Raw genomic sequence first — 461,957 nt, forward strand, 5'->3', positions numbered from 1 at the left:
GCCCGCGACTTCGTCCGCCCTTAGATTTTCTTAATCCAGTTCTCTTGCAAACTCCGTTCTTAGCGCATGTCTAACTGTAAATTTCATCTTTGTACGCCAAGTGGTTTTCGAGATTTCATGACCTTTCAGAAAGATTTGATTGTTTGTTTGTTTGCATTGAACAGGCTCTGAAACTACTGTACCGATTTGAAATTCTTTTTCACTACTCTTGCTCAAAAACATTGTCATATTACCACTCCACAGCGGGGCTAAACAAGCATTTCAGCCTCTAGGGGCTAAAGTAATTTTGTTTTTTTAATTTTGTCTGTTACGAGTACTAGCCAAGTACTAGCCTACTTTATAACGAAGGAGGTTTTATTCGTAAATAGAATCATCTTATGTAAGGCCCTTTTTCTTCTTATTTTGGTTATATGGCTCCGCGCGTCGAGCGATTGAGCCAGAGGTAAGGTCCTGATTGTTTGATAAAAATAAAACTTGATAACCTCCTCCTTTTTGGAAGTCGGTTAAAAATGGAATAAAATGCAGCGTTCTTGTCTGTGGAATGCGGTAATATTTTTTTTATTTGATTTTTATTGAGTTGCGAATTTAAAGAGCGAGATTTGAAGACAAAGTTGTACGGTATAATACCTTTGCCTTTTCTTCATGGGAAAAAATTATATTAGTAAAGAAAAATAAAATTAAAGAGCGAGAATTTAAAAACAATTTGTTGTGAATAATCCATACTTGATTTTTTAAAGAAATTCATTGTGAATGACCGTAATTTACATATTTCGCAACATTAATTGTTATGTCTTCATCTATTGAGAATGGTGACCCTAATTTAAAGATGGAACAAAACGAATCTACAAATTAAATACCTACGAAAAATTTTATAAATGGAAAAAAGAACGAGTTGATTCACTTACGGAAGAAGTTTTTTAAACGAATAACTCCTACGTTTACCTCACATACTCATTATTCATCTTCACAGCAGTCGGAAATTAAGTTACCGGGTTTAAAAGCATCTCTCTTAACATAAACTCTTCCAAGTTTGTACATTTAATTTTTAATTAAAATAAAACATTGAATTATCGTACGGAATTATTTTATTTTCTCGCTATCGTAGTGAAAAATATAGTGTAACACGCGGGGCTAAACCCATTATAAACTCGGTTGATATTTAGCGGCCCTCGCCGAAAAAGGCACACTATTCCTGAGTGCTATAGACACATACAATATACATACATTTTATGCCCGTATTCTTACGGGAGCGGTTGAAAGCGCGCGGCGTCTGCTAGTGTAGGATTTATAAGATTCAAGGAATATTATGATGATCAAGGCGAATCGGATAGAACTATGAAATTACCTTAAAATGTCAATAATTTTCCAATCTCGCAGCCGATTTTTGCTGAATATGCAGATAGATAAAGAAAGTAATTTTAAATCTAGAGGAATCACTTTGTCGATTTTTTAAGGGGCAATATTCATTTTCGGACGCACTAGTCGGAACTACGGCTTGAAATTCGACAATTTTAAGTCCGTTCTCTGTTTTAAACCACAACCATTCCGACCATTTTAAACCACAAATTGGTGACAAATAAGCAAACAAATTTTTTTTTATATCAATATATTATTTTAGAATTAGATATTATGTAATACTAATACTTACATGCTGTTTTGTTCGCGTCTAAATTTTTAGTTATCGCTTGTGGTAAACGACATAAGCAGTAATCAGGGTTCCCAACTTAGGGGATTTGCCCCCAGATTTAGGGGGCAAATAAGTGAAATGGGATTTTTAGGGGTCTGAAATTTTTAGGGGTAATTTCAGGGATTTTTTGCCTCTTTAATATTTTTAAATTGATGATAATTTCAATATTTCTTTCTTGACCATGTATGATTTCAAAAAATATGAATCTTCAGATAAAGACGTAATATTTTGTCTGTATTAAATATAGACTTTTGAAACATATTACATCATATTATTTCTAAATTATTATGAATTTATAATTTTAGGGGGACAACTCAATAATTAAGTCGATTTTAGGGGTTTTTGGGACAAACTTTAGGGATAAATATTTTGGAGAGTTGGTAACACTGGTAGTAATTTTTTTTTGATAAAAGATCTATAAACATTATTTAATTATGTCGTTTATTGTACTCTTGACAACTACACAAAAATATAATTGTGATGATTGAGTAGAACAGACAAACAAGGTCACATTCTCATCTATAATATTAGTATGAATGGAATTATTGCTTATTGAACAGTTACTTATATTTAATTGAAGCTAATCTATAGTCATTCGAGTTTGAGTCCTTTATCGGTTAAGGTGAACTGTGATTTGAATATTATCTATCTTGTTAAAACTACAATTTCATCTTAAAACTTATTTATTAAGGTTGGTATTAAAAATACTCTTCAATCATCTATACTATCTGTAAGTACTAATATTAAAAAAGGGGTAAAATTTGTAGTATTGTAGGGGGTATTGAAATTAACCGATTTTGATTTTTTTCTGCCACTAGAAAGTCACGTTATTTATGAGTGTTGTGAGCTATATTTTATCCCCGTATTCTTACAGAAACGGGAATTACGCGGGAGCGTCGGCTTGTCATATTATAGCTAGTTGACGCCGCGCGGTTTCACCCACGTTGTTCCCGTTCCCGTAGGAGTACGGACTGGACCAGATTCGAATCCACACCCTCCGGAATCGAAGGTCATATCCACTGGGCTATTACGACTCTTAACTTAAAAGCATATTCTTACCAGAAAACATTTAATTATATTATGTTTAAAGACAAATAGGTAGGCACATTTTGATTTAGCTATTTTTTTTTGTATAATTTTGCATAACATGGAGTCTATTAAAAACTAAATATGCAAGGCATACAAAATTCGTTTGAAAATAACCTTGTCATTAAAATATCTAGCTTTATCATCCAAATTGTATTGTCATAAATTTGAATTAAATAATATTTTGGTCGGGTCATTGCGCTTTTTATTGTTGTTTTGCATTGGAATGCATTATTCAAAGTAAAATGAACATTAAAATAATATAGATAGGTTCGTAGTTTCAATATTATTGTAAAATTAAATAAATAAAAAATCTATACTAATATTATAAAGCTGAAGAGTTTGTTTGTTTGATTGAACGCGCTAATCTTAGGAACTACTGGTCCGATTTGAAAAATTCTTTCAGTGTTAGATAGCCCATTTATCGAGGAAGACTATAGGCTATATATTATCTCCGTATTCCTACGGGAAGGGGAACCACGCGAGTGAAACCGCCCGGCGTCAGATAGTTATTAAATTATAAAAAAAACACTAAAATTAAACATTTCCTAAAATACTATTTACTAGCGGATGCCCCGAACTTCGCGAATTGTGGTTTTTAACAAAGCTCGGGATATAAATAAGCCTATATGTTGCTTAATAACCTCCTCTATCTTCTACTGAAAGTCCTATTTAAGTCGGTTCAGCCGATCCAGATTAGCCCGCGCAAACAGACGAGAGACAGAGAAAGACAGATTAAAAAAAACATATAAATTGTGTTTTGGTATCCTGTAAACAATTAAGAATGCACAGGTATATTGAAATCACAAATATTTCAATTTTACTTATAAACTAGCGGACGCCCGCGACTTCGTCCGACCTTAGATCTCTTTAATCCAGCCCTTACAGTAGTATCGCTGTAAAAATGGAGTAACGTCTCCCGTTTTCCCAACATTTCCCTTCACTGCTCTGCTCCTATTGATCGTAGCGTGATGAAAAGTATACTTTAACCTGCCCAGTAGTATGAAGAACAATTGTACCAAGTTTCGTTAAAATCCGTCGAGTAGTTTTTGTTCCTATAACGAACATACAGACAGACAGACAAAAATTTTACTGATAGCATTTTTGGCATCAGTATCGATCACTAATCACCCCCTGATATTTTGGAAATATATTTCATGTACAGAATTGACCTCTCATTGGTTCCCATTTAGTTCCCCGTTCTCGTGGGAATGAGGGGATAAAATAATATAGCCGATGTTATTTGTTGACAATGTAGCTGTCTATTCGTAAAAATCGGTTCAGAAGATTCCAAGATTACCCCATACATCTTTACAAACTTTACCTCTTTATAATATTAGTATAGATTTGGTTTAAGACTTTTAGACCATTACATTACTATATTCATCATCAATATTATCAACCCATATTCGGCTCACTGCTGAGCTTGAGTCTCCTCTCTGAATGAGAGTAGTAAGGCAAACTACCCTTTACCAGAGAATCAAGAAAATTCTCTGGTAAAAGGAAGGTTTTCTATAGTCTGGCAAGTTCTTTAATAGCACTCTTATGATATGCGGGTGACGGGGGGAAAGACTGCGCGGGTGTGAAATCGTGCGAGCGGGGAAGTAAGGTGCATCAGTCGTGGGTTTTTCATTCATCGCTACACGCCCCCAGGCCTGCGCGGACCATCGGGAGTGTTACGAACGAAGTTGCCAAGCTATACACTACATCCTACCGGAACACTAAATCGCTTTACGTCTTTGCTGGCAAGTTGGTAACTATAACAAAGGCCGAAGCCTCTAACCAGCTAGACCAGGACCAATTAAGAAAACTTCAATCGTGCCAGCCGGGTATCGAACCCAGGACCTTTGTCCAGTCTCTGCGCCACGAGGGCCGTCGAAATTTCCATTGCGAGTAGATGTACCTAGTACCTATTATCTAGTCGTTAAGTTAACCTGATAACGTGTCGTCGTGCATATAGTCGCCAAATGGCTTTTCCTAAAGGAAAGTAATAATGGGTACGTAGTTTTATTTATTGTTAGAGAACAAAATGAGATTCTCTTCAAAACAAAGGGCCCATCCGGCCCAGGCCTACCCTTACCGCCCCGGAATTTATTTATATCTAAAAATATCTCTATAGTTCTACTATAATAATGAAATCATTACTTAATGAAAAAAAGTTTGCTACAACGTTGTAAGACATTTTCAATTCATTTTTGTCCACAACGAGGACAAGCTAATATCGTTGATAACTGCCTTAGTTTTACGATATTTTTTGAGGACTTATGATTTTTTATAAATACTATAGTTTTCTTGTTTGTTAAGCTTGTTGGTAACCGAAAAGTATAAAACAAAAAAAAAATAGAGATTCAAATGTTACTTCGCCGCTTTGGTACACCGGCGAGCATTTTATCCTAATAGAGTGATAAAGAATGTATTTTTCTTCAAGAAACATACTTTTATTAAGCCTATCATCTCCATATACTTTTATACAGGGGAATACCAGGGTTCCCTGGGCCGACGTTGTATGGGTCGGTGGGCATTCCCCTTTTTTATAAATAAAGGTTACAATCAGCGCCGGCCCGAAGTAAATTTTAAAATGGAGCGAGATCCAATTATGGCGCCTCTTCTGTTTGCTCTTAATAATATGCAGATACCTATACCAAATTATGAGTGTAAAGTAAGAATGGAACGCGAAGATCTCGACCATGCTCTGGGGTGACCAATTGAAAATCAGGCGCAGTACCGTGTAGGGTTGACTAGAGTTATCATTTAGGCGCTCTCTAGAATTTGGAGCCTGGAGCGACAGCTCCGTTCGCCGTATGGACGGGGCGGCCCTGGTTACAATATTATTTCATTGACTTCATTCCCTATTACAAACACTTATCGAAAAGTTTTTACTTACTTCAGATTGGTACTGCGCACGAAATCACACATTAAGCTCTGCAAAATTTCATCCTCTTGTATTTTCAACCCTAAAGGGGACGTCGTAGAAAAGAGTTTCGTTAAAACACAAAAGGTACAAATTAATACTATAGCCGTGATAGCCCAGTGTTTAAGACCTCTACCTTCGATTCCAGAGGGTGAGGCACCTCCAACTTGTCAGTTGTGTGCAGTTTAAGAAATTCAATATCACGTGTCTCAAACGGTAAAGGAAAAAATCGTGAGGAAACCTGCATACCTGAATTAATTGCATTGGGCCAGCGTGGTGGACTATTGGCCTAACCCCTCTCATTCTGAGAGGAAACTCGAGCTCAGCAGTGATCCGAATAAGGGTTGATAATGATGAATACTATTACTTAAAAAAATCTTATCAAAATGTGCCACCCCAAAACCAGTTGCATTGATAGCTCTGAATTCCGGTTTGTAATGAGGTGTAGTTGTCTTTAATTAGACATTTCGTTTTACTTTTCTAAACAGGGTCTGCAGCCAAGTTACATATGCTCTTTCTAGAAACGCTAACGCTTCCAAAACTAAAAGTGTATGGGAATGACATATCCTATTGAAAGGTTGATCAATAACGAATGTCATCCCTGTTGATTGTTTTGACATCCAACCACTAATTTATCTGGCCCGGTGTCGCTGCCATCGTGTGTTATAGACGTCCAATAGTAGATTGTTATACAAGGGACTAAAAGGACCCATTATATACGAGGTATTTTTAGGGCACGCCGCACGAGCCATAAGGCGAGGGTCATTAAATAGAAACCGAGCCCATTATAAAATGAGTTTAACCCATATTATGATGACATTTTGATATGCTTGTCATTTTTGCACAGATAGCGAAATGCGTGCGTTTTTTTAGGCAAATGCACCAAAAACAGTCAGTGTTTCTGTTACAGATAAAATGGTTGTCATTTATTGTCAAAATTATTAAAATGAAAGTATTAAATGTTTTGTATATTATATTTTATCTCACAAAGTTCATTTTATTCATAAAATGTTGAGCACTTTTCTGGCATAAAAACTCTTTGCCAAGATTTTAAAAAGTACCGTTCGTTTTTAGACGGCTGATAAACGTTTTAAAATTACATTACAGGACATGTGCATTTTACATTAGGTACATTACGGCACATGTGCGTAAGGAGATACATTACAATATTGAGAATGGTGAAATAAGCGATACTTTACGAACAAATGTGTTATAAAATATTTAACGAGATTTAAAGTAAAACCTCAAAAATAGAGAATGAGGCCTGTTTTTATGTAAATTAATATTCGAACTTCAAGGTCGATGGCATAGGCACTTTTAAAATAAGAATGAATAAAAAACCTAAATAATTGATCACAACATTTACCAAGATGGCTCAATATAGCTAGTCATTTAGTTAATGACAACCACTATGACAATTATTCATCTGTGTTATTGATGAATGTAGGAGACGTGATAGCCCAGTGGATATGACCTCTGTCTTCGATTCGGAGGGCGTAAGTTCGAATCCGGTCACGTATCTCAAACGGTGAAGGAAAACCATCGTGAGGAAACCTGCTCTAAGAATTTTCTTAATTCTCTGCGTGTGTCTGCCAATCCGCATTGGGCCAGAGTGGTGGATTATTGGACTAACCCCTCTCATTTTAAAAGGAGACTCGTGCTCAACAGTAAGCTGAATATGGGATGTTAATAATGATGATTGATTAATTTGACGTTTGGTTAAGGTGACCATGAGTTCACAAATTATAACACACCTGTAAATAATTACACAAAGGCATGTCATCTCCACCCTGATAAATCCGGGTATTTCCACCCTTCTGATTTTATTTTCGCGATCAAAAGTATCTTCAGATCAAATCCAACCAAGTTTCATTTAAATTGATTCAGTAGTTTCAGCGTGATGCACTGTCAAAATTAAACACGGAAAGACAGACAGCCAAAAAAAAATTTTTTTGGCTTTATTACCTATCGATTAAACAATACCCTCCAACAAAAAATTTCAAAATATTTTTAAAATTATATTTTTATATTATGTTTTGCTACCAGTGGCGTAGCGTGCCTTGTATCAAAAATCCCTGTATCAAAATTTGTTAAAGGGCCCTATAGACGAGCGGCAAATCCCAAAAATATATATAAGTAGCCAGTTTTTCCTCCAGGAAGCACCAGATTAAGTGAGATTGTAGATTAAATTTTACTAATTTTTGCTTTTACACTTATGGGGCCCCTATGGTCCGGGGGCCCCGTATCATTAAGACGGCTGATACGGCTATAGCTACGCCCCTGCTTGCTACAGTTTTAATGTACCTTCTCGTAAGTATAGATAGATAGATAGCTAAAAATTACCCTTCTTTTTGGCTTCACCGTAGTCGGGTAAAAACAGTATCGACTTTGTTTGGCCAACAAATAGAATATTAACATAATACAATATTAATAATAACAATAGAATATTGTATAATATAAAACAATATTAATAACAATATAATTTGTTAACATAAATACTAGTATATTTGAGTAGTTGGTGAAAGAGAACGTTAATAAATACGTGATAAATAAAATAATACTTTGAAGTTTAAATATTTAACGAATTAGTAAGTATACCTATTTAGATACAAAAATAAAAATATATGTATACTTATATACGAATACATATATTTTTGTTATTATTTTGAGTTTTTTAATTAAGCTTTAATTAATTTAATTAACTATACTAAAGTCAAACTTGATGTGGAATGTTTATTAAGACAAATTCAAAATGAGGGTACATCGCTTTTCATTTTACACCTAATAATAATTTAATATAAATAATAATTAGTTATCTCATTCCTAAACTAATCATAATATTTTTTATTAATGAACTTAGAATATCTTTGAATAATATTTTATAAAAACCGGCCAAGTGCGTGTCGGGCTACGCACGGTGTAGGGTTCCGTAGATTAAGTTAGTACTTTAATTCCTTAAGTGATGCACAAAATACCGATACCGATACCCGATACCATGGGATAGACGATAAAAAATTCATCCTCACTTTGCATGTACGGAAGGGACCCCAAATATTTTATTTTTAATTTTCTTCTTACCCCTTTAAAGACGTAATTATTATATATAGGTATACCCCAACCAAATTTCAACTCTCTAATTTTGACAAACTGTGAGTTATCTTACTGAGTACTTTATCTTTTTAATTATCAATGGAATTGGAATGCAATTTTAGAGTTCCGATTACGTTTTCTAATTTGGTCGACTCTTTAAATAGCAATTACTATTTAGCTGTTATATTTTTCAATACAATTTCACGATTTTTTTCACGTATCCTTATACAACCGTTTAACCAGTAGAGAGTGGGGGACACTTGACTCTAATAAAAATTAGCTCTTAGCTTACTAACTTTACAAACGGATCCCTAAATCGAAAAATATTGGTAGAAGATACCTCATATATCTTTCAAAGATACCCACACTATGAAACAAACGAGTAAAAAAAATCATCCCACTTTACATGTATCCTTAGAAAAATATTTTTCAAGATTTTTTTTACAATTTTATTCTCTTTAATATACATACCTACATATACAACATAGTTTTCTAGTAGTAATTGTCTCTGCGCTAAGCCGGACATGGCGAAACTATAAGGGTTCCTTGTGGACTACGGAACCCTAAACAGAGGGTCTTGACCCTGCTTCCTACCAAAAACATTTTAAATCATTGGTGGTATGACGCTTAAAAAAGCCGTGATAGCCCAGTGGATATGACCTCTGCCTCCGATTCCGGAGGGTGTGGGTTCGAATCCGGTCCGGGGCATGCACCTCCAACTTTTCAGTTGTGTGCATTTTAAGAAATTAAATATCACGTGTCTCAATCGGTGTAGGAAAACATCGTGAGGAAACCTGCATACCAGAGAATTATCTTAATTCTCTGGGTGTGTAAAGTCTGCCAATCCGCATTGGGCCAGCGTAGTGGACTATTTGGCCTAACCCCTCTCATTCTGAGAGGAGACTCGAGCTCAGCAGTGAGCCGAATATGGGTTGACGACGAAGACGCTTCAAAGCATAATATTATTTAACATTATTTTATCTCCAGGTGTTTGTGAAGAAATCCCGCTGATATGAAACGTGCACAGATTTTACGGCAGGTAAATATTTAGTTATATTAACAACTAGCTGACACCGCGCGGTTTCACCCGCGAGGTGTCCGTTCCCGTATGAATACGGGGATAATATATAGCCTATAGCCTTCCTCGATAAATGGGATATCTAACACTGAAAGTATTTTTCAAATCGGACCAGTAGTTCCTGAGATTAGTGCCTTCAAACAAACAAACAATTCAGCTTTATAATATTAAAGTATAGATTAGGAAACGCCCTACTTTTCACTAGGGGATAGTATAGTCTATTTACGCTAACATAGATTGTAAGGTTATGACTTTTTCTTATATTAACAACTTAATGCCTGAAATAAAAAGAAAAAACATTAGGATAGACTAGCCGATGCCTCGCAGTTTCACCCGTTTCCCTTTCCCTTTAGAATATTGTATTTTATCCCTATATTCTCACGGGAAAGGGAACCTAACAGACCTATGACACTCACAAATAACGTGGCTGTCAGCTGTCTAGTGGTAAAAGAACTTTTAAATTCCTTTCATTAGATCCAGAGATTATCCTTTATAATACATCAAACAATACCTCTTTATAATATTAGTATAGATCGTATAGACTAGCGGACGCCCGCGACTTCGTCTGCCCTTAGATTTCTTTAATCCAGCCCTTACAGTAGTATCGCTGTAAAACAGGAGTAACTTCTCCCGTTTCCCCAACATTTCCCTTCACTGCTCTGCTCCTATTGATCGTAGCGTGAAAAGTATACCATAACCCCCCAGGAGTATGAATAATAATTGTAACAAGTTTCCTTAAAATCCGTCAAGTAGTTTTTGTTTCTATAACGAACATACAGACAGACAGACAAAAATTTTACTGATTGCATTTTTGACATCAGTATCGATCACTAATAATCAGTAATCACCCCCTGATAGTTATTTTGGAAATATATTCCATGTACAGAATTGACTTCTCTACAGATTTATTATAAGTTTAAAATATATAGACAGGGATACCGTCATATTCCAGGTGTTGGTGGTAACGGGGCTGGCGTTTTGCAGTATGTCCGATGGGTTCATATTCGGGCAGATGTCGGGCATGGTGGATGCACTCAACGGGAAGGATAGCTCCATACAGCTGAGCGATGACGAGGTCTCGTGGATTGGTACGTTTTCACTTAACAAAATACCTATCATCAACACTATCATTATCAATATAATTTATTTATTTTGATAGCCTCCGCGAAAAGCAGACGAACCCATGCGACAACGTCACCCAGGTCCGACTCGATACGTTGTAGAGTCAACATCTCCTGAGGATGCTCCGGTTTCGGTGTGAAACGTACGTAGAGAGTATATTGTCGGACCTGGGTGACGTTGTCGCATAGGTTCGTCGGCTTTTCGCGGATAATAGCAAAATAAATAAATCATTATATATTCATGATGCAAAGTAACAAGAATAAGAATAAGAATCATTTATTTGCAAGAAACATTACATTTAGTTAACGCTAACGTTAACGTTAACGCCTGCTTCTATCCAATACCATCATTATCATCATCATCATCACAACCATTATCTTCCTATTTTAACGGCTCACTATAGGGATAAGCCTCCCTCCTTGTAGGAGAGGGGATATGGAGCTAACATGCGCTGCTCCAATGCAGGTTGATGATTCACTAACGAACAACCCACCACCTCCCATGGTCCACCCGACTTCGCAGTCATACGGGCCGAATTAGTGGGAGGTACTTACCGGTTCTTGCTCTTCGCGTGTTCCTCTAAACTATCACTAACGAACAGTCATCATCATCATGATTAGCGTATTCAGCTCACTGTTGAGCACGAATCTCCTCTCAGAATGAGAGGGGTTAGGCTATTAGTCCACCACGCTGGCCCAATGCGGATTGGCACACTTCACACACGCAGAGAATTTAGAAAATTCTCAGGTATACAGGTTTTGCTCACGATGTTTTCCTTCACCGTTTGAGACACGTGATATTTAATTTCTTAAAATGCACACATTGAAAAGTTGGAGGTGCATGCCCCGGACCGGATTCGAACTTACACTTTCCAGAATCGGCGGCAAAGGTCATAGTCAATATTGATGATGATGATGATGATGATGATGATGATGATGATGGTGATGATGATTATGATAAAAGTCAGGTGCAAAAATATACTCCTCGTGGATTAATAGCGGCCATAGTACTCGTATATTAGTTCAAGTAGGTACTATAATAGTAACGACATGTTTATTTCGCAAAGTTTGACAAGGAAAACAAAATATATAATTATTAACATGAACAGCGCATATTAACGACATGCCATTTACATGCTATTTACATGCTGTTACAGTGCCATTTACATAGTACAAGCACTATGACTCATAGATGTAGCCCTAATCCCTATAGATAGTAGATACCTACATCATCATTATCATCATTATCAACCCATATTGAGCTCACTGCTGAGCTCGACTCTCCTCTCAGAATGAGAGGGGTCAGGCCAATAGTCCACCACGCTGGCCCAATGCGGATTAACAGACTTCACACACGCAGAGAACTGAGTAAATTCTCTGGTATGCACGGGTTCCTTACGATACCTTCATATTGTATCTCTTTTTTCATTGTTTTACAAGTTAGCCCTTCACTACAATCTCACCTGATGGTAAGTGATGATGCTAAGATGGAAACGGGCTAACTTGTTGGAGGAGGATGAAAATCCACACTCCTTTCGCTTTCTACACGACATCGTACCGGAACGCTAAATCGCTTGGCGGTACGTCTTTTAGGGTGGTAACTAGCCACGGCCGAAGCCTCCTAACTGACCTGGACCAATTAAGAAAATCTGCCCAGCCGGGGATCGAACCCAGGACCTCCGTTTTGTAAATCCACCGCGCATACCACTGCGCCACAGAGGCTGCCAAACCTTTTTTTTTTAAATTGCTTCCCTAGCGGGTGTGCCTTTTATTATTTACACCTCCAACTTTTCACATAGGTTAAGAAGTTAAATATCAAGTGCTTTAAATGACGAAGGAAAAATTTCGTGAAACCTACTTACCTGGGAATTTTCTTATTTCTCTTCTTAAGTGAAGTCTACCTATCCGCATTGGATTAGCTTGACAAGACAAAATGGGAGGGGTTAACAAAATAGAGGTTATAATATAGGTCACGCTAAATTAGCGTTTTATTAGCCTAACCCCTCTCGTTTTGTCTTGTCAAAAGGAGAGAAGTGGGTGTAAATACAAAAAAAAACTAATTCATTATTATGAATTAGTTTTTTTTTTGTATTTAAAACGTGTTTTTTTTTAGTTTTTTAAAGTATTATATTTAATACTTTATAAAACTAAAAAAAACACGTTTTAGCACGCACTAAAAATAACAAATGGAGTTTTTTCCTGACAGCAAACCCTTTCATTTGATATCCATATCATGGGGGTGGTTTTCTAACAGCCAGTCCGTCATCTTGGGGAGGCCGCCATATTGGATTTGTAATGATGTTTCTCAGCTATTCATGTATTGTCATAAGAACTCAGAGCGTGTGCGATATTTTATCTTAATCAAAGACCGGGAAGTGGGTCAAATTTAGATTCCAAGATTTTCTTACATACATAGTTATGCGTGTTAATAAAAAATCGCGGGATACAGTTTGTTGTTGCAGCTACAATATCATCGACTATCATCTCCATCCAAATAAACATAAAGGAGAGTTACCATATTTTCCTTCTCGTTTCTTCAGGTCGTGGTGTCTCAGTGTCAATTTTTTGTTCCGAATTATCGGCGGCTAATTGCCTCGTCTGGTGACAGAAGGACTGGCTCATTTGTTTGCGCAAAGGATCAGCCTGACTGTCCAACACGAATATGCAGCCAACATTCTTGCCGGCATTCCACGTGGACATGATATGTAGTTATAGTTATGAGGATACGTTAGTTTAAGTTTCATATTGATTCACGATAAAGTCCCAAGAAAACAATAGATGCCAATTTCAAATAGGCCAGAACAATAGTAGTCTATCTTTTTATATAGACTACTTTCGTGATTTAAAGCAATTCAATTTTGAATAGAAGCAGACGTTAGTTGAACAATGAACAATGGTTTTAAAACCAACAAATTTAAGCAAACCCGAGAGACACCCGGTTTCGGAGTTCGGAAAGTCGGAGCAATCACATCAAATGTTTAATTTAACTTTGTAGATCACACATTTCCTGAGCTTCAGCTGTTAGCAAAATAAATGAACCGAGGATTTTTACTAGCCGACAGGCGCTAACATGCGTATTGCATAAATATATGAGTAGCTTGTAAGAGAACATTTCAATTTTAATCAATTACACTTTACGCTCATAATGAATGCGTTTGTTTGTTTCAGCATCTACAATCAACATAACATGTTTCTGTGGTTTCGGCTTGATAACGATACTCACGGAGAAGTTTGGACGAAGGTTAACGATCACAATGGTCACTACACCCGTGATAATATGCTGGATCATGGTCTACTTCGCTCAAGATAAATACACTTTACTAGCGTCTAGAGTAATCGTTGGCGCGTCTTACGGTGGAGTTTTGATTTTGACTTACGTAAACATCGCAGAATATGTATCGCCGAGTATCCGATCACTCTGTCTGAATTTAATGTCTGCATGTGGATCATCAGCTGGTACTTTATTAGGGCACGTTTTTAGTCTGTTTCTACATTGGCGAGAGGTAGCGCTTATTGGTTTAATCCCATCAGCGATCTCCGCGATTCTGCCCTTGTTTTGGGTAGAGAGTCCTTCTTGGCTAGCGACTAAAGGGCGTTTTAAGGAATGCGAATTGTCCTTCAAAAAACTCCGGACTATTCCTAACAAGGATGCCGAGTTCGAATTAAAAATGTTAATAAACAGCCAAAGAGAAAACTATAACAACGAAACAAAGGATTCAAACATTTTCACATCTCTGATAATGAAATACATACGAGCATGCAAAGAGAAATATTACAGGAGGATTTTTATCCTGATGTTAGTGGTATGCATTTACAGAGTGGCAGCAGGACGGATTTTATTTAACACTTTGATTATTACAATAATCCAAGATATAACAGGGACGTCGGATATATTGTATTATACATTGGTAGTGGATGGATGTGCGTTGATAGGTGCTGGTATATCGTGTATTTTTGTGAGTAAATTACAAATGAGAACATTGTTATTCACATCCGGCCCGATAGCGAATTGTGTACAGATTATATTAGCTTTTTGCTTGTACTTTTGGACAGATAATACCTTTAGTTCGAGATGGACGAAAGTTTCCCTGTTGGCTTTGTACTTTATATTGATATCAGCTGGACCGTACGCTGTGTTGGAGACTTTGTTATCTGAGTTGCATCCTTTGGATATAAAAGCGTCATCGACGTTCGTAATGGGCGCATTGGCAGGCGTTCTTCAGTTTTTAAGTATTAAATTAGCAAATTACTTATTTTCGGTGATCGGCCATCATGGAGTCTTCTTCTGCAATGCTGCCATCGTGTTCATGTGTCTGGTGTATCTGTACTATTGTTTGCCGGAAACGAAAGGCAGAACGTTACAGGAAATACAATTTTATTTTATAGACAACAAATATGGTGATAAAGATCAGATGTTTCGTTCAGAACCACAATCGGATGTTTTGTTAAGTAAAATTATTTAGATAGATATTTAAGGAAATTAAATTAATTTTAAGTAGGTACATTTGAATCTGAATTATCTTTAGCATAACTTTTAAGTGACTATTTCCTGTAATATAATTAATGTCATTTTATTTGACCTCTGTTTGTTTAATTACTAAAGATTCGTTACTTGTTTTCCTTATTTTGGTCCGCCCGTCCCGTAGACGCGGCGGTTAGTAATGGCGGTAATTTTTGTGTAAGGCGGTGTCAATTTTAGTTCAGGTTTCAGCCGCAGGAGTTCTTTCGTGGCGCGAAGTCTATGTCATGTTTGGCACAACCTTGAAAAAGGTACCCAGTTCAGCACTGCATTGCATGTACCAAGCAATTATTCGGCATACATCGCTGATTTTTAGCTGATACGTTTAACCAGATAATCAAGTTAAATGTGGTTAAACTTATCTTGTAACTTCTTCTTTCTTCTTATTCCAATGTATAATAAAAACTCTTTAATAGATATAAAATAGTTAGGTTATACTAAAAGTTTGTTGTGTATAAAAATATTCTGAGTCAAATGCAAGGACTTCGGAGTTAAGTAAGTATTTAAATTATTAGCAGACACCTCGTGGTTTCACCCGCGTGGTTCCCGTTCCCGTAGGAATATGGGAATAAAAGCCTAATAAAGCCTACACTATCCCAGAGTTATATAAGCCTATATAACTCTGGGATAGTGTAGCTTCCCAACAGTGAATAGTAGATTGTTAACCGAGGGTGGAAAGAATCAATTCCCGAGGTATTTAGACGCCCGAGCGTAGCGAGGAATTATCGAATATAAGAAAGATAAAACTAGCTGTTTATCTAAACTGTTTATTGATAATATACTAGCGGATGCCCGCAAGTTCATCCGCCCTCTCGTAAAACCGTTTTTAGTGGACCTTTGCTATCTATAAACTACCTCCCTGCCAAATTTCATCTTTGTACGTGAAGAAGTTGTTGAGATTTTGTGATGAATGACCATTCGCATTTATATATTAAGATTACATAAAAACATTAAGAGTGTGCAATATGTAATTTGGTGGTTACAAATGGTTCTGGATCTCAGATTCTGGAATAGTTAGGAGCCTGATATTTGGGTAAATGATATTTCAAAGTGTTAGCTTCGTTATGACTATACAAAATACACAATTTGTAAAACTTTTCTTGATAGTTTATTTTTTTGAAAAATACATGTTTTGCTCACATTTTGCTTTCAATCTCAGGAAAAGCAAACCTTTTTTCTTAAATTTTTGTTTTGTATAGAAAATTAGGTATATATCTTAAACATGACCATTTTGTTTTTCGTTATGTTGTTTAATTTACTTGCAATTAGGTAAAAATGGTTTTGGCTCACGTCATAAAATTTGCGTCGTGCGTCAATCGCTCCGTGCTTTTTACTCACGTGAAAGTCATAATTAGGCGTCTCGTTTGCGCTTCGAATTTTATCCATATCGTACCGACGCACTGTGCGCTCTTAAATTATATCTAAAAGAAATTCATCCTAATCGAAGACCGGGAAGTGGGTCAAATTAAGATTCCAAGGTTTTCTTTCATACATAGTTACAAGCGTGTAATGTCTTGATGATTCTACTTTAATAAAGAAATCATTTACTTTGTCTGTCTTATCATATTTTTAATTCATCTTTAGTTTGTTCATAATGGGGACAAGCTAAGATCGTTGATCATACATACAGCCTGAGTTTTACAATATTTTTTGAAGACTCATGATTGGTTTGTTTGTTCGTTTTCTTGTTGGTAACAGAAAATAATAATACAAAAAAATTATAGTTTTAAATGTTACTTCACCTTCACTTTGGTACACCGGCGAACATTTTGCCCTAGTGATAAAAAAATGTATTTTTCTTTAAGAAACATGGTTTTATTAAGCCAATTATTTAACCTAATCCTTATTTATCTCAGACCAATTATAGAAGGACCTGTATCGCACTCATAGTCACGAACAAAATTGTCTGTCATTTTCTGAAGAAAATGAGCTTAGATTTGGTATATATTTTATACTAAAGTACGGTATTTGCCCGTTTTTTTACACAACTCAATTGCACAAAAAGGTATTTTTACGGAGCTCTTTAACCGACGAACACGATTACAACTATTTAACATCGATTCTATAGAGACAGTTTTTATAATCGCATTAGATCGTTGATCATATATTTTGACAGAAAAGTAATGTCTAGCGAGGCAGGTCCTATACAATAATTGGTCTGAGTTATTTATACATCATGTTGTCATTTCCATATACTTTTATACGGGGGTATACCTGGGTTACCTGGCCGACGTTGTATGGGCATTTCCCTTTTGAAGTGAGTTAACCTTATGATGTAATGTAGATTTATTAATTGTAACATAAGTGTGATCTAGATATAAGAAGAGACCGCACGCCAGGGAGCAAAGCTCTGCAGAGCCACTTTTTTTTTTTTTTATTCTTTACAAGTTGGCCCTTGACTACAATCTCACCTGATGGTAAGTGATGATGCAGTCTAAGTTGGACTCTAACTTGTTAGGAGGAGGATGAAAATCCACACCCCTTTCGGTTTCTACACGGCATCGTACCGGCACGCTAAATCGCTTGGCGGTACGGCTTTGCCGGTAGGGTGGTAACTAGCCACGGCCGAAGCCTCCCACCAGCCAGACCTGAACAAATTAAGAAAATCTCAATCTGCCCAGCCGGGGGTCGAACCTAGGACCTCCGTTTTGTAAATCAACCGCGCATACCACTGCGCCACGGAGGCCGTCATACCCAAGGTGTGCAGTCACTATTTTGTAAATTTTTGTCTTACTTTAATCATGTGTTACATTTTTTTCATTGATTTTTTTATTTCATATTGTATGTTTGTGTTGTACTCAGCTAAATAAAACATTTTATTATTTTTGTTTTTATTATTACGAAAGGGATTCAGTGGCAAAAAATAATTTTATGATGATATTTTCGATTTATGACGACGAATGTACGGAATCCTCGGTGGGCGAATTCGTCTCGCACTTATCCGGTTTTATTATATCAGATTAGTTGGTCGTCGAATTAAATACACCAATATATAATGTCGCAGATATTGTACTACGTAACTATCGGGCGTAAAGTTCGGTAAAACTTGCCAAGGTCTTTTTTTATTGCTTGACACGTACCTACACATCAATTCATATAAATAAATTTAAATGTCCGTCTGTGAATTCAGAATACGTTCGTTATCACGTTCGGCTCACTGCTGAGCTCAAGTCTCCTCTCAGAATAAGAGGGATTAGGCCAATAGTCCTCCACGCGTCCACAATGCGGATTGGCAGACTTCACACACGCAGAGAATTAAGAAAATTCTCTGGTATGCAGATTTCTTCACGATGTTTTTCCTTCACCGTCTGAGACACGTGATATTTAATTTCTTAAAATGCACACAACTGAAAAGTTGGAGGTGCATGCCCCGAACCGGATTCGAACCCACACCCTCTGGAATCGGAGGCAGATGTCATATCCACTGGGCTATCATGGCTTTATCCATCTGTAGTACAAGATCCGGTATATGGAATATATTCCCTCATCTGTTATTTATTTGGGATAAGAAATAAATGATAGAAATACACATTGACACATTGCAAATAGGTTGCCTAGTAAAAAACCCAGTGAGCATTTAATGATTGTTTTTTCACTATTAAAATAATTTATTATCTTTCCCTCATTAGTTAATTCGTATACTAGTTAATAGAAAAAATCCAAAACAATTTAAAAAGCGACATAAATGGGCTATCTAACACTGAAAGAATTTTTCAAATCGGACCGGTAGTTCTTGAGATTAGCGCGTTCAAACAAACAAACTCTTCAGCTTTATAATATTAGTAAAAGTATAATATATTTAACTGTATTAGGTTGCCTCTGATCTAGTTCATGGTTTCCTAGATTTTGTTTGAATAAAATGTATTTGGCCGCAATTTAACTAGGCAACCTATTTGCTATGTGTCACTGTAAACATACTTATATCATTTACTTCTTATCACTAATGAATAACAGATGAGGGTATATATTGGATAAAAGCAGGCGTTGCTTTGCGGAAGTTCATCATGATTATATAATGATTTATTTATTTTGCTATCATCCGCGAAAAGCCGACGAACCCGTGCGACAACGTCACCCAGGTCCGACAAAATACTCTCTACGTACGTTTCACCCCGAAACCGGAGCATCCTCAGGAGATGTTGACTCTACAACGTGCAATTGCAAAAAGTTTTTTTGTTTTCCGTTTTCTACATACGTTCCAACCCGGTTTCGGGGTGAAACGTACGTCGGACCTGGGTGACGTTGTCGCATGGGTTCGTCAACTTTTCGCGGATGATAGCAAAATAAATAAATCATTATATGAGGGTATATATCTCTTACCTTTTTGATGTTGTACGTTAAGTGATGCAATCTAAGATGGAAGCGGGCTAACTAGTTAGAAGGAGGATGAATATCCACACCATTTTAGGTTTCTACACGACATCACACCGGAACACTAAATCACTTGGCGGTCGAAATCGCGTGCATCCGCTAGTTGTTAATATAATTTTAATTATAATATGATATGAAATCATTAGGTGTTTAAATTTTGTTTGTAATCTACTGTCCAGTGTAACAGACGTCTTGGTTGGACAATTGGACATGTTGTTTTATATAGTTTTAATTGTATGCCTTTTGGCAATTTTGTGTGTGTGTGACTGGTTCAGTCGTGATTCGAGATTGATGAGACAGATCCCTGGGCCAACCGCGTGGCCTATTATTGGAAATGTGCTAACTTATTTGGCTCCTCCAGGTAAGTAGTTTTTGGTATATCATCATCAATATCAGCCGATGGACGTCCACTGCAGGACAAAGGCCTCTTGTAGGGACTTCCAAACATCACGATACTGAGCCATTTGCATCCAGCGAATACCTGCGATTTGCTTGACGTCGTCAGTCCATCTGGTGGGGGGTCGACCAACACTGCGCTTTCCATTCCATTCCAGTACTTTGGGACCCCAACGTCCATCGGCTCTTCGAACTATGTGCCCCGCCCATTGCCACTACAGCTTCGCGACACGTTGAGCTAAGTTGGTGATTTTAGTTCTTCTGCGGATCTCCTCATTCTGATTCGATCACGCAGATAAAATGATATGCTAAAATTAAAAAAAATATTTTAACAATAATAAATCATAGCGCACCACTTTTTTCAGATAATTCGAAATAATTAACGATACGTTATCGAGTATCGTTGTTTATTTGACATGTGTTAGACTCGAATTATAATATACCGTTGTAATTGGGATCATATATACATATAAAGGAGATCATTCACGCTCCATACATTTTTGGGCTCTTTTTGAAAGTGCCGGCCAACAAAAAAAAAATGGCATGACTCGTTATAATTAGCTATTTGGAGCAATAGTTAATATGGCATAAAAGTTGTCAGGTGGCTCTGAACCAAGTTATAAAGGTTCGACGATTCGTTATTTCCATACATTTTGTCAATTTTCAAAAGTGCCCGCTAAGAAAAAAAACTGATACGTATCGTTAGAACTGCCCATTTGAAACAATAGTTAGTATGAAACGAATGTTGTAAGATTGCTCTGAATCAAGTTATACAGGTTCAATGACTCGTCACTTCTATACATATTTTTTGAGTGTTGTAAGTGCCCACCTACAATATAAATAATACGTATCGTTGTAACTAGCCATTTGCAGCAATAGTTACTATGGCATAAACATTTTAGTATAGCTCTGTGTCCAGTTATGCAGTTTCGATGCTTCGTCAAATCCATATGTTTTGTTGATTTTCAAAGTGCTGTTTTACAAAAATATGCACTTATCACTGCACTTATCGTCAGAACTGCCCATTTGGAGTAATATTTAGTATGTCACGAAGGCTGTAGGTTTGGTCTGAACCAAGTTATAAGGGTTCGATGTCTCGTCACTTATATGGATTTTATTGATTTCTGTAAGTGCCCACCGACAATATTAATGATACGTATCGTTTTAACTGGTCATTTGTGGCAATAGTTAGTATAACACGAATGTTGTAGGATTGCTCTAAACCAAGTTGTACAGGTTAAATGGCATGTCATCTCCATACATTTTATTGTATGCCTGCCAATAAAATTCTTACAGACGGTATCATTTTAACTGATCATTTAGACATACTTTGTCAGTTAGTATGGCAGGCACGTTGTATAAATGCTCTGATCTAAGTTATACAGGTGTGACTATTTGTAATATCCATAGATTTTCTTGATTTTTAAGAGCCAACCATTGAAATGGTACGTATCATTAGAACTGGCTGTAATAGGAACGGGGAGTAATAGTTAGTATAGTACAACAAACGTTGTAGGCCTGCTCTGAACCATGTTATACAAGTTCAATGATTCTTAATTTCTATGCATTTTATCGATTTAAGCAATACAGTTAGCAGGTAGGTATGACAGAAACATTGTATGATTGCTCTGATCCAAGTTATTTGCGTTCGATGATTCGTCACTTATCTTTTTGTTGATATCTAAATGTAATGGGAAACAATAAATAGGTAATAATGATGAATACTTAACTAATAATATGAATTAAATGTCATCATGGTGTAAGAGCTGTGTCATCATTATTTGTTATGTTCTTCCTTCTGGACCGTTTCTGCACTTGGCCATGTGATTCGCCGTTGTGCGTGTATTTGTTATGTTATTCAAGCTTGTAAACCGAAATTACCATTACTTGAAGAACTTAATAAAAGGTTTTTATTTCTCTCAATGCACAATAACACAATTTTTAGTTACATTTGCACCATAATGTTGAATTTGTGCAAATGCTTAGAATCATTATTTCTATATTTTATTATTGCCTTTATGTTTTCCAACTTTTTCGGAAAGCAATGAATGAAAGTTATATAACTTGTTTCAGTACTAGAAACGTTACTACAACGTTTATGCCATAGTAACTATTACTGAAAATGGCTAGTTATAACGATAAATAGCATTTACTTTGTAACTTACAAAACTCCATCAAATACATTGAAGTGACGAGACATAGAACCTGTATAACTTGGTTCAGAACAATCTTGCAACATTTGTGGCATACTAACTATTACTCCAAATGGGCAGTTTTAACCATAAGTACCATATTTTTGATAAACGGTACTTTAAAAAATCAATAAAATAAATGGATTGGACGAATCATCGAAACTGTATAACTGGACACAGAGCTATACTACAATGTTAATGCCATAGTAACTATTACTGCAAATGGCTAGTTATAACGATACGTATGATTTATTTTGTTTGCGGGCACTTACAAAACTCAGTAAAATGTATAGAAGTGACGAGTCATCGAACCTGTATAACTTGGTTCAGTGCAGTCCTACAACATTTGAGCCATAATAACTATTGCTCCAAATGGACAGTTCTAACGATACGTACCAGTTTTTTTTCTTGGCGGGCACTTTTGAAAATTGACAAAATGTATGGAAATAACGAATCGTCGTCCTACAACTTTCATGCCATATTAACTATTACTCCAAATGACTAGTTCCAACGATTCGTGCTATTTTTTTTCGTTGGCCGGCACTTTCAAAAAGGGCCCAAAATGAATGATCTCCTTTACAACTGATTGCTATAAAGTTAATTTTTTTTTAATCTTTACAAGTTAACCTTTGACTCCAATCTCACCTAAGTGACGATGCAATCTAAGATGGAAGCGGGCTAACTTGTTAGGAGGAGGATGAAAATCCACACCCCTTTCGGTTTCTACACGACATCGTACCGGAACGCTAAATCGCTTGGCGGTACGTCTTTGTCGGTAGGGTGGTAACTAGCCACGGCCGATGCCTCCCACCAGCCAGACCTGGACCAATTAAGAAAACCTCAATCGGCCCAGCCGGGGATCGAACCAAGGACCTCCGTCTTGTAAATCCACCGCGCTTACCACTGCGCCACGGAGGCCGTCAAAAGAGGCTCTTCGAAATATGTGCCCCTATTTATTTATTAACTAGGTATTTTTTTTTTTAATTACAGATAAGATGTTTCTAGTGATGCGAAATCTTCACAAGGAGTATGGTCCTATTACTCAGGTACATGCGATGCAAATTCGGTACGTAAGCGTCTGCGAACCTAACGATTTGGAAGTAAGTTTTATATAATTCTTCGTCCGCGTGAAAATCGATATAAACTTTCAACCCCTATTTCATCCCCTCACAGGTCGAAATTTAAAAAACGCTAGAACAAATGTTTAATTATGTCTTACCAAGTGCTTAAATATAAAGTTTCATGGTTCATGGTTTTATCTTTTAAAATTAAGAAATCCCATACAAACTTTCAACCTCTATTTCAACCTCTTCATCCCTTTTTTTCGCAATAAAAGGTAGCCTATGTCCTTTCTCAGGGTCTAAAGATTGTCTGTGCCAAATTTCATCAAAATCGGTTGAGAGGTTTGAGCGGGAAAGCGTAACAGACAGACAGACAGAGTTACTTTCGTAATTACTTTTTATAATAACTTACTTTTATAATATTAGTAGGGATTTATTAAAATATTGTTTAAAGATAAAACTAATGTTTAGAGAGCCGTGACAGCCCAGTGGATATGATCTCTGCCTCGGATTCCGGAGGGTGTAGGTTCAAATCCAGTCCGGGGCATGCACCTCCAACTTTTCATAAATATCACGAGCTTCAAACGGCGAAGGAAAAACATTGTGAGGAAACCTGCATACCTGAGAATTTTCTTAATTCTCTGCGTGTGTGAAGTCTGCCAATGCGCATTTGGCCAAACCCTAATTCTGACCCCTCTTATGACAGGAGACTCGAGCTGAGCAGTGAGCCGAATATAATGATAAATGTTAAAAGGAAACTGTGACACTAAAAGATAATAAAGATCCCAACTAAACAAAAAACGTATGCTAGTAGTAGGTAAGACAATATCTACAGTGAACGAATCGAAAGCAGGACATCTCGCTTTGTGTCTAATAATAATATTATCAGTTGGGCGACTAACCATTTAGGGTCTCTGACGAAGGGTCGCCATGAAGCTAAATGTTAAAGCAAATAAACTTAGTGTTTCGTTCATCATCTCATTCGAAAGATATCAAAGTTTAAAAATGTAAGTATTAGAAAAAAGTTCGCAGCGCCGCTCAACTCAAGAACGGCTGAACCGATTTAGTTGAAAATTGGTGGAGAGGTAGCTTAGAACCAGGCGATGGAAATAGGATACTTAATTACTTAGGTATTAAGCAGGGGTTGAGTAGGGTAGGGTAGGCTTAGGGTAGAGTAGGTGTACCGACAAAGACGTACCGCCAAGCGATTTAGCGTTCCGGTACGATGTCGTGTAGAACCGAAAAGGGGTGTGGATTTTATCCTATTCCTAACAAGTTAGCCCGCTTCCATCTTAGACTGCATCATCACTTACTCAGGTGAGATTGTAGTCAAGGGCTAACTTGTAAAAAATAATAAAAAAACGGTCTAGGGTGGGAGTAGGACGGGTATGGAATGGGTTAAAGCGAAGCTTGAACCGGTCCGCTAGTCTGTTATAAAATAACACTTAGCGTGTTTAACATGCTATAGAGCGTAACTATGTATAAACAAAAGGCACACGGAAGTTATGCGTAACTTATGGAAAAATGTCACAAAAAATAAAAATATAACAAACCGGTTTCACCTAATTTCCGAGAATTACTAGTTAAACCTTCTCGGCTATTCTGTAACGATATTTTTATAACTCGCAAATTCGAGTTTCGAAATCACCTCTATCTCTTTTTGTTTAACACGATACTATAGAAAGAGAAAGATAGCGGTGACTTCGAAACTCGCACTTGCGAGTTATACAAAACAACGTTGGAGAATAGCCGCCCTGTTATCTATACTAATATTATAAAGCTGAAGAGTTTGTGTTTGTTTGTTTGATTGAACGCGCTAATCTCAGGAACTACTGGCCCGATTTGAAAAATTCTTTCAGTGTTAGATAGCCCATTTATAGGGGAAGGCTATAGGGTATTTTATTCCCGTATTCCTACGGGAACGGGAACCACGCGGGTGAAACCGCGCGGCGTCAGCTAGTGAACAATAGAATCAAAATAATCCGGCCAAGTGCGTGTCAGGCCACGCGCTTTTGAGTTTAAATGAGCACTTAAAATCCTTTTATTGCAAAAATACCGATATTTTTTGTAATAAACATACACTATCACATCACACATATTGGGATAGGTGAGAAAAAAATCGCCTCACTTAACATTTAGAGAAGTAACCTAAAAATATTTTTTTTTTAAATTTCCATTTTACCATTATATAGACGTGATATGCCGTATATATTCTGTGGCCGTATACGAGTAGGTACCCAATTAGCCATGCCGAATTACAGCTTCCTAATTTTAAAATACTCTGAGTTATGTTACTAACAACTTTATCCATTTAATTAGCAACGGAATTAGTATGCAATTTTCGAATTCCAGTTAAGTTTTTTACGTTGGTCGTCTGTAACTCTTTATATATATATTTTTTTAATTTTAATTGCTACCTAACTGTTGTAGTACCTATTTCTTGTAAATTAATTATACGGGGTGCTTATGCTTATGCTTATTAATTATACGGGAAAAGTTGGAAGTGCATGCCCCGGACCGAATTCGAACCCACGCCCTCCGATATCGCAGGCAGAGATCATATCCACTGAGCTATTACGGGTTTTTAGTCTCGCAGTACCAATCCTTAAACTTAGAGTAACTATAAAAATTGTATTTTATTTTCAGCTCGTGATGTCTTCATCGGAATATGTGACAAAAGCTGATGCTTACAAATTCGCTGCGCCGTGGCTGGGCGACAGTTTACTTCTCTGTACAGGTCAGTTGTTGTTATAGTTCTATTTGTGAGATTCTAATGAATGAAAAAGGGCGTAGGTTCGAATCCGACTCAGGGCAAGCATCTCTAACTTTTCAGTTATGTGCATTATTATTAATTAAATATCACATGTCTTAAACGGTGAAGGAAAAACATCGTGAGGTAACCTGTATGCCAGAGAATTTTTTGAGTTTATAGGAGTTTACTCCTTAAGAATCGATTTTTTATATATAAGGCGTCCGGTATGAGAAAAATCCGAGGGGTAAAACCAACTGAACTAACGAAAAAGTGTCACGTTTTTGATGCGCACCTTTAGTGCGCAACTTTCTAATTTAGCTGTGAGTGTATTGAGACGTACATAGGGTATGCTGTATAGGCGACTATACCTATATACTATATGTTATTGGGCTTGTTTGTTTAATGATTATATCATTGTAAGAGTAAAATATATAATGTGAAGTATATTATAAAGTCTATTAGTTATTTTACAATTCTATACATTTAGTCTTCTTTAACATAAGTATTACTAAAGCCCTACTCGATGTGCACTGTTTACCAACAAAAAAAAGTGTGTATGTTAAAAAAAACAAAAAGTTAGCTCGAAGCACGTCTCAATACTCGCGCCTTATAAGTGAAAGGTGCGCAACCGAGGTGCAGCAGGCCGCGGCGTGCGCACCCGCCTACAGCGTGCACATGGGTGCGATGTGCAAGTTGTTGGCGGCACAGCGCACGGTGAAAGGTGCGCAGAATAGGTTGCGCACAAAAAACGTAACGCATGTCATTTCATAACTTATTGGAGTTTACTCCTTAACAATCGATTTTTCATTTATACCCCTCGGTACATTTTTTGTGCGCAACCTATTCTGCGCACCTTTCACCGTACGTAGCCGCCATAGCGTGCACATGCCTAGCGCGTCCGCACGCACGTGCACGCTGTTGGCGGGCGCGCACGCAGCGCTGCACCTCGGTTGCGCACCTTTCACTTTTCAGGCGTTGCTATTGAAAAGAGTAAACTCCATTCGTGCGTTGGAGCTGACACACTTTTTCTTAATTCTCTGCGTGTGTGAAGTCTACCAATCCGCATTGGGTCAGCGTGGTGGACTATTGGCCTAACCCCACTCATTCTGAGAGGAGATTCGAGCTCAGCAGTGAGCCGAATATGGTTTGATAATGATGAATGAAAGAATGCTGTACCAGTGGGTATAACCTTTGCCTTCAATACGGAAAGCATATTACGGAATTATAATAGAGAGAAAGATAGAAAAGATATTACGGAAGACAAATTAACATCGTGAGAAAAACTGTATAGCTGAGAATTTTCTTAATTCTGCCAATCCGCATTGGGCTAGGATGGTGGTGGACTATTAGCCTAACCCCTCTCATTCTGAAAGGAGACTTGTGCTGAAAAGTGAGCCAAACATGGGTTGTCAATGATTATATTTATTTGTTTATTTATTAACACAACATATAGCTACAGAATTACTCAAAACTTAATTTATAATTAACATTGACGGCCTCCGTGGCGCAGTGGTATGCGCGGTGGATTTACAAGAAGTCCTAAGTTCGATCCCCAGCTGGGCCGATTGAGGTTAACTTAATTGGTCTGTCTTTTTGTTTTGTCATTGTTTAAATATGGATGTCACTTTTGGGGGGAAAAACAAATTAGAGTTAGTTTTTTTAACCTAAAAGGGCCCCGTGTTTAAATTTGCTACAGGCTAGCTTAATCTGGCACTGACTCAAGTACCTAAACTTTAAAGGAAAGAAATGGCACCAGCGCAGAAAACTGCTGACTAAGGCGTTTCACTTCAACATTTTGAAGAAATTCATGGTGACATTCAAGCAACACACTCAGCAGTTCGTGAAGCAGGTGGAGGAGGAAATTCTTAAAGAAAAGACAGACGTTAAGGCACTTGTTGGACCCGCGGCTTTGCGTGTCATAAGCGGTAGGTACATATTTTACAATACTATACCTCAGACCAATTATAGAAGGACCTGTATCGCACTCATAGTCACGAACAAAATTGTCTGTCATTTTCTGAAGAAAACGAGCTTAGATTTGGCATATATTTTTTAGTAAAGTACGATTTTTGCCCGTTTTTTACACAACTCAATTGCACAAAAAGGTATTTTTACGGAGCTCTTTAACCGACGAACACGATTACAACTATTAAAGATCGATTCTATAGAGACAGTTTTTATAATCGCATTAGATCGTTGATCATATACTTTGACAGAAAAGTAATGTCTAGCGAGGCAGGTCCTATATAATAATTGGTCTGAGTATTATACGCCTCATAACCAGTGGCGTAGAGTGCTTTGGAGGGACCCTCCCCCTGTAGTCAAGTGGCACGTCGATTCTCTTTCTACGATCGCAAACGCTTCGAAAACTAGAAAAATGTATGGGAATGACAGATCTTGATCACGTGACCTGTCAATGTCAATGGCAAATGTCATTTCATACATTTTTCTCAGTATCGAAATGAGTTGGGGTAAGCCATTAAGAAGAATTGAATTGAATTGAGTTGGGGTAAAGGACCAAATGAAGGGTAAAGATTTCTTACAAAAGAAACAAAAATGCTTACACAAATAAAAGATAATAAGACAGTTACTTGATCTATGTAGGATGTTTTCAAATTTTAGCGGCACGCTTGACGCAATAAAAAAGAGATTGTTTTTTGACTTGTGTCATTTCTGAAGTGAAACTCTGTAGGCAGTTTTTTTTCTGGAAGGCACCAGATTCAGTGAAATTGTGGGATTACATTTTACAAATTTTTGCTTTTACACTGTAATAAAAACGGTATACTATATCATTCACTAGCTGACGCCGCGCGGTTTCACCCGCGTGGTTCCCGTTCCCGTAAGATTACGGGGATAATACATAGCCTATAACCTTCCTCGATAAATCTATCTAACACTGAAAGAATTTTTCAAATCAGGCCAGTAGTTCTTCAGATTAGCGTGTTTAATTAAACAAACTAACTCGTCAGCTTTATAATATTAGTATAGATTAGTTTAGACATAGCTGGGCACCGTCAATCAAATAGTTAACTTCGTTAATCGTTAATCCGCTACAAAAAAAGTTAGCTTTGTCACAGTAGTTATACTGTGGCTTCGTTAAACGTTAAAGCGTTAAATTTCGGAAGAATTAACGCAAGTTAACGTTAGTCGTTAATCCGTTAATATCTGGATTAATGATTAACGGACCTCTGCATATTAACGGAAGTTAACGTATGCGTTAACATGTTCAAGAGTTAACTTAAAAGTTAATCCGTTAATAAAAATGTTAACTTCGTTAATTAACGATTAACGGATTAACGATTTAATGCCCAGCAATGAGTTTAGATTGATACGGCTGATACGGTAGCTAGTAGCACGCTTCACGCAATTAGGTTGCACTAATAAATATTTTGTGGTCGAGGTTCAAATATAAGTAGCGACCTCCCAATATTATTGTTTACGAAAATCATGTCGTACTTTAAGACTTATTACATCGATAATGAGTATACGGTCATGTTATCGCATAGGTCACTTTGGTTGTTGATTGTTGAGTGACCAAACATTAGATATGTACTTATGAAACAACGACAAATAAAATAAGGGTTCCGTTTTTGTACGTATGTATGATCGGAACCCTAAAAACAGGACAGTCATTTGGTAAAAATTCAAAATTTATTTCAATTAGGCTTAGTTTACAAGCACTTTTAAAAAGTCAGGATTATGACATAATTTAATTTAATCTAATGGTGGTGATAATAATCGAAAACTTAAAATTAAAGTTACGAGGGTTCCAAACGCACCTTGGTCCGACAAGAGCCCACAACAAACTTAGCCAAGTAATTAATCGCCAGCGTGGGATTTCTTTATTTAGGAAATCTTTTTTTAATTTTCGCTAAACTGGTACACACTTACAATAACGGAATTTTCTAGCAAGATACTTATAAGAGTAATGAAAAAAAATGTTTATTTTGTAACTAAAGCTTAACATAGTTTCTTATGAATTCCAGAGACAGCAATGGGAACATCACTTACTGACGATAGAGTCGCGTTTCAGAAATATTTCGACTCTATCCTTTTCTTAGGTGAAGCGATCATCACACGGTTGTCCAAAGTCTGGCTACACAATGATTTTATATTCAATCTCAGCAAATTTGGGAAAACACAAAAGTCTGTATTAACAGAACTCCATGGATTTACGAATAAAGTGATCAAAAATAGACGCAATTTCTTAGATGAAACAGATTTCAAGCAAGATGACAATGACTCCGACTCCTACGATAACAATGAAAAGATGGCCCTGTTAGATTTGCTTTTAAAAAACGAAAGACAAGGAGTTATAAACAATGAAGTGATTCGGGAAGAAGTTGACACTTTTATGTTTGAGGTACAGAGTTTTTAATTCTTACTGTAGTATATGTCAACAGCCTAGACTGTCAATAGATGAGTCTATAAATACAAGCCTCGGACAAGAGGGGGCAGTTGCACTTTGGTGCTGCAGCAGTACGTACCACGAGGTACTAAGTAGATACAGTGTTCAACCAACTGGATGTGATAAGCCGAGTGATAAACCGATCACCCAGAGAGTGTGTGCAAACACTACACTTACTAATTATTTTAATTTTTGGGTTACATATCAATTTAAAAAATAGCATGTTGGATTTGCAAGAAACATTTCATGGAAAGCTATATGAAGTTTTTGTAGGAGTAGTTAGTTATCTAGACTATTAATAGAGATTCCTATTTGAGTCTTCATCGATACATGCCTAAAACGACGATCCGGTCAATTGAAATCCAATAGTTTCATGCAGGCTGACTGGATATAACCGATCAATCAGTACAATACGATACAAGACGTAATCGTGAAGTGAAAAAATATGGAGATAATAAAAATTCCATTTAGAATTACTTTTAATGATAAAGTTATACATAATTAGAATTATAATATATTATAAGATGAAATATTAATGCTTCATTTGAATAATTTTAGGGTTATGATACAACAACAATAGCACTGTCCTTTTTCTTGATGGCGATCGCTAACGAGCCTGCTATACAAGTAAGTTAAGTCACCGAAATATTTTAAACCACCTTATTCAAAAACAATTAACATATAAAATATAACATGATAATGTACTAAATACAACTGTCTTTAATTAGTCAAAATACTAGTTGCCAGTATTGTAATCTTAATATATAAATACGAAATCTCGAAAACCACTTGATGTACAAAGCTGAAATTGGGCAGGGAGGTAGTTTATAGTTAGTAGGGCCGAACTAAGGAGGTCTAAGGGTGACAAAGTCGTGGGTGTCCGCTAGTTACTGATAAAAGCGTTTAATGTTCTGAAAAGGTCCAGCATAGTCTACATCAAAATGCACAAGAATAAAAGCTCTTGTCATCATTCACTTTACCTACATACTATCTCTCCAGAACAGTAACTTTTACTGCATTAAAAGTATCCCGGTGTTGATAACCTGTATGTTATATGTCATATCTATTTGAATCATAATTATCTGTTGATCATTCAGATCTTCTACAGATTATTCAGATCTTTTGAAAAGTGTCTATTTTCTCCATTAAAGTTTTTCAATTTTCAATGGAAAAATATTTGCATTTACGTGTAATCAATATATTTTTCTCCATATCTTATATATAAAATATATATTGAATCAATATAATATTAATAAAAATATACCTTTTCAGCATATCGGTGAACGAGGTTTCGGAAATAATGTATTTGCGCAAATTTAGAAACTTAGTCTATTGAGAATTCCTACATTGAAATTTTTTAACTCATTGTATGTTTTGTTTAACACTAGGATAAAATATACGCAGAACTACAGCAAGTCATGGGCCACAGTCAGGAGTTGCCAACTATGGAGGAGTTAAATGACATGAAGTACTTAGAATGTTGCATCAAAGAGTCTCTCCGTCTCTACCCTAGCGTGCCGTTTATTGGCAGAAAGGTGACGAAGGAAATAGTTTTAAGTACGTATTACCAAAATATAGTAAACAATGATTTTTTAAAGAGCAACCCTTGAGATAACTTTTGAATCTCTTCAGTAAAACCTGCCTTCTGAATTGGAGATTTTTCATAAATAGTCCTTTAGATTAGATAGATTTTTCATAATTAATCCCTTTTAAAATAAACTAATACTCAATTCTTCAAATAATATCCGTTCGCTCCTGTACTTACTCTTAAATTTGTGATTTACTCCTTATATAAACGCGATAGTTTCTATGGATGTATGGATGTTCACTGTGAAATTGAGATAGTTATATAACCTGGATCAACACATATGTTACAATTATATCAAAAAAAAACATAATTCTCGTAGTATTCGCGAAAAACTGAGTCAACGTGGCGTCCTCTAGTTATTTAAAAAAGTAATTTGTGGAACCAGATTCTTTTTGTTGCCACATTAAAAGATTGGCAGAGTATTACTTCTAGTCCTACAAGACACTATCGAAAATATTAGTCAGTCAACATCAGATGAACCGTTTGCGCTTTTGCTATTTGAACAAACAAACAAACAAGCATGAGACAACATACTAGTATCTAAGCATGCAAGGTTATTGTTCAGTAAAATCTAAAATGTTCTTCTGAAGGTGGCTATACAGTACCCGTGAACACATCCTGCTTCATCATGATCTACGACCTCCATCGTCGAGCTGATTTGTACCCGGACCCGGAAAAGTTCGATCCGGACAGATTCCTCCCGGATAACATCTTGAAACGCCACGTCTACGCTTACCTGCCCTTCAGCGCTGGCCTGAGAAACTGCATAGGTAATATTTTGAGTCATTATCATTAACAGCCCATGGACGTTATAAACACAACGGTCTCGAGCCGCCAGTATCCAGCGGCTCTCTGCAACTCACTCGATATTCTCAGTCCACCTAGTTGGGCTTGGGGTGTTTGATCAACACTGCGATTTCCGGTGCGGGGTTGCCATTCTATCATCATCCCTACGTCCATTGGCTCCTTAAAATATGTGGCCGTAATAGCTTCGCGACTCGCTGAGCTATGTCAGTGACTTTGGTTCCTATGATAATCTCCTCATTTCTGAATCGATCATCCAGATAAACTCCATTCATTTAGTATTTAATGGTTTAAGATCCGAATTAAAAACGATCTTCACCGACCTGATTATTGAATAAAGATAATTTTAACTCTTGTTTTTTGTTATACATTTGTTACACATGACTCATGCTTTTGACTACATAACTTTAACGATTACTATTAATTGATAACTGAGTGTTTAATGACCGGGACCGACGGCTTAAAGTGGGTAACACCAACTTCTTAACTCCGGCTTAAGGATTTTAGCCAGGATGCGAACCCATGATCCGATGCGTCATAGGCTAACCACTGGACCTACGAGACAATCCTATTTGCTGCGTTTGCCTTTGAGACTTTAAGCCCATGGTCATCAGAAACTAAATTTGTTTTCAATTCTATGATCTGACAAATTGATCCATCAGGTGACCTAACCTGGCGCTTATTAGGCACAAGCCTTGCCATCCAGACATCGTCAGCGTATTGGGTACCATACCAATGGGTGAACAGCTAGTTGGCGTGTGTTTCTCATAGATATTTAATTTATTTCAAAAGCTTGAATTTGCTTTTAACTTTCATTTTGTTTATCTTATTTTCAGGTCAAAAATTCGCGATGCTTGAGATGAAAATGATCCTGAGTGGTTTGCTTCGGAGGTTCCACGTGGAGCCTGTGACCAAACCGTCCGACATAGTTTACAGGGCAGACATCATTCTACGGACAGTGGAACCCATGTATGCCCGTTTCCGATTAAGAAGATAAATTAGAGAATATGTTAAAGTGGTTAAAGTTAGATTCCAATGGATGTGGCACTATAAAGATATGTTGATAGTTATGTTGCAACCTCAATAGCTCAGCGGAAAAGGAGTGGACTTACGACGGGAGGTCGTGGATTCGAAACCCACCCGCTATACTTTTGTCATACCCACTCCTAATACAGTTACCGACTAATTGAAGGGGAACGGGAATAGTCATATTGAAAATATATAGCAATTACTCTAAAAAAAAATTTATAATAATATAAAGCACACATTGATCGTAAAGGGCTCGTCACCGTATCAATGTTACATAAATACCTTTATGTTCTACGGTTACAGGGTTAAAAGAACTCACCGTACCTATTATTGTTGTACGTATACGTAATATGTCAATATCTAGACGTTCTGCTAAGAAAACGAATGAAGAGAAAGAAGACATAGTTTAAATACAGTTATCTAATATTTTTTTTTATTTGAAAATGTATACATAAAGGAATGTAGAAAAATAGTATAGTTTGAAGACAAGTTTGCAATAGTATAGTTTGAAGACAAGGGCCCAAGCAACCAGTATCAACCAGGGCCGGCTCCAGAGTGAGGCACCTAAGGGATTAAATTCGAAAATAATATTGAATGGTGGTCTTGGCACTTGTACATATGTTTTATGTGGTTAGGTTTTTACAGTAAATTGATTGCAGTTTTTTTATGCAGTTTTTCATTAATATGAAAATTGCACAAGTTTTGAAAATAAAACATTGATAAAATTACAAAGACATTTAATTTTGAGTACCTACTTACAATAATACACACATACAATAAATATTTTATCTAAAAATTCGACTACAGTAGCCCGGGTAATCGTTGCCAGTGGGGTGATAAACTAATTAATTAATTAATTTTTACAGTAAATCGATGGCAGTTTATTTTATGAAATTTCATTATACTAAAATAGCACAATTTTTGAAAATAAAACATTAATAAAATTACAAAGAAACTTACACACACACAATAATTTATTTTTATATTTAATCTATAAATTCGACTACAGTAGCCCGGGTTATCGTAGCCATTGGGGTGATTAATTAATTAATCTTTGGTGATTTATATCCCCTGGTCGGGCCAATACCACCCATGGAACCCGTTGGGTGCCGGTGAAGGGGTCCTGAAGTTAGCTCGAGCAATCTCTTTCAAATCCTTGGCGTTCAACACTAGCAGAGTCATCGCGTGGTCATCTTTACCCCACAGCAGAGCGCTCAGCAAAACGCCGTCATCTTCCTCCTAAATGTGATGAAACATAACAATTGCTGTTAATTCGACTTTGCTAGACCTCGCTGATGGTAGCACTCGCAATCATACCATTCAATAAAAGGAAGTAAGCAAAGAAAAATTTGCCAATTTATTTCAAGCAATTTTCCCCTTTTCAGTTTTCTTAAAATTTCTGCATAATCAAACAAAAACTAAAAAAAAATCAAATATTTTTTTTGTTTTTTACGACTATATATAGTAAATCTAAAGTTTTGACCGATTTCATTTATATTTATTTTATTTAATACGAGCTTTTCATATTTACTAAGATCTAAAAAAAGTGTAGAAGCTTTTACCTTAGCATCGGGTCGCGGTACAAATATAGGTTCACTTGGACACCCGTCATACTCATGCCAAGTCTTCACTTCTCCAGTGGTCGCATTTACTTTCATAATCTAAAAGGAAAGGTAAAATTACTACCAATTAAATACGATAGATTTCTATAAATTGTTAACGCGTAAAGACTTACTGAGCCGGCATATTTTGAATGCACTTCTGATCCAATCCCATAAAAGTATTTGTATGGACGACCTAAAACAAAAATGATCGCATAAGTATTTATTTATTGAAATAATTTAATTTTAATTATTTTTTGAAATTGATAAATAATTTTGTTTCATTGATCCAGTGGTGGTGCTGCAAATCACCCTCTTTTATAGAAGAGAAGTGAATTAAAATTAGACTGATGATGATGATGATGATGATGATGATGATGATGATGATGATGATGATGATGATGATGATGATGATGATGATGATGATGATGATGATGGTGATGATGATGATGATGATAATGATGATGATGATGATAATAATTAAATCAACATACCATTGTGAAGATCGTAGTGCATTTTAGGTGCCTCGAGGCCCACATCTGCGATCAGCTTAATCTCCACTTTAGTGTTAGACGGAGCATCGAGCGGTATCGTGATACGCTTTGGGCGACTTTGGCTCCATTGTCCATAGTCAGGGTTATTGTGTAAATCCTATCAAAAATAAAAATATTTTTAATTTCGTTATAAGTTAGTAATAGGGTCAGAATAGTTCTGTATTCTGATGTCAGTCCAATTTTATTGACGCAACGACATTAGTGATATTATTGAATTGACGGTCCAAGCAGTAGTCCGTGTGATGTTAAGAGAAAAATCATTGCAATGCATCAATAAATACAGCAACATTTTCCAGGGCTTATAATAGAGTCGCTTATGCGTCGTCGGGTGGTTGGGGCAAACGCAAAAGCTTTACCAGAGCCAAAGGCTAGAAAATCTTGGGTGCAGGAAAGTCTCTAAGTGTTTTCGATTTAAGATACAGACCGGTGTGTGGGCTAATGAAATCTATCCTTTCGGGACAGTAACTATGGTTAGACCTAACGTCCGGATGACGTAAAAATCGACTTGCAATCGGACTTTACCTATTAATGGAACTGATGACATTAGGCTTAACACCACAGAACAGAAAAAGCTAAAGCGCTTAAGCTGGCGTTTCCTAGTCCAACGTCTGAGTAGGCTTAAGATGCGCACCACGACATATCTTGAGATGAGAGAAACACATATCAACCAATAGCAGTGCAATGGAAAATATCGCTATCTCGATTTTTTGTTGGGACGAAAGAGGACGATATTTCAACTCCGCTGCTATTGGTCGACAGTGTGTTATAGTCTATGAACTGGGTAGCCTTTTTTACGACATTTTCCTTAGGGAGCCTAGCAGGGGTGTAGCTACCGCCTATCAGGCGTGTCAATAATACGGGGCCACCGGATACAGTGTGAAAGCAAAAAATAATCAAATGTAACACACAATCTCACTTATTCTGCTGCTAACCAGGAAAAAAAAAAACAAAAAACTGCCTATTGAGTTATCACTGTCAAGCAATTTATTTTTTCCCAGATTAAGCTGTAAGCGTGCGCTCAAAAGTAGGAAACATCCTATAAAGGTTAAGTCACTGCAATCTTTATTTTATATCAAGCACTTTTGCGAGAAATCTTAACCCTAAATTTGGGCCCGCAACTAATTATGATCTAAAGCACGTTACGCCACTGGAGGTTACAACGAATACTTAATTTAAAAAAAAAATTAGTTTCTCTGTTACCTTTATCGCTTCCACATACATCGCGTCGATGATCTTAGCGTCTTTGTATGCGCACACGTCGACGATCAGTTTGCCGTCTTGCTCGAAGCAGTTGATGGTGTGCATGAAGAAGAACGTATCGGTCACGTAGTTGCTCTCTTCACCAGTCTTACGGTTCACCAGTCGTATTTGAGTCTGAAATAGATGTGAACCTTATAGTTTACTAGCGCCCGCATCTTCGTCCGCCCTTAGATCTCCTTAATCCAGCCCTCTCGCAAAATCCGTTCTTAGCGGACTTCCACCACCTCTAAACTACCTCCCTGCCAAATTTCAACTTTGTACGTCCAGCGGTTTTTGTGATTTCGTGATGGATGACCTTTTGCAATTATATATTAAGATTTATTGAAAAAATGTATATTAATGGTAATTAAAGAAAAATTATAGGTTAAGTACATTTTTGTCTTTAATTAATTAGTTATTACAGTATTGTTTGTAAATATGACTGGTGACGACATCTGTACCGAAAGTAATTGAAATTTTGTGTTTACCACACGTTGCGAAGGGTTAAACATTTTTTTTAACATGAATGAGAAATAGTAAAATAATGTGTTTGGAGTATATCAAAATGTTACAACTCAATTTAAACGCACAATTCTCGAATATATTCAAACAAGCTAATAATATCCATCCGCGCCAAAAACTTAGACTACGACATTTAACTATTGACTATTGACGACATTTAAGTTTTAAGTAGATAGTTACATACTTTCGAAAAACATACCATAACCCTTTTTCGGCGATGGGGTAAAAAATACTAAACAAGTTTAAAACTTGCACATTTTTGTTGTTCTGTTTGATATTTTATTCTTACCTCATATTCAGGATACCAGGACAAAGTATTCGAGAATGGATTATTAATTAAATGGTTTTTTATTAAAGTTATAAGTGAAATTGATAACGGTTGTTCAATTATCACGAAATAGTTTTCCGTAACGCCTGCAACAAAATAAAAGTGTTATAATAATTACCTACTAGCAGACACACGGGACTTTGTTTGCTTTGTAAAGCCACTATTTACTTGAAATAACAGACTTTCATGTGAAATTTTATATCCTGTCTAGGTAATAATAATAAATATAGATAATATTATGTCAGTCAGCTATCATTGCGCTTTTGTGTTCAAGTTTGATATTTAAATACTAGATGGCGTACCAGGAAAAGTACGGTCTTTAGCGGTTTAGGTAAGTTTTAACAAGCAAAAAATATATAAAGATTTTTAATTAAAATATATAAAATAAATAAATAAAAATTAATATGATTTGCAAGTTCAAATTGCTCCATAATATTATTAAATCTTACCAAATGAATGCATATACGAAGGGTTAAGAATCCACCTTGGCTCTACAGTGTGGACAACTTCTGCCATTTTAAACATATTCCCTAAAATAAAAATAATATTAACAGTTAATAGATAAAGGACAATAAATATTTTTAGTAAATTCTCATACCTTTTTCATTGTAGGGGAATTTGACGATAACATGCTTCATCATTCCTTTGACAATGTTTATACCGACATTGTAGACGTCCCCTAAAAGAAATTTAAAGTCCCTTAAAAATAATATGGAAAATTCATACCAATATTACAAAAGTGAATGTAAGTTTGTTACGCTTACATGCCTAAACCGATTTTTAAAAAAAATTCAACATTAAAAAAAAATTAAAAAAAATCATGTTTTTGTGCATTATTAGGGTTCTGCTAATTTTATTTACATAGATTAAATTAGCAGAACCTTAATAATGCACAAAACCATGAATTGACAAATGGAACATTCACACCCACAATTGCCTATCTATCCGAATAAAAAAATTGATAGATGTGAAAAAAATCATCCTCATATTACATGAAGAGAATGAACCCAAAATAAAATTGTAGTTTACCATTATTCTATTACTTTACCACTAACTATTAAAACTCAAAATCAAATATTATTTATACAGTTTTTGACAGAGTAGAAATGTGAAACAAGGTTCCAAAGTTTCGGTCTGTGAGACCGTGCGCGGGTTTAGATGTCACAAAAATTGTCGCGAGTTAAGGAAGGTTAAGGTTATCTTTTTTTTATTCTTTACAAGTTAGCCCTTGACTACAATCTCACCTGATGGTAAGTGATGATGCAGTCTAAGATGGAAGCGGGCTAACTTGTTAGGAGGAGGATGAAAATCCACACCCCTTTTGGTTTCTACACGGCATCGTATCGGAACGCTAAATCGCTTGGCGGTACGTCTTTGCCGGTACGGTGGTAACTAGCCACGGCCGAAGCCTCCCACCAGCCAGACCTGGACTAATTAAGAAAATCTCAATCGGCCCAGCCGGGGATCGAACCCAGGACCTACGTTTTGTAAATCCACCGCGCATACCACTGCGCCACGGAGGCCGTCAATAAAATCCTTCCTCCTTTTGTATTAAGTAAATTTTGTGTTTTCTTTCTTGTTACGATCCCATTGTATTAAAATAATCTCCATTTTCCCCCTTTTCACCACAAAAATCTCACCGTTAGCCATTACGTGAGGATGAGCAGTGTGGCACACGATCAGTGCGTTGAACAAATTCTCTTTCTCTAGCGATTCCAAAGTCTCCGGATCAATTCTGAAATTTTTATATTTATTTATTTATTTATTTACTTAAACAGTACCCTACAGTAGTACAGTATATGAATGAAAGCTATGTAATTTCGCAAGAATACATACTTAAACAGGAATTTCATTATGAATATGGCATAATTGGTTTATTTTGCTATACTCCAAAATTGCTTGAATTGGATTCACAACCGGATAGTGAATTTTAACGAAGTAATGAAGAATGCCTATTATTGTTAATAAAAATTTCGTTTGAACTTGCAACGCTGTCAATAAGATAATTCTGTATGGATAATAATAAAAAAAAACATTTTGTTAGATTTCACACCAATTTCTATTGATGGAAGTAAAAAGCTTTCTAAAGGTCAAATTCTAAAATAGTCTAAGAGGGAAGTTTTGTGTGTTGTGTACGATGTAGCATGGTGCGAGTGTTAGTTGCCTGTACGACCTTCATAATACGTACTATTATCGTGATCGCAGCAAACTTTAAAAACTGGCACCTCCACCATGCTATAGCGAACTGTAAGTGGGGTACAGCAGATGATGAAAGTGAAGGAATATGTAGTTACTTGTAAACATTGGTGACTTCTGTCATGGCGTATACTTCATCACCGAAGGGAAACACTGACACACCGGCGTTATCAGTAATTGAGTCGTATGGGTTGAAAACTGAAGCCAATCTGAAAAATACAAACAACATAAATTAGAAATAATTAATTCCAATGCCAATTCGTACAACAGGATTGTTAGTGGACGTCCCGCGGCTTTAGTTCCCGTACCTATGAATATACTGGAATGAAATATTACATAAATAACTTGATAAAAATGTAGCTTTCCATTGGCGAAAGAATTTTTAAAATCGGTTTACGTGTGAAAGTGTAACAAGCAAATAAAACACAATCGGTAGTTATAATTTGTCTCTTAGCTAGATTACAAACCTGAAGAGTATGATTGTTCGAATACGCTAATATGACTGGTTCGAAAATATAAATCTTTTAGTGCTGAGTTGAGGAAGACAATAAGCTATATACGCGATAATTATACACCAGCGTTAACCGCTACTATAAAAACATAATTGGATAATTGTTGATTGTTTGAACTTAAACTGTTTTTTAGTCCACGAGGTAAAAAGAGGTTTGGCATAAAGAAGGTCCTATTCCACTTAGCTTAGTGGATATGAACTCTTCCTCCAATTCTGGAAGGCTTAAGTTTAAATACGTTCGGGGGCATGCACCTCCAAATAATCAATTAGTGCATTTTAAAAAATGTCTCAAACGGTGTAGAAAAAACATCGTGAGGAAACCTGCATATCTGAGATTTTTCTTAATTCTCTACGTGTGAAGTCTGCCAATCCGCATTGGGCCAGCATGGTGGACTATTGGCCTAACCCCTCTTATTCGGGGAGGAGACTCGTGCTCAGCAGTGAGCCGAATATGGTTTGATAATGATGATGACGTGTCTCAAACGGTGTAGAAAAAACATCGTGAACGTACCAGCATATCTGAGAATTTTCATAATTCTCTACGTGTGAAGTCTGCCAATTCGCATTGGGCCAGCATGGTGGACTATTGGCCTAACCCTTCTCATTCTGGGAGGAGACTCGTGCTCAGCAGTGAGTCGAATATGGGTTGATAATGATGAAAACAAACTCTTAATTACCTTACCTATCAAAAATAGTATGGCACGGGTCCGGCACAGATTTTGTACCAAATTCACTGACGACGATACGTTGAGCTTTTCTATTCTTCTTCAGCGTGTCAGACCTTAAGAAACGGCACTGGTACGTTGCTTGACCGTTTTTGATTGCGAACCTGTAAGTTAGTAAGTTTGGTAGATGTTAATAGTATGCATTAAAGTACTGCATACCCTAAGAGATGTATTTTTAGTCCTTATTAACTACAGATTTTTCCAGTTTGCTTAATTTATTACTAGTGCATACCCTGATCGACAACCTTATGCACGCCACTGTTTAAGGCCCACCTGTTGAGAAATTTTTTTGAGTTCTGTGTGGTACTAAGCTCATTCAGAGTGATTCCTAGGACAACTACCTACTATGATACCGGATGCCCGCGTGGAAATCATTGTAAATTTTCAACCCCTATTTTACCATTTTAAGGGTTGAATTATAAACATTCTTAAATCACATTATATTTCGTATTTTTTATGACTTATGAACAATTTTTTAAAACTTAACCCCCTACTATTTTTATTTTAGAGTGAATTTAGAAAATGTTTTTCTCCAAGGTCCCATTTACCATTATACCAAAATTCATCTTAAACGGTCCAGCCGTTTAACCGTGAAAAGGTAACAGACAGACAGACAGACAGACAGGCTTACTGTCGCATATGTAATATTAATATAGATATGTGTAGGTAGATATATATTAATATATCTACTAGCGGACCCGCTCAAGCTTCGCTTTGACTAATGGTGCACTTCTCCCCTATCCCTACCCTACCCTGCTTCTACCCTACTCAACCCTACCCCTACCCTAGTCATACCCTACTTTTACCCTACCCCTAGGATTTAGGGGTTTAAAAAAATATATGTTTGCCTATTCTCATAGATACCGAATAAACACAAAAAAAATCATCAAAATCGGTCAAGCCGTTTCGGAGGAGTATGGCAAAGAAAACTGTGACACGAGAATTTTATATATTAGAAGAAGATAGGTTGTTCTCATGGGCTAACTTGTATGGATATAAAAAAAAATATATATAACAAGTTGGTATACAATGCCCAAAATCTGTATTTTTATATGCATATTTCGCATATAGATGCAGACATATAGATAAAATGATAGTTCCTTACAATGTTAGAACATTGTGTGTTGTGATTAAAACAATCACTAATGAGGGTTATCTTTTGATAATAACTACAATCTTCACCGAGTGACTGTAATCAATCATCTTTAATGACTGTATTTATTTTTTTTAATTATTTACTAGTTAGCCTACAAAATCTCACCTGATGGCAAGTGATGATGCAATCTAAGGTGGATGCGGGCTAACTTGATAGGAGGAGGATGAAAATCCACACCCCTTTCGGTTTCAACACGACATCGTACCGGAACGCTAAATCGCTTGGCGTTACGTCCTTACCGGCCGAAACCTCCACCAGCTAGACTTGGACCAATTAAAACAACCTCAATCGGTCCAGCCGGGGATCGAACCCAGGATGCATCCGTCTTGTAAATCCACCGCGCATACCACTGCGCCACGGAGGCCGACAAAAGTAATAATAATGTTAAATAATAAAAAAGTGTTACATTAAACCATTATACTAAAATTAAATAGTTTTTACAATATTAAAAAAAAAAAATAGTAAAATAAACTTTGTAAAAGGATTTATTAAAGGTACTTACCTAGTAAAAATGATGTTATTTATAAAAATACATATTTTTTCACCGTTTTGCATAAAAAAAATTCATAATAGTTTTAATTAGCTATAAAATGAATGATAAAAGCTTTTAAGACTAAGAAATATCTATAGTCGATAAGACATTAAATATATCAATGTAACTAATACCTACACTGTACACTAGAATAGATCATTCACGATAATTTATTTTATGGTTTTATTAGACACTAGTAGACGCCGCGCGGTTTCACCCGCGTGGTTCCCGTTCCCGTAGGAATACAGGGATAAAATATGGCCTATAGCCCTTGAAAAAATGGGCTATCTAACACTGAAAGAAGTATTGGATAGAAGCAGGCGTTACTTTGCGGAAGTTCATCATGATTATATAATGATTTATTTATTTTGCTATCATCCGCGAAAAGCCGACGAACCCATGCGACAACGTCACCCAGGTCCGACAAAATACTCTCTACGTACGTTTCACCCCGAAACCGGAGCGTCCTCAGGAGACATTGACTCTACAACGTGCAATTGCAAAGTAAGTATACTTTGCAATAGCAAAATATTAAAAGTAATTATACTTTTCGTCGACTTTTCGCGGATGATAGCAAAATAAATAAATCATCATACAAACTGAAAGAAGTTTTCAAATCGGACCAGTAGTTCCTGAGACTAGCGCGTTCAATCAAACAAACAAACAAACTCTTGATCTTTATTATAATAGTTAGATTCGATAATAATCTAAATCACTAATCTATTTTTAATAAACCTGTCAAAAGACCATCTATTTATAGTTGAATAACATCCATTTATACGAGTTTAGTGCATATTTTTTACGATTTTGTTATTGCCACGACTTAAAAGTATACATTAGTTTGTATTATGATATAACTAATAATTATAACTCCAGAATGGAAACCGTAAGTCTGGCGGCCAGTACCTTCGGTACAAAGATGTTCTGAAAAGACACTTCATCATCATCATCATCATATCAGCCGATGGACGTCCACTGCAGGACATAGGTCTTTTGTAGGGACTTCCAAACATCACGATACTGAGCCATCTGCATCCAGCGAATACCTGCGCTTGATGTCGTCAGTCCACCTGGTGGGGGGTCGGCCAACACTGCGCTTTCTAGTGCGGTGTCGCTATTCCAGCACATTGGGACAACGGCCATCGGCTTTCGAAGTGCCCCACCCATTGCCACTTAAGCTTCGCGAAGACACTTAAAACGATGTAATATGTATAGATCCCTCGCGTTGGGAGGACACGACTACTAATCGTGCAGAGTGGAGAAAAAGGTAGGGTTGGAACAAGAACGTCGACTCTGCTTAGATCGGAAGCGAGATTATCTTAAGCTTCGTCCACCATTGAATTACTGTGATCGTGTGCTAACTTGTGCCCTATGTAGTCAAAGTCCTTCTTATTGACGAGTAGTAGTAGTTTTGATAGCCCAGTGGATATGACCTCTGCCTTTTTCGGATTCGGAGGGTGTAGGTTGAATCCGGTCCGGGGCATGCACCTCCAACTTTTCAGTTGTGTGCATTATAAGTAATTAAATATCACGTGTCTCAAACGGTGCAGGAAAAACATCCTCATGTGAGAAAACCTACATACCTTTCTTAATTCTTTACGTGTGTGAAGTCTCTGCATTGGGCCAGCGTGGTGGACTATTAGCCTAACCCCTCTCATTATGCTTGCTTAACAGTGAGCCAAATCTGACGAAGCTAACACGCACCTGTGTATGAGAGCCGATCCATCAAACACATGGGTGAATTCTTGCGAACCACACTTGATGGAGCCTGGTCCGTTCCTGATGAGTGTGCCTTGCAGCCATTGTGGAATTGTACCTGAAAAATTCAATCAGAAATTATATTTTTATAAAAATATCTGGGCCCCGGGGTTCAAACGTAGATTCTGTTCCCGTGGGAAAACAAGGTTAAAAATAAATATTGGTCATATTATAATTGCATTGGGTTGCAAGTGAAACATAGCGACGAACTGCCAGAGACAGAATACAATGGCTACAATTGGAGGAGACTTTCACTGCTTTATTCAGTCCTTACAAAAAAGAATAATAAAATGAAAAATTACTAACATAATATAAAGAATTAGATAATATCAACTAACCCACTAACAATCTATAAAACTTGTAAACCATAATAATAACATTAAAAAAAATGTCTGTAATTATAAGGAAATAAAGCTATTTTTATTTTTTATATTATAATTAATAGTAATATGTTTAAAAAGAAAAAAAACTAAAACTTTACCAATTTCTAAGATATCCAATCTTTGTTATGACTATTACTATAGTTATATTACTTTACATGGATTATCTGAACATTGACACTATCTATCAAATTAGGCTACTAACCTTTAAAGTACTAAAACGTGTAGATAAGTAAACTAATATACAAAAAAGATGGAGGGGATAAAGAGGGGCTTTGAGATTTGAGCGCGTCAGCGGTGCGATTCCACTACTTTACACTCGTCGACGAACTGTTCGCCTATAAAACATCAATTCAAATTTGAACTTTATGTTTAGTAGGGAACGCCAAAATTATAATGTCATTAACAACGAAATTGCCATGGAAACGAACGATGTCATAACGCTGGAACTTTACAGAATACAGGGGCAGAGCTTTCCATGCTGTTCATTACCTCCATCAAGTAAGAGCCCTCAATAAAACGCGGTGGATATTTGATTTGATGTTTATTGTAGTAGGTTTTTCATAAAGACCAAATTAGTGAATAGGCCAGCTGTTTCTTTAATTTTGTACACCAACACGAATGTCAATCGCTTGTACATCCAAAGCCAAAAAGATTTTTGAAAATATGTAGATTGATTATTTAAATAACGAGAGTTAGCACAGTCTAGGTATTTATCTATTTTAAAAATCCGGATCGATTTTCCAAAAGATAACTATGTTATAATCCGCGATAAAATGTTAATGACTTCAGTGTTAGAAACCTCTTATCGTGATTACGTCGATAACAAATGTATTATTTCACAGATTTGCTACTTTAATGAGATAGATACTGACAACAACGTCATGATTTCCTGGTTTAGCTTAAAATCTGCAATTTAATAGAATCTTTAGGAAATCAAGCAAAAGTTCTGCATTCTGTAAAGTTACAGCGATGTGACATCGCTCATTTCCATGGCAACTTCGTTGTTAGTGACATTTTATTTTTGGCATCCCTTAGATTCCGATCCCGGAGGGTGTGGGCTCGAATCCGGTCCGGGGCATGCACCTCCAACTTTCAGTTGTGTGCATTTTAAGAAATTAAATATCACGTGTCTCAAACGGTGAAGGAAACATCGTGAGGAAACCTGCATACCAGAGAATTTTCTTAATTCTCTGCGAGTGTGAAGTCTGCAGCCAATCCGCATTAGGCCAGCGTGATTGACTATTGGAATAGCCCCTGTCATTCTAAGAGGAGACTCGAGCTCGGCAGTGACCCGAATATGGGTTGATAATGATGATAATGAGAAATAAATAACAGAATCACACGAATCACTTTCAGAAGGGTCTGACAGTTTTGTCATATCTAAAGTCCAGCTATGAATGTTCGATTATGGTATAACTTTAGAACGGCGTAACCGATAAAAACAGACCTTAACAACTTAAAAAGCAAAGCAAACACAATCGCATGGCTAATTGTGCAATTTTGTAATTTATCGTTTCGTAAGGATCTCCTAAAGAACAAAACAATAGTCCACCACGCTGGCCCAATGCGGATTGGCAGACTTCACACACGCAGAGAATGAAGGTAATTCTCTGGTATGCAGGTTTCCTCACGATGTTTTCCTTCACCGATTGAGACACGTGATATTTAATTTCTTAAAATGCACACAACTGAAAAGTTGGAGGTGCATGCCCCGGACAGGATTCGAACCCACACCCTCCGGAATCGGAGGCAGAGGTCATATCCACTGGGCTATCACGGTCATCATCATCATTAGCTACAAATTTTCGACTCATTGTTGAGCACGAGCCTCCTCTCAGAATGAGAGAAGTTAGACCAATAGTCCACCACGGTGGCCCAATGCGGTTTGGCAGACTTATGCAGGTTTCCTCACGATATTTTTGCTTCACCTTTTGAGGCATGTGATATTTAATTTCTTAAAATGCACGTAACTGAAAAGTTTCGAACCTACGCCCTGTGAATCGAAGGCAGAGATCATATCCACTGGGCTATCACGACTCTATTTCACCAATAGATGGGGAGATTCATAATGGTTTTTTTGTAGAAAAAATGCTGCCTAATTTAGAGATAGGTATATTAAAAACATGTAATTAGAGGCATCTTTTAAGGATAACTTATTAAACAAATCATCTGAATCCTACTCGTATTGGTGTTATGACGTTCACCGGGTCAGCAAGTTATTATTAATTTATATAATAATTAATATAATTTATGTAATTATTTATTATCAATATATTTTTTATGTTTGGTTCGACTGATTCTCACAATATTTAGTTGAGTCATGACCATTTTATTGACGCAACAAAAAATAAATAATTTATTTTTTCCTTCTCTTTGGGACGGCTTACTTTCATCTAAATCCCATCCTTCGCCACCACAAGATAAGTATAGGATAGGACATTACCATAATAATATTATAATGTTACAATTAAAACAGTTTTGACTACCTCTAAACATTAACCCCCATATTCAGATCCACAGAACAGACAACGGTAAAAGCGTTAGCTTTTACCGTTAATTTAGCAATAGAAGTAGCAAGGGGGCGTGGCCCGCGTACACCCGGGTGTGCGGAACAACGCAAGCGTTTCCGCGCATGTACTAGCAGTTGTTTTGTTGTGTGACAAAAGGAATAAATAATATTCAACTCTAAAGTAAGGGTGACATATTTCATTTTTCACTAAATATTATTCAGTCATTTAAGCCACGCCTCTGGGTACGCTGGTTTCAATACAAAGAATTGACACTTTATAAATCTAGTTACCTCTTATATCTGTGTTCAGATCCATGGATGAAGATTTCCACATCAATTTTCTTCAAAGTATGCCTTAATAACTACTGTTTAAAGTTCACTTTTCTTTGTAGAAATTTGAGGTTTAAATCCTTAATGTTTTTAAATAAGGCTGAAAAACAGTTTACCTGTTATATTTCCGCTAATAGGTTTCTTAATTTCCACTTCACAACTTCTCAGCCACGGTTGCATGTTATATTCAGGGCGAAATTTCTCAGTATCGGACATTTTGATTCTCGTTTGGTATTTTATGTTCTGTAAATTGAATGATTAACTGAGGTTTAATATTTGAGTTTTGTTTTAATAATGGTCCGGTCTTTCCACCTCCAATTAGGCAAAAACTTGTGCAAGAAGTATGACAATATTCCAACTGGTGGGCATCGAATAGAGCTTTCAGAGTCAGGTTCAGACTTAGTCAGCTGACTATCCTAGTATAAGCGGGTAAAGTTTATGTTTGTCGCCGATAGCTCATTGATTGCTTGCGTGACTGTGTACTAACCAATATGGTGAAGTTGTCAAGTTATAAATAGGTCAAAAGCTTGACTGCGTCCGCTAATTTAGGTACAAATATTTTTTTTTTACTACGGGATAATCTCTAATCGCTGGACCTTTTGTTTCCTGACAACCCTTAGCTAGAGAGGGTCTCTAAGTGCTCCGCGAGCCGCGAAGCTAAGCTGATAATTTATAGGCTAAGGTACCCAAAGTAGGTACTAGTAAATAAGAAAAATATTGTTAATTAAGTAATAATAAATTTAATCATAATCGTAATATACTATAAAGTATAAAATCATAGACTAGACGTTAGGCATAATGGTGAATTATGATAGATAATAAAAAGTTAATAATGATAATAGGTATTTTAATTAAATATATCTATCAAGCAGTTTATAATATACAGAACAAGTATACTATCTATTTAACTGCCAAGGAATTAATCACTTAAAGTACAAAATCATAGTTAATTTTAGCATAATCTCTAATTATGATAGATAATAAAAATTTAATACTTAATGATTAATTGACCAGATAGTCTAGCCAAATCTTACAAAGTTCAGTCTACAGGAAATTCCACACATAATCAATATTATCATATCATGGCCTATGTCCACAGCTGGGTATCCATACCAATATTATAAAGAGGTAAAGTTTGTGTGGGTAGTAATGTTAGGGGGTATCTCTGGATCTACTTAACAGATTTCGAAATTTCTTTTACGACCAGAAAACCACGTTATATGTAAGTGTCATAGGCTAAACGAGTGGTGTAACTACGCGGGTGAAACCGCGGGGCATCAGTTAGTAATTAATATACTAATAAGTCTTTTGTACGAACTGCTGATCTCTTTTCTGATTCGATTACACAGAGACCAGTGGCGTAGCATGCCTTGGAGGAGCCCTGTATTAAAATTAGTTGGTGGGCCCAATGGCATGCACTGCATACCCTAACAAATGTTTTGTAAATGCTTATACAATGCACTTTTACCCAGTTTGGTTAAATTGTCTTGCTAGTGCATATCCTGATCAACAGCCTTATGCACGCCACTGGGTGAGCCCAATAGACGAGTGGCAAATCCCGAAAATCTCTTTAACAGTTTTTTAAGCACCAGATTAAGAGAGATTGTGGATTAAATTTTACTAATTTTTGCTTTGACACTTAAGGGGCCTCTGTAGTCCGGGGGCCCCGTATCATTGATACGGCGGAAGATATGCCCCTGACAGATATTCCAAGAATATCACGCTTCGTCGCCCGCTGAGTGACTCTAAACCGTTTTTTGTTGTCTCAAATACATCACTGGCAACACGGACTGTTCCAAGTCGAAGACATTTGTTTTCAGACAGATGAATTTTTTTAGGCGATTTATTTTACCTTTAAGGCCAGACATTCTAAGAATGTAACCACTAACCAAGATCTTGCCTGGTTAAATTTTCCGATAGTCGTGAATTTTTTTAGTCTGAGTATACTTTCTCTCTATTAAATGTGATATTGTTGTCCAAGGCCGAATGTCCTTGTATGACCCCCCTAGATCCTAGACTGTATAACATACATAACTTTTACTTTATAAACTACTGTAATTGACCGATTTCCATGTTTCATTAATAAAAATATTATTCATTTACTCAGATCGATTTTTTTGTACACCACTTAGTCAAATATGTAAACAAACTAAAAATTTAAATTAAATATTAAAAAAAAATTACCGCACAACAATATTTGATTTTAAATTGTCCAATTTTTAATTAAAATATTTTTTTCAAACACTTTCAATATTTAAAGTAATCTGGTGGAGATGTTATTTTTATTTAAGTGACAAAAAAAAACGAGCCTTAAATTTTTTTTAAAGGCTCATTTTTTGTTGTTACCAGCCAGACTTTTCCCCGATTTTATCGGAAAATATTTATTTACTTACAAATTGTCCACTACAGCTTGAGCACAAGTAACAAACTAAGACACTACTATACTATGCAAGACAATATATGATCCCAATTATAACAGGTATATTATAATTCGAGTCTAACACATGTCAAATAAACAACGATACTCGATAACGTATCGTTAATTATTTCGAATTATCAATAGGCTGAAAAAAAAGTGGTGCGCTATGATTTATTATTGTTAAAATATTTTTTGAATTTTAGCACATCATTTTATTAGGAGATCCGCAGAAGAACTAAAGTCAACATAGCTCAAAGTGTCGCGAGGCTGAAGTGGCAATGGGCGGGGCACATAGTTCGAAGAGTCGATGGCCGTTGGGGTCCCAAGGTGCTGGAATGGCGACCCCGCACTAGAAAGCGCTGTGTTGGTCGACCCCCCACCAGGTGGACTGACGACATCAAGCGAGTCAGCGCTGGATGCAGATGACTCAGTATCGTGATGTTTGGAACTCCCTAAAAAAGCCCTATGTCCTGCAGTGGACGTCCATCGGCTGACATGATGATGATGATGATGATGATATCATTATAAGATAAAGTCATCATCATCATTATCAATTTATTCGGCTAATTGCTAAGCTCGAGTCTACTCTCAGAATGAGAGGGGTTAGGCCAATAGTCCACCACGCTGACCCAATGCGGATTGGCAGACAGAGAATTAAGAAAATATCCTAGTACCTATGCAGGTTTCCTCGCGATGTTTTTCCTTCACCGTTTGAGACACGTGATATTTCATTTCTTAAAATGCACACAACTGAAAAGTTGGAGGTGCACACACCCTCCGGAATCGAAGGCATAGGTCATATCTGCTGGGCTATCACTTTTTTCTTTCTCTTAATTTTTTAGTTGTAGCCTGAAGTTGGGAAATTAGAGACATGTGCCTTCGACGCCGAGAGACCTCGCTCCCGATCATATGTAAATGAATAAGTGGATTATGTGTTGATGATGTTAATGTTATCAAAAAAACAATTTTGAAAATTCTTTTTCTACTAGAAAAAAACGTTATTGGTGAGTGTTATAGCTTATTTTGTATCCCGTATTCTCACGGGAACGGGAGCCACGCAGGTGAAACCGCGAATAGTAGGGAAAAAGTCTCACATGTCGTTTGCGAGACATAGTAATTGTACGTGTTAGCAATACCTACCGTTTTTCTTCCCTGTTGGAAAACGAAATTGTTGGCCACACAGTTCCAGGAGTCACAGCATTCTTTAGGTCAGTTCTTATTTATTTATTATGAAAATCTTAACCATTTTTTGTGAAACCAAACCCTTTAAATTTTTTTTTAATAAATTGCCCAAGATTATCGCGATTTTTGCCAGCGGAAGTCGATTTATTTATTGCACCTTGCTCGTATATTTCGGTAAGTTATAAAAAAAAGGCGAAAACTCTTTTGAATTATCGTTTGACAGGTTTTTAGCATTTAAGATCTTCAATTTGTAAGCCAATTAAAATAATTATATTTGCACTTATATTAAACTTTTTTGTTAATAGCGGGTTAAGAAAACCTTAATAGCTGGTTTTTAATGATTATTAAGAAAATCTGCCACTTTTTATTTACGTATATAGCTAAGTATATAATCATTTTTATATACAAGCTGGGTATAAGTAGGTATAATAAATAAAAACACTGATACCCGTGATACCAGACTTGTTTTTTTTTTGTAATAACCACAAATTGGTAGTAAAATAGTTGTAGGTCCATTCGCAACATACTTTGGATTATCATATCATCTTTTCCTAAAATCAGCATCGTGATCCACAAAAAACCCCACCACACTGCTCCTATGCGGGCTCTTGGGTATCTTATAAGTTTGACTGTTGCAAATAATAAATGACAAATATTAATGATTGAGGTGAAATAACTTGATCAACCCTGTTAATTGGAAGACAGAAAATCTCAGCATTTCATTACACGATGATTTGAATCTAGGACCTCGTGATACGAAGTCAAAGAGGTTTCCCACTGGACCAACTGGGCAGTTGTTACCGAGATATTGTTCCGTACTTCGAAAGCAAAAATCGGAAAGGAATAAGGCTGCGTATAGACTAGCCAAAGATACACGGTATTCACTTACGTCCGTCCGTCTGCTTACTTGTCTGTCTGTCAATTTGTCTGTCTGTTCAGGGAGTAGTGGAAGTATCAATGTCACTAAAATTGTATTCAAAATATTCAGGTCTGAAAAGCTATGACGGGTTCACAGGTTTCAGACCTGAATATTGAAATGCTGTGAAGAAATTAAACTACTAAATTAACCCATAAAAAAGATTTATGACATAAATTCTATACATATAACATGTATGTGACTTGAAAACCTATTAGTTGCACCCTCTAGACATTTCTTTTTACTCTGCTCTAGACCAAGAATAATGCAAGAAGACAACTTAATTCACTAGTAAAGGAAATAATTCGAAAGAAATTCAATTATAATCACTTTCCAAAATCTAGAAATGTTTTCAGTCGTACCCAAAAGATTATTTCCTACTAGCAGACGCCCGCCACTTCGTCTGCGTAAAACCCTACTACTACGCCTACCCCTACCCTACCATATCCCTACCTTACCCCTACCTTACCCTACCCTACCCCTATCCTACTACCCCTATGGTAGGGACCATGCGACGGCGACGGAAGCTTAAAAAATGGAGTAACTTCTCCCGTTTTCTCAACATTTCCCTTCACTGCTGTGCTCCTATTGATAGTAGCGTAATAAAAAGTATACTATAACCTGCCCAGAGGTATGAAGAATAATTGTATCAAGTTTTGTTAAAATCCGTTGTGTAGTTTTTGTTTCTATAACGAACATACCACGCGATGGAAGCTTAAAAAACTGAGTAACTTTTCCCGTTTTCCCAACATTTCCCTTCACTGTTCTGCTCCTATTGATCGTAGCGTGATGAAAAGTATACTATAACCTGCCCAGGAGTATGAAGAATAATACCAAGTTTCGTTAAAATTCGTCGAGTAGTTTTTGTTTCTATAAAGAACGTACAGACAGACAGACGGACAGACAAAAATTTTACTGATTGCATTTTTGGCATCAGTATCGACCACTAATCACCCCCTGATAGTAATTTTGGAAATATATTTCATGTACAGAATTGACCTCTCTACAGATTTATTATAAGTATAGATAATTAATATTATATTTACCATGCTAAGAATGATTGCTATTAATTTTGCTAGGCGTATGTACTATATTCCACTTTGGAACTCTCAAGTCCGACGACTCGCCCTTGCTAGGTTTTTATTATAATACCAATAAGTTGAGGCAATTGAACATTACAGCAACATAAAGCAGTGATTTATTTGTGGATAACGATTTTAATCAACGCTTGTAGTGTGTTGTTAAGTTTGCAAGATTAAAGTTAAAGTTTCTCCCTGGAGTCGTTCCTTCAATTATGAAAATCATTGTCCTGGTATAATCCCAACCTTCACCGAGTCCTCGATTTCCACCGATGGTCATATTTGCTAGTATGTATTTCTTCTTAACTTCTGTCCATCGTGTGTGTTAACGGCTCCTCTGTCTTTCCCCGTAGTTACTACCTACTTTTTTAATCTGCAGTGCTCCTGCCGCATTGTCTCCAAAGCAGGTTTAAAAGAAGAAAGCGTCAGTTTTAATCGACGTGCCACGTGGGTACAGACTCTGTGGTCCGAATTCGAGCCCGAGCTGCGAAATCGGCGTACCTAATGTTCTACTCGTATATCCGCTTTTCACCAATTGGGAAGCGTCCTTTTCAGTTTATGAATACTGTAATCTCCATATACGTTAAATAGCATCGAAGGATACAACCCTGCTTCACACCTTTCTTTGTTGTTAAACCACTATGCTAGGACAGACAATGATTATTACAACTCAAAAGCAAAAGTAAGTAGTTTTTAAGTAGATTGCTAGTTCAAATATTTTATTTGCAGGATCAAGGAAATCATCCAGTAAACATTTTAGTAAGAAAAATGTAAAACTGTTTTACTTAACACGTAATTTACAGTAAAACCTAAGGATGATCATCATTTCCAGTATTTACGTAAATTTGAAATATCATTACATAATCAAAAGGAAAATAAATTTTAAAGTCTGATTTAATTTGATATTTTAGAAAATTTCATTTATTCACTAAAATAATTACATAAAATGCCTTTACAAAAAGTCTTTAACTTCATTTTCGGATAGTTCCCAAAGTTTTTTCGCAAGGTCGAGGTCTCTTGCTTTATACAATAGATATCTCTCTTTACAATCAATATAAAATTTTCCAGAATAAGTTCCACATTCTTGAGATAAAGCTAAATGAACCACCGTCTCTGCTCCATCTTCAATAGACCTAGGACTCATCCAGCACATAAAGGTCAGAAATGCTTCAAACAACGGATTCAATTCTCCTAAAATGTTTGTCATAATGACTCCAGGATGCGCCGAGTTTATCGTAACATCCATTTCCTCAAGGCGCCTTGCAAATTCTTGTTGTATTAACAGATTGCATAACTTGCTATCTGCATACAAAATTTGTTTACACGATCTCTTTTCGTTTAACTTTTTGAAATCCACACAACCCATCATGTATATCAAGGAGCTCACGTTCACAATTCTGCTGGGTTGTGATCTTTTCAGCAAAGGTAATAAAATTAGGGTCAGTAGAAATGGTCCAAAATGATTGACTTGCATGCCTTCTATAATGCCATCTTTCGTATATTTATTTTCAAGGGCACAAGCCCCTGCGTTATTTACAAGAACATCAAGGCGGTCTTCTGTTTTTAAAACATCATCAGCAAAATCACGAACGGATTGCAACGATGTTAAGTCGAGGTGTTTATAGATGACTTGCATATTACCAGTTCCCTTTATTATTTTTTCCACCGCTGCTCGCGCTCGCCTTTCGTCTCTGCAAGCGAGAATTGTTCTAGCTCCTTTCGCTGCTAATTTGTATGCAGTGTGATATCCGATCCCGCTGTTTGCGCCTGTCACTATAACTGTCTTTCCAACCAATGTCGATTTGCACGTACACTTTTTCACACATGACTTCAGATATAATCTTAGAAGAATTAGAAATACAATAATTGCCACAGGAACGTACACAAGCATTGTGCTACTTGGTTATGTCAAGAATAAGGATAACAATACAGGTTATTATTACCAGAATAAGGAAAAATAGTTACGTTAACTACAATTCTTTAAATATTATGCAACGCAATAGTTAACCAATATGACAAAGGTTGCATAACTTTTTATAACACACAGAAATACTACAATTTTTAAATTGTTTCTGCAAGAGTTTTATTGTTTGTTGATAAATTAATTATCGCCACAATTGCGTCAGTGCACATAGCTAGTAGTTTTCAGTTTAATCTGTGAAATAAATCCTGGTCCTCTAAATTTTTGCATACTCTTTTATTACAGCATTGTAAGGAAGATGTGAAGAATCGATATTGATATTGTGCCAGCTAAAAAGTTATAAAGGTCAAAAGGTCACGAAAATCAGGTTTTCGTAAATTTCTCGCGAATTGGACGGGGATAGCTCAGGACACTACAAATAACGATGCTTTCTATTGATAAAATAATTTTCATAATCGGTTCAGTAGATCTAGATATTACCATCTACAACCTCACAACTTATGTTTAAAGTATATTAATAATATTGACGACAATCTGGTTAAAGCTGTGAAGGAAAAAGTATCAAAATACTTGGACCATGCTCACGAGATTACCGCCATGTGGAATGTTGAGTCAACTATTATTGTTCCGATAGTCCTTTAAGTCATTGGTCCTATAGCAAAAAGCTTCGACCAACACCTTAAGAAGCTTTCGCTTAACTGTTGGATCAAGAGTCGGATACAGAAGACAGTAATTCTTGAGACGGCGCGTACTGTGAGGAGGTTCCTCACTCTGGAGCCCTGTCCACCTGTTGCTTGGGCACTCAAATATCCCGCAGCGGGAGGGTAAATTTTTTTTTATAAGTTTTAATAGTGTTTTGTATATTTTGTATGTACCTATAACATCGTTATAGGTACATACAAAATATAAATAAAATAAAAAAAAGGAAAAATAAATAAACGAGAGACATACAAAGATCTTCGTTACAGATCCGAGACTTGGTCACTAACTATGAACCTCATTAGAATGCTCAAAGTCATTCAACGGGCGATGGAGCGAGTTATGCTTGGACTTTCACTGAGTGATCGAATCATAAATGAGGAGATCGGCAGAAGAACGAAAGTCACTGACATAGCTCAGCGAGTCGCGAAACTGAAGTGGCAATGGACAGGCCACATAGTTAGAAGAGCCGAGGAACGTTGGTGCTGGAATAGAAACCCCAGTGGTGTTTAGAAGCCTATGCAAGAAGTACAGCAGTAGACGTCCATCGGCTGACATTGATGATAGTGAAATAATATTAACCAGGACACTTAGAAGTAGTTTTAACTGAACAGTCAAATTAAAGCTTAAGTGCTTAGTGTCTAGACTTTCAGTTGCGATAGCTTTTCGCTTAAAGTAACATTAAAAAGGTTTGCCTATAAACTCGGAAACCGATCAGCACCGTATCAACTCAAGCCATTCAGTATTCTTTGTATAAAAACTTTACACTGAGGTAATGCAATCGCCTCGCCTCGGGAGAAGCTTACCGCGCGCTTCCATCGCTATCGCCGCGCACCGTAGTGTGCATGCTTACGTCTTTTGGTACAGGTTATATTGGTGTTTGCAAAATTGTTTTGATTCCTAATTCATTTTTCTAAATATCCGGTCTTAACTTTCCCAAAAACGTCTACCGTCTCGGACCATATGAAAAGACGTAAGCGCGTGGTCGGTGAACTGTAAGCGCGGCGTTTCGCCTAGCCATAGACGAGGCGATACGATACCGATTCTATTCCAAGACTATGTGTGGCTACGTGAGCCTTACCTTAAATTACAAAAAAAAACTGACTACTACACAGATTTTGCGCAACACACACTCAGTTTAAGCCGTAGAATAGAAGCCGTCCCGTGTAGCCCGCATACATTATTGCATCTTCCTTCTATATTAAAATTCAAATTGTCTTTTTTTAATTTAATTTATCCCTCATAACAGTACGAAGCCCATTTCCCAAGTTCCTCATCCCATTTAAACCAAGTTCCCAAGTTATAAATAATTCTTAACCATTTTCTCCGACAATGACCAAACCTTTGTAGCCATCACTGCATCTTTAGCTTTAGGTAATAGAAATGTTTCTTTACAATCTATGTAGAACTTTCCTGTAACGTTCTTGCATTCTTCAGATACAGCTAAATGAACTGCTGTCTCTGCACCCTCTTCCGCTGTTCTAGGACTCACCCAGCAAATAAATTTGAAAAACGCAGCAAATAACGGGTTTGGTATACCTAAAATACCCGTCACAATTACTCCAGGATGTAAAGAGTTTATTGTAATATCCGTTTCCTTGAGTCGCTCAGAAAATTCTTGTTGTATCAGCAAATTGTAAAGTTTGCTGTCAGCGTACAGATTTATTCTGTTCAGTCTCTTTTCATTAAATTTCTCTAAATTTACAAACCCAAATACATACATAAGTGTGCTGACATTCACAATTCTGCTGGGCCGTGAATTTTTGAGTAAAGGTATTAAAAGTAGAGTCAGTAGAAATGGTCCAAAGTGGTTGACTTGCATACCTTCTACAATACCATCTTTAGTATACTCGTTTCTAAGGGCACACGCTCCAGCGTTATTAACAAGAACATCGAGTCGGTCTTCCGTTTTCAAAACATCATTAGCAAAATCACGGACGGACTGCAACGAAGTTAAATCCAGATGTCTGTAGATAACTTGCATATTACCAGTTTCATTTTTTATTTTCTCTACAGCTGCAAGCGCTCGTTCTTCATCTCTGCAAGCAAGAATCGTTCTAGCTCCTCTTCCTGCTAATCTAAGTGCTGTGTGATATCCTATTCCACTGTTTGCGCCTGTTATTATAACTGTCTTTCCGAATAATTTCGATTTGCATGTACACTTTTTCACACATGATCTTAGATAAAATCGTAGAAGTATTAAAAATACAACTATTGCAGCGGAAACATACACAAGCATTATGTTACTTAGTTTTGTCATGAATAAGGGTAACGATGCAGGTAGGTACTCCCCAGAATAAGGAAAAATAGTTACGTTAAAATACAATACCTTAAATTGTCTGCAACACAATCGTTAAACAATATGGCAAAAAGTTGCACAATTAGAGTTCCAAACGTACGTACGTACAAAAATGAAACTCTTAAGACTCGCGTCTCCAAATGTCCGTCTGTCATAGTGAATTTTAATTAATTAATGATTATTTACACTAATTAAAACAATAATATTAACCTAACTAAATAAACTACCTAAAACTATTATAAAGATAAAATAAAATCAAATTTCGTCGTATTTTTTAAACAACTTAGAAAGTATTTACTTTAAAATTACAATATATATATATTTGCGATTCTCTTACCAAGCTCGTTTGTTTAATGTGTCAAACGATGCAGTTTAAAAAAGTTTCTTTCAAGTTTTCCAACTTGTCCCCCCAAAAATTACCTTCATATATAAAAAAACATGATACATTAACATCGGAACCCTCTTTACGCGAGTTCAACTCGCACTTGTCTGATTTTTTTATATCACACAGAAATACCAAAAATGTTAATTATTTCTGTAAGCGATATATTGTTCCGAATAATTTATGAACGCCATAATTGCATCAGAGTGGAGTTTTTTTATATATCAGTATAACTACTGCTATAAAAAAGCATAGTAGTGCAATTTGAACTCGCGAGAAGAATGTTCCGAGCGACGTTAATATATCATGATTTTTTTAAATATGACCTAAATTTTGTAATAATATGGCTCATTTTTAGGGTTCCGAACCTCAAAAGGAAAAAACGTGAACATAAATAAACATTAAATTATATTTAATTAAATAAACATTATTTTAGCAACGTATTCAAGATATGGTCATTGAGGATTTCTGTTATATCTGTAAATAAATAAATGTAAATTCTCCAGCCGTTTGTAGGAGGTACTTGACCCTTGAGGCGTAATAGCCCAGTCGATATGACCTCTGCCTTCGATTCCGGAGGGTGTGGGTTCGAATCCGGTCCGGCTTATGCACTTCCTTTTAGTTGTGCGCATTTTAAGAAATTAAATATCACTAGTCTCAAACGGTGATTGAAAACATCGTGAGGAAACCTGCATACCAAAGAATTTTCTTAATTCTCTGCGTGTGTCAAGTCAGCCAATCCGCATTTGGCTAGGTGGACTATTGATTGGCCTAACCCCTCTCGTTCTGAGAGGAGATTCGAGCTCAGCAGTGAGCCGAATATGGGTTGATAGTGATGATAATGATGACTTGACCCTTTGACGAGGAGGACCCATTTTTTAAAGTACAACCGTATCAAAACTAAATAAAGACACTATAATGATAGCAAGTGGTTAGATAAGACAGCAAGGAAGCATGGGCTAAGGGCGCGAAAATGCTACACAATATTATGGGACGACGCGTGAGAGACGAATGGGATCGCCAGAAAGCTAATAGCGAAGCGTGATATACTACCTCCTTCCTGAAGTAATGCACGTATGCTGCGGTACCAGGAAGGCTGGAAGGACAGAAAACAAAAAAAGTTGTTAGATATGGAAAGCGGAGAACCACGCAGCAGCAGTGAATATTACAAAAAAAAACTGCAGGGATGAGTTAAAAAGACCCACATAAGTACAAAAATTGAAAAATACAGCATCGATTATAAATATCCCTCCATAAAAATCTAATGTATACAGAATTGCATATTCAAGATAACTTATTATAACTACAATTATATTAAAATTAAAGTACAAAAGATAGGTGTAGATTGTGCCGGCCCAACATAAATAGGATAAGGACAAGGAGATTATGATGTAAATATAAATAAAACAAACATTCATTTTAAGAATATAATCAATTAGTGTATCATAAAATATTATTAGTGTAAAAATTACAGTACAATTATTATTAAAATATTATGCAACGTATATTCTTGGTCAGATACAAAATGTAAGTGTTCAATTTGTAATTGTAATTGAAAGTAATTAAAAGAAATTGCTTTGAATTTTATAAATAATACTCGTATTCGGAACATTAAGTCAAACTTTAATTCAATAACTCGACGGTTCTAGGAAAGCCCTTGCATACTGTTAAGTTACAGCGATGTAACATTGCTCATTTCCATGGCAACAGGGGCGTATCGTATCAATGATACGGGGCCCCCGGACTACAGAGGCCCCTTACGTGGGAAAGCAAAATTTAGTAAAGTGTAATCCACAATATCTCTTAATCTGATGCCTTCCGGAAAAAAAAACACGAGAAACTGTTAAGCGATTTTCGGGATTTGCCTCGCTCGTCTATTGGGCGCCCCAACAAAATTTTGATACGGGGCCCCAAAACAAGCTACGCCACTGTATGGCTACGTTGTTAATGACATTTTATTTTTGGCACCCCATACAAATAGAGTACAAATTCTAATAAAACGTATTAGGTATAGGCGAGTAGTAATTCATCGACGAGTATAAAAAAGCGAAATCAATCCCCTGATCTATAATTGACATCATCATCAGCCTATTTTAACAAGGCCAGGCTTTCCTTATGGAAGAACAGCATATGCCACAGACGTAGTTCCCGTTCCCGTGGTAATACGGGAATAAAATAAAGCCTTTTAGAATCCTACATTAATTTAACTCCACCGTACAAGGCGTAAAATCGCCAGCGCCATACTTCCAAGAACTTCGGGCTAAAATTTTCAGGAACATGATCAATAGTTTCTGATTTTTGTTTCAAGATCTTTAACTTTTATCGAGGTTTTTTTTGCATAACTTGTGGATGTACTTAGGTATACCTACCTAGGTATAAATAAAATAAAATATGGTATAGGTAGGTACATTAACTTTAGTGAAACGTGTGATTTAGAATTAATTCTTCTTAGATACGACTTATTTATTTAAATTAAATTACGGCCTTATACATAAATCACAATAATTTTGATCAATAAATAATTGAATTATTTTGTCGGTCTCCGAGAAAAGCCATATCTAGCCACCCAGAAAAATTCATTGCAAGTTCTCCAATTTCGAGATTAAAATTTACATAGAGGCTAAACATTGACTATTGTATTCTGTGGTAGAAATAAAAAAGAAAGAAAATATCTTTATTTATAAATATTGCCACACACCTACTCCGCAGAAGAAGAACGGGTTAAAGAAGACTCACCCGTGTCGTGTAGACCAGGGATGTTATGGATATGAAATTTCGGATACGGATTATATTTAGATATCTAAAGGAATGATTCTTATTATACCGGATATGTATTCAGATATGGATGTGAAGTTATTTAGGATTATTCGGTTTCGGATAATTTCGGTTACGGATATTAAATTTTTAAGGAACAAACAAACTATGCTTATGACGTGTTGGCTGCTCGCTGCCGATCAAAACAACTTGTCATAATAGTAGGGGAGCCCGGGATGCTAAATTTGCAGTTACTCGAGCGTCATTGAGACCGATTACATTTGGTAGATTAAATTATAGGAAGAATAAATGGTTATTTACTTTTTCCGCTTTTAGCGGTGGAAAAAAAAACTACAGACTTAAAAACAATTTTTATTACTTTGGCTTACTGAAATTGTAAGAAAATTTTAGCGATTAGTTAGGAGATTATTTCCTTAAAAATAAGTAAAAAATTAATCGCACTCGTACCTCGAGCACTAAAATATAAGGGTTTAATTTTGTAACTTTGAAACCCTCCCATTCCATTACGTTACGCTCAAATCGTCAGATTAGCGAAATTTTTTTTTTAGCAGTTTTTAGCTATCAACTCACCTACCTTATCTTAATCTGACGTGCTGGTTGAGTATTTATGAAGTTAGTTTTTTTTTGGTTGCCCTAAACGTACCCACCAATATTAAGGGCTCATACTCGGTGGAGGTACTCGACAAAGTGTAAGGTATAGTCCCTTATGTTTATCTGCCGCGCTCGAGTAACTGCAAAAATCCCCTCTTCGGCTCCTCTACTATAATGTGTTTTGAAACGCTCCGCCTCTATCCGATATTATCCGAAACTTTTAATTCGGTTACGGTTACGGATATCTTTTTATATTGGATATCCGATAGTTTCGGTTACGGTTACGGAGCTCCCTAATATTACTGGTAGATACCACTAAATGCAACGATGAGCGCGTGGGGATGTCAAAGTTTTCTCCCAAATATGACGCAGGTGGCTCCGCTGAGTTTTGCTTTTATGCTGGTAAGCTAATGATTATGGTGGTAATCTGGGTGAGTTTTCGGGGTGGGTAGCAAACTAAATCAATTATTCATCAACCATAATGAACTTTCAATAACAAATGCCTAATTCTATTCAACCCAATCACTTTACAGACGCCTGATCGGGCAAATACCAGCCGTGGAAGCAACGGGGAGTCTGCGAAGGGGTGACGAAGTCAACTCTCGCCAGTTCTTCAAATGTTTTTGCATCTAGTACTAGCAAAGTGACTGCGTGGTCGTCTTTCCCCCATATCAATGAGCTGAGAACTACACCATCGTCTTCTTCCTGTAAAATCATAAAATAAATGTTTTTTTTTTTAATAAAAAGGAATTACTGTGGATGTTTTTTATCTATTCACAGTATGCTATGTGTATTCTCTTATCTATCTACGAGTATTCACAGTGTATATTCTGGTTTTTAATTTACTCGTATGTAGTTTTTATTTTGACAAATTATTATTAATGTGTTGCTTTTTAAAATTAACTTTTAAAAATTCAACTTTCAAATGTGAAAAAAAAAATATTATTCCTACTTTTGTTTATAGTTACAGTATAAATAAATAGGTTAAAGAATGTTATCATTTAACCACTACTCTATTAAGCACCTTCTCTTACCCCTAATTTCAAGAAGTAACATATAATTTTGGAGTACAAACGGAGGTCCTGTGTTCGATCCCCGGCTGAGATTTTCTTAATTTGTCCAGGTCTGGCTGGTAGGAGGCTTCGGCCGTGGCTAGTTACCACCCTACCGGCAAAGACGTACCGCCAAGCGATTTAGCGTTCCGGTAAGATGCCGTGTAGAAACAGAAAGGGGTGTGGATTTTCATCCTCCTCCTAACAAGTTAGCCCGCTTCCATCTTAGACTGCATCATCACTTACCATCAGGTGAGATTGTAGTCAAGGGCTAACTTGTAAAGAATAAAAAAAAAAACAAACAAATCACTACCTATTTCGTAAATTATGAAATAATTATGTAGATTTTAAATATTACTTTTCTTTTGTTTAAATGATTATGCACGACTTATTATCATATAACCAATTACCTTTCCGTCGGGATGTGGTATGAATATGGGCTCGCTGGGGTAACATTGCTCTTCGTGCCATAGTTTGTATTCCCCTGATTCTACGTTTACTTTAACAAGCTGGAAGTGAAAATAAATTATTAAATCATCATGTTTCTATAAAAGTTACAATAAAAAAAATACGTATAAACGTAAAAAACTACGTATAATATAAATACCTAAAAACGTACCCACTAAACTAAAAAGCGAAAAATAACATCATAATATGTTCTAATTCATGAAATTGTAGTGTTTAAAAGTACTAAATGGAAAAGTTTACAAACACATTTTTGAGTAATCGGTGTACATACATTAAAAAAAAATACCAACCGAATTGAGAACCTCCTCCTTTTTGAAGTCAGTTAAAAAAACAAGAAAGTATACAGAAAAATTTTATTAGGCTCGTGGAACAATAAATTAAGAAAACATAATGTATCTCTGCTTTTAGTACAATTTTTGGTAAAGTTGATATAAAGCAGAATATAAACAACTCTAAGAAGGTAGCGTTTTTTTCTTAAATTTTCCACAACTTTTGTGAGTTGCAAAATTGGATATACTTATAAATATAGGCTGATAAACGTTATTAACAAGTCTAACACTCGAAGTTCCCAATACATTACATATTTATATACAATACAATATATAATACATCAATACAATTAACAATGATATATATTGTATAGGTACAATAAATACATCATTGTTATTTTTTTTTTCTTTTAGTTCTACTTACAGTTCCAGCATATCCGGTATCTACATCAGATCCAATTCCATAGAAATATTTGTATGGTCGCCCTAAAAAATAATAATTGTAGATTATATAGATCGAAATAAATAGAAAATCTGTTTGGTCATAAAATCTAAAAGTATAGAATTAGTCTATCTAAATATGCATTAGACAATTTAGGGCCGTTTTCACTATCTTCTGTTAAATGTCGAATAGTCTAACCCACAAAGCGTTTTCTGTGTTCAGTGATCTAAGACTAAATTTTGTCAACTAACTGTAATTTTTGTTAACTGAAATAGTAGAGGATCCATATTAGAAACGACCTTCACCCATCTGTTTAATGAATGAAAAGTGTTTTATGCCAAATTTAGTACGTTAAAAATATATTGCAAGTAGGTTGCTCGAAAAATTTCCTAGCCGAACTATTTTTTACCATTATTAACTATTATTAATGATAGTTTGGCCACGAGCTTTGAGGCAACCTACTCGCAATATATTCTTTAACGTATTACATTTGATATAAAAACTTTTCATCTTATAAACAAATGGGTGAAGGTCATTTCTAATACGGTTCATAGACTCTAACTTTACGTCAAATACAAAGCTTGTAAATAAATTGAAAATTTGGTGAAACCGACTCTTAATATTATTGTTATGTAGTAAATTACCGTTGTATGTGTCGTAATTAATCCTCGGCATCTCAACACCATAATCGATGATAAGTTTAGCTTCAACTTTGCTCATGTCCGGTGCGTCCAGAGGAATTGTTATGCGTTTGGGACGACTTCTAGACCATTGGCCGTAGTCCGGGTTAGTTTGCATTGACTGTGGAACAAATTAACTGCGCTTCAGTTGTTGCGCCTTGGAGGAGCCACTACCCTACCCCCAAATATCTTTCCCACTTTTACCCCCTAACATCTATCCCACGTTTACCCCCAAATATCTATCCCACCTTTAGCCTCAAACATCTATCCCACATTTACCCCCAAATATATTCTCCGCTTTTACGCCCAAACATCTATCCCACTTTTACTTTTTCAAAGCTAACTAAAGCAAAACACCCTTAACGGTCATCATTCCATTTTCTACTAATCTACTTAATATTAGAAAGAGGTAAACTTTGTGAGATTGTAGGGCTAATCTCTGGGTTTACTAAACCGATTTAGAAAGTTCTTTTATCTTTTGGTACCTATTGTTAGCTTAGCCACTATATTTGTGTCATATTTTACCCCTGTATTTCTACAGAAGGGGTCGTCTGCTAGTATATTATATTTTATTATTCAATCTAGCGGACGCCCGCGACTTCGTTCGCCCTTAGACATCTTTAATCCAGCCCTTACAGTAGCATCGCTGTAAAAATGGAGTAACTTCTCCCGTTTTCCCAACATTTCCATTCACTGCTCTGCTCCTATTGGTCTTAGCGTGGTGAAAAATATACTATAACCTGCCCAGGAGTATGAATAATAATTGTACCAACATTTTTCGAGTAGCTTTTGTTTCTATAACGAACATACAGACAGACAAAAATATTACTGATTGCATTTTTGATATCATTTCATGTACCTACAGAATTGACCTCTCTACGGATTTATTTTATGTATAGATAACTGCTTACCTTAACAGCTGCCAAATGCATAGCGTCTAAAAGTTTGCCATCTTTGTAGGTGCACAAATCGATGATCACTTTTCCATCCCGCTCGAAGCAATTTACTATATGCATGAAGAATACACTGTCTACACTGTACTGAGATGTTTCACCAGTCTCGCGATGTATGAGGTAGATGTTTGTCTGAACAAATCGAGAAAAGATAAAATTAAAAAAAAAAAACAAAAAGGAGAAAAGAAAAAATAGCAAAAAAGTATAGCCAATGACAGTCATCGACGATAAATATAGGGAATAGCTGCAATTTTAAATTGAGAGCCACACTTTCGTGATCTTTTAAAAGGTGATAGTACTTTGTCAGCCCATGGTAAGTACCTAAGTAGAGGTAAGTACTACCGTACTTACGGACATGTATACATAAAACAGATCACTAAAGAAGTCCAAAATATTATACGATGAGAAAGACTTACTAAGTCCTTTCTAACCTAATTGAATGCAAGTCAAATTAAAATGTACAGTTTAAAATAGAAACTAAACAAAAAACAATCTTGTTGCTCTACTTCATTGGTTCTCAAAGTAGTCCAGGTGAACCCCCACTGGTCCCCGAGATACTAAACAGGGGTCTACGTTGTCGTAACAAAAAAATGGGGATTCACGGTTTCGTAAAAGAGGGTACATGAAGTTTTATCTAGTTTCATACTGAATGGGGCGTTTGGTAAATAAAACAAGTGAGATTTCTTTCAGTCCTTGTGCTGTGAGTACCTAGATATTACTCACAGCACAATAAATTAATTAATTCAGCAATCACTTCTCACTTTTTTTCGAAACTGATAATTTTGTTGTTAATTTACTTAGCTAAAAGTGAGACACAACGCAAATTTCCATTGTTAGATATACATATTTTTTTGAAATTTGGGAGTTCTAGAGCTCGAAATCTAGCTGGTTTCGCTGGACCCGTTCCATTCCACTCCGAAAGTGATCTATGAGAGAATAAATAGTTTGGGAACCTCTGCTCTAGATGTTTGAGTTTATAGTGTGACACACGTTGTAGTGATTTAAAAGTTTATAACCGAATTCTATAACGTTGAAGGTTTTTTTTAGCGTTATGTGAATACTTCTTTATTTACGTATACCTTAATAAATTCTTCAGTAAAATACTTAATTAAGTACCTCGTATTCTGGGTAGGAGACCAATATGGTGGAGAAAGATTCAGTGAAGAGATATCGCTTGGCCAAGTTTAACAAAGAGATGCACAAAGGTTGCTCGATTATGATGAAGTAGTTTTCAGTTATACCTGAAATGAACAATTTATATTCAGAGCGAAACTATACGCAAAAATATTATATTCATTATATAATGGTGAAAATTTATTTGAGACTAGCGGACGCCCGTGACTTCGTTCGCTTATAGTTCTCTTTAAACCATCCCTTACAGTAGTACGCTGTAAAAATGGACTAACTTCTCCCACTTTCCTAACATTTCCCTTCACTGCTCTGCTCCTCTTAATCGTAGCGTGATGAAAAAAGTACACTATAACCTGCGCAGGAGTATGAAGATTAATTGTACCAAGTTTCGTTAAAATCCGTCGAGTAGTTTTTGTTTCTATGACGAACATACAGTCAGACAAAAATTACTTTATTATTAATTTACTGGTTGCATTTTTGGCATCAGTATCAATCATTAATCACCCGCTGATAGTTATTTTGGAAATATCTCATGCACAGAATTAACCTCTCTACAGATTTATTATAAGTAGGATGGAAATATGAAAATTCAATGTGAAAATTTAAAATATGCATGAATATATTATCTACCGTAAAATTAAAAATCCGTATGATGCGATGTGGTGGATTAGTGGACGCCTGCTGTTACACGCTTAGTAGTAGTCTGTCTACTACCAATAAATAAAATATGTTTGTAATACTACCAATAAATAATATATGTATTACCAAATGAATGCATGTACGCCGGATTGACTTTCCATCTTGGTTTAATGCTGCCCACTATCTCTGTTGTCTCAAACATGTCACCTGTAACATTCTAATTATTAACTTTTACATGTTGAAAGTTTAAAATTTTAAATTTTAAACACGGTTACATAAGAAGTGAGAAAAGTGGATTGTATAATATACGAATATGGCTCAAACAAAAGGTACTACAATCTAAATATAAAGTGCAATTTTTTTATATTATTTGATAAGATAAATAAACAGTTTACAAACCTTTTCCATTGTTTGTAAACTTGACAACGACGTAACCCTTGTCTGTACTTAATCCCACGTTGTATAAGTCACCTGCAACAAGTTACAAGTGTTATATGAAAATAATAGCTGACGCCGCGCGGTTTCACCCGCGTGGTTACGGTACCCGTAGTAATACGGGAATAATATATAGCCTATAGCCCTCCTCGATAAATAGGCTATCTAACACTGAAATAATTTTTAAAATCGGACCAGTAGTTCCTGAGATTAGCGCGTTCAAGCAAACAAAGAAACAAACTCTTTGTCTTTATAATATTAGTACTTAGGTATAGATAATAAATTGAATTCAACGGGAATTTACACTATCACACTAATACTTAAAAGGCGAAAGTTTGTGTGTAAGTGTGTTTGTTCCTCCTTTGCGTTGCTAATGCAGAGATTTGGTTGAAATTTGGAATGGAAATAGATGTTTATGTCATTGTATGTCAAGTTTTCACTATACTTCGTGAACTGTACTTACGCTGAGGGATTATTATTAGGTATATTATCGTTGGGTTTTGGATGAGAAGAATAAGCAAAATAGAATAAATAATATACCGTTTTCCATAACGTGGGGATGGGCCGTGTGGAACACTATCAGGGATCGTGGTAGTTGCTTTCGCCCCAAAGTCTCCAAACTCTTGGGGTCTACTCTGCAATATATCAATTTACACATTAAGTCCTCATTCGCACGGGAGCTCTTTTAACGGATGTAAACACACAACTCAATGTTAGTTGTGGTCAACAACAAACGTTATGTAAACAAATAATACCTAAATATCGTCTATAATTTTGAGTTGTGTGTTCAGGAAGTGTAAAAACTATATATACATAAATATATAATGGAATTAAAGACAAGCTTGTGCCTGGATGCCTTTTGTTTGGATCACTGTTTGCGGTGATTTTGTAAGGACGCAACCGATCTATAGTATACAATTATCATTGTATAAACCTAACCTTGAGACACGCGAACAGAGCGTATCTACTTTGTAAAGAAATTAAAAAAAAATCCACACCTCTCAATTAGCGCTCGAGAAGTGCTCGTAAAATATAATTATGTTGGGCAGTAATTGATGTCTATTGCGAAAATGCTAATTCACGTAATGACCTACGTAGTAGACTAGACAAGGTGTTATTATTATCCGTTAAGAGTAAAATGGATTGGCTCGACTAAACTATTTACTAACCTACTCGACTAAATGTTTGGTGTTCAGACACATTTAGCAGCTAAGTTTTACGCTACTCGACTAAACTGCTAAAGTAGTCTGAAACGCTTTAACGATATCGCTTCAATTTAATACAAGGTATATAACACTGTGTTATATGTATGTACCTTATACTAAACATATTATATTGGCATATCAACAGTGCCGTGATAGCCCAGTGGATACCTCTGCCTCCAATTCCGGAGGGTGTAGTTTTGAATCCGGTCCGGAGCATAGACCTCCAACTTATCAGTTGTGTGCATTTTAAGAAATTAAATATCACGTGTCTCAAAGGTGAAGGAAAACCTCGCGAGGAAACCTGCGTAGGTACCAGAGAATTTTCTTAATTCTCTGCGTGTTTGAAGTCTGCCAATCCGCATTGGGCCAGCGTGGTGGACTATTGGCCTAATCCCTCTCATTCTAAGAGGAGGCTGGAGCTCAGCAGCAACTTGAATTTCTATAAAAGTGAAATAAAACAAGTTCTGCTAGTCAAATATAAAATATAAAAAAGCTATGTAATTAAAATAAAACCCATCTTTTCTAATTATATAGCTTTTCTAATGGTTTACATAACTTTGGAGTTTTACTTACTGGTAGAGTATGGGCACTTCGGTCATGGCGTAGATTTGGTCGCCGAAAGGATACACGGAGACCACGGTGTTGTCCGTCTGCTGGACGTTGAAGTCGAAGATGGATGATATTCTAGAACAATAAGCCTGTTTATAGCCATGTACCTTTTGTCACACATTTAATGTGACCATCTTCCACTGTGTAAAGTGGAAAATGATTAGTAACTTCCTTGATGATATTTTAAAGGAAAAGGGAGAAAAGAGGACGAAAACAATAAGTTAAAACAGACAAAAATGTTACCGTGATATAGGCTGAAAGCGTAGAGGAATTAGAAAATGGAGATGCATCGCACTCAAATTTGCCAACAAAATTGTCTGTCACTTTTTGAGGGGGACGAGGTAAACTCACGCATCGAAAATAACACCATTAAATATATTCTGTGTCCATACACTACACAAAACTATAAATTTGACTCGCAATACACACACGCGTAATTTTTACACAGACTAACTAAATACCACTAACTAACACTAACAAAACACATCGCGTAGACTATCCACAAAATATATACATACAATATTCGATTACTTAATCGATTTTTTGCTGTTCCTTCAAAATAATCGACTCTTTTTAGATATTGTTTTTATTACAAATTTTATAAAACTAAGGTAGAAAGAAATACTTACAAATTAAACGTTACTCCATCTTTTACTATACTACAAGTTTATGGTCGTTTTTTATGCCGTTCAACTACACAAACCGGCATTTTTAGGGAGTTCTTTACACGACGAAAACGATTACAACAATGAAACATCGATTCTACAGCAACAGTTTTTATAGACGCGTTAGATCATTGATTTTTGATCTGTGCCAGAGGGGTAACGGTTAGCGAGGCAGGTCCTGTTTTTAATGGTCGAAGGCTGAAAGGCAGGCGGCACTGGTATATATGCTTTAAAAAAAATATAATTACCTGTCAAAAATAGTTCTGCAGGGATCTGGTACCGCCTTAGTGCCGAACTCTGTGACCACGATGCGCTTGGCGGCTGTGTTCTTCTTGTACACGTCCGTATGTAGGAACTTGCTCTGATATGTTGCCCGGCCATCTTTTACCGCGAACCTGAAAGGTATTTTTCATTTCTTTCTTTCTTTTTTTAGGGTTCCGTAGTCCACAAGGAACCTTTATAGTTTCGTCATGTCCGTATGTTCGTCCGTCCGTCCGCGGTTTAGCGCAGAGACTGTTTGTTACTAGGTACTAGAAAGCAGTAAATTGGCATGAATATGTAAATTAAAAATGTGAACAAAATCGTAGAATAAATATGAGAGGTCTTCCTTCAATATATTTCGATTTAGGGATCCGTTTGTAAAATATTAAGTTTTAAGAGCTAATTTATGTTAAAGTCAAGTGTACTCACCCTCTACTGGCTAAACGGTTATTTATGGATACGTAAAAAAAATCACAAAAGTAGGATATATAATGAAATTACAAGGAAAACTATAACAGCTAATTAACGATCGATATTTATAGAGTAATAGTCGACCAACTTCAAAAACCTAGTTGGTAATCGAAAATTGCATACTAATTCCGTTTGTTAAATAAAAAGATAAAGTTGCCCCTCTGTATGCTTAAATCTTTAAAACTACGCTACGGATTTTGATGCGGTTTTTTTTAATAGATAAAGTAATTGAAATAATTATAACTCAATGTCGAGTTGCATGTTTAGCATATATAGGTATATAATGGAATTAAACACAAAATTGTGCAAGATGTGTGCGCTCAGTGGAAAAACTAAATTCGGCTCACTTTTTGCGGCGATTTTGTAAGCACGTAATATGTCTATAGTATAAAATGTCGTGGCAAGCATCGATCGTAGATCGTTAGATGGGCCTCAAAGTGTGGCGGAATTGTCATTGTTTCGCACATTGAGTACGTCATCACTCGTAACACATTTCTCTTTATTCATGTTGTGGCTTGTGTTTTACACTTCCAAAATGAACACGAAGGCATAATTATTAAGGGATTAAAATAAGAAAAAACAGTAAATATTCTTTTAAGTCCACGTCCACTCACAGCATGCGCTTGTTACGTACTCAGATAAGATGTGCGTGCACCTCTTTGGGTAATGACATAAAATTGTGCGTTCTTTAATATGAAGGGGCCCATCTAACGATTTATATCAATGGTGGCAAGGATAACGATTAATTGTAAAACTTGGGTCTATTTGACTAACCTGTGGATTATCGCAAGTCCGTCGAACACGTGTTGGTATTCACAGTCGCCGATTTTCTTACAACCTGGACCGTTTCTCAACAGAGTGCCTTGTATCCATGAGGGAATAGTGCCTGCAATTTTTTTTAACTGTTTAAACTCACTCGTTTTCCTGTTAGGTACTTATGAGTAATTTATTATATTACAATAATTTTAGGGTTCCCGAAGCTAAATGAAAGCTATTGGGGACATGACGTTGCTTTAAGCATTGTGTTAAAAAATATTTACTTAGTCGAGGTTACTACACCATGAGTTCCTTAAAGATAAAGGCGCTTCACCTTCACACAGGAAGTAAAACTATAAGAAATTGTAATGTTGTCATCAATTGTAAATTATAATACTGTATGATTTTTTAAAAAAAAGAGCAACTGTTGAGTTTCTTGCCGGTTTCTTCTCAGCAGAACCTGCCTTCCGAACTGGTCGTACAATCTTTACAAATAGTCAACTGCCGTGTCAAAAGTGCTTGTAAACTAAGCCTACTTGGAATTAATGTTTTTTTACATTATAGCATCATCATCATCATCATCAACCCATATATGGCTCACTGTTTAGTACGAGTCTCCTCTGGCTCTGAGGATGAGAGGGGTCTAGTCTCTAATAGTCACACACGACGCTGGACAAATGCGGATTGGCAGACTTCACACACAAAGAGAATTGAGAAAATTCCCTGGTATGCAGGTTTCAGGTTTTTATCAAAAATATTTTATCATAAATAGATGAAAATTCATACAGTTTTAGCTTCCTTGCATTAAATGTGACATTTTTTAATAAATGAACTATAAAGATAAACGTACAAATAACAAAGATATTAGTAATTTTGTTTAAACGATCATTACATTGCCTACGACGTCATTAGTTCGTGCCATTTGGTATGGGGCGTTTTTCAGGGATCCGCGGCAGCGCCGCAAATCTGACTCTTTAAATCCATGTAGCTCCGAAAGTAATGATCGCAGATACCCTGTCCCTTTTACAAAATTGCTTTACTATTAGCATACTCTTAATTTAAATACAATTTAAAAAACAGTCATCATCCCTATTAGCCACGTCTCAATTTTAACGCGCCAGAGACATATCTAATAGTATAAAAACGTTAGCTATCTCTGACAAACTTTCAGCATTCATAAAATGAGGTAAGTCTAGCTATTGCAGGCTCTTGTTCTATTATGTAACTGAATACATAATTGTTTTTTTTTTTAAATGTCATTAGATGAGATAAGATAATGTAGAAAAGAGTATTACATAGATAAGTAGATAACGTAGTAATATGAATCGGTGCCTAATCCATGCATGGCTATAAATAAAATTAAAGTGTCTGTCTGTGATTTTAAAATAACTACGTTTTATCAAGTGATTATAGTTATTTACACGCAACACATAATCTAAATTATAATTTTTTTTGTCAGTTTGTCTGGAACGGCTGATTCGATTTTAACGAGACTTTCACTAGTAGGTAGAGCAATATATAGGCTACTTTATATCCCTATATAAGCTATTGTGAAAATTCCCGTGTGATTTGTGTAAAACTGAAATTCTTAGTTAGTTTGGTTTAAACACTTTGTAATATACGAGTAAAATACAGTCGAGTTTTTATAGCCCCTATATTAGTAGGATTTTAAAGGATTGTATACCGTTTCAAAATCCTACTAATATTATAAACGCGAAAGTTTGTATGGATGTTTGTTTGGATAATTCTTACTCTTTAACGCCGCAACTGAAACGATTTGGCTGAAATTTAAAACGAAGATAGATAATACCCTGGATTAACACACAATGCTACATTTTATCCTTTTTATTTTTATGGTTTTTACGAAATTTGCGAAAAATTTAACTCCACGCGAACGAAATCGCGGGCGTCTTGTATACTATATAAACAAACCAACCTGACAGTTTTCCTTGCAAGGGTTCCGTGACCTCTTCGTCACACGTACGGAACCATATGCCCATGTCATAGTTCGGATAAAGTTTTTTCTCTTCACTCATTGTTGATGCTCAACTTATCGCGGTGTGATTTTGTTTAATTCTTGATAAGGATGACCCCGGACTGGATGCCGTTGAAGGTGAATAACTAAAATAAAAATATTGTATGGTTCAGTAAAAATATCCATAATACTGTACTAATAATAACTTGCTAGTTGAAGAGAAAAAAAATATGGATAGTGGATATAGATCAAATAAAAACAGGCCAAGTGCATGTCAGGTCACGCGCAGTGTAGTTTCGTAGATTAAGTTAGTACTTTAATACCTTATGTATTTTACAAAAATATCATTAACGATACCCCACGCTAAATCACCCTTGATTATAGACGATAAAAAATTCATCCTCACTTTGCATGTAGGGAAGGAACTCCAAAAGATTTTTTTTTCAATTTTTCTTTATACCAATTTAAAGACGTAACTAACACTCTTTAAATACCAATTTCTAATTAGCCGTTTTAGGTTTCTTTGTAATTTCATTATATATCTTACTTTTATGAATTTTTCACATATCCATAAACAACCGTTTAGCCACTAGACAGGGGAGACACTTGACTCTAACAAAAATTAGCTCTTAAAAACTTAATATTTTACAAACGGATTGAACCGTTCATTCAGCAAAAAATGCATAATTCGACAAGGGAATCAAAACTCATGGAGTATTTCCTTTTTACCTAGAACTATGAAATTTGGCAAATAACATAGTTATAGACTACAAGTACAAGAAAAAATCTATACATTTGTAATTACATCTTAAAAAACAGTGGCAGTCTGAAAATCGGGAAAAGCTCGGCAAAAACTGCGCAAATTGATTCTTGAAGTATTTATAATGATGCTACGTACGGAACTCCTCGGTGGGCGAGTCGACTCGCACTTCGACTCGCACATTTACCGACAACAGCGTTAGCGTTGCCAGTAAGGTGGTAAATAGCTACCGATCGATAACTACCAATAGACCACACCTGTAGACATGTAGAGAATCTAAAATCCCAAATAATCGAACCCTAAACCTCTATGTTGAAATTCATAATATCATCAAATGTAGACGAGAATATTGAAGTTCTGTTTATGCTACAAAACACCAGTTTCAGTACACAAGCCTAAAAATAAACAAAAAGTTCTAAACAAAAATATCCCAAATACAAGACAACTACAACTCCATTATATGAATCTGAACTAATTTACCGCGGATAATTTAATTAATTACAGTTACACACACCTAATTTTATTGTTTTTTCATTATTTTTTATCACATTTACGTTAAATTCACGTTTCCGTAACACAAGTGTGTTGAACGAATTAACGATCCTCACTGAAAGATGAGTCAGGCTTTACCGCTTCGAAACTGAGTTTATGTATACTGTGGTTGGACCGTGCCCAAAACAATTTTGTTTGGGTTTCGTAGGTATAGAAACTAACTGCATATTATTATTTTAGTTATCTTCTTTTAAACCTGTGATAACCACACTTTCCTTATTTTATATAACAGTCGCCCAGCGGTTTTATCCGCATAGTTCCCATTCTGTGGGAATAAGGTTATAAAATATATAACGTGTCTTTGATTTGGTAAAAGAATTTTCAAAATCGGTTATTTAGATGCAACCCTTTGTAATATTAATATAAAAAACCTAAAAAGTGATTGGCAACTCTTTCTCCTACCATAAACAGTAGGCAACATTGCACTTTGGATCATGGTGACTTTAGGAGGTAGTACAGACCCACTTTTTTATATTTCCTTCAGCTTACTATGGGAAATCATGTCCTTGGTCAGCAGTCCCTTAGCTTTTTTAGCACTTTCCACCGTTTGGGAAACACTGTTTCAGATCAAATCTTAAGGATCTCTAGCGAAGAGTTTCAACTACTAGATGTAAAGTCTAGTATTTGTAACTCTTTCTGCTCGGAAACATGATTTCTATTGATATCATGTAGGAAATATACAAATCTCGAGTTTTCTACAGGTACAATAAGCTAGTTGAGAAAGGTCTTAGGGTCATTAGGGCCTTAAATTGTTTATTATTGTTTAGAACGATAATCTAGTAAGATTCTTTAATCTAGTAAGATTGGAAAAAAATCATCATATTTTTTAGACATAAATACATAAAAAAACATACATACAGCCGACGCTATCGGCCATGATGGTCCATATTTTATATTTTTTATGACGTCACACCCACGCTCACGTCATTAATCGATTCACAAGGGTAGGACTGACAGTAAGAAAAAATTTAACATGCCTAATTTTGACGTTTATTCCTTTAGTGACATCCAGTAACATCGTGATGTTTGGAAAAAATTAAGAAATACACAATTTTTAAATAAAGTTTTCTATGTATATGAATGACATCCTTAACTTGCATTAATTAATAATAATATACTTCGAACCCTTATTCCATGTACTATACAAAATTACTAATAGTGTTTATATTTAATTTGATATGAGTCAACTACCCTATTAAGAGTCTTGTCCCTTGAAACCTGCTAGAACCCAAAGCTATTACGCTCCAAACCCTACCTAGTTCTCTATCTAGAGTATGAGCTGACAAAATATTAGCTTTTACACAATGCGGTAGGTCTACCTGTTACAGACTCTTATTCATGGAAACAAAAAATGTAATAAATATAGCTTAAGTTTTTCGGTAAGCGTAGGTACTTTGCAATGCGGACCGTGACTGGGGCATTATTTACATACAAAAGAGATGCATTCGGTATAACAATTCATTTACCTGTTTGGCGAATTATTCAGAAATAAACTTTGATTTTTATTTACATTATTTTCATATATTAAAACGATTTTTACTTGGGTTAAAAACTTTTAAAACTTTTTATGATGTTGGTTTTGACGGTATCCGTGGCGCAGTGGTATGCGCAGTGGACTTACAAGGCGGAGGTCCTGGGTTCGATCCCCGGCTGGGCTTATTGAGGTTTTCTTAATTTGTCCAGGTCTGGCTGGTGGGAGGCTTCGGCCGTGGCTAGTTACCACCCTACCGACAAAGACGTACCGCCAAGCGATTTAGCGTTCCCGTGTAGAAACCGAAAGGGGTGTGGATTGTCATCCTACTCCTAACAAGTTAGCCCGCTTCCATCTTAGATTGCATCATCACTTACCATCAGGTGAGATTGTAGTCAAGGGCTAATTTGTACAGAATAAAAAAAAAATCAACTATGGCCCAATTATTTTTAAGCGAATGTACCTAATTTTTTTTAAATTAATCTACGCTTTAATTTATATAATAATTAATATGATATCGTTGGTTTTACCAATTACCGATATCATTATCACGCAAAATGTAATTTTTTTAATTAAGTACCTGCTTAATATTGATTTTTTTGTAAATTAAAATTATTTACTCACGGAATAAAGACCTTTTCTTTAGCCGTACTGAAAGTTATACTTTTTTAAGAGTTTCCATTCTTCAAGGATGATCTTTTAATTTTACAATATCATTGTAAGTTTTTGAGTTATCATCAAAAAGCTGAATTTTAGGGTTTGTTGTTAGTTATAAAAACTGCAATTTTGAATTGCAGTAAACTAAAAAAAATATACGTTTCTCAGAATTTTATTGTTCTTGCTAACATTGACCAAAGACGACATGTCTTGTCGTGAGAGGAAATAGACAGAATGTCAACCAATGGCGGCAGAGTAAACCCAGTCTCATGACTTTCGTCCCAACGCATATAGCAATATTTCCGATAGCTCCGTAATTGGTTTATGTTCGTCTACTTTTCTTCACGAGATATGTTGTTTGGTTACATTTTAGGGCCCCTGAACAGTGCCTTAACTAGTTTTTAATGACAATTCATTTGTAATTTTATTGTTATGATTGTATACCTAGACGTGTTTTGATCAATAATGTTAAATCATTGGTTTTGATGTTAGGTATCTGCTTGCAGGCTGCTATGTTAGTCAATGTGGCTTAGGGATCTCGAGGTTTTGTGTTTGAGTCCTAACTTGAGTCTCTGTGATACTGAGCTTTTCATTCTCCTTAAAAACTCAGCCCTGAGTTTGGCAAACATCATCATCAGCAGGTTCACTGCTGGTTAGAGGCACTCAATTTTCCGGTTTCAGTATTTAGCCATTTCCCGCTACCATCTCAAGGTTATTGGATCACATTGTACTTGCTGGTACGTGGTACTCCAGAACACGTCTACCCCACCAGTTGTATGTCCTGTGACAAATATGGCTCGCCCATTTCCACTTCAATTTTCGGTCTATGTCGATTATTGTTCTTATATTGACGTGCACACGTATCTTTGTTTTATCCATTTTCATCACTAAACCCTCTAGCCTAGAGGAATGGCTAATGTCGGTCAAAAATTCCTCAAGTTATTGCAAATGTGAAATATATTCGCCTTTTATGTTCCCACCCCAGCATTTCCAGTGCATAACTTTAAGGTTTTGCGTTGGAAATGCCATGCTACATCTTCTGAAGCACTAGTAGAGTTTCGGGGATAAAACATCTCCCTGTCTTCCGCCTCTTGAAACTGGATTTGGTTGTATTCGACGCTGTTGCATTTGTACAGTCATTGCTGCAGTTTTGCAAAAAACTGACCTGGCATCGACACCTGTCACTGTGATTCTCGAAGTGCCCAAGATTTGATAGAATCAAATGCTTTTTCACATTCCACAAACGTTAATCGGAGAGGAACATCTCCTCTCCTGAGTTTCCTGTAAAATCTGTTTTAACTGTATCCTTTTTGATATTCTGCTTGTTCTAGTGTTTCAAATCTTTGAGTGACTAATATTCCTTGAGAAGCATCATTGTAAATTTAGGTCAGAAGTAAGACAGGAATTTTAGCCTTTTATCTTAGCTTATTTACGCACGTGTCCCTATTTTAATTTTACCAAAAACGACATTAACACAGGTAAATTTAATTTGTTTATACATTTTAAGTTTTACATACAAACACACCTACCCTATACGCCTCATCATTACAATCAAAGCCACACAGTAGAATACCTTATACGAAATTCTATTCTTAATCATCTATCTACCTTAATATAGCAATCAACACAAATTGTAATATATATATTTTCCGAAGTATATCACATAACTCTTCAATAGACGGCTGAAAAATGCTTACCAATAGCTACTAATACGATTCTTTCAACATAAGGAATCAAGTTGCATTTATTTTTTTAAATAAAAAAGCTAATCGAAGTACGAACCTTCTTTCCAGGCGTAATAACAAGCTTCTGTTGCCCCTATGTTGCACCTAGTAAGCGATGATTGTACTTATTACAAAATAATCAACTATTATATCATTAATATCAATTATTATCACAAGAAACAACACTCAATCAATCCTTAGCATAGTTTCTGAGAAGCTAATTAACGTTTTAACATTTCAAATGATTTGTAACGATCTTTTTATATCGCTTCTTACAGTCAAAAATTTGTGTCTACATCTCTGTCTAACACAGAGAGGGAAAATAAGGAAACGGTGGGAATTCCTCCTTGAAACTCAAACAGAATAATATACCATCGCCATCGACTTGATCGATTTCGTAATTTCAAAAAACACATTGAAAATATTAGATAGATTGGGCACTAATATAAATAAATAATAAACGCCCAAACACTTTTAAATTATGTGATTAGCTAACCTGTTGTTAACTAATCACGTTGTTCGTACGTTGGTTCATCAACGTTCTACCTCTAACCATTCGTCTATTTCCGTTGTACGGTCTATTTGATGCTAATAATTTGATCAAGCGTTTTAGTAACTGGGCTTTTAGGTTTTTATAGTTAATAATGTAATTAGTAATTATAAAAGATAAAGATGAGTTATGAATGCAATTAGAAGTAGGTATTTACTTGTAAATAGCAAAATATTTGAGCGTATCCTACATAGTCTCTTTCTCTGTCTGTTTGTCATTTAGTATACAATATAATGACGGATAAAACTATTTTGATAATAGGTACTCTTATATTAAAGGCACAAGGTAAATAAAAATATTTCACTCTAATATTTGAGCCTCAATAGCTCAACGGCAAGAGCGGTCGGACTCACCACCGAGGGGTGGTGGTCCGAGCCCCGCCCCGTTGGTCTATTGTCGTACCCTCTCCTAGCACAGTCTTTCTCGACTAGTTGGAGGGGGATGGGAATATTGGTCATACTATAAAAGACTAGCTGACGCCGCGCGGTTTTATCAGCGTGGTTCCTGTTCCAGTAGGAAAATGGGGATAATATATAGCCTATAGCCTATAACCTTCCTCGATAAATGGGCTATCTAACACTGAAAGAATTTTTCAAATCGGAGCAGTAGTTCCTGAGATTAGCGCGTTCAAACAAACAAACTCTTCAGCTTTATGTATTAGTATAGATTAGTATAGATACGGCAAATATTCTTTTTTTTAAATAGAAACTACTCTTACGTGAGACCAATACGTAAAATATCAGTAAAAAGTTATTATTAATATTAAGCAACTCATATATTTTTTTTTTTAAACCTTATTTATTTCCACCTACTAAAATTGCACAGTCATTAATTTATAGGTTCGTTTTTCTTCGAAACAAATTAATGTTAACTAGTAGGTATTTTTAACAGTTATATGACTGTCAAAGCAAATTTTACATACGTGGTAGAGTGAAAAATTATATATGTTCCATGTAACTGTCACTTCTTTACAATGTCCTTAATAATATTGTATACCACGGATAGCGTAGCCACGCGTAGCTAAAGCGTATCTTCTTGTATACTTTAATCACTCGGCTCACTACTGAGCTCGAGTCTCCTCTCAGAATGAGAGGGGTTAGGCCAATAGTCCACCATGCTGGCACAATGCGAATTGGCAGACTTCACACACGCAGAGAATTAAGAAAATTCTCTGGTATGCAGGTTTCCTCACGATGTTTTTCCTTCACCGACTGAGACACGTGATATTTAATTTCTTAAAATGCACACAACTGAAAAGTTGGAGGTGCATGCATCGGAACGGATTCAAACCCACACCCTCTGGAATCGCAGGCAGAGGCATATCCACTGGGCTATCACGGCTATACTTTAATACGAGTTATTAATTGTAATAACCGAGCTGCATTAAAAAAATAAAAAAAAAAGTCATATTTTTCTGTTATGGCACACTCTGAGATAAATCTCTGGGCATTGAAGTAGCGATTGCCATTTATAGTTGACGAAATTAAAAAAACGCAGTTGAAGAACGAAAAATCGCTTACAAATTCTTTTGTGAATTAATTAGACAGTAAGATTACTCAGAGTCTGATGTAAATAGAAAGCTAAAATTTGATGTGGCTGTTGGGTATGTGTAATTACGTCTATAAAACAGTATTATAATAAAAATTAAAAAACGAAAAATTTGGGGTCCCTTTCCTACATGTTGAGGATGACTTTTTCTCGTCTATTATATAGTGCGGGATTTGCTATCGGTAATTTTGTGCGTTATAAGGGTAGATTAGTTATAGTTATAGTTCCGTAGATTAAGCTAGCACTATAAGTGCTAGCTTAATCTACGGAACCCTACTAGAGTAAAGATATACCTACACTGCGCGTGGCTCGACATGCACTTGGCAGGTTTTTTTACTTAACATTGTTCGTTTGCTTTTTTAACAGCACCGTGGTGTGACTAATCGTTAATCTCAGATGTCTGTCTGAATAGCATAAAATTCAACGTAATATTGAATGGATTTATTTTTAAATTCATGTACAAATATTTATTAAACCCGCAAAATGGTACATAATTTTCATAATAATTAGAAGCCACAAAGGAATCTACAATGAATCTATCATCTGTTATGAAAATTTCTACAAACTAGAAATCATCGAATGTTTATGTGATACAGCCTTTTATTACAACTTTCAATAATAACTAGATTGATGTTGTGATTCGATTGTCAATTGCACTCCACGACTCCCATCATTTATCGATGGTTTGCCACAATACAACCATTACTACGGATTAGACGTTCCCAAGATGGCTGCCAAGTCACAATGGCCGTTGAAATTCGAGGAGGTCACAAAAAGTTCTAGAATATTCAGTCGTTTTAACGGTTCTTGTCCAAACGTCGTAACGTTTAATAAACTTTGGTGGATTAAAAATATATTTTGGCCCTCTTACTCTATCTTCTGTTTTTACATATCGACATATACCGTCATTTACTTTAATTTCAAAAACAAAAGCTATGCTGACGCCATTAGAAACGGTACGATGTCCATCGTAGGTTTGACTGTGTCCTTGAAGCATTTGCTGTTACTTCGTCACCGTGGATCTATTAAAGAAATCATCGATATTATGGAAAGAGATTATGAAGCAGCCAAAGATTTCTCTGACAACGAAAAGAAAACAGTTATAAAATACGCTCAACTTGGTACTGGTATTTGTAAATTCTGGGTAGTCGTCGCTATTATCACCAGTATGTTGTTTCCAGTTAAGGCGATTGTATTGATGGCTTACTACCTTTTTAAAGGGGAATTTCAACTGGTGCCTTTGATGGATTTGAGTTACCCATTCATAGATGAATATAAAAATATTCCAATAATGTTTTGCATACTCTTTTTCTCTTGCTTCTGTTTTGCAATGTATGCAGCAACGATGTACATTGCCTTCGATCCTCTCGTGCCAGTCATTATAGCCCACATTTGCGGGCAGATGGAATTAATTAGCAATAGATTATTAAACATCTTTTCGGCAGCGAAAAATATGGAAGACATACATCAAAATCTAAAGGAAATCAATATGAAACTTATGGAAATTTACAGGTTTGTATATTGTAATCAGAAATTTTTATCGTTGCAAAAGGATTAAAAATTATGATTTAATATATCTTTCGCGATTTAATTTTCATATGGCCTTGCTGTTATTTATCGTTAAATAGATTTTTTTAAGTACCTATTTACAATAAATGACAATTAGATCTTTTAAGTACAGACATAATATTAAAATTTTATGATTTTCAGTATTATCGAAACTTTGCAGAAAAATTTTGTGGTTCTGTATGAGTTTGTCATGAAAACAACTACTTTCCTGATCTCCTTCAGTGCCTTTCAAATAGTAGAGGTAAATATTGTGTATACTTGATAGTACAAATACTAAATTACTTATCTACTAACCACATAAATAATTACTTAATTAAATTTCTATTTATACTAATATTGCTATGCGTGATAGTTCGTTTGTTTATTTGTATGCTTGTTTAACGAGATATTTACTTTTCCCATTGTAGCAAGTTATTTGGATGCTTACGTACCTACTGTAGGCGATAGCTGGTAATAAAAAAATAAATACTAAAATATTACTCGTTCTAGGCGCGGAACAGCCTATTATTCTAAGATTCGTATTATGTACGACATTCACCTATGCTTATTATTGGATGAAAAGTGTTTGGTATGAAATTTAGTACATTAAAAAATATATTGTGAGTTAGATTCCCAGCAAAATTTGAAAACACCGTTATAGATCAAACTTTAAGGGTTGCAACGAAATACAAATGTAATCTATACCTAAGTATAATAAATCTGTAGAAAGGTCAATTCTGTACATGAAATATATTTCCAAAATAACTATCAGGGGGTGATTAGTGATCGATACTGATGCCAAAAGTGCAATCAGTAAAATTTTCGTCTGTCTGTATGTTCATTTTAGAAACTAAAATTACTCGACGGATTTTAACAAAGCTTGGTACAAATATTCTTCATACTCCTGGGCAGGTTATAGTATACTTTTCATCACACTACGATCAATAGGAGCAGAGCAGTGAAGGGAAATTTTGGAATAACGGGAGAAGTTACTCCATTTTTACAGCGATACTACTATAAGGGCTGGATTAAAGAGGTCTAAGGGTCGCTAGTTTAAAAATATTTTTAGAATATACCTACTAGGCTACTAGCAGACACCGCGTGGTCTCACCCGCGTAGTTCCCTTTTTCGTTGGAATACGAGGATAAAATACCTATAGCCTATAGCATTCTAGGGTAGTGCTTCCCAACAGTGAAATAATTTTTCGAATCGGTTCAGTAGTTCCAGAGCCCATTCAAAACATACAAACAAACAGTCAAATCTTTCCTCTTTATAGTATTAAAATTTATTATATAACGGTTGATATGAAATTTGTAAATAAATACTACGTTGAGAATCTCCTCAACGAATTAGTTCTGGCGATTGGAGACAAAAAAGATATGTTTTTAATTAGTCTAATTGTGTATCTAATCGAATTACTAAGGTTACGTAAGGTTAAGGTAAAGGTCGTTTGGTCTTATCTACCTCATAATTAGACTTTTATCTGTACCAGATAAATATATAATAATCCGATCCACGTGTCACGAATTTGCTAATATTAAAAAAAAATATTTATTTAGGTAAGTAACGTTATCTATTAGCTAATAAACGTATTTAGCTTTAGTTGGCATCTCAAAAATATTAAAATCTAGGACACCATGAACAAGATCAAAAGCAACTTAATAAAGTTAAATTGAGCTTTCATTTGATATATACTCAGTGGCACATTTATCCGCTCACTTTAAGAAGACGCGAAGATATTAAAGTGGGCGGATAATTGTGCCTCTGAGTAGATTAGACGACTAAATAACTGATGAGGGTATATAAATAACATTTACTCCCCTGTTTATATTATATCTGACAACCCAACAATTGCATTGGTGAAAGCAGCACCTTTACGTTTTTAATTCTCTTGGGTATATAATACATATATATATATATATATATATATATATATATATATATATAATCTTGTAACTAGTGTAATAAATATTATGAGGGTATATTTTTGTGGCGGATCTTAGACCAGCATTATAGTCGTTAATCTTTCATCCAGAAGGAACTATTTACCATCCCTTATAGTAAAATAAAGATTTTAATAGTAGTTTTACTAGAGAAAGCAGCACCTTTACGTTTTTAATACTTCATGCAATAAAAAAAATTAAATTGAAAGTGGAACAATACGAGGAAAGGAAGACTAAAAAAGAGATGGATAGTGTGAAAGAGGATATGCGGGTAAAAGGAGTAGATGTTAAGGTGATGAATGACAGAAGCGAGAGAAATAGATTGAAGATGAGAAGATTTAGATTGACATAAATATTGCCGACTCACTTGTAAGATGAGGTAAAGGAGTTGATGATCACACGAGATGTAATAAGATGACTGATTTTGATAAACTTAAGGTCGTAGCTCATTAGAGCCACCCGGACCCGACCCGCACCGCCTCGCCTCGAGTGGTTAGTATTCTTCCTATAGATTTGTACGGGCATGCACTCACTACATCAACTTCGTACCATCACCGGATCGCCTCGCTCGCGAGGTGTCCACGGGCGGACTGCGAGTGGACCAATCGATGATAGCTCGCTGTTGGCATGCCTCGCGCAAACCAAACCACGTCAAACGCTAATCAGAAAATTCCGAAAATTGTTGACCACGCGAGGTGTGAGACAACGCGGCGTCTGTCCGTGGTCCACCTGTCGACTACAAGTGGACGCCTAGCATCGAGGCGGTGCGTGTCGGGTCCTGGGTGGCTCTAATGAGCTACGACTTTTACTCATTATATTTTATGATTGTCAAACTACAGGGTGCGAAGCATAATGGAGTGTCAGTGGAGTTTGTGTCGTTCTTCTTCGGCGCAATTTTACACTTTTACAGCCCTTGCTACTTCAGTAATCTTTTGATGGATAAGGTAACAGAAGTTATTTATTTATTGCTTACCTTTAGTTACAAATTACTACCAAATCTAAATCAAAATAGTCCTCGATTCCAATGCAGTGAAACCCAACATACCTACTGGTAGCCTTTACCTCTTTGAATGTTTAAACTAAATAGTTTTCCAAAGTATTTGCCATGTCTGTGGAATCTATCCTTCATCATTTTGAAAAGTTATCTCCATGCTGCGCCAGGATCTGCAGCAGCTGCTCTAGATAAGGTCGCTATTTTATTTGACTTACCATTTATAAATTAAAAGTGTATTTTAATTCTGCAGGTGAGATTTTCTTATATAATATCATCTACATTTGCAGTAACAATGGGGATGATGACTAGGTTTGAATGTATTGATTTTTATGATACATTCGGGTAAATATGGTCAATGTTAACTAATTTATACGTAAAAAGCAAAGATTTTCTGGATATTTGCAAAATAAATAAATTATAAAATTTTAAAATCTATTAAAAATCTTTTATCGTAATTAGAAAAAATTCGAACAGTTTTAGCTTCCTACATTAAATGTGCCATTTTTTAAGTATCCGCGGCAGCGCCGCAAATCTGACCCTTTACATCTCTGTAGCTCCGAAAGTAATGATCGCAGATACCCTGTTACTTTTACAAAATTGCTTTACTATTAGCGTACTCTTAATTTATATACAATTCACACAAAATTATAACTATCATCATCCTATTGTCGACTTGGAGTGCGTTGTGTTACACTCCTGGCGTGCCTCAGGGAGCATGCCATCGATCTCGGGCATTAGCATTAACATCTAGGATAGTGTTCATTACAGAATGAAACGTTAGTCTAATCCTGGCAACCCGCATTAGAGCAACGGTATACGCTTCATATCCCAAAAAAAGGGACATTTGGCATTAAAATAGGCTGATCAACATTTTTTTGACGGCCTTGTACAGGATCAGGCCTATGAGATAGAGAATGGACATGGCTAGGCCCACCACGCTGCTTCAATGCGATGTTTTATTTATTAACATTTCAGAGTGAAGGATTGCGGCAAGCGATATACTCTTGTGGCTGGGAGATGATTCCTAACACCAGAATCAGAAAGACCATCTTATTGATGCTTACCAGAACAACCAAGTCGTTGGTCATCAGGACTGTGTTCGTGCCTATTTGTTTGGACACATTCGCAGAGGTATCCAGATGATATTTATTACCTACTTCCACAGACCAATTGCTTTTGGACTTGTATATTTATTTATTTGTGATGCAAACAATGAAAGCAGAAAACATTATATATAAGTGAGTTACAAAATTCTTGAACTACTGCAGCCATCTTTTACAGGCATTCACAACACTGCAGAGTCCGGTTAAAAACTTAAAGTAAAAGATTAACCTACAATCTAAAATAATTTACCAAAAATTTTAAATTATTATAAAATAATTAAAATGTTAAAATAAAGAAATTTTACAATATTAATTAAAGTGTCAAAATCAAGTAGGTATGTCATTAATTGAGTTTAAGATAGGGATGTCATTAATTAATAAATATGATATAGTTATAATTTAAAATAAATGTCACTTCAAGTTAAAAAAAAAATAAACAATAACACTCAAATGCCAGTGCCAGTATCTCACTTGCCATTTTTAAGTTTCGTCTGAAACGATATTATTAGTCCTTGAATTAAAATAATATTTTTGAGGTATTTATTTATATTTATTTTATTGTTATACATATGTAAATAATATATGTATTTGTATAATGTATATATTTGTATATAATATATGTATATAATGTATTGCACCTTCCCGCTCTTTCCTCGCAAGTCCTCTCGATAGCGATTGCCTGGTAGAGATTACTTATAGTAATAAGGCCTTTGCATGCTCAGTTTAGATTATTAATTGTTTTTTAATGTTTTTATTTATTACTGTATCTTTGTGTGCAATATAGTATTTCTTCTTCTTCTTCTTCTTAAAATTCACCAACAAAATTGTCTGTTTGTAAAATCTTTACGAGGGTATTTATTTCTAATGTCAGATCTTAGTATTAAAGACCCATAGTATTTTCTCATAGTCGTACGACTTGATTATAAAATAATGTGCGTATAATTTGCATTTAGAAGCATTTGAAAGTGCAAGGAAAGAAGGATATAGGAAGGTCAATTTGAAATGAAAAATAAAACCTCGAATTAGTGCTATTTTTTCGTTACAGATGGCGCGTCAAGCTTATGGAATCTACAACCTAATGAATGCTGCTTGGGGATAGTGCACCGTATCTAGTCTGCATCTACCTTTATTTTATAAATAACAGCTAACTGTTTGGCGCTTTAGAAAAAAATTTAAATTTTTGTTCAATCAATTCTAAAAAATTCAATTTATTTTTTTTCTTAAGCATGAACTAACTTGCTTAAGAAAAAAATTAAATTGAATTTACGTAATTTATACGTGGTTAACTAGCCATTGTCCGGCAATGGTCCGTACTGGAAGAGGCCTTCACCCTCACCTAGCGTCTTGTGATACCATTATAAATTTTTTTTTATGTATTTTTTAGTAAATAAGTATTTTAAATTGTATATTTGTAGTTGCGCACGTGACTTGTAAAACAAGATTTTTTTACTTTATTATTTTTCTTTTTTTTCATTTATTATAAAGTTATATTATAAAATTAAATAAAGCAATTCTTCTTCAAGTGCGATTTCTTCTTTTCCTGTGGTTTGCGAATATCTCGGCAAATAGTCTACAAATGATTATTATTTATTAAAATTTTGTATACAATTATTTCATACTCTACTCTAACATAAATAATAGTCTAAATTCCGTATTAGAAACGAATTTCACCCATCTGTTTATTGGATTAAAAGTATTTTATATCAAAATATTATATTAACCATTATTAACCAGTTGACAATTTGACCAGAAGTTTGAAGCAATCTACTCGCATCATATTTTTCAACATCTTTCATTCACTGTACATACATTTTAAACAGATGAATGAAGGTCGTTTCTAATACGGATTGTGTCAGTTACGTCATATGACGGGAATTTACTCCTCCATAAAAACACATAAAGGTACATCTCAAAGTAAAGATCAGTAAGACAATTCACAATTTTGACGGGCTCCGTGGCGCAGTGGTATGCACGGTGGATTTACAAGACGGAGGTCCTGGGTTTGATCCCCGGCTGGGCCAATTGAGGTTTTCTTAATTGGTCCAGGTCTGCCTGTTGGAAGGCTTCGGCCGTGGCTAGTTACCACCCTACAGACAAAGACGTACCGCTAAGCGATTTAGCGTTCCGGTACGATATCGTGTAGAAACCGAAAGGATTTCATCCTACTCCTAACAAGTTAGCCCGCTTCCATCTTAGATTGCATCATCACTTACCATCAGGTGAGATTGTATTTGTAGTCAAAGACTAACTTGTAGAGAATAAAAAAAAATAAAAAAAAGTAATACTTGAAAGAATTTCACTCCTCATAAAATATTTGAAAATCGTTTCTTAAGGAGTGATCTCCAAAAATAATTAGGTTTGAAAAAAAAATTTTTTTTTTAAATTTATTTTCTTGGACGGAACTTAACATATATTGGATATTGAGTACGTAATACTATGTCGAATTTGAATATAACATCGGATATCTTAGTGACTGGGTCTAAATGGTATTTTCTAAGTAAACTTGACATTAGGATCTTCAATTCCAGCATTGCGAATTTTTGCCCTGAAAAGGAAATGTAGGTTATTAATAAGTACATTTATATAGATAGCTATTATTAGCTATTATTATAGATATATATTAACACATAGGTTACTTTTAATCCCGGAAAAATCCATGGTTCCCGAGGGATTTGTGAAAAACTAAATTTATAGCGGACGAAGTCGCGGGTGTCCGCTAAAAATTTAAATTTTCACAAATCCCTCGGGAACCATGGATTTTTCCGGGATTAAAAGTAACCTATGTGTTAATCCAGAGTAAAATCTATTTCCATTCCAAATGGGTCCAGTAGTTGCGTCATTAAAGAGTAACAAACATCCAAACATCCATACAAACTTTCGCGTTTATAGTAGGAAGTAGGATTTTCAAACGCTATAAGATTTTGCACCTCCTTCACCGTTTTACCACAGCTTTTTTTAATTTGTTTGTTTGTAAACACTGTTGATCGAGTGGCTTTAGTATAGTTATTTACACGATACCAATCTGCAAATGAGCTTTCTTTCTTGTCTTGTCTTGTCTTTTTTGTTTGTCCTGATTAATATTTAAAACAGCTGAACCGATTTTAACGGAAATTTCATTGGAAGATAAAGGAGGTCATAGAACAATATACCTAAACTTTCTAACCTGAACAAATCTAAGATTCCCGCGGGATTTGCGAGAAACTGAATTTCACACGTAGGTACGAAGTAGCGGGCGTCCACTAGTATATAATACTTTCTCATACATGACACATGGTCTATCTACTTCTGTGGACCATAACTTGCTGATATATATAAAATTGAAGTGTCCGTCTGTGTCAAAGTAACTGTGTTTTCTCAAGTTTATTTGTATTTTAGTATGGCACCGTTAAAAACGATTTTGCTGGCTGATATGGCCGAGCCTCAGACCAATTATTGTATTGTCTGCCTCGCTAGACGTTACTTTTCTGTCAAAGTATATGATCAACGATCTAATGCGATTATAAAAACTATCTCTATAGAATCGATGTTAAATAGTTGTAATCGTGTTCGTCTGTTAAAGAGCTCCGTAAAAATACCTTTTTGTGTAATTGAATTGTGTAAAAAAACGGGCAAAAACTTCTAGTTTAGTATAAGATATATACCAAAACTAAGCTCGTTTTCCTCAGAAAATGACAGACAATTTAGTTCGTGACTATGAGTGCGATACAGGTCCTTCTATAATTGGTCTGAGTGGCCGAGCAAAAAGTAAATGAGATGTCAATAATTGCTTACCGATACAATTTCTCTGGCCAGCACTAAACGGTACGTAGGTGTAAGGGTTGCGGTTGGTGTTGTTTTCCGGCAGGAACCGGTCCGGGTCGAACCGGGTCGGGTCCGGGTACAGATCCGCTCGACGGTGCATGTCGTAGATATGGATGAAGCAGTCCGTACCGCCTGGCACGGTGTAACCACCTGTAATAATGATAACAATACTTCACTGCAGTGGCGTAGCTAGCAAGGCCTCGTATTAAAATGGACCTTAATCGACCTTCAATGACCGTTAAGGATTGATTTTATCACAGTCACGAATGGTTAAAATATACATCTGTGTAAATAAAAAAAAATAAAAGTTGGGAAACAGTTTTTGTTGGTGTCTAGAAAACACTAACTAGATCTTTGAAAACAGTAACTAAAATTATTAATTATTACTAATAGGCCAGCCCCTATATCCAAGTGGCACGTCGATTCTCTTTCTACGATCGCTAACGCTTCCAAAACTAGAAAAATGTATGGGAATGACATTTGCCATCGACAGGTCACGTGATCAAGATCCATACGTTTTTCTAGTTTTCGAAGCGTTTGCGATCGTTGAAAAAGAATCGACGTACCACTTGGCTACAGAGGGTGCCTTTGTAATAGCCCATACAAAAGAATTATGATGTGCTAATAATAAGTCAGAATATTTTTTATCAGAATAGAAAAACCCTATATGCCAAACTATAAGAATATCATTCATTTCATTTATTCTAAGTCTTTAGCTACTAAGATCATATTTATTATTTCATATAAATCTTTAAAATAATTGCATTTAAAGGAAAACTATCACAGATTAGTACGTTGCAGTTGCGTTGCAGTCATCATCATATCAGCCGATGGACGTCCACTGCAGGACATAGGCCTTTTGTAGAGACTTCCAAACATCACGATACTGAGCCACCTGCATCCAGCGACTTGCTTGATGTCATCAGTCCACCTGGTGGGGGGTTGACCAACACTGTGCTTACTAGTACGGGGTCGCCATTCCAGCACTTTGGGACCCCAACGTCCATCGGCTCTTCGAGCTATGTGCCCCGCCCATTGCCACTTCAGCTTTACAACTCGTTGAGTTATGTCGGTGACTTTGGTTCTTCTACGGATCTCCTCGTTACTGATTCGATCACGCAGAGATACTCCTAACATAGCTCGTTCCATCGCTCGCTGTGTGACTCTGAGCCTTCTTATAAGGTCCATAGTTAGCGACCAAGTCTCGGATCCATAGGTCATCACTGGCAACATGCACTGTTCGAAGACTTTTGTCTTCAGGCACTGAGGAATTTCGGACGAAAAGATGTCGCGAAATTTCCCGAATGCAGCCCAGCCGAGTCGGATTCGGCGGTTCACCTCTTTCTCGAAATTGGACCTACCTAACTGGATCATATGTTTTTTTTTTGTTTTTATTCTTTACAAGTTAGCCCTTGACTACAATCACACCTGATGGTAAGTGATGATGCAGTCTAAGTTGGAAGCGGGCTAACTTGTTAGGAGGAGGATGAAAATCCACACCCCTTTCGGTTTCTACACGACATCGTACCGGAACGCTAAATCGCTTGGCGGTACGTCTTTGCCGGTAGGGTAACTAGCCACGGCCGAAGCCTCCCACCAGCCAGACCTGGACCAATTAAGTAAACCTCAATCGGCCCAGCCGGGGATCGAACCCAGGACCTCCGTCTTGTAAATCCACCGCGCATACCACTGCGCCACGGAGGCCGTCAAATGTCCTAGGTATATGTATTCGTCTACAATTTCGAGTGCAACGTTCTCAACACTCATAACCCTATAATGTGTCTATACTAACCCTTCGCAAGGCTCAACAGTTCAACACGCACATGGGCGGTATTATTCGGAATTCAATAAAAATATAGTACTTACTTAATTCTGTATCGTTTAAGAGATGTCTGACAATGAGGGGCGCGGCGGGGTACAGCCTCATGACCTCTTTGATACAATTATCAAAATATTTCATTTCATTTAATTCTTCTACAGTCGGCATGCGTTCTGAATCTCCGAAAATCCTTTGCATTTCTTCATGTATTTTGTCCTGAGTAAAAGAAATAAATATAATTTCAAGAATTTGTAATATTCGGGTAATAAGCTACTTTTCATCCTGGAAAAATCCATGTTTCCAGCGGGATTTGTGAAAAACTAAACACGCGGACGAAGTCGCGGGCGTCAGCTAGTTAATTCATAATTTTATTAAAGTTTTATGACATAAATGAATAGAAAGATAACTAAAGTATTTTTATACTGTGAAACGCCTGGCGAAAAAAGTTAGCAATAATTTTCATTCTAAAATTCATTATTATATGCCTACAATGCTTTTAAATTGTGCGGAAAATGCGGAAGGGAATCAACAATACCTACAACCATAAAAAGGAAACAAGGCAAGAAAACCTATGGATTTAGTTTCCCTTGTGTGTTAGATAATTTTAATCAATTACTAAAAAAATTACTATACCTATCTTTTCCGTTAGCGTAAAATTTTTATTGTCAATAATTTTCTCGAGGAAAAGCTGTTACTAATAGACATACTGATACAAATTTTGTATAGAAATAAACAATTCCAGAGATAAACTGGTTCCATTTTTCCTTTTTTTTTATGTAATTAATAAATGTATTTCTGTGGAATTTGGGGTATCAATGCAAGCAGATTCAAGGTTACTTACTTGCACCTCAGGTTCATTTGCCAGTGCCAAAATCATATAAGTCAGCGTCAAAGAAGTTGTATCAAAACCCTAAAAGAAAAATGCAAAAAAGTTAGTTTCTTTCACTGCGAATCAAAATTGTTCTGATATTAAATTACGAAAGCACATTTAAATAGGCTTTATAAAAAAATAGGTCTTGCTGTAAGTTATTTAATAGCCCTGAGAGTCAAATACAGACCTTATTCAGAGCTTCTCCAAAAATAACTAACTGACTCATCCAGGTATATTATGATCTCTGAAATTCCTTATTAAGGCGGGTCAAAAAATTGTCTTTACCTCAAACATAAAAGTGTCAACCTCTTCTCTAATACCTTCACTTGTTATTAGACCCATTTTTTCATTTTCAAGCAACAAGTCCAACATGGCCAATTTATGGCTTACGTCATACGTTTCATCGTTATTGTTTTCATATTTGGCATCCGTGTTGTCCAATGTCTTTCTTCTATCGTTTATCACGTTTGTGGTAAACTCATGTAAATCGACCAACAACTTTTTTTGATTCTTTCCAACGTCTGAATTATTGAAAAAGACTTCATTGTGTAACCAGAGTTTGGACACTCTCACTGCAAAACATTCTCCAATTTTAAAAATGGCGTCGAAGTATTTCTTCATGGCGGGAGAATCTTCGACCATTGTAAGACCCATCGCTGTCTCTGAAATTGATGAGAAACAATACTTTTATCAGACTCAGAAATGGATTAAAAAATAATAAGAAAACCAGTTTCGAACAAAGGTTACGATTCACAATATTTGTTCATTAACAAATTAAACCGTAACCAAAATAAGACCCTAGAATGGCAGAGAATGACCTTGAGTGGAGTCACGTACTTGTGAACGTTGTGTGTAGGGTTAAAGTTTCCTGTTAACAAACACTCCCCTTTTCCACTCAAGTCACTCTCCCCGCCTATACCAAGTAACCCACTAAGAATTACACAACAAGAAATGTGGACGGCCCGAACGCTGCGAGCATACTGAAGACGACCGTAAGACGAGCGCCTTAAATCGCAAGTCTTTGCTGCCAACCAATCGCTACCCCTCTCTAAATCCCATATCCGTCTCAGACTACTATTTCTAACAATATATTATTATTAATTTAAAAGCAGACGCCCGCCACTTCATTATCAGATTGCTGAACATAGTCATTTTCGAGAGCGAAAAGAGGCCTTTTCCAGCTACTTCCCACCTTCTTAACGTCGTCGGACCATCTGGCTAGAGGGGGTCCTACACTGCGCTTGCTGGTACGTGGTCTCCAGAACATTTCTGCCTCAGTGGGTATCTTTTTGCGACCAGGCATATGAATATGGCCAGCAAACTGCCACTTCAGTTTGCTAATCCTTTGGGCTTCGTCGATTATTTCGTTCTCCTACGGATCTCAGCGACTTCATCCTCGTGAAATACAGATTTTCACAAACTCCGCTTGACTGTTAAAAAGTAGTGCGTATGCTTAATAATCTCATCTATCTTCCGGTGACAATCCCATTAAAATCAGTACAGCCATTCCACGAAAGTGTGATTAGTGTTGTGTAAATACATAATTGCTTATAGGTAGGTAGTAGGTACCTAAGTGCTTGAGATAACTCAATAATTTTGAATTAACATAGACACACACTTCATTTTTAACCGACTTCCAAAAAGGAGGAGGTTCTACGTTCGGCTGTATGTATGTTTTTTTTTTTTTTTTTTTTTATGTATGTCCAGCGATAATTCCGTCAATTATGGACCGATTTTGAAAATTCTTTTTTTGTTTTGTAGGGTTTACTTCCAGGGTGGTCCCATTTTTTTCATGTCAGGATCTGATGATGGCATCCTGGAGAAATTGAGGGGAACTTTCGAAAGTTGTAGAGACGGCTAGTACGTTTGTTAGTGTTTTCATAAGGTATTTTAAACCACTACAACTTTATGAAGGTTTGGAGTTGATCTGATGATGGAGCCGAAACACAGACGATGGAACTCGTCAACGATTTACAGCAGGTACCTCTTGTTTGGGCTTGATTTATTAGTATTGATGAGAACTTTCCACCTAGTTGGGTTGTGACTGTATTAAGGGTCTGGTGATGAAGACGAGGGACAGTGAAGAGAACTCCTCGACGGTTCACAGTAGCTACCTTGTGTTTGGACTTGATAAATTTGTATTGATGAGAACTTACCACCTAGATGGATTGTGACTGTATTAAGGGTCTGATGATGAAGACGAGGGTCAGTGAAAAGAACTCCTCGACGGTTCACAGTAGCTACCTTGTGTTTGGACTTGATAAATTTGTATTGATGAGAACTTTCCACCTAGATGGATTGCGACTGTATTAAGGGTTTGGTGATGAAGACGAAGCACAGTGAAGAGAACTCCGCGACGGCTCACAGTAGCTACCTTGTGTTTGGACTTGATAATTTTGTATTGATAAGAACTTTCCACTTAGATAGGTTGTGACTGTACACACGCAGTGGGTATGCTAACACTAAAAATAAAAAAATAAAAATTTTAATAAAAAAAATTCAACCGACTTCCAACTCAAAAAATAACTTTAACTAAAAAGCAAAAAATAACATCCTACCTATGTGCTACCTTCTGATCAGTTTGAAGGCGGTGCCAAGCCAGTGTCGTGTTTTAATTAAAGCTGTTTCTGGAATAACCACAGAAATTTTGTAGTTTAAACGTATTTAAAAAATTAAAACATCACTGGCTTGGCACCGCCTTCAAACTGATCAGAAGGTAGCACATAGGTAGGATGTTATTTTTTGCTTTTTAGTTAAAGTTATTTTTTGAGTTGGAAGTCGGTTGAATTTTTTTTATTAAAATTTTTTATTTGTATGTTGTGACTGATATGATATTATTTATTTTGATACTAAATATAGTATGTAAATAACTACCGGTAATAAATGTTTGATATGGGTATTATTTACATTCATACGCTAACAGTATTTCACATAATAAATGATTGTAAAATATATTAATACTATCTACGTAAAAGATAAGAATAAAAATAATAAAACCGGCCAAGCACATGTCTGGTCACGCGTAATGTAGGGTTCCGTAGATTAAATTGGCACTTTAAACTTCATTAAATGCGCAAAAATACCGATAACGATACCCCACAACATAAGATAGACACAGCGTCTTTGCCGGCGAAGACGAGGTCCCCGATATCTGACGTCACCCAGACGTGGGCTTTTTAACTCACGATCTCGGGGGCGCCCGGACTTATACACTCAGGCCAAAACACCCTTCCCGAACGGCCCTCTAAGTCGAGGCCCGAGTCTCAGAGGAGACGCCCTTAGAGAGTCGTTCCGCCCACTACTTTCTTCTGCCTTCGGGCCCCATCAGGCGATGCTCCTGCGCTCGCCTAAACCCCCCGGTGACGCCGCTGAGGTCCCATAAGGAGCCTGCGGCACTTACACAATCAGAAAAAAAAAATCAAAAAATAAGATAGACGATAAAAAAACATCCTCATTTTGCATGTAGAGAATGAACTAATTTTTTTTTGTACCACATTACAGATTATAGTTACTCGTATGTTACTAACAATATATATTTAATTGACGCATGTTTATATATTTAATTGACAACGAAATTTGTCTGCAGTTTTCGTGCTCCGAGTAAGTTTTTTAAGTTGGTAGACTATAACTCTTTAATGGCAATTGTTACTTGGTTGTTATAGTTTTTCTTATATACATGTATTCTATTTTTTTGTTACGTCTGGTTTTTTCGCGTATCCATAAATAAAACTTTAGCTGGTAGAGGGTGGGAAGGGAAGGGGGTGGGACTCTAACAATCGAAGAATAGTGGTAAAAAAGTGTTCACAACTTTATTGTACGTACTCATGCTAAATTACAGCTTTTACTTTAATCTACCATTGTGAGCCATTTAACAAAAAATTTATATTCCTCTATCGCGCGGAGCATGATACTGTGCTCGCCTATTGCCTATTGCCCTTAGTTTACTTTATATTATTTTACATGTCACGTAACGGATATGGGCGACCGGTCGTCCATTTAGGAGTCAAGTGTCAAGTCAAGTTAATACTACTATCACTGAAGAAGGAATGTTGGGTAACACAAGCAAACATACCTACCGCACATAATACGTAACGCCGTAGGAGATATAAAAGCCAGAACGTCTGTTTTCTCTTTCAAGCTCTCTTGATCCACACGTTTCAGAAAGCTTGTCGCGCTACTTTTGAATGTCTCCGTGAATTTCTTCAAAATGTTGAAATGGAACGCTTTAGTAAGCAACTTTCTGCGGTGTTGCCACTTACTAGCTGAAAATATTGAACAATTTTTCATTTAAAATATAAAAGGAACAAAATAAAAAATGCTTATGTGAAAGAATTTTTTTTTGCTTAGATGCGGGTTATTTTATTTGAAGGCTGGCTTTCCAGCAATGGTAGTAATATCCTAATGAACGCGCGTGACTTCATCCGCCCTTAGACCTCCTTAATCCGGCTCTGTCGCAAAACCCGTTCTCAGTGGACGTCTACGAACTATAAATGATCTCTCTGCCAAATTTCATTTCTGTACGTAAAGCGGTTTTCAATATTTCGTGAGTGACCTCCGTGGCGCAGTGGTATACGCGGTGGATTTGCAAGACGGAGGTCCTGAGTTCGATCCCCGGCTGGGCCGATTGAGGATTTCTTAATTGGTCCAGGTCTGCTCTACCGACAAAGACGTACCGCCAAGCAATTTAGCGTTCCGGTAGGTTGTCGTGTAGAAACCGAAAGGGGTGTGGATTTTCATCCTCCTCCTAATAAGTAAGCTTGCTTCCATCATAAATTGCGTGAGATTGTAGTCAAGGGCTAACTTGTAAAGAAGAAAAAAAAGGATCGAGTATGACAATAGTCCAGCGGGTGGGGATCGAACCGCGACCTCTTGGTGATGAGTCCGGTCTTTTACCATTGAGCTATTAACGCTTGAATGAGATTTGAGCTATACTCTATAGTAATATTATGAAGAGGTAAAGTTTGTGGTATTATAAGGGGTAACATCTGGATCTACTAAGCCGCTTTTGATTTTTTTTACCACTAGAAAGCCACGTTATTTGTAAGTGTCATGGGCTATTTTTTATCCCCATATTCTCACGGGAACGGGAACTGCGGATAATGCTAAATAAAACTGCTTACTCACAATTGCTTACTAACAATCCATCTCCAAGCCACGGAACAATAAAAGAATAAGGCATCTTTTTGAAGTTGTATTGTGGCGACGACATTATTTTCTGAAAAAAATAAATGCAAATACAGACGATTTTCTTTTTAAAAATTCATGTTATATTTATATTAATATTTTAATTTTAAGACAACCTATATAATTTTTTAAACAAAAACTCAAAGACCAACGAAAAGAAAATCGTGAGCATCGAGTAGAAATAAGCTAGAATATACAATCATCTCACCTCGATGTCCTCAGGGCTAGAGATGTTCACGAAGCGAGAGTTCAGTCCGTGGATCTGGTACAAATGCCCGTATTTTTTCGTGAAAGCACGCATTACAGGAAATAATTTAACTGCAATTAGAATAAGTATTAGTACATTATACTATAAGTGCGGTAATTTGAAAATTACAGCCGCGGCGATATTGCAGCTCGAGCCAAAGGCGAGAGCTATAATATCGAAGCAGAGGCTATAATTATCAAAGCGCACGTTTGCGCGCACAATGTCATACAACGTTTTATAACACATTTTCGAAGAACACACACTTTGAACACACTTTCTGAAAACTAATTTGCATGGCCTGTGTTCCTTATGATGATATTTTGATACGCTTGTAATTTTTGCACAGATAACGAAGTGCGCACACCATTGTTTGTTTTTTTTAGACAAATGCACCAAAAACAGCCAGTATTACTAATAAATGAATTACTAATACAGATAAATGGTTGACATTTATTGTCTAAATTATTAAAATTAAAGAATTAAATGGCTTTTTATTATATTTTATCTCACAAAGTTAAGTTTATTCATAAAATGTTGAGCATCTCACATAAAATTTCTTTGCCAAGATTTAAAAAAGTACCGTTCGTATTTAGACTGATAACAAAGGTTTTATATTACATTACGGCACATGTGCATTTTACTTTACATTACAGCACATGTGCGTAATGAGATACATTACTATATTGAAATAGGTGAAATAAGCGATACTTTACGAGCAAATGTGTTATAAAAGTTATTATTATTAATTTATATATGTGAAGTATGTGACGGGTAGCAGTGACAGTGGTATGCCATTATTTTGTGGTAGAGGAAACACCTCGAGCAGGTCCCAGGACTTGTGACCTTGAGAGTAGGTTTAAGGGATCCCTTCCGACTAGCCAACACTCACCTTCTCTGCCCGACATGTTCTCCATGCCCACACTAAACAATTTATGATAAAACAATAATTACAACACAAAACATTATTGCACAAAATCACTAACGCGACTGGCAGCGTGACGGTGTCTATGCTGTCATAGAGAGATTCGAAATCGGGTCCTCCAGTGTAAATAAAGTTCTTCTGTATTCGTAATAAATAATGGGGATGATGACTAGGTTTGAATATATTGATTTTTATGATGCATTCGGGTAAATAAGGTTAATGTTAACTAATAAAGCGTACTCTTAATTTATATACAATTAAAAAAACTGTCATCATTCGTATTGTACCAAGCTATCTTCGAATCGGTAACCTTTCAAAGGTTGATATCAGTATGTCATTGTACAAGGTTAGTAAACAACTTTCTTACAACTCACCAGCGAACTATATACTATATTTATACTAATTAATTTTATATACTAATTTTTAATTTGTAAAGTGAAACTGGTAGTACCAAATATTGATGTAGTTATGGTGATAAGTATATTTGGAACAAGAGCTTGCGAGAATCAGACATACCTCATTTCAGGTGCCAGTCCACCGAAGCGGAGTGAGGCAGCGGAGCCGAGAAACGGAGAGATTTTAACCAATAGGATTGCACAAAATCACCGCACTTGTCAAGTGGACAGGGACTTGCGAGCTAGTTTAAAAAAACATATAAAACCGGTAAGCGCAGCGGGGACACGGAGCGGGGTTTAATTAAATTTAACATTTATTTTTTTAACATAGTCTGCAACTCCGCTCCGCACCCTTGCTCCGCTCCGGTGGACAAAATCAACACACACAGTACGCAACTCCGCTCTACAATAGTTCTCCGATACGCTCCCTCGCTCCGCTCTGGTGGAAAGGCAGCCTTATGAAGGCAAAAACCTTCATCATTTATCAGCTGATGGACGTCCACTGCAAGACATAGGCCTTTTGTAAGCCAGCGATTCCAGCGATTCCCTGTGTCGTTGGTCCACCTGGTTAGAGGTCGACCAACACGTAGCTACGCTTTCTAGTGCGGAGTCGCCATTCCTAATCCTTATCGATTGATATACCTAATGATGATGATGATGATGCTCTTGCCACAGGCATCATTATAAGCCTATTTTAACGACCCACTATAGGACCAGTCCCTGTAGCTAAGTGGCACGTCGATTCTCTTGCTACGATCGCTAACGCTTCGAAAACTAGAAAAATGTATGGGAATGATAAATTTAGATCACATGACCTGTCGATAGTAAATGTCATTCCCATACATCTTTCTATTTTTCAAAGCGTTAGCGATCGTAAAAAGAGAATCGACGTGCCACTTGGCTAGGGAGGGCAGCCCTCCCTCCTTAGAGTAACCTACTTAGAAATAACCTTCACTATGCCATTTTACATCAAATGACGTGATTTTTGTTTTTACGATCATCAGAAGATGTATTATTTCAACGAAACAACATAATTAATGGTTTTTCTTTAAAATAAATAACATTACTTACGAGTATATCTTTTTGGAAGCGTATGTAATAATTTTGGTCTAACTTTAATTAAATAAAATATAAAAAGAAAAAAGGAAGAGAAATCTTAAAATCAAATTCACTAACTACCTAAAATAATAAATAATCTATATATATAAAAATGAATTGCTGTTCGTTAGTCTCGCTAAAACTCGAGAACGACTAAACGAATTTATCTTATCTTGGTCTTGAAATGTTCGTGGAGGTATAGGGAAGGTTTAAAAGGTGACAAAAATTAAAATAATTGCCGGGAAAACCATAAAAATAACCCTTTTCTATTTGCCATACAAACGTTTAAGAGTCAATTATAGATCTTAGGGGTAGGGATAGGGTAGGGGAAGGGTAGGGGTAGGGTAGGGATATGGAAGAATTGCACATACGTCAAAGCGAAGCTTGACGGGTTCGCTAGTATTTAATATTTAATTAACGTGATAATTATCTGACAGGCCAAAATTCACAATTAATCATACTCCAATCAGCTTATCAGCTCAACTTTGAGCTATATTTATTTTTCACAATTTTACAAAATATTAAGTAATCTATCACGTGCATTAATTGTTTTTCAGACAGCATGGGTACGGTGACAGTCGCCTGTATGACGTTCATAATACGTACTATTAGCGCGGCAAATTTTCAAGAGTAAAACGAACTATCACCCGCACCATTCTACATGAAACAAACTATAGGCGTGCATTCTTTAAGATTGTTATCATGCAGTCAGTGCAAAACAGTAGGTACCCGTATGTACACAACATAATCTATTTTTGCATCTGTAAACATTGACGTGCGCGAAACCATGTGTTAAGTATGTGATTTTACTTTTAGTATGCTTAAAAACTCTTATATTTATTCTGATTCATAATAAAAACGAAGCTTTAATAGCTCACCACTAGAGGATTCGTTATCAATCCACATTCGGCGCACTACTGAGCTCGAGTCCCCTCTCAGATTTAGAGGGGTTAGGCCAATAGTCCACCATGCTGGCCCAATGCGGATTGGCAGACTTCACACAAGCAGAGCATTAAGATAATTCTCTGGTATGCAGGTTTCCTCGCATTATTTTCCCTCTGAGAAACGTGATATTTAATTTCATAAAATGCACACAACTGAAAAGTTGGAGGTGATCCGGACCGGATTAGAACCCACACCTTCCGGAATTGGAGGCAGAGGTCATTTCCACTGATTCCACAATTTTCCACCTAAATGTAACTTATTTATGAAATACCTAAATTGGCCAGAGCCTGTAGTAGAGGATAACACTATAAGACGACCTTCATGGAGCTGGCTATTGGATGAAAAGTTTTTTAGGTATATAAAATTAAATAGGTAACTATTTCAATAAATATATTGCAAATGGATTGACTAAAAAAAAACAAGGATATGATCATTGACCAATGATAATTTTAAACTATGGATTGGTTACGTATCTACAAAATCACCGCAAAAAGTGATCCGAATTGTGCTACAATACTGAGTGGATTTTGTCTTTAATTCCATTATATATTTTAGTATATAGTTTTAACACTTCCTGAACACGCAACTGGACATTGTAGATGATACTTAGGTATTATTTTAAATAACGTTCGATGTTGACCACAACTAACATAAGAACATTTAGTTTTAATGTCAGTAATTTATTTTTTTGAATTGTAATCTTATCGTTTACTGTTTGTTGACCCAAATAAATAAATTAAAAAAAAAATTATAATAATATTTAGTCTAAATATAGTCAACTATAATTATGTCATATATTTAATTTCATGGTTTACGTTTATTTCATTCAAATAAATTTAAGTCAATCTGATCTAAATTTATATTTATTATACTTATTTATTGTAATTCGTCTGGTAATTAACCAAATATCTAATTTTTAATAATCTGATAAAACTATCAATCAATCAAAATCATTTGATTATAAAGACAGATCTTTTGATAATGGCAGTATCAAGTTGCCACACATCAAGTTTATTTTTAACTAGCTGACGACGCGCGGTTTCACCCGCGTGATTCCCGTTCCCGTAGGAATACCGGGATAACATATAGCCTATAGTCTTCCTCGATAAATGGGCTATCTAACACTGAAAGAATTTTTCAAATGGGACCAGTAGTTCCTGAGATTAGCGCGTTCAATCAAACAAACAAACAAACAAACAAACTCTTCAGCTTTATAATATTAGTATAGATAACTTCTACTCTTATAAGTCGCACTTTAAATGGAAATTTTTTCACATTAAACGCTCATAAAACCAAAATGAATAAGTTTCCATTTGAACATTTATCTTTCTGAACTTACTTACCTACTTAACTATAGCTTGGCAACTCGTTTCGAACACTCCCGATGTTACGTGCGAGCCGGGGGGCGTGTAGCGATGAATGAAAACCCCACGACCCATGCACGTCACTTCCCCGCACGCACGATTTCACTCCCGCGCAGTTTCCCCCTGTCGCCCGCATATCAAGGGAGTGTTATCAACAAATTTGCCAGACTATATTATTTTTTTAATAAATAAGAAAATCTGAAACCTGCTTAAAAGTAGGGAATTTCAGGAAATTGAAATCCGTCCAACGGCTGTAGAGAGTACAAAAAACAAACAATATACCTCTCATCAAAATAATCGAAACAGTCTGCAAGTACTGTTCAGGCGCGCTGTTTCAATTTTTTTGACAAGAAGTATATAACTCTGCTTCGGTATCGAGTACTAATACAATGTCCTTCACGTTTTTAAGTTGTTCATCTTCCCGGGACGTTATAATTTATTATTTATTTGTTAACTTAACAGGATTTTTTTTCATTTTATTTATTTCCTAATTATGTTTTACGTTAAATATCCACTGCACTGTGTAACATTGTGTACTTGTATTTGCATATATTTTGTACAACTGACCTGGTGTCACTGCAAAGTGTAAACAATTTCCAATAATTGGCCATGATGGTGGTCCAGGAATCTTCCTCATAAGTCGACCAGCTCGGCTGAACCAATCGACCAGCACCAAAATCAAAAAACCAAAAATAAACGTTAACAACAACATTGCGCTTCGAAATCACGACCAGAACGCAGCGAATTTCATAATTTGCAAATATTATATAAGAAACAATAGCCATGCGCGATCGCTTTTCACGCTAATTGGGTTCCGTATACGAGTTTTTTTTACGTGACCACAGAATACATTTATGTACAAGCTACCGTGGAAGGGTTTGGTATATTTTATAATTTGCGAATTTTGTGTCTTATTCTTTAAAAAAGCTTTACAGTATATACCGCTTAACGATTTTTATAATTATTATAGGAATCCATTATACTCAGTCGAATTATTTGTTTTTTTTTTAATTTATTTAGTATTATGGTAAGTTACGTAATAGCGTCAAGAAAATTAGTACGCTAGGCTGGAGCGTCAGTTTTAGCGTTTTATAATAATTATGTATTCGGCAATACTTAGTTATATACGAAATTTCCTCGATCTCCACCAATATTGTTACCATGGGGAAAGTGGTATAAAAAATTGTGGCAAAATGAGTTGTGGTTGTTTATCATAATGAGGAAGGTGATGATGAAATGACGTAAGCTTACTGCATCACATAAATGCCTTAGCAACAGCTTAATGGCATATCATTAGAAACCTTATACCATCAAAACGAAACTGGCTAAATTATAGTAATTCGATTTTTTTTTATTTTAATTCATGCGGTTTCACCTTGAATAATTGTTCAAATGTTTTTATTACCATCTTAATTACAAGTAGGAACTATTACGAGTATGAAACCTAGATAAACAATCTAAAACTAACATCAGCTTCAACAAGTTTATATATGTTTGTTATTGTTATTATTTAGTTTGTATGTTGACGTTTTATATTATAGTTACTTACTTCATTGAGTTTAAGCTCAGTTTTACAGAACACTCCAACCCCTGTATTCTGTAAAGTTACAGCGGGCTGTGATATCGTACGTTTACATTCGTTGTTACTTCGTTGTTAGTGACAAAAAGTACTTTTCACCTCTGTAGCACAAAAATTGCGCGATTGCTGTATAAAACCAGAGAGCAAATTTCTTGTTTATTCACCACGTGAAAAAATATATTCGCATTTAGTTTTTAGCTTATTAAATTAAATTAAATGCCTCATTACTAGCAACGCCACCATGCACATCTGGTAAATGAAATATTATTAATTGATACAGGTAAAATGAAAAAAAAATATCCCTTGGTATGACATAAAACTAAAAGACCATTTTAATTATTTTATTGCATATTTATTATACTGTCGCAGAGTAATTATCTGAACGAAAAATAGCAGAAAAACACAAAAGAAAACTTTATATTGATATAGTTCTATCTTTTATTTTGTTTTAATTCTTTTGTTTTTATTTTATTCCATTGATTATTAATTTTTAATTTCAATGTAATTGTTATGCTTGGTTAAAGTAATTATTTTTTATGTAATAAATTGGAACTATTTATTTATGTGGCTGATATAAAGCTATAAAGATTACTATTTTTATTAAAGTAAAAAATAAAACCGAATAAAACTAAAAAATCCAAGACATGAATCTAATGGATGCCACAAAAAGTATAGAACATGCGACGAGGTGGCGGCAATACAAACGCACAGCCTTCATCATCATCATCATCATCATATCAGCCGATGGACGTCCACTGCAGGACATAGGCCTTTTGTAGGGACTTCCAAACATCACGATCCATCCAGCGAATCCCTGCGACTCGCTTGATGTCGTCAGTCCACCCGGTGGGGGGTCGGCCAACACTGCGCTTACTAGTGCGGGGTCGCCATTCCAGCACTTTGGGACCCCAACGTCCATCGGCTCTTCGAACTATGTGCCCCACACAGCCTTACAACTATGAATTGTCGACTTCATCGCCGTCGTCGTCGGACGAGTTTAAGACCCCGTCAATATCTGCGGGGGATGTCAGGATGTGACTACCCACTCCATTTCGAGTTCGGACGACTCATCGTGGTATCACCACCACGACAATGGCAACAACAGCACCAGCAAGAAGAAGACTAGTTACCACTGACGATAAGCTTGGGGCAAGAGGAGCTGCGGGCTCCAGTGAGTGCCGCGTGTGATGGTCTCGTTCACATAATGAGAGAGTCATGCGTGCGTACTATGGCGAGCTAAACGAGCTAAACTTACTACGTACAGGTCACAGATGTTGTCAGACTCTTGAGTCAGCAGTGACCGTGACTGCGCAGCGACTATTGGAGTGGAGTGTTATTGTTCCGATAGTTGTTTCAGTCAATGGTCTTATAGCGAAGGCTTCGACCCACATCTTAAGAAGCTTTCACTTAACTGTTGGATCAAGAGACGAGATTCTTGAGACGGCCGGTGTAGTAAGGAGGTTACACGGGCCGTCTCAAGAATCTCGTCCTCACTCTGGAGACCTGACCGCCGGTTGCTTGGGTTATTTTTTTATAAATTTTTAATAGTGTTCTGTATTATATTTTTATATTAACATTGTTAAAAATTAAAAAAGGACAAATAAATTAGTGAGAGTAAATTTTAATAATATGTTTTTCAAATATTTTTTTATTTTTTCACTAGTAAGGTGAAAAGTTGTACGTGTCACACGAGAGCAAAGTATTTTGCTGCTTGCGCCTTTGAATCCCTCAAGGCTCAGGATTCTAATACAATATATACAATCCTTCGCTTTTTCGGGATTCAAGCTTGACGCTCGCAGCAAAAACGACCTTTGCTCTCTTTTTAAATAAAAAACAATTTTTATTTTGGCATTCTATAAACCTAAAGTTTAAATACGAATAGAACTTGAGTTATAGGCGAGAAGTTCGTCGACGAGTGTAGAATAGCAGAATTGCACTCCTACTAGCGTATTCACTATAATAAACCTATTAAAATAAACAACGAATGAAATGGTTGATAATAAAAACCAAAATAGGAAATAGGCCAGCAAATGTGGTGATAATTAATGAAAAAAAAATACGATGAAATCTACTATAAAAGTTGGATTACTTATTAAAACTAGTGGCATGTTTCACAATTTGCTTACGGAACTCTAAATATTGGTATTTGCGCTCGATAAGATAAAAAATTACTTGAAGATATATACAAATCGATTAATTCCGCAAAAAAAAATCGCAACCTTAAATTATTGAACTTGTGATTTATAAGGAAATAAATTAAATACACTATTAGTTAACGTGTCACGTACAAAAATATTTTAGAAATATTATTTTTGTCATGTAATATTTTTAGACGAGCTATTTTTATACATTAATTATATGTATTTACTAGCCGGCGCCCGCGACTTCGTCCGCGTGAAACTCGATTCAACTACTCCTATCCTACCCCTAACCTACATGTATGAATATTTTACGAAATATGCTATTTAACGAATGTTTTTTTTTGTTTTGTTTGTAACTATACTTCCAGTATTGTACTTAACATAGATTTTTCACCAAAATAAGGGTTAGTAGTTTAGTTTTAAAATCAAAATAAACAAAATAGGTCAATCTAGAGGAGGAATAGTATGTATGGGGTAATCATTGTATTTATTGAACCGATTTTAAAAATTCTTTTATCACTCGAATGACATATTATTTGTGAGTGTCGTATGCTATATTTTATCCCCGTATTCTCACGGGAACATGAGCTACGCGGGTGAAACGGTTTTTATGATAGTATCAAGAATTAAACGTTTTTGAAGATGGTGATTAGCCTATAGCTAATGTTTTTATTAGAACTTCTAGATTAACATAACAGAATACTTATAAGACTATGTTCCTGTGAAAGTCGCAGTAAAATCGGTTCAGCCGTTCCATAGATTAGCCTGGACAAACAGACAGACAAAATGTTTAAAAAAGCTTGGTTGTATTTTGTGTCGTGAAAATAACTATAAGTGCCAATTATAACACAGTTCTTTTAAAATCACAGACAGACACTTTCATTTTATTTATATGTATTGATATCTTAACTCGTGTTTGCAATTAAAATCAACTTACCTATATTTACTTTATATCTATACTAATATTATAAAGCTGAAGAGTTTGTTTGTTTGATTGAACTCGCTAATCTCAGGAACTACTGGTCCGATTTGAAAAATTCTTTCAGTGTTATATAGCCCATTTATCGAGGAAGGCTATAGGCCATATATTATCCCCGTATTCCTACGGGAACGGGAACCACGCGAGTGAAACCGCGCGGCGTCAGTTAGTGTTAAATAAAGCAGTTTGCATCAACTGCATCACGCGGTTTCACTCGCAAACAATATTGCGAAAAAAACCGCGTGATTAAGTAAAAAAAAATGTTTTTTTTTTCAAAATACGTAGATATCAAGTGGGCGGAATTAATTAAAATTCATACTAAAACATAATTCATTTATTGCCATTACAAAATAAAAACATTTACTTACCTAATATACTAATACCTAACCTATGGATAGTAACATCTTGCCCTGTCTAACATATGGCTCACAAACCTGGACATTTACTAAACAAGCGAAAGAAAAAATTAGAATATGTCAAGCGTCAATGGAACGATCCATATTAGGGATACGAAAGAGAGATAGAGTACGCCACACGAAAATAAGACAAAGAACAAAACAAATAGATTTCTTACTTCACTCCATGAAACTGAAATGGAAATGGACAGGTCATGTCGTTAGAACGAAGGACGCTCGGTGGACGAAGCGTGTCGTCCTATGGAAGGGCCCTAAAAGGAAAAGAGGCAGGCCTTACAGAAGATGGGTTGACGACATCAAAGATATTGTAGGAGACCAGTGGCAATCAAAAGCAAACGAGCGAAAAATCTGGAGGAGGCCTTTACCCTATAGAGGGGTTCTCATTTAAAAAGTTAAGGAAATATATATATATGATATATAGAGAAAAAGAAAGAAAAATAAATAGATACAAATAACATAAAAAATATTGATAAAAAGATAAAATGCAAAAAATGTACTAAGTATAAAAGTGTTACCTACTTTGTTCTATTTAAAAAGTATTAGAATAATTACCTTATGTAAATGGGAAATAATAAAAGGCTTTTTTATTTTTATTTTATTTATTTTATTTACTTACCTAATACAATTATGCTAATCCACCAATTAGTATAGTAGCGGACGTCCTAGACTTCGTCCGCGTGGAATTCTGTTTTTCACAAATTCCACGGGAACCATGAATTTTTAAGGGATGAAATGTGTGTATGTATATGTGTAATCGGTTCAGTAGCCGCAGCGTAAAGGAGGAACAAAGATGCACACATGTAAACATTCGCCTTTATTATTGTTACCTAAGTGTGTTTAGAGGACACCTGCTACTTCGTACGCTTGAAATCAGGCTTCACAAATCCCGCAGGAACCATAGATTTTTCCAGGTTAAAAAAGTAGCATATGTTGCACTGTATCTTCCAGTGAAGAATCCATTAAAATCGGTTCAGCCGTTCCAGAGATTAGCAATGGACAAAGACAGACAGACAGACTGACAAAATTATTAAATAATGTTATGTTATCGTGTAAATAATAGCTTTAAGCATTTGAAACATTTATTTTGAAATCACAGAGACACATTTTCTTTAATATGTATTGATGATAATGATAAGTAGGTATATCGTTCGTTATCAAATCTATATTCGGCTCACTGCTGAGCTCGAGTCTCCTTTCAGAATGAGAGGGGTTAGGCCAATAGTCCACCACGCTGGCCCAATGCGGATTGGCAGATTTCACACACAAAGAGAATTTAGAAAATTCTCTGGTATGCAGGTTTCCTCACGATGTTTTCCTTCATCGTTTGAGACACGTGATATTTAATTTCCTATAATGCACACAACTGAAAATTTGGAGGTACGTGCCCTGGACCGGATTCAAACCCACACCCTCCGGAATCGGAGGCAGAGGTTATATCCAATAGCCTATCACGGCTCTCAAGTAGGTATATGTAAATAGTTATTACTATTATGTAAATTATAATTTCCTATAAGTATAACAAAAAAAATATATAATTGTATAAATTTATTATTTATACAATTATATATTTTATTGCATGTTAATGCTATTATATTGTAATGTATTATTATTCTCTCATTTATTTATTACTTTTTTTTTTCAATTTTTAACAATATAGTATTAAAAATCAAAACATTATTAAAAATTTATAAAAAAAAATTCACCCTCCCGCTGCAGGACATTTGAGTGCCCAAGCAACCGGTGGTCAGGGCTCCAGAGTGAGGAACCTCCTCACAATACGCGCCGTCTCAAGAATCGTTGCCTTTTGTATCCGACTCTTGATACAACAGTTAAGCGAAAGCTTCTTAAGGTGTTGGTCGAAGCTTTTCGCTATAAGACCATATTTGACTGAAACAACTATCGGAACAATAACAGTTGACTCAACTTTCCACATGGCGGTAATCTCGTGAGCAAGGTCCACTTTTTCCTTTTCGGCTTTAACCAGATTATCGTCATGTGGAACTGTAATATCATCAACTATTGCACGACGCACTGACCGATCGACTAGCACTATATCAGGTCTATTGGCTACAATATACCCGTCAGTGATAATCGTTCGGTCCCAGTAGAGCAATGCACTGCTATTTTCAAGAACTGACGCTGGGTCGTACCTATAGTAAGGCATCTCAAAATCGATAAGGCCATATTGAAGAGCAAGCTGTTGGTGGATTATCTTGGCTACTTGATTATGTCTGTGCAAGTATTCGCCGTTAGCAAGGTGAGAACACCCGGACACAATATGCCTGAGGGACTCCCCAGGGCGATGACACGCTCGACAGATGTCTAGAGTGCCATCTTTCATAATGTGTTTCCGGTAGTTTCTCGTCTTTATAACTTCGTCCATAATTGCACAGACAAAACCCTCGGTTTCCCCAAAGAGGTCACCGAATTGCAACCAAGATACGTACATATTATATTGTTATAGTATTAATAATACTAAGTATTGTATACAATAAACAACAATTATTCTAAAAATATTTCTTTGTACAAATAATCTGCTAAAATAAAGCATTATAACAATAGGACGTTTATTAAAAGATTATTTCGAATATCATCATCATCATCATCATCATCATCATCATCATCATCATCATCATCATCATCATCATCATCATCATCATCATCATCATCATCTTGAGCTGTTTGCAACCATATAATAGGTAGGTACACCTACTGATCGACCAACCCACTCGACGGACAAAAATAAGACCTAATATTACTTTCGATTTAAAAAAATAACTTGAGCTTAAGTACCTACATTTATGATTTGCTCAAATGAATAGATTGCAGGCGTTTTTTACTATAGGATAATATTCTGTCTACAATTTTTTTGAAGCGCATTACTTGAGTGTAAAGATCTATAAGCAAAAAGCGTATTTATAATTATTATTAATAGAATTACCTACGAGATATGGTTAAATGAGTCTCAACCTTGAACTACACGTGTAGATAATTATAAACTTTGGCCATAAACGAATAATAAGAGGCTGAATCTAGTCGTACGATAACAGTATGAGTTACATAGAACATATTATTTATTCGGATTTAAAAAAAAAAAATAACCGACTTCATCAACCAATTTTGAAATTCTTTTTTGTTTGAAATTATATTTCCAGATCGGTCCAAAATAACTGAAATAAGCGAACGAACGTTTACGGTCACTAAAATAGAAAAATGAATTAATCTTTTAAAGAAAAAAATATTATTCCAAAAACAAAAACCCGACAGCTTAAGCGTAATGAACTGAAAAGAGAAAAACAAGTATCACAATATCTATACATATAAAATATAACTAAATACTTTATGGTGCCATATGCGGTGACAAGCATTATGTTGTTTTAGTAGATCATTCTCTGCCCGTAGGTAAGCTATTAGTGTTTGTCCCCGCCTGCAGCACCATAAAGAATTTCCCTTCTTTTTAAATGGGCACTCTGAGCAAATACCTAGGACCTCTGCCATATCAGAAATCGATAAGCGATATCCATTATCGACAGAACAGATTTAATTTGTACCTATATCAGATCTAAATGTCAAGCAGACACAACAAAATAAGTAAACTATTTGTAATGAACTGCCGCAAAATAACGCTTGCTCCTATTCAATCCTCAGAATTATATTAAGAGAAGTTTGGCAGGAACCAGCCGTGCAAGCACTTGGGTGCTGGAGAAGGGGTGCTGAAGCAAGCTCGTGCCAGCTCCGTCAAAGTGGCAGCATCAAGCACCAGCAATGCGGTGGAGCACTCGTCTCTGCCAAAGACAAGCGCACAGATAACCACACCTTCGTCTTCATTCTGAAAAAAAACATACAGCTAAACATAGAACCTTTTGACGGTCTCCGTGGCGCAGTGGCATGCGCGAAGGATTTAATGACGGAGGTCCTGGGTCCTGGGATCCCAAGCTGGGCCGATTGAGGTTTTCTTAATTGGTCTAGGTCTAGCTGATGGGAGGCTTCGGCCGTGGCTAGTTACCACCCTACCGACAAAGACGTACCGCCAAGCGATTTAGCGTTCCGGAGTGTGGATTATCATCGTCGTCCTAACAAGTTAGCCCGCTTCCATCTTAGATTACATCATCACTTACCATCAGGTGAGATTGTAGTCAAGGGCTAACTTGTAATGAATAAAAAAAGAGAACCTCCTGTTTTTGGAAGGCAGTTTAAAATAAGGTTATAGGACATACAAAGCTTTTTTTTTAAGTGTTACGAGTTCCTCGATTACAGGTGGTTTAACATTTATTATTCATGTTATTGTTGAAGGGAGGTATTTTGACGAAGTTGTTGCAACAGTGATGGTATAAATAAGAAGGTATTTGATGACTTGAGCTCAGTTGTTTGTTAGGCAGCGTGAACACCGTCATGCTGCTAGTAGCGTTAGTGATTTTGTACAACACTCAATGTTTTGTTGTAACTATTAATAATGTTTTTTGTTGTAATTATTGATAATGTTATATGTTGTAGTTATTGATCATATATTGTTTAGGGTAGGCACGAAGAACATATGGCAGGGGTGGTAAGTGTCAATGCATTTAAGAGGGATCTCTTAATACTACACCCAAAGTCACAAGTCCTGGGACCTGCTTGAGGTGTTACCTCTACCACAAAATAATAGTGCAATCACTGTCGTTGCTATCCATCACGTAATAAAAGGCTCTTTCTTTGAAGAAGAGGAGATTTGGTGCTCAAACCCGTCCCGCTACTTCAAATCTGATCGACAGCTATGATAATAATATTTGTATCTGTAATCACTATTAATATGGGTTGTACACTTGTAAATTATTATAATGATGTCCCAATGTAGGTTGGTGAATTTAAGATGATATTGTTTGAATCTGTAACAATCACTATCAAATTTTTATGATAATTATCAAGACTGACAGCTTAACGTGTTATTAGAGGCACAGAGACGTGTAAAACTATCTAATTCCCAATTTCGGCTTGTTATTGACAATCTCTTTGAAGAAAGAAAACTTTAACAATTTGTGATTTGACACAGGAATCGAACCTGCAATTTTCTAATACAAAACCGCATAAACAGCTAATAGAACAGGAAGTCAATATACAAGGCAGTAGGCATTCTAAATCATTTGCTGTAGTGCAATTTATTAAAACATTGGACAATAAAAATTACCTACACTAATATAAAATATTTACTTCGGCTATCTTCAAACTTGAATAACACCAGAAATGATAGATAGATAAGATTAGTAATTAAATTATTAATCTAATCATTTCTGGAGGTTTTCAAGATTTTCTCAATGTTAGATTAATTATAATTTATTAATATTATATTATTCACATGCCATTCACAAGGACACTCAAAACTTTAAAAAATTAAAGTCATTTTTAACCGACGCGACGACAAAACGGAGGTAGGTTATAAATTTGTAACGTAACACGCGTAACGTTTAACTTTTAATTTTGATATATTTTTCAAACAGTATATTTCGAAATTGGTCTCATGTAAATTAAAAAAAAATAACAACCCTAAGGGTATGGAAACCGGGAATGTTTGATTGGTAACCAATTAGTTGTAATGTAAAACAACGTTTCTTTACAGAATGTTTAGTCCGATTTTGATAATTCTTTTTTTAATCCCAAGGCGTGTATTTAAGTCGTTTCTAAAAGAATCACATGAAAGAACACTGTCCGAGAAACCGAAACCTTTTAATATGCATTGAAACATGAAAAAAAAAGTCGGTTGTATTTGTTAAGAAAAATATTAATGAATTTTTTAGTTATTGGACCGACTTCGTTTAAAATCGACATTTGAGCATTGCATTCATCATAATTTTATAACTTATAAACTACCTAACTTTGGTTTTTGGTAGGTACGTAATTGTTTACTCCCTTACCTTGGCATCGGGATGAGGTACGAAGACCGGCTCACTAGGGTAGCAGTCCAATTCCCACCACGACTTTGTCTCTCCTGTCGCCGTATCTACTTTGATTATCTGGAAAATCATCATCACCTATAATTTTAGTGACCTAAGCCTCTTCTTCTTTAAGAAATTAAAAATCACGTGTTTCAAACGATGAAGGAAAACATCGTGTGGAAACCTGCATACCAGAGAATTTATCAATTCTCTGCGTGTGTGAAGTCTGCCAATCCGCATTGGGCCAGCGTGGTGGACTGTTGGCCTAACTCCTCTCATTCTGAGAGGAGACTCGAGCTCAGCAGTGAGCCGTATATGGGTTAATAACGACGATGTTTTATCGGTTCATATACAGAGATTTGCCCGATACTGACCACGCTGCGCATGCGGGTTCGTCAGCGCAAAACTAAATTTCTCGCGCCAGTGTCACTGCTGCCCGAGACGCTGTGCCATTTAATAATCTAGCCTTTGGGAATGTACATACCGCTAGGATACCACGAGTAGATGAGGTTGGCAGTTGGGGAGAGTGACAGGTACATCCCAAAAATCAACAAAAACTACAAACGTCCTGTTTCCTCCTGCATCCTGCATCCTGCAGTGGATGTTCATCGGCTGATATTATATGATCAGTTCTATAAAACAGGGTAGTGGCGTACCGGCTCACTATGGAAATATTGGTCGTATTTTAATAATAGAATAGAAGAATAGAATATGGCAAATATTCTATAAAAAAAAAACTGGGCGTGGCCTACTCGTACATCCGTGTCCGTGTATAAACAACCGTTTAGCTGGTAGACACCTTGACTTTAACAAAAATTAGCACTAAAAACCCAGTTTCCAGACACACCATATTTTTTAATCTAACGTGAGTTAAACGAGTAATTAAAAATTCATATCCACTTTACATACATATAAGGGAAGTACTCTAAAAAAACTGAAAAAATTTCATTTTACCGATTTTTCGACATTTTAATGTACATACTCATGCTGAATTACAGCCACATAGTAGGCTAACCACTCTCTAAGCTAACCCTCGGACAGACAGACATGGCGAAACCAAATTTAATAATACATTTTTTTTATATAAGTTTTCCTTGTTTATTACGGAACCCTACAAAGGAACACCATTCATAATGATCGTAGTAGGAAATTTCCACTAGCTATTAAACATTTCGTACGAAAATTTGTTTAGTTAGGTACACAATTAACACCTAGAGCTAACACTATTCTGTACCTAAAACTATATGATGATGTCATGTCGTCAAAACAAAATTCACGGTCAACAGTACTGGATAGAAATAAATATAATATGTATTTATGCATGTCATTGTACGTTTTAGTCGTAGTGTGCCTTCCTGGGGCCCTATATCAAAATTAGTTGGGTGGGCCAAATTAAGGGTAAAGATTTCTCACATAAGAAACAAAAATGCTCGCTTATATATACTTATAATAAATCTGTAGAGAGGTCAATTCTGTACATAAAATATATTTCCAAAACAACTCATCAGGGCGCGATTAGTGATCGATACTGATGCCAAAACTGTCTGTCTGTCTGTATGTTCGATAAAGAAACAAAAACAACTCGACGGATTTTAACGATACTTGGTAAAATTATTCTTCATACTCCTGGGCAGGTTGTAGTATACTTTCATCGCGCTACGATCAATAGGAGCAGAGCAGTGAAGGGAAATGTTGGGAAAACGGGAGAAGTTACTCTATTTTTACAGCGATACTACTGTAAGGATTGGATTAAAGAGTCTAAGGACGGACGGACGGACGGGCGTCCGCTAGTAATAAATATGACAGTAGGAAACATTCTAAATAATAGATTAAATCACATCTATTATTTAGAATGTTTCCTACTTTTACGGCGTTTATTAAAGTTTATTGGCAAACGCTTAACCCGGGGAAAAAGTTTATCTTTTTACTGAACCATTTCTGAAGTGAAAACTCTACAGTTTTTGTGATTTTTTCCCCAGGAAGCAGCAGATTTAGTGAGATTGTGGAGTACATTTTACTATCTACGTAAGGGGCCCCTGTAGTCCGGGGGCCCCGTAACATTGATACGGCTGATACGGCGGTAGCTACGCCCCTGGTTTTAGTTAGTTATAATGCTAAATCAAAAAAACATTGAACAACCTTTGCAGTATATGAAGTTTAATCAAATTGCTAACGTATTATTGGCACAGCTAAGCCTTTGAGAAGAATATTCGTAGTTTTGACCCAACAGACTGCTCCATTGCGGATTGGTGGTCTATAGGGTTGGTTTGACTATAACAAACACTATCAAATGCTTAACGTGTTGGGAACAACTACGGGTTGCTTGGGAACCCGATATTTCAATATTTCACAGAACTCAAACCTGGAACCTCTTGGTCTAAAACGGATACCGTGTTAGTTATACCAGACCAATGAATTATCGTTTTTTTTTTTACTTTAATCCATGATTTAAACTTATCGTTTAATTTTTAATATTGTCTACTTTAATTAACTTAACAATTAAATCCAGACAGATTATTAAAGTCAAACAAAAAGGCTTTTATGAATGATCCGACCGGTAATACCATAGACAAGATTAAAGAATGAAATCTACTCGTATCTATTAAATCTATACTAATTCTCTAAAGTGTCAAAGTAAGTCTGTCTGTCTGTTACCTTTACGGCTAAGCTATTGAACCGATTTAAATGTAATTTGGCATAAATATAAATTGGACCTTAGAGCAGAATTTATGCTACTTTTTATCCCGGAACATTCCATGATACAGAGTTACACGCGGACTAAATCGCGGGCGTCTGCTAGTCCATATTAATATTATAAATGTGAAAGTGTGTGTGTCTATTTTTTTGCAAACACACTGTCTGTTAGCGTCTTATACGACAAAACGGAGCGACGAATTGACGTATTTTTTGTTAGTGGAGATAGTTGAAAGGATCACATAGGCTACTTTTTGTCTCTTTCTGACCCCCCACTTCTCTAAAATGAGGGGGGGAGGAGTTTGTATGGAGCTTTTGTAGGGTAGGGGTAGGGTAGGTAGGAAAGAAGCGCACATTATTCAAAGCGAAGCGGGTCCACTAGTTTTTTATTAACAAAACATCAACATACCAATCCGGGATGCGCGGCGTCGACATCGGAACTTATGGCGTAAAAATATCTGTACGGAACACCTGAAAATAATTATTATTTCTATGACTTCCATCATCTTTTTCATCATAAGACTACTTCTTTTTCTTGTGCTGCATATTTTACAAGGTGAAAATCACCTTTATAGTATTAGTTATGTTATTTTTTTTTCTGCCTCTCATATATTTATTAGTATATTAGTATATAATTATTTTAAATTAATTTTAACAATGTTAATATCACAAATATAAAATACAAAACATTATTAATTTATTAAGAATAAGATCAATCCTCCCACTGCGGGACAAATGAGTGCCTAAGCAACCGGTGGTCAAGGCTCCAGAATGAGAAACCTCCTCACAATACGCGCCGTCTCAAGAATCACTGCCTTCTGTATCTGACCCTTGATCCAACAGTTAAGTGAAAGCTTCTTAAGGTGCTGGTCGAAGCTTTTCGCTATAAGACCATTGACTGAAACAACTATCGGAACAATAAAAGTTGACTCAACATTCCACATGGCGGTAATCTCGTGAGCAAGGTCCAAGTATTTTGATACTTTTTCCTTTTCGGCTATCACCAGATTATCGTCATGTGGAACAGTAATATCAACTAGCACTATACCAGGCCTATTAGCAACAATATATTAGTATAGGTTATTTATTTTTATCTCTTACCATTATACCGATCATAGTGAATCCGAGGCGTTTCGCATCCCAGATCTGCCAGGAGTCTAGGCTCCACGTAGGCCAAGCGAGGCGCATCGAGGTTAATCTCCAACCGTTTAGGTCTCGACCGAAACCACTCAGCGTAGTCAGCGTTATTTTGCATGGACTGAAAATACAGATCAATTTCATAAATCAAGTATTAGTACTGTTCGTTCGTAACACTCTGAATGCGGGAGCGGGCCGGGAGGCGTGTAGCGATGAATGAAAAACCCAAGACTGACGCACCTCACTCCCCCGCACGCACGATTCCACACCCGCGCAGTCTTTCCCCTCGTCGCCCACATATCATGGGAGTGTTATCAACGAACTTCCAGACTATACAAGCTTCGTAATTTTATTTCGCGCACGCATTATGCTGAACGTCTTCTTTATTTGGTACCTCATTTAGTAATATCACGAAAAAAAAAAGATGTTGATGTTACTGTTGTTATTTTTTTTATTTGATACCTAATAGCCCAGTGGATATGACCTCTGCCTTTAATTCCGGAAGGCATTGGGTCGAATCCGGTCCGGGGCATGCACCTCCAACTTTTCAGTTATGTACATTTTAAAAAATTAAATATCACGTAGGAAAAACATCGAGAGGAAACTTGTGAATTTTCATAATTCTATATGTGTGTGAAGTCTACCAATCCGCATTGGGCCAGCGTGGTGGACTATTGGTTAAACGTTGAAGAAAAAACATCGTGAGGTAACCTGTGTATTTTCTTAATTCTCTACGTGTATGAAGTCTACCAATCCGCATTGGGCCAGCGTGGTGTAGTATTGGCCTAACCCCTCTCATTCTGAGAGGAGACTCGTGCTCGGCAGTGAGCCGATTATGGGTTTGATAATGATGACTATCACGGAGGTGGGAATGAGTACAAAAGTTCATCTTATATCTTTGGGAGTTATGGCACAGAAAACATGTGGTTATGGAAATAATACAAAACGTCTATTGAGCAAATCATGCGTTACCGACATAGTATAGACGCAACTATGTTGACGGCCACGTGGCTCAGTGAGTAGTGACCCTGCTTCCTGCACGGCCGTGGGTTCGATTCCCACGACAGGAAAATATTTCTGTGATGAGCATTGGTGTTTTTCAGTGTCTGGGTGTATTTGTACATTATTATTTACTAGCGGACGCCCGCGACTTCGTCCGCGTGTAAGTCGTTGTAAACTTTCAACTACCCCTATCATACCCTACCCTAACCTACCTCTACCCTACCCCTACCCTACCCTATCCTAACCCTACCCCTACCCTACCATTACCCTACCCCTACTCTACCCTACCCCTGCCCTACTCCTACCCTACCCTACCCCTACCCTACCCTATCCTAACCCTACCCCTACCCTACCATTACCCTACCCCTACCCTACCCTACCCCTGCCCTACTCCTACCCTACACTACCCTACCCTACCCCTACCCTACTCATTAAGGCTGCACTTCTTTACTTATTCCTCCCACCGGGGGTCGCATCGAGCGCGGCTACCGTTACACAAAAATAATCCTTAAAGCATGAATTAGTATTCACGCGCGATGGCTTAGCGTATTTCATGTATAACTTTGGTGTTTCTTTACCGATTTTTATGATTCTTTTTTTATTGAATAGGTAATAATGTTAACTTTCTTATTTGGTATGAGTGATGAGTGTTATAAACATAAGAGTAGACAAATATAATTAGAAAGCTCCGAACTGCTAAGCTATCGGGAGTTACACGTGTTATTGTGAGTCAACCAATAAAAAAATATATATATATATATGCTGTTGTGTTTTTATAAATAATTTTAAGGAGAACATTTCTGTCATACATGATTTCTATGTAGCTTTAACCATTAACGCAGTACACGCGACGGAAGCTTAAAAAATTGAGTAACTTCTCCCGTTTTCTCAACATTTCTCTTCACTGCTCTGCTCCTATTGATCGTAGCGTAATGAAAAGTATACTATAACCTGCCCAGGAGTATGTTGAATAATTGTACCAAGTTTCGTTAAAATCCGTCCAGTAGTTTTTGTTTCTATAAAGAACATACAGACAGACAGACAGACAGACAGACAGACAGACAGACAAAAATTTTACTGATTGCATTTTTGCCATCAGTATCGACCACTAATCACTCCCTGATAGTTTTTTTGGAAATATATTTCATGTACAGAATTGACCTCTCTACAGATTTATTATAAGTATAGATGTATTTATATGTAGTAGGTATATAAATATACATTATTATATGATAACTTACTTCTATAGCCTGTATGTACATAGCGTCAAGAACCTTAGCGTCCTTGTATACACACATGTCCACCACCAGGCTCCGCTCCTGTTCGAAGCAGTTGATGATGTGCAGGAAGAACAGCGTGTCGGTCTCGTACCGCTTCACCTCCTTCCCGGTACGACGACTTATTAGTACCACGTGGGTCTGGAAATGAAGGCTTGTTTAGTTATTATAAAGGGGAATGCCCACCGGCCCATACAAAGGCCCAGAGAACCCAGTTATACCGCCGTATACATGGACAGTCAGTGCCTGAAGACAAAAGTCTTCGAACAGTGCGTGTTGCCAGTGATGACCTATGGTTCCGAGACTTGGTCGCTAACTATGGGCCTCATAAGAAGGCTCAGAGTCACACAGCGGGCGATGAAACGAGCTATGTTACGAGTATCTCTGCGTGATCGAATCAGAAATGAGGAGATCTGCAGAAGAACCAAAGTCACCGACATAGCTCAACGAGTTGCGAAGCTGAAGTGGCAATGGGCGGGGCACATATTTTGAAGAGCCGTTGGACGTTGGGGTCCCAAAGTGCTGGAATGGCGACCCCGCACTAGTAAGCGCAGTGTTGGCCGACCCCCCACCAGGTGGACTGACGACATCAAGCGAGTCGCAGGGATTCGCTGGCTCAGTATCGTGAAGTTTGGAAGTCCCTACAAAAGGCCTATGTCCTGCAGTGGACGTCCATCGGCTGATTTGATGATGATGATGATGATACATGGACATGATAGTATGATGTATAAATAAGGATTTGGTTAATTAATTGGCTTAATAAAAGTATGTTTCTTTAAGAAAAATACATTTTTTATCACGGCAAAATGTTCGCCGGTGTACTAAAGAGGTGAAGTAACATTTGAAGCTGTATTTTTTTTTGTATTGTTTTTTTTCTGTTACCAACAAGCTTAACAAACAAGAAAACGAACAAACAAACCAATCTTATGTCTTCAAAAATTATCGTAAAACTCAGGCTGTATGGTCAACGATCTTAGCTTGTCCCCGTTAAATGAAAATGAAATTTGAAAAAAAAAAAATGAAATTTATTCGTTTTAAACATTACATTAAATAATAGGGCTGAGACCTTCTTTTAAGTAAATACCTGTGTCAGAAGGTCTCGCTCTTCCTTTTTAACATCATTCTCGTAACTACGGTATTTACATTGTACAGTGTATATATTTTGATAAGTAATAGTAATTAATTAATTAATTTTAGTTAATTAAAAAAAAATAATTTTAGTTGTAGACAAATTAAAGATGAATTAAAAATGTCGTAACACGTTGTAGCAAACTTTTTCATAAAGTTATGATTTCATTGTTGAAGTCATTTTATCATTTTTTTTTAAACATAAGTAAACTGCCGGGCGGCTAGGGTAGGCCTGGGCCGGGGATGGGCATTCCCCTTTTTAGTTTTCGACTATTATTACCACCATTAGATTAAATTATATTATTATTAATCCTGCCATTTCAAAAGTGCTTGTAAACTAAGCCTAATTGAAATAAATTAAGTTTTTTTATTTTTTTTGAATTATGGTACGAGATTCGGCATAAGAAATATATACTCAGTTCTGCCCCGAGGTGTTACCCGCGAAATATAAGTATGTACCTATTACGTAAAAAGTCTTTTTTTTTTAAATAAATTCAATTCAATTTTTCGATACCTATTTTCATTTGCTGACCTTGAGAGATAATGTAGAATTTTAATTGTGAGAGATTTTTCAAATCAGTTCATTAGGGCAGGAGTAGGGTAGGGTAGGGGTAAGAGATATGTCAGGGTAGGGGTAGATAGGGGTAGAGTAGGGATAGGGAAGAAGTGCACATAAGTGACCGGCTCCGCTAGTATTTTTGAAAAATAATGCATTCATAATGCACAGATTAAAGAATAATAGGCATAGAGCGAACGGAACACGGCACTGATGCAGGCATTCCAGATACAACCAAATTTTAAAAAAATGGCCAAGTGTGTGTCGAGCTATGCGCAGTATAGTGTTCCGTATATTAATTAGCACTTTAATTCTGTAATGCACAAAAATAAAGATAACGATACCCCACAGTATGGGATCGACAATAAAAAAATCAACCTCACTTTGCATGTAAGGAAGGAACCTTTAGTTAATTGTTAAGGAATTTTTAGTTAATTGTTTATAACTTTAGCAATTTTTGCGAACGGGCCTCTAATTTTTTCAAAAACTATCTACATTCAATTCCAAATCGAATGACATCTTAAGCATTTTCATAGGAGACGGAGAACTTTTTTTGACCTAAATGGCACATGTGAATAAGACTTTAAGGTAGATAGCAACATTATGCGGATGTCGAGGAGACGCGTGACGTTTGTTTTTTTATGGGTTTCGCCGGCTTCACTGCGTGGCTTGTATAGACTCATTCTGTATTATTCTCTATTCTGTGACATAATGTAAAAAATATAGTCTAAGAACCGGCATTAGAAATATTATACCCTTATCTGTTAATTATTATTAGTGCTATGAAATAAATGATAGATAATGTTCACAGTACACATAGGTTGCCTAGTAAAATTGTGGCCAAACACCTTTTTCATACAAAAGCTAGGAAACCATGATCAAGGCCAACCAAATATAGTTAAATTAAGCATAAAATAAGCTTGCATTTGACAATTAGACGACTAAATAACTGATGGGTATCTGTATAACATTACTTAACTGTTTGTATCTGGCAACCCCACAGTTGCAGTGTGAAAGCATAAACTTTTACTTTTTCAATTCTTTGGGTATTATTCTATTAATTAGTGTATTATTTTTTTTTAAATTAATCAATATTAAGGAGGATTTAATACTGTTCGGCCGAAATTTAACTTGACAATGTGCAACGTGTCAATGTGAATATTTTCTATCACTTATTTCTTAACCCAATTAATAACAGATGAGGGCATATAATTACATATTCTGTATATCGGATCTCGTAGACGGCCAGTAGACCAACGATCATTTTATACTATAGTATAGCCTTTTGTTCGGATATATTTTATATCCGAATAAAAGGCTACAAAACTGAGCGCTCACATGCACAATTTTGTCTTTAGTTCAATCATTTATTTATGTATAATATATAGTTTTTACACTTCCTGAATACTCAACTCGATATTGTAGACTAGACGATATTTAGGTATAATTTGTTTAAATAACGTTCGTTGTTGACCACAACTAACATTGAGATCTCAGAATACAGAAAACCACCAGAAGGAGTGATAGCGCAAAGAAGTGAAGCCATTTATACTACACATTTTACGATTACTCACTCTGTGTTTGTCGTGTTGTTTGACGTGCTATACAGGTAACAAATTTAATTAAATTAAGCCGTCTTGTGCTATTCCTTCGTGTAAAAATGCCGTTGGTAGAAAAAAGAAACTGAATAGGATCACATTTCACGTGTAAGTAGCACAAATAAATATTCTTATGTTAAAATAATGAATAATTTTTACGTGAATTTAGTTGTCATAGAAACCGATGACTTCATTTTGTAAGTGTTGCCAATGTAATTGTTTTGATTTTCCCTACTTTTAATTTCAATTCAAGGATTTATTATTTATGTAAAATATTAATCAACTAAATAGGTAGGCATAGGTTCCGGCAATTAAGTTGAAATAAAATTGTGGTAATCAGCGCAGATAAAGAAAGTGTAAAATAATCTTAAAGCTTTAAAATTTTACAAATAACAATGGCGTGCTATATTATAATAAGTTCGTTCGTTCTTGTCTGTCTGTGTGTTTGTTTGCACATTTGTTTGTTTTCGTGTGCTTGTTTGGTCTTTTGTTTGTTTGTGTACCTACTTGTTTGCTTGTTTGTTTGAGCAAGAGGATTAAATAAAATATTTTTATCTTCAAAACACATTCTTAAAAGATATTAAACCAATTCAATGGCCTTATTTATACTTGAATTTTAAGAGACATAAAAATTAGAGAAATAAGACGAGATAATAATAACTGTGCACACGATTGAAATACATATTTATAATAATAATATAATATAATTATATGGAATATATAAAATTATTATTGTAAATATGTATTTCTTTAGTTTGTTAGTTGATAAGTTTTATAATAACCGTCTTATTATATCTATTATTTATTTGTACTTGTCTTAAATTTTTTAGAGTTCATTTTCTTGCTGACTCTTAGCAATCACTAGAAAACCGGTCCCACTGTTTTTATTATTTACCATACAAGTTAACATTTAATGTGATGAACTGTACACTTATTGTTTTCCTTTTAACATTATAATTTTTTACCACAAAATAGGGAAAAATTTAACAGCCTCATGTACTAGCAACATTACGCGGGTGAGAATTGCGACGAGTGCAGGCTGTTGTGTACAATTTTTGGACACACTGCGCACTATAGAATGACATCTAAACGTGGCTTCTGGTGGTTTTCTGTATTCTGAGATTGAGATGTGGAAATTTCCTCTTTTGAGCGCCTCAATTTTCATGACCTGGTAACACATCTAACAGTATTTAACATTATTGCAATTGCAGCAGACACTAATAAATTAAACACTTTATTACTGAGCCAATTCTATGCTAGGTATGAAATAATACCTAGCTTTCAAAAATTCAACTGTCAACATCTTTTTTATTGAAAGATATATTGTAAACATGTATTTGTTCATAATCTTCTATCTATCTTAGCTTCAATATAGCCTTTTTACAAGAGACAAACAGTAGCGCAGTGTAAAAGTGCACAGCGCCATCTAGATTTCATACCCAGAAATCTTTTCTCTAATATCAGGTAGATTCCGTTTAATATCTATACTAATATTATATAAACAGGAAAGATTTGATTATGTGGGTGTTTGTTTGTTTGTTTGCATTGAATATACTCCGAAACTACTGAACTGATTTGAAAAATTCTTTAATTGTTGGAAAGTTACAACCCCCGAGAGCTAAAAGGGAACCACGCGGCGCATGTTAGTAATAAATAAACCACAGATTAATCAATATTAGGCAGATGGATGGATGGATAGTGCGCTCCATCTGCCTACCAAAATACAAAATTCTAAACGAATACATTCTCGAATCAGTACGACACGAAGCGTCGCATCAGTAATATTCAATATTATTCACAAAAAATGGCGTCTTATGTTTTGAAATATTTTAAAAACTGTTTACAAGAACTAGAGAAATAAGATGGAGCTTTTTTTTTTGTTAATTATTCATTATTATATTAATTTACGTAACTGTTGTTCGTGTTATAATATTGAAATGCAAATTATGAAAAAAGTATGTATATGCGGATGTCAAGGAGACTTGGGAGACACGTGACTTTTGTTTTTTTTATCGGTTTCAGCTGCTTCAAGCGCTGCTTGTAAAGACTCACTCTAGGTACTCTGTGTAGTAAACATATACCTTGTGATCCGGGTACCACTTTAGGCTGGCGGCGAGCGGCTGGTTGCTCAATTGGTTGCGTACCACCCCGTAGAGCGACACTGATAACGGCTGTTCTATTATCACGAAATAGTTCTTAGTTACACCTAAAATAATAAATACCAAATCAGATTTGTTTTTCCAATTCTAACCAGTCTACAGGGGCATTTTTACAATTGATTACTATCAAATTTATTTTTCGTGAATAGCTTCATCTTGATGAGACGCTCAACTTTTTTATCTACGAAAGTTTTTGATTCTGGTAGCTAACAGGGTTACTAGGTAATAAAAACTTCTGAGCATACGAGGAACGATATATCGTACCACGCAATTTGTAGGACAATGTGGCTGTTAAGTTTTATAACTCTTTATTACGCTTAAGAAAAATAACAGCTGGTTAGTAAACATTTTTGACCAACTCCTCACAGCTTGTATCAATAACGAGGTCATATAAAATTGCTACAAAAACTGTTATTTTTACAACTTGTAAAGAATTAAAAAAAAAACCATATAAAATATTTACTCCACTGATATAGTAGCGTAGTTGGTGAAAAAAACAGCTAATACAAGTTGGGACAGAGGAGTTTACCAAAAACATGTTACTAAATAGATATTTTTTTATTTTTATTGTTGCTTAATTAATAGAACGAATACAACTTGACAACCACAATGTTCTACTAATTGCGTGGTACATTATCTCGTTTCCCACGCTCAGAATTTTTTATTATCTGGTAACCCAGTTAGCTACCAGAATCAAGAATTTTCGTAAATGGAAAAGTTGAGCATCTCATCAAGATGAAGCTACCTCACGGAAAATTATCTTAATAGTAATTAATTGTAAAAATGCTCCATGGATTCTGGGTTACTAGGTATTTGGATTGTAGATATTTTTAGCGGACTCGGTATTTGGATTGTAGATATTTTTAGTGATTACAAAAATAAGAAAGCTAATGTCGAACAAAGGTTATGATTCACAACATTTGTCAGGACAACTTAATTAACAAATCAAACTGTAACCAAAATAAGACAATAGAATGGCAGAAAATGACTTTGAGTGAAGTCACGCACTTGTGAACGTTGTGTGTAGGGTTAAAGGATCCTTTGACTGTTAACAAACACTCCCCTTTTCCACTCAACTCACTCTCTTCGCCTATCCCAAGTCACCCATAAAGAATTACACAACAAGAGATGTGGACAGCTCGAACGCCACGAGCACACTGAAGCCGTCCGTACCGCAAGTTGTTGCAACGCGGCGATAACAATATTCTTACCAAACGTATGCATATATGCTGGGTGCGTCATCCAGCGCGGCTTCATACTGCCGACTATGTGCGCTTCCTTGAACATGTCTCCTGAAATGGACAAAGGATAATGTCATCATACCAATCCATGGAAGTACAGCGTCCAATGCAGAATATATAGACCCTTCGACACTTCCAAATACCACGGTCGATGACACCAATCGACTGTCATCGTCTTTTGTTGGGGGTTTTTTAAACAAGCGTTTACTATCATTTTTCGGTAGAGGAAACACCTCGAGCAGGTCCCTGGACTTGTGATCTTGGGTAAAGATTTAAGAAATCCCTTTAAAATGCATTAAGACTCATATCCCCTACCCTGTTCTCCATGCCCACACTAAAATTTATGATCAATAATTATATCATAAAACATTATCAATAATTACAACACAAGACATTTTTGCACAAAAAATCATTAACGCGACTAGCAGCGTGACGGTGTTCACGCTGCCTAACAAAGAACTGAACTCAAGTCATCAAATACCCTCTCATATAGACCATCGCTGTTGCAACAACGTCATACAAATACGTCCTTTTTATAATAATATAAATAATTAATTTTAAAACCACCTGTACTTGAGGTACTCATAACATTCCTATACTATTTTTGTGCTTATCCACTCTTAATATCAGCCACTAACGTTCAAGTAATCTCACTTGCCTGCATCGCTAACGGCTTGACAATCGATAAAACTGATCGTGTGTTGGTCGCGATCAGCATGATATCATACCAATCGCGATCAGTCATATAACGTCAGGCCGTTAGCGCTGCAGGCATGTGAGATTACTTGATCGTCAGTGGCTAACACAGTGCTTTAAGATCAGTTATAGAGAGCAAAAGCGATATGTTTTTTTACCTTTTTCTGTGTGTGGAAATTTTACTACCACGTGCCTCAAGCTGCCTTTAACTATAGACATGCCGACATTATACACGTCACCTGTAAATAAATCATATTCTATAGTATCTTGACTATTTTTGACGGCCTCCGTGGCGCAGTGGTATGCGCGGTGGATTTACAAGACGGAGGTCCTGGGTTCGATCCCCAGCTGGGCCCGTTGAGGTTTTCTTAATTGGTCCAGGTCTGGCTGGTGGGAGGCCTCGGCCGTGGCTAGTTACCACCCTACCGACAAAGACGTACCGCCAAGCGATTTAGTGTTCCGGTACGATGTCGTGTAGAAACCGAAAGGAGTGTGGATTTCATCCTTCTCCTAACAAGTTAGCCCGTTTCCATCTTAGATTGCATCATCACTTACCATCAGGTGAGATTGTAGTCAAGGGCTAACTTGTAAAGGATAAAAAAAAATCTACATAATACTCGTTTATAGGCATATAATATCCACAAAAAGCTTTCCTAGTTAGTTTTACTGTTACTTGAGTTAAACTGGTTATGTCATAGCAAAAAATGGTTTTTTACAAACATCCGTTTCTATAGTCTGGCAAGTTCGTTGTTAAACATGATATGCGGGCGACGGGCGGAAAGACTACGCGGGTGTGAAATCGTGCGTTCGGGGAAGTGACGTGCATCAGTCGGTTTTTTCATTCATCGCAACATGCCTCTCGCCCCGCGCGCAAAATCGGGAGTGTTACGAACTAAGTTGCCAAGCTATACTTCACAAGTTAGCCCGCTTTTATCTTATTTCATCATCACTTACCTGGTGAGATTGTAGTCAACGGCTAACTTTTCAAGAATAAAACAATTAATAGAGACGCTAATAATGTCTTAAAAATATAACGATTACATGATTATATTACATTTTTTTTTTGTCACATGTTTAATCTTTTCCTATTATAATTGAATATTACATATTTAAAATGTACACACTAACTATTTTTAGTAATATAATTATAAAATGTTTACTTATAAAATTATTGTAATGATGTAAATTTTAAATGGTGAAATTGTCATTTGAATCATTAAATACTTAATAAATAATTTGCATGCCAAATAGGGATGATGACAGTTTTTTAAATTGTATATAAATTAAGAGTACGCTAATAGTAAAGCAATTTTGTAAAAGTAACAGGGTATCTGCGATCATTACTTTCGGAGCTACAGGGATTTAAAGGGTCTGATTTGCGGCGCTGCCGCGGATCCCTGAAAAACGCTCCATACAAAATGGCACGATTTAGTGACGTCGTTGGCTCGCTGATCGTTAGGTTTGTATGGGCGTTCAAACAAAATTACTAATATCTTTGTTATTTCTGCGTTTATGTTTATAGTTCACGTATTAAAAAATGTCACATTTAATGTAAGGAAGCTAAAACTGTATTAATTTTCATCTAATTGAATTGATTGATTGATTGAGTCTCGTTCAACTCACCATTTGGCATCACATGAGGATGCGAGGTATGGTTCACTAGTGCGATACACTCCGTCATGTCCTTCCGTTCAACTGTCTCCAACGTTACATCATCTATTCTGAAACACAGTAAAATTAAAAGTGAAAGTGTGTATTTTTAACCGACTTCAAAAAAGGAGGTTCTCAATACGACACGTATATTATTTAGAAAAAGTATAGGTACCTACTTCCATATTGGTCCCATTTAATTTTCACGAAAATCGCTTCAATACTTTTGTGGTGAATCAAAATAACTGAAATAAGTAAACGAAATTGCTCATACTGTGGCGTTTACTGTTACTATGCTAGGACACAGAAAAAAAAATATATTTTTAACAAAAAATTTAAACCGACTTCAAGGATACATTACTTTAAAAAGCGGAAATACCATCGTACCTATGTTCTTTCTATTGATCGGTTTGAAAGCGGTACCAAGAAGCAGTACAATCATTAAGAGCCCTCCACAGCTAAGTAGGTACAAAAGCCAATTATGAAATAAAAAAAAAAAGAAAAAAAAAAAATATGGATATGACTGTGATGTGATAAAAAGGTAGCAAGTTTCCACTTTTTAAGGGCATAGGTCACATCGATTTTTTTATTTTTTTTACAAGTTAGCCCTTGACTACAATCTCACCTGATGGTAAGTGATGCAGTCTAAGATGGAAACGGGCTAACTTGTTAGGAAGAGAATGAAAATACACACTCCTTTCGGTTTCTACACGGCATAGTACCGGAACGCTAAATCGCTTGGCGGTACGTCTTTGCCGGTAGGGTGGTAACTATCCACGGCCGAAGCTTCCCACCAGCCAGACCTGGACCAATTAAGAAAACCTCAATCCAGCTGGGTATCGAACCCAGGACCTCCGTCTTGTAAATCGCCTTGAAATCTAACAAAATGTTGGGAATGATAGATCCGATCGGTAACTTGATTACGTGACCAGTCGATAACAAAAATGCCATTCCCATTTTTTTAATTTTCGAAACTTTTGCGATTTTAGAAAGAAAATCGATGGCAACAGACCCAGATTCTCAACCATCGAAGTCGTTTTCAACCCATATTCGGCTCACTGCTGAGCTCGAGTCTCCTCTCATAATGAGAGTGGTTAGGCCAATAGTCCACCACGCTGGCTCAATGCGGATTGGCAGACTTCACACACGCAGAGATATAAGAAATTCTCTGGTGTGCAGGTTTCCTCACGATATTTTCCTTCACCGTTTGAGACACGTGATATTTAATTTCTTAAAATGCACCCAACTGAAAAGTTGGAGGTTCATGCCCCGGACCGGATTCGAACAAACACCCTCCGGAATCGTAGGCAGAGGTCATATCCATTGGGCTATCACGAACCATCCAAGTATAAATCGTATTTAAATCAACAAAAAAAAAAGTACTTTAAGGGTCTATAACGAAGAGTTGCTACGAAACTAAGGGTTTGGTGGCTGGAGACATGGTGTTTAAACCTGACCGAGTCATAATACTTCGATACTTAATATTGTACTCACCTATGGATCACGGGTCCCTCTGTAAAAGCGTACATCTGGTCTCCAAAAGGATAGAGCGAGATCATGGCGTTGTCTGACATAGAATCGCCTGGCTTGAATAGCGCAGCAACTCTGTAATGTGTTGAAACAAATCTTAAGTAAGTAAGAGCGCACTCAGCGCAAATCACATGTTTTTTTTTTAACTAACTTTCAGCAAGGAGGAGGTTCTATTTTCGGCTGTATGTATGTTTTTGTTTGGAAGGGTATTCTTCCAGGGTGGTCCCATTTTTTTCATGCCAGGATCTTTTTCAATCTATTTCTGACGATGTGTCACCATTTGAGACACGTTATATTTAATATCTTAAAATGCTGAAGTGCACGCCTTGGATTGTATTCGAACCTTCTTCGTCTTTCGAATCTAAGGTTGAGGTCATATCCACTGGGCAGTCACGGTTTACAACTCGCAAACGTTTTACTGTTTAGAATTTCTCTTGCATTTTAGACACTCTTTATTTCTTTAATTCAACAAAATTCATAATTTTCATCTGAGTGAATTGAAAAAATATTGTTATAATTTATATGGTACTTAAATATGAGTGTAGGTAGATATTCTGTATTTTCAGAAATAGAAACTACCGTCAATATGCTCCGCGCCACGAAACAAGTCCCGTAGACGCGGCGCTAATGTCATAATAGCGCTCATTATCATTTGGTAATAATAAATAATAAATAAATATACTTAAACATGAAAATAGGCCTAGATTCTCAACCATCCAAGTATAAAGCGTATTTAAATCGCGGCAAGCCGTTACAAAACAAAAAAAATCAAAAGAACTTTAAGGTATATAACGAAGAGTTGTTACGAATCTAAGGGTCTAAATGGCGGTCTTATCGTCATTTGTGTAAGGCGCTGTCAGGCGCTATTTAGTTCAGATTTTAGCCGCAGGACTTCGTTCGTGGCGCGGAGTCTAGTAATCAAGCGGACCTGTCAAATATGGTATGGCACGGGTCTGGTACAGCCTGCGTACCGAACTCCGTGACAACGATGCGGCGCGCCGCGCGGTTCTTCTTGAAGGTGTTGGACCGCAGGAAACGGCACTGGTACGTAACGCGGCCATCTTGAATGTTGAACCTGGAGCATAATAAATATATTACTTGTGACTGCCTCTTGTGATAGCCCAATGAGAGTCGTGATAGCACAGTGGATACGACCTTTGCCTCTGATTTCGGAGGGTGTGGGTTCGAATCCGGTCCAGGGGCAAACTTTTCAGTTGTGTGCATTTTAAGAAATTAAATATCACGTGTCTCAAACGGTGAAGGAAAAACATCGTGAGGAAAATCTGCATACTAGAGAATTTTCTTTATTCTCTGCGTGTGTGAAGTCTGCCAATCCGCATTGGGCCAGCGTGGTGGACTATTGGGCTAACCCCTCTCATTCTGAGAGGAGACTCGAGCTCAGCAGTTAGTGAATATGGGTTGATAACGACTGCCTCTTTGGTTCATTAACTAGTATTGCGGAGTCCCTGGGTTCGAATATGTGGAGCTTAGTGTTTCTACAGAACAGCCACATTGTTATAAGTTCCTCGAGTACGGGTGGTATTAAAATTTATTATTAACTAGCGGACGCCCGCGACTTCGTTCGCCCTTAAACCTCTTTAAGTCAGCCCTTACAGTAGTATCGCTGTAAAAATTGAGTAATTTCTCCCGTTTTCCCAACATTTCCCTTCACTGCTCTGCTCCTATTAACCGTAGCGTGATTAAAGTATACTACAACCTGCCCAGGAGTATGAAGAATAATTGTACCAAGTTTCGTTAAAATCCGTCGAGTAGTTTTTGTTTCTATAACGAACACACAGACAGACAGACAGACGAAAATTTTACTGTTTTCATTTTGGCATCAGTAGCGATCACTAATGACCCCCTGATAGTTATTTTGAAAATATATTTTATGTACAGAATTGATCTCTCTACAGATTTATTATAAGTATAGATATTGATAATAATCGATATAGAAACCTCCTTTTTGAAGACGGTTAAATAAAAATGTGTGAAGTTAAATTTGTTTGAAGTTGTTACAATAGTGATGGTATAAATAAGAGGGTAGATATTTGAAGACTAGAGTTAAGCTTTTGTTAGGCAGCGCAGATGCCTTCACGATGCATTCTCGTCTCTTTCGTCTCATGTAGATGAGACGATCAACTTTGTTATGTACAAAATTCTAAATATAAATATAAAAGATTCTAAATATAAATATAGAAAGAATTCTAAAGATAAATTCTTGATTCTGGTAGCTAATTTAGTTACCAGGAAATGAAAATTTCTGAGCGTCGGAATGAGATATCGTTTCGACGCTCAGTTCCGAGAGTAGTAGACAGTTCGTAGGCACTAACTAGTACGTAGGTAGTAACTATCTAACTTGTATACAAAAAAGTTAAAGAAATATTTTGAAAAATAACTATTATTTAACGTGTTTACCTGTGCAGCAATGCAGCACTATCGAATAGATGTTTGAACCTCATGGAGCCAACGTTGAGCGATCCAGGCCCGTTGCGGAGCAGAGTGCCTTTCAACCAAGTAGGTATTTCCCCTGAAAATTATGCTCATATAAGTAGAGACATACTGTTTCGTTGACACAATGGTTAGCCTGTGAGGGTTTGGATTACAAAGTCCTAGTTCAGTTCTGAGTTTTAGTTCTGGGTCGGACTATGAAATACTTTTCTGTCTCCCAAAAAAAATGTTTAGTAAAAATACTCTATTCGGTGTGAAGAACTTGCCGTTCGTTAACTTAAGAATAACGTTAAGCCGTCACTTCCGGTCATTAGATATCATTATCCTGTGACAATTATCATTATAACCTATGCCACTTTAGGCCCACCAACCTTAACTGGAGCAACTTGATGAGTCTAAGCTTCAAACTGAAAATTTTCGAAAAACTACTAACGCAAACTATCTGCTTAGATTTTTATTCTTACTAAGTAGCTCATGTTTAAGAAGAATACGTATTTATTTATTGTTATAATTTTTTCATTAAACAGTCTCTTTTCCTTTTTTCCACAATTTTGCAATTACCCATTGAGTTTTGATAAATTACCCATTCATATATTTATCATGTAATAAATATGTAAAACAGTTCATTTTAATTTTCTTTTACAATACGATTAAGTATGTTTTATACATAGCAAGTAAAAAGTTATAGAACATATAAAAAAGTAATATGAATGAAAATTTTAAAACGAGGTTGAAATGGGAGTTTGGAAAGTCCTTATCCTAACGAAGAAAATACAAATCTATAATATTTTAGTTCATTTATTATTATATCGGATACGCTTTTTATCCGATTCCGGCCTGAAAACGCTTCTATACGAGCTTGTTTTTTTATCAATTTAAGCCTTCTAAAATGCATAGACTACATCTACCTCTTCATTTTTGGTTTTTTTTTTCATATGTAGTTTTTTCAGCTTAGGAATTAGGAACTAGTTTCGAACCCATGCGGGGCCAATAGTCATGAGTTGGTTCTTGCAACGCGGCACGATCCAAACTGCGCAGCTGCTCGCATCGCGCGCTGGGAGAGGGGTTGAGTGATGCAAGAACCAGCTCATGATGACTCACTCATGACCTAATATAAGTTGAGTTTTAGCCGTTCTTTAGTGTTTCATAATCAATTAAAATGAATAACACACACGATAGTTTAAATTCTAAAAAAGTATTTATAACAATTCAAAATCACACTAATGAATATCTGCCATGCATTCAACTGATGTGTAAACTCGCACATTATACTGCTGAAGTGAAACTTTTCCTAATAAACCTGGCTGTTTCTTCTTCGTTGAAGCATCGCAGCAGAGTTCATATTTACACCGTTTTTAAGTCCATTTTAATCCACCGTAATTATTATACCCATCGAATCTCGGAAAACATGAGGCCAATAATTTTCTGGCGGATAAAACTACTTTACTTTTTTTGGAAAACCAGATCCTGGTCGTGTCCACCTTTTAGATTGTACTTTTGTTTCTAAAGTAGGTATAGTAATATCTAGGTTTTATTCAAGGTCACAGACTGTCTTGAGAATTAGTAGTCAGTCAATCAACTCAAAGCAACCAGGGTACCAATCGCTCAGCCATCACACTAAAGCAGTGTGGTGGTTTTTTCAGGTAACTGTTAGCCCTGAGTTTTTGTTTCAACTAGATAACTCCACGCGTTCCCAACATACGTCGTGCCAGACAGACAGACTGTTAACAAAGTGATGTTACAAGATCTCCTTTTGAGGCACGAAACCCTAAAAATTACCTGTAACTGCCCCCTTCAATGGTTCAGTAACTTCAAGTTCGCAGGATCTCAACCACACGCCGCCGTCACAGTTCGGGTAGTATTTCGTCTCAGGTTCAGCCATGTTCTACTAACAGATTTGTATTTAAATTATTGCTATCTCTTTATGTCCTTTTTTAGGGTTCCGAACGTACGTAGTACAAAAACGGAACCCTTATTTATCATGCTTATGCCTCTGACTAATAATTATTTCCCATTTTAACTTGCTTAATATTATTTAAGTAATAATAATATAGAGCTAGCGTGCGTGTTTTTGTCGCCTATATCGGGTATCAAATGAAAGCCCTCACATTTGATACCCATATTTTATGTGCGTATATAGATTTATGTCAAAGAAAACCAATAATAATTAATGTCATCCGAGCTAACAGAATCAAGTTGTTTTAAAAGCAGCAACATTTGATCCAAACAAAATAAAATTAGAAAAGTTTCTGTAAATTCCAGTTAAAGGACCACCAACCTTATGTGGTATTGAGGAAAAACCGATCCAGAGTTATATCTGTGGGCTGTTAGAGTAAAGAGTTACTTTATGTGAAATTGTCTAAAAAGGCAACATAAATTGAAATAAATTGCAGTAAATTGCATTGGGTGAGCTAATGTAATTTACAGCAATTTATTTTAATTTACTCGTATGTTCACTTTATTACTTGTAAATTAGCATGAGAGCTGGCGGCAATACGTAGCCTGGCGGTTAGAATACGTAGTTGAAATTAAAAGTGAAATTTTCTGTATTATTAAAAGTGAAGTTTGTCCAGGCTTATCTCTGGATTTTAATGTAGGTATGTTAAAATAATAGAGAAGGTTATTGAACAACATATTAATTTTGGATAGAAGCAGGCGTTACTTTGCAGAAGTTCATCATGATTATATAATGATTTATTTATTTTGCTATCATCCGCGAAAAGCCGACGAGCCCATGCGACATCGTCACCCAGGTGACGTACTCTCTACGTACGTCTAAAGTCTTTGAGGTTGACTCTACAACGTGCAATTTCACGTTGTAGAGTCAACATCTCCTGAGGATGCTCCGGTTTCGGGGTGAAACGTACGTAGAGAGTATTACTTCGGACCTGGGTGACGTTGTCGCATGGGTTCGTCGACTTTTCGCGGATGATAGCAAAATAAATAAATCATTATATAACATATACATTTTTTATCCCGGAAAACCCATGGGTGTGTGAAAAACTGAATTTCACGCAGACAATGACGCAGGCGTCCGCTAGACTTTGAATAACGACAAATGGCAAACAACAGTTGCTCATAATACGGACGTACAGTTTAATCCACGTGTAGCATGTAGCCGGGCACAGACTCCAATTTGACTCGCTACGGGTCTGTCTTAAATGGAAAAGTGCTTTTGCTCTTGACATTGACAATGGTGAAACATATACATTTCATTGTGGTTTCATTAATTTCAAGATTCTCTTGGCTGAAATATGACTCTAAGCTCAAGGTTATTGAAATCTATACTAATATTATAAAGCTAAAGAGTTTGTTTGTTTGTTTGATTGATTGAACGCGCTAATCTCAGGAACTACTGGTCCGATTTGAGAAATTCTTCAGTGTTAGATAGCCCATTTATCGAGGAAGGCTTAAGGCTATATATTATCCCTATGTTCCTACGGGAACGGAAACCACGCGAGTGAAACCGCGCGGCATCAGCTAGTATTACATATCTATAACAACGCGACTAATCCAATGATGTTATAAGAAAAAAGAAATAGATAGGTGGTAGTAGACCGCAAGTGGCATGTTAAAACTATGCTAATTAGCAAACCTGTGTGCCTAGTGGGAGTTTTAAATATTTTTATACTGTTACTATCGCGTTAACGTAAACGCGAAATTAAATGGAATTGAAAAATAGTTGTGCAGTAGTGCCACTAGATGGCGCTGTTTCAATGTTTAGAAATTAGCGTTTACGTTAACGCGATTGTCACAGTATCAAACTGTCACTACGCCCTCTGAGCTTAGTCGCCGCACTGTCATCGCACCATTGACAACGCCACTGAAATATTTTTTGTGTGCCAGTAAACATCGAATGTTGTTTATTTAACCTATCTACCTCTATTTTTCTTCCAACATCATTTCTGATTTTATCACAGATCTTTAGAAGAGTTTATTTCATTGCCGGTTTTGACTTAAACACTAGAGATGATGAGATTTGTTTTAATTTATCTTCTGTTGACGAAATTATAGACGACAATAATTGTTAATTGATTGTTGATTTATCCGTGAAATTGTAACAAATAAACAATCTCGTTTTTTAATATACCAGCTAACGTCTACGGTTTCACCTGCGTAGCTCCCGTTCTCGTGAGAATACGGGAAACAAATAACGTGGCTTTACATCTGTCAAGGAAATTTCAAAATAGGTTCAGTAGATCCAGAGATAAACCCCTACAATCTCACAAAAACACTAAATTTCCATCACCAGCCTGTAATCATCCAATGCTGGACATAGATAGGCCTTAGAGCACCCGCTGCTGGACGAATGCAGGCTGTTAAGGACCACACACGATCCTCCGTCTTCCTCATAGAATAATTTAAACTTCACGACTATTAGTACAGATTAACTATAGAAATGGATTACCTGTATGGCACAACAAAACACTTTAGATGGAAACCACTCTACATACGTAGTAACACAATAGTTCTAGTATACTATTATGTATACTGTGGGTTTACTCGCTACGTGAGCAACAAGTGGACACGTGCTCATCGCGCGGCGGTTCACTGAAATGAGACTTAGGGGCTGGCTCACCCCGCCCGTGACCTTCAGCAAGGCTACATTGGCGATCGAATCGAGAGCGGATTATACGCGCTTAGAAAACAGCGTAGTTAGTCAGTCCAGCGTTGCCAGACGTCCCGATTTTGACGAGACGTCCCGATTTTTAAATTAGAATTAAGTCCCGCTTTCTGGGATACATAAATCCCGAAAAGCGGGACTGAGCCTGATAATAACGCTTTATTCACCCAAAAAATTTCTAAATCTGGCATAGCTGTAAGGTTTTCCCCGCCGCCTTCAATATCGGTGTTTAAGTCAAGCATTTTTTAGGCAAGCTCTTTCATCCATATCCATCATCGCTTACCTGTAGACGTCAGCAGCCAAACGCTTGCAAAAAAGACTAACTTTGTTTGAAACTAAAAAAGGTTTTTATTGCTGTTTGTTGTTGTATAATAAACTAGAAATCTACTAAACGGATTTCCATACGGCTTTCACCAATTGAGGCTTTCATGAGGAAGGCTGGTGTATAATTTTTCAAAGATTTTTTTGAATTTGTATGTTGAATGTTTTTCCTTAATTATTAAGGAAAGGAGGTGCGTGCCCCGGAATTGGAGGCAGAGGTTATATCCACTGGGCTAAAATAATACATAACACCTAATCATTAGCGTTCCTCGTAGCGTTAATCAGTAGCCCGGGGACTATTAAACATATATCGCCCTACCTAGTGCATATTTCAATAATTATTACTTTTAGTATTTTATTCAACTAGGTATAACTGAAAAACATGATAAACTATATCACTGTTTTGTTATAGGACCACAAATCTATAAGAAAAAATGGACAACCGGGCAAACCCTCCATTACTGCATGCTTTTTAAAGAAAATCTACATTTTCCAAATTATTTTTCTCTTTAAATTGGCTAAATCGTGTTGTTTTCTGCCACCCCCTTTCGTTTACCGCTCGGGCACAGTAGATATAACAAGCAGTATAATAACTCGGCCGTATTTTTGAAATAAATACCTACAGCCGCGCGCTCCGTAAACATGTGATAGGGCTGCCCGCTTCCAGCATTTTAATTACATTTGCCAACTTTGTGTTTCCATTTAGTTATGTGATTGTAAATATACTTTTTTTTAAATAAACAAATAAAATACTTTGTAAATTGTAGTAAAATAGGAAGTGATCAATAAAATGCGTGTTGTTTTTTGATTGGTATGATGGACCTTTATATATTTATTTTGGTGATGCTTCTAGGTATTACCACCACACTAGGTGACCAAATAATAAAAAAAAATCAGTCAAGTGCGTGTCGGGCCACGCGCAGTGTAGGGTTCCGTAGATTATGTTAGCACTTTAATCCCTTATGTAATGCACAAAAATACCGATAACGATACCCCCACACTATAGAATAGACGATAAAAAATTGATCCTGACTTGGCATGTAGGGAAGAAACTACAAAAAACAAATTGAGATTGACCGGGTTCGCTAGTAGTTTAATAAAAAAATCTGGATAGGTATATTAATATCAGCTGGCTCTTTACTCTTTTTATTCAAATACATTAGAGTATGAGCAACACAATAATGTTGTTAAATTCAAACAACTTCTTTACTTAACTTCTTTATTACATTAAAATACAGGTATACAAAACATACATCTCATAAGATTTAAATCTATGTATTACATAATAATCAAAGAAAACAACCTAAATGAAGAAGTTAATAAATAATTATTTAATAATATTATATTACCGTTTATGTCATTTACCTATTTACACAATTTTATCATTGAAGCATTTATTTATATATATATTTTTTAAATTATGCCTTTAGAATACAAAATATTAATCAAACTTTATAAAAATTATAACTTTTTTCCTAGTCGTCATAATTAAAAAATCCAATACACTGCGTTCGTCACCGCGGCACAGTCGCAACGGTCTTCACCCCACGATCACCCCACGTACGAGGTGCGTAGGTATAGCTCGCGTTTCGACCTTTAGTATGAAGTCCACCTACTGGTTATACTGTGGCTCGGGTCAATTGGCCCCACATCGCTACGACGAAATAAAAAGGAAGGAATTTAGCAGTATGGGAAATATTCATTATTTACTTGTAAATTCATTATAGTGTAAAGTTATTAAGTGGGTACATGATACAGTTTTAATTAAGGTTTTACCTCGTAATGATAAATCAGGTCAGTCAAATAATCATTTATTCATGATATAGTTTTAAGGTTTTACGTAATGAAAGAATATGCTGTAAACTCAGGTCAGTCAATAATCCTTGAATTGGCCAAATTCTCATGAGACCTTGATTTTACCTGAGATATTCAAGGGAGAATATTTCTGTGTTTCTCTTGTCTTTGTTTTTAGCTACTTAAGTCAGTAGGTACATAAACCATTAATTTGTATATGTGTGTATATGCACATTAATTTGTATATGTGTATATATACACATTCATTTACAAATTAATGGTTTGAGAAAACGCTTATTCCATCGGGAAGTCAATCGTCATCGCATTGAACTTCATCAATTGTCCGCCATCTTGGGGAATTACTGCTTCATTAGTGCCGTTGTTATCTCATTAAGACAAGGTTAGTTGTTCACTAACAAAGTTGGTATTATGATGGACAACTTGATCACGTGGTCTGTCGATACCAAATGTCATTCCTATACATTGTTGAATTGTCGAAGCATTTGCGATCGTAGAAAGAGAATCGACGTACCACTTGGCTACATGCCCAGAGATTCCGTGGCAAGTTTCTTAAAAACAACTTTATTATTTTCATTTTATAAAATTTATGAAAATCTTTACAACAATTTTTAGTGTTTTTATGATCTAAGTAGGTATATCTCATATTTTGTATGAAATCTCAATTTTTTATCATCTATTAATTAGTATGTAAAGCAAGAATATTTTACTTGACTTTAATTACTGTAGGTAGTTAGGTAATTTATTATTTTCAGCTGAGTGTTACTTATACAGTTTCATATGTACCTAACAGTCCTGACATTGGAACTGTGAAGGGCAACGGATTAATAGGAAAGGTCCAAGATAAGAGCGAAAGCGTGCAAGAGTAATTTAATCGCAATTTCGGTGTAAAAATATATTTTTTATAATACTAGTCTAAATTCGACGACGATTCCAAGCGACAACGCACTCAAGACTTAACCAACTTTTTCAACATCAAACCCCGATACTAAAGCATCCTCAGGGGATGTTACTCTACAATGCTCAATTAGTAATTTTACTTTAAGTAATATACATTAAGTAGACCCGGTACTTAACTTACTTTTCAAATAAATTTTATTTTATTTTGAATTGTGTTAAATATAGCACAACCTATAACGCTCCGCTTATCATAATGAGGCGTGCAAATGCTTTTACCGCTAACCGCTAACGCTTATGACTTGAATCATACAACGTATGAGCGTAATCCCACAAAAGGGGACGCCTCCCCAGCGAATAGCGACCGTCGACAGCAAGGCCAAGCTACAAGTTCAACATCTAAATCCTATACTATACCTAACATTGTAGCTAGTACTGTTACTACACTAAGGACACAATTGGTGCTCTCATAGCTCATTCATAGAAAGAAAGAAAGAAAGAAAGAAAGAAAGAAAGAAAGAAAGAAAAGTTTATTCAGAATACACATCATACAAAGAAAAGAGAGAAAAAAAAACAATAAATTAAATACATTGCAACTTGCATGATGTGATCCTAAAAGGGTCACCACTCAGCATATTGCAGTGTCCGTAAGGATACCGCGCTTATCTTCCGTGGAGCCATTAAGCCATTCATATATCTATACTTATTATAAATCTGTAGAGAGGTCAATTCTGTACATCAAATATATTCCCAAAATAACTATCAGGGGGTGATTAGTAATCGATACTGATGCCAAAAATGCAATCAGTAAAATTTTTGTCTGTCTGTCTATATGTTCGTTATAGAAACAAAAACTACACGACGGATTTTAATGAATCTTGGTACAATTATTCTTCATACTCCTGGGCAGGTTATAGTATACTTTTCATCACGCTACGACCAATATGAGCAGAGCAGTGAAGTGAAATGTTGGGAAAACGGGAGAAGTTGCTCCATTTTTACAGCTATTCTACTGTAAGGACTGGATTAAAGAGGTCTAAGGGCGGACGAAGTCGCGGGCGTCCGCTAGTCAATAATAACAGCCTTTTTACAATGGCCCGCAATTTTAATTAATTATTACATTTACTGAATTAATTACTGTAAATGAAGTTAAGGAAAAAAATGTAGATACATCTTTCTCAAAGGCTTCTGTAAAGATTTTTCTGTGAAGCCAAAAAACGAAAGAAATCTATAGAATGTTTTTAACACGTGACAGGGTGGAAGTTGCGAAAATTTTCGCGTCACGTGTTTCCCTTTCGAGTTTCGCTTTCGTGTAATGTAAGGTTTCAGTAAGCGTTCTGTAAGTAGGTAATGGAGCGTTATTTTATTTATTATTTTTGTATTTTTGAACAAATAGGTAAGTCTTTCTTTTCGATTAAATAGTTAGGTATCTACTTATTAATAGAATTATGTAATTAAATTTTCAAATCTTACGTCACAGTATACAATCTTACGTTGTACATGTATTTTGGGCTGGATAGGTTACTTTTTTTGTTAATAGTTAGTTGTTAAGTTAGTGGTAACTTTCTAGTTAAAATCCCTGACGTACTTAGTCATGAAATAAAAAATGACGAGTATGGTGAAACTAAAATAAATGAAAACAAATAAATACGAAGTTGAAACTTTATTTTTACCAAACAATTTTAACGTTACAAAGTATAACGACTATGTAATTTTGTTACATCATCTTTGTGTACAGGTATCTGTAGTCTAGGGGCAGTTTGATACTGTTACTATCGCGTTAACGTAAACGCGAATTTCCAAGGAATTGAAACAGCGCCATCAAGTGGCACGGCTGCACAACTGTTTCAATTCCATATAAATTCGCGTTTACGTTAACGCGATAGTAACAGTATGAAAATATTGAAAACTCCCACTAGGCACACTGTTCTCCTATGCGCAAGGCTTGCATACTCTGCAGGGCGGATAGTTACAACAGGGGCAGATTTTGCAGGGGTGAAGACTGTATTCGTTGCCCAGCGCGTAGCAACTGCCCAGGTTTGTCAAATCTTCCAAGTCACATCTGGAAGATATTGAGCTTTGTCAAACTAAAATCTGGTATCTACTTTTATATTTAATAGGTTACTGCTAACTCATCTGTTTTTAATTGATGGCTATTTATGCACCACTTGCGAATCGTTGATTTTTCCGGGATAAAACGTAGCATATTATGTTCTGCTCCAAATTCCCATCTATCGTTGCATAAAAAATTATCTAAATTGCTTTAGTGGTTTTGCCGTAAAAAGGTAAACAGATCAACTGACCGAAAAAATAATTTTCACATTTATAACATTTTAAGAAAGACAAAGACAGTTTTTTTATTTTGAGAACATTGCTATATCTTTTAAATATTGCCAATAAAGGGTGTTTTTTTTTTCTTTTCATAAAATAGGATTCGGCGCGTGAGGTGTGAGGAGTGCGCACATCGGGCGTGTTTTGTTTGGGCAGTTAGTGCAGACCAATGGTTAAGTAAATCTGATTATCCTTCTCCAGTTAGCCGGAAAGACTGTGTTGTGACTGTTGAATACAACTCCAGCGAGCGGAGATCGGACACGTAACCTCTCCGTGTCAAGTCTTCTTTACCGTGGATCAATAGGCTTATATCGTGGAGCAATACAATGGGTATAAAAAAATGATGATCTAACTTGGCGTCTTCTAAAAGCATAGTCTCCGTCTCGTTGAGCTTGGGTACCGCGTACTGCACGATGCCGCCCCTGCCCACGGTGACTGGAGAGGCGCAAATCCGCATGTTGTAGCATTGCGCCGGGTCGTCTTGCTCCACCAGCGCACTGTCTATGAACGTTGGTGACTCGAAAAGACCTAATAAATGAGATAATATTTCATGATAGCCATGTCATGATTCTTTCGTGATATCCCAGTGGATCCTCTGCAAACCTGCAAATCTGAGAATTTTGCGTGTGTGAAGTCTGCCAATCCCCATTGGGCCAGCGTCGTGGCCTATGGCCTAAGCCCATTGAGCCCACAGCTCCCACTCTGGGAGGAGACTCAAACCGAACATGGGTTAATGATGAATATTTATTTCTTTAATAAATTAAAATATGCATCTACAAATGCACCTACCTAGGTATTACCGTGGCGCAATGAATACATTTCAATACAAAAAAAAAATATTGTTCGAGAGGAAAATAACCATTTCGCCTTACGTGCACGGAAAACTTACTTTTTCGTACGTAACGTATTTTCTTCGCTGATGAAACAGTTGCGTCCCTTGAATCCTTAACGACGTTCGGGACTCTTTTTGTATTCCTCACTCAGCTCGCTAATCTCAGAATCCTTCGCTTATTCTTAGAATACTTTACTTGCAAGGTATTCAATGCACACTCGAAGCAAAAATAAAAGCTGCCCAATCTTCGGACATAATGTTTTGTCTATACCTACTACTATCATAAAGAGGTAAAGTTTGCGAGGTTGTAGGGAGTAATATCTGGATCTACTAAACCAATTTTGAAAATTCTTTTACCTACCTATTTATTACGTTATATTTGTGACTTTCATAGGGTATATTTTATCCCCGTATTCCAACGGAAACGAGAACTACGCCACTAAAACCGCGTGACGTGTGATAGTAAATTATAAAGTAAAGTGCACTCGACCTTTCATAATGCTAGTCACAAATCTGGCAGTAGAGAAACCGATAGAGAGATGCCCCTGTTCGTTGTTACACTTCACTCTGCAGATTATGTCTTCTGCCTCGCGGACTAGGCGCGTGAGGCAGTCCATTTGCGACTGGAAAAAACGGTATAACGCCTACATTATACAAGTATTAAGGTCTTTAGTACTTTTAGGTAGGTACCTTATACAAAAGAAACCGACATCAGTCGAAAAAATTGAAAATGGGGCGCCATTAGAACACTTTGTTTTGAACATAAAATATACTAATTATTTGGAGTGACAAAACAAGAGACCTTTTGGAAATTGAAATCTATTTAAGTTTTTAACCGACTTCAAAAAAGAAGGAGGTTATCAATCGTCGTAACCTTTTTTTTATGTATGTTTACCGATTACTCGAAGAAGCCTGAACCGATATGAATAATTCTTTTTTTGATTGAAAGGGATACCAAGTTAGTGATGTATTAATTCAAGCCATTTAAATCATAAAGATTTAGGATTTTTAGACAGTTCTTTCAGAAACAGCTTTAATAAACACAGCTCTAACTTGGTACCGCCTTCAAACTAATCAGAAGGTAGCACATACGATGTTATTTTTCGTTTTTTAGTATAGTAGAAACATTTTTGTGATTTTACAGTCAGTTGTATTTTTTTTTATATTATTTTTTATGAAATCCTTTATATAGATACAAACGTATTAAGGGTACATACATAAAATTAAGTAAGGAATATGCTTACATACGTACGTGACTGACATTGAAGCGGCTCGTCTTTAGCCCTCGAGGGAAATGTATTCAAGGTTGATACGAAGAATTACCTCCTATCCTATTATAATAAGGTTATAAATTACAATTAATTAAATACCTATAAATTACTTATACCTTATATACCTATATATACCTACATATTATAACTGCATTATCTGAATATTTATATATTATTTACATTACATTACACTAATAATAATATATGATAAAATCCGCTATCTTAGTAGGTACTTACCTATACCCTTACTTTGGGCACAGTACAATAAGTATATTGTGCTTTGGGGTAAGAAGTAATGTAATTGTTCGTTTTGTTATTTGTTTTGTTTGCTTCTGTTAATGTTGTTTGAGTTTTTGTTAAGTATGCATTCGTTTGTTGCATTTTTTGTTTATTATTAACAATATCATTGTAGGTAACTTAAAATAACGGATATTTCAGTTATAACATAATTTCAGTTATACTTGATATAGTAACGATTCTCGCGATTAACTTCCCAACCCTACTGATTGTCTTTGGTAACTAGTCGGCCATTATTGTTGTGCCTAATGGACATCTAAGAAAATTTTACATATACATATATTTTTATACTTACCTGTGGGAAATTGCACAGACTCAAATTCGCAGATTCCTTGGCAGCAGAGAAGACGGGCACTCTGGTGCAGCGGCCCGTGCCGCCCACCACCGGCGTGATCGTGGTCGCGGGGTCGCTCTCGGTCAGCGCGCAGAACAGCTGGTTGGCGCGCATGGAGTTGATGGCGTTGACACCGAGCACTCTGCACTTGTTGTATGCACATGCTAGTTTCAGGGTCTGGAAGGGTATCGTCAAATAAGGTAACCGCTCCTGGGATGCGTCAAAGACATACGAGAATATTATCGACCAATAGCGACAAAATCGAAAATATTGTTCTCCCTTCCTTTTTTTTTGCAACGAAAGGGAGAACGATAATTTCGATTTTGCAGTTATTAGTCGACATAAGTATGTCGTGGCATACTGAAGTTGGTTCAAATGCGAGTGCAATAAATAAAAATACAAAATAGATTTCTGTCTCTCGGAAATTACTTAGGTAGGTATAGGTATATATTTGTGCATGCACGGCTTCGGAAACCTACGAACGGCAAAGTTATATTTTAACGTGTGTTGTAGGAATTTTCTTCGGACAGTCAATTTATTCCTGATGGATGGATGATTATATCCTGACTTTGGATGTAGGTAGTGGCAAGATGATAAATCAAAATCAAACTCTAAAGCCAAAGGGAAGACCTTGTGGCCTCCGTGCGCGCACGTATTGCATGTTGTGGAAGAACATCTCCTACAGTTTTACACAGCGACGCATCACTGTCTACTGTCAAACGCTTGTCTGCCATCTTACAACCAAAGCAAACATACTACCCGGTATAGTGCCTACTAACATCAACACAGAGCGCAAAGTTGCAGTCGACAGGCGGCGTCTGCACCGCTACGACGGCTTGCGGACAGAACTGCGCGCACGCAATGGCCGCCGTGCGCACGTGCTGCATGTTCTGGAAGAACAGCTCCCGGTCCGGGGTGCAGCACTCCGCCGGCGTCACGCGGTGGCCGCCGCATATCAGCACCACGTCGCTGTCCTGGACAATATGGATGATGATGGTTTTTTTTTTTAATTTGATATGAATTAAGAATATGCTAATAGTACCTTAAGCAATTTTGTAAAAGTAACAGGGTATCTGTGATCATTATTTTCGGAGCTATAAGGATTAAAAGGTCAATTTTGCGACTGTGCCATAGTTCTCTGATAAACGCACCTAAATGGCAGTTCAACTCAGTCGTGTGATTTACAGAACATTTTATTTTTATACGCTATCGCGCCAGCCACTCACGATCAACTTTTCCATCAAATCTACACGCTTGTAAGTGTGGATCTCAGATTATTATCATCGTACACAGCATATGCATGTATCAATAGTGAATAGGCAAGCTAGATAAGCGCGTTCCATTATAGGCTGCATCATTGCTTAGGCTTGCATGCAGCGAAACGCTGGCCTCGTACCTACATAGTACGTATCGTAAAAAAGAACAGGTAGAAATAGCATACATCAACAGAGAGGCACATAAACTCTGCCCTGAAACGCCTCGATCGCCGAGCACGTTGTTGTAGGGCTCGTAGAGTAGCTTGATGACCTTTTGCTGGTCCACGGCCACGACGCCCACGTCGCTGCCCGCGCCTCACACTGTCATCTGCATTCTGTTCCTACTTTTTCGCTTCATTTGGTACCAGTAGATGGCGTTCTTAGAGAACTTTGAAACAATCCCTTTCTGTACACTTCAAACGGGGCTGGGGCATTTCAAGAACCTTTTGCAATGCAGTTATGCCTTAAGGCTCGTAGATGGCGCTTTTATTTTTGAAAGAAGTTTTACTCTAACACCAGCCACTGACGATCAACTTTACTTACTACCATCAAGTCTGCAGGACGCTTAGAAATGTGGGCAGTGTCAAAAGTATCTAAACCATACGGTCAGGCCCAGCCCGTCCATACGGCGAACGGAGCTGTTGCTCCAGGCGCCAAATCCTAAAGAGCGCCTAAATGATAATCCTGGTCAACCATAGACGGTACTGCGACTGTTTTTTAATTGGCTATCCCAGAGTATGATCGAGATTGGTGACCCCAGAGTAGATCGAGATCTTCGCGTTCCATTTTTACTTTACACTCATAATTTGGTATATGTCGACATAATTAGGAGCAAACAGGAGAGGCGGCATAATTGGATCTCGCTCCATTTTAAAATTTGCTTCGGACCGGCGCTGCATACGGTATGACAACCTAGAACGCCTTTCAATAAATGACATTAATTTATCCTATTAAAACAGACAGAAGGGTAGAAAGCTTACATCAAGAGCGTGGCACATAAACGCTCTGCCCTGGAACGCCTCGACCGCGGTGCTGGTATCGATGTGCGCCAGGTCGGTGGCGACGCCGAGCACGTTGTTGTCGGGCTCCTCATCATACAGGGACAGCAGTTTGATGACCTTCTGCTGCTTGAGGAACAGAGAGGCGATGCGGCCCACGTCGCTGCCCGCGCCTATCACTGTCACCTGCAGTGTGTACTTGTAACTTGGTTTTTGAAGTGATAACTTCTTAGAAGAGTACACCGTTTGGTAACGTAATGCGTTACGGCGCCACTCTGTCTAGCTTCCCTTCGTCCCGAGACGCACATGTCGGAAACGGGTTGACATGCAGAAACGGATTCAAAGGGCAAAACACTATTATTGAATGAAAGTCTGTCAGGTCTAATAATTCCCAGCAAGAATGTTACCAATATACCCTTAAATGACAGAGAATAACCTTGACTCCCGGACGTGTGACATATATGGGTTAAATAGGTCTTTTAAAACTAGTTGACACTCCCCCTTCTCCACTCCCCGCATATCCCAAAATAATCCATGAAGGATTATTGGATTATCCTCCAAGAGGTATGGACGGATCGAACGTCACAACAAGAATGAGCTAGGCCGCCAGAGCGGTCTCCAACTACTCCCCACCTAACTCACGGAACATTTCGTACCTACTATATAGGCTCGTGATGACGCAAGCCAACCGATAAACTCACTCGCGCCGATACACACGATTTTTTTTACACTTACGCCAGCCACACACAATCACAACGCTCAAGGTGTGGGCTAATCCTTTATGTCGCTACATGAAATGCGACAGGAGGAGTAATGTAGCCACACGTTTGTTTACTTCTCATGTCACTCGTGCATTCGTGTGGCGGGCGGATTTAGCTCAATAGAGCTAAAATTCAGAGCCGTTTATAAAAATAATCATCTATCTTAATATCCTCTGACCTTAGACCAATTGCCATAGGACCTGCTTGCCTTATGATCTAACGCTGTATATACACTCAGCGTCTATAGAATCGACGTTTCATATTACAAGAGTGTGTATTACTATTGAAAAATTATAGTTGTGGTTAGTGAAAGGACACACAACAATATATTTATTGGTGTTAAATATTTTCGATGTGCGAGTTTACCTCGTCCCCCTCAAAAACGACGATCTTGTTGGTGAATTTGAGTGCGATACAACTTTAAAGGTAATTGGTCTGAGCCTCTAACTAATCAGATAACTAATTACTCTTTACTTCTATCAAATCAATGTTAATTGGCCTCACCTTTTGCGGTGGAATCCTGGGTACCTTGCAGATCTTATCGCAGTCCCTCTCTATCTGTGCCATCACCTCTGACATGACGTAGTTGTGGTGACTACACTTGGGAACTACCAGCCATCTGGCCACCCTCAAACGTAGAGCCCTCCCCAACATAGCTAAAATTAATATTGAGATTTTCAAAACATGAGTATAGTCTGCAAGGTTTTGAATTAGCAAGTAGGTATATTGTTTAAATTTGTTTTACAAAATTTTTAATTTGTATTATTTCGACATTTTTTTGATTGATATTGTAACTTTGACAATATCAAGGATAAATAATGAAAGCGTAGACCTTATAGACAGAGAAAAAAAATCATCAAAACAACAATTCCAGAAAACGTTCAAATATTAACAAATTAATGTTCTGCCATAGTGTAGCGGAAAGAGTAAATTAATTCAAAGGTGTAGTAGATACTCTGTACCGACTCTTAAATCTATGGGTGTAGCCATAGATAATACACCTGTAGCGATAGAGTTTAGCTAATGGAATCGCCTGCCAAATTTAAAAAATCATTTAAACAACTAAAAAAACGTGCGTTTTCATAATTTGTTTAAACTTTTTTTTGTTTGCGAGTACATTACTACGTATACTATAAGTATTCAAGTCAGTTATTTCAATATTTGCACTATACTTTTGAGAATTTACTCCGATTTTTTTTTTATTTGGCGGGCGATTTCATTCTCTACTTTCATTAGCCAAACTTTATGTATCTATGGGTTGAACTGAGGTCTTAGGTTTTAATTTTAAAACAAGAACAACAGGTTTGGAATCTACGAAGCCCTATAGATAGAGGTAACGCATTTTCTATCTGATATCTCTATAAATGGATGTGAAATAAAACAAAAAGATGGAACAGACATCAAATTTAATAGATAAGTTTCACCTATAATACAATATTATAATAACATTCATATTGATTATTATATTGTCTACCCAAATACAGGCATACCTTAACCGTGTAGGTACAGCACAGGGATTAAAATGACTAGAACTATTCAGAGTGGAAGCCGCCTAGACAACTTTTATAGATATTTTCAATTGATTTGGCAAAAACTACTGTCGAGCTGGTTTAGAAAGAGTAACTTTGGCCAAATTCTAACGTGACAAAAATTTAAATGCGTATGAAGGTTAGTGTATTTTTACTTGTTCAATTCAATTCTCCAAAATCTCAACATTGAAACCCAATTCATTGGCTGCTTGCCAACAGAAAAATTCTTATTCAGTTGGGTAAACCAAAATGACTGATCTCAACAATTTAAAAATATCATAAACAAAATTTATCTTAGTCATCTATAATACAGATATTAAAGATGAGTAAGATCATTGAAAAAATAATTCCGTGCATGCGCATGCAACTTTATTTTATTCGTTTTTAATTCATTCCGGATGTCTTTCAATTAATATTTTTCGTAAATAAGTACATAACTCGCATTTAGTTTATACAAAACAGTAAAACAGTTTTACAATAAAATAATTTTAAATTAAAAATCGATAATAATTATTTAGATAGATATTTTGACTTTAAATTTAATAAAAACACTTTTAACGCTCAAGGAGCGGTAGGTAGCGACATTACTCATGTGTATTGACTTACGGGCAAGGTCAGGCCGTCAAGAAATTAAGAACAATATTCATGACCCAGTAAATAAATATTACTATAATCATGACTACATAAATAAATATTACTTCATTCGTCAATGAATATCAGTATATTTGTGACGTTAGCTGATAAATATATCAGAATACATTAGTAATTTGTGCGACTAGGTACCTATAGGTAATTCTGAGAAATTTTAGGGAAAAAACAGGTTACTAATAGTAACAACGTTTATTTCTGAGTTTACGCTCTATAATCAAAAACTCTTTAAATTTAATAAAAACACTTTTAACGCTCAAGGAGCGGTAGGTAGCGACATTACTCATGTGTATTGACTTACGGGCAAGGTCAGGCCGTCAAGAAATTAAGAACAATATTCATAACCCAGTACATAAATATTACTATAATCATGACTACATCAATAAATATTACGTCATTCGTCAATAATATTTATTGACGAATGACGTAATAGTATATTTGTGATGTTAGCTGATAAATATATCAGAATACATTAGTAATTTGTGCGACTAGGTACCTATAGGTAATTCTGAGAAACTTTAGGAAAAAAACAGGTTACTACGTTTATTTCTGAGTTTACGCTCTATAATCAAAAACTCAAAATTCAAACCTATCAAATGAATACTTTTATTTGTGTTTTTTTCACACATCTTATAGGTATATGACGCTACCTGAACTTAAAAATTAAAAATACATATTGTGGCACATTTTGTGTAGACAAATAAATACGTCAGATCTTTGTATTACTGCACTTAAAATTAAACAAAGGAGTAACGAAAAATATATTCTCAATATTAATTATGTAATTGAATATTACAACAATATAACCGTGTATTAATTATAATCAAACGTGCAATCACTTTGTGTAAAACAAACAAAAACACAACACAAATTATGTGCAGTTTCATCAAAAGTTTAGGTTCTAAACAAACCAAAACTTTATCAATAATTGTAAGAAACTTAAAGTAGGTAGTTTTAGGTGAATATTATGAGGTCGTGTCACATGGACAACAACGTACCGTTTACTTCCAGAACTTTAGTACTTATCAGTACTGAGATGCAGCCAAATAATTATAAACACTTTTTTTATATAGACCACAGATGTGAAGAGATGCAAAAATGTCTATTCAGTCATTTAATCTTAACCTTTTGTGTACATTTTGATATCAATAGAACAGATATCCAGTCGCCCTACGCGTATGCCAGGCGCCAGCCAGTATGCGTCAGCGACATACGAATATATCTCATGTAGGCTTAACATGCGACTACGCTCAGACTAATCACATAAAGACCTGCCTCGCAAAAATTTACCCCTCCGTCAAAGTATGAGATCAACGATCTAACGTTGACTATTTTCGATGGGTGAGTTTACTTCGTCTCTTCACAATGTCAAAAAACAGACAATGTAAATGTCAAAAAAACGACAGACAATTTTATTTCTTGATTTTGGCTGCAACACTCGTCCTTATGTAATTAGTCTGAGGACCAAGGAGATATCTAGTGAGGCGAAATAAGACACATGCCAACCTAAAACTTCTCTCCACGATATAATATTTCCTTGGTCGCAAGCTAGGCCTCCTGGCGAGACTTCTCGACCAATAGCAAGGAAATCGAAAATATCGCTCTCTGTTTCGTCTCTAATTAGTCTGAGGACCAAGGAGATATCTAGTGAGGCGAAATAAGACACATGCTAACCTAAAACTTCTTTTCACGAGATAATATGTCCTTAGTCGCATGCTGACGACCCTTCTCGACCGAAAATATCGCTCTCTGTTTCGTTTCATGTATTGGGACGAAAGAGATAATAGCTACGTGTAAGAAAACATAGACAATAAGCTATCGTGGTGCACACTCTAGGCTTACAGGACGCAAGTATATCTAGACGGCTCGCGTGAAATGATACATTTGACCCTACATAGTACTGCAGCTTCGCACGCATACCTAATATTCACAACCCATCTCAAAGTACTTAGATATAGATCATAAGAAGTGTCTCAATCACCAGTTGTACTCCGCTATGTACATATAACTAGTAGCTACAAATAGTAAGTAGTAGCTAATTGTTGTAGCTAGTAGTAGTGGGGGCTTACTATTACACTTAAGCAGATTTATTACATTAATGTAAACTACATGATATTATTGTGCTGTAAAATGGCTGATTACATTACACATTGTAATCAGCCATTTTTACTGACAAATATCTCCCCTGCACTACAAAATTTGGAGCTCTGGAGGAGCTCTTATTTACTGATTAATCTTTTTGTGACAAAGATAAAATCAAAAATAAATCTATACCAATATATAAACAAGAAGAGTTTCTTTGTTTGATTGAACGCGCTAATCTCAGGAACTACTGGTCCTAGGTACTGATTTGAAAATATCTTCAGTATTAGATAATCCCTTTAACGAGGAAGGCTATAGGCTATATATTATCCCCGTTTTCCTACGGGGACGGGAACCATGCGGGTATAACCGCGCGGCGTCAGCTAGTTCCAATATATAATATTGAAGAACAAAAATATGTATTTTTACTGAGCTTGATAAATGTTCTTTTACGTGTTGCAATGTTTTATCAATACAAGCGGAGTGAACTTATCTTATAACTATGTAAATTTCATTAAATTTTTATTATACTTGTTTAAAAGTTATAAGTTAGTCCCAAACTGGATTTAGATTTTCTTTTGAATAAAAGAATATTTACCATGTGTTTTTTTTAGTATGACCAATATTCCCATTCCCCAACAACTAGTCGGAAAAAACTGTATAACGCGTAGGAGTGGGTACGACGACAATAGACAAACGGGGCGGGGATCGAACCACCACCCCTCCGTGATGGTTCGGTCTTACCGTTGAGTCCGACCGCTCTTACCGTTGAGCTATTGAGGCTATAAATATAAAGATTCTAAGCAAAACGCACAACTGGACCCTCATCTGCGCAGTAAATGTCATCACTGCCACACGGGAAGTTGACTCCCTTCAGTAATCTTCTTATAGCTAACTAGCAAATGCCCCGCGGTTCCACCCACGTAGTTCCTGTTCCCGTGGGTATACGGGCATAAAATATAGCCTATGACACTCGCAAGAAACGTGGCTTTCTATTGGTAACAGAATTTTCAAAATCGGTGCAGTAGATCTAGAGATACCAAACCCTCCTCTAACAACTTTACCTTTTTATAATATTATAAGCGTAGATAAGTTTTGCAAAAATATATCGTGTGCCTACACAAGACATCAGTCTGTTATCGACTAAAATTTCCGTTCAGTGCATAATTATTTAAGGTCTGTTTATATCTACAGACATGTAGCGTGCCAGACACTTGCCGTGACAGACAAAATAATATTCTTCTTTGAAGTATTTAAAACTTAGTATTTAAATAAAAATTTGGAGGCTTTACAAAACTCGTAGTTAAGTAGATTTCAAAATTAATTATTAAGATATTATTTGTTTATATTTTATTTATTTGATATTCTTCCCGAAATATCTAAGAATTCGAATCGAAACATAAATAAAGTAGAGATAACTATTTTCTCTTTATGACCGAACTCTATTTAAGTATAGACACTCAAAACGAAGCTGCAGTTTAAGTTATACGAATATAATGAAGTAGGTATTATAGCTTAGCAACTTCGTTCGTAGCACTCCCGATGGTCTGCGCGGGCCGGGGGGCGTGTAGCGACGAATGAAAAACCCACGACTGATGCACCTCACTTCCCCGCACTCACGATTTAACACTCGCACAGTCTTTCCCCCCGTCGCCCGCATATCATGGGAGTGTCATCAACGAAGCTGCAGTTTAAGTTATATGGATAGTTTTAATGAATTAGTTATTATAGCTTGGCAACTTTGTTCATAATACTCCCGAAGGTCCGCACGGGCCGGGGGGCGTGTAGCGATGAATGAAAAACCCACGAATGATGCACCTCACTTCCCCGCACTCACGATTTAACACCCGCACAGTCTTTCCCCCGTCGCCCGCATATCATGGGAGTGTTATCAACAAAGCTGCCAGACTATAAAAAACTTGAATTGTTTCTTATTTTGTGTATTTATCAACAAACGTAATCAATAATATATATTTAGGGCGAATTTAACACGACAGTTATTCCATATCGTATACATGTATAGCAATTTCATTTTAATAAGTACAAACCATTCGGTACAGAAAAATAGAAGTATAGAATTAGAAAATTTCAAAAAATATAGTATCCAAAATCCATTTGAAGACAGCTGCTAGTGACGTTCGTTAGTCAAAGTATCGATTGCAAAACAACAATTACATTTATATTTACAAAAAAAAAAAAGACGCGATGACGTCACTAATAGCTGTTTTGAAACAGACTAGAGACATGGTATATTACACTGTTGTTATATTATTTTGTAATTTAAGGTATGCTAGTTTAGTTTTTTTTTTCTAGAATGGTCTAAATATGTATTCATAGACGATTCTAGAACCAGTATGCATCGATCTCCTATTAAAAAGTGGATGCACAATCAGCGACCAAACAACGTCCCCATTCAAAGAGTGCCAAACAAAACTTGGCACTCAATACAAGTAGTCGCATTTGCAAATTCAACCTTAAACTCAGTTTTTAGAGTTGAATTTGCTCTACATTTGGGATTTTATTGAATATTGGACTATATTTAAATGCCTTTAGGTATAATTTTCTTTACCAATAATCCTAAAACTGTCAAAGCAAAATTGGCCAGTTTTTAAGTGAAATTCTCTACATGATTGTGCGTCCTTTTATTATAAGAGGTCAATGCCAGTATGGTATAATTCCGTCATTTAAAAAGACAAACCAATATAAGATTTAGGCCTTTCACAACTATAACAGAATGTCAGAAGGAAGACAGTGTAAGAATATATTATTATTTTAAATTTAAATTTTTGTAGAGGCAACTTTTTACTTAGTGACAAGAATAATTACAATACAAGGCAAGAACAACTCGCGTTGCGTACACACATTATAAAACTACTCGTAACATTGACTTTTTACAACTACCCACACTAATGCAAGTTCATTTGTGAAGTAATAACAGCCTACGTTAAATAACCCAAAGTGGTTCGCGACTACTTCAGCTAGATGGCGCTACACGCAACATTTTTTTATCTGTAAAACAATATGGCTGCCCAATCGGGACCTCTGCAGGCGTCCGCTAAACATTTCGATATTTTAATCATACTAATGCAAAACTCACATCTATCTACAAGAAATTAAATAATTTAGATGTTTTGTATCAGACTTATAGTTTGGGACGACATTTTTATCAAACAATGACAAAATTATAAAAAGTAAGAAATAGTATCAAAATTTACGACATTAACGAAATTGTTGATATTACAGCTAAATGCTAAACGCCTTTACCAATGTATCAATCTCAAAAAAAAATGCTAATTTTGTAAAGTACACAAAAAAGCATAGAATAAAGTTATCTGGTTTGATTTACCAATTTTTTAATTAGTCTGCCAATTATTGTAAAAGTATTTATATATTGTAAGTAATTTAAGAGTATTAAAATTCAAGCAAAAAAGTATGATTAAAATATCGATACAGATTTATTTCTTTGGGATTTCCTACCCGAATCAACAGTTAGGTACATTCTATCACAATTTATAATGCCTCAAATATTATACAATAGGCATCGATCTCCCATTAAAAAGTGGATGCACAATCAGCGACCAAAAAACGTCCCCAGTCAATAAGTGCCAAACACAACTTCTTGGCACTCAATTCTAATCGCATTTGCAAATCTAACCTTAAAATCAATCCTTAGGGTTGAATTTGCTCTGAATTCGCGATTTTATTGAATATTGGAGTATATTTAAAAGCCTTTAGGTATAATTTTTTTTACCAATAATTCTAAAACTGTCAAAGCAAAAATGGCCAGTTTTTAAGTGAAATTTTCTACATGATTGTGCGTCCTTTCATTATAAGAGGTCAATGACAATAGGCGATCAGCACTACTCCAATAAGATTGCTTACACATTTGGTGTTATACATTCGGATACACGAAATACACAATATTATAATCTATGTTAATAATTAATATCATCTTATACATACACGAATATATGAAAACACATAATTATTATTATTTATTGCATTTGTGTTTCAGTTCAATTCCAGATTTGTGGACTCTACAAATATGATGCTAAGACACTTATTTGATTACAAATGAATGGTATGATGGGTTGAAGAAACATAAACAATCAATAATTTAATAATTTTCTCAATCATAATATTGAAACTGAAATAAAACTACATATTTTAATATCATGACAAGTGCATTATATTAAGTAGTTGTATTATTTTATATTTCCCGTCAGTTACTTTAATGAAATTAACTTAGATATTTCGAAAATTTTACCCAAAATTTCGAAATATTTCTGACGTCACAAAAACACGAACGCAATGATACACCAATAAACCTGTAGAGGGCACTGATATACATCAATAATACACAAAATGTAAGGAAAAAAAAATCAAAACTTCTGACATTATAGATGAAAATAACAACTCGGTGCTACGAACCTTCGCAAACCAGCGAATTATTAAAAACAATTTCAAGTGTTTTGTCAAAAAAATGTGTCAAAAAAAATTTCAAGTGATTAAAAAACATGGGTGAATGATTTGATGCATACATTCCTATTTATGCATACATCGATATCTTGACTGTTATTGAGGCAGCCATTTTAAACTTTTCAATCTATTCATTGGACTTTACTTTGAAATTAATTGAATTTCTTAAATCTATTATTACATTGATACAGACTCCATTAATCATCGTAGTTTCTCTGATACTTTCATACATTTATATACCGATAGGTATACTCCAAATAGATAATATTGTATTATAATAACATACGAAATTACATTATTATGTATTAATATTTTTTGATAATAAAGTTAATATATATTCCAGAATAGGCGATAGATATAGTTAAGAGATTCCCTGTTTTACTTCGTGGTAATACTTAAGAGTACAGGACAGATAAAAAAGAAGTATATTATTATATGAATATTTAATACCCTTATAATGTTTACGATTATTTCTACTTGCATGCAGTAACAATATTACAGTGCCTGACCCTGATATCAGTGGTGTGAACAGGTTTATGATTAGGAAAGGATTTAAGCCGTAAAATAAACATAGTTAACGATCTGTGTTAAAAATGGGGGTAGGCAGTGCTGAGCTGCATGTATGGGTCACTTGCCATTTTTAGTAAACAACACTAATTAAGATCAATTTATCACGTTTTTTATATTATCTAAATATCTTTGTGCACATACTGTAAAATATTATAAATAAAATACATTCATTTTTTTTCTTAAATAAATTTTCACTGCAGTTAAATAAAAGCCTTATTATAAGCATTAAAAGCCTTTGAAAAAAAATTGAGCAATTATAATATGGCATAGCTTATTGTGTAAAATACTTAAAACACCAATGTGTATAAATGAAATAATATATATAATTGATTGTACAAATTACAGGTGTCTTAATATTCTTTGTGCCAAATATAATTAACTAAATATTAGAAATATGTGCAAAATAAAGTGGTTTTTCTTTCATATATTTCTTTTTCAACAAATCACTCTGTATGTTAGACAATCTAATGCCAAAACTTGTACAATTATTTACACATGCTACGATCCAAGAAAGTTTGGGGGAAAATAATTACCACACTAGCCATGTTACATATAGATTCTCTTTCTACAAACGCTAAGGCTTCGAAAATTAAAAAAAAAATGTATGGAAATGATAAGTTGATGACGTGCCGTAACATTAACGAATGATTCTTTTAGTTTTTGGAGCATTAGGGATTATAAAAAGAGTATATCTTTAAGTAACATGGTTAGAGGTCCTGAAGCGAGTGGCAAAAACCAATTTTGTATTATTGTCTTGCAAGAAACAAGTCTTGTCAATCGCAGGCAACAAAATATTGTGCTGTATTCACACACAGATTAAAGTTAAGCCAGAGTTCGAATATAAGATTATTTCCTATATATGTGGTGACTACAATTTTGACTTTATAATTTGCTTCTCAAGATATTTTCATATTTATAAATATTACCTACATATCAGAAAATTTGTGACCGTTCATGTGTCTATACAAGAAAAAATGTATATAAACAACATTCACTACTGGGAAATAACTAGGTATGTATATAATTTCATTATAAAACGCGCTTTCAAAGATGCCTACATTTTCGCCCTGAAGACACTCAAGCTAAGCTCCAAGTTAGTACCCTAAACCATGAAACGCTTATTATAAAAACAGATAGGATTACTATAAGATTTACACTCTCATATACCAAGCAAATCCAAGTACTGCAACATCAGCATAAAATTTAAAAGTTTCAAATTATATTCTCAGAAATTAAATATCACTTGTTTCAAACGGTAAAGGAAAAACATCGTGAGGAAACCTGCATACCTGAGAATTTTCTTAATTCTCTATGTATGTAAAGGTTGAACTAACTCTTTTCAATCTGAGAGGAGACTTTAGCTCAATAGTGAGCCAAATGGGTTGTTAATGATGAATAAAATCAAGTTTCATCAAACTGTCTTGACACTCGAAAATTTCTTAACGTCATTGAGCGTGTAAATCTTATACTAATCAATATTCGCAAGGATTTTGAAATAGCAACCTTCCCAATTACGATAAATGCATTCTAAAGTGTTTTCAGATAGCACGAGTACGGTGACAGTCGCCTGTATGACGTTCATAATACGTACTATTATCGTGAATCGCGGCAAACTTTCAAATGTGAAACGAACTGTCACCCGCACCATCCTACATGAAACGAATGCTTGTGTTCCTTTAATGCAGTCACAAAATACTCACCGCAATCTAATATAAATCGAATCTGAACGCACTAAAGCTGTTGTAAGTTTCGACTTGTCATTGTCATGCGTATTCGATAGCGCGCACGTTATGATTAGTTAAAATGACCTCTAAAAAAACCGCGTACCTAAGTCGTAGGATTTCGTAGAACGAGGAATGCCCCAGGCCTGTACGAACTTATTTGCCGATAACCAATATAATAACCGAATAAATGAATATAGCCGCTTATAACTTAATGGCATGTTTACATAATTTTGAGTCCTGTCAATCTATACTTATAATAAATCTGTAGAGAGGTCAATTCTGTACATGAAATATATTTCCAAAATAACTATCAGGGGGTGATTAGTGATCGATACTGATGACAAAAATGCAATCAGTAAAATTTTTGTCTGTCTGTCTGTCTGTCTGTCTGTCTGTCTGTCTGTCTGTCTGTCTGTCTGTCTGTCTGTCTGTCTGTCTGTCTGTATGTTCTTTATAGAAACAAAAACTACTGGACGGATTTTAACGAAACTTGGCACAATTATTCTACATACTCCTGGGCAGGTTATAGTATACTTTTCATTACGCTACAATCAATAGGAGCAGAGCAGTGAAGAGAAATGTTGAGAAAACGGGAGAACTTACTCAATTTTTTAAGCTTCCGTCGCGTGTACAGCTTTAATGGTTAAAGCTACATAGAAATCATGTATGACGGAAATGTTCTCCTTAAAATTATCTATAAAAACACAACAGCATATATATGTCTATGTTTTATGGTTGACTCACAATAACACGTGTAACTCTCGATAGCTTAGCAGTTCGGAGCTTTCTAATTATATTTGTATACTCTTATTTTTATAACACTCATCACTCATCCCTAACTAAAAAAGTTAACATTATTACCTATTCAATAAAAAAAGAATCATAAAAATCGGTAAAGAAACACCAAAGTTATACAAGAAATACGCTAAGCCATCGCGCGAAAATAATCCATATAGCCATTCATGCTATATGTATTATTTTTGTGTACCTAACGGTTGCCGCGCTCGATGCGACTCGCGGGGGGGGGGGAATAAATAAAGAAGGTAGGGTAGGGTAGGGGTAGGGTAGGGGTAGGGCAGGGGTAGGGTAGGGTAGGGGTAGGGTAGTGGTAGGGTAGGGGTAGGGTTGGGATAGGGTAGGGTAGAGGTAGGGTAGGAATAGGGGTAGTTGAAAGTTTACAACGACTTTCACGCGGACGAAGTCGCGGGCGTCCGCTAGTTGTAAATAAAGTCCAATTTCACTATTCAATTCTAATAATATTCAGATCTTATCGCCGGACTAGATGTAACTCGAATATCCATTTCCACCTTGTGCTAAACTAATTAAAACATGGAATGTTAATCTACAACCTATGTTACTGACATCAGTTAGTGCAAACCCAAACATTACGCACGCGTGCGAAAAAAGGCGTAGACATTTTTTTTCTCCCTTAAGCGTAAACCTGTCGAAAGAGCAACAAACACAAATTCTTGTTGCCATCAATTATGGTATAAATGCCAAGTGAATGCGCATCATTTTCAGTTATAAATCTCTAAACCAATTGTAAGCATGTAAAATGCTGCCTGTCCCAAAAATCAAACTAAAAATCAAAAGTACCGGAATGACAAATACCTTTATGGATCAAAGTTGTGATGCGATAACAGAATAGCGACTCTATACCGTTAGACTTAGCGTCGATAGATCTTACAATAGATAGTTAGCCAACATAAAACATTGGACGGCAACAAATGGTTACAACATAAAACGTCGTATGGCAACAAATGGTTAAAACATTGGATGGCAACAAATGGTTAGTCAACATAAAACGTTGGATGACAAGAAATGGTTACAACATAAAACGTCGGATGACAACAAATGGTTAGCCAACATAAAACGTTGGATGGCAACAAATGGTTAGCCAACATAAATCGTCAGATGGCAACAAATGATTAGGCCAACATAAAACATTGGATAGCAACAAATGGTTACAGCATAAAACGTCGGATGGCAACAAATGGTTACAACTTAAAATGTCGGATGGCAACAAATGGTTAGCCAACATACCTAAAACGTTGGATGGCAACAAATGGTTAGCCAACATAAAACTTTGGATGGCAACAAATGGTTAGTCAACATAAAACGTTGGATGGCAACAAATGTTTACTACATAAAATGTCGGATGGCAACAAATGGTTACAACATAAAATGTCGGATGGCAACAAATGGTTAGCCAACATAAAACGACGGATGGCAACAAATGGTTAGCCAACATAAAACTTCGGATGGCAACAAATGGTTAGCCAACCTAAAACGTTGGATGGCAACAAATGGTTAGCCAACATAAAACGTTGGATGGCAACAAATGGTTAGCCAACATAAAACGTTGGATGGCAACAAATGGTTAGCCAACATAAAACGTCGGATGGCAAAAAATGGTTAGCCAACATAAAACGTTGGATGGCAACAAATGGTTAGGCAACATAGTTGTGTGGGAATAAGATATACGATTGAAAGTTGATCACGTGAGCAATCGATAATAAAAGCCATTACCATACTTTTTTTTAGTTAGCTAAAATGCATGGCTAATGCAACGACACTCTTTTCGCACTCGTGACAATATTAATAAAATTATAAATGGTATAATACATTTCCCAATAATGGAAACCACTTAGGACGTAGTGACTTTTTAAAATGGGAATTGTTAGTATTTTTAATAATAATAAAAATTATATTGTTAATTTTTTTATAAATTAGTATTAAAAACGCTTTAATTTTGATCAGCAGCTTTTAAACAACTATAATAATAATTAATAAGCTGAATAATATATTAGTATAATTATATTGATTTCAAAGTTGATATTTATAATTAAAATGAATTATGTAATATTTAAAATCATGTAATATGATATATTTAATTTGTAAACTGGAAACGCTCATTCACTAACCAGAGAAATTGGAATATTTTTATCATAAGACTCGATATTATAAACTACAAATATTACAAAATAACGCTAAGTCTTATTCACACGTTCGAACATGCTCGAAAAACGCAAGAATAGCTAATATTTATTATTACTAGGACACAGGCTTTACACTCTCGTTATTTAACCAAGGAACAGAAAAGCAGAGTGCACATGTTAGATACATACTGTAAATACTCCAATAATACAAAAACTTGAGAGACTTCAGTACTTTCTCAAATATTTACCTAAACTGTGAACTGAAATCACAAAAAGGAGTTATATTATTTAGAGCAAGAAAATATGCTTCTTATTTAAGGCGAGTTATATAAGTTAGCTTGAGTTAATTGTTGTATTTTTTCAATAAAAATGAAACAAAAAAACCTTGTTGTTGAATGAATTAATGAATGAAAAAAAAATTGAAAATCTTAGCGCGATAGTATATAAAAATTCCGAAAATTGTTCTATTTTCCAGTGAATCTTCCGATCTGAATCAAGGAGCCGAAACTTCTGTACAAAGACTTTTGTACATAGGAGATTATGCATAAATAAATGCGGAAATAAATTTATTTTACATCATATCAGTCAGTAACACTAGATTAATTTCAACCAAGTTATACATAGTCATTTGGACTAATGGTGTATAACCGAGGTACGGTTTAATAATCCTGAATTCGATCCCAGGTAACGTAAGGAAAACATTTTTTGTCTTTTGTTTTGTTTATCTTAATTGGTTTCTTCAACTATTTTAAAATTAAGTAAGTATTTTATTAAACCTCGATGAAAAAAAATTAAATAAAAATCTCCATTTCAAATTGCCATTAACTTTAAATAAAAAAATTCGTATGCGGAAATAATGTCACTGCTAAGTCCACGGTTTTCGTGTATGTAGATTCACTTCTTCTCCTTGGAGTATATATATAGTCTTTGATCTGAATCATTTGCAGTGACAAAAGTTAGAATGTGCCCGATTTTAGTGCATTGCTCTTTAAAACTTATTAGTCGAGCATGTTTGTGCGTGTGAAGCCAGCTTTATATTAAAATTACGTAAACGATATCCGCGATAAACAGCGCTTGTGCCATAGATATGTTTTTAAATACTACGGATTTGTGCATCGCGATGGAGGGCACACCTTTAAATAATATATTATCAGGTTACATTAGATAACGTTATATTTAATATCGGCAACGACGTTATTACTATTCCCGTTACGTTACGTTACGACTCATAGTGACTAGCTCATCGATGCAACGGAAGCGTTAGTATGTCAAACAACTACACTAAAAACGTTAAATGCAATAACGAGTTAGTTCGACACACAAATATACGAGAATAAAGGCGGAAACGCACTTAAAACACGCAACGAGACCCTAAAAACACTGCTCGTTGACCTAGATAGATACAATCGCATATTTTTTTTATAGTCAAATACATTCGATCTAAAATAACGATTTAAATCCTCGTTAGTCCTTTGTAATTTTTTGTCTATATTACTGTGTAAAATTTAAACTATTGTGAGTGTTATTCATATGAATTTAATTTAAAACACGGCTAAAACTCACGTGACACAATGTCGGAGTACGTCAGACTAGTTTCGGACCCTTAGTCATGAGCTGGTTATTGCAACGCGACACAAGTTTGGATCGTGCCGCGTTGCATAAGAGTTGGGTTCGAAACTAGTCGGGCATACTCCGACGTTGTATCACGTGAGTTAGTGAGTGTTAGCCGTGTTTTATAATAAATTACTACTGTGAAAGCTTTACCGTCTTAATGTCAATAGATAGATAAGTTTAATATTATGTAAAATGTACAACTATTTTATTTGATTTCCGTAGTAAAAAAAAAATCACAAATCGCGTGGCGTGTGTAATGTGTTTCCGCCTTTATCGCGGATTCCGGACACGTGGGGGCCAGAAATCCGAACACGTAGTACAAGTCACACAACACTCAGGGTAAGTATTAAAAACTACGAAAACAAACTAAAACTATGAGATTGCGGAGACGAGAGACGGCGAAGGGTTCCACGTTCCGTTTCGCTCCTTAGGAGGTAATATCACAGATTCCTAAAGGAAATTAACACTTGCATAGCAACACGTGCGAGCACGCCGCGAGCGCGCGTGCTACTGCGGGCTAGCCCTCCGGCGCGCCGCCGCACTGCCGTTCCAACTCCAACAGCTCCTGCAAAATAAATATTATAGGCTGGTTGACACTTTTTTTAAAATGCTCTTAAATTGTACATTATCTTTATCTTATTAATTGATTATGAAACACGGCTAAAACTCACGTGATATTACGTCGGAGTATGCCCGACTAGTTAGTTGGTGAAGAGTATACTGCGATCGCCTAAGGATAGGGATCCGCTGAACGTGCCCGGGGTGTACAAGATTCCGTGTGACTGTGGTAGATCATACATCGGTGAGACTCGCCGTAACATCACCACAAGAGTAAAAGAACACATACGGAGCATGAAGAATGTGGACACGGACGGTTCAGCAATAACCGAGCATGTTCTAGCTTCGGGTACGACTCATTATATCCGTTTTGATAAGGCTTCTGTATTGTCAAGGGAAAAGTTTCTAGTACCTCGTAAGATACGTGAAGCGATAGAAATTAGTCGTCACCCGAATTTTAATCGGGATCATGGATGGTTGCTGCCCACAGCGTGGAAACCGCTATTTCTTTCATTGTCACATACAACAAACTTGGAACAAGATAGCATTAGTTCGGTTTGCTTACATGAAGACGAGTCTAATGAAGATGACATTAATGAACCGTCGGAGAGTGTAACGGAACCTTCACTCCCCACCACTCAACCCCTCTCCGCGCGCGCAATGCGTGCAGCAGCGCGTCGCGCAGCCGCTTCGCAGTTTGGATCGTGCCGCGATGCAAGAACCAGCTCATGACTAAGGGCCCCGTATGGGTTCGAAACTAGTCGGGCATACTCCGACGTAATATCACGTGAGTTTTAGCCGTGTTTCATAATCAATTAATATGAATAACACTCACGATAGTTTAAATTCTAAAATATCTTTATCTTATATATATAAAACTTAATTTTTTGGTCACGACATCACGCGTGAACGGCTGGACTGATTTCACAATTTTTTTATGTGTTTGTTATTGTCAGGAAAAGATTCATAAGACAGAAAAACTTTAAAAACGGGTAGGGGTAGTTGAAAGTTTACATCGAGTTTCACGCTTACGAAGTCGCGGTCATCCGCTAGTACTAGATAAAAAAATTATATATTTCTTACGAGAAGTGTCAAATCAAAAAAAAAAAACAAAAATCATTTATTTCACTTTACAAGCTTGTGTGTTGTGTTCACTTGACAATATGAACCAAAACACTAGCGGTCATTTTAACTGTTTCATGAAGTTACGTTCACAAATCCTTTACCAAACGGAGCAAGAGATCATCAAGAGAGAGAGAAACGGAGAGATAGTAGATCAAGTAACATTGTGACGTCAGAGTCAAGTAACAGTGCTCCTGCTCCAGGCGCGAGCACTCCGCCACGCCGCGCACTACCGACTGTATTGTGACGTAGACAATGTTGATACAGTACGCACCTGATCGCGATGCAGTTGTAGCGCGGCGCGCATACGCTCGTGCGCGCGCGCCAACTGCTCCCTCCGCTTGGCGTGCTCCTGCTCCAGGCGCGAGCACTCCGCCACGCCGCGCACTACCGACTGTATTGTGACGTAGATAATTTTAGTTAGCGGCGATATGAATTAATTAATATATTCTAGAAACAAATCGTTATTGGCGGGAAAATCGTAGGTAAAATTACATGTAGCTCCCGTTTTATTTTCTTTGATTTGCTGCATTTTAGAGTTTTATTACTCTCGTCTATTCAGTCGGCCGCGAGCATTCAGAGGGGTCACGTCGCTTTGCTGCGCACCGCACAAAAAAAAATATGATTTTAGAAATAGTATGCAAATAGGATGTTTAATTTTCCGAACCGGTTCACTGATTTCGTTCAAAATTGATATCTGGGCATTGCATGAACGGCGAAAACAGATTCTGAAATAAAATTTTAAAAAATGACCGCCATTTTGAAATTTCTTATTCCTGCACCGATTTTGTTCAAAATTGATATTTTGAATTAGAATTTTGTATTTGTATTTGTTGTTGTATTTGAATTTGTATTTGTATTTGTGTTTTGAAAAACTTGATTGGATCCGTTAGACATCTAATTCATTGCATTATCTTTGTCAAACTGAAAGTTATTATGGGGATTAGACAATAATTTGACACATTTTGTCAAAATATCTAGGAAACCTGTCAGTTTGATAATAATAATACGTACAATGAATTTACTGCCAAACATACCAAATTAATTTGACATTTATAAATTTCAAAAGACAATTTCGAAATTGGTCCCCACTCTTCGGAACGACACAGAAATGAAAAATGTACAAAAAATCCTTGTATTTTTTAATAGATTATTTGAATCGAAATAGGTAATATTAGCCAACAGGAAAAATAAGCTGATTTCATTATTTGAGACAGTTTGTCGTTAAGATAGCGCACATATTTAAAGACAGCGGACAGTCAAAGTCAATTAGTGAAGTCAATTGCAAAAGTGAACCAGTACGCAAATAGCGGCGCGCTCTTAAAATACTTAAATAATCGCTTTTAACTGCCTGGTACGGTAGGATGACTTTTGAATATTACCTGTGAATGTATTTCCCTCTTTCTTCTAAGTATTTCATCCTTATTAGTAGTTTTGGCTAATGCTTTCACGTCTTCTTTGCGTAAATTTGCCAGTTTATTCAGCGTTTCCTTTTTGCGCACTTCCAGCGAATCCTGAAAATATATAACAATAAATAATATAGAATTATCATTCGGCACAGAAAAAAATTCTTGTATAGTAGAAATACGAATTATCGCCAATATCTGACGCGTTCGTAACGAGTGCGTAAATATTATGCATAACAGTGTGAGACATACGTTTTTTTTAAAACACAATACTCCATATACATGTTTAAAATACGTTAAACAGTTATGGGAAATACTCCCGAGAAACCTGTATAACAGAGTGTATGAAGTAATGTAGATGTAACTTTTTAGTTTCGTTTTGGTTGTTTGTATGCTGACTGAACTTGGACTCGAACACAGAAGCGTACCTTGATTTAATTCGAATACCCGTTAGTTCTTAACTTGGTTGTATCGCGAAATGCAACCGCGAGCAAGAGGTTACATTTACTATACACACACTCAACACGCATTTGATTAACGCCGTCTTGCCTAAACGTTATAATCAGGAAAAGTTAGTTGTTACTGGCAAGGTGGAAGGAAAAAAAGGCCGCGAGGGCGCAGCCCGATGCATTGGTCTGACCAGGAAGGAAGGAAGGAAGACATGTTGTATATTAGAATGGCAGTCGATGACGTCACTCACGGAGAGCGCCTTCATCTGCTGCTGCTGCTCGTTGCGCAGACTCTTCTCGAGCGCGGCGTAGATCGCGTGGTGGTAGCGCAACCGCAGCTCGCGCTCGTCTGCCGCCGTGCTAGCGCCCGACTCCTCGCTGCCGGCCGACGGCTCGCTCCTTTAAACCATATTTAACACGCTTTTATAAGCTTCACTTGTAAATATGTAAGAAAATCTTGGAATCTTAATTTCATCCACTTCCCGGTCTTCGATTAGGATATTTTGCACACGCTCTAAGTTCTGATGACAATACATGACTAGCTAAGAAACGTCATTACAAATCCAATATGGCGGCCTCCCCATGATGGCGGACTGGCTGTTTGAAATCCACCCCCATGATATGGGTATCAAATGAAAAGGGTTTGCTGTAAGGTATACGAAAAAAATAGTCACGTGACTTAAAACCATTATCGCGGACGTCCAAGATGGCGGACAGGCTAAATGCACTCCCACAATATGGGTATTAAATGAATGGGTTTGCTAAGCGTGTTTCTATTTTATATTTATTTTAGTTTATAGTAGTTAACGTTTACGTTGACAAAATTAGGAAAAAGCACAACAAATAAACAAAACACTCGTTTTTATTAACTTTATCTTTCATCAACTGATCTACGAACAAATTCTATAGCTATGGAGATCACTATGTGGATTATTACATTAAACTCTGTATATCATATTCAAGACATCACATCTTACTCATCACAGTCGAAAAGTCAAGTAGCCCCATCGATCTCCTATTAAAAAGTGGATGCACAATTAGCGAACAAAAAACGTCCCCACTCAATGAGTGCCCAACACAACTTCTTGGCACTCAATTCAAGTAGTCGCATTTGCAAATCGAACCTTAAACTCAATTCTTAAGGTTGAATTTGCTCTGAATTTGGGATTTTATTGAATATTAGACTATATTTATAGGGCTTTAGGTATAATTTTTTTCACACTATCACATATTAAAATATTATAAAGGCAAAAGTTTGTGTGTAAGTGTGTGAGTGTGTGAGTGTGTAAGTATGTTTGTTCCTCTTTTACGCTGCGGCTACTGAAGCGATTTGGCTGAAATTTGGAATGAAAATAGATTTTACTCTGGATTAACATATAGGCTACTTTTCATCCCGGAAAAATCCATGGTTCCCGCGGGATTCGTGAAAAACTGAATTCCACGTGGACGAAGTCCCAGGCGTCCGCTAGTTATAAATAATTCTAAAACTGTCAAAGCAAAATTGGCCAGTTTTTAACTGAAATTTCCTACATGATTGTGCGTCCTTTTATTATAAGAGGTCCATGAGAAGCCCTTGAAAAATACAGTAGAAAAATGTACGATTACTCACATATTTCTAGTGGACAGTCTCTTCACAAAGAACTTGGCGGAGACGGGTCTGGTCCGCGCGTTCTTCCGCCGCAGCGCGTCCAACTTCCTCTCCAGCTCCGCTCTCTTCTCCTTCACCACCTTGCTGTTCAGCAGCGTCTCCAGCGACTCGTCCGGCTTCTCTTCGGTGCCACCGTTGTATTTGTTCTCAGCTTCCTCTGTAATGTGAAATATGTTCATTTTATTTATTTAGTAGCTGACGCCGCGCGGTTTCTCCCGGCTGGATCCCGTTCCCGTAGGAATACGGGGATAATATATAGCCTATAGCCTTCCTTGATAAATGGGCTATCTAACACAGAAACAATTTTTCAAATCGGACCAGTAGTTCCTGAGATAAACGCGTTCAAACAAACAAACGAACAAGCTCTTTGATTTATAATATTAGTATAGATATAGATTATATCATTTTAAATGTAAAAAGCACTTATTACTATTTTTAACTCATAAAAACAGAAGTCTGTGCTAGAACTAAGGCTGTAATAAAGCAATATATCTATATATAAAGTTTATAAAACTGAGCAAATGATCCCACTTCTGATGTTTGAATTTCTATGAAATTAGTACAATCTATTTCTCAAAATTCAATAACCCAGCTAAGTTAGAAAAGCTCGTAGCTTTAGCTTAGCTTTAGGAAATAAATAAAAATATAAAATTAGTGTTCAAGTCACTAGATTGAAACATATTGCATTTAACCGACTTCAAAAAAGGAGGAGGTTTCTCAATTCAACCGTATATATATATATATATATATATTGATATATATATATTTTTAATTAAATGATTGTAAAACTGTAGCAATTTTACAAAAGTAAAAGAAAGGAAAGTAACTGAAGTGCTGCATCGTTTCACAAGTAAATACAGAAAAAAAAACATAAATCTGTGATTTCCAAATGAATATTTATTTGTTCTGATAGACTAGACCTGTGTAGAGAAACCCACTTACTTGGTGGATCTTTTTCATTGACGTCTGTGTTCTGTGGCTCCGCGTCACTCTTTGGGTTTTCATTAGCTGCGTTAACTGTTTTTGGGCTGCCGTCCATACCGCTACTAGGCCGATCCTAATCGATAAATATATAATTTTGTATACATTATACATACAGTACTAATACAATTAAAAATGAAAAAATATATATGATGGTAGTGATGATGATGATGATGATGATGATGACGATGACGATGACGATGACGATGATGATGATGACGATTATGATGGTAATGATGATGAAGATGATGATGATGATGATGATGATGATGATGATGATGACGATGACGATGACGATGATGATGATGATGACGATTATGATGGTAATGATGATGATAATGATGATGGTGGTGATGATGATGATGATGATTATGATGATGATGATGACGAAGATAGTGATGATGATGATGATGACGATGAAGCAACTCACGCGTGGGCAAGGAGGCGCCGGAGTCGGGAAGGGCGCGCTGGGCTCCTCCGTATCGTCGGTGAGAACGGCCAGCTGCTGCGTGCGCTTGTCCATTTCGCTCTGGTACTTGATCGGGTTCGCCAACGCCTCTGCGAGCTCCGACAGCCTATCTGGCACGTAGTCCTGTTCGATTCAATTATTATTTATTAATTCTATTCTTAACTTTACATTACTGCAGCGGCCAGCAAGAGAGGCATTGATGGACGAACGTGCGAATGTGGGCCGAGGCGAAGCCGAGACGCATATACGTAAGTCAATCTATGCCTAGTTGCGGCCAAGGCTTGTATAGTACTTTTTCAAATAATGCGCGGAAATTAAACTAAGTACAATTCAGAACTTTTACTTGAAAAAATACAATTATCGAATGTACAATAATAAGAATTTTCCGGGAATTATGTTGGTGAGATAATTCTAAAGAGGTTGAAGTTTGTTGTATACAAGTGTCTTCGGCGTGTTTTGAATTACAAAGTTTTGATGGGAATTCGATGATCCCACGCTTTAAGCAGGCACTAAAACTACAAATATTGAATTTAAGTCACGTGACTATTATTTTCGTATTCCTGACAGCAAACCCCCTTAATTTGATATGCATATCATGAGGGTGGATATAAAGATTTAATTATCTTACATACATACAAGTGAAGCTAATAAGCGTGTTAAAAAGCGAGAAATAACATCATATTATATTCCTGCTGCTTTGCTGTTGATTACCATCAATATTACTGATCAATATGAAGACGGCGCTAACCTGATGATGTATTAATTCAAGTCGTGTAAAGATAATATCATAAGGATTTAGACAGTGTTCTTTCAGAAACGGTTTAATTCTACACGACACGGGCTTAGCACCGCCTTCAAATTATTCAGTAGGTAATCAACAATGTTGTGTAATCTTTCATGGGTTATTTGGAATAGGCGGGGGGGAGGCAAGTCGGAAGGAATCCATTAAACTTGCCTCCGAAGTCACAAGCTTCTGGGACTGCTCAAGGTATTCTCTGTCATTCCAGAGTCTTATTTTTGTTACAGTTCGATTTGTTAATTAATTTTTCGTGACAAATATTGTGAACCTTTGTTTAGAATCCACTTCTGAGATTTTTACAAAAAGTGCCTACAAAATTACAAAAAGTGACAATCAGGCGCTCTAGTTCACCTCAGTTTCGACGCGTTAGTGACACACAAGTATCTGTGGTATAAAATGTTTGTATATCTCACATAGGTGCACGGATTCACCTTGACTTGCACGTGCAGCAGCAGGCTGGCCGGCAGAGGGAGCCCCAGCTCGGTGCGCAGCCCCACGTGGCGGTACCCGGGGCACAGGCCGAGCACCGGCAGCACGCGGTGCCCCAGCAGCCGGCCGCTCTCCTCGTGCGCCGCTATCCGCAGCATCGCCAGCTCGGGTAACACCACCTGAGGGACGCCGTAATACTTTTTTCTTTTTTTTTTTTCTCGGCCTTTCCCGCATTTGGCCACTAGGGTTGGCCGTTGTACGTAACACCGTAATACTACAACCTTTCTTGATGAGGACCAACAAATAAATTAGAAATGAAGGTTGAAAACACATGTCATTTTATAACTTATTTATTTGAAATTATGTATGGTTTGTTTATGAAATGTTATATAAAATAAATTAACCAAATCCAATAGTTCTAAGCTTATTAATCAAATTTATTTTCATCAAATTGAGAACAAGTTAATTATAATTATTGTTAGGTCTGAAATTACTAGTGCTTAATACCCTAATTTTTAATTTGTTTGTTGGTAAACAGTACTCATCAAGAAAGGCTGTAGTATACGTACTTTTTAACACCACCTGAGGGACACCGTAATACTATAAGCTAGGTACATTTTAACACCACCTGAGGGACACCGTAATACTATAAGCTAGGTACATTTTAACACCACCTGAGGGACACCGTAATACTATAAGCTAGGTACATTTTAACACCACCTGAGGGACACCGTAATACTATAAGCTAGGTACATTTTAACACCACCTGAGGGACACCGTAATACTATAAGCTAGGTACATTTTAACACCACCTGAGGGACACCGTAATACTATAAGCTAGGTAAATTTTAACACCACCTGATGAACACCGTAATACTATAAGCTAGGTAAATTTTAACACCACTTGAGGGACACCGTAATACTATAAACTAGGTACATTTTAATTGCTATAAAATGCTACACGTATTCTTCTATCTTAATTGCATCACCACTCACCATCAGGTAAGATTGTAATCAAGGACTAGCTTGTAAAGAATATTAAAAAAAAACGTATCCTGGGCTGAAGGAACATCAAATAAGAAACAAACTACATAATTATTATCAAATCATTCCTCAGAACCTCACACCGTTAATCATTATGCCGAGAGACGAAGTAATATCCCAAAGTAAATATTAGTGAAACAACTTCATTAAACTGTAAACACCATCATAGCTTTAATGGGCCGAATGTAAACACTCTGAAACTGTCAGCGCAACAAAAAAGTAAACATTCCGTCATTGGCAACAAACTAAGCTAAAGTTCGGACAGAGAGACTTTACTCTCTCGACTTTATTACCAATTCGCCTACAAAGTATACAAATAGTTAGCACAAAAGTTTTGAAACCAAAACATCTAAGAACACTTCAGATTCAGATATGGAGTTAACAAAAGAGCTTGCAAAAACTACAATGTAGAGAGTTGACAAAAAAGCTTGCAATAAAGTTTATTTCAGTTTTATTTGTTTTTATTTATTTTTTAGTGCAACAAAATTTTAGCTAAGTTTACTGAAATTAAAATCCTTTTGATCGTTAACAAAAAGTTGAAATTGCAAATTTTGATAATCGACAGTCACTAGTTGAAGACGACGCCTTCGTCGTATACTTAAGGCTACGAACTATCTCAATCACGTTCGCTGTCAACCAAAAAACTGCGTTATATAATATTTTAACTCTTCATAGTTTCTGAAATCTGTCAGAAAAAAAAACAAATAAAATGTAACAGGAAGCTCTAAATTACAATCATCATTGACATCCGAACCGAAGCCGCTCTGCAACTCGATTGATATCATCGGTCAATATACGCATGACTATTCAACCAATCTTTCTTTTTTTCACAATTTTAGTTACAGAAAACGAGTATTATAAAGAGACTAGCTGACGCCGCGCGGTTTCACCCACGTGGTTCCCGTTTCCGTGGGAATACATGGAATATTATATAGCCTATATCCTTCCTCGATAAGTGGGCTCTCTGACACTGAAAGAATTTTTCAAATCGGACGGAAGTAGAGATAGTGCAAGCAACCATACAAACTCTCCAGCTTTATAATATTAGTATAGATAAGATAGTCGTTTGTTACGAACATAGGCGATATATTAACGGGACCTACGCGAGTGAAACCGCGGGGTGTTTGCTGTGCTGAAGAACATCGCTTCTGACGTTTACATCCGAAAACAACGTTCGGTATTTTCAACGACAAATATTTTCCGCGAATCACAACAACACCGGCGCAGTCGTTACGCATCGCAGACGCCCGCGGAACAACAAACAACAAGAGAAACCTTTCATGTTGTACGAAAAATAAAAGCAAATAAATAGATGAAAGAATTTACGGCACAATAAATGATTCGATGTAATGCCGACTGATTTGTATATTTATATCATAGGCAGTAGCGTAGTGTGCCTCGTAGGGGCCCTTTATCAAAATTAGTTGGGAGCCCCAAATAAAGGGTAATGAATTCTCCCAAATATAAAATGCTCGCTTAAAATTAATATAACAGTGACTTAAACTAATATGTATAGGTAATGTTTCCAACTTTTGGGTGCACATTTAACCCGGACAAAAACGGTTCTTTTTACTTTTGTGATTTTTGAAGCACTAGATCAAATCAGATTGTGGATTACACTTTCACACGTAAGGGGCCCCTGTAGTCCGGAGGCCCCGTATCATTGATACGGCTGATACGGCGGTAGCTACGCCCCTGATCATTGGAAGATTTCATTCTAACAATACCGAGGTTTTTCTTCGTTTGATGTAAACTATGCCCTCGATCACGTTTATCTAGATCGAATCACACTATTTTTATCGTTCACTAACCAACGCCGTGCGTTTTCATCAGCGTAGTTCACGTTAATGAGAATGTGGGGGGTTTCATTCGCATAGTTCACATTCCTGTGATAATACGGGGATAAAATATAGCCTATGACACTTATAAATAACGTGGCTTTCTAGTGGTAAAAAAATTTTCGAAATCGGTGTAGATTCAGAGATTACCCCCTACAATACCAAAAACTTTACCTCTTTATAATATTAGTATAGAGCGTTAGCTTTTAGTCCTGTGAGTATACTCGTAGACCGTAGACCGGACCTAGCCCCCAGTGCTTACTTTTTGTTCCCAAACCTTAAGAAAGATCTTCGTGGTAAGCATTTTTCCGACGATGAAGAGTTGAAGGTGGCATTTTTAGACTAAGAAGACATTTGTCTAAAAATGCCACCTTCAACTCTTCATTTGACATTTTTAGAGGGTGTAGAAAAGTTACCTTCCCGATCAAATAAATGTATTGAGGTTATTGGGAACTACATAGAAAAATAAATTTTATTTAGAAATTTCTTCTTATTATTTAATAATGCCTATACCGGGAATTAGTTGAACGCCCCTCTTAGAGCATCAGATCTTCCACGGTTTCACCCGTGTAGTTCCCATTTCCGTAGGAATGCGGGGATAAAATAAAACGTATTCATACGTTACTCTGTTGATGTCAGAAGTAACGTTACTCAAAGTAAAAACAACCATTTTTACATTTTCATGTACTTTATTATACAGTTTTAAATTTTAAGTAACAGGTCCAGAGATAATTCATTTCAAAGTATTTCTAAAGGAGTACAGTATGCTCGGAGAGAAAGATTGCAGTTGCATTAACTAACTTTGCACTCAAAACAAGTTGTGGGTATAGTTGGACCAACTTTCCGCATTATAGTGTAAAAAGCTTTCACAGGTAGAAGAGAATAATTTTCTATTGGAGTTCGTAACATTACTCAAACTGCATTATGAATATTAAAATTAACCCGCTGTGCATAGAATTTTTAATGGTGTTTTTATCATTATTCATGTAAAATTTACTCATCGTTTACAGAAATATAAATATACAAAAGCGTGTGACTCATTACGATTTCTCGAAAACCGCTTGACGTACTAAGTTGAAATTTGGCAGGGAGGTAGTTTGTTTGCATGGTTGTTGTTTACTGGCTTGCGAATTTGTCTGCTTTAACACTGTTGCTTTTTTCGGAATCTTGAACGAATTAAAATTTAGGGGGAGTCACCATCAGCCTATGCAGAAATAAATAAATATACGGTACACTATTTATAAACTACATATAAATATTTAATGTATATAAATATTTAAATATTTAATGTAAGGGAGAGGGGAAATCAGGGAGGTAGTTACCTCCCTGATTTCCCCTCTCCCTGAGAATTTGCGAGAGTTGAAGCTTCAGGTGGTCTAATTCGTCGGCCGCGTGGCGCAGTGGATAGTCACCCTGCTTTCTGAATCCACGACCGTGGTTTCGATTCCCACAACTGGAAAATATTTGTGTGACGAACATGGAAGTTTTCCAGTGTCAGGGTATATTTATACATTAAATATTTATATGGAGTTTATAAATAGTGTACCGTTTATTTATTTATTTCTGCATAGGCTGATGGTGACTCCCCCTAAATTTTAATTCGTTCAAGTTTCCGAAAAAAGCAACAGTGTTAAAGCCGACAGATTCGCAAGCCAGTAAACAACAACCATGCAAACAAATCCTACCTTCTTGAACACAAATGCACTGAACTTCCATTAGTTCACACACAAATGCGCTAGACGACGATTCTTAAACGTTGATCAACAACCAAATAGGTAGACATCAAGCGAGTTGCACGGAATTGCTACAAAAACCGTACAAGGCTCAAAACTGTGGTGTTTGAAAGTCCCTATGAATGCCTTGCAGTGCACATTCATCGTCTAATGATGATGATAAAGATGACACCCCCTAGGCTTTGCTTCATCCAGATCCGTTTCCGAAACGTCTGCTAGTAAATTGTAACCACGCGAACAAATCTTACCTTCTTGAACACAAACGGCTCGTCCTCATACACGGGGTTGATGCCGTTGTTCTGCACGACCTTCGTGCGGAACTTCTTGCGCACCGTGTCCGCCGGCAGCCCGAACATGTCCACCTCCACGAACGTGCCCGTGCGCTTGTCCGTCAGCAGCTGCCCGGACACCACGCTCACGGACAGCGAGCCGGCGATTATGCCGTCCACTGTGCTCTCCGCGAAAGGATCTAGGCGACGATCCTGCGGACGAAAGGCTTTAAATGAAACGTAACGGTGAAGGAAAACATCGTGAGGAAACCTACATGCCAGAGAATTTTCTTAATTCTCTGCGAGTGTGAAGTCTGCCAATCCGCATTGGGTCAGCGTGGTGGACTAAGGCCTAACCCCTCTCATTCTAAATATGGGTTGATAACGAACGATACAGCCGGACATAAAACCCCTTCCTTATAATCGGTTAAAATGTCAAGGTAATTAGACCTTAAACCTGCCACACAATTCAAAAGGTATGGCACGCTGAGAAATGTTTAATTTTGTGCCATTATTAGATCAACCTTTACCTACCACCTGTATATATGTAATGTATGCATGTATCTGCAAATTAATACAGTGATTGATAATGTATACAGACAGATTTCGACAGCATTACTTATTCTGTCTTCTAAATTTTGCGGGCTTAGGGCAAGTTTGACGATTAACGATCACTATTAAATGCTATTGATAATGAACAACCGTTGGAGGTGATTTTCGAGGCAAGGGTGTGTAAGACCATTATTTTTGAACACAGTCTGTTTCTGAATTTTTTTGTCAATTAAAATAATCAATAAAGCACAACTAATCACAAGAATAGTTGACCTGCAAGAGTGCGAGCGAGTGAAGTTTTTTCTAGCACATTAAAAATCAAGATTACTTGAAGGGTGTTCACTTTTAGATTAGACAATTAGACAGATTCAGAGCAATTGACTATGAAAGATGGAGTGTCAAATATAAACCAACCTTTCTCCTCATAAACTCAGGTTTGAGCAGGTACCCGCAGCGGCGGTTGTACTCGAAGGTGCCCAGGTTGAGCTGCATGGCCAGATCCAGGGTCTGGTAGTTCAGTGCCACGAGCTGGCAGCCCGCGTTCCAGAATACCTAAAAGTGCATTATTATCAGCATTGCAATTCAGAGCATAGCTCTAATAAGTTACATCTACTAGAACTATGTCAATGGTCTTGTAGTTACCGTGTTTGTTTGGAGATCCTGAATTGCGTTTTGGTATCAATACAAATCAAAGCTTTACTTGATGCTATGATTGAATAACCTGACAGTTGATTACGATCATGCCTGGCGGTAAATGTCGAAGCGCACACATGCCTGATAGGTACAATCAGTGGCGTAGCGTGCCTGGGAGGGGCCCCATATCAAAATTAGTTAGGGGCCCAACTAATGAAGGGTAAAGATTTCTCACAAATGAAACAAAAATACTCGCTTTAAATACATATGACAATGGCTTAACTTATGGATATTAACAACTTTTCGACGCACGCTTAAGCAAGAAATTAAGTGAGATTGTGAATTAAATTTCCCTAACTTTTACTTTTACACGTAAGTGGCCCCTGTAGTCCAAGGGCCCCGTATCATTGATATGGCTGATACGGCGGGTACAATTAATGCTTTATGCTGAGGGTCAAACCATTATTTGATCATTTTATGATTTGATTTCGTTGTTTTTGTCGTAATATAGTTCTAGTTTACCACACCAATTATTTGATCGAAAGGACCAAATAACCTTTCGACCTAATAGCACACACAGAAACACACAATACACAACCACAAGAAATATTTATCTTCTAAAACGTAAAAATAACTAATAAATTACTAAGGTCTCTGCTAAGAGTGGATACGACATAAGTACAACAGGGGATCGGTCGATTCTTTCTGAGATTTATAATTATTTAGAATTCTTGTGGAAATACGCAACAGGGACAAAATTATGGGCGACAAATCTTGCAAATCTTCAAAATCTTGGTAAACATAAAAGGCTGGAGCTCCCACTTTTTAATATTTGCTCCTTTATTGCATTCTTATTAAGTTTATGATAAGACATCAAACCTGTGGCATAAAGTTGGAGGAGTCGAAGCGCGTCCCCGCGGGGTAGACGCGCGACAACTGGTGCTTGTTGTAGTTCACGAACTCGATGGGCCGCTCCTTCAGCAGCGTCGTCGCCTGCTTCTCGTCGAACGACGACATCTCGTAGAAGCGGTTCTTCTCTGCAACAAACTTAATTTTAACCATCATCATCATTATTTCAACTATATAATATAATAATGATGATGGTATATTTAAGAACATTGGAGAAACTTTACGATATCTTTTCATCCGAAATTTCTCAGTGCCTAAAGACAAGTCTACAAACATTGCGGGTTACCAGTGAAGACCTATGGTTCCGAGACTTGGTCGCTAACTATGGGCCTCATAAGAAGACTCGGAGTGTGTGACTCCTGGTCCGAGCTGAACCGCTTCTTCTGCGAATCTCTTCATTTATGATTCGATCACACAGCGATACTTCGAAAATATTTAGACCATTCATCATTATCAACCTATATTCGGCACACTGCTGAGCTCGCGGGCCTAATGCTGATTGGCAGCCTTGACACACGCAGAGAATTAAGGAATTTCTCTGACACGCAGGTTTTCTCACGATGTTTTCCTTCACCGTTTGAGACACGTGATATTTAATTTCTTAAAATGCACACAACTGAAAAGTTGGAGGTGCATGCCCCAGACCGGATTCGAACCCACACCCTCCGGAATGTAGAAAAGCTATCACGGCTACATCATTAAAAGATCATTAAATCAATGCAAATAAAATCGCATCCGTATTCAGCCAACAAATCTTCTATTTGTCTCATAAACAGTACCTACAGACATCGCAATTAAAAATTGCTTCGAGTCTAATTTAATTATCGCATTTCACAGAGACTTGGAAACTGGGTCGAGAGTAGGATTTGATGTGAACAGCTGAAATGTTTTGAGCGATTGCATACTCCAGTAAATAAACTCATTGCTTCCTAACGGCTGTTTAGTAATTTAGTGTTAATTCAACGTGAAAATTGTTTTTGGATACAATCCGATAACCGTTTTACGTTATTGACTAAGTTTTAGTTATAAATCTGTATGAATGATATAAGGGTTAAAGCTTAGCTAAAAGAGTAGAAATAATTACATTAATTTTAGAATGGTGCTTACTTTTTGGAAAAAATACATAGCATAGCAAACATGAGACAAAAAATGTTCTGTCGCCTGACAACACAATACAATGAGGATGATGAGTAGGTTTGAATATATGGATTTTTAAAATACCACCACCAGGTGAGATTGTAGTCAAGGGCTAACTTGCAAGCCCTTGACTACAATCTCACCTGGTGGTGAGGGATGATGTAATCTAAAATGGAAGCGGGCTAACTTGTTAGGATGAAAATCCACACTCCTTTCGGTTTCTACACGACATCGTACCGGAACGCTAAATCGCTAGGCGGTACGTCTTTGTCGGTAGGGTGGTAACTAGCCGCGGCCGAAGCCTCCCACCAGCTAGACCTGGACTAATTAAGAAAACCTCAATCAGCCCAGCCGGTGATCGAACCCAGGACCTCTGTCATTAAATCCACCGCGCATACCACTGCGCCACGGAGACCGTCAAAATTTCGTCGCTAAAGTTTCCCGTAATGTTCCGCAGGAGTGACGCTTCACTTAAACTAACGGTGGTGCACTCACTCTCGGCATTCTCAAAGGAGGAGAAGTGCACAGGCTGCACGTAGTTGACGAGCGCGGAGATCTCGGCCGCAGCGTGCGTCTCGCGCGCCTCCTCCGCCGCGCCGCCCTCCGCCTCCCCGCCGCCCTCCTCCTCGCTCGAGCTGTCCGACTCCGACGACTCCGACGACTCCTTGGACCCCTGCCGTACCAGCTGACATCGAGAACATTCTATATTAATAATAATAAATTCTTTATTTTTTGTTTATATGGAATAGGCTCACGGTTGACGCAAAACGGTTGTAAGACCTGTCGTGCTGTATGGATCAGAATGTTGGGCGGTGAAAGGGATGGATAGTAAACGAATGCATGTAAACGAAATGCGTATGTTGAGATGGATGTGTGGTGTGACAAGAATAGATAAAATAAGGAATGACTATATAAGAGGAAGTCTGAAGGTGGCGCCAGTGACAGAAAAAATGAGGTTAGCTTGGTATGGACATGAAATGCGTAGGGAGGAAAATCATATTACTAGAAAAATGTTGAATGTGCAAGTGGAAGGACATAAAAGGAGAGGAAGGCCAAAGAAGAGATGGTTGGATTGTGTGAAAGAGGACATGTGTGTAAAAGGAGTGGATGATGAGTTGACGAGTAATAGAGACGAATGGAAAAGATTGACATATTTTTCCGACCCAACTTAAGTGGAATAAGGGTAAGGAGATGACGAGGCTCACGGTTGACCACGATCTCATCTATGTGCAGTTATGGCCCAAGGTGGAACGCGCTCTCCTAGAAGATGCCTATACTCTAAGTTCAAAGATTTATCTCGGGAGAAAGTTTCATACTAAGTGTATGAAACGAAAAAGCAAAACTCCTCCATCGGATTACAATTCATAAAATCACAGTTTCATCATAATCATCATAATTTTCAGGCGATGTATGTCCACTGCTGACCTCCTGTATAGGCCTCTTGTATGGACGTCACAGTCTCTAGCCGCCGGCATCCAGCTACTTCGCGTCACACGCTCGATATTGGGAGAAGGTCGACCAACACTGAGTTTTTTATGTTGTATATGCTTGCGCTTGACTACAATCATGGCTGTTAAAAGGCAATGATGACTAAGATGAAGCGAGCTTGCCTAGAAGACGCCTATTTACTCTTGCCTTAAGTTGATCAAGTTGTGGATATTAGCAAACATACGCCGGAAGGGAATTCTACATTTTAACAGTTCTTATACCTTGATGCGAAACGTTTCGGTGCTGGTGATGTCGACAGCAAAAAGATGCCATTTTCACTGTTCTGTGGTAGAATGGAGATGGAGGAACTTTTAGGTGAAACGAAGTGGAACTTTCGACTCTTTTTAATGAGATTTTCTTGGAAAAGAGTTAATCTGATATTTCAGAAGGACGATGATATAAATAGCCATAATAGGTACCGTCAGCAATGTCACTCACCAGGCCGTGTGCAATTTCGCCGTTGCCCTGCGGCACGGGTTCGCACTTCTCCTCCTCGCTGGCCGCCACTTCCTCCTTCTTGTGGTGGTGGTGGTGTTTCTTCTTGTTCTTTATTATTATCTTGTTTTTGAGCAGCGACGGCGGCGGCATCTCCCCTCCTGTTACATTTAAGAACCCTAAGTAAGACCCTTTCTAAAACTATTGTCGCATCTACTAGAACTGGTACAGGTTTTTAGCTTGGTTTATTATGAAAAAAAATCGTAGTTTATTATGAAAGAGACGTGATAGCCTAGTGGATATGACCTCTGCCTTCGATTCGGATGGCGCAGGTTCAAAAAAGGAATTTTATATCACGTGTCTCAAACGATGAAGGAAAAACATCGTGAGGAAACCTGATAATTTTCTTAATTCTCTACGTGTGTGTTTGCAGTCTGCTAATTGGCATTGGGCCAGCGTCGTGGACTAAGGCCTAACTCCTCTCATTCTGAGAGGAGACTCGTGTTGAACAGTGAGCCGTTAATGATAAAAATGATGAATATGAAAAAAATGTAACTCGGGAAAAAACAGTTCCAGCATATAGGTCAGGACATATCAATGAACGGATCGTAGAGTACATCATAAATAAATTATAAAAGAAAATGTGAGTTTCTTTGTTCCATAATAATTACTTAACTGTTTCGAATGAAAATTTTGACACATACGTACCTATAGGAAAGATTGGGATTAACGATTTAATTCAGAATTAAAATATTAAAACATATAATAATCGTACACGAAGCAATGATCAAAAGCTAAAAGCAAAAGTATAAAGTTACATAAAGTCATATACTCTTATATTGTAAATCTTAAAGTCTTAATTTAAAGGTAAGTATTTTTCAAAGGGAGCAATTTGTGAGAAAAATGCGCTATGTTTTACGGTCGAGTTTCAAAGAAATTGCAGCGTCGGAAACATATCGGAGATAAGAGCACTTTCCTATATAGCCTTAATATTATACGATACGATATCAAAATATGTCGGACGACTATCTACTACATATACCTACAAGTATTATTAAGAAATGTTTTTACGTTAATCTCTGAAACTACTAGTCGGATTGTAAAAAAAAAATTTAATATGATAGTCAGACTCATGAGGAGTAACCACAGAACATACAACATAAAACACTTGAGCTGCAGGAGGGATATAGGGCATGAAGGTTGCATTTCTAGCGTCTGATAGTGTAGTAAGTATGATTATCTATTTATTTATTTTATTAGTGGAACTCCAGGAAGGTTCACTTCAGTCTAATGTTAGCATGAATTTGTTTATTTTACTATAAAAAATAAACGCTGGCTGAGCTTGTTGTGGGCTCTTCTCCGACCAAGGCACATTTGAAACCCTCGAACTTCAATTTTAAGTTTTCGAGCAATTATTATCCCCAATAACTATATATAATCAATAATAATATTATTAGCTGTCGAAAGTGATTGTAAACTAAGCCTAATTGAAATAAGTGAACTTTGACTGTATACATTACTCAATTCTGATATGAAAAGTGCATTTGCTGATAGAATTAAAAACAACAAAATTAAGCCTCATGTGCCCCAGGTCAGCCGGGTAACAATGCTCGGTGTACGATCACGATTCACGATTCAGTTTGATGAGCACTGTCACTTGATAAAGTGGCTCATATTTTGAATAGTAAACCGAGACACAGTCACCCTGCAAGGCAGCTTATTGTACCTACTTTACGTCTTGCGAAATGACACCTATGTTAAAATACAGGGTCAAACCATCAGACGGAGTAGTATCCTCTAAGAAAGACTTGTTATTTCTTTCGTTCTTTGATTTATTATATGAACATCGCGCTACATATAAAGAATATCGGATAGTGTTAAAAAGCTTTTATACTACACCGTCATATTTAATCGCTTAGAATAGTTTTGTCAGTGGAAATGGTTTTATATTTAACTACATATTATTTTATAGGTTGTGGAAATAACAATAATATTAAACCATAGAATTCCAGCAAGTCATACCTTCTGAATATTTTATACTAATACTAATATTAAGATTATTTGTTACGCATCTAGATTTCTGTTCATATTAAATTTATTTAGTTTTATTTACATTCTAAAATATTTGTTCTGTCAATTATGTTTAAAAATAATGAATCAATATTTTAAAATTGCGAATAATCTGAATGAAACATAACCGACTACCGAAATGTGTGTGTGTGTGTGTGTGTGTACCATCTCAACAGTCCCTTTTTATGCGCCTTCTACTCGTGCCATATCCCTGAAAGTGACAAACTCCCAAAAGGCGGCTTTATCGCCCACCTACCTATAGTCTAGTGTTTCTATTATGCTAGCCAGCCACGGTCCGATGTACCTGTAGCACTGCCTGCATGATGTCCAGTAAAAATCATAATGTGTCGATCGCGATTATTGCTTTAAGTCGAGCCGTCATGCACATCGAGACCAACACACGATGAGTTTTATTCCTTGCCGGCAGTGCTATAAGGTATATCCACGGAATAATGAATTCTCTGAAATTCGTTTATGTCATTTTTAGTTTTGAACACTGCGTACCCGGGGGTGTATCCTAAACGAACACGGGGGCGTAACCTATAGCGTAAAAAGGTATCACGCTAACAAACTCCTTACATAATAATTGGAAATTATGATGTTGACTGAAAATAAAAAATATGTTATTCTTCAGTGTTCGAAAAAAAAACTCAATGAAGAGTTGTAAGTTGTTTATTCTTTACAACTACTTTTTATTTTTCATTGACACAGATATAAAGATATCTTTCGAAAATTTTTATTTATCACTAATGATATATTGGTGTTTTTCGATAAATTTTAATTTACATTAAAATAAAAGAGATTTTAATATAGCTCAGTAAATGCAACTGTGCTATAGTTCTAAGTAAAAGAACCTCTATGTAAGTCCATTTTCTTATAATAAGTACACCCCCTTGGTTCTTCTAAAGCATTGGTTTAAGCGTTCTATGTTCTGTGGGTATATCGGACCGTGTGTGGCTAGCTTTAGTACCACGTGTCTCGTGAGGATTACGCTCACAAACAAAGCATCTTTATTTACGTCGCCCATGAGTCAGCTATAGATCAGACGGCAATAACGTCAGGTGTTCAAAGAAAATGAGGCTTGAGGCTTTTAACGGCGCTATTAGGAGCGCTGATGCTATTCTTGGAAATGTCGCACCTTTTACGGAGTCCGTTCCGAGAATAGGTAGCTTTTCCGATACATTCACGCGATGTGCTATTTTGAACGAAAATCCATTGTTATTATATAATACTATGTTGTTGATATTTTTCTTGCTTGCTTACCTTACCATATATCGTAGTTTATGATAAAAATGTAATAATATTCACCTTTTCGATTAAAAGTTAATTTTGTTGTAGACGATACAACTATTTTTATAAATTCAATTTCGGAAAAACTGACTACGCAGTTTAAATACACTTTAGAGTTCAAACTTTAATGATATGGAAGTAAGAGTTAATAACGCTATATTATTATATGCAGGGAAGTGCTCGCATCGACACGAAAATTTTACTGATTGCATTTTTGGCATCAGTATCGATTACTAAACACCCCTGTTATTTTGGAAATATATTTCATGTACAGAATTGACCTCTCTACAGATTTATTATAAGTATAGATTACCTGGCTCAAGCTGGTGTGAATCCAATGGTTTGTCGAGAAGCATTTCACCGAATATATCCCTACAGTAGTTGGCTATCTTCGCCTGTTGGCGCGGGTTGCAGTGGTTCTCAAAGCTCAGTATGACGGGGAAGTCGGACGTTTTGAACGCGCTCTCCGCTATCGCTTCGAGGACCTCCTTGGCGCTAATCTCAGGCACGAAAGTGTAGCCGTGGACGATCACCGGCTCTTCGGTCCGACCGTTCCAGAAGTCCAGTTCTACGCACCTGCGAACAATATTTCAGGACTTAAGAAAAGAGACTCGGAGACTAACCGCTGTATTTATAGACAAGTAAAAGTCTTTCCTTAAGCAACGATTTTCATTTTATAGTCAAGTAAACGGCAGAAGTAAGCAATGCATTAATTAAGAATTCTTAGCTAAGTCACGATTTTCTTTACTTAAGAATAGTCTGTCGAGTGTTTTAAAACAATTTGAGGTTAAATATTCTATTATTTGGGCCTGTGGTGTGGACTGTGGAACACTTGTGAATTTGTAAAATATTTCAAGAGTTTGTAAGCAAAAAGTACGTAAATAATATGGATAATATAGAGAATTTGTTTTCACTTGTGGACAGTATTGATATTGATGATTTACGAGAAGTTGATGAAAGCATTAATACTAGAATTCCGAATTTCGAGATATGGACCCACTTAAAGATTATTACTTTATTAAAACTTGTTGATGATTTGTCTAGCACGGTTGGGATTGTCTTTATTTATCTTCTCAACATAGCATAAAATACAATCGCTTACCGCTGCATACGCTTAGTTTTATGAAATGATGCAACAAGTTTTAAAGAGGGAAGATTTGATTATTTGCATTGAATAGGCTCTGAAACTACTAAACCGATATGTAAAATTCTTTCAGTGTTGGGAAGCTACATTCTCCCAGAGTGCTATACCTAGGCTATATTTTATCCCCGTATTTATATCTACGGCAACCATGCGGTTGAAACCCCGCGGCGTCTGCTAATAATAGTTAAAGTGATGGGCAGGTTTAACTGTATAATTTGATAAAAAATGCCGTGGTTCATAGTTCCCATGCGGATGAAGTGGAGGATATCCGCTAGTATAATTTATATTTATAGAAAACTAATTGTGCTCCACGGTTTGATCCGCGTAGATCTCGTTGTTTTATTTCGGTATAAAAATAATTACAATCAAATTAAAAATTTCCTAAAAGTGTTAATCAACACTAAGATCTGTCTATCTGGATCACGTTGCGTATATGAATGTCGGTATATAAAATAGGCACAATTAAATTGAAGATCTCATACTATAAGTATATGCTAGCTAATGAACACTGCGATCTATCCATACAGATTTACGTATTCTTAAATATTCTAAAAATCTCCTCTTATATACCTACTTACATGATAACTAATCAACACTACAATCTCTCCATCCAGATCCATTCTAAAATATTCTAAATTATTTTCATTTGTGCCTATTTTAGTTACATAAAACTTCAAACGCCTCAGCTATAATACCACAGACTATATCTTGGCAACTTCGTACATAACACTCCAGATGTTAAGCGCGAGACGGGGGGCGTGTAGCGATGAATGAAAAATCCAGGAGTGATGCTCTTCACTTCCCCGCACGCACGATTTTACACCCGCGCAGTCTTTCCCCTGTCGCCCGCATATTATGAGAGTGTTATCAATGAACTTGCCAGACTGACGTATAGGGAGTACAAACTTATAAATCAAACCTTCCGGTTATAAAAACCCTTAACTATACAACTGAAAGAGGTCGTCCAACCCTTCAGGTGTGTGACCTTCATACAATATTGTTGTTTAAAGGTCTAAAAGCACTCGGAACTTGTTTTGTGAGTTTACTCGTGTACTTGTGTATTGTAGGAACATTTGGGGCGGCCCTTGTTTGAGTAGCAAAGTAAGAACAAACTAACTCAATAACAAGCATTACGCTACATGATTTTGTATACGCCGCCTACTACAAGTTTCAGAATTCCATTTTCAAATCTCCCTTAATCACTCATCAGCGTCAGTCTTATTTATAGCTCAATGCAAGACAGATCAAGCTGTACCAATAGGCTTCGGAATATACCTGAAGAATGTGGCCGGTAGAGAGCCTACAGAGTTTTGCCATGGCTACGCATCTGACACTGCGCAGCATTTTTTTTTTCGTGTTGAGTATGTGCCGATGGCTCCATGTGGGACCACTACGGCGTCACCGGGGGGTTTGGGCGAGCGCAGAAGCATCGCCTGATGAGACCCGAAGGCTGAAAAGATAGAGGACGGAACGACTCTCTAAGGGCGTCTCCTATGAGACTCAGACCTCGGCTTGGAGGGCCATTCGGGAGGGTGTAACCGTGACCTGAGTGAATCAGTCCGGACGTCCCCGAGATCGTGAGTTAGAAAACCCACGTCAGGGTGACGTTAGATATCGGGGACCTCGTCTTCGCCAGCGAAGACGCATTGTTGCGCGCAGCATACTCAGGCTGAATGTTTCAGTTGGGGGGAGTCACGCGAGGCACTCGTGACTGTAATCGGACGAGACCTATCTCTGCCAGGCATCATAAAAGCCATGACGGAAAATAAGAAGTCCTGGGAAGTATGTGGTCTCCTTCTGTGAGATTGTGATGTCACAGAAAGAGGCGGCGGAAAGTTTGAGAGAGGTCGACGTGGACTCTCATCCTATCCGCCGTAAGAGAGCTGGACGCAGGCGGCTCGTTCAGGACCGTCATTTGCCTCCTTGATGAAGACCTCCAGATGATAGATACGGGGAATGTGTCAAGTTAAGTATTTAAGTAATAACGAGACGAATAATTATTATTTTCATAGAAGATTTGTGGATTACAGTAAGACCCTAAAGCGAAAATATGTACAGCTAAAATCCGCCTTCGAACTTGCAATATTAAACATCTTGCAAGATCCGTAGTAAACAGACTAGCCGCTGGAACTAAGACAGGTAGGTAAAGCTGAAAACGACTAAATGGAAAACAAACAATGTCCTTAATGAATCCCAATTAACGAGTCCCAAACGTAAGAAGGACGTTAGAAATATAATTAAAAATTAAACACACCGTTAAAGTATTACTTATTCAGGTCACGTTCAAATTTACACTTTGGTCAGTAGGGGACTTTTTTTAAACTGTTGTGATTTATTTGTACGAATACTTATAATAACACTGAGTCTTTGTTGTTTTTTGTATTTATAATAATAACACTGTATTTATTGTAATTTGTACTTTTAATAACATTATGCCCTTGTTGATTTTTTACTACAATTTTTTATTAAAAAAGGCTTGAGTAAAATCTTGGAAATGTAATGTATTACATGACTGCTTACATATATACCTATTGTTAAATGGTGACAAACTAAAAAAGAAAAAAACCTGGCTGAGTTTGTTTGGAACCCTCATAAATTAAATTTTAAGTTTTCGACTACTTATTATCACCATAGTCTTATAATATTAATACCTGAAGGACAAGATGTTTTAATTATCACTATTAATTATGAATTTTTCTTCGTTTGTTATTATAAAAACCGATCCTTTACATACACTTATTTGTCATGAATACATAATTGAAATGTCAAATTAATAGAGTCGATAGTGTTTTTGTATAAACTTTTGAAACTTATTTGTTTTTTCTTGAAAAATTTCCAGATCATGAACCAATCGATATCGATCGACAGGAAGTGCTAAAAATAATTCAGTCCAAGCAGTTACCTCTCGCGTAAAAATCCAATAAAGCGGGTCCGATGTTTATGTTTACACCGGCACAGTCGTTAACAGCAAGCGACATTGAGCCGCGCCTCGTGATGGGGAGGAGCGATACGCAAAAATGCGCTTTGTCAACATACATGGCCAGCGGAGCTTATAGTGTAATTTAGCTTTTATTGCAAACCGTCCACCCAAACGTAAAAATTCATAAACAAGTATAGTGAGAGCATATTTGCCGCACTAAATATTCCATCTTACATGACCAGCAGAGCTTATAGTGTAATTTAGCTTTTATTGCAGTCTACCCAAACGTGAAAAAATCACAAATATAATGCGTTTCTCATTGCGTCTAATTTTAGTTCTTAAAATATAGGGGTAAGGATCAATGTTGTTTATTGTCGATCATCTGTAATGACCCACAACAAATCTCGTGAAGAAAAATGACGAATGAGCGGCAGAATCCGAAATTTCTTTTCTTTTCGCATCGAAAGACAGCGATATTTCCGATTCGGCGCTACTGGTTGACAATATATAATTTTGTCTTCAAGGGATACGTGTGGGTCACATGTTAGGCTTACTGATGTCATTACAGTTAGCAATGGTAGGTACATGTAAGTCGAACCTGTACTTTCATTAGTATTGGCCTATTGTTTTTGACTATAGCACTCGCAAGTCTACTAATTAAATGTGTCACTAAATGAATTTCGATACTTAACACGCATTTTATTAATAACTTACGTCATTAAAAGCACGTTACATTCATTTAAAATTTTGTTTAGTACAAATTGATTAAAAGATAACAGTGATAAATACGATTTGTTAACAAATACTTACATTTTTACTTACATTGAATAAAACAAAAAGACAAGCGCTTTGAATTATTTAGAAGATATTTTGTTCGAAAAATGAAAAAAATATTGCTTAGTTGTCGGTCGGATTATAAATATAATACTTAGACATAGAATTATGGAGTGTCTTTCTTCCACAGAAATTCTCAGGACCATCTCGGAAGTGAGAAATCTATATTAGATAGATATATTCAAAGCCTCAATAGCTCAATAGAGTCGGACTCATCACCGAGGGGTGGTGGTTCGATCCCCGCTCCGTGAGAAAACCTGCATACCAAAGAATTTTCTTAATTCTCTGCGTGTGTGACGTCTGCCAATCCGCATTGGGCCAACGTGGTGGACTATTGGCCTAACCCCTCACATTCTGAAAGGAGACTCGAGCTCAGCAGTGAGCCAAATATGGGTTGATGATGACGAGAAACAAATATAATAGTAATATATCTACAATACACGAGTCGGAAATCTTTAGCTGATACACTAGATCTATTTTTTTACTACGAACACTCTCGAGCGAAATGTTAAATGTTTATTCTAGCGAAGTACAAATAATAAATATATCGTGAAGCATGGGCTATAAAACATTTTAATACGCGCAATTTACGAGATGGAAATGTCTATTTACTGGCAGCACTTCCACTATTGAATATCAGACATATATCTTACTAGTTTTATGAGTTTTAATCACGGCTAAAAGCTTCTTCTGGATTCCTTCTTTACTTCGACGGTTCCAGCGTTAGAGATTGTATCTGCGTTATACAAAGAGCATTTATTATAGTCTTAACTGGTAAGATTTTTAATTTATTTTAAAAGCTTTAGATACTCGTAGTTTATTAAGTCCGCAATATTTATAAGGTGTAGTACAGTTAGTAATGAAAATATGAAATTGATATTAATATTAAATATCCATTTTTTAAACCTTTGTGTATAATGTATATGCTCTAACATGTGGTACCAGAATTATTGCCAAGACAAACGAGCCCAAACTCAATGGGTTTATCTCGATTAGTTTAGGAGTTCCTATGGCTACCTTCGAATTCCATCATCAGAACAACGTCGTGGTACCTTAAAATTGCAAGTGACTTGCGGGTGAGGTGAGTGTTTATGAAGCTGTGCGCTTATTACCTGCACCCTGCCAGCAGGCCCTGCCTATAGATCTCCACGCTGGATTTGCCGGTGATCTGGTGGCCGGTGAGGTAGGTGTTGTGCGAGCTGTTGATGAAGTAGTGCGCTAGCGGTTGGTCCATGTCGTCACAGAGGTCCAGTTTATTCGGCGCTACTATGGGATTGTCTTCCGACATTAGAAACCTGTTGACAACATCTTAGTGTTACAATTGCATATATTTAACAACATCTTTAACTTATCTTTTTTTAATAAACCATAAATTCATAAAGATTGGCCCAGGCGTTAAACGAGCAGTTCATCGGACTGAAATGCTCAAGTAAAGCACTAGGCTAATATCCTCCGACGTGTGACATAAGATCATAAAAGGTTCAAGCTCAGCATATTGCTATATGCTCTTTACACAAAGAGCAAGCAACGCTGAGCTCGGAGCACAATTAAAAAATCAAATAACGCATCGCCTAATAATGAAACTTCCACATATATTACACTTTAATCATTTTCCGAGCCCCTGCCCTAACGTGTATGGAAAAATTCACATCCATTTTGCTTGTTGACTTGAAGCGTAAAAGTATAACAAATAAACCCACTTTCAGTTATTATATTAGGATTATACCAACAGTAATATGGTAATAACCTCTAAATAGAACGAAACAAAGTTGCCATCCACGTCAGACTGTATCTGCGTTTAGTTCTTCTGGATAACGCGTATGTAAATCTCAAAGGATTGCCAATGTTTTGGATGTTCACAATTCACACGCCACCGTACATTGTCGCAAAAAATGTTTTAAGAAAAGGCTTTTTTAGCAAAGTATACACGCTATGCGATGCCTATACAATATTCATGATTACAATCTTGGATTGCTGTTAAATGTTAAATTTTGCACGCCTCGCCGCCGACCGTGACGAGATTGTACATTTAATTTTGTGTCTCGTGGAAACTCTACGTCACATAAAAAAACTTAGGTATTTTAATTTTAATATTATAATAGTACATACCCTACTTTTGAAAATCAAAGTATTTAATTTATTTTTATTTATTCTCTTAGTTCTTTTTTGAATACTTTATTTTCCATCTGTTTTGCATGAATATAGCTACCCGCGTGTTTCCCGTTACCGTAGGAATACGGGGATAAAATATGGCCTAGAACACTAGGGGACAACGTATATCTTTCTCTCTATAATATTAGTATAGATTATTATACATACATCCGAAGCCCACCAATCCGCATTGAAGCATGTTTAAGCTCAACATCCTATAACAATAACAATATAGGCCTGGCTCTATAGTGGACCGCTAAAATAGGCTAAGAGTGATGATAACAAAAGGATCAGGTCGGTTAGACCTGTGACGTACTCAAGGTTCCCACAAGATACTTTATATAAATAGCCAGCCAAAACGACGTCGGACTAAATATTATGGATTAATCTCCCGTGGAGTCTACCAACATGATTATAGTAATTCGCCCACTGCCTTCCCTGCCTTATAATTATGTTTTTTCCCGAATACAATAATAATATAATAAACCTAATAAAAAAGTAATTTTAAATAAAAAACGTGTAACCATAGTAAAGTCATAAATGCAAGTTTGTTTGATTTTACATGTTCACGCAATAATTACTCACCCAATCATTAAAGAGCGGGTTGTAAGGCGTATGCAAGACAGTTTGTTATTGAGAGTAAAACTGTTTATAGTTATGGAAACGTAAAGCATGTAAGCGGAAGCCGTAAGAGCCCAGTAGATATGAAATCAGCCTTTGATTCGAAGGGGCGAAGGTTCAAATCCGGACTGGGGCATGGCTCCAATTTTTCAGTTATGTGCATTTTAAGAAATTAAATATCACGTATCTCAAACGGTGAAGGAAAAACATCGTGAGGAAACCTGCATACATGCAATTTCCTTAATTCTCTACGTGTGTGAAGTCTGCGAATCCGCATAGGGTGTAGCGTGGCGGACTAAATAGTTTAACAGCTCTCATTCTAAGAGGAGTCTCGTGCTCAACAGTGAGCAGAAAAAATTGTTGTAATGATGATGATGATGATGATGATGATGATGATGAAAACGTGTAAGAATGAAATGTTTTTCGTTTTACGAAATGTGTACGTATTAACAATATTAGGCGCTTTTGAATTCCCACGCCACCTCTATTATAATACATTAGTTCAATATCAACAAAATTAAAAAAAAGTGTGCCTCTCGGGAGGCTGGACTGAAGTGATAACTTATACCTGCTGCCGTATGCATAAGAGAAAGGGAAGGCAGACAGAGTTTCCCCGTAACGCGTTCCGTTAAAAATCAATTTACTCTTCCATAAGAAGTTATCACTGTTTACGAGTATATTTGTGGCACCCTAAATAAAATAATATCGTTTTCTTTATTAAATTACGTTTCTATACATAGTCGAATTAAACGTGATCAAGTACCTACTTGCCGAAGTTGATACAAACGTAGCCGAAGACATCAACTAGACCAGTATTTACGTACGGCAACGTCAGTATTGTTCCATTCGAGCTATCAATGTGTTCGAGCAGTCGACCAATATTTACTCAATACACAGCACGTTTGTTTACTACCGGCGGATAGAGTACACTTTGTACCGACTAACGTATTACCAGAGTTTGTTCACACCCGTAGACGGAGTATAGACGGAGAGCTAGTAAATATTTTTGGGCAGGTGTTTGACGTGAAAAAAACTTGACCTGGTACTCCTATACTACCCTAAAACAGAACTAAGACCTGGCTGAATATGTTATATAATAAGTTTATCTTGCTAAAATAGTAGTTTGTTATACAAGGGGCTAAAAAGACCCATTATATACGAGGTATTTTTAGGGCCCGTGACGAAGGCGAGGGCCGCCTAAATAGAAACCGAGTTTATATTGAGTTTAGCCCCACGTGTTACACTCTGCTTTTCATTACGATTGCGAGAAAATAAAATAGTTTAGTACAATAGTCAATGTTTTATTTTAATTGAAAATTAAATGTACAAAGTCTACAATTTTGGATATTAAGGGAGATGCTTTTACCCGGTAACATAATTTCCGACTACTTTGAAGATGAATAATGAATATATGAGGTCAACGTGGGAGATAATAGTTTAAAAAACTCCTTTTGCAAGTGAATCCATTCGTTGTTGTTTTCTTCACTTATTAAATTTTTCGTTGATATCGTAGGTAAGTATTTAAGTAAATGCGTCTCGACTTTGATGGTAACAGATTGAAAATTTCATCCATCTCCAAATTAGGATCACCATTCTCACTAGACGAAGACAACAATAACAATTATTGTTGAAAAATATGTAAGTCACGGTCACAAATTTACAATGAATTTCTGAAAAAAATCAAGTGTGTATTATTCACGCCAATTATTTTTTAAATTCTCGCTTTTTAATTTTATTTTTTTCACATGAGAAAAAGGCAAAGGTATTACACCGTAAAGGATGTCCCAACTCCCATGTCTTCAAATCTCGCTCTATTCGCAACTCAATAAAAATTAAATAAAAAAATAAACGCATTCCACAGACAAGAACGCTGCATTTCATTCCAATTTAAAGCTTTTTATTTTTTTTTTTCAAAACAATCGGGGCCTTACCTATAATGATTCTATTTTCGAATAAAACCTCTTCCGTTTTATAGTAGGCTAGTACTTGGCTAGTACTCGTAACAGACAAGAATTAAAAAAAACAAAATTACTTTAGCCCCTAGAGGCTAATATGCTTGTTTAGCCCCGCTGTGGAGTGGTAATATGACAGTGTTTTTGAGCAAGAGTAGTGAAAAATATTTTGAGGCGGGTCTGAAATTTTCTTGCCTTTAAATTGCATATTTTAAAAGTAAAAAAAATAAACTACTCAGACGTGATATTTTTTAATACATTTTCAGTAATCAGTTTTGCAAGCCTCTAACAAACTCAAAAAAACTAAAAGACCCCACTAAATAATATGGTTTATTTATTTTTTTACGCTCTAAATGTTCAATTTTAAAGCTATAAAATTGCGTCAAGGATATCTGTTATAGCATCAATGACATTTTTTTTTTCAATAAACATCCTAAATGGTATAACCTGATTGCAAAAATAAAAATAAAGCTGCACCACTTCCCAGCCAGGTCTCCAGATGTTTAGGGTGTTAGAGTACTTAGTATAGTAATGGTAAAGGTACAGTCAACTATCTACCCAAAAATCTCCACCAGCTCCCAGTTCAATACGTCGCTATGCCGACATCGACGGTTTATTGAGTCGGTCTAGCTGACGTTTTTATTGGGAAACTTTCGTATAAACGAGCTCTTAACAAAATAAACGCAAGGTTTTTTTATGGTGTATCATTAAAAAACCTTGCACTGGGTTGTAATCACGTTTGATGGTAAACGTTCTTACAATCTATGTTAAGGTAGAAATAATAAAAAAGTTACAAAAGAACCGACTTTCTTAAATAACAAAATAAACAATAAAAGAGATGCAATTTTGGAAAATAGATAAATAAAGATATTTAAAACCAAGGGGTAACCTTGTGCAAAAAATTTCAGGGGGCATATTTGTTATCGGACGCACCGGACTTCTAAAAAGGTTCGCTATTTTCATAACTATGTCGGATTCGTCGTGAATAACACATACATACACATTACATTCATGAATAGATATGCTGTTTCTAGAACATAACTTTTTGAAAATTTAACTAAACTGTTTTCCCTTATTATATTTTCTTAGAGACAAAAATCCAATGTTATCGCCGCGTTGCAACGACTTGCGGTACGGACGGCTTCAGTGTGCTCGTAGCGTTCGAGCCGTTCACATCTCTTGTTGTGTATTTCTTTATGGGTTACTTGGGATAGGCGGGAAGAGTGACTTGAGTGGAAAAGGGGAGTGTTTGTTAACAGTCAAAGCCGCCTTTAACCCTACACACAACGTTCACAAGTGCGTGACTTCACTCAAGGTCATTCTCTGCCATTCTAGGGTCTTATTTTGGTTACAGTTTGATTTGTTTATTATGTTGTCCTAACAAATGTTGTGAATCATAACCTTTGTTCGACATTAGTTTTCTTATTTTTGTGATCACTTTTGAGTCTGCTAAAACCACTCACCTCAAAAATCCGTCGAAAGTTAATTGCGATCGCTGTTGGTGGTACTTATTGTGCTCGTAAGCCTTTATGAGATCCCTCGCTCGCTGGATGTCTGCGTACGGGTGCAGGATCTCGTTGAGTCGCGGATCCCGTTGTACCTCGTTGAGGAAGTCGACCAACTGGTTGGCCGACAGGTGGGGCTTTCCGTCCGTGCTGCGCAAAGGATTAAACTTAGGTTATTAAAGTATCAATTTCGCAGAAGATATGGGACAGGTGAAATTGGCAAAGGAAAGACATCACGTTCAGTTTACCGAGGACAAGGTAAGGCATTGTGATAGGCAGATTTTATTGGTTTTATAATATCTGAAAGGTTGAGGGCAAGGTAAGGCATTGTGATACACAGATTTTATTGGTTTTATAATATCTGAAAGGTTATCACCCCATGGCTCTTGCAGAAAAATAAAAAATAATGCTTTAATTGTTTAGAAAGTTGAGGGTCTAGACTGGACCTTTAGACCTGCTACCTCCCAAATGTATGTAACGTATGTAGTTACAATGTAAGCTTTATGACGTTTTGGAACAATACAATTTAAGCAATACAAGATTTTAAGTACCAGCGGAGATGTAGGGGTGTGACGGTAAGAGCATGAGTTTAAAAACATTCAAGCATTTATAACATGAAGAAGATCATTACAACTCATGCCATATGAACGTATAATTATATTCCCAGCGGTAACGTAGTACTCTGCTTAGTTAAATTTCTTCGCCGCTGCAGCCAACGCGTGAACTAATTGAAAATTCTTGATTACGACAGAGGGAAGTTCGGTGTTGCTTTGCGTTTTGTTGTACTTCTAATTGTTGCGCGAACGTGAGGCGGGATTTAAATTAAATCGTGTTGCGCGGTTTTATTTATACTCCGCCGCCTCCTCGTTCATTATTCGCAAATAACTTATTTAGACTGCGAGTAGCGGAGTTTTGTTGTACTTCTTATCGATGAACGCGTTTTACGCGGTAAGGAGGAAACGCGCGCACGTTTCGACGTGCGGGTGATTGCGCGTAAAACGCCTCATTTGGACATGCTTTAATTGTGTAAGAACGTGAGGCAGGATTTAAATTTAAATCTGCGAGTAGCGGAATTTTGTTGTACTACTTAATCGAGAGTCCCGCTCATTGAACGCGTTTTACGCGGTAAGGAGGAAACGCGCGCGCGTTTTCAACGTGCGGGTGGATTTGCGCGTAAAACGCCTCATCTGGATAGACTCTAATTGTTGCGCGAACGTGAGGCGGTGTTTAAATTAAAACGTGTTGTGCGGTTTTATTTAGACTTCGCCGCCTCCTTGTTCATCTATACTAATATTATAAAGAGGTAAAGTTTGTAAGTTTGTAAGTTTGTCACATTTTTTAAATGGGGTAATCTTCGGAACTACTGGTCCGATTTCAAAAATACTTTCACCAGTAGAATGCTACATTATCGGGGAGTGCTATAGGCTATATTTTATATTAGTATGATATATATTCGCAGAGTTAACACAGTTTTTGTCATACAGGTCGGACCGAAAATCCTCTTAAGCAGACTTATTCGCATGCGCTGCCTTAACCATTGTGTAAAATTGAAATTAATGTATGGAGGCTTTATGTATCTTTAAAAGTTCTACAAAAAAGTCCGCGACACCATATATCTATCTTCTATATATTAGAAGATATAGTACCTTTTGTGTTTTAAAAATTATAAATTTTTTATACTTAGGTTTGCGTCATTATGTATGCTATTTAACTTAAATCCTTATCAAAATAAATTATTTAATAATCACAAAGATATTATGGAGATAAGATTTGCCCTTTATAGTATGTTAATTACTTAAATAGTTTCGGAGATAATACAAAATTTCTAAAAGACGCAGAAATTCCGCTACATGACGCCCCGCGCTTTCAATAACGTAGGGGTTGGGTGGGGTAGGGCAGGGTAGGGGAGTGTATGCCTAGGTTAGGGGTAGATTAGGGCCTACCCCTATCCTAGGGGTAGGGAAAGGGAAGATTACGGGTAGGGTAGGGTACGGGTAGGATACAGTTAGGATACGGGTAGGGTAGGAGTAGGGTAGAGGTAGGAGATCGATACTGAAGCCTATTTTCTATTTTTTGTCTGTCTGTTTGCCTTTTTTTTGACCAGGCATCACGCTGAAACTACAGAATGAATTCAAATGATACTTAAGACGATTTGAGACCATAATACGTAGAAGGATAATAGGATACTTTTTGTCGCGAAAACAAAATCAGAAATGGGTGAAGTAGGGGTAGAAAGTTTGTACGGAAAATCCTTAATTTTTCTAGGTACATTTGTAAATGTAAAATGATTATATTTATAAATAAATGGTATTGGACTATTTATTCGGTATAAGGTTTAAAACTTGCAAAATAGAATGTGAAATAGGGGTTGAAAGTTGACATCGATTTTTACGCGGACGAAGTCGCGGGCGTCCGCTAGTTATTCGTATATAACTTATTTATACTACGAGTAGCTTTGTTTTGTTTTACTAGGTAAGTACTAATCGAGAGTCCCGCTCATTGCACGCGTTTTACGCGCGAGTGAGGAAGTGTGTAGGCATCTGTACGGCTATTCTGTAACCATGTTTTGTATAACTCACAAGTGCGACTTTCGAATTCACCTCTATCTCTCTCTGTCTAACAAGATACTATAGAATGAGAAAAATAGACGTGAATTTGAAACTCGCATTTGCGAGTTATACAATACATCGTTACAGAATAGTCCCTCTGAACGGGATATATGTAGCTCTATTGACTCAAGTACACGCGAATATCAAAGTGCGAGTGGACACGCGTGTAAAACGCCTCATCTAGACAGACTCTAATTGTTGCACGAACGTGAGGCGGGATTTAAATTAAATCGTGTTGCGCGGTTTTATTTATACTACGAGTAGCGGAATTTTGTTGTACTACTTGATCGAGAGTCCCGCTCATTGAACGCGTTTTACGCGGTAAGGAGGAAACGCGCGCGCGTTTTACGTGCGGGTGGGCTTGCGCGTAAAACGCCTCATCTAGACAGACTCTAATTGTTGCACGAACGTGAGGCGGTGTTTAAAATTAATCGTGTTGCGCAGATTTATTTAGATTCGCCTGCTTGTTCATAATTCGCAAATAACTTATTTAGACTACGAGTAGCGGAGTTTTGATATTAATATTTAATTTGTTCCATGATTAAATTTTATTAATGTCTCATCATTTTTTATAAGCCAGCACTTAATTGACAAAGTGACTCATTAATTATTATTATTCACTTATTACTTAGTGAGATTTTTTACTCTTATTTATTTATTTGTGCTTTTTCAGTTTTTAACAATGTTGCTAATACAAAATATAATACTAAACACTATTGCTTAGATTATTGTTATCAATTAGTTTCGTCAATCTATCGTTTATCTATGGTTTATTACTTAACCGTGAGTTTGGAAACATTAAAATTTAAGAAATAAATTTACTATTGTATTGATATAATCATTGAGTAACTTGTAAAATTTGTATTTTTTATTTCTTATTACTTTATTTAAAGACATTTTTCACTGAGCCAATATGCCTCTTATAATTTAAATTTAATTATACAATAATAATACTGCTATACTAATTTTATAAGTATTTATATTAATTATTTTATGGCAAATTAAATCATTGAGTTCAACTCATAAAACTTTTGTTTCACATTTTGATATTTAAAACAACAGCAGAAAACCTGTATCTATGTCACTAGAAAGCCTAAATTCCTACTGATAGTTAGGTAGGAACGAAAAGTTCAATATGGAAAAATAATAAATCGCGTACCACTTACTCACAATCGACAGTTGATTTAACGCTAGGTATGAACACGCCTTAATTATCTTTCAAACGATTTAGGCTCCCTCTGTCTCACACACCCAAATACCAAAACATACTACAAGTCTGGTGAAAAACAGACAAAGAAGCTAGAGCACAAAGTAATTTTCCTAGACAAGTCTCTCAAGTGTATGAAAGGAAAATATAATGTAAAAGAATGTAAGCAAAATGTTTTAAGCAAGAACCCCTACGGGTGTAAAGGCGTGTTCACATGAAGAGCATTTTTTTTTGCCGATGAAAGAGTTTATATCCTGGCTACAATCATGCCTGATGGTAAGCGATGAAGCAACCTATGGTGGAACGCGTTTGTTAAGAAGGTTTTATTTCAATTAACATTACAAGTACTTTCGAAACGTCAGGCAATGTCATTAAATAATGGTATTTTTTTTTATTCTTTACAAGTTAGCCCATGACTACAATCTCACCTGATGGTAAGTGATGATGCAATCTAAGATGGAAGCGGGCTAACTTGTTAGGGGGAGGATGAAAATCCACACTCCTTTCGGTTTCCAATCGCTTGGCGGTACGTCTTTGCCGGTAGGGTGGTAAAAAGCCATGGTCGACCTGGACCTCCGTCTTGTAAATCCACCGCGCATACCACTGCGCCACGGAGTTCGTCAAAATAATTAAAGTAGGAAGCTTAAAATTAGAGATATACGCGGTAGTCCTAGAAGAGCTCACAACAGTTAGTACTATTGAGCTCGAAACCACAGTTGTTCCGTACAGTTGGTCGCGAGTACCTCGTGTGTACACGTCTCAATATAGTCTGGCGCACAGAACACCTGTTACGATCCGTTCTGAATTCCATTTATACCGTACTACTCGTTCATTGTGCAGAAGATTTATGAGTCTGCGTAATATTCATAATAATGCACTATGTTGGTACGTCAACTCATTTATCTTTAAAATTATTATAACTTTTCTCGCCGCGTGCCCGGAGATTGCTTTATTATTAAAGAAAAATGTCAGATGCTTTTTTTAGTATGCAACGAAAGAATTTGCTAGCAATTTCTACACAGAATACGAATCAAGAGTATCCCTAGCTCATTTGTGCGTGACTTACATTAAGGATAAAGCCTGAAACTGGTGTCAGTGACTAAATAGTCGCAGAGTAAAACGTTAGCTTGGTCTGGACCTATAGTACTGCTATCAAGGGGTCTACTAAAGGCCGGACTAATACGAACGGCTTGAAGCAGTCAGGATTGCTTCAAGTTGCGACTGCATAGTGAACTACAGACTTCTGCGAACACATCATCATCATCATCAACCCATATTCGGCTCATTGCTGAGCTCGAGTCTCCTCTCAGAATTACAGGGATTAGACTAACAGCCCACCACGCTGGCCCAATGCGGATTGGCAGATTTCACACACGCAGAGAATTAAAAAAATTCACAGGTATGCCGGTTACCTTACGATGTTTTTCTTTCGCCATTTGAGACACTCGTAATTTATTTTCTTAAAATGCACACAACTGAAAAGTTCTACACCCTCCTGAAGCAGAGGTCATATCTACTGGGCTATCACGGCTCTGCTAGAACTCAAATAAAATTAGTATCCAGTTTACCCTCTCTACGCAATAATATCACAAAACTTGCACCACGAATTCTCGACACTTCGCCCCGGGAACGGAAACAAGGAAGGCAAGTTCAATAGGGATTTGCCAAACTTTGTTCAGTATTTGTCGTATCAAACGATGAACACGAACCGAGTTCAACTTACTAAATTGTTGTAACTTAACCCGACTCTAATAAGAGCTAGACAGAACTTCAATTTGTCAATACCAAAACTTATAGTCCCTCTATCTATAGTCTATGCTATCTATACTAATATTATAATGAGAAATGATTTGTATTTTTGTATGTAACGAATTCATTTACAAATTACTAGACCGATTAGAAAAACTATTTCACCGATAGAAAGCTACATTATCAAGGAGTAACTAGGCTATATTTTATCCCCGTATTCCCACGGGAACGGATCTACGCATGTAAAACCGCGAGGCTCTGCTAATATATCCATATATTTGTCGGAGAATTAGATAATAATGGCAACATAACATTGATTAGAGTAACTAATTTGATAGCGATATCTGTTAGAAACCTCTTTTCGTTACGAGTAACAATAAAAAGTAGTAAGTGTCGTTTATGTCAGTTTTTTGTTTGTGGACATCTGTCAGTTGACGATCTCTGAGTCACCACGCGTTTTCAATTTTATTCAATTCTCAAGATTATTCAGTTGCAACCCTTGAGCTGATCTAGTCAGTTTAGCAGTGAGTGAGGGAATTGAGTGGGTGAGTTATCCGTATAGTCCGGCCATTGCATTGTTAGTTACTTAGCTGGAAGTCAACACGAGCGGAGAAGGGGAGTATTGACTAGTTGTCAAGTTATCCCTAAACCCTACTGATATCGGTTGCAAGACCGAAATCCGCTCGTCTTGCCTACAATAGTTAATCCTAGTTTCCATCTTATCATCTTATTATTCTACAGCGGTATACCTGTAGAAGTAATAAAGTGATCATTCCGGTAATGGTTAATAGTGTTACTTCATGTATTTACCATCCCTGACGTAAAGTGTAGAACCTAGTCAAGACATGCCACGATAGTATTGCGGAATATACCATACGACACGATATCGCAATATTTAGCCCGTGATGTTTAGTATTCTCAGATATATTTAAACGAACAATTATTGTACATTTAAATTTATAGGTAAATTGTGATCTCAAACTCAAACGGGTCGAAAGTTAAGGTTCAAACATTTTAATTTGACATCCTTCCATATAAAAAACATATCTTACTTGAATCCGTTTCCACCAGTGCTAAGCTATGTGCACCAATGAATAAGATTGGTGGATATCAAACGCATCCATAGCAACGTAGCGTAGCACATCTTTGGTGGAAAAGCACCCTAAAGGTGTTATGTGCGGCACTGTATTAAAATTGAGAGTCCGATCGAACGACTGAAAGTGGTTCTAATTTAGCTTTCTAGATACCACCCACGCATACTAACAGAGCAAGTTAAATACAAGCTTGTAATAAAATGCAAACAGCGGTTACCCAGTCTTTGTTCAACCACTACCTGTGCCCCGCGGCGTTACTCGCTTAGTTCCCGTGGGAAATATCGGGATAAAAAATTAGCCCTAGTGCTATTCCAGAGCACGTTCAATCTTCAAAATTTACGAGTATGTATGAACGGATCTGTTTTATACGTTTTTGGAGTTGTAAATGGTGTAATAGGCTATTTGACACTTTTAAAAGGGTATTAAATTGTTCATTAGCGTTCTATTGGATTGAAAATTAATAAATACATGATTTTTAAACTAAGCTTTCTATGAAATCCTTGACTTTTATTAATTGATATCGATACATTCCATATACTACTCGAAAATATAATTTATTTTCTCTATTGTAAAATATAATATAGCGTTCCAGTATCTGTCTAGAAGATTAATAAGCTATCTCAGTAGGATGAAACCACTTACAGATTGTTGAAAATCTTCTGAACCTCCGTGCGCTGTGTGAGACTCTTGTAGAAGGCAAAGAAGTCCTCAAACTGGAACTTGGACTGGCTGATGGTGTCGTTCTTGCCCGTGGGCAAACCGGACTCGCTGAGCGCCTTCTCGACCCTCTTCTTGCCTTCTTTGTTCTGTGCGAACAGGCTGACGATACTACCAACAAAATAAGACCCATTTTACACACATTTCTGAATATCCAATGGAGTACGTTACTTTAGACAAGACAAAAAAAAAAGTAACAAATTAGATCAACTTTTCTTGAACCAAGTACCTTTCACAGTTAAACATTGTTACTCTAATTCCGCTTACCCTGGAGCAGTATGGGATGTCTAAGGTCCAAATCATATATCCTGCTAACCCACACCCCTGCGTTTTCACCCGCGTAGTTCCCATTCCAATGAGAATACGGACATAATATATAGCATATGACTCTCACAAATAACGTGGCTATCTAGCATTAAAAGAATTTTCCAAATTGGTTTAGTAGGTAGGTCCAGAGAATACCCCCTACAACACGGAGGGATAAATAATCTATAAGGAGGGAGGCCTAACCCTTTAGTGGGCCAATTCAGGCTTTAAATAGGCTGACAATGATGACATCAATGTACATAATGCATGTAATACCCCGTTAAATACGTATAGAACATTACAGTAGTAAGCCGCCTGTGGTCGAGGTAATCCTGTGGGCAGGCGGAGGCAAATTGTGCGCTTAGTGTATTTGCATATGAATTGAAAGCCTTCACCTAAGCCGATATCTCCGAACTGAATACACTTAAGAAAGCATTAACATAATCGAATACACCAATTTATGATGATTTATATTCAATACTACTGGACCCGGTTCAGCTTTGCTTTGACTTAGGGGCAAGTTACGACTTAGTTTAATACTTAAGGAATGCAAGAAAACAGTTATTAAATATTTATCGTCACTAAATTATGAAGAAGTAGAATCCTTATTAAAACTTATACCCTCTTTATTTTATTTATTTTAGAGGCACTTCTTCCCTTTCCCTACCCTACCCTTACCCTACCATTACTCTACCCTACCCCTACCCTACTTACCTACCTACCTTGGAAACTGCGAAAATCCCCATATAAAATTTCACCCCCTTTTTTAAGGGGTTGGATTTAAAAAAGAAAAATGATGCACGGTTTTTTTTTACTTACAAATAGTCTGCATACCAATTTTTAGCTTTCTACCTTAAAATTGCGGAATGCTTTATATAACCCCCCATTTTAGGAAAGTGTGGGGTTAGAAAAAGACAAAAAGTAGCCTATGTATCTGTCCATTCTTTCAACTATCTCCACTTAAAAAACACGTCAATTCGTCGCTCTGTTTTGCCGTGAAAGACGGACAAACAAACAGACAGACGGACATACACACATACTTTTACATTTATATTATTAATTTCTAATCTTAAATATGAATTAACTGAGTCCAGCAGTTACACAAGCGTAGTATCTAGTATAGGAATATCAGAATAAATAAAACCAGGTTATTTATATCTATGAGTACATATTAACCGGATTATTTAGCCGTCAATGAGTAAAAAAACTCAAAATTGTCCAAGATTTTTTTTAATTTATACACATCGCTCTTTTTAACTCAGTACCGGTAACGTATAACGCCAATAATAGCTAATTAAAACATTTAAACAATAAACAGAGAAGCAATTTAAACGTAGTCTGCGTTATTTCATTCACTTGTAAATTATGTTTATCACGATAGCGTGGTTTTCATCACAGCTCGGGCCATAGAAAATATAATAAAATATCAATAGAAATGCCAAGCACCTACCTACGCGTGATCTTGTCGCCACACAGATAACATATACATTATATAACCTCCTGGTAGGGGTGCCCATGAAACAGTGGATTTACTCGAGCGTTGCGTATTAGATTTGGTGTATTAGATAATAGGAAGAATAAATGTTATAAATATTTTTTTCTCTTTCAGTGGTGGAGACAAAATTTACAGATTTTAAGGGCATTTTTATTAATATTAAATATTTTTATATGTTTTTGTTATTCAAAAAATTAAATTATTGCGAAACCAGAATTACAACGGTTATATTTTGCAACTATGTATCCCCCACTGTGTTAGGTTAAGGTCAAACATCAAATTTTCAAAAATTAAATTTCAGTTTTAACACTACTCACTTTGCCTTAATTTCTCGAGCCGGCTTAATACACAATGTTCCCACAAATATAAAGGGATAATACTTGGTGGAGGTACTTAACAACGTGCAAGGGTATCCCCTCTTATAGTCATCTGCTCCGCTCGAGTAAATCCAAAAGTTTTTCTTTTTCGTGTCGTATTAATCGACATTCAAAAAAGGTATAATTTCTTTGACCGCCTGTATTCTGTTCGTCTTTAGATAGCAACTGCCCGAGAAACAATATGTAAGACAAACATACAACAATGTAACAGGACATACTGGATACATACATGGATGGATACATACATACTTTAATTAATATATACGACAGACTGGAGAGAAATAAATCTTTATTGCGCAAAGCATTCGCACTCTAAGCTAAATATACATGTATGAAGTGGCACACACGCCATTTCTATGGCCTTGATATTAAGAATCCTATGGCGCCGGCACTAAATAAGAAATATCGTAGGTCGTAGGCGCTCCTACGAACCGTAGCACAGTGCTACGAGTAGGCGCAATTATGTAAGTTAATTGTCTACGGAACCACTGTAGCGGTGTTGTGATTGCACCTAATTGCAGATTGCACGGTGCGCTCGGTGTTTGCTTGACAACTTCCGCAACCGGTTAATTTAAAACTTCTACTGTCTCTTATTATCTTCCCTTTTACAATTTCTTGGTACGTATTTTGTTAATTCAAAAGGTATCTTCTTAGGCGAAGTTTTCATTTTACATGTTTTTATTTCCTTTCCCTGCTAGTAATTACTACTCGTATGTAATTTTGAAACACTCCCTGTAAAAAGACGAAAATTGTGAATGCTTGTTCAGTTCTAGTGACTTTACATTAAAATGATAGAAATAATTTGATGCTAAAGCCAAGATTATTCAAGATTCAAATCACCTCGTGTAGTCAATTCGTCAACGACTTACAGGTATTATTATTTATTTTCTGCCCTGGAGAAAAAGAAATCCACCGGTTAATATTTAAAGTGTTGTTAAGTTTTAACATTTGGCAGTAGGTAATTATTTAATGAGGTTTAAAAGACGGCAAAATAGCTACTCCACGTTATTTTTTTTTCAACGATAAGTTTGCGCTTGAGGTTTAACTCGATAGTACAAAAGCACAATTTAACCCCTTTAAGTTACAGCGATGTGACATCGTTCGTTTCCATGGAAACTTCGTTGTTAGTTACATTTTAATTTTGTGTTCCCATACATACAAATAAAGTTCAAATTCGAATAAGACTTGTTATAGGCGATCATTTCATCGACGAATGTGAAATAGCGGAATCGCACCCCACTCCGGTTACCTAAACATTTTACTGGAACTCGTTTAACCCTACGTACGTTTCACTTCGAAATCGGAGCATCCTCAAGAGATGTCGACAGAGATGAGAGCAAAATAAATCAATTATTCATTAGACAGATTATTATTATTAGGTTGATAGTAAACAGAGCATCGTAGAGACAATAAACACAGCCGACAGAATTAATAGCAGACGATGTTGAATATAGCCACCACCGCAGGCCTATGCACTAACTTAGAATAACTTTAGTAGACATACACGAAATTCACCAACTTGCTTAGTTAGTAATTCTTCAGTAAATTGATTTCGTATTCACTATTTATTTATTGCTTAGGCATAGAGTAGCATTCCGCTATTTCACATTCGCCGATGTAATGATCGCCTATAACAAATCTTATTCGAATTTGAACTTTATTTGTATGTATCTTCATCATCATCATTATCAATCCATATTCGGCTCGCTGCTGAGATCGAGTCTCCTCTCAGAATGAGAGGGGTTAGACCTATAGGCCACCACGCTGGCCTATGCACTAATTTAGAATAACTTTACAACATACACGAAATTCACCAACTTGCTTAGTTAGTAATTCTTAAGTAAATTGATTTCATATTCACTATTTATTTAATGCTTAGGCATAGAGTAGTAGTGCCAAAAAAAAATTTTCGAATCATTTCACCGCGGCTAGTTGCCTCGACTGGTGACAGAAGGGCTGGCTCATTTTTTGCGCAAAAGACTCTTTTCTGGCTGTCCAGTGCGGAAATGCAGCCAGTATTCTTGCCACCAATTCACGTGGGCATGATTTGTAAGTATAGTTATTAGGATAAGTTACCTTAACTTCCTTATTGTATTTTTTCTAAAATGCTAAGTGATCATAGGTGGTTACATCAAGCGAGTCGCAGGGATTCCCTGGATGCCGGTGCAGGCGGTGATATGGTGGTGATGATGATGATGATGATGATGATGATGATATTAGGTGGATAATATTAGCAAGTTAATACGTCAAAGTTATTGAATAGGCCGGCGGTTTAGTCGCGGTGCTGCAAATCAAATTGTCTGCTAAGTTGTCTCGGCGCGGCGCATTTCTAATTGAGCTAAATTGAGGCAGTGAATGAACTTAGGTACTACTTATTACCGCTGGCTAAGACACTGTAACAAGATTGTTATTTTCTCTTTCAAAGTTAAGTTAATCTACGAAACTTTGTTACAAGTTACCGCTTGTTTATTATTATTTTTTTAAAGTTAACTTATGGAACTTTGCCTAAAGTTCCGTAAAGTTCACCATAGATGAGTACCATACGTGAGTACTATGCGTGAGTACCATACGTGAGTAACATACTTGAGTTTTGTTAATTCTTTTATTTCTTTTTACATGTTCGTAGAGAAAGTATTGTATGCCACTACACGTAATTAGCGGTTGTAGCACTCGTGCTGTCTCTTGTACACAAAAAAAGTGCACTCGTGCTACAATTTCCCCCATTATACAACTATTCCATTAATATCAATTCGAGATATCCTCCAATCCAACTCCAAATAAACTCTTCTTTTTTTATTATTTACAATTTGGTCTTTGACTACAATCTCACCTGATGATAAGTGATGATACAATCTAAGATGGAAGCGGGCTTGTGAGGAGTAGGATGAAATCCACATCGCATAATGCGCAATCACAACTAAATCGCTTGGCGGTACGTCTTTGTCGGTAGGGTGGTAACTAGCCACGGCCAAAGCCTCCCACCAGCCAGCTAAACTAATCTAGTACTGTGTGATGAGTGAGTTGGCTTGATCCTTCGAGGCGCGAGCAGTCAATGGAGCACACGATCACGGTCGAGACGGCTTTCCGCAGTCAATACCAGATTTGAGTTACATACGCTTCGGTGAACTAAAGATCGCCGCATATATAGGTACGACCATCCTGTTACTATTAAAGTAATATTGACATTACTGCCTTGAAATAAAGTCGGAAATTAATCAACACCTATGATCTTGATGATAACCTCTTCCTCGTTTTATGAATATTTATAAGTTTATACTCTCAAGCTAAGTGGCTGGCTGAAAAGGGTGATTTCTTCCATCATGCAGAGGAAGATATAAAAATACGCTTTACACTTTAACGGACGGATCTTTGAAAACTGCTGTCCCAAAACCAAACTCCATAACTGCTTGTACTTCATCATCATCAACAACATCATTAACTATCCTTATTCGGCTCATTGTTGAGCACGAGTCTCCTCTCAGAATGAGAGGCGTTAGGCTTATAGTCCTAATCGTAATCGAGTCTAGTCATCACAGTAGCCGAAAATATAAGCTTCGGTAAACTAAAAGCTGGCATTTCTGGCGAAGTATGTATATCCTGCTAGCTTTGAATTAAAGACAAAAACTAAGTAACATAGCAACAAATGCTTTTAATGGTCCCAAGGCAAGGAAAACTTTTTGATTATGATGATCTCCGCTTACTCGTACTATTTCAATTTCTCTACAAGTTGTGTGTGATGAGGTTGGAGGTGCATGCCCCGGACCGGATTCGAACATACACCCTCCGGAATCAGAGACACAGGTCATATCCACTGAGCTATCACGGCTATATTTTCAGTTGTGTGCATTTAAAGAAATTAAATATCGCGTGTCTCTAACGGTGAAGGAAAAAACAAACCTACATAACTGTCAATTTTCTTAATTCTCACACGTCACAGAGACTGACTTCTGCCAATCCGCATTGGTGAACTATTGACCTAACCCCTCTCATTACTGAGAGAAGACTCGTTCTCAGCAAGGAGACGAATATGGGTTGATAATGATGATGATGACCAGCGAGCTACAAAAAGAACATTGCAGAATACCCACTCTAGATTCTATACCCACTATACACAACTAGTAACTGCCAAACAAGTATAATAACCATCCGATTCACACTCACCGGTGACACAAATCGAGAAACTCAACCGAACACAGCGAAGCCCGTAAAAGTTTCAACTTTTACTACCCCAGCTGGAACTATCCCAGTTACAATACACTTCCAGTTGAATGCACCTCCTCCTCCTCCACTGACTGGAAGGAATCTGGGGCGTCAGCTCGGAGTTTTGTATGTTTAAAATCTTCATTAGGAAAGAAGATTTTATTAGTTTTTATTTACCCGACCACGCCTAAATGAAGGGTTGTGTCTTTGATCTTTGTATTCGTCTCTATGCTCATGAACTAAACTCGTAATCAACGACACAAATGATTTTGATAAATTAAACCTTTTTAATTTAAAGAAAAATATTTTAAATTCATTAGATTAGTCTCGTACCAGGTCTCGGATCCGAGACCTGGTCGCTCATTAAAAGATTCAAAGTCACTCAGCGGGCGATGGAGCGAGATATGGAATTACTCTGCGTGATCGAATCAGAAATGATTGTGCATGAGAGTGTGAGTGGTGCATCAAATTAAATGAAGCTTTAAAACACTAGTGTGGAATGTTCAAACATTTTTGAAAATGTTTGAACATTTCAAAGAAAAGGTTAGTCATTTTCTACACGTGGAATAACGACAGTAACAAATATAGCGCAAAGAAGTAGAATACAAAAGGCGATCTTATCGCTAAGATTGCGATCACTGTATTAGGATTAGACGAACACGAAAACAACAAATAGTACAATAGGATAGTTGACTCATATCAAATTTAATATATAAACAATATTAATTTCATGTATAAATGTCCTAAATATGTATCGATATTAATTAATAAAAGTTAAGGATTTCATTATATATCCTACTCTAGTGAATTTTTTCAAGTACGTATCCATAAACAACCTTTTAGCCAGTAGAGGGTGGGAACACTTGACTCTTAACAAAGGTTAGCTCTTAAACTTAAAAGCTTAATATTTTACAGATGCCTAAATCGAAAAATATTGGTAGAAGACCCCTTATATCTTTCAACGATACTATGAAATAAACGAGTAAAAAAAAATATCCCCACCCTACCCTAAAAAATATTTTACTTTTGAAAAACGAAAGTTTCCTTTTTCATATTCATATCTCCACACTCCACAGTACTGGGTAGGCACACTAAACTTTAGTGTATGCACAAGAAACTAGACCAGTTACAATAAATTTCCAGCTGAATGCAGCCCTGACGCCTCAATGGAGAAAATCCAGCGAATGTTCAGAATTTAATAGGCCAACGTTAGAATTCAATACAGTTTATACATCGACGTTCCTCCGCCTATGATACAATTTTCAGAATGTAGGCGATGAATTTCTAATGTATTACATGTCGTATGCCTGCGTAATGTTCTCGTTAGTCAGAAGTTAGCTTGCGAATTCGGTCTTTACAATTTTTACCCGACGTTTTTTTGATTCTTTACAAGTTAGCCCTTGGCTACAATCTCACGTGATGGTGAGTGATGATGCAATCTAAGATGGAAGCGGGATAACTTGTTAGGAGGAGGATGAAAATCCACACCCCTTTCGGTTTCTACACGACATCGTACCGGAACGCTAAATCGCTTGGCGGTACGTCTTTGCCGGTAGGGTGGTAACTAGCCACAGCTGAAGCCTCCCACCAGCCAGACCTGGACCAATTAAGAAAACCTCAATCGGCCCAGCCGGAGGACCTCCGTACATGTTATTTTAAATTCTTAATATAAGTTATACCCTAACGTCTCTATTGTATTTTTCAAAACATAAGTGAATTAATAAGAACACAGCTGGCCTTTCACTATTTTGGTCTTTATTATCAACCTATTAAAATACATCAAATCAATTGACAAATGTCATCTGTATATTTTGTCCACCACAGTAACCACCGGGTGACATCTGTTAAATAAAATTTTAATTTCGTATATTATGTCAACGAGCATACATCGAAAAGATAGTGAATTAGCCTGCAGTTCCTACAACTAGACCACACACGTAGTTTACGTCGTAGCCAGATCTCATTATTGATCAATCACAACACATCGCTCTGTTCCTTTTCGAACTTAAGAAAAAAAAATAGGGTACCAAAGCTGAATTGGAAATATAGTACCAACCCACTACGGGGACATGTTAACCCAAACATGCACCTGCCGCTCTAACCATGTGACAGATCGATTCTCTTTCTACAATCGCCGTTTCCAAAATATAAAACTAGCTACCTGTATGGGAATGACATATCTGATTGATAAATTTGATCACGTGACCTATCGATAACAAACGACATTCACATACATTTTTTTTTTATTATCGGTGAGTTAGCGTTTGTAGAAAGACATGGCTAGAGCGGAAGATCTTTCTCTTGATATCTTATCCAGACTTTCGAATGTGAGTACTGGGAATCTATATTAATATTATAAAGCTGAAGAGTTTGTTTGTTTGATTGATTGAACGCGCTAATCTCAGGAACTACTGGTCCGATTTGAAAATTTCTTTCAGTGTTAGATAGCCCATTTATAGAGAAAGGCTATAGGCTATATATTATCCCCATATTTCTACGGGAACGGGAACCACACGGGTGGAACCGCGCGGCGTCAGCTAGTGCATATATAACGTCTACTAAGGCAATCTCGGACGAGATTGGCAGCCGTCATTCGCTCAAGAGAACATCATTAATGTGTACGCTACCTGTGTTCCAATTAGTCAGGCAGACCATTTGATGCTGCCATTTATTACCAGCTGGAATCTGTTAGCAGATAATCTATACACCAGAGTGCGGTTACCTCATCGTAGGTAATACATAACTAGATGGACGACCTAAATAGTGAGACCGCAATTTTGATTTTTACTTCTCTGTATATTGTTATACGACCTTTTAATATACTGGACAATAATACCAAGATAAATAGCCTTTTCTAACGACGGCATTTCCTTATTTTTGTAAAATGAAAGATGACTTATCATGACTATATTAGTTAGGCATATGCTGTCGCGACACTTTTTGAAATAATCTTTTTAGACGTATTTCAGTTATTTTGATTTTAACACAAAATTACTAAACAGATTTAATGAAAATGGAATGGAAGTATATATAATATATATACTCTTTCAGACAAAAAAAGAATTTTCAAAATAGGTTAATAAATGACGAACGAAAATAATCGATGTAACCCTAAGGATTAGCAAACTGAAGTGGCAATGAGCGGGTCGTAGAACAGATGACCGATGGGGCAGACGTGTTCTGGAGTAGATACTGCGTACCAGCAAGCGCAGTGTAGGACGTCCTGCAGCCAGATGGTCCGACGACATCAAGAAGGTAGTGGAAAGCGGCTGGATGAGGAAGGTGGATCGTGTGTGGTGGCGCGCCCTCGGATAGGCTTATGTCCAGCAGTGAACGAACACAGGCTGTTGATTTGGTCCTCTCCTTACTACCCAAATTAATTATCAACCCATATTCGGCTCACTGCTGAGCTCGAGTCTCCTCTCAGAATGAAAGGGGTTAGGCCTTAGTCCACCACGCTGACACAATGCGGATTGGCGGACCTCACACACGCAGAGAATTAAGAAAAATTCTCTGGTATGCAGGTTTCCTCACGATGTTTTTCCTTCACCGTTTGAGACACGTAATATTTACTGAAAAGTTGGAGGTGCATGCCCCGGGCCGGATTCGAACCCACACCCTCCGGAATCGGAGGCAGAGGTTATATCCACTGGGCTATCACAGTTCAGCTCTATCACTACCCAAATTAAGGTCTCTAATACAGAACTGGTGACCTGGCTGGGGAGTAGTGGCCTTTTTTGCAAAAAAATAACCTTGACGACATTTTTTCGTATTATCAAGAATTAGTAACAAAACAAATACAGAATGTAACAAAAAAACACAAACTTTCTGGTGAACGGAGTCGCTGACAACTTATATTTACAGATAAATAAATAAAATAAAAAAAGCCTTATTTCTTCTTATTTACAATTAATTAGGTGATAAGTATTTTAATTTGTTAATTGATAAATTAAGTAAGTTATAATTTTAAAATGTTTATTTTCTTCCCTTTTATTTAAAAGAAGAACCCTTGACGGTGAATGCCTCCTCCAGGTGCTGCCATTTCGATCGGTCTTTTGCCTTCAGTAGCCAATTTTTGACGGTGAAATTCATGATTTACTGATAAAACTATATAAAAAATCACAAGCCATTGAATAAAATCGATAAGCATATCAGTAACGTATCGATATTATAAATACGAGTATAGCAAATGTGTACAAAAAAAGAATGTTTGTCGTCAAGATTATGTCATTTATGCAAATACCAGACGAATGCCTTCGCTGTTTGCTCACGGTTTTTACTATAATAGGCGAAGCGGAACCTGCCACCGCGCCGCGATAAGACCATCAAGCTGATATCAGATTAGAATTGTTTGATATTTAGTGCTTAGTAGAGCATACAAACCCTCGGTTTACGGAAAAAAAAATGATTTGATTAAGCTGCTTACTTGTCCAGAGTCGGAATATAAGTTTTTATTTGCCTTGTACTAAGACCAATCTTGGTCAGCATAGTCCAATTTATCGTATGCAATCTTTTGCAAACAGTGTCCGAGACCGTATATATATCTTCAGTGACTCAATTAGCAATATTAAGACTAGGTTTTCTTAAATGTTGATTGATGGATTACTTCTTCACATTTATATTTTGTTTGTTTGTCTTTTTGTTTAGAGTAAGTTAATAATTTGCGTTATGTACCCTATGTAAGCATGTTGTGTTTGCTTTACGTAGGCACAATTACGTGAGAATGAGAAGAAGCTATTTTAATATATGTTAGGTTAAGTAATTGTGCCAGTTTAATAAACCAATAAAAAAAAATAAAAAAAATGAGCGGAGTGTAATGGCTAGGTGTCCACAGATCCGCATCGTACGTATCGGACGCATCGCATCAAACGCAATCATCGCTTACCATCATACATTATTGCAGTTAGCCTATCACCATCATATCAGCCGATGGACGTCCACTGCAGGACATAGGCCTCTTGTAGGGACTTCCATACACCACGATCCTGAGCCGCCTGCATCTATAGCGAATCCCTGCGACTCGCTTAATGTCGTCGGTCCACCTGGTGGAGGGTCGACCAACACTGCGCTTTCAAGTGCGGGGTCGCCATTCCAGCACCTTGGGACCCCAACGCATCGATCGTAGATCGTTAGATAGGCCTCAGCGCGTCGCGGAATTGTCATTGGTTTCGCACATTGAGTACGTCATCACTCGTAACACATTTCTCTTCATTCATGTTGTGGCTTGTATTTTTAAACTTCCAAAATGAACACGAAGGCATAATTAAGGGATTAAAATAAGAAAAACCAGTAAATATTTTATTAAGTCCACGTCCACTCACAGCGTGCACTTGTTACGTACTAAGATAAGATGTGCGTGCACGTCTTTAGGTTATGACACGATTTATATCGATGCTTCAACGTCTATCGGCTCTTCGATCAATATTTCATTATTACCGAGATACAAATCAATCGATCAAAAATTCGAGCTTCGTTTAAACTATCGAAACAGGAAAAACGTTACCTGGATTTTTCCCAAAACCAATAAAGAATCCGTTACAAGAATATTTCGCACCACGCAAATAGAAACTGTCACCGTCATGATGGATACAAATAACTCTGCGTGAGACAGGTTTAGGAGCATTCTATCAATTTTTAACCGATGGCCGTTTTTCGGACAAAGCCGAAAGCGACTTCATGGGATTTTATTCATTTTGACTTTTGCGAAATTTATGACTTTAGATTTTTTTTATTTTAAGCGATATTTAAACCTGTATTTTAAAAAGAGGGTTGTTAAGTATGATAGTTGATCAGCATTGCTATTCTGTATTTTCTTCACCGACATTTCTCCCTGTCTAACACGATACTATAGACAGAGAGAATTAGCATGTGTGGAATCGTACGGAGCATACTTAATAGCGCTTTTTAGCATGCTATTTTATAGCATGTGTAACAGTACCTTAACTGATTTCTCAAATTTGCAGTGATATTTGTGAGGTTTTAAATAAAATAAGGTACAAGTGTATAAAAATAAAAGAAGCAGAATTTGCACTAGTGTCCCACATACGGAACGTAGACGCTTAGTCATTCAAAATGTGAAACGCATTCACGATCCCATTCTGCGCAAGCCTGATTAAAAACTATGGCTCCGGTATTGTTTTCACTGAAGGTACCTACAAGTAAACGTGCAGGAAAATATCTTTCCTTTTTTTTAAATGAAAGTATATTTTTAATCGACTTCAAAAAAGAAGGTTCTCAATTCGACTGTATGTTTTATTTTGTACTTCTGTTCTGCGATTACTTAAAGACGTCTGGGCCGATTTGAATGTTTAGTTTAAATGCAATGATACTACTGTGAAGGCTGGAATAAAGAAGTCTGAGGGCGGACGAAGTCGCAGGCGTCTGCTAGTAGTAAATAAAGCCGTATAGCAACACTTCCAATGTCATCATGTCGGGATCTGGTGATGACATTCTGGAGAAATCAAGAGAAACTTTCGAAAGTTATGAGGGCGGCTAAGTGCGTTTGTTAACTTTTTCACTAAGCACTTAAAAGCACTACAATTTTATGAAAGAACTCAAGACGTTTATGAAAGAACTCTGTCTGTTAAACATCGTCGCAGCACCTTCAAGCTGATCAGTAGGTAGAACGTAATAATATGATGTTATTTTTAATTAGTTATTGTTGCGCGGAAAATTTAACGTGAATTTTATTGGAAAGTTGCTTTTGTTAATGGTCAGAGCACACCATCGAGCATTTCAAGTTACTCGCATTCAGCATAATGTTAATTGACTCGACTTGACAACCTCTATAGCACAAGGTTCCCAGTTCGGGTCAGTTTGGGTTTTCATAATTTCTAATTTGACCCAGATGTGGTCTGGAGGTAGAATAGAATAGAATATATTTTTATTTGTCCACACACAAGTAATAAAAGAAACAAACAGAATATACAAAAATCAACTAAAGTATAGGTGTATATGTGTGAGAGAAAGGGCAGCCAGACAGAGTGGTGCCGTAACTCGTTACGTTACGAAGCGGTTTACCCTCCCAATAAGCTTGTCCCTAGTCTGTGCTAGTAGGGATGATGAAAAACGCTAAAGAATGGAAAGAGGGAGAAAAGTACACTACTTACTTTTTAACAAGGATCTTTCCAGACTTGTCAGCTCTGAGGACGATCTTCGTGTGCAGTTTTTCTAGGAACTTGATCGTTGGGTTGTTAAACTGGTTAAGGTTGTAGGCCAGCTTGAATAACTCCTCCGTCCACATCTGATAACAACAAAAAATAATAATGAAGACATTGTTATGACCATTGACATGAGGCCTGGTTATCGCAGGACTCTGGCTAAATCTGTTCACACCAGTATCGCTCTATGAAACTGGTCAGTATGACATATAATCACGAAGAAGTTTTCCACCCATTCCAAACTTTTCCATGTACGTTAGTCATCGCACGGCTAGATTATTTGTACCAGTATCGGTGCCTGACACTAGCTAGACTAGCGTCAAGTATATAATGAAATGGTTATACCGTCATTTATTGATCACCAGAGTCTCGTCGATCTATCTCCAGGGCACGAGCACGTGAGGTTTACAGTTGGGAAGTTAAATCACCGTTTTGATGATATAATATCGCCTACAAGCTGATGCCCGGCGGTTTCACTCGCGTAATTCCCGTTCCCTTGAGAATATAGGGTAATATACTGTTTATGACACTCAGAAACAACGCCGCTTTCAATTAGTAAAAGAATTTACAAAATCGATTCAGTAGATTCAGAGATTACCCCCTAAAACACGGCAAACCTCTTCCTATTAAATATATTGTTCGGCTTTGGGTCAGGTTGGTTATATTGAGAAATGAGTACAACAGGGTAGCGAAGTCAGTTTTCCTTCTTCATATCAATATATTGGTTACAATAATGTCACAACTTTGGCTAATATATAAAACATCTTTGTCCCGAATGTATGGCCAGCAATATTTCTTTTACACGGGTCAAGGGATCACAAAAGGTGATAGATATACGTTACGAATTTCCGAACTTTAATCAAGTGGACAATGCCACTATATCGAAGTTACGCGGGTCTTATATAATCCAGGAGCCGACAGAATAGAGCACTTAGCGTAATTTATGAATGAACAAACATATTAACCTGGATCCCTGCCAAGAAATTACTTGAATTATACGGAGTGGTAATAGTTTCGATGACCTCTTAGGGGGCGCAAAGGTCATAGCTCATTGAAGCCATGTAGCGCCCGCACCGTCTCGCCTCGAACGGTTAGTATTGTTTGTATAGAGTACCTAATAGGCACTACATCAGCTCTAGAGCCGCGGGCTAACCGAGTGGACCACTGAGTCCATGAGTGGGTATGGCTCCATGGCTCTTGTCTTTAATTTTTTTAACAAGCGTGATTGCCATAAGATCTTTAGCTTACGATACATACCACGAGATATCTAGCGAAAAGAAAAAAATGTATTGTCGACCAACACCGAAAATACAATTCGTAGTTTTCTTTACACGAGATATGTGGCAAATCCTGACAAACTATTCATCTATTCGCGAAGAACGCAATGTCCACACGTTGACTAAGGTTTACGCGACGTGGTGACAACACGGCGTTCCGTGACCACCTACCAACAGCGAGTGGTCACTACGAGGTGGTGCTGATTGGGTGTCGTTTGGGTCCACTGAGCTAATGACCTTTAAGCGTGAAAAAATCTCACAAACATATTCATCACCACATTGACTCATCATTCACGTTCAGTGATTTAAGTGAGAGATTACTGCGGTATTAGTGTAACCAGGCAACGATGTAAACTCGAACGTTGTGCATTATAATAATGCATTTTTTTGAAGGCTGAAAATAAAACTATCCCGAGCAACGGCCGAATAAACTCTTCGTAAATATCTATACTAATATAAAAAGCTGATGAGTTTGTTTGTTTGTTTGGTTGATCACGCTAATCTCAGGAACTACTGCTGAGACCAGTCTTTGCCTGTCAATAAAAATCAAAAATGTAATACTCCTAACAAGTTATCCCGATTCTATCTTATATTGCATCATCATTTACCATCAGGTGAGATTGTAGTCAAAAGCTAACTTGTAAAGACTATAAAAAAATATGATAAATCAGCTATTAACCCATAACACAGACTATAAAGTGTGTATTATTGAAGTATATTTATTTATCTATACTAATATTTTATAAAGCTGAAGAGTTTGTTTGTTTGTTTGTTTGATTGATTGAACGCGCTCATCTCAGGAACTACTGGTCTGATTTGAAAAATTCTTTCAGTGTTAGATAACCCATTTATCGAGGAAGGCTTTAGACTATATATTATCCCCGTCCCTAGTTTATTAATAAATTAGATTAATAAGGCCAACATTTATAGGAGAGATAGCACACTAAATAAACCAAAGCCTAAATAAATATGTTAATTCCGGCATCATACTTTGGACAGCGTAACATGCATAATTATAACGTAGGTACATTAATTAATTTGTACAAAGCCCACGCATCACATTTACAATAGATATAATACCCTTAAATGTATGTATAATCCCGAACTAAATTACCTAATAGGGCATATAGAAGTCACAGGATAAATATATTTCTGGCTGGAATTCAGCCAAATAATATAATTAGGACAAATATCACAAATAGATAAAAATACGTATAGCATGTATATAGAATATTAATGTCTCCACATTTGTTATGGATAACTACAATATGTCTAAAGATTTATCTCATGCATATAGCATACTAGCAGACGCCCGCGACTTCGTCCACGTGGAAGTTTTTACAAGTCCCGCGGGAACCATGAATTTTTCCGGGATAAAATGTAGTATGTGTTAATCCAGAGTAAAGTCTATTCCCATTCTAAGCCGTTTCAGCAAAATCGCTTCAGTAGTCGTAGCGTAAAAGAGGAACAAACATACTTACACACTTTCACGGCTAAACGGCTAAGTCAGCCAGTCGCGTAAAGGAATCAGAGAACCAATCAAACCAACTTATTTCTGATGGCTTGATTACCTTATCAGCCGATAGACGTCCACTGATCAACATAGGCCTCTTGCATGGACCTCCAAGCACAAAGATCTCGAGCCGCCAGCATCCAGCGGCTCTCAAACACTTTCACACTACACACACACACAAACTTTCGCCTTTATAACAGTGTGATAAAAATATTTCCTTTTAACGCATCACAACACATCCGCATCGTACGTATCGGACGCATCGCATCAAACGGATTTTAGTATTTAGTATTAGTCATACAAGTGCGTTCAGTGACCCGCGTCGTATGGATCACACCGAACGGATTTTATCCACCTTAAAATTTAAAATCCGTTTGATGTGATGCGTCCGATGCGTACGATACGGATAAGTGGACACCTACGTTAAAACGGATTTTTAATTTTACGTGCGATCCGTAAGTTGTAGATCAGTGGACACACTTGTAGGCCTTTCAATACAGATATATAGATTTATAATAATAGTAAGTATAGCAGTTGATACACATTTTGAGCATACGTATTACAACAATATACTACGGCCAAAGGTACAGTACAACACATTACAGAGTGATTTATAGTGAAACATACTGTGCATATGCGACCCCCATCCCATAATCTTGAAGGCGACATGGCAACAAAAGGGTCCAATGTCACATGAATCTAATATAATCCGGGAGCAAACATAATGGAACGTTTAGCTTAAGTCGGGCACGAATGTCTGGACATTAATCTGGAATCTAGCCAAATAAGTCAGCCGACTCGGATGATCGGCTCTCGATATTGTAATTTTTTTAATTTTTTTTTTATTACGTTGATTTGTACCAATATTATAAAGAGGAAATGTTTCTGATGTTATACGGGGTAATCTCTGGATCTACTGAACCGATTTTGAAAACTATTACTACTACTGGAAATACTATTTGCGAGTGTTTCCGAGAGAATACGGGGATAAAATATAGCCTATGAAACTCACAATTACCTTCACCCGACCTGCCTTCTAGTGGTGAAAGAAATTTCAAAATCGGTTCAGTAGATCCAGAGATTACGCCTTAAAACAAGTTACAACAACACAAACTTTCCTCTTTATAATATTTGTATACTACGAGCACAGAGTAAATAAAGATCATACAGAGTGAGTCTTTACAAGCAGCGTGGTGAAGCCGCTGAAACCCATAATAAAAAAACAAACGTCACGCGCCTCTTTGACAGTCGCATATACAAACTTATCTCATAATTTGTATTTAAAAATTTAACACTAACAACAATTACGTAAATTTAAATAATAATCAATAAATAATTACTAAAATACTGTATCTTATTTCTTCAATATTTGTGAACAGTTACTGATGCGACGCTTCGTGTCATACTGACACAAGAATGTATTTGTTTATGAATTTTGTATTTGGCGGAGCTACGACACCGTCGTGTACCGTGCGCTCCATCTGCCTAATATTGATTAATCTGTGACTACGCGTATCTATACTTAATAGTATCAATGTAAAACCCAAGTGATAGCCACTTGTTAAGAATATTCGGTAGCATCGATATTGATCGCCAGAAACAAGATATAGTTACGAGTCTGCAAACTTTCGTGTCGAACTTCTGGAAAATTCGCGAAAGGATTACCTACAGTTTCTTCTTCAATAGAGTGGAGAAACAAACAAAGTGTTTATTACTAAAGTTTGTAAAGACGTGTTTTATGATCCTTTTGTTACAGCGGCCATTCAAAATATTTTTAGACTAAGCTTTGTTTTTATATTAATATGGCGTGTTAAATAGTTGTTAAGTTGAGATATTAAGGTCATGAAAACTGCACGACTTTTTTTAACCGTTGAGGCTTTTAATGACCACTGCCTTCGAGCCGGTTCGAATTCGGTCCGGGGCATGCACCTTTTCAATTATGTGCATTTTAAGAAATTAAATATCACCTGTCTCAAACGATGATTGAAAAACATCGTGATGAAACCTGCAAACCTGACAGTTTTCTTAATTCTCTAAGTGTGTGAAGTCTGCTTATCCGCATTGGGCTAGCGCGGTGGACTATTAGCCTAACCCCTCTCAGATGTGCATTTCAAGAAATTAAATATCACGTGTTAAGGAAAAACATTGTTAGGAAACCTGCAAACCAAAGAGTTTTCTTAATTCTCTACGTGTGTGAAGTCTGCCATCAAAGGTATCCGCATTGGGCTAGCGTGGGGGACTATTATATATAGCGGGGTATTAGCCTAGCCCCCTCTTATTCTGAGAGGAGACTCGTGCTCAACAGTAAGCCGAATATAGGTTGTTAATGATTATGATGGATGATGATGAGGCTTTTAAGGCTATGTCGCAAAGAACTTTACTTCTGCGTAGTTATAGAGTGCTAAAAGTCATATAACCAGACAATGGGCGCCCTTCACCATCGCAGTGTACATAGAACGAGGCGTTCTGCACCGCTGTGAATAAAACGAAAGCTTGTGATAGTCAGACACACCTCATTGTCGTTATCAACTCATATTCGACTCACTGCTGAGCTAGAGTCTTCTCTCAGAATGAGAGGGGTTAGGCCAATAGTTCACACGCTGGCCCAATGCGGATTGGCAGACTTCACACACACTGAACTGGGAAAATAATTTCTCATATGCCGACGAAAATATATATTTTTTTTTTACTTCGCCCTTGAAACCATCTATTTTCCACAGTTCAAACTCTATAATTGGCTGTGAACTTTCAGTCTTTATAAAATGAGTGTTTTTCTAATTGTGTTAAGTGCCGCAGACTCCTCTATATGACCTCAGCGTCGCCAGGGGGTTTGGGTGAGCATCGCCTGATGGGATTCGGCAGCAGAAGCTGAAGAAGATCTTGTAGGTAGGTCTGGTCATCACATACTCTGTCACAGCTCCAGGCGCCGAGCACCGCTGTGAACGACACGTCTCCGGGCGCCGCGCTCGCGTCACATGGTAATGCGAACAAAGCCTCGGGGAAATTCGGAAAACGCCAAGGAAAAGACATGTACACACACAGCTCAAATAAAGAAAATGTGTATGCGATCACACTATGCGTACGTAATTCTTTTTTTTTTTTAACAATAAAGGAAAATTGTATTCGTTGTTCGAAAATAATTAAAGATCATAATGATGATTATGATAATGAATGTATATTAATATTATAAGGCTGAAGAGTTTGATTGTTTGATTGAACTCGCTAATCTCAGGAACTACTGGTCCGATTTGAAAAATTCTTTCAGTGTTAGATAGCCCATTTATCGAAGAAGGCTATAGGCTTTATCCTCGTATAACCACGCGGGTGATACCACGCGGCGTTAGCTAGTGAGCAAATAAACATTTTCAAAGCAAACATGCTCTATATCCGGCCACATATGCACTTACCATCAACTGACTAGTCAATCAGCTTATTTCAAATCCAAAAAAAATTCAACAAATTAAAAATAAAAACAATGAATTTTTTTTTTAAATTTTTCTTCCCCAACTTTCCCTGGCGTTTTCCCTACGTTTTTCTCTTTAAAGAAGAAATAAAAATATAAAGAAGAATAAAATATAAAGAAGAACAAGTTTATTTGTTTAAGTAACGTTCGTTGTTGGACACAACTACCGTTGAGTTGTGTATTTTCTTCTTTTGAGCGCCTCATATTTCATCCGTCATCTAACAGTACTTAACATCATTGGTCCCTACAGGTAACCACGCCACAGTCAAAGGTAAAGTTCTATTAGAACAGCTTTGAATACGCGTTATATTATAAAAGATGCCGCAGTTCTAGTCGGGTTAATGTCTTCCAGCAGGTACAAGTGATTTAGTATGTCTTTTCCACTCACTTCGTGCTTGTATAAACTAACCACATATCTTTTTACACGCTTTATATTAACTTCACTTGTAACTATGTATGTAAGAAAATCTTGGAATCGTAATATAACCCACTTCCCGGTCTTCGATTAAGATGAAATTTTGCACACGCTCTAGTTCTGATGATAATACATGACAAGCTAAGAAACGTCATTACAAATCCAATATGGCGGCCTCCCCAATCACTAACTATGTAGGAAAGACAAATCTTGGAATCTCAATTTGACCCACTTGCCGGTATTCGTGTAGGATGAAATTTTGCACACGCTCTGAGTTCTGATGACAATACATGACTAGCTAAAAAACGTCATTCAATATCCAAATCACAAACCCAATATGGCGGCCTCCTTAAGATGGCCTCCTGGCTGTTTGAAATCCACCCCCATGATATGGATATCAAATGAAAGGGTTTGCTATCAGGAATACGAAAATAGTCACGTGACCTAAATTCATTATTTGTAGTTTTTAGTGCGTGCTAAAAGCGTGTTTTTTGAACTATTTAAAGTTATTTCATATGTTAGGTCATATATTTTACTTTTATTGTATGGTCGTAATGGATGTTTGTTTCCCACGGCACAGTAAGCTTTACAAGTAACACACGAACAATTTGTCAAATTTATAAAATCACTTAAAATCACGCAAGTCGTGTCCTTGCTTTATAAATAAAGTTTTATTTATTCTTCACAAGCTCTTGACGTGTCTTGACTACAATCGCACCTGATGGTAAGTGATGGCGCAATCTGAGATGTAAGCGGGCTAACTGGTTAGGAGGAAGATGAAAATCTGCACCCGTTTCGGTTTCTATACAACATCGTATCGGAACGCTAAATCGCTTGGCGGTAAGTCTTTGCCGAAGCTTCCCACCAGTATATTAAAAAACAGTATTTAATTATAATATTATTATATTGGCGCTATACCTATCCAATAAATCTCTCTCGAAATGTGTGAACTTTAGAGAGTTGCAAATTTATGAGACGCGCGCACTGAAATATGTCATTCCGTAATGAATATGAGATAAACGTAATATATTAGGGTAAGCCACGCCGTGGGTTTTGGCTCGAAACGTTGAAATATGAAATCGCAGCACACAAAACAATATAACTTTATAAAACTAGTAGATGCCACGCGGTTACACCCGCGTGGTTTCCGTTTCCGTAGTAATAGAGGGATAAAATATAGCCTATGTCCTTCCTCGATAAATGAGCTATCTAACACTGAAAGAATTTTTTAAATCGGACCAGTAGTTCCTGAGATTAGCGCGTTCAATCAAACAAACAAACAAACACTTCAGCTTTATAATATTAGTATAGATGTGTAGAACGCTAATTCACAGACATCAAAGTGAACTTTTAAAGCTGCTTTTAGTATTTACGATTTCCTAAATTCCTCCCATATCCCATTTCTAAAACAGTTTTGACATATTTATGTCTTTGGCAAACAACTTAACAAGTCACGAGAACGCATGAAAATAAAAGTTATATATATAAGTCAGTTGTCAATGAAGAAAATTGCGCATTTTTATTTTTTATTTTATTTAATACTCTTTATTTGTACACCACAATAAATAAAAGAAAACAAGCAAAACAGAAACATAAGAGAAAGTAGAATACAAAAGGCGGCCTTATCGCTTAGTAGCGGTCTCTTCCAGGCAACCTTAGGCTTAGGAACTTATTAAGATAACTGATTTACTTATTAAGATGACTTATAAAGATCCATTTTCCAGCTTTTCTCAGCAGAACTTCCTTCCGAACCAGTGGTATAGTCTTGACGTTTATTGCAGACCATTTACAGACACAAATTCACCTACGCGAGCTACGCGTCGGCGTCGTGCAAAGACCTGTAGCGCTATTCTGTAACAATGTTTTTGTAACTCGCCGGTGCGAGTTTCGAATTCACCTCTATCTCTCTTTGTCTAACACGATTCTATAGACTGAGAAAGATAGATGTGATTTCGAAACTCGCACTTGCGAGTTATACAAAACATAGTTACGGAATAGTCTCTCTGACCTGACACTAGGCCGAAGAACATAAAGCCGTCGGGATCAAAGGCACTTCGTACGCAAAAGTGATGATGGAGTTAGGCCTGAATTACACACAACGATTCGAATTTAGCAGAATGTATACGCATTTCGAGTCAAAGATGACTATCGCACGCTTTCGGTGCTTTGTAACCGACTTCAAAAAATGAGGAGGTTCTCAATTCGACGCGTATGTTTTTTTTTATGTTCGTTATCTCAGAACTTCACCACCCACCCAATTCTTAACCAATTCTGAAAATTATTTTTTTGTTAGAAAGGGTTTACTCTTGAAGTGGTCCCATTGTCATCATGTCAGGATCTGATAGTGGGATACTTGAGAAATCGAGGAAAACTTTCAAAAATCGTAAGAATAGCTATAGCGTTTGTTAAAAGAGTACCTAATGAAAAAAGTAACTACGATTACTACGAACGAATACGATACGAACTACGATATGTTACATTATCATTATCATATTACCTACTGATCAGTTTGAAGACGGTGCTAAGCCGGTGCCGAATTAATTTAAACCGTTTCTAAAAGAACTACATGAAAGAATACTGAAAAACCTAAATGTTCATACTTGGTTTGAATTAATACACCAACGGGTTAGCACCGCCTTCAAACAGATCAGTAGGTAATATGATAATGATCATGTAACATAATATGATGTTATTTTTCGCTTTTTAGTTAAGTCGGTACGTTTTACGTTTTTGAACATGACGTAAAGTCGGTACGTTTTACGTTTTTGAAGATTTGCACATGACGTAAAGTCAAGGCCAAATTCAGTTTTTTTTGTTATGACAAAGAATTGTGTTCAATTTTTGAATAACATTAAAAAAGTTATCATTTATTGATCTATCATTAAAAAAGTTATCATTAAGTACAATCAGCATGACACAACACAACACTACTTCGACGTTTTAGTTGAGAAATTTAAATAAGTCACATCCTCTCCATTGTGCCGAAAAATATGAATATTTTTGTTACTAAAAATGAAAAAAAAAAATGGCAACCAATCTTTTATACTTCGATCTACAGAAATAACTCTCGATATATTTGGGGAGGAGTGTTCGAAGTGTTACCGTAGACATTATATTTTGACCTTGACCTTTCCTCGCTTCGGAGGGTACATTAAGCCTTCGGGTCTCGGCCTATAATCATTTTATCATTACCATCGTCATAGCTAATTAATGTGGCTTTGCTAGGCACATGCCTTCTCATTCTACTACGAAGAGTAATTAGAAGGTTAGAGCTACCAGCAGTAACTAGCTAACTATCAGATTTTAACTGCGCGGCTAGCCGCTTTGCCATTTGGATATTCAACCGCTCACACTGTGCGTTCATCAGGCATCAGCCTATTTTAACGGCATACGACACGGCTTTTTTATAGGAGACGGGATATGGAGCTTAAACCCACAATGCTGCTTCGCAACAACAAAGTAACACATTGCAAGATGCAAACAACCCATCGTAGCGCTACGATGCGCTGTTTGCATCCTGTTAAGCCTAGTGTGCCTGTAATTTCAACTATTCCCTTTTAGACCTGACAACATTTATAGGCCTAAATGCGACCAAACGACATACGACAAAAGCCAACCAATAGCGACGCAAACGGAATATCGCTATGTTTTTATTGCGTTGGTACTGTGAATCACTCAGTCGCCATTGGTTGACATTTTGTCTATTTCTCTTGACAAGATATGTCGTTGATCTCATCACATGCTAGGCCTCTTCTGGGTCACTTGGCGGTAGAAATAGGCAATTTTCCAAAAACGTTTTATCATAAAAAGCTAAAAATTACTATAAACTATGCTGGTGACTAATCATGGCCACGAAAAAGCAATTTATCAATCGACCCGAGCTAGAAATTGAACCCATAACTGGCATAAAGCTTGGAATCATCAACTGCGCCAAATATGTCAATTTCTCTGGAATACAACTCCCTAAGGCCAAAGCGTCCTTTAAACGGCTTTCTTTGTGTATTGAATCGTTTAATGTTTTCAAAAACATGACAACCTTTCATGTTTTATTTCACGTGTGGCCCTAAAACCGCCCACGGATTTCAAACCATATAATGTGAGAGAAAAGTTACTGACTAATTTTACAAGCTCTTTGTGTCACGCTAAAATATTACGCGTTTTATTAGCTTTTTATACGATACATCTATTTTATACCTCCCCTTCTGACCGTACTACAGCCAGTTGGCGACCTGTCTAGCACAACTAAAAAAATTTGTTTCATGACCTTTTTTTTTAACAATATTTGAACTGATATTACTGTTATGATAAGATGTTTCCGCCATTTGGAAACTCTCGACTTAAAGGGGTGTTATAAATATGACGTCGATGTCACACTCTCTGTGTGTGTTCTGTGGTTTATTTTTAATGTTTGTTACTTTGTCATCTCTTAACCAATTTTCAAAATTCTTTTGCGTTTGAATGACTATACTTCCAGATTTGTCCGATTTCATTTTCACAGTTCAGTAATTTTATGTAAAAACGAAAATAACGAAATTGCTTTTACTGTGGCGTTTTCTTTCTACTTTCACTATGCTCAGACAAAATGAAAGCCTGCATGTTCAGGCTCTACGAGTACAATGTCAGCAGGCTGTTATTCCACGCAGGAATTAATTACCAGTGCTACGTTTAGGTCGGACCTCGGTACGCTACTATGTGTAACAAAGCCGGTGAGATTACTCTAACTAGGACAGCTCTGCAATCTCCTAAATGTACAGAATATACAATCTGTAGTGCTCACTATGAAGTTGTACTATGGTCGAGGTCTTCTTAACCGATATCAGAAAAAGAGGTTCTATATTAGAACAGTAATGTATGCAGAATACGAACCAACTAATGCCTTAAAGCCAAGTAGGTACACACCTATAAATCAACAGGTTGAGGAGTCCTGAATTCGAGTCCTGTATCTAAAGTTATTCTGTAACTAATAAGTGTGAACTTCGAATTCGTATCTCTCGCTTTCTGTCTATGGTATCGTGATAGATAAAGAGCGATAGATACGAATTTGAAGTTCACACTGAGTTACAGAATAGCGATTCTCTATAAGGCTATGAAATACTGAGCTTTTTTCATCCCCATTGCAATATTACTACTTTATAGTTTTTAGTTCTAACGAGCCTAACGAGGCAGAACTAAAAACTACCCGAAGTCACTTACGCTAACCACTAGAGTAGACTATTAGTCTACTCCAGTGGTTAGCGTAAGTGACTTCGGGTCTCGAATTACTGTGTGTGGACTATGAAATATCGTGTTGCTGATTTTATGATAAAATGAACTGACCTGGGCAATGTCTTTCCTCGTGCAGCAAAAGTTGGCAAAGTTCACGTTCACAAAGTCCGAGCCGTGGCACACGGTGACTGTCTTCTCTTCCAGCAAACCCTGGGAGCCCATCAGCACCACGTTTCTGATCTTTTGGTCCTGCGGGAAAAGAAATATTTTTATTTATTTACATATTTTTTCAAGACGAAAGTATGAAAACAGTGTGTGTTGCCATGGCCTACAGATCCGAGACTCGGTCATTAATTATTATGGGCCTCATAAGAAGGCTCGAGAGTCACTCAGCGGCCAGAATGAAGTGAGCTATGTTTGGCGTTTCTCTACATTATCGAATAAGAAACGAGGAGATCCGCAGAAGAACCAAAGTCACCGACTTAGCTCAACGAGTCGCGAAACAGAAGTGGCAATGGGCAGGCTACTTAGTTCGAAGAGCGGATGAACGTTGGGATCACAAAGTGGAATGGTTACCCCGCACCGGAAAGCGAGTTGATGACATAGAACTCGTTGTGGGTAGACGCTGGAAGCTGACACCTCGAGATTGTGGTATTTGGAAGTTCACACAAGAGGCCTATGTCCAGCAGTGGACGTCCGTCGGCTAATAACGATGAAGATGATGATGAAAAATATAATTCATGCTCAAAACAGATGACCCAAGTGGATGGTGATGGTGAGTACAAAACTATCATCTATAAACAGAGTAGGTAAACACTCCGCAGGGTATATATAACACCGTCTGTTCTGTTCTGGGACTTATTTCATTTAATTAAATTATTTTTCTAGTATTGCAAGTCGTAACATAACAAGTTTTTTTTATTATTCTTTACAAGTTAGCCCTTTACTACAATCTCACCTGATGGTAAGTGATGATGCAGTCTAAGATGGAAGCGGGCTAACTTGTTAGGAGGATGAAAATCCACACCCCTTTTCGGTTTCTACACGACATCGTACCAGAACGCTAAATCGCTTGGCGGTACGTCTTTGTCGGTAGGGTGGTAACTAGCCACGGCCGATGCCTTCCACCAGCCAGACCTGGACCAATTAAGAAAATCTCAATCGGCCCAGCCGGGGATTGAACCCAGGACCTCCGTTTTGTAAATCCACCGCGCATACCACTGCGCCACGGAGGCCATCAAATCCTTCGATTGGTCAAACGCTGAACGCAAATACATACGCCTTGTAAACGCAACATAGAAGTTGTGATATAAATTACGATGAAATTTTAGATATAATGTACCTATGTGTGCCAGTGTATAAATTTTAATAAATGTAACTACAATATTAATAATAATTTATAGATACCGGGCTCACGTTAGTTAATTAAGCAGATGTTCACCGTACGAAGCATAATTAATTTACTCACCCAAAATATTATGATTTACAAACTTAAAACAATATATGTACCTGCTATTATATCAGCCCACTAGTTCCGATAACACTTGAATAACTTTAAGGTGCTGATAGACTTGAGCATTCATTTGTAACAGAACATCGAGCATTCGCCGTTTTTATATTTGTCGAAGTGAACATCGAGCCGAGCCAAGCATAGAGCGAAATAGTGTTACGAACATCTTGAGAATTCTAGCGAACGCTCTATTCGATGCTCGTCAGAACTCTCGATATGTTGTTGTAATTCGCACGGATGTTCCTTACAAGTGAATTGCTCAAGTCTATCAGCACCTTGAGACATTAAAAGAGCTGTGTTCAGTTGGTACGAGAATTTATATCCTATGTAAATATAGATAAAAAAAATATCCTAAATATAAATAATATTTTGATGAAATAAAAGATGCCTACAACTAATATTTTAAGTTATAAGCAATAACATCCTCTAGCCCCGGACTTGTAACTAACGGGTGTAGGGTTAAGGATATCCTTTATAATCGATTAACACTCCTCTTCTCTGCTGTCGTGTTGTTCTTACTACCTAGCCAAATTTGGTAAGATCCTACTAGAGCAGCTTTGGATACCCATTCGAATATAAACCGAAACCATTATCCTTACTTACGGCGTCACCGTAGTCGGGTAAAAATGAAGATTTAAGGTAATTCCATTAAAAAGACTGTCAAGCATACATTACGAAATTACAAGGGATCCTTGTTTGACTCGGGTACAATTTATTAAAAAGGTTTCATTAAAATGTCTGTCTGTCGCGATCAAACATCGCATCTCGTTTCAAATTATCTTACTCGAGATGGAGAATACAATTTTTTTTCCATTATTCGTTGTGCCCGCGAGCAAACTAGGCGGCCAGCACTTTACGGGCGGTACTGGATATTTGCGCTTTTAACTTTATTGAAGGGAGTTTTTGCTCGAATTCCCTTTTGAGTTGATGCATCGTCGTTACCAGTGAATAATCGACTCCAAATGACCAATGTAGACTCAATACCTCTTGAGGATGCTGCAATTTTTGATTACGTTGAGAAATGTTTAAAAAAAAGAAATATGCAGTCATTCGCACATGTACAGATCTGTTCATAATGTTCTTACGCAAAGTTACACCTGCTTCCATTCATTAGTATCAATCACCATTCTTAACATCTCGGAGGATTTTTTAAATAATCTACGACAATCTACTACTACTACTACTTTTAAACCATACGGCAATTTGTGATTTTGAAGTCGGTTGTATTTTTTATTAAAAATTTTCATTTTTACTCCTACTACTAATATACTAATATTATAAAGCGCAAGAGTTAGTTTGTTTGCTTGAACGCGCCAATCTTCTAAAAATTCTTCAGTGTTAGATAGCCCATTTATCGAGGAAGGCTATAGGCTATATATTATCCTGGTATTCCTACGGGAACCGGAACCACACGGGTGAAAGCGCGCGACATCAGCTAGTAAAGTATAAAAAGCACACAACTTGGTTTTTCTACTCGTGTATTACTGCACTGCACTCGGGTTTTGAAAATCCTTACTTTGCTATTATTTTATAATCTAAATCTAATGATAGTAGGTACATACTAAATGATACACATGTAAATATTGATACACATCCCAAACCACAGAGAACCCTCACCACCCTTGAAATGGCATCCTTTTTAACCTACCCCTATCAGAGCTCTAACAAGGGTATGTTTACCCTTGGTACGTACATCAATAGAATAAAGGCAAACAAGATTAGCTTACGTTGGCTACTTCATTACATATTTTAAAGCGAAAACCACCCATTGGCAACAATACTAAACGCCTCATAATTTTTCAATAGACGGTTAACTTAAAATATATTATAGAAGCCACAAATTGTAAAGGGTTGTTGGTTAGTTTTTTAATGAATATTTGCCATATATTTTTAAAAATTACTAGTCGGGAAAGGCTGTATTAGGAGTGGGTACGACATTAGTCCAGCGGGGCGAGGGTCGAACCACCACCTCTCGGTGATGAGTCCGACCGCTTTACCATTGAGCTATTGAGACTACGAGCAATTAATTTTAGTTAATAATAGTTTGTATCTCTGGATACACTGAAACTATTGGAAATATTATTTTAACACTAGAAAGCCAAGTTATTTGTTTATGTCATAGGCCATATTTTATTCCCGTAAGAACAATGCGGAGCGTGGGTTAGTATCATAATAAAACTGTAAAATAATAAAACTTATTCTTTCTGTCTAAAGAATAAGTTATCTATACTAATATTATAAAGAGGAAAACTTTGTTTGTATGTTTGTTTGTTTCTTTGATTGTAATGAATAGGCTCAAAAACTACTGGACCGATTTTAAAAATTCTTTCACCATTCGAAAGCTACATTGTAACATGGGCTATATTTTATTTTGGAAAAAACGGGTTCCGTAAGATATTTGGGTTTTTCGAACACAAGGTGTAAAAAATCAACCAGAAAAGTAGGGTAGGGGTAGGGGTAGGCTAGGGGTAGGGTAGGAGTAGGATAGGGGTAGTTCAAAGTTTACTCGAGTTTCACGCGGACGAAGTCGCGGGCGTCGGCTAGTAAATCATAAAAAGTAAAATTTACTTCAAGTAGATATTAAAATTTTTCACTTCACACAATAAACAAGTAAAAGTTAGAGCACAAACGGTGTTCGCTGCACTAATTAGTGTTCCAGGAATCGTTTCATTTGCTAAGTGCACTGCATGTGCAACTAAGGCGAGTAAATAATAGGTGCCCGTTGTGAGAATATTTACGAGATTGATGCAGAATAAATTTACTAGCCTTGCTATTTATCCAATTGTGTATGGTAATGTATCTTAAATATTTTAACCGTATTGAGTTATTGAGAGGATGTAATTTAAATATCTTTTTTCTGTAATTTGTTATAATTGTTATAGTCATTATTGCTATTTCTGTCTGTATCTTTAATTTTTTGTTTAATTTTTCTAATTTTGTTTATTTTTACTATGGTGTTTTGTTTTCTTTTTTTTCATGTACCTTTATATTAGTGTTAATGTATTTTTCCGTACTAATTAATAATAATAAATAAATGAAATTACTGAATAATTAAATATCATGTGTTTCAAACGGTGGAAGAAAATCGTCGCGAGGAAGCGTGCATAGCTGAGATTTTTCTTAATTCTCTACGTGTGTGAAGTCTGTCAATCCGCATTGGGCCAGCGTGATGGATTATTATTAGCCTAAGCCGGCTATTCTGATAGGAGACCCGTGCTCAACGGTGAGCCGAATATGGATTGTTAATGATGAATCTATTACTCAAGATTTGACGACTTTTCTTTTCTGTGCAGTTTGTAACGCCTTGGATTACAAGATTGAGGTCCTGGGTTCGATTTTGACCCAGGTAAGGTGATATAAGTTTCACCTGTATGTATTGTGTATCTGTGCGTCAATCTGTAGCATCATATAGCTCTTGCACTTTATTTAATTTCAGAAAATTTTCAAAATATTAAATTTTAACTAGCTGTGATAGCCCAGTGGATACGACCTCTGCCTCCGGTTCCGGAGAGTTTAGGTTCCAATCCGGTCGGGGGCATGCACTTCCAAAAATTAAATATCACGTGTCTCTAACGGTCAAGGAAAAACATCGTGAGGAAACCTGCATACCATGCAGGTTTCCTCACGATGAATTTTCGTAATTTTCTGCGTATCAGATGTCTGCCAATCCGCATTGGGCCAGTGGTGGACTATTGGCCTAACCCCTCTCTTTCTGAGAGGAGACTCGAACTCAGCAGTGAGCCGATTATGGATTGATCAAATCAATCAAATCAAAGTTTAACTTGTTCCCATGTGACTCAAATTAAAACAATACCCCCCTATCACTGAAATCGGGTAAACGTGGCAAGTACAATTATCTGTTGTGTATTAACCGTCGTAAATCTCCCGACATACCCATTACTTTCGCACACAGCTGGACGTTATTCAGCAAATGAAATGGGTTCTCAGAGTAATTACTAGTGTAGCGACTAGTGATGACACTATTTCGCGCTGCAAACCTCATATATTTGGATGTTTTTAAGCTATTGCATACCTTTTATCGCGGGCTTTGAGCGCGGCGACCGAATCAAGAAATTCCGTAACTAAAATAAACCTAACACCCAAACAGTGCATCAAGTTAACACATTTCACGTTATCATATCGACTTAACTGGACAAGTGGTGTGAAACTAAGGCGCAAAACTTATACCCCAGAGACTGGGGGAATGCACCTCCAACTTTTCAGTTAAATAGAAATTAAATATCACGTGTCTCAATCGCTGAAGGAAAACATCGTGAGGAAACCTGCATACCAGAGAATTACCTTAATTCTCTGCGTGTGTGAAGTCTGCCAATCCGCATTGGGCCAGCGTGGTGGACTATTGGCCTAACCCCTCTCATTCTGAGAGGAGACTCGAGCTTAGCAGTGAGCCGAATATGGGTTGATGACGAATTGCATAAGTTGATAAAAAATGCTATGCAATAGCTTTACCGCGGCAGTTCTCGAGTGCCACACGTATTTTTTTTATAAAATTGTGTTATGGATTAAATTCTCTATGATCAAATAAAAAGCTATAGCTTGGCGAATTCGTTCGTAGCACTCCTGATGGCTCGCGGGCACGACTTCATGCCCGAGCAGTCTTTCCCCGCCCGTCGCCCGCATATCATCGACGATCTAGCCAAGCTATAATTCTTGCTTTGGAGGTGTTTAAATTTTAAATGTCATGAAACAAACGCCGGAAGGGCATTCCAAAGGAAATGGTCCAAAATTGTATGGAGCCCAGGATCAGTCATTGTACCCTGGCGGAAATAATATATATTTTTTTAACTATTTTTGATTATACAAATCTACGAATTTACTTTAATTCTTTCGAAATTATATTCAATCTCTCCCAAGAAATGCAACACTAATACGAGTAATAATGGCGGGATGACGTTTTCAATGCAGAAGTCGATTTGACGTTTGCTGTCAATTGTCATGTCATAGTTGCTTTATGGGCGCCATCTTGTTATATCTCAAAAACTGGGGTTTTCATTTTATTTAGTTAGATTTATTAAATTTTTTAGATTTAAAAAATACCTTGTATTTTTTTTTAATTTAATGATACGGGGTACAAGGACCTGAAATGGACCATCTCCTTTTTGCTGTGCGAATGAGTTACGGGCCTTTTTTTTGGGAAATCGGTGAAAATATCATTAGTATCGGTTTGACGCGGCGCGTACCCTGTCCCATTACGCGGCGCGCCAAATGACTATTGTCGTGAAAAATAACGAGACACATTCGCTCTCCCTTATTCCCAAATTGGTTTAGGGAATGGATATTGCCTCCGTGCGTATCGCCATTCCTGAGATCCACGTAAACATTATAAGGTCATATCGGATATATGTGAAATTGCTTATTAGTAATTCTTATATTCACCGACATAGCTCAACGAGTTGCGAAGATGAAGTGGCAATGGGCGGGGCACATAGAGCCGATGGGCGTTGGGTTCCCAAAGTGCTGGAATGGCGACCCCGCACTAGTAAGCACAGTGTTGGCCGACCCCCCACCAGGTGGACTGACGACATCAAGCGAGTCGCAGGGATTCGCTGGATGCAGGTGGCTCAGTATCGTGATGTTTGGAAGTCCCTACAAAAGGCCTATGTCCTGCAGTGGACGTCCATCGGCTGATATGATGATGATTATGATGATGAATTCTTATATTGATCATCGGCCTTATTCTATCTACTGCTTACTGCAGCTAGCCTCATAGATCTTATTGAATTATACTAAACGTTTTCTAAGAATGGTACCATCGCTGCAATAAAGCTGCAATAAGATTTAAAAAAAAAATTGAATATTACAACTTTTTATATCCCCAGATAAAAAACAGCTTCCAAGTAGGTAACAGGGCGAAGAGTTCATGCAAGCGGATTCCCGTCGCGTTACCTTTATAATCCATGCATATTCATTGTTGTACTGTTTGTATTCGAGATACGAGTACATCTGTAGATATATTTCAAACCAGAGTTAGTACCACGCTGAATGAATTTCCTTTTCTATGGGACGGCTTACCTTCGTCTAAATTCCATCCTTCGCCACTGGTAGGTAGGTATTATGCGTCACATTTTTCAAGATTTTATAGTTGTAAAAGAGCTGCTTGTGATGGAAATTTATGAATGCAGGACGGCACTTAGTAGGACGTGTTTCATGTCACATGTTGCATTTATCGTCGATGTTTTCTACTTGTCATCATTCGCAATTCCGGCAAATGGCTAACTGGGTCACTGGTAATCCGTCAATTATTACAAAAAAAAGATTTGTCTATCGCACTGAAAAGCGACAGAAAATGACATCTTGCGTTTATAGACAACCCTCCACTCAAGTACAATGTGTAAATATTTTTTTTAATTCCCCAATTTCCTCTAGTTTCCCAAATGCGCAACTCAAATGAAACTGTAACGTGTTCATAGAATTATATTTTTCTCCAGTTAATCCCCCGCTAGACATCCGTAAAACCAAAACAAACGCCACCGTCAGCAAATAAATCAACAAGTAAATCACGAGCGGAACATTTTAATCTCCCGACGGCGAACGTTCCATCAATTTCAGGGAGAGCATAAAAATCCGCTCGAGATGCGGTCGGACAGATGTTCTCTGCACTATAAAATTGCTTTACAACTCCAATTACGAAATATAGAAAAAACTAATTACCCGGAGTGCTTTCTAGCTAGATGCTTTTAGGGTTCCGTGCAATAAAAGCAAGGGATAAAATTCTGTAAAACAACACCAACATAATATCTCTACTTCTTATCTATCTCTCTTCTATTTCTCTTCACAAAACATGTCGATGTTAGACCGCAAGGTTATGTTGAAAAGTAAACTTTTAACATATAAGGTAATTAGCGATGACATCTCCTGTCACAAAATACATTTCCGCCCCACACACAACCGTCAATTACAATGTTAAATAAACTCTTATAGATGGCGTCACACCTCAAACCTTAAAGAACCACCACTGAAAAACAAAATTTAAAACCTATAGATTCTCTCAACCAAGAACCAATTAGATAACAGACTTCCAACGCCAAGTTAAGATTGTCTCTAAATCCAGATCATCTTTTCATCAAAGAAACGATCGCTCCTTTTATGAACTTTAATATTTCCTTACAATTTAACGGAGCCTTGTTTAACGAATCCGACTCGCACTTGACCAGCTTTTATTTTATTGCTGTCTTGCGCGGAGTTCTGACGGGTTTAAATTTAAAACGAAATTCAGTAAAAGCCTGAGCTCCATAATGACTTGCGGTTCAGCAGAAGAGCTTATTTTTACCCGGCATAAACCCGTTTACGGCGAAACCAAAAGGAAATGTTATTATTTTTATGGCATTCATGATAGGCATACACGTTAACCTTACCTACCTTACCATATCAGCCGATAGACGTCATCACAGATCAGACACAGCTGGACATAGGCCTCTTGCATGGACCTCCAAGCACAACGATCTCGAGCCGCCAGCATCCAGCGGCTCACGTCATGATAATATGACAATAATAATAATTAAAATTTAATTAGTTACACAATATGCATTGGGAATGCCTACTGGACATATATCGTCGGTCTAGATGTGATACCTCGTGACTAACAATTTTTGGTAAAAATTGATTTTGATGCAGAAATCTTCTAACAGATTTTCCGGTGGTAGCCCGTAAATATCTTGTAGTACCTACGTACATTAAAAATGTTTTTGGTCGCATAAAACAACTATTAGTGATACCTAAAAGATATTTCTTGTCTCTCCTGTAAAGTTCGTCAGTTTGCACGTTAGAGCTATCACATCTAGATCGACGATATAACATTTTTTATGTGTTAAAATTTATCTTGTGAGTTATACGTTTAAAAAAAATAACATTTAAATTAACATTGTAATAGCTGGTAGAACAAATTACAAAGAATACTGGTGATAAATACTTCTCATTTTCATAAGAGCTCAAATCGGCACTTCCCTTTCGGTGTACCTATCTCAGTAGTACTATTCCGAATAACATTTACATTTCAAATCAGTATTTCTCTATCGCTTCGCTTTAGGTAAACGTTAACAAGAAAAAAAAAATAAGCTTGCAACTCGTTTAAAGCGATTGCCTCGGGCGGGCGTCGTAACGATATTACAAGAACTGGGCTCTCATTGCAACTCTACCTACTAGTATGACTATAACGAATGTACACCAATTCGAATAATACTATTAATTTAGAAATTATATTGGAAAAAATCGAAAAATAATATTAACTTACACACAAGTGCTATTCTCTTACGACGTTTTTATATCCCGCATCATTGACCTCTTATAATAAAAGGACGCACAATCATGTAGAAAATTTCACTTAAAAACTGGCCAATTTTGCTTTGACAGTTTTAGAATCATTGGTAAAGAAAATTATACCTAAATGTCTTTGAATATAGTCCAATAGTCAATAAAATCCCAAATTCGGAGCAAATTCAACCTTAAGAATTTAGTTTAAGGTTGAATTTGCAAAAGCGACTACTTGAATTGAGTGCCAAGAAGCTGTGTTCGGCACTCATTGAGTGGGGACGTTTTTTGGTTGCTGATTGTGCATCCACTTTTTACTAGGAGATCGATGCCCGCAAGTGAGAAATTTGAATTAGTCTTTATTTGTCTCTATCTCTCGTCCTATGGTGTTAGATAGAGAGGTCAATTCAGGGCTCACACTATTAAGCTATAAAACTTCGCGCTACAGAGACGAATCTCAAAAAAGCCAAACGGTTAAAGCTATTGAAGCCATAGAATGAGACATGCTCGCACATACGCCCGAGAAACATATATAGCCTCCTTTAGCACACAGTAGACGATGTGATATTGGGAGAAGTTTGTTGATGATTCCTTGGACAGCGTTCGGGAACAGCATTTCCATTCTCAAAGAACTAAACATAAAAGAAAGATTTTCGTCGACTGTGCTTTGACGGATATTTTAAATTCTTTGGCCACATCTCCAGAAATCAGGATTGGATGTCCAACCCGCTGGACGGATTCAAGTCTACACTATCATCTATGATGGAGAGTGGAGAAGCATTGCACAGAAAGAAACCACCACTTTGCCAAGAGTGAACGATTAAGAAGAGCAGACACAAGCGAAAATTGTTGATTCAACTTTTTTACATTGACCTGACGTCAGTCTTGCTATAGCTCAATACTACCTTTTCTATCGACACTGCAGAGGAGTATCCAATTTTTTAGTATTTTTAGTTCGTTTTCCTGACCCAGATACGACTTTATCATCTCAGGGCCGCGTGACATATCGATGTTCCGGTCAGATGGGCAAACCGCAAACGCGAATGTCGAGCGTAGGCACATATTCCTACGTTTATTTTATCATTTTCGATAGTATCTCCAGTGAGTAATGTATGCCTAAAAAGGCGCACTGACAGTCACGAATTACGCCCGATAAATCAGTGATATGAAAGAGAATTTATAAATAGTAGTAGCCACAAAGCGTTAGTTTTAGCGATTTCTACATTCTGTGGTCGTAGTAGCTTTGATAGCTCTACGTGATAAAGCTTTTAGGTAATACCATGGGTTTTTTTTACCGTCAGTTGCCAGCACTGCATAGCACAGTGTAGGTTGACTCTTCCCCCCCCCCCCCCTAGGTAGACCGAATGCTGGCAGCTCGAGACCGTTTTGTTTGGAAGTCCATGCCAAGGCCTATATCCAAAATTTGAAGGTTTATCAGCCGTTAATGATAATGATGATGAATGTCAGTTGTATCGCTGTATATTGGTCTAAAAGTCAGGGTTGCAGGGTCATAGGAGCTAGGGTACAGAACCGTGCAGCTAGTCAAAATAAAATGAAAAAGTAGCACAAATAGCGGTTTGAGATTACCTCGCAAATTAATATTACTCGTTATGTTATATATAGGCGATTGTTTTCCACTTCCTGATCCAAATTGAAAACTATTGACCTTGTTGACCCACATTCACCTGATCTTAAGTGATTACCGCCCATACTCAGAGGAAGCCCTACTGGTAATGCTAATACCTTGCCGTGCTTTGAGGATTTTATTTATCCGCCCCTTCATACCATCATAACTGTACAGGAACACCGGTGTAGGAAGTTGGTTCCAAAATTTACGTTTTTATTAAAAAAAAAATAACTAGGTAAACTATTTCCAGTCTATAATTAACTGGAACTAATGTACCTGGTTATTTTTTTTAGATGATGGATGATAGAATTTATATTTAGCTTATTCATCCAAGTTTAAGGTCCGATGGTATAAATTTATACTAATATTATCAGAGGATTTTGAGTTACTTTGGCCATACAGCCCGTCGCCTTCCCGATAACCTGGATAAAGTAATAGTGGTGGGAAAAGTGGAAGGGAAACGACTGAACAGGTTAAGTCACTCACTGGACTCCCTGTAACAACAACCATTAGAAAAGCTGAGGACCGGACTGTGTCGAGGCAAATTGTTAACAACGCATCGAAGAGACTGCAGTGCGGACACGACCTTCAGCAATGAAGAATGCGACCAAGAGTAGAGTATTATAAAGCAAAAGAGTTTGTTTGTTTGTTTTATTGAACGTGTTAATCTCAAGAACTATTGATCCGATTTGGAAAATTCTTTCAGTGTTAGATAGCCCATTTATCGAGGAATATATTATAGATAGGCTATATATTATCCCCGTATTCTTACGGGAACGGGAAACACGCGGGTGAAACCGCGCGGCGTCAGTTAGTATTTTAATAACAGTTTCTACTAAGACATCTCGCATGATAAACCTGGCTGAGTTTGTTTTGGGTTCTTCTCGGACCAAGGCGCGTTTGGAACCCTCGTAAATTTAATTTTAAGTTTTCGAATAATTATTATCACCATTATCTTAAGTTTAATATTATTACCTGACGTTTCGAAAGAGCTTGTAAACTTAGCCTAATAGCGAAATAAATTAATTTTGACTTTGACTTACGACAAGCTATTCCCATTCGAAAAACGTATTAAGCTACTTTTCTTTTGTCCTGGCATTTACATTTTGAATAAATTGTCTTCTTAGTTTCTTACCCAATACCGTCCGATAGGAGTCCCTATTTCCACGGCAACGCGGAGATAATCCCGATATGTCAGACTACTGGCGTCTATAGCCATGAAATACGTTCTCCAAATGTACATAAAATTACATCCTTTATTTCGACGTACTGTTGTATGTATTTACTTGCTTATGTAGCTACCAAATGCTACAGTTATGCGGTTGTCACCAATATAGTAATAGATATGACCTGGAGGGGCATGGTAGCCATATCAAAATTAAAAATCGTTTATATTTTAAATAAATAGATCTACTTGGCAAACGCTCTAAGCAATGTTATTGAATATAATATGTACTAATTGTAACATAAAAGTATATTGTGTATTCATGCGATGGCCAACTCAATAAATTTATTTATAATATAACATGTTGTTAGGTTAGCCAATTACGTAATTATGGACAGAATAAAGTAATCGACTTGGTATTACATGGATCTCACAACTTTTTACGGTAGAATAACTGATTGCGAATACTGCTTCATTTTACAAGTGATGTTTTATATGGCATTAGTTTTATGTGTGACGGTGATTAGACGGTTGGAAGTGTCCGAAGTCAACCCTGGGAGTTTTTATCGAAAACAGTGCCTTCTAAACTACGAGTATACCTAATACTTTTTCATTTACAATGAGTATGATATTCCTTCCATTTAATTAATTTACAGATTTCCCTTGTTCCTAACGTAATTTATTATTAACGTAATAAACGATTTATTACAGGTAATACGAGTGCAATAAATATGGACATAACTTATAGGATAATAGGTAGATACTCGTATAATGGTTCGTTTTTAAACATCACGCCTTATATTTATCACTAGCTGACGCCCGCGACTTCGTCCGCGTGGAAATCTATGTAAACTGTCCACCCCTATTGCATACCCTTCTATTTACCTATTAACTCGAAACATGAACAACAAAAAAAACTTGAAACCCTTTTTATCCCTTTAGGGGTACAAAATCTTGAATGAAAGTATTTTTAATGTTTTTCTGGTAATACACACATAATTTTTTACAAATATAACTTGAAATGACTTTCCACACAAACTTTCAATCCCTGTTCATCCCCTTCTGATTTAATTATTATTATACGTATTATGGTCTCAAATCGTGCCAAGTTTTATTTGAATTTATTCTGTAGTTTCAGCGTGATAACCGGTCAACAAAAATACGGACAGACAGACAGACTAAAAATACTTCTGGCTTCACTATCGATTATATAATGCCCTCTAACTAACATTTTCAAAATATCTGCAATATACAGAATTTTACCTGTTACAGTTTTTATATAAGTAAAGACATAGATATATAATTGCACGATCTTGAGACAATAGGTACAAATAATATACTCGTAGCATAAAACTTGAGATAGCTCAATGATAGATCTTCGATACAGAATCCATGACTTGACCGTTAGCTGCCTTGACTGTTGCCTGGTTGCAGTACCAGGAGTTTTTTTTTATATGTAGTATAGGCTTACGCTTGACCACAATCAAACCTGATGGAAAGCAATGATGAGGTCTAAGATGAAGCGCGCTTGCCTAGAAGATGCCTATTCACTCTTGCCTTGAAGGTGCACAAATTATACGTGTCAGGAAACACAGACGCCGGAAGGGCATTTTAATAATAATTTGTTGTCATCGTAACTAGCCACAGCCGAAGCCTCCCACCAGTCAAACCTGGACCAATTAAGAAAACCTGTATCGGCCCAGCCGGGGTTCGAACCCCAGGACCTCCGTCTTGTAAATCTTCCCCACATACCGATGCACCACGAAGGCCGTCAAAAATGCCACTCATTCACTCATTTAAGACCTCCCACTTTTGTATTTAATAATTTATTTGACTCAAATTATCTAAAACAACTTATAATAGTATCCAAAGAAAAAATATCACATCTAGACTAATATTATAAAGCTGAAGAGTTTGTTTGTTTGATTGAACGCGCTAATCTCAGGAACTACTGGTCCGATTTGAAAAATTATATCTGTGTTAGATAGCCCATATATCGAGGAAGGCTATAGGCTATATATTATCCCCGTATTTCTACGGGAACGGGAACCACGCGAGTGAAACCGCGCGACGTCAGCTAGTAAATAATATTTTATGCCATTACATCTCGAAAGTAAATCGATAACAAAGAAAATCCCATGCATTTTATATAAGCTAAAGCTACAGCGAAATAATTACTCGTATACCGAATCCTGCTCGACAAGGGAGTCTTGTAATCTGACAAGGGAGCTTTTTACTTTGAGCCAATCCGGAACTCTGCTAATACAGTCGAAGCTTCCAAAGATTATTGAATTGTTTATGAATTGAGATTTGTCTCGCTTTAACAAGTAAATGTTTAAGAAAGCCGGAATTATCGACGATTTGTACTTTCGTGTCACGTTTTCCGACCGAGGGATCTATGGTTCTCTTTTCATGCTTTGATAACACTAATTGAATCATACATAATTACGAAAATGAAAGGCCGTTATAGCCCAGTGGATATATGACCACTGCCATCGATTCGGAGGGAGTAAAGACTCCATTCCGGTCCAGGGCATGCACCTCCAACTTTTCAGTGCATTTATCACGTGTCTCGAAAGGTGAAGGAAAAACATCGTGAGGAAACTTCACATCTGAGAATTGTCTTAATTGTCTACGTGTGTGAAGTCTGCCAATCCGCATTGGGCCAGCATGGTGGACTATTGGCCTAACCCCTCTCATTCAGAGAGGAGACTCAAACTCTAGAGTGAGCAAAAAATGGGTTTCTAATGATGAAAAATGACCTTGAACCTTGTTGGACAATTTTAAGGCCTATTCGTAACTAGATTCAACACAACATCGCACCTTCCCGAGGAGTTCCCTACCTCAAACTTTCTCTCCAATAGCATGGTCACGTGGCTGACCATACGGTAAAGCAATTATGATATAACAATAAACTTCGGTCATAAACCGTCGTAGAATGTAGGTGTGCTGGCGAACCGCGATTACTGGCGTGGGTTCGACGGAAAGTCATAATCATAATCATATAATAAAATCTAGTTTATTCCGCTGGTCACCGGTAGAATTAGGCACGAGGAAGTGACCCATGCGATTTTGTATGCAAAACAGGTGTGTATATTATATAATCCCACCAAAATCATTTTTATGTTAATTATGGCCAAAACGAATGCCTATTGCTACTGTAAATATATCTAGCCAAGTGCGAGTCGGACTCGCGCTCGAAGTGTTCCGTAGCATTATAGATAAAAACGGTTGTTGCAAAGGCTCAATTAAATATTTATTTTATTCTATCTTTTACTATTTTTGGTCATAATGGCAACAAAAATACGAGTACATACCTAATCTGTGAAAATTGTAACTGTCTAACTATCACGGTTAACGAGATACAGTCCGGTGACAGACGGACGTAAGAACAGCGCAGTCTTATTCATAAAGTCCCATTTTACCCTTTGGGTATGGAACCCCAAAAAGTTACCAGATCTCATGGTTAGCCAAGTTTTTTACTCTGCACGCCCTTACTTGACACTTTTTAACTCTATCATATATAGAAGTGTCCTACATGAATTCTAGTCTTCAAGTTCTCTACAAACCCTACACTTTAGTCAACAATGCAAGTGTATGTTTATCGTAGCTCCTATTCTATATTTAGTGTAATTGTAGCCAAAGACTCAGTATGGGTAGCACTTTTCCATTGTTCCCGTGGTTAGCTGGTTCAGCTACCGACAATGAGGTCCAGGGTTCAAATCCCGGGTCAGGCCAACAAAAAAAATACGTTATTGAGATTTTTCTTACAAGAAAGTTCTTAATAGCCGCTTGGAGTTGGGAAGTTGGCGGTGTTGGTACACTCCCGTGCCTCGGAGAGCACGTAAAGCCGGTTCTGCGCCTGATCTTTCATCTGTCATCATCTCTGCTGTCCCATCGGACTGTGAGAGCGCAGGAAAAGTGCACCTGTGCTTGCGCACATATAAGTAATTATACACATACTTATACACTATAATATCTCATGCATTCATGGTTAAAAAGTGACGTGACAGCCCAGTGGTTATGACCTCTGTTTTCTATTCGGAGGGCGTAGTTTCCAATCCGGTCTGGGGCATGCACCTCCAACTTTTCAGTTATGTGCATTATAAAAAAATAAATCTTTTTATCACGTGTCTTAAACGGTGAAGGAAAAAAAAACACCGTGAGGATACCTGTATACCTCAGAATTTTTTTGCAATTTTCTACGTGTGTGAATTCTGCTGCATTTGGCCAGCGTGGTGGACTATGGCCCCCATTATGAGAGGAGACTATAGTTCTCAACAGTGACCAATATGGGTGATAATTATAACATGGTCAATCTCACTCAAAGAAAAAAACGATTCGGTCGGGAACATATTAATACTATGTATAGGTATGTGAGCTACAAAATGCATACATTCCCACCCTCCATATTGCAGAAGCGGAAAAACTTCTGAGCATCTTTTTCGTCGGAATCCATCACGAAATACCAATATTTACACACCCTCACGAGTCGGAAATTTTCATCAAAAAATATTCTCCCGTCGAAATGTGAATATTTATTATGTTTATCGACGAACGAAACGCGAAAATTTTAATTTTAAACCAAAATGGAATATCGGATCATTGCACTGGAGGCAACTCTTTCAAGCATACACGACCTACACGATTTTAAATTGCCCATTGTATCTTCTATATAGCCCGGGATCCGTGAAACAAATTTACAACTGATTACTATCAAGTTAATTTTTTTTATTCTTTACAAGTTGTCCCTTGACTACAATATCACCTGATGGTGAGTGATGATGCAATCTAAGATGGAAGCGGGCTAACTTGGTAGGAGGAGGATGAAAATCCACACCCCTTTCAGTTTCTACACGGCATCGTACCGGAACGCTAAATCGCTTGGCGGTACGTCTTTGCCGGTAGGGTGGTAACTAGCCACGGCCGAAGCCTCAAACCAGCAAAACCTGGACCAATTAGAAAATTTCAATCTGCCCAGCCGGGGATCGAACCCAGGGCCTCCGTTTTTTAAATCCAACGCGCATACCACTGTGCCACGGAGGCCATCCGATTTTCCGTGAATAGCTTCATTTTTATGAAACGCTCTACTTTTCTATTTACTTTTTTTATTCTTAAAAACTAACCAGCTGTTTTTTTTTTCCTGTTGCTTAATTAATAGTTATACAACATAACAACCACAATGTCCTACAAATTTCGTGGTACATTGTCTAGATCTGACGCTCAGAAACTTTTATTTCCTGGTAACCCTGTTAGCTACTAGTTAATTTATCCTGCTTATTTAACACTCGGAATAAAGGCCCAGCGTGCATAGAAGATTGGGACATGTCCTTTAAAATAAATAAAACGTAGTAGAAGTCATACATCATCAAATAAATAAAAAAGCAAATAATAACGTGTTAAAACCGCCTGAACGTTATGTACTCCAGCCTCGATAAATCCACGGAATATGTTAATTAAGTGTATCGATAGTGGTTGGAGCGTTTGTTTCAATTTATTGAGTGGCTTCCCGTAATGATTTTATAGTGTGGGACCCCGGGATGCTAAATGTGCAGTTACTAAAGCGTCATGAGCCGTTATAGGATGGATATGACCTCTGCCTCCGATTCCGGAGGGTGTAGGAAAACATCGTGAGGAAACATGTATACCAGAGAATTTTCTTAATTCTATTCGTATGTGAAGTCTGCCAATCCGCATTGGGCCAGCGTGGTGGACTATTGGTCTAACCCCTCTCATTCTGAGAGGAGACTCAGCAGTGAGCCGAATATGGGTTGACAAAGCGTCATGGGACTGATTAGATTTGGTAGATTAAATGATAGCAATAATAAATGGTTATTTATTTTTTTCGCTTTTAGCGGTGGAAAAAAAATACAGACTTAAAGCAATTTTTATTACTTTGGGTTATTGAAATTGTCAGAAAATTACACTCCCATTCCATTACATTACATTCAAATCGTTAGATTTTCGAAATGCACACCTTTTAGTAATTAACTAACCTACTATATCCTTATCTGACGTGCTGGTTAAGTATTTCTGAAGTTAGTTTCTTTTTTTTGGTTGCCCTAAACCCATAAAAGGATACCTATAACCCAATTGATTAACGGTTGTTCTATAAACTATAAGTAGTTTTTGCGTAAGGTTCTATTTTAATTTTCAATATTTAAATCGGCCTATATAATGTATACCGATATATAACCAAAAAAAGTCAGTAGGTATTGCAAAATTATAATTATAACTAAAGAATTTAATAAATCTTATAAAGAAATCATGTTCAAATTGTATTACCTAAAAAAGTAGGTATTATCTGCTGTGTTAGATGGGTTGGTTCTGCCAGCGACAGTTTGAAGCTGGATTTTCCAATCCAATTTTGGTATCGTCGTACGTAGGTAGGTACACCAAAAGAAAGCAACGTCAAAAGGTTTTAAAAAGAAAATGCGGCTAGAAATTCCAGCTTTCCCTCTGCGAGTCGTCCATCTACGTATAGATTACTCCTTACCGAAATAAATCAATAGATACAAATAAATAAAATTAAACTGTCTGTCTGTGATTTAAAAATAACTGTGTTTTATCAAGAAATTTATTAGTTGCCGCCGCGCGGTTTCACCCGCGTGGTTCCCGTTCCTGTAGGAATACGGGGATAATATATAGCCTATAGCCTTCCTCGATATATGGGCTATCTAACACTGAAAGAATTTTTCAAATCATATCAGTAGTTTCTGAGATTAGCGCGTTCAATTAAACAAACAAGCAAATTAACTCTTCAGCTTTGTAATATTAGTATAGATCTACACGACATTAATAGTGGAATTCATAGACGTTGTGGGTGCGCCCCCAGGGGATCGTTCATCCGTTGAGTGTCGAATTTAAACTATATGCGTTTGAGAATTCGACACTCAGCGGGTGAATGGTCCCCTGGGGTTGCCATGTAAAACACAAACAAGCTTTTTAAAGTTTTTGTCTGTCTGTTTGTCTGGGCTAATCTCTGGAACGGTTGAACCGATTTCACTGGTACCTTCACTGGAAGATAGAGGCTATCTATATTAATATTATAAAGAGGAAAAATGTGATTGTGTGTTCGTTTGTTTGCATTGAATATGCTCTGAAATTACTGAACCGATTTGAAAAACTCTTTCACTGTAGGGAAGCTACACTATCTCTGAGTGTTATAGGCTATATTTTATCCCTGTATTCTTACGGGAATCACACGCGGCGTAGGCTAGTTGAACAATATATTCTATCCCGGAAACATTCATGGTTTCCGTGGGTTTGTGAAAAACTGAATTTTACATGGAGGAAGTCGCGAGCGACCGCTAGTGCAACTTAAAGTACAAAATTGAGATCTGTTTTATAATAGTTTCATAGAGAAAAGGTCACCAAGATCTCGCCTTATATTTAGTTGTAGTATTTTTCAAGCATATCCAATAAAATGAAGGTATTGAGCAAAACATATTTCGGCATTTTCAGTAGATAATCGAATCAATTCCGGAAATCCAATTTTTCGATATTCCTGTGACACGCGACCTTTATATAATAAATAGATTTCGTTTTATATACAGTACTTTTTTTACTTTTTTTTTTAATAAAAATGGAACCGACTTTAAAGACGTATTTCAATTATTTTTATTTTAACACAAAATTACTAAACCTATTTTCATGAAAATGAAATGGGACCAATCTGGAAGTATACTCTTTCAAACAAAAAAGAAGGTTAATAGATGACCAAGTTATGAGGTAACGAACGTGACGTTAAAAACGCCCACCTTTTTTGTGAAGTCGGTTAAAAATAGTATCATATACGTAACAACCAAACAAGACGACACTTACATATTACATTAATCATACTTCTTTGTACTTGTCTGAAGCAATTTACGAAAAGTTTTTACATTAACCTTATCTTAATATTATATTTCTGCTAAGAGGTTGTTTTACGAATGCGCATATATTCTTAAGTGTCGTAGAGAAACTACACAAAGCGCTGCCACTTTACAACTGCATCTTTGCAATTTCTAATGAAAAACCGGACAAGTGCGAGTCGGACTCGCCCATTGAGGGTTCCGTACATAAGATAATTGTAAAAGTCCAGGAATCGAATTGCGATGTTTTTCCCAAGCTTTTCCCGAATTTTAGACCATTTATTTTTAATATTTAATTACAATTAATGTAATATTTTGACGAGAGCCGTGGTAACCCAGTGGATATGACCTGTGCCCCCGAATCCGGAGAGTGTAGGTTCGAATTCGGTCCGGGCATGCACCTCCAACTTGTCAGTTAAATTATAAGAAATTAAACGTCACGTATCTCAAACGGTGAACGAAATACATCGTGAGGAAACCTGCATACCTGAGAATTTTCTTATTTCTCTGCGTGTGTGAAGTCTGTCAATCCGCATTGGGCCAATGCCCTCCATTCTGAGAGGAAAGTCGAGCTCAGCAGTAAGCCGAATATGGGTCGATAATGATGATGATGAATATTTTGAGTTTTTATATCTGGGTCTAGTAATAAATATCTAGTAATAAATATGTTCAATCAAATTATGAATCAATTATGCACCGTGACAAATCTCCTCACTAATTTAATGACAGTCATATGTCAAAATTCGAGCAGCTCAAAATAGTTTTATGGAACCCAAATGGCCTGTCACACCACTCTTTAGAAGTTAAACTATTTTTAGAAACAAATGGCGTATGGTGCGCATCATTACCTATGCTCCTTGGTACATCAAAAATGATCGCCTGCATCGTGAGCTAAAAATTAAAACTACAAAGACAGAAGTTGCACATTCAATGAAAACATACCAAAAGCGTATTCGTAATCATCCAAATCAACTTGCAAGGAACCTTATGATGAAGAAACCTGATACAACTTTCAAAAGGCTCAAGAGACCGAGCACCACAAGATGTCATGAAATAGACACTACATTATTATATTTGGGCAAATCACTGGATTTCGCACCAAACACGCCTTAATTCAAATACTTAAAATCCCGCTGAATGCCTCACGACAGATTGCAGGAATAATGAGAGACTAAATAAAAAAAATAAAAAAAAATATCTGGGTCTATAACGTTATTTGTCAAATTTCACAACTACATGGGACCGTAGACTTGTGTACACACTTGTACTTACAGTTGTATTTGTGTACTTGACAGACAGATGGACTAATCAAGGGTTCCGTTTACTCCTTTTGAGGTAGGGAACCCTAATAACAACTTTTTGTATATACCTATTCACATTTGCGGTTTTGAAAGCCAAACGTCGATATGTGGTTTCATCAGCCTAATGTATTAACTGCACGCGAACATAACACTCGTATAATAGCTGTTAGTAGAGATGAATTCTGCCGCGCCTCTAAAAGGGTACACAATCGATTCAAATATATGTTGCTTTGCAATTTATATCGGAGCTGCATCGAGAGCGACCTTCCGATCGTTATCGGTTCTGGGTCACACATTAATTTTAGAAAAGTCTTTCTCTTTGCGTTCTTTTTAGAAAAGCTTTTCCGCATATTTCGAGCCGATATTTACGAAAGAATAAGTCCAAAATTACATTCAAAGTTGATTTATTCAGAGAAAACGAGGTGTATATTTTTAGTCTACATCGAAATGAGAAACTCGGTTTTTTTATCTGTTATGTCAGTCACTGATGACCAAGTAAGCTTAAATGCCTCCAGCGCTACCAGCTTGACAGCCGATAAAACTGATCGTGTATTGGGCGTAATCCGCAAGATGTCATGCACAAGATCAAATTTATCGGCTGTGAACTTACTTGATCGTCAGTGGCTTGACATTAGCTGACCTGACGGTGACCGTTTGTCATTTTATTAATATTACTTCGAAGAATATAAAAGATTATAATAAACCTAAATGCTTCAGATGGCAATTAAATTTACGTGCAACCTAAATAAAATTTGCGATGGCGTCAATGACGAAGTCACAATCTTTGGTGTTAGTATATTTCAAAAGGATAATAACTCACTGACATATTTTTTACACTAACTAAAACTAAGGGAGGCTTTTAAATGTTATCTACTACTGTTATAGGTATGTGTGTACCAGTGGCGAAGAATGAAATTTTGACGAAGATAAGCCGTCCCAAAGAAAAGAAAATTCATACCGCTTGATACGAACTCCGGCTTCTCATAAATTCATACATATACCTATATTCATAACAATAATGATTTTTAAAAGGTAACCCGGTGGGAATCGGCCTGTATGGACTCTTCGCCGCTGGTGTGTACACATACCTATAATAATAGTTCCTGAGATGATCAATCAAACATACTATAGTGATGATTATGTGGGAATTGATTGATTTGATTGATGGGCTGGAGAAGGTTATTGCGTGCCTCTGTCAGGAATCCAAATAATAAATCAAGTAGACGAACTAATTAACGTTTATTGATACACACGAATAATATAAATTTAAAGTATATAAAATGTCTTACTTAAGCGGACTGGTTAATGAATACTAGAACACGAGCGTTGGTGGGGACGAGTTAGGAACGACTGCCTTAACTTCACATCGAAGCGAACGTTCTTACAGAAAATGTTTACCTAGCAGTTTGCCTGCTTAGGGTTCACTGCAAACGGTATTTGTGATTGAATATAAGGCACGCTACTTACAGTGTATATAAAATGATTCGGCACGGCACTATACATATAATCACTTAAAGTCTTTACGGAGGCAAAATGTGAAAAAAATGTAACAGAAAAACTATGTTATGTAAAAGAAAGATAAACAAATTAAAACTAACTTAATGTAGTCCGCGAGTCGTCCGTAACTGCTCCACACCAAGGAATTCGCTGCGTGTTCGTTTGTTGCCCTAGTTACCGCGAGTTCATCGACTTGATTTACGTGGTAAAATTCCTTTACCAAATGGAGTTTTTTTTGACAGAACGAGATCACCAATTTGTGGAATGACCTGTGTTCTGAATTCTTGACAGAGCGGGGTCACAAATATGTGGAATGATCCGTGCTCGGAATTCCTTGACAGAGCGGGGTCACCAATTTATAGTGATGATTATGTGGGAATTGATTGATTTGATTGATGGGCTGGAGAAGGTTATTGCGTGCCTCTGTCAGGAATCCAAATAATAAATCAAGTAGACGAACTAATTAACGTTTATTGATACACACGAATAATATAAATTTAAAGTATATAAAATGTCTTACTTAAGCGGACTGGTTAATGAATACTAGAACACGAGCGTTGGTGGGGACGAGTTAGGAACGACTGCCTTAACTTCACATCGAAGCGAACGTTCTTACAGAAAATGTTTACCTAGCAGTTTGCCTGCTTAGGGTTCACTGCAAACGGTATTTGTGATTGAATATAAGGCACGCTACAATACGAACAATTTTCAGCGTAATAATAATAAACCAGTATAATCATAGACCTGCCTCATTGATGCCGTGGTTCAGCTCGGTTCGGAGAATGAGGTCCAAGGTTCGAATCCCGGGTCATCATAGAAGAATCGAAAGAAAAATCCCAAGAAAAACCCGAAGAAAAATCATTATAGCAGCATGGGGTTGGGAAGTTGGCGGTGTTGGAAACCCCCCGTACCGCGGAGAGCAGCACCGTTGGTCCTGCGCCTTATCTTTTACCGGTCGTGACCGTCTGTCGTCCAATCGAACTATGAGAGTTAGGGAAAAGAGAGTGCACCTGTGCTTGCACACACACTTGTGCACTATAGTATCTTTTGCGTACACGGTTAATCTCACCAACTACTACCAACTAGTTTGGAAAGACTGTATATGAAATTAATTTTCATATACAGTATAAAAAAACAAAAGATATGGCAAATATTCTTGCTATTACAAAAAAATCTGAGTCCGAAATCACAGGTCATCAAATGTATGTATGACTGCGTTGGTCCAGTTAACCAATGTATTCAATCATTTGATTGCGATTTGATAGTTCCTCTTGACAGCTCTTGATGTTGACTCTATGCAGTCGAAGTAACCTGGGGTTCGATTCTTGTTCTTTATACTCGTCGATGTAATATTGGCCTATAACAAGTTATAATACAATTTGAATTTTATTTTTATGGGATGTCAGAAATAAAAAGTCAATAACATGTTGCCATGGAAACGAGCGATGTCCCATCGCTGTAACTATACAGAATGCAGGGGCTGTCCAGTCACAAAGAAGGAAGTCAGTGGAGACAATGCTCCATATAGAAAACCTCAAAACAAAGAGCCGTATGATAAACGCGACTGTGTTAATAGCCGCAGCGGAAAACGCGAAAGTTATTTCCATCTCGGAGTACAATCACCCGAGCAATACCAAATTCATGCAGTAGGAAGTGGGTACAGTTTGCTGTGAGTCGACAGCACTTACGATACTGTTGTAATAGAGTTTCCACGGTATTTTTTTTTATTCTTTACATGTTAGACCTTGACTACAATCTCACTTGATATTAAGTGATGATGCAATCTTAGATGGAAGCGGGCTAACTTGTTAGGAGGAGGATGAAAATCCACACACATTTTCGGATTCTACAGGACATCGTACCGGAATGCTAAATCGCTTGGGGTACGTCTTTGCCGGTAGGGTGGTAACTAGCCACGGTCGAAGCCTCCCACCAGCCAGACCTGGACCAATTAAGAAAATCTCAATCGGGGATCGAACCCAGGATCTCCCTCTTGTAAATCCACCGCGCACTACCACTGCGCCACGGAGGCCGTCAAAAATACATACTTTCTGTATCGGATCAGAATCAGAATCATTACATATTAGTCATACATAGATGTTCTTATGTAACAATGTTTCACCATTAAGTTATACAAATAATTAATTAATAAAATTAAAATTAAATGACATTAATTTAAATAGAATTACAACTATTTTTTATGAAACATCAGCAAATTACTCTTCTATGGAGTAGTAATATTTATGTATTAAAATTGTTTAAAGATTTTATTTTAGTGTAAGCTTGCGAATGCTTTTGATTTTTGATGTATCGTATATACCAACAAGTTGGGAAAGACTGTATACGAAATAGTCTTTCCAATGTGGATCGAACCACCACCCCTCGGTCTCGGTTGAGCTTTTGAGGTATTTTTAATTACATAAGAACCTGCCTCGCTGTACGTTACTTTTCTGTCAAAGTATATGATCAATGATCTTATGCGATTATAAAAACTGTATCGATGTTCTATACCTAGTTGTAATTAACACGATTACAAGCGTCAGTTAAGAGTTCCGTAGTAGTACCTTTTTGTTTGGTTGAATGGTGTAAAAAACCGTGTCAGCGGCGTGCACTTCATAGATGCAAAAATGCACTTCCTACCCTGAGATCTCTGGAATTTTCTATCATTCGGGGGTTTTTCAAAATTTTCAATTTTTGTACAATTTGTAGGTACGCATAATGCACACCCTAGTTAAACCCCTTGTGCACGCCACTGTCCCCAAGTCCAGCAGTGGAGGTCTATCGGCTGATAAGGTATGCCGAAACATTTTTAAAATTATCGTTTTTAAAACAGAAATACATAATAACTGAGAATAAGTCAATTAAATAACACATATTTTAATTAATTATTATCGGTTAATTAAATTTATCGAAAGATTAAGTTTGTATAATTTCTAAAAAAAGACACTTCATTATCTCAATATTATTTCTTCTAGGATTATTTCCCAGTAGAATTCCCGGAAAGAAACATCGCACATGTGCCAAATAAATTATGAAATCGATAAAAACAACGAGTTTTCCGCAAACAATTTTACGAGTACGACCAATTTTCCCACTAATACGTATTAAACATTCCAAAATGTGTACGTATGTAACATATTTCAATTGAATTTTATCATCCAGAATCATCTTCTGTCAGATCAATTTCATTTCATATGAAATTGATCTGACAGGAAGAAGGATCTAACGAAATGAGTGTGATAATTATAATTCAAAATATTATTTTTTAACGTAAAACCCTATCCAAATTGGATCAAATAATCATAAAATCGCGATGCACAAACACACACACACAAATCGAATACAAACATATATACTTTTTGTTTTAAAGAAAATATACGTCATATCTTTTAAATGTCACCAACATTCCCATTTTCCTCCAACTAGTCGAAATGGACTGTTAGGAGTGGGTACGACAATAGTGCAGCAGCCGGGCATCGAACCACCACCTCTCCCATTACCATTGGTCTATTACGGCTTCAAAATTATCATACTCAAATACTGAAACTCCTCTTTCTTTTAAAAATTCACAATTCAAAATTCATTTGTTTCAAGTAGGCTCAGTTTACAAGCACTTTTGATACGTCAGTTGACTATATGTAAAGATTCAACCACCGGTTCGGAAGGCTGGTTCTGCTGAGAAGAAACCGTTTATTCTTTACAAGTTAGCCCTTGACTAATCTTACCTGATGGTAAGTGATGATGCAATCTAAGATGGAAGCGGACCGACTTTTTACGATTAGGAAGAAAATCCACGCACCCTTTCTACACGACATCTTACCGGAACGCTAAATCGTTTGATACGTCTTTGCCGGTAGTTTGGTAGCTCTAAGCCGCCCACCAGCCAGACCTGAACCATTCAAGAATACCTCAAGCGGCCCAGCCGGGGGTCGAACCCAGGGCCTCCGTCTTGTAAATTCACCGCGCATACTGACGGTTTAAAAAGCGAGTTCAACACGGACGAAGTCGCGGACGTCCACTAGATATAATAATATAAACATAAATACGCCAAAGAAAACATATAGGTCGAGTCGTCACACGGGGATAAATACGCTTTGCTCGCAAAAATAAATACAATATTGCTCACGTTTCGCGTAAGAAAACTGCGACCCTCTATTTTTAGCGCTGCAGTATAGTGGGTACATAAAAGCTGCTAAATTAGAATCCGCTTTAAAATGACAGCAAAATGTAAAGGTGAGTGTACATCTACGTTACGAGGAATATAATATAATTATTATGCTTTTTTTATGTGTAACATTTTCCTCTCGCTTTACCATAAACTATGGGTATTGTTCGGGAGAAAGTTCAAGTACAAGTTTAAGAAAGCCAGCTAGACTACCTACTCGCGGATTGATTTTAGAAGTGAATGTACCAACCTATTTAGAAAAGCTTGATACTCTCATCCATCACTTTCGATATATTTGCTGTAGGGTTAATAGGACTGCAGCAGCAACTTCACAGGCAAGTTAGTATATTTGTGTTAATTTGCAAAAAAATACTGCCTTCCTACTGATTTAATTATATTACCCTCAGTTGTGAGTGAGTTGGGATTGGATGGTGTTGATATAGAATATTTAATTTCTAGAATTTTCTATTACACTTTACTTACTCAGATTCTTGATTTTACAATTTATTTAATTTTTACTTCTTCCGTTTAAAGATGCGTAATGCGTATCCTAAAAAAACATTAAGTTTGTTTCTACAAACTGTGCATAAAGTTAGCCTTGTTACAGTCAACCAAATTAACGTCATGTGTGGGCGCACCCTTACTCATCTCGGGAAAGTATGTAAACAGAAAGTCGTCTCCAGCAACAAGCGACCGACCTTGTTATATTTCACCTTTAAAGTTTGTACAAGTACCATTTTTGTCTAGAAACATTTAAAAATTCTTAAAGAAAACTGTTCAAAAGTTCTTCTGCTCTCCAACTTGAGAGAAAACCCTGGTGTGTCAAATGTCAATAATAAAGGCTTTTGAACTATAGCTTGGCAAGTTCGTTGATGACACTCCCATGATATGCGGGCGACGGGGGGAAATGCTGCACGGGTATGAAATCGTGCATGCGGGGAAGTGAGGAGCATCCGTCGTGGGTTATTCATTCGTCCATGCCGTACAAGCCCCCCGACCCGTGCGGACCATTGAGAGTGTCACTAACGAAATTGCCAAGCTATAATAGTAATCTTATACTTAAAAGATTTTCTGTTCGTGAGTCTCGATAAAACTCAAAAACGTCTTGACCGATTTGATCTACATTTTTGTATTGGATAGAAGCAGGCGTTACTTTGCAGAAGTTCATAATGAATATCTTATAATAATGTGTTTATTTTACTATTATCCGCGAAAAGCCGACGCACCCATGCGACAACGTCACCCAGGTCAGACAAAATACTCTACGTAAGTTTCACCCCGAAACCGGAGCATCGTTAGGAGATGTTGACTCTACAACGTGCAATTGCAAAGTCTAAAAAATAGCAAAATAAATAAATTATTATATATTCTACTTTATCGTTCGATACAGTTGCAAAATGGACAATCAAAATATAGTGTAATTTTGCAAAAGAATTTCCAATTATGGTAATAATTGTATGGTAAATACTCAGCTATATATCATTTTTTTACCGTTTTTATAGATAATGGTACAGAAACCTTCGTGTGAGAGTACGACTCGCAATTGGCCGGTGTTTTTTTTAAATAATATTTGCCATATATTTTTGAATATGACCAATATTTCCATTCCCCTCCAACTAGCCGGGAAAGACTGATTTACGCGTGTGTACAACCAACGGGGCGGGGTACGAACCACCACCCCTCGGTGATGAGTCCGACCGCTCTCATCGTTAAGCTATTGAGGCTCAGTTACTATAAGCAAATGAAATGTGAGAACAACATACTCTAAAGCTGTGCTTTATAAATCTACTAGCGGACGACGCGTTCGTCCGCGTGGAATTTAGTTTTTCACAAATCCCTCGGGAACCATGGATTTTTCCGGGATAAAAAGTAGTATATGTGTTAATCCAGGCTATAATATATCTTAATACCAAATTTCAGCTAATTCGGTTCAGTAGTTGAGGCGTGAAAGAGTAACAAACATTAATATCATCAAAATCATCAGTTTTCGCAAATGTCGGGAAACCATTGATTTTTTCGGGATAAAAAGCCTATGGGTTAATCCAGAGTAAAATCTATTTCCATTCCAAATTTCAGCTAAATTGCTTCAGTAGTAGCGGCGTTATAGAGTAACAAACATCCAAACATCCACACATGCATCCAAACATCCATATAAACGTTCGCGTTTATAATATTAGTAGGATTCCCATTTAAGATGGCCAGTAGCTAGCTAACATTACAGACGTTTGAACTCCGCAACTGGGTAGAATCTTGCAGTGACATACACTCATCAAGGATTCACAAGCAATCCAAAGTTTAGTATGCAGATTGGCGTACGCAAAACCAGAGTGTGCCTGAGTTGACGCTACATTTTATACATCTCCTGTATCATGTATGTACTGTGCGAGTACACCAGCGCAGCGAACACGTGTTCGAATGAAATATAACTGAATCACCGGCGACACTCGCGGAATTTATCCGAGACATTGTGTTATTTTAGGTTGAGAGCTGGTCGACATTTTTGTGTAGGCATTTGAGGCAAGCTGAAAACTTGTCCTGTACCTCTCCTATATACTACCTTTAAGGTGCTGACAGACTTGAGCATTCACTTATAACAGAACATTTTTTGTATTAAATAACACTCAAATAGTAGTTGTAAAATATTTATTTTATTTGTTAGCTGTAAATTACATTTTTTCTGTGTAATCTGATTTTATGTAATATTTAACCGGATTTTAATATTACGGAAATAAGCATGCCGTGTCTACTTACTTTGATTGTACAGAGCCTTGTATTTGTATTCTTGAGATTGTAATTATGTAAATATTGTAACAATCACTAGTGGACCAAATAAATAACTAAATAAATAAACATAGAACATTCGCCGAATTAATATTTGTTGAACTGAACAACGAGCCGAGCCAAGCATAGAGCCAAATAGTGCTACGAACATCTTGAAGCGAACGCTCTATTCGAAGCTCGTCAAAAATATTCTTCATGAAAATGTCAGCAAAAAGCTCGCCAGAATGTTCGCCAGAGCGGTCGATAGGTAGTGTGCTCGCTAAAATGTTCTCGCATTTTTCTGTGATGTAACATTCGCACGAATGCTCATAACAAGTGAATGCTCGAGTGGAGATTTGGCTGAGAGTAGAGTTTTTTTTAGAGTTAGATTTAGAGTCAACCATAAATAAGTCAGGTTTGTTTTAGAGGAGTAGTGGGGCTCATTTTGTGCAAAAGATTGAAAAAAAAAACATTAAAACATTTAAAAAATGAATAAGCTAGTTATTTTTTTTTTTAAGTTTAAGCAAAATAGACAAAGACCCAACTAAAAATGTGGATTATTAACACAATTTTATTTAAATGTTGGGTTTTAACTTTAATACTTTAAACATACAAAAAGGCGACCAGCTCTCGGATCATTGTTTCGCTGGTTCGAGTCCAGAAATACCCACAATGCAATAATCTCAGCGTCTAACTAAAAACATTTCTTCGTTAATCTGAAAAAGAAAATTAAATTCAACAAACGATCACCTACACCAATGTTTTATAAGGAGCAATTCCTTCGTCCAGCACTGGTACCTTGTTGGACGACACAACATTCCGTATCGCCACCTGCCTTCGCTTAGGCGCTCCGTGTGTTTCTCCGCATCGCTGTATCTGTGGAGAGCTAGTCGATATACTCGGACACCACGGTCTTTCTTGCAGTAGGAGTACTGGCCGTATTCCGCGGCACGCTAGCCTGAACGACATCATACGTCGTGCTCTTGTCACCGCCGGCGTGCCAGCCGTTTTGGAACCTAACGGTTTGGCGCGTGACGATGGTAAGAGACCAGACGGCATGTCTCTGATGCCATGGAAGATGGGTAGGCCTTTGGTGTGGGACGCGACTTGCGTAGACACCCTTGCGCCTTCACATCTTCCTGGTACGATGGGATGTGCAGGCGCTGCTGCTGCATCAGCAGAGACCCTCAAGCGGCGCAAATATAGCAATCTCGTCGGAGATTACATATTTGAGCCGTTTGCGGTCGAAACACTAGGACCGTGGGGTCCGAGTACACGCTTTCTTTACAAAGAAATTGCAAAGCGTTTAATCGACACCTCCCGTGACCAGAAGGCTGGCCTATATTTAGGCCAAAGAATTAGTATTGCCATACAACGTGGCAATACTGCCAGCCTTCTGGGCACTTTACCTATGATCGTCGATTCGGACGAATTCTACGACGCCTGAGCATTTAGATATAGTTTAAATTTAGTATATTTTCTTTTTAATTTTTATAATATGTAGTTATAGATATTTAGGTACGTAGTTTTAATTTTAATGTAAAACTTTATAAGGTTAAATGTTTATTTAACAAATGTCAATTTGTTTGTACGAGTCAAACGCTAATGCTTTTATTAGCTATTACTGGACGCACGCGTTTAGTTTAGTTTTTCACAAATCCCACGGGAACCATGGATTTTTCCGGAATAAAAAGCCTAAGTGTTAATCCAGAGTAAAATCTATTTCCATTCCAAATTTCAGCCAAATCGCTACAGAAGCCGCAGCACAAAGGAAGAACAAACATACACACTTACACACATACTTACACAAACTTTCCTTTATAATATTAGTGTGATAGGCCGATACACGTGACCTTGTCCGTGTTGTAGATTTAGGATTCCTGAGGATCCCGTGGGAACTCTTTGATAGGCACGCATGGCTAGTATGCCCTTTCGGTGTTTGTTTCTCCTTGTTATTATAATTATTATTATCCTTATTATAATATTACATATAATTTCAATATTTACATGACCTACATTAAATTACTGTAAACTAAGTGCCACATCTACACTTACCATCATATAAAATAGTTATCAAGCACGAACTAATAGCTATAGGGTAGGGGTAGGGTGGAGGTAGCGTAGGGGTAGGGTAGGGGTAGGGTAGGATAAGGTAGGGTAGGGTAGGGTAGGGTAAGAGTAGGGTAAGAGTAGGGGTAAGAGTAGGGTAAGAGTAGGGGTAGGGTAGGAGTAGGGTAGAGGTAGCTGAAAGTTTACATCGAGTTTCACGCGGACGGAGTCGCGGGCGTCCGCTAGTGTTAGTATAGATTCCTTTATTTACGTTAGATGAAAAAACTTACACTAGTAATAAATTAACAGTTGGCAGTAAACTCAGAACTTCACAAACTAAATTTTCGGATGTCAGTTAAGTAATTACCAAGTTCGCAGACGGATGGCGCACAGTTAAGAGCTCAATGTATAGTGGTTATAAATTAAAATATGGCTTAATTGAGTTCGAGTGTCTAGACTGTTTTTAGTGTGTGTCGAAATAATTACATCTCTAAATCTGAAAGTTTGTGTGTCCATAAACGTTAGCACTTGGCAACGTTTGTCATCTAGACGGCACACTAAAGTCAGACACATATTACTACAGTCATTAAGTAGATATGTCGGAAAAATCGGCTTAGAAATGCAAATGAACCAATTGGACAGGACGTGGGGGAAGCCTAGAACTTAATTTCAATTCCACAAAAAATCGAATTGAACCCTTTTTTCAAGATGGCGGTAATTCACGTCAATCTTGGGCGAGAATTTGAAGTTCTAGATCCCCCCTATGTAACATCCAAAATTCAGGTTTCTCGGTTCATTTGCATTTCCGAATGTAATAATAATAGCCTTTTTATTTCCATAAATAATAATGCTACAAACAAGGTGCATACAATAAGAAAATGAATTTACAAAAGTTGTTTTTTTTTCTTTCTTATTCATTATGGACCCCTCTACGGGTGAAGGCTTCCTCCATTTCGCTCCATGTCTGTCAGTCCTTTAGCTTTAGTAATCCAAGTTTCACCGGCTTTTTTTTATTACTTCATCAACCCATTTGTCTTTTGGTCTACCTCTTTTCCTTTTGTATTATGGTCCGTGCCATGTAGTTACTCTCTTTGCCCATTTTTCATTGTCCATAAGTGCAATATGACCTGCCCATTTCCATTTTTGTTTTTGAGAATGTTCCAATATTAAATAAACAAATGTGTAATGCCGACGCTACATTTAAACATTGAATGAAGCTACTGAATGACAACAGAAGCCATCACGACATGTCACAACACAACATAAGCGTAAACGTTGCCTTACAAATGTATGATACTGATCCTGTTCTGATACGTCACGTCCGCCTTAACGTGGCTTTCTATTGGTAAAATAATTTTCAAAATCGGTTCAGTAGGTCCAGAGATTTACCTGTTTATAATATTAGTAGGTATGGATCATGCATTAATATACTGATATAGTATTCAGAAATCAATTGTTATTATGAATCGGAGACAATGATCCTATATAATCCCGACGTTTTAATAAAATGGAGCTATCGACATAATATTAACGCTGTTATGAGTTTTTCGTCCGATAACGATTGCGTATCAGATGTTTTGCGTTGCCTTCGCTACGACTATCGTTCGTGTGGGGCACAAAACGGGGTATCCAGAATGTACTCGTACAAGTACAGGATTCTTTCATCAGTTGGGAAGTTGGTGGTATTACACCCTGTGCCTCGGAGGACGTTGAGCATTCAGCACCAGCCATTATCTTATAACTATTCATCATTATCATTATCATTGATGGACATCAACTGCTGGACGTAGACCTCTTGTATAGACTTCCAACACCACAGTCTCGGCTCCCTAAACCTCCTCCTCGTCCTCGGTCGATCTTTCCGGTGCGGAGCTAACATCTATCGGTTCTTCGAACTATGTGCCCTGCCCGTTGCAACTTCAACTTCGCAACTCGCTGAGCTATGTCGGTGACTTTGGTACTTCTGCCGATATATCTGCATTTCGCAGAGAAACTCCAAGCATAGCTCGCTCCATCGTTCGTTGAGTGACTCTGAGCAACTATTAGTGATCATTAAAGAGTTTAACATTCGCGTAATATCAACACACTGTGTTTGTTACTTCATCATCATCATCAACCCATATTCGGCTCACTGCTGAGCTCGAGTCTCCTCTCAGAATGAGAGGGGTTAGACCAATAGTCCACCACGCTGGCCCAATGCGGATTGGCAGACTTCACACACTCAGAGAATTAAAAAATTCTCTGGCGTGCAGGTTTCCTCACGATGTTTTCCTTCCCCGTTTGAGACACGTGATATTTAATTTCTTAAAATGCACACAACTGAAAAGTTGGAGGTCATATCCACTGGGCTATCACCTCTCGTTTTTTACTTAACGATAAGTATTTGCGATAGATATGCATCATTTTATGATGGCTTAAGTTTGTTATCCCACGCTCCTACCATAGGTTAGTACTATAGCCATATTATGGAGTTAGGATGGTGGTGATGTTTTTTTTTATTATTTTTTATTTAAAAGAATGCGATGTCTTTTTAATATGACCAATATTCCCATTCCCCTCCAACTAGTCGGAAAAGACTGAATAAGGACTGGGTACGACAATAGTCCTGCGGGGATCGAACTCCCACCCTTCAGTGATGAATCCGACCGCTTTACCGTTGAGCTACTTAAGCTATACAGGCTTAATAAGGTAGCAAGTTTCAAGCATTCCAGTTCCTCAATTGTCCAAGTAAAAAACGTTTTTTTTTCATGTTTTTTACAGCATAACATGAATCCACTCGCCAGACCCTTAGCTTCGTGACAACCTTTCATTAGAGACCCTCAAATTTCTCTTAAAATAATCTTTAAAAGTGTTTTTCGAACGCTAGAGATTAAAGGTCTCTAGTATTCTGTATACGCACTTAGTATCTACTACTTATTCTATAATATAAACAAAGTCATATGAAAATAAATTTACAACGGAAACTTCATAAATATTTTATCCATTAGAATATATTTTATATCTGCCGACTACCCTATCATACTCATGCGAGTACCTCCTAATGCAATACGTAATCATATTAATAGTCTGATAACTGTTTCAATTAATTAACGAACGAAATATAAATTAATACATAGTTAGACCGTAGTACTCTTATATTAATTAAATAATAAGCTTTCTGTTAAACAACATTTCTATCGACATTATTATAAACGAGCAGCAGAAATGTACATTTTACATTTAATTAAAAATAAACATTGAAAATAAAAATGTCCTTCCAACAATATCGGCCACAACTGCCAATCAAGTCAGAGAGTAAAGATTATCGTAAAAAATAGTATAGAACATAAAAATAAGTACAAAATGATGATTTTCAAAGAAAATGATAACTTTATTGATTAAACAGAATATTGATTAGTCATAATGATTATGAATGTATAAATAGCTATTTATTTCTTACCCGACACTGCGAAGCTAAAAGGAAGGGTAATTACTTTGGCAGTCTATGTATGTATGTTTGTATGTTCCACCACAGCGCCTAAACTACTCAACCGATTTGAATGAAAGCTGTCAAAAGATTCGCAATAATGGCCCGGGTGACAGACATATTATAAATGTTATCAAAGTTTTATAGGATGGCATTTAAACCTCATATCCTAACTTCGATAAAAATTTAATCGTCCCGTGTTTGGTATCAAAAGAAAGGTCTTCCTTTTTTAGACCCTTTTCTACGTAGTCGGATTATAGTTTTTAAACTTTTTTATTTTTTTATATTATAAAGCTGAAGAGTTTGTTTGTTTGATTGAACGCGCTAATCTCAGGAACTACTGGTCCGATTTGAAAAATTATTTCTGTGTATGTGGCTATCTATACATTATCCCCGTATTACTACGGGAACGGCAACCACGCGGGTAAAACTGCGCGGCGTCAGCTAGTTCACTTATAGATACCAGATGTAGGAATCAACCATGGATGTAAAAGTCGGGGTCGAACTCTACCGTCAAAATCATTCATTGTTATTTAATTCTTATTCATCGAAGTAAAATATTATACCTTCGTCGTTCTATCGATCTATACCGTTTATAATTACGGCATTTTCTAATGGACTCAGCTGTAGGCCGTGCCGGGTCGTGTTAAGGAGTGGTCTTTATAGCCAGTTTTCACGGTACATACTTCATCGCACCGTTACGCCATTAGGCCGTGGAAATGTGCTTCACCCACAATAGCTTTGATGGGGTCCACGCTATTGGTATAGTCTTTACGACATTTTATGGTAAAACATTAAATAAATAAATATAAAGCCTCTCTAGACCCAAAACAAGCATAGCCTGTGTTATTTATGGATACAATAGACAATATATGGTCTACTTATTTATTTATACTTTACTGCACAAAAGAAAAACAATTACAAATAAAATAATAGAAAACATAGTATACAAGTATGTGCAAAGGCGGTCTTGTAGCAATATCTGCGAGACCAACCTTTGGATAAACGAAAAGATAGATTACTAAAGATTTACTTAAATAGGAACTGTGAATAATAATTTATTAATTGTACAAACATACAAAGCCTTTAAAGACCAAACTTATTTCTGAACTTTCACATTTAAAAAAAACGAAAGTTACACACATTACATATTTACACATGTATATTTGGCTATTAGTAATTTACTCTAAACACAATAACTCCTCCGGTTCTATTAGTAAGTTTAAAATCATTTTTTTGCCTAGAAGGCAGCAAAAACGACTTTTGGTTTCTGATTTCGGCGAGCAAAAGAAAATTTTCCGAGCAATAGAGGTGTGAGAGGTGTAAAAATGTTCTCGTTTCTTTAACCATGATCTATATTTCCCTTAACTTTCCCACTAGGCGCTTATTTTATTAATTCAGTTAATTGTTTTATTAACTGGATGTAGTGTTAGTTAGTTTATTAGTGCTAAGAGGCTACGACAGTATTCAACCTTACGAGAGTAAAAACTTTTAGCATAGGCTCCGTGGAACATTTTTACATTGATTACAATCAAGTTAATTATCCGTGAGTAGCTTCATCTTGATGTGACGTTCAACTTTTATATTTACGAAAATTCTTGATTCTAGTAGTTAACTGGGTTACCAGGTGATGAAAATTTCTGAGCGTCGAAACAAGATAATGTACCACGTAATTTGTAGGACATTGTGGCTGTTACATAACTATAAATTTAAACAACAGAAAAAAACATCTTTTGGTAAACTCACCTCTTCAATCCATCCATAACGAGATTACCAACCAGCTGTTTTTTTTACTGTTGCCTAATTACTAGTTATACAACTTAACAACCACAATGTCCTACAAATTGCGTGGTACATTATCGAGTTCCGACGCTTACAATTTTTTATTATCTAGTAATCCAGTTAGCTACCAGAATCAAGAATGGAAACTACTCATGGAAAATTAACATGATAGTAAAAATGCTCCACGGATTCTGGGCTATTATCTAAATCGGTATGGTACATGTAATTTCTGCTCGCATGTTTGAAGAATAAGTTTAATTCAAGTGCGGCGCCCTTGACACACTAGACGATGTGTATCACAATAGACGCCGTGTTTTGTATACACACGCGGTTGCATTACAACTTATACTGCCGACAGCCAGGACAAAGGTTATCTACGTGTATACATAGTAATAGTAGTAGTTAAACGGGCAAATCTTATATGTATTCATATTCATTTATTGAGTTACATTTTTATCTATACTAATATTATAATGTTTGTTTGCTTGATTGTAATGAATAGACTCAAAAACTACTGGACCGATTTTAAAAATTCTTTCACCATTCGAAAGCTACATTATCCACAAGTAACATAGGCTAAATTTTGTTTTGAAAAAAATAGGGTTCCGTAAGATATTTGGGGTTTTCGGACACAAGGTGTAAAAAATCAACCAGAAAAGTTACTTATTTTGCTTACGCTGGCTAAACTATAAAAGATAGAGCCATAAAATGTTTAAATGAATTGTAGATCTTATAAATATCTACAAAAAAATCCGTAATACACCATACCAATCTATGTCTAGTGAGGCACAACAACCATTTTCTTATTTATACATCTTGAATTTTTTGTACTACATTTAAACGCATTTATTTTACTCATGCTATTAATCCTTATCGCAGGGTAGGGGTAGGTAGGTAGTAGTAGGGTAGGGATAGGGTAGGGGTAGGATAGGGGTAGTTGAAAGTTTACATCGAGTTTAATGCGGACGAAGTCGCGGGGGTTGGCTAGTAATATTATAAAGGCGAAAATTTGTGTGTAAGTGTGAAAGTGTGTAAGTATGTTTGTTCCTCTTTCACGCTGAAATTTGGAATGGAAATAGATTTTACTCTGGATTAACACATAGGCTACTTTTCATCCCGGTAAAATCCACGGTTCCCGTGGGATTTGTCTACGCGGACGAAGTCGCAGGCGTCAGCTAGTTTTACATAATTATGTCATCTTGCGTAATTATGTTAAGACAGTATTAATTATTATTGTAAATAGGTAGTTTTTTTTTATTTCCAACCGATAGCAATACATAAACGTATTAATTGAAATAAATGAATATTGACTATTGACTGGTATACTGAGGAGGTTATTGAGCAACATAAATCGGAAAAATTAATTGTTTCCGCGGGATTTGTGAAAAACTGAATTTCACACGGTCTGCTAGTAATCACCCTAATATTATAAAGGCGATAGTTTGTGTGTAAGTGTGTATGTTTGTTCCTCCTTTGCGGTGTGGCCACGACTACTTAGGCAGTCTAAGCGATTTGGCTGTAGTTTGGAATGGAAACAGATTTAACTCTGGATTAACACATATGCTACTTTTCATACCGGAAAAAATCCATGGTTTTCCAGGGATTTGTGAAAAACTGAATTCCACGCGGACAAAGTCGCGGACGTCCGCTAGTAGGTATACTAATATTATAAAGCTGAAGAGTTTGTTGGTTTGATTGAACGCGCTAATCTCAGGAACTACTGGTCCGATTTGAAAAATTATTTCAGTGTTAGATAGCCCATTTATCGAGGAAGGCTGTAGGTTATATATTATCCCCGTATTCCTACGGGAACGGGAAACACGTGATGAAACCGCATGGCGTCTACTAGTCTATACTAATATTATAAAGCTGCAAAGTTTGTTTGTTTGTTTATTTGTTTGTTTGTTTGATTGAACGCGCTAATCTTAGGAACTACTGGTTCAATTTGAAAAATTCTTTCAATGTTAGATAGCCCATTTATCAAGGAAGGTTATAGGCTATATATTATCCCCGGGGACCACGCGGGTGGAACCGCGCGGCGTCAGCTAGTAATAGAATAAAATACAAACAGCCACTCTATTCACAAAGCATATTCATCGTACGACGCGTGTCAAAACACGATTATATTATTCTTTCTCCCCTTCGCTTTGTAAAACGCAAATTATAGAGGCTAGTTATGAACTGTTTTTATTCCATTTTATATTATAACAGACCTCGGGGAATATTATCTGATATTAAAAAAAACATCGTCTAAAAATTAATTAAACCGGTCAAGTCACAGTGTAGATAAGGTAGAAAGAAGATCCAAAAGAATATAAAAAAACCCCGAAAAAAGATAATGGATTCCTAAATTAAGCAGGTGGGTTATTCGAGCTTTTTTCGGAGGATAAGATCATTAGAGCCTGTATGATGTAAAAGAAGGATATTTTGTTTGTTTGGTTGTTTGAATACGCTAACCTCAGGGAGTATACTAGTTTCAATTGAAAAGCAATTTTTATGTTGTATAGTCGATAAAGGCTATATACTATAATAGCCTTACTTAATGCTACAACAAATAGAAGAAGTACCCGTATAGCTGAAAATTGTGGCCAACACGGGTAAAATATTCCTTTTGAGAGCTTCCGTAGCGCAAATATCGTGTATGACAGAATTGTTCGTCTTTAAAAGTTCTAAAATGGTTTCCACACGGACGAAGTCACAGGCTAGTTAGTCTATATCTATAGTACCATTATAAATAGGTAAACGAGATGGTCCATTTCAGATCCACTCTTGTACCCTATCTTGTATTGAAATTTATACAATGCGCAAGGATTTTATTAAAATCTAAATAAGTGAATAAATTTGTCTAAATTAAATGAAATGAATGAAATTAAAACCCAAGTTTTTGAGTTAGATCAAGATGGCGCCCATAAAGCAACTATGACATGACAATTGACAGCAAACGTCAAATCGACTACTGCGTTGAAAACGTCATCAATCCGCCATTATTACCCATAATAATGTTGCATTTCTTGGGAGAAAATTATTTCGAAAGAATTAAAGTAAATTCGTAGATTTGTATAATGAAAAGTAGTTAAAAAAAATATTTTCTTTTATTTCCGCCAGGGTACAATGACTGATCCTGGGCTCCATACAAATTTGGACTTTGAATATACTGAACTGATCTTGAAAATTCTTTTACCCATAGAAAGCTACGTTATTTGTGAGTGTCTTAGGCTATCTTCTATCCCTATATTCCCACGCGAACGGGCACTACGCAGGTGAAACCGCGGGGCATCTGCTAAACTATACTACAGCCTTTCTTGATGAATACTGTTTACCAACAATGAAATTAGAAATGAAGGTAGAAAACGCATGTCATTTCATAACTTATTTATTTTAAATTATGCATGGTTTGTTTATAAAAAGTTATAAAAAATATATTAACCATATTTAATTGTTCTAAGCTTAATAATCAAATTTATTGTCATTAATTTAAGAACAAGTTAATTATAATTATTATTAGGTGTGAAATGACTAGTGATTTATACTCTCATTTTTAATTTGTTTGTTGGTAAACAGTACTCATCAAGAAAGGCTGTAGTAAAGAATCTATGTTATTAAAATGTAAAGGTTTCAAAAGTCCAAAATGTCTGACAGTCTGAGAGAGATTAATTGAAGGTGCTACCGGTGACATCAGAGGTCAATAGGCGTTAATTACTGTAGGAAGCTCTTTGATGGTAAGCTGAAACGGTAATTTAATCAATGCAACCTGTTTAACAGAGGTCAAACGATTGTCTAATAGATGTCATTTTTTTGGTGATTGAACAAAATTAGATTCTAGAAACCTGATACGACGTTGTTCATAGTCACGCCACTGCGGAGTACCAACATTCTATCTTCTATAAAGAATTATCAACTTAGACTATTGTTCCATGGACACAAGAACAAAATATTTATTCATGTACTTCTCTTCTGTGTAGGTTTATGATATTCATGACGAGTCAGACAAAGTCATGTACGTTGTGAACCTTTGCCACTTAAGTGTACAAGTTTGACGGCCTCCGTGGCGCAGTGGTATGCACGGTGGATTTACAAAACGGAGGTCCTGGGTTCGATCCCCGGCTGGGCAGATTGAGATTTTCTTAATTGGTCCAGGTCTGGCTGGTGGGAGGCTTCGGCCGTGGCTAGTTACCACCCTACCGGCAAAGACGTACCGCCAAGCGATTTAGCGTGTCGTGTAGAAACCGACAGGAGTGTGGATTTTCATCCTCCTCCAAACAAGTTAGCCCATTTCCATCTTAGACTGCATCATCACTTACCATCAGGTGAGATTATAGTCAAGGGCTAACTTATAAATAAAAAAAAAAGGCGGCAGTCCGCGACACCATCGCCTTGCCGACTGCAATCAGCGACGTCTCGGCGGCAGCCAACGGGAGTCGACTGCAGTGGGCGACCGGCGTCGACCGGCGACTGCAGTCGACTGCGGTCGTCGGTAGAGTTTGTAAATGTACCCTAAGAGCCAGTTTTTACAGAATAAATAAAAAAAGATACATTTACAATGAAGTGGTAAACATGTCGGATAATTTTCATTGTTATGGGAAGCACCAAAGTCTGGAAGATGTCTTGGAAGGAAAACGACTTCATAGTTTTATTGGACTAGCTATGAATATCACAAAAGTTTGAACATGAATAAATATTTTGTTCCTGGACCCAAGGACTGATACATATAATATACGTTGGCGGTCTGTTTGACACTGCAATGAGACACGCAATCAAATTAATGAGAATGACTGAGACCGACGGCTTATGGTAGGCGTCTACATATACACATCTTACGTATCGGACGCATCGCATCAAATGGATCGTAGAATTCTTTGTATAGAAAGTCATACAAGTGCGTCCACTGATCCGCATCGTACGGATCACACGAATCTACGCCTAATATTAACATGCAGTACACTACACAACTGTAGCTACTCAAAGCAGATATTGAGGATTTCTGTCAAGAAATAACCCTAGACTCAAACACGGGGTCTTATGACCGGAAACAGAACAATAATAATAAAACATTGGACCAACGGCTACAAGACTCATGTTATATTATAAAATAATGGTATGTTAATTTTCAATAACATAAATATGCTATGTAACAAAAATTTTATAATACGTTACCATATCTAGATTATACATCGTCGTCATCAACCCATATTCGGCTCACTGCTGAGCTCGAGTCTCCTCTCAGAATGAGAGGGATAAGGCCAATAGTCCACCACGCTGGCCCAATGCGGATTGGCAGACTTCACACACGCAGAGAATTAAGATAATTCTCTGGTGTGCAGGTTTCCTCACGATGTTTTCCTTCACCGATTGAGACACGTGATATTTATGTATATAGATTATACATAAATAATGCTTTTATCGTCAAGAAATTTGCTTCACTGTAAGACCACCTACAGGTATTGTTAAAGTGTTTAGTTTTATTAACTTACATATTAATAAGTTATCAAAATTAAACCTTCCACTGAATACGCTGCTTACGAGTAATTTTGTCTGTGAATAAATAATATTTTCATCATGAACAAATTTCGTTCATGAAAAGTTAAATTATGTATTAACGCATTTCTTTTTTAGACTCGCACTAATATGCTCTTGAGATGAAACCCACTACGGAGAACAGAGTGAAACGACAGTAAACCAAAGCATTGAATAAAATGTTTTCTACATTTAATACGAAAAAAGTCCTTTGTCACATGAAAACCCTTTTCATAATGATACCGTACTTGTCTTTGTTGCCCCACTTTCAAATATAGACTACCCATTTCAAGCAAGAATAAAAATGTTTTCAGCGGGGTTAGGTATTCCACCTGTGACGCCTTGTTTTGTAAAAGGGACAGCTTTTAACGTCGACCGATTTTTGGGGTCATATTCGCTCTGCCTGGGCACAACATACTCGTTTTGATTCTGACGTTTATACAATACACAGGAGCCCAACTCAAGTCCGAGAGGTCCTTATTTTAATTCCCGGCTGTTGTTGTACCCATATTGTATAACTCCCAACATTTAAACTCGATTAAATAGAAAGGAACGAGGGCATATGTGATAGGCGCGTTTGGAACCTTCGCGACTTTAATTTTAAGTTTTCGACTAATTATTATTACCATAATCTTATAATATTCATTTTGGTGCTTGTAAATTAAACCTAATGGAAATAAATGAATATTGACTATTCACTCATTATCCATATATATAGAATTTATAAAAACTTTATAAAAACAATTTTTTACTTAAGACCTGCTCCCTCCCAAAGCCACCACGGTTCAAAGCCATTTCTACAATACTTACCTACGGTAGGATCATGACTTATATACAGCTTTCAGTCCTAATAAAATGAAATGTCTACTACGCACGCTCTTACATGGTGCGGGTGACAGTTGTATGACGTTCATAATACGTACCATTATCGTAAATCGCGGCAACTTTCAAGAGTGAAACGAACTGTACCCGCACCATGCTACAGCGCACGAACTCCATTACAAGTTTCAGACATAAAGAAATTTAAAAGTATTTTCTGCTTCCATAACATTTGTGTAGATCTTGTATGAGGATTATAGTATTACAGCTCATTATTTTTTTTTTCATTTCTATATTTACCTTTTAATTCCTACGCCATTGTGATTTGTGAATCACTTCAAAGATGGCCTTGGAAATTTTAAGTTACGGTACATTATTCGGCTATTCGTCTACAAACAAATGCAAATATATGATTGTTTTAGCTATAAAAAGCTTATCGTCCACATCAATTGGATTGTCGGTCAGGCTAATTTAAATAATGGTGTAGATAAGTGTAATACTGATAAGTACCCCGCCGCTCTAGCCATGTTACACTTTGATTCTCTTTCTACAATCGCTACGCTACGAATATTTAAAAAAAAATATGGGAGTAACATATCCGATTTATATATTGATCACGTGACTTATGGATATTGAATATCGATAATGGCTGTTCATCTAGAAATAAATGATTTTTTTTTCTTCTTTATTAAAGAGATTTTTCGCTGAGCGAATATGCCGATCTGTTTTGGCTTCTCATAATTTAAACTGATTGTTCTAATTATAAAAGGCTTATCTTCCATGGTCCACATCAATGTGGTTGTCGGTCAAGCTAATTTACATAAAGGCGTAAGTATTTGTAAGTACTCTGCCGCTTTAGCCATGTTACATATCGATTTTCTTGCCAAAATCACTAATGCTTCGATAATGGGAGTAACATATTCGACTGATAGATTCATCACAAGTCCTATAGATATAGAACGTCATTCCCATATGTTTTTTTTTTTCAAATTTTCGAAACATTACTGATTGTAGAAAAAGAATCGATATGTAACATGTGACAACATTGTTGCTGTGTAGTTCTAAAATCATATGTATTTAAATTGCAAAATATGACTCAATAGTAGATTGTTATTGTACTAAAATGATCCTTTTTACAGGAGGTAGTTTTAGACCTATGCTAAGCTAAATATAAACTGAGTTTTAATAGGTTTTAGCTACTACTATTTTTACACTCACAGTGAAACTATGAGCGTAAAAAATACCTTATCCAATACAGTATTAATTCATGGTCACTAATTAAATTTGAAATCAAAGTAAATTTCTAAAGGTGACTTTTTAAATTTTTTCTATGCAATACACACATTCCTACTAAAGAGACTGCCATAACCCATTTTCAAAAGTATGTGCTTCTTTTTTTAAAACCCAAAGCTTATTTGTCTTAGTTTTGCTTTTTTCCAATTGTATAAGTTGAGTTTTTATTTTAAGTTCCTGATTTTGAATAGACTTTTCCATTTTTGAAGGCAAGTAGTGCTTGAAATGTTATTTTCATCCCTGCTGTTGTAAGTTATACTAAAAACTTTATACCCTGACGCTAAAACGATAAGAAACATAATAAATAGTTACCTTTGGGAGCTTGGCATACACCCCAGTCCTGACGTCCCTGATGGCAGCCATGTCCAGCATGTCAACCTCCATGTTCTGGTCAGTCCAGTACAAGAAGAAGCCATTTGGGTCCACACGAAGAGTGACGGGCAGGCCAATCCCAGAGTCCTACAAAAAATTTAAAGAAAAGTGTTATTCAGTGACTAAAATTTTTTTTCATTGGTTTCATCTACATGCATAGCAAAGCAGAATGAGTCATGATAGCCCAGTGGATATGACCTCTGCCTCCGATTCCGGAGGGTGTCGGTTCAAATCCGGTATGGAGCATGCACCTCCAACTTTTCAGTTGTGTGCATTTTAAGATATTAAATATCACGTGTCTCAAACGGTGAAGTAAAACATCGTGAGGAAATTTGCATACCAGAGAATTTCTTAATTCTCTGCGTGTGTAAAGTCTGCCAATCTGGGCCAGCGTGGTAGACTATTGGCTTAATCCCTCTCATTCTAAGAGGAGACTCGTGCTCAGCAGTGAGCCGTATATGGGTTGTAACATGCACGGCAGTGCGGCAACCAAGTACGGCGTAGTATACAGTGTTAATATTTATGTACTAGCTGACGCCGCGCGGCTTTACTCGCGTGGTTCCTGTTCCCGTAAGAATATGGGGACAATATAGAGCCTTAAGCCTTCCTCGATAAATGGGCTATCTAACACCGAAAGAATTTTTCAAAATCGGACAAGTAGTTTCTGAGATTGGCGCGTTCAATCAAACAAACAACTATTTACAGATTTTTACGGAAAAGTCCATGGTTTCCGTGGGATTTGCGAAAATCTGAATTCCAGCGGACAAAGCTGTGGACGTCCGCTAGTATATTATAAATAATATTAAGTATTATATTATATTTGTATTATTCAACATACAAAAAAAGTATCTATTGTTAAATCTGGTATTTCACACTGCCAGTAAATTTTAAACTTTTGACCACAAGTATCAGGAAATTGTCACTAATTTATAAGACACACAAAACACTGAAACCACAATGAAACAGGCAATGTGAAGAGAATTTTATAATAAATCTATGACACATACATATAAAATGCAGTATTTAAATAAACTGCCAACATTTTATTAGTTGTTTATTATTAAAATTATTGTGTAATATTGGTAAAGTTAAATCAATAATAATGATTTGATATTGTAACTATTAAAACTGATGAAGTACAAAAGTATTTTACTTTAATTAACATACTATGTTTTTCACAAATCCAGGGGAACCACAGATTTTGCCAGGATTAATAGTAGCCTATGTGTTAATCCAGAATAAAATCTATTTCCATTCCAAATTTAAACCAAATCACTTCAGTAATAGCGGTGTTAAAGAGTAACAAACTTCCATACAAAATTTTGCCTTTAGAATATTAGTAGGAAGTAGGATTATTTTCAGATTATAAAATTATAATCAAAATAATTGAACTTTTAGTGTTGATATATTGTTTAACATTTTGAAAATTATTAACACCTGCCCCCATTTTTCTAAAATTAAATTTTTCCCAGGTAGCCATAGACTGTTTAAAAATAAAGTGTATTTTTCAAATTTCAGCTAAATTTGTTCAGTAGTTGCAGTGTTTAAGTATTTATTTGACAACTACAACAAGTTATAATAATTACAGTACACTAATGACTTCATCCATTTGTAATTAAGCAACTTACTAAACTCTATGCAGTGCAGCTGCATAGAAGATAATATATAGAATAAGATTAAAATCTTGAAACCTTAAATAATAGTAATAAGTAATTTAAAGCAATAGTATAGTGAAAAAGTAAGATTAAGAGGACTTACAGATATTATTGATTTTATAAAAAAATATGAAAAATGCCTATTGAAGGTGAAAGTGGAATAAACATATACACTAACTTTTACCTTTATAATATTAGTGTGATAATCAACTGACGTTTATTAACATTATTTATATGTTCTAGCATTTTTTAACAGACATCCAGTATAAAATAAATAAATTAATGAAATAATCAACAGACTTTTGTTAACATTATTCATACATTCCAGCCTTTTTTAGAGTATAAAGTAAATAAATGCTTTAGTATTCATTTACTATTATTTTATTTATATCAAAAATTCCAATAAGATTTTTAGAAATTTCGCAGCAGTGGTGAATTTCAAACAAGCATTGCACTGATATACTAACTGAAAATCATTCATAAATTTATATAGGATGAGGTGATGTTTTATTTTTTTTTTCAAGTAAGTAAATGTCTGTTTTCTGCCACATACTTTAGTTAGAAAACTTTTATTAGGGATGATTTTTTTATGACCGTACAGGTTCTTTTATGGATAAGGGAAAAACTTCAAGTATACAAACCTCATCCCACTTGACGAATTTATCTCCCTCCAACAGAGCCTTGGGCACTTCAATAGGTTTCAATGACACCTTCGCCAATCTGGCGGCCGTACTCATTGTGAATAAGAAACACAACTACGCGGTAACTGTAACACTATCGTTGATGAAAACCTTCATCTTCATCCCAGAACACAAGTCTCTTTCAGATATCCATCAATGGATCCCAGTTTCAAATTAAAGGCACAATGTACGGACTCCGATATAACACAGAATAACACTAATGCGATAACTACTAACTTAAAGTCTTGTCCATGATATTAAGTTATAACTAAATATACGATAACTGCTAATAAACAACGAGAAATTCACTCATACTCGCAACACGACGGGACGAAACCACCGAAATTCTGAAGTGAAATGTCAAAAATCTCCAGAATCCCATCCACTTGTTTCACAACTTGATCGGATACATTTACCTTAAAGTACTAAAGTATTCGAATACTTGTACTAAAATAGAACTTTTTAATCTGTCAGCAAATAAAAAATTCTTTTTCAAATTTGAAGGTATTTGGAGAAAAATGTGAAATAGTTTTCGACTTGTTTTTCTAGTCTAATTCTATATTTTATAGATATGTCATGTGTATGACCTGTGGTCGAGTTTCAAGAGAAAAGTCGTCAATTTGTAGTCAACTTTATTTGACGTCTGTCAAAATCAAGTCGATTTAAAGTCAAACTCAAATTAATTTAATTGTATTTTGTGATAAATTGTATAATGTTCATGTTCTGTAAGAAATATATAATAAATTAAGTAAATTAACTTTCGCAAAATTCAGTTTTCTGTTTTTTAGTTTTTCCTTGTAAGTCAGAAAACTGTACGTAAATGACAAATGTAGCAAGTTCATTTGATCAATAACTCATGATTAAAATGTAAATATACAAATATACACCGAAACCTCCGGTCCAGGCTTTATTTGTCATATTGTTAGGTGTTTCTTCAACGCTATGGCTAACTCGGTTAACATATCGGTCGAAGCTCCTATTGAAAATCAAATACAAGAAATTACTTATGATGGCCAAGAAATATATCAAGCGTAAGTATTAAATATGTTATTGCCAGATTTCTATAGTTTCATCATTATCAACCCATATTCGGCTTACTGCTGAGCTAGAGTCTCCTCTCAGAATGAGAGGGGTTAGGCCAATAGTCCACCACACTGGCCCATTGCGGATTGGTAGACTTCTCACACACAGAGAATTAAGAAATATCTCTGGTATGCAGGTTTCCTCACGATGTTTATCCTTCACTGTTTGAGAAACGTGATATTTAATTTCTTAAAATGCACATAACTAAAAAGTTGGAGGTGCATGCCCCAGACCGGATTCAAACCCACACCCTCCGGAGTTAAAAGCAGAGGTCATATGGTATGTTTTCCTTAACTATTAATTGCCAATGATTATGATTTTGCAATTATTACTGTAAAGTTAAAAAATTTAATTCAATGATCTCTGATTTATATCATATATCATACTGAATATCAAAATAAGCTACCACTGTTTTGAAAGAAGCACAAATCTATGAGAAGAAATGGCCAACTTATGAAATGGAGATCATTATTGCAAGCTTCCAAAAGGCAAATTTTTGTGCCATTTTGTCAAAATTATGTCCCCCTTACATTGCTATGTCAGTGTCGTAAGCCTTATAATACTTGTCTTAAATTATTTCAGACCTTTGTCTATGTCAGAGAACCTCGCAAGACTGGCACAAAAGATAGACTTCTCAAAGACTGAAGATGAATTCTGTAACATTAAAAAGGAAGGAGAGAGCAGCTTGGATGTAAAATCTGAAGAAGACAAAGAACCGGGGTATCAGTCTAGTTTGTGGCCTTGGGACTCTGTGAGAAATAAACTTAGAAATGCCCTTACTGAAGTTTGTGTTTTGGCCGATGTTTTGAGTATTGCTAAGGAAAAAAGGTATATGGTAAGTAGCATATACTTATAATAAAACTGTAACAGGTCCAATTCACCAAAGCCAAAAATATTTTTTTTTTAATTTTTGTCTGTCTCTCCCTGTTTTTTGTGGACAGGGTATCACTCTGAAAGTACTGTATGAATTGAAAATAAAACTGGGTGTGATTTGGGACCATAATTCGTAAGAGGTTATAAAATATAAGGTTTTGCGAAACTAAAATCAGAAGGGGGTGAAAGAGGGGTTAAAAGTTTTTATGGGAAGTCCTTCATTTTTCAAGTTTCATTTGTAAAAATTGGTAAAGAAAATTCAACATTCATGGACCAATAAAGAGATTGTTGGAGTGTGTGAAGGAAGATATGTATGTAAAAGGAGTTAAAAGTGTAATTAGTTAGTGTTAATGAATTGCAGTGACAGACTGAAATGGAAAGACTATTAAATTACAGGCTGAGGTGCTATTAATATTGAAAAAATTACTTTTTAGGTGCTAGACCCAATACAAGCAGAGCAAATCGAGAGCCGCCCAATGGTTCAAGTGTATGGCCGTAAAAAAGCCCTCTCTGCAGCCGGAGCAGTCTTACTAAATGGGGTGGAGAGACTCCGGGCCAGCGAGACCATGCGCATGACCCGCAACATGCCTGACTTCCACATTGACTTACTGAGGTTACGACAGAACTGGAGACTGAAGAAAGTATCAAACACAATTGTTGGAGATCTTAGCTACAGGACCGCTGGCTCTAAGTTTAGTCAGACTGGTGTTTTTGAGGTAAGAACCATTGTATTATCATCAGCTATTGTGCCCACTGTTGGCTGCTTTTAAGCAGTGTCAAGCCTCTATTTTTGACTTTGCATCTAATCAATGCCTCTGCTGCCTTCTATAGTTCATTGCTCCATCTATACTATAGTACAAGGATACAAATAGCTAGTTATTTTAATAATTATAAGTTTTTCTTAACTGAAATGAAAATAATTTAATTAATAAGCATAGAACAAAAAGATATACATACTTAATATATTTTGAATAACATTTTATAAGAAAACATACAACAATACAAGTTTATCTGTTTAGTAGAATTCTATCATACAACTTTTATTTCATTAGAATACTTATAATACTTACAGGTAACAAAAGCCCCAGAAGAACAAATAGCGCAAGCTATGAGTATGAACGCAACCGGTCCTGCCCCATCAGCTCTTCGTGTCACAGTCCCTCCAGAGCTCCAGGGTGTTGCTTTCATATCTGTTCTTTGCCAGAAAGGTAACTATTTTAACTGCTTTTAGTATGCTTATAGTATATAGAAAGACTTGATAGATAGCACAATACAACATTGAAAAACATTCTATAAAACTCTATGGATTAGAAAAAATATTCAATTAATAAAGCTGCTTAGCATTAATGTAAATAATTTTAGTATTTAATACAAGGTTACTCATTACCTCTAGTTAGGGCTCCCATTATTCTCAATGCAACCAAAAAAATAGCATATAAATATTGCTTGAAAGAGAGACAAAATTATCTCGTTATCTCTTGACGCGTATTGGCCTACTTAACTAAGGCGCTAATGAAGCTTATAAACTTAATGACTTAAACTCCCTATCTTTTTCAGAACAAGAAGACGTAGTAACAGCAACCCTCAGTTCATCAGCGCTGAACTGCCCGGGCACCCTGCCCGGCGAAGGCGCCGAACTGCACTGGCAGCAGAAGCTGGAGGCGGCGCAGAATGTGCTGTTCTGCAAAGAGCTGTTCGCGAGGCTGGCGGCAGAGGCAGTTCAGCTGGACGCTTCTATACCGCATATGGTTGTTGGGAACCAGATTATGGCTACGGTAATATAACATTTGCTGTATAAAAAAACTCAACTGTCCATCGCATTCACACACAGTCCTGTACATATCAAGACAATGAAGATGTCTGAAATTGGCTCAATATTCAGAATGATACAGAAATGAATAATCCTACTTCCTTATCTTATTAATATTATAAATGCGGAAGTTTGTATGGATGTTTGTTTGGATGTTATTTATTCTTTAACGGCGCAACTACAAACCGATTTCGCTGAAATTTGGAATGGAAATAGATTTAACTCTGGATTAACACATAGGCTACTTTTTATCCCAGAAAATCTATGGTTCCCGCGGGATTAGTAAAAAAACCAAATTCACGCGGACGATTGTTGTTGTTTCAGGTATTGCCAGGCATTCAGTTGTTAATTGGACTTTGTCACAACAACGGCCAGAATAATAACAATCCAGAAGGAGTCAAGGTATATTTGTATATAAAAAATTAATTTAAATTGGAACAGTCACATATTTTTACATGTTTTATTAATTAAAAATCAATTAATTAAAATCTCAAATTTCAGTCGGAAGGATCTGGCAACAAATCTGAGCACGACCACGTGTTGGAGCACTCTCTGCACCAGCTTCTGCGCGCCGTGCACCACTCCAACACGCACCACCCCTTCCCGCACCCCGCCTCCGGCCCGCTGGGACCCTCCAAGCGCCGCTCGCTGGCCGGTGAGTACATCTCTACCACGAGCTGCAGCACTCTCTGCATCAGCCGTGCACCACTCCAACACGCACCACCCCTTCCCGCACCCCGCCTCCGGCCCGCTGGGACCCTCCAAGCGCCGCTCGCTGGCCGGTGAGTACATCTCTACCACGAGCTGCAGCACTCTCTGCATCAGCCGTGCACCACTCCAACACGCACCACCCCTTCCCGCACCCCGCCTCCGGCCCGCTGGGACCCTCCAAGCGCCGCTCGCTGGCCGGTGAGTACATCTCTACCACGAGCTGCAGCACTCTCTGCATCAGCCGTGTACCACTCCAACACGCACCACCCCTTCCCGCACCCCGCCTCCGGCCCGCTGGGACCCTCCAAGCGCCGCTCGCTGGCCGGTGAGTACATCTCTACCACGAGCTGCAGCACTCTCTGCATCAGCCGTGTACCACTCCAACACGCACCACCCCTTCCCGCACCCCGCCTCCGGCCCGCTGGGACCCTCCAAGCGCCGCTCGCTGGCCGGTGAGTACATCTCTACCACGAGCTGCAGCACTCTCTGCATCAGCCGTGTACCACTCCAACACGCACCACCCCTTCCCGCACCCCGCCTCCGGCCCGCTGGGACCCTCCAAGCGCCGCTCGCTGGCCGGTGAGTACATCTCTACCACGAGCTGCAGCACTCTCTGCATCAGCCGTGTACCACTCCAACACGCACCACCCCTTCCCGCACCCCGCCTCCGGCCCGCTGGGACCCTCCAAGCGCCGCTCGCTGGCCGGTGAGTACATCTCTACCACGAGCTGCAGCACTCTCTGCATCAGCCGTGTACCACTCCAACACGCACCACCCCTTCCCGCACCCCGCCTCCGGCCCGCTGGGACCCTCCAAGCGCCGCTCGCTGGCCGGTGAGTACATCTCTACCACGAGCTGCAGCACTCTCTGCATCAGCCGTGTACCACTCCAACACGCACCACCCCTTCCCGCACCCCGCCTCCGGCCCGCTGGGACCCTCCAAGCGCCGCTCGCTGGCCGGTGAGTACATCTCTACCACGAGCTGCAGCACTCTCTGCATCAGCCGTGTACCACTCCAACACGCACCACCCCTTCCCGCACCCCGCCTCCGGCCCGCTGGGACCCTCCAAGCGCCGCTCGCTGGCCGGTGAGTACATCTCTACCACGAGCTGCAGCACTCTCTGCATCAGCCGTGTACCACTCCAACACGCACCACCCCTTCCCGCACCCCGCCTCCGGCCCGCTGGGACCCTCCAAGCGCCGCTCGCTGGCCGGTGAGTACATCTCTACCACGAGCTGCAGCACTCTCTGCATCAGCCGTGTACCACTCCAACACGCACCACCCCTTCCCGCACCCCGCCTCCGGCCCGCTGGGACCCTCCAAGCGCCGCTCGCTGGCCGGTGAGTACATCTCTACCACGAGCTGCAGCACTCTCTGCATCAGCCGTGTACCACTCCAACACACACCACCCCTTCCCGCACCCCGCCTCCGGCCCGCTGGGACCCTCCAAGCGCCGCTCGCTGGCCGGTGTAGCGCTATCCTGTAACGATGTTTTTCGTAATCTTCTCAATATAAAAACCTCAAATCATATCACATTAATTCCTACAGGTCGTTTGGTAGAGTTTTATACATTAGAGACACTATTACGTAGGTACTATATTTTATAAAACTAGCTGACGCCGCGTAGTTCCCGTTTCCGTAGAAATACGGGGATAATATACATATAGCCTTCCTCGATAAATGCGCTATCTAACACTGAAAGAATTGTTCAAATCGGTCCAGCAGTTCCTGAGGCTAACATGTTCAACCAAACAAACAAACATACTCTTCAGCTTTATAATATTAATATAGATACCTAATTATGTCCTCTAGCGAAGTGCATCGCCGAACCTTTAAAACCTCCTCTTACTTAAGCTAACGGTTGCAGGTCCGATGGCCGCCGACCGCTACGAGCTGCTGGAGATGAGCAAGGAACAGTCGCTGCTGGAGCAGATCATCCAGCAGGCGCAGCACTTTTTCATGCGCCGGCGCAGCGAGTACGTGCTCGACACCATCGCTAAAGAGGTAAGTGTGACTTGCACAGAACTAGGCCTGGCGCACTCCGTGTTTTAGCGCAAACGTACAGGTATATAGTCGCGTCACCCTGGGGTGTGACTTAAGAGCGCGCAGCGCGTCGTTACGATATGGATAAAATTCGAAGCGCAAGCGAGACGCCGAATTATGACTTTCGCGTGAGTGAAAAGCACGGAGCGATTGACACGCGACGCAAATTTTATGACGTGAGCGCCAAAACCATTTTCACCTAATTGCAAGTAGGTAAATTAAACAACATAACGAAAAACAAAATGGCCATGTTCAAGATATATACCTGATTTTGTATACAAAACAAAAATTTAAGAAAAAAAAGTTTGCTTTTCTTGAGATTGAAAGCAAAATGTGAGCAAAACATGTATTTTTCAAAAAATAAACTATCGAGAAAAGTTTTACAAAGTGTGTATTTTGTATAGTCATAACGAAGCTAACACTTTGAAATATCATTTACCCAAATATCAGGCTCCTAACTTTTCCAGAATCTGAGATCCAGAACCATTTGTAACCACCAAACTATATATTGCACACTCTTAAACAGGCGAGCGTCGCCGCTCGGATCGGACGCTTTTGCACACGCTGCGCGACGTGCTTCGCCCGTTCGTTATCGTTCGTCGTTTGTAATATTATTAGCCAAATAACATCCCGGAAAAATCCATAATCCATTATATCCATTGTGAAAAACTAAATTCCACACGGACGAAGTCGCGGGCGTCCGCTAGTTTTTCATTTTTTGACTAAGAAAATATAAAAAAGTACACTTTATATTTATACCTAAATGTTTGAGGGTCTGGATCCTTAAAACCTGCTATCTTCCATAGTAACAACAGTTTAAACTCCGGTAGAAGTATGCGCTGACATATTTTCTGCTTTTATAAAATGGGAAATAACATTATCTGCTATGAAAAATTTAGTTTATAGTCAAGCGACTGATCACTGATAGTACATCTATCAGTGATCAGTCGCTTGACTATAAACTGAGCACAAAAAAAAGAAAAATGTGAAATAAAAAAAAAAATATCTTTATTTTTAGGCAGTGCCACACATTACAAAAATAAATTCTAAACATATAGCTTATAGCTAACTAAATAACTAAATAACTGGCTATCGCTGGCAAATAGAGTACCTTGCCCCCTCCAGTCTGGAGCAAGGTACTCTATAGCCAACCGGCTTAGATGTAGAACTTTATGTTTCCATTAGTTTAATAAGTATCGCTTATTTTTTCAGGTGAAAGACCCCCTGATAGTGTCACACTGGAATGCGCTGAACAGTCCCACACAGTCCTGTGTCAAAATCAACATCATGGCGTATGGGTAAAGTGTCTTTCCTTTATATTTCACGGTTTCAGTTAGAGAATCTTAACTACTTAACCCTAGAATACTAAACATCGCCTGATAGGCTGCGCGCGGTCAGTTTTTTCCGGTTATTTCAAAAACGCGCCCGCGAATCAAATTGTGCTTTCACCTGAAAGTCTTATTGTTTTGCCCTCTGCGTCTGATCAAAAGAAACATCGGATAGGTTACGATCTACGTAGTTCATGTCACAAATGAATGAAAGGCTAACTTCAAATTAGTTTGTACACAAAACTGTGATGCTACCATAAGTTTAATTAAGCGTTTTAAAAAGTTTATATATCGAATAGTAATATTCATGCCAAATAAGTAAAAATAGAGAAGTATTTTATTTTTACCAGACTTTTATATAAAAAGTAGCCTCCCAAGCGATCATTAGTATTAAACTGTGGTAAATTTATATTAGTATTCTAGGGTTAAATAAATGAATCTTAATTTTTAAAAGAGAGCTTGTCCTATAACCATATAACCATGATACATAAGGAGCTTGTATAAAATATGGTGTAGACTACAAGAGAGACAAATATCTTGGCATCCCATGGATGCACCCTGCGGGTGCCAGGTCCATTGTGTGGCAGAGAAAACCTTTGAACAGAGGCCCGGACTTGTGACCAATGGGTGTAGGGTTAATAGTGTCTACTTTACTATAAGTATATTTTATTGTATGGTGCTCGAGAGTTTATTTGTCATTTTAGGTGCGGGCAATGCTCCACATATGCTGTGTTGTTTGTATTATTTTCTGTTTGTCATGAGCTTAGTTTTTGCTCATACCATGTTCATGACAAGGCCTACTTTAAGCTTACTTATGAGAGCTCCTGCGGGACCTCATATACTGCCAGGTACAGTCACGGTATTGTGTGCACCGACAGGTACGACGCGGTGTGCCGCACGTCGCTGGTGGTGCACGTGGGCGAGAAGACGCTGAAGTGCATCTGCCGCGACGGCAAGGTGCGCCATCTCTCCTACGAGCTGCAGGAGCTGCGGGACCTCATATACTGCCAGGTACAGTCACGGTATTGTGTGCACCGACAGGTACGACGCGGTGTGCCGCACGTCGCTGGTGGTGCACGTGGGCGAGAAGACGCTGAAGTGCATCTGCCGCGACGGCAAGGTGCGCCATCTCTCCTACGAGCTGCAGGAGCTGCGGGACCTCATATACTGCCAGGTACAGTCACGGTATTGTGTGCACCGACAGGTACGACGCGGTGTGCCGCACGTCGCTGGTGGTGCACGTGGGCGAGAAGACGCTGAAGTGCATCTGCCGCGACGGCAAGGTGCGCCATCTCTCCTACGAGCTGCAGGAGCTGCGGGACCTCATATACTGCCAGGTACAGTCACGGTATTGTGTGCACCGACAGGTACGACGCGGTGTGCCGCACGTCGCTGGTGGTGCAGGACATAAGCTACTTTTATCTCACTATTCGGTACTCGTCAAAGATATTCTTCATGAAGATGTCAGACTTGTCTCGTGTGCTGCATTTATACTCATTGGTTATAATGAAAAAAAAAACACGCGAAACGCGATACTATGACAGAAGCTTGGCTCGGATAAAAGCTCCAAGAATAAAAAGCTCCAAAAGCTCCGATGGCCTCCGTGGCGCAGTGGACTTACAAGACGGAGGTCCTAGGTTCGATCCCTGACTGGACCGATTGAGGATTTCTGGGTTTTTTATCAACAAGTGAGTTTTAGTCAAGGGCTAATTTGTAAAGAATAAAAAAAAACCTTTAGATGATTATTCTCTACAGTCAGATGTAGTTAACTTGAATGGCATATTACCCAGATATACCAGCACCAAATGACGGCCGTGCAAGCGGTGGGGCGCTGCATGGGCTGGCAGCTGCTGGCCAGCAGCTCGCACCTCGGCTCCGGGCCTGTGGAGCCGCTCGGCAACGCCTCCTCGTGCTTGCTGGCTTCACCCAATGGTAAGTGACAATAGCTCTACGATTTGTAAGCTGGAGCCAGCCACCTCTGTTGTCTGTTGTATGTACTATAGCTGACACTCCCGTGATATGCGGGCCACGGGGGGGGGGGGACTGCGCGGGGCATCGCTACCCCCTCCCGGCCCGCGCGGACCATCGGCAGTGTTACGAACGAGTTTGCCAAGCTATATATACTTTGTTGTTAGCTTTAAGGACAAGCTGCATACCAGAGAATTTTCTTAGTTGTTTGCGTATGTGAAGTCTGCCAATCCGCATTGGGCTAGCGTGAGCCATTTGGCCTAACCCCTCTCATTCTAAGAGCAGACTTGAGCTCAGCAGTGAGCTGAATATGAGTTGATAATAATGAGAATTTTGTTAAAATTTTGATAATTATTAATAAATTGTATTTTAATGAAACAAATAAACCACTCACAGTATATAATAAAACCTACATTTTATATCATTTTGTGCAGAAAAAAAACCCTGTAACTAGAGTAATTTGCAAAAAAATGTGAAACTACCGCCAATAATTATTTTAACATGACAAAGAGGAGTTAAAGTTAGAGCTGGCGTGAAAAGAAAATTAAATATATGGTTAACGTAGCGTTAGATACGCTATGTTAACCATTTTTTATTATTAGGTTTTTTTTTTACCCTTTTCACCAGTGCGCCTGAAAGCCATACACTTCAGACACAGTAATGCTGCTTTGCAGTAAAAAACATGGCTGCTTTTGAATTTATTTAAACTTTTATTTTTCCTAAAGCACTACTGAAGGTCCTAAATATTGTTATACCTTTTTAAAATGTATTTTTCTTTGCAGGTGACAGAATGATAGCAATAAGATGCGAACCGTCCGTCGGCATCCAAGTGTTCATAGCTCAGTCGCCACGCAAAGACTTCTTCGTGAGCGAGCTGGTGCAAGACAAGAAGTGGGAGAACTTGGGCGGCGCCTTCAAGGAGGTCAAATTGGAGAAAATGGAGGGAAAAAACTTTTTGAACAAAATGGAGTTACTAATGGCCTGCTTAAGTAGTCCTTTGTAAATATGAATCGGAATTTCGTGGTTAATCTTGATTTTGTACGAGTATAATAACGCATCGATCGTAGATCGTTAGATGGGCCTCAAAGCGTCGCGGAATTGTCATGGTTTCGCACATTGAGTACGTCATCAATCGTAACACGTTTAATCTCTTTATTCATGTTGTGGCTTATGTTTTTACACTTCCAAAAAAAAAACATACATACAGCCGAACGTAGAACCTTCCTTTTTGGAATTCGGTTAAAAATGAACACTAAGGCATAATTAAGGAAAAAACAGTTAATATTTTTTTAAGTCCACGTCACTCACATGTGCTAAGATAAGATGTGCGTGCACGTCTTTGGGTAATGACATAAAATTGTGCGTTCTTTAGTATGGAGGGGCCCATTTTACGATTTATATCGATGTAATACAGTACAAAATAGTGCACAAGTTGGTGTGTGTACACAGGTGCACTAACTTTTCTCTCTCAGTGGGAGACAATCGCAAAAATGATGTCATTGACACTCAGTGAAGGGTCTCATGTATTGAATAATATACATACATAAGTACACTGCAGACATTAGGCCTGTATTTCAAAAATGTTTATTATAAACAAGGCATACTTGAAATAAATGAATTTTAATTTCAATTTAAGTCTAAAACCCAACAGTGTCTATTTAATCTTTGTAAATAAATACTTACAAATATTGAATATTTCAAGAAAAACTGTCTGTCTTATACTTGACGTCAATAGTCATTTAGTAAAGATTTTAATAGATGTCAAGATCAAGATCAATTTTATTATAATATCGATCACTAAGAATTCTTTATTAGGTACTTTGAACAGCACTAAACAACTCTTGTGACGCAATATAATAAACATCCAAATTCGATTGTATCGCAGACAAAGAATTTTATAGACAGAATAGATCATTAAATTAATTGTCCATAAACTTCTTGCTCAGCAAGATTTGTGTGATTTTATTTACAATATTGTCCAAGTAAACTTAGTCCATAGCTGCATTATATTATTCAATCATGTCTTAGTATTTCTAGCTGGCTTTAGCAATAAAAAATGTTTAAGTACCCACTTCGTTAGAATGTGGCAATCGACTCTGCCGCCCCACCAAGTTGTATACTCTGCCAAAATTGTAGTCCCTTCTGAAGTTGTATTATGCTAAACTGCGGAAGTTGGGATGTTTTGTACAGAACAGTTTTTCTTTATTCAACATTCTCAGACCCCCCCCAGCAGTGCCGTTGCGAATTTCCAAGGAACTGACACAGTGCCATCTAGTGCCAGTACTACACAACTGCTTCAATTCCATAGGCCACTAGGCCCTCTGATAGTCATGGGCGTAGCGAGGTACGGGCGGGAGGGGAAACAGCCCCCCCCCCCCCTTAGCAGTGCCCTCGCGTCGGTTACTTGAGCTCGAGCTAGAGCGATGCGAGTTGAGAAGGGAAGCTATACGCAAAGCAAATACGATGCCCATTATTTCTTATTTTTCAATCTGTGCTTCGTCTGCTTTCGACTTTTGTCTGTATCGTGAATTGAGATTGTTAAAATACTGCCCCACCCCACGAACCCACATTATAGCAGTGTGGTGGGTCTGAGACCCCCCCCCCCCCCCTCCCCACATCCTTTATGGATACCCGGCCGTGTAATAGGCTGATTATGAGGATATTACTTTAAACTAAGCCTTATAATATCCAGAGAAAATAACATGAGTTTCCTTTTTTTGATAGCCGAGACCAGCATAAAATTTAATACTCCAGCTAATATTACCAGGTAGTCAATTTACAATTTTGGTGTTTATTATCAACATTTAAACATCAAATCAATTTGAGAAATGTCACCTACCTACTGTATGATATCCACTAGTACCGGATAACATTTGTTACATAGAACCTCACTCATTTTGTTACATTTTTAAGAAATTAAATTTCGTCAACTAACATATGTCAAAGTTAGTGAATTGGCTTTGGAGGGGGTGTTAGTCGATTGTCAAGGAATTCCTTAACCCTACCTCCTGTAGTCACAAGTCCAAGACTGCTCGGAGATTTTACCACGCCATGGACCTGCACGGTGAATCCATGGAATGCTAAAATATTCGTCTCTCTCTGGATATCAGAGTATATCTTAACCAAATGTCAAAATCTGTTCAGGCCGTTTTCAGTGATCAACAATTTTACAAACTTATAAGATTTTTTCTTTTAAGATAAGTTAGAAAATATTTATAAAACACTTTTTTGTATGAAACAATATAATTAAAAAAAAGATTATGAATTGGAATTTGTGTTTTTTATTTATTTATACAATAAGGAAACTTAGCCCATTAGGTGCTTAGGTTAAATGTTAAAGATATACTGAAGATTGTTCATTTTGTTTCTTATTTAAAGATGTATTGCTTGTGGTATTCAGTTTAGAATTATTCCATTGACCTGAAACAAGGTAATAATTACAATTAATAAAAACATGACTTAACATTAATAATGTCATCTGAGGGTTATAGTAGTTTTTATGCTAAAATATTTTTATTTATAGTAAATGTCAGACAACAACGGAACAAGTAGATAGCACACCTGCTGGCCCATTCACTATTTTGGTCTTTATTACCAACCTATTAAAACTTACATTTAATTTACGTAATTTTTTTGGCTATATATGCATAAATATCAACATAATATGTAAACCTGCAACCCGCTTGATGTCTAATTAAACCTAATTGAATAAACTTCAAATCAACTGAGAAATGTCATATATACTTAAGCCATAGTCTATGTGCACTGTTTACCAACAAAAAAATTAAAATTGAGGGTATAAATCACTAGTAATTTCACACAATAATCACAATTAACTTTTTCTTAAAATAATGAAAATAAATGTGATTAATAAGCTTAGAACAAATAGTTATATGTAATATTATTTTAAATAACATTTTGTGATATCTGATAGATAGGGTTGGAGAAGAACTAGAAACTCTTACTTAATGACACCAGACAATTTACTAATTAATTATTATACCTACTCTACAACAATTTTGGGTTCAACAATGTAGATGTTAGCTACAATTCTGATGCATTACTTCAATAATGAGTACATAAGTGAGTTTTAATGACAAGAGATAAATTAACTTTAACTGGCCATTGTCTTATCAAATAAACCGTTAAAACAAATTGACAGTTTTAGTTTCATGACTCATTGAGCTCACACATTGTGTTTGGTCATCAAAATGGGCTAATTAGATGAGAAGTAAAATGATATACATTTTACTACTCAGATTTTAGACAGAGAAAGTCAGGAAAAAAATACTATGTTCACTGGTCTCCTATCTCACAGGAAGATATTTATCATAAAAAATCATAGTATTTTACACAATGACTTGCAATGCATTCTTAATTAACTAGGGTCAATGAGTCTTCGTCATTCTATTCCACATGGAAGCCCTACGCAAACACATGAGAAATGAATGAAAAAACGCCCCGAGAATGTGGGTATTTTGACATATTGTCTGGACTTCTTACACGAGAATAAAATTATAGAGGTTACCTGTTGAAAACAAACATACCTAAAGAGCACCATAAAAGTGACTAAATGTGACCTAACAATTGCTGCAATATTAGAACGGGTCTAGCAGCAGGGGAGTAAAATACAAAATTACTGCAGTACGATCCTACCAAATATAGCTGGGTATGGAGATCAACATGATCAGTGAAGGCGATCATTGATGAGCAATATCAATGTCCCCTCAATTCCTACACCTATGTCACAAGTCTTGATGTGGGTTGGGCCAGCGTGGTGGACTATTAGCCTAACCCCTCTCATTCTGAGAGGAGACTCGAGCTCAGCAGTGAGCCCAATATGGGCTTGATATCTGCTCATTATTAATTCACTATCACACAATAAAAATTGCACCTGCACTGTGAGTCTGTACAAGGCTTAGATACTTTCTTTGTAGAAGTTAAAAACTTGATCAAGTAGCATATATTATTGCAGTACAGAATTGAATATAATAAGTTTGGGCAGTATTATTATGTACACAATAGTGTTAAGATTCATTAAAAAAACAAATATTGGAGAACACCACCTGAGCAAATATCTCAACTTGCTACTGCTAGGTGTGTATATCAGAAAAAGGTGTGTCTTTCAGTAAAAGTCAATGCAACCAAAATACATCTTGTGTAGAGCATTAGACAAATATCAACCTATAGCAGCGCATCTGGAAATATCACCATTTCTTTTATAGCATAGGGACAAAAGAGATGGGACTGGGATAACTCTGCTGATGTTGGTCGACGTTTGACTATTTTATTTCACAAGATAATATAACATTAGTTGCATGTTTTTTTTAGGTTTAGGGTTAGCGGATTTGATACTGTGACAGATTTAATGCTAGACCTGCTTGGTATATTTCATTTTTATTTATTTTTAAATAAATAAAAATAACTTTATTGAAAATACTTTTGATAAAATGGTATTATTGTAAGAGACTATTCTAAAAAAACAATTATCTACCATACTGCTGCCTAGACAGCAATTTTGTTGCAATTGTTTTTAGCAGCAGGACATTTAAAATTGTGATGATCTGTTTATTATAATAATAAAGTGGTCTAGCTTAGGTAGGTAATTTACTTGTTCCATCATATGATTACTGATTGATGATACAAGGAGTGTCAAACTTCTACTCAGCTCTGAAGTATCAACATGCTGAATTTTGTTAAAATATAAATGTGAAAATAATAACAAGTTGTAATGTTTTAATTCATAGTGCAAGGCATACACTTCATATTTTGAGCAGGGCCTGTATCAAATAGACAAATATCTTAGCATTAAATAGGTTCAGTGCAGGTGTCGGGTCCATTGTGTGGCAGTGAGAAAAACTCCCACTACAGCCATGGACATGTGACCAATGGTCACATATCAATTCTCTTTCCGCAAACAACATTCGCTGTTGATAGGTCTAATCATTTAGTTGATCAGATTTTAGTTTTTGAAGAGCTTGAAGAAAGAAAATTATATGACGGCTACAGGTCCTGATTAGAAGTTAAGCACATCATAGATATCAGTGGCGAAGGATGTAATTTAGATGAAGGTAATCATATAGCGTGATACAAACTCCCGTTTCTCATATATCAGTACAACAATGAATATGCATGCATTTTTAAAGGTAACCTGGCGAGAATCGGCTTGCATGAACACTTCGCCACTGATAGATATAGATATCTACCTAAATACAGCGCATCAAACTTCTATTCCACACTGAAGTTTCTACATGTAACTGTGCAGGTATTATCATTGCTGAGATGTTTTATTACTCTGCACAGCTGTAAATCACATTCAGAGCAGATTTGAAGTTTGGCACACACTGTACCTAAGTGAAAACTAATTTGATTGAAAGCATTGTTTGTTATTCAAATAACTTGATAAATAGATAAGTGTAACCTTTTATGTAATTAATTGAATAAATATCTTTTATTGTTTGCATAAAACAGTTACTGCTAAGCTAATTATACTTCTTTGTTCTGTTATATCAAGTCTGAACAACAAATTGTTTTAAAACTCACTCTACCAAATATAAAACAGAATCTCATAATCCTTCCAATGAATCAATGCAGAAGACTAACATCTCTGAATGCAAACTTCTCCTATTCTCTGTATGGCTTCATTTCATTTTATTACAGATATAAATAACACATGACTAATCTACTGATAACCTAAAATGTAACAAACAAAGGACGCACAAACAATATTTGGGAGAGTGAGCAGCACATGCATCATCAATTACGACGCAAACTAACCTATAAACATTAAGGATAACAAATTGTAACCTCACCTTAACCTCCAAGGACATCAACTTCACCAATCTCATAAGCATTGAACCCCCCAGTATTGAACAAAACATCGCATTTCATTAACACTTGGAAGGCTTCAGATTACGTTAACACTAAACCTAAATTTATTCTAGAATTAAATTAAAACCGAGACAGTGGCGACCTAGATCTGAAGTTGCCTCCTCCTCCTCCGTTACCGGAGCCGTAACCGTTTCCGTTTCGGTTGAAGCCTCTGCCGCCGCCACCGCCGTACGAGCGGCCGCCACCGCCGCCGCCGCCCCCGGAGGAGCCCCCGAACGAGCGCCCGCCTCTGAAACTGCCCCCGCGGCCGCCTCTGAAGTTGCCGCCGCCTCGGCGTGGCCCGTCTCGCTTTCTCGATAATTCTACTTTTAATGTCGCGCCTAGCATTTCGAAACCGTTCATCGCAGTGCACGCATCCTGAGCTTCCTCCATGTTTTCAAACTCAATAAACGCGAAACCCGGGGGGTTCAATGCGACCCACACTGAGTTCAGTTTGCCGTATTTGTCAAACTCCCGCTCCAAATCCTCCTTCTTGATTCCCTCCACCAGACCGCCTACGTAAACACGAGTTCCTCCCGAGCTCATTTTTGTGATTTTCTAAAATAAAATATCACATTTAACCACAAGTCACTTGTTAGCGCCGAAATTAATACATAAATTTACAACGAACTAAACAAAATGTCGACACATCAATAATGATGCCACGACATCCGTAAGGTTAAATCGAAAATACACCGGTAAATACAGCGATACTTACGTGTTTAATTAATGTGGATGAGAGTTAGTCTAAACTTAAACTATATTTTATATTTTATTTTAAGATATATAAATTATTTCAATTTATATTTTAGTCAAAAATCAAAAGCGGATTAATGAAGTTGATGATTGAATGGTAAAGAAAGAACGAACCAAACGCTAAAGCATAGACTAAAGAGTAAAGAAAACGACGCACACGGGAACGAATGAAATACGAAAAGTGTTGCAAGTCTCATAAAATGATAAAATACATTCATATTTACATATTAAAAAATTAAAAAACAATTAATTTGGAATTTACCAATTACTAAAAGTATGTTTTAGCAGTTTTAAAAAGAAATAAGATGCATGAAAATTTAATGATCGAAGTACGTGAATGTTCTTCGTTCTTTGGTCACTCAAAGTGAAAGGAGAGTGAATGGTAATATTTGTGACGTCACACAACGTATAGGTAACGTAGAGGGGAGGAGGCTTTGCCTTCAGCTACAACATGTGAGGTAGGCGAGAGGTAGGGAGGAGGGAACTACGAAACCGGCCCAACTACTCTGTTCAACGGTCGCGCGGTGGCGCGTGTTTTCGTTTATTTTCCGAGTAACTAAACGGCCCCACCTTTGTTCAATTGTTTTGGTACGATTTTATCAAACAAACTATTTCTTATATATTAAACTAAAGAAAAAGTTGATTTTACTTAAGTTAATATTTGCGTTTTTTTATGAAACCCATCATGACTGAATTAAGGAGACTGCATAGTTGCATACCTGTTCAGTGTTTGCCGAGGTGTGTTAAATGTTAAAGCTCGAAAATACAGCAGTTAGTATGAAATCAGATTAGCTATTATATTTTAGATTTAAGAATGTATTCCAACGAAATGGGTGTGCAAAAGAGACATAGCCAGTTTAGTGACACAAAATATAAGTGGCGGACTGTGTTTACAGTGTTTTTGTGCTTTGTGTGGTGTAACGGGCAGGAGATACGGTTGGGAGAGACGGATCCATATTTGTTGAACAAGTCTTTAGGGCTAACAGAGTTGCCGGGTGGTGTACTAGCAGGCGGAAGGACCATTTGGAAGGCTGAGGGCAGCCCATATCTTCTTCGTGATGATCTCCTGGTAGAAAGAGACGCTGAATTAGTGATAGAACCAGGAGTTGAAGTGAAATTTGCACCGATGATTGGCATAACCGTACGAGGACAATTGGTTGCTATAGTAAGTAATCTCATATTTAATTTTTTTACCACTGAGTCATTGGGGCTCTTGGTAACGGAGGTTCAATCGTTTGGTTAAAGACCGTTGACATTTACATGCGACTATCGAGTCTGTACAGGTTTATAAATAACATTACACCACAGGTAATTCTAGGAGAATTATATTATATACTTAGTAAATATTTTCGTACCTTTACATAAATCGTATAAATATTTGCAATTAAGTATAATATTTTTTATACTTAATTTGTAATTTAAATTAATTTGGAATTTAAATGACTTCAAGCAATTCTTATAAGAATCTACTATTGTTGTATATTGGGCCATAAGTATTTAAGTACCTACAGCTTCAAGTAAATAAGTTTTCTATAAAGATTTATGCCAATTACAAGTTTTGGTTAGAAGTAATAATTTGTTTCCCTATTTACGTATCTTTATATATTTTATTATATGTTTAACTCTACTTTCTCGAAAAAAGATTTATGATTTACGAACAATGTGTTACAGAAATAAAAGTAAATCAAAGTTACTTACATTTAAATTTTTTTAAACGACTCCGCGAGATATTTACGACATAGGTACCTAGAAAGTATGTATTACGAATTATGATTATAATTTTGTTTCAAACATATGTTTATAGGTACGTACCTAAGTTAAAACCTTACTTTTTTCTAAACTAAGGCAGTTGAAAATGTGAAATACAGGACTACAAATCTTCAATCAATTATTGAATTATTGTTATCTATTATAAATTAGGTATTATCGGCAATGATAAATGTGTGCATGTATGTGTCATTGCAAATTATTGTTAGATACCTACATAAATAGAAAATAATTACTTACACTAAATGCTTTGTCTATGTACCTACCTTGGTAATTATTTTTCAGTTCCATTCGTTTTATTATTATTATTCAATTTGATAAAGCAAATCATTAACCAATTATAATTACTTGGAACTATTGTTATAGTTTTCACTAGATAATTTATTAATTAAAACAAAATCCCTAGGCTTTAGCTTAAAAAAAGGAAGAGCCGATGTACCCAAAGCAAAGCGTGTTTAGGCAGATATGTTTCTATGGAAACCACGATGTTGATACTTGGTAGTATATAGATCCTGCAGAATTTGCTTACTTATTGTTGTACTTATATTTGTGGGTTTTGTCAGTATATTAGGTATGTTATTCCTGTATTGCTACTTTTATTATTCACACGCTTACTATTTTCGTACGTATTTTACGTTTTATCAATTTTCAATCTTTATTCATTGCAAATTGCAGGTAAGTAAGCAGGTAGGTACCATGAATAAAATATTTAATTATAAAACTCAATATTAATTTTTCATAATATGAATGACTCATTTTTTAAAACACTAATAATTATTAGCTAAATTCGCTTCGCTTTAAGCATTCAATCATGAAAATTATTCATTGGAATTTAATTTCTACCAATAATATAAAAATAAAAATAAATTAAAGATTATTAAAATTTTATTTGACCATAGACATTAAAATTAACTAGTAACATTTTTGTAATTTATATTTGAAATGAGTGAATGATTTCTGTACAAAGTCTTTGTCAAAGGATGACCAAAGGTCAAATTAGGTCATTCACTAACTTTCATTGATTAATTTTCAGTCGGTTTAGAATAAAATTTAGAGGGTACTATTACAATATAGTCGAGGGATTACATGACATAAATTTTGGCGTGATTTAAGAATATAAGAAGAACATAGAAAAAAGTACATTCATTAAGTAATGTGTAGTGCTGTAGTGTAGTTTCGTTTAGTAGTTTTTTATGTAGGTATTCAGTTGATCCAGTCTTATTTATCGGGAACAAAGCAATACGTCTCAGACTAATAATAATTATTTAAGACCAGTATCGTACCTAAATTCACAAACAATATTGTCTGTAATTTGACGATAACGAGTTTTTAATAAGTAAGTATATTTTATCCATATATATAAAAGAAAGTCGTGTTTGTTACAACACTTATAACTCGAGACCTGCTGGACTGATTTTCATGGTTTTTGATTCGTTGGATTTGTCTCCGCCTAGAATAGCAGAATACATCTTAAAAACAATAAACTTTGAAGAATAAATAAATATGAACGATGAATAATTTTCCATAAATGTTACTTTGTTTAGTACCTGTCAAATATTTGTTGTCCATCCTGTCAAATACTGTAATGATTGACATTTATACGTGCGTTCAGAAATACTGACAAATAATTAACATTATCGCGTGCGTTCATAAATTTATTTTGTGTAAATTAAAGTTTTTATTTCCGAAAACAATTTCTAAGATTTATTCTCTAAGTGAAGTTTGCACAAAATCGGTTGTCTTTTATCAAATTTTTTGAGAAGTAGGGTAGGGGTATGGTAGGTGTAAGGTATGGGTAGGGTGGGTGTAGAGTAGGGGTAGGGTAAGGTAGGGTAGGGCTAGGGTAGGGGTAGGGTAAGGTAGTGGTAGGAGTAGGATTAGGGTAGTGTAGGGAAGAAGTGCAAATAAATAAGTAAATAAGTCAAAGCGAAGCTTGACCGGGTCCACTAGTCTTATACTAAACTAGAAGCTATTGTTTGTTTTTTTACACTATTTAATTACTCACACAAAAAGGTATATTTGCGGAGCTCTATAACCGACGAACACGATTACAACAATGAAACATCGATTCTATATAAGACAGTTTTCATAATAGCATATATTTTGACGGAAAAGTAACGTCTAGCGAGGTAGGTCCTTATTTATTTAGTCTGTATATTTAGTCTGTGGCCGTAGGGGTACATTCATGATTTTATAGGTAGGTATGTAGAGAACATAGGTACCTACCGTCATACCGTTACCGTTACTGAATACATATGATACCGTAAAACCCAAGTAGGTAAAAATATGATTTATAAATCGTTACTTACTCATAGTATTTTTTTTAACTCCATCAAAGTAAACAGAAAGAAGTCGTCCCTATAACAATCGATAACACTTGATAAACGAGTATGTGATAAGGGCTCGCGCTTACCTTGATAATGGTATCAAACTATTGATTTGTTCACCTGTTGCATTGAAGTCAATATTTGCACTATAATAAAATATATTTATTGAGCAATGGCAAATAAAATAAAAAACTTTTTGGTTTCATCATCAAATAAAACTCGCCGATACATAAGCCGCTGGCTTACCTAATACCTATTAGTATTACGGTGTTTTTTTTCTTGTTTAGATAGATAGATAGGTACCATCACAGATATAAGAGGTAACTAGATTTAAAAAGTGTCAATTGTTTATATTGAAACCAGCGTACCCAGGGGCGTGGCCTAAATGGCTGTTTAATATTTAGTGAAAAATGAAATATTACTTACTTTAGAGTTGAATATTATTTATTCCTTTTGCCACAGAACAAAACAAGACTGCTAGTACATGCGCGGACACGCTTGCGATGTTCCGCATACCCGGGTGTACGCGGGCCACGCCCCCTTGCTACTTCTATTGCTAAAAGCGTCAGCTTTTAGCGTTGTCTGTTCTGTGGGTACCATCTACTAACCTTTTACCTGTTATCTTACACGGCGTTGTAATAAATATATCGTCAAACAGTATTGTCAAAGTACCCGAAGTTTTAGAATTCATAGATAATAATAGATAGGACGTCCGTGACTTCGTCTGCGACAAAATCAATCACACATAAATTCAAATGTAAAAACCGTTCCGTACGAACTTTCAACCCCTAATTCCACGACTTCAATGTATATTTTCGCGACAAAAATGTTCTGCTCCGGCGGCAGATGTATTCGCACCGATGGGCGATGACATTGTAATAATTTGAATGAAAAACTTGTATAAATAGACTTCGCGCCACGAAAGAAGTCCCACGGCCGCGACTAAAATTGAGAACGATTTGATTTATAGGCCGTATAGACTAATTTAGTATTTTAGTCGAGTACGAAAAATTTTTGAATTTATCGCCCAAAAATCGTTCGTTGACAATAAGACCGCCATTACCAAATGACAATGAGCGCCCTTAAGACATTAGCGCCGCGTCTACAGGACTTGTTTTGTGGCGCGGAGTCTCGGAAATTAGCCGCGAGTGTCGCTACCCGCAGGTCATACGTAGTCAAGCCCATTCTACTCTATGGTCAAGCCGCGTGGGCGATTGCGGATGGGACTGTGACGGCCTGCCGCCGCGCCTCTACGTAACCGGTGATACCTAAAATCTTGTAAAGCGCAGCTTAACGCACCATATTCCGAAACATCATGAAGATTGCATCCGACTATATGATTCATGCATGCACGTGACTAATATGCATTTAGAGATCAATCGTTGGTATGAATGTGTATGACGTCATCAGGTACTGCGCAGATGTTCAAAGAGTCCGAGCAGGCGCCTGACCCCAGCGACTCCGCTTCCTCTAATTCAATCAGGGATCTCGTTCAAATCTCGGCCCTATGACCTCGCTAAACAGCTGTGTGGCTAAAGCGTAGGGATCATTGATACGTGGATGCGAAAACTTGGGCCCTTGTTGTTAATATCATTCGTAAAAAAATATTCAAAGTCTTTCCAAATATGAAAAAAAGAAACAGGCAGATTTATTTTTCCTTCTCGCATGTTTTGGCTAAATCAATCCCCTTCCATTCCCAATACATTGGCGTTATTTGGAGCTCTTAGTCTGATCGTCTTTGTTAGACAGTTTCAACTACGAGTATTCTTTCAGGTCCTTTTGAACTTTTGTCAGACAAGTACAGACATCTCTTACCCGTTGCATAGTTAAATAGGTAACTATAAACATATATTTTACCGCATAATCGTCTGCTATATGCATATTGTGTCAAATTAGCCTGCTGCATACCAGCGGCGAAGAGTCCATTTAGGCCGATGCCCGCTTGGTTACCTTTTAAAAATCCATACATTTTCATTATTGTAATGACTATAAATGCATGCAGATACAGGAGTTTTTATCAAGCAGTATGAATTTCCTTTTCTTTGAAACGCTTTGAAAACTAGAAAAATGTATGGGAATGAGAGATCTTGATCACGTGACCTGTCGATAGCAAATGTCATTCCCATCGCTTGCGATCGTAGAAAGAGAATAAACTTGTCACTTGGCTACAGGGGTAGGCCTCCCACCTTACACGCTAAGAGATATTTTGGCTGGTGGGAGGCTTCGGCCGTGGCTAGTTACCACCCTACCGGCAAAGACGTACCGCCAAGCGATTTAGCGTTCCGCTAAGATGCCGTGTAGAAACCGAAAGGGGTGTGAATTTTCATCATCCTCCTAACAAGTTAGCCCGCTTCCATCTTAGACTGCATCATCACTTACCATCAGGTGAGATTGTAGTCAAGGGCTAACTTGTAAAGAATAAAAAAAAAGAGATAAAGTGCCAACCACACTATTCCAATGATTCAAAAAATCCTGAAAATAATCTAAACGGCGCTTTGGCTACTTCCCAATCTATACCCAATGAGAGTTATTGATCCAATATGTCGCTAGGTAGACAGGCTAACTCAATTGGTTGTATAATAAATGCTCGAAAGACAATGGAATAGTAGTAGTATAGTTTTCATTTCAATGGCGAAAACAATCCCACGTTCTAATAAACTGTGCCTCCCAAGGTACGAGTAAGTATATGTACTCAAAGACTTCTATATTCTTTAGTAATGCTATTCTATACACTGTATGTTCTGTGGTAACACCTTGTTATTCTAGTTCACAGAACAGGAAATGACCACAGGAGGTCATCTATGGTCTATAATTATTTTGTTCGGTAACGTATCACAAGCTACAGGGTACGACTCCCGGAAAAATCATATTTTTTTTTTCAAAACATTATCAGTAACTGCCTGAAGTCGGAAGTCTGTGGAGTTACACCCTCGTGCCTTGTAGAGCACGTATAATTGTCGATCCTTACATGACAGTACCTAAGAAGTAAAAACTGCACTTTTTTTAGTGTGGTACCGCTGTGGTCTAAAGAACCACATTATTTACTGCTTTATTATCTTTGAGCTATACAAAGACTAATTGTTTTTAGTGCTTTTTTATTCTGTTCTTTATAATGCTGTTAAATTTTAAGCACTTGAGGATTAGCACTGCTCAACACACATTATGCCTTGAAGGCTTAAAGGGGACACAGCAGCAAATCAGGACGTAGATATACTTAGGCCACTGAGGGTAGGTACACAAAAAATATTAGTAAACCCATTCTAATACCTAGCTATATAAATTATGTCTATTTGTACGTGGAGTTCTGGCTACAATTCCGTGTTGGACAGCCAGGCTAATCCTTTGTGCCAAATATGACCCTTCTGTCACCAGTCGAGGCAATTAAATTCATGAAGTGAAGTGCAATTAGGTAGCTTGTTAATAGATATATCTATAGGTACCTACAAGTATCATAAACAAAAGAAATAAGGTTAAGTAACAAGAAAGTAAAAGTATAAAATATAGTCACATATCCGTTTCACTGTCCCATTTTATAGCATTTTTATGCTGATGCATTGACGAAAAAAAAAACGAAAAAATTCTATAAAACATCCTTACGCAGGTTACGTTCACCCCTCAACACATTAGCTGCACTTTTTTGTCGCGTCCCACTGCCTTTTACCCTCGCGTTATCACAAAACAGGTTTCGTTGAAAAACGACAACCCCTAAAGAATAGTGAAAGCATTCCTTGTTATAAAGTCACATGCGTTTTTTGATAGGGACAAAGAATTGAATGTGTTTTTTATTAGAGTAATAGGTGAAGGAAGCAAGCAGACCCATCTGATGATATGCCATTTATGCTACAATAATTCACCTGATGTTAAATGGTATCTACCTAACGATTTATTATATTCTTTTATTTTTGATCTCACTAGATACAGTTTAAGAAAATATCGTTGGTCCAAATTTATTTATTTTAAACACTACAATTAATTTAACCTAAGACGGTAATATACCCTTAAATTATTTTCTACGAGGCAGTGGCGTAACTAGGTACGAGCATCTATACCATCTTTGACCATTGAATTGGGCCCCAGAAATATCGTCACATAGTAAATTTCTTTTACTATTTGTTAAATATAAAATGTAAGGTAATATTTAAAAAGTTAATTTAGATTTTTTATAAGTTTTAATATTATGTATTGTACATACCTACTTTAATGAATTATTAAAATTTGTAATTTTTCGCCTACCTACTTCGAACTCACGTCTTCCTTACATCGTGGGTCTGTGGCATTTTGCCAGCCTTGCCACCCCATAGTTACCATTGCTAACATATTTGCAAATATTGCTTCTTGCATTATTATAATATGTTCTGTGGTCATGATAGAGTCTAACCATAACTATAAGTAAGGTATACTTTGTGATATTATCAGTTGATAGCGAACGGTTCTAGCGTCTGTTCGTATTTAATTAGAGCGGCCGCTGTGACTTCACTGTCGCTATCATAATCGTGTCAAGATCTGTAAACATTGATAATAAAACTCCGAAACACTCTGCAACTTAGCTTTTGTTTGAGTCACGTTACTTATTTGATCTAACTCCATAATTGGAGCAAGTAAAAGAAATAGTAGTAGGTAGGTTTGAATTTGGGAGTAGTAGTTAGTAGGTTACCTAAATTCTAATTCACACTAATATTATAAAGGCGAAAGTTTGTGTGTAAGTGTGAAAGTGTGTAAGTATGTTTGTTCCTCTTTTACGCTGAAACTAACTGAAACGATTGGACTGAAATTTGGAATGGAAATAGATTTTACTCTGGATTAATACATAGGCTACTTTTCATCCCGGAAAAATCCATGGTTCCCGCGGGATTTGTGAAAAACTGAATTTCACGCGGACGAAGTCGCGGGCGTCCGCTAGTACTTTATATACCCTACATACCTACTAAATACGTTCATACGTTGTTACTTTAGATAGGTAATTTTATTTTATACACATGTGACATATGCACGAAAAAAGGTACCTAAACCTCTTACTGCAGTCGGGTAAAAACAGATTAAAAGGGTAAACAGATCTACGCTGTATGAGCATGCCTGTATACTTTTACCTTTACACAAAAGACTATGAACATAAAAACTAAAGCACGAAGCAAAGTGAATGACCTTTTATCTCTGAACCTCATGATCTAAGTATGCAACGTACAGTTAGGCCGCGGTCGGTTGCACAGTACCTAGCCGTAGCTGGTCACATCTCGTAGTATGGTTAACCTTGAGGTTTCTAAGCACCGGCTGACTCATCGGTTGCAGTTGTTAAAGGTATAATTGATTCGATGTTATTTACCCCGAGAACAGATTGTCTGAAACGCGCCCGTTCTCAACCCAATAGCTTCGTTCCCGCTAATTCTCTATAAAATATTGTTAAAAGACGTGCGACGTTCTTGCTCGAAGATGTTAGTTAAATATGAATGACACGCCATTTTTCACTTGATTAAAAGTGTGCCATATAATACAAATTGTGAGATCCTCTAATGATCTCCAAATCAGGAACAGTTTTTGCCGAGTAAGCCTCAAGATAATAGTTAACCACAGTTCAAGTCAACAAGCATAAATAGAGCCTTAGGTCACCGGGAATGGAGTTAAAAATTTCCAAAGTGAAAGTCCGAAACTAGACCACATGGTTATGAATTTTTATAATTTTCGCAGATTAAACTTAGGTATACAACGTCACTCTTCAGAGTCAAAAAGTCACTTTCCATTAAGATTATAAATAAATGTATTTAGTAGGCATGATTCGGATGAATTATTATAGCTACGTACAGTTCAAAGGTAGACACGTCCACATAAATAGCTGAGATGTAAATATCCTCATGCTATATGCAGCTTAGGAGTATTTACACTTCGTGTCACGCTCGTGACTCATTATGATTCACTGAGAGAGTGAAACGTCGATTAAACAGGTATATAATTGTAGTTTTTTATCGTGCGATCATGCACCTTGCTCAGTAACAACTCGTTGAGCTACCTGCCTAGCTAGCCTGCTTTAATGTCCTCGATTTTCTCACAGCTCGAAAATAATCCTTTAAACCCGTCAGATAAAGAAAGATTATGTTTTCGATCGTATAACTCTTAGCCTAAACTTTTGACGGATTTAACATAATTATTAGGTGTCATTCGATTTATTCAACTAAGTACTTCGTTGGTCCTGTGTATCCAGGGATTAGTCTGTGACTTTCAACCACGATGCTCTGGATTCGATTCCTGGGTCGGGCTATGAAATATTTATGGAAATTCTAAGTCGAAGTTTAGAAGATGGTAGTGTTACATCCCTAGCCTCAAGACTTAACATGTAATTCCAACCTCCATTGGAGCCCAGTAGTTCAATGCTATATACTTCCTATCCTATATTGGAAGGGAGGCATACCTTACTACAAAGCTAGGCCTCTCCTCTTAAAGGAGAGGGAATATTTTATTACGGTAAAATGAGCTAATGATAATGATTTGTGTAAGGTGTTAGACTCGTAGGATGAGTGTAGGAGTTATTTCAAAACCAAATAAACCAAAAGTTTGCGTTAGAATTAGAAATGACGCTAGTCCAAATTGTGGTGCTTGTAACTCTAACTAGGATCTTAAATTGCATGCAATAAATTCCCCTTAAACCATTACCAAAACCATAAACACTGTATCGACTGCACTGAAATAGTAAATGTCCTTCGTATAAGGACATTTCTTAATATGGAACGAACTACCTTGAACGTTTAGTAACATTTTAGCGGACTGTATACAGATAGACGTGCTGCCTTTGATGCTATTTAGGGCAGTGCTGAGCCCTTGAGAATTGAGACTATTAAGTAGTTACCAGTTTACTTTTGTTATCTTTGCTAATTAGAGTACTAATTAGCGTAATACCATGCTTATTTTGAAACCTTGTTAAATACAACTTGGATGATTTTTTCGTTTATTTCTTTGTTACGCTATTGAACCAATTAGTCTTATCAATTTACCTATATTTTTGGATTTTTACTATCCCACTAGAATTTCCCTTAGGTGAATTTTGGAATCCTTTCATGAAGGCTGCTATTGTTCATTAATAGAGTTTAAAATTTTAATCAATGTCTTTGCAATTTGTATAATACCATTTAACTATAATATGTGATTAGCTTATTTAAATAAAGTGCGAAGGACACAATAACAAAGAATTATTAAAAATGAAAAATATAAGTTTATAGGTAAATTACTTAACATAATAATCTCAAAGCTATCCATGAAAATATTTTAAATGTGAGTTAAGTTCTGCCTGTCTGTTCCAAAATATCGTTATAATATTATTTTAAAAATCGCAACACAGCGGTTCGTAGAGGGTTAGCCAGTCTGTGAGCAAATCAACAACCAGTTTTTATAACAAGACTTATTAGCTAAAGCTTGACCTCAGCATATTGGCAAGGACGAATAAATAAAAATGACACAGATAAAAAATCTATACTTAGATCTTCTAGCAATTAATGCCAATTGCCAGTATTGGGCTAGACAATTTAATTATTTTAGCCTGGTTATTTATTTATATATTACCCATCCCATTTTGGGGAAGGCCTAGGCTAGACAATAGACGAAGATAATCAATTTAGGTGCGCGGTATGGATTGAAGTGTCCTGTGTTCCACTACAAACTTTGTTTGATGAAGAAATATACGAGTAGGTAATATTATAAATGCGAAAGTAAGTTTATATGTCTGTCTGCCTGTTTGTTTACTTTTCACGACTACACCAGTTACCTGATTTGGTAAAAAAATAAATTAGACCTTAGAGCAGAACACGGACTACTTTTTATCCCAGAAAATCCATGGTTGCCTCGGTACTTGTAAAAAATAAAATTTCAAACGGAGTCTCTAGTAATTTTAATAGGGCGTCGACTAGTAATTTTAAATCAATTTGAAGGTTTTTAAATTAAAAGCTTTGCATCTAGCATTCCTTGCTAGATGCAGAGCCTAGGCCTTCGTCTTAGGCCTACTTCGTCCACGCCTAGCTACGCCACTGGCTAACTAACTTTACGTCAAACATTAAAAAAAATACCTATCAAAGAATATGCACAGGTACGAACCTACGTATTATTATGAAACACTTAATTTCTACTTAGCAATAACAGTTTTCATTCACAATGATTCACATGTTACCCTGTTATCAAAGCAATTGTTTAAAGTACAGTCATCTGATAGCAGTTTATTCATAGTGTAGTGTTACATCCGATGTGTTTGTGTTATCAGCTACCGTGCCAGTTCATTGTAATCGTTAGCGTAACGTGATTCTCGGAAGGAAATGAGACTGTAATGTCAGCGAACGGCTGGAGTAAACAAATTAACTTGTAGGCATGCAATTGCTATAACTAGACTTAGACAAAGACTTTAATGTAGTTACCCTGGGGTAAAACCTGCGTAGTTCCCGTTTTCGTGGAAATACGGGGATAAATTATAGATAAAGTTACGTTACGAATTACTTGGTGAAGATATAGCTGTCTACTGATAAAAGAATGTTCAAAATCGGTTCAGTAGATCCTGATTTCCCCTACAAATTCAAATACTCCCAAACTTTACGAGTACCTCTATGATATTTTTTTAATTATGATCTTAACAAGATAATTTTTTAATGTCTGTCTGTTTTCTCCGAATATACCAAATTAATCTAGTTGAAATTTGGTACACGTCTATCTTATATCAATTCTTATGACCCAAATACAGAGATGTATCGTGAATAGGTAAAATTTGAATATGGGGGTAAGACGGAAAGTTGAAAAATTAACTTTTATAAACTTCATAGTGTGATACATCAAATGAAAGGTCTTTGTAAGAAGATTATAAAAATATTTTTTTTTATAATATTAGTATAGAATGTAATAAGTAAGGCAAATAAGTATTATCAAGTTATAAGTTGTATTCCACTGTGGTTTTACACTCCAAGATATTTTGTTTATTTCTTGCAACTCGTAATAAGCATAAGTTTCTGTGGTTAAATGTTTTACACACTTCGACTCAGATCACTTGTTATCTAGGTTGCATTTCGATTGTGTGGTTATAAGTTACATATTGTGTATTTGTGTATAATATTACGAGTACTGACGTATACAGTAGTTTGCGCAATCCCTCAAGTTCCTATTGCAGCTATCCGTTCACCGATACCGGTATCTAGACTTCGATACAAACAAAATACCATAGGTTATTAGGTCAATAGTATTCTTAAATTATACATTCCATAAGAGGTAGTAGCTATTGAATTACCTCCAATAAAAATAAGCCTTCATTTACGGGAGTTATTATAAAAAAAATAGTTGACAGAATAAGCAGATAGTTCACTCGATGTCACGTGGAAAACGATCGCTTAATACTAAATGTGGCAATACTTCGCAGGACATGTTAGGAATCGTCGTGTATATTACACATATGAGGTGAGTATGTAGCAGTTGCCAAGTGCAAGATAGCATTGTATAACTTTGCGCCAAACTCTGACGGCCATATTTATAAACATTAAAGATTTAAAGCTCAATTTCCAAAGTTCACTGGACCTTAGTACTACCTGTTTTAAGTTCAGTTTACTTTGAAGAAAATTGAGATTTTAATATTAATCCATTATAAATATTGTCGCCAGTTTTTAGCCGCATATTTCAGCTGCATTTCCTCCCTTTAAAACATCCCAACATTGTTAACTCCATATTTTTCCTTCCAATATTAGTCTTAGAAGTAAAACTGTTCTTTGCATGTTCCCAAAGAAGCCTTTTCTTAGCATTATGGTGAACGTTAGTTTTCTGTCTTGACGTATACTACTAAAAGTTTATTATACAAGCAGACGCCACGTGGTTTCACCCGCGTAGTTCCCGTAGGAATACAGTGATAAAATAAAGCCTATAATAGCACTCAGGGATAGTGTAGCTTCGCAACATTGAAAGATTTTTTCGAATCGGTTCAGTAGTTCCGGAGCCTATTTAATACAAACAAACAATCAAATATTTCCTCTTTATATTATTAGTATAGATTACATTAGGCACGTCGAAGATAATACGAGTAAAACCATGTATACCAATATGTTTGTGTTATATAAAATATCGCAATCATTTAATCCCACCGCAGGTCGTTACGTAAACCAGTTCGCTCAATTGTGAAGATTGCAATCTGACTAGTTTCATTGCAAGGCTCGTCCTACAAGACCTAGAACTTCCATTACACCGAACGCTACTGGAAAGGTTTTTTTTTATTTATTTACTGTCTTGGAATCCAGTCCCTTGAGCCGTTCAAAACAATTAAACTTTTTTCATTCTAGACTTGAGTAAGTAATGTAAATAAGTGTGTGACTAGATTTTCTTGGAAGATCGTTATTACGTAGATTCATCATGGTCCAACAGCTTACTAGTTCGTCCTTGAGGCTATAGCTTTAAAGCTCTAAATACAGTGGCTTCTTCTTGGCCCTCTAGGCCTCTGCACCAGCTCCTTCACGGCACCTATCCTATACATACTTATAATAAACATTTTACCCTTTATCAAAATCGTGATTTTGTGTTGTTTTTCGAATTCCGAGATCAATAATTAGACATTTAAGTAAGTAAAACATTTTAAAATTGTTTTAAGTTTAAAAAACAAAGTGGAAGAATTTGTAATTACTACATAATTAGTAAAATTTAGTAATTTTACTTTCCCACTTTTTTGTCACGAATGGCCGCCCTTACATGGCCCGGGCCTACTTTGCCTTAGAGTAAATCCGCTACTGTAACTACGAATATATACAGAAATATTGTCAATATTAACTTTTATATTTCGATACTATTGTACGACCAACTGGGCCTTAGGCTAAATCCGCCACTGTCTAAATACAAAACTATTTACTGTTGTCAGTACTCTACAGTCTTATTATTCAACCATTTGGTACACGTAGACGAGTACAATTTTAATGAATGTCTGTTTTAGATGTTTTCATTATAAATTGTTTTCCACAGGGTTTAAAGCTAAACTTAACATTGTCGTTAGAAACATAAGACGAAAGTTGTATTGTAGAATAAGCACACATACGTATGTCGTGGTTTACCGCAACTGCAATAAAAATTTCGGTTGGTTTTTTAAAATAAACTACAGACTTACACACACTATATTTTTACATTATAATAAAATATTATTTGCCATTTTTATTCGTTTTCGTGTTATGACATTGCGCATAACAGTCTTGTTAGACTATGGATTATTATCTAACAATCTTATAAGAGTTCTATTATTTCTGTTTGAGGTACGGATCCCTAAAAATTGCTAATTGCACTTCGGTGTGATCGAGCAGTGTTGGCCTGCGAAATGAGTTCAATGTCTATGATATCTATGATCTAATCTTACATGGGTGCTATTAGACGCACCGCGTAGACTCAGCGTGGGAGGATACGGTATGTAAGATATTTGAGGGTTTTGTGAAACTTATTTATAAAAGTAATGAAATGATGTGGTTTTCAACATATTTCTGGCTTTTTATTTCGCCAAAAAGCCTCATACTCGTAGATGCCAAAATGCACTACTAACCGTTTACCCTGAAGATTCATTGCGGACCTGTGATCGAGAAGGATTTTTCCAATATAGGTAAACAACTTGTATATTAGTGCACACCTACCCTAAAAAGTTAAAAACTTTTACTCGCCACTGCTTTTCTAGTAATGGAAACTTTATATGGAAATGTGCAGTGGCAAGATGGACTACAAATGGGTCTTTCGTTTTCGGAATGACGTAAGAAGGATTTTTTTCGAAGACAATCTAATAATTGGTGTCGATTGTATTGTACCTACAAAAAATGGGTGTTAAGTAATCTATAATATAAAAATGAATCGCAAAATGCGTTGGTAAGCGCATAACTCAACAACGCCTGGACCAATCTGGCCAATTCTTTTTTTTTAAATGTTCGTTGAAGTTCTGGGATGGTTTTTACGGCGAAAAAAACAAACGATTCATAATTTGAATTTATGTCTAGGGGTAGTAGGGTAGGAGAAGGGTAGGGGTAAGGTGGGGATAGGGTAGGGGTAGGGTAGGTGTAGGGTTAGAGTAGTGTATGGAAGAAGTGCACAAAAGTCAACGCAAAGCTTGACCGGGTCCGCTAGTATGAAAATAAAATTATTTTAATCGTGTTTTGTTGTTTTGACTAAAAAAAGATTTTTGAGATAAAATTAAGAGGGGACGTAAGCTTAGTAAGGTTGCGAAACTATGAGTATGAAGGTAGATAACAACAAGGCTGCAACATAGATTTATAATTTAATATTATATAAAAGTAGCAGTATAAGGTTTTTTAGGCTGCATATTATATGTGTGCCTAGCGGCCGAAGAAAACATGCAAAAAAAGGTGACCTAATAAACTGCCTGAGTAAGAAAATCTACAAATAATGCCCTGAATATATTGGATCGATGGCCTGAATGAAAACCTAGCTAATATTATAAAGAGGCAAAGTTTGTGAGGTTGTCCCTAAAACCTAAACCTCCTGGTAATCTTTGGAATTACTGAACCCATTTTGTAAATTTTTTTGCCAATAGAAAGCCACGTTATTTATGAGTATTATAGGCTATGTTTAATCCCTGTATTCCCGAGAATAGGAACTACGTGGGTCAGTGGCGGATTTACAAATTTAGGCTATTGAATGTTTACAGCCCTTATTCTAGGTACTTTGAAATTCCATAGGTATGTTCGCAATCAATGTAACAATTTGCAAGTTTTAATATTTTAGTAGGACAGGACAGGACGTACAAAACTTTACGTATAAAATTTTATATTAAAACTAGCGGACCCGGTCAAGCTTCGTTTTGACATAAGTGCACTTATTCTCTATCCCTACTCTACCCTTCTATACCTCTACCCCTACCCTACCCCTACTCTACCCTACCCCTATTCTACCCTACCCCTACCCTACCCTACCCCTACCCTACCCCTACCGCTTGACTCTTAAACGTTTGTATGGGAAATAGAAAAGGGCAGTTTTTAGGGTTTTCCCGGAAATTATTTGTTTTTTTCTCACCTTTTAAACCTTCCCTATACCTCCACGAACATTTCAAGACCAAGATAAGATAAATCCGTTAAGCCCTTCTCGAGTTTTAGCGAGACTAACGAACAGCAATTCATTTTTATATACATATATAGATTATCGTTACATTTTCTTTATTTTTGTAGAAGAAAAAGATTTTTGGGTCAAATTTGCTGCCGGCAGATTTTAGGGGACAGATTAGCCTACTGGTAAATCCACTACTGACGTGGGTGAAACCACGGGGTTTTTGTTAGCAGTGAATAAATATCACACGAAATGTCCTTACGTTCTAGCAAGAGCTGCAAGAATGTAATGCATTTCGAAAGTCGACGTTGAGTGCGGGCCCGAGACACGAGTTATGTCGAGTCAGACATTTACAGTTGGGACGACAAAGGCTCACGACACGAACGCAGCGTGAGTCGTGCTGCGGTTTGCGCAACCGACAGGGAACCTTCCGTGTCAGTTTGTAATCAAGACTAGTGGTATAAGTAGGTACTTATAGTTAAAAATATCTACGTATATTAGGTATAAAGTATATATACTCATCATCATTATTAACAGTCGAAAGATGTCCAATGCTCGACATAGGCCTCTTGCATGAATTTTCAAATACAACGGTCTAGCGTGAATTAGGGGCTGTTGTGTTTTGGTTGTATTCATGAAAGGAAATGCCCGTCAATGACCACGCATGCGGGTTGGTCATTAGGGCCTGATTTTTCCGCGCTGGTGTCCTGTCCGGTGTATGTATACGACCTGAGGACTTCATGCGGCATCATAAGCGGTATTGATAGATCGCTTGGTAGTCAGTATTAAAATTATCATTGTTGTACAACATGTACATATTTTCTGTGGTGGTAGCTTCTTTGCCACTGACTTTCTTCCTGGAATGGCGACCCCGCACTAGTAAGCGCAGTGTCGACACCCCACCTGGTGGACTGACGACATCAAGCGAGTCGCAGGGATTCGCTGGATGCAGGTGGCTCAGTATCGTGATGTTTGGAAGTTCCTACAAAAGGCCTATGTCCTGCAGTGGACGTTCATCGGCTTATATGATGATGATGATGATGATGATGATGAGCTTCTTTGCCAGAAAGGTGGTCTTTGCCTTTTTTATAGTCAATGCTTATCACTAGACTAGACGACCAACTATCTATTAGGGACATTAGGCATTTGCCACCTTTTTTCCTTCTTTCTTCTACCTAGTTTTATGAGAGAAAGATCCAATCTTTCTCTCATAAAACTCGACCAAACTTGGTAATTTTTCATTCAGATTGAAATTTTAGAATTCATTATACCTAATAGTCACCAGCAGACGCCCCGCGGTTTCTTCTGCGTTCTCGTGTGAATGCGGGATTAAAAATTAATAGGTAGGTAAATAAATGTTACTCAGTGAAGATGTAGCTTGGTATATATTTTTTTCGGTCAAGTAGTTTTTGAGTTAAATCGTAACAATCTAACAAAAAATCAAATGTTAGGTACCTCTTTATAATATTAGTTTAGAATGACATCATAATTGACGAATATCAAAACTGACTCAGTCGTCGAGCCGTAACTATAAAACAGTGGAATACGGAACTAATTTTATGTGATATCGTCACAGAATATCGTTATCAATATAATATAGTTCCAAGGCGAAGTCAACAATATTTCTACTAGAGATATGGCACGTCGAAACTGAGGCGGACGTATGTGGCTAATTGTCCAAACTTCTCGTACCTAGTCGCTTATTAAACGAATAAAGTTATTTAAGTAAATAATACCTACATATTGTATATAAAGTCGAGTTGTGTGTTTTGGAAGTGTAAAACAATAAATAAATATATAATGCAAGTAGGCACAAAATTGTGCATGTGTGCGCTCAGTGGAATAGATCGGATGAGTTCGGATCATTTTTGCGGTAATTTTGTAGGCACGTAACATGTCTATAGTATAAAATATCGTTGGGCAAAATTGATTCACGTTCAGTAAACTCTACAGGTATTGAATTTTAAAAGCTAATTCCTATTCACGAACGCTAAATGTCGTGCTCGTGAAGTTTTCTTGCGAGAATCGTTATAAATGTGACATTTCAATATACTGAAGGAATTTCAATATTATTAGACTCTACGCTTGTACAAACTTGGCTCTTGGCCTGTGAAGCCAGCTCTTCGTTTGACAGAAACCGAAAGTTTGGCAAGTTTCTAAAAATTACACTTTGTAAAGCTTGGACTCAATTTGAATATGTAAGTTTTATTTAACTACCCTATAATGATTATTCTTGGTATTTATCCTCTTCTGTTTGTTAATCTGTTTATTTATCCTCTTCTGTTTGTTAATAATGTTCTGTTTGTTCCTAAATATTGTATTATGCAATAATAACCAGTGCACAGTAAAACCAACTGTGGTTTGTGTTGCACTATGGTAAGGCTTAATTTCAATGTGTTGTTTGTTGAATAATAAATAAATAAATAAATAAAATAAGTGGGCTTTTGAAACATGTTAACTTCCAAAGTTCTGCTTATATGACGCTCGTGAAGCTTCGTTCGGACAATCGTTATAAATGTGCCATGTTAACTTTGTTAATTAATAGCCCATGCCATACGTTTTCTGTGCCCATTCTCCCAAATCTATACTAATATTATAAAGAGGATAGATTTGTTTGTTTTTTTTTGTACAGAAAATGCTCTGAAATTACTGAACAGATTTGTAAAATTCTTTCAGTGTTAGGAAGCTATACCTACTATCTCCGAGTGCCTATGTGCCTATGTATGTATGTATTATATGCTGCTATATTTTATCCTCGCATTCCTACGGCTAATTTGAACCACGCGTGTAATAAATATAATAAATAATAGCGCTATTGAGTTTATACTACCTATACCTACCGAAAGCCAGCATGGTCTGAAATCCATAGCTTCACTTATATTACGCCTTACTCTAGTCAAAACACTTGTGCACTAGAGCAAGTACCCAATCACCTACTTGTTCGTACGCGTTAGTTCGTTACAGCGTGTTATCTTACACCTGATAACCTAGATTACGTTATAAAATCAATCGTAGTACGCACCACGTTGTAATTCGATTATGTCTTATAGTATTACTACTTAGAATTACTTTTTTACATACTGTATTCTTGTAAGCTTATAATAAGTAACTGCAGTGGTAGGCACAAAGCTTTTCTTGAGTAAGCACTATATGTACAGATTATATAAATAAGAAATAGACAAGCCCTTCTTCAATGGCTATAGGTTCGTAATAAGACGTCAGAGTAGGCAGTGCAATATTTTGGTGCACCATACAAATGAAAATTTGCACAGCCAATGTGGTGTACAGCTACATATTATCCCCTCTCCTATAATATGGGAGGCCTAGCCTTGTAATGGGTCGGTAAGCATTACTTAGATGTTGAGACAAATTATCTGCTTTTCATTTAAATAAATGCTTATAATTATTATTCTTTTACGCAATTTAAGGTTATGGGGCAAGTAAGTCGACAGATAAATGTGTCCAAATTGGTTATTTAAGTATATAAATGCGCTAGAACTGATTGTTTTGTTCTAATTTAAGTACACAGAAATCTTAATAGGTACTCTTAAAAATTATTTTACTTACATGCATTCATTGGTACCACAGAAATCTTAATAAGTACTTAATCTAATAATGTATTAAAATTTCTGTGGTTGGTACTAAAAGCCGGTGAAATTGCAGACAGTCAGGCCTCAGGTTGGTCGACCCCCCACTAGATGGACTGAGGACATCAAGCGAGTTGCAGGGAGCCGCTGGATGCTAGCAAATCGAGACTTGTTTGGAAGTCTATGCAAGAGGCCTATGTCCAGTAGTGGATATCCATCGGCTGATAATGATGATGAGGCCTCAGATTTAGTTCAGTCACACGCGCAAAACAGACATCCCGTGGAAAATTAATGTGAGCTAGTCTACTATGAATTACATCCCAAAACTTGGCCCTGTTTATCTGACCTGTTTTGAAATGTAACAAAGAGTACAATGGCGTCCAAGCATGGTGCCATGGTGAGGCAATTATTTAGCACGGGAGATACCATCGTCTCGCTCTGCTTGCGGGCATGAAAAGCGTGACAACTATCCTGTGCTGTGAATTATAATTGTAAAAGCTATTATTTATATATTATGTGCCACGCGGCATAAGATCGTGAGATCCTATAATAGTAGGGGAGCCGAAGAGGGTATTTTTGCAGTTACTCGAGCGTGGCAGATATACCTATGGGACTATACCTAGCACGTTGTTGTGTACCACCAAGTATGAGCCCTTAATATTGGTGAGTACTTTTAGGCCAACGCCGTTGGTTGATCCTGGATTGGACTAAGTATAATAAACAGAGTTTATCAGCAGGCTAATTTCTAGAGATGGGCCGAGTACTCGGTTGATACTCGGTACTCGGCGAACTCGGCGGATTTTTTGATAGTCGTACTCGGCCGAATAACTCGGTCGGTGAATGCCGAGTGTACTTTGTTTAAGAAAAGCATTATTTAGGTAGATATACAGTGTTAATCAAAAAGTATTTATTAGTAATTTAGGAAATCTTTGAAAATCTCAATTAAATTTAAATAAAATTAAAATGAATGATTTAAAAGTTGAGTTGAGCAACTGTTGAGTTTCTCGCCCGCTCTTCTTAACAGGAGACTGCGCCTTCCGAGCTGGGTGGTAGAGTCACTACAAATAGTGAAACTTGACGTTTTAAAACTAAGCCCACTTGAAATAAATAATTTTGAATTTAATTTCAGAAAAAGCTGAAACCGGTAAGTGGCTCAAGTATGCCTCTCTGACAGAGAGTTACATATTTGTACCTTTTGCCGTGGAGACCCTTGGGTCATGGAGTCGCAGTGCCAAAAAATTTTTCCGTACTATTTCACCGCGGCTTGTTGCCTCGACTGGTGACAGAAGGGCTGGCTCATTTTTTGCGCAAAGGATCAGCCTGGCTGTCCAGCACGGAAATGCAGCCAGTATTCTTGCCACCATTCCACGTGGGCATGATTTGTATAGTTATTAGGATAAGTTAGCATAGTTCCTTATTGTATTCTTTCTCAATAAAAAAAAAAATTTAATTTAATTAATAATTGTTTACGCGCGCGAAATGGGAATTTGATTAAACCAAGTTAGTCGACCGAGTACTCGGTTGAAAAAAAATTTAACCGAGTAAAACTCGGTACTCGTTACTCGGCAAAATTGTTACTCGGCGCATCTCTACTAATTTCTATCTTTGACGTATGCTATCCATCGACATATACGAGATTGAGATTCTATGTAAAAAATTCAAAATGTCATCCGCTGCTTATTGGGGGATATCACATCGCACGTAAATGACATTTTGTCAATTGATTTGATGTTTATTAACCGATTTCATTTTAATAGATTGATTATAATGACCAACATAGTGAATAGACCAGTAGATCGTGCAAACAAAGACACCGGGGTGACACTAGTTATGAACTAATAGTAATACCATTACAGTCGCTAGTCACGCCTTCACGCACCAAATGCGACAGGTTGTTCACCTCAGCTGTAATTAGTATTGCACTCAGACTAGGGTCGAGGCATTACGATAATGCGCACAATATTATATACCCTAAGAGCTTAGCATACCGACTGTTATGTCAATATCACCATGTTCATTAACAACCAATTTTCGGCTCAATGTTGCAAGTCTCCTCTGAGATTGAGAGGGATTAGGCTAATAGTCCACCAAACTGACCCATTGCAGATTGGCAAACTTCACAACTTTACAACTTCACTCAATACTTAGGTAGGTATGCAGGTTTCCTCGCAATGTTTTTGACACGTGATAATTTAATTTCTTAAAAATGCACATCAAGTACCTACTGAAAAGTTGAAAGTGCATGAGTGGATGAAATGTTCTCACCACGAGCAGCATATACTTACTTAGATAGGTAACTCTGAATATTAATTCTTAACCATATTGCCCATTGTATGTATTCTAACCAACGACCTTTTTTTCTAGAGAAGCTAACGCATCAAAACTGAGGCGAACAAATGTGAATAATTTTCTTAATTTAATTTAGCTAATTATTAAACGTTTATTATACAACGATAACGAAAGTTATTTAAACACATAGTACTTACCTAAATATTGTCTACAATGGTGTCGAGTTATGACATATGAAGTGTAAAATCTATATACCTACATATACAATATATACTTACATAAATATATAATGTAAGTAAACACAAAAATGTGCATATGTGCGCTCAGTGGAGTCGCTAAATTCAGATCACTTTTTGCTGTGATTTTATAAGCACGTAACATACATACCTATATCTATTATCTATACTTAGTATAAAATAATCATCGATTGTAACTAAAAAAATAACATTCTATCATACAAGCAGAATAAATGAGTAGGTACTAAGCATCGTATATAATTAATTATTCTATGGGGTAGGTAGATGTTGCAAACTTCGTAGATATCTAACAATCACGAATCGGAGTCGTGCTGGGTCGAAACAAAGTATTTGTCAGAAAGTTAGCGAGTGAAATCGGCGGAAGCGACCGCCTTCTCCAGCCGAACGTCAAGGAGATCTGTTTCAAACTCAATTACATTGCACAGGGCATTTTACTATTGCAAAAATATTTTACTATTGTAAAAATACGTCGACTTTCTCTGAACTTAATATTAAATACCTAACATAAAATCTTCAGTTTCTGAAGAAAAAACTGTAAAGACAATATAGCAGATAGAAAAATGTTTTGTGTCATGTTACGACTTTTTGCACGGTAACGGTTTAATATAATAAGTCACAATTTTTGCAGCGAAAATACCGTTTGATGGTAATCCAAACGCTTGCTGTTTGGTTTTGAATAAGTTAAATAAATTAACGTCATACTCGTATAAAGAATCCGCAAAATAATGAAACTCGCGATCAACGATGTCTGTCAAAATGTACCCATGGAAATTATTGTTTTAGGTCGTTGACTTTCGTAGCAGTCTTAAATACTTAACGTAATGTGCACTTCCACCTGTAAACCCTCCATTATCATCATATCGATGGACTTCCACTGCAGGACATAGGCCTTTTGTAGACTTCCGAACATCTCAATCCTGAGCCGCCTGCATCTAGCGAATCCCTGCGACTCGCTTGATGTCGTCAGTCTACCAGTGCGGGGACGCCATTCCAGCATCCTGAGACCCCAACGTCCATCGACTCTTCGAACTATGTGCTTCGCCTATTACCACTTAAGTTTCGCGACTCTTTGAGCTATGTCGGTAACGTTAGTGCTTCTGCAGATCTCCTTATTTGAGATTCAATCACGCAGAGATACTCCGAGCATTGCTCGTTCCATCGCCCGCTGTGTGACTCTGAACTTTCCTAAAACCCTTCGTTGACTAATTATGGAGTCTGTAGCCAATAACACTCAAAAACAATCAAAATTATTTATTTCAAATAGGCTTAGTTTACAAGCTCTTTCAAAACGTCAGGTAATAATATTAAACTTAAGGTAATGGTGATAATAATTATTCGAAAACTTAAAATTAAAGTTACGAGGGTTCCAACTTTGGTCCGAGAAAAGCCCACAACACACGCAGTCAGGTTTATCCTTTTTTAGTTTATCACCATTTAACAATAGTATATAAGTAGCCTGTCTTAAAATATATTTAATTTCCAAGCAATTATGTCGTTTACGACTTAACACAAGCAGAAAAATCTAACGCATTCTTAGTAAGATACCGTTGCAATGTTGCATACACCACCCCTGAAATAGATTTACGACAAACCTGTTTATAAAAGTAGGTAGGTACTAGTTACTACCACTGGAATTCTCTTGTCAGGAATTCTCCTGTCATTAATCACAAACTTCGAGGTATGAAGTAGCTTTTATATTCTTACAGCAATAAAATATTAATCCAACTCTGGCATGTTTCAACGTCATTGCTTATTTAAAATTCCACGCGGCGAAGCCGTTGAGGAATCACTTATTGTAGCTCACCGGATGTCTCTACCACAACAAAATACTGTAACTAATGCACGGTATGGAGGGATATACTAAAGACCAGTCATTACAAGTCTGGCATGCAGGTGCTAATAATAGTGTGTAATGCAGCTAAATATAGGTACTCGTATTATGAGAGTGTGGACAATTTTGATGGGGTGCTTGTAAAGTCTTCATTGTAGAATGTTTAATTACTCGAAAGTGTAAAAAATAATAAAAAAATACGTGAAGGTCTGATTTTTAAATCTTTTAGTTATCAAGGCAGGCTGTACTCGATACATCGACCCCACTGACTCACACACACTTTCCAATACGTCCTTCCAACGTCCTCTGGCCGTTGCAAGGTAAAGTCCGACTTTGACAAAAAATGTAATCAGTACAATCATCTTATACTTGTACTTAGTAAACAAGATTTTGTTTCCTAGGCTAGGGTTTCGTACTGCTAGTGAATACCTTCCTGAACTCTTCCTGATCTTGTACTTTGAATATTTTTAAAACATCTGCATCTTCTAGGCAAGCATGTCATTTCATCATAGACTACATTTATACATTACTGTGATCGAAGTCGAACGCGAAAAACAAGATGTGCTTTTCTGTAGAGTAGGATTACGAGATGACGCTAATTTGACCAATATTTTCGTTCTATTCCAATTAGTCGAAAAGACTGAAGTGATTAGGTACGATAATAGTCCAGTCCATACTCTTGGTATACCTTTTACCCTGAAACTATTCAGGAGCCATAAAACACCACTTCAGTTAATTTAGAATGCAGCCACATTTTGTGGATCGATCCTTACTTTTATTGAATGGAATTTGTGGTTTTTATCCTTGTTTTGTGCGTATCCAACCAACCGTGGCCAAATAACGGCTAACGCCAACTCCTTAAAGCCAATTACTGTAGTTTGTTGTACCGAATAGTAAATTATGACGACTGTTCCATTTTGATAATAGCATTACGGACTTATTATGATCCAATAAGCCCATAACCTATAGTGCTATGTATGCCCCAAAACTAAATGTTCTAGTACTTTTCCTGCTCAATATAATATTTATCTAATACAAAAGTAGTAGGGTTCTGTCTGTCAGTGTCAATCCTGAAAAGTTCTACCACTTGCTTATTTCTGACAGACAAGAGACTATACCTATATAATAATCTAAAAATATGTATAATTTATTCGCTTTGGCGGGAGCACCACCATACCTCTAGAAACTCGTTAATTGTAAATTTAAAGTTATCAATAGAAATCTTGATCGTTATAATACTAACAATTTTAGAGTTTGTAGGTAATGCAAGCAAATTAGTTTTATACTTTCACTTTTACAATGCTTTCGTTGAATAAGATCAAAGAATCGTTGATGATTCATTGATTGAGTCTGGGATTTTAGCGTTGATCAGGTTTTTGTAGATTCTTGTTATAAATCGGATGATACCTCTTATATTTAAAAAAAACAAGATGGAAAATAGATATAATAGAATCTAGATATAATAGATTTTGTTGCAATCTTTCTGACCCAGTTGTACCTACCGCGTTATGCGTTTCTTACAACAGAGTAGTTAACCGAGTTAGATGTTCAGCATTTCTTTAAAAAATTATAAACTCATATGACTTAATTCTCTTCTAATGTGGATTCGGCCGTGGCTAGTTACCATCCCAACGGCGGAGACGTATCGCCATTTTATTATAACGAAAATAACCTTGAATTTGTTGACTGTTGTGAGTTGTGAGTGAAGAATTTGTTAGTTTTTTATATTCATTCAACTACTTACTACATTTACGTAATATTTTTTTACGACACGTGAACTTCAATCACATTGAAACTAAAAAGCCGGGTGTGTTCAACCTCGCTCCGACTAATAACCTCTAATACTGCCGAATCGAAGGTCACGACACGATAGCTTAGAGGTACCTATGGACCGAGAGCTTGCGCAGCCAGACTTACCACACTTTTAGGAAGGCTTAGTTTCTTAGCCTTTCAGTGGTGTAGCCTGCCTTATAGGGGCCTTGTATGAAAATTAATTTAATTAGGGGCCAAATAGACGAGCGGCAATTCCCAAAAAATCTCTTTAGTTTTTACTTACTTTACCATAAAGTATTTTATTTACTTTTGTCATTTCTGCAGTTTTTCGTTCCCAGGAAGCACCCAAATTAAGTTCCTAATATTGTTGATTACTTTTTACAAATTTTGCCGGTCCGGGAACCCCGTATCTTTGATACGGTTATACGGTATATACGACGGTAACTACGCCCCTGTAGTCGATGCTCCTACAATTAGTATTTACTAGTAGATCGTAGTAGTAACCGATTATGGAGTTTGGACTATGGTAACTTAAGAAGGTAGCACTAGAAGGTAGACTATACTTACCTATGGTAGGAGTAGTCTGACAAACTTTCAAACTTCCTAAAATGAGGTATGTCTGGCTCCGTAGGCTCCACTACTTGTATGACGTCACATGCCTAAAACTTGCGCGCGCGCAGCCCACGCTAGCGCCCTTGCACTTCACGAATATGGCTTCCTGCCTTTTCACGTCTACCATTCATACCGTCACGTACTATTGGTCTTTTGACCATGTGTCCAAATAACCTTTATGACTATAGATATAAGGAGTATAATGCAAAGTATCAAGCGATACCGTCCAATCAATATGATGTAATTTTATTCAACTCTGTAAATTAAGGTTCCGATATGATGCCGGTTACCTATTAATTACCAATTCTAATAGATTATATCTATGGCGTTCTTTCCATTGTATGTCCTAATTCATTGAAGTATTTTTAAGTTATGTGCGCGATGCTGAAGCAGTACCAGTGGCGTAATTAGGTATATCTATTGGTGACAAATTTATTGGATGATACCTCAGAAATATCGTTATGTATTTTTTTTAATAATAAACCGCCTACTTCTTATCTTATTCAATGGCAAGTTAGCCCTTGTCTGCGATATCACCTCATGTTAAGTGACGATACAGTCTAAGATAGCGGGTTTACTTGGAAGAGGTAGGTTTATTCGAACTATACCCTTTTTAAAAGTTTATAGGCGTCATCGTACCGTAATGCTAAATAACTACCCCAGACCAGACCTGAACCAATTTAAAAAAACATAAAATTTTTAAATAACCCGAGCTGGAAATCTTACGACCACTCTATTGAGAACCACAGCACCAGAGAGGTATCCTTGGGCCCATGGGCCCGTGGCATTTTCCTAGTATGGTAAGTTCGTTGATAACACTCCCATGATATGCGGGTGACAGGGGGCATAAGTCGTGGGGTTGTCATTCATCGCTACGCGCCCCCCGGCCCGCGCGGAACTTCGGGAGTGTTACGAACGAAGTTGCCAAGCTATAGTTACGCCACTGTAGTAAACAATCATAATACTCAGTTAATTGACAATTTCACAACTATTCCTTCCTGACAATAAATTGCAAAATACTTTTTACGCATTTTAAATGCCATGTTTTTACCCGTGCAATTAACGAAGCTGGCGTTGTCAGATGATGTAAACGGCGGGGGCGATTCGTATCGTGAATAGACGGACGTGCAAAACGGACGTCGAACCTGCCGGCCTATTCACTAACTTTGAGTAACTTTAGTGGATATACACGAAATGAGACCGGCCATTTTGGGCCCAGCACAAATAAAATTGGGAGGTGTCAAGGGACACCCGGATTGAAAGAAGATCGCTATTGCAATCGATATCATAATCTTTATCGCAATCGCTATCGCTAGCGCTATAGCTATTACCGTTACCCTGGATCTCGCACCAGTTGTCTTCAGGTCACGGCTTACAACTATAGCAAAAACATTATCTTCCTTCTTAAGCAGTCGGGTAAAAAGTATCAGTTCAACTTTTGGTCTTAATTTTCCCGTCTAGCCCCTTTTCGCAACGCGCGATATGGAACTTCAATCCAAAAGTAATAATATGTAGACCAAAAATAATTAGAATTCACAATTACGTACTAAAATTTTTTGAAATGTATGTTTTTGTTGATATGTTTGTACTTACTTGTCCATTACTTGATTATGCAATTGTTAATAAAACTGAAATTAAACCAGTCTACAACGGATATTATTATTTAATAAATGATAATAGATTGAATATTGTAACGGTTCATTCGATAAATCTGGGCCCCAGCAATGTATGAAATATGTTCCGTCTCCTTTACTAACTAACTATTCATAAGTTACGTGATTTATTATGCACTATTAATAATTTCTGAAACTGATCAAAATTACTTACTTACTTTGATTGATTTTCGTTAACAATGCGGCTTTACGGAATACGAAAAAATACGATTATTTCTTTGGTATATTAGGTATCTAATATAAATTATTAGTTGGCTAATATACCAAAGATAGTGAATGGGCCAGCTGATTCGGACTGTCGGCCAGTTTCGACGATGTTTCGAAAGCAAGACAAAGTGAGTTCGAACTTCGAAACAAAGATAAAAGGTGCTTAAATTTTATGGTGCGAAATATATATCCGTGCAGTAGACAATGGACGACGGGAAGTTCCGTTCAGCTTGGATAATTTTATAAAATAACTTATTTTGTTAACTTTTGCATTGTTAAAAATGGTAACGGAGTGGGATTTTGAACTGCTTGTAAATATACTTAGTCCATTGGATAGATTTAACTGTACTTGCACTTATAAATTGCCTAAAAAACATACAAAACCACAGACGAACATAAAACCTCTTCCTTTTTGGAGTCATTTAAAAAGTCAAATCATTATTTCCACTCGCACTACAGACCTTCAGTTTTAACTGTATCTAATTAAAATTTCAATCAAAATCATTAGAAAAAATGTACAGTTAATACTGACTGACTCTATTAAGGACGATTTTTCTGTAAATGCCTACTATTTAGATAAAACTGTGCAGATGAAACTGCAGGTCTGTAGCAATTATGTTAGATCCGACGAATACAAGAAATTGGATATACCTAGACCTTTAAATTACTGAGTTTTTAGTAAATTTTGGAAATTCTGTAGCAAATATGTAAATTATTTTTTGTATTTTGCAGGGTGAGCCTGGCAGAAACATAACATTTACAAGCACAGAAGAGCCACAGAAGCAACCGAGACCATTCCCTGACATTCGACTCGTCGATGGACCATCTATACTGGCAGGAAGAGTTCAACTCTTGCACAGAGGACAATGGAGATCTGTCTGCACAAATTCAAGAAAGTTAGTATAACAATAACACTGTTATTTTTGCACAAAAACCCCCACAGATACTTATCAAGAATTGCTCCAATTCTAAATAATAACGTACAACGTATTCTCAGAAAAGGTTAAAGGCCAAATGCCGGATTTGAATCGCTATCCTCGATGCGAGTCACCTTATCGAATCAACTTCGCTTAGTTAAAGACTTCATGCGTCATAACTCATACTAAACATATAATACTTTTACCCTAAGTTTTTCAATAGAAACTATTAGAAAACAAAGTAATGACAGTTCGCGTTTTCTTTTCCAGTTGGACCATCAACGACATGGAAACGGCGTGCAGGCAATTAGGCTTCATGGGCGGAACGTTTTACAATTGGATGGACCGGCAGCCAGGTCGACGTGCTCGGCTCTTATTCGAGGAACCCAACTGTAAAGGCACAGAGTACGACCTCTTTCAATGCGACTGGAATTCAAGACAACTAGGATCTGGCGTTTGTGACTTTCACCCTGATCTCGGGATCCAGTGCTTGCCACATCACGACGACAACGAGTTGGGACATTCAGGAATACACTGGAGAGGCATACGCTTTGAAAATGCAGTATTTGAAAGAATTCTTACTGCCTCAAACACACTTTACGTGCCGACTTCTATGTCTAGATTAGTGCACGTGGCTATAAGGAATGCGGGAATGGGGAGAGATAATAACGCAACAAGTGCTCTAGACGTAATAGGCGTACCACCTCTGATGGAGGACATTGAGATATCAAACTCCGCATTCAATGCCATAAACGTTACCGCACCTAACGCTCCTATTATGATCAACAACTGCACAATACAAAACAATAGAGGCTACGGTGTATATGTTAATTCCACTTACGGCATGACCAAGATTGAAAATTGCCTTATACACGACAACGGTGGTGATGGGATCAAATACGTAGTACACGAGATGAATTTAGATGAGAAGTTTGATCGTAGCGAAATATTCGACTTATGTACGCTCGCATCTACACCCAGCCAAACTTTTCCAATACAAATGTCTATCGAGCAATCTAGATATTCAAATGCAGAGAGAGATTGCAACCAAAAATTTTACACCCGTTCTGATCATGTTCTTACTCTAAGTTTCTTAAAGATTGTAACCAATAAAAATGATACTGGGCAAATTTTTGTTTACGATGGATTAACAACGAATGACAAGCTACTGCTAACTTTTAGTATAAGGAATAATACACGACCCCAGAGTGTTACATCGACGAGAAGCCGTATGCACGTAAGATTCCATGCTAACACTAGAACTGATATTGTTGGCTTTCTAAGATTAACGTCCGGAATCAGTAAAACCTATGATTTAAACGTGACAGATACAATAATATCAGACAACAATGGCAGAGGTGTTGTTATTGAAAATCTTCGATCCCAAATACATATTCATCGTACATCAATATCAAACAATAACCATGTCGCCGGCCTCCAAGTAGTTAGTGGTGCGGGAGATGTTAACGTCACTGAAAGTAGAATATCATTTAATCAGGCCGACGGAGTAAATATTACTGTAACAGGTGGTAATAGAAATATCTCACGAAGTATAATCAGCTCAAATCAAGGATATGGTATTGCTGTTTGGATAAACAACACACAAGAAACGGAATACGTGCCATTAAATCAAACAACAGTAGTTGAATATTCTGAAATATTTAAGAACCTTGAAGTAGGTATTTTGCACGGAAACTATTGTAGAGAGAGTTGGGTAAATGTTACTGGGAATTGGTTCAATGCAAGTATAGAAAGCACCATAGATATCTCTACTTGCTGGAAATATAATGATCCTATAAAACTACTCAATTTACAGATAGGGCATAACAGATTCTATCAAAATCAACGAGTGCCGATAAGAATTCAACCTGCCCTTAACGTAATTGGTAGAATAGAGCACAATTATTTTGAACAAGGGGAATACGGTGCTATTGCTATTTTAAATAGATTAAATGGAATATATCTTGAAGAATTTGAAATACTACCAGCAAGATTTCATATACAGCATAATTATTTTTATGGTAACAAAGGACCTTTTGTAGTGAATCTTGGCTTGTCACCTTACAGTGATATTCAATACATATTGTTTTCTAGAAATTTTCTACGTGAAAACAAAATTAGGGAAGCTTTTGAACCTATAGAAGGCTTGTCATCTAGACTTATACCCAGAAGCAGGGTTGCAGCGACTATAGTATTAGCTTCAAGTAATATAGATGTTTATAGAAATATAATAAATAACCCAGAAGCACAATACGAAATAGGCTCTCATGTAGAAGATCAAAGCAAAATTCTCAACTGTACTTACAACTGGCTGGGTTATGCTGAAGAAGAAAAAGTTTATAATAGATTATTTCATAGAAAAGACAGATATAATTTAGCTAAAATAATTTTTATGCCGTATCTACTTCATAATAGTAATCCTGGTGCAACACAAATAAATTACAATTCACTTTATGTGCCTCAGTTTAACATGCCAGGTTCTGCCGTTGTGGGAGGAGAAGTGGAAGGAATAGAAATAATCAGACAAGGAGAATACGACGTAGACAAGGATATAAATATCCGTCCAGGTGGAAGGCTAATTTTACAACCTGGGGTCACATTAAAGTTTCCGCCTTCTATAGGAATTATGGTTGCTGGTAAAATAGAAGCAAGAGGGAAAAGACCTAATGATATTGCCTTCACGTTAAAGGAAGAATTCACAATGACAAACGACAGCATTTATGAAATTGATCCGGAAATAGAACCCACCACACCAGGCTATCAGGAACCGATTGTGCCAATACGACTTTTGGGTGGCAGAACACCGCATGAAGGAAGGCTGCAAGTTCGTATTGATGGTAAATGGGGAACAGTTTGTAATTATGGGTGGAATATAATAAATGCTGCCTTAATATGCAATCAAGTTGGATTAGCATTAAATCCAAATGATTGGTTTTTAGAACCTAATGAAATACCAAGTGCTGGTATGACAGAAGATATTATTTTGTCAAATGTGGATTGTACAGAATTTGATAACGACATATCCAAATGCAGAGCTGAAACAACTGATAGCTTTGAAAATTCTTGTACTCATGATAATGATGTTGGTGTAAGATGCTACGAGACTAGTTGGGCAGGAGTGAGATTTAGTGTGATTTCTGAAAGAGCAGATTTACAATACGTAAGTATTGAAAAGGCAGGTCTCTTGGATTATTCATCAAATTCCTTTAAACCTGCCCTTCAAATAGATTTTGCGCGCCACAGTCTAGAAAGTGTTAAAGTGGCCAATAATTACCATGATGGACTTGGAATTCTATATTCTGATTTATATGGTGTTGATGCTATTAATACAGTACGTAATTCTGAGTTCAGTAACAACAAAGGCAGCGGCATAAGTTTCAAACAACTGGGTTTAAAAGTATATAGCTCTATAATAGAAAATAACAACGTAGCAGGTATATCCCACAATCCACATATAACAGGGCCCCAGCAACGGGAACTAGCAGGTTGGTTCAATTTTGACCCTGGCTTTAACGTGGATGAAACAAATTATCGACCAATTATGATACCTGAATATGAGACAGACATTTCATTAGTAAATGGAGAAACAAGGCATCTAGTATTTACTAAGCACAGTGGGGAAAATATTGCAAAGACTTATAATATTAAATGCAATCCTGGGTTTGTTCTTGGACTTCAACTTTTAAATCCAATACACAATTTCTCTACTGAAAGTATATGCATATACGATTCTCAAAACATAAATGAAGCGAGCACTGTATGGTGCCTAAATCGTGATTTATCTACATTTCCGACTGCTAGTATCACTTTTGGAGTCGTGTTAAAGTATGAAAGTGGTCTAAGAGCTTTAGGAAATGTAGTGCTAGTAATAACTGCAATAGAAGCACCTGTGCAAAATATTCGGAACAGAATCGTTAGTGGTCCCATACCAACTCTTCAAGTCGTTAATACAAAAATAAAAGGTAATACCAAAGGAATTAAAGCTTTATATTATAACCGATTTTTAAATGAAATTGGTGATCATTTCTTACGAAAAGCCAATGAAACTATGAAAATAATCAGTTGCGAAATTGCACATAATATAGAAGAAGCAATTTATATCAATACACCATATTGGGATATTCATGAAAGCAATATAACAGAAATAACTTTAATGATTAATAGCAGTTTGATCACAGATAATGGAAAAGGTATACACCATTTTGCCAGGGACCTAAGAAGCTCTAATAACTTATACCATTATGTAATGCAAGATAACACTTTTGAAAGGAACAAGTATGGAGGCTTTGATATAAGTTTACCATATGTATGGCAATATAATGAGAATTTTACCCATTCAGTTTACATGCGTAATAACACATGGCGTAGTAATAATAAGTTTGGGTTTGTTATAGATGGACATTTTGCTTTAGTTAACATAACCAAAAATATTTTCACTGATAATAATTGCAAGACTGGACTTATTTCTATTCGAGGAATGGAAAAGAAAATGAAAATAGATGGAAATTTGATTGAAAGAAACAATGGTCAATACATGGTGCAGTTTTTTATGGATAGCCAAAGTGAAATAATGGGTTTCGTTTACGCGGTATGTGTGTACAATCAAGTACAAAATAATAAACATATCACATTAGCAAATCGTGGTGCTTTAATAAGGAGTGTTGAGCCTACGTATGTCATAGGGTTTAAAGGTATTCAGAAAGTTAAAGTAACCAGAAACCTCTTTGGAAGTAATGCTTTAGAATACACCTTAGTAGCTGGAATTAAAACAGCTAAAATTGATAATCTGCTTGATGTCGTGGAGAATTGGTGGGGCAGTGCTGACGAAAGGGAAATAAGGAATCAAATATTCGATTTTGACGATTGGAATAACCACGCTGTTGCAACATATTTACCATATTTACTAGAAGATAATTTTGATTCTAGCGTGTCCGCAACGTTTAGCCCTGAAAATGTAATAAATCTTGATGAACTCGGCGGACGGTTGACATCAGATTTAACATTAGACGCGCGTATTACACCTTACATCATTAAAGCTGATATTACTGTAATGCCTGATGTTACACTTACAATTAATCCTGGAGTAGTAATGGAATTCGCCCCAAATGTTGGTTTACTTGTGATGGGTACTCTTCGCGCTATTGGCCATAGTCAACTACCAATTTTTATGAAATCAAAGTCAGTAATGTCTAATGCAGAAGCCAGTAGAATCGATAAAAGGGACACGAGTCAGTATTCGTCAGAACACCATAAACATAGACGACAGCTAGAAACATTAATTGTCCAAGATTCAATTAGATTATGTACTGGAAGAAATTGTTCTGTTAGCAATGAAAATATGGAGAGAAAAAATGAAGGCTTCTTGGAATATTATAACAGGACAACATTACAGTGGGTACCAATGTGCGACAGTCGATTTACTGAAAGAAATGCACAGGTAGTCTGCCGAGAGTTAGGCTTTGATCCAATTAACGTATTTTTCGCATTCGATAGACGAGTAGAATATCATAGTAATTCTCTCTCTCGCATATGGTCTTGGCCCGAGCCCTTACAATGTATTGGCACAGAGGATCGTTATGAAGATTGTCCTATTCGACTTAATGGTCAACTATACGGCCATCGACATGAATGTAAATGGGATTCAGATTTTGTTTTCATCCACTGTGGTTCAAGAAATCTAGATGAAAATCTTGATTATTGGGGTGGAGTACGATTTACTAATCCAGAGTTCGAATATTCTCTCTTCGAGCATAGAATTCATGATCATCATACACATGACACTTTAAAAAAAGTTGAAAGTCAATTGAAGCACGTGCAAATAGTTGGAGCAGGTATTTTGCATAATGAAAAATCACCTGCTATTCAAAGTATAATAAAAAATCCAAGCATTGAAAATGTTAACATAAGCAAATGCGCACACCATGGTATAAATTTGATTTCACCTACCGATACAATAAGTGTATCGTTTAATTCTATAAGTGATATACTAGGAGAAGGAATCAGTGCTATATCTTTAAATGGTGAAGGTAGAGAATCTGAAGAGTCAAGTTTTATACCATTAAGGGACTTGAATCTTCCATATCACTTGTTTTCAATGATTGATATATGTGATAGCTCAAAAGTTATATTTGTAGAAGAGAGAGTTCTAATTTATTACAAATACGACAACAATCCAGTAAACTGTGTAAAAATCTTCAAAAGTATGTTCAGAGTAAAACCTTTTGGATTTAGGCTGTTACAGTTTAATTTATTCAATCATACTCTCAGCTATGGAAAACGAGATTCAATAACTCTGTACGATGGAGACATTTACAACATAACAGCGCCTCAAATTGGATATTTGGAAAATGGATCACCAGAAGAAAAGAAGTTATTCAGAACCCAAAGCGCCAGCTTAAGTGTCAAACTGTTTGCCAGTGGTGCTTCAGCTGTACACGGATTTATAGCTGAAATTGTAACGCTACCAATTTCAGCTATTGGATTTAGTAAGTGTCATCCCCATCTCCTCTTTTAATCAAGTTGTTATACGTTAAGAAAGCTCATTTATCAATCATAATTATTTCAGATCGCGATGTTCAACACAATATATCGAACACTGAATTCATTGATAACCGTGATGGGGCTATAACATATCAATCCGTTGGAGAAGTTAATCCATTAGTAGCTATCTCTAGAAATGAGATTACTAATAATTGTCTTAAACTTTATGGTAACTTTACGACATGCCAAGCAGCTGTGAAAGTTGATGTGCAGAATACACAAACTTTAGTTTTCAGAGTAAGAAATTCAGTTAAAATTAGTTTCAGTGACATTATCGTAATTAAAGAAAAAAGATTTACTCCCTAAATTCTTTGTTTCAGAACAATTTAGTACGTAACAACGTTGGTGGATTATTAGTTAGAGCTGATTCGCGAAGTTCAGCAACTTCTCTACGTGGATGGATTCATAACAACTTGTTTTTGTCTAACCACGATCTTCCATGTCTAAAAGTTGAAGGTAAACACTTATCCCCCTTATAATGGATTTACAAAAACATAAATGAAGTTTTCAGTAAATTTTCAGTTATTCAATAGAAAAGAGATTTTAAAAGTTATTTTGTCTACACAGAAAATAATCGTTTTGTTACTTCCAGGACGACAATCATCACCTTACCAAGAAGTGACAATCTACCGTAATTATTTTACTCGCAACAGAGCAAATTATACTGACATTATAGTTCTCCGCCAAGTCGTATCCAATTTCACGCACAACTATGTACATCAAAATACCGGACTCAGAATATTGGAAGTGTCTGGATTTCATAAAGTTCGCTTGCCGATTTACCAAACCACATCTCATAATGGTTTTTACAGGTGAGATAATTGCTAATAATATTTTAACTGTCATCATTTCTACTTTCTACCTGTCTATTTAGGCATCCATTAACTGGTATACCTTCTGCTTCATCGAATGTTAACTTAATCGTCAGGATCTAAGCGGCTAGTAAAATCTTTAGCGTTCTCTATATCTTTGTTTCCCAATTAAATAGTATTATTTTTTTCAGAAACTACGCCCTAGACCGCGATGGCCGTGCCACTGTGGTTGCCGGCACTGCTGGTCAACACTACGTTGACAACATCTTTTTCAACCCCGATAACGATTACGAGATGATTACGGTCAACAGATCCATGTAAGCTTCCTAGAGAAATTTATGCGCCACTAACAATATTTTTAAGTTGTGGATTATTTAAATTTACGTCAATATTCTTAATTTCTTTAACAAATAATAGTCAGGCATTGAAGACGCTTTGCATAATAACTGAATAATTAAATCATTGATTTGATATAAAGAAGAGACTGTTTTAATATTTCCCATTGGATTTCAAAGACATTTATTTAACAGCAATGTGTAGCTATATTCAATTAAAAATTTGTTTTCAAAAATTAAATTAATAACTTGCATGTTTTTTTTGCATGGCTGGCCGGATCATAGCTTTATCGATTTTAACCCAAATTATATGAGGTAAGTCTGTGTTATTGTATCTCCATTGATTATTAGATTAAGTTGGTCGCTTTAAATTATATCAAATAGTACTATGGTGCATGCATGAAATGGTTATCGGTGTCTATAAATTACCCTTTCGAATACTAAGTTTTTAATCATCATTCTAGACTAAGTGGTAAGTTGTCTCGACACGACTTGTATCTTTCTTCTACTTTTTTTTAGTCAACTCATTAACAACTATCCCTCTACAATCTACATGTTTTATCTAGTCATCCTTTCCCTTTTTCCTTCCATACCTAAATAGGGAAATTTTAAATGGTTTATATTGCTATTCCATAAACATCTGAATACGTATTAATGGAAATACAGTTACATAAAAATTTAATGATATCTCTGTTGATCATTTAAACAATCTGTTTGGAAATTTTACCTATAATTTACACAAAAATAATAATGTTTTAGCGCTCTCGACATCTGGCGTACGCGTATAGACGCGAAACACAACTACTGGAGTTACAACGAAAGTCTTGCTGTAGCAGGTCGTATCAGGGATCAGTCCGACAATCCTTTGCTGCTTGAAGTGGATTATAGGTAAATAAGTCTTTTATCATTAAAAAGTTGCGGTTTGACTGCAATCTTCAGTAATCTTATTGACGATGGTGTCTAAGATGTTAGTGCACTAACGAATTTGTCATAAACTTGATGGCTTGATTTCACTCTTTTTTTGTTCTTCTAATACAACTTTCTTTAATACAATCTTCTTCTTTAATACAGTCTTTTAATACAACTTCTGGACAAGACAAACTGATGGTCCACCTGATATAAAGCGGTATAACTATTGTGTTATTGTTATAACAGATCATTGTTTCGCAGGTCTCTTTACGAATATACCATGCTTATGTTACGCGTTCTTTCAGAACTCTCATCTAGGACCTCATGTGGAATTTATTTGTACATAATGTTCAAACGCTCTTACGTTTACAGACCGTACTACATGAATAATTTAACAGTGTTGGGAGGAGGCAAGTGTCCACCAGGATGGGATCCCATAGCTGGAACCTGCTATATGTACGTGGGTGCTCCCATGACATATGAGGAGGCAAGGCTCTTCTGTTTGGTGAGCATTACATTTCTATATTTAAAACTAGGGGCATGTCTTTCAATGGGTATGGTATGGGTAAATTTCGCTACACCATACGAATTGCAGATCTACGAGTGCAAAACTTGGGAGACTAATATCACTCCAGGTATTTGTTGTGACACTGCATTCTAATGATTTCACACATATTGCAAATTATAAAACCATAACCTTTTACTGTTTCAGTCTGACAACTCCTCCATGCCATACGTGACCGGTAACTACGATGTTCTCTACGAATTTATAAAACGCCAGAACCAGTGGTTCCAATATGGCGACAGGGTGTGGGTCAACCACATCGACTATGTTACTCAGTGCACGTCTTTCGCCTTCTCAAATGTTGAGATTACTGATTGTAATCAGAAAAACACTTTTATATGCGAAATCGGTGAGTATATGTTCGGATAATTATTATTGAATGCCTTGCCGCCTTGTCTAACTGTCCCTGGAAATATTTACACTTTTGAACTGTTGTAACTAATGGTGATGAAATAAACTTTACTTCAATAGCTTCAACTCAACTTCATTTTTAAGAGCATTAACGTATTAAAAACAAGCTATGCGTATTCTAACAAAGTTTACTCGTTTACTTCGTCATCAACCCATATTCGGCTCACTGCTGAGCTCGAGTCTCCTCTCAGAATGAGAGGGGTTAGGCCAATAGTCCACCACGCTGGCCCAATGCGGATTGGCAGACTTCACACACGCAGAGAATTAAGATAATTCTCTGGTATGCAGGTTTCCTCACGATGTATTCCTTCACCGATTGAGACACGTGATATTTAATTTCTTAAAATGCACACAACTGAAAAGTTGGAGGTGCATGCCCCGGACCGGATTCGAACCCACAGCCTCCGGAATCAGAGGCAGAGGTCATATCCACTGGGCTATCACGGCTCGTTTACTTATGTCATTATAATTCACGTTACTCCCTCCACTCATGTTACCTCCTTATAACTTGGTTAAAATTTATATTAAAGTGTACTTTTCTTCTAGATCCAAAAATAACCCTTGAACCAATGTCATGGCGTGGAGACACATTAGCTGTTGCATTCGTTGGAGTGCTCGTTGCTGCTGTTGTTTTAGTCGGAGCTGCACTTATCTGCTGGTACTCCAAATCTAAGCACAGGTAAACATCTCAGTTCATTTACAACACTGACAGTGATTTATTTCCATGCTTTTATTTTACTTCTTCGAGTGCCTCTCCGATTAGCGAGGGTTATCAGTCGGCTTCGTAAGCTTTTCTTTATTCTTCGCGAGGCAAAATAATTGTGCGATACTCGCGGTCCCCTCTCTGATGTTCCTCAAATCCTCAACCACGACCTCTGTCTGTGACCAACGCCTCTTCTGGCAGAAACTTTTTCCCAATTGCTTTAATTCAGTTGCATCTAATGTGGATCTTTTGTTAACAGACATATTCAAAGATTGGAACGAAGAAACTCCATTAGACAATCGCTTCACTCTGTCCGTTCGATTGGCAGCATCAATGGAGGGTTTCCTGATACTCCTTACAGGAGAAAAATTACACAAATGGTAAGGGCCCTTATGCACTTTCTGAGAAGAATTTCTGTTGTTTCAACATTTAATTGTACAAAAAAAAAATCAACCAGTACACCTTTGCAAAATGGTTATAATTAAATAGGTATCTACTATTACTTCGTAAATTAAAATGTCGAAAGGCAGCGAAAATGAATAAGGTAAGGAATGATAAACTTTTATTGAGTTTTAAAATACTTACTATTATTTTATACATTTGCAGAGTACTCGCTCAACCGACACTTTAACAAAAGGCTCAGACTACAGGAAGATGCTCGCATCCACTGCGTCTATGGAATCAATGGAAAAGAGCCAGTTCAATTCGTCCATAGAAGACAACCAGAGCTTTGACATTTACGAGGCTCACAACCCGAATAATGTGATCCAATTGAAGCACAGCACATTCAACAAAAAACCAGCATCGCCAGAATATAGTGTTCCCCAAAACATAAAGTACGATTTGGCCTTTAAAAATGAAGGTTACAGAGAAAATTCTGGCGCAAGCGCTGCACCATCTATGAATACTATAGCGACTGAGGAATTACCAATCATACATCATCCTGGTGGCTTATCATCACCTCAAGATGATGATACGTTGTCACCGACAAGCGACTCGCAATATTTCACTTCAGACACTCTGCCCTTGAGAGGTATCGACAAATCTGATGATCCGATGTTCTACAAGCAGGAATTGGAAAGGGAGGGGAAGATATTTGGGCCCTATGGAGCGCCGAATCATGGTGGACAGCCGAAGTTGTCATTTTTGATGGAGTTGAGGCAGAAGATGCCGGAGCAACCTCAACCTGGGGCTATCCCAACGACCACTTTCGGTCAGAGGAATATTACGGGTACGTAATTTTCTTGGTCTTGATCTTTCTTGGTCGCTAACTGGAATGGCGACCTCGCACCGGGAAACGCGGTGTTGGTCCACTCCCTACTAGGTGGACTGAGGACATTAAGTGGGTTGCAGGGAGCCGCTGGATGTTTGCAGATGTTTGGAAGTCCATGCAAGAGGCCTATGTCCAGCTGTGGACGTCCATCAGCTGTTAATAACGATGAATGATTTGTTATTTCCTTATTATTTTAGGATTAATAATATTCAAAGTTTAATCTTTTTTTCTATTTGGGTAGAAAAAAGAGCAATGTCATTCTTATAATGTCCTTAGATTGTCCTTGGAGAGCTGAAGGGACATTCGACGGAGTAAATGAGAGGAACGTTCAGTATTTCCTATGACGAAATCAGTATTTTTGGTCCTTGTTTTGTTAGGGGTACTGGTATTCTTGGAAAAATAATATTTTATATATTTTATTCTTTACAGACGAACCTCAGTATTACGACGATCGACTACCAACGCCACTTCAAACGCCTGACTATCCTTATGACCCCTCCCCGCACTCTTCCCCAGACCTCTCATACCCCTCTGACTTCCACTCTCGATCCCGATCAGAAGCATTGTTAGAAACGAATTTCGACTTTGAGGATTCACAAATCAATCCTCCAATTTCCGAAGACAGCCGATCTCACAGTCAACCTTTGGAAACTGCTATGTAGTGATTAATAAATTAACCAAAAATGTATTTTAATCGTTATGTTCTAGCTACAGGGTCGAATATTGTTTAACATGTAAGATATTACGCCATTTTGAAAAGTGAAGGTAACTTTTTTGTTCGCTGCTGTGTAAAAATATATTAGTAGGTACTGAACTCCGAAATAGGAATGACCGTCTACCAGTGGCCTTATAAAGTTGTATATAAATATTTTTTAAATTTACTGTACCATTTTTCTAAATACGGTAAATGTATATTTTAAGTTATAGACTTAAATGTAGGTATATATACATATATTACATTAAACTTGTAATCACTTTTGTCGTCGACTTTACCAGACTCACATTAAATACTTCTAGATCATAGAAGTGGCGCTTTTGCATGCCCTACAGATTGGTTGATTTTGAAAGCAGTGTTATACATTTCAGATCAATTTCTACTAAGAAAACAATTTTTTAAGATGTAGATAGTACTCTACTGTGTTAAACTAGGTTGTAAGTAATGAAATATTAAAACTAATAATAATATACGTGTAAAGGTGCATTCAAATTAGCCGCGATAAATCAAACAAAGCAGTTGGTCAATTAAAAAAGAACATATAGACTCAGAACCTCCTTTTTTCAAGTCGGTTAAAAAGCGGACGGGGCGAGACGATCGCTGTGCATATTCACAGGACGATTTAGATCTTCATATTGCTGCAAATTTAAATGCACCCTATGCTGTGAAAAGACTGAAAACGTCTTACAAATACTATACTCTTGCATTTATTATGTACCGAATATTAACTAAACATTATATTTTCTATAACATAAACTTACACGGCCGAACGTCCTAAATTATTAATCTATTACTGCAAACTTTGTCTTCTTTTTATACTTCCACAGTCGAACGTTCTAATTTATTATTCTTAAACTCTCAGCTTTAAACTCAGTCTTTAGTTTTCTTTGATTTTCGATATTATAAACTTACTTAGCCATGATTTTAAATAAACAGGAGCAGGACGTTAAAAAAACGTTATGAGTGTGGCAACACTAACGCGTCTGTGGCTGGGATCTAATTTTTTTCCGACAATCAAAATAAGTTAGCGTTGGATAGCGGCCATTATAGATAAAGCGTAACAGACGCGTCGATTTGGCCTGGTAGAGAATAGAGAGAATACGATCTCATTATTTGAAATAGGTTTTTTTTCGATAATTTTCTTGTTGAACGATCTAAAGACGATAATATTAGATTAAAATAAAATATGCAGCTTTAGAGAGGACTTTAGATACGTTGAAATTATTGTTACCATATAAAATTGCAGTTTTATTTTGTTTTTACTAGGTATGTATATTCGTAATGAACGTTTCTTAATTTGCAAATGATCGTACTAGTAACTAGGCTAATAAGTTTATTAAAATTGATTTAATATATTAATATTAATTGTGACAACTTATTTTTTAAGTATAAAAATTGTTTTAAAATATTATATGTCCGTCCTTATGTGTAATAAATTAGATTTAAGTAGGTTTCTAATAATTGTGCTTATGAAATTTTTACTTTCTTAAATATTTTATTTTATACTTAATTTATGTGGGATACTTCCCTACTTATTTACATTTCTATATTTTTCTTATTTGCAATCAAAATAAATATATTGTATTATGCAGCTTATACAACATCATTCTATAAAGCTCTATTTACCGTTGTATTGTTTTATACAGATCTAATTTTAACAATGCTTTAAATGTAAAACGTACAAATCTAGAAGAATTAAAATGAAATTAAAACTTAATAAAAATTTAATATTTTGGTATATTGTTATTTTATTCTGTCCATTGTATCACAGAGCCTGCACTCTCAGCATTATTTACTGAGTATTAAATTGATTTTTTTAAATATTTACTTACCAACGAGTTTAGCTTATTTAGTAATTTCTTACAGTTGCAAGATGAAGATCGCCATATTAGTAGAGTCAACTAGGTTTAGATTAACTCGCCAAAGCATATTTGAATACGAAAGTCATATTACGGCATTGTAGTTATTAGTTAAGTATATATGAAAATGGCTGATCTCTATAAGTAGAATAGCCGCTATATAGAGGTCCAAAACTTTAAGAAAATTATTAAATATTAAAAAAAATATTATTCTTCAATTTTATTTTACATACCGTTGATTGGATAGAAACAAGTTGCTTTGATTATACTCGCTTTTAGGACGGTATCAATAACAGTTAACAATCATAGATTCGAGTCTGTACAAGATCGTAAATCTATGGATTTAATAGTAAACCTTACACATTTTACAAAGTGGCAACTCAGTTAAAACTTCAAACGTCAAAGTCGTACCCGCGAGTGTCCACAAACAAAAGTCAAAATCAAAAAATTCAAAATTGTCATTTGAAAATATCAATGGCAAGTGGCAGCTGCGTTAGCAGCTGGTAGTGTTTGTAAATTATATCGTTTGTATCAATTAATAATTTACAATCTGATATTTACATACTTTTCTGTGAATTCGGAGTATGGCGATCACGCCTGCTCACTGTTAAAACCCTTTGTGTTTAACTGAAGCAATCATTCAGCGCTACACGGATTGTTTCGAAAAAATGGATGTAACAGGATCGATTAACAATGAAGATTTGACTGAGGCGGTTGAAAATGAGGAAGACGTGGACTATTCGGAGGAGAGAGAGCTGGTGGAGGACTCCTGCTCTACCAAAGTGCTGGACAATTGCGCGGAGCCTCGCGACAAATATCGGATTGTATACATTCTGTTCTATTTATTCGGAATATCTTCTCTCGTGCCTTGGAACTTCTTGATAACTGCTAATGACGTAAGTAAATATTATTAATTTTTACTATAATTTGAACTACTATATACACACAGAAATCATCTAAAAAGACTAATTATGTATTTAAGTAAATAAAGGAAAACTGATACAGTAATTATGCTATGCAATTAGCAACTGTGAACAATTATCCTGGAAATAATGGTACATTATGGCAGTAAAAGTAAGGTCTTGTACATATTTTATTCTTTTCCTTCTATAAAATAGTGACCTTTTTAAAGTGATAGAAAACAAGCATAAAATATAAAGAATTTTATGTAATTATTCTGCTAATTATCCTCTTACACTGATAGTATATTCTGCTGTTGTTTTTAAACTGGGCTTAAATACAGCTACACAGCTGTGTTTGCCTATCTATGTGTGCGAGTTGATAATAACATTCTTATCATTTGCAAGAAAGGTTCCTATTTCCTATTTAAAACAACTTATAGCTAATATTAAATCATTATTTTCTCCTGCACTGTGTCTCAAACAGTGAAGTAAAAGCATAAAACCTGCATACCTGAAGATTTTGAATTCCTCCTGTGTCCTTTCAAGCAGAAACTAAATAAAAATGCATTTTTGTATGAACAAAGATACAGAGAGTCAGTTAGTTAGGCTATATTTAACTTGAAAACTAATGAATCATAATTTTTATAATTTATATAATTCATAATCATATTTTTAAAAAATTATGAAATCTAAAACTAAGAGAGAGAGAGGGCATAAGATATCTTTTATCCCTTTGCAAAGGTCTAGCATAAAGTTAAATAAATTAAATATAAACATGATTGTGCATAAACTGAATCATTGATGATTCATAATAATCCTCTAAACATATATCTATAATCTACTTTAATGTACTATATTATAAAAAAGTAGGGCATTTGAAATTTGATTCATTTTTTTATATTGAAAAACGAATGTTGCTGTAGTTTATCATATCAAGAAATAACACATTAAATTGTGTTAGTAAAACTTACAAATAACTTAATGAAATAAAAGACACTGTGTTCTTTACATTCATACTAAATCCCACCCAAAATTCTGATGGCCTTTGAGTTATATTGTCTTTATCATCATCATCATCATCATCATCATCATCATCATCATCATCATCATCTTTAACAGCTGTTGGATGAATAAAATTAAATACTGTACTAAACTAATTAAAAACTGTTGTAAATAAAATTATTTACAACAGTCTACAAAGAGAGATTTGATAGCCTAGTGAATATGACCTCTGCCTTCGGATCTGAGTTATGTGCATTTTAAGAAATTAAATATCACATGTCTCAAACGGTGAAGGAAAAACATTGTGAGGAAATCTGCATACTAGAGAATTTTCTTAATTCTCTACAAAAGTCTAAAGTCTTCCAATCCATATTGGGTCAGCGTGGTGGACTAAGGCATAACCCCTCTCATTCTGAGAAGTGACTAGTGCTTAGTAGTGAGCAGAATATGGGTTGATACAGATTATAGAAAAGTACAATATTTTGTCTATTAGGCAAGTTGTATCTGTGGATGCAGCAATTCTAGCATATCATGGTTACGCCTCTTCCTTATTAAGATATGGATTGATACTTTGGGGTAATTCAACTGAAGCGCATCTAGCATTTAAGGCACAGAAACGTTGCATTAGGGCTATATGTAATGCTGATTGGACGGATAGCTGCAAGCCTTTGTTTAAGAAGCTAAAAATTCTACCACTTCCATGTTTGTACATATTTGAAATCTGCATTTTAATAAAAAAGAATCCCGAATATTTCAAGTTTAAATCAGAATTAAACCCAGAGTCAAGGCTCAAAAATAAATTATGTGTACCCTACCAACACTTGGCCTTGTATAGGGATAATGTGTATTGCTCAGCTATACGTATTTATAATAAGTTGCCACCGCACAGTTATGATATGTCATTTTTGTCTTTTAAAAAATATTTATTGAAATTATTATTATATAAAAATTATTACTGTGTAAAAGACTTTTTAAATGACAAATTCTGAATGCAACAATAAATGTAATCAGTTATGATTTTCTTATAAATTATTGACAATTTTAATTTTTATTCCTGACATTAATTTTTAATTTTTGACTTCATTTTTTTAATTATATGACATTGATTGATTTAATGTTGCATTACACCTGACATAGCATTTATATTGACATTGTTTAATGGATTCTGATAGTATATTAATTATTTTTATTTGATGTTAAGAATGCTTCGTTAAATTATGCTAATTGTACTTGTATTTTTTTTTTTTTTTATTTAAACCATGTTCACCGATTGAATATTTAATTATTGGAATTATGGAATTATTAGTTAGTATAATATTATTTTTAATATTCATACACCTGTCAAGGTAGAAAGTATGTATGTCTATAGCAAGTTCTGTAAACCTTCTGTACTTTCTTATGAATAAATAAATTATTATTATTATTATTATTATTATTGCCAGGATGTTAATTTAATTATTTGTGCTTTACACACTGCCATTGTTTCAGTATTGGATGTACAAATTCCGTGATGTTGAACCAAACAACCTGACCATGTATGTGCGGAAGACACAGTTCCAGGCAGAGTTCACCTCCTACCTAAATGTAGCCACTGCAATACCCAATTTAATATTCCTCATACTGAATTCACTATATGGACATTGGTAAGGATATATTATTAGTTATTCCTTAGAATGAGACTGATCTCGAAAATAGGGATGATGACTAGGTTTGAATATATTGATTTTTATGATACATTCGGGTAAATAAGGTTAATGTTAACTAATTTATACATAAAAAGCAAAGATTGTTTGGATATTTGCAAAATAAATAAGATTATAAAATTTCAAAATCTATTAAATTTTTTTTATCGTAATTTGATGAAAATTCATAAAGGAATGTAAAGCTTCCTTACATTAAATGTGACATTTTTCAATAAATGAACTATAAACATAAACGCACAAATAACAAAGATATTAGTATATTTGTTTGAACGCCCATACAAACCTAACAATCAGCGAGCCAACGACGTCACTAAATCGTGCCATTTTGTATGGAGCGTTTTTCAGGGATCCGTGGCAGCGCCGCAAATCTGACCCTTTAAATCCCTGTAGCTCCGAAAGTAATGATCTCAGATACCCTGTTACTTTTACAAAATTGCTTTGCTATTAGTATACTCTTAATTTACATACAATTTAAAAAACTGTCATCATCCCTATTGTTGCATGTGTTCTACTTAAAAGAAGCGCAAAATAAAAGTTTGGGGGGTGACAAGTAATAGGCATACTAAGGTTGTATCTGTGGCCTTCATCTAATTGGACTATCTAACACAATAGGGATGATGACAGTTTTTTAAATTGTATATAAATTAAGAGTATGCTAATAGTAAAGCAATTTTGTAAAAGGAACAGGGTATCTGCGATCATTACTTTCGGAGCTACAGGGATTTAAAGGGTCGGATTTGCGGCGCTTCCGCGGATCCCTGAAAAACGCCCCATACAAAATGGCGCGAACTAATGACGTCGTAGGTAATGTAATGATCGTTAGATTTGTATGTGCGTTCAAACAAAATTACTAATATCTGTGTTAAAAATGTCACACTTAATTTAAGGAAGCTAAAACTGTATGAACTTTCATCTAAGTAATTACGATAAAAGATTTTTAATTGATTTTTGAAATTTTATAATCTCATTTATTTTGCAAATATCCAGTCAATCTTTGCTTTTTATGTATAAATTAGTTAACATTGACCCTATTTACCCGAATGTATCATAAAAATCAATATATTCAAACCTAGTCATCATCCCCATTTCTTTTTTAAATCCAATTAGTAGTTCCTGAAACTAGCACATTCAACCAAACAATCTCTTAGCTTTTGAAAACACTTGTAGGGTTCTCCTAAAATAATGAACTTACTGACTTCGTCACTTATGAAGCAACTAGTGGACGCCCGGGACTTCGTGTGCGTGGATTTCAGTTTTTCGTAAATCCCGCGGGAAGGTTGAATATTTCCAGGATCAAAAATAGCCCATGTGTTAATCCAGAGTGAAATCATTGTAACGACATGATTTTTGTCAAACGTTAACCGTTTACCTCTCAATAGGAAAAAATCCCCCGATTTTGGAACATTTCTGAGATTAGCGCGTTCAAGTAAACAAACAAACTCTTCAGCTTTATAATATTAGTATAGATAATAATAATAGAGTAGAGTATTAACTAATTCAAAGTATGACAACTTAACTACATATATCTTTTTCAGGATATCAATAAAAACCAGATTGCAAGGCTCCCTAATAATAGTGACACTAGCACTCCTGGTGACGACGTCATTCGTGCAAGTGGACACTGACGACTGGCAGAACACTTTCTTCATCATCACCATCGTGTCTGTAGTCATTATGACAGGTATGATTATACCCACTAAAGTGTTTTTAGGTAGCATGGGTATGGTGACAATTGCCTTAAGATGTTCATAATACGTTTAACGTGAATCGCGACAAACTTTCAAGAGTGAAAAGAACTGTCACCGAACTCATGCTATCTGAAAAACACTATATTATAAGTTGAATGTATGTATTAACAAATAAGGCAATATAGATATATTTTACTGGGTAAAGAAAGCCTAAAATAACAAAATATTTTTTGGGAAAATACAGAATTTCCTTTTTTGAAAAGGGTTAGAAAGTAATTTAAAGATTCTCCGTATGTTACCTTTTAATAAAGAAAGAATAGTTGAAGGACCTAAATGTAATCCAATACGGTCATTTACCTCAAACCATCCAATTTAGTTTTAAAATGAATCTTAATTTACGGTTGACATTTTATAAGGGCTAAAGTAAATCGGCAAACCTTCAAGATGTGTTTAGATTAAATGGGTATTAATAATGCAAAAAGCCAAATAACCTTAAAGCCAAATTGTTTTTGTACCAAAATCCTATTCCTGTTTAGAGTTCCTTTATCTTAAATCTTATACCATTCACATAATTCGTTTAGATGTTTTTATGTTCCCTTGATATAAAATTTTCCGATTTTAGATATTCAAATGAGGTTGCTTCAATAACGTGCATTGTTTGTTATTCAAATAATAAAAATTTGGAAAATCTCAATCAGAATAAAAATCAGTCAATAAATTATTTAAAACTAGCGGACGCCCGCGACTTCGTCTGCGTGAACCCTACTACTACGCCTACCCCTTCCCTACCCCTATCTTACTACCCCTATGGTAGGGACCATGCGACGGCGACGGAAGCTTAAAAAATGGAGTAACTTCTCCCGTTTTCTCAACATTTCCCTTCACTGCTCTGCTCCTATTGACGGTAGCGTAATGAAAAGTATACTTTAACCTGCCCAGGAGTATGAAAAATAATTGTACCAAGTTTTGTTAAAATCCGTTGAGTAGTTTTTGTTTCTATAACGAACATACCACGCGACGGAAGCTTAAAAAATTGAGTAACTTCTCCCGTTTTCCCAACATTTCCCGTCACTGCTCTGCTCCTATTGATCGTAGCGTGATGAAATTATACTAAAACCTGCCCAGGAAAATGAAGAATAATTGTACCAAGTTTCGTTAAAATCGGTCGAGTAGTTTTTGTTTCTATAAAGAACATACAGACAGACAGACAGACAGACAGACAGACAGACAAAAACTTGACTGATTGCATTTTTGACATCAGTATCGACCACTAATCACCCCCTGATAGTTATTTTGGAAATATATTTCATGTACAGAATTGACCTCTCTACAGATTTATTATAAGTATAGATGACTAATTTTCGTCCAATATATATCTTTTATATTAATGAAAAAATGCCCATTTAATGTGTTGTCTTATTTGATATACGACATACATACCTACTAAACAACGTTTTCCGTTTTAATATTATTTAGAGTCCTTGTAGGCCTATGATGCTCTTTAGGACATATCTCAAGACGAAGAGACAAATAGGGACCAATAGCCGCAGAATCGAAAACATTTTTTCGATGGGACGAAAGGAATACAGATTTTTTGGCATTTTTCATCTCGAGACATGTCACATCATGTGCCTATTTTGGTAGCATCTAGGTTCCAGACCTTAGATGGTCAGTGAAATATTAGGATGTTCTTCCTTCTAAGAAATTTTCCATAATTTTCATTGCACCGTCTGAATCAATTTAAATGCATGGAAGCAGTAAGTAAGTTCTTAGAATTATGTTTTTAAAGTAATAACCAGATACTTCTCTAAGATATATTATAAATTTGTATGACACAACTAATGTATAGTAATTGTAATTAATCAATTATAATAATTACAATGAACTTTGCATCTGGCAATATATTATAATTAGGTTATCATCAGTGCGCGTTCGCAGTTAATGCAAGCGTTACAGATATATAGATTCAAACTGGCTATCTTTTATTTCAGACAAAAGATACAATACGTACTACAATTACCAATACTGATCAGGAATCGATTCATTCTTGTATATGTATGACCCTCCGCCCTCCAGCTGTATGGTCCAACGAAGTGGGAAGTGGCTGGATGAGGAAGGTAGAGGATCGTGTGTGGAAAGGCCTATGTCCAGCAGTGGACGAATACAGGCTGTTGATGATATGTTTGACTAGCAGACGCCTGTTTTACCTGCGTAGCTCCGGTTCCTGCGGCAATATAGAGATAAAATATAGCCTATTTTCATCATAGGTAATGTAGAGTTTCTTCGAAATCGATTTAGTAGTTTCTAGTAAGTCTGTGAAAAGGTAGCAGACAGACAGACTTCAGAACCGATTCATGCGTCAGGCCATGGGTGCTCAGTGGTTTGTACGCAGTAACGACCTACATAGAGACCTAGATCTCTCTACAATAGCCCAATATATGAAACAGCTCTCGAAACGCGATTTTGCGAGTGCCGCCACCCACCCCAACCAACTAGTGGTTGAGGCTTGCAACTACACCCCCAATCTCAACGCCGATTGTAGATCTAGTCTAGATGCCCGAAAAATGCCCTTAACGATTCTGACGATGACTTGATGACCGACAATGCTTCCCAGGCAACACAAACACAAGCTACACAGCGTCTTCGCCGGCGAAGACGAGATCCCCATTATTTGGCGTAGGTTTTTAACCTACGATCTCGGGGTCGCCCGGACTAATACACTTAGCCCGAAACACCCTTCCGCAACGGACCTCTAAGCCGAGGTCCGAGTCTCAGAGGAGACACCCTTAGCTAGTCGTTCTGCCCACACCTGCTTCTGCCTTCGGACCCCATCCGCCGATATTTTTGCGCTCGCCCAAAACCCTCGGTGACGCCGCTGAAGTCCAAAGGCACTTACGAGTACATATTCAGGAAAAAAACTTACTATCGCATTTATAATAATTTAGTCTAGAATAGAAATAATGTCATAATCTGATATGATGAATGAGAGATGTAGATTGGCTTCTTCTGTAGTAGGAAAAATATAACATCCCTTTAGTGTATCTAACCTTGGATTTACTAGGAATTTAAAATAATATAAATTAAAACCACTTAAAGGCATATTATGCTAATCCGGATAATGCATCGTGCAAGCAGTTCTGACCCGTTATGCAAATCTTACGGACTATCGCGCCGTAGGTCAAATGCGATAAGATCTAAGCTAACATTTCTATTTATTTCGCTACCTTTGACCTTATTTTGTTACGTATCCACTGCGGTCTACTTTGTAAGGTATGTAATTCATTAGGAATTTGTTGGAATTAGCAAATTCGAAATTAGCTATTTAGAAATGTTATAATTGAATTTTTCGTGACCAATAAGTTCACAAAAATTTTACCAGAGCGCGCTTGATATTAGTGTAGCCCTAATACAACATTTATAAAGTTACTTTAAATGATTTGTGGTAGAACGTGACGCTTTTATAAATATGTTTTGTGCGATTTCCCTTAACTTTCAGGACGAGACCACTTATAGGAACCGAACTGAATTATGCAAAGAAAGAAGAAATATTATTTACTCCAAATATAATCATTTTAGAACACATATTCCTTGGGCATTCCTAATTAGTTTTCGTTAAAGAATATAAACCAAGAGTTATGGTAAATGCTAATTCACATCCTGTATAAAACCTTCTACGTAGGTACGGTTTTCTCCAAAACTGGAGCATCTTCAATTCTTTAGGGCATGTCGTTGACGCTTGAATTCGTCTCTATTGAGGAGAATAGCAAAATAGATTGTTTATTTGCAAAACTACTGAGTTTTGCCATTGAACTACTTAGTTTTGTCAAAGTATGACTCATCAACCTGTTTATAAAATTAGTCGATAAAATCTTTTACCTACCTAATACCTTCCTATATTTATCGAACTGTGCTAAACGACCTTGCTGTGATACCTATCGAAAAAGGTATCTTATCTGAATGCCGAAAAAATCTAAATAAAATTGCAATTGACAATCTTGTTTTTACCTGACTGTCGGAAGGATTAAGGACATTTTATACGTATAGTGTTGATACAGAAAATCGTGGCTTAGCCGCACGACATCGCACGAAACTACGATGTATTTCGCAAAAGTTTGCGACTCAACGCATATCAGCGTTGTGACGTCACTCCAATATACAAAGGCCAACGATGACAGTAAATCGCATAGCTACGCGGGCCAGCGACGCAGCGATAAGCGAACTAAAGCGTTATTGTGTAAGAATGCCCATCCTGTTCGTCCCCATCGGTTCAATGTCCTTCCGAGCCGAGGTCAGAGTCTCACAGGAGACGCCCTTAGAGAGTCCTCTATACCAAAATGAAAAACCAGAACTTGTAATAGGGGAGCCGAAGAGGCGATTTTTGCAGTTACTCGAGCGCGGCAGGTGAACATATTCGTAAGAGACTATACCATGCTCGCTGTTGAGTATCTCCACCAAGTATGAGCTCTTAATATTGGTGGGTATGTTTAGGCAGCTAAAAAATAAAATAACTTCAAAAATACTCATCCAGCACGTCAAATATGGATAAAGTGGATTACTTGATAGCTATAAAAGGCGTGTATTTCGAAAATCTAACGATTTGACCGTATCGTTCTAAAGTTACAAAATAAAACCCTTATATTTCAGTATCCGAGCGCGGTAAATTTTTACTTATTTTGGAAAAAATAATCGCTATTATTATCTGATAATTCCAGTAAGCTGAAATAATCAAAATTGCCTTCAAAGCCTGCAGTTTATTTTTCCCACCGCTAAAAGCGAAAAAAGTATTATCTACCTAATCGGTCCCCATGACGATTAGTAGGACTGCAAATTTAGCATCCCGTGCTCCCCTACTATAAATGGTGCGAAGTCCACCGAATTCTTAGCGATATGGGTAAACGGCCATGAAAAATAATAATTATAACTAGGAACAATTAAATATTATTGCGGTATTTATCATCAAGGTCCAATATCAACCACGTGTATCTTCCAAGGACAAGGCATGGGTAAAAACCCCACATATATGTTTTAATACTTGCGCTCGAGAAAAAGAAAAACTTGCAATGCAAAGGCGGCATTTTATTATTTTAGTATTTTAGTTAAGTGCGAACAATTTTTGGATACACCGCCCAAAAATCGTTTTCACTCGATACCTACTAAAGTAGTCCGAACTAGGCCTAAGCCTTCTCTGGTTCTGGCCAATCCTTCAAAAATATTCTCTTTTGTTGCAGCTGCCAGCGCAGTGTTCATAGGCTGTCTAGTGGGCATTGCGAGCAAATTCTCCGAAGAATACATGGCGGCCGTGGTCAGCGGTCAGTCCTTGGGGGGCATTATAGCCGCCATCGCGCAAATCATATCCCTAGCCTTCAAAATATCCCCCTTACACAGCGCAATCATATACTTCAGTATAGCCGACATCATGGTTATACTGTCGCTTATATCGTACGCTATGTTGTATAAAATTGACTTTTTCACATATCACATTCTAAGAGGGTCTGGTATGGCGACAAATAGACACAGGGAGGCGTCTATGCTGGTTATACTGAAGAAGATCTGGGTGTACGCCTTCAGTATTTTCGCCGTGTTCGGGATATCCATGGCGGTGTACCCCGCTGTCACTGTTCTGGTGGAGTCTCACCCGGTCACCGCGGGCACCGATTGGAACAGTGAGTTGTTTTTAGCTTGAATTAATAAAAAACTGAACTGCTTTAGTGGTTAATTGGTGGCTTCGGTTCACGAGGTCCTGGTTTGGGTTGTGAAATACTGATCATTTTGTTATACTTTGAAATTTTGAGTAAAAATTTTCAACTTAGATATAGAAAAATACACCCCGTGCCTATCATTTATTATCATAAATATCTGTTATTGGTTGTTTAATAATAATATTAACTTAGCCTGCTAATCTGCATTGGATCAGCCAAGAAGGAAGGCCTGCCCATAAAGTGAGCTGTTTAAATAGGCCAATAATGATGACCTACCATTATCAGCCTCAACAAGCGTAGAATTTGATATGGGATTTAGAAACAGTAATACAATTGTTTAATACTATAGTACACGAGATGAGGTTAGGTTGCTTACGCATTTTATTTTGTCTAGTTAAACTAAATAAAATGTATGAGTATCTATTTATTTAAATTAAAATTAAAGAAACATCTTTCTTTTATAATCATTAATATACATCTTATTTTTATACTCATTAATGAATTTAAAAATAACTAGTAGTGTGGTGCCTCAACAAAATGCTTCAATGTCTGAAGCAATATTCAATTTGTCTATTAATTTCTTTCAGAGATATTCTTCGTGCCGGTGGTGAACTATCTGATATTCAACTGCGGCGATTACTCCGGTCGCTTGGTCGCTGGGTTTTTATTACGGGTATGTTGATTTTTTTTGTAATCCTTATTTTGCTAATCGCTGTTCGTCAAATTGTACAAACTGTGTAATTATATTATTTCTATCAACTGTGTATATGTCGTCACCAGGTAATAGACTTGATTGCATTATGATGATCGCTATTTCATGAAATAGTACCTAGTATTTAAAGAAATAGTTTACCAGCAGGCCGCTGAAACATACTATATTGTTTTTTCAAAGTGTTCCGGAGGACGACTTTAAAACTTTCTTACTTAAATTAAGTCTAAGATCAGGTGAGGATCTAACTCACCATGCATCAGAATTAATATTGGATCTTGCAATGTTAATTATGTCAATACAAACATGACCAGCACAAAATTCAGGATGACATATATCTCATCTCAGAAAATTGCAAAGAATGACATTTGCAGATCTGGTTTTTAGAAGTTAAATGTTATTTCCAGCCATACAACCAGTGGGTGATCGCCGGCGCCAGCCTGCTGCGGCTGGTGGGCGTGCCGATGCTGATGCTGTGCAACGCGCAGCCGCGCAAGCACCTGCCTGTGGTGTTCCTGTGGGACTACGAGTACATCCTCATCATGATCGTGTTCGCCTTCACCAACGGCTACCTCACCAACATCGTCATGATCAACTCCACCAGGTATGAGTGTACAGTGCGCGCAAGCACCTGCCCGTGGTGTTCCTGTGGGACTACGAGTACATCCTCATCATGATCGTGTTCGCCTTCACCAACGGCTACCTCACCAACATCGTCATGATCAACTCCACCAGGTATGAGTGTACAGTGCGCGCAAGCACCTGCCCGTGGTGTTCCTGTGGGACTACGAGTACATCCTCATCATGATCGCGTTCGCCTTCACCAACGGCTACCTCACCAACATCGTCATGATCAACTCCACCAGGTATGAGTGTACAGTGCGCGCAAGCACCTGCCCGTGGTGTTCCTGTGGGACTACGAGTACATCCTCATCATGATCGTGTTCGCCTTCACCAACGGCTACCTCACCAACATCGTCATGATCAACTCCACCAGGTATGAGTGTACAGTGCGCGCAAGCACCTGCCCGTGGTGTTTCTGTGGGACTTCGAGTACATCCTCATCATGATCGCGTTCGCCTTCACCAACGGCTACCTCACCAACATCGTCATGATCAACTCCACCAGGTATGAGTGTACAGTGCGCGCAAGCACCTGCCCGTGGTGTTTCTGTGAGACTTCGAGTACATCCTCATCATGATCGCGTTCGCCTTCACCAACGGCTACCTCACGAACATCGTCATGATCAACTCCACCAGGTAAAAAAAAGATCATCATCATTACTACTGCCTTCTGGACTAGGGCTGCCATTTTCTCCCGTCTTGCCATTGCAAACCCCCCAAATGTACATCAGCTCTTCGATCTAGAGCTGTCATTGACACTTTATATTTTGCGACTCATTGAGATATGACGATAACTATGGTCCTTTTAAGAATGTCTTCATTTTAAATTCGGTCTCAAGCATAGCTGTCTCAATCGTCCCTGAGTGACTTACATGTGATGCGTGGGTCTCCTCCTGGGGGTACTGGCATCGAGGCATTTCTTGAAAAAAACTGGTTGGTATTTCATTTTTTTTTAAATATTCCAGGATGGTGGAGATGCACGAACGGGAGAAGGCGTCCTCCGTGATCGCGACCATGCTCAGTGTTGGGCTGACGGTGGGCGCCGCCGTGGGCATGCTACTAGTGAGATTACTATAGACTAACATTAAGACGTTAAGAGTCGATTAGACTATGCGATAAATAGGCCAATCAAGGAACCCAGGGGCCAGTTTCACCAGCTACTGATAGATGTTGGATATAAATGTCACTTTTTCACTTTATGTCAAATGATAAAGACTAAACTTGTGAAGAAACTGTCACACAGTTAACAGGTGGTGAGACCGGTCCTAACTTAGGGCCGAATTCCCCATGTTTTAAGTGTCGAATGATCTAAACATGAAAATTTAAAATTTATATTTTAAATAAGCTTAGTTTACTTTTGAAAAGTCAAGTTATTTCATAATTTAATGGTGGTAAAGTCAAAAAAATTAAAATTACGAGGATTCCAAATGCGCCTTGGTCCGAGAAGAGCCCACAACAAACTCAGCCAAGGTTTATATTTTTTAGTTTACGTAATGTAAGTTTTGTCACTTTATTGATTTATGTCAAAACTTGTGAACTATTTGAGTTTGTGACACTTATCAGGTGGTGAAACTGGCTATGTATCCTATTTTTTTTGTAGTCTCGTGTTATCGGTCCTTTAATTATATTCTAAACACAGAGATGGTGAACCTTTTAGTGCCACGTGATTAAATAATAAGAGCATATCAATGTATGTACTTATTATTATTTTTAGTTTTTTTTCAATTTTATTAGACCTATTGCAACTATTGCTTCGTTAGACCAGTTGTCACCCTGTTATAATTAAGTCCTGGGTTGGGGTGGGTGGGTTGACTTCTGTGTCGCGCTAATTTTGGTTAGAAGTCATGAATTTAAAATTAATAGCAGGATTAAGCAAAAAAGGTTCGCCATCCCTGATATAACAAAGCTATGAATTAAATAGACGCGCTCTTATTTTGTATCTGGCATCCGACGTTTTGACTTAATTTGATGTTTCTACAAAAATAATATTGAAGACTACCAAGTTGTAGATTTATTATGTAAATCCAGTCTCTCGTTATATTATAATTATAACGAGTTAATTTTGTTGTATAAATATCTATAAATCTTTCGATCTTAGACCAGTTATAGAAGGATCGGTATCGCTCCAAAATTCACGAACAAAATTGTCTGTCATTTTCTGAGGAAAACGAGATTAGATTTGTAATAGATCTTATACTAAACTAAAAGTTATTGCCCGTTTTTTTACACCATTCAACTACAAAAAAAGGTGTTTTTACAGAGCTCGTTAACCGACGTACACGATTACAACTATGATATCGATATCTCTAAACAAATTTTACAATCTCATTAGATCATTGATCATATACTTTGACAGAAAAGTAACGTCAAAAGTGGTGGGTCCTATGCAATAAATTGGTCTGAACTACTAGCATGTATTCACAGAAACATTTTTTTTATTTGGCCTTAACCAGGACTCGAACCCTGGATTACCAATAGTGAAAAGAGCTGTCTTTAAACGCCTCTATGTGTTTTTATAGCAAATAAGCAGCAAATTGTGATATTAACGATTTTTTATTTTATCTTATTTTTAAGTGTACTTGCCTTTAAAAGTATCTTAATTTTTTTTATTTTATATAAAATACTACAGTAAATGAAATGTACTTTAATTTTTTATACATAACTCAAATGCACAATGATGACAAGTAAAATGTATTTTCATATAATATGATTTTATTTAAACTGAGTTGGGGTTTTCTATACCAGTACATATATGATATGATACATAATAAGTAATATCGTGTAGTTTTTTTACGCTTTTACAGGTGAGTATGAGCTAATTTACTAAAAAAAAATATAGGAAAGTACTATACTTTTATTCCTAGTTAAGAAAGATCTATAAGATGTGACTGGAAGATAATTACACATGTTTATATAGAAAGCTCGATTTCTATTTATATTTTTTTTACAAAATATTTTTTATTGTGGTCACACTGTTATGACACGTTTATTTTTTATTAAGTGCAATTTCACAAAACATTACAATAAATTATATTTTTTTGTTAATTTTATTTTTTTATTTATTAAGTAAAATAAATGCACATATAATTTTGTTTTTATTTATATTATATCATACAATATACATATTTACAAATGTATATATTTAGTTTATCATATCAATGCCCCGTAGAAATTGTTATAGTGTACAATATTAATGTTATACAATTCCATTCCGTCTTAGAGTAGTATTAGTATCGATATATATCTCAAAGATATGCTAAGCGTAATTGTGTAGATCTCATAGTATAATGATGTATGTAATTATAAAAATATAGAGCAATTTTGAAGTGGATATTTTTTAAATATTTTTTTTTTTCAAATAATTGTAAATACACAGGGTGGAAATAAGAACATTTATTGTATTTTGAGATTTTTTAACCATTTATTGATTTTATTAATTTATGTCATTGTAAAATATGGAAAATCATTGTAGACAAATTTAAATTAGCTTTTATAAAGAAAATATTGATGTATTTTTTTTTTGTATTTAAGAAACTATTGTCGTTATAGCAAGTTATCTTATTTCAATTATGAAAGAATTAAAACTGCTAAAATTGCATTTCGAAAATTGTTGTTATTCAAAATTATAATAAGGGAATCTAAATTATTATACTTTAGTAATTATGAATCTTCAATGCGATATCTAAAGTTCTCAGTATTATTGGATAAATACAAAAAAGGGAATAGTCATAATTGTAATACTGTTTTCTAGATATGGAAAAATAACTTTTAGAAGGTCATCCGGGCCGACACCAATTTGACAAAGTAAAGCCGCGAGCACAAAACTAGACACTTGCCACATTCTGGATTGTTTATTTAAACAAAAAATATTTTGTAGTAATTTTTTTAGCTTGTCGACTATTTACTGGTATAGTTTGGCTACTGAAAGAAGAGACTAAAATCGCCTAGCAAATAAAAAAATCTACTAATGTTTGTTAAAAACGCATATAGTAAGTGTGAAAAGATAATTTATGTGAAAAAAAAATGCAAGTATCAAACTGAGTTATGCCAATATTTGCACTATAATTTTATTTGATATTTTGTAGGACGATTCAGTAGGTATATCTTCATTAGCCAAACTCTTAAAACATTGATGAAGCAAATATAGTACATATTTGCATTTCCAAAGCTGCTATAGACAGCTTTCAAAAATTTGTGTTGTGGACGATTAAGTTACCATCAATAAATAGTCATTTATGTACTACTGTATAACTACATGTATAATATTGTCAATAAAGAATATGTTATGAAAATAATATATGGTTTAATTCATTCTGTTAATCTTATGATTTACCTATACTTCTAGATGTTCATTTTTGTAGTACTTATAGGTACGTAATTCCAGATTTATTATTATGGTTAGAAATCGTTATGAGCCTCACTGCTCCAATATGGGTTGTCGGGATTAGGGTGATACTATTATATTAAAGACTACAATCATAGCGTCATAGGTATCACGGGGAATAAATGCCCTGCTAAAACAAAAAATGTTTGTGTAACATAAGATGGCAATTTTACAGATGGCAGAAAAGATCCACGCATAAAATCACAGAGTTATAGCTACTGGTATGAAAATGAAACTAAAAATATGATCAGTCAATTCCTTTAATATATTATGTCATGTAAAAATAAAATCACAATTTTACAACTTAAACAAAGTGCCTGCTAGATAAAGATAGCAATAAGTGGCTTAGCTCAAATAATGGATTGTGGGCAATGAGATGCGATCCTGCACCATTATGCGCTGTGTTGGTCAGCCCTAAAACAAAATCATATAATTGGGTATTTGACTATTATTTATTAATGTGGGTATCTATTAAAAATATGCTAATTATTAAAGTCCAGTATATCTCCGATGACTTCTTTCGGAAGTACATAGACATCTTTGCGGTGTTGACGTGAATCACTCAAAAACTCCCCATACTAAATATTGCTTTGGTGTGACGTCACACCGACGACAAAATAATTAACTTGTATGGGCGTTCAAACAAAATTACAGATATCTGCGTATCATATGTGCGTTTATGTCTATATTACCTATTCATAATGAAAAGTCACTTTGAATAAGGGACCTAAAATTATACAATTTTGATTTAATTACGATATTTTTTTGTATATTTTTTTAAATTTTTGACCAATTTTCTTTTTTTTTGTATTAATTATTTAATAACTATTAATTTTTCCGAATTACTTATAAAATATATTCAATTAGTCATATTTAAATATAGTCAAATACCCAATTGAGACTTCTTCCAAGACAGAGGGTAGAAGTATAAGTGTAAAACAAAGTTTTTAACACGTTTATTAAGCCAACGTAATTAGAATTGTATAGCCAAAACATGAGCCACTACATAAAGGAAGTGATTCTTCGTTTTTGAGATCATCTAACATGGTTATTTCAACATAAAATTCTGAGATTTGAAAAGGCTGTTCATGTTTGATATGATTTTTACATCTATATTACACAAAACGATAAGTAATATAAATTACAGTATAAATATATAATTAGTAACAATAAAACTGAGATTAAATATTAAGATTAATTATTTTCTTCATTACACAAAATATAAAGAATAAAATAATTTATAAATCCAGGCACCATTGGTAGAATTTTTTTACACATAGATAGGTATTACCTACTGTTTACTGCAGTGATGTCGTAACAAACAGTTCGCCAGGAATGTTTAAGATGGATTTTAATTGTATTGAAGCTAGGTAGGTACATTATTTTTTCAATTTATTTAAAATATAGGATTGTTTTCAGCATTTAATGTTGGTTAAAAAACTACAATGCTTTGTTTTATAATTAAATGACATTCATACTCGAACTTAACTAAATTTATGTTATTGTAATTAAATGTGTATTTGCAAATATATTATTGGTGAAACATTATTACATAACATCTTTGTATGATAAAATGTAAGTATGTTTCTGGCAAATAAATGCCTTTAAAATTTTCAATTTATAATTTAAAACTCCCAGTTAATCTCTAAAATACGTTCCAAAGTAGTCATACAATAATTTGTACGGTAGCTTACGCACTGAATCCGACTGCCGTTAGTCGTTTTTTCTCCGCCATCCGTGAGAAATCCTCGGATTCAAATCCGACATATCCACTATCTTATAACTCATCCTTAAAATCCAAGAATGTTTCCTAAATTGCTTGGATTTGGAGCAGAGAATTCCGTCCAACTTTTTATATCCGTATTCTGACGGATTCATATGGGATCAACGAATTATTCGTACAATTATAAAATTCAAAAAGTAAAATAAAAATACAAAAATCAATAAAAATTTATATTATAGTCTGGCAAGTTCTTTGATGACACTCCCATGAAATGCGAGCGACGGGGGGAAAGACTGCGCGGGTGTGAAATCGCGAGTGCGGGGACGTGAGGTGCATCAGTCGTGGGTTTTTCATTCATTGCTACACGCACCCGAGAGATCAGGAGTGTTACGAACGAAGTTGCCAAGCTATAGTTCTATAGTGTTTCTATAGTTATTTACATTGTGTAATTTATAGATACACAATGTTGATGATACATCACAACTTTTTAAATTAATCATAAGTATTCTCGTAGTGCGAACGAAAGAGTAGAAAATAAATGAGGGTGCTGTAGTCAATTATTGTCATTCTTATGGTAATTTAATGTTTTACATTTATTAAATTTAATAATAGAAAGTAAACCTCATCTAAATAAATGATATTTATTGTAATTCGTCCGGTAATTATTCGAATTTCCACTATGATACCAGATTCTTATAATAATCTGATAAAACTATCAACATTAATTGGTCGCTCTATAATGACAGACCTTTGTTAAAATGAGAGTAAATGTGGTGTTGCCACACAGCGAGTTTATTAGTTCCATTTTTATTATCTTCTACTCTTTTATTCCGCACTGTATGAATTTAGTAAGGACATCACCTTGTTAATCGTTGTTAACAAAACATATACCACCAGCGAAGAGTTCATGCAAGCCGATTCCTGCCGGGTGACCTTTTAAAATCCATGCCTCAATATATTGTTGTACTGTGTCTAGATATATGAGAAACCGGAGTTATATCACGCTGTATGAATTTTCTTTTCTTTGGGACGGCTTATCTTTATCTAAATTCCATCCTTCGCCACTGATATATATCGTATTGAGAGCTACCAAGGATGTAGCATCCTTAAAAACCTTGAGAGCTACGAGCGTAGACAGAGAAGATAATAGACAACTTATTGGCGTGGCGTTGTTAGACAAAAAATATAGTAAGTACAATTTTAACATCCCAAAACACTATAACAAATTTTTAAATTTATTTTAAGCTAACTGGTTACTTAAAATTTGCAACAAGTGGATGCTTTAATTTCGCGCTATATTTCTCTGTCTACGGTTACGATGCTAATTTGTTAAAACCTTAAATAATATTATAATTATTTAAATAAAATATTTAAAGTTAAAAAAGACATATTATATTAATATATGATACACAGTTAAGTTTACAATTTTACGTAGCACACAAACTTGTCTTTTACAAGCGAAAACCAAAAAAAACCCTGTACATTATCAAAGACAAAAATATAAATAAATGAATTAAAGCCCTTTCACACTGGCGTAGGCATTTGTTCATAGTTTTTTTACATTATTATTTACAAAAAATATATATATTTTTAGTGGTAGGCGTTAACTAATACGATTTTTTTTGGTCGCATATGGGCTGTATTCTTCCTAATCTTATCTAACCAACGTCACTAAAAAGCGTGGGCGAGAAACTCTGCCAGAGCGGAGAGAGGGAACTTTCTTTCAAAGTTCTCCTTAGACTTGGATCTTAGCTGAAAAGGACGTTGATAAAGATGGGGTATGTGAACTGAGTGAGGTAATTTTGAAAATATTATCATGCATAATTTTGGCACCGTCGGAAATGGAACCGTGTCAAGTGGTAGTCTTTCAGCCACGATAGCCAGTGAGAAATAGGCCACATTGCATACTTCTAAAATATATAAGTTTTCCAATCTATACTAATATTATAAAGCTGAAGAGTTTGTTTGTTCGGTTGAACGCGTAATATCAGAAACCACTGGTCCGATTTGAAAAATTCTTTCAATGTTAGATAGACCATTTATTGAGGAAGGCTATAGGCTATATATTATCTCCGTATTTCCACGGGAACGGGAACTGACACCACGCGGTTTCATCCGCGTGGCGTCAGCTAGTTACCTATACTTTGCCACCACAAACTGTCCACACGTGCTATAGATAACGATTTTTTGGTACGTGCCAGTGGTATGACGTCATCGTAGTTGCAAAACATTGCACTCGGTTGTATTTAATACAAATGAATAACTAAAATGTCTAGCTGCATATAATAATCATTAGAATTTTTTCATCACAAACGCAAGTAGTTCAAAAAACTAAGCCAGTGTGAAAGGGCCTTAACAACTGCTACGTTCCAGCACACGGAGACAACTATGAGTATCATCTGGTCTTGTCGTCAGCCGCGCTGTGTCGCACGAAACGGAACATACCGTTCGATATCGCCACCACCGGAGAGAACAGCCTGAGCGGGTACTCGCTTGAAACAATAGAATAAGTACACTTAAAGGCTTAAAACTCACTATTACGCCACGGACACGTAACGGGAACGTCTATAGTATTTTTTATTTTATTTTTATTCTTTACAAGTTAGCCCTTGACTACAATCTCACCTGATGGTAAGTGATGATGCAGTCTAAGATGGAAGCGGGCTAACTTGTCAAGGAGGAGGATGAAAATCCACAACCCTTTCGGTTTCTACACGGCATCGTACCGGAACGCTAAATCGCTTGGCGGTACGTCTTTGCCGGTAGGGTGGTAACAAGCCACGGCCGAATATATAGAGTATAGCCTTTCTTGATGAGTACTGTTTACAAATTTTAAGAAATTAGAATGAAGGTAGTATATTCATCAAGAAAGGCAACGACGCGCCTGGGCGCGATTACCGCTTCCCGACAACGTTCCTACGTCACTTCTTATGTCCAAGAGCTGGTGGACATTTTTGGGTGTAGGTATTTGAGGCGAGTTGAATAAATTAAATTAAGACAATTAAGCACCTTGTTAGCTTCAGTTTCGACGCGCTAGTAACTTATCTAATGACTAATATTTTAAAATCTTTGGGGTGGACAGCGAGGCTTTACGTAGCGTGTCGGCGGCTATGCTATAGAGGACTTTGAAAAATATAGCTAATTATATCTTTATTATTATAGGTATGGTTTAAAAACAAAAAAAAAAATAGGAAAAACACCTATTTAAATATTCAGATAAAGAACGGAGGAAAAACAAAATCTGCTTCACTCATCATAATACTTCATTATATGGCAATAGCATTTTTCATATGGCACCACTAATTTACAACAAATTATCAGCAAAATTAGCTGATAGAAATTTAAGTGTTGCTTTATTTAAAATTAAAATCAAAGAACTATTGTTAAATAATAATAATAATAATAATAATTTATTTTATTTCAGAATTACAAATCCATATATTGTTAGTATATTAGTAGGTAACATTTTCATCTTACTTATTAAATTAAATTAGTACAGTTAGTAATATTGGAATTTTTTTTTTTTTGATAATATTTTAAAACAACAATCAAGTACGCCCTATAGCTACTTCCACACAGTGGCCTAGAATTGGGCAGTCGGGCCTAGCAGACAATACCCTTAGGATGCCATTGGTGCTAGCACGTAATCTCTGTAGGAGAGACACCGCTTTTTTACGCCTTATTGCAAAAAAGTCATTTGTATGCGCGTCTGCGAACATTTTAAAAAAACGGTATTACACTATCAAAGACTATTTAACTGACAAACAATAATAATTAACGTATAACGGACATAATAATAAATATAGTTTTAATCATGTATTACATAGTTATTAATTTTAACATCATAGTCATTAAGTAAATTTCAATAATTATAGTGTAATAAAGACAATGTAATTTAGTTATAAGATTATTTTTAAAATTTGCATGCTATTTTGTAGCAAATTGTATGCCAACATTTATTATATCAAGATCTGTATTTAACAATTTGCAAATAAAGAATTATGAATTATTATGAATTATGAAAAATCATAAAGTTTATAGAGCAGTTATCTTACCTCCCCGCGACAGGCGTGGCTTCGTTCCCGCTCAATATGAACACGGGGAAGAAGATTGAAAAGACACAACCACTGAAACAAATACAATAATCTATCTTTAGATATACCTATAGCCAAAGACATTTTATACTATAGACATGTTACAAAGTCACTGCCAAAAGTGATCCGAATTAAATTTAAAAATATGACAAATACTCTTTAACTAGCAGACAGCAGGTTAAAATATAGTTTATTACTAGCTGATAATTGAAATTTCCATTAGTAAAAGAATTTCAAATCGGTCCAGTAGTTTCCAAAAATAAATATCAGTCAAGTGCGAGTCGGATTCGCCCACCGAGGGTTCGGGATTCGCTAATTTATTATCAAAAGGTATGCAGCTATCAACTGATATACACTATCTCAATATCATATTCATAGTGGACACGAATAACTATCGTGATAGGTAAACTACATACTCGTAAGTGGAACAAAGTACATCGCTTATCTACACTCTACACTGTAGTGACCTTTTTGACGTGTGGGTCACAAATAAAAAACTGACGGTTAAAAATAAATAATAAAAAACAGAAAATATTTAATAGTCTGACCCAGAGCCAGGCTTTATTTCGATACACTCACAAGAAGGCTATTTATAGTAAGCGTCCACATATCCGCAGCATACGTGTCAGACGCATCGCATCGCCCATTTATCTGCATCGTACGGATAGCATCAAACGGATTTTATCCAGCGTAAAACAAAAAATCCCTTTGATGCGATGCGTCCGATACGTACGATGTGATATGTGGACGCCTACGTTTACACGGGTGAATGTGCGTTTATATAACGTGTCAAAATTAATTATCTAAATATTATTATTCTTTAGTAACAATAGCTAGTGGAATATTTGGTATTGCGATCAAGGTGAAACGGAATAAAACTTAAATGCTTAGTATTTCAATGCTTGATTATGACTCATTGCGTGAGTATCATAATTATAATAATTTTTTTATTATCCAACTGCCAAGAATGTTATGTTTTTTGACGATCTTACCCAAAGATATATGGCAACTGGCAATATTGTCGAAAGATAGTCTAACTTTCGTTAAAAAATAAAAAAATATTGTCTAAAGATAGTCTAACTTTCCAAGTTAAATATTAAAAAAATAAAAAACCCCAATAGCTCAGTGGTAAAGGGTCCGGACTAATTACTGAAAGGTGGTGGTTCGATCCCCGCCAAATAGACTATTGTTGTACCCACTCCTAACTCAGTTTTTTTCGAGTAATAGGAAGGGAACGAGAATCACATCACACTAATATTATAAAGGCGAATAATGATTTATTAACCCTAATATTATTTTAACTTACCTTATAATATAAGACTGAGGGATTTGAGTAAGCACGGCCAATGGCAGACCAAAGCCGAGGAAGTATGGCCAGTTGGTCTCAATGAAGGTCAGCCGCTTGTGTAGCTCCCATCCCATGTTGAACCACTTGTACTCGAACGAGTACAGAGAGTACAGGAGACACATGTGTACCAAGCAAAGTAACTCCCCTATATATGTTATGGGCAACATACTGACTAACATACTCTGTGGAAGAAATGGATCATTATTTAAATCTTGACTGCTTCATGAAAATTTTCATAGCACAAAAGAACAATGTATAAACTAAGGAATATGCATAGCTGTTATGTTGATTTTGATAATATTAGTAAAACAGTAGCATAAATACATGTTTAAACATCTGTTTAAATAAATGTGTACTGTGTTACATCCATACTGATATTATTAATGTGTATTAAATACTAATATTTAAAAAACCTTTTAAAAATTCGATGAACTAAAGTACTTTTCATGAAAGAAGTCCCCCAGACGCGGCGCTAATAAAGTTGGAAACATAGGTTAAGTCATTGTCATATTTATTTCAAGCTATCATTTTTGTGAGAAATCTTTTCTCTTCATTTGTACCTTTTGAGGACCCCTAACTAATTTTGATACAGGGCCCTTCCAAGGCACGCTACGCCACTGAAGGTGCTGTTACTTTTAGGTCAGGTTTTAGCCGCGGGACTGCTTTCAGGAAAAGGACTCTAGTTCAGATGAATTTTTGTACAGGCTTCTTTTTTTGAACTCAATGGTTCCTGTGGGATTTGTGAAAAGAGAAATTAAAACGAACAGAGTCATGAGCGTCTCTTAATTATAGAAAAAATATTAGTGATAGTGACACTGACATAGCACAACCTAAATTCAGGACAGGGCACATCCCAGCTCAGACCCTGACCCACCACACTACTCTAATGTGGGTTGGCGAGTTTTGGGTGTTAATGTTTGACTTTATAGCAAACACAATTAGATGTTGATGATTGACAGTATCAGCTAAACATTCTCTCCAAGTCACAGTGCAGGCATACACCAACTTCCCAATCTCTACTGACAATTAATTAGGAGAAATAATACTCCAATAATTCATAGCCCAAACTTAAACCCAGAACCTTGTGATCCTAAACCATTTATGCTACACGCTGGACGAGAGGTCATTATCATCATCATATCAGATGATGGACGTCCACTGCAGGAAATAGGCCTTTTGTAAGGACTTGCAAACATCACAATCCTGAGCTGCATCTAGCGAATCCCTGCGACTCGCTAGAAGTCCTCAGTCCACCTGGTGGATGAGAGGGAAGTACTTAAAAATATACCTAATAATTGTTATTATATTATTACCTGAACTAGAAATAATGCTTGCACCAATAAACTAAATAACGAGTCAGCAATAATTTTGCTGACACTTGACATGAATTGTGGTCGACCTCTTCTGTGTCTGTATGCTGAGTCAGCAATATCCTGTCAAATGATTGATTGTCAAAATAAATACATGTTATAATTGATCATAAGATAAGTAAACTGAATCTCTCTACTTATCTCAATATATAAATGCAAAAGATCATTCATCACAAAATCTCGAAAACCACTTGATGTACAAAGATTAAATTTTGTAGGGAGGTAGTTTACTGATAGAAGACGTCTACTAAGAACAGATTTTCCAAGAGGGTTGGATTTAATAGATCTAAGGGCAGACAAAGTTGTGGGCATCCACTAGTCAACTATAACAATAATTGGTCGATTGTTTATATTGTATTGGTTTTAATTCTGAGAAAATTCACTCTTTTTAAATAGATTTTCATTCAAAACCAGTTTGGATTGATAGTCAACATTAGTCATTGATCAACACTAACTGGTTAACAGTATATTGTATTCAGACCTCCAAAAATGTTGTTATTCAAGCAATTTTTTTTAGTAAAACAGTAAAAATAGACCAGTTTGCAACAGATCAGGCCTAGCATGCAACCAACAACAAATCAAGTGAATAGAAATAGACATCTGAAGACTGTCAATCGACTGAAGGCGGTGACGGCGACATAGTCCCAGTCTCATCTCTTTCATCCCAACTCCATGAAAGATATAGCAATATTTGTAATAGATAGATAGATAGCTACTACTACTCTACTACTCTTTGTTAAGTTGTTTGGCCCCATGTTAGGCCTACAGATTACATATTATTATGATAATTAAAGTACATCAGATTGCATGTTATAAAAGAAAAGAATAACTACTTACTTGAAACCACAAACTATTAACCAGTTTGCTGAGAAGGAACAGAGGTAAAACCCATATCATACGAAAAGTCATAGACAAGAAAGGTTGCATCCAACCCCAAACACTATGAGCGACCCCTGGGTTGTGTCCAAATATCAGTATCACTAAGTACTTCACAGCCGGTAGCAGTGCATACTCGAATACAAGTATACTCAGCAGAAATATGAATCCATTGAGTATGCATGATTGTAAAACCCTAGTAAGTACTTTAGATTCCCTGAAACAAGAATTGTAATTGTATATTGGACAGTAATACCAGTATATATTGGAATGGATATAATGGGTGGGGTGCATAGTTTGAAGAGCCTAAGGTGTTGATGTTAATGCTGCTGTTAGGGATGTCCGTAAACGTAACTGAAACAATCCGTTAGCCAATATAAAAAAAACTTTAACCATAACCAAATCTGAAATAAAAGTTTTAGAAAATACCAGATAGGGGCGAAGCATAATTGTAACACATTTCGCCAGCTTGTTTTGATCGACCGGGAGCAGTCGATTCACAAGTTGCGCAAGTTTGTTTTCTTGTGTTGTCGACATAACATACTTTTGATTTGATTTTATTTAACTTGCAATTTTACTTTCACAAATAGTTTGAAAAATTTAAATAAATGTGTTGTGTTAATGTCTATAACTGAAATTATCCAAAACTACCCAATAATCTGAAATATCCATATCCATATAATCATATATTATGTCTGTTTATTTTGAGATGTGAAAGTACTCTTACTTTAGTAACTCATACAAACAATGAAAGAAAGAATAGACAACAATATAAAATTGAAAGTTCTGGTTGGATTCTTCTGATGAGATTCACACTTTTATAAATTTACAAATGAAACTACATTGTCCAATGAATCACAGAAAATAATTATAAATTCATACGAAATTATCACCATACAAATAAATAACATAAAAACAAATAATTAATATGACTTAATGGGAATTGCGTAAAAATTGACGCTTTGCCATCACTACCTACTCGTCAGTGCAAAGTACAGTAGAATAATACAACACTTACTGTTGAACTTTCGGTTGTTTTTGCTTATGTTTATCAAAATCGATTGGCGATGTCCGGCTTAGAGCACGCTCATTAATCTCTTTATCTAAGTATAATAGCACTGTTACACCTCGCAAACTGTCTATAAAACCTTTTATAAGCGATACAGAAAAATTCTGAAACAAAGAAATTAATTAAAACAGCTGTTTATTTATAGTTAAAATCAAGGGTAATATAACACAATAAAGTTAATTACTGTAACGCTTTCCATATTTATTTAACACTTTTTACTGAAACATTATTTCTTTGTGATAATTTTTGTTGAGATTTACATTCAAATCGAAATGAACACTTTTGTTTGACGTAACATTTTAAATTGAAATTATTTTTCCGAGTCTTGGTGTTTTTGATAATACTTCAGATTTGACATGACAAATTGATTGACAAATAGATTTTAAACGTGAAACGTCAAATGTAAAAATGATTGACAGTGACACTTGATTTATTTTAATTTTAAATTATTTTACGGCCCTGAAGGCACTAGATTTGCTCCATGTGAATCAAAGAACATCAACAATCCAAGAGAAGCGAAGGTACCTAGACGAAAACGTTGATCACAGCAGCGCTACTATTTCCGCAAACGGAATATTTTAGGACTAAAACAGCGGCAATTTTCAATGAAGATGTTTGCTTTTATTTTATTTTTTTATAGAGGTACACTTACTTTTGACGGCCTCCGTAGCGCAGTGGTATGCGTAGTGAATTTTCAAAACGGAGGTCCTGGGTTCGAACCCCGGCTGGACCGATTGAGATTTTCTTAATTGGTCCAGGTCTGGCTGGTGGGAGGCTTCGGCCGTGGCTAGTTACCACCCTACCTACAAAGACGAACCGCCAAGCGATTTAGCGTTCCGATACGATGTCGTGTAGAAACCAAAAAGGGGTGTGGATTTGCATCCTCCTCCTAACAAGTTAGCCCGCTTCCATCTTAGACTGCATCATCACTTACCATCAGGTGAGATTGTAGTCAAGGGCTAACTTGTAAAGAATAAAAAAAAAACTTACTTTTTAAATAGTTACAGCATGGGTACTGAGTTTTCATTTCTTCTAAGAAATTTTGAGTAAAAATTCTCAGCCCGGAAATGGGAAGTTATTATTTCCCCGTGCCCCGAAGAGCACATTAAGACGTTGATTCCGGTGATTATCATTAAAATCTGATAATAATTATTGTTATAAAGCCAAACATTGTCACCCTAAGCCCTCGAACATATTTATAGACTGACATGACTGTTATGAAAGAACGAAACACAACGCATCCCCGGGAGCTTCCTTGTCAGGTCGGATTTGCCTCTCTTTAAAGTCCAAAGGAAAATAGATTTAATAGTTTAATTAATAAAGTTCAATTTATATTTGCATATTTTTCGAGTACGCTATCCAGTTTGTTTATAAAATCCTTGGAAGTTATAATATATACATACATATATTTTCTAGACTTATTTTAATATCCATCAATCAGATATATAGATGGCAATTTAATTCCGTAAAAACAGAACAGAACATTCTACAGAAACAGTTTGTATAAACACAATAGATCGTGATCTATTGTGTTTATACAAACAGAGGGGTATGCCGTAGCGAGACAGGTCCTAAGGTACTTGGTCTGAGTTATAGAACTAAACATCACTATTTGAATAGAGTTTGACTAATGAAAGTAGAGACTGAAATCGCCCTCTAAATTGAAAAAAAAAAAACATTTGAACTAATTAACACCACAGCACCAACAGCATTCTTGCAATGATTGCGAGCAGGTTGGACTGTAAATATGTGAATCACTGCTGTTCCATGTCAAATGGATTGGAGCGGCAGTGACACACATATTACTAGTACGATATATTTAATAGAATAAGTTTTGCTATAGTTTATAAGTTACTAACACATTCTATTTTTACTAACACAATTATGAGCCTATTGAAGCTTGAAATAAATAAATTATTATTATATTATTATTATTATAATTAAAAAAAAACATACGTTTTCTTAATTTGTTTAAATTATTTTTGTTGTTTGTGAATACATAACTACTAATACTATAAGTATTGAACTCAGTCTAATATTTGCACTAGAATTTTGAGATTTCAGTCTCTACTTTCAAGGCTAGACTCTAACTTAAATATAACACAAATTATGTATCACATAATAAAATTGTGATATCATTATTTTACAAAGTGACATTAGCATAAGTCTATTGATTCCCTATATTCGTGATCGACCAATATCTATTTTATTCTTTGATATTCTCGTTACTGAACTGAATTCGAAACGAAGATTATTTAACTTAAGATATTATTCTGTGACTAAGATTAAATGTCTTCTTTAGTCTGTGGTCATTCACGATCGCGACTTGAAATTCGCGAAACAATCTATTTGTTTTGTTTTGAATAAACTTAAAACTTAAAATTGTGAATTTTTGTACTGAAATGTGGTAGTGTCTAGTGTTATAATAACAACAATCGATATGGATAACAAATTCCTTATTAATAATTTGGGGTAAGTCAGCAAAACTTTCGATTTTCGAGACCTTTGTGTTGGAAACTTGATTTCGCGACATCGTCATAAATATCGCTGTGACCTCTTTATTATATTTTTACACCAATCATATATTCTAAACAAAAAAAGTTATGGTAATTTTAATTTTTGAACGGTTCGTTAATTATGAAATCCCAAATTTCAAAAATGGAATGTAAATTAACTTAAAGTTTTAACTAAAGCACTAATTATCTTGCGCAATAATAAGTAGGTTTATCTCTCAGGGGTAACTGGTAACTAGATGGCTCGTGATAATGTCCTTTGCGAGTATTAAACTAAGATGACCTCTAGCGTAGTGTTGAGGGCTATATCTTTATGTGGAATGTTCAAGGTTCGATATTGAGCAGGGGACTGTTTCAAATCAGCTTAAGTTTAAGGTTTCGAGCTGAGTTTTTTACCATGTGTCGAAATTGCAGGTGTAACTAGTATTAGATATCTCTGAGCCAAGGAAGTAATTCCGCCATAGCCTGTTGTCTGATTTGAATGGTATGAATGCCAGTGCTGGCATGATTATAAAGCTATGCATCAAGTTGATGGTGCATTGGCATAACTATACCATCTGGGGCCAATGGCAAATTTATTGGATAGTCCCAGAAAAATCATAGCAAATATTTTTACATGCTAAACTAGCAGAGACCTTAAGAGGTTTTAACCCATATAAATTACTAGTGGACACCTGCTTCGAACTTCAACACTTCGAACTCTTTAATCGGGTTTTGTCACAAAATCCGTTCATAGTGGAAGTCTATACCTTTTTTGCCAAATTTCATCTTTGTATGTCAAATGGTTTCGATGTTTTGTGAACTATGTAATTATATAAAAGTGAACTTTCACTTTTATATAATTACATAGCCTAAAGGAAAAATGTAGCTGAGGTTGTTGTGGGCTCTTCTCGGACCAAAGCAAGTTTAAAACTGTAATTTTAGATTTCAACTAATAATATTATCACCATTATTTTATATTATATTTTTATTAGCTGACGTGTCACAAAAGTGCTTATAGTTTACAAACCTACATTATCCCTTATGAACATGTAGTCAATACATGTTCATAAGGGATAATGTAGGATTCTAATAGAGAAATAAATTTTTCAAATCTGTCCAGTTCTTTCAGAGACAATTCAATGCAACAAACCAATAATAAAATTGTACCTTTTTAGGGTTTCATAGGCCACAAGAAACCGTTAAGTCTGTCTGTCTGTCCGTGGTTTGTTATAATATCAGTTTAGATTATTCTGAGCTCATACCGCTGGCCGGAGCAGGTTGTGGATGTTTGAGCTGTGTGGCAGTGTTGGTGTGTTATGGTTATAGGTGATGGTTCTCCACTAAACAGTGAACCCTTACATACATATATTGACATGTAAAAGCACTTTTCCGGGGAAGTTCTGGGTAATTTCCCCTCTTTCTGGCACAGAAATCACAATGCATATAATATGATGCTGACCAAATTGTTGTTTTCTTTTGGCCATGGCCACCAATCTTATGGTGAGATTAACCATGTATGCCCTCTTAAACCTTCACTTTACTGTGTCATTAAATAATTTACTATTCCATTAAATTTTATTATTGCAATCACAATTTTGGTATAAAAAATTCAATATTTAAAGTAACTTTTGGCAGTCAGAACTGCATATACAGAAACCTTTAGCTGCAAACAGAAATTGGGATGCAATTTTTTTATTAGTAATCAGTGAAAACACGAATAAAGGAAGCGCGAATAAGGAGCTTTTACTGAATAGAATTATAAATGTTAACACCACCCATACTTGAGGAACTCCAAACAGTAGACTATTCTTGCCCGACGCTAGTAAAAAAGTTACCTTGATAAAACTGGTATTAAATATTAAATTTAATTTGTTTATAAATGTGGCGTTAATTAAAACTGGTTTGTTTTAAAAAAAATTAAAGCATTCCTAAACTCTAAATAATTTTGATTTACACATTAGAATATTCATGTATTGCAATGCAACATTATCCTTATATACCAGTATTTAAGTGCCCAATAGCTCAACAATAACTTGGTAACTCAAAACCAAGAAGTTGTGTGTTCTTTCCACTCCATTGATAGTGTTGTACCCACTCTGACACCTTCAGTTAGTTGGAAACATTTCAACTAATTGGAGGAAAACAGATTATTGCCCATATTTACAAGATAAGGCAAATGTTCTTAAAAAAACATTATTATTGTTTACCAAAGCAAATTTAGAACATTAGCTAAGAGTATACTTTCTCTATCTAGCTAATAGCTTAATTGAGGCACAGAAAACATTATATTGAGGTACATACAGTACCTCGAGGAGTGCCTCATCACAATCATTACCATTACATACAGACTTATAGAGTAAAACAATATAATTATGCAAATCTGTGAATGTGTCATTATCATTATTAGCAACATGGTAGGTCTAATCCCCATGTCCACCTCTTTTATAGGAGATAGGTGGCCCATATTCTGCATTGCGCCATTAATACCTAGGTACATACTATGTATTACAACAAAAGATCAACTGTTGTGGTTTGAACCCAATTTACAATATTTTTGATTTTGCAGTCCTGTACACCTATTGCATTGAATTGCTTGATAATAAATAAAATAAAAAAAAAATAAAATAAGCCTTTATTACTGCCGGTATTTAAGATTTACATTTTAAAGTATATACATAATTCTTATTAATTAGCAGCTTGTCCTTCGACATAGGCCTCCCCTAACGATCTCCACTTTTCTCTGTCCTTCGCCATTCTCATCCATTCAGGACCGGCGACCTTTTTAAAATCATCCTCCCAACGTTTCACCTGTCTTCCTTTATTCCTCTTACCATCCCTTGGATACCATTCTGAAATTGTTTTTGTCCATTTCTCGCCCTTTTCCCGTATCATGTGTCCTGTCCACTGCCATTTTAGTGTTTTGTATACTTTTTCCACATTCTTAAATTTAGTAGTCTTTTTAATTTTTGTTAACTTTACTCTATCTTTTCTCCTAACTCCAGTTACACTTCTTTCTATTCCGTTTTGACATATATTTATTTTATTTATTAATTTTTCTGTTAATGCCCATGTTTGGCAGCCATACGTTAAACATGGCAAAATGCATGTGTTGTATATTTTCCTTTTCTCCTTAATTGGCATATCTATATTTTTCATTATTTCACTAAGGGACCAGTATCTTTTCCACGTGTTAGATACTCTTCTGTCAATTTCTTTTTTCATTGTATCGTTTATGGATATTAGTTGTCCAAGATAAACGTACTCTTCTACATATTCAATGTTTTCCATGTTTACTTCTATATTATATGTCTTTGGGCCATTAGTCATAATTTTTGTCTTAGTTGTGTTCATTGAGAGCCCTGCTATCGCACTCTGGATTGATAATTGTTGAAGCATTTGCTGTAACTTTATGGGACATTCAGAAAATATAATTAGATCGTCTGCGAAACGTAGATGGTTTAGATTTTCTCCGTTTATGTTGAGTCCATTTTTGTCCCAGTCCAGGTTCCTGAATATCATTTCCAGGGCTGCTGAAAACAACTTGGGTGAGATCGGGTCTCCCTGTCGAACGCCTCTCTGTATAGGAAACGCTTCCCCCGTTGTTTCCAGCCTGACTTGAGCTGTACTTTTCGAGTATATCTTCTTTAATAGTCGAATATATTTTTGTTCAATACCCTGGCTACGCATTGCCTCCCATATATATTCATGTTCCAAGGAATCAAAGGCTTTATTATAATCAACAAATCCTAGGTAATAAATTTTATTGTATTCATTATATTTTTGTAATGTTTGTCTCAGAACATGTATATGATCTATAGTTGAATATTTGGCACGGAAACCTGCCTGCTCTTTTGGCTGGTTTTCGTCAAGTGTAAGTGTAATTCGGGACAAAATTATTTTTGAAAAAACCTTATATACATTCGACATCAAACTAATTGGCCGGTAGTTTCCAATTTCTCCCTTATCGCCTTTCTTATGCAACAATGTAATTATCGACTTAGTCCAGTCTGTAGGAATATTTTCAGTTTCAATAATTTCATTGAATACATTGGTTAATAGAGGAGCAATTACCTGTATGGTAGATTTTAGAAGTTCATTTGTTATTTGATCAGTTCCAGTTGCCTTATCTCTCTTCTGAGTATTAATTGCTTTTATAGTTTCTTCCGTTAGAATTTTAGGTATTGGCTCAGGTTCCAAGGATCTTTCGTTTATCTCAACTGTTTGGTTTCTGCTTTGGTATAGCTTCCGGTAGAAGTCTGTAGCTAATTTAAGTATTTCTGGTCTTTTATTTGTATGGTTCCCATCTTTAGTCTTCATCTTTAGCATCCAATCTTTTTTATGATTTAGTTCTTTAATCGCCTTTTTGATACCACCAGTTCGTTCAATATGTTTCTTCAATGTGTTTTGCCTCTTTAGTTTCTTATCTTTCCTAATGCTTTCATTTATCTTTTTACTGATTTCAGTTATTTTAGACCGATTTGATTTTTTATCTTTTTTATTAAAAAGTTCTTTTCGTTCTTGTAACAGCTGTAGTGTTTTGTTAGAAATTTCCGTTTTACATTTTGCATTTACTTTCTTTGTTTCTGTTTTTAATAAATTTATAACATGTTCGTACTTAGCTTGAAGAGGCATCGTTGTAAAGTTACTTTCGTCAATTAGTTTCTGTAAGTTAGTACTAAGTTGATTGTTGTTTCCGGTGCAAACAATGGCAGATTTATCATTATGCAATCTTCTAGCTGTTTTTATAGGTGTGCCTGTTAATTTTGCACGTACCATTCTATGGTCAGAATAAAAATTTAAATTGTGAATGATTGATATATCCTGAAAAGTCTTAAATTTATTGGACATAATAAAATCAATTTCGTTTTTATGTAATCCATTTGGTGAAATCCAAGTCCACCTCCTTGATTTCTTTTTCTTGAAGAAACTATTGAGAATTCTAAGTTTGTTTTCCATTGCAAATGTTATCAATCTGTCTCCGTTTTTTGTTCTTTTACCTTGTCCGTATTTTCCAATTGTATATTCTTCTCCACTATTATTACATTTCCCAATCTGTCCATTAAAATCACCCATTACTATAAGATTCTTATGTGAATATTGTACAGCTATTCTTAAGTCTTCATAGAATTTTTCAATTTTCTCAACATTATCTATCTTTTCTGCTTCAGTTGGTGAGTACGCTTGAATGATGGTCCATTTTTCTGCTTTGTTCAAGGGTAACGTTATATTCAGAACAGCTATTCTTTCGGAGATCCCTTTAAATTCTTCAATATTATGTGCAAGTCTCTTTTTGACTAGAAATCCTACACCATACAAACCTGGTGTCTCGCCTTTATATTGCAATATGTAGTTACCGTGGTCTTCTATACCTTCTCCAAATTTTCTCATTTCACTGATACCTATTATGTCCCATTTAATTTCAGCAATGGCTAGATCCAGTTCTAGAAGTTTTTCAGCAGTTCGTAACGATCTTGCATTAAAGGTAGCTATAAATATATCTGTGGTACATTTTTTTATACTTAGGGGGTCTTGGTCATTTTCCCCCACGATGACCAATCGGCTTGGGGGAGGAGGCTTGATACTATATGCTTAATAATAAATTATTCAGTCTGTATAAATATAGACTACAAATATTTTACAAACAATAATAAAACTTTATGACACACTTTATTTAGTACTAGCTACTTCGTCCTCCTTATTTGCAGTTTTTGACAAATCCCGACCGAAAATTGTATTTGACCAGGATAATTCATCTCAGTTCCAGATTTCAATTAAATTGCATCAGTAGTTTAGGGTAACATACAAGTTACCCATACAGACTTTCATTTTAATCATACAAACCTTCGTGTTTTTAATATTAGTGGGATAGTGGGTTCAACATACTTTATGGCTTCAACATTCAACTAATACTTATATGCGATTATGAAATAAAATAATATATAATATGTATTTATTTTGTATTACTCAATGAAGTTGCAATATACCGCGATGTTATTACCAAATTAACAAAGAACGCTAGTGTGTGGGAGCTTTACAGCTTAATAGGTATAATTCTTATATTTATCATACAATCGTATTTTTAAAGTCCTTACCCTTTTTAACTATAGGTATGTAGTTAATTTAATTAATGCAGTGCTAATTCCCTTGTTTTGATATCATTACGGAACCCTGATAAAATAATATCCCACAGCGCAAAGTTCAAAACCTCTTGCGACGTCATTATGTAAAGCTAGGTCTACACAACAGAGGCTCGGTTACGATAAAAAGTCGTGCGACAAAGTTCGACTAGACATCGTTTTCGATAAGTCTTTTATAAAGTGTGCTTTCAACTGTTGATGCTTTTTAAATATTAAGTATGCTCAAATGAAATAAAATCCAGAGAATTGAAAGTTTTAATTGTTTTCGACAAATAAGATATTTTAACCAAAAAAGCAGTTCAATACGAGAAATGATTAAATTGGTTCTTATTCTTAAATAGCCTTATTCTCTCTCTCTTAAATAGTCTTATTCTTAAGCCAGATAGAGTGGCGCCGTAACGCGTTACGTTACGAAGTACAATTATTCCTATATAAGTATTATTTCCTTATATTATAATTTCGAGTTCGCTCTGAACACGAGGCGTATGGCTGCGCAGAAGGCATACTAAAATATTCCAGCGGCGTAATAACCTGCGTAGTAGGGCGTGTTGCAATATCAGAGCGGACTCGCATGCTTTGCCATCGGTTACAGTTACCATCCTATCTATATGCGTTTGAATCTCGAGATGATACTTTATAGATTTCGTTTTATCGATATTGTTATCATTCCATTTTTGAATTAAAGCAATTTTAAAGACTGATTCACCACAAAACGTCTTACAATATGCGACAAACCTAACACCCGTGTATACCCAGCTTTAGAACAAGCGGAGGTCGGACCTGAGTGTTGCCCCTCCACTCAGTGCGTGCGCGAGAGTCGAGTCGAGTGCGCGTGTTAGCGCCTTCACCCACAACACCACGTCCTTTGTTACGCGAAATGAGAGTTTGACTCCGTGTCTAAAGAGTTAGCTCATTTACAATAAACTCAAGTGTATTCACAAAATGAAAGTGGACAAAGAGTTATGCGCTCCCGAGGAGACTAAACCCATGATCTCCGACAGGAAGGGCAGCCTGAAGGTGACCATCACTCCGTCGCAGCCCAAGACCCTCACCCACCTGCCCAAGAGGCCGCCGGTGGATCTGGCGTTCACGGACCTCACGTACAAGGTCCAAGAAGGGAGAAAAAGCAGTAAGTGTTTATTTTTCATTATCTTTCATTACACCCTCTGTAGTCAGGTAAAATAAAACAAATATCTACACTACAGCCGGTCTTGATAAGTACTGTTTACCAAGAATCAAATTAAAAATGAGGGTATAAATCACTAGTCATTTCACACCTAAAAATACTCATCATTAAGTTCTTAAATACATGAAAATAAATTTGATTATTAAGCTTTATATATTTATATATTAAATATATAAGGTTTATATATTTTATATAAGATTTTATAAAGAAACCATACATTATTACATTATACGTTATTTACATTTTAACACAAAATGCTTCCAAACAGTTGTCTCGAATATCAAACGCTGTTTGCCTCTTAAAGTCATAATTTTATAATCTCCATTGTTGATATCATAAATGAGATTATAGCTTACTTGCGAGTATGTACCTACGTATATAATTAGCTTGATGAGTTTGGTTATTATTTATTAAAAAAAGAAAATAACACAGATAAGTTTACGATTAAGATAAGGATTTTACGATGATTACGATTTGAATTTAATTTTTAATAATAAATAACCAATCTATTTGTAGCTTTTTAATTAGCCGTTATCGTAACTTTAACATGTCTTTAAACATGCGCAAATTATTTATTTATTTTATTTATTATTTTACAAAATACATTTTGAAATTAGGCTTAACCATAATGCAACACAAACCACAGTTGATTTTACTGTACACTAGCTATTATGATTCATCATCATCCATCATCATCATTATCAGCCGATGGACACCCACTGCTGGACATAGGCCTCTTGCATGGACTTCCAAACAAAGCGGTATCGAGCCGCGAGCATCCAGTGGCTCCCTGCAACCCGCTTGATGTCTTCGGTACACCTAGTGGGAGGTCGACCAACACTGCGCTTTCCGGTGCGGGGTCGCCATTCCAGCACCATGGGACCCCAACGTCCATCGGCTCTTCGAACTACGTGGCCTGCCTATTGCCACTTTAGCATCGCGACTCCCTGAGCTATGTCAGTGATTATTAAAAGCTACAAAACAAACAAAAAGAGAAAATAAATCATTAGCGGGTAGTAAAACAAATAACATTATTATTGTGATGCGACGCTAAATAGGCTGTCCCGAAAAGTATTCCTTCAATTTCCGCCTATATACGTTCATAATTATACTCGCATCTATTAATACTTTCGTTTCTCTTTCCTATCTACATAAGCGAAAAAAAAGAAAAGCTATGAGCGACGGAGGGAATCGAATCTTAGATATCTCGGATTTGAGTTTTTATCTGTGGCGCTAATGATAGAATGTATTACAGATTGTCCACCTTAGAGAATAAAAAAATCAGATATAACATCATCACTCAACATAATCACTCAATCATCTAGCTAAATAAAATATATACGTGGATCATCACTGACAAAGTTGAGTGCCTTCAGAAAACTTGAGTGATAATAATACTTATTCTGTATGAAATTAAATGAACAACGTAAGCAACAAAGTAATTTTACATTTTCATACAAAGGAGTAGGTATTAAACGTCCACTGTCGGTCTTTCTGCTTTGTTTCCATTGTAAAGCACGATACGTTTGTTGAATAATAGGTACATAATTACGAGTATTTTATTTTTTCAAACGTATATTGCTCTTGAAAGCTACTATACTAGAAAGGTAATAGACCTACGAGTAGGTACAATGTTTTCAGACCTGACCAGACCTTTCCAAACTTTATTGCTTTGATCCATTCGTATAAATATAACACTTATACTATAGCCTTACTAGTTGTGTTTAGCTTTATTTCCTTTCTTAAGAGTTGTGTAAAAGTAGATAAACTAGGTATATAAAGGTAAAATTAACATATGTAAAATAAGCATTTTATTCATTTATTATTTATTGCACCAAACAAAGTACATATTTACAAAAAAAAGAAAATTGATAGTAGTAGTTAGTGTGTCTTGTCCCTAAATCAATATTTCCCAGACAACCATTGGTAAGAGGTAACAAACTTTATTACTTTGATCCATTCGTATAAATATAACACTTATACTATAGCCTTACTAGTTGTGCACAAATTAGAAATGAAGGTAGAAAACGCACGTCATTTCATAACTTATTTATTTTGAATTATGTATTGCTTGTTTATAAAATGTTATTCAAAATATATTAACTATATCTAATCGTTCTAAGCTTATTTATTTTCATTAATTTAAAAATACGTTCATTATAATTATTATTAGGCGTTAAATGACTAGTGATTTATACCCTCGTTTTTAATTTGTTTGTTGGTAAACAGTACTCATCAAGAAAGGCTGGAATAGTACAGGGATACATGAGCTCGTTTTATACACTACTTTGTTTTGAATGCAGCTAATTTGTCTGCATTGCCATTAAGTTATTATTGTTATTAAATATAATTATCCAGTTCTAATTATATAATTATATCTGTGCTTTTAATTACCTATGGCTATTATATTAACTAGCGGACGCCCATAATTGTCTATCTGAATCTATGTTTTTTGGATTATTCCCTACATCTGGTCTTGATGAAAAACCAATGATTGTTGCTCTAAGCTTTGCTACGAGTATATCTATAGAAACCACATAAAAGTCCTTGGACACAGAAAATAGTTTATCGCTCCTCTTACTCGTCAAAAATTCGTCATTATCCAAAGCGCGGACGAAATAATACAATTTAAGCTCTAGGGATAAAAGTATTTCTTTTATGTTTTGTCTACCAACATGCTTACAAAACTAAAAAGTGTCTTGAATAAAGACTTATTGTAGACATCATCTTGAGCATGTTTTTTGCTTTGATTTTAAGTATATACGTACGTATATATAATCAAAGGTTTTTTGATTACAAACTGAATTAGTAACTCTAACTCTTTTATCGCCATTCGCAGAATTTCCGTTTCTACTCTCTTGTTCAAGGTATACCTAGATATATAGGTCAATGAATGTTTTATTTAAATCCGTTATGCGCGTCGATCTCCTGTTAAAAAGTGGATGCACAATCAGCGACCAAAAAACGTCCCCACTCAATGAGTGCCAAACACAACTTCTTGGCACTCAATTCAAGTAGTCGCACTTGCATATTCAACCTTAAACTCAATACTTAAGGTTGAATTTGCTCTAAATTTGGGATTTTATTGAAAATTCGATATATTTATATATCCAATTTAAGTTTAAGCTAAGTTTAGGTATAATTTTCTTTACCAATAATTCTAACACTGTCAAAGTAAAATTGGCCAGTTTTCTACATGATTGTGCGTCATTTTATTATAAGAGGTCAATGTTTATGCGTCTCTAAACCATTCACCCGATTGTGATAAGACTTTAGTCATTTCTTTTACCTACACGCCTGTCTGCTTGCCTGATAAGGTTTCTTTTATTTACTCATTCACAATATGTTTGTCTTGCGTCTTGGGAGAAATTAACAGCAATGAACGATCTCGCTTAGTCCAAAAGGCACACTCGTCTCGTCTTTGTATATGCTTTAGTCTTTCAGTATTATTTACCGAGTTTAGCTTTATTTCCTTTCTTTGAGTTGTGTAAAAGTAGATAAACTAGGTATATAAAGGTAAAATTAACATATGTAAAATAAGCATTTTACTCATTTATTGCACCAAACAAAGTACATTTTTACAAAAAATAAAATTTAATTAAATTTATAGTAGTAATTAGTGTGCCTTGTCCATAAAGCAATATTTCCCAGACAACCTTTGGTAAGAGGTAACAAATAATGAGTTAAAACTAGTTTTGATACTTTATCAGTATCAAACATAACATAAATGTTTAAAATCCTCAAAAATAGTTTTTTAAGTAGTAGTACAAAATACACAATAGTTAAGGTATATGAGTATTCATTATATGAGTAAGATAAAATCAAATATTTGTGCGTGCGAATGTTTGCGGTCTGAGAATAGACTATTGTATTTTAATTTCAATATGAATATTTTAAAATTAAAATGTCTTAAATAAAATGAACATTGAGGACTTTGCTTATATAACAAACTATAGGAAACTTTACAGCATTTGAAGAAATATTGACAATATAATTGACAGTTTTGTTAATCCTACTAATATTATAAACGCGAAAGTTTGTATGGTTGTCTGTTTGGATGTTTGTATTTTTGTTACTCTCTAACGTCACTACTACTGAAACTGAATGGAAATAAATTTTACTCTGGATTAACATAAAGGCTACTTTATCATCCCGGAAAAATTAATGGTTCCCGCGGTATTTGTGAAAAACTGAATTCCATGCGGACGAAGTAACGGGCGTCCGCTAGTACTCAATATGATATACCTTAATTTTGAGAGCCTCCGTGGCGCAGTGATATGCGCGGTGGATTTATAAGACGGAGGTTCAGGTTTCGTTAAGGTCTGGCTGGTGGGAGGCTTCGGCCGTGGCTAGTTACCACCCTACCGACAAAGACGTGCCTTCAAGCGATTTAGCGTACCGGATTTAGCGATTTTCATCCCTCTTACATCTTGTATTGCTTCATCACGTAATCAGGTGAGATTGTAGTCAAGGGTAAACTTGTAAAGAATAAATTGAAAAAAAAACCTGTAAAATAATTAAATGACGCTAAACCGGCACTGGTACAAACAGTATAACGAAGTGGTGGACTGATGCCCAGGCCAGGAATACAGTAGAAGGCTAAAAAAACATTCGCCCAAATTCTCAATTAAATTAGATAATTAATACAAAATATAAAACAAAACAGACTTGAACTATTTCCTCGTTGATTTCGAATGAAACCAGTAATTTCTTGTGATAACATTTTCCTGGTTTGGTATGTTCGAGGCGAATATATTTGAGATATTAAACTTCACGTTCTCGTCAAATCTCGTATCAGCCATTATATATTTTAACTAGCAGATGCCGCGCGGATTCACCCGCGTGAACTATCTCTACTTCAAATTTCAGGCCATTCGGTTCAGTAGCCGAGGCGTGAAAGAGTAACAAACACTCAAAATCATTAGGTTTTCGTAAATCTCGTGAGTCCAAGGATTATTTCGAAATAAAAAATAGCCTATGTGTTAATCCAGAGTAAAATCATTCATTAGTTGCGGTTTTATAGAGTAACAAATATCCAAACATACAACCATACAGACTTTTGCGTTTTTAATATTAGTAGGATAGTAATCACACATCTATACTAATATTATAAAGCTGAAGAGTTTGTTTGTTTGTTTGATTGAACGCGCTAATTCTTTCAGTGTTAGATAGCCCATTTATCGAGAAAGGCTATAGGCTATATATATTATTCCCATATTCCTACGGGAACGGGAACCACGCGGGTGAAACTGCGCGGCGTCAGCTAGTGCTCCTATAAAGGGCAGATTTATTTGAAGCAATACTTTTGTATAATAAACACAATTTTCGCAGCATCGTCCGCTTTTAGAACGCTTTTTAGGATTTCCCAATGATCAAGATTTTTATTCGCTTTCCTGTTGGCAAACGTCCCTGCGAGCAAAGTATAGGACTGTGTTCATATTATAAAGATTACAATAATGATTTATGTACATTAGTTATGATTAATTAAAAGATTTTGACGAGTTTTAGAATAATAAATATAGATTGGAAAAACTCCAGTACCTCATCATCATCACCAAGCTCGAGTCACCTCTTAGGATGAGAGGGGTACCTATATAATATAATTTTTCTAAAATTTCTTTGAACTAGTAATGTTTTGTGTTTGTGTCCGATTCATTATATTATTTTTTTTATAACCTGAAAAAAAAATGAGTTAACTTATAATTTATATCCGTAATAAAAGGTTGGCAAACTCTGTTCTAGATGGAGATCTAACAAATATCATAAGCAATCGGCATCTTTACAATTTTTACTTACAAGCCTTACTACATTTAGTCATAGTACATTTAGTGAAAGTCATATAACTTAAGTTATGAAGTAGAGTAAGTACGAAATATTTCATGTCAAAAGGAAGCCATTTCAAAGTTACAACATTCAATGTCATCCACATTGCAAATATTACCTGTTCTTTTAATTATTCACACCGGTTCGGCTGCGCTTAATGTTGGTTTATGATTTCTGAATTTATCTACGTCACAACTAAACATAATCAATATCAATACATATAAATGAAGGAAAACCCATTCTTCATACAAAGTCAGGCAGTTATACGAATGACTAGCTGACGCCGCGCGGTTTTACCCGCGTGGCCCCCGTTTCCGTAGGAATACGGGAATATATAAGCCTATAGCCTTCCTTGATAAATGGGCTATCTAACACTGAAATAATTTTTCAAATCGGACTAGTAATTCCAGAGATTAGCGCTCTCAATCAAACTCTTCAGCTTTATAATATTAGTATAGATTAAGCTGACAATTATCCATAAATTAGGACAATTGAATATATATTTGACTAATCAGTTAAATTATGGGTGGGCAATAATTCGTGTCCCTTTGACACAAAATTAATTGCAGTATATAATAAGTGTCAAACCGACAGGCGACAGTTTTAATAAGGATTTAACTATAACACTAACTTGACACATTTAGTCAAGATAGAACAATAATGTAATGTCAAATCCTTAGTCAAACTGCCAGCTTGATAGCAGTTCATTTGACATTAATACTTGACAATGACAGATCTCATTCATCAATTGACTTTGACATTGACAGCATAAATATTTTTGCGAAGATTACTGGCAATCATTGAAATCAAAGAGTATTTACATATAAATCACTGCGTTAGGCGTTTGCAAAGCTGGAGCGGTGTGAAAATAATGAAAGCTTAACTCTCCTGTAGGCGAATATTATTTCGTCGAAGATTCTAAAATTGGATTTAAGATTAAGTATATTTTTCATTTCTGTATCGTACTGAAATGTTGGCCCAATATCGGACATCTCTATTGAAGAGTTTTGTCTGTGATTTCAAAAGTGTTTTCTCAAGTGCTTTTACACGGTTAACCATAAACTGTATAATAAGTGACTGTACGAACCTCAGACTAAATACATAAGGACTACTATCGCACCCAAATTGACGAACAAAATTTTCTGCCATTTTCTAAGGAAAACGAGCTTTGATTTCATACATATCATAACTAAAATAGCAGTTTTTGTTCGTTTTTTACACCATTCAACTACACAAAAAGGTATTTTTACGGAGGTTTTTAACCGACGGACACGATTGTAAACTATGAAACATCGATTCTATAGAGACAGTGTTTATAATCGCATAAGATCGTTGATCATATACTTTGACAGAAAAATAATGTCTTTATCTAATTAGTCTGAGATACGAACGCTTACAAGTAGTTATTTGGGTTGTTACTTGTTATACTTGCCATGTATTATTAGACATAATATAATCAACCTACAGTAAAACATCTGTCACTCATAATCGTAGAAATAATAATACAATGAAGTCAACTTGCAATTACATCAATTAAGAAGTACTCTACATTTAATATACAGTTAACACGTGTGTGATACATGTGTTATGTTTCTATTGTTATTGTGAGTTGTCAATTAAGATGATTTATGGTTTGTATATCTGAAGTGCCGAGCCATGATAGCCAAGTGGATATTACCTGTGCCTTCAGTTGTGTGCATTTTAAGAAATTGAATATTACGTGTCTCAAACGGTGAAGGAAAACATCGTGAGGAAACCTGTATACCAGATAATTTTTTTTAATTCTCCGCGTGTGTGAAATCTGCCGATCCGCATTGGGCCAGCGTGGTGGATTATTGGCCTAACCCCTCTCATTCTGAGGAATCTCGAGCTCAGCAGTAAGCCGAATATGGGTTGATATCGATCGATCGCTTGTCGGTTGTTATTTTACATCAAATGACCCATGCGATAAAAAAGAATACAACCGAGGTAACTTGTTGAAGCAACAAAATAATTTGCATACCTAGGTTCCAGAAATAGGTACCTACTCGTATATGAAAGTAGGCGGAAATGATTCATAAAGGTTATTGACAGATGTTATAAACATTTTTAATTTTGTCTACCGTGACATTTTATTAATTAAATAAGGTTTTTTTAAAGGTTTATTTAAGGTTAAAAACCTTGTGACCTAGAGCTGACTGAGCAAGGTTTAATAAAATTACCAGTGAACGCCCGTGACTCTTCCATAAGAAATTCTGTTTCCCTGATAACTCTCATTTTCTTTCCATCTTAATGCAAAGCCTTCATGTTGCTCTAAACTTCGCTTCACCTTTCTGTGGAAACCGCATTATAATCTGTTTATATGTTTGCACTATGATCGTGGACTGGATTAACAAGAACAGACAAACACAAAATAATTTCAAAAAAATACTTCTAGTGTTCTGCTGCTTTTCTATTCCCCTAAACTAATTTTTGATAATATTTTTTTAATGAATATATAGACATTTGGTTTGAACTATAGATAGATTACAACTTTTGTATTTTTTTCTCGCAACAAATTGTCAATTTTATCAAATGTTACGTAACTCTGTATCAAAATAGTCATACTCAAAACGATCCTCTTGAAAATAGGAACTAAATGACTGAAAAAAGGAAATCGAAGTATTTAGCTTCGTCACCATTAGTTGGTACAATTAAAACTCCGTCATAGGAATCTAAACGTACGTAGGTACTGTAAAACTGATTCACACAGTGTTTTACGGGATTCTACTGTTACTACATCACACATTGCATAAGCTATTTTAAATGGAAAAGATAATTTAGTAATTTAGTATGGGTATTAGTCCGTTAAATGTTTTGATAAGGTATATTTTATTTGTACTATATGAATCTTATAATAATAGTATTAAAATATCTATGAAATGAAATGAGAGGCAGCATTTTATTTATTTTTTTATAATCTCATCAATACTTAAAATTGAAGTGTATATCTGTGAATTCAAGATAATTGTGTTTATATTATGATTAGTAGTACTTATAAGATACCATATTATGCATGCCTGTCAATCTGTCTGTCTGTCTTTCTGTTTGTCCGAGCTAATCTTTGGACAGGCTAAACCGATTTTAACGGGAGTTTAACTGGAAGGTAGAGGAGGTTGTGCAGCACCATACAAGCTAATTTTTATCCCAAAAAAATCCATGATTCCCGCGGGATTTGTGAAAAACTGAATGTCACCTGGATGATGTCGCGGGCGTCTGCTAGTTATGTAATAAAACTTAGCGTAACACACACTAACATATATACAGTTTTAATATGCTTAAAATATGTATGTTGTTTCGTTGAATACGAGTAATAATAATATTAATAATATATATAAGAATAAGCCTGACATCATGGTGCTGGACCGGGCACAGTCGAGGGTGTTTTTGGTGGACTTCACAATTCCTTATGATTAGAACCTTGTGAGAGCTGAGACGGAGAAAAAACGCAAGTATCTTGATCTGGCTCACGAGGTTACCGCCATGTGGTATGCGGAGTCCACTGAAATCATCCCAATCGTCATATCTGCCAATGGTTTGATCCCAGTCAGCCTCGCTCACTTAAGGCGGCTGGGGTTCCGTGGCAGTTCGCTGATGCAAGATTGAAGCAAGATGATTCCAAGATGCAAAAAGCGGTCTTGCAGGACTCGGCTAGGATAGTCCGCCGGTTTCTTCACCTGTCGCCCTGACCCCCGGCCGTTTGGTCTCCCTGCCGGGGTGAATCCTCCGCCCGGTGCATATGTTTATTTATGTAGCGTATATTTATGTTTATTTATTTTGCGCCTTTCATTTATATTTATTTTATACCGGGCGTGAGAGTAGAATACATGCATAATAATAATAATAATCGTTCATGATATTACGATTATAATTCCAAAACCACGTTTGGTGAGATTGCCATTTCCGCATCCAATCAAGGAAAATATCTGAAGAACTGGTCTATAAGTCTTCCACTTAACATGTCAGATATTTGTTAAATATTTTAATATAAACAAGATTGGCCGGTCCGACGTGCCCAGGAAGTTAACTATGATATCCTGAGTAAGTTATTTCCTGTAGGCGTCCTAAATTTGTTCATAACGAATGGTCCAGACCAGTAAATCAAGACCGCCAACGCTACCCTTGACATATTATAGATAATATCTACTTATATCTCACGAGACATTTATTTTATTCCTCAAGTTAATAAATGGTTCAAGCTGTCTACGAGTTCAAGGGTAGGTAATCAAATTATTTCTGACGTTTGCGGAATTTTAAGATTGCGAATATTGGCGGTTATGAAATTTTTGTGATTGCAGAATATTGGCGGTTAGAGAATTTTGGCGATTGCGGAATTTTGGAGATTTCGGAATATTTTTTTTTTTCGGTTATAGAATTTTGGTGGTTTTAGAATTTTGGCGTATGCGGAATATTGGCGGCTATGGATATTTGGCGATTGGTTGGTGGAATTTACATTTGTCAAGAATTAAATTTCACATCAAGGATATTGCTGTTTCTGACAAATTGAAATTCGCCTAATCGATCGCTAAAGTATGTGAAAATTTTTCTTCAACTTCCTAAAAAAAGTAAGATATAAAGTAGGTACGTACGTTTTGTGTAGACGTTTTATTTTAATATTTTAAACGAAACATTTTAGAAAAAAAATAGAAGGTATTTACTAAAATAAAGAAGTACATTTCTGTATTTTAAAGAGGTTTACAAGAACTAGGAATTAAAAGAACAGCCTAAACCGACAAAATCTGTAAATGTATATCATTGTATGGCAATTGTCACTTAGGATTACATAGTTAAAAAGTCGATTAACATTGATACAAAAGCCTAAATAGGAGTTACAAGTACAATCAAATCAATTTAAATTGGTACAAAGTTCATCAGGTCAGCGTCAGTGTATAAAAATCAATTATTTATCATGTATTCACATACTTCTTACATAGATTGAGCCGTTGAAAGCAATTGGGCTTCTTATTCGCGTAATAAAACTCAGAATTGGATTCTCCGTAAAACAATAACTACGTCATTGACCTTTGTTACTTTTTTTACAAAACCGGTTGTTATGAGCCGTAATATTCCGATTTCAAGAAATAATGTTTCAACTAATTCAAGCACGAAACTTGGTTTAGTTGTTAATCAACTAAGTGACAACTAAGACGCTATCATATGCAGTAACTGAGGATATTATGTCTTTAGTGTATATCTTTCTTATACCAGCAAGTATCCTTTTGTTAATATTTTTGTGGTTCCTAGTTCTTGAGTATGAATTCTTGCCTCATTCCGGTTATTAGGTATGTATTTATATGATACTGCGAGTACTACTTAAGTTTGTGCTTAATCTTACAAGCTTTTGCTTACTTACCTTCTTTATATGTGTGAGTCCAAAGGTAATTTAGCTTCCAAAATTAATTTATCTGAGGAGGTTGATTACCGAACAACTAACGTTATAATGGATTCGAATTAGGTTAGTTTCTTGATATACTATTTGGAAGGCGCAGGTTGCACCTCCAACTTTTCAGTTATGTGCATTTTAAAAAATTAAATATCACCATATCTCAAACGACTAAGAATTTATCTTAATTCTCTTCGTGTGTGAAGTATGCCAATATGCATTGGGCCAGCGTGGTGGACTAAAAAGGCTCAACAGTGAGCCGCATATGGGTTCTTAATGATGATGTGTTTCTTTGGTGACAATGCCTTTATTCGTAGGTTACGATTTTATTACGAATAAGTTTAGAGTTCTAATTCAGAAGGTGGTTTAAGAAACTCTAAATTTAAAATAGGTCAATTGAGTTTGATTTCATATATGTCTTGGCTAAAACTCTGGTGCTATATTTTAGAAATTTATATTAAAAAAAATATTTATAAAACACTTTTAAGGTATTAACTTGTTACTTAGTTGCAAGTTGCAACTTTGCTTAACCACTTTACTGTGACTTAAGCTTAACTGTTTACGTAAGCATATAGAAATTCATTCAGATCATCTTTCATTGTCATCATATTACAATTTTTTGTTTGTGGCAACTACACCACATGTATCGACTATGCGAATCGTATCAAATCCATGACCAAGTAATGTTTTGGTTTGCAGTTCAAAGTCCTCTATTACACAATATTGCTATATTATTTACAGTGTCAAATTATATTCAGAACACATTCTGTTGGAAACATTATTTTTATATATTTAATACTATTTTACTCTACGATGAATCATTATAATAGATAAACTGTATTTAATATGATAAACGTTGTAATGCAATGTTGTGTTAAAAGCATGTGATATATGGTTTTTTTTATCACTGATGATAAATGTCGAAAATATTATAGTTAACCGCTAAGTGAATATTGCAAGAGTGAAGTTATTATTTCCTTTAAATATGAATAATACTTCAATGCGATATATCTAGCCTTCAACTTATCTTTGTCCTTTTCGAATGAAATGATAATTGCAAAAACAATTAGTCTACGACCTTGCGAAATAAAGGTAGGTTATGTTTTTTCATATTTTTCCGGGTTCTGTTCAAACAATAATGAAATAAACACTTTATAATTCGTTTTAACGTTTTCAAAATTTATCACAATAATACTCTGACTAGGTCGCGTTTAGAATCATCATATCAGCTGATATGCAGCTTTAGTTTTATAATAATAATTTCTTTATTTATGGCAACAAAGGCCCATTGGTTAGTTACATTAAGATAATTTGTAAACTATGTTAGAAGATGCACAATTATATTTAAGAGGATAGAATAACAATCTCCTCACCGCACCAAAACAAAAATAAATTTCTGCAGGATTGGCGAGTCAGTCTTGCTTGCTAACATGTTCAAGATACTATTGGGGCTCGCTCGCAGTCTTGCCAGGAGGGATGACTTCCGTTTTCTAATTATTGCATAAAAATCATCTGTCCGCTCCTGCGCAAACATACCTGACGCTGAGCAAAACCGGGGCAAGCCCAACAGCATCCTGAACCCATTGTTATATTGCACCCTTAGGGTGTCCATACACTTCTGTGTGTAGTTAACCCACAGGCTCGCGGTGTAGAAGGTTTGGTTTGGTTTTTATGTTCACAAATATTACTTCAGTTTTGAGCTATGTCGTTGACTTTGGTTCTTCTGCAGATATCCTAATTTCTGCTTTGATACAAAGAAAGATTGTTATTGTGTTGGAAGTTGTGACACAAAAAGTTTCTAATTTCAAATTCAATTAGAAAATTACATTTAATAATCACTCTTTCTTGTTTGGTACTTTTCGTTTATGGAAAATTCATTTCGTTAAAATTCGTTTCGTTTTCGTTACATATATATAAGATATAGTAGTAATAAAATAGATACTTTCATACGAGTTATGAAATCTCAACCTAATCGCTAAATTATAAATCGATAATCAATTTATCAAATTCGATAACAGCATGTAAAATATGAAATTCAAACTTTAATTCAGTTTCAGTTTATTCTAACTACCGATTAAAGAGTATTCTCCCAGATTGGTAGTCATTTTGTGTTAAAATCAAAACAACTGGATGTCTTTGAAGTCGGTTCCATTATAATGTTAAAATAATTATTATAGTATTTAATTTTCTTTTTTATTATTTTTATTTCCCGTATCAAACGTTGTAGCACAAATAAATATTATCTGAGATTTGTTACAATGGGCTGTATTACCATATTTGCTATTAGTTCGATTGATTTTTCCTTTGTGAAGAGCACGCAAGTCGGCACAGATGCAACGAGTGTAGTCATAGGGCAGATACCGCTCCTCGTATTGTACGTAATATATTGGAGCGAAAGCCTACGTTAGCCAGACAAACCTCTTTTATCAACTACGGAGGCTGTTTGGATGATAGCAGGTTTCAAAGGTATCTAGGCAAACGCGCATCATTGCTTTCGATCAGGCATGATTGTCGTCAAGTGCAAGGCTATACATTTAAAAGACCATCCAAGTATAAACAAAAATGTCACATTTAATGTAAGGAAGCTAAAAATGTATGATTTTTTATCTAATTACGATAAAAGAACTTTAATAGATTTTGAAATTTTATAATCTTATTTATTTTCAAATATCCAGACAATATTTGCTTTTTATGTATAAATTAGTTAACATTTTTCTTATTTACCCGAAAGTATCATAAAATCAGTATATTCAAACCTAAAACCTCTGGAGCCTTAAAACCTGCTACATTCCAAAGCTACCACAGTCTAATTGGCTATCGTACTTACTTATGGTAGAAGCATGGGCTGACATACTTTCAGCCTTCCTAAAATAGAAAGAAAGATAGAAAATTATTTTATTTACACACACACACACACACGAACACGAAAATTACGAAACTAATAATATAAAGATATTAAATAAGTCCAAAAAACGATGTGGGTGGGGTGGTACCAAAATGGTCACCACTCAGCATGTGCTACGCTAGTGATGGATGCACCAGCGCAGCGCTGGTCTTCCGTGGAGCCATGTGGTGACGCGGGCGGAAACAACAAGAAGTGTTTCTAAATAATAAGAACTTAATTAATAATTATATATATGTGTTAAATAAATAATTCATTAGTAAAGTTTTCAGTGGGAAATATAAAATTAGGTAAGTCTAGCTATCGCAGGCCCTCGGTCTATATGCACGAAAGTATCATAAAATCAGTATATTCAAACCTAAAACCTCTGGAGCCTTAAAACCTGCTACATTCCAAAGCTACCACAGTCTAATTGGCTATCGTACTTACTTATGGTAGAAGCATGGGCTGACATACTTTCAGCCTTCCTAAAATAGAAAGAAAGATAGAAAATTATTTTATTTACACACACACACACACACGAACACGAAAATTACGAAACTAATAATATAAAGATATTAAATAAGTCCAAAAAACGATGTGGGTGGGGTGGTACCAAAATGGTCACCACTCAGCATGTGCTACGCTAGTGATGGATGCACCAGCGCAGCGCTGGTCTTCCGTGGAGCCATGTGGTGACGCGGGCGGAAACAACAAGAAGTGTTTCTAAATAATAAGAACTTAATTAATAATTATATATATGTGTTAAATAAATAATTCATTAGTAAAGTTTTCAGTGGGAAATATAAAATTAGGTAAGTCTAGCTATCGCAGGCCCTCGGTCTATATGCACGAGTAGTTGGAGGTACGTCAAGAATGAGTAACACATTTACATGTCGCACTCGTGGATACATTAGATACAATCGCAGAAAGTTCTCATGTATACATATATAGTCATATTATGTGTGTGTGAATCATCTTTTTTTTATCAATAATCTACTATTGAAAAATAAATATTAACATGGGAGTAGAGTAGGTACGGTAACACTTTGCTGTTCAATACTATACTTATATTATATATACTCAGAGGCACAATTATCTGCCCACTTTAATATACTCCCGTCATATTAAAGTGGGCGGATAATAGTGCCTCTGAGTATAAAACAACCAAGTTTAGCAGCTTTGCTTGTAGTTTGGGTTATTTTAATCTCTTTATACTCGTATTAATATAATAGCATTGGATTATACTACATATCCGGTATAAATAGTTGCTTCGGGGCTTCATTTTAATGTAAACGTACAAACATTGATGACTAAGTTTGTTAATAGGTACACCACTGCATACAAATGACCAAATAAGTGATTAGGGAAATATTTGTGCGAGGAAACCTATTTTGAAGAATAGAAGCGGGGTTTTATGTTGTGAGAAAAATAACAAAAGCATTTTAGTTATTTTTTTTTTTCACTTTTCCGCGAAAATCTGAATTGCCGTTGCGGAAATAAGTGATGAGAAAGGCTTTGTGCGAGGCAACCTACTACACGTTTTTTGAAGAACAGAAGCGAAGTTCCTTGCTGTGGAATAATTAATAAAAATATTTTACTTATTTTAATCTTTTCCGCGAAAATCTTAAAAAAATCTTTGGGTAAGAAATGATTAGGAAAAATTTTGTGCAAGGCAAAGTATCTTTAAGAATAGAAACGGAATTTCATGTTACGGTATAAATAACAAAAAATACATTTTGTAGTTAGCTCCTTAAGAATCGATTTTTCATAATTAGCCCCCGGTATGAAAATAATATGGGCAGTAAAATTCGATGAATGAATGACAGCGTTACGTTTTTTGTGCGCAACCTATTCTAGGCAACATACACCTATTTAGACAGTCGATCTGCAAGAGTTAACTCCATTCGTGCGTCTGAGCTGACATACACTTTTTTAATTTTTTCCGCGAAAATCTGAAAAATCGTTGCTTAAACGCGAGTTGCTCAAGACTATTTTCATTTCAAACTAACAGAGGAGCATCTTAGGGAGAAGATCCGGAGTAAGGTTTTCGCGGAAAATAGCAAAACTAATTGGATGTTCGTTTTAGTCGTATCTAGTCAGCAATAGTTTATCTTTGTCCTGTTACGCTGCAATACAGACAAAGACCTTTGTTATGAAACCGCGGCTACAGGATGTTCGCTAAATGCCCGTATTCATTGTTGTCATGTGTTATACTATACAGCATTATGTGTGTATAATTATTTACTTCTGTTTTGTAATCTAACTGATAAGAACAGGTAACGCTTATCTGCACCGATGATATGTGACATTGGTTTTTAATCCGTTTTTGAATGAGTTTTTATTCTGTTTATGGAGTTGTTGTATTATTTACAACAAACTTTCCATTGTACATTTTTAGATATCTACTCTACAGTTTTTTAAGCACTACATATGGATTCAAGACTGATCTGACAAAAGATTTAGGGACAATAAAAAAAAACGCTTTGACTTTTTTGACTGACAGAAACACAGTACCAACCATTGTAGAAATAGCAGTCGGGATAGCTTCCTCGGGCCTCAAAAAGGTAACCATCCGATGAAAACTCGATTTGAAAAACGGAGTGAAATCACCATACCTTTCCATAATATAAATAAAACAAGTACTTAATCATTTAGAAGTTCAGCTGGCCTAATCACTATGTAGGTCTTTATTTAGAACTTGTTAAAATAAACATCAAATCAACAAACATGACAAAATGTCATTAACCTACTGTGTGATCACCAATAGGCACCGGATGACATGTTTACATACAATTTCAATTTCGTATATGTCAACTAGCACACGTGAAAGATAGTGAATAAGCCTGCAGGAAGTCCAAGTAACCCAAGTTTATCTACAATCTAATACCAAATAGGACTTCCCAGAATCATCAAACAGAACACTACTAGAAATAGGTTTGATAAGTTGATTAAAAACTCTTTTTGTTGTACAGATGTGAAGACGATCCTCAAATCGGTGTCAGGGAGACTGCGCTCCGGAGAGCTGACTGCCATCATGGGTCCATCTGGCGCCGGCAAGTCGACGCTCCTCAACATACTCACCGGATACAAGTAAGTCTTTCACTTTTTTTTTTTTTCAATCTCACCTGGTGGTAAGTAATGATGCAGTCTAAGATGGAAGCAGGCTAACTTGTTAGGAGGAGGATAAAACACGACATCGTACCGGAACGCTAAATCGCTTGGCGGTACGTCTTTGTCGGCAGGGTGGTACGGTCACAACTAGTCACGGCCAAAGCCTCCCATCAGCTAGACCTGGACGAATTAAGAAAATCTCAATCGGCCCAGCCGGGGATCGAACCCAGGATCTCTATTTTGTAAATCCACCACGCATACCATTGCGCCACATTAAGTAAGACTTTAATGGAATGGCGACCGTCACTAGATGGATCAAGGACATCAAGCGGGTTGCAGGGAGCTGCTGGATGCTGGCGGCCTGAGACCGTGGTGTTTGGAAGTCTACAAATGGTCTATGTCCAGCAGTGGACGACCATCGGCTGATAATTATAATAATACACATATTCTTAGTGTATAAATACATCAGTTTTAACGTGTGAAAATATGATCTCATAATACTTGTACATATCGTACAATTGTACAATAAGAAACGCAAGAAGATAAGAAGAAATAATGTTCTTGTAATAAAATTAAGATACGCTTTTATCTATTAAGCGAAATCTTGCTTTTATGACGTACACGGTGAATGGAGTGCTCTACAAGTACTTATACTAAGGCGCAGCGCAAACGCGTAGACATATGGATACCATACGACACCTATACTAAAGCCATATGGTATGAGATCCGGCATAAGAAATATATATCCTCATCTGTTATTTAATTGGGGTAAGAAAATGATAGACAACATTCACATTGACTATAGGTTTCGATTGCATATAGGTTGCCTAGTTAAATTTAATCTCCTTCCCTCATTGGATGATTATACAAAATCGTGCTCTAATTAATAGAATATAACCAAAAGGATTGAAAAAGTAAAGGTTGCCTGCTTTCACACTGCAACTGTGGGGTCGTCAGGTATAAACAGTTAAGTAATGTTATTTAAGCCGTGATAGCCCACTGCATATGACCTCTGCCTCCGATTCCGATTCGAGGGTGTGGGTTCGAATCCGGTGTGCATTTTATGAAATTAAATATCATGTGTCTCAAACGGTTAAGGAGAAGCGCATCGTGAGGAAACCTGCATACCAGAGAATTTTCTTAATTCTCTGCGTGTGTGAAGTCTGCCAATCCGCATTGGGCCAGCGTGGTGGACTAGTGGCCTAACTCTTCTCATTCTGAGAGAAGACTTGAGCTCAGCAGTGAGCTGAATTTGGGTTGACAACGACGAATGTTATTTATATACCCTCATCAGTTATTTAGGCATCATATGACATAAATTAAGAATAAAATGAGCTTTTACAACTGTATGTGTAACTAAATTTAACTTTGATCAAGTTCATGGTATCCTAGATTTTGTATGAAAAATGTGTTTGACGGAAATTGAACTAGGCAACCTACTTGTAAACATTATCTATCATTTATTTCATAGCACTAATGAAATGATGAGGGTATACATTTTTTATGCCGGATCTCGTACTAGTATTATCTACTACTAGTATATCTTTATTTAATGTTTCTTTTAAAAAAGTATCTAAGTTTGTGCGGCGCCTAAATCCATGTTTTCACCTCTCTTACCGTTGTGACACGATTCGCATCACTTTCTTTCTATGCCGCAAAAAGCCTACATACTGTTAAGTTCTTAATGCCATAAACCTTTCTCATCTGTGGTTCTGCACTAAATTTATTTTCTATATTGTCTAGAATATGTGCTTTTGCCTAGCATAGGTAGTATTTTCTTCATAATTGTTGTAATATTGTTAGAACTCATACTTGGAGATGTAAACGAGAGGTAGGTTATGCTGACAGGCGCATTTAAGCGCATTGCCTGTAGGTCTTAATCCATTACATTACACATTATGAGGGACACAATGACATATTGTACCTCCATAGACTCTATCATCACTTTTACTCGGCCTATGGAAACTTGTCTATTATAGCTGCTCTCCGCTCAGCATTTCGAACAACTTTTGTGCGCCTTTTTTACAAAACGTAAATGCAGTCTATACAGTATATGTCACTGATGGGCATTCTATTCAGTGGCGAAGCTAGGTCACCAAAGGCCCTGGTACAAATGAAAAAATGGAGGCCTATACTACCATTCAAACTGGTTAGGTTTTAACAAGTGAAAATATTCTTCGACCCTTTTTCGGAAATTTCCAAGTTCAGTTCGATCGCGATTATCTGGTAAGAGCCCCATGAGCTTGGGGGCACCAGAGCATTGCACCGCCTAGCCCCTGGGTAGCTACACCATTGCATCTATAACCATCGAAGAATCAACTATGTCTATAAAAGACCACTTTCATTCCTAGATTTCATTTCGGAAACTATTGCTTACTTTCAACTAGTGCTCTTGCTATACTATGTAATTATAAAATACCTAAAAATGGAGTAAAACGGAAAAGTGCACCGCTCCCAGCTCTCGAACGGTTAGTTTCCTTGAGATAGTTGCGTAAATTTCGTACCAACACAACTTGCATACTGCGCAATGTGTGAATAGTTACCACAAATCTGAGCCCATGTTACTTGTACTCGTATGCATGTGTAATAGTAGGGGAGCCGAAGAGGGGATTTTTGCAGCGCGGCAGTTGAACATAAGGGATATTGGATATATACCTTTTGAATATTGGATAGAAGCAGTCGTTACTTTGCGGAAGTTTATCATGATTATATAATGAGTTATTTATTTTGCTATCATCCGCGAAAAGCCTACGAATCCATGCGACAACGTCACCCAGGTCCGACAAAATACTCTCTACGTGCGTCTAAAGTCTTTGACTTTTGAAAATTGCACGTTGTAGAGTCAACATCTCCTGAGGATGCTCCGGTTTCGGGGTGAAACGTGAGTTGAGTACCTCCATCAAATTATTTCCTATCATCTAATCTACCAAATCTAATCGGTCCCCATGACGCTTTAGCAACTGCAAATCTAGCATGTTGGGCTCTGCTACTATAATAACGCTTCTGGAAAGATCAGTTCGGTGTTATGCACGTACAGAGAAGATTTAGCTAAACAATAAGCGCTACAAGCGCTAATAAGATAGCTAAATGTTGCGAATTTCTATTTTTTTTTTGCATTACACCTCAGCGTTATGTGATCGTGTGTTGACTGTCAGGTTTAAAAGCAACACCACTTCTTTCGTTTAATAAACCGCTTTATGTTCTGTTTTTACAGTGTGTTTTTATGTTGAGATTGGTTGAGATGATATCTAAATAGTTTGAGATACTTACACGTAGAATCAACCAAATTTTAATTTCCAGTTACATCCATAGTTTCATACTAATACTATAAATGCGAATGCAAGTCTGTCTGTTACCTTTTCAAGGCTAAACATCTGAACTTTTGATGAATTTTGGTATAGCTATAAATTCGGACCAGAACATTGCGTAAACAATTTAAGAGGTGGGTTGAAATAAGGGTTGAAAGTTTGGTGGAATTTCCTTAATTTAAGTTACATTTATGAAAACATGAAGAATCTTAAATCGAAGTTTAAGTATATCTGGAAAATACTCCATGTTATTTTCGCCTTTTGTAATTTTTCTACATAGTTAAAATGAACTTCATAAGTATGTATTAACAATTTACTTTATTGCAAAACCTTATAATTATATTCTTAATGATCAAACTCAGCTTCACGCGGATGGCCTTCATTTTCAAGACTGCACTGTAGAAAGGTAATAGGAATTTTATAGTCTACATCAGTTGAATCGTTGTTTTTAATTGAAATCGGATCACATTTTTCGACCGAGGAATTTGGAGCTTGTGCCTCTATGTCATCATTGCCAGACATACGGCCAGGTGATGAACGTATGTAGTACGAGTTGGATTCGTTGATTCGGACAGAATGTTTGTGTAAGGTTCCCAGTTCAGCTTCGAATAGAATGTCGTTGATAGCTTTCTTTGCGTACAACCTTTGGAGTGGGTCTAGCCTTGCCAAAGTTTCCGACCATTCCAGCGCTATTGGGTTTGATATCTTCTGACATTGATACTGTTGGTACGGCTGCGACGGCATATCTCCATTTCGAAGTTTCTCTCGTAACAGTTTCTTTTTCATTTTCAATGACGAAGGCGATGTTTGTGGTTTTGTATCTGAACACAGTGATTGTAGTATACTCTTTGGTTTTGAAACTACCGATGTGCTTTCTTGTTTGATATTTTGCGGGCTTTCTGCTTCCTCGACTCCTGGCGGAATTTCATGCTGCAAATAAAATTAATATATGTATATAACAAAAAAAGAATCATCAGAAAGTCTATATAACGACGAAGTTATGCGCGAACAAACAGATAAAAAAAGTATATACGGTCGAATTGAGAAACCTCCTCCTTTTTTGAAGTCGGTTAATTAAAATAAGAAAGTGACTTCATATACAAAGGATACAATACACTGTGTATTCCTAAAACACTGTTTTTAAAAGAGACGCTTTAACATATAAATAGACGAAACGAATAGAATTAACCGATTTTCTTGTTTAATCTTGAGGCTTAGCCCTCATTCACAAGAGATTTTTAACGGGCGTTCGTTAAAAAAACGTTCAAATATAGTATGAAGTTAAATGAAGGTCTATTTCCAGCGTCCAAAATTGAAAATCTAACACTGCTCGAAAAAAAAGCGTCGTGTTTTAAAAAACGCTGACGTGTGAACATATATACTTGAGAATGCATTTGTTGTATTTGAACGCTGTTTTAGCGCCCGTTAAAAAAGCTCTCGTGCGTTAAAGGCTCAAGTTTTATTATAATTCGACGTTAGAAAGAACGGGTTCTATGCGAACCTCGCGGTCTTCCATTACTTAGATATAGATTTTTTTAATTAGAATTTGAGGATATTTTATCTTATGCGTAAATAAAAAGTGATTAATAAAATAGTACCTACATTAGTCTGTCATTTATTTTTTGTACGCTGTATTTTAGTTATTGTGGATTGATTAAGATCAATCACCTAATTGAACTCGATTAATCTAATATTGTGCCGTGATAGCCCAGTGGATATGACCTCTGCCTCCGATTCCAGAGGGTGTGGGTTCGAATCCAGTCCGGGGCACGCACCCCTAACTTTTCATTTGTGTGCATTTTAAGAAATTAAATATCACGTGTCTGTAAACGGTGATAGAAAACATCGTGAGGAAACCTGCACACCAGAGAATTTTCTTAATTCTCTGCGTGTGTGAAGTCTGCCAATCTGCATTGGGCCAGCGTGGTGGACTATTGGCCTAACCCCTCTCATTCTGAAAAGAGACTCGAGCTCAGCAGTGACATGGGTTGATGGTGATGAATCTAATATTGTATTAAGTTTTAATAAACGATGTATTTAATTACCTGACCCTCAGTAAGTTCCAGTTTTCTTAGAAAGCTTAAATACGGGAAGTACCATACTTTAGGATAGTAAAGGCTATTGCCTCCAGATCGTGCGGATGCGATGTACTTCTTGAGCTCTCTCCGATAGTTGGATCGTAGTGAATTGATTTTCTTTTTAATATCTTCGACGGTGGCGTAGGGTTTCAGTTTTTGGTATATTGGTAGCAATTGTTCCAATGCCCAGTATCTGAAAACAATTATAATTGTTACTTAAGTTCATTACTCTCTTTATTATTGCGTATTTGTTTATTAAGAAGTCTAGCGGACGCCCGCGACTTCGTCCGTGTAGAAATCAGTTTTTCACAAATCCCGCGGGACACCGAAGTTTTTACGGGATGAAAAGTAGCCCATGTGTTAATCCAGAGTAAAATCTATTTTCATTCCAAATTTCAGCCAAATCGTTTTAGTAGCAGCGTAAAGGAGGAACAAACATACTTACACACACACACAAACATTCGCCTTTATAATATTAGTCTAAAAGTATGGGAAGTGTGATAAGTATTTTTTACTTAATATGTAATATTAATTAATTATTTTGCCTAATTAATTTTCTTAAAAGCGAATTACTCGTTCAAACAATTGTAGGAATAATACTTTAACATTCAAAATTGTCATATTATTAGTCAATTTTGAAGCTTCAAAATTCCCGATGAGTTTGTTAGTCCCTGATAATCCGGATCCGGAACCCACACAGTCTTTAGTAGTTTCGGGGTTAATTTTCAGACAAACAGACGCAACTAGAGACACTTTATAATATTCCAAAACTTCCTCATAAACTATTCTATCGGTGGAAAACGTATACAATCCGTTCAGTAGCTCTTAAGTTTGCGTTCATACAGTCAAACGCGTCGAGGGACTTTTTATACTCGTAACATAATGATACTATACCGAGAGTCGAGACTCGCGAGATGATAGCAATGATAAGTGGTGGGTAGAAGGGAGCCCCCTCCCCCCGCCACATTCGGAACGTTGAAGCTAGCGCGGACTGACGCGTTGCCTATACAATCATTGAATGAAACGTTTAACGTACCTTTCGAATCGATTGCTGTAGCGTATGTCCGATGTATCCCACAACTGTGGAAGTGATTCGTACTTCAATATGAACTGTTTCTCGGGCTCCAAGCCGTGGCGCGACGTAGTCTGCTCCTCTAGCTGCTCCGCTCCGGGAGACGATTCGTTTTCTGAACTGTCGTCCGCCTCCATTGCCGGTCGGGCGCTGACTGACGGAATGTAGGATGATTGAACGCGGTCCGCCATTACGCGGGACATTGATTGATTGATGGCATAGCTGGCCTTCTTTGTTCGCCAATTTTACGATAAACCATACTATAGGCGTGTCAATCATGAATTAAAATGATTGATAAGTTTAAAATTGTGTATCTGATTAAATATATCTATTGTTATTCGTAAATAGTAATTATGAACGAGTATGTATGTGTTATAGAACTTTATGCGTTGTACTTGGCAGAGGTGAAAGATCGAGGTTTTACTATGTTTATTTTTATAATACAAGTCTGGTTGAGCGGAAATGTACAAAAATCGTAGTAGAACCACAGAATATAGTTAATTAAAGTTAGCCCTTGACTACAATCTCGCCTGATGGTAAGTGATGATGCAATCTAAGATGGAAGCGGGCTAACCTTTTAGGAGGAGGGTGAAAATCCCCAGTCGGTTTCTACACGATATCGTACCGGAACGCTAAATCGCTTGGCAGTACGTCTTTGTCGGTAGTGTGGTAACTAGCCACTGCCGAAGTCTCCTACTAACCAGACCAGAACCAATTAAGAAAACGTTAATCGGCTCAGCCGGGGCTCGAATCCAGGACCTCCGTAAAAATCCTTTGTGCATACCACTGCGCCACGGAGGTCGTCAAAACATTATTTTCTACTGTACAATTAATGTTCTATGTACGTTTATCTATGTTATCTCTAATTTAAATGTTTTAAGTTTATATTCAAACTTCTTTTGTCGAGTTTAGTTTCCCATAAGATTATTATGGAATAGATAATAATAATGATAATAATTAATCGACGACATGGTCCGTGTAAGGAAATACCATTTGTTTGACCTACAGTCTGCTAAGAGTGTAATAATTTATTATAATTTAATAATTTATATATTACTTACAGTGAAACTAAAATGGACTATTAATAATTAAATTGAAATAACTAAAAGTAAGAATTTTCAATTTCATATTATGAGATAAATGAGTAAAAAATTCATCCCCACTTTACACATGTAGGTAAGTATTCTAAAAAAAAAATTTTTTTTTAATTTCATTTTGCGACTTTGTTCACATATTTAATGTACATATACTCGAGGTAAATGGGGATGATGACTAGGTTTGAATATATTGATTTTTATGATACATTCGGGTAAATAAGGTCAATGTTAACTAATTTATACATAAAAAGCAACGATTGTCTGGATATTTGCAAAATAAATGAGATAATAAAATTTCAAAATCTATTAAAAATCTTTTATCGTAATTAGATGAAAATTCATACAGTTAGCTTCCTTACATTAAATGTGACATTATTCAATAAATAAACATAAACGCACAAATAACAAAGACATTAGTAATTTTGTTTGAACGCCCATACAAACCTAACAATCAGCGAGCCAACGACGTCACTAAATCGGGCCATTTTGTATTTAGCGTTTTTCAGGGATCCGCGGCAGCGCCGCAAATCTGACCCTTTAAATCCCTGTAGCTCTGAAAGTAATGATCGCAGATACCTTGTTACTTTTACAAAATTGCTTTACTATTAGTATACAATTAATTTATATACAATTTAAAAAACTGTCATCATCCCTATTGCAGCTTTCTAGTACCTAGTAATAGTCACTGCACTAAACCGTGGATGGACAGAAAGACAGACATGGTGAAACTACAAGGTCCCTTGTGGACTACGGAACCCTAAAAATATAAGTAGATACCCAATCATACGCTCCCAAACCATTTGACAAATTTGACAAGACCTCTGGATAGCAAGTGTAGTTAATGGAAACCGGATCCTAGTTATCACAAAGTTAGCAACAAATGGGTCAAGCGGTCAATTGCTACTGTGTATCGCGCAATTTAATAGCGCTGATGGTATCGTGGCGTTTACGTCCTACAGAATAGGTATTATGCATCGTTGCACTCGCCGGTACACTGGCTCGCGTAAATGTATACGACTGTACTCGAGTGAAAGTCCAAGGGTCTGTGCTTCGGATACTTTTTCTAGCTTATAAAGGCCTTGAGGTACCTGAATTCCTAATTTACAGACTTGCAAGAGCGTGTTTTCGTAATGCTAGCCACAAACGGTCAATTATTCTCACGTTTCTATAGCACCCACGACTATAATTGATCGTGTGTTGGTCACTGCGTACATAAATTGTATAGTATGCCGCGTGGGTCAATGGCGACCTTTAAAGGTAATTCATTAAACGCATCAACCAGACTAGAGTGATAGCTCAGTGTATATGACCTTGCCTTAGATCCGGAGAGCGTAGGTTCGAATCCACTCGCAAATGCACCTCCAACTTTTCAGTTGTGTACATTTTAAGATATTAAATATCACGTGTCTCGAACGGTGAAGGAAAAACATCGTGAGGAAACCTGCATACCAGAGAATATTCTTAATTTTCTGCGTATGTGAAGTTTGCTAATCCGCATTGGGCCCGCGTAGTGGACTATTGGCCTAACCCCTCTCATTCTGAGAGGATACTCGTGCTCAACAGTGAGCCGAATATGGGTTGTTCATTTGAACGCATTTTTAACGTCCGTTAAAAAAGGCGCTCGTGCGAATGGGGGTTAACTGACAGTAATTATGGGATACCTTATAAAACAATCACTAATGATGGTTAATGGAATCTATACTAATATTATAAAACTGAAGAGTTTGTTAGATTGAACGCGATAATTTCAGGAACTACTGGTCTGATTGGAATTTTTTTTTCTGTCTAAGATACCTGTATAAGATACCATATATAGAGGAAGGCTATAGGCTGCATATTATCCCCGTATTCCTACGGGAACGGGAACCACGCGAGTGAAACCGCGCGGCGTCAGCTATTACATACGATACGATGCAGTGAGAGGTTGCAGCTCTATGAATGGACCGTGTTTCGAGTATTCAACAAGTTTCCGTAATGCGGACGAGGTCACGGACATTTTCTGCAACAATTTTTATAATCAAGTCTCTAATCTCTCTGTCCGTTGGCAGATGGTGTTGTGATTTGATTGCGAGAGCTTACACTTATTGCGTTAAGTGGATTACTTGATCAAACTTAAGTCAGCCATCCGATCCAATAAGCTCATGTGCTTGCAGCGCTAATGGCTTGACAGCCGATAAAACTGATTGTGGTCGCAACCGGCATGATGTCATGCACATTGCGGCCAACACACTATCAGTTTTAACAGCCGTCAAACCGTTAGTGGTGCAGGCATGTGTTGGCTGTTGGGAGGCTTCGGCCGTGGCTAGTTACCACCCTACCGACAAAGACGTACCAAGCGATTTAGAGGTCCGGTACGATGTCGTGTAGAAACCGAAAGGGGTGTGGATTTTCATCCTCCTCCTTACATGGTAGCTCGCTTCCATCTTCGATTGCATTATCACTTACCATCAGGTGAGATTGTAGTCAAGGGCTAACTTGTAAAGAATAAAAAACAAAAAAAAAACCAAAGGTTTACAGAAAAAATTGGCGAAGGAAGACCACAACCCGGTAGGACAAGCGGATAGCAATTGGTTATTATTATAATGGATCCTTCTATAGGCGCAATTGAATTCCGAAAAAAAGAATTTCAGCAAGATAGTGGACCTTGATACTGATACTGATGATACTGGCCGATTTCTGTATTTTGTTACCATGGAAATATTAAAAACAATTAAAATTTTTAGTTTTTCTTGTCGTGGGAAACCCAGCGTAATGTAACCGTTGTTAGATAACAAAATTTATTCTGAAATTGAATTCAGAGTATCATCAGTTTCAATGGTTGACCAACAACAATGCAAAGCGATGTAAGGCTATTTTAATGGGAGAATATTATGTGGAATAACTATATGAATTACTGAATTTAATTCGCTATTGAGTGTCCTCTAAAAAAATGCCCGCTATGTCAATAATTTGAATGTTTTCTATGGCCTTATTTGGCAATCTCACATTGGAATGCTTACATTATGTATACACGTTATGTTTTCTACTTAGTTGTGTATGCTGCGGAATAAAAAAGCTATATAGTGGTGTTTCCTTCATAGATGCAATTAAAAACTATAACCCGACTACGTAAAAGGGGGTCTAAAAGAACGAAACAAGAAAATATTTCAGATTGAAATAGAGAAATTCACAAAAATATTCATGGTAGGCTTCGCCGTAGTCGGGTAAAAAATGTATTGCATACCCTTTGAACTCATTCCAAACCCACATTAGAGAATTTTCCATTTTATACTTTTTTACGTAGAGTGCCTACCCTTTTTAAAAACCTTGTACAAGCCACTCTAAGTCTTGGTTACATTTGCAACAAAAAAGTATTTTCCCAATCAAGCTAACAGTAATGTGAAACAGATTGATTAAGAGGTTTTCAAAAATAATCGTAACTTTTAAATACCCCTACTCAGAGGCACAATTACCCGCCCACTTTAATATACTCGCGTCATATTAAAGAGGGCGGATAATTGTGCCTCTGAGTATATTTAAAGATTCCAATATTCTAGAATGATGTGGTGTTGTCAAATGTACGAGATGTAAGATCACAGGACATAGTTAAAGCGCTTAAGCGAAAGACGAAGTTTATATGGGAATGCGGGTTCCGTTCCTAATTCTTTATGATCAGACTACGTCGATTTTTATTTTTCTGCTACGATTCCTCATTTCAACACAACTTCTGCATTTCAAGGTTGAGAATACTGTGCAATAAAAACCAAGGTTAGTTAGTCCTGATGTCTATTCGGTTGACAAAGATTATTGTAATTTAAATTAGTATCAAATTTTGACATCGATGAATAGACCAGACTGACTACAAACCGGCAGCATTAATTGAACAGAAGAATTGTTCAGATAAATCGTCCGTGTGTCAGCAAAACTGAGAACTGTCCGGCTTTTCTAATGATTTTGATTGATATTTCCATTGAAAGTTAGATTAAACTGTACAGTTAAAACTGCTCAATTAAAACGGTAGCCAATTATACCTACAGTTTGGACTGTGGTGGCTATGGAAAGTCCACACCATCAACCGTCCTAAGTTTAAACAATATTTTTTTTAAGGATTTCTCGGCATAATATGAGAAATATCCAGTCGACAGTCAACGGCTTCGGCAAACCTTCCAAAAATACCGTTATAGATCAAAGGATCTCTAGCGATTAAAATGCCAGAAATCGCAATAGGTATTCACTATCACGCCTTGATAGCCCAGTGGATATGACCTCTGCCTCCGATTCCTGAGGGTGTGGGTTCTTGGGCATGCACCTCCAACTTTTCAGTTGTGTGTATTTCAAATGGTGAAGGAAAAACATCGTGAGGAAACCTGCATACCAGAGAATTTTCTTAATTCTCTGCCAATTCGCATTGGGCCAGCGTGGTGGACTATTGGCCTAACCCCTCTTCTTCTGAGAGGAACCTCGAGCTCAGCAGTGATCCGAATATGGGTTGATAATGAAAATGATGGCGGTGATTTATTATCAAATTAACAATAGACTAAGAAAGTGGTACAGACACCGCGAATATCTGCATAATAGGTATAACGTTCTAGCTTGGCTGATATATTAATTGCGTCTGTAATTGTTGTGGTAGTTAATAAAAGATAATGGCTAGTTGGACTCTACGTAATGACGGGCAATTTAAAGCTACATACGCCTCGCCCGGTGAGTTTCCTTGTTCGTCACTAATGACAACAAAAAAAACTAGTTACGGCCTCATCTCAATGATACTCAGTCAACGTGTTTTTTTTCGGGTTAGGTAATAGTTGCGTGTGTTAGGCTTATGCTTTGCATTCAAAATTTGTTATCTTTATGATTTGCTCGCGGATCCAACAGTTTCATTTCATCCTTGCAGTTTCCGGTGTCGTTAGAATGCGGGGATAAAATAGTTCGTATTACTTGCTGATAATGTAGATTTCCATTAGTGAAGGAATTTTTTAATCGGTTTAGTGGTGTGCATTTTTTTATGACTAGCGGACGCCCGCGACTTTGTTCGCGTGGAATTCAGTTTTCACGAATTCCGCGGAAAACATGAATGTTTCCGGGATGAAAATTAGCCTATGTCTTAATCCAGAGTAAAATCTATTTCCATTCCAAATTTCAGCCAAATCGCTTCAGTAGCCGCAGCGTAAAGGAGGAACAAACATATTTACACACTTACACACAAACTTTCGCCTTTATAATATTAGTGTGATAAGCGCGCGCTTGAGTATACAATTTTGCCTGATGGAAAGCAGTAATGCGGTCTAAATAAATGACCTCGGTTGCACCCGCGTAGTTCCCCTTCCCGTACGAGTATAGAGGTAAATTTTAGACTATGTTATTCGCTGATAATGTAGCTTTCCATTAGTGAAGGAATTTAAAATATTGGTTTACTAGTTTGGGATTTTTTCATTTATAATACGTAGAAAACAACAAATTTTATTTTAGTTAAGGCTTTTGATCCAAGTGTTATGGCTTTTTAGAAACATCATTTTGACGGCCTCCGTGGCGCAGTGGTATGCGCGGTGGATTTACAAGACCGAGGTCCTGGGTTCGATCCCCGGCTGGGCAGATTGAGATTTTCTTAATTTGTCCAGGTCTGGCTGGTGGGAGGCTTCGGCCGTGGCTACTTACCACCCTACCGGCAAAGACGTACCGCCCAGCGATTTAGCGTTCTGGTACGATGCCGTGTAGAAAGCGAAAGGGGTGTAGATTCTCATCCTCCTCCTAACAAGTTAGCCTGCTTCCATCTTAGACTGCATCATCACTTACCATCAGGTGAGATTGTAGTCAAGGGCTAACTTGTAAAGAATAAAAAAAAAATCCTTGAAAAGCTGTTATTTCTTACATGTAGTCGTTAGACGTTGCGGATCTTGAAAATGGTTAGAACCTGTTAGAATTATTGAGATAATTGGTGATATGACTAGTCTATAGCCCGTTTTATGGATTTTACATTTTATGTATAAAACAATAATATGCACATAACATGCATATGTTATACATAGATATATACATTTTTCTGATATAGTCACTTTCTTATTGTACCTATAAAAGTAATCTATAAAGCCTTGACCCCGCCTGCTTGACCCGAGTGTTCGCTCTTGACTTTAATACCAATGATCCATCATCTATAACTTTTTATATACGAGTGTCATAAAAAGTGTTATTTTTGTATAGGTCAACATTTTAATGTTTGTAATTTTTTGTGTCTTCTTCATAAGATCTAACTGTATTTGCTTGATAAGCATTTTAGATTGCTGTCAAAGCAGTAAATAATGCCAATTACGGCCTGATAGTGTTATAAATAAAGAATTCAACGAAGTTCCACAGTCCACTAACCAGTTGTTCCGAGAAATATACATCATATCTATGATCTTCATGATTATTGATCGAAATCGGGCGGGACAAAATTATTTAAACATTATTGTTTACGAGTTTAGAGTATCATCAGCCCATTCAAGGCCCTAGTAACAGATGTTATCGAGGGATTAACTCCTTAACGCGCTCTCTAAGACATAAGGGTGTATCACCACCAACTTCTCAACTAGAAGCTGAAAATTTCTTAGTACAAAAATTATTCATAGCCTAATCCAGGACCTCGGAATCCTAAGCCATATGGGCACCAATAGACCTGCAAGTCTGTTAAATGATTAGCTTCAGTAAAAAAAAAATACAAGACTATTTTGCGATCGTCAGATCGCGAATTGCGGCTTTTTGGGCCCGTATCCGGAATTCTCATAATGAAATTCTCAGTGTATGCTCCGAGTGCCCTGAAAACTCTATCCTAAAGTATTGGCTTACCGTGCATATCGATAGGAACAAGAAATAAAAATGAAAAAAAAATGTTTGCTCTCATAAAGAAATGTTTTAATGTAGGTAGATACCTAATTAATTAATATTTATATTATGAGGTATTAAATTTAGATTTATTATTTAATTATTATTTGTATATCTGTGTATTTTAAATGGGTGTATAACCTGAAATAAAGAATTTTTATTATTATTATTATTAGTAGTTAATAAATAACATTGTTACCAGGACATCAGGAATGGAGGGCAGTATCACAGTCAACGGCATGGAACGCAACCTGTCCAGCTTCCGCAAGCTGTCCTGCTACATCATGCAGGACAACCAGCTGCACGGCAACCTCACGGTCGAGGAGGCCATGGCGGTTGCCACCGCGCTCAAGTTACCCAGTGTCACCTCCAGGGCTGACAAAGAGGAAGTGGTAAGATATCATTTTTGTTAGAATTTGGAGTCGCGAGATGAAAGAAAACACAACAGCACTGCTTGACCATTTGTTTATTATTTATTTGTAAAATATACTGTTATTTGTAAAGATCACTTGAAAAAGAAGATAATGACAGATAATATGACACCTGAATGTCCAAGAGATGACAGTTTAAATAAACAATATAGATACTTATTACTGGCTAGTATTGTCTCATAGACATGTATTTTTGCATATTCCAACAATTTTTGTCAATCAAGTTTATTTATTTCAATAGTAAAATCTATACTTAATATTTCGTATGTTTGATTGTTTGTGTGCGTTGAATAAGCTCCGAAACTACTAAACCTTTAGTTTAGTTATTGTTGACCACGAGAGTTTTCTCAGAAAAAGAGGGGTTAGGCTAATAGTTTACCACGCTCGCCCAATGCGGATTGGTAGACTTCATACACGTAGAGAATTAAGAAAATTCTCAGTTATTCCTTTACCAACTCGAAAACTAACCATATCAGGGTAACCTTGGCAATATTTTATCCCCTTATTACAATAAAACAGTTGAGATCTAAGTTGTGCCAAGTCTCATAAACGTTTACTTTTGATTTGACAGACTATTTTGTATGTTTTTTTTATGATGAAAATTAGGAAATTCTTTTTCTTTCTTATAAATTACAACAGTTTATGTTAAGTTAGGGACCGTTACTGTGTGATAAGATTATCGAAATAAAAAAATCTAGTTATTAGTTACATGTTTCGTAGGTATACAATATTATGTCTATTGTCAAGTTTATTATTCTTATAATAGGAGTTAATAAAGAGAGAAATAATCATTGCTTTGTATCAGTTGCCTTTATTAATATTATAATTATTATGATGTCTATGACTAATAATCATTGCTCTTGGGTAATCTAACCTCATTAAATTATCATATCTTTGAAATAGGGTAAATATTTTTAACTAACTTATTTGTAAATCTGCAGTCAGTTTCTGTTACAGTATGATTTTATGTATAGTGTATCCTTTATGTTATATTATTGTTTATTATTTAAATTTTCTTTTTTTCTCTATGTAAATAGATCCAAGAAATCCTCGACACGCTGGGCCTATCGGAGCATCATAAAACCATGACATCAAATCTGTCTGGAGGTCAGAAGAAACGTCTCTCTATAGCCCTGGAGTTAGTCAACAATCCACCCATCATGTTCTTCGATGAACCAACATCTGGATTGGACAGTTCCTCGTGCTTCCAATGCATATCGCTGCTGAAGAATCTGGCCAGAGGAGGCAGGACCATCATCTGCACCATCCACCAGCCCTCGGCGAGACTGTTCGAGATGTTTGATCACTTGTACACGTTAGCAGATGGCCAATGTGTTTACCAAGGCAGCACTGGACGATTGGGTAAGTTCCAATAGTGATGATGACTAGGTTTGAGTATATTCATTTTTATGATACATTCGGGTAAATAAGGTCAATGTTAACTAATTTATACATATAAAGCAAATATTGACTGGATATTTGCAACATAAATAAGTTTAATAAATTTCCAAATCAATTAAAAATCTTTTATCGTAATTAGATGAAAATTCATACAGTTTTAGCTTCCTTACATTAAATCTGACATTTAATATATGATATAATCAGATAATATATGAACTATAAACATAAACGCATAAATAACAAAAATATTAGTAATTTTGTTTGACCGCTCATAAAAATCTAACAATCAGTATGGACCTACGACGTCATTAAATCGTACCATTTTGTATGGGGCGTTTTTCAGGGATCCGCGGCAGCGCCGCAAATCTGACCCTTTGAATCCCTGTAGCTCCGAAAGTAATGATCGCAGATACCCTGTTACTTTTACAAAATTGCTTTACTATTAGCATATTCCTAATTTACATTCAATTTAAAAACTGTCACCATCCCTATTATTCAGATGCCGTTTTTAAATGGCAGGTTTCCTTTAGGTGCCTTAGGTTGGATAATTGTGTAACTCTGGTGGTGCCCAGATAATAAAGACCTTCGAGCAATACATCTCTACACCTGGAAAATAATATGGTCATATTTCTGCCACATAAAGCAGATTGTTGTGCGTAGCAATACGTTAAACATTCTTCACTATTGTTGCTATAGTCTTGCAAGTTTGTTGATGACACTTCATGATATGCGGGCGACGGGGGGAAAGACTGCGTGGGTGTGAAATGCGTGCGGGGAAGTGAGGTGCATCAGTCGTTTTTTTTTTTTCATTCATCGCTTGACGTCCCCCGGCCCGCGCGGACCATCGGGAGTGTTGCGAACGAAGTTGCCGAGCTATAGTAAAATAATTATATATTTTACTGTTATTTATCTATTGTTTATATAATTTCGTTCTTACGTTTATACAGGGTTTAAATGAACTGAATGACATACGCAATGGTTAGTTAAGAGTTTGTTAAGCGGTGTACGTCGTAACACGCATAAATCATCTTGTATCTACATAAAAACGTTAGGTATTACGGTTATGTCTAAGGTCCAAATTGACTCAACATTGGACTTTGTCGTTAAAAACTGCTTTTGTTAAAATTCATCATCATCATATTAGCCGATGGACGTCCACTGCAGGACATAGCACTACGATCGATGTGAAAATAATGAAATCAGCCTATTTTCCCAGCTGCCGAATATTATTTTGGCTAAGATTTTAATGCAAAATTTAAAAGATTTTTAGTACATTTTTCATTTCTGTATCATTCTGAAATGTGGGCCCAATTTTGGCCTTCTGTTTTACCTTTCTATATGACAAAGACAATATCGGTGAATAGTCTATCCGACATTTACCAGAAGGTGGTAAGACAGTCCCTTACACATATTAATGTGCTATTGAAGTCTGTTTCTTTTGTTAACGCAGAAATGCAGCTTAATATTCAAGGAGAATCACTTCATAATGAGTCAAAGTAAATGTTTATTGTTTGAACAGTGAATATTGCAGGAACTACCATTTTTTGATAAGTTTAAGGTCCAAGTTAATATGAACTTGGCTCAACATTGAACTGTGTTGTTAAAACCAGCTTTTGTTCATATTATTATATTTGTACTATTATCGTGAGAACATAATTGTTGAGTTATTAAAGTTGTTAATTTTTCTTTAGGAGTGATTATGTACATATTTTCAACTAGCTGACGCCGCGCGGTTTTACCCGCGTGGTTCCCGTTCCCGTAGGAATACGGGGATAATATATAGCTTTTAACCTTTCTCGATAAATGGGCTACTAAACACTGAAAAAAAATTTCGAATTGGACCAAGTTCCTGAGGTTAGCGCGTTCAACCAATCAAACAAACGAACAAACAAACTCTTCAGCTTTATAATTATTAGTATAGATGCATCAAGGCGAATCACTTGTTAATGGCTCAAATCAAATATTTGAAGGTTAAACCAGATATTGGTGATTTGATTCAATTTTAATCGTCTGAAATAATGGCTTCTGGAATAATCGGACAATTTTTGGTTAAATACCTTGGCTATTAGCTAATTATTTGGCTTTCTTAATTCTTGGCGCTTACCCTTTTAGCCTTGGTTCTAATATCTATACTTCTATACTAATATTATAAAGCTGAAGAGTTTGTTTGTTTGGTTCAACGCGCTAATCTCTGCAACTACAGGTCCGATTTGGAAAATTCCTTCAGTGTTAGACAGCCTATTTATCGAGGAAGGCTATAGGCTATATATAATCCCCGTATTCCTACAGAAACGATAACCACGCGGGTGAAAACGCGCGACGTCAGCTAGCACGATATATGTATGCCATGTAAAATTCTTTTTAAACCAATATTTTAAACTAATTTATCTGTTGTCTTTAAATACCTACTTGGTATAATAAAAACTTAATTTGAGAACACATTTTGTTTAGTATTGTTTGATTAATATTAATTCACCTACAAATTACTGATAGTTGCCTGTAGTTTTTTTTTAATGGAGTATGAAGTACTTAAGCACAGTTAGTGGATTTACACCTTTAAGTCTACTTATTAAAATGTACATTCGTTTGCAGTGGAGTGGCTCGGCAGTCTCAGTCTACAGTGTCCTTCGTACCACAACCCCGCGTCCTTCATAATCGAAGTCTCTTGCGGAGAGTACGGAGACAACACCGGCAAACTGGTTCGGGCTATTGAGAACGGAAAGAATGATATCAGGTAAGTCGCTTAAGTTTATGTCTATTATTCGATAGTAAGCAAGCTAAAAACCTTGTTGTTTTTATCCTTTCGTCTTTAATATCCTTTAGACTGAGAGCCCGTGGACCCTAGACCTTCGTCATTTTATAAAAGCTGAAAATTTGTCAGATCATGCTCCCTACAAAAGGCCTATGTCTTGCAGTGGACGTCCATCGACTGATTTATAAAATGTTAAAATATATTAACCATATCTAATCGTTCTGAGCTTATTGATCAAATTTATTTTCATTAATTTAAGAACAAGTTTTTTTTTTTTCTATTCTTTACAAGTTAGCCCTTGACTACAATCTCACCTGATGGTAAGTGATGATGTAATCTAAGATGGAAGCGGACTAAATTGTTAGGAGGAGGATGAAAATCCACACACCTTTCGGTTTCTACACGACATCGTACCGGAACGCTAAATCGCTTGGCGGTACGTCTTTGTCGGTAGGGTGGTAACTAGCCACGGCCGAAGCCTCCCACCAGCTAGACCTGGACCAATTAAGAAAACCTCAATCGGCCCAGCCGGGGATCGAACCCAGGACCTCCGTCATTAAATCCACCGCGCATACCACTGCGCCACGGAGGCCGTCAAAAGTTAACAACAAAAGTTAAGAACAAGTTAGTTATAATTATTATTAGGTGTGAAATGACTAGTGATTGATACCCTCGTTTTAAATTTGTTTGTTGTTAAACAGTACTCATCATGAAAGGCTATAGTATAGTTTAATGGTCACTGCATTGGTAGTCGGATATAAATATACTTTGTCCGTAAATTATTTAAATAAAATTTTATACAACCATTGGGTTTTCCATTGTGTATTGAAGTGTAATTGAAAGTTATGCACATTAATTAACACTGCAGCACCAATATGACATCAACATCGTTCTGGGAACGGAATCACGTGGAGAATACAATTATTGGGGTATTTTGTGGGCATTTTCCTGTTGTTCTTTTTCTCTTTTTGATTACATTTATGATAGCATGATCTTTTAAATATATATAAACAAGTAGTATTATTGGATATGGCAGGGTCGTGGTAATTATTTGTATGTTCATATGAGTTTAACATGCCCCTGCAGGGCTATTCTGTAACGTTATTTTTATAACTTCACAGTGTGAGTCTCGAATTCATCTCTATCACTGTCTAACCCCATACTAAAGATAGAGAGAGATACTGTCGATTTACAAAAACATCGCTACGTGAATCGTTTTTGTATTCTGCAGTCGAGTTGACAAATGCAGGGTACGTCTTAGTAGCAAGCATGACTGTGAAGTAATTAATTGCTCTGGTATCTATACTGTTGTATAGTTTTTTATGATCCCGTTTTACTCTAAAACCAGCAATATAAATAGAAATAAAATTTTGCAATTGGTACATTGATTATCCTATCTTATTAGTTGATGAAGGCGTTGCTAATAACGTAGGAGTTTTTTTTTTAATATTTCCCGCAAGTTAATGAGATTTTAACCAACGTTTTTGTAAAATAAACTCTCTCTCTCTCTAGTCAGTCCCTCATGACTGAGGATCGTGACCACCTTAGCGAGTCATCGTTTGGTTTACAATGCTCCTCCATCGAGTACGGTCGCTGGCCATTTGGACGGCACTGTAAAAGGTTCGGGCTCCTGCTTCCTTTAGAAGATCGGAACATCGGGTTGGAGATCTACCTCGCGGCCGTTTGCATTCCACATTTCCCACCACAATAATTTTTTCCAAGTTTTCGTTCCCACGGCGTGTGATATGTCCAAAATAACTGAGGATGCGCTGTAGGCAGATGGTTGAGAGACGTGTTTTAATTTGAAGCTGTGAAAGAATTGATACATTTGTGCGTTTGGCAGTCCACGGTACACGTAACATTCGCCTCCAACAAATAAACAATAAAATAAAATATTTTCCAGAACCGGCATGCCACTACCAAAAATGGCGGAATACAACAACAAGAGGGACATGGACCAGTCGTTGAAGACCAACGACTGGAACAAGAACGACGCGTCGCAAGTGCAGGACAAGATGGCGGACGTGCCCAACGGCGCCAACGGCACCAACGGGACCAACAACCTGCACAACGGACTGCTGCAGTTCGCTGCGAACGAAATCGCTAAAGGCAAAGGTGAGTTTAGAAGCATTGGTGTTAAGACTTAAATATAATGGAGAATGTTACTAGGTATGCAAAATCACTTGAAACTTTGTTATATTAGAGCTTTTTTAAATACAAATACACTAGTTTTTGTTTTATTTTAAATACCAAATAGCTATGATTTTACATGCATTCAAAGTACGCATAAATATCAACTCCCGCTAACAGTCGCGATATTTTACGTGATGTCATCGTACAACATTTGCCCGGCCCATTCAGGCAATTTCGTATTTACGAACTAATGGCACTTATAATTATAATTATTTACTCTTCGACTAATGGCCAACCAACAGTTCGTCAGTAGCTAAGACAGAAGTTGCCTAAACGTGCAGTGCAAGTGTTGTACGATGACGTCACGCACATTAAACGCGGGCTGTCGCCGCGCACACTTTAAAATTCCATATTTTGAGAATTAATTAACGTATCGAAATAATTCTTTCACGAGATTTTTTTATTTTTAACGTAGAATACTGAAAGCTAACATTTGAAAGTAGTGAACATTCTCCATTCTGTATTAGGATTTACATTATATCTATCGCAGAGGCATTGGGAAAGCCGATATTACTTTCACAGACGTCGTTATCAACCCATATTTGGCTCACTGCTGACCTCGAGTCTCCTCTCAGAATGAGAGGGGTCACGCCAATAGTCCACCACGTTGGCCCAATGTAGATTGGCAGACTTCACACACGCAAAGAATTGAGAAAATTCTCTGGTGTGCAGGTTTCCTCACGATGTTTTCCTTCACCGTTAGAGACACGTGATATTTAATTTCTTAAAATGCACACAACTGAAAAGTTGGAGATGCATGCCCCGGACCGAATTAGACCCACACCCTCCGGAATCGGAGGCAGAGGTCATATCCACTGGGCTATCACGCCTGTCATACTGTCATAGACTACAGAGTATTTTAAGGGACGTAAACAACTTCGCTTGGAATTAATTTAAAATTTTGATAGAAAACTTTTGATAGAAAAAAATTGATTGCTTTGTAGGCACAATTTTTACATTTTTCATCGCCTTCAAAGTGATCAGTAGGTAGAACATAATACGATGTTATTTTTCGCTTTTAGTTTAGTCGGTATGTTTTATATTTTTGAAGTCTTGATTTGTTTTAATTAAGTTATATTTTCTATTTTTTAATGAGATATTTTTTTTATTGCTTTAATTTGCTAACAATTTAGATTTGATTCTTACCCAAGTTTCAAAGGATAATATTAACCAAACAATAATTCTATGATACCAAATCAAAATGGTTTGGTAATTCTGTTACCTATTGGAAATTTTCTGTTGTAAATATTTACTAACCTTAAACATTTATTTAATCATTCTAAAGTTGAATTTTAGCCCTTAAATCGTAGATGTTTAGAAGTTATTAATACTACATGACCAAGTGAGCACAGCTGATAGCGCGGCCAAAGGTAACTGATAAGCTTCCTGTTTGCTGGCCCCGGGTTACACTTGGCCGATCAACAAATTAATGCCAATTAAATATGCGATAATTAGCTCGTTCGGTCATTAATTATTTTTGTTTATTTGAATGCCATTTGAGTTATATAAATTTTAAAGTTTCATCATTAATAACCCTTATTCGTCCCACTGTTGAACACGAGTCTCCTTTCAGAATGAGAGGGGTTAGGATTGGCAGACTTCACACAAAGATAATTAAGAAATTTTTCAAGTATGCAGGTCTCCTCACAAATTTTTTCCTTCACTATTTGAGATATGTGATATTTAAGTTCTTAAAATGCACATGACTGAAAAGTTAGAGGTGCATGCCCCGAACTGGATTCGAATCTACACCCTCCGAATCGAAGCCAGAGGTTACATCTGTCTATCAGGTTTAAAAGTTCAATTAACTTGACTGTTTTGTAATATTAACAAGCGGACGCCCGCGACTTTGGCCGCCTTTGGACCTTAAATTAATCCTCACGCAAAATCCGTTCTTAGTGGACAGCTAATAACTATGGACTACCTCTCTGCCAAATTTCAACTTTGTACGTCTAAAGGCGGATTTACATTTGTCTGACGTGACGGTGACGTGACGCATCAGAACAGAATCGGTATCATACATTTTGTATGGCAACGTTTACACTTATGTGTTGTGACATGTCGTGATGGCTTCTGATGCTTCACATACAAAATGTATAAAACCGATTATGTTCTGATGCGTCACAACACAACACGTCAGACAAATATAAATCGGGCTTTACTGTTTTTGTGATATCGTGAACCACTTTTTTCGAATTTCGAAGCCATTTTTGAAGGGCAATATCATCAATAAAAAATCAAAATCCATTTATTTTAATTAGACATAGATAACAGGCACTTCTGAAACATCATTGTTTCAAATAATGGTGACAATTAAAGTCGAAAACTTAAATTGCTATGTGTGCCCAGGTGACCAAGTAGTGCAAGTGGAGACCGAAAAGCAAGACAACGCAGAAGTAGCGCTGCTGGGAACGGACGGCTCCCCGCGCCGGTACGCCACGTCGGAGCTCACGCAGTTCTGGGTCGTGCTCAAGCGGACCCTGCTCTTCAGTAGGAGGGATTGGGTATGTAACCAGTTTTTTTAACACATTTGCTCGTAAAGTATCTCTTATTTCACCAATTTCAATATCGTAATGTATCTCATGACGCACTTGTAACGAAACGTAATGTAATCGCACGGGTGACTTGTTGCCGCTGTGATATCGTTTATGTAAGCCAAGAAAAGAAATGGTCCTAGAATGCTGCCTTGCGGTACTCCCTTTTTTATTATGTTTGTATATCGAATTATATATTTATTGTCTTTATATTATTTTCTAGTTTACTAATTTGTGTACATACAGTCGTACCATTTAAATATAATTTTACCCATTGATGTTGATAATGATGACGACTGTACAGACGCTGATGTACCTGCGGCTGTTCGCGCACATCCTGGTCGGGTTCCTGATCGGCGCGCTGTACTACGACATCGGCGACGACGGCTCCAAGGTGCTGTCCAACCTCGGCTTCCTGTTCTTCAACATGCTGTTCCTCATGTACACCTCCATGACTATCACCATCCTCAGCTGTGAGTATATCAACATTAAACTCCTCAGATCAATTACCTTCTGTAGGATCTGCCTAGAGGATACTCCTCTGTCAAAACTATATGATCATGATTAACATTTTCATACAAACTGTGTCTATAGAAGGTAAGTTTCATTGTGTTATAATTACTCGTATATCGTGTATTACGATTTTAATATTTTCGATGTGTGAGTTTACCTCGTCCCCCTCAAAAAACGACAGACAATTTTACTGGCGAATTTGAGTGCAAGTACAATAGAAGGTCTGATTTAACAAGGCATACTCAGCTCACTGATTAGCACGAGTCGAGTCAATGCGGATTAGCAGACTTTACACACGCAGAGAATTAAGAAAGTTCTCTGGTATGCAGGTTTCCACACGATGGATTTTCTTCACCGTTCGAGACACGTTTAATTTCTTAAAATGCACGTAACTGAAAAATTCAAACCTTTACACGCCTTCCGAATTAAAGGCAGAGGTATACAGGGTATATATAAACTATGTATCATCTAAATTTCAGTTCCTCTGGAGATGCCGGTGCTTATAAAAGAACACTTCAACAGATGGTACTCACTGCGGTCCTACTACCTCGCCATCACTGTATCGGATATACCGTTCCAAGTAAGTCCACTTATTTATGTCGAAAGTCTTTAGGGAGGGTTTCTTTATCTATTTGAGAAGAATGTGGCGATTTGTTTAGAAAAGTGTAATTATAGTTTGAAATATGACTGTTTTTGTGAAATTTAATAGCAGAAAGGTGGTCTAAAGTTGGTGGAGGTCCGTTAATAATGAATTTTTATCCAAGCTTATAAAAAGCGTGGCCTCCGGCCGCGCGCTCAAATGTATCGCGCGCCTTTCTGCCGGGGATTTGTGTTAGGGCCTCCGACCGTGACTACGATTCGGCATTTTAACCAAGCACATAAAAAGCGCGGCCTCTGGCCAAGCGCTTATTTGTACACCGCTCTTCGGCGGGGTGTTTGCGATAGGGCCTCCAACTGTGACTATGCCTGGGCATTTTACCCAAGCACAAAAAACGCGATTATTTGTCTACTGGCCTTCGGCCTGGGGTTTGTATAGGGCATCCAACCATGACTACGGCTGGGCATTTTACCCATGCTCATAAAAAGTGCGGCCTCTGGCCGCGCGCTTGTTTGGCTATAATAATAACTGATTGTAACATTGTTTCCAGGCTATATTCTGCATAATCTACGTGGTGATCGTGTACCTGCTGACGTCACAGCCGCTGGAGTGGTTCCGCTTCTCGATGTTCCTGTCGTCGTGCCTGCTCATCGCCTTCGTGGCGCAGAGCGTGGGGCTGGTGGTGGGGGCCGCTATGAACGTGCAGGTACTGCTGCTACCATCTCACCTGTAGGCCTGGCATGCGAGCGACATATCTGTCACGAGAAATAGACAAAATGTCGATGATTGACATTTGTCTATTTCTCTTCACTAGATATCTCGTACTAGCGGACACCTGCGATTTCGCGTGGAATTCAGTTTTTCACAAACCCCGCGGGAACCATGGATTTTTCCAGGTTGAAAAGCCTATGTGTGAAATCTATTTCCATTCAAAATTTCAGCCAAATCGCTTCAGTAGCTGCAGCGTAACGGATGAACAAACATCATCATTATCAACCCATATTCGGCTCACTGCTGAGCTCGAGTCTCCTCTCAGAAGGGGTTAGGCCAATAGTCCACCACGCTGACCCAATGCGGATTGGCAGACATACAACATACACACACACAACCTTTTGATAAAAAAATATAATTTACTAGCTGACGCCGCGCGGTTTCACTTGCGTGGTTCCCGGTTACGTAGGAGTACGGGGATATTATATAGCCTATAGCCTTCCTCGATAAATGGGCTATCTAAAACTGAAAGAATTTTTCAAATCGGACCAGTAGTTCCTGAGATTAGCGCGTTCAATCAATCAATCAAACAAACAAACTCTTCAGCTGTATATATTAGTATAGATATAGATATCGATTAATTAATTTTTCCAGAACGGCGTGTTCCTGGCGCCAGTGATGTCGGTGCCGTTCCTGCTGTTCAGCGGTTTCTTCGTGTCGTTCAACGCGATCCCGGTGTACCTGCGCTGGATCACCTACGTGTCGTACATCCGCTACGGGTTCGAGGGCACCGCGCTCGCCACCTACGCCTTCAACCGCACCAAGCTGCAGTGCCACCAGGTAACGACCACTGACCTACAGTATAACCTGCGCTGGATCACCTACGTGTCGTACATCCGCTACGGGTTCGAGGGCACCGCGCTCGCCACCTACGCCTTCAACCGCACCAAGCTGCAGTGCCACCAGGTAACGACCACTGACCTACAGTATAACCTGCGCTGGATCACCTACGTGTCGTACATCCGCTACGGGTTCGAGGGCACCGCGCTCGCCACCTACGCCTTCAACCGCACCAAGCTGCAGTGCCACCAGGTAACGACCACTGACCTACAGTATAACCTGCGCTGGATCACCTACGTGTCGTACATCCGCTACGGGTTCGAGGGCACCGCGCTCGCCACCTACGCCTTCAACCGCACCAAGCTGCAGTGCCACCAGGTAACGACCACTGACCTACAGTATAACCTGCGCTGGATCACCTACGTGTCGTACATCCGCTACGGGTTCGAGGGCACCGCGCTCGCCACCTACGCCTTCAACCGCACCAAGCTGCAGTGGCACCAGGTAACGACCACTGACCTACAGTATAACCTGCGCTGGATCACCTACGTGTCGTACATCCGCTACGGGTTCGAGGGCACCGCGCTCGCCACCTACGCCTTCAACCGCACCAAGCTGCAGTGCCACCAGGTAACCAGTGCTTCTGTCTCATTAGTGACATTGCGTCGTTTTTTTTTTTTTAAATATTGGATAAAAGCAGGCGTTACTTTGCGGAAGTTCCACGAAAAGCCGACAAACCCATGCGACAACGTCACCCAGGTCAGACAAAATACTCTCTACGTACGTTTCACCCCGAAACCGGAGCATCCTCCGGAGATGTTGACTCTACAACGTGCAATTCCCATGGGTTCGTCGGCTTCTCGCGGATAATAGCAAAATAAATAAAAAAATATTATATGTTTTTTTTTTAAAAAAATTTTGAGTTTTAATTTTATTAACAAAATAATAATATTTAACTAAATTAACTGCTTTAATTTATTATAAAAATAAAAAAAAAGGAAATATATTTCTTAAGACTTGATTGTTCGTTGGTAATGTACCCAGAAGGCTGGCAGTATTGCCACTCTGTATGGCAATACTGATTCAATTTTCCAATTAAATGTCATGCCACATTAAAGCGTTGCATCGTCGCATACGACAGTTCAACGGATCGACAGATGGGAGACGAAGCGAGGGGAGGGTGACGAGCTCCGTTGCAACGACAGACAGTGTTTCACTTGTTTCGGTCCATTGTTGAGATTGACTGGGTGGGTGCGTCCTCATGCGATGCGACGGCGTTGCTAAAACACAGGTGGCATACAATACATGATCCATTGCAACGACGCAACACACTAATGAGGCACGTCCCTTATGGCGACCGAGCTAGCTACCTTGACCCCCTTTTTCTGTATTTCTAAAACATCAACCCGCGATATATTCGTTTACGTGGTATAATTAAAATTGACTAACATTTTTTTTATGAGCCGTGATAGCTCAGTGGACCTCTGTATGTAGCAGTATGACCTCTGCCCCTCTCCGGAGGGTGTGTGTTCGAATCCGGTCCGGGCATGCACCTTCAACTTTTCAGTTGTGTGCATTTTAAGAAATTAAATATCACGAGTCTTAAACGGTGAGGAAACCTCCATACCTGCATTGGGCCAGCGTGATGTACTATTGGCGTAACCCCTCTCATTCTGAGATGAGACTCGAGCTCAGCAGTGAGCCGAATGTGGGTTGATAATGATGAATGATGATCAATTTCAGGTATACTGCCACTTCAAACACCCAGACACGACGCTCGAAGAGCTGGACATGCAGAACGCTGACTTCACCCTCGACATCGCGGCGCTGTGCCTCATCTTCGTGGTGCTGCGTATATCCGCCTTCCTCTTCCTGCGCTGGAAGCTGAGGTCCACCAGATAAGCTTAATATAAAAGGGTGAGTTTTTGAACGGGATTACTACAAAATATACTCAGAGGCACAATAGGCTACTTGCCTCCTTTGTAAACAGTGTTTAAACTGATTTATGGAAGTATTATAAGCTATATTTTATTTTGTCCTGCCGCCGCCGAAACACAACACATTAGCAAGTGACGTCATTCATAGAGATAACAGTGTGATTGGCGTTTGAGTTATATCACGTCACCGCAAGCGCCAATCACAAACCGATGCCTTGTAGCGAATGACGTCACAGTTTATGATTGGCGTTTGCGGTGGCGTGATAAAAATACAATTTTATTTTATAAAAATATTACTATTACGAGATTATTTTCACAAATAAAAAAAATCTGATCAGAGTTTCTAGGCACCTAAACTGCCTATATGCAAAAAATCTTCTTAGTCTTGTACAGCAGGTGAGTAGTTTATTATCCGCCCACTTTAATATACTCGCGTCATATTGAACTGGGCGGATAATTGTGCCTCTGAGTATATTTGTAATATTCTCTTCAATAGTTAGTGTATTTCAATCTGTAAAAACTCACTCTGTATATCTGTATACTAAAAATAATGTTAAAATGTAGTTATATATAGGTAAAATGTTGGGACTGTTGAAACTTCATTCTCTGTGACATTAAAAATGTTCGCTAATTATGGCTTGGCGCGCAGTCCTTCTCTTTGCCCCGAGCGCACGACTTCACACCCTCGCAGGACTCAACAAAGTGGCCTGTAGTATTGGACGTTCAAGTTATTCTGTAATTTAATAATTCATGTTACAGTAATTTAATTTTGAATGTCACAGTGAGTGAAGCCCTCGGCGTTTATTTATAAGAGGTCTCAAATGAAACTTGACCGCAGTTATTGTGATAATAGGTGGTTTTTCGAATATACGTAAAATGGTGTTGTCTTGTGGTTATGGCGAATACGATATTTGTGACATACGCAATACAGTACTACCTTCGACGCTTCAACGAATTCCTACAATAAGCCGAGTATTGTATATACAGGGTGCTCGGGAACTTTTCCATAACTTCAAAGTGATAAGTCCACTTAAAGGAGCCGAACTGCATAAATATATTTTTATTTAACTAAAACATAAACTTTATATGTTTCATACATTTTGCATTTTAAAATACGTAATCGTAGTAAGACTGTCAACATCTACGAGATATTGAAATTGGCACTTCGCACTTCACTAGTAAGCTACTTCATGATATATATCAATGAATAAGTTTGGCTAGGTCATAATATAAGGATGCGATATAAGGAACACAATTTAAGATCTATTTACAATATAAATATTTCTGAAAATATTAATTTTCACATGTTCCTTGGACATTTTTAATTAATTTCCTTGAAAAATATAACCCTAGAGTTATGGGAAATACTCCCGAGCTACATGTATACAAAAAAAATATAATGTCATAAATATAAAACTTTCCCTTTCCCGTAAGAATACGGGTATAAAATATAGCCTATAGCACTCGGGGATAGTGTAGCTTCCGAACAGTGAAAGAATTTTTCAAATTTGTTCAAAAGTTTCAGAGCCTATTTAATGAAAATAAACAAATCTTTTCTTTTTATAATATTAGTATATATTAGCCGCCTTCTTCTATACTGCGTAGGTGAGGACTCGGATATATATTTGTCTGTAGTTTATTAACATTTAATTACATGTATGTAATTTTTTTTTTTTTTTTTAATAAGCAAGCGCTTAGCTGCAATCATGCCTGGTGGTAAGCGATGATGCAGCCTATGGTGGAACGCGCTTGCCTAGAAGATGCCTATTCACTCTTGACTTGAAAATACCCATGTTGTAGGTGGTGGGGAAAACTAAAGCTGGGAGAGCAAATAAGGATTCATAATACAATACAGGATTCGCCATTGCCAACAGACAAAAGGAAGTTAGATTTTCGAGTATAATTGGAGTTAAATGTACGAAAAACGAGCTATGACGCGTCTTAATATATAATACATAGGTGGTAGGAGCATGACAATTATTTATGATTACACTAGCTATGTACTAAGTGCCTTCTATACTTTTACAATTTTATACAAGACAATGTTGTTTTTCATTGTCTTATATGAAATTCTAAATGCTTTAATCTGTTTTAGAATATAACTGATGTTGCATACATTCATTTACAAAAAGCTGAGTTTCAAAAGTAAATACATATATTGTAGGAATATGTACACTTCCGAGCAAAGAAATTGAGCATCCTGCTTTGTCTGTCTCGTCGTTAATGTTTTTCGTAGCCACATTATTAATAAATTATAATATTAAATTACTAATGAATATTAGTATTGAAACAAACTGTTTGAAAGGTTATTTAATACCCTTTTATGTTAATTACCTTTGAATCAAAAACTCTTGACATTAATCAGTAAATACTCTAACAGAAAAGCAAAAATATTTTTTGGATTTAATTGAAAAAAAAATTATTAAAAAAAAAACAATTAAAAAAAAAATAATTTAAAAAAAAACAATTAATTAGAAAGATAACTTGATTTCAATGATTAACATATACAATTACATGGTACTAAAAATATTAACGACGAAACATAGAAATTGCAGGTGGATCCATTTTCTTTGCTCCCAAGTGTATTTATATAAAACTAGCATTTTCAATGGAGATACACAATATGTATTTGAATTGTTTCGGTGATAGATTTGACGAGTTATAATTAAATAGGGGTTATTAATTATATTTATTAATAATGATAATAAGAATCCATGAAATGTAATGTTGATAAGCTATATGTTTATAAAGTGTTATGTTTGTTGATATAATTATTCAAATGTATTGTTCAAAGTTGATGAATTTTCATGAAGTTCTTTTACGTTGTAATTTTAATAATAGGCGTTAACAATATTTTGTATAATATGAAAATCTTAATATGTTTAAAAATACATTCTAAATAATGACTGGCATGAATAAAAATATATAAATATACCTATTTAGCTAAATACAAAATTGTGTACATAAACAAAAATGGATGTACCAAAATACCTCGGATTTTTTTGAAGACTGTTAAAAGCTACCTAAAACTTGATATGCACAATTATACTTTGTATAATTGTGCATATCAAGAATAGGCCATTCGTACGCTGATTGAGTGTTTTATATAACTGACGCCAACACTCCTGGCATTTGTGACTTATGTACTGATTTCTGGATATCATTAATTATTATGAATATGTATACACACTCAGATTCTTAGTAAATACTCAATTGAAAGTATCATGCACAACTTGCAGTGCTCAAATTTTATTACCAGTGGGGCGTTTTAGGGACACCCTCAGGGGATCATTCAGTTGCTGAGTGTCGAATTTAACTTACATTTGTTTGAGAATTTGACACTCAGCGGGTGAATGATCCCCTGGGGTTGCCCCTACAACGTCTATGAATTCCACTGTAATAGTTTCGCATGCCAGGAGTGTTGACGTGAGATACAGTTTATTTAAATATTGATTTTTAAATGAAATATACAAATCTGCATTCTAGAAATTTTAAACTATTTTTTCTGGGCAGTTGGTAATGCTTTGACTTACACCATAGCGGTTTTGGGTTCAATTCCCAGCTCGTACTAATTTAGGATTTTCGATTTAATAAACTAGCTCTGATCTGGTCTGATAGGATGCCTTGACCCCATGAGGGGTCTTAGACTTTTAAAAAGAAAATCTATGAAAAATTATTTTATTTCATTATTTGTTATTTAATAATCAGATTTGTTTATAGTCGAATTAGAACAATATTATACATATATACAATACGATTCAAATTATATAACAAATGTTAATTTTGCTCATTTAGTACGTAAGCGGCTTGCCTTTAAATTATCTTGCCTAGATTAGGCGCGTTTGAGGAATATGGTAGTGTAACAAATAAAAACACTTAACAAATCATTCCTATACATATATTTTTTTGTATTATATGTATTTATTGTTGTTATATGTATACTTTATTAAAATACTACATTATTAATTAGTAACTTAAGGGTGCTGATACTAAAATATTCGTTTGAGTTTCGTCCAATTTGCATTTGTTTAAAAAATGAATTAGGACAAAAAATCTGCTTCAAGTTAGCAGTATTTATTAAAACTCATAAAAACAAAATTATAAAAATGACAAACAATTCGCCATCTAAATCGCTTGAATTACCAAATAAAATAAAAATGAAATTTAAATACAAATATATCAAAATAATATTTATTTATAAATAGTAATCGGTTTTTATTTAAGATGGTCATCGCTTAGCTTTAATTTATTACCTTGCCTTAATATTGATTTATTTACTATAATTTTTTAGACTACCATATTGCTATTTTTTTTTAATTTAAGCGTAAATTTTAAAGACTAGATCTCTTGCAGGAAGGGCGAATTATTATCAGCGAATTCCTGACTATAAATGTCAAAAATAAAAAAAAAATGTAAGAATCGCACGAATTTCGCCTTTTCCAATGAGGAATTAGGGATCATGGTTATATTTTACTTGTACTTAGTTTTGTAAACGCATAGACAAAATTATGGTCCAATAAACTTATGGTTAGTTATGGTTTTTAGTATGTATAAAGTTTCTATATTTTTTTAATAAATGGTTTAATGTGATACGTTTTTGTCTTATTTCCATTGACCTCGTATAATAAAAGGACGCACAATCATGTAGAAAATTTTACTTAAAAACTGACCAATTTTGCTTTGACAGTTTAAGAATTATTGGTAAAAAAAATTATACATAAAGGCTTTTAAATATAGTTCAACATTCAATAGAATCCCAAATTCAGAGCAAATTCAACCTAAACGATTGAGTTTAAGGTTGAATTTGCAAATGCGACTACTTGAATTGAGTGCCAAGAAATTGTGTATGGCACTCATTGAGTGGGGACGTTTTTTAGTCGCTGGTTGTGCATCCACTTTTTAATAGGAGATCCATGCTTATTTCGATACAATGTTAATATAAAAATCTAGACCCGGCAATCTACAAATTGATAATTTTCCTGACAGTAAATTTTCCCGCGGGTGTTTCCAAATGGATCTAATTTAAATATAGAATGCGCGCACGATAAGTTTGCGTGTGGCTAAAATCGGAACTAATCGAAAGTGCTGCCATCTTGTCGTTTATCTCTATCTATTTCTTGGCGAGTAAAAGAGATCAATATCGCTGGTGATATAATTGCGCCGTCAGTCATATCTTGCGCGCACTCTACCTTACAACGAAATTTAATAATTGCTATAAGACTTGTGCAAACAAATTTCCGGCCCTTTTTCGAACCAGAAAATATGTAAGTATATTGTCACCGTAACATTGTAAATACCGTTACATTATAATCTATCTCGCGAAATTGTGAGCTGCACGATACTGCTTACAATTTAATGTGTTATTACTCGATGGATTGTAAGAAAGAACATAAAAATAAAAATACCGACCGAATTGAGAACCTCCTCCTTTTTAAAGTCGGTTAAAAACTTAACGTAATCATTGGTTTCAGAGCCACTTAAGTTCTAGTTATTTAAGGTATGTTGCGGTTCACAATCTTTCGACAGTTTACAATTTCGACAGATAAATTATAATTAAACGGTATTTACAATCTTACGGTGTCATATAAACCAGAAAAGCTATAGGGCTTACTTCTACTAATAATTGTCTATATAAATTTTATGAAAAACACTCGCGAAAATACTTGTTTAATTAAAAAACGGGAAATAATAAATGTATTTGGACAATACGCACTTGGATATCTGGCACCAAAGGCATGAGGCATCTAGTCAAACGCACTACAACTTTGACCGCATTGCTTTCCTTTAGGCATTTTAGTCAAGTGCAGCCTTTCTATCATAGAAAATAATAATAATTAGCCAAGTCTTCACAGAAAAGGGTCACGCTTACTTATCTCACACATAGGTATTTAGTGAAAACTTTATAGTACGAGATCCGGCATAAGAAATATATACCCTCATCTGTTATTTATTAGGGATAAGAAATAAATTATAGGAAATATTCACATTGACACATTGCACATAGTAAAGTTTTTAAAGAATTAAATAATTTATTTATTTTTTTAAATTAACCAATGAGAGTCATTGGTTAATTAAAAAAAAATCGTACATCAGTTAAAAGAATATACCCAACAGAATTAAAAACGTAAACGGTGCCGGCTTTCACACTGCAGTGGGGTTGCTAGATATAACAAGTTTAGTAAGGTAATGTTATGTAATACCCTCATCAGTTGTTTAGTCTTATGCTTATTTTATGCTTAATTTAACTATATTAAGTTGTTGTTGCCTTTAATCAAGTTAATGGTTTTCTAGATTTTGTATAAAAATGTGTCTGGCCGAAATTTAACTAGGCAATTATATTATATTATATTACTATTTGCAATGTGTCACTGAATATTATCTATCATTTATTTCTTATCACAAATAAATAATTGATGAGGGTTTCTATTTCTAATGCCGGATCTTAGACCGTTGTGGTGCGTTTAATATTACAATTTACTTTTTGTGCAATTAAATATCTAGAGCAGAACACAACATCTGTTAGCCAAAATTTTTTCCAAATGATTTCCATACAGAACACTAACCCAGATAGTATGTATCCAAAAAGTAATATCTGCCACGGTACGTTGATATTGACTTTGTTGGATTGGTTCTTAATCTTAAAATCGTTATAAAGACGATTCTCCCAGTACAGGTTGTTTAAATAATTATCAATGAGACCGTTTTCTCTCATCCTCATCGCTTGCAAATGTAATTTGTGCAGCATCGGAAATCCTTTATACAAATAAATAGCATACACCGCTTTAGTGATAGGCTTTTTGAAAGTGTAGATCATTTCGTCACCGAATTTGTCGAAGTATTTGTACTTATTATACCTATAAATAGAACGAATGACTATCGTAAACAAATCCTCCGATTCACTGACAGTCTTGATACTGTCCAAAAGTGATTCGCATCCTTTTACTCCATTTACCGGAACGGAATCATTCATACCCACGGATGCCAAGTAATTATTCATAACGCGACTCACGCAAGGTTTCATGTTGTATTTCGTCAGGTCTTCTTCGCTACATACTTGGTAATTCTCGAACGGATTGGTCGTGAGACTCACTAGATTAGACACGTAGTATACGTTTATGATGTAAGCGAATAAAACCCAGTGAATGAAAAGGTATCTAGTGAAGAAGTTCCCTTTTAGTCTGTTTCCAGCAAGGAACAAATATCCAACCATCTTTAGAACGATTAGGCCCTTATCCTTCGGGCGGACGAAGATGACAAAGATGGTGAAGTAAACGAGAAAAGCGCAAATGAAAACTGTCCAAACTATCGCGTCGAATTCCAAGTATATGTTTTTCCATTGTGCAACTGCCGTTGATTTTTTGACTTGATATGAAACTTCATCCGTATAAGCGAGGTGATCCCAAATGTAGTCAAACGCTTTAGCCCTATGATGAGTCAACAACATCCCGCCCATTATCATATCCACTTGTCGGCTTTGGAGCATATACAAAGGACCCACTGCTGTAAAATCCTCCTTTATTGTTGAAAATTCTTCACCATCGTTAGTGTGAATGAACTGGATTTTAAAATCTTCCAATTTGCCTATTTCTGTTAACATGGCCTCTTCGACTCCTGGATGTTTTATATTACTTTGTTTTTCAGGATTTATCGCATACGGACCCCAATGGGGGATGGCAACTTTGAATGTGCAGTTTCTAAGACCTGTTACGAATTTATCGGGAAACAAATTTTGTTTTGACATCGAACATTTGCCGTATTCGATGATTCTGTCGTATTGGTGGCCGCATCTGTAGTTCTCTAACGGATTGTATGTATAGAGTTCGGGGTCGGCGCTTTCGTTCATTATCAGTACATTAATTACATGATATTTCAACAGGAGGTTGAATATTTTCGTTAAATGGTTCTTCTTTAAATTTTTTATCATGATCAAGAACTTCGCGTGTGGTTTCCAAAAAACTTCTTCCACTAATTCGGGGAAATCGTTTATGAATTCATTGCTGCTCCCGGCTGCTACGAAGTATGCCTCGTTTTCAATATTACTTCTGCAATCTGGTTTCCGTATTAGTATGGTTACGTAAGCATTATTAACTATCTTAAGGATTTCTTCATTGTCGGTGTTCATGTCAATGATTGATAATTCTTTGTAGTCATTAAAATACGTTTTTATAATATCGCTTACGCATTTTTGGAAAAGTATATCAGGGGATTCTTCATATAGAAGTCTGGACTGGTATACGGGAAATACACAGACCAGTATAAGATACCCGACCAGCATTGTGAATGGTGCAATCATTCTCGCGGGCCACCCTACGAGTGATCAAATATGGACATTTTCATTAGGTACAGATTTATTATTGTTATAGTACAAGAGCATACGAACCTGGTTTCGTGTTAATTTTGAACTTTGATTAGATTTTCTATAATGAACTAATCTAATTTTAAGCTGCCCATCTACGTGAACATAATAAAATGTAGGGTAAGAAGAAGTGACTCTCTCTGTAACTTGCTCAAATGGAACATATCAATATGCCTTGAATTTTCACGGCCCCCACGGCGCAGTGGATTTACATGACGTGGAGGTCCTGGATTCCATCCCCGGCTGGGCAAATTAAGGTTGGTCTTAATTGGTCTAGGTCTGGCTGGTTACCACTCTACCGGCAAAGACGTACCGCCAAGCGATTTAGCGTTCCGGTAAGATGTCGTGTCGAAACCGAAAGGGGTGTGGATTTTCATCCTCCTGCTAACAAGTTGGCCCGCTTTCATCTTAGATTGCATCATCACATACCATCAGGTGAGATTGTAGTTAAAAATGCCGCGTCCTGTGAAACGAGTACACTTGTTACAGGGTTTTAAACAGGGCATTTAAAAGGGAGAAACACACAATGGGCAGTGAGTTCATGCAATGCATTTGTTTGTTTACGGCTGTATTGTTCTAATTTTCGGGCCTGCCTTTTCGTCGGTAACTCCAGACTTTTAGCACTTGTTTAATTTTGATGGGACTTTTCTAAGTACAATACTATTTTATTTTAAGATAATGTTAAGCTATGACAAGCGATGTGACATCGCTGTAAATTCCAAGTAATTCTAATGAATACATTGTAATAAAACTTGCTAAAGGCGAGTATTACATTGACGAGTTTAAAATAGCGGAATCACACCCTTGGTGAGTGATTACAAACCAATGCTCTTGTACTATCTTATTAGACACCGCTTTGTCAAGTGACAGAGACTTTATTGATGCGAACGTATTAAAAATGATTTTAGTAATAAATCAATGTAATTACTTTGTTTATTTTGATTAATTAATCTACAGTTAATAGTTGCTGATCACTAGATAAAATTATTTCAAAACAAATTTCTTTTAATATAGTTTTGTGTGGTTATATATGTTAAAGACTGGGAGTTTTTGTTTTATTCTTTACAAGTTAGCCCTTGGCTACAATCTCACCGGATGTTAAATGATGATGCAATCTAAAATGGAAGCGGGCTAACTTGTTATGAGGAAGATGCAAATCCACACCCCTTTCGGTTTCTACACGACATCTTTCCGCTAAATCGCTTGGTGTCTTCGTCGGTACGGTGGTAACTAGCCTCGGCCGAAGCCTCCCACCAGCCAGATATGGATCAATTAAGAAAACCCAAGACCTAGCCATGGATCGGATCCAGGACCACCGTCTTGTAAATCCACCGAGCAAACCACTGCGCCACGGAGGATTATGTTTACGAAACTAAAAGTAAGGAATGAAAAAAAAATTAATTGACATAGAAGTAAATAGAAACAGAAGAAAGCATCTATCATATTCGTATAACGTATTCTATACTAAGTAATACTCGTATTATATAGATGTAAAGTTTGTGATCATGTAGGGGATAATCTCCGGATCTAATGAATAGATTTTAAAAATTCTTTTACCATTAGAGAACCACGTTATTTATATACGTGTGTATTATAGTGTCATAAGCTATATTCTATCTCCGTAGACACTGGAACGTGAAGTACGAGCGTGAAACCGCGGCTCGTCTACTAGTATTGTACATATTTTTCAAAAAGTCCTCTCTCCTTGGAGAGTGAATGTTAAGCTTAGACCAACCACGCTGCTCCATTTTTTTGATGTTTGGTGGGCTATCATTATTGTATCGCCATCATCATTAACATTCATTATTAATCACGGGTCTCCTCTCAGAGGGGATAGGCATTAGTCCACCACGTTGGCCCAATGCGGATTGACAGACTACATAAAGAGAATTAAGAAAATTTTCTGGTATGTAGGTTTCCTCACGATGTCTTTCCTTCACCGTTTGAGATACGTGATATTTAATTTCTTATCTAAATGCACATAACTGAAAAGTTGTAAGTGCATGCCTTGGACCGGATTCGAACCTACGCCTTCCGAATCGAAGGCAGAGGTCATATCCACTGGACTATCACGTCTATTGTATTATTAAGAGTAAGTATTCAATATTTGTTTTGAAATCAAGATTGGTATTAATGGTATTGCTAGTTTATGTTAGTAAAACTATAAAATTTTGCATAAATGAATTATTTCGTAATACCCTAAGCTAATAGGTACCTAAGCCTGATGTCAGTGAGCCTTGGTGCTAACCTAGATATCCAGGCAATTGCCTCGCCCGCACTGGCATAGGTAATTGGACAAAATGGCTATAAGATTGCCTATCATTTTCCCCTCGGTCGATTTCTAGGCAATTCATATACGTACCTACTGAATGCCCACTTCTTTGTCATCCTTTTATGTTCCCGACATGCTTAATACGGGGAATAATTATTATAAACGCAAAAGTAAGTTGGTTTGCGGCGTTTTATCGGTTTAATCAGATTTTTTTTGTATTTGAAAAGCTACATTGTCAGCGAGTAACACATGCTGTATTTTATCCCTCAGGAATGGGAACTACATTCCTCGGCTACCGCTAGTATACAATATACCTAATATTCTCAAAGACTTACGAAATGGTGTGATTGATGCATTTCCCAAGGAAACTCCGGTTTTGGAGTGAAATGTACGAAGAGGGTTTTCTGTTGGATTTGGATGTTGGTATCTACACTTCAAAAAGAAAAGTTATGTCTTTTACTTGTCTGTGAAATCTGTGAATCTGTTTGTGGCACCTAGTTTTACATGACATGACATGGACATGACAGGACATGACATGACATGTGGAATGTTCCCATGGGAATAGAAATTCCCATTCCACAACAGGCGCAGATCACAATGTAGGAACTTCCTTACGAGGTACGAAATGAGATATGTTCCTACCGTGCATTGCTAGTTGATGCCATTAACATCAGATGAGCTATTTACATCATCTAACACAAGTATGTAAAAAATAATTAGCAACATGATAGATCGTCGTATATTATGATTATTATAATTATAATTATAAATCATTCTTGCCGCAAGCATAATGCTATGATTTGGTGTCATAAGATCATCGGTTGGCCTTGGCGCTGCTTTGCGAAATGCGAACTGTAAGATTCTACGCGCAGCTAATGGTAGGGCCATGCTGTTGAGAGGCAGTTTCTTTGTATAGCTCATATACAACATTTTTGTCTAACTACTCAGTCAACGAATCAGTTAAAAATAATTTTGCGAGTTGGCTGCTTATCATTCCAATCTATAATTAAGAAATAAGAACCATTAGCTATTATTAATGACTAGCTGACACCGCGCGGTTTCACCCGCTTGGTTCCCGGTCCCGTAGGAATACGGGAATAATATATAGCCTACAACCTTCCTCGATAAATGGGCTATCTAACACTGAAAGAATTTTTCCAATCCGACCAGTAGTTCCTGAGATTATCGCATTTAATCAAACAAACAAACAAACTCTTCAGCTTTATAATACCTATTAGTATAGATATAGTTTGGACACGAGTTTTTTATGGCTTAAGGCTTGCTTTACTTGATTTTGTAAGAACATCCTTGTGGGGTCGATCAATATAGCGATTTTCGGTGAAAGGTCTCTATTCAATCACCTAAAACTCTTCAAAACTATATGAAATTAGTGCTACGTTCTTCTTCTTCTTGATGTAGCGGCTTAGCGCGAAGTCCCTTTATCATGTTGACCGCTTGCAATCTATTGTAATCGCCACTGACTATATTTCTCCTCCAATACTGCAGACTCATTCAGTATCTTTGACGTATGCGAGTTGACATATACGAAGTTGAGATTTTATGTAAAAATGTCATCCAGTGCTTTTCATCAGGTTGATAATAAAGACCAAAATAGCGAATAGGTTGCCGCCAGGTACAACAGCAGTTTCTTGACTGGGATGTGTTTTACCTCCTTCGGATTTACTATGAAATGTATTAGGTGGAGGTTTCGTATATATATTAGAGCTTAAAAAAAAAATCTATGCAACTGGCATAGAATTTTTTTTTTTTAAGAAATTAAATATCACGTGTCTCAAAAATCTGTAAAGGAAAACATCGTGAGGAAACCGAAGAGAATTTTCTTAATTCTCTGCGTGTGTGACGTCTGCCAATCCGCATTGGGCCAGCGTGGTGGACTATTGGCCTAACTCTTATTCTGAGAGGAGACTCGAGCTCAGCTGTGAGCCGAATATGGGTTGAGAATGAGTTGCATTCATTTGCAGAGGTGTTTCCTCTGCTTATTGCTACGTTATATCAGCATCATTATCAGCTGATGGACGTCCACTGATGCACACAGGCATATTTAAGGACTTTCAAACAACACGGTTTTGACAGTGCCGTAGCTAGGTAACCAAGGGCACCGGTGCAAATGAAAACATGGGACCACACTATTATCTAAAGTTTCATTTTCAAAGTTCAGTTCGAACGCGATTTTCTGGTAAGGATTCGAGCTTGAGGATCACGGAGTATTGCACCGCCTAGCCCCTTGGTAGTTACGCCATTGGACTTCGAGCCCCTTGCATCTAGTGGATACCTGTAACCCGCTTGATATCATCCGGCGACCTAGGGGGTAATACCAATACTTGCTTGCCGGTGCGGGGTCGCCATGACGCCTTGGGAGTTGGACTCCATAGTTTATATAGGCATGTTAAACTCATACCAACGTTCTAGCAAAAGCGGTGACAAGTCAGTGAGTGGCTAATAGCATACATAATGCGCTGAGTAGTTGAGTAATTAACTCGGCCTTTCACCCGCGGCCTAGGGAACAATGGTCGCGACGTCACGCGCGCAAACGCATGGAAAATATGAATATTACACATTATGAAACTAAATGCAACTGAAACTGTTAACAGCGAGCAAGCTTTAGCGTTTTATTACTATTGTTATGGACTAGGGTTCGAAAATTGGGAATTAAACACCTGGTGACGTGTATGAGAATTTATTCCACTCCTTAATCCGAGTATCAATACACACTTCCAAACGTAAGCATAAGTAAAAAATCGATTCAGTAGTTTCGGAGCCTATTTAAAACATACAAACAAACAATTAAATCCTTACTCTTTATTATATACAGTAGAACCTGTTTAATACGATTTCGCAGGGACTCAACTATAAACGCGTCTTAGAAAGCGTATTAAAGCGGTACTTAAAGTAATTACTTATTCTTGTATGGCAAAAAGATTTGGATGCATTAGCAACATCGATCTCCTATATGAGGTCAATGATTAGCAATTACGAAATTTTCAATTAAATTTTAATTTTGCAGTGCGTCTTCTAAATTTTTAGTTTAAAATTGCATCATGTCAAGGATCGTTTGCTGTCAGGGTCTTTCAGTTGTTTAAAATATCAGGATATTTTAAACAACTGAAAGACCCTGACAGCAAACGATCCTTGACACTGCAAAATTAAAATTAAACTAAACTATTAGACTATTAGACTATTAGACTTGTCCTGCAACCTTGTTTAAAGACCTTTATGATGTCCTGATCTATTTGTTGTAATTTATTAGTAGCATTTGGAATAACACGCGTGTGACATGTATGCGTATTAAACGGGATGACGAATCGTATTATGCGTTAGGAAATGTATGAAAATATGTTTATTATGCGAGAAATCGTTTTAAGCGTAATCGTCTTAAGTGGGTTCCACTGTATATGTACATACATTTTTGACGGCCTCCGTGGCGCAGTGGAATGCGTAGTGGACTTACAAGACGGAGGTCCTGGGTTCGATCGGCTGGGCTGATTGAGGTTTTCTTAATTTGTCCAGGTCTGCCTGATGGGAGGCTTCGGCCGTGGCTAGTTACCACCCTACCGACAAAGACGTACCGCCAAGCGATTTAGCGTTCCGGTACGATGTCGTGTACAAACCTAAAGGAGTGTGGATTTTCATCCTCCTCCTAACAAGTTTGCCCGCTTCCATCTTAGACTGCATCATCACTTACCATCAGGTGAGATTGTAGTCAAGGGCTAACTTATACAGAATAAAAAAAAAACATAATTATTAGTATAGATTAGTTTATATTGATGATGGAATCGCAAAGTGGTTGGCCTCTAAAAGTTTTGCTTCGAAATTTCGATCATACAGCTTAGGTGTGGAACGCCCTTCCGGCTTCTGTGTACCTAATCGGCCTTTTAAACATTTTTTTTTCAATACATATCAAAATTAGGTTTAGTTTACAATTTTGAAACGTTTGACTATTTGCAAAGTTTCTGCCACCGGTTCGAAAGGTAGGTTCTGCTGAGAGCCGGCAAGAAACTCAACAGTTGCTCTTTTTATTGGATTATACCAATGTGCTAAGTTGAATGCCTTTCTGGCGCAGTTGGTAGTGCTGCGGTTGTCAATAGAGAGTTCCAGGGTACGAGTCCCAGTTCAGGTCAATTTAGAATTTCATATATGCTTAATTGACTCAGGTCTGATCTGGTAGGCTTTGGTCGTGACTAGTTACCACACTACCGACAAAGACGCGTACGTTACCCGCGTATGTAAGCGATTTAGCGGTATGATACCGCGTAGAAGCCGTCAGAGGTCCATACATTAGAATATACTTATACTCTTAGTCTAATAACTTATTAGTTACTAGCGGACGCCCGCGACTTCGTCCGCGTGTAAATCAATGGAAACTTCCAAGCCCTATTTCGCCACTTTAGGGGTAGAATTTTAAAAAATTTTGAATTACCTACATTATATTTCGTATTTTTTATGATTTATGAACAAATTTTTAAAATTGTAACTCTAAAAATGAAGGACTTTCCATACAAACTTTCAACCCCTATTTCACCCCCTTCTCATTTTATTTTCGCAATACAAAGTATCCTATAACCTTCTCCGTATTGATTTATTTATTAAACATGATTTCACAATAATTCTTTTTACAGATACACGAAATTAGAAGGCTTTAAAAAACATAATTCAAAAGATATCTTGTGACTTGGACAACCGCATCGTTATTAAGGTAGCACGTCAATAAGTTACTTAATTTTATTACGATGACGTCAAAATATGACCTTACATTTTATTATTAATTATGTATCATTTTTTGTATCCGATTAATTGGTTTTTATAAGGTATCAAGCAATGCGGGAAAATCTACGGATAAGGTACTATGGATGCTGACTTTATCATATACATGTGAAAACTTTAGAATACAAGGTTCTAGGTCCGGGTCAATGATATTTTGTACAAGAGATGGGCATCAAAACTGAGGCGGGCAAATATTAATGTGGAAAATTTACTTAATTTCATTTAGTCGCGTATTAAACAACTAACGTTATTTAAACAAATAATACCAAAATATCGTCTACAATATCGAGTTGTGTGTTTAGGAAGTGTAAAAACTAAGAGTTGCTAAATTCGGATGAGTTTTTGCAGTGATTTTGTAGGGACGTAACCTGTCTATAGTATGAAATTATCATTGGTTCGGGCTATGTAAAAACTTTTTCTTTCTTTTAAGATTTTTTTAGTAAAAAATCTGTAGTTGGGAAGTTGATACTGTACACCGTCCGTGCCTCGGAGAGCAAGTCAGGCCGTCGGTGTAGGTCATATCATTAACACCTTTTTATCTTTTTTTTTATTCTTTACAAGTTAGCCCTTGAGTACAATCTTTGGTGGTAAATGATAATGCAGTCTAAGATGGAAGCGGGCTAACTTGTTAGGAGTAGGATAAAAATCCACACCTCTTTCGGTTTCTACACGACATCGTACCGGAACGCTAAACCGCTTGGCGGTACGTCTTTGTCGGTAACTAGCCACGGCCGAAGCCTCCTACCAGCCAGACCTGGGCCAATTAAGAAACCTCAACTTGCCCAGCCGGGGATCGAACCCATGAACTCCGTCTTGTATATCCACCGCGCATACCACTGCGCCACGGAGGCCGTCAAAAGACTCAAGATTTGTTCTTGTGTTTGCTGTAGGCTCTATAATGAACCACAGAAGTTTTTCGGAGTATTTAGGTGAGTACAGAATGTCTGCCATAGTTGTGTCTGAGAGATAGATGAAGGATGACTCAGGGGCGACGTCAGCGACCTGGCGTCGGAGGTGGCGATGTAAAACAATTCCTTCTCTAATACAGGTACGTACTAAGTTCTTAGGGTAGGCAGTGCATTTATACTTCTAAGAGCTGCACGACTGGGGTATGTTACGATTTACCTCAATGCAAAGTACGTATAATTAAAGCATTTCTAACTTAACGCTGAATCATAAAGTGCATGACAGCATCGGAAATATTGCTGTACTTTTTGAGCGATTATGAAAAAGGATAGGCTCTACGTTTGCACAAATAAATTATATATGTTACCTACTACCTAACTGTTGGAATGAATACGCATACAAATCATTGGTATGTACAGAATATATTTGGACAATACCTGTATATAACGTCGGCCTAGATGTGATACCTCGTAACTAACAATTTTTGGTAAAAATTGATTTTGATGCAGAAAGCTTCAAACAGCTTTTCCGGTGGTAGCCAGTAAATATCTTGTAGTACATACATTAAAAACGTTTTTATTCGCATAAAACGACTTTTAGTGATACCTAAAAGATGTTTCTCGTCTCTCTTGTAAAGTTCGTCAGTTTGCATTTACGAGCTCTCACATCTAGACCGACGATATGTATGTTTTCTGTGACAATACACACCACTACTTAGCCCTTTTTTTATACGTGGGGAAATCCTCATGGATACTCTCTCGCCACGGGGACGCAAGAAGGTTATGTCGGACTTCAACCGACTAAAACCCCACGGTGTTCCAACTCGCCGCCTGATGACTGAGCCACGGGAACATTTCATACACAACCGCAACCCAGCCAGCGACACTCGTAATCAAGCTCTCCTGTTGTGAGATCACTTCGGGAACATTAAAAATGTCTACAACTTGAGGATTTATGTCCGGTGGGCGACAGATTCCCCGTATCTATCACCCGGAGGTACTCGTCAAGGAAGAGGCGGTCGCGAGAGGTCCGCCTTCGTCCTACTCTTCTACGGCGGATAGGATGACACTCCAAGTCAACCTCTCTTAACCTTTCCGTCGCCTCCTTTTGTGACATTACAATCTCACAGAAGGAGGCTACAGCTTCCCAGGATTTTTCATTATTCGTCATGGCTTTTATGACGCTTGACAGCGATAGGTCTTGACCAATTGCAGCTACGAGTGCCTCGCGTTTCCCTTCCCAGCTGGGACCACTACTTAGCCCTAAAGTAATTACTTTAGGTATAGTAAAAGCATGTAGCGTATGTTATGGGTACTAAGATAGCTGATTTCATTGCATACATTTATATACTATCTACATATAAATACTTATGTAACTAACACGACACATAGACATGGAAAACCTTCAAGTTTTCTCAGGATATTTTCCATCAATGTTGAAGTAGGTAAGTGATGTTTAATAGCACACAGTCTTGAACGAAAGTTCAAGTAACTGTCCATAGAGTACATAGAGCATGGTTTTATTGCAGCAGAATAACGGTGATAACCATTATACCTGCTTCAATCCAAGCTGTTAAAACATAGTTCTACGATTCGTTAGGTATTAAATTTTTATGGGAGAGATATTAAGCAGTTTTTTTACTATATGAAAATAATACTTCTGTTATTAAACTTTTTTCGTGATCAAACACAAAAAAACAACTACATTTAAGGACATTTTTATTCCTGAAAAAAGCATAGTACCCGCGTGATTTGCGAAAATAAATTCACGAGAACAAAGTAGTAAGTGTATTTTCAAGAATTAAAATGTGGGATAACCGCTGATTTTGGCAATTCTTGTGTCATGGTATTCAGAAAATATCTATTGAAACTATTTGAAAAATTAAAAATAAATTGTAATTATTCTAAACAAAAATTGAAATAGAGAATGTCATCTTTTGTTATTAATATTCAAAAATCTATAAAAGGGGGCCGTGATTGTAAGGTAAAATAAGGAAATAAAATATGTAATGTGTTTGTCTTTAGTATTTTCATTTCATTTGCTTAGTTCAGAAAACCTTGCTCTATAACTATAACTGAGAGTTCCTGGGATAGACTCCCAGTTGGATCAACTAAAAATTTAAAACGACCTCTAAAGCGCAGTTAAGTTGACTTACTATAAAACAGAAGGTTTTGGAGCTTGACATTTAGCTTGGGTCAACTAAAACTTTACAACGACCTCCATAGCGTAGTTGGGTATTATTACTTTAATAAATAACCACAGATTTAAAGAATAATAGGCAAATATTTAATAGAAAATAGGCATTCCACAAATACAAATTCTTGAAATACAAATATGATATTATTTTACGTAGGCAATTGTTGTTAGTGTTAAATCTTAAAATACAAATTATTAAAAAAGATTGTATATGCGGATCAAGGATACGCATGACGTTTGTTTTTTTTATGGATTTCACCGGCCGGCGGTCTCACCGCGCGACTTGTGAAGGCTCATTCTGTATCATTCTCTATTCTGTGTATATAACCACCCAAAAGTTACCAGCACGGGACAAACTACCGGAAATGACACCGCCCCAGCGCTGGAGGAATCTAGCCCGCGCAGAGGCACTCAACAAGCAAACTTTAACTCATAGACCTAGATGCCTCAGCCCTGGAAGGGGCTGGAAGAAATCACCAGGGGAGCAAGTTCCCCAAGAGACCAATCCTCGAGGCCTTTCGGGAGGAGATGACCCTAATAATCCTGTACTTTACCGAGCGATACTGTTAATTGATTATGAAAGACGGCTAAAACTCACGTGATATTAGGTCGGAGTATGCCCGACTAGTTTCGAAGTCATACGGGGCCCTTAGTCATGAGCTGGTTCTTGCATCGCGGCACGATCCAGACTGACCGATCCGACGTAATATCACGTGAGTTTTAGCCGTGTTTCATAATCAATTAATACGAATAACACTCAGGATAGTTTAAATTCTAAAAAAGAGCGATACTGTATTCCACTTGCTGCTCAAGTCCACTAAGGACTGTATTGTGACTTTTACGACGCTTTAATACTGTACTTTATAACAGAACGGTCTAGGTTCGATTCCCACTTTGGGTCAGCTAAGGAAGTAAACAGCCGTAAAAGTAAAGTAAGAGCCTTGATAGCCCAGTGGATATGACTTCTAGCTCCGTTTCCGGAGGGTGTGGGTTCGAATTTAGCATGCACCTCCAACTTTTCAGTTGTGTGCATTTAAAAAAATTAAATATCTAGTGTCTCTAACGGTGAACGAAAACATCGTGAGGAGACCTGCATACCAGAGAATTTCCTTAATTCTCTACGTGTGTGAAGTCTGCCAATCCGCATTGAGCCAGCGTGGTGGACTATTGGCCTAACCCCTGTCATTCTGTGAAGAGACTCGAGCTCAGCAGTGAGACGAATATGGGTTGATAACGAACGAAGGCAGTAAAACTATGAAATAAATATGTACCTCTTTAAATTTTCTGGTTACAGAGCTAAGGGGAAGAAAATCACTATGTAATAATTAGTATGAATATTTATTATCAGTTGAATTTAAGTACATAATTTATTTATACTTTTCATAAGTTTTTTTTTAATAATTCTATTCACCTTCTTTATCATTAAATGTTAAAAGAAAAAAATACAAAAGAGGTCATAGAACTTTTGTGCACTTAACTATAGTTGAGCACGAAATAATCATTTCTATAATAGCATAACCAAGGAGATGTTTTGTCTAGAGCGCCCATTCAGTATTTGCAAAGAACATTTTACGCTAGCAATTTCGGACCATGAGCGGGGAGGCACACTAAGTTACTTCGAGTTCTCAACCTAAAATATTAATTATTATTATTTTACTAACTGTTTATAAAACTGTTGCCTACAAAATCGTTTGCGTAAATTTTTATTGTAATAGTTGACGGAACATTAACAGATGAACCATGTGATATTTATTGTTAAAACCACAGCTATACCATGGAAAACACAGCAATACAAAAAAAATCAAGCCCCATTGATCGTATAAGCGCAATTCTTCTCAATTGCAATTCTTATCTTGTTTTTTTAAAATCTTTTTTCTTTCTATCTCATAATAATTAGTTAAATAAATAGTTCAGTTATACTCTTTTGTTCCTTGTTTTGCATTTGACTGTTTACATGATTTTTAGTGTGTGTTGTATGCACAAGTTAGAATCTGAAATTCATCAAGACAAAGCCATTAAATTTAAAATTAAAAGGTGCCAAGGGCGAAAGCTAGAGTAAATGATTTTTATAATAAGCTCGATTTGGATTAGCCAATCTCTAGAGGTAACAACATATCACGGGAAACAGACAACGAGATAAACAAAAGTCATAACTGTGTTTATGGTTAACAATTTATTTAATGCACTCTTATTTCCAGTGAAATTCAATGGTACAGACGTGAACAGTTTGTCTGAGCTTGTGACTGTTCAATGGGACCATTGTAATAGAGCGGGACCACTCAGGCACTTAGTTAGTGACTCCTATTTGACGGCACTCCGGTCTCCGGCAGTATGGGCCCTGCCTTGAATCACGATAGTCGGTTCAACGTCATCGCGAGTTTTATGTGCATGTGATACGTACGTAAACGTTCGTTTGAATTTGGAATTTATAGGTGGGTTGAACTTTTTAATTTTTTTTTTAACTTTACATGCAAAGATCGTAATTAATACAGCTTTGGACAACAATATTAATGTTATTTTAAAATTCTTGGATTTACTTTTTAGAAATTACTTATAAACGTTCAAAAAATAAATTTGGAATTTATAGAGGTTGTTTTAAGTATATATATATTTATTTATATAATTAGGATTTTTTCCAACTGTTACAACAACAACCTAAAATATAGTTAAGACATTTTGAAATTATTGAAGCCACTTCGAATTTATTGACAAGTTTACGTCCCAGTTACACCGAGAGAACAATAGAACAAATATTTAGGACAGATTTAAAAGAACATTTAAATAACCATTATTAACTGTTCGGAAACAGTCTCATTATTTAAAAAAAAAACTATTGTCTCTGCTCTTTACATACCAATAAGGTGCTAAACTGTTGAGTGTTGCATAGCTGCATTATGAACGAGGCTCTTTAGATTCTAAGCTACTACTATTAAAATTACCTAGATAATATCACTTAGACAAGGTATGTGATGCCTAAACAAACAAGCAAACAGAAAAACACAATTAAACATCGGAAACTTTTATTTTCAATTACTGGGAGTGGGAACTTCCCAAATCCGATATTAGCCGCTGATAAGTTGCACTGATTTCAAGTAAGAAAGGAAAGCTTTGTTCCCGTTACCGTCGAAATACGGGAAAAAAATATTATCTGCACTCGGGGATAGTGTAGTTTCCCAACAGCGAAAGAATTTTTCTAATCGGTTCAGTACTTTCAGAGCCTATTAAATTCAAACAAACAATCAAATCTTTATTCTTTATAATATGACTATCGATAATAATCTTAACGAATAAAATAAAGTAGCTTCCTTAAACTTTAAAGCGGACTCAGTTTAAACTCAAATTATGAATGAAAAAATATTTCATTATTGTTTACGTTCTAGAAACAAGTTAGTTTAATGAAATACCTTCCTTTCCATTATAGTACAGATTCAGTCCCTTGATAGCCAACCTTTTTGACATGTTTCGCTGTATTTTTGGGTTCATTACATCAAAAGGAAAAAAAACGGAGCCATTATCATTTTGTTGTTCGTCTGTATGTCTATCTGTCTGCCTGTCCGACTGTCTGTCAAGCCCTTACAGTAATCAAGATTCTTTATCTCGAGGACACGTGGAGGTGTTGACTTGAAATTTAAGCCATATACTCGTCAGTCCATTGAACCTGTAAAAATTAAAACTTTCAAGTTACCGTAAAAAACAGTCATTTGTTTACAAAAAACGTTATTTCGACACTCATGGGAATCATAATATAGAGTACTTTCCGTTGACTTAACTATAATGCGAGTAGTACCATCCGATATCACAAGTATATACAAATATGCAAACCATACATTTCTAATTAAAAAAAATAATAGTCTTTATTCAAAACACCTGATTTTATACTTAGGACGGAACCCTCGGTGGTCGAGTCCGACTCACATTTGTTCAGCTTTTTTTGGGTACCAATAAATAATGTAGTACAAAAATATTATTTTGTTTTTATTTTATTTGTAGTTTAGTTCAGACATATATCAGAGAAAATAGCGTTCAAAAAAGTACACTTGGTTTTAAATGTGTAAATTATTCGAGTTTGAAAAAATCCTAAATTATGCACCGTTTGATTAGTTATTATTTTATTTAAATTCCTTGTTATTTTTCAAGGTTTCTTTTGTATAACGAATTAAACAAAGCGACTAAAATAACAAGGACTAGCTAACATTCTCGTGTCTACCTACCTAAACACGAAATGCAAGGCAAACATCAATTGCACCAAGGTGTACGTACCTAATGATACACGGTCATAGCCTCAAGGCACTAAATTTATAATACTTCTCCAAAACAGATTATAAAAACCCAATTAGGTTTGGATCCGTGACCATTAGTAAATTCATGATGATAGAGGTATCTAAAACCTACGTAAAATAAGATACTTACCAGGGTTACCAATTAAAGCATAAATAACTTTACGGTACAGGTGCCGAACTGATCACCAAGAGGTGGGTTCGATCCCTGCCCGTTGGACTATTAATCATAACCAATATACAGTCTTTTCAGAGTACTTTATATTTCAAAGGTTTGGGTCTAGTAGACCCAAAACTTAATAATATTAAGTTATGATGGTGTCTAAAACCACATTTTTATGGTGTCTAAAACCATATTTACTGTGCTAAAACCTATCGTGATTCGATCCCCGTCCATTGGCATATTGTTTTTATATGTCCTATGTATAGGTATAGGTAGCTATCTATATCATTAACATCTGATTTCGGTCGTTCAAGTCTAAGATTAGGCTCTATATGCCGTCTCCTATAAGTAGGGAGGCCTGGCCCTGTCTGTAACTGGTAACTGTAATAGACCGTTATATTATAATAGGTTAATTATGATGTACGAGCAAAATATATGTCCGTGTATATTTACTAATACGCATACAACATTGGCGTGATATTATAGTTATAGTTTTGGCAGGTTCTGTGTGTTTTCAGCATCGAAGGTTGTTACTAATGCCAAGACCTTGAATCGTAATAATTCGCTTATATTGGGATAGGAAATGTTGATTTCTTGTTTATCCATTTTTGGGGCTTTTGTTTATCAAAGGTATCAAATACCCTGTCAGACCTTTTAATTAGGGTGTAATTAGGTATCGAGTATAATAATTTATTAATCGTTCATTAAATAAAATTGATGTAATAAAAAAATAGGTATGTCCTAAATATTTTAAAAACATTTATACATAGCATCACAAGTGAGGCCATTGCCCCAAATTTATTTAGGTAAATCAACTAAAATAAGGCCAATGACTTGGTAGCAGAGGACGGGATGCGGCTTCGATTTGATTTTTTTTTATTTATAACTAAACCTAGGGTCAAAGGAGTTGCAATACGTAACTAGTGTATTAACTAAACATAATGTGAGTGTTGGCATTATTTAAACTATTGCAATTTCATTATGATTTTAAATACTAAATACCTACACAGATTTAATATTAGGATCTCAGCTTAAACTATTTAATACATATTTTATCCACAACGCCTTCAACGGACGGCCGCGTGGCGCAGTGTGTAGTGCTCTGCTTTCTGCACCCACGGCCGTGGGTTCGATTCCCACAACTGGAAAATATTTGTGTGATGAGTATGGGTGTTTTCCAGTGTCTGTGTGTATTTATACATTATATAAGTATTTATATGTAGTATATAATTGTATATTAATATTATAATATCAACTTCCTAGCACCCATAACACAAGCTACTCTATATGCTTACTTTGGGGCTAGATAGTGATGTGTATTGTTTACGTATGTATATTTAAGTATATTCAAACTACTCGAAAGGTAGCGTGATATAATTTTGCTTTTTAGTTAAGTGGGTACATTTTGTGTTTTGAAGACATTTATTAAAATTTTTCAATACCTACCTAATATTGTCACCGGGACATGTGTGCAAAATTTTATAATCCAAAGTCTGTAGATAGCCAGCTATACACGGTCATGTTTATCGTAAAGTCTACAGTGCGCTTAAGAGAGCGTTAAGAACCAGTCCATGAGTAAGGTGTGTTTTTTGGTTATACTAGCCAATCCCCTGTGTTCCCGTACCCGTGAGAATTCGGGGATAAAATATAGCCTACGGCACTCACAAATAACGTGGTTTTCTAATGGTAAAAAAGTTCAAAATCGGTTCAGGAGATCCAGAGATTACCTTCTACAATACCACAAAAAATACCATTATAAATATAATAATATAGATTAATATTAAAAAAATAGATAACCATTTTTTTAAATATTGATTTAATTAATTCACTGCCCACATCGCCAAGCGCGCTGCGGACTTCAGGCTAATAGATAGGTACTTGACCGTGTGTGTCTGGCATTAGGTTCCAATTTTCGACCCATTCATACCAACAAGCAATAAATAAAATTCAATTTTTTCGATACAAGACTGGATATCCTTGTAGCGGGCGTTTACCGCGGACCGTTTACGAGTAGTAGAGTAGGTATATTTAGATTTAGGTCATACTATTTTGTAACATTCTCGTTTCAACACTGAGAGACTGCGTTCAATGAGTTAGAAACAAGTCGCTATTAAACCATTTCGAGAGAAAATCTCAAAACAATCGAAATTACCTATGTCGTCTGTATGTACGTACGAATGACTATATCTCTCGCTCAGTTGGTACTAGTGATCCTCATCACTAGATTTTCTCTTATAGCCCAAGAGCCCACGACAGCCAGACCTTCGTTATTTTATAAAAGTTGAAAGTTTCTCTGTAGATGTCTCCTATACAGGTAAGAACGACCAGCGACTATAAAGTTTGGGTTGTGGTTACTTGGGCAGGTAACAGGTAGTAAAGGTGTATAAAATAGTACTTGAAATTCGTTAAAGTATAAAGCTCAATTTTTTAATATTTCCTTCGGGATAACTTTAAAAATCTCGTCATCCATTGCCGGACACTTATGACAGTTGCTACCCCCTGCCAGACACCCCTAAACTTTAATAAATTATAATTATACTTTCGTTATAGTATAAAAGCTAAATTTTATATATGTTACTTGGGGACTTATAAAAAGATGTTACCTCAATAGCCGGACAGTTTTCGTGGTTTTTACATCTTGCCAGACACATCGAAAGTCCACTATAGGTAGGTGCGAGCGCGAATGCTTAGTCGATTACTATTTTTTAAGATATCTAATAAAAAATAATTTTATTACGTTCATAGCCATGTTATATAAAGTAAAAAATGTTTGTTTAATATCATAAAAATATAAAAAAAAAGTATAATTACAAGTAAAAAAAGATAATTAAACTTATTTATTAATTTAAACATTGTCGTCGATGTTTTCATTTTCTTCATCACTACTACTCCAGTCGATGGCAGAATCGTCCTCAACATCACCTTCTTCTTCAGTGTCTGAAAAAAAAATAAGCAAGTTCAAAAATTAAGCAAGTTTATACAATTATAAATAATTCAAAAATTATGTATCATAATTTGTCATAATAATTATATACCTGATTGAGTTTTGAGTGAATCACTAACATAACTCGGCAGTTGATCCCCTTCAAACCATTTGAACTGGTATTTGTCATCTTTTAATACCCAGCCATTATTTTCTGGTTGATATGTGGTTGGATTTTTTAAATGAGCATTATTCCAAATTGTACATATATAATTTGTAAAGCTTCGTTTACATCGGAGACTGTGTACGAGTCGATGAATATTTGAAGTCTAGCGGCATCAACATCAATTACATTAGGGACATTATAGACATTGCATATAAATCTCTGAATAATATAAAAGATATTTTGTTGATGATTTAAATTTTTAATTAATTCGTTGTTGCCGAAGTTCTTGAAAGCTTCCTGGTACTCTGGATCTTTTTTTAATATCTTATACGGTTTTAATTTTCCTTTTCTGAAGAGCGCAGGATTAAAATCACAACCTGTGATGGCATGAAATCCAGGTAAGCTCTGACAAGTTAACAGTCCCAACTCTGCATGTATTTTGGTTAGGTCCACATACCTTAAATTATTTCCAGTGCCTGTAAACATCCAAACAACCGAATCACTTTTAAGGTGATGCATGTTACCAAGCATTATAGCCGCAATATCGGTATCAGCACTTCTTATTACTATTTCTGCTGGATAGTTGATGTTACATGCATGATATACTATCTTTGTATCTGCTTCCTCGTGTGCTGGGCATGACAACTCTTCATCAATCCTTGAGACAACTTTGTTGCAATTATCAACAGTAAAAGAATGACACTTTCTGAAATTGATGTATATTGTTTTGTTGCCAATAAATGGCACCACTTCATCAGTAGCCCAATGTGAAATAAAAAAATCAACTAAAGCTTCTTTGAAATTTAAATTTTTCAACTCATCTATGGATGGTGCGCAGTAAAAGAACGCATTCGACTAAGCGCTCTATCTCACTCGCACCTACTTGAAGTTGTTACCCCGCGCTCGCACCTATAGTGGACTTTCGATGTGTCTGGCAAGATGTAAAAACCACGAAAACTGTCCGGCTATTGAGGTAACATCTTTTTATAAGTCCCCAAGTAATATATATAAAATTTAGCTTTTATACTATAACGAAAGTATAATTATAATTTATTAAAGTTTAGGGGTGTCTGGCAGGGGGTAGCAACTGTCATAAGTGTCCGGCAATGGATGACGAGATTTTTAAAGTTATCCCGAAGGAAATATTAAAAAATTGAGCTTTATACTTTAACGAATTTCAAGTACTATTTTATACACCTTTACTACCTGTTACCTGCCCAGGTAACCACGACCCAAACTTTATAGTCGCTGGTCGTTCTTACCTGTATAGGAGACATCTACAGAGAAACTTTCAACTTTTATAAAATAACGAAGGTCTGGCTGTCGTGGGCTCTTGCTCTATTAGTTTTCATATTAATTGATTGGATCCAGGACCTCTATTGATTGATAACACTAGGTAGGTCTGGGTGGGGTCCAATCCCCTTTTTTGGGTCTAATTGGATTTAATAATTCCTGAAAATCAAAATCAAAATTCATTTATTCAAAGTAGGCTTGTTTTTTTTATTATTCTTTACAAGTTAGCCCTTGACTGCAATCTCACTTGTTGGTAAGTGATGATGCAATCTAAGATGCAAGCGGGATAACTTGTTAGGAGGAGGATGAAAATCCACACCCGTTTCGGCTTCTACACGACATCGTACCGAAACGCTAAATCTAAACTGCAGTTTTGAAACGTCAAGTATGACTATTTGTAAAGACTCTACCATTAACCATTGGTACCATTATCATTACCATTAATTGAATCAAATCTCGTGGTAGGCATCGCCCGTGACAAGTTAAGTTACCATACCGACAAGTCATTTAGCGTTCCGGTACGACACCGCGTAGAAACCGCCAAATGTATGATAATAATAAACCTGTAGGATTGGAGGTAGGTACCTACCTACCTATTTAAAATTTAGCTTCTTCTTTCTTTCTTTAGTTTGTTTAATAGGTAAAAAACATACACTAGATACAGAGGTCCGATTTTGTATTTTCCAGTTACAATCATTTTAGTATTGGTTGATATTTTGAGTAATAAACCTTTTGGGGCTTATAGGCGAAAGGAACAAACATTTTTTTCGAGTTCTGGAGGTTATCGACTTCTCGCAGTTCGAAATAACAAGATTCTACTGTATTGCTAAATACTATCACAGAGAAAACAAAGTCAAGGTCAAAATGCGGCATCCTGTGGACCAGTCCATTGCTCAAGACCATTAAAATATACAAAATAACAACTGACCAATCGGACAAGGTCACGTAGAACTGATAATAGACGCACACGCTAAACCGTTATGATAATATACTAGTGTGTCATCATCATCATCAATAACCCATATTTGGCTCATTGTTGAGCACGAGTCTCCTCTCAGGATGAGAGGAGTAAAACCGCCTGACGTGCCTATGACGGCCTCCGTGGCGCAGTGATGTTCGCGGTGGATTTACAAGACGGAGGTCGTGGGTTCGATCCCCGGCTGGGCCGATTTCTTAATTGGTCCAGGTCTGCCTGGTACGAGGCTTCGGCTTCGTGGTTCTAGTGTGTGGATCTACTTATCAGCTTACCGACAAAGACGTACCGCCAAGATTTCTTAGATTGCATCATTACTTACCAACAAGTGAGATTGCAGTCGACAGCTAACTTGTGAAGAATAAATTAAAAAAAAAAAACAGCGCTGGTTCAATTAGACATACGTTCACACACGTTGATCAAGAAAATTTTCAAGTACCTATTCAGGTTTTATCACGATGTTTCTCCTTCACTGACAGAAACACGTCATTAATTTCTTAAAATGCACATAACTAAAAAGCTAGAGATGCTGACCAGATTCGAACCTTCGGAACAAATTAGCATGTGTAATTGGAATGTTTGCTTTGAGCATGCTTATTCCTAGCAAATGTAAACTGATAATAAGCATGCTCGTATGGAGCATACTTAATAGCACGTTTTAGCATGCTATTTTAGAGGATGTGTAACAGTACCTTTATTATATTACATACCTTTATTATTTTAAGCAAGCATTTTTGTTTCTTTTGTGAGATTCTTTATGGCGCCCCTCAACAAATTTTGATACAGGGCTAGATCCAAGTCACGCTACGCCACTATGTAGCGCTAATGCTAGCCACTCACCATCCGATAAGTCCACATGCCGGCTGCTGGCTTGACGTCCGATCATGATCACATCGCAGCCAATACCTACACGATCAGTTTTATCGGATGGCAAGCCGTTAGCGCTGCAGGCATCTGTGCATATCGGATGGTGTGTGAGTGGCTAGCATAATATAAACTAACCTGCCTCTCATTTTTGGACGTCAAGCGGTTTTAGAGATTTCGTGATAACCTTTCGCTTTTATTTCTTAAGATATAGATAACAACTTATTTAAACTATTAAAACCAAAAAATTGGACATGGTTACGGAGAACTGATAATAGATGCATACGCTATAAATATCGTTAAGATACGAGTAATAAACTTATTATCTTAAGTAATATTGTTTAATAAATATTTAATGATAAATATTGTCTTTTTAAGTATACTTACTTAAAAAGGACAATATTTGCCTTATCATCCTTTAAATATGACTAATATCATAGAATTGTCGTGTAGAAACCGAAAGGAGTGGACTTTCATCCTCCTCCTAACAAGCCCGCTTCCATCTTAGATTGCATCCGTTGATTATATAATAATAAAAGATTGCATCATCCCTTACCATCAGGTGAGATGTAGTCAAGGGCTAACAAGCAAAATATAAATAATAATAAAAAAAACACAGATCAAACAAATCTAGCTATCACAGAGAAAACAAAGTCAAGGTCGTAATATGACAGCCTGTGGACCAGTCCATTGCTCAACACCGTTAAAATATACTAAATAACAACTGACCAATCAGACAAGGTCACGTTCTGAACTGATAATAGATGCACATTTTAAATTATCTTTATGATAATACCTACTAGCAGAAGCCCGAGACTTCGTCCACGTAGAATTCAGTTTTCACAAATCCCGCGGGAACCTTGGTTTATTGGGATGAAAAATAGCCCATATGTTAATCCAGGATATTATCTATCTTCTTTTTACATTTCAGGCAAATCGCTTAAGTAGTTGGAGCTTTAAAGAGAAAATTTACATCCTCCATCGTTCCTTATTTTATACCCATGAGGGTTGAATTTATTAAAACCATATTTAAGCGAACGTCTTCATCGTAGTAGCTCCAATCTTTAATTTCAGTTCAATCAGTCGAAAATCTAAGAAGATTTGTACAAACTTTCATTTCCTATTTTAATCCCCTTAGGGGTGGTATTTATTAAAATCCTTCCTTAGGGGATGCCTACGTCATAGTAGTTTAATGCATGCAAAGTTTCAACCTGATCAGTTTAAAATTGACAAACTTTTATACAAACTTTCATCCCCTATTTTATCCTCTTGGGGGTAGAATTGATCAAAATCCTTTCTTAGCGGATGCCTACGTAATAACAAAAAAAATCACAATTAATTTATTTCAATTAGGCTCACTTTACAAGCACTTTAGAAAGGTCAGGTTTATGTCATAATTTAATTTAAATTTAATGTATGGTAATAATAGTTGAAAACTTAAAGTTAAAGTTACGAGGGTTCCAAACGCGCCCACAACAAACTTAGCCAAGGTTCATTTTTTTGTTTACCACCATTTTACAAACTTATTTAAAACTAAGCACACAGTCGTATAATACAGTTTAACACCAAGCTTTTTTTATTATTTATATAATCATTATAGTAATAAGACTTTCCTAAAAGCTTGCGTTTAATAATATAACATCTACCTGCATGCCAAATTTCAGCCCGATCCATCCAGTTTGGTCTGTGCGTTGATAGATCACTATGCCAGTCACCTTTGAGTTAATGGCGAAAGGTGCATACCATTTCCATATCTTATCATTAAAGTTAAAATAACGGTATCGTATAATTGTATCTCACGATGTTACTCCACTTTCATAAATTGGATCGGAATCTGATGTACTCGTATATACGAGCCATGTTATTTTATAACCAACTTTAACAAGGAGGCTATGTATACATATATATCTATACTTATAATAAATCTGTAGAGAGGTCAATTCTGTACATAAAATATATTTCCAAAATAACTATCAGGGGGTGATTAGTGATCGATACTGATGCCAAAAAAGCAATCAGTAAAATTTTTGTCTGTCTGTCTGTCTGTATGTTCGTTATAGAAACAAAAACTACTCGACGAATTTTAACGAAACTTGGTACAATTGTTCTTCATACTCCTGGGCAGGCTATAGTATACTTTTCATCACGCTACGATCAATAGGAGCAGAGCAGTGAAGGGAAATGGTGGGAAAACAGGAGAAGTTACTCCATTTTTTAAGCTTCTTTCGCGTGTGTAGCCTTAATAGGGTAGGCTAGGGTAGTTGAAAGTTTTCATCGACCTTCATGCGGACGAAGTCGCATAAAAAAGATAAATGTGTATTTTATTTGTATTACAAGTAGAATAATTAATTGTTAATATTTGTACAACGATAATTAAAATACATATTTATAGGTTAAAACCACAAGTGCCCATTCCGATGAATATATATTTTATATGTAAAAGCTGACGCCGCGCGGTTCTACCCGCGTGGTTCCCGTTCCCGTGGGAATATGGGGATGATATATAGCCTATAGCCTTCCTCAATAAGTGGGCTATCTAACACTGAAAGAATTTATCAAATAGGACTAGTAGTTCTAGTTCAGAGTTTAGCGCGTTTTACCAAACAAACTCTTCAAACAAGCTTTATAATATTAGTGTAGATGTATACGTGTTTAATATGTTTGTATGTAAATTGTAAGTTCGGAATTTTCTCAAAAATACTGATTCGATTATGATGTGCTTTCCTTTATTTAAAGTGTACCTACATGATTTTGATGATTTGAAGGAGAAGAAGGTTTATTTTTGTAAACAAAACAAAAGCCTCTTTGTGCAAAAACGAATACCTATCTACTGTAATTTCTTCATGACACTGCAATTCTTTAGCAGTTAGAATATAATATTGCACTTAATTGCTTAGTTAATTATAACAACAAGTACTCCGTAGTGCTACAACAATTGTTATAATAACCGTGATTTAAAAAGGTAAGTGTGTTGTAATTCTCGTTTCCTTGTGATACATATGAAAATTACTATTAAATCACTATAATAAAATAACTTAATTTATCCTCTTTTTAATAATAACCCAAACGTTAAATATTAATGAAGTAAAAAAACACTATTTAGCTTAAGTTCCTTATTGTATTCTTTCTCAATAAAAAAAAAAAACACTAAAATTCAATTTACATAATTATATCTACATATAGGTAACTAGCGGACCCGGTCAAGCTTCACTTTGACTTATGTGCAATTCTTCCCTATCCAATCTCTACACTACTCTACCTCTACCCTACCCCTACTCTACCCCTACCCTACCCCTACCCTACCCCTTGACTCTTAAACGTTTGTATGGGAAATATATAGAAAAGGGTCGTTTTTAAGGTTTTCCCGGCAATTAATCAAATTTTTCTCACCTTTTAAACCTTCCCTATACCTCCACAAACATTTCAAGACCAAGATAAGATAAAACCGTTCAGTCGTTCTCGAGTTTTAAAGAGACTAACGAACAGTAATTAATTTTTATATACGTAGATAGATAGATAGATTAATTTTATTTGGTATTTCGAGAAGAGAATAAGTGCTCAAATGGAACTGTGTCGAAGTCACTGACACGATCTCTTGATTTAATTAGTTTTGGTTACGAAAATACACAGTTAGTTCGTAATGTATTGAACAGGCATAGCGCTTTTCTATGGTGGTATTAAATAAAGATTCATTTCGATAAACATTCCATAAGTTTTACACACCGACGCGCTGACTTGTCAGCTGTCTACCAGACGGACGTCTCTACTGACGGAGTATGAAATGAAACACTGGTTTAGCGTTATATGTCAAAAGATATTCGAATTTGACATAGATTTGACTGAAACCGACTTCAAAAAAATGGTTCTCAATTCAATGGGTAGAGATTTGTTTTTTATGTTTGTTACCTCATCATTTCGTTATTTCTCAATTTTGAAAATATTTTTTTTCTTTGAAAGAATATACTTCCTATCTGGAAGTATATTCTTTCAAACAATTAAATTTCTCATTTATAAAGGTCTCATTAAATTTTCACGAAAATTATCAGTTTTAAAATTTTAATAAAAGTGAACAAAATTGCCCACACTATGGCGTTTATACGTCCACTATGCTAGAACACATTAAAACAGAAAAACATAATCTTTTAACTACAGATTAATCAATAATATGCAGATGGAGCGTACGGAAAACGACGTTGTCGTAGCCGCTCCAAATACAAAATTCAAAAACTAATACATTCTCGAGTCACTACGCCACGAACCGTCGCATCAGTAAGTTTCAATGTTATTCAAGAAAAATGGCGTCTTATGTTTTTAAAAATTTTGAAAATTGTTTACAAAAACTAAAAAAATAAGATGGAGTATTATTTTTATTGGTAATTATTGATTAATATATAAATTTACGCAATTGTTGTTAGTGTTAAATTTTGAAATTATAAAAAAAGTTTGTATATGCGGTTGTCAAGGAGACGCGTGACTGGAATTTAAATGGATTTTACCGGTTTCAGTAGGTACGTTGCTTGTAAAGACTCACTCTGGTTACTCTGTACTTTTAATAAAAAAGTTGAACCAACTTCCAAGATGCATTACTCTAAAAAGCGAAAATTAACACCGTACCTTTATATTGATGGGTTTGAAGGCGGTGCCAAAAAAAACAAAATAAGCTTTAAGAGCCTTTTTTCAGTTTTTTTATGTTTGGTTTGTTTGTTTGGCATAGCACCGTGTAATCCTGTTTATTTACAGAGTTCATTATAAGTTGTTAAGTCGTCCTATGTGAAGGATGTTATAAAGGCTATTTATTACTTTTTCTGTCTACTATACCACTACATTCAAACCTAAACAGACCTCCAAAAGTAGGCAAATTATAACAGCTGTATGTTCGTATCGTGGAATGGTGCCGTCAAGTTATGATAGTCCATGATGATAATATGTGAATCATTTAGGTCACTATGCGTTAATAGCGATAATAATGTTTGAGTTTTTGTACACAGCATTTTGTATTTATTCGCGGATGCTTATCGCAGAGCGAAATTGATACATGCAAATTGCAAGTAATATGAATGTCAACAGACATACTCGTATATAAAAACGTATATATTTATTTTATTCAATAACCTTGACTGCGATCTTCACCTGATGTTATGAAACAATCTAAGATGAAGTGTGCTTACACTTAGCTACTAATTTAGTTAGATTTAGCTAGCTTAGCTAATCACGGAAAATTAACTTGATAGCACAGATTAATCAATAATAGTGTCGTAGCCACTCTAAATACAAAATTAAAAAACGAAAACATTCTTGAGTCAGTACGACACGAAGCGTCGCATCAGTAATTTTCTTATGTTTTTTAAATTTTTTAAAAAGCTGTTCACAAAAACGAAAGAAATAAAATATTTTTTATTGATTAGGTATTATATTAATTTACGTAATTGTGGTTAGTGTTAAATTTTGAAATACAAATCATGTAAAAAGGTTTGTATATGCGAATGTCAAGGAGACGCGTGACGTTTTTTTATGAGTTTAACCGGCTTCACCACGCTGCTTGTATAGACTCATTCTTGATCATCATTATTCTGTTCTTGATAGTAATCGATTGTAAAAATGCTCCACGGATCCTCGAGTAAAATACAATGACTTAAATAAAATAATTACTGATTCTCCGAATCAAATATTTTAAATAAACACTTATATTACATCCTTTAGGGAACGAAGTACCTAACTTGTTTTACATTTCTGTAAATTAATCACTTTGCAATTAATAAGTGCTGTTTTTTAACATAATTATTCTGTTATTTAAATTTCATTTAAGTATTGCTCCACTTACAGTAAAAATGGTAGCAAATTTACACAGTTGCTTTTATAGTTTTTGAATAAATTAAAAATATACAAGATTTGAAAGAAACTCCACAGAAATACAGAAACTTTTTGTTCAAGTTTGTCGGCATTAGTATAGAGTAGGTACCTTGTAGATACACATTTCGTTCTCTATTCTGAGAGAAGCAGCCCTAAATTTAAATTCACATTAGATCTTAGCAAAACCACAGAAAACATATGTACAAGTAGTAAAACTCCACTGCTCAAATTTTGAACAACAGAGAGAATCAGGAAAACGTCAGGTTGGGAGCGAAATAGAAGTTGGAAATCTAAGCAGCATAATGCTAGAGACGAAGGAGAAATGGGAAGCTATAAGATTTTATCTGGAAGGAATAATAAAGTGTAAAGAGAAGGACGACAGAGAAAGAAATAGAGCTCGGTGATACATAGACAAGGGTGTTGGTAGTAGGTCGAATTGGCAGGAACACCAACGCCTTGGGGTCAGGAGGGGCTTTTTTTAGCCGGTAGGAGTCCGGCACTATCCGGTTCAGGATGTCCATGAGGATTATTTTCCTCCTGAAAAAAAAAAAAAAAGGGAACGAAAGCTTACACCGGTTTTCACGCGTATAAAGACGCGGCTGTTTGTTTAAAAGAAACATTTCGCGAATTTCTTGCCGACTCTACATAATCTGCTTTGCGAAGGGCCTATTGGCAGCTTAATACTGTTACTATCGCGTTAACGTAAACGCGAATTTCTAAGGAATTGAAACAGCGCCATCTAGTGGCACTACTGCACAACTGTTTCAATTCCATATAAATTGGCGTTTACGTCAACGCGATAGTAACAGTATGAAAATATTGAAAACTCCCATTAGGCACACAGGTAGTAGAGTCAGTCACTGACATTTTGATTCTTGGCATAACTTAAAAATAAATGATTTTAATTTGATAAGATTTCGTCGTCGTCGTCATCAACCCATATTCGGCTCACTGCTGAGCTCGAGTCTTCTCTCAAAAAGAGAGGGGTAAGGCCAATAGTTAACCACGCTGGCCCAATGCGGATTGGCAGACTTCACACACGCAGATAATTAAGATAATTCTCTGGTATGCAGGTTTCCTCACGATGTTTTCCTTCACAGATTGAGACACGTGATATTTAATTTCTTAAAATGCACACAACTGAAAAGTTAGAGGTGCATGCCCCGGACAGGATTCGAACCCACACCCTCCGGAATCGGAGGCAGAGGTCATATCCACTGGGCTATCACAGCTTAAGATTAACAAACACTCAATTACTACTTGTAGGTATATATTTTATTATTCTAACGATGGTAAGACAAGTTGTTCTATGCAAGTGTATATTCAAATGTGCACGTTTCGACTTTCAGTTTCCGTTCTATGACCCTGGCCTATACCGGGGATTTGCACGCATGTTGTAATGGCTACTAACCAGCTAACGGGCAAAGTGAAAAATAAAAAAAAACATAGACCTCCTCCTTTTATTGAAGTCGGTTAATAATAACTTGTGCGTCTCGGGAAGCTCGACAGAAGTGATTACTTAAAGTAATTGCATTAATTAATGAATATAATCAGGTATTTATTGAATTTAATTAAGAGTCCTGTAATTACGGAGAGGTATGAAGAACATATTGACAGCAACAACATAGAAACTTTTATAATAGTCTGTGGTCCTAAAATCCGTCCGAAGTTTGCTCTGTCAAGTGCAAGTGTCAAACGTGTCAAACTTCAGCTGTATCGCGTCACGTTAACAAGCGGTTTACCCTCCAATATATGAAGTTCAAAAATCAAACCGTCACCCGCACCATGCTACAGGCCACATAGTAAACATAGGTCGTTCTCTCACAGATATATTCTATTGCAACGCAAGTGTAACTCAATCCAAAGGCCAAAATATTTTCCAATTCAATTCATTTCATTCATTATCTAATGAATTAATGAATGAAATGAAAATCTTTTCAACAAAGAGAAAATATTTTGCCAATATAAAGCCACGTTATCTGTGAGTATCGTAGGCTATATTTATCTCCGTATTCGTACGGGAATGGGAACTATGCGCGTCAATATACAAAGTAATAAAATAAAAAAAAGTTTTGCTAATTACCGAAATAAATTAATTAATTTAATTAGCTATAAAACAAGAATATCAAATCTGAATACGATACAAATAAGTACCTACTTAACAATGGCAGGAAATCCGGTGTTTATAATAAATTAGTTATTAAAAATTCTTAAAAGTTATTTAAATACGTACGTATTGTAAAACAAATTCCTCGGCCGTGTCTGTCTGTTCGCAATAAACTCGAAAACTGAACAGTATGTTCATGTGGGTTTTATCAATAGGTGATTCATGAGGAAGGATTATGTAGCCTGAGCCCAGGTGATATGACCTCTACCTTTGATCCAGAGGGCGTAGGTTCAAATTCGGTCCGGGGCATGCACCTCCCAACCTTTCAGTTATGTGCGTTTTAAGAAAATAAATATCATGTGTCTCAAACGGTGAAGGAAAACATCGTAAGGAAACCTGCATACCTGAGAAGTGAGAATATTCTGAATTCTCTGCGTGTGTGAAGTCTGCCAATCCGCATTGAGCCAGCGTGGTGGACTATGTGAGCCGAATATGGGTTGCTAATGGTGATGATATCAACTTTTAATATTTTGTATAAATTGGCTGAAAAATGACGATCATTGTTGACGAAATTTAGCAGGGAGGTATTTGATTTATAGTTAGCAGACGCCCACTAAGACCGTTGTTTGTATGGGGCTAACATGTTATTTATAATAAGAGTCCCTTATAACTTATAAATTGAAAAAAAAAAAACGTTGTTTGCGATAGAGTCCGCTTAAGGGGTCTAAAGGCAAACGAAGTCACGGGCGTACGCTGGTATTTTATAATGAATTTGGCAGTAAAATGTTGTTAATCAAACTCTTGTAGTTACAGACAGCTTTTAGCAAAATTTGCGGGTACTAGAATTAGCGAAATGATGCTAGATTTATGAAAATACATTATGTCATGGTTTGTCTATGTGCAAATTGTTCTTTGTTTAATTATGTAGGTAATGGACGCTCACGATTTTGCATGTTTGAGATTCGGTTTGATTCTGAGTAATTTATAAATCTCGTTATGGTAGTGGAGCGAGACCAATTATTAAGATTTCTAATAGTTTCTATGTTCAAAGTCTAATCCCAATAAAAAACAGATTGGTTGGCATAGCATTTTCATATCTGCCAACCATGTAGGCTTTATTTTACAATTTTTTTTTGTCTGTTTATACCTGTGAATACAGATGGACAAAAAAACCAAAATTGTTCAAGTGATTTGATGATTGGCAGTAATTGACCTTCAACAATGTTATTTTTGGAAATTTGTCAGTTGTTTTTTATTCAGATTAATACAATATCCGATACATCCAAGGCTATAGCTATAAAGGAATATTTTGGTATCATCAGGTATCATACAAGATGATTATGTCCGCCATAACGTGTCCGTCATGGCGTTACTTTGGCTCTCAGACTAATTACTTATGGACCTACCTCGCTAGACGTTACTTTTCAGTCAAAGTATATGATCAACGATCTAATGCGATTATAAAAGCTGTCTCTATAGAATCGATATTTCATAGACGTAATCGTGTTCGTCGGTTAAAGAGCTCCGTAAAAATGCCTTTTAGTGTAATTGAATGGTGTAAAAAACGGTCAACAATTTCTAGTTTAATTTAAGATATATACCTATATATTTGTAATTTAGGTTCGTTTTCTTCAAATAATGAAAGATAATTTTGTTCGTGAGTTTTGGTGCTATACTGGTCCTTAGAGTTGTGATAGCCCTGATATATGACCTTTGCCTCTAATCCAGAGGGTGTGGTTTCGAATCCGGTCCGGGGCATGCACCTCCCAACTTTTCAGTTGTGTGCATTTTAAGAAATTAAATATCACGTGTGTCATACGGTGAAGGAAAACATCGTGTCGTGTCGTGGAACCGGAA

At 36.5% G+C, this 461,957-nt stretch overlaps 20 protein-coding genes and 1 long non-coding RNA gene across 27 annotated transcripts in view; 8 read left to right on the plus strand and 13 right to left on the minus strand.

Annotated features, from left to right (window-relative positions):
- Nucleotides 1-2,269: 2,269 nt before the first annotated feature.
- Nucleotides 2,270-18,316, plus strand: LOC112048986 (facilitated trehalose transporter Tret1-like). Its single transcript, XM_052883486.1, has 4 exons — nucleotides 2,270-2,378; nucleotides 9,762-9,813; nucleotides 10,805-10,940; nucleotides 14,142-18,316. The coding sequence occupies exons 2-4, from the start codon at nucleotides 9,787-9,789 to the stop codon at nucleotides 15,434-15,436; spliced, it is 1,458 nt and encodes a 485-aa protein (XP_052739446.1). The 5' UTR covers nucleotides 2,270-2,378; nucleotides 9,762-9,786; the 3' UTR covers nucleotides 15,437-18,316.
- A 1,596-nt stretch (nucleotides 18,317-19,912) lies between these two features.
- LOC112048985 (cytochrome P450 4C1) lies at nucleotides 19,913-34,768 on the plus strand. The gene is made up of 9 exons (XM_024086700.2): nucleotides 19,913-20,224; nucleotides 23,442-23,551; nucleotides 26,159-26,249; nucleotides 28,004-28,189; nucleotides 30,251-30,627; nucleotides 31,231-31,299; nucleotides 32,061-32,229; nucleotides 32,851-33,030; nucleotides 33,901-34,768. Exons 1-9 carry the CDS (start codon nucleotides 20,074-20,076, stop codon nucleotides 34,059-34,061), a joined length of 1,494 nt encoding a protein of 497 aa, XP_023942468.2. The 5' UTR covers nucleotides 19,913-20,073; the 3' UTR covers nucleotides 34,062-34,768.
- A 235-nt stretch (nucleotides 34,769-35,003) lies between these two features.
- On the minus strand, nucleotides 35,004-52,016 carry LOC112048993 (carotenoid isomerooxygenase-like). 2 transcript variants are annotated; one of them, XM_052883487.1, is made up of 14 exons: nucleotides 51,997-52,016; nucleotides 48,554-48,680; nucleotides 45,162-45,273; nucleotides 41,727-41,873; nucleotides 40,632-40,742; nucleotides 39,978-40,072; nucleotides 38,936-39,016; nucleotides 38,787-38,867; nucleotides 38,299-38,423; nucleotides 37,449-37,622; nucleotides 36,189-36,345; nucleotides 35,829-35,890; nucleotides 35,656-35,754; nucleotides 35,004-35,332 (listed from the first exon to the last, which is right to left on the minus strand). In XM_052883487.1, exons 2-14 carry the CDS (start codon nucleotides 48,651-48,653, stop codon nucleotides 35,156-35,158), a joined length of 1,521 nt encoding a protein of 506 aa, XP_052739447.1. In that variant the 5' UTR covers nucleotides 48,654-48,680; nucleotides 51,997-52,016; the 3' UTR covers nucleotides 35,004-35,155. The 2 variants fall into 2 exon arrangements, with proteins under 2 accessions (XP_052739447.1, XP_052739448.1); XM_052883488.1 differs by lacking the exons at nucleotides 48,554-48,680; nucleotides 51,997-52,016 and adding an exon at nucleotides 48,399-48,533.
- Nucleotides 52,017-54,909: 2,893 nt separating this feature from the next.
- On the minus strand, nucleotides 54,910-56,073 carry LOC112048990 (retinol dehydrogenase 14-like). The gene has a single exon (XM_052883491.1). It carries the CDS (start codon nucleotides 55,922-55,924, stop codon nucleotides 54,986-54,988), a length of 939 nt encoding a protein of 312 aa, XP_052739451.1. The 5' UTR covers nucleotides 55,925-56,073; the 3' UTR covers nucleotides 54,910-54,985.
- Nucleotides 56,074-57,938: 1,865 nt separating this feature from the next.
- Nucleotides 57,939-58,991, minus strand: LOC112049001 (retinol dehydrogenase 14-like). Its single transcript, XM_052883490.1, has one exon. The coding sequence runs from the start codon at nucleotides 58,911-58,913 to the stop codon at nucleotides 57,954-57,956; it is 960 nt and encodes a 319-aa protein (XP_052739450.1). The 5' UTR covers nucleotides 58,914-58,991; the 3' UTR covers nucleotides 57,939-57,953.
- Nucleotides 58,992-63,092: 4,101 nt separating this feature from the next.
- LOC112048988 (carotenoid isomerooxygenase) lies at nucleotides 63,093-76,139 on the minus strand. Of its 2 annotated transcripts, none has more exons than XM_024086704.2 (14): nucleotides 75,986-76,139; nucleotides 74,673-74,857; nucleotides 72,755-72,866; nucleotides 71,497-71,643; nucleotides 70,548-70,658; nucleotides 69,310-69,404; nucleotides 68,734-68,805; nucleotides 68,461-68,541; nucleotides 67,681-67,805; nucleotides 66,523-66,696; nucleotides 65,576-65,732; nucleotides 64,914-64,975; nucleotides 64,163-64,261; nucleotides 63,093-63,405 (listed from the first exon to the last, which is right to left on the minus strand). In XM_024086704.2, the coding sequence occupies exons 2-14, from the start codon at nucleotides 74,770-74,772 to the stop codon at nucleotides 63,223-63,225; spliced, it is 1,518 nt and encodes a 505-aa protein (XP_023942472.2). In that variant the 5' UTR covers nucleotides 74,773-74,857; nucleotides 75,986-76,139; the 3' UTR covers nucleotides 63,093-63,222. The 2 variants fall into 2 exon arrangements, with proteins under 2 accessions (XP_023942472.2, XP_052739558.1); XM_052883598.1 differs by lacking the exon at nucleotides 75,986-76,139 and adding an exon at nucleotides 75,606-75,623.
- A 6,382-nt stretch (nucleotides 76,140-82,521) lies between these two features.
- On the plus strand, nucleotides 82,522-88,696 carry LOC112048998 (odorant receptor 2a-like). The gene is made up of 5 exons (XM_024086718.2): nucleotides 82,522-83,485; nucleotides 83,684-83,783; nucleotides 86,304-86,408; nucleotides 87,434-87,589; nucleotides 88,607-88,696. The coding sequence occupies exons 1-5, from the start codon at nucleotides 82,701-82,703 to the stop codon at nucleotides 88,658-88,660; spliced, it is 1,200 nt and encodes a 399-aa protein (XP_023942486.2). The 5' UTR covers nucleotides 82,522-82,700; the 3' UTR covers nucleotides 88,661-88,696.
- Nucleotides 88,697-89,924: 1,228 nt separating this feature from the next.
- Nucleotides 89,925-104,928, minus strand: LOC112049000 (cytochrome P450 4C1). The gene is made up of 9 exons (XM_024086721.2): nucleotides 104,775-104,928; nucleotides 99,445-99,554; nucleotides 99,177-99,267; nucleotides 98,129-98,314; nucleotides 94,338-94,714; nucleotides 94,023-94,091; nucleotides 93,229-93,397; nucleotides 91,333-91,512; nucleotides 89,925-90,106 (listed from the first exon to the last, which is right to left on the minus strand). The coding sequence occupies exons 1-9, from the start codon at nucleotides 104,917-104,919 to the stop codon at nucleotides 89,946-89,948; spliced, it is 1,488 nt and encodes a 495-aa protein (XP_023942489.2). The 5' UTR covers nucleotides 104,920-104,928; the 3' UTR covers nucleotides 89,925-89,945.
- Nucleotides 104,929-112,717: 7,789 nt separating this feature from the next.
- On the minus strand, nucleotides 112,718-138,896 carry LOC112048997 (carotenoid isomerooxygenase). 2 transcript variants are annotated; one of them, XM_024086717.2, is made up of 14 exons: nucleotides 138,759-138,896; nucleotides 136,130-136,235; nucleotides 134,318-134,429; nucleotides 132,828-132,974; nucleotides 131,864-131,974; nucleotides 130,343-130,440; nucleotides 128,878-128,958; nucleotides 127,994-128,074; nucleotides 126,705-126,829; nucleotides 121,306-121,482; nucleotides 119,027-119,183; nucleotides 118,335-118,396; nucleotides 115,211-115,309; nucleotides 112,718-113,151 (listed from the first exon to the last, which is right to left on the minus strand). In XM_024086717.2, the coding sequence occupies exons 2-14, from the start codon at nucleotides 136,230-136,232 to the stop codon at nucleotides 112,978-112,980; spliced, it is 1,527 nt and encodes a 508-aa protein (XP_023942485.2). In that variant the 5' UTR covers nucleotides 136,233-136,235; nucleotides 138,759-138,896; the 3' UTR covers nucleotides 112,718-112,977. The 2 variants fall into 2 exon arrangements, with proteins under 2 accessions (XP_023942485.2, XP_023942484.2); XM_024086716.2 differs by having other exon boundaries at nucleotides 136,130-136,238.
- A 4,837-nt stretch (nucleotides 138,897-143,733) lies between these two features.
- Nucleotides 143,734-150,798, minus strand: LOC112048982 (malate dehydrogenase, mitochondrial-like). The gene is made up of 7 exons (XM_024086697.2): nucleotides 150,589-150,798; nucleotides 149,306-149,509; nucleotides 147,849-148,043; nucleotides 147,031-147,246; nucleotides 145,658-145,790; nucleotides 144,689-144,863; nucleotides 143,734-144,066 (listed from the first exon to the last, which is right to left on the minus strand). The coding sequence occupies exons 1-7, from the start codon at nucleotides 150,736-150,738 to the stop codon at nucleotides 143,937-143,939; spliced, it is 1,203 nt and encodes a 400-aa protein (XP_023942465.2). The 5' UTR covers nucleotides 150,739-150,798; the 3' UTR covers nucleotides 143,734-143,936.
- A 14,097-nt stretch (nucleotides 150,799-164,895) lies between these two features.
- Nucleotides 164,896-278,975, minus strand: LOC112048991 (1-phosphatidylinositol 4,5-bisphosphate phosphodiesterase classes I and II). The gene is made up of 21 exons (XM_052883481.1): nucleotides 278,580-278,975; nucleotides 276,224-276,370; nucleotides 230,954-231,091; nucleotides 218,919-219,052; nucleotides 205,357-205,542; nucleotides 198,014-198,205; nucleotides 192,939-193,121; nucleotides 187,242-187,504; nucleotides 183,572-183,729; nucleotides 182,141-182,330; nucleotides 180,479-180,636; nucleotides 179,381-179,518; nucleotides 178,394-178,627; nucleotides 173,533-173,709; nucleotides 172,264-172,425; nucleotides 171,795-171,909; nucleotides 170,814-171,009; nucleotides 169,456-169,603; nucleotides 168,732-168,863; nucleotides 167,624-167,743; nucleotides 164,896-166,234 (listed from the first exon to the last, which is right to left on the minus strand). Exons 1-21 carry the CDS (start codon nucleotides 278,673-278,675, stop codon nucleotides 166,187-166,189), a joined length of 3,315 nt encoding a protein of 1,104 aa, XP_052739441.1. The 5' UTR covers nucleotides 278,676-278,975; the 3' UTR covers nucleotides 164,896-166,186.
- A 294-nt stretch (nucleotides 278,976-279,269) lies between these two features.
- On the plus strand, nucleotides 279,270-290,971 carry LOC112048797 (mediator of RNA polymerase II transcription subunit 17). 2 transcript variants are annotated; one of them, XM_052883483.1, is made up of 12 exons: nucleotides 279,270-279,649; nucleotides 280,284-280,536; nucleotides 281,009-281,290; nucleotides 281,647-281,782; nucleotides 282,132-282,349; nucleotides 282,709-282,786; nucleotides 282,886-283,039; nucleotides 284,964-285,100; nucleotides 286,352-286,437; nucleotides 287,346-287,478; nucleotides 288,258-288,399; nucleotides 289,218-290,971. In XM_052883483.1, exons 1-12 carry the CDS (start codon nucleotides 279,561-279,563, stop codon nucleotides 289,436-289,438), a joined length of 1,929 nt encoding a protein of 642 aa, XP_052739443.1. In that variant the 5' UTR covers nucleotides 279,270-279,560; the 3' UTR covers nucleotides 289,439-290,971. The 2 variants fall into 2 exon arrangements, 1 of the variants encoding a protein (XP_052739443.1); XR_008251096.1 differs by lacking the exon at nucleotides 289,218-290,971 and having other exon boundaries at nucleotides 287,346-287,804; nucleotides 288,258-288,395.
- Nucleotides 290,972-291,700: 729 nt separating this feature from the next.
- On the minus strand, nucleotides 291,701-296,183 carry LOC112048790 (RNA-binding protein Rsf1). Its single transcript, XM_024086453.2, has 3 exons — nucleotides 296,024-296,183; nucleotides 295,248-295,863; nucleotides 291,701-291,855 (listed from the first exon to the last, which is right to left on the minus strand). The coding sequence occupies exon 2, from the start codon at nucleotides 295,849-295,851 to the stop codon at nucleotides 295,387-295,389; it is 465 nt and encodes a 154-aa protein (XP_023942221.1). The 5' UTR covers nucleotides 295,852-295,863; nucleotides 296,024-296,183; the 3' UTR covers nucleotides 291,701-291,855; nucleotides 295,248-295,386.
- A 319-nt stretch (nucleotides 296,184-296,502) lies between these two features.
- Nucleotides 296,503-340,322, plus strand: LOC112048772 (protein bark beetle). Of its 2 annotated transcripts, XM_024086423.2 has the most exons (15): nucleotides 296,503-297,226; nucleotides 326,137-326,300; nucleotides 326,592-332,806; nucleotides 332,887-333,098; nucleotides 333,182-333,317; nucleotides 333,454-333,673; nucleotides 333,865-333,990; nucleotides 334,294-334,323; nucleotides 334,768-334,896; nucleotides 335,290-335,422; nucleotides 335,630-335,831; nucleotides 336,440-336,572; nucleotides 336,856-336,976; nucleotides 337,203-337,827; nucleotides 338,299-340,322. In XM_024086423.2, exons 1-15 carry the CDS (start codon nucleotides 296,876-296,878, stop codon nucleotides 338,529-338,531), a joined length of 9,030 nt encoding a protein of 3,009 aa, XP_023942191.2. In that variant the 5' UTR covers nucleotides 296,503-296,875; the 3' UTR covers nucleotides 338,532-340,322. The 2 variants fall into 2 exon arrangements, with proteins under 2 accessions (XP_023942191.2, XP_023942200.2); XM_024086432.2 differs by lacking the exon at nucleotides 334,294-334,323.
- On the minus strand, nucleotides 297,760-298,377 carry LOC112048783 (uncharacterized). The gene is made up of 2 exons (XR_002887044.2): nucleotides 297,874-298,377; nucleotides 297,760-297,807 (listed from the first exon to the last, which is right to left on the minus strand). It is a non-coding gene; the product is annotated as an uncharacterized LOC112048783 (long non-coding RNA).
- Nucleotides 340,323-340,846: 524 nt separating the features above from the next.
- Nucleotides 340,847-355,860, plus strand: LOC112048757 (equilibrative nucleoside transporter 3). Its single transcript, XM_052883637.1, has 7 exons — nucleotides 340,847-341,339; nucleotides 343,836-343,990; nucleotides 345,586-345,731; nucleotides 350,967-351,401; nucleotides 352,025-352,110; nucleotides 352,554-353,143; nucleotides 353,735-355,860. Exons 1-6 carry the CDS (start codon nucleotides 341,112-341,114, stop codon nucleotides 352,821-352,823), a joined length of 1,320 nt encoding a protein of 439 aa, XP_052739597.1. The 5' UTR covers nucleotides 340,847-341,111; the 3' UTR covers nucleotides 352,824-353,143; nucleotides 353,735-355,860.
- Nucleotides 355,861-357,397: 1,537 nt separating this feature from the next.
- On the minus strand, nucleotides 357,398-367,991 carry LOC112049438 (etoposide-induced protein 2.4 homolog). Its single transcript, XM_052883638.1, has 7 exons — nucleotides 367,818-367,991; nucleotides 367,583-367,737; nucleotides 366,526-366,781; nucleotides 365,632-365,751; nucleotides 364,277-364,500; nucleotides 362,932-363,003; nucleotides 357,398-361,368 (listed from the first exon to the last, which is right to left on the minus strand). Exons 1-7 carry the CDS (start codon nucleotides 367,830-367,832, stop codon nucleotides 361,272-361,274), a joined length of 939 nt encoding a protein of 312 aa, XP_052739598.1. The 5' UTR covers nucleotides 367,833-367,991; the 3' UTR covers nucleotides 357,398-361,271.
- A 1,937-nt stretch (nucleotides 367,992-369,928) lies between these two features.
- LOC112048745 (ATP-binding cassette subfamily G member 4) lies at nucleotides 369,929-427,564 on the plus strand. Its single transcript, XM_024086390.2, has 13 exons — nucleotides 369,929-370,105; nucleotides 377,267-377,394; nucleotides 394,532-394,649; nucleotides 409,265-409,454; nucleotides 410,531-410,855; nucleotides 413,487-413,628; nucleotides 415,550-415,761; nucleotides 418,189-418,343; nucleotides 418,678-418,846; nucleotides 419,366-419,466; nucleotides 420,035-420,190; nucleotides 420,850-421,035; nucleotides 422,779-427,564. Exons 1-13 carry the CDS (start codon nucleotides 370,074-370,076, stop codon nucleotides 422,935-422,937), a joined length of 2,073 nt encoding a protein of 690 aa, XP_023942158.1. The 5' UTR covers nucleotides 369,929-370,073; the 3' UTR covers nucleotides 422,938-427,564.
- Nucleotides 398,278-401,347, minus strand: LOC112048733 (uncharacterized). The gene is made up of 3 exons (XM_024086388.2): nucleotides 401,093-401,347; nucleotides 400,024-400,249; nucleotides 398,278-398,908 (listed from the first exon to the last, which is right to left on the minus strand). Exons 1-3 carry the CDS (start codon nucleotides 401,329-401,331, stop codon nucleotides 398,324-398,326), a joined length of 1,050 nt encoding a protein of 349 aa, XP_023942156.2. The 5' UTR covers nucleotides 401,332-401,347; the 3' UTR covers nucleotides 398,278-398,323.
- A 1,850-nt stretch (nucleotides 427,565-429,414) lies between the features above and the next one.
- Nucleotides 429,415-431,247, minus strand: LOC112049430 (uncharacterized). The gene has a single exon (XM_024087306.2). The coding sequence runs from the start codon at nucleotides 431,245-431,247 to the stop codon at nucleotides 429,415-429,417; it is 1,833 nt and encodes a 610-aa protein (XP_023943074.2).
- A 12,511-nt stretch (nucleotides 431,248-443,758) lies between these two features.
- Nucleotides 443,759-461,957, plus strand: part of LOC112048724 (ATP-binding cassette sub-family G member 1) — a 44,590-nt gene continuing 26,391 nt past the window's right edge. The window contains exon 1 of one of the 2 annotated variants that reach the window (XM_024086378.2): nucleotides 443,759-443,916. The gene's annotated coding sequence lies outside the window, so the exon portion shown is untranslated. The remainder of the gene's footprint in view (nucleotides 443,917-461,957) is intronic. The other variant, XM_052883590.1, reaches the window with a different exon arrangement.

The sequence above is a fragment of the Bicyclus anynana genome, chromosome 9, assembly GCF_947172395.1.
Source record: "Bicyclus anynana chromosome 9, ilBicAnyn1.1, whole genome shotgun sequence".
Taxonomy (NCBI): Eukaryota; Metazoa; Arthropoda; class Insecta; order Lepidoptera; family Nymphalidae; genus Bicyclus; species Bicyclus anynana.

What these genes read in the sequence shown, in the direction of transcription:
- LOC112049000 (XM_024086721.2), bottom strand. Translation starts at nt 104,919, where the DNA reads ATGTTGTTGTTAACGTTTATTTTTGGTTTTTTGATTTTGGTGCTGGTC. An exon ending in TGGATTGTTAGTAAGCAATT is followed by an intron (nt 98,315 to 99,176) that starts GTGAGTAAGCAG and finishes CAATATTTTCAG; the next exon opens with CTAGTAAGTGGCAACACCGC. An exon ending in TGGCCAGAGAAATTGTATCG is followed by an intron (nt 90,107 to 91,332) that starts GTAAGCAATTAT and finishes TTTCCTTTTCAG; the next exon opens with GGCAAAAATTCGCAATGCTG.
- LOC112049438 (XM_052883638.1), bottom strand. An exon ending in CCTCAGTCTTATATTATAAG is followed by an intron (nt 363,004 to 364,276) that starts GTAAGTTAAAAT and finishes TATTTGTTTCAG; the next exon opens with TGGTTGTGTCTTTTCAATCT. An exon ending in GCCACGCCTGTCGCGGGGAG is followed by an intron (nt 361,369 to 362,931) that starts GTAAGATAACTG and finishes TATTGTTTCAAG; the next exon opens with CGAGTACCCGCTCAGGCTGT.
- LOC112048790 (XM_024086453.2), bottom strand. Translation starts at nt 295,851, where the DNA reads ATGAGCTCGGGAGGAACTCGTGTTTACGTAGGCGGTCTGGTGGAGGGA.
- LOC112049001 (XM_052883490.1), bottom strand. Translation starts at nt 58,913, where the DNA reads ATGACAAAACTAAGTAACATAATGCTTGTGTATGTTTCCGCTGCAATA.
- LOC112048982 (XM_024086697.2), bottom strand. Translation starts at nt 150,738, where the DNA reads ATGTTGGGGAGGGCTCTACGTTTGAGGGTGGCCAGATGGCTGGTAGTT. An exon ending in CCAGGATTCCACCGCAAAAG is followed by an intron (nt 149,510 to 150,588) that starts GTGAGGCCAATT and finishes TACACACTGCAG; the next exon opens with GTGACAGTGATAGGCGCGGG. An exon ending in TTATGTGCCACGCTCTTGAT is followed by an intron (nt 148,044 to 149,305) that starts GTAAGCTTTCTA and finishes CATATTGTCCAG; the next exon opens with GACAGCGACGTGGTGCTGAT.
- LOC112048757 (XM_052883637.1), top strand. Translation starts at nt 341,112, where the DNA reads ATGGATGTAACAGGATCGATTAACAATGAAGATTTGACTGAGGCGGTT. An exon ending in TCTTGATAACTGCTAATGAC is followed by an intron (nt 341,340 to 343,835) that starts GTAAGTAAATAT and finishes CCATTGTTTCAG; the next exon opens with TATTGGATGTACAAATTCCG. An exon ending in CGCGGGCACCGATTGGAACA is followed by an intron (nt 351,402 to 352,024) that starts GTGAGTTGTTTT and finishes AATTTCTTTCAG; the next exon opens with AGATATTCTTCGTGCCGGTG.
- LOC112048772 (XM_024086423.2), top strand. Translation starts at nt 296,876, where the DNA reads ATGTATTCCAACGAAATGGGTGTGCAAAAGAGACATAGCCAGTTTAGT. An exon ending in AGGCAAGGCTCTTCTGTTTG is followed by an intron (nt 335,423 to 335,629) that starts GTGAGCATTACA and finishes TTACTGTTTCAG; the next exon opens with TCTGACAACTCCTCCATGCC. An exon ending in GGAGAAAAATTACACAAATG is followed by an intron (nt 336,977 to 337,202) that starts GTAAGGGCCCTT and finishes ATACATTTGCAG; the next exon opens with AGTACTCGCTCAACCGACAC.
- LOC112048985 (XM_024086700.2), top strand. Translation starts at nt 20,074, where the DNA reads ATGTTGTTTTATATAGTTTTAATTGTATGCCTTTTGGCAATTTTGTGT. An exon ending in AACTTATTTGGCTCCTCCAG is followed by an intron (nt 20,225 to 23,441) that starts GTAAGTAGTTTT and finishes TTTTAATTACAG; the next exon opens with ATAAGATGTTTCTAGTGATG. An exon ending in GCGAACCTAACGATTTGGAA is followed by an intron (nt 23,552 to 26,158) that starts GTAAGTTTTATA and finishes TTTTATTTTCAG; the next exon opens with CTCGTGATGTCTTCATCGGA.
- LOC112048993 (XM_052883487.1), bottom strand. Translation starts at nt 48,653, where the DNA reads ATGTCCGATACTGAGAAATTTCGCCCTGAATATAACATGCAACCGTGG. An exon ending in ATTCCCCTACAATGAAAAAG is followed by an intron (nt 38,868 to 38,935) that starts GTATGAGAATTT and finishes TTTTTATTTTAG; the next exon opens with GGAATATGTTTAAAATGGCA. An exon ending in TGTATGTGGAAGCGATAAAG is followed by an intron (nt 36,346 to 37,448) that starts GTAACAGAGAAA and finishes TATTTTTGATAG; the next exon opens with GATTTACACAATAACCCTGA.
- LOC112048988 (XM_024086704.2), bottom strand. Translation starts at nt 74,772, where the DNA reads ATGAGTGAAGAGAAAAAACTTTATCCGAACTATGACATGGGCATATGG. An exon ending in CTTGCAAGGAAAACTGTCAG is followed by an intron (nt 72,867 to 74,672) that starts GTTGGTTTGTTT and finishes AAAAAATTGCAG; the next exon opens with GCACTATTCCCTCATGGATA. An exon ending in GAAGTGCCCATACTCTACCA is followed by an intron (nt 69,405 to 70,547) that starts GTAAGTAAAACT and finishes GATATATTGCAG; the next exon opens with AGTAGACCCCAAGAGTTTGG.
- LOC112048733 (XM_024086388.2), bottom strand. Translation starts at nt 401,331, where the DNA reads ATGTCCCGCGTAATGGCGGACCGCGTTCAATCATCCTACATTCCGTCA. An exon ending in TACAGCAATCGATTCGAAAG is followed by an intron (nt 400,250 to 401,092) that starts GTACGTTAAACG and finishes AATTGTTTTCAG; the next exon opens with ATACTGGGCATTGGAACAAT. An exon ending in TGGAACTTACTGAGGGTCAG is followed by an intron (nt 398,909 to 400,023) that starts GTAATTAAATAC and finishes TTTTATTTGCAG; the next exon opens with CATGAAATTCCGCCAGGAGT.
- LOC112048991 (XM_052883481.1), bottom strand. Translation starts at nt 278,675, where the DNA reads ATGAGTACGGCCGCCAGATTGGCGAAGGTGTCATTGAAACCTATTGAA. An exon ending in GGAAAGATCCTTGTTAAAAA is followed by an intron (nt 205,543 to 218,918) that starts GTAAGTAGTGTA and finishes TTTTGTTGGTAG; the next exon opens with TATCGTCAGCCTGTTCGCAC. An exon ending in CCTCCAACTTTATGCCACAG is followed by an intron (nt 179,519 to 180,478) that starts GTTTGATGTCTT and finishes ATGCACTTTTAG; the next exon opens with GTATTCTGGAACGCGGGCTG.
- LOC112048997 (XM_024086717.2), bottom strand. Translation starts at nt 136,232, where the DNA reads ATGGCTGAACCTGAGACGAAATACTACCCGAACTGTGACGGCGGCGTG. An exon ending in GAGGGACCCGTGATCCATAG is followed by an intron (nt 130,441 to 131,863) that starts GTGAGTACAATA and finishes ACTGTGTTTCAG; the next exon opens with AATAGATGATGTAACGTTGG. An exon ending in TCACTATGATCGGTATAATG is followed by an intron (nt 118,397 to 119,026) that starts GTAAGAGATAAA and finishes AATTATTTTCAG; the next exon opens with GTGTTCCGTACAGATATTTT.
- LOC112048990 (XM_052883491.1), bottom strand. Translation starts at nt 55,924, where the DNA reads ATGCTTGTGTACGTTCCTGTGGCAATTATTGTATTTCTAATTCTTCTA.
- LOC112048745 (XM_024086390.2), top strand. Translation starts at nt 370,074, where the DNA reads ATGGATAACAAATTCCTTATTAATAATTTGGG. An exon ending in CCAAGAAGGGAGAAAAAGCA is followed by an intron (nt 377,395 to 394,531) that starts GTAAGTGTTTAT and finishes TTTGTTGTACAG; the next exon opens with ATGTGAAGACGATCCTCAAA. An exon ending in TCTTCAGTAGGAGGGATTGG is followed by an intron (nt 418,344 to 418,677) that starts GTATGTAACCAG and finishes ACGACTGTACAG; the next exon opens with ACGCTGATGTACCTGCGGCT.
- LOC112048986 (XM_052883486.1), top strand. Translation starts at nt 9,787, where the DNA reads ATGAAACGTGCACAGATTTTACGGCAG. An exon ending in GTGCACAGATTTTACGGCAG is followed by an intron (nt 9,814 to 10,804) that starts GTAAATATTTAG and finishes GTCATATTCCAG; the next exon opens with GTGTTGGTGGTAACGGGGCT. An exon ending in TGACGAGGTCTCGTGGATTG is followed by an intron (nt 10,941 to 14,141) that starts GTACGTTTTCAC and finishes TGTTTGTTTCAG; the next exon opens with CATCTACAATCAACATAACA.
- LOC112049430 (XM_024087306.2), bottom strand. Translation starts at nt 431,247, where the DNA reads ATGCTGGTCGGGTATCTTATACTGGTCTGTGTATTTCCCGTATACCAG.
- LOC112048797 (XM_052883483.1), top strand. Translation starts at nt 279,561, where the DNA reads ATGGCTAACTCGGTTAACATATCGGTCGAAGCTCCTATTGAAAATCAA. An exon ending in CAAGCGCCGCTCGCTGGCCG is followed by an intron (nt 283,040 to 284,963) that starts GTGAGTACATCT and finishes TAACGGTTGCAG; the next exon opens with GTCCGATGGCCGCCGACCGC. An exon ending in TCGACACCATCGCTAAAGAG is followed by an intron (nt 285,101 to 286,351) that starts GTAAGTGTGACT and finishes TTATTTTTTCAG; the next exon opens with GTGAAAGACCCCCTGATAGT.
- LOC112048998 (XM_024086718.2), top strand. Translation starts at nt 82,701, where the DNA reads ATGGCTGCCAAGTCACAATGGCCGTTGAAATTCGAGGAGGTCACAAAA. An exon ending in GTGCCTTTCAAATAGTAGAG is followed by an intron (nt 83,784 to 86,303) that starts GTAAATATTGTG and finishes GTCAAACTACAG; the next exon opens with GGTGCGAAGCATAATGGAGT. An exon ending in GTTTGGACACATTCGCAGAG is followed by an intron (nt 87,590 to 88,606) that starts GTATCCAGATGA and finishes TTTTCGTTACAG; the next exon opens with ATGGCGCGTCAAGCTTATGG.